General features: G+C 43.0%; 1 protein-coding gene across 2 annotated transcripts; it reads right to left on the minus strand.

The window, feature by feature from the left end:
- Positions 1-42792: 42792 nt before the first annotated feature.
- On the minus strand, positions 42793-463809 carry LOC139562391 (pro-neuregulin-3, membrane-bound isoform). 2 transcript variants are annotated; one of them, XM_071380085.1, is made up of 9 exons: positions 461665-463809; positions 189373-189502; positions 116647-116720; positions 82676-82699; positions 71789-71891; positions 70453-70579; positions 59740-59855; positions 54520-54705; positions 42793-43505 (listed from the first exon to the last, which is right to left on the minus strand). In XM_071380085.1, exons 1-9 carry the CDS (start codon positions 462392-462394, stop codon positions 42887-42889), a joined length of 2109 nt encoding a protein of 702 aa, XP_071236186.1. In that variant the 5' UTR covers positions 462395-463809; the 3' UTR covers positions 42793-42886. The 2 variants fall into 2 exon arrangements, with proteins under 2 accessions (XP_071236186.1, XP_071236185.1); XM_071380084.1 differs by having other exon boundaries at positions 82676-82702.
- Positions 463810-576716: the final 112907 nt, after the last annotated feature.

A 576716-nucleotide genomic window follows, 5' to 3' on the forward strand; every position in this document is an offset into this window, starting at 1 on the left:
TGTAAAAACCAAACACTTTATCTGTCCACAAGTTTATGAAATAATGTGTGTGGGTGAGGGCACATGTAGGATATCTTTTCTGTAGTGTTGACTAGGGTTGTGGTGGTCATTACATTTTCTCCACACATACAAGCCACATACAAGCCACATACAAGCCACATACAAGCCACATACAAGCCACATACAAGCCACATACAAGCCGCTGATGCGCGCATTTGGAACATCTACATTTTAAAAAGTAAATTTAATATACGCCATCTCAATGAATCCATTCTTTATTTTAGGCAGGTCTAAAGAAACATTATTGAAAAAATATTTTCGAAGAACAGAATATGAGTTGGCTTACTGTATGTTATCTGCCTATGCTCCATGCCATAGGCTGGTTTGTGACATTATTTTATATTGTATGATATTATAGTAAGAAGAATATAATTGTAAATAAGAATTTGTTCTTAACTGACTTGCCTAGTTAAATAAAGTTTAAATAAAAAATTAATAATAAATAATAATAATTAAACTCAGCTGAATAAAATAGATAGGATATTTTTCCCATTCCGAAGTGAGTGTGCATATGAATTAGTTATGTTGGGCATAAAGTGATAATTTGAAACAGGTGCTATACACTAGATCTAGAGTTATTTGTCAACTTTCGTGTGAATGATACAAACCTTAACATTTATTAGAAATCAAAACATATATGGGCTGCATGATGCGACTATAGGCTATTGATGATTTGAGAAAGTCACAAAAAAAAGCTTGTGCTCTGTTCCTTGCCTCAGGCTGCATATGTTGTTCTCTCAAGTGATCATATTTTCACCCATCAGACTATTCTCAATGTAATATTTTCTTTACTAATATGTAAAATGAGTTACGATTTAGAAAGGCCCATTATCAAATGGGCAGGAACAGGAGCAGGGGAAACATATCCATATGCAAGAGAATAGAGAATGGAGGCTTTCCTGCTGGTGTTTGTTGTTTCAGTCATGCCGGATAGGCTACTGCTATTCCGCGCAAACTCTGTATGCCATGGGCTCTCCAACCCATTTCCTGCAGCTACCCAGTGCTTCATTTGGGAAACCAAGTGAAATCTGTTTGGGAACACGAATAGTTCACAACTAAACATATTTCATTAAACTGTTGATAGCTGCTATCTCTGCGCGCTCGAGAAAATAATGGAGAAGAGAGGAGATGGAAACGCGCAGTGGTGAGATATACTGTAGCTAAAGTTAATGTGTAAGCCTACTAGGTAAATACAGTGCCTTCGGGAAATATTCAGAACCCTTGACTTTTTCCACGTTTTGTTAATTTACAGCCGTATTCTAAAATGTCTTCAAATGTTTTTTTCCCTCATTAATTTACACACAATAACAGGTTTGTAGAAATGTTGGCTAATTTATTGAGAAGAAAAGCGAAATGTTACATTTATTTAAGAATTCAGACCCTTTACTCAGTATTTTGTTGAAGCACCTTTGACAGCGATTACAGCATCAAGTCTTCTTGGGTATGAGCTACAAGCTTGGCACAACTGTATTTGGGGAGTTTCTCCCATTCTTCTTAGCAGATCCTCTCAAGCTCTGTCAGGTTGGATGGGGAGCGTTGCTATTTTTAGGTCTCTCCAGAGATGTTCGAACAGGTTCAAGTCCGGGCTCTGGCTGGGCCACTCAAGGACATTCAGAGTCTTGTCCCAAAACCACTCCTGCGTTGTCTTGGCTGTGTGCTTAGGGTTGTTGTTCTGTTGGAAGGTGAACCTTCGCCCCAGTCTGAGGCCCTGAGCACTCTGGAGCAGGTTTTCATCAAGAATCTCTGTACTTTGCTCTGTTCATCTTTGCCTCGATCCTGACCAGTCTCCCAGTCCCTGCCGCTGAAAAACATCCCCTCAACATGTTGCTGCCACCACCATGCTTCACTGTAGGGATGGTGCCAGGTTTCCTCCAGAGGTGACGCTTGACATTCAGGCCAAAGAGTTCAATCTTGGTTTAACAGACCAGAGAATCTTGTTTCTCGTGGTCTGAGAGTCTTTATGTGCCTTTTGGCAAACTTCAAGCGGGCTGTCATGTGCCTTTTACTGAGGGTTGGTTTCCGTCTGGCCACTCCACCATGAAGGCCTGATTGGTGGAGTGCTGCAGAGATGCTTGTCCTTCTGGAAAGTACTCCCATCTTCACAGAGGAACTCTAGAGCTCTGTCAGAGTGACCATCGGGTTCTTGGTCACCTTCCTGACCAAGGCCCTTCTCCATCGATTGCTCAGTTTGGCCGGAAGGTCAGCTTTAGGAAGAGTCTTGGTGGTTCCAAACTTCTTCCATTTAAGAATGATGGAGGCCATTGTGTTCTTGTGGACCTTCAATGCTGCAGACATTTTTTGATACCCCTCCCAGATCTGTGCCTCGACATAATCCAGTCTTGGAGCTCTACGGACAATTCCTTCGACCTCATGGCTTGGTTTTTGCTCTGACATGGACTGTCAACTGTGGGACCTTATGTATACAGGTGTGTGCCTTTCCAAATCATGTCCAATCAATTGAATGGATCAAGTTGTAGAAACATTTCAAGGATGATCAATGGAAACAAGATGCACCTGAACTCAATTTCATAAGTCTCATAGCAAAAACACTTACAGTATGTATATACATTAGTTCTGTTTTAAATACATTTGCTAAAATGTATAAAAACCTGTTTTCACTTTGCCATTATGTGTAGATTGCTGAGGAGAATTTTAAATAAAATACATTTTAGAATAAGGCTGTAAAGTAACAAAATGTAGAAAATTCAAGGGGTCTGAATACTTTCCGAAGCCACTGTATTTATATAAAGAAAATCGCTACTACTAGGCTATTTAAAATCATATACAAATTGACTATAATTGTAGGCTAATCCGCCCTGCACAATCACTGAACCAACAGCACCGCCTAGGACTATATGCTCTCTCCTAGACTCATGGATATAAAATTTGGAGCACAGCATAAGGTAACCAGTCCATCTAGTGTGCATAATAATACAGTCCACACCCAAAGGTGATTACTAGAAATTGTTTAATTTTGGAGTATAGGCTAGACCAATTATGTACCAAAGAAATCTTAAATCTTTTTTTTGTGTGTGTTTTGCTGCCATGCTTAATATGCAGTAGGCTCTGTATTGTATAACAGCACAGTCATTATTTTAATTCAGGTTTTTTGGGGGCTTGGGCTCATATATAGGCCTATGTAAGCTCTGGGTGTTTTAAACGAATCATCACCTTAGAAAGCTCATCCACAACGGCCATGTTTTCCACTCAGTTTCAACCGGATGTTGAAATTCTTTCTTGAAATTGATCGATCAAAGTGAGGTGAGTTTGAAAAGCATGATACCGTTTTGATGATGAGTGTTTGATGTGATTATCGATTGCATTTGCATTGATGTCAGGGTGGGTCGATGGACAGTAGAGCCCTGAGTACCAGGCCATTATGACCTGATGGAGGGACAGTAGAGCCCTGAGTACCAGGACATTATGACCTGATGGAGGGACAGTAGAGCCCTGAGTACCAGGACATTATGACCTGATGGAGGGACAGTAGAGCCCTGAGTACCAGGACATTATGACCTGATGGAAGGTCATTATGAGTACCAGGTCATTATGACCTGATGGAGGGACAGTAGAGCCCTGAGTACCAGGACATTATGACCTGATGGAGGGACAGTAGAGCCCTGAGTACCAGGACATTATGACCTGATGGAAGGTCATTATGAGTACCAGGTCATTATGACCTGTTGGAGGGACAGTAGAGCCCTGATGAGTACCAGGACATTATGACCTGTTGGAGGGACAGTAGAGCCCTGAGTACCAGGACATTATGACCTGATGGAAGGTCATTATGAGTACCAGGTCATTATGACCTGTTGGAGGGACAGTAGAGCCCTGATGAGTACCAGGCCATTATGACCTGATGAAGGGACAGTAGAGCCCTGAGTACCAGGTCATTATGACCTGATGGAGGGACAGTAGAGTGCTGAGTACCAGGTCATTATGACCTGATGGAAGGACAGTAGAGTGCTGAGTACCAGGTCATTATGACCTGATGGAGGGACAGTAGAGTGCTGAGTACCAGGTCATTATGACCTGATGGAGGGACAGTAGAGTGCTGAGTACCAGGTCATTATGACCTGTTGGAGGGACAGTAGAGCCCTGATGAGTACCAGGCCATTATGACCTGATGAAGGGACAGTAGAGCCCTGAGTACCAGGTCATTATGACCTGATGGAGGGACAGTAGAGCCCTGAGTACCAGGTCATTATGACCTGTTGGAGGGACAGTAGAGCCCTGAGTACCAGGACATTATGACCTGATGAAGGGACAGTAGAGCCCTGAGTACCAGGTCATTATGACCTGTTGGAGGGACAGTAGAGCCCTGAGTACCAGGACATTATGACCTGATGGAAGGTCATTATGAGTACCAGGTCATTATGACCTGATGGAGGGACAGTAGAGCCCTGAGTACCAGGACATTATGACCTGATGGAGGGACAGTAGAGCCCTGAGTACCAGGACATTATGACCTGATGGAAGGTCATTATTAGTACCAGGTCATTATGACCTGTTGGAGGGACAGTAGAGCCCTGATGAGTACCAGGACATTATGACCTGATGAAGGGACAGTAGAGCCCTGAGTCCCAGGTCATTATGACCTGATGGAGGGACAGTAGAGTGCTGAGTACCAGGTCATTATGACCTGATGGAGGGACAGTAGAGTGCTGAGTACCAGGCCAGTATGACCCAATGTTCGTTAGCAAGTTGGGTACTACTAACGCATGTCCAGAGTGCATAAGAGGAGATTACTGTGACTCAACGGTCACGTGGAATTTTACTGGAATTTTCTGCGGTCATGACTCATGACTGCCGGTGTGGTGGTAATATGGTCACAGCAACAGCCCTAGTGCTTCTAGAGAGTAGCACATTAGCAATTTTGAGGGCAGTAACCAAAACAAAAAAAATTGTAATGGAAGTGCTTGAAATGTTTAAATATTATTTCATAAATTAATGACAATCTAAATGCTTACTGAGTAGCTCAAAGCTTCACCTCCACATACAGCCACATACAGTACTTGCTCAGTAAGGCCACAATCTCCAATCACATTTCCCCCAAGCCTTATTCCTGTGTCTGAGTGTTTCTCAGTCATTGTGTCCTTCTGTTTCTCTCACCCTCCTCATTGTCAATCGTTCTTATAACTCCTGTGAGCAGCAAGGCGAGCCGCTGGGCGAGTTGTTCAACACCACTACTTCCTCATCTCCTAGTTTACTGTGTGTCATTAGCCCTATCGTATCTGTGCTTTCATTTGGTCAGATGTGAGGAGGTCTGATTTGATCTCTTGCTCACTATCTATCTCTCTCTCTCACTCAGTCTGAACGTGTGAGCATGTCTGTGTGTGTTACTGTCGGCTCGATTCAGTCTAGTAGCTCTAGGGAAAACTGTGGTCAAATAAAGAATGGCTTTACTGTCAAAACCTCTTCTTCTCCTCTTCTCTCCTCATCCTCCTCCTGCTCATCCTCCTCTTCCTCCTCCTACTGCTTCTACTACTACCACTAACTACTAAGACTACTACTACCAGGTAGACTCAACCCCTTTTCCAGGTTTCTCAATAGGTGAGTGTACAGTACACAAGCAGTAGTTTGCAAACAAAGACACATTGTAAACGTTGCTATAATGGGTTGGATTGATTATCAGCCTGAATGTACAGTAGCTGTTGCCATCTCTCACATATTAAATATTCACTTCAATATGCCACACTCTCAAATCGCACAAATATAATTATTATAATTGCTATTTATGACAACAATAATTGTCATTTTGCACAGATATGTTGTCATTCCCATTTTGTCATGCAGCATTTTCTTAGAAATCTATCACATTTTAGGGAAGACCCAGATGAAGACAGTGTCGAAGTAACAAAAGTTTATTACTAGAACAGGGGCAGTCAAAAAAACGAAGTCAGAAGTCAGTAATACAGGTCAGAGTCCAAAAGGTACAGAACGGCAGGCAGTCTCGGGGTCAGGGCAGGAAAAGGTCAAATAATCCAGTGTGGTGGGACAAGGTACAGGATGGCAGGCAGAATGGTCAAAACAGGGAAATCTAGAAAACAGGAACAAGAAACAGACAGGAGCAAGGGGGAAAACCGCTGGTAGGCTTGACAAACAACTAGCTGGCAACAGACAAACAGAGAACACAGGTATAAATACACAGGGTACGTATAATGAGGGGAGATGGGAGACACCTGGTGGGGGGTGGTAACAAGCACAAAGACAGGTGAAACAGATCAGGGTGTGACAGAAATCTGCTCATTTGCATCTTGTCTCAGCTATAAGACTCAAACGGGAAAGAATGAATAGTTAATATTCAACAATGATCAAAAGCTACTTCGGTATCGTAGGCTACATATAACTATTTTCCTTTGGGGAAGTCTCTTCCATCTACAGAAGAGGTGTTCTTTGCATTCTCTCTTATGTGTGTGCTTGTAACCAAAGCTGAGCTTTGATATTTGTACAAAAGCAAATGGGTACAAACAGTTCATAAGAATTCAAACAGATCAAAAGGGACCCCTAAATGTCTATTGTGCACTCTGTTGGTTTCATCGCACATTTTTATTTTTTTACAAACCTATGGCTTTATGGAGAGCCTGCTGGTAATGAAGTCACAGTTGGAATTGTGCTGATCCTGATTGTAAGTTCCTGCGAAAGTTAAATAATTCAATCATACAACTTGTAATTGCTCTAAAGCAAACAAAACCTTATGCTTGATTGGTTTTTACAATTCCAGAAGGGGTTTCATGCTAATGGTAGCTACTGTATCAGCAGTTTTCAGAAAGAACTTCTAACTTTAATGCAGAACTGGGGCGAATGCTTAAAATATCTCCAAACAAGATATCAGCCAAGTATTTGTGTTCTTAATCAGCAAATTCATGATTAGTTCCACAGTGATTTTACGAGCCTCTCAATTGAATCTGTAAACATTTTTTAAAAGTGCTAATGCTATGTCTAGACAAGCGAAGAAGCAGGGCATGCCAAATAATATGTTTTTGTTATCTGAAAAAGCTTGTCAAATTTAACAAATGAAGCTAAAGCTTCGCCATCAAACAACATGTTTAATTACTACAACTGTCCTCTTCTGAAAACCACAGCAAGGTAATTAAGAGCTAAAATATGATATTCAAATACTTCCTTCACATTTGTGTGCGTCTGGAATAGCTCTCTGATTTCCATTAAGTTTGCAATATCACATTGTGGCTGTAGAAGCTTTGGAAAAATGAAATGAAGAAAACCTAAAGTGAGGCCAGATGGTTGGACAGACTGACCACTATCTTCAAAGAAAATAGTGTAGGTGTGCATCTTCTTACATAGCCCTTACTAACCTGACTATTTTCTGCTTACTTCAGTCTGCTCGGACTTGAAACCCATTGAAAACCTGTGGTTTGAATTGAATAAGGAAGTCCGTAAGCGCAGACGAAGGATGTCAAGGATCTGGAAGGATTCTGTATGGAGGTACGGTCTAAGAACCCTCCCAATGTGTTCTCCAACTCATCAAACGTTTTAGAGAAAGGCTCAGTGCCGTTATCCTCGCAAGGTGAGGTGTTGAAAGGCATGGAAAACTACCTTTTTGAGAGAAAAAATATTACTTGTTCAACAAAATCTCTTTCTCTGAGCAATAGCTTAAGTTTAAAATAATATATATTCCCAATTTTTTTAGCATACAATATAGCTCAGTATTTGTCATTTTTGTTCATCTTCATCAAGGGTGTCAATCATTTCAGACCCCACTGTATGTGCCTCAAGAACTATACCCAGATTGGTGATGTTAATATTATTATTATTATTTATTTTATATTTGTGTGTGTGTGTGTGCGTGCGTGCGTGCGTGTGTGGTAGCTGTAAGGGGCATTGCTTTTTTCCTCTCTGTTTGAATCTTTTATTGCTAGATCATTACCCAGTCAAAACATAAGAAGAAAACAGAGTGGTATAAATTACTTTGACAGTATTGCAAAGCCAACTGCTCCTATGGCATACACATGACATTGTGCTTGATTGTCAACTGGACCTTATTTAGAACGTGACAGTGACCATGTTCTGATCTTATTGTTGTGATTATGGTTAAACAGATTAGTGGCCAGAAAGTATAGGGTAACTTAGTGAACAGACAGTCTAACACACACATACACACAGACAGTCTAACACACATACACACAGACAGTCTAACACACACATACACACAGACAGTCTAACACACACATACACACAGACAGTCTAACACACACATACACACAGACAGTCTAACACATACACACAGACAGTCTAACACACACATACACACAGACAGTCTAACACACACATACACACAGACAGTCTAACACACACATATACACAGACAGTCTAACACACATACACACAGACAGTCTAACACACACATACACACAGACAGTCTAACACACACATACACACAGACAGTCTAACACACACATACACACAGACAGTCTAACACACACATACACACAGACAGTCTAACACACACATACACACAGACAGTCTAACACACACATACACACAGACAGTCTAACACACATACACACAGACAGTCTAACACACACATACACACAGACAGTCTAACACACACATACACACAGACAGTCTAACACACACATATACACAGACAGTCTAACACACATACACACAGACAGTCTAACACACACATACACACAGACAGTCTAACACACACATACACACAGACAGTCTAACACACATACACACAGACAGTCTAACACACACATACACACAGACAGTCTAACACATACACACAGACAGTCTAACACACATACACACAGACAGTCTAACACACACACACACACACACACACACACACACACACACACACACACACACACACACACACACACACACACACACACACACACACACACACACACACACACACACACACACACACACACACACACACACACACACATGGTCTAACACACACATACACACAGACAGTCTAACACACATACACACACAAAGATTCGCACGCAGGCACACACAATATCTATCTTAATCTTTCTCAATTATTTTGTCAAAACTTGGCAATAAACAAGTTTGATGGGCATTAATGAGTGCTCCGCTCCAGTTGTGGAGTCATTCTTTATCTTGATTACTGAAGTGACTGAGGGAGCGGGAGAAGCGGTGCAGGCTGCAGTTACCCCGTCAGCCCATTTGTTTATGTAATGTAGTAACTAAAGAAGCAATACATACAAGTAACTGCCAAAATAAAGGAAACACTTGAGTAAATGAGGGATCCAAAGTATATTGAAAGCAGGTGCTTTCACACAGGTGTGGTGAGTAAACTAAGCAATTAACATCCCATGTATAAAATGTCCATTTGCCCATTATCTTGGCTACCATAGCTAGAAAAAGAGATCTCAGTGACTTTAAAAGAGGGGTTTCAACGAAGCGCAGGGGGGTTTAAAGCGTGTGTGTGTGTGTGTGTGTGTGTGTGTGTGTGTGTGTGTGTGTGTGTGTGTGTGTGTGTGTGTGTGTGTGTGTGTGTGTGTGTGTGTGTGTGTGTGTGTGTGTGTGTGTGTGTGTGTGTGTGTGTGTGTGTCAGTCAGTCAGTCAGTCACCAGATCTCAACCCAATTGAACACTTATGGGAGATTCTGGTAGCCTGGCTACCCAGACTCCTTGCTTCTGCCAAATGCTAAACCACGCCCACGGACATTCGTTTCTTCTCCAAAATGAGTCTGGATCTGAGTACCACCCCAACCCTTCACTAAATGCGAACACATTCGGGGAAGTCTGATTGGTCAGGAAACAGAGGGATTGGGCCAGAGCCAGAACACACCTGGATAAATGTGGCGGTTTGAAAATGTGTCATTGGCTTTGATTCTCTGATTGGTTAGAGACAATCTAATCGCTGAGGACTTTGTTTTGTACAACGCCCCTCGTCAGCACAAATGACTTAATTGATGACAGTCTCATACTAAAGTATGTGGCGAACAACAGAGCAGAGGTAGAATTTAGTGTGAGTCGTCAGCCTAAGATTCTGGAGCGGCGCCTGAGTCAGCGTTTTACACCACCATCAACAAAACACCAAATTATGGAATTTAGCGTGGAAGAATGGTGTCGCAAACTCCGAGTTGATATTCACATAATAATGAGGAATTCTCCTCAACCATGTCCACAAATTGGGAAAACATTCTTTCCTATTGACCCCCAGTGTAAAAGAACCATCATGGTCATAGATTATTTTGTTATACAAAAACAAAACATGCCTAAAAGCTGCTGTGTTGTTCAATGTACATGTACCCAGATCAAAACCCCCGACCTATGGTTCGCAATGCCCCCACTTAGAGTAAAGCCGGGGAGAAGAGCCCTGTGGCTTCAGGCTATTCGACGTGGGAAATTGTGAGGACCCGGTGTCCAAGTAAGCTACACGTAGCTATGTGTGTGGCTAGCTTGGCTAGCTTAATGTTCCAGTCAGTAGCTAGCTAGCAATCACTAGTGGCTGCTAACACTAGTGGCTGCTAACACCGTCATGAAAAAGGGCGAGGGAAGCCCTACAATATTATGTTTTTCTAAGGAGTAAGAAAGCTCTGAGCAGAAAATGTTGAAAAGTCATCTATAGACATGTTGTGCTTTTCTTAAATGTAGTTTTGTAATTGACTTAAACAAGCAGACAATAAGAACATTGCATTTGAAAAAGGTCTGTGAGCCAATGGGGTAACCAAGGTGACCATGGATTGTTTTCCCCCAAGGCTGGTGGGCGGGGCCGCAACGTTCTATTTAATACCGATCAGGACTATCCCTTCTGTAAGTGTTCCAGACACTTACAGAATCTATCCAAATACCCATTGAAGCTGTACTGGTGGCCCAACACCCTATTAAGACACGTTATGTCTGTGTTTCCTTTATTCTGTCAGTAACAGGCTAGGCTACCTAGGGCGGCAGGTAGCCTAGTGGTTAAAGTGTTGGGCTAGTAACCAAAAGGTTGCAAGATCAAATCCCTGAGCTGACAAGGTAAAACATCTGTCTTTCTGCCCCTGAACAAGGCAGGTAACTGTCTAAATGACCTTGTAAAAATACAAACAATTTGACAACGATGATGTTCCTTGGCTGTCATTGAAAATAAGAATTTGTTCTTAACTGACAAGCCTAGTTAACTAAAGGTAAAATAAAAGATACCTGTGTAATTCACAGCCAGATGAAATTGAATTCTGCTCACTTACACTGGCCTCACATATTTTGGGGTCAATTTAAGCATTTTAAATGGAAGCCTGAAACTTATAGTGGGGTCATATATTGATGGTAATGTCCCTTGGATTGGATGGCACAGTGACTAATGACCAAGGCACACACTGGATCTTTGTTGTTCTAACAGTAAATGAGTGGGAGGTTAAAGTAAGTGTTTTAGTTGAGGTGAGATAAGGAATAACCAATCATACTGTGATGAAGTAGAGTCTCTGTTTTACTACAGTAAGATAGGCTACTCCAGTGCATTACGATTCAAAATGAAATACCCATAGATGTAGCCATTGGGTTGTGTGGAATTGTGAATGTTCACTCCCGACCACTTTTAAATTGGATGATCACACAGAAACACATAGCTTTTTGCTGAAAAGAGCTACCCATTGACATCAGAATCAATATGGAGCCTTGGTTTTGCATGATGAGATGACAAAGACAGAGGTGGATGACTCAACTGCATTGACAGTAATGTTTCACTAGACACTTTTATGGATCACAACAGCAGAGGAGAAAAATGACCTGAGTGCCTCTGCACCTGAAGAGGAAACACAAGCCTTCTTACATTATAATGTCAGACTCACAGTGTGGGAGAGAAAGAGAAACTGAACATCTGTGAATAGAAGGAAAATGCTATTGATTAAAATCTAGAGTTATTGTTTTTCTAAGAACAGAGCTCCTTTGAGTTTAAGCTTGAAGTCTTAGCTGAAGAAGTTACCTAAGGCATTTTAATTCCCCACTACTTTGTGCAACTCAGTGCCACAAAACATTCCAGAGCTTTTTCTCATGGCCATAGCCCCCTGGGGTACCTTGTGTTCTTTGACCAAAGTGGCATTTGAAAACATTGATTTCTATACACCTTAACCCAAGTCAGGACTCTTTTAAATCAGATCCGCTTTAGCCAAAATCTGCATAGTGGCATATCGGACACCCCCGCAGCCCCCACAAGACAGGGGGCCAACGAGCTCCGGGGGCCCATGCACCTGTCATCATCGTTGTCAAAATTTTTGTATTTTTATAAGATCATTTAGACAGTATACCTCCAAAAAGTAATTCATAAACCTTTAATTTCCATATGTACTAGGAAGCTAATTGTTTGTTTCTTGGGCTTCAGGAATGTGACTGAAAAACAAAAAAGAAACTGATCGAAAGTATGAGGGAATATCAGTGAACAAGTGCTGTGGTCAAGGCTACAACGGCGCCAGTACAATGAGTGGAGCTTACTCTGGTGTTCAAAAGTGCATATCAGACCTCGAGCCTAATGCTTCTTAGGTAGTTCTTTATGAGTTTTAGCTTAGAAAACGATCTCTCCGTAAAAGCAATTTACAGGGATGGTAAAAACAGCTTGATTGCCGTAGCAACATCAGGGAAACTGGGCAGAAGGGAGTTGTGCTTCAAATGCAGCAGTTATGTAACATCTTTAATTGAGCTTCTCATTCTCCTTTATTGCTGGCCTCAACACGTTACGGAAAGAGGTTAACTGTATAGGAAGCTCTGGGGACAGGCCGTCAGGATACTGGACAGCCAATATATTGGCAGATGTAAACAGATTATCATCTTTAGCAGACAACAGTTCTTGAGGGCTTGAACAAAAAAAGCTGTTTGCGATTCCGTTCATACTGGTGAACCAGCATTTGAGTTGTATGGTTGCAATAGCAACAGTCCCTTATCTGTGGTATGTCTTGGCATGCATCATTCAAGACTAAGTTTAAATTGTGTGCAGTGCAATGGACATACAGAAGCAGATCAATATGGTATATAGCTATAGAGTACACTGCATAATGAAACAGTCCCTAGTAAGCTAGTGTTTTGAGGGTGGACTGACTGTATTATTTGGCATTAATAGACTGGTTTTACGGACAACAACTTTCTAGCCAAGCTTGCGGAGAGCATGAGGACGGCTCCTATCATGCAGGTTCAGGTAGCCTACCTTGAGAGGGTCCAGAGAAACTGTGTTACGCCAGTGGGTGGTATCTGTAGTGGAACTGCGTAAGAGCTGTCATATCCATAAGTGGCTCCGGGCAATATACCTAAAGCAGAAATTGCCATTGGCTGCACGGAGTCGCATTAAGATAAATCCCATGCAACCTTGCAAGTTCGAACACTGGAATGTGAGATATAATCTATACCTCAATTAGGCTTATAGAAATCCTCAGTATTTTGAGGGTTGTTATTTCTATATAGCTTACACTTTCTCGCTCTGAACTTCTAATGCGCGTGGGACGGGTGTGGATTCTTGACAATGATCAGAGCAGCTGCTCACAGATTTGACAGCTCCACCGCAGTTCCACGTCTTGGCCTCAATTGTAATGAGCATGCTACGATCCAGAATTTTTAAACATACGGTATATTTCAATTTACCAGTGTTTCTGCACTGATTTATTATTGTGTTGCTATAGCTTTTGAAACCATTCCTTGGGTATTCCCAGACTGAAAGCCATCCGCCTCCTTTCATGAAACTGTCCAATTCTCAGCCTGCTCTATCACTTGAGAGGGGGGACTAGAAATCAAACATGCAAAGGCCATGTTGTTAAACTGGTGAATACCACAGAATGGAGGTTATTTTCCCAGCCTATCACAATGCCAGAGGAGGAGGAGACAAAGACCCCAAGAGACATGAAAAGGGGGGTTGGATGTGGGGGGATGATATGTACCCTATGATCACTTTCCTAATCCGCTGTAATTACTCTGTGATTGGTTCAAGTAACGGTAGTCTCACTCCAGGGAAATTCTCCTCTTAAATGTTGATTTGCTCCGGTCGTCACTGTGTCGTCCCCCAATCACGGCACATCTCTGCCTCTCCAGTCAGAGAAGTGAAAGCCTTCTGGAATGTCCATGGACGAAATTTGTTCCTTGGAGGACTTTACAGAAGGGTTTTGAAAAACGATACAGCACCCCACCACCTCCCTCTTGTTTGTCGGTAGTTTAGCACCAATCACTATCCTCTATGATTATCCCCCCGACCGAGCGTTCGAGTCGCATCCCAGCAGCAGGGGGCGTTTGAGCTGCTTTGATACAACCACATCATACTCTCTCTATGTCATATCATTTCCTAGTGGAGCCTGACCTCATTACTCTGTTGCAGTAGGGAGGAGGAGGGTGGAGGTGGGATGGAGAAAGATAAGAGAGAGAGGGGGGATGAAAAAGATAAGAGAGAGAGAGCGGGTGGGTGGGGGTGTTCCTCTTTAAACCTAAACCACAGGCTTCCCTCCCTGATCTCCCCATCATCCTGGAGCATGTCACAGATTCCAGACGAGAGGCTGCCTCTCAGCCTTCTGTCACCCTCTAGTTGGAGATAGGCCTAGTCTACTAGAAGAGCAGACATGGGTGGCCTGGGGGATCATTCTACTCCATCCCTTTATGGCTGCTTCTGTGACTAGGCTGACATGGAATGAGAGGGATTTCCACACCAGACAGACAGACAGAGTGACAGACAGAGAGACAGACAGAGAGACAGACAGAGAGACAGACAGAGAGAGAGAGTGTTAGTTAATGGAAATGGATACTGAGGAAACTGAGAGAAAGGCAGCAGGGAGTGATAGAAAGGGGAAGAAAGGGGAAGAAAAATGACACACCTGCAGCAGCCTCCCTATAGAGCGATTGAGTCTGGCTGTGTCAGCATGGCCATCCCTGGGACCCTCGTCTGAGGTGTAATTACAGAACTAGAGCCAGGGCTTGTGTGTGCGTGTGTTTGTGTGTGTGTGTGTGTGTGTGTGTGTGTCTGTGAGAGAAGAGGTGGGGTATAGGAGCTTAGTATAAATTAGAGAAGGGGACAATTACCACAGCAAATTTCCAAATATTGGTAACATGGGACAGAGAACAGTGAATGGTTTCTGTCTAGTGTACATTCACATTAACGCAGATCCATTTTTCATTTTGTGTTATTGTTCAGCTTTATTGCATACAGTAAATACTAAAGGTGACCATGCAGTTTCTAACATAGCTGAATAAGTGAAAAAACATGTTTTTGGTCCAGCCCCAAACTTTTTGATGGTCCAACAATATTATAATTTTTTATTGACCTAAAATGAATATCCATATTCATGCATCACTTGCGCTATGCAGTATTTTAAAAATAAAATGTTTTACTGACAAGGCAGTAGCAGTCACTGTAGGAATCCCTTGGAGGCTTGGTCGAGATTTCACGACGTAGTGGACCGCTCACGTCCCTTGACCCCTCCCCAACCCCTGCAGCTCCGGTTAGATCTCAATGTCATCACTCAGCAAAACACCTGTCACTCAGAGTCTACAGCACAGAGCAAATATGGATATTCAAAACTTCTTAGAAGAGAGGCAAAAAAAAACGAGCAGGTTGAGCACAAACAGACAGCAGTGAATGAGGTGGAGAGGGCAGAGCAGCCAGAACGTAAAAGTGCAGCAGCAGCAGCAGAGTTAGCCACAGGTTTGTGCAGGGTTGGTGGTAGCTAACTAGCTGGTCTCCCTCAGCATAAGTGTTGGCTAATGCTAATAAGATAGCTTTAGCGCTCAGCATCCTTAAGATTTTGGGTGTCAGTCAGAGTTATTTAACAGTATTTTTTGTGAATTGGCAAGCTAAGGATGTTGATATAAGTCATGATATTAGGAATATTGTTTATTTCCAGCAAGTGCATTTGATTGGTTTTGCTTCAGTAGCTACTGGCTGGCTAGCTAGTTGAGACTGCAGAGATGAGCAAATTTTTTTCTGACTGAATCTGTATCTTCTGACAGTGATACAGTACTCCCTTGTGGACTGAAGCTGAACTTTATTAAAACCACATATTTAACCCTGTTTAAAATGGGCAATGTTGAGGTGGTAGAACTGACTGACAAAATTAAATGAATCATACAGGTCTTATAACCTATTCCATTATACAGGTAACCATGCTTGGCTCACGTCTGTGAATTTCCATATAGGCCCATTATTAAATGTGAAATTATTTAATTGAGCTAATTTTTAAACAATTTTTATTCACTTACTCTAGCTATTTATATATACTGTTATTTATATATACAGTGGGGAGAACAAGTATTTGATACACTGTCAATTTTGCAGGTTTTCCTACTTACAAAGCATGTAGAGGTCTGTACTTTTTATCATAGGTACACTTCAACTGTGAGAGATGGAATCTAAAACAAAAATCCAGAAAATCACATTGTATGATTTTTAAGTAATTAATTTGCATTTTATTGCATGACATAAGTATTTGATCACCTACCAACCAGTAAGAATTCCGGCTCTCACAGACCTGTTAGTTTTTCTTTGAGAAGCCCTCCTGTTCTCCACTCATTACCTGTATTAACTCCACCTGTTTGAACTCGTTACCTGTATAAAAGACACCTGTCCACACACTCAATCAAACAGACTCCAACCTCTCCACAATGGCCAAGACCAGAGAGCTGTGTAAGGACATCAGGGATAAAATTGTAGACCTGCACAAGGCTGGGATGGGCTACAGGACAATAGAAAAACAGCTTGGTGAGAAGGCAACAACTGTTGGCGCAATTATTAGAAAATGGAAGACGTTCAAGATGACGGTCAATCACCCTCGGTCTGGGGCTCCATGCAAGATCTCACCTCGTGGGGCATCAATGATCATGAAGAAGGTGAGGGATCAGCCCAGAACTACACGGCAGGACCTGGTCAATGACCTGAAGAGAGCTGGGACCACAATCTCAAAGAAAACCATTAGTAACACACCACGCCGTCATGGATTAAAATCCTGCAGTGCACGCAAGGTCCCCCTGCTCAAGCCAGTGCATGTCCAGGCCCGTCTGAAGTTTGCCAATGACCATCTGGATGATCCAGAGGAGGAATGGGAGAAGGTCATGTGGTCTGATGAGACAAAAATAGAGCTTTTTGGTCTAAACTCCACTCGCCGTGTTTGGAGGAAGAAGAAGGATGAGTACAACCCCAAGAACACCATCCCAACCGTGAAGCATGGAGGTGGAAACATCATTCTTTGGGGATGCTTTTCTGCAAAGGGGACAGGACGACTGCACTGTATTGAGGGAAGGATGGATTTGGCCATGTATCGCGAGATCTTGGCCAACAACCTCCTTCCCTCAGTAAGAGCATTGAAGATGGGTCGTGGCTGGGTCTTCCAGCATGACAACGACCCGAAACACACAGCCAGGGCAACTAAGGAGTGGCTCCGTAAGAAGCATTTCAAGGTCCTGGAGTGGCCTAGACAGTCTCCAGACCTGAACCCAATAGAAAATCTTTGGAGGGAGCTGAAAGTCCGTATTGCCCAGCGACAGCCCCGAAACCTGAAGGATCTGGAGAAGGTCTGTATGGAGGAGTGGGCCAAAATCCCTGCTGCAGTGTGTGCAAACCTGGTCAAGAACTACAGGAAACGTATGAACTCTGTAATTGCAAACAAAGGTTTCTGTACCAAATATTAAGTTCTGCTTTTCTGATGTATCAAATACTTATGTCATGCAATAAAATGCAAATTAAATACTTAAAAATTATACAATGTGATTTTCTGGATTTTTGTTTTAGATTCTGTCTCTCACAGTTGAAGTGTACCTATGATAAAAATGACAGACCTCTACATGCTTTGTAAGTAGGAAAACCTGCAAAATCGGCTGTGTATCAAATACTTGTTCTCCCCACTGTATATGTTGTTTCCTCTGCTGTTTCCTGAAGTCCACGATCATCTCCTTTGTTTTGTTGACGTTGAATGTGAGGTTATTTTCCTGACACCACACTCCGAGGGGCCTCACCTCCTCCCTGTAGGGCGTCTCGTCGTTGTTGGTAATCAAGCCTACCACTGTAGTGTCGTCTGAAAACCTGATGATTGAGTTGGAGGCGTGCATGTCCACGCAGTCATGGGTGAACAGGGAGTACAGGAGAGGGCTGAGAATGCACCCCTGTGGGGCCACAATGTTGAGGATCAGCAGGGTGGAGATGTTGTCTCCTACTCTCATTACTTGGGGGCGGCCCGTCAGAAAGTCCAGGACCCAGTTGCACAGGGCGGGGTCGAGACCCAGCGTCTCGAGCTTAATGACGAGTTTGGAGGGTACTATGGGGTTCAATGCTGAGCTGTAATCGATGAACAGCATTCTTACATAGGTTTTCCTCTTGTCCAGATGGGTTGGGGGCAGTGTGCAGTGTGATTGCGTCGTCTGTGGACCTATTGGGGCAGTAAGCAAATTGGAGTGGGTCTAGGGTGTCAGGTAGGGTGGAGGTGATATGATCCTTGACTAGTCTCTCAAAGCACTTCATGATGACGGAAGTGAGTGCTACGGGGCGATAGTCGTTTAGCTCAGTTACCGTTCACTTTCTTGGGAACAGGAACAATGGTGGCTCTCTTGAAGCATGTGGGAACAGCAGACTGGGATAGGGATTGATTGAATATATCCGTTAACACACCAGCCAGCTGGTCTGCGCATGCTCTGAGGACGCGGCTAGGGATGCCGTCTGGGCCGGCAGCTTGCGAGTGTTAACACGTTTAAATATTTTACTCACATTGGCTGCGGTGATGGAGAGCCCGCAGGTTTTGGTAGCGGGCCGTGTCAGTGGCACTGTATTGTTCTCAAAGCGGGCAAGGACACTGTTTAGTTTGTCTGGGAGCAAGACGTTGGTGTCCGCGACGGGGCTGGTTTTTTGATTGACTGTAGACCCTGCCACATACGTCTCGTGTCTGAGCCGTTGAATTGCGACTCTACTTTGTCTCTATACTGACGCTTAGCTTGTTTGATTGCCTTTCGAAGGGAATAGCTACACTGTTTGTATTCGGTCATGTTTCCGGTTGCCTTGCCATGATTAAAAGCAGTAGTTCACGCTTTCAGTTTTGCTAGAATGCTGCCATCAAACCACGGTTTCTGGTTGGGGAAGGTTTTAGTAGTCACCGTGGGTGCAACGTCACCGAAGCACTTGCTAATAAACTAGCTCACCGAATCAGCATATACATCAATGTTGTTATCCGATGCTATCCGGAACATATCACAGTCCACGTGATCGAAGCAATCTTGAAGCGTGGAATCAGATTGGTTGGACCAACGTTGAACAGACCTGAGCACGGGCGTTTCCTGTTTTAGTTACTGTCTATAGGTTGGGAGCAACAAAATGGAGTCGTGGTCAGATTTGTCGAAAGGAGGGCGAGAGAGGGCTTTGTATGCGTCGTGGAAGTTAGAGTAGCAATGATCCAGAATTTGCCCGCCCAAGTCGCGCATTTGATATGCTGATCAAATTTAGGGAGCCTTGTTTTCAGATTAGCCCTGTTAAAATCCCCAGCTACAATAAATGCAGCCTCAGGATATGTGGTTTCCAGTTTACATAGAGTCCAATGAAGTTCTTTCAGGGCCGTCCAGGTGTCTGCTTGGGGGGGATATACACGGTTGTGATTATATTAGAAGAGAATTCTCTTGGTAGATAATGTGGTCGGCATTTGATTGTAAGGAATTCTAGGTCAGGTGAACAAAAGGACTTGAGTTCCTGTATGTTGTTATGATCACACCACGACTCGTTAATCATAAGGCATAGACCCCCGCCCTTCTTCTTACCAGAGAGATGTTTGTTTCTGTCGGCGCGATGCGTGAAGACAACGGGTGGCTGTACCAACTCTGATAACGTATCCTGAGTGAGCCATGATTCCGTGAAACAGAGAATGTTACAATCTCTGATGTCTCCCTGGAAGGCAACCCTTTCTCGAATTTCGTCTACCTTGTTGTCAAGAGACTGGACATTGGCGAGTAGTATACTCGGTAGTGGAGAGCGATGTGCCTGTCTACAGAGCCTGACCAGAAGACCGCTCCGTCTGCCCCTTCTGCGGCGCCGTTGTTTTGTGTCGCCTACTGGGATCCGATCCATTGTCCTGGGTGGTGGTCCAAATAGAGGATCCGCTTCGGGAAAGTCATATTCCTGGTCGTACTGTTGGTAAGTTGACGTTGCTCTTATATCCAATAGTTCCTTCCGGCTGTATGTAATAGGACTTAAGATTTCCTGGGGTAACAGTGTAGTAAATAATACATAAAAAAACTAAATACTGCATAGTTTCCTAAGAACGCGAAGCGAGGCGACCATCTCTGCCGGTGCCATCACGCCATAGCTGGCTGACAACAGTTTTCAGCTGTGCTAACATAATTTCAAAAGAGCTTTCTAATGATCAATTAGCCTTTTAAATGATAAACTCGGATTAGCTAACACAACGTGCCATTGGAACACAGGAGTGATGGTTGCTGATAATGGGCCTCTGTACGCCTATGTAGATATTTCATAAAAAATCTGCCGTTTCCAGCTACAATAGTCATTTACAACATAAACAATGTCTACACTGTATTTCTGATCAATTTGATGTTATTTTAATGGACAAAAAATTGGATTTTCATGGACATTTCTAAGAGACCCAAACGATATATACACACACTATACACACACTATATATATACACTCTATACACACTATATATATATATATATATATATACACAATGGAGGTCGACCGATTTCAAGATTTCATAACAATCAGAAATCGTTATATTTGGGCGCCGATTTGCCGATTTTTAAAATTTATTTAATTAATTTTTTTACACCTTTATTTAATCTTTATTTAACTAGGCAAGTCAGTTAAGAACACATTCTTATTTTCAATGACGGCCTAGGAACGTTCTCTCTCGTTCAGGGGCAGAACGACAGATTTTTATCCTTGTCAGCTCGGGGGATCCAATCTTGCAACCTTACAGTTAACTAGTCCAATGCTCTAACACCTGATTACATTGCACTCCACGAGGAGCCTGCCTGTTACGCGAATGCAGTAAGCTAAGGTAAATTGCTAGCTAGCATTAAACTTATCTTATAAAAAACAATTAATCAATGACTGTCATTGCTCCAATGTGTACTTAACCATAAACATCAATGCCTTTCTTAAAATCAATACACAAGTATATATTTTTAAACCTGCATATTTAGCTAAAATAAATCCAGGTTAGCAGGCAATATTAACCAGGTGAAATTGTGTCATTTCTCTTGCGTTCATTGCACGCAGAGTCAGGGTATATGCAACAGTTTGGGCCGCCTGGCTCTTTGCGAACTAATTTGCCAGAATTTTACGTAATTATGACATAACATTGAAGGTTGTGCAATGTAACAGGAATATATATATATTTTTTTTCCGGATTAGTCAAAGGTATATGGTTTAAAGAGAAATAGTCGACGCGTTATAATTCCTGTAATAACTTGCGGCTGAACTTGAAAGGGGTTCCTTCGTTATTTTACCGTTCATGTCTTCCATAGAGAATGTCTTGATCTACTTCAAATAAGGTCTGTGTTTCGTGCAGGCTTAAACCGCCTCGACGTTTTGATACCCGTGTAAATCTCACTAGGATAAGGTAACGTTTGTCAACATATTTTCATAAATCCACTCTACAAAAAAAAAGATCTTTGCTTATATTTAGCCAATATTGATCAGCGTTACCTTGTCCTATGGATATCTACACAGTTATAAAATTGGCAAGGTGGTGTAAGCCTACACGAAACACAGACCTTATTTTAAGTGAATCTAAAAATATCCTATGGAATAAATGAAGGAACCGCTTTTCAGATTTTGCTAGAAGGTGTCATGGGAATTATGACTCGCACTTTGGTCGTCAATTCTTACCATGCCCATTATTAAAATAGGATTTCCTGCATATAGAAATGACAGTTTTTGTTTTCAACATTCATCACAGGTAACTTAAACTCTATTTTTATTCAAACAGTTGAGAGTATTTGTCTCCTAAGCAGACTCTTCAGTGTCATTGTCACTTCAGAGCTATGTGTGTGTGTGTGTATTTATGTATTATATTAAGTTAAAATAAAAGTGTTCATTGTTCATTCAGTATTGTTGCAATTGTCATTATTACATAAATGTGTGTGTGTGTGTATGATATATATACATATAAAAAATGTTTTGTTTTTTTATAAATCGGCCGATTAATCGGTATCGGCTTTTTTTGTTCTCTAATACTCGGTATCTGTATCGGCGTTGAAAAATCATAATCGGTCGACCTCTAATACACACAAATACAAAAATTTAAGAGACCACTGCAAAATTATCAATTTCTCTGGTTTTACTATTTATAGGTATTTGTTTGGGAAAAATGCAAATAATATATATTCTATAAATTACTGAGCACATTTATGCCATATTCCAAATAAAAATATTGTCAAAATAACAAAAAAGATGCAGTGTTGTCAGACCTCGAATAATGCAAAGAAAATAAGTTCATATTCATTTTTAAACAACACAATACCAATATTTTAACTTAGGAAGAATTCAGAAATCAATATTTGGTGGAATAACCCTGATTTCCATTCACAGCTATGATGCATCTTGGCATGCTCTCCACCAGTCTTTCATGTTGATGTTGGGTGACTTTATGTCGCTCGTGGCGCAAATATTTAAGCAGCTCGCTTTGTTTGATGGCTTGTGACCATCCATCTTCCTCTTGATCACATTCCAGAGGTTTTCAATGGGGTTCAGGTCTGGAGATTGGGCTGGCCATGACAGGGTCTTGATCTGGTGGTCCTCCATCCACACTTTGATTGACCTGGCTATGTTGCATGAAGCATTGTCCTGCTAGAAATACCAATCCTGGGATGTCACGTTCTGACCTTGTTCCTTTTTTTATGTCTTTATTTTAGATTGGTCAGGGCGTGAGTTGGGGTGGGCATTCTATGTTGTTTTTCTATGTTTTGTTCTGTATTTATATTTCTATGTGTTTGGCCTAGTATGGTTCTCAATCAGAGGCAGGTGTCAGTCGTTTTCTCTGATTGGGAGCCATATTTAGGTAGCCTGTTTTCTATTGTGTTTTGTGGGTGATTGTTTCCTGTATCCTGTTTTGTGTTTGCACCTTTCGGGACTGTTTCGATTTTTGTTTGTATCATTCACTTTGTTATTTTGTATTTTTTAGTGTTCAGTTTTAATAAATTAAAATGGACAATTACCACGCTGCACATTGGTCCGATACTTGCTACTCCTCTTCAGACGAAGAGGAAATCCGTTACATGGGAAACATTTTCTTCCAGGACAACCTTGTACATGGCTTGATTCATGCGTCCTTCACAAAGACAAATCTGCAGTGGTCTCTTAATTTTTTCCAGAGCGTGTCTCTTAATATTAGGGATAGGTGTTCCGCTAGCGGAATCTGGCCAACAGTCAGTGAAATTGCAGAGCGCCAAATTCAAAAACAGAAATACTCATAATAAAAATTCCTAAAACATACAAGTGTTATACATCGGCCTAAAGATAAACTTCTTGTTAATCCAACCACAGTGTCAGATTTCAAAAAAACTTTACGGCAAAAGCATACCATGCAATTATCTGAGGACAGCACCCAGCACACAAAACATTACAAACAGTAACCAGCCAAGTAGAGGAGTAACAAAAGTCAGAAATAGCAATAAAATTTTTCATTTACTTTTGATTTTCATATTTTTGCACTCACAAGACTCCATGTTACACAATAATGTTAGATTTGTTCGATAAAGTCCCTCTTTATGTCCAAAAACCTCAGTTTTGTTGGTGCATTTTGTTCAGTAATCCATTGGCACAAAGCGCGGTCACAGCAGGCAGAAGAAAAATCAAAAAAGAACCATAAAAGTTTGTAGAAACATGTCAAACTATGTTTATAATCAACCCTCAGGTTGTTTTTGTCATAAATAATCGATCATATTTCAACCGGACAATAGCTTCGCCAATAAAAAAGGAAAAAGAAGAAAGGCGCACTTTCCACTCTCCTCTCATTGAAAGTGGTGTTTCTCTCTCATTTCTCAGAGTAAAAGCCTGAAACAATGCCTAAAGACTGGCCACGTGTATTGGAAGCCATAGGGATCGTGAACTGGGTCATAAGTCTTTGTATGGTGGATAGGCTTTCAATGGAAAAACAGCCATTTCAAAATAATAGCATTTCCTGGATGTATTTTCCTCAGGTTTTCACCTGCCATATCAGTTCTGTTCTACTCACAGACATTATTTTAACGGTTTTGAAAACTTTAGGGTGTTTTCTATGCATATGCATATCCTAGCTTCTGGGCCTGAGTAACAGGCAGTTTACATAGGGCACCTTATTCATCCAAACTACTCAATACTGCCCCTGGTCCCAGAAAGGAACTTTTTTTTCCAGAGCTGTATATATATATACAGTTGAAGTCAGAAGTTTACATACACTTAGGTAGGAGTCATTAAAACTCGTTTTTCAACCACTCCACAAATTTCTTGTCACCAAACTATAGCTTTGGCAAGTCGGTTAGGACATCTACTTTGTGCATGACAATTTATTTCACTTATAATTTACTGTATCACAATTCCAGTGGGTCAGAAGTTTACATACGCTAAGTTGACTGTGCCTTTAAATAGCTTGGAAAATTGCAGAAAATGATGTAATGCTTTAGAAGCTTCTGACTGACTCAAATGATGTCAATTAGCCTATTGGAGGTGTACCTGTGGATGTATTTCAAGGCCTACCTTCAAACTCAGCGCCTCTTTGATTGACGTCATGGGAAAATCAAAAGAAATCAGCCAAGACCTCAGAAAAAAAATTGTAGACCTCCACAAGTCTGGTTCAGCCTTTCGAGCAATTTCCAAATGCCTGAAGGTATCACGTTCATCTGTACAAACAATAGTGCGCAAGTATAAACACCATGGGACCACGCAGCCGTCATACCGCTCAGGAAGGAGATTCTTTCTGTCTCCTAGAGATGAACGTACTTTGGTACGAAAAGTGCAAATCAATCCCAGAACAACAGCAAAGGACCTTGTGAAGATGCTGGAGGAAACAGGTACAAAAGTATCTATATCCACAGTACCACGAGTCCTATATCAACATAACCTGAAAGGCCGCTCAGCAAGGAAGAAGCCACTGCTCCAAAACCACCATAAAAAAGCCAGACTATGGTTTGCAACTGCACATGCGGACAAAGATCATACTTTTTGGAGAAATGTCCTCTGGTCGATGAAACAAAAATAGAACTGTTTGGCCATATTGACCATCGTCATGTTTGGAGGAAAAAGGGGGGGGGGCTTGCAAGTCCAAGAACACCATCCCAACCATGAAGTACAGGGATGGCAGCATCATGTTGTGGGGGCGCTTTGCTGCAGGAGGGACTGGTGCACTTCACAAAATAGATGGCATTATGAGGAGAGAAAATAATGTGGATATATTGAAGCATCATCTCAAGACATCAGTCAGGAAGTTAAAGCTTGGTCGCAAATGGGTCTTCCAAATGGACAATGGCCCCAAGCATACTTTCAAAGTTGTGGCAAAAAGGCTTAAGGACAACAAAGTCAAGGTATTGTAGTGGCCATCACAAAGCCCTGACCTCAATCCAATAGAAAATGTGTGGGCAGAACTGAAAAGCGTGTGCAAGCAAGGAGGCCTACAAACCTGACTCAGTTACATCAGCTCTGTCAGGAGGAATGGGCCAAAATTCACCCAATTTATTGTGGGAAGCTTGTGGAAGGCTACCCAAAACGTTTGACTCAAGTTAAACATTTTAAAGGCAATGCTACCAAATACTAATTGAGTGTATGTAATCTTCAGACCCACTGGGAATGTGATGTAAGAAATAAACGCTGAAATAAATCATTCTCTCTACTATTATTCTGACATTTCACATTCTTAAAATAAAGGCATGGCATTTTTACTAGGATTAAATGTCAGGAAATGTGAAAAACTGAGTTTAAATGTATTTGGCTAAGGTGTATGTAAACTTCCGACTTCTTTTGTATATATATAACTAGAAGGGAAGGGGGGGGGGGGGGGGCAGAAAGAGAGGGGAAAAAATTGCCAGCTTTGTGGTTAGATTGTATGTGAACAAAACATTGAAAATACATTTGTCTTTAAGTTATGTGTGCTCAAATGTTATGTAATCTAAAATTCTCACATTAGCTGGCTGAACTGACGAAATTAAATTAATCTGAGTCACAGAGATCTTAAATCTTATTCCATTCTACATTTAAAAGTTTTTGGCTCATTTCTCTTTATATTTATATAGCCCAAGGCAGGGTTGATTTTGATTTTGATTTCACCTTTATTTAACCAGGTAGGCTAGTTGAGAACAAGTTTTCATTTGCAACTGCGACCTGGCCAAGATAAAGCATAGCAATTTGACACATACAACAACACAGAGTTACACATGGAATAAACAAAACATACAGTCAATAATACAGTAGAAAAATAAGTCTATATACAATGTGAGCAAATGAGGTGAGATGGGAGGTAAAGGCAAAAAAAGGCCATGGTGGCGAGGTAAATACAATATAGCAAGTAAAACACTGGAATGGTAGATTTGCAGTGGAAGAATGTGCAAAGTAGAAATAGAAATAATGTGGTGCAAAGGAGCAAAATAATTAAATAAATACTGTAGGGGAAGAGGTAGTTGTTTGCGCTAAATTATAGATGGGCTATGTACAGGTGCAGTAATCTGTGAGCTGCTCTGAGAGCTGGTGCTTAAAGTTAGTGAGGGAGATAAGTGTTTCCAGCTTCAGAGATTTTTGCAGTTCGTTCCAGTCATTGTCAGCAGAGAACTGGAAGGAAAGACGACCAAAGGAGGAATTGGCTTTGGGGGTGACCAGTGAGATATACCTGCTGGAGCGAGTGCTACGAGTGGGTGCTGCTATGGTGACCAGTGAGCTGAGAGAAGGCGGGGCTTTACCTAGCAGAGACTTGTAGATAACCTGTAGCCAGTGGGTTTGGCGACGAGTATGAAGTGAGGGCCAACCAACGAGAGCGTACAGGTCGCAATGGTGGGTAGTGTATGGGGCTTTGGTGACAAAACGGATGGCACTGTGATAGACTGCATCCAGTTTGTTGAGTAGAGTGTTGGAGGCTACTTCATAGATGACATCACCGAAGTCGAGGATCGGTAGGATGGTCAGTTTTACGAGGGTATGTTTGGCAGCATGAGTGAAGGATGCTTTGTTGCGATATAGGAAGCCGATTCTAGATTTAATTTTGGATTGGAGATGCTTAATGTGAGTCTGGAAGGAGAGTTTACAGTCTAACCAGACACCTAGGTATTTGTGAAACTGACTGGCTGGCCAAGGCGTGGGAGCTGGACAGAAGCCCGACAGAAGCCCGTGGGAGCCTGCCTGCCATTCTGTCCTTGCCACACCACACTGGATTATTGACCCCTGCCTGCTCTGACCCTGAGACTGCCTGCCGTTCTGGACCTTTTGCACCCTATCTGGATTACTGACTTCTGCCTGCCCTTGACCTGCCGTTTTGCCTGCCCCTGTACTAGTAATAAACCTTTGTTACTTCGACACAGTCTGCATCTGGGGCTTACCTGAAACATGATACAAATTGGGGAACCTTGGCCTAGGGGCTATGTAGCTTCTTATCTGTCATGTTTGGAGTTGTGCTGCTCTGTTATGTGGATACTTGAATTTTTCTTTACAGTTGAGTTGCACTGGTCATGTCAGTATAGAGTAATTTTAAAACTAACTAATAACATGTTGTACTTCTACCTTGCTACCTTGCAGATGAGCCAAGGAGGAGGACAGATGAGAACAGCAGGTCAGTGGAGCACCTAGAACAGCAGCAGCCAGGGGCAACTGGTAAGGATGAGGATGATTTACGTGACCCAGACAGAGGCCCAAAACAAGTTAAGCTACCCCAGTATCCCCTTGACCATTTTGGATTGCAAAACTAAAGAGACACACCAGACAAGACACAGAGACTGCAACATAAGAGCAGATGATGGAGAGAGACACCAGACAAGACACAGAGACAGCAACAGAATGATAGGATATGATGCAGAGAAATCAGAGGATGCTGGTGGGCGGACCTATAGGAGGACGGGCTCATTGTATTGGCTAGAGTGGAATAAATGGAACAGTATAAAACATATGGAAAACAAATTTAACTCCGTTCCATTTATTCCATTCCAGTCATTACCATGAGCCCTCCCACCAGGCTCCTCTGGGAGAGGCACCAGAAGAACAGAACAGGAAATAACAGAAGAGGATAGACAAAGGAGACAGTATCAAACAAGAACCTGAGATAACAACAGACAAGACACAGACAGCAACAGACAAGACACAGAGAAAGTGACAGAAGAGGGAAGATGGAGAGAGAACAGAGGTGGGTTGAGCACACAGTAGACAACAGGTGTAAAACTCATTCCATGGAGGTCCGAATATCTGTGGGTTTTTTCTCCTCTGTACTTAATTGATGAATTAAGGTCACTAATTAGTAAGGAACTCCCCACACCTGCTTGTCTATGGCTTAATTGAAAGGGGGGGGAAACCTGCAGACACTAGGCCCTCCATGGAATGAGTCTGACACCCCTGCAGTATACTGTATCACTTCAAGCTGCTCTATAGATTCTAATTAATTGTATTTTTTTTCACAATTATAACAGGTGAAATAGAGACAGTGAAAAAGTAAAACATAGTTTACAAAAAAATTGCAGTTGAGGTGAAAGGCCTGTGAAATTACTATTTAAACAACGGTTTATTTTTGCACTTTTTACAACCAGGACATGATGAAAGAGGGTGGTAGACAAGATAAAGCAATTTATTTGCATATCCGTTTAGAATCTGTTATTTTTCCTGCAGTCTGCAAAAAAAGCACATAGAATCAGATATTTCAAGCCGCATTTCAAACCACCTTCTGATTTATTTGACCTTAAGTGTTTTTTGGACTGTTATTTGGGATATCTTGTTGCTTACTAGCTACTCTGTTGACAGTTTGACAAGAACATGTGGTAGCTAACAAGCTTGTTAATTGTTTATACAAACAAACTAGTGAATATGCTAGAAAGCTAAACAGCTACCTAGCTAGGACTTGTTTTGAAAAGTTATTACCCTATGATTTTGAACATTCAAAGCAACTGGAAACATTCAAAGCAACTGTTGTCACCTTAGTATGCTACATAACTTCTGAGTGATAGGAAGCACGAGCACCACCACAAATAAGCCTGCACCACTGCACACACAGCCGTCGTTACTATGACAACTAGCCTAGCCATGTCAGCAAATGATTGCAGTCTGAACACACACAAATACGATTTGGTCACTTGTAACTTACTGAATAGTCAGTATTCTAAAAACAGATTTGAAAACAAAACAGCCTGAATTCAAAATTGATTAAAAAAATAATAATTCTCATCCATCTACACACAATACCCCATAATGACAATTGAAAACATGTTTTTAGAAATTGTTAAACATTTATTGAAAATAAATAACAGATATGTAATCCATTTACATAAGTATTCACACCCCTGAGTCAATGCATGTTAGAATCACCTTTGGCAGCGATTACAGCTGTAAGCCTGTCATGTCTACTTCTGGTCCCTCTCTCCGGCGCTCGACGTCGCCAGTCTACTAACCACCGGCCCCGGCAACTATTATAATTATTACTTTGTGATTACTCCCCCCTTTATTTAGGCCTCAGTTGACTTCAGTCATTAGGTAGTATTGTTTTCGCTCATGTTCAGTACGCTTCTCATGTTTGTTCTTGTCAAGACTCCCACCGAGGGTGGCTCCCCCGGGTCGCCCTCGAGGCCGGTGGCGGCGCGCTGCGGGAGCCACGCGTCAGGGGGGGGGGGGGGTACTGTCACGACTCCCACCGAGGGTGGCTCCCCTGCCTGTTCGGGCGGGGCTTGGTGGTCGTCGTTGCCGGTCTACTAGCCGCCACCGATCCCTTTTTCCTTTTCTGTTCGTTAGTTGCACCTGTTTCTCATTGTGTTTCTTGATTTTTGTCTATTTAAGCCTGTTAGGCCCGCCTAGGTTTGTGCGGGATTGTTATTCTGTTAGTTTGTGGATGTTCGATTGTATTTTGTTTTTCCGGACATTTTGGGTCCTGCGTATGGGCCGGTCAGTTTATGCGCCTTGTGTTTGTGGCGTGACCGTTTTTTCCGGTAATAAAATATACATTTTTTTCGAACCCTCTGCTCTCTGCGCCTGACTTCAACCCACTGTTCTTTAAGGACTCTGACAGTTCTTTTGTATCGTTTCATTATTAAACTCACATTCTGTACCTGCTTCCTGACTACCAGCTTATACAGTGGGGAGAACAAGTATTTGATACACTGCCGATTTTGCAGGTTTTCCTACTTACAAAGCATGTAGAGGTCTGTAATTTTTATCACAGGTACACTTCAACTGTGAGAGACGGAATCTAAAACAAAAATCCAGAAAATCACATTGTATGATTTTTAAGTAATTAATTTGCATTTTATTGCATGACATAAGTATTTGATACATCAGAAAAGCAGAACTTAATATTTGGTACAGAAACCTTTGTTTGCAATTACAGAGATCATATGTTTCCTGTAGTTCTTGACCAGGTTTGCACACACTGCAGCAGGGATTTTGGCCCACTCCTCCATACAGACCTTCTCCAGATCCTTCAGGTTTCGGGGCTGTCGCTGGGCAATACGGACTTTCAGCTCCCTCCAAAGATTTTCTATTGGGTTCAGGTCTGGAGACTGGCTAGGCCACTCCAGGACCTTGAGATGCTTCTTACGGAGCCACTCCTTAGTTGCCCTGGCTGTGTGTTTCGGGTCGTTGTCATGCTGGAAGACCCAGCCACGACCTATCTTCAATGCTCTTACTGAGGGAAGGAGGTTGTTGGCCAAGATCTCGCGATGCATGGCCCCATCCATCCTCCCCTCAATACGGTGCAGTCATCCTGTCCCCTTTGCAGAAAAGCATCCCCAAAGAATGATGTTTCCACCTCCAAGCTTCACGGTTAGGATGGTGTTCTTGGGGTTGTACTAATCCTTCTTCTTCCTCCAAACACGGCGAGTGGAGTTTAGACCAAAAAGCTCTATTTTTGTCTCATCAGACCACATGACCTTCTCCAATTCCTCCTCTGGATCATCCAGATGGTCATTGGCAAACTTCAGACGGGCCTGGACATGCGCTGGCTTGAGCAGGGGGACCTTGCGTGCGCTGCAGGATTTTAATCCATGACGGCGTAGTGTGTTACTAATGGTTTTCTTTGAGACTGTGGTCCCAGCTCTCTTCAGGTCATTAACCAGGTCCTGCCGTGTAGTTCTGGGCTGATCCCTCACCTTCCTCATGATCATTGATGCCCCACGAGGTGAGATCTTGCATGGAGCCCCAGACCGAGGGTGATTGACCGTCATCTTGAACTTCTTCCATTTTCTAATAATTACACCAACAGTTGTTGCCTTCTCACCAAGCTGCTTACCTATTGTCCTGTAGCCCATCCCAGCCTTGTGCAGGTCTACAATTTTATCCCTGATGTCCTTACACAGCTCTCTGGTCTTGGCCATTGTGGAGAGGTTGGAGTCTGTTTGATTGAGTGGGTGGACAGGTGTCTTTTATACAGGTAACGAGTTCAAACAGGTGCAGTTAATACAGGTAATGAGTGGAGAACAGGAGGGCTTCTTAAAGAAAAACTAACAGGTCTGTGAGAGCCGGAATTCTTACTGGTTGGTAGGTGATCAAATACTTATGTCATGCAATAAAATGCGAATTAATTACTTAAAAATCATACAATGTGATTTTCTGGATTTTTGTTTTAAATTCCGTCTCTCACAGTTGAAGTGTACCTATGATAAAAATTACAGACCTCTACATGCTTTGTAAGTAGGAAAACCTGCAAAATTGGCAGTGCATCAAATACTTGTTCTCCCCACTGTATGTTACAAAGTTTTTCTGGATAAGTCTCTAAGGGCTTTGCACACCTGGATTGTACAGTATTTGTCCATTATTCTTCAAGCTCTGTCAAGTTGGTTGTTGATCATTGCTAGACAACCATTTTCATGTCTTGCCATAGATTTTCAAGCAGATTTAAGTCAAAACTGTAACTCGGCCACTCAGGAACATTCACTCTCTTCTTGGTAAGCAACTCCAGTGTACATGTGGCCTGGTGTTTTAAGTTATTGTCCTGCTGAAAGGTGAATCCATCTCCCAGTGTTTGGTGGAAAGCTGACTGAACCATATTATTCACTTGTTAAGGAAATCTTTACCCCTGAATTTATTTTGGCTTGCCATAACAAAGGAGTTCAATATTTATTTATTGACATTTCATCTTTTCATTTTTAATTGTCTCAGTTTAATCAATTTAAAATTCCGGCTGTAACACAACAAAATGTGGAAAAAGTCAAGGGGTGTGGATACTTTCTGAAGGCACTGTATGTGTTCCAGTGTAGAGAGACCCACAGTAACAGTATTGTAATTGAGTACTGGCAGTGTCTGCTGTGGCAGGTGGGAAGGTGCAAATTACCTGACAAATATCTAATCTCTCAATGTTCTAATCTCTCAATGTTCACCTCAAAGTGCACCAAATTCATGCATTTAGCTGTTGAAATTCCTTTCTCTTTTTCTATCGCGCAATCTGTAACGCTTCAGCGATGCCGATTGAATAGATTCCTCAGTGTTTTTGCTGAACAGCAGCAAATAAAACAGCTCAGAGAGAAGCCTAGCAAGTGATGGGGTTTTCCAGCCATTATAAGCACTAGCACTAGAATATTATTATAGATTTTTATCTTGAGTTACGGGCTATTGAATGCGCCAACTTGTTTTTCTACAGCTAACAATCGGACTGGGAGCTATCGCTCAGGAGTAATGACATCATTTTCAAGGAGCCTCTCTTTTGCGTGGGCCATAAATGTATTTTGGGGAAGAGATTACCCATCCAAATGATTTGCTATGATGAATGTTGTGTATCATGTTTGTGTATCATGTGGTTATATTGTGTATGTTATGTGCATCATGTGGTTAATTAAAAACAATTGCTGGAATTTTTTGATATTGTCATCATATCTTAACATATTAAAATACATGAGGATTATGAAAACTGTTATTGTTGGAAATGTTCTTTTAGATCTGCTGATGCAAGCCCCAACTGTCTCTTCTCACCTAGATGATCCTCGTTTGTTTTCCTTCATTCTCTCCCAGAGAGATTATCATGTATCATGTACAATTTCTATTTTCGGAAAGGATTTGCTATTTCCAGAATGAACACATTTACACTAAACGTTGGAGGTAGTTTGAGCAACAGGATCAGATGTATTTGTATTTTTACTGACAACTGATGAGAAAGAAGCCCTTGGCTTTACTCACCTGTAGTTGTTTCCTGTTTCCTGTAATATTTCCTTTTAATCAGAATGCAGCTTAATAATTCATTCAATTTGTTTCCCCTGAAACACACACAATTTCTCAGAATCCACCTGCAGTGCATAAATGCATCCATAAACTCTCTCCATTTGTATCTGTTTGTTTCTGTGTGTGCACATGCGTGTTTGCTTCATACCGCAAACCTTCAATGACTGAATTTGATATTGTACAATCTTTATCCATGCAGCACGGTGCACTGTGGAACAGTAACATTGACAGTGTTGTGAGAAACGCATTATTCTACGCCTACTGGAGATGTATGGAATAATTATTATGTCTGTGGGCCCGGGACAATTAAATAATACCACAAAATCTGATCTCTAGACAACCATAACTAAGAGACGGCACTCTCCATCTTACTTCTAAAGAGTTAATCAATGTTTTTTTCTGGCCAATTTTCAGACTTGCATATTAACTACACTATTACATTTACATTTACATTTAAGTCATTTAGCAGACGCTCTTATCCAGAGCGACTTACAAATTGGAAAGTTCATACATATTCATCCTGGTCCCCCCGTGGGGAATGAACCCACAACCCTGGCGTTGCAAGCGCCATGCTCTACCAACTGAGCCACACGGGACCATGTCGCAATTGTCTCAAGGCTTAAAAATATTGATTTAACCTGTCTCCTCCCCTTCATCTACACTGGTTGAAGTGACATCAATAAGGGATCTTAGCTTTCACCTGAATTCACCTGGTCAGTCTATCATGGAAAGTAGTAGTCGCTTGATTATATAACATAGAAGCAACAATAACATTAAGATATATTGCCATGTGGCTGTGGAACCTGTTTGTACCCTATATTTGATCTATTTGTCAGTCTGCAGGGCAGCCACCATATTTAATATTTTCTTGTTCGGAAGAGGGCAATACCTTTTGACGTTTAATTTCTTATGATTTTTCAATATTATCAGAATCATGGTTAACAGGAGATTAGATTATGTATACACTGAGTGTACAAACATTAAGAACACTGACCCATGTTGACTCCAATGCTTCCCAAAGTTGTGTCAAGTTGCCTGGAAGTCCTTTGGCTGGTGGACTGTTCTTTATACACACGGGAAACTGTTGAGCATGGAAAAACCCAGCAGCGTTGCAGTTCTTGACACTCAAACCAGTGCGCCTGGCACCAACTACCATACCCCCCTTTCAAAGGCACTTCAATCTTTTGTCTTTCCAATTCACCCTCTGAATGGCACACATACACCGTCCATGTCTCAATTGTCTCAAGGCTTAAAAATATTGATTTAACCTGTCTCCTCCCCTTCATCTACACTGGTTGAAGTGACATCAATAAGGGATCTTAGCTTTCACCTGAATTCACCTGGTCAGTCTATCATGGAAAGAGCAGGTGTTCCTAATGTTTTTCACACTGTGTAGGTGAACGCTTCAGGAACCATGCCTGATTAATCATGTCAGTGACCGCGGTGGCGTGGACTCTTTAACATATAGAAATCAATTTCTCATTGATATCGCCAAGCCAGAGAAGACCAAACATGAATGTCAGTGTGGGTAAAATAACATACCTATCATCCACATATACAAATCATAGCTCAGTATAAAGCCTATAAAGCTTGCTTCTGGTGGGGGTGTTGGAACACATTCCCCCTGTGGTCTAGGATCTCCAAATACTCCAGTGATGGGGCCACTGTCCTACAAAGAGGGTCGTTCTTCTGCACCAACATCAAGCCACGGTTTTTACTCTGTGGTCAGTCAAGATCATAGCAGTTGTATGAACCTTCCTGCTGCTCACCAACTCATTCTAAAAGAGAATGTGGTCTCAATGAACTCAGTATAAACAAAGGTAAATGAATAGATACATAAACAAATCAGTTACACGCTTCAAGGAAGATCAGTTTATAATGGTAGTCTGTCATGGATGGTTTGTGTTTCATGTTGTGATTGATGACTACAATCAACAGTGATTTATTTTGGTGAAGAAAGCAGAAGGAATAGATTGAGGATCCAGTAAAATCAGCTATATTTGTTCTATCTTGATCTTTAGTTATGCAATCTAATGGGTCCATTCAATGCAGCCTGAGGGAGTCACCATATAGTCTCCCAATAATGGCTGAGTGTCTGCAGTGCCTTTTATTGTTTCACATTTCAGTTTTTTGCATCCAATGTCATCCTAGAGCTGTTGTTTTCTCTCTGTCTTGAAAAGCATGGGCAAGCTATGATTTGTTTTATGTTGAATGCTTGTTAAACTCTCAAGTAATAATTTTGTATGTGGCTTACAAACACAAATATAATATACATAAAATATATGCATAAATAATGGATGAGATACCTTCTGTTAAAGACTAAAGCTGGTTTAATTCAAACATCTAAAGTAATCATTTGATGACTAAAAAGGGACAGATTGAAGACAGATATTGTACACAGATCTGCTGAAACTTACCAAATGGTGCATTATGTGTTACGAATGCAATTATACTGAACAAAAATATATACGTTACATGCAACAACTCCAATGATTTTACTGAGTTACAGTTCACATAAGGAAATAAGTCAATTTAAATAAATTCATGAGACCCTAAACTCTTTCACATGACTGGGCAGGGGCACAGCCATGGGTGGGCCTGGGCCCTCCCACATGGGAGCCAGGCCCAACCAATCAGAATGAGTTTTTCCCCATAAAAGGGATTCATTACAGACAGAAATACTCCTCAGTTTCATCAGCTGTCCGGGTGGCTGGTCTCAGGTGAAGAAGCTGGATGTGGAGGTCCTGGTCTGGCGTGGTTACACGTGGTCTGCAGTTGTGAGGCCGGTTGGACGTACTTCCAAATTCTCTAAAATTATGTTGGAGGTGGCTCATGGTGAAGAAATTAACATTCAAACATCTAGCAACAGCTCTTGTGGACATTCCTGTAGTCAACATGCCAATTGCACTCTTGAGACATCTGTGGCATTGAGTTGTGTAACTAAACTGCACCTTTTACAGTTGCAAAAGGTGCACCTGTATAATGATCATGCTGTTTAATCAGCTTGTTGATATGCCACACCTGTCAGGTGGATGGATTGTCTTGGCAAAAGAGAAATGCTCACTAACAGGGATGTAGACAAATTTGTGCACAACATTTGAGAGAAACAAGCTTCCTGTGCGTATGAAACATTTCTGGGATCTTTTATTTCAGCTCATGAAACATGGACCCAACACTTGACATGTTGTGTTTATATGTTTGTTCAGTATAGTTAAACTTATGGATGTCATTGTATGGGGGAAAAAAAGTTTTTTCCTTGCTGGATAATTTTTGTTATTGATTTTAACCCGTCTTTGCTGGTGGCCACTGATCTGAGAGCTATAGTACTGGTTTGTAGTGTCTCTCGAACCCCATCACATGCTTTGCCTGGACTGATCCTGAATCAGCTGGTGCTCAGCCTCTCAGTGAGATGAAACACTCAGGTTGGAGTCATTAAAACTCGTTTTTCAACCACTCCACACATTTCTTGTTAACAAATTATAGTTTTGGCAAGTCGGTTAGGACATCTACTTTGTGCATGACACCATCAATTTTTCCAACAATTGTTTACAGACAGATTAGTTAACTTTTTTTATCACATTGTATCACAATTCCAGTGGGTCAGAAGTTTACATACACTAAGTTGACTGTGCCTTTAAACAGCTTGGAAAATTCCAGAAAATGTCATGGCTTTAGATGCTTCTGATAGGCTAATTGACATCATTTGAGTCAATTGGAGGTGTACCTGTGGATATATTTCAAGGCCTACCTTCAAACTCAGTGTCTCTTTGCTTGACATCATGTGAAAATCAAAAGAAATCATCCAAGAACTTAGAAAAAAGGATTGTAGACCTCCACAAGTCTGGTTCATCCTTGGGAGCAATTTCCAAACGCATGAAGGTACCACGTTCATCTGTACAAACAATAGTGCGCAAGTATAAACACCATGGGACCACGCAGCCGTCATACCGCCCAGGAAGGAGACGTGTTCTGTGTCCTAGAGATGAACGTACTTTGGTGCGAAAAGTCCAAATCAATCCCAGAACAACAGCAAAGGACCTTGTGAAGATGCTGGAGGAAACCGGTACAAAAGTATCTATATCCACAATAAAACGAGTCCTATATCGACATATCCTGAAAGGCCGCTCAGCAAGGAAGAAGCCACTGCTCCAAAACCGCCATAAAAAAGCCAGACTACGGTTTGCAACTGCACATGGGGACAAAGATCGTACTTTTTGGAGAAATGTCCTCTGGTCTGATGAAACAAAAATAGAACTGTTTGGCCATAATGACCATTTTTACGTTTGGAGGAAAAAGGGGGAGGCTTGCAAGCCGAAGAACACCATACCAATCGTGAAGCACGGCGGTGGCAGCATCATGTTGTGTGGGTGCTTTGCTGCAGGAGGGACTGGTGCACTTCACAAAATAGATGGCGTTATGAGGAGAGAAAATAATGTGGATATATTGAAGCAACATCTCAAGACATCAGTCAGGAAGTTAAAGCTTGGTCGCAAATGTGTCTTCCAAATGGACAATGACCCCAAGCATACTTCCAAAGTTGTGGCAAAATGGCTTAAGGACAACAAAGTCAAGGTATTGTAGTGGCCATCACAAAGCCCTGACCTTAATCCTATAGAAAATATGTGGGCAGAACTGATAAAGTGTGTGTGAGCAAGGAGGCCTACAAACCTAACTCAGTTACACCAGCTCTGTCAGGAGGATTGGGCCAAAATTCACCCAACTTATTGTGGGAAGCTTGTGGAAGGCTACACGAAACGTTTGACCCAAGTTAAACAATTTAACGGCAATGCTACCAAATACTAATTGAGTGTATGTAAACTTCTGACCCACTGGGAATGTGATGAAATAAATAAAATCTGAAATAAATCATTCTCTCTACTACCATTCTGACATTTTACATTCTTAAAATAAAGTGGTGATTCTAACTGACCTAAGACAGGGAATTTTTACTAGGATTAAATGTCAGTAATTGTGGAAAACTGAGTTTAAATGTATTTGGCTAAGGTGTATGTAAACTTCCGACTTCAACTGTATGGTTATAGGTGTGTGGTCACTGGTCACCATAGCAGACAGAAACAATGTGTGTCTTCCCATTGTACTTGGACTGGGATCAACCAAGTATCAGTGATCCATAAACAGTAATCAAATGTTCACTTAATCCAGTAGTGATTTATCCGTGAGAGATGCAGGCAGGCAGGCAGGCAGGCACGCACGCACGCACACACACACGGCCATGTGTTTGGTAGTTTTCTTATTGTCCATACTGTATATCTTTCATCAGAAAATAACATGACCATTCTGTTTACCTAGTATGAGTATTATTGGTTAGCCTGTAATGTATTGGTTGTCTGAGTCATGTACCTTTATGTCTGAGTAAATCCTACTGCATCTCTCCCCGTCTGTGACTGTCTAATGAGCTCTCTCTCTCTCTCAGCACATTATTAACTAGTCTTCTGTGTGTTCCTGCATCCACCTATGTCCTCCTCCTCACTCCAGGTTGACTTCACCAGCAATCTTCAGATATTATGACCATTCTTTATCTGTTGATCCCTGAGCTGCGCTTTATGCACCTTTATCACATTTCAGGAATTCTGTAGCTGATTGTTTTTTTTGGATTAAGGCCAAAGCACAGTTGTGCTGTAACTAATAATACCTTGGATTATGGATTTTCCATAATCTCCAAAATATATGTAATATTATTTACATTTTCTGCAGATGCACTGAAAGAAATAACACTGAAGACTCATCTTTATTGAAAAACAAAAATACAAAAATAAAATGAACAGAAAAATCCACTATATCATTTTTTGAGGGGTATCACTGAAATAAAGTTCTTCACTGCCAAAAATGAGACTCTATTTTTCATATCACAACTGGAATATTTTTTACATTAGCCAGGGTTTTGTGGGGAAACTCTATGTCAACACACACACACATACACTGGCATGGAACATCTCTGGAGTTCACAACTTGTATTTTTAGACCCATTCTTATTTCAAAAATGAACATTTGCAGTGACATGATATGAAGCTGAAGGGATAATATATAGCCTAAACCAGCAGTCTGACCAGCCTATGATAGTGACTGGATAATTCACACTTAGGCAGCAGAGGATCAAAACAACCTCAGTTCACACTTTATATCCGGACGCTATTGCATCATGTAATTGCATGGCCATTTTGTGTTACCATTGTATAACAACTATGTAACAACCACTTGTCACATAGCTATGTATAACCATGAAAAGGCTATCGGCTCAATTATCTGTAATATTATTTGAATGACACTTGGCTGACATCAAGGTTATCAAACCTGGCCTGACATTAGAAATTAATCTAGGTATAATCCCATGCTCATCTGAAATATAGCTCTGTCCTGAATATTTTTATTACAATTGATGTAATGCTGTTTTGTTGATTGGTCATTCAACACCCTTACCTTTTGAACTCCTTCAAACCTTCATATTTGAGAGGCAATACTCAATCCAAAATGAAGTGTGACCTAGACATCTCTGGATGAATACTTGAGTAATCAGAACATCTTTTGACTGAAGATGAATTTCAGCACCAGTAATTAACACATTGGTACACTGTGCCTGATGAGCATTGCTATTGCATTACACACACACACACACACACACACACACACACACACACACACACACACACACACACACACACACACACACACACACACACACACACACACACACACACACACACACACACTAGGTAAAAGTAAAAGAACGAGCCATGGTGGATTGTTTCTTTCCTTGCCCCGTCACTCTCTATGAAGGCAGATCAGCTTTACAGAGAGGTTTACACATCCACTGGCTCAGAATCGTCACCAGGGATTAACTTTTTCTTCTGCCTCAACGCACAGCACCGAATAAACTTCAGACTAAGGACACAGGCCTTTTCAAATGGAAATGAACAGTGCTGAATCATTTTCCTGCTGTGAGATTTCACCTTGGAATGCTTGGACCCCCCCCCCCCCCCCCCCCCCCCACAACCCAAACTGGATTTGTCTCAGAAAAACAAACCTGACAAAGTATAATTCCCCCAAACTCTCACAACAAACTCTGATTACAACCCTGCATTTATCAGGGTAGAGGATAAAAGGCTCTGCATCACTGGCATTGGCTGTAAAATGCTCCAGCCATTTGTGGGGAGAGTAGACACTGCCACGCTCTGATGGGGTTTCTTTCCCTGGCAGTCAGAGGTCTTTGTGGATCAAGCTGGTCTCTTATCTGTCTGGCCTGTATGGTCTAACCCTGCCATCAACCAGCTAACCTCTCCACTGCTGTCTGTCCACTGTCCAGCTGAGCAAAATCTCCTACTAAGACATGGTCATACAGTATGGGCCCATGTGTATACACTGCATTAACTTATATAACCACATGCATGTGAATAGTCACGCACACACAAACCCATACACACACACACACACGCACGCATGTACAAACACACACGCACACACACAAGCACACATATACACACACTCCAATGAGCAATCTGATTTGAAAAATAAAGAAATGCATAAGCCTTCACATAGATTCAGACACATGTATAGACAGAAACTGGAAAAATGAGGACCTAATATAAAAAGTCTCACCCTAGTCTCACCCTAGTCTTGAGGCATTTGCAGGAAAGGTCAATGAGTTTGTTAATCATTTCAAGACAGGCGGTCATATGGCTGACCCCTTTTCACTGCTTCTTCTCTGATAAAGTTAACGGAAAGTACGTGGAGTGTAGCAGACAGTGTTCAATTACTGGCAAATGTAATGTGGTGTTCAGATGTTCAGAGTGGAAACGAGAGATGCCCGACTTAAATTGGTTTTCATAACTGCAAAAACCATTCAGCAGGGCGGATGTACAGAAAGCATGTATGATTTCCAAGACCAACAGTTGAAAATGCATTGAAAATGGTTTCAGGTAAAGTAATACGCTTTGGACGTTTACAGATAATGGCACATTTCCACTTGATGTCTGACGACCCAAATGTGACTGTTGGTCGTTGATGCATGAAGTACATCATGCAGCACGATTCATTTAGCTTGTTAGGCATCAAGTGGATATGTTCTACACATAAAGAGTTAGCTTTTATCTGGAAACCTCCAATGGTTATTATTACTGCTACATTGACCTCATTGTGGAGATCATTTAAAAAAAACTCTGAAAGGGTTGTTGGCAATATGGAGCCTTACCTCTTTATCTAACTACCAATGCCCTGGCCACCTCTATGGTCTGCTTGTAAATCTCTGATAAAAGGTTATTTGATTGTGAAATTCCAAACATTGTGAGTGAAATCAGCAACTCACTGGAGAATATTGGCGTTAATCTGAAAAACAAATATTATCTGCATGCACAATATCATGGGTTAGTGGGTGGGTGGGGTACGGGGCAGAACCATTAAAAATGAAATAGAAAATAAATAAAAATCAGCAAAATCTCCATTATGCTTTTCCCCCCCAACATTTGGTTCTAAATTCAAAACAGAAATTGAAGTCCCCACTTCACAGGTACCACGAACACATTTTTCTTCAACCCCCCTCTCCAGTCTCCCCCTCCCCTTCCCCAGAAAGCAGCTGATTGTTCATCACGAACAAACTGAAACTAAAAAACAGAAACTCCTCCACTTGCGCCGGCCTATTATCCTTGGTCCCTCCATCCCTGCTGTGTACCCCCAACACACCTGTACACGTCGTTGTGTGCTGAGGGAATGTGTGTGTGTGTACTCAGAGTTGTGTGGGGTTAGACAGAGGGGAAAAAACACCCATGCTAAACGACTTGGTCAGCAGAGGAGGAATTCCACTCACGTACAAAAAAGGAATAAGACACCAAACTAGCCAACCGTGTTAGCATCACGCCTGTCTTATCAACCTGCTGTCCCGAGCCAGTGAAAGGGTCAACCTGGGGTAGTTTATCTGCAAAAGTCTCTCTATATCATTCTGTAATTGTTCTTCAATATACTGCTGTGGTATATCCAAGGCAAGGGGGACTGTTATAATCCTTGGCTGGGTAGACTCACAATGGTAATTGAGAGGTTGTTTTACAGTAGATACTGTTGCTGTGGCAGCCATGTTTAACTGCATCATCGGTTCACACCAGGTAGCAAAACAGAAGGGGTAAGGGTGCATGGGGTCCACACAAACGTGCTCCAAGCCTGAAAAATGTGGAGGAGTTGTTACAAAAAAAGAAAGACGGTACATCATTCCTGTATTCCTCAACTGAACTTGGTCACCTTTTTAATTCCATATATTTATATCCATATATATTTATATATAATTTTTTTTACAATTAAAAACACCATGGAGATGACAGACTATTTGGTTTCTTTTGTCTAAGAAGCTTCTCATTTAAATAAATGCATATACATAATTTCTCTCTTCATCACTCCATAGACCATCCCTCTGTTCATTCTTCCATACAGTATGCACATTGTTTATTCCATGATATTATTTTTCTCTATTCAGTTTAATCTCATCCCTTTGATGCAGAGCTCTCTACAGTCTTGACTTCAAAACACCACAGTTGTTTTACTGTAGATCCAGACAGGAAGCTAGGGCCCAGGCCTCGTTGTCTCATTGGCAGGGCTGGGCTGAGTCTCTGTGAGGTTCTCTAGGGCTCATTAACTGGGTCTCAGTGGGTCCATTAGGACTCAAACCCCCCGCTCCTCCACCATTGAGTGTCAGGAAGCACACAGTCTCTCTGGGCAGCTGAGGGGCGGCGCCGACGCTGTCTTCCTGCTTCCTGTGGGCAAGAGCCCTGAGATGCTCCTGGGCCTCCTCTAGGAGAAGGGCCACCTCATCCTGCTGCTGGCCCCCAATAGAGGAGGAGCAGGAGGTGGAGGTGGGGTGCAGCATGATGAGGGAGCGCCCTCCTACTTCCTTACTGGGCATGGTGCTGCAGGTGGCTGAGCCAGTAGCTGTTTGCAAACAGGAGACCTCGTCCTTGTGGCCCTGGACAGAGGGGATGATAGGGATGGAGCAGGTCCGGAAAGGAGGAGGGGAAGAGCGGCTTGGACATCTGGGACGCCTGAGGCTCCAGGTGGAAGTGGAGATGTCATGGTCCAGGCCCTGGTCCAGAGGACAGCAGCGCACCTTCACCCTGCTCTCCCACGACTGCTCCACCGACACGGGGGGTTGCATATTTAGAAAGGCATCCTGTTGCGGTTCGCTCCCGGCCCTCACAATCTGGCACCTGATGAAGGGAAGAGCGAAAAGAGAGAGATAGATAATTACAATTGCTGTCAATTCCCACGTGTACTCATTTCACTTCAAGAAAAGTTAATTGCTTTGAGTATCATTTTAACTCAAGCCTTTAAAGCACCTTCCCAAACAGAACAAGGGTACTCTGTGAGCCAAAATTCACCTTGCCATCTCAGAGGCATGAAGAGCACAAAAATGACAAGATGAGCTTGACATTTCTCTTTCATGTCTTTATCTAGCCAAACACTCTCACTTAGTATGAACTGGATCATGAGTTGGGAAAGTTAAGAGGGAGTTCAGACACTACATTATTGATTTGACACCTTGAAATGGGGATACTTAACTAAATGGAGCATGGCATGAATATTTAGTCCAACAAGAATATGTTTGACGCATCTGAGCATCTAGGATAATTAATGAAGTAATCAGCGCTCAACAATGTCCCCATTCCCTTTTAGACATGAGATAGTCCACCACCCGACATAGAAATTGCTTTTGTGCTTCATGAGGCACTTTCAAAGTCAAAGTGTTGTTGATATCAAATATTGATTCTTTGCTCTCTCTTCTTTTTCTCAAAGTGATCTGGCATAAGCTACCTCACATTACAGCAACACATCCTCTCTGTAATATCAACGTCTCAATTGAGGTACAATCTAGGGCTTGGGGCTCATTATCTTTGTGTAATAATTCATAATCCCTGACAAAGGCTAGCTGCTCTTGTCGCATCAATATTTAACTTTGAGTCACTCTCTTTCTTGTAATAGCCTAATCAGAGATGTAAGCCTCCATCAAGGGGGTTTTCAAAGCTGATGATTCTCTTTTCACTGAGGTTTTGGAATGAGCCCCAAACGAGCCACATTTAGAAAGCCATATTGGGCCTTGCTCTCCGATAACAGGGATGTCAGTTTGCTAATGCCCACAATAACATTTGGAGCAAATCTCGTTAGATGTGGGAAATACAATCAGCCTGAAAACATCCATGCATGCACCCAACAGAGTGCAAATATACGACCATGGTGTACAGAATTAAACATTGTAATACAAAATTGCTCTGTTCATAGATTTGAGGTGAGATTATAGAAGTGCGTTGTACAGTATGTGCTGTACACATACAGTGCCATCGGAAAGTATTCAGACTCCTTTACTTTTTCCATATTTTGTTAGATTACAGCCTTATTCTAAAATGTATTAAATTGTTTTTCCCTCATCAATCAACACACAATACCCTATAATGAAAAAGCAAAAACAGGTTTCAAGAAATATTTGCTCATTTATAAATAAATAAAAATTAAATATACCATTTAAATACGTATTCAGACCCTTTGCTCAGTACTTTGTTGAAGCACCTTCGTCAGCGATTACAGCCTTGAGTCTTCTTGAGTATGACGCCACAAGCTTGGCACATCTGTATTTTGGGAGTTTCTCCCATTCCTCTCTACAGATCCTCTCAAGCTCTGTCAGGTTGAACAGGGAGCGTTGCTTCACAGCTATTTTCAGGTCTCTCCAGAGATGTTCGATTGGGTTCAGGTCTGGGCTCTGGCTGGGCGACTCAAGGACATTGAGAGACTTGTCACAAAGCCACTCCTGCTTTATTTTGGCTGTATGTTTAGAGTTGTTGTCCTGTTGGAAGGTGAACCTTCGCCCCAGTCTGAGGTCCTGAGCACTCTGGAGCAGGTTTTCATTTTGGATTTCTCAGTACTTTGCTCTGTTCATCTTTGCCTCGACACTGAAAAACATCCCCACAGCATGATGCTGCCACCACCATATTTCAGGTGTCATGTTTCCTCCAGACGTGACGCTTGGCATTCAGGCCAAAGAGTTCAAACTTGGTTTCATCAGACCATAGAATCTTGTTTCTCATGATCTGAGAGTCTTTAGGTGCCTTTTGTCAACTCCAAGCGGGCTGTCATATGCATTTTACTGAGGAGTGGCTTCCGTCTGGTCACTCAGCAGTCTTGGTGGAGTGCTGCAGAGATGGTTGTTCTTCTGGAAGGTTCTCCCATCTCCACAGAGGAACTGTAAAGCTCTGACAGAGTGACCATCGGGTTCTTGGTCACCTCCCTAACCAAGACCCTTCTCCCCCTGATTATTTCACTTAGTTTTGCCGGGCGGCTAGCTCTAGGAAGAGTTTTGCTGGTTCCAAACTTCTTTCATGTAAGAATGATGGAGGCCACTGTATTCTTGGGGACCTTCAATGCTGCAGAAATGTTTTGCTACCCTTCCCCAGATCTGTGCCTTGACACAATCCTGTCTCGGATCTCCACAGACAATTCCTTTGACATCATGGCTTGGTTTTTGATCTGACATGCACTGTCAACTGTGGGACCTTACATAGACAGGTGTGTGCCTTTCCAGATCATGTCCAATCAATTGAATTTACCGCAAGTGGACTCCAATCAAGTTGTAGAAACATCTCAAGGATGATCAATGGAAACAGGATGCACCTGAGCTCAATTTCGAGTCTCATAGCAAAGGGTCTGAATACTTATGTAAATAAGGTATTTCTCTTTTTATTTTTAATACATTTGCTAAAATGTCTAAAAACCTGTTTTCGCTTTGTCATTATGTGGTATTGTAAGTAGATTGCTGAGGATTTAAACAAATGTAATCCCTTTTAGAATAAGGCTGTAACATAACAAAACGTGGAAAAAGTCAAGAGGTCTGAGTACTTTCCCGAAGGCACTGTACATGATTGTACTTTGTATTTTAATTATCTACATTGATTTATGTAGATATCTACAGTTGAAGTCAGAAGTTTACATACACTTAGGTTGGAGTCATTAAAACTTGTTTTTCAACCACTCCACAAATTTCTTGTTAACAAACTATACTTTTGGCAAGTCGGTTAGGACATCTACCTTGTGCATGACAAGTAATTGTTTACAGACAGATTATTTCACTTATATTTCACTGTATCACAATTCCAGTGGTTCAGAAGTTTACATACACTAAGTTGACTGTGCCTTTAAACAGCTTGGAAAATTCCAGAAAACGATGTCATGGCTTTAGTAGCTTCTGATAGGCTAATTGACATCATTTGAGTCAATTGGAGGTGTACCTGTAGATCTAATTCAAAGCCTACCTTTCAAGGCCTCTTTGCTTGACATCATGTGAAAATCAAAAGAAATCATCCAAGACCTCAGAAAAAAAGATTGTAGACCTCCACAAGTCTGGTTCATCCTTGGGAGCAATTTCCAAATCCCTGAAGGTACCACGTTCATCTGTACAAACAATAGTACACAAGTATAAACACCATGGGACCACACAGCCGTCATACCGCTCAGGAAGGAGACGCGTTCTGTCTCCTAGAGATGAACGTACTTTGGTGCGAAAAGTGCAAATCAATCCCAGAACAACAGCAAAGGACCTTGTGAAGATGCTGGAGGAAACAGGTACAAAAGTATCTATATCCACAGTAAAACGAGTCCTATATCGACATAACCGCCATAAAAAGCCAGACTACGGTTTTCAACTGCACATGGGGACAAAGATCGTTGAAGATCTGTCCTCTGGTCTGATGAAACAAAAATAGAACTGTTTGGCCATAATGACCATTTTTATGTTTGGAGGAAAAAGGGGGAGGCTTGCAAGCCGAAAAACACCATCCCAACCATGAAGCACGGGGGTGGCAGCATCATGTTGTGGGGGTGGTTTGCTGCAGGAGGGACTGGTGATTGATGGCATCATGAGGCATGAAAATTATGTGGATATATTGGAGCAACATCTCAAGACATCAGTCAGGAAGTTAAAGCTTGGTCGCAAATAGTTTTTCCAAATGGACAATGACCTCAAGCATACTTCCAAAGTTGTGGCAAAATGGCTTAAGGACAAAAAAGTCAAGGTATTGGAGTGGCCATCACAATGCTCTGACCTCAATCCCATAGAAAATGTGTGGGCAGAACTGAAAAAGCATGTGTGAGCAAGGAGGCCTACAAACCTGACTTAGTTACACCAGCTCTGTCAGGAGGATTGGGCCAAAATTCACACAACTTATTGTGGGAAGCTTGTGGAAGGCTACCCAAAACGTTTGACCCAAGTTAAACAATTTAAAGGCAATGCTGCCAAATACTAATTGAGTGTATGCAAACTTCTGACCCACTGGTAATGTGATGAAATAAATAAAATCTCAAATAAATCATTCTCTCTACTATTATTCTGACATTTCACATTCTTAAAATAAAGTGTTGATCCTAACTGACCTAAGACAGGGAATTTTTACTATGATTTATTGTCAGGAATTGTGAAACACTAAGTCTAAATGTGTTTGGCTAAGGTGTATGTAAACTTCCGACTTCAAATGTATATATAGATTTTATGGATGTTTAGATTATACTGTCATGTTTCATTATGGTTTATGAATGTAAATGACAAAGACACTGGTACAGTAGACATTGAACATTTAGATTTTTGTTTTTTTAGCAAATGCTCTTATCCAGAGTCAGAGCCTGGGATAGTAGTGATCATTTTCATGAATGAACACGCTATTCCAGCTGAGAAAGCTGGTAGGTGCAGCAAAGCAGGGACAGGATTGGACCATTCCTGTCAGACAAGAACATTACAGAGAATTCTGGGACAGACTATTGGCTGGTTCATTCAGGGGTAATATCCTGAATAATTAGGAGCCCATTAAAGATAGACAGAGTAGTCTATTAGAATGTTATAGACCAGAGGAGGGCGAGGGAACTTACGATCCAGTCTGGTGGGGCCAGAACAGTCAAGGTTCACCATCAATGCTTCCTTATGTAATTGACCTTGTCAGAGGTATCAATTACAGGGATAGTGACCTTGTCAGAGAAATCAATTACAGTAGTAGTGACCTTGTCAGTAGAATCAATTACAGTGGTAGTGACCTTGTCAGAGGAATCAATTACAGTAATAGTGACCTTGTCAGAGGAATCAATTAAAGTAATAGTGACCTTGTCAGTAGAATCAATTACAGTAATAGTGACCTTGTCAGAGGAATCAATTACAGTAATAGTGACCTTGTCAGAGGAATCAATTACAGGGAGAGTGACCTTGTCAGTAGAATCAATTACAGTAATAGTGACCTTGTCCGAGGAATCAATTACAGTAATAGTGACCTTGTCAGAGGAATCAATTACAGTAATAGTGACCTTGTCAGAGGAATCAATTAAAGTAGTAGTGACCTTGTCAGAGGAATCAATTACAGTAATAGTGACCTTGTCAGAGGAATCAATTAAAGTAGTAGTGACCTTGTCAGAGGAATCAATTACAGTAATAGTGACCTTGTCAGAGGAATCAATTACAGTAATAGTGACCTTGTCAGTGGAATCATTACAGTAATAGTGACCTTGTCAGTAGAATCAATTACAGTAATAGTGACCTTGTAGAAAGGAGCCAAGTTACATCTCAGGCAGGTACTTTGATATCAGATTTATGCAGAAGTACTGTATCTCCACACTCTGTCTGCAACACTTTCACCGCAATGACAGAAAGGCATTTGCATAATTCAATTATACCTCTGTGCATTTGAGAAATCTGACAGGTGTATCTAAAAATACTGGTTACAATAGAACACAAGTGGAGTTCTGTGTTGGTGTAGGCCTAAGCCATTCTGGAGAGATAACAGCAAGTTTTTCTGACAGGCACGGAATGAGAGGGATAGCACTTCTTACTGATTTGTTTTTACTGTTGTATGCAAAACAGGTAGTTTCTACATTCCTCCTCTCTCTCCTCTCTCTCTACCTCCCTCTCTGACTCTTTTTTCTCTCACACGCTCTCGCTCATTGTGTTCTCTCATGTCACCCTTTACCGCAGTGTCTCCATGGCAACTCACTGGAATGGGGATTCTCTCTCTATGTGCTGGTTGTCTGTAAATCTGTAAATAGGTCAGTCAGTCTTTTCAACTAATCATGTGCTCCTGCCTTCAGGGCCAGCTGGAGGCTATGTCTAGCATCTGGTATGTCAGCAGAGTTAGGCCGTTCACCTGTTATTGCTTATTCTACAAGCACCTGACAGTGGTCTGCACCTAGAGTTGTAGAGTACAGGACAGACTTATATTCTTAGAATAAGGGGTTCCAAAAGGGTTCTTCCACTGTCCCCGTAGGATAAGCCTTTTTGGTTTCAGGTAGAACCCTTTGGGTTCCATGTACAACCAACCAAAAGGATTTTCCCTGCCAAACTAGTTATTCAAAGGGTTCTCTTATGGGGACACCCTTTTAGGTTCTAGATGGCCCCTTTTTTTCTAAGAATTTATAATATCAACCAATTAGTTGACTGGAACATTCCCTGTAACACGACTGACCTTATCCACATGTCTAAAGCACTGCCCTCTTTGTAAAAGTTCCTGCTATGCTGTTATGACATTTCAAAGTCTATCAGTATAACACTATCTATTTCATTGGCAATGATAGTGATATTTTTATTGGCTGAGTCCCCACAGAGTCTGTCTTTTTCAGTGAGTCCTGCCTGGTTTCAAGGTCTTGCTGTTCAGCTTCCCACTGAATCCCTCCACCCGTCACGCACTGACAAACTAAGAGAGAGGAAGGGCAGCGTTGGACCGTCATTAAAAATACAATCCACCGCCGACCGGCCAAGCACTCCATTTGAGCTAACGCCATTTTACTGGAGATCCTAACATAACCTCATTTTTTATCTTTGCTCAGCACAGTGAAAAACAAAGAGAAGGAGTAAAAACTAGAGTGCAGTGAGCCTTTCTTTTTTCACTTCTAAAAAAATTCTGCCTCTGAAATTTCTCCTCTTGAAATTAAGTCTAAAGCTTTGTCAGAGCCGAGGCAGCAGCATTCCACGTTCTGGGGCTTTATTTAAGCAATAAGGCATGAGAACTCGAAAATTATTTTGTGATAACTCCGGACTAAGGGCTGTTCTTAAGCCCAAGGTGAAGCCAGGGCTGGGGAAACAGCCCTTAGGAGGGTGTTATTCTCAATGATTCCCAAGTTTGAGGGCCTTATTGCTTTATAAAACGGTTGCCAACATACACAAAAAAGATTCATGACATGTTTTCATTAAAAACGTTATTATATTGAGTAAATTTGTTTTATTTGATCCTTACACCATACAATATAGTCCTGGCAAAAGCCAGTTGTTAGTTCTGAAATTGCTAGCCAAATGGGCTGGTCGCTAATTATAGCCATTCTATTTGCAACAGACAGCAAACTATGTTTGTTTTACCTTTGTTTCTATTGCCATTTCTTTGAATATATCGATTATAATGATCATGATAAATGAATCCGCCTGGCTCAGAGAAGCTGTTATTCTCTTCACGTTCATATGCATGCACGGTGGAGATTGCAAAAAAACTGCAACATTGTTCCACAGGTCTAAGAGGCAGACAGCAAGGTTTACAAACCCCAACCGTTGCAAATCAAATGCTAGCCTAGTAGCATATGGAAATATTTTGTGTGGACACTTTTACCAGAAGAGATTACGTTTATAAATTGATGGCCTACATGTAGGCTCTGCTATCAATCAATCAGCATCCAGGATCCAAACAACCTGTTTTATAATTAGAGAGAAAGAGAGAGGGAGAGACAGAGAGAGAGATAAAGAAAGAAAGATGGAGAGATATCGAGATCGAGAGAGAGAGAGAGAGAGAGAGAAAGAAAGAAAGAAAAAAAGAAAGAAAGAAAGAAAGGGGGTGACTTGAAAAGGACAGAGAGAAGGCGAGAGAGAAAGAGCGAGAGAGAGTGAGCGAGAGAGAGAGAGAGAGAGAGAGAGAGGAGACTTGAGGAGATAGCTAGAAAGGAAACAGGATGGAGAGAGGGAGCGAGAGAGAGAGAGAGAGGGCGAGAGACAAAAAGAGAGAAGTAGAGCGAGAGAGAGCTAAAGCAAGTGGAGGAGAGAAAGCAGACCTCGCCCTGTGGGATTTGGAGACAGAGACTCTTGTTTAAAGATTACAGGTGGACCCATAAATCAGAGATGAAAGATGTCAGAGGTGTGATGACAGAGGCAGACAGAAGGGCCACACAGCCTGGGATATAAGCCTGGGATAGGAGCCTGGGATGGTAGCCTGGGATGGTAGCCTGGGATAGGCGCCTGGGATAAGAGCCTGGGTTATGAGCCTGGGTTAGGAGCCTGGGAAAGGCACATGGGATAAGAGCCTGGGATGGTAGCCTGGGATAAGAGCCTGGGTTAGGAGCCTGGGTTAGGAGCCTGGGTTAGGAGCCTGGGTTAGGAGCCTGGGATAGGAGCCTGGGAAAGGCACATGGGATAAGAGCCTGGGATGGTAGCCTGGGATACGAGCCTGGGTTAGGAGCCTGGGTTAGGAGCCTGGGATAGGAGCCTGGGATAGGAGCCTGGGATAAGAGCCTGGGATGGTAGCCTGGGATAGGCGCCTGGGATAAGAGCCTGGGATAAGAGCCTGGGTTAGGAGCCTGGGATAAGAGCCTGGGTTAGGAGCCTGGGTTAGGAGCCTGGGATAAGAGCCTGGGATGGTAGCCTGGGATAGGCTCCTGGGATAAGAGCCTGGGATAGGCGCCTGGGATAAGATCTGGGATAGGAGCCTGGGATTGGAGCCTGGGATCGGCTGGGCTCATTATGCAGCATTCCTCCTCTTCAAAACGGACACAGCAGTGCTCTCTTTCTGTTAGAGAATAATGACCCCGAAACCACTGCAGCAAACAGAAACAGTCTGAATGTATAAGTACCTAAACTCTGGGAGTCTGGGGTTGTGTAAAATCAGTTTTTCAGTGATATGTTACTATGACAAAAACAGTGTTGTTTAATCTTTTACGTTTGGAAAACTTATTGGGGGACAAACTTGTTAACCCCCGCAAGCTGCCGGCCCAGACGGCATCCCTAGCCGCGTCCTCAGAGCATGCGCATACCAGCTGGATGGTGTGTTTACAGACATATTCAATCACTCCCTATCCCAGTCTGCTGTCCCCACATGCTTCAAGATGGCCAACATTGTTCCTGTACCCAAGAAAGCAAAGGTAACTGAACTAAATGGCTATCGCCCCGTAGCACTCACTTCTGTCATCATGAAGTGCTTTGGGAGACTAGTCAAGGATCACCTCCACCTTACCTGTCACACTAGACTCACTTCAATTTGCTTACCGTACAAATAAGTCCACAGATGATGTAATCGCCATCACACTGCACACTACCCTATCCCATTTGGACAAGAGGAATACCTATGTAAGAATGCTGTTCATTGACTATAGCTCAGCATTCAACACCACAGTATCCTCCAAGCTCATCATGAAGCTTGAGGCTCTGGGTCTGAACCCTGCCCTGTGCAATTGGGCCTGGACTCCCTGATGGGCCGCCCCCAGGTGGTGAAGATAGGAAACAATATCTCCACTTCGCTGATCCTCAACACTAGGGCCCCACAAGGGTGCTTGCTCAGCCCCCTCCTGTACTCCCTGTTCACCCACGACTGCATGGCCATGCACTCCTCCAACTCAATCATCAAAATTGCAGACAACACAACAGTAGTAGGCTTGATTGCCAACAACAACGAGACAGCCTACAGGGAGCAGGTGAGGGCTCTGGGAGTGTGGTGTCAGGAAAATAACCTCTCACTCAATGTCAAAACATAGGAGATGATCATGGTCTTCAGGACACAGCAGAGGGAGCACCCCCCTATCCACATCGACGGGACAGCAGTGGAAAAGTGGAACGTTTTAAGTTCCTCGGCATACACATCACTGACAAACTGAAATGGTCCACCCACACAGACAGTGTGGTGAAGAAGGCGCAACAGCGCCTCTTCAACCTCAGGAGGCTGAAGAAATGTGGCTTGTCACCTAAAATACAATTGAGAGCATCCTGTTGGGCTGTATCAGCACCTGGTACGGCAACTGCACCACCCACAACAGCAGGGCTCTCCAGAAGGTGGTGCGGTCTGCACAACTCATCCCCGGGGGCAAACTACCTGAAAAACAGCTTCTATCTCAAGGCCATCAGATGGTTAAATAGCTATCACTAGCACAGAGAGGCTGCTTGGCAACTTTAATAAATTGAACACGAGTCACTTTAATAATGTCACTTTAATAATGTTTACATATCTTGCATTACTCTTCTCGTATGTATTTACTGTATTCTATACTATCTTCTGTATCTAAGTCTATACCACTCTGACATTGCTCATCCATATATTTAGATATTCTTCATTCCATTCCTTAGATTTGTGTGTATTAGGTATTTGTTGTGAAATGGTTAGATTACTTGTTAGATATTACTGCCCTGTCAGAACTAGAACCACAAGCATTTTGCTCAATAACATCTGCTAAACATGTGTATGTGACCAATGACATCTGCTAAACCCGTGTATGTGACCAATGACATCTGCTAAACACGTGTATGTGACCAATGACATCTGCTAAACCCGTGTATGTGACCAATGACATCTGCTAAACATGTGTATGTGACCAATGACATCTGCTAAACACGTGTATGTGACCAATGACATCTGCTAAACCCGTGTATGTGACCAATGACATCTGCTAAACACATGTATGTGACCAATGACATCTGCTAAACACGTGTATGTGACCAATGACATCTGCTAAACACGTGTATGTGACCAATGACATCTGCTAAACACGTGTATGTGACCAATGACATCTGCTAAACACGTGTATGTGACCAATGACATCTGCTAAACACGTGTATGTGACCAATGACATCTGCTAAACACGTGTATGTGACCAATGACATCTGCTAAACCCGTGTATGTGACCAATGAGATCTGCTAAAGACGTGTATGTGACCAATGACATCTGCTAAACCCGTGTATGTGACCAATGACATCTGCTAAACCCGTGTATGTGACCAATGACATCTGCTAAACCCGTGTATGTGACCAATGACATCTGCTAAACCCGTGTATGTGACCAATACAATTTGATTTGATGATTTGATTTGAACTTTACCAACACATTAATTCTGAGTTTGCAGAAGTAGTTTTCAAGGTGAAGGACATGATGTCCACATTTTCACTATTACTGCTACTGTAAGTTGAATGACAATTGAGATGTAGTCAGTACTAATGTCTCTGATAAACCGACAGTGTAACTTACCCTCTCAATGATTCAACCTCCCTCTCAGACGACTCCAACTCCTGGAGGTGTTGGTAGGCGGGGCCAGAATGTTTGGATCCTCCATTTGGATTTAGTCTTCCCCTGGGTATAGGCAGAGTTCTACGCGGTACTGACCAATGGGTGGCTCTACTTCTCTGGTCTGGACTGTGAGACAGGGAGCCGCTTCTGAAATCAAGCACAGGGAAAGGGATCAAAAGTGGATTATTCGATTTTCCGATTTGGTCACACATTATTTAGATAATCCCAAATAGATGCTCTACAGACGGTCATACTATCGACACAGAGGTGACACGTCATTCAGGAAAGAGCCCTACCTGTTTTGAGCCCCATACCCCCCCCCCCAAAAAAATATAATAAGTGTCACATGTCACATAATTTAAAAATATATATATCATTGAGTTAGTAAAGCCACATACAAACAGGCAGCTCCAAAATGCAGGTGTTTCAGCCTAGCTCAGTGCTTTCTGTGGTGGTGGGGCAGGCCAGCAGAAAATCGGAGCATTGCACTGTGATTGGCTCAGTGTTCTGAGCCCTTTGGGGGTAGACATCAAGAATGTGAGCCCTTGGTGAGCCCTATGGTCCTGCCATAGACTTAGATTAGAAGTGCTCTTCCAAGAAAGCTCAAGGTCATTGGCCACAAATAAAATGACGTCAAATTTCGTTATAGCTACATTAGCTTTGATTGGACTCTTAGCTTGCAGTCATCATCATAAATCAAGTAGACAATCTACTGGCAAATCCTTTTTAATCCTTGTCATATGAAGATAAATAATGAAGATAAATTGCAGATAAAATGTATCGATGCTCATCGGCCATTGGAATTAAGCATTACACAACAAGTGGGAAATCGCTAATTCAACAATGAGTTGTTTGGAAGGAATCGGTGACAGTGGCTAACTGCAAGCATTGCAACTGGGAAGTGCGGAATAAACACACTCAGACTGGGAAAATACGTTTTCAACGGTCATCCAACTCGGAAATGTAAATCTTTCTCTTTCTTTGATGACAACATTTTCATTCCAAAATGTCTTGTATGCTGCTGCATAAATGATGTAGGAAGATATGGTCAGCCATATCAGCTATGTTTTTAAAATAAAGGCAGTAAATTAGGCTGAATGAATTGTTTCGCTGCCACACAAGACTCCGCTGATGGCCAGGTAAGGATTCACTCCATTGTGCTGAAAAGAAAGCTCTGCTGTTGGGACAGATTTATGTAGTCTCTAACAGATTGTGGGCACTGTTTGTCACTGTTATAGTGCAATGAATGTATTGTTTAGTGTTTAGTTGTGTAGTGGCTTTGCTGGCATGCATCTAATTTTTTTGTTTTGAGTTTGCCCCACCAAGATTTACATGCTAAAATCGCCACTGTCGACAAAGTATCTATTGATAAGCAAATGCTTTCTAAGGTTACGGTTAGGGTTGAAGGGAAGGGGGGATACCTAGTCAGTTGTACAACTGAATGCCTTCAACTGAAATGTGTCTTCCGCATTTAACCCAACCCCTCTGAATCAGAGAGGTGTGGGGTGTTGCCATAATCGACATCCGGTGACTGGCCCAATGCTCTAACCACTAGGCTACCTTAGAATAAGGGTTAAGGTTATGGTTAGAATAAGGTGCATGAGGGTTAATGTTAGGATGTTAGGGTTAGGATAAGGGTTAAGGTTAGGGTTAGCATAATGGTTAAGGTTAGGGTTAGGATAAGGGTTAGGGTTAGGGTTAATGTTAGGGTTAGGGCTAAGGTTAGGGTTAGTGGATAGTTAGTTGAAATGTCGTTGACAGTTTTTTGAACATCTACTGCACATCTACTGAACATCTACAAACCATCTACTTGGGATAGGGTTAGGGTTAGGGTTAGGGTTAGGGTTAGGGTTAGGGTTAGGGTTAGGGTTAGGGTTAGGGTTAGGGCTAAGGTTAGGGTTAGTGGATAGTTAGTTGAAATGTCGTTGACAGTTTTTTGAACATCTACTGCACATCTACTGAACATCTACAAACCATCTACTTGGGACTATACAGATAAAGTGCTACCCTCTGTTGTGAGCCATCACATGGCTGTGGATGAGAAGATGTACCACCAGGAGTTCCCCATCCAGAAAATGAACAACTTGAACAGCAAAATGAACATCACTTAGTTCCAAGGCGCTCGCTACACAGAGGGACCACATAAACTGCTAAAGACAGGCTATTGGACAAGTGTGGCTGATTGCCAATCCATCTAGGAGAAAAGGAATCAGGCCATTTCTCCAGTCAATTAAACTTGAGTTTCCCCTGTCATACAACCTTTGTGTCCCTTTGCTAACACATCTCCTGTTTCTTGCTGCAGTGTGAGTTTCTGGGTTTCTGCCGTTTGTTGACATGATTGGGGTTTGGGGTAGGAAGTCATTGATTAGTCATGTGCAGTGAGGACTTTGGAAACTTCTCTCTGTGTGCCAGATCATATCTTTATTGATAGTTTAACCCCAGTATACATGAAATGCTTATAGACAAGTGAAGACTATTTGATTTGATGCTAGATAAGTCTTGTAACTAACCATCTGCCAAAGTTGTGGGGATAGAACAAAGTGATGGCCAATAATAATAATAATAGTAATTTATTACATTTCTATAGCACTTCAAAGGCAAAAAACAAGCAACCTATGCAACATCATGAGTAACCTAACTATAGTTAGTGAGATCAACCAATACATCATCATGAGTAGCATAGCTATAGTTAACTTGATCAACCAATGCATCATCATGGGTAGCCTAGCTATAGTTACGTAGCTATCTCAACCAATAGAGGCCAAGTCTTTGAGTGCATGCATCCTCCAAAGATGAAGAGGAACAGTTCATGGCTTGATCAGAGGAAGGTGGTCAGGGAGATGGTTGATGAAGTGTCTGGTGATGATCTTGTACAGGGCTACTCTGGGTACCAGCCTGTCATGTAGCCACTGGACCTCCTTCACAATGTATGGCATTCACTCGGGTGATGTCTTAGCATACCAGGGTGCCAGAATGCTCACCACACACAGTTCAGAGTAGTAGCTAGTCATCCTCATTATGAGCCCTCTACCTCAGCACTCCAATTCCTCTCCTCTCAAGCTTCAGGTGACTCTTCAATCTAGGTTTTCAAAAGATCAGGAACCAGCAGCCAGGTGAAACAAAAAAGCTGGTGCATTGTTCAGATGCATCCCTCGAACAAAAACAATAAGCCAAGCTGTCACGCCCTGACCTTAGTTATCTATGTTTTCTTTATTATTTTGGTTAGGTCAGGGTGTGACGAGGGTGGGTATGCTTGTTTTGAATTGTCAATGCGTTTTGTATGTCTAGGGGTGTTTGTAAGTCTTGGCATATGTATGTCTATGGTGGCCTGAATTGGATCCCAATCAGAGGCAGCTGTTTATCGTTGTCTCTGATTGGGGATCATATTTAGGTTGCCATTTTCCCTTTTGGTTTTGTGGGTCCTTATTCTATGTTTAGTTGCCTGTCTGCACTAGCCATATTAGCTTCAGGTTCGTTTTGTTATTTTGTTCAATTTGTTCAGTGTTCATTCTTTAAATAAAGAAGAATGTACGCCTATCACGCTGCGCCTTGGTCTCCTTCCTACGACGGCCGTGACACAAGCCAACAACAAAAAATGACCTGCCAGTCTATCTGCAAGTCTGTGGGTCAAAACCACCAGAAATATGCAATAAAACTCAAAGTTCAGAAACAAAACCGATGATACAAAAAAAACTGAATTAAAAACACTTAAACATAACAACATATGTACATATTTACAGGAGCTTTCCACTAAGGCTGCTTCTAGAGCACCATGGCAACTACAGTTCAAGGGTTCCCTCGACACAAAATCCACTCAAGAGCTTGTCAAGTTTCAAGCTATTTCGGAAACATATCTTCTCTTTAATTTGCTGAAAACTTTATCCAAATCCTCCCTAAGCCGACATAAGTGCAATCATACAAACTGACATGATCCTATAGACATCACTTATGGCAAGGGCAAGGACTGTAAGCAAACAATTTACAATCCAGCCACCAACAGAACCAGAGGGGGAATCAAATTGTTGTCGGAGCTTAACATTTAAGAAAGAAGGCGGGTGTGGATTAAGCCAAACAGACACAAAAGGATTTGGTTATCTGTAATCCCAACAAACAAACACTGGTGCAATACACACACACACACACACACACACACACACACACACACACACACACACACACACACACACACACACACACACACACACACACACACACACACACACACACACACACACACACACACACACACACACACACACACACACACACACACACACACACACACACACACACACACACTCTCTGACAAGGAAAGGTGGATCTCTATAGCCACCATAATGTCCTTGTAATTATGCAGGCAGGTTGGTGGCTGGGGAAATTCACAATGCTATATGAGTGAGTGTGGTTTCCCTACTCCTGAAATCATGTGAAGTCAATAGCATTCCCTGGGTCCCAGCTCACATGCAGCTCACTGAATACAAGTGGAATACGAAAGCAGGAAATACCACTGAGAAGTTAATGATGGATATCGGGCTTCTGAGTGAGAGAGAGATCAGCTTGACTGTGATTGGACTTCATTGTAATGCGAAGACTAGCTGTTCCCAGAGATATAGCTCTCGCTGTTCCATTACATGGGATTCACATGCCAGGCTGTTGCCATAAAAGACCCATAGAATCACGACTTAGAATCACATAAAAAATCACATAGAATCACATTTGAATCATATGGGCTTTCGGGTAATGTAAGTCCACAGAGTTATACATCTATAACCCACAGTATATATGTGGTCTTCCAGGACGCTAATGTAGTATAAAGAGTTAAGCCACAACAGAGCTTTCCATTAGCACAGTATTCTACAATGTGGAAATGAACTCATTGTAATACAGCAATTGTCTCTTAAAGAACATGGCATGTGGTTGGAGTCAGATCTCTGACTCTTCGCTGGCATGTTCAGCCCGGTTACAGATATGCACATTAACATGTTTATCACCAATTGTAATTAGTCTCATTCTTTGTTTAAAGCATTCAATAAATCTAAAATGATCTTAGGCTGCGCTGTAATGTGGTTAATTCATTTTCTCTCTTCACTGCGTCTCAGTGAATTACTGTAAGGGACATTGAACTTCCACAGAGAAGTGTTCATCATTCAGGCAACTGAGTTCTATGTGAGGAAATCATACCTGTAATGTTTTTCTCTGCCTGGACCTCTGGAGTTGTTGGTAGGGGTGGCGTTGCACTGGGCAAAGCTGGACTCCCAGACAGCTCCCTCATGTGGCTGGGAGGACCTCTTACAATACTGAAAAATCAACAAAGATGTAATTGTACTCATGTGCAGGTTATAACCTACAACTGCATTACACGGATCATATTGATTATACGGCACATATCGATTATACTGATCATATTGCATGTTTATGCATACAATACAATTAAGTTTTAACTATGCAGATAGCTAAAGCACACATTTTCAGTATGGAATGGTCATGTTCCTTTGGAGTCACATCTAAAGATGAATATTACTGGTATACATAACTCAGTATGCTCACACACCTTCGCCCTTTGAGCGCCACAGCGTGAGGTAGACCGTTGCATGACAAGAGAAGAATGATGACAGGAATTTCAACGGCCTTCCTGCTCCCTATCTATTCCACTCCTCCTTCTATTTTACTGTGTCAATGAGTGAGAACGGAAGAGGGTGTGAAAGAGCAGTAGAGCTATACATCTCAAGTGTAGCAGAGGAGTGCAGATAGTTGATAAAGGATTGGTGTAGAGGAGCAGAGTCAGTATAATTGGACACTATTCCCGGACAGACAGCAGATTAACCCAAGGAAGTTTCTGGTACCACAATCCATGATGGCATGTGCAGCCCTACACCAGGAACCATGCATTAATCCAAGATAAGATGATATTAAGTAATTTCTCAGATTTTACTGTTGTTGTCCAAAGCCTGGAGCGTGAGCATCATTTAATGGTAATTCCTCACACTGCGAGCAATAATGCATTACAGATAATAAAGCTGCAATAATGAATTCGCTGACACAATTGAAATATTACTAGTTCAAATATAAATGGTGCCAATATGGGTGTAAGAATCAGGGTTAAATAGATGCACTCATGCATCCTACCAGGTTAACTTGTTGGCAAGCTCATTTAACAGTACATGCAGACAGGACTTTAAGAATTACAGAGAAGGCTATTGGAGTTGTTTCAACCGAGAACTGGATGAGTCCTTAATGTTAAGACTACATATGCCTCTGAACCATATTTTAACCCACTAGAGTCTAATACAAATCCGTCAGTTTAAACTAATGATATCAGTCCACCACATCTGCCGATGTCGTGCTTCTGCATCTGCGGTGAAAGGTGGCAGTGCTAGAGCTGTCTTTGTCAGGTCGTGAGACATCCCGAAAATCCGTCTTCTCACAAAAACGTCTGTAGCGTCCAAATTATTATGACCCCTCTATGGAAAGACGCCCACAAGCCTCACAAGACTCGTCTGAAGGCCCCCTGGTACCAGTTAAACACATTTATGGAAGTATATATGGAGATAGTTTAGTGCCAAAAATAAGCAGTTAAATACGTGTCAACACTTAAAAATAAAAAATCCAGATCTTTCATATATCAGATATAGGATGGACACTTAAGAACAAACTTCCTTTAGCTTTTTGGGGGCCATTATCTGTTTTTTCCATGTAGTGAATCTGTTATTCAATGTGTTTCTATGGGCTAATAGCAGTAAGCCCAAATCCAGTGTTTCAAATTCCAAATCAAATAACTAAACGATCCTTGGTATGACCTTCTTAAAACAATTCCATACGTTAGCTTAGTAGAACCCCCACACCCGGCTTAGACAGGGCATAGGGGTTTTTAAAATCTCCAGTGTGCACATTGGCATGATCAACATGAGAGACCTGTAACATGTAGGTCTACTAAAGTCACTATTAAAGAGAGCACTTGAAGTTTCTTGACTTCAAGGACCCTTTCAAAACAGTTTCTGAACAGCAAGAAAGTGACCTTCAAGAATTTCCTGCAGATCTTCTATGGCTTTCTCATTCTTTTTACATTACATCTATGGTTCCTAATACTGTGCCCTCTTCCTGTCTACTGTACCCTCTTCCTGTCCATCCATGGTGCCTAATACTGTGCCCTCTTCCTGTCTACCCCCTTCCTGTCCATCTATGGTGCCTAATACTGTGCCCTCTTCCTGTCTACCCTCTTCCTGTCCACTGCTGCCAAGGCTGACTTTGTCCTTTTGATAGTGAAACCGCATCAGTCCTGACTAAGTGAAGCAGGATAGTGAGCTTATTAGCTAGACTCTTGCTGTCTGTTCCTCGTCCTGAGCTGATCTTACTTTTGTATACTTGGACCTTGGACTCATATGGATCCTTGACTTCTACCTGGTAACTAATCAATGCTGATACATTCATCGCAGCATTAACAAGGAGGTATGGCTTTCAAATACACAACATTAAATTCATGCAGCCAGATTGAAAAAGTTACTATAATTCAAATGTGATTTTGGATTAATCATGTCAAATTAGTGTTTTGTTGTACAGTTTATGCAATATTTATTTTCAAGTTGGTGCTAATAAAGTGTTATATCATTTCAATTACTGACAGAAATCTAGAGACTAGATAGGGAGAAAAGAAATGAGGATGCATGAGAAAATGTGACACACTCTCACACAATGGGACTATGATATTTCTTATTTCAAGTACAAGACAGCAAAATAGAAAGAGCTTCGGGGTATTACAACTACACAAGGAAGAGTTGCAGAATGTCTGCTTCGGAAAAGAGAGAGAAACTCATGGTTTTAAAGATTTTAAAAGAGATCCAGACATGGCAGCAGACACACTTCACCTCCCCAGTAATCCACCAAAACAGGACTTCCAGACTTCCACCAGCCATCCACAACAACACTGCACCTCTTTTTAAGCTGCCACTCTGTCGCCCTGCCACTCATCACTCAGCTTCCTGTATCCTGCTCTGTCATCAGGTGCTTGCGGGCTGAAACGTCTTGACACACTCCACCATGTAGATGTTAAGCAAATCGCTAATTCATATTTAGCCTGGCAGAGAACATTAATTAATTATTCCCAGATGTGAAAAAAATATGTAAAGTTAGCTGTTGCACAGGGGTACGGAATGTGCCGTAAACTTTACTAAGAGGGTGGAATAAATCACACTGGAGAAGGATCAATTAACACTGGATGGATGGCATTACTAATTAACTCCTGATGATGCAGAATTGAATAATGTCTATATGTGTGATGTAACTGAAGCAAAGTCTAGGGTCATAAGGTTAAAGTTAATTTGTTATGCATCCTGACTGAAAACCCGCAAATAGAGTACAGGATACTCACAACAAATATACTGTTAATTAGGACAGTCTATACACAAGCCTGCTCACCCAATACCAATATGCTTTTCTCTACAACTAATCCAGTGGATAAAATAGGCAGCAGATGTGTGCTGCAGTCAGTCCAGTAGCTTTGCTTCTTTTAAGAACCAATCAGAGGCTTTGCTCCTTTTAAGAACCAATCAGAATCTTTGCACAGAGCCAAATACCACAACACTGCTTCATGAAATCAACCCAGGTATTCATCTCAATAAGAGAGGGGTTATGCAACACGTAATATATGTTGCGAGGCCTGCGTGTTGATGCCGCGGCTGTGGCTGTTATGGCACAGCGGGGAGCGTGGTAGTGTAATGGATGTTTTAATCTAGGAGAGATAGGGCCGCCATCCGCCTGCGGGTTTCATCTGCACACCACCCAGAGCAGAACCAGCATTTAGGACTTGTTTTGTGCGAAGATGTCGTCAGGACCATTTATTTTCTTCCCCTAGCAGAATGCTGTAGCCTGAGGGGTGAGCCATCATGAAGCGAGGGATGAGCCATCACGAAGCGAGGGATGAGCCATCACGAAGCGAGGGGTGAGCCATCACGAAGCGAGGGGTGAGCCATCATGAAGCGAGTGGTGAGCCATCATGAAGCGAGGGGTGAGCCATCATGAAGCATAGCACCTCCACAGAGTGCTGCTGCAGGTAGGAAGAAAAGGGCAGCTTTGGTCACAATTGATTTAAAAACAGACTGCGAGACGCTAGAGCAATTGTATCATTTGACAATGAGTAGGGGGTTAAAGGGAGTAGAGGTGTGTGTGTGTGTGTGTGTGTGATACTATCACTGACTCCACCACCCCACCCCCCAGCGCAGGCAGCCATTTTTGAAATCCTGGTAACCGATAGCTTGCAGATAAAAATCTATATCAATATATGTGTGGGTAGGCACAAAAGAAACAAATAGCCCGCATTAGCATAAGTTCCCAATAGACTCCAGAGGAAATAAAACAGTCTAGAAAGATGCATTGTCAACAGAACAGACATGTTCTGTTATTAAAGGCCCAGTGCAGTCAAAAATGTGATTTCCTGTGTTTTATGTATATATACACATTTCCACACTATGAGGTTGGAATAATACTGCAAAATTGTGAAAATTATGATAATGCCCTTTTAGTGTAGGAGCTGTTTGAAAAGGCCGACTGAAATTTCAGCCTGCTTTGGTGGGATGGAGTTTTGGCCTGTCTTGTGACATCACCAGGCGGTAAATTAGTTAATAGACCAATAAGAAAGAGAATACCAAACCTCTCTGCCAATAAAAGCAAGCTTTCAGTTTCCCCCTCCCCAGTCAGACCAATCCCAGACAGTCCTAGCAAAATTATTGCTTGAGAAATTGCTCTTTGTTAATAAGCTATTATTGTGTCTTTTTGACCATTTTAATGGCAAACAATCACAGTAAGGTACTTCATACTGATATTTAGATAAAAACGGCTGCATTGAACCTTTAAAACAAATGACAATAGTATCGAGTTTAATCCAAAATCAACATAGTAATACCAGGATTCTGTAACAAGATACAGTACTTCATATGTGTACTACAGTCCTGCAAGGGTCAGATTTTTTCGGAGCCACACCAACCCCATGTGCGCCACATCAACCACACCCACCCCATGTGCGCTACATCAATTCCGAGCCCCACCCGATACTCGACATCAGGACAGACCCACCGCTTGGAATTGTTCCGAGAGCCGAACCGTTACATGTCATATTACATAAATGTATTTAATTGTTTTTATGACTCCAGAGTAGTACACTTGATTTGTAATTATTATTGTTAGTCTATTATTACTATTCCCCTTACCTGTATATATATTTTTTTTTTTTATTGATTTATTTTACCTTTATTTAACTATGCAAGTCAGTTAAGAACAAATTCTTCTTTACAAAGACGGACCTACCCCGGCCAAACCCTGACGACGCTGGGCCAATTGTGCGCCGCCCTATGGGACTCCCAATCACGGCCAGATGTGATGCAGCCTGGATTTGAACCAGGGACTGCAGTGACGCCTCTTGCACTGAGATGGAGTGCCTTTGAACGCTGCGCCACCTGGTAGCCAGAAATATTAATTGTACGAATACATTTTTCTGCATGTCTATTCAAAATGTTGATAAAAGGAAACTATGCCATTAATTAAGAACAGTATTTTCTAAATGTGATGCGTCACTGAAATCGCTTTGAGAAAAATTGCCTTTTAATTGGCCTTCTTACCTAATGAAAGCCTATAGCCAACATAAAAAAAACAATACCTTTCAATTAAAACTATTTCCAGAATTGAATATAGGCTGCAAAAACTAGGCTACATTTATTTAGTAGACTACTCAAACTTTTACGAGCCGCACCGGTTTACACTTTACATGGCCTGCGTATGGTCTAATGAACGAAAGTCTGAATTAATGTAATAATTAACTGATAATTAACTGCATTATCAAAAACAAATAGACTTCCGTGCTTGCAGGCTGTGTAACCATCTACCACGTTGTTGTCCTTTGAAACTGGGGATTTCACTCACGGAGCACCTTTTTGACAGTGATAGTGTAGACTATTCCCTTATCATAACCTTTATTTTACTTATTTTACTTATATAGTACTTATATAGTACTATATAGTATTACTTATACTTACTTATATAGTATTTTATTCAGATCCCCAAGCAGCAGCTACTCTTCCTGGGGTCCACACAAACATAAAACATGACATAATACAGAACATCAATAGACAAGAACAGGTCAAGGACTGAACTTCGGTGCCTCCGCACATTGACTCTGTACCTGTACCCCTGTATATCGTCTGGCTATTGTTATTTTACTGCTGCTGTTTATCTACTTGTTCCTTTTATTTCATATTCTTATTCGTATTTTTTTAAACTGCATTGTTGGTTAGGGGCCTGTAAGTAAGCATTTCACTGTAAGGTCTACTGTCACGCCCTGGCCATAGAGAGCCTTTTTATTCTCTATTTTGGTTAGGTCGGGGTGTGACTAGGGTGGGTAATCTATTTTTTTTATTTCTATGTTGGCCTGGTATGGTTCCCAATCAGAGGCAGCTGTTTATCGTGGTCTCTGATTGGGGATCATATTTAGGCAGTCATTTCCCCACTGTGTTTTGTGGGATCTTGTTTTTGTGTAGTTGACTGTGAGCACTCATAGCTTCACTTGTAGTTTGCTCTTTATTGTTTTGTGCGTTTCACTTCAATAAATATGTGGAACCCATATCACGCTGCGCTTTGGTCCGAATGTTCTTACGACGATCGTGACATCTACACCTGTTGTATGCGGCGCATGTGACAAATACAATTTGATTTCATTTGATTTCATTTTGAACTTCACAAATTTAATAACAGAAAAAAGGTCCTACTGACAGTTAAACCCATTGCTGACAATTACCCATACATCAGTACATATACATGTGCCTAAGAGTTCATTAGGTCAGATGAGGTGAGGCATTATGCTGTAAAGTGTTGTTTTATTTGTTTTTAAAGCAACTTACAATTTACAGTCTAAGGTGACAACAAGAAGTTTAGTCTCTACACTTGACATGTTTTACAATAGAGAAGCTTCCATTAAATAACAGCCTCTGTTCTATTGGATAGATAGCCATGATATGGCAGAGGACGTAAACCCATAACACATATGTTTTGTCAATAACAGATTATGGTCAATAATATCAAGGGCTGCACTGAAGTCGAACAATACAGCTCCCACAATCTTCTTATTATCAATTTCTTTCAGCCAATAATCAATAATTTGTGTCAATGCAGTACATGTTGAGTGCCCTTCTCTATAAGCATGCTGAAAGTACTGTATGTTGTTAGTTTATTTACAGAGAAATAGCATTGTATCCGGTCAAACACCATTTTCTCCAAAAGTTTGCTAAGAGCCGTCAGTAAGCTGATTGGTCGGCTGTTAGAACAAGTAAAGGGTAGCGGAATGACTTTAGCTTCACTCCAGGTCTGAGGACAATCACTTTTCTCCAGGCTCAGATGAAAGATATGACAAACAGGAGTGGCAATATAGTCTGCTACCATCCTCAGTAGCTTTCCATCTAAGTTGTCAATATGAGGTGGTTTCTCATTATTGATGAACAACAATTTCCCCACCCTTCCCACACTTACTTTACATAATTCAAAATTGCAATGTTTTTCTTTCTTTATTAGGTATTTTATTCATGATTATCATGGCTCACAGATTACTGTTGGCATTTAATTTCTAAATTTGTCTACTTTGCCAATGAAATAGTCATTAAAATAATTGCCAATATCAACCGTTTTTTAAAAATGAATGAGCCTTCTGATTCAATGAAATATGGAGATGAATTAGTCTTTCTGCCCATAATTTCATTTAAAGTATTCCAAAGCTTTTTTTCAATCATACTTTATATTATATAAATATATATATATATATATATATACATTTTGAGAGAGATCGGTGTGTTCCCCCCCCCCACTATGTAATCATGGCATGCGTTTGTTCAATGACAGACATGTATTTGTTTAAAATCTTTCACGTGATGGTTTCATTTCAGAGAGACAAATAATCATGTTTTTTTTGCTAAATGTTATATATCTGCCTCCCTCTCAGATAAATAAGTAGTATTGCTGTTTTACACAGTCAAATGTTTTTTATTTTTTTAATTCACCTTTATTTAACCAGATAGGCCAGTTGAGAACAAGTTCTCATTTACAACTGCGACCTGGCCAAGATTAAGCAAAGCAGTGCGACAAAAACAACACAGAGTTACACATGGGATAAACAAACGTACAGTCAATAACACAATATAAAAATGTGTATACAGTGTGTGCAAATGATGTAAGGAGGTAAGGCAATAAATCGGCCAATAGTGGCGAAGTAATTACACTTTAGCAATTTACACTGGAGTGATATATGTGCAGATGAGGATGTGCAAGTAGAAATACTGGTGTGAAAAAGAGCAGAAAACAAAAACAAATATGGGGATGAGGTAGGTAGTTGGTTGGATGGACTATTTACAGATGGGCTATGTACAGCTGCAGCGATCGGTAAGCTGCTCAGATAGCTGATGCTTAAAGTTAGTGAGGGAGATATAAGTCTCCAACATCAGTGATTTTTGCAATTCGTTTCAGTCATTGGCAGCAGAGAACTGGAAGGAAAGGCGGCCAAATTAGGTGTTGGCTTTTGGGAGGACTTGTGAAATATACCTGCTGGAGCACGTGCTACGTGTGGGTGTTGCTTTGGTGACCAGTGAGCTGAGATAAGGCGGAGCTTTACCTAGCAAAGACTTATAGACGAATATGTAGCAAGGACCAGCCAACGAGAGCATACAGGTCGCAGTGGTGGGTAGTATATGGTGCTTTGGTGACAAAACGGATGGCACTGTGATAGACTGCATCCACTTTGCTGAGTAGAGTGTTGGAGGCTATTTTGTAAATGACATTGCCAAAGTCAAGGATCGGTAATTAAAAACACAAAAAATGTATGTACAAATGATGTTCAATATAAAAAATCATTAAAAAATCAATACAACAATATGAGATCTGTATGTAAAACGTTTATATTTGACATTTTAGTAATTTAGCAGATGCTCTTATCCAGAGCGACTTACAGTAAGTGCATTCATCTTAAGATAGCTAGGTGAGACAACAACATATCATAGTCAAATATACAGTACACAAACATTCCATTCCAGCTAAGCAATGGATATACTGTATAGCGTTTTGCTAAAAAACAAATCTAAAATCTATGAATACAATTTCTGAAAACAGTAACATTTTACACACACATGAAGATACCCATAAGCATAGCTATGGGAAGATGTTTTGGGGGTGGGGGCGCGCGCATTTTATTTGTTTTGTCCGTGCTACAGATGGCTGTCTTGACTAGTAGGCCCAGTGCACAACTTTTTGTGGAAATAAATGAATCAATATTATAATGTTTTTATTATTCAGGGGGTTCTGCAGTACCCACAACACCACTATGCACATAAGCAATCATTTCTGATGAAAAAACACAAACGTGAAAAATTGGTGGATATAGTGTTTTGGAAATAAACTCTTCATATATCAATATGGGCTATCTTTAGCCCTTTTCTGGGTAGTTTCCCAGAGATAATAATATTGAATAAAGCAAGAAAAGTGAGTGTGTGTGTGCGTGTGTGTGATGCAGGGCTGGAGCTAGTCCCTCACCCCTTCCAGGCTTTTGGGTGGGTGGGTGGACAATGAGCCTGTTGTAGCGGATGTAAGCAATGTCCCCACGCTCTCTGGCAGCCTTCATGACTGGGATCAGTTATTTTCGCCTCTGGCGCACAGCTTCAGAGAAGACCTCATTGAGGAAGATGTTGGTTCCTCTCAGGTTCTTGGCTCTCTCCAGAATAGCCACCTTGTTCTGGAACCTCAGGAACTTTACCACTAATGACCTGGGTCTGTCACCTGGGCTGCTCGACCAACGTTAGCCATTTTTGCATGAGCTAGGCTATCCAGAGAACGTAAACTTTGCAATGTGTCGTATTCTCACTTGGGGAATGGGAACATGGATGCATGGACAAATTATAAAATTTTAGCACCACACAAATAAGGGACAGTTCCGGGCTCCACACACTCTCAATGCGTGTGTGTTCTGACAGCCTTATGTCTGCCTCACAGAATGAAATTCACAACACAATGCAAACCAACAAGCTCCTGGGTTATTTAGAAGAGTATTATCTGGATTTAAATTGTTTCCAACTTACAATGTAATTGTTCTGAACCGCGAGCCGACCCACGGGTGGAAAGAATGTTCACAATCTACCCGGCAGCTGATTCTATTGCTGCTCACCCGCGAGGAACCGTGGGTATCCGACCCAATGCAGGACTCTAATGTGTGCTGGCTACATTGGTGCAATGACTCGTATCACATTAAAACAATGACTTTATAACTAGCTGCAGTGGTGTGTGTTACCCTCACATCCCTATCCCTCTCTGGTGCACAGGCACTAACTTTGACTGACATCCAAATGAACGCGGTGTTTGCCATGCAAACAGCTCTGATAGGCTGTGTCTGAGATAGATCTGTCGTCAGAGCATATGATGAATACAACAATAACCAGCCCGGGGTCCCGAATGACTGAGCAGTGTTCTCTCAAAGACTTCTGTGCTAACAGTGTTAACTCTAAACAGTTCGGTTTGGGTGGATGGGGGTGGCATAGGACAGGCAGTTGTTTATCATGCCAATCTCCAATGTAGACTGATTGCTGCTGCACCCATGAGTGAACAACATATCTCCAACAGCTCTGCATGACAAAGACATTATGCATAAATGGGAAAGGGAAAGGGGGATACCTGAATGCACTCAACTGAAATGTGTCTTCCGCATTTAACCCAACTCCTCTGAATCAGAGAGGTGTGGGGGGCTGCCATAATCGACATCCATGTCTTTGGAACAGTGGAATGGTTATGAGATGTAAGCCAACAGCATGATCAGTCACCCTAGATACATGTCTTTAGAGTGAAGGATGCAGAGGAAGGGGACAATCCACCCAGTATACTCACATTCTGCAGCTGCAGGCCCGTGTTAGGCCTCAGGCTGGGTTTGGACTCCAGGGCAGAGGCATTGGCGCTGTAGTTCTTCAGGCTGCGACTCTCTTTCAAGTGGGCCTGGAGTTTTTCCCTGCGTCTCCTGAGGGGGAGTACATGTCCATGGCATGTTAACTAAACCCCAGCATTGCCTTGACCTTTAACCCCACTCTGTACCTATCTACCCCTAGTTGTTGTAGTGAGGAAGTGTATACTGAGGGGCTCTGATGGAGCTGATATGTTCATGTGCTCTAACTCCATTTTAGATGAATTCCAAATGGCTCTAGATCATGGTTTGATCCGATTATCTTGTTGTCAGACTGCTCACTCACTCACATCGTTATATTACAGACCCTATGAAATTACAATGAATTTATCACAGGGCTGTCTGTTCCTTAAACCCTGAATGACAGTTTGCCATCACAGCTTGGATGTTTGACCCAGCATTCTGGATGATTATAGACAGGTCCTTTCAGGCGTTAACAGAATGTACAACATGCGTACACAATTAATGTGTGTAGGGCCTATACCGATACAATAAAACAAACTGCCAAGAGCTATCCTAATGCAAAAAAGTATGGAAATGTATTAAATGGAAATAAAATAAAAATGTTACTTCATATTTATTATTTCTAGCACCACCTCAACATCAACATATGTGAAAATGCTGCATTTCTAGGTTTTGTAGTAAAAAAGATAGAGGAAGATCAGTGTTTCCAAGACATCATCAACCACTTAGTAGACCATTAGTAGGCAATTCCTTCTCATAATTGGTTAATATCACAATGCACACTGATGATGTCATTTGAAACACTTATCTTTTTTTCCACAAAACATAGAAACACGCCATTTTCACATACAGTGTATGTTGATGTTGGAGTGGTGCTGGAGATGATAAATATGAAGTTAAACATAACGTTATTTGGAGGGATACAACTGTGAATCCGTATTCTTATAGTAGGCTAGAGGTGTAGGATCTTCATTTTACCAGTTTCTCACAGCAGGAAAATAATTCTGCAGCAAAAGGAAGTGTGAATTATTGTGTGGATTATAATTAATGATTGCTACATTTTTTGTTAGACATTTTTAGGTGGAAATTACAAACTTTTGAAGAATTTTTAAGCCTTGAATGCACTCGAAGTTAGACATTTCCTGCAACAACAGGGTGATAAAATGAAGATCCTTCACCTGTATTTGACACGGAGTGTCAACTGAAACTAGATCAATAGCCAATTGCCTGTGGTGTGTTCTATTGGTTTAGGTGTAGGAACTGAACTGAGATCAGATCCTCTGGGTGATCATGTCCACTCACTTGTTCCGACAGTAGAGAGCCATACAGAGCGTGCCTAGAACACTTATCCCCACGGCGATGCAGGTGATTGACAGCACTTGTCTCTTGTACACCTCCTTGCTCTCTGTTGAAATGAAGAGAAGCGGAAGAGCTGACATTGACGGAGGAACAAAGAGCAAAAATAGGAAAATCCAAGGACTGGGAGAGAAGTTAGTGTCCACAGAGACAATCCCATAACCAGTGTTAAACAGAGAAATCTCCAAGGAGATGACCACAGAAAATAAAACATTGCTCTTAACTCACTGTAATAATAATGTTCATGTCTAATTTTCACATGCCATTTGTAAAACCAAACAACCCCCCAGTTAGTCTTAACAACACTGTCATATCATCAGCCCCATTGGATTCAAAGCCTTGTCATAGATGCTAGTTGTAATGCAGCCGTGTCTGAAAACAGAAGATAAGAGTTATAGTTGTAATGGTCACCATTAAGGGTGACAAATGGCAGCTGTCTCTTTTCATATGAAAAAGTAAATCATAGTTGCCTTCAAAGGAATTAATAGGCAATCAATCAGATTATATTTGGTACAGCAGACCTTGAGGAGAACCACCACACAAATCCCCACAAAATAGGGTAAAATTGTATCCATGCAACAGACAAATGGTTAAATCATTTTGACCAATATGGTGTACATGGGTTGAAGGATAAAACAGTTTGATATCCACATGTCTAACATGCTTATGAGGCAAGGCAATGAGGAATATTGTACATACATGTATTGCAATTTCTATTTAAAATCAGTATTTATGGAAGTGTTGGTCCCATCTTCTAAAATGTTCCTACCCAGGTAGCCCTATAGTGTTGTGCTGTCTGGGCCAAGAAGAACAGGAGAGCCCCAGGCTTTTGTAGCCAACTGTAGAACACACCAAACATGGCCCAGTAATACATTCATTTACTTTATCTTATCAAAATCAATATTGAAGCCGAAACACTTGAGAGCTGGGCTAATTAACCTCCCTCCCTCCCACCAGTAGTTTCAAGGGGCAGTATTTCTGTTTTGATGTATCTAATCAGCCTGAGTCATCACATAACCTTGTTTACTGTAATTATGAGAAGAGAGGAACCTTGTGGGAGACGTAGGAAAGTGGCACTTGCAATCCCATGACAGCTAACCCTGCATGTCACTCCCAGTGACGCCTCACATGCTACAAAACAACCTCACTGTTAATAGAATACCACAGTATGATTCATAATACCCATAAAACCTAGCGTTCAAACAAGGAAATGGTTCCAATCGTTTGTCCACCATTCATTATTCCCATAGGGGATTTTAGAAACGCTTAGAATAAGGGCTGTGTTTCGTGTAGGCTTACCCTGGCTTGACGTTTTGATAACCGTGTAAATATCTCTAGGACAAGGTGTCTTTATCAATATATTCACCAGTATTTATCTCCCCAAAATGAAATGCTAATTAGCTGATAATGTGGCTATCATAAATAACTACAAATGCCATGATGATATGGACGAGACTGCCGAATCGAGGCAAAGGTAAGAATCTCTGGATTAACTATCTAATGTCAGCAAAATGTAGCAATTAATAAAATGTCAAAATGTCTTTAAATGGACAATTCTGTGAACTTTCTTGTGCAAGTTTTAAATTGACACAATACGTGTAAGCAAAGGTGTCAGCTAGAGATGATGTCTACTTTGATGCAAATTTATTTTAGTATTATTTTAGTCCATACAGCTGAATCTTCTGTGCCCACAACCTCCCTGCAGAGTACCATGATGATACACTAATGGGAAAAGGTTTTACTCTGTTCCTCTGATGCACGTCATAAATGCTGTATACAAGCCCCGTTTGGAGGTAATTAACAATGTGTTGTCAAGGTCAAGGGCGGCCTACAGTACATGAAGTTGTAGCCACAGTAAACGAACCCCTGTGCTCTGGTTCACTGATTCAGAATCCGCTCTGGTTCTGAATAAATCATATGACCTAAATTACAAATATGATGTGTATTTGTAAGGGTACAAGGTCGTATTTGTTTTCTTTCCAATTGAAATAACAAATTAGTCATGTGGTTTAACAGGACAATTGTAGAACCATGCAGTAATGATTACATTACGTAAGAGTGACAAGAAGTACATGTGATATAGTCACCTTCCTAATAATGAGTTGCACCCCCTCCTGCCCTCAGAACAGCCTCAATTCGTCAGGGCATGGACTCTGCAAGGTGTCGAAAGCATTCCACGGGGATGCTGGCCCTTGTTGACTCCAATGCTTCCCACAGTTGTGTCAAGTTGGCTAGATGTTCTTTGGGTGGTGGACGATCCTTGATACACACTGGAAACTAGGGGTGTGCCGACATGGCCATACTCGTATTTATAATCGGACCAGTTAATTGACAGTTGATAGTCGGATTGGGTGATACTTGTGATCGGAAAAAACTGAAGTGTTTTAATATGCCTAAATGGATGTTGGCAAAATAACTCTGCACGTTCACACTGCATAAAAGTTGCAGATTAGGACCAGTGCGCGGAGGAGTGCTTGTGTATGTGTCAGTGTCTTTGTCCTCAACTTGCAGTGGGCAGCTAAGTTTGCTGTCGCTCAGTCAGAATGCGCATTAGCGTTTCATATTTTTTCCCTACACTCGCCCCACTTGTTAGATATTATGCACATTGATAGTTTGATAGCAAACGTTCTCATCATGTGATTTATCATAGTAGCGTGCAGCAGCATTCTAAATGATCAGACCAATAACGTGAGGAAAAGTGATTGGACAAAATTATAAAGTGAGTCAACAGAGAAATACAGCTTCCCTCTATCCAATTAGAGCAGCAGGATCAACGTACAGCCCGCTCTTTACAGATTGGCAAACTAGCCAGTTGAGTTATTTAGACTACACACATGAGTGACTCAAAGACAGGACAGTATGGCCTAGAAACTCTGTGACTGACTGACATGAGATAGAGGGTTGCTGGCATCCAAAAAAAAGAAAAAAATTCTGATTACGGATAATTGCAAAAAATTATCGGTTCGTAATCGCCCATATCCGTAATAATAGTTGTTTTATCCGACTACTTGGCACACCCCAAATGGAAACTGTTGTGTGAAAAACCCAGCAGCTTTGCAGTTCTTGACACACTCAAACCGGTGCAACTGGAACCTACAACAATACCCAGTACAAAGGCACTTAAATATTTTGTCTTGCCCGTTCACCCTCTGACTGGCACAATCCATGTCTCAATTGTCTCAAGGATTAAGCATCCTTCTTTAACCTGCCTCTTCCCCTTCATCTACACTGATTGAAGTGGATTTAACCAGTGACATCAATAAGGGATCACAGCTTTCACCTGATCAGTCTATGTCATGGAAAGAGCAGGTGTTCCTAATGATTTATACACTCAGTGTATATATACGTAAAAGTGTGTGGACAACTGCTCTTCGAAAATCTCATTCCAAAATCATGGGCATTTATATGGAGTTGGTCTCCCCTTTGCTGCAACAACAGCCTCCATTCATCTGGGAAGGCTTTCCACTCGAAGTTGGAACATTGCTGTGGGGACTTCCTTCCATTCAGCCACAAGAGCATTAGTGAGGTCCGGCACTGATGTTGGCCGATTAGGCCTGGCTCACATTCGGCATTCAAATTCATCCCAAAGGTGTTCGATGGGGTTGAGGTCAGGGCTCTGTGCAGGCCAGTCAAGTTCTTCTACACCAATATCGACAAACCATTTCTGTATGGACCTCACTTTGTGCATGGGGGCAATGTCATGCTGAAACAGGAAAGGGCCTTCCCCAAACTGCTGCCACAAAGTTGGAAGCACAGAATCGTCTAGAAAGCCATTGTGTGTTGTAGCGTTAAGATTTCCCTTCACTGGAACTAAGGAGCCTGAACTATGGAAAAAATCATTATTCCTCCTCCACCAAACTTTACAATTGGCACTATGCATTGGAGTAGGTAGTATTCTCCTGGCATCCTCCAAACCCAGATTTGTCCGTCGGACTGCCAGATGGAGAAGCGTGATTCATCACGCCAGAAAACGCATTTCCCCTGCTCTAGAGTACAATGGAGGCGAGCTTTACACCGCTAGCATGTGGTAGGGTGCATCCTGAAAACTCTGATTCTGTTATACGATACATAACATTATTATAATATGAAGATTTGACCTTTCCTCTGTAGTTGATATCATATGTGATTAGGACATTTCAGGTACCCATACTTTCTGCTGAAACTAATCACAAAGCCTAAACCCTTTAATCACATAGCTTAGGCCTATATGTTTGGAAATAAATCAATATGAGAGAAACACATTACAACATTGATATTATAAACCATTATTCTACTAATAAGATGCAACTATGCTGGAATAAATATGTAGCTAACAACTATACATGCTTCCTTAAGTAGGGGCATGAATATGAACGGTAGTATTTGTATCTGTGTCAATTCTCTCCGCTGTGTCTGACACCCTTCCCTATGACTGTGAAACAGTGATGTGTTTCACACATGGAAATAAGAGAGAAACCCAAAACAGTTTAATCACAGAGCCCCTGCTGTTCCTAGTTTCATTTGACAGACAGCAACCTTCTCCCCCTTGCCATTAAAGGACTTGAGACAACAGGAAGAACAGAAAAGCTAACACATGCCTACATGTGTAAGCACTCCATTGTTTCTTTGACCTGGGTGCATGAACAGAACTGTCCAGAAGTCATTGCTATTTACTGTATGTTTTCCACTCAGTGAAGCCTCTTGTGGTCATTACGTGTCAGTTAAACAGGGATGGGGACTTTGGCTTTTGATGGCATCAACTCCTCCTTCTTGTAGATAACTTTCTTTAACTGGATAATGACAGAGGAGACTGACATTTCACTCTCACTCCAGGAGTCACATCAAAGAATCTAACCCCACTCAATACGCACACACGCACACACGCACAGAGTCTCTTTGCGGAGAGCATTTGACTTGCAAGTGCAGTGTGAATGATTGTAATCAAAGTTACAATAGCAGAGCTGTAGGAGCCAGGATATCTCTCCTTGTCCCCTGTGTCCATTTTGAACCTGTGCCTCAGAGGGCAACATGACATTTCCTTCACAGGTATCATTTTGAGCCCCATACACATGGCAGGGATCAAGCAAACAAAGAAACCAAGCAAACAGAGTAAAAGGCACAATGAAGCAATCTGTGACTTCTTCACTCCTTGTCACTGTCAGTTGGAATCCGTGGCGCACAGTGGACGTAGGTAGCAGTCTGCTGTGGGAATGGCCTCCATTGGCATGTAAATTATTTTTATTGCCCAACAAAATCAAAGATTATTACATTCCCCACCGACTAAGGGCCTGGAGTAGCATACCTCCTTTACCTGTATGTAAGATATCTTCCTCTCTCTCCTCCTTCTACTCCCACTACCCATCTCATTCTGTTTCTCTGCATTACTTTGTTTCTGTCCCATCATCTGGATCTTTCCTCATTCTAGCTTCTCTCTCTCTCTCAATTCTATTCAAAAGGCTTTATTGGCATGGGAAACATAAGTTTACATTGCCAAAGCAAGTGGAATAGATCATAAACAAAAGTGAAATAAACAATAAAAAACCAACAGTAAACAAACAAATAGAGACATTTAAAATCTCTCTCCTCTCTCTCGCTCTCTCTCAGTCTCTCTCTCTCTCTCGCTGCAATCTCTCCATCCCCCTCAGTCTCTCTGGCTCTTCCAGTAAAATACTGTTTGTGGTGTCTTCCCTTGTGACCCACTACAAATGGTTGATTTCACAGGGTTTACCCAGGGGAATTAGAGAGCTGGCTGATGGTCCTGCCTCAGGTGAACTGCATAACATTGAAGTGGACTAAATTAGAGACGAAAATTCTAACGAAGCTATACCAGATTAGAACATTTTGTTCTTTGCTGATTAACACTGGTCGGTGATCCTTATTGAACAAGGACACCACATATGAGACAATTAGCACAATGAGCTAAAAACACTTTCTTTAATGCAGTCACAATTTTTCACATTCTGTTACGTTATAGCCTTATTCTAAAATGGATTAAATCAATTTCTCTTCATCAATCTACACACAATACCCCATCATGACAAAGCAACAAAAAAAAAGTTTTTTAGATATTTATTAAAAATAAAAACATTATTTACATAAGTATTCAGACCCTTTGCTATGAGACCTGAAATCCTCATTATCCTTAATAATAATCCTCCAACTTGACTGGAGTCCACCTGTGTTAAATTCTGTTAATTGGACATGATTTGGAAAGGCACACACCTGTCTATATAAGTTCCCACAGCTGACAGTGCATGTCAGAGCAAAAACCAAGCCATGAGGTCGAAGGAATTGTCCAAGGAACTTCGAGACAGGATTTTATAGTGCCACGGAGCTGGGGAAGGGTACAAAAACAATCTGCAGGGTTGAAGGTTACCAAGAACATAGTGGCATCCATCATTCTTAAATGGAAGAAGTTTGGAGCCACCAAGACTCCTACAACCTACAGTTGGCCGCCCAGCCAAACTGAGCAATCGGGGGAGAAGTGCCTTGGTCAAGGAGGTGACCAAGAACCCGATGGTCACTCTGATAGAGCTCCAGAGTTCCTCTGTGGAGATGGGAGAACCTTCCAGAAGGACAACCATCTCTACAGCACTCCACCGATCAGGCCTTTATAGTAAAGTGGCCAGACGGAAGCCACTCCTCAGTAAAAGGCATGTGACAGCCCGCTTGGAGTTTGCCAAAAGGCACCTAAAGGCCTCTCAGACCATGATAAACAAGATTCTCTGGTCTGATGAAACCAAGGTTGAACTCTCTGGCCTGAATACCAAGCGTCACATCTGCAGGAAACCTGGCGTCATCCCTACGGTGAACCATGGTGGTTGTAGCATCATGCTGTGGGGATGTTTTTAAGCGGCAGGGACTGGGAGACTAGTCAGGATCGAGCGAAATATGAACAGAGTAAAGGACAGAGAGATCCTTGATGAAAACCTGCTCCAGAGTGTTCAGGACCTCAGGCTGGGGTGAAGGTTAATCTTCCAAAAGGACAACGACCCTAAGCACACAGCCAAGACAGCGCAGGAGTGGCTTCAGGACAAGTCTCTGAATGTGTTTGAGTGGCCCAGCCAGAACCCGGAATTGAACCCAATCGAACATCTCTGCAGAGACCTGAACATAGCTTTGCAGCGATGCTCCCCATCCAACCTGACAGAGCTTGAGAGGATCTGCAGAGAAGAGTGGGAGATACACCCCAATTACAGGTGTGCCAAGCTTGTAGCGTCATACCTAAGAAAACTCAAGGCTGTAATTGCTGCCAAAGGTGCTTGAAAAAGTACTGGGTAAAGGGTCTGAATACTTATGTAAATATGATATTTCAGTTTTTATTTTTAATACATTTGCAAAAATGTCTAAATGCCTGTTTTTGCTTTGTCATTATAGGGAATTGTGTGTAGATTGATAAGGGGGAAAAACGATTTCATCAATTTTAGAATAAGCCTTGTCATGACGTTGGCCTGTGGGTGAGGTTTATGACCCCCCCCCATAAATACCTTTCTCCCTTTCCTCTCTCTACAGAAGGACTCATGAAAAGCCTTTGTTAAACGTATAGAGTCTGGGAACATCAAAAGTGGGGGGGGGAAGGTACTTTCTTAATACTACCCACCACTGCGACCTGTATGCTCCCATTGGCTGGCCCTCGCACATATTCGTCGCCAAACCCACTGGCTCCAGATCATCTATAAATCTTTGCTAGGTTAAGCCCTGCCTTTTCTCAGCTCACTGGTCACCATAGAAGCACCCATCCGTAGCATGTGCTCCAGCAGGTATATTTCACTGGTCATCCCCAAAGCCAACACCTACTCTGACCGCCTTTCCTTCCAGTTCTCTGCTGCCAATGACTGGAACGAATTGCAATAATCACTGAAGATGTAGACTTATATCTCCCTCTCTAACTTTAAGCATCAGCTGTCAGAGCAGCTTACCGATCACTGTACCTGTACACAGCCCATCTGTAAATAGCACACCAAACTACCTCATCCCCATATTTTATTATTTTTTGTTGTTGCTATTGTCATGACGTTGGCCTGTTGGGGGAGGTTCATGACCCCATAAATACCTTTCCCCTTTTCTCTCTCTCTACTTTATAGAGTTGACTCTTGTAAAGCTTTGTAACATAGAGTCTGGTAACATCAAAAGGTGGGAAACGGAACCATATTTCGGTAATCCAACCAGTTGAAAATATGCGTTGGTACTTAATGAATATGATGCCAGATCAGTTGGCGTCTGAGACATTCTTACTAATGATAGGATTACATAAACTGTATCTTGGAAAGTCTACACATTATAGTTATCAGATTCACATGGATTTGTTGTGCAATTTAAATGTTTAAATTTGAAACTATTTGTGAAAAGATTAAATGTAATTTTAGCTTCCAAATGAGAGATTTGGGGTTTCATAAGGTTAAAGCTCTGCTCACTCAGTGGCCCCGCCCATGTGAAGAGACATTGTTTATAAACTATGAAACACGCCCTTCTCTCCCCTCCTATATTAAGCCGTTGACGAAAATGTAACTGTGTGTTCCGAGGACGAGAGGACGGCGGTCCCCACGTTGAAAGGGCTCAGATAATAATCTAACGAAATTAGCATCAAATTTCAACGTGAAGATGACGATCAACACGCCGAAAGGATGAATTTCGACTATACCAGCCAGAATATAGAATGAGCTAAAAGTATGGCAACATGGTATGAACTTTGAACTCTTATTCACTCCAGAAGTGATACCTCCTAGCCGTTGAGTTAGCAGCGGCCGCTGTAAACGTGGGACGTGAGAAACAGACGCCTCACAAGTCCTCAACTGGCATCTTGTGCTTCTAGTTCCGACCATGCAGTAATATCTAACAAGTAATCGTACAATTTCACAACAACTACCATATACACACAAGTGTAAAGGAATGAATAAGAATATGTACATATAAATATATGGATGAACGATGGCCGAACGGCATAGGCAAGATGCAGTATATAGTATAGAGTACAGTATATACATATGAGATGAGTAATGTAGGGTATGTAAACATTATATAAAGTGGCATTGTTTAAAGTGACTAGTGATACATGTATTACATCCTATTTTTAATTATTAAGTGACTAGAGATTTGAGTCAGTATGCTGGCAGCAGCCACTCAATGTTAGTGATGGCTGTTTAACAGTCTGATGGCCTTGTGATAGAAGCTGTTTTTCAGTGTCTCGGTCCCAGCTTTGATGCACCTGTACTGACCTCGGCTTCTGGATGATAGCGGGGTGAACAGGCAGTGGCTCGGGTGGTTGTTATCCTTGATGATCTTTTTGGCCTTCCTGTGACATCGGGTGGTGTAGGTGTCCTGGAGGGCAGGTAGTTTTCCCCCGGTGATGCGTTGTGCAGACCTCACTACCCTCTGGAGAGCCTTATGGTTGTGGGCGGAGCAGCTGCCGTACCAGGCGGTGATACAGCCCGACAGGATGCTCTCGATTGTGCATCTGTAAAAGTTTGTGAGTGTTTTGGTGACAAGCCAAATTTCTTCAGCCTCCTAAGGTTGAGTAGGCACTGTTGCGCCTTCTTCACCACGCTGTTTGTGTGGGTGGACCAATTCAGTTTGTCCATGATGTGTACGCCGATGAACTTAAAACTTTCCACCTTCTCCACTACTGTCTCGTCGATGTGGATAGAGGGGTGCTCCCTCTGCTGTTTCCTGAAGTCCACGATCATCTCCTTTGTTTTGTTGACGTTTAGTGTGAGGTTATTTTGCTGACACCACATTCCGAGGGCCCTCACCTCCTCCCTGTAGGCCATCTTGTTGTTGTTGGTAATCAAGCCTACCACTGTAGTGTCATCTGAAAATTTGATGATTGAGTTGGAGGCGTGCATGGCCACACAGTTATGGGTGAACAGGGAGTACAGAAGAGGGCTGAGAACGCAACTTCAAACTCATGTCTTGGTTTTTGCTCTGACATGCACTGTCAACTGTGGGACCTTATATAGACAGATGTGTGTCTTTTCAAATTATATCCAATCAATTGAATTTACCACAGGTGGACTCCAATCAAGTTGTATAAACATCTCAAGGACGATCAACGGAAACAGGATATACCTGAGCTCAATTTCGAGTCTCATAGCAATGCACTGTATATACACTGATATAGATGCTATGGTTCATCCATACTTCGTTGGGCAGATACCTCTATTTCCCAGGTATCTATGGTCTTCTGAGTACACCAGCTGTGTTTATATGAAGGAGAGTCATTAACAATGTCTCACAGTACAATGTCATTAACTACAGCTCTTTTGCCCATGATTTACACCAATGCCAAATGGAGAAAGGCTGGCAGGATGGGGATGTGCTCTCCCGTCAAGACCCCACAGACACACGTACAGGCAGTGCCAGTGTGCAAGGATGCTGTTAGTTACCGTGCCAACAGTATTAAATCTCCCTCACTGTCTCCTGCCTCTCTGTTCGCTGCCGTTTCCAAGGAGACTGGAACATTAGTATTCTAAGGGGGAACTTCAGAGCGAGAGAGGGAGAGGGAGAGGGAGAGGGAGAGGGAGAGGGAGAGGGAGAGGGAGAGGGAGAGGGAGAGGGAGAGGTGAAGGGGAGTTGCCATAGCCCTCTCTGTGAAGGACTTTGAGAAAATTGCTCTCCTCTAAATTGCATTACATACATTATGGGATAGTGAAAAGTTCTCATCGAAACAAACAAAAGGTATAGTTATGTATAAAATAGAAATATGATATAGATTTAAAAAGGTGAAAAACAAACAAACGTGAAAGGTATGCAAGTCATATAAGTACGGTTCATAAACATTACGAACGTAGTGGGTGCACAACTTGATTTCAGAAAACATGACTCATAGCAGTGTAAAAAAGGAAGAAGCTTTCTTACCCATAAACTCAATGCCCAAGTGATCTGCTGTTCCAGTGAGGAGAGGAGAGAGAGGGGAGACATGGACAACAGGGGAGGGAGGGAGAGAGAGAGAGAAAGCTATTAGAAACAGATACACGTTAGCATCCTGTCACAGCATAAAGTAGCATTGTCTATGACTTGTTGTTTTATGTAAGGAAGATCCAATAGCCCCCTGTATTCACGTCACATAGCGTCAGTAGACACATGCTCTGGGCATAATCCAAGCTGACACAGAGTAGACTGCACCCATAGACTCCGTGACTTATTTCCCATGCTCGAATAACGCACCATGAATTACACGATTTCTAGTGTATATTACACTCTGTGAAAGATATCAGTGCGTAGTGAGACATCCTGGCATAAGACTTTTGCCTACATCTCAGTTTACAAAAAGTGCAAGATTGTTTCCGCAGTTTTGACTGTGGAGCTTAGTGGAAGCACGATTTTGTTGCCATGTATACAGTTCTGTTGGGTAAATGGTTCCCTGAGAATCCATGCAGCACAAACGTACTATTTACATTTATAAGGAACATGTGTACATTTTATTGTAATTGTAATGTACATTTTAGTCTGTGTGTCACATAGTTTGAACTATGGTGGAAAAATAGTCATCTCTTAGGACAGTGGGGGGTAGCCCCAGAGAAACATATTGGTATACATGAATAAGTGGCTGAAACACTCCTAACACCAATGGCTTTGCCGCAGTGGAGATGTTATCTATCTCCTGAGCGTACTGTCAGAGGTAAGATTAATTACGCTGCATAGTGGAATACCAAGGGGTCTGGGAGATCTGAGCTTAATCTCATCATTTTAAAGAGCGATGTCATTGCATCATTTCTCAGTCAGCAATCCTGAGACCTCAGCCTCCCTTCTAGAGATCCCCCTTCAATACACAGTGACATGGAGAGGAACGCAACAGAATGAGTATTCTATGAAAATGCTGTTGATGTATTGTACCTGTGAATAGAGAGAAAAGGAAAGCTGTACTGCAGCCCTACCTGGATATGCTGTACGTTATATATATTTTTATTATAGTTATTCATGATGTCTTGTCATTGCCTTTCATCTTGAGATTAATTTAGAAAATAACAAATGTGTACAGCAACATCTATCTAAATCCAGAGGTGTGGCAGTAAGGCAACATCACAGCATAAAAGAGCATCACTAATTATAACGAGACAAGCTATTTAATATTGACAGCACAACCAGATGGCGTCCTGGTGCCGTTCACCCAGTTGGAACTGAACTCAGATCTGTAGAACATATTGTACCAATCTAAACCTAAAAACGGAACTCCTGTGTCTAATTGGTGCACTGCAACAGTGCGGGAAGGCCATAATATAAGAGTGATCCTACACATAGAATAGCAACACAAAGAAAAATAAAATCTATATTTTTCACTGGAGAGTCTTTGGCAGAACAAAAGTTCAATTTGTTATTCAGCTGGAGGTGACATTTGCGAATGCCATCTCCCCTGTACCAGTGTGGGCTGGCCGACGCAGAGCCCTAGGTAGAACAATATGGCAGTGTGTACATAGATCAGGGGAGGCTGCTGAGGAGAGTACGACTCATAATAATGTCTGGAACGGAATAAATGGAATGGTATAGAACTCATGGAAACCATGTGTTTGATACCATTCTATTCACTCCATTCCAGCCATTATTATGAGCCGTCCTCCCCTCAGCAGCCTCCTCTGACATAGGTGGCTGCTCCCTGATGTCTCTGTGTGATTGTGGCCAGACGGAGAGGCAGGTGCAGCCAGTGGGGTACCTGTGACCTGCCGGTCATCCTACTTCCCTTCCACCCCACACCTCCCTGAAGAACACTCACTATGCCAACATAGCCCCTCCACCTGTCTGCAGGTAAATGCGTAAAGAGGCAAAAACTGCTAAAATAGCCCAGAAAAGACCACAAAAAATGCAGACTCCCTAAAGCTGCTCTCCCTGGAAAAAGCCCCTCATGTTGGTTGGCTGACATGTTGTTGGTTTGCTGACATGTTGTCCCACGGTGCATCTGCCGTTGCCTCGTTATTGATGGTATTGCCTCCACACCCACCAAGGTATCAAAGGTAGTTGGTTAAGGCTAGTCTGGAGCCTTATGTGAGACTTTGTGAGTCTTTGTGAGTTTGTGGTGAAAGAATGCTGACGCACATACCAGTATAGAGAAAAAGAAAAACATCCAGAAGTCACCAGTCTCTTTGAATCTGCAGTTCACTCTAACTGATGACTATAATTGTCCTTCAATGTCAATGATTTCAATACAAAGTCAGTCATTCTAACTGCAAGGCTTTTGTAAAGGCGTTCTAAGTTCTTCACCTGAACTGTAGTAAAAAAAAAAGGGAAAATAAGACCATCTCAGAGACTACACTTCTGGTTGGCTGACATGTTGTCCCATGATCATGTCACTGCCTCCTCACCCACCCAGGTATCCAGACAAGCCTGTCAAGGCCAAGCCTTTGTGAGTCCCCCTGTGGTAAAAGAATGCTGACGTACTGTACATATACAGAAAAATACATTTTTCAGCAGTAACTTACCAGTTTCTTTGAATTGGCAATTCACTGTAACTATTGACTTTAATCGTCTTCTAATGCAAGGGTTTTCAAAACTCTCCTCAGTAACCCCCAGCCATTCCATGTATTTTAACAATTTCAGAGCTAGCACAATGTATTCAACATAGCCTTAGATTAGGTGAATCAGGTGAGCTAGTTCAGGGATAACACAAAACTGTGAAATATCTGGGGTACCTGAGGAGATAGAAAATCTCTATGTCTACCTGCAAGGCCTGTGTAAAGGTTCTCAAAGTTTGGAACTGTAGTTAAGAATAGCAAACAAGGGGAACAAACAAAAATACCATCTCTTAGACTACATACTGTAGGTAACTGTGAATTACCGTGGTGCCCTGTACTGATAGATGAGACTCCATGGTTATTTCAACAACTGTACTTGATCATTCCGGAAGCTGACCCTCAGTTGCTGTTGGTGAGAGAAGTGAACTGCTACTGTCACAACTACTCTGGTTGAGATATCAGGTGAGGCATTGCCCTTGTCTGGCTACCCAAACTCCTTGTCAAACGCTATGCCACGCCCACGGACGTTAGTTTGTTCTCCGCAATGAGTCTAGATCTGAGTACATTTCCAACGATTTTTAGAATGGAAATTCATTCTAGACCATCTTATTAGTCCCAGAAACCGATGGGTTGGGCAAGAGACAGAACACACGTGGGTAAAGTGGCGTTTAGAAAATTCCTCATTCCTCATACTCCATTTTCAGTGTGCTGTTCCTGGGAAGTTGTGTTTTACCTTTGAGAGGTCAATACATTTTCTGTCTGTCAGTTAAACAGTTTTTCTAAGTTTATAATGGTGCAATAAGCGAGGGAAAACTCCAGCCCTGACTCTCTTATTTTGTGTGACACCATGAATTACTGTATCAATGTGCTGAGGGATCGCATCATGTTCAGAGTTTCAGAATACAAATGGTACTGGTATATGGCTTTGGAAATAAAACAGAATATGACATTATTTATTTCCAATTTAAGTGTTCTCATTTCTTTTTGTGCAAAAATCAATGTCTTGACGGATAGCTACCTCCTATGAGCTGAAGAGATTTGAATTGATACGTGATCGGTTTATGGTGTACCTCTCTGAGGTACAGTATAGGTAAAAAAGTATCTTCTGAGATTAAAGATGGATAGAAAATATAAAAGATACACACTGGCTTTGACTCTTTCTCTTTTACACACACATATCCATTCTCTCCCTTTGTCACTGTTTCTGTCTCCATGGACACTCAGCCATTTTGCTGGCCGTTAAGACTAGCCGTCCTTCAGTGTTGTGACGCCTGGAGGCTAGTATGTCCTTGGATTCAGCCCTCTCTGTCTCTCTCTCTTTCTCTGTTGTGTCTGTAAGTGTTGCTATGGGAACCAGGTCCACCTGAGACCCTGCACACACCTTGTCCTGCGAGAGACTGTCTGACGCCCGTTCCCCACTTCATAAATAAGGCAAACCCTAACCCAGGCTTTGAGCTCTACAGTATGTACTGTACAGTGTGTCCACATCCTTTGAAACTTCAGTCACGTTTTGGCCCAGGTGTGTAGGCAATTCAAAGTACTGTGAGTCTAGAATTAGTTGCTGGTGAGTTTTAAGATGAAGTCTATTACCCTGAGAGCCACAACCACCCTCCACAAACACACTCTCTTCAGAAACCCTCATCCATTTGAAAACTAACAAAATGGCGGCCCTAATCATCTTAGTTTCCCAGTGTAACAGCCGCATTCCCCCTCAGGTTAATGGTTAAATGATCCTGTGTTAAAGGATGTGAGTGAGTCAGGAGAAGAATCTGCAGTTTCATAGCTAATCTCATGCTATTACACATTTTGCCATGAGGCTGAGAGAAAATGTTTCTGTTTTAACGCTTATTTCCTGCAATTCTACACATATTGTCATTGGGCAGAGAGAGAAAAATCACAGTTTTATATAGTAGCTAATCTCATTCTATTCACATTTTGCCATGAGGCTGAGAGAAAATGTTTCTGTTTTAACACAAATTTCTTACAAATCTACACATATTGTCATTGGGCAGAGAAAAACATTGCAGTTTTATAGCTCATGTCATGCTATTCCACACATTTTGCAATGAGGCTGAGAGAATTTAGAACATTTAAAGCAAATTCTGTGCTGTTCTCCACATCTTGCCACGAGGCTCAGAGAAAAGGTAGCAGTTTTACAGCTAACTTCCTATAATTCTAAACATTTCTGCCATGGCTTATGACATGTTCATATGCTATCTGGAGGGGTGGGGGGGGGGGGTTAGGGGCCCCCAGAGAATGTGGGCCCCACCGCCTTGATGCGGGGGTGTGTGGTACGCCAGTGCAAAGAGGGCTACAGTAGGTTAGGCAGACAATCATCTAAATGTGTTGAAGTCATGGAAAATGTGTGGCGAGCTGGCATTTGCCCCAGCATTTTTCCATGACTTCTGATTTTGTTTAAAGGGATACTTCAGGATTTTGGCAATAAAACCCTTTATCTACTTCCCCAGAGTCAGATGAACTCGTGGATACCATTTTTTATGTCTCTGTGTGCAGTTTGAAGGAAGTTGCTAATTTGCATAAGTGCAATTGCTAGCTAGCATTAGCCCAGTAACTGGAAGTCTATGGTAACTGTTAACATTTAGTTGAAATATTAGACTTCCAGTCATTGCGCTAACACTTGTTAGCAAAACTACCTCTAACTTCCTTCATACTGGATGCAGATACATAAAAATGGTATCCATGAATTCATCTGACTCTAAGGAAGTAGATAAAGTGCTTAATTACCAAAATCCCGAAGTATCACATTAATAAAAATATTGACGCAAAAATCTTAATTTTTTTTGCGATTTTTCACATGATTTGCCAACTCGTCCACAATTTCTCTGTCCTTCACATTAAACTCGCCAGCTTGTAGTCCTCAAACCCGGGATTGAGTTACCTCTGGTTCGTTCAGACACCCAATGGAAAAAATGAATGGAGAAAGAATAGGGTTTTGGAATAAACGCTGAAAATAAGTTAACACAGGTTTAGGATATCTTATACGTTTTGTTCTATGAGATAATAGCAGTCAGTTAACGTAACCTTTATGAATTGTAAAGCCTTTTTGTGCTTTATGTGCTTTTTTATTTCTTCAAAATTCACCAAAAGTGACATTAGGTGATGAAGATTATGTCATAGAACAAAACAAAAAAGATCTCATAAGCCTGTGTTTACCACAGACCTTATTTTCAGCATTTATCCAAAAACCCTACAAAAACGGCCTTCTCTGTGCATGTCTTGACAAATCACGTTCACAGAAATCGCAGGTTGGGAACATCCAAGGAAGTATGTATTGTCCAGTGAGAGGCTTTGGGACCACCGGTGGGCCATATTGGCACTCCCCAGTAGGGGCAGTCCTCCATAGGAATTAATGGAATTCTACACTATTTCAATTACATTTTTCAAGGATAACATTACTTTTATTTCGCATTTATTTTGTTGTAGTGGGACATAAAATTATATTTTAAAGAAAGTGTTTGTATATATTTACAGTGCATTCGGAAAGTATTCAGACCCCTTGACTTTTTCCACATTTTGTGGCTTATTATAGCCTTATTATAAAATTGATGAAATCATTTCACCCCCTCAATCTACACACAATAATGACAAAGAAAAAAAGTTTTTTAGAAATGTTTGCAAATCTTGAAAAATAGTCTTCTTGGGTATGACACTACAAGATTTTCACACCTGTGGTTGGTGAGTTTCTCCCATTCTTCTCGGCAGATCCTCTGTCAGGTTGGATGGGGTGCTTCCCTGCACAGCTATTTTCAGGTCTCTCCAGAGATGTTCGATTGGGTTCAAGTCCAGGCTCTGGCTGGGCTACTCAAGGACATTCAGAGACTTGTCCTGAAGCTACGCCTGCATTGTATTGGCTGTGTGCTTAGGGTCGTTGTCCTGTTGGAAGGTGAACCTTCACCCCTGTCTGAGGTCCTGAACGCTCTGGAGCAGGTTTTTATCAAGGATCTCTCTGTACTTTGATCTGTTCATCTTTCGCTCGATCCTAACTAGTCTCCCAATCCATGCCGCAGAAAAACATCCCAACAGCATGATGCTGCCACCACCAGGTTTCCTCCAGATGTGACGCTTTGCATTCAGGCCAAAGAGTTCAATCTTGGTTTCATTAGACCAGAGAAATTTGTTTCTCATGGTCAGAGTCCTTTTTGGCAAACTCCAAGCGGATTGTCATGTGCCTTTTACTGAGGAGTGGCTTTCATCTGGACACTCTACCATAAAGTCCTGATTGGTGGAGTGCTGCAGAGATAGTTGTCCTTCTGGGAGGTTCTCCCATCTCCACAGAGGAACTCTGGAGCTCTGTCAGAGTGACCATCAGGTCCCTCCCTGACCAAGGCCCTTCTCCCCTGAATGCTCAGTTTAGCCGGGCGGCCAGCTGTCACGCCCTGACCTTAGAGAGCCTTTTTATGTCTCTATTTGGTTTGGTCAAGGTGTGATTTGGGGTGGGCATTCTATGTTTTGTTTTCTATGATTTTGTGGTTCTATGTTTTGGCCGGGTATGGTTCTCAATCAGGGACAGCTGTCTATCGTTGTCTCTGATTGGGAACCCTACTTAGGTAGCCCTTTTTCCCTCCTTTGGTTGTGGGTAGTTGACTCTTGTTAGTGGCACTTAGCCCTGTAAGCTTCACGGTTGTTTTCATCGTTTGTTGTTTTTGTTGACGTCATTTTAAATAAAAGGAAAATGTACGCTCACTACGCTGCATTTTGGTCTTTTTCCAGCAACGGCCGTGACACCAGCTCTCTTGGTGGGTCCAAACTTCTTCAATTTAAGAATGGTCACTGTGTTCTTGGGGACCTTAAATGCTGCAGACATGTTTTGGTACCCTTCAATAGATAGGTGCCTCGAGACATTCCTGTCTCTGAGCTCTATGGACAATTCCTTCGACTTCATGACTTGGTTTTTGATCTGACATACACTGTCACCTGTGGGAAATTATATATAGACAGGTTTGTGCCTTTCAAAATCATGTCCAATGAATTAAATTGACCACATGTGGACTCCAATCAAGTTGTAGAAACATCTCAAGAATGATCAATGGCAACAGGATGCACCTGAGCTCAACTTTGAGTCTCATAGCAAAGGCTCTGAATACTTATGTAAAAAAGGTATTTCTGTTTTTTATTTTTATACATTTACAAAACATTTCTAAAAACTGGTTTTCACTTTGTCATTATGAGGTTTTATGTGTAGATTGAGGACGTAACAAAAATGTGGCAAAAAGTCAAGTTGTCTGAATACTTTCCGAATGCAATGTATATATATTAACTCACATGATCGAATTTAAAAGTATGCATTAAGGTGTCTGTAATAGAATACAATGTGGCAAAAACTAATGTAGACATTATTAAATGCATTTCTATAGCTTCCAAAATATTTTTTACAACGGTGGGGATGTGCCAAGATGGAGGTGTGGTGGCATCAACACCCCCTGGTAGTCATCTAGTGTAATCTATAAACCATTGGGCACAAAGCTCTCCACCTTCCTCTGGTAGCTTATTCATTTTGCAAAAATTATAACACATCACTCCCGACAGACACAAGCAAAATTTCTTTACATAAATGTTGTAGCAGGCTACACCTAATCATTAGAAAATTGACATGTATTTGTAGCCAGGTGTTAAAAGCGCGTAGCTGTATTCATTTATATCCACTAGATGGCACTTTCGCTTTAAGAGATCCATAAATAAGGTGTGCAAGCTGTTATGGGAGGGATTGTGCATGCGCAGTGTGTAAAAGTGAGAGCAAGCAATTCCACTGGAGAGCTGTTGAAATCCATCGTGGGTCCAACATTACTTTAGATGGGTAAATAATATTTTTTATCTTACTCTTGAACCAGAATATATCATATTTTGCAGCATCTGAGGTGTATAAGTTAGTTTTGTAATATTTATGCCAGATGGTCATGTTAGCCTGTTGATACTTTCAGGTTGACATGGGGATGTTAGCTTCTTGCTAGCTGAATACAAGTGCTCTCAGAACCACGTTGTGGAGTTGATGATAACATTATTTGAAGCATGAGTAATTATCAGAATGACATTCTATTTTGTGTAAAGCTATAGGTTGTTGTATTTTGTAACATTTTTGAATTGTAATTTATCTGTTGATATGACATTTCTCCCAATGCAGTATGGGTGAGATGAGGATCTACTGTTCCATGTGGGGTTAGGGTATCACCTGGACAGTGTTTTTGTAAGTATTCATATTGTTTTATGTATTTTTGTTTTTCATGCAGAATATCATTTTATTTATTGACATCTTGTACCCAGATATTTGAAATATTATAAAGTCCATTCTAACTGTGAACATTGTGGTCTCTGTATTTTATTGTGTTTTTCTATTGGAAGCAGAGACACTACCGTTTATGCATTTCACTTTTCACTTATTGTACTCAGATTGTTTTTATGCACTTTACTAACATATTTATTTCATTTGATTGTGATTTAGACTGCACTTTACTTTATGGTGACTTCATCTTGTGGTGATTTCCCTTCTACATTATCCTATTTTAAATGTATTCTTCGACAGAATAAACACCCCCACATTAGTTTGTGTCCTGTGCTGGGTTTACTTTCGCCAGGCTACACATTTCATGGAAACTAGATGATTTTTCAGTCTGATCAACTGTTGACTACTAAGAACAGCAGCTGCATACAGTCTCCTAACCCTGTCCCTGTGGCCAGGGTAAATGAAGAGGTAACGTGGTGTCTTCGTAGCCCATTTGTTTGTGTTAGAAGAAAATAATGGGATCACATTTGTTTTATATTCAAACTTGGGCTGACTAGGCTGCCAAAATGATTAACTGGAATGAATTAATAAACACAATAGCTGACATAGACTGGGTACATTTTTTTATTAGGCTTATAGTTGCATAGGGCAAGCCTACACAATGCAAACCTGCATAAAGCAAGCTCAGCCCTTTGAGTGCTATTGTCCAATCATGTTGCTTTCTCTCTGTCTGTGTATAGGTGACCCTCCCAGTCCTTCTTTAACAAATAATTCATATGAACAAGTACAAGGTTGCTACAATTGGACAGGGTTTTCATCCTCACCGAGGCCAGTAGTTTGTTTAAAAACATGTGACCTGATTAGAATAATTCTGGTCCCATCATAACCCATATCTGGTTAGGTAACCAGATCAGGAAAAACTACGGGCCCCAGGATAAAATAAAATAGTTTGCCCCACCACTCTGGAACCTGTGGTGCCACCTCTGGTTGAAGACAGAAGGACAGAATGATTGACTCCACTCTGCTGTGTGGTTGTGTCTCTGTGAAAGGCTCACACCTTCCAATCAGAAGTGTCATGCTGCGATACTGACTCAGCGCACTGTAGCTGGAAATAAGCTACTAATGACTAACTGTCACACTTAACCACCACTCAAGCAAAATATGCACACAATGTAGCTACATCAGTTTTCTACATAATGTGCTGTGCTTCAATATGCTGTTGTTTGAGATGACATCAACTCTGAAGGGAATCATGGTAGCCAGACATGATTGGACCAGACATGATTGGACCTAAGACATAGGCATGCATGCATGTCCACACAGGGTGAGTTTGGGGAGGCGTGTGTTGGGGTGCAGCAGTTTGGTGATGGGGGACAGGAGAGAAAGGAGTGGGTCTATCCCTCTGACAGATGGCCCAGCAGAGGCACTGATCCCTCTTTACTCTCCAACATGATGCACTATTTAGTTTTATACGTTCTGCATTCTTATTCAAAATTGAAATATCTGGTAGAGCATTAATTGTACTTAATTGTGTACTTATACACAAGCTGCCTCATGCTACAGAAACAGGAGAGTTTTGGCTCAGACAAGGCTACTACTTAGAAATGAAGCGATGCATTTGACATAGATTGTTATTAGTAAGTTGTGGACCTCTGAAGGCTCGGCTATGAAAAGCCAACTGACTGATTTACTCCTGATATGTTGAACTGCTGCATCCTCAATAACCACTGTGGTTATTATTTGACCCTACTGTACTCTTATAATCTCCTACCGGAACAGCTAGAAGAGGACTGGCCTCCCTTCGGAGCTTGGTTCCTCTCTAGGTTTCGTCCTAGGTTCCTGCCTTTCTAGGACATTTTTTATAGCCACTGTGCTTCTGCATCTGCATTGCTTGCTCTTTGGGGTTTTAGGCTGGGTATTTGTATAGCACTTTGTGACAACTGCTGTTGTAAAAAGAGTTTTATAAAATACATTTGATTGATTAACATTTGATTGATTGTTCACTGACAATAGATTTCGTGCTGGCCACATATGGCACAACTGCCCCATTTCCTATGATAGACTATAGGTAGAGGGAATCAGAAGACTATTTTGTCTGAATTAGATACTTTTACAACTCTAGGATGGACGTATTCAATCGTCTTTTTCTTTTGCCAAATGAGTTTGCTAATGTGGCTATTGGTAGTATTGATGGTAATAGTCACGGGATAAATGACCATAACAGAAGTGATGAAACTGAATGTCTGTCTTTATGTGTTCATCATTTAATAATTAGTTATATTAATTAATGAAAGTTAAAGGAATAAATTACAATACATATTGTGTGCTTTGTGTGCAAATATAGGCACGCACACACAACCCTGACTGTCTTTAATCTCCCACATTCCATTAGTCAGCTAGTTTCTTTACTGCTGAGGTACTGAGCAAGCACTGTACAAATATAGCATTTTGAAAAGAGGGGCCCAGTAGCATAGGAGGTATAGTAGCCTTACCTCCAAAATCACATTGTTGTCACACCTGGTTCTCCATGAGGCTAGACAGCCTGGTCTCATAGACTAGACGTAACATAGTAAACCTGCTTCTCTTTACTATGCTATGTCTACCCATGAGTCCAGGTACGACTAGAGGTATAGTAGCACTGTCTCTCAGAGTGTTCTACCCTAACCCACCACACCCCCACTCTCCTGAGACCAAATAGAAAAATGAGTATTTGATTCTCACCCATTTGCAATGTGGGAATAAACAGTGGTGCTGACCCAGCACTTTTGAGTTAATGAGCTCCTTTGCTACAGAATCCCAATCCCATGTAGTCTCCATCACTTTTGCAGTCTCTTTTAGCTGCAGCAGATAATGCTACAGAGAGGCGGGCATTTTGAAGTCTGTGCTGCTTTGTGACTGGCTGAGGAGAGGAGCAGGAGTGTATTAAGCCCACTGAGACTGGTGTCTCTGCCACGGGGATCTGCCCCCAGCTACAACCATGCACTAAGCCTCTGCTACCACTTACACACACAAAGTGTCAATCCCACTGGCACAGCTAGATTGTCGCTATGTGTTACTGTGTTTGAAGTGGTAAGTTAATGGCAGTGAATGTGCTTTCTAATCTCAATACTCAGCTCGAGGCATTTCTTTCCCATCATCTTGACTTGTTTCCATGAATACTCATACAATCACATTTGTAGTTGGTGTAATCAAAAGTCTGAATTAATTAGCCTCCTAATTTACCAATCTGCTTTTTCTGCAATTCAGAGAACAGTATATTCACTGCATCACTACCATACCACCATTATAACCACAACTACATGTACTGTAAGGTGGGAAGTAATATTTACCAGTAATAATACAATACACCTGACCTTGGTTGTACTTGAAGGCAGTATAGTGAAGCAGGTAAGGAAGGAGGGCCTGTCTTCCTCTGGAGTAAGTAAGATGTACTGACTGCCCTTATTAAGCCTATGCTCTACACTTTTGTATCTGTACCAACAAATGTCAAATAAAGGGCGGTAAATTTGAGGGTTCTGCCAGTGGATTCAGAGTAAATCACACACAGCCCTTGCAGCAATAAAGCGTGCACGCACGCACGCACGCACGCACGCACGCACGCACGCACGCACGCACGCACGCACACACACACACACACACACACACACACACACACACACAAACACACACACACTAGTGTGCTGATCCCTGTGACCGTATCTGCAAAAGTGTAGTCAGGGGCAGATTGGCCATCTGGCAAATGCCAAATGGGCTGGACCATATTTTAAGTTGGGTGGGCTTGTAGAAATTGACACAGACACAAAATGTATATTTTTATATAAAAAATAAATGTTGACATGGCTTGCACCCATCTTTTCTGATAAGCTGAGGTCACACAAACTCATATCCAAAGTCAAACGTGGCATCAGCAAAAAGACCTGCTCCAACTCTGTCATTAGACAGCCAAGATCATGGATCATTAAAATTGGCACCAGTGCCTATAAACGTACAAAGAACACATTCTACAATGTCGTCTCACTCAAAACTTCATATTTTTGGGGCAGATGAAAACATGACAGTAAAGCATTATCCTCATGATTCCTGTACTGAAAGTGTCTGCTCTGCCCCTGTGCATGATTCCCTGGGACTTGCTGCATTCTGATCACATAACATTTGAAAATGCAATTGCGGGAAAAGCAGTTTAGGAAGCTTTGTCCCTTTGTCCCTGTCGAAGAGAGGAGGGTTTCCGCTTTCTGTAGGTATAATGTTTATATCTCAACTCTCAATATTCAGCTCAATAGCAACTATTTTACAAACAAGATATTTGATAAGGATTTTGCGATATGGAGTTGTGTGCATGCGAAATGTGCACCAGACATTGCTAGGGCATAGGCCTTCTCATGGGTAGAAGCCTTCAACTGCAAAAAAAATTTAGGACATTACATTTACTGTTGGATGAATACATGGCTACTAGCAGTGGGTATTATATTTAGAATTTGCGATCAAGTTAATGTGTTTTGAGTTTCCTTTTTCTCAGGTATTGAACCCCAAATTAATTAGCCTATGATATTAGTGCACATAAAGACATAGGCCTATGTATGTAATTATTGAATCCCCCCAAAAAATTGACAGTAAAATATAGCAACTATAGTCTAGCTGTCAACCCAAAATTCATGACAATCAATGGAATAGCTTGCACATCAAAATATCTTGAATCATGCATACCTGCTTAGACATGTTAGATGAAACAACTTATTTCTTGAGTCTATTTATTACACTTTTTAGAAGCACTATGATTCAGTCAGGGAACACATATGACAGGCACTAATCTAACCCAAGTCGTTAGCTTGGCTTTTATAACGTACAAGGCTTAAGCAGACAGACAAATAGACAGACAGACAGACAGACAGACAGACAGACAGACAGACAGACAGACAGACAGACAGACAGACAGACAGACAGACAGACAGACAGACACAGACAGGCAGGCAGGCAGGCAGGCAGGCAGGCAGGCAGGCAGGCAGGCAGGCAGGCAGGCAGACAGACAGAACTAGAAGAAGCACAGAGTGACAGCAGAGAAGATGCTGAGACAGAGAAGATGCTGAGACAGCACAACAAGGAGGCTCACCAAATGTCTAGAGCAGAGGCCCAGTTACTGTATAGCGGTGAGTTGTATCTCCAGTGGTGTTGTTACATATTGAATTTGTTTTAAACATAAGCTGATTAAAAAAGAGGAGGAGGACAATGTCTCGCCAGTCACTGGTACAGAAATGGTTGAGAAACGCTGTACTGTAATGCCAATAATGTGTGTCAGCACTACTGCCTGTGTCTAAGTGTGGGGATATGGTGTGTGTGTGTATGGCTGGTAGCCTGCTGGGGGGGGGGGGGGGGGGGGGTAAAATGCAAGGGCTGAATTCTTGTCCCAGTATGCCCCTGGGTGCAGTAATGGAAAAACGTGATGGATGTCTCCAGAAAGCCCTGGCACACTCCCCTTGGCTCCAATCCAACTCCAAATACTTGTGTCCTGAGCTCAACGTACAACCTGATCTTTATGACAAATGGCTTTTTAGAGGGCCTTTTACAACCTTGCTCCGTTTCTCCAAATAAAAACATGAATACTGAAATAAAATTAAATACAGTAATGTCATATCCAGTAAAACCGATTTCATCCTCATGAATGTTTTAGGCCAAACATGGCCCTATCTTGCTTGTTAGAACCTCATAAAGCTCTTTAAATCAGGGCTGTAAAAGCTCGTTATCTTCCTCCCGGCTGGAGGCCTCTCTCAGCCAGAACAGATCTCTGCCACCCTGACTCACAGCATGGATCACCCCCTGCCCAAAATAACAACTACTGCCCATCAGTTATCAGTTGTTAATACTGCCTAACACATTTGTGTTTATCAATTTAGGGCTAATAGGGTTTCTCCTTCCTGTCGGCTCAGATCTATCAGGATGGGCAGTGAACTGGGGTTATCCGGATGCCTTGCAGACAAGGACAAGAGTGTAGCTGCCAGAGTTGGTCTCTGATTTGAACGTAGAGGGGTGCTGTAATGTTTATCGCTTCTTTAACCCCTGCTCTTACTTTATCCGGGAGACCAACTCTGACTAGTGATGCGTACAAGGTTTAACATCCCCTAACAGAATACCCAGCATTCTCCTCTCCTTTAATTTCTCTCTCTCTCTCTCTCTCTCTCTCTCTCTCTCTCTCTCTCTCTCTCTCTCTCTCTCTCTCTCTCTCTCTCTCTCTCTCTCTCTCTCTCTCTCTCTCTCTCTCTCTCTCTCTCTCTCTCTCTCTCTCTCTCTCTCTCTCTCTCTCTCTCTCTCTCTCTCTCTCTCTCTCTCTCTCTCTCAATATTCAATTCAAAGGGTTTTATTGGCATGGGAAACATATGTTTACATTGCCAAAGCAAATCAAATAGATAATAAACAAAGTGAAATAAACAGTGTTGTAACGATGTGCAAATAGTTAAAATAAAAAAGGGAAAATAAATAAACACCTTAAATAAACACCTTTTTGATTTTAACTATTTGCACATCATTACAACACTGTTAATTTCACTTTTGTTTATTATCTATTTGATTTGCTTTGGCAATGTAAACACGTTTCCCATGCCAATAAAACCCTTTGAATTGAGTATGGATTGTATCCACAATGATGTTTGTTCTTCACTGTTTGCCTTTTTCATGTGGCAACAGGTCACAAATCTTGCTGCTGTGATGGCACACTGTGGTATTTCACCCAAAATTGGATTTGTTTTCGAATTCTTTGTGGGGTCTGTGTAATCTGAGGGAAATATGTGTCTCTAATATGGTCATACATTTGGCAGGAGGTTAGGAAGTGCAGCTCAGTTCCTATCTCATTTTGTGGGCAGTGTGCACATAGCTTGTCTTCTCCTGAGAGCCAGCTCTGCCTATGCCGGCCTCTCTCAATAGCAAGGCTATGCTCACTGAGTCTGTATATAGTCTAAGCTTAATTTTGGGTCAGTCACTGTGGTCAGGTATTCTGCCACTGTGTACTCTCTGTTTAGGGCCAAATGGCATTCTAGTTTACTCTGTTTTTTTGTTAAATCTTTCAAATGTATCAAGTAATTATCTTTTAGTTTTGGTTGGGTCTAATTGTGGTGTTGTCCTGAGGCTCTGTTCGTGTTTGTCAACAGAGCCCCAGGACCAGTTCCTTAGGGGTCTCTTCTCCAGGTTCATCTCTTTGTAGGTGAGATTGCTTCCTTTTAGGTGGTTGTGGAATTTAAGGTGGTTGTGGTTATTTTCTGGATTTTGATAATTATCGGGTATCGGCCTAATTCTGCTCTGCATGCATTATTTGATGTTTTACTTTGTACACAGGGGATATCTTTGCAGAATTCTGCATACAGAGTTTCAATTTGGTGTTTGTCCCATTTTGTGAATTATTGGTTGGTGAGTGGACCCCACACCTCACAACCATAAAGGATAATGGGTTCTATAACTGATTCAAGTATTTTTTGCCAGATCCTAATTGGTATGTCGAATTATACGTTCCTTTTGATGGCGTAGACGTCGTTCACAGCTTTGTGGAAGTTACCACAAGACCCTCTCTCTCCCTATCTCCCTCCCTCCCTCCCTGTGAGTAAGACTGGAAAATCTCCATAATCGTTCTGCCCTTGTTCTGTGGGCACAGCTGGATTGCGAAAATGTTTTTCTGCCACCACTTCTGTAAGTCAAAGATTAACTTAATCTTTTCAAATGGTTAGCACACAATGTACGTTTATACCCCCACTCATCAGTCTCCCTATCCACCTGCTCAAAACATTAAAGGAAATGCCATCACTAACTCAAAATGTCTAAGTGTAAAGGACATCACGCTGCTTGCTTAGCGAGTACCGCTTCCTCCTGATTCGGCTCATACCGATGCACAAACCAGGGACCTCTGACTCGCAAACATACACATCTCACCCAGAAGTACCACCGAAAAGCTAGCTAATTGGCAGTGCAAGTGGAGATACAAGACGTCTGAGTGGCAAACTTCAGATCCTAAACATGGTGGAACCCACCTTTTCACCTCACCTCTTACGCTCACCATCATTTTTACAAAGTCAAGTCAAGCAAAATATAAATGTTCTTCCTATGAATGGAGGTGTAGGACTTGTGCCTCTCTCATAGAGCATTGAAGCAGTAGTCAATCAGGATCAGATTCATTATTTAACAGAAAACCTCTTTCACCCTGCCCACCCAAACAACCCCATAGGTCTTGTGTCATGCACCATAGGGTCAGCAAAACTCATTAGTAACACCGACACACAACAGACCATGTGACTCAACAGTCAGACACCTACGGTCAACGACTGTCTTCTCCATTAATGTGGAGATAAGAAATGGTCTTATGATGACACTTGAGTTAGATTAGTCTCCCTTTGTAGACCGCTTGAAGACTGTTTGAAGTACTTGAGCAATTTGGAAGTTATACGATTAGGTGTGAAAATCATGTACCATTTAAAAAATTGTACTGTATGCATGGTTTTAAGACAACTCTCTGGTGACTTGTTCGACTTGCTTCAAATTCACTAAGCAAAGACACTAGCTATTTGGAGTGAGTCTTGTTTACAGTACTCCCAATAGACTGACAGCATCCTTAAATTATACTATAGTGTTTGCTTCCAGCAAACTGACTAGTGACATTTAACAAATATAATATCTCTCAGTGAGTGTAAAGTGCAAAAAAATGGATTGTGTGAATTCTATTTTTGTTGGCAAGCATCATTTCTACATGATCGGAGCTGCGTGAGGCATAAAGTTCCATATTAAAGATCTGACAGCTTTTGATAGGTGAAAACATATGGGTGGAAGTTATATGAAGGTCATTTAGTAGGCTAGAACCGACACAGCCGTTTGAAATCCATAAACTGGAGTGAACAAGGAGGGGACACCTTTTTGGATTGGAATGCAGCTCCAGAGTCACCTCCTCACATCTTCTCTTGTCCAAGTGGATCAGTTTGGCCCATGTGAGAGTGATAATGACAGACAGGCTGGCCGCCCCAGTGGCCCCGTGCAGGGTGAGAGGGAGGGAGGGTGATGGAATGGTGAGTTGGGGAAGTGACTGCCCGCCAAGCCTGTGAGACTCTGCCTGGGCCTGCGGGGCAGTGGGTCCTGGAGGGAGTCCAGATGGACTATAAAAGGAGCTTCCCTTAATTCAGTTAGACACCAGTTGGTCTGAGGGGAACGGTCTGAGGGAGTGGAGGAGAATTCTGTGGAGAACGCCGGGTTTAGCCTGAGGTAAAAGAGAGAGAGGCTTGGAGGAGAGGCCTGGCAAAGAGACCTGCTAACTTCAGGTTGGTTTGAGGATGTATGCTCAGTTTCAGCTACTGTACAAGCAAGGACAGAAATGGATGTGACGATCGAGCTATCTGGGGGGTTGTGCTCTTACACATTGAAATGACAGCTGTTAATGGCATATAGTGTAGGTGAGCATGTTTTTTTTTGTATTTTCCTGTTCCAAGAAGTGAAATAGGCGAAGGCTGGTGTTTCAGATTGGGACAAAAACGGAATAACATAAGGAGGTTAAAATGTAACCACAAATTCATAGTGCTCACAAACTCCATCCATGAGCACCGAAAGGATGTACCTCAACATTCCCTCTCTAGCCTCCTTTGTTTCAATGCCAGACAGCTGACTCCTATTCTCCACTGATTCTCTTCCACTCTAAACTCTTACTTCCACTCCAACAATGCAGCCTATGGGAGCAACCTGCTTCTTCCTGAAGCTATTGGGCCATAATGGTTGAGAGTTGCCTTGGAGCAGCAGAGGTGGATAGAGAAACACCTCTGACTACAATCATTACCACAGAGCTGTGTGGGGCAACTCTGGACAAGCACAGAGGCCTGGAATTGTTCTGCTTTCCTCCTGGCACTGGTAGTCTACGTAACTGAAGTCCCTGAGGCTTTAAAAAAAAGTTGAATAGTCCAGCCTTCCATTGCCAAAATAACACATTTTGACAGCCATGTTCCCCCTAAGGACTGCAAGAGAAAATTATTGCAGACAATTGCTACTGTACATTGTTTAATTTAAAGTAGAATGAAAATTGATATTAAATAACTTGCTATGCTGCTCTTTCCTGGGCTGACACGTTTACCTGCAACGGTAAACTCTAATAATAATCACACCCGATAGTCTATAAGAAATGAACAAGGGTACTAAATCCAGTGTCAACTTGTACATGTATAGTGAAAAGCAATAAAAGGCCATTTCAATCTAAAATGAAGCCTTTTTCTGTAGCACCCATTCACATATCCCATCCATGCAAATCACAGAGCCAGACAAGTATCACTGTTTCCACCTGTCAACATGGCAGCCTGTCATTACTACTTTGCAGGTTCTGACTACTGTGGCTGTTACTGGGGACTCACACAACAGTGTATAAGAGAGGAGGGTAGCTATAACACAGCACAACATCTACAATCAAACTGAGCTGTCATTACAGCGCCCCACTGATTATACTTTTGTATGCCTTGAGTCCCACTTATATCGGATTGACAGCAGTGGATCTCCATAGTGCTACCCCCAAGCAGGTAGAGCCTGGGATTTGCTGGATCTCCATAGTGCTACCCCCAAGCAGGTAGAGCCTGGGATTTGCTGGATCTCCATAGTGCTACCCCCAAGCAGGTAGAGCCTGTGATTTGCTGGATCTCCATAGTGTCACTTTCTCAGTGCATGGCATTTGCTTTGTGTATGCTAGATCAACTTTGAGCTTCCAGATTTTTCCAATATAGAGAACCCCAAAAATGTATATAATCTAAGAGAGCAGGCTAAATGTTTAGCTCACCCATGTATTATCTTAAACATCAACTACTACGACTAATAAAATACCAAAGACTGTATTACTGTGTCCTGGCAAAGTGACTGGTAGATTTCAAGACGTTAAGCATCAGAACACAGAGCAGATTGGCTACAGTATTCCTCCACTAGTTAGCCCTCCTCCAACAGAGAGTGAGAGGGAAGAAGGGAACAGCCTCCCATCCTCTGTCATCCCAGCTTTAATAGCCCATCGCCAGGGAGAGCACAATCCGCATGCAGCAAGCCGTTACAATGCGCTAGGATAATCGGCATAGAACTCCCATATTCTTCATTACAGTCCAGCTGACAAGATCCATACCTCACTGTAAATGGCCCATCCAAAACCATTACCATGGGCTTGTATAAATATTTTACAAGTGTGAACAAGCGGAATGGCACTGGGCCGTGCCAGATGAATTGCCGCAATAAATATGAATTTCCTTTTGCACCGGTGTTATCCTTTAATACATATCTCAGAAGGTAAATTGGCTTCAGCAATCGCAATCCATTAAGCCTTTTGCATCAACAATTCTACATTTGCCACCAAGTTCACCCACTGTGGGAGGAACGTGATTTGTAGGACAATAGAGGCATGGCTTGTTTTTGTCTGCTTTAAAAAAAAATCTAATTCTATACAGGCATAATGGATTTGGTTATCGGAGCACAGAAACCTCACTAAGCTATTATCTAACACTTTGTCCACTCTGGTGGAAAGAATCTCCTGAGGAATGATTCATGTGATTAACTATACCCTGCTTTTGCATCCTCAGGCATCCTAAAACTGATCCAACACTGTACGCCACACAAAAATGAATGTTTTGCATGATCTTTTCTCTAATATTTTTATGTGATTGACCTGAAGGATTACTGTACAGATGAAATTATATGTTCTGATGGCTTATTCCTTTGTACATTCTTAGTCCACCTTTGTTGCATATCATTAATAATGCAGCTCACCATTGTTCGCCACAGGCCTCCCATTCATCAATACACCTTTTAATTGTGAAAGCAATTACTGGGAGTTTTGCTTTGTAATCTGTTGAATTTCAATGGCCTTTTATTACGGGATCAGTCCTCACACCTTACACTTTTCTCAAATATACTCACTGCTAATGTATAGTGATTGGGTTACATACAAGCAGAAAGTCTCTCAGGTGCTTGTTTATCAGAAAATATTGGAGTACATAATAGTAGGAATGTAGGAATACAACAGGGGAGGTTATTTTACCCACGCTAGGCTACTTTATTCCGCTAAACTAAACGCCCACCTCGGCTCCTGCAGAGTTCACACACACTGTACAGTATGTGGAGTAGTGCGACTTCCTGATGTTGTGACAGAGCGGGTTGGTGCTGAGTGCTGCTAAGCCCCCTCTTTCCCTTCCTGACAATTTGAACGCAGCATGGCGATGTCTCCAGAGATCAGCCTTCACACTTTTCACTCCTGCGTGGGAGAGGCAAGGCTGTGCTTAAAGGAATCTGCAGAAATACGTCTCTCTCGCTGTGTTTCAGTGAACAGGACTGGAAGCGGATGGAATAGCTCTGCTGCTGACAAAGCCCTGTTCCGTTTAGAACATGTGTTTGATATGAAACGGCACAGCATCACAACGTAACATGTGGCATTCACCTGTTACTGACTCCTGACAGGTTCATCTGAAGTGGAGTCTGTTGTAGGACCTGACTGACTACATGTACTTCTACACCTGCATTGCTTGCTGTTTGGGGTTTTAGGCTGGGTTTCTGTACATCTGGACTGAGACTGATAGGCTAGCGAAGTGATAGTTAGCTAAAAGGTACGAGACCTAAACGGTGTAACTTGTTAAAGCTTATTAAACCTCGTTAAAGATTTACTACATTACCAAAATTATGTGGACACCTGCTTGTCGAACATCTAATTCCAAAACCAAGGGCATTAATATGGAGTTGGTCCCCCCTTTGCTGCTATAACAGCCTGCACTCTTCTGGGAGGGCTTTCCACTAGATGTTGGAACATTGCTGTGGGGACTTGCTTCCATTCAGCCACAAGAGCAGTAGTGAGGTTGAGCACAGATGTTGGGCGATTAGGCCTGGCTCGCAGACGGCTCTGTGCAGGCCAGTCAAATTCTTCCACACCGACAAACAATTTCTTTATGGATCTCGCTTTGTGAACAGTGGCATTGTCATGCTTAAACAGGAAGGGGCCTTCCCAAAACTGTTGCCACAGAGGGGCCTACCCCGAACCATGAAAAACAGCCCCAGACCAGTATTCCTCTTCCACTAAACATTACAGTTGGCACTATGCATTGAAGCAGGTAGTTTTCTCCTTGCATCTGCCAAACCCAGATTTGTCCGTTGGACTGCCAGATGGTGAAGTGTGATTCATCATTCCAGAGAACACGTTTCCACCGCTCCAGATTCCAATGGCGGCAAGCTTTACACTGCTCCAGCCGACGCTTGGCATTGGGCATTGTGATCTTAGGCTTGTGTGAGGCTGCTCGGCCATGGAAACCCATTTCATGAAGCTCCCGACGATCAGTTCTTGTGCTGACGTTGCTTCCAGAGGCAGTTTGGAACTCAGTAGTGAGTGTTGCAACCGAGGACAGACCATTTTTACACGCTACATGCTTCAGCACTTGGTGGTCTCGTTCTGTGAGCTTGTGTGAACTACCATTTCGCGGCTGAGCCGTTGTTGCTCCGAGACGTTTCCACTTCACAATAACAGCACTTACAATTGACCGGGGCAGCTCTAACAGGGCAGAAATTTCACAAACTAACTTGTTGGAACTTGTTGACGGTGCCATGTTGACAGTCACTGAGCTCTTCAGTAAGGCCATTCTACTGACAATGTTTTCCTAAGGAGATTGCATGGCTTTGTGCTCGATTTTATACACCTGTCAGCAACGGTTGTGGCTGAAATAAGAGAATCCACAAATTTGAAGGGGTGTCCCCATACTTTTGTATATCTAGTGTATGACAAGTTGTGATCATTAGCCTCCTACATCTGTCAGAAAGTGTCACCTGTGTGGAACTGTTTTGCTTTATGTTATTTAAAGCTATTCTTCCAGACACAAACGGATGGTAGTGATAAAAGTATGAATAGTTTCTAATGTAGATATGGATTACAAGGCGACTGAGGGCTCAAATGACAGTGAGAGGTGGAGTCCCCATGTGGTAGGAGTTCAGAGGTGCACTAACAACTGACCCATAGGATTTGAGTCTGCATAGTGAGCTCACCCCTGAAATAATCTGAACACCTACTCTCTACATACCCATTGACCCAGGAGATTTAGACTTTTGCCTTTCACCATTACGGAAAGATGTATGAATTACACAATTGAAGGCCTTTATGCATTCAAACACAACTTTTTATGCATTCATAACGTGAAATCAAATACGCAGGTTTTATTCCTCAGAATGGAAATTGCACTGTGCTATAGATCAGCATTGGTGTCAATTCCATTTAAATTCCAACCAAATTTTTCTGCATTGAAGAGAATTTGAATTTTGGTGTACTTCCTGAATTTACTGGAATTTAAATGGAATTGACCCCAACCCTGCTATAAATGTATCTCCTGTAGTGCATACAATGCTGCAGTACATGAAATCAGATCTCATAAAGATACGTTGGCAGATAATATGTTTTCCCTCTATGCTGGTCCAGGGCAGAATTAAATTGAATTGAAATTCAATCTGTGGATGAGGATCGTCTTTATGAGGTCTAATACTGTACATATTGATAGTATCTACAGTACATCACTAGGGCCAAGCTTCTTGCCAGCCAGGACCTCTATACTAGGCGGTGTCAGAGGAATGCCCCAAAAATTGTCAAAGACTCCAGCTACCCAAGTCATAGACTGTTCTCTCTGCTACGGCAAGAGGTACCGGAGCGCCAAGTCTAGGTCCAAAAGGCTCCTTAACAGTTTCTAGCCCCAAACCATAAGACTGCTGAACAGTTCATCAAATGGCTACTCGGACTATTTGCATGGACCCCTTTATTTTATCATTATTATTATTTAAAAAAAATAGTTGCACTGACTCTCTTGCACTGGCTCTATGCACACTCACTGGATTCTAACCACACACTCACTGGATTCTAACCACACACTCACACATACTACATTGACACTCCAACACACACACACACACACGTACACACACACACGTACACACACGTACACACACACACACACACACACACACACACACACACACACACACACACACACACACACACACACACACACACACACACACACACACACACACACACACACACACACACACACACACACACACACACACACACACACACACACACACACACACACACACACACACACACACACACACACTGTACGCTGCTGCTACTCTCTGTTTAGTATCTATGCATAGTCACTTTACCCCAACCTACATGTACATATTACCTCAATTACTTTGACTAATCCATACCCCTGCACATTGACTCCGTACTTGTATATAGCCTCATTAGTGTTATTTTGTTGGTATTTTTCCTTTAGCTTATTTAGCACATTTTTTTTAATAACTTTTTTAAAACTCTGCATTGTTGGTTAAGGGCTCGTAAGTAGGCAGGTAGCCTAGTGGACAAGTAACCGAAAGGTTGCAAGACTGAAAGGTTGCAAGACTGACAAGGTAAAAAAAACTCTGTCGTTCTGCCCCTAAACAAGGCAGTTAACCTACCTTTCCTAGGCCGTCATTGAAAATAAGAATTTGTTCTTAACTGACTTGCCTAGTTAAATAAAGGTTAAAAAATAAAGAAAATTAAGCATTTCACGGTAAGGTGACCTGTTGTTTTCGGCGCATGTGACAAATACAATTTGATTTGATTATCCAGAAGTGCTGAGTCTACCTTAGAGCAATACAAAGGAGTGTGTCTCAACAGCCCAGCCTTGAGTTTACCTCTGCAATTTATCAGTCTGAATATGTTACTCTGTATCCAAAACAATGGGAGCAGAGTATTTAGTATTTATTAGGGTCCCCATTAAGGCAGCAGCTACTCTTCCTGTATTGCAAGCAGCATGAAAACAATTACATCACTACAAAACACAACAACATTCGAAATAAAACAATACATCATACAATAAATACTTTATTACATTATTACTCTCTTATTACAAATGTATGATATAAAATCCACAATACCACAACATTACAATGTGTGTGTGTAGAGTGTGTGTGTGCGTATGCGTGTGTGTTTGTGTCTCTGTGTTGTGCCGTGAGGTATTGTTTTATTGTTTTTTAAAATCAGATTTTACTGCTCGCTTGAGTTACTTGATGTGGAAGAGAGTTCCATGTAGTCCTGGCTCTATGTAGTACTGCGCATTTCCCAGAGTCTGTTCTGGACATAGGGACTGTGAAGAGACCCCTGGTGGCATGTCTTGTGGGGGGTATGTATGCATTTCTGAGCTGTGTGTTAGCTGTTTGAACAGACAGCTTAGTGCTTTCAACATGTCAATACCTCTTACAAACACAAGTAGTGATGCAGTCAATCTTTCCTCTACTTTGAGCCGGAACAGATTGAAATGCATGTTATTGATATTGGCCCTCTGTGTACATCTAAAGGCCTGTCGTGCGGCTCTGTTATGGGCCAACTCTAATTTGACTATGCTCTTTTTTGTGACACTTGACCATATAACTGAGCAGTAGTCCAGGTAGGGCTAGGCAGTATACCGTATTTTACTATATACCGGTATTGATGCACGGACCAGCTTGGGTTTTTACTTTACCTTCTATAACGGTATTTGAATGTTTGGTATGTTAAATGTGATACGCCATGTGTAACATCCATTTGTATAGTTTACTCTGCTACTTGAGTCATCCCTTTCCGCTCTCTCTCTCTCTCGTCATGCCGTCCATTTGGAAGATCCATTTGCAACCAAGCTTTAACTTCATGACTGATGGCTTGAGATGATGCTTCAATATATCCAAATAATTTTCCATCATCATGATGCCATCTATTTTGTGAAGTGCACCAGTCCCTCCTGCAGCAAATCACCCCCACAACATGATGCTGCCACCCCCGTGCTTCACGGTTGGTATGGTGTTCTTCGGCTTGCAAGCATCCCCCTTTTTCCTCCAAACATAACGATGGTCATTATGGCCAAACAGTTCTATTTTTGTTTCATCAGACCAGAGGACATTTCTCCAAAAAGTACAATCTTTGTCCCCATGTGCAGTTGCAAACCGTAGTCTGGCTATTATATGGCGGTTTTGGAGCAGTGGCTTCTTCCTTGCTGAGCGGCCTTTCAGGTTATGTCGATATAGGATTTGTTTTACTGTGGATATAGATACTTTTGTACCTGTTTCCTCCAGCATCTTCACAAGGTCCTTTGCTGTTGTTCTGGGATTGATTTGCACTTTTCGCACCAAAGTACGTTCATCTCTAGGAGACAGAACGCGTCACCTTCCTGAGCGGTATGACAGCTGCATGGTCCCATGGTGTTTATACTTACGTACTATTGTTTGTACAGATGAACGTGGTACCTTCAGGCGTTTGGAATTTGCTCGCAATGATGAAACAGACTTGTGGAGGTCTACAATTTTTTTCTGAGGTCTTGGCTGATTTCTTTTGATTTTCACATGATGTCAAGCAAAGAGGCCTTGAAAGGTAGGCTTTGAATTAGATCTACAGGTACACCTCCAATTGACTCAAATGATGTAAATTAATCAGAAGCTTCTAAAACCATGACATAATTTTCTGGATTTTTCAAAGCTGTTTAAAGGCACAGTCAATTTAGTGTATGTGGACTTCTGACCCACTGGAATTGTGATACAATGAATTATAAGTGAAATAATCTATCTGTAAACAATTGTTGGAAAAATTACTTGTGTCATGCACAAAGTAGATGCCCTATCCGACTTGCCAAAACTATAGTTTGTTAACAAGAAATATGTGTAGTGGTTGAAAAACGAGGTTTCATGACTCCAACTGTAGCTAGCTAATACAGCCTGATACCAGTGCTGGTGGAGGCCTAAATCAGCATGTTGTTTGTGCAACAGTATCTTCTAAATCAAAGAGGAATAGGCAAAGCATGAATATGTTGACTACATGAATAAAGACTTAATGTAGCCAAAGATTATAGGGTCCCCTAGGGAACATTGAACATCACTTTGGTTCATACCCTGTCACAGTAACTCATCCATGGCATTTTCATTCGTTGTCATGTCAAACAACACCGTATTCAAAGTGCCCACCATTATTTATTTTCTAACTATATAATTAGAATAAACATTATTTTTCCATGATTCCAAAAGTTCATCCCGTGTTTTGATCTAAATCTCAATTGCAACATTTGGTTAAAAATAAGTCCTAGTTCTTTTGCCCATATTGTGACAGTGTGGAAATGATCTCAAATTAGGGTAGGAAATGCAGAAATTGATTGAAATGCAGGAATTTATTTTAGGTTGAAGTTGAATTGAATGTATAAAATGGAGAAAGACCCACTGAAATAATTTAGAATATATGTGTTGCCTCCATAGGGTCACGCACTACTCATAAAGCGAATGTAGAACTTTTATTAATCAAAAACATCAAATACCATCAAAAATTTGAAAAATACCATGATATAATATTTTGGCCATACTGCCCAGCCCTAAGTCCAGGTGTGCTAAAACTAAGGTCTGCAATATTTGCTTTGTTAATTGTAATCTCAAGGAAGCAGAGCAGCGCTTTATCACAGCCAGACCAAGGCGCCAGTCTAGTGGTTAGAGTGTTGGGGCAGTAACTGAAAAGTTGCTGGATCGAATCCCCGAGCTGACACGGTAAAAATCTGTCGTTCTGCCCCTGAACAAGGCAGTTAACCCACTGTTCACCGGTAGGCTGTCATTGTAAATAAGAATGTGTTATTAACTGACTTGCCTAGTTAAATAAATAAATAAATAAAAAACTCTCCCCATCTTAGCTACCGTTGCATCTACATGTTTTGACCATGTCAGTTTACAATCTAGGGTTACACCAAGCAGTTTAGTCTCCTCAACTTGATGAACTGCCACATTATTTATTAAAATATTTAGATGAGTTTTGGGGTTTAGTGAAATATTTGTCCAAAATACAATGCTTTTAGTTTTTGACATACAATATATAGGACTAGCTTATTACTTGCCAACAATTCTGGAACTGACTGCAGCTTTTTGTTAAGTGTTGCTGTGTGATTTCACTTGCCGTGGTACACTCTTAGAAAAAAAGGTGGTATCTAGAACCAAAAAGGGTTGTTTGGCCCTTTGAAGAACCCCTTTTGGTTCCAGTCAGAACCCTTTTGGAAGGCTTTTTTTCAAAGAGTGTAGCTGATGTGTATAATGTTGAGTCATCAGTGTACATAGACACACAGGCTTTACTCAATACTACTGGCAGGTCATTAGTAAAAACAATTCATGTAAGGGTCCAAGAGGAGTGCTGGAGTTGAAAGGAAGGGTGTTTAATATGGCAGGAGAAAGAGACAGAGGGTGAAAACATTCCCTATTCAAACAGAATACATGAGGTTTACCTTGGCTTCTAGTTTGCACATTATACTGTGAATGTTCCAACAAATAGAATGTGCCAAGCAGCGAGCTATTATTTTCACAAACAAAAAGTAAATGTTAAAGCATATCAATTCTGTTCCCTACTGTGATCGCCACTTCTTGGCCACATCACATGAGACTACCCAGATCTACAGTAGTAAAGTAAAACTATCAGCAGTTTGAAGCCATATTCCTGAAGCAGATAAGGGGTCTAATCAGTAAAAGGCTCCTTGGAGTTGTAGTAAGATTTGCCCTGGCAGGCGCAAAGTTATCCAAGGATCCCAACAGGCTAGTTCCAGAAGGAGACAGATGCTCCTATCCTCTTAGAAATCTGGATTTTGTCCTGCTTTGATGGAGATATTAAGTCATGACCACAGTCTCAGTGGAACCTTTGAGGATGATGAAAGTCCAAACCAGGAGTGTGTGGTTTTGAAAGGTTTCTGTCTCTCACTGGTGGTGGTACTCATGACAGCCTTGGTGAGCCAAAGGCCTTGGCAGGATCAGCCTGGCCTGCCAGTGAACTGCACTGCTGGAAAACTCTGAGCTCAACTGAGGCCCTGTATTTAGTATTAGATGATCTGGGGGGACAGTGTATGGAGGAAAGGGAGGAGGAGAAGGGGAGAGGCTGAGACAGTTTGAGCAGTAGGGGGCTGTTGGGTCAGTGGAAGCCCAGTTTATGTTTAGTTGGGAAAAGGAGAATAAGGGTGAATAATAGAACTGCTTAAACTGCTGGGTCCACTTGCCAATGGTGGACACTAATAATACACCCTCTGCTGTTGGCTGAATGGATTTGGACTTTTGCAGGCTACAGCAAGGATTGCCAGTTTAATTTGGGCATTAACTTACATTCTCTCTCTAATGACCACTCTTGTGAATCTGTCACAGGTCTCAAACTAATCTTTTTTGCTTTAAAGGGGCAATCTGCAGTTGCTACATCCATTGTTGGACTTATAAATGATATGTACCCATTGATTATTGAATATTATAACTTATAAATGTCTCATGAGCATAGTTCAACTGTCATACCTCATCAGGACACAAAATATAAGCTTGTTTTACTCCAATGTTTGTAGACAATGCAAACTAACACTCCATGCCTCAAAACATGGTTAAAACTATAATGTTGATATCATGGATGGCCAGTCATTGCATCCATAGCTCAGTCTATGAATTTGAGAGTGGTTATATCTTCAGCCCCATCACTCAGCTTTTTACCAAAACAGGGGTGGGGAGTTCGCTTTGTTATTTTTTGAACTGCTGTAAGTTTCTTTCCACCCTTCTGTCACCCCAGAAGGCTAATTTATGTTCCAAAATCCAAACAAGATAAAATTAATTGAAAACACTTCTCGGCAGATGATGACGTTATTATTTAACCTCTGTGTTAAAAACTGGGAGGAATAAAAGTTACACAGCGATTCAAGAGGAATCTGTGGCTAAAGCTATTAAAGCGATGAAAGAGCCATTTGGAAGGGGATGTAATGGAGAGGATGGTGAGATAATGGCAGAGCTCTCTACTCGGCACAATCTGTCCCTCACGTTTCATCTCACAATGACAAAGTTCACAGAGATAGCAGATGGCCCACCCTCGACTCCAGGATCAATACAGAAAAGGACATGATATATCAAATGACTTTTAAGAAAATGATACCCATGGAGTTTCCTGGGCTGAACTCAATTAAAATCCCTGTAGCCAGACACTTGAAATGGCCGTGCATTGGGACCTGGTGGGTTTTGATGCTTTTTTGTCATCTTCACCCAAAACAAGGAAGAAATTCTATTTCTATTAGTTTCACAATTATAATTTGATATTCAGTTTCGGTTCAGTTAGTTTTCAGATCCACTTTACTAGATTGTATTTAGTTTATGTTTTATCAAAACAATTATATTTCATGTTTATAATATTTAGTTTCAGTTTTAGTGTTAATGAAAGTAGCCTATGAGTGGGAGGCTAGGAGCCATTTATGTGTTGTATCGTTTTTGTGTTTTTGGGATGTCACTTCCTGCCACTGTGAGGCAGTAATGCATAAGGTGATGGGTCAGATCATAGGTTAGGTTTTGTTAAAGGTAGATTCCTCAAGATGACATATCTGCACAAAGTAAAAACCCGCTCTAGTGGTTAGTGCGTTGGGCCAGTAACCGAAAGGTTGCTGGATTGAATCCCCGTTCTGCCCCTGAACAAGGCAGTTAACCCACTGCAGTTAACTGTAGGCTGTCATTGTAAATAAGACTGTACTTAACTGACTTGCCTAGTAAAATAAAGGTTTAAAACAAAAATGTGTGTCTGACTTTCCGCTGTTGCAGATTCACTTCCTCCTACTTTGTCTACAAGTCATCTGATTGATCTTATTTTAATGAATACACCAGAGAAAAATGTTTCTACTGGTGTCTTCACCCAAGGTATTAGTGAATATTATTTTTTATTTTTTTACATTACTTTTATTTTTTCCATTTTATTTTAGTGACAAGTTGTTTGTGAGAATACAAAAATCTAACCCTTGTGTCATCACAAAGAGGAACTTAAAACACTTCAGTGAACTGGCTTTTTTACATGGTCTTTATTTTAGTGATCAAATCAAATCAAATGTTATTTGTCACATACTCATGGTTAGCAGATGTTAATGCGAGTGTAGCGAAATGCTTGTGCTTCTAGTTCCGACCATGCAGTAATATCTAACAAGTAATTTAACCTAACAATTTCACAACAACTACCTTATACACACAAGTGTAAAGGAATGAATACGAATATGTAGATACAAATATATGAATGAGCGATGGCCGAACGGCATAGGCAAGATGCAGTAGATGGTATAGAGTACAGTGTATACATATGAGATGAGTAATGTAGGGTATGTAAACATTATATAAAGTGGCATTGTTTAAAGTGGCATTTTTTTCATTTTTAAAGTGGCTAGAGATGAGTCAGTATGTTGGCAGCAGCCACTCAATGTTAGTGATGGCTGTTTAACAGCCTGATTGCCTTGAGATAGAAGCTGTCTTTCAGTCTCTCGGTCCCCGCTTTGATGCACCTGTACTGACCTCGCCTTCTGGATGATAGCGGGGTGAACAGGCAGTGGCTCGGGTGGTTGTTGTCTTGACTGAATTTCAATTATCCCTGAAACTAATTTATCTTTCAACCTTTTTGCAGATGTCTTCAATACCATTGTGGCTAATCATGCTCCCTTCAAAAAATTAAGGGTTAAAGGTCGATTGAATGCTTGGTACACTCCGGAATGATCAGAAGTGATTCATAAAAGAGATGATGCCTGGGTCAAGGCCAGGAACACAGGCTTAGGACCGGACTTGCAAGCTGTTAAGCAACTGAGGAAGCATTGTGTAAGACAAACTAGAAAGGCTAAATCTGATTATTATGTAACCGCTCTAACGGATTGTAATGGGAACCCGACAAAATTCTGGAAAACTGTCAAATCCCTGAAAGGTTATTCCTCTTCTCTGTCACAAGAAATGTATTCAGACACGGGCCTCATTCCGAAAGAAACGCCATCATTAATGCATTTAATCACCATTTTATTATCAGAAAAAATTATTAAAATAATGGAAATCAGCTCTTGTGCTGCCACTCCATAAGAGAGGGGATAGTAGTGATCTTAATAATTATCGCTCCATTTCAAGGCTTCCTTGTCTAGCTAAGATTCTTGAATCCTTGGTAAATGTACAACTTTGCTCTTTTTATCTGAGCAATGTATTTTGAATGTAAACCAATCAGGGTTTAGGCCTGGGCGTAGCACTATTACAGCAACCACTTAGTTGTTAATGATCTTGTCAATACTTTAGACATTAAAATGAAATGTACTGCTTTGTTTGTGGACCTGTCAAAAGCTTTTGATACTGTTGATCATGGTATTTTATTGAATAAGTTGTCCTCGATAGGCCTGAGCTCTGACGCCTGTTCATGGTTTCATGATTATCTTAGTGACATAACTCAGGCCATCATGTTTGATGGGGTTAAGAAACTAAGATTTAAAGTGGGCTTTTTTTTTTTACAGAAACAGATCTCGTGTCTCTCTAGTCAGCAGGAAGCAGATTGTGTAGTCAACCTGTCTACCTGTTCTTGATTATGGTGGTACTATTTATCAACGTGCAGCTGCACAGAGCAAATGTTCCATCACATGTAGGCTAGGTAAGACTGAGGTCTGAACATACAGTTTTTAGGAAGCGGTTGGGAACACAATATATGGTCAATACTTGGCATGTAGGTTTCTCACTTATGGGTGGCACAAATTGGGATATGGGGGATTGTAATGGGCAGGGTAGATGTAAATTAAAATACTGTAGATTATAATATAGTAATTACTGTAGTGTTTTTGCGGTAAATCACTGTATTGTTTTTGCGTTCTGTAGTATACACTATATTATTCTAAAGTATACTACAACATTCTATACCACGCATTACATTTTAGTCATTTAGCAGACGCTCTTATTCAGAGTGACTTACAGGAGCAATAAGTGAGTTGCTCAAGGGCACATTGACATATTTTTCACCTAGTTAGCTCAGGGATTTGAACCAGCAACCTCTTGGTTACTGGCCCAATGCTCTTAACCACTAGACTATCTGCAGCCCACCTGTTCAAGGTATACTGCAGTGTATAGTATAGTATTCTACAGTATACTATAGTTTGGTACAGAATTCTATAGTATGCACTGTAGTATTTTATAGTAAACTGTAGTATTTTTTTCATGTGGGTGCTGAGGCTACTAGGCTGTATCACTGAGGTTAGTGGAAGAGCCAAGACATCAATGGACCTGATATTGTGAGAGGCAGTATGACCTTAGCAGATATACTCCAATGAAAGAAACATAAGTTCCTTTCAAAATGTTTTTGAACTTTCCTTGTATCTCACTGTACAGTACAGACACCCACACACTGTGCACACACTAATGAAAGGAAATAGACAGCTATTAAGAAGGAATGTCAGATTTTTCAAGGACCTTTTTCCTCTGCTTTTCTGTTATGCAGGTTAGCGTTTTTCCTCATTAATCTTGTTCTGGAGGCAGCTCTGCCCCGAAGGCAGAAATTATGTAATTGGTTGACTCAATGGTGAGGGTGGAGCTTACAGAAGGCATTTGATCACTTTATCATAAAAGCAGGAAATATCTGCTTTGATAGGATTGCACTAGCCTACCTAATATGTTCTGTAGGGGGAGTTTAGGTGTGATGAATAGAGAGACCATTCACAGTTAGAGACAGATTCTTCAGAAACTGTCAATGAAATTATTTTATTCATGTATTTTTTTCCTAATCATGGCATAATTAAGCAATATGGCACAAGGGGGTGTAGTATATGGCCAATATACCACGGCTAAGGGCTGTTCTTATGTACGATGCATCGTGGAGTGCCTGGACACAGCCGTGGTATATTGGCCATTTACCACAAACCCCCGAGGTGCCTTATTGCTATTATAAACTGGTTACCAACGTAATTAGAGCAGTAAAAATAACTATTTTGTCATACCCATGGTATATGGTCTGATATACCACGGCTGTCAGCCAATCAGCATTTAGGGCTCGAACGACCCAGTTAATAAATTAGCACATTGTCTGTAGAGCATCAGTGGGGACCCATAGTCAGTGTTTCTATTACAGCAGACGTCCTGTACATGTAGTCAGGGCCATCAAACTGAGAAAGATTACTGATGGGACTTTTCAAATATAGCACAGGCTGTGCTCTCTTGATAATTGAGAACAGACAATGCCCTGTAATGTTCATGTTTAGCCAATCTGAAATCACTTCAAGTAAAAGCTCTAATATAAATGTAGACCTGAATCCACAGAAACAATGGGCTGCAATACAAGTCACTATTTCTGGAGGTTGAGTTTAGTTCTAATTGGAGGATTAAGGAAATGTTCTTACTTGGATCAGATAAGATGGAGTCGGTCTTGGGCAGGAACTGGTCGCAGCGTATACCCTGGTAGCCTTCTCTACACCTGTGAATAAAAATACATTTCAGTCAACACATTGGGAACTTGGGGTGAAGCAGGTTCAGAACATTGAGAAATGTGTGCAAACAAAGTGGTTAGGGGCTATGGTACATGGCTGGCAATAGAATATCCTGTTTCATGATACAATTCATGTCCACTCTATTTTATCTGTGTCAGGTGGCCAGGAGCATCACAAAGGAAATATGCATGGAATCAATCTCTTCCTTCTCTATTTGCTCACTCTTTCTCTCTTTCTCTCTTGCTCTTTGACTTCTCCGAAGCTCTCAGCCCTAATCCCTGTGTCAGACAGTTAGGAACATACTATATAACCCTGTCCTCAGGACCAACCACTGTAGCACACACAGCATTCATATATGACCTTTCCACACAGAGCACAGAAACATGTTATCATTCAAATCATTGTGTGTTCACTCCGATTCCTTGAGAGAGACACAATAAAACTGCAGTGTGTTTGAAATGGGCCCTGCAGGTTTCTTAGCAAGCAGGTTAATCAACTCAATACCAAACAGCATCATTGCTTTCTACGGTGAACGCATGAGAATGTGTACAAGAATTGGTGTCCTTTGACTGTATAATACACTATCTGGACACTAGTTCAAATTAGTGGATTCAACTATTTCAGCCACACCCGTTGCTGATAGGTATATAAAACCAGAGCACAGAAACTGCATACAATGCTAAGAGGCTTACACCAGGCCTATGTTTGACATACTGTATCAAAGCTTGAACTGTCCTCCAAAGGCTCAGAGCTTGTTTAAACACAGCTTCTTTTGTCTAGGGGTTTTAGGTGCTAAAGCTTAATTTTCAATCATTAGGCAGACCTGCTTTTTTACACATTCATGCATGAAACTCATGCATTGATAAGTATGAGCTTTGCTGGAAAATGTGCCCACACCATGACTCAGTAATGCTCAATTCATTAATATTTCTTTAAAGCTAAATATAAAGTAAGTCAGGGTTGCGGCCCGATAACATTTATTATATGAGTCACATTTGTTCAGCATTAAACATTTCCCATACTCCAGGAGCCAGATTGGAGGAGCCTGTTAATATTCTCAATCCACTTACTGATGGAAAGCTGTCCCTAATCAGAAAGTCCCTTCCTACTGGGTTCAGAGAACATGACAAGAAACTTTCAAACCGGTGACTTTTAACGAATGTATTTTTAATTCTCTGGAATCTCTTTGTAAATTAGCAGTTTCTCTGACAGTCGATGTCGGCGACCCTGACTATCGTAAAACTTCAAGAAGAGGCCCCCCTCGTTGCACAAATTGGAGGAGAAGCAGATCATTAAAAGAATAGAGTTTTGGTGGTGGCGGTAAGGAAGAACTGGAGGCCATTAGGAGGAACTGGGTAAGCAAAAGGCAGTAAGATGTTGTGATTAAATGGTCTGAATAATCCAGGCGATGGTAAAGAGAAAAGAGAGAGAGAGACGTTGTGATTAAATTGTCTGAAGAAACCAGGGGATTGTAAAGAGGACAGAGAGAGACTTTGTGATTAAATGGTCTGAAGAAACCAGGGAATTGTAGAGGACAGAGAGAGAGACTGTGATTAAATTGTCAGAAGAAACCAGGGGATGGTAAAGAGGAGAGAGAGACACAGAGAGAGAGCGAGAGGGAGATAGAGAAGGATTAGGTCTTCATACACATGTATGTGGACACTCACGCACGCACGCACGCACACACACACACACACACACACACACACACACACACACACACACACACACACACACACACACACACACACACACACACACACACACACACACACACACACACACACACACACACACACACACACACACACACACACACACACACACACACACACACACACACACACACACACACACACACACACACACACACACACACACACACACACACATCACGGTGCTCAAGGCTGTGACAGATCGAACATGTTATCATTCAAATCATTGTGAGTTCACTCCGATTCCTTGAGAGAGACAATAAAACTGCAGTGTGTTTCAAATGGGCCCTGCAGGTTGCTTAGCAAGCAGGTTAATCAAGACTCAAGACCAAACTGCATCATTGCTTTCTCCGGTGAACGCATGAGAATGTTTACAAGAATCAGTGTCCTTCGACTGCATAATACACTATCTGGACACCCGTTCAAATTTGTGGATTCGGCTATTTCAGCCACACCCGTTGCTGACAGGTATATAAAACCGCACATGCAGCCATGCAATCTCCATAGACAAACATTGGCATTGGAATGGCCCGTACTGAAGAGCTCAGTGACTTTCAATGTGGCACCGTCATAGGACGCCTCCATTCCAACAAGTCAGTTCATTAAATTTCTGCCCTGCTAGAGCTGCCCTGGTCAAATATAAGTGCTGTTATTGTGAAGTGGAAATGTCTAGGAGCAACAGCAGCACAGCGGCGAAGTGGTAGGCCACACTAGCTCACAGAACGGGACCGGTGAGTGCATAGCATGTAGAAATCGCCTGTTCTCGGTTGCAACACTCACTACAGAGTGTTGCAACCGAGCAACTGCAGGACAAGAACTGTTCGTCGGGAGCTTCATGAAATGGGTGTCCATGGCCTGAGTAGCAGCACACAAGCCTAAGATCACCATGCGTAATGCCAAGGGTCGGCTGAAGTGGTGTAAAACTTGCCGCCATTGGACTCTGGAGCAGTGGAAACTCGTTCTCTGGAGTGATGAATCCCACTTCACCATCTGGCAGTCCGACGGATGAATCTGGGTTTGGCGAATGCCAGGAGAACACTACCTGCCCCAATGCATAGTGCCAACTGTAAAGTTTTGTGGATGAGGAATAATGCTCTAGGGTTGTTTTTAATGGTTCGGGCTAGGCCCCTGAGTTCCAGTGAAGGGACATTTTAAGGCTACAGCACACAATAACATTCTAATTGATTCTGTGCTTCGCCCGCACATATAGCCTCTCAGTATTGTTATTTTATTGTGTTACTTTTTATTTATGAATGTTATTATTTTTTACTTTAGTTTCTTTAATAAATATTTTCTTAAAACTGCATTGTTGGTTAAGGGCTTGTAGGCATTTCACGTTTGGCATTTCACATTTCAAGTACTACACCTGTTGTATTCGGCGCATGTGACTAATACGATTTGATTTGAACTTGGCAACAGTTTGGGGAAGGCCTTTTCCTGTTTCAGCAGTGCACAAAGCGAGAGCCATACAGAAATGGTTTGTCGGGATCGGTGTGGAAGAACTTGACTGGCCTACACAGAGCCCTGACCTGAACCCCATTGAACACCTTTGGGATGAATTGAAACGCCGACTGCGAGCCAAGCCTAATTGCCCAACATCAGTGTCCGACCTCACTAATGCTCTTGTGGCTGGATGGAAGCAAGTCCCAGCAGCAATTTTCCAACATCTAGTGGAGGCTGTTATAGCAGCAAAGGGGAGATCAACTCCATATTAATGCCCATGATTTTGGAATGAGATGTTCTGAACAAGTGTCCAGATACTTGGCCATATAGTGTATATTTGTGTATGCTCATTGCATTTATTTGTACTTCTTTCCCATGGTATAATGGGAAATGCATGTGAATATATTTTATTTTTGCATATTATGTGCGTACAGTACATGTGTTTTTCCTTGGCAATCATTGCATATTCAGTCACACAAATCTCATGGCAGGCCTGTCTCCTTCCTGTGTCTCTCTCATGTTGCCCTCTGGTTATGACGACACACTCTCTCCCAATCCCACTTGGCGCAGTTTCCTGCCACTGTGTTTCTAGCCTGAAAACCTGCACCAGAATGTTCATTAGTCTCTGGGACAAGTAAATGGAAATGTGATATTTCTCTGAAGGAGGCAGAAGGTATTGAAAGCTGCTCTGGTTTTAATTAGCGCCACAGTCATTAATTAGCAGGAACAAACATGGGAGGGGGGTTGTAGAACGAGGTGTATATCTCACTAACCAATGGAGCCTGATGCACAAAGCTCTGTAGGCAGGAGATAGATATAAATATAAGGCCTCAGGTTCATCTGAGGATGTGGGGACACACATCACAACATGTGCAGGGCATCAACAGACTCAGTTAGCACAGCCAGTCACATTCTAATGGAAAAGTTCAGAAGTTACAGTGTGGGAAACTATTTTGTGTAGTATGAAACAATATACTTTAGTCTACTGTACTATCACACTATATTGAAATGGCAGTGTATGATTTCTTGTTGTTAATATATTTTTATGACTTTAGAGACAAACATCAAAATGGTAGGACATTATGGTATTATATCATAGCCTAATCTACCATTATGATATAGCCTTTTACAGATAGAAATCCTTATAATACTTGGGCAGTTGGATTTGCACAACAGCACTTTGGATTGGTAGTACTCTTCTAGATTATTTAAATTATGAAATGGTGGACGTTGGGAAATGTCAGGTAACTGCCTTAAGTTTGATCTGGTGAAAAGAACATTAGCATGTTTAGCATTTGAGCATTTTGTGCTGTGGTAGGCAGGGGGCCTTTCATTAGGCTGAGGTGGTATAATCCCAGGGGGCTGAGAGTTGTAAGCTTTGAACACTGGCGAAAGGAGATAATCCTATTACACAGAGTTATCTTAACATAGTAACAGATACAGGATACGAAGATCTGTCCCTAGCCATCAGATTCAATCAAACCTGCCTTAGTAATGTTTACACTGTAGCACAAGTACTGCCACCTCATACACATGTCATATTTCCTAAACTGAAGCATCTGGAGGAGAGACCGCCTATTGTGTTTGAGAGTGTGTGTGAGAGAGAGGAAAGAGAGAGAGGGAAGAGAGAGGAAAGAGAGAGGAAAGAGAGAGAGAGAGATCATGCTTGCAAGAGAGAGAAAGCAGCACTCACCAGCTGACTACTCATGTGCTCTATGCTCTGTATTTTCGTCAATAATTCTTCCTCTGGATTGTTTAAGTGCTATTCTGGTTTTGTGTGCCTTTATAATGAACATTTATCAAGTCTCTTGATTTAACAACAGATATAGAACATTTGACATTTTGAAAAAGCAATTATTGTGCCCAAGCTACACCAGATAGATTATGGATCAAAACAATTTACCCTCGTGTTACTGTCTGGGCTTTTGGTCTACAGTCGAATGTGCAGCAACTGCCCCGAGTCAAGCGTTAAGGTCTATGTAAAGATGGGGCACAGCAATCCATTTCTACAACTGTGACATGACTTTTCAATTATTGTATATCCTGCCAGATTGCAACACATTTTTTGAGCATAAAATGGCATTCTGGGCAAAGTGGACAATGGATATATTGTCTTGACTCGTCCTCTTAACTGCTTCACTTCACAAAACCTCATACCGCGTGGCCAAGTGGGCTTGATCCAGCATGAGGGTAGCCAGACAGCTAGCATTCAGCCCCCCTGAACTCTCAGGTTAGGAGACCTGCTGGAACAGCTCGAGCTGAAGAAGGACTCTCAGAGAGCCATTTTCTCAAGAGCGGAGCAAGCCATCAGATCAGGCTCAACGGGGCAGCTTGACACCTACACAGGGATGACAAGAGCGAGCGCCATTCACAAGCGGCTTGGCCCTTACGCTCCCTACACTCTGGAGTATCCATCTAGCCCTGGCCCGGACAGCATTACACACTTTAAAGCTACTATAGTTTCTCCTTCTCTCTCAATAGTTCAGAATGGGCTCAGATAAGTACAGCACTCTCTGAAAATAGGTATACAGTGTCTTGCGAAAGTATTCACCCCCCTTGGCATTTTTCCTATTTTGTTGCCTTACAACCTGGAATTAAACTTGATTTTGGGGGGGCTTGTATCATTTGATTTACACAACATGTCTACTGAGATTTTTTTTAAATTGTGAAACAAACAAGAAATAAGACAAAAAAACAGAAAACTTGAGCGTACATAACTATTCACCCCCCCAACGTCAATACTTTGTAGAGTCACCTTTTGCAGCAATTACAGCTACAAGTCTCTTGGGGTACGTCTCTATAAGCTTGGCACATCTAGCCACTGGGTTTTTTCCCATTCTTCAAGGCAAAACTGCTACAGCTCCTTCAAGTTGGATGGGTTCCGCTGGTGTACAGCAATCTTTAAGTCATACCACATATTCTCAATTGGATTGAGGTCTGGGCTTTGACTATGCCATTCCAATACATTTAAATGTTTCCCCTTAACCTCTCTAGGGTATGTGGGACGGTAGCGTCTCACCTCGTCAACAGCCAGTGAAACTGCAGGGCGCCAAATTCAAAACAACAGAAATCCCATAATTAAAATTCCTCAAACATACAAGTATTTTACACAATTTTAAAGATACACTTGTTGTAAATCCAGCCACAGTGTCCGATTTCAAAAAGGCTTTACGACGAAAACACACCAAACGATTATGTTAGGTCAGAGCCAAGTCACAGAAAAACACAGCCATTTTTCCAGCCAAAGAGAGGAGTCACAAAAAGCAGGAATAGAGATAAAATGAATCACTAACCTTTGATGATCTTCATCAGATGACACTCATAGGACTTCATGTTACACAATACATGTATGTTTTGTTCGGTAAAGTTCATATTTATATAAAAAAATCGGAGTTTACATTGGCGCGTTATGTTCAGTAGTTCCAAAACATCCGGTGAATTTGCGGAGAGCCACATCAATTTACAGAAATACTCATAATAAACATTGCTAAAAGATACAACTGTTATGCATGGAATTTTAGATCCACTTCTCCTTAATACAACCGCTGTGTAAGATTTCAAAAAAACTTTACGGAAAAAGCACACCATGCAATAATCTGAGTACAGCGCTCAGAGACCAACACAACCCAAACAGATATCCGCCATGTTGTGTAGTCAACAGAAGTCAGAAATAGCATTATAAATATTCACTTACCTTTGATGATCTTCACCAGAATGCACTCCCAGGAATCCCAGTTCGACAATAAATGTTTGGTTTGTTCGATGAAGTCCATCATTTATGTCCAAATACCTCCTTTTTGTTTGCGCGTTTAGCCTAGTAATCAAAATTCATGATGCGCGATCACTAGGTGCAGACGAAAAGTCAAAAAGTTCCGTTACAGTCCGTAGAAACATGTCAAACGATGTTATAGAATCAATCTTTAGGATGTTTTTAACATAAATCTTCAATAATGTTCCAACCGAAGAATTCCTTTGTCTTCAGAAATGCAATGGAACGCAAGCTAACTCTCTCACGTGAATGCGCATGGTCAGCTCGTGGCTCTCTGGCAGACCTCTGACTCATTCCTCTCTCATTCGCCCCCACTTCACAGTAGAAGCCTCAAACAAGGTTCTAAAGATTGTTGACATCTAGTGGAAGCCGTAGGGAGTGCAATATGACCCCATTTCCACTGTATCTTGGATAAGCAAAGAGTTGAAAAACTACAAACCTCAGATTTCCCACTTCCTGGTTGGATTTTTTCTCAGGTTTTTGCCTGCCATATGAGTTCTGTCATTCTCACAGACATCATTCAAACAGTTTTAGAAAGTTCATAGTTCATAGTTCATGTTTTCTATCCAAATCCACTAATATTATGCATATCCTAGCATCTGGGCTTGAGTAGCAGGCAGTTTACTCTGGGCACGCTTTTCATCCGGACGTGAAAATACTGCCCCCTACCCAGAGAGATTAAATTACAGGTTGTAATGAAACAAAATAGGAAAAACGCCAAGGGGGTGAATTATTTTGCAAGGCACTGTATCTGTGTCTCTTACTGAATAGATGTAGGATATTAATTTGACCTATATTGTCACTGCAACACGTAGTCCATAATGTTGCTTGATTGGTGGATAGGCTATGAATTGGCCAAAAGTAGGCTACATGAAAAGTGCAGTACTGTTAATATATACATGTGTTTATTTGGGTTTTCAGTGAATTTATGTAAATCACAAAGCTCATCTGCATTTCCTGCGGTGCAGGAAAATTCTGAGCAACAAAAGAGTGATCAAATGAAGATCCTACATCTGTATGTGGTAGTCTTTGTGTTTGTAGTTAGATGAGGGTTTGCTGGCACTCATACACTGAGTGTACAAAACATACACTTTCCATGACAGGCTGATCAGGTGAATCCAGGTGAAAGCTATGATCCTTTATTGATGTCACTTGTTAAATCCATGTCAATCAGAGTAGATGAAGGAGAGAAGACAGGTTAAAGAAGGATGTCTAAGCCTAATTGAGACATGGATTGTGCGATTCAGAGGGTGAATGGGCAAGACAAAAGATTTAAGTGCCTTTGAATGGGGTATGGTAGTAGGTGCAAAGCACGCCGTTTGAGTGTGTCAAGAACTGTAAAGCTGCTGGAGTTTTCACGCTCAACAGTTTCCTGTGTGTATCAAGAGTGGTCCATCACCCAAAGGACATCCAGCCAACTTGACACAACTGTGGGAAGCATTGGAGTCAACATGGGCCAGCAACCCAGTGGAACGCTTTCGATTGGCGTCAACATGGGCCAGCATTCCTGTGGAACGCTTTCGACACCTTGTAGTCCATGCCCTGACGAATTGAGTCTGTTGTGAGGGCAAAAGGACTGCAACTCAATATTAAAAAGGTGTTCCTAATTTGTTGTACCCTCAGTGTATATGAGAGCAGGGAATGGAAAGTCACTGTCCTTTAATATTTAGAAATTATTTTATTGACAGACAGATGAGAAATAGAGTGTGAGACCAGAAAAGAGTAGAAACATTGAGTATCGGGCAGGGAGTTGCATTTGTTTATTAAATTGTCAACCACAGCGTCATACAAGAACAGGCTATGTTTGTCCAATAATTGGTAATACTAACAAGCTGAAAACATCTAGAGAGAAATGAAAAGAAGATGAGAAAAAAAAGAACCAACAAGTTTCTTTCCATACACTGCTCAATATTCTCTTTGGTATAATGTATCCAATTACTGTATTGTATAATACTCCAGAGTATGGCAAGGACTTGTTTTTAATCACACCTTCAGCCAATCAAATACAATTTATTTCAAATGAGGCCTTAACTGATCACATCTTCCTTCAATGACATAGACACTTTTCTTTTTAATAATAATCAAGGAATGTCATTTGTCTTCGATTACTGCTTATCAGAGTCAAAAGAGAGTCTCTTTTCATATTTCCCAGACGGAGTGATTGAAATGCATCTGGGATGCTATGTTTCAGTCACGACAGGGTGGGAGCCAGACAAGACCAGAATGAGAAGAAGGGAGATAGGCAGGCTAACAAGGTGAGTACCTCAGTGCTTTGGGCTTTGCTACACTCTTAGAAAAAAAAGTGCTATCTAGAACCTTAACAGGTTATTTGACAGTCCCTATAGGATAACCCTTTGTAGAACCCTTTTAGGTTCCAGGCAGAAACCTTTTGGATACAGGTAGAACCCTTTCCACAGACAGTTCTACATGGAAACCAAAAGGGTTCTACCTAGAACCAAAAAGGGTTATCCTATGGGAACAACCAAATAACCCTTTTGGAACCCTTTTTTCTAATAGTATTGGCGGAGGCAAGTGCAACCATCACACCAACAAATACTTTCCACGGCCCCCTCATCACACAGCTCTTACAGAATCACCACCAGTCAGGTGATAAAAGAGAGGGAGTAAGGTGAGACCCTACTCAACCTCCTGTTTCCTACTCAACCTCCTGTTTAGCTGTGAGAAGATGTCACATCTTGGGTTACTGAGAGTCTTCAGTGCCCAATGTGAACAACCAGTACCATGGTACTGTTGAAAACAGACATTTGACACTGCACCAACCAATTTCACTAAGTTCTAGACATTGCGTCTTCCAGACAATTGTTTGAGTCAATTACATTGTATTTTTCCCCAGACACATTATTCATTCCGTATTCAAATCCACAAACTTATAGATAACAGAGAAGATCATCTCTAAATTATTTTGATCAGTCTGTTGTCCAAATGAGTCTCTCATAAGCACCTGGATTCACAGGTGAGAAATCACATTCAAAACAATGCACCTGATAGGTCCTTTAAGGGACTGGTTCTCAACTCTGGTCCTGGGGACACAAAGGGGTGTTTTTACCCTAGCACTACACAGCTGATTCAAATTATCAACTCATCAAAAGGCTTTGATGATTTGAATCAGGTGTGTAGTGCTAGGGCAAAAACAAAAATGTGCACCCATTTGTGTCCCCAGGACCAGGATTGACAACCACTGCATTAAGGTGAGACAAACAATCCATTTGTATGCCGCCGGTCCCAGTGCATATTCATTTTCTACCTCACGTTGGCCCTTTTTCCTGTTTGCTAACCGTGTCTTTGTGGTTTAAATAAAATATGCCAAGTGAAATTTGTATACATGGCAGCCTAGCAAAGGTGAGCCCTGTCTCACTCTCAGCCCCAGTCTTTCTGTACAACCTGCACCTCCGTAGCCTTTCAACTGGGAGGAAATGTGCTCAATAATTCACAAGTCGCTGCTAGCAGACCTGAAAATAAAAGATGGCATGACTTTGCTGATGTTCCCTGTTCAACCCCCGGGTGAACCCGACCTCTCCATTCCTCTCTGTAACCCACAGGCTCAGCATGGAAGCAGACAGTCCTACGCTTCTAGCAATGAGGAAGAAAAGTGGTACACCAAGATTATAACTCCTATGTCCCTATCAGAAAGGCTTTTGCCTTTCCAACGGTGAGAGGAGATATTGAACGTGCTCTATAAATGCAGGAAGTACCCAACAAGTGCCGCTACTGGAGATGATTATTAGAAGCTGTATGATTACAGTGGTATAGCTCAAGCATGAATCCCATTCTGAGGTTAAAATGCAATTAAAGTACAAATTATACATTCAGCCCTTATCTCTCCTTCATTCTCTCTCCTTCTCTCCTGCATATTAACACCTTATCACTAGACATCTTATCTTTGTGCTTAATATTTCCCTCCTTTTTAACTTACTTTGATTTAATTTTCTGTGTTTTTTCATTTTGTTCTGCGACCTGACTGGATTAATTTGTGTCTTATCTTTGGAGGAGACGTGCAACAAGCTTAAAGTCTCTGTCTGAAGTGGACTAGACCAAATCACGTTTCACCTCTCCTGCTCCTAGACATTATCTAGCAGACCATTAGTATAATGCAGTTGGGCATCCCGAGTGGCGCAGCGGTCTAAGGCAGTGCATCGCAGTCTAAGGCAGTGCATCGCAGTGCTGCGGTGCCACTACAGCCTGGGGTTCGATCCAGCCATGACTGGGAGCCCCACAGGGGGGCACACAATTGTCCCAGTGCTGTGCGGGTCAGGGGAGGGTATGGCCAGGGGGCATTCTTTGGCTCATCGCGCTCTAGCAACTCCTTGTGGCAGGCCAGAAAACAGCAAGCTGACCTCAGTCATCAGTCTAATGGTTTTTCCTTTGACACATTGGTGCAGCTGGCTTCCGGGTTAACCGAGCAGTGTGTTAAGAAGCAGCGTGGCTTGGAGGGTCATGTTTCGAAGGATGCACATCTCGACCTTCACCTCTCCCGAGCCGCTTGAGGAGTTGTAGCGATAAGACAAGATCGTAACTACCAATTGGATATCACGAAATTGGGGAGAAAAATTGGGTACAATTACAACAATAAAGAATATATAGAAACACTACTGGTCAAAAGTTTTAGAACACCTACTCATCTACTCATACTCATCAGGGTTTTTATTTAGACTATTTTCTACATTGTAGAATAGTAGTGAAGACATCAAAAGGCATTACATAATGAATCATGTATTAACCAAAAAAGTGTTAAACAAATCAAAATATATTTTATATTTGAGATTCTTCAAATAGTCACGCTTTGCCTTGATGACAGCTTTGCACACTCTTGGCATGCTCTCAACCAGCTTCATAAGGTAGTCATCTGGACTGTATTTCAATTAACAGGTGTTTCTTCTTAAAAAAGTTAATTGTGGAATTTCTTTCCTTCTTAATGCGTTTGAGACAAGCAGTTGCGTTGTGACAAGGTGGGTGGGGGGGGGGGGTTATACAGAAGATAGCCCTATTTGGTAAAAGACCAAGTCCATAGTATGGAAAGAACAGCTCAAATAAGCAAAGAGAAACGACAGTCCATCGTTACCTTAAGACATGAAGGTCAGTCAATACGGAAAATTTAAAGAACTTTGAAAGTGCAGTCGCAAAAACCATCAAGCTCTATGATGAAACTGGCTCTCATGAGGAACGTCACAGGATTGGAAGACTCAGAGTTACCTCTGCTGCAGAGGATGCGTTCATTAGAGTTACCAACCTCGGAAATTACAGTCCAAATAAATGCTTCACAGAGTTCAAGTAACATCTCAAGACACATCTCAAAATCAACTGTTCAGAGGAGAGTGTGTGAATCAGGCCTTCATGGTTGAATTTCTGCAAAGAAACCACTACTATAGGACACCAATAATAAGAAGAGACTTGCTTGGGCCAAGAAACACGAGCAATGGACATTAGACCGGTGGAAATTTGTCCTTTGGTCTGGAGTCCAAATTTGAGGGTGAATTTGTGGGTGAACGGATAATCTCCGCATGTGTATTTCCCTTCGTAAATTATGGAGGACGGATGATCTCCGCATGTGTATTTTCGAGGAGGTGTTGTGGGGGTGCTTTGCTTGGGACACGGTCTGTGATTTATTTAGAATTCAAGGCACACTTAACCAGCATGGCTAAGTGTTCTGCAGCGATACGCCATCCCATCTAGTTTGGGCTTAGTGGGACTATCATTTGTTTTTCAACAGGACAATGACCCAACACACCTCCAGGCTGTGTAAGGGCTATTTGACAAAGAACGAGAGAGATGGGGTGCTGCATCAGATGACCTGACCTCCACAATCACCCGATCTCAACCAAATTGAAATTATTTGGGACGAGTCGGACCATAGAGTGTAGGAAAAGCAGCCAACAAGTGCTCAGCATATGTGGGAACTCCTTCAAGACTGTTGGAAAAGCATTCAAGGGGTAGCTGGTTGAGAGAATGGCAAGAGTGTGCAAAGCTGTAATCAAGGCAAAGGGTGGCTATTTGAAGAATCTCAAATGTAAATTGTATTTTGATTTGTTTAACACTTCTTTGGTTACTATATGATTCCGTATGTGTTATTTCATAGTTTTGATGTCTTCACTATTATGCTACAATGTAGAAAATAGTAAAAATAAAGAAAAACCCTTGAATGAGTTGTTGTTGTAAAACTTTTGACCGATAGTGTATATACAGTATATAATACAGTTGTCACAAAGGTGACAGTGGCTATAAAATCCTAGAAGAAACCTTCAGAGAATCCTGGCTCTACAGAGAAAGCGTGTCTTCTTCTGATAGACCACTTAAGAACATATTCTCTTCCAGGCCGCAGTGGTTCTTAATAGCATAACAGACACATGCTTAGGCCACAGTAGAACTCAGAAGGAGGTATATGTCAATAACCCAAAATATCTCCTGTGCCCATGAAGGCTGCAGCTGCAGTGTAAAACTTCCCTAGTGGAAACTTGAGAAACTACATACACATTCATGCAAGACGCAAAACAGATGAAAAAATAAATAAATCACATTCACAAAGACCTGCCTTCTCAAGGGGCAGCACATTTCAGTCACAAGGTGCACTTTTAAACATACTTAAAATCACAGTGTCGACTGAACCACTTGAATCACTTACAACTCTCCCTCCCTCTGATGGGTATCAAGGGGATGCTTGTGAAAGCAAGTCAGACATGGTTTGCTATCACTATGCTGTGCATGACTGTGTCATGAATTAAAAGGAATTCAAATGTGTTTTTGCCACGCTTTTTAACAACCAATCAGTGGAGTGTATACATTGCACAGACATTTTATCGTTGGTTGAAACAGTTTTCTTTCTTATTTATTTTATTGAATTTGTATTTCTTTCAAGAGATGCATGTAACGAGTAACTGAACCACAATGTTTCAGATCAATGGCTTTGAACAGAGAGCCACACAAATCCTTTACATTAGCTTTATGTTGAGCGGCTTGTGAGATTTAGACAATGTCATTTCTTTAATCTGAGCTAATTCTTCCACTGAAAGTGTCTTTGTGTTGAAGAAGCATGTGGCTAATGTGATGACTCATATTAAATAATGTAAATTAGAAAAAAAAGATACAGTCAAATTGAGTTCACTTTAACCAATAATTGCCTTAGCTATCTGTGCTTTGGTGCAGTATCCTCCATAACAGCACATTTGGTCAATAATGTAGGCTAGTTTTAATTTGATGGGCATTCAGACAGCCTCAAAGAGCAGCAGAGCTGCAATAAAAGAGTTTGAGTCATTCTGGCAATTGTTATTACATGTAGCACTAGCATTTGCATTATGAAACTTTAGCAAACAGGACACTGTCAGCCCCCATAAAAACATTGTGAAACTTTTCTCAACTCTTGTTTACATCCTTAATTTTTGGATGGGAGTGGGGGAAGGGGTAGGGGTAGGGAATTCATGATGAAGAAGAAGAGAGGAAATAATTAGTTCATCACAAGAAGACATTTACACAGGAGTTGTTCCTCGCCGCGGGACCGGGTCCATGCTTGGCTCTAATTGCAAAAAAAAAATAGATCTAAGACTCCACTTTAAAATAATGCCTGAAAACTCATCGGGAAATAAGATGGGAAAAGACAACACAGGCCAGACACAGCCAAGTCTTTGTTCAACCCAGTCGACAGAACCTCTTCTCTTTCTGTGAGATGTGTCCTCTAGTTAGACTTACATTTTCTGTCTCTGTGACACACTGTGGAATGTTAAAGTGTAAGGGCACAATTGACTTTCACACAGAGAGAGAAAGAGAGAATGAGAGAGACAGAAAGAGTCTGATATCCCCATTGCTCTGAATGTGTGAACGAGAGAGTGAGAGAGAGAGGGGGGGGAATAAAGGGAGAGATTACGAGATGAGAAGGAGAGAGAGAGATAAAGAGATAGGGAGAGAGGGATTTATTATACAGGTGAGATGACTCAACTTTGCAGCGTCATTACTGTGTTAATTAGGCCTGTCCATTTTGCCAGAGAGCCCCAGGCTCGCATTTGTCACCATGATGAGGAGACATCATTGTTTATTTCACTTTTGTATATTATCTACTTCACTTGCTTTGGCAATGTTAACATATGTTTCCCATGCCAATAAAGTTGGATATGCATCAACAGCAACCTTGGGAAAATCCTCTGCCTTATCGTTAACAGCAGACTTTTACATTTCCTCAGTGAAAACAATGTACTGAGCAAATGTCAAATTGTCTTTTTAACAAATTCCTGTGCGAAAGACCACATATTCACCCTGCACACTCTAATTGACAAACAAACAAACCAAAACAAAGGCAAAGTCTTCTCATGCTTTGTCGATTTCAAAAAAGCTGTTGACTCAATTTGGCATGAGGGTCTGCTATACAAATTGATGGAAAGCGGTGTTGGGGGAAAAACATTATAAAATCCATGTATACAAACAACATGTGTTAACAAATTTCTTTCCACAGGGCTGTGGGGTGAGACAGGGATGCAGTTTAAGCCCCACACTCTTCAACATATATATCAACGAATTGGCGAGGGCACTAGAACAGTCTGCAGCAATAGGACTCACCCTACTAGAATCTTAGATAAAATGTCTACTGTTTGCTGAAGATCTTGTGCTTCTGTCCCCAACCAAAGAGGGCCTACAGCAGCACCTAGATCTTCTACATAGATTCTATCAGACCTGGGCCCTGACAATAAATCTCAGTATGACAAAAATAATGGTGTTCCAACAGGTCCAGTTGCCAGGACCACAAATATAAATTCCATCTAGACACCGTTGCCCTAGAGCACACAAAAAACTATACCTACCTCAGCCTTAATATTAGCACCACAGGTAACTTCCACAAAGCTGTGAACGATCTGAGTAACAAGGCAAGAAGGGCCTTATACGCCATCAAAAGGAACATCAAATTCGACATCTGGCAATTAGGATCTGGCAAAAAATACTTGAATCAAATAAGGCCGATACCTGCTAATTATCAAAATCCAAGTTAAATTCTGCAACCACCTAAAAGGAAGCGATTCCCAAACCTTTTAGAACAAAGCCATCATCTACAGAGAAATGAACCTGGAGAAGAGTCTCCTAAGCAAGCTGGTCCTGGGGCTTTGTTCTTCACAAACACAAACAGACCCCACAGAGCCCCAGCACAGCAACACAATTAGACCCAACCAAATCATGAGAAAACATAAAGATAATTACTTGACACATTGGAAAGAATTAACAAAAAATAAAGCAAACTAGAATGCTATTTGGCAGAATACCTGACCACTGTGACTGACCCAGGCAGACCTGGCTCTCAAGAGGCTATGTGCACACAAAATGAGGTGGAAACTTAGCTGCACTTCCTAACCTCCTGCCAAATGTATGACCATATTAGAGACACATATTTCTCTCAGATTACACAGATCCACAAAGAATTCGAAAACAAATCCAATTTTGATAAACTCCCATATCTATTGGGTGAAATACCAGTGTCCCATCACAGAAGCAAGATTTGTGACTTGTTGCCACAAGAAAAGTGCAACCAGTGAAGAACAAACACCATTGTAAATACAACCCATATTTATGTTTATTTATTCTCCCTTTTGTACTTTAACTATTTGCATTAATACAACACTGTATATTTATGTTTATTTATTTTCCCTTTTATACTTCACCTATTTGCACATCATTACAACACTGTATATAGACATAATATGACATTTGAAATGTCTCTATTCCTTTGGAACTTTTGTAAGTGTAATGTTTACTGTTCATTTTTTATTGTTTATTTCACTTTTGTTTATTATCTATTTGATTTGCTTTGGCAATGTAAACATCTGTTTCCCATGCCAAGAAATCTCTTTGAATATAATAGAGAGAGCGAGAGAGCGAGAGAGCGAGAGAGAGCGAGAGAGAGCGAGAGAGAGCGAGAGAGAGCGAGAGAGAGCGAGAGAGAGCGAGAGAGAGCGAGAGAGAGCGAGAGAGAGCGAGAGAGAGAGAGAGAGAATCTGAGCTCTCAGCTCATCTGGGGCCTGTCTCTTGTTCCTGACAGTGTCAGGCTGCAGCAGCTCCATCTGGTCTGTTAGCACCGGGTGCTCAGTGGTTCTTCACCTGATAACAACCCTTCAGCACAGGCTGAGAGCTGCTGCCCATGGCTCAGTGTTAAGACAGAGTCCCTAACCATCTCACTGGGGATGTCCTCACTGCCAGGTAGATTCAAGGGGAAAATCTTTGGTTGTTTAGTACATGACCTCACATGTGAATCCTTAAAGAAATGGGTGGGGCTAAGGGGTGTGAACAATGCTGAATGGGTGTAGACAAAGAAGAGCTCTCCAGTAAGCTTACCAAAACATTCAAGGGCCATTTTCTCAAAAGTGAGGTTTATCAACTTTCATAGCAGATTTACTTTCCCATTGGTCCTCAACTGTAGTGTATGATATATCATATTCTAGAGTCTCTACTTTTGTCCAATGTTAAAAACACGATTTCAAATTTTGCTACATCAGACCGAGTCGGTCGGTCACATATATCTAAACCACTACCTTAAAGACAGAGGAGGAGAGACGAGTATCTGCAAGACTAAAATATCTACCCACTCTGCAGAGTGAAGTACAGACAACATGCATTTGACAGAGCTGTCCTTGAATGATGTGTATGCCTAAGCACACTGCCTTTACACAGCAGCACGACAGCACCGGGTCCTAGAGGACGGCAGCAGGCCACAACATCTCTTGGACACTGTGCACTGTTACTTTCCATTGCTTTACTGAACCATGCTCGTCATACATTGGCCTATATGGAAATACAATGACACTAATGATGATGGCTTAGTCACGCAATGAACCTCCTCTGTCTTTTTTGCTTACGCCAGTTGAATCTGTCAACTAAAAATGTGGCATAGGAGACTCCCTATGTCCCGTGTCCCTGTCAAACTATGTTTATGGTTAGGGATGTGGTTGTGCTTGGTTTTGGGCTTTATTGCCATCCTCTTCCTTGATAACAACCCTATAAACAGGTACAGGACAGATGGGAGCACACAACGCCAGAAGCCCAACACAACTTGTCTGGATGTGACACCCATGCATCCTCTCCATTATTCCCCTCCACAGTCCAACGCTAATGATAGAGGACATTGACAGTGCAGGAATCTCCTGTTAAGCTGATGCTGTGTTCATTATGGTGACTCTAAAAAGTACAGCAAATATCTGGTAGTGATAATGCAATCAGACAAGCTGTGTCCACTGAATGGTACTTCCCAGGTTTGACAGCTGCCATGTCAGTTCAAAGTCAGGTTTATGCCAATGGAGAGGCCAGGTGTGGGGAGGGTTAGGGGAAGGTGATATGGGAGGTGATTGGTTGGTAGATTAAGCCAATTAAGCCATTGCCTGTGCGCCCGGGAGTTTCTCCCGGTCTTTCTGTATTGGCTGACGAAGGCCAAGTTTGACACGTTGGTACACCAGAATCTTCACGCATTTGAGCCGAAGTGTCTGGGAGCGAGATTGCTATGAGATCAACCAACACACAATTAATGATGTGTTGTGTTTGACTCACGGAGGAATACTTTGATCTGACAAGAGCTAGTTAGTAGATGGATGTAGGCTAGTATTGAACTAATTACCCACACATATCCCCACTTTTCCTGTCTCTCTACTTCCATATGTGTTTTCTAACATGGCTCCAACAGCAAGTTGCCTAATAACTTGGCGGTACTGACTTTGTTGCCTATGTTTTAAGTGTTGTTCAAACTGACAACATCCGACAGGGAGTGTCAAGGATAATTAAGCTATAGAGGTCACTTGCATACAGCATTCCAGTGCATTCAAAAGCACATGCACCACAACATTCCCAAACTCCCTCAATCTTGGTGAAAGAAAGACAAATTATTCAAATCTATCAATTTAGAATCAAACCACGCATTGCACTAAATTCAATGTCAAGGGTTGGAATACAAAAGCACACAGATAAACAACGTAGCCAATGCAATAACGCAAAGCTCAATAAATATGCACCAGTAGCTAGATGATTTAATGTTAAAAATAGCATGCATAATTATGTGATCATTCTGGATATGCTGCAATCATATCCCCTCTGTGCTCTGCTGAGCATGTTTTGCTCTAGGCATTGCATCAGTGGTTCGCTTGATTGTGTTGGCAGCAGGTATTTTACCGGTTAAGAGCATTGGGCCAGTAACTGAAAGGCCGTTGGTTTGAATCCCCAAGCCGACTTGGTGAAAAATCTAACATGCCCTTGAGCAAGGCCCTTTCAACCCTAATATTCTTTCTGGATAAGAGCGACTGAAATGTGTATGTAATAGTATTATGAAGCCCTACGGCTTTAATTAAAATATCTTCAATAGAATCTATGTTCTAGGCCTCCCGAGTCGTGCAGCGGTCTAAGGCACTGCATCGGCGTGGTTGGGGCGTCACTACTGACTCTGGTTCAATCCCAGGCTGTGTCACAACTGGCCGTGACTGGGAGTCCCATAGGGCGGCGCACAATTGGCCCAGCATCGTCCGTGTTAGGGGAGGGTTTGGCTTTTCTTGGCTCATGGCGCTCTAGTGACTCCTTGTGGCGCATTGGTGCGGCTAGCTTCCAGGTTAAGCGGGCAGGTGTTAAGAAGCACGGTTTGGCGGGTCATGTTTCGGAGGATGCATGACTTGACCTTCGCCTCTCCCGAGCCCATTGGGGACAAGATCGTAATTGGATATCACGAAAAAGGGGTTAAAAAAGATCTATGCTGTTTTAAGGCTGTTACCACCCCTTGGAAGCATGATACGTCTAATGTAAAGCAGAATTCTTTCACTTATTGGTTGTAAACATATTGCTCTGACATGGATGAAAGGACATTACAGTATTATGGGTTCAGTTTGGGAGTGGCGCCAGCAGGTAGAAGTGTGGTCAACAGTCAAGCAGCCTTTCATGCTGTGCTGAAAAATTATGTTTTTGTATTGTTTGTATATCGTTGTATTTTACATTTGTGTGACTGTCCTTGTCAATCAGTGTACCAGTGTTTTGTTACTTGGCATATTTTGTGTTTTGTGTGGACTCCAGGAAGAGTAGCTGCTGCTTCTGCGAAAGCTAATGGTTATAATAATAATAATATAGTCTCTTTACTTGCAGTCTCTTTACTAGCCTATTTACTTGCAGTTTCATTAACTTCATGGATGGACTGTAGCACTGCAGTCATTAAAGAGGCGACAAAACTCACATTCTGACTGACTGAGCACCTGCAACATCAGGATGTCTGAAATAACAGTCCTATTTAAACTAGCCATGTGTTAATCAGTAAAGTAAAATAAGTTTATTTCATGTTTTGCTTTCAATGTCAGATTTTTTTTTGTTGTATTTCAAATGAAATCAACTTGTATTTGTCACATGTGCCGAGGACACCAAGGAACTTGAAGCTCTCAACCTGCTCCACTACAGCCCCGTCAATGAGAATGGGGGCGCGCTCGGTCCTCCTTTTCCTGCAATCCACAACCATCTCCTTTGTCTTGATCACGTTGAGAGAGATGTTGTTGTCCTTGCACCACACAGTCAGGTCTCTGAACACCTCCCTATAGGCTGCCTCATCGTTGTCGGTGATCAGGCCTACCACTGTTGTGTCATCAGAAAACTTAATGATGGTGTTGGAGTTGTGCCTGAATGTGCAGTCATGAGTGAACAGGGAGTAAAGGAGGGGACTGAGCACGCACCCCTGAGGGGCCCCAGTGTTGAGGATCAGCTTGGCGGAGGTGTTGTTACCTAACCTTACCACCTGGGGGCGGCCCGTCAGGAAGTCTAGGATCTAGATGCAGCGGGAGATGTTTAGTCACAGGGTCCTTAGCTTAGTGATGAGCTTTGAGGGCACTATTGTGTTGAACGCTGAGCTGTAGTCAATGAATAGCATTCTCACATAGGTGTTCCTTTTGTCCAGGTGGGAAAGGGCAGTGTGGAGTGCAATAGAGATTGCATAATTTGTGGATCTGTTGGTGCGGTATGCAAATTGGAGTGGGGCTAGGGTTTCTGGGATAATGGTGTTGATGTGAGCCATGACCAGCCTTTCAAAGCATTTCATGGCTACCGACGTAAGTGCTACGGGTTGGTAGTCAGTTAGGCAGGTTACCTTACTGTTCTTGGGCACAGGGACTATGGTGGTCTGCTTGAAACATGTTGGTATTACAGAATCAGACAGGGAGCGAATGAAAATGTCAGTGAAGAAACATGCCAGTTAGTCAGCGCATGCTCGGAGTACACGTCCTGGTAATCCATCTGGCCCAGCGGCCTTGTGAATGTGGTTTAAAGGTCTTACTCACATCGGCTGCGGAGAGCGTGATCACACAGTCATCCGGAACAGCTGATGCTCTCATGCATGTTTCAGCGTTACTTGCCTCGAAGCAAGCATAGAAGTCATTTAGCTTGTCTGGTAGGCTCGTGTCACTGGGCAGCTCTCAGCTCTGCTTCCCTTTGTAGTCTGTAATAGTTTGCAAGCCCTGCCACATCCGACAAGTGTCGGAGCCGGTGTACTACGATTCGATCTTAGTCCTCTATTGATGCTTTGCCTGTTTGATGGTTCACAGGAGGGCATAGCGGGATTTCTTATAAGCTTCCGGTTTGGAGTCCCGCTCCTTGAATGCGGCAGCTCTACCCTTTAGCTCAGTGTGAATGTTGCCTGTAATCCATGGCTTCTGGTTGGGGTATGTATGTACAGTCACTGTGGGGACGACATCCTCGATGCACTTATTGATAAAGCCAGTGACTGATGTGGGGTACTCCTCAATGCCATCGGAAGAATCACGGAACATATTACTGTCTGTGCTAGCAAAACAGTCCTGTAGTTTAGCATCTACTTCATCTGACCACTTTTTTATAGACCTAGTCACTGGTGCTTCATGATTAGATTTTTGCTTGTAAGCAGGAATCAGGAGGATTTAGTGTACAGCATCTTCGGCTGCCATGTATTGGATCAATCGTAAAAATAAATGTCAACTACATAGCATCCCAATTATACAAAAATTAGTAGTAGTAGTAGTTGTAGTAGTAGTGCTGGTAGTAGTTCCAGTAGTAGCAGTAGTAACAGTAGAGGTAGCAGTAACAGTAGTAGTAGTAGTAGTAGTAGTAGTGTAGTAGCAGTAACAGTAGTAGTAGTAGTAGTAGTAGTAGTAGTAGTGTAGTAGTAGTAACAGTAGTAGTAGTAGTAGTATTAGCAGTAGTAGCAGTAGCAGCAGTAGTAGCAGAAGTAGTAGTAATAGTAGTAATAGTAGAAGTAGTAGAAGGAGTAGTAGTACAAGTAGTAGCAGTGGCAGTAGTATCAGAAGTAGCAGCAATATCAGTAGTAGTAGTAGTAGTAGCAGTAGCAGTAGCAGAAGTGGATCATTGGTCTAGGGAGGATAGCTCAGAGCATTTCTGGAACAATGCTCTTTTTCCAAAAGGGATTAAGAAATCTAAAGAAAACAATATGTTCTATTGTGGTTTTGTTACAACAAAAAACTATAGAATATACATGTATCCCTTCAGAGTTCATTTGTCAAGTTGTGACATTTCTGCTAGAGGCAGCGGACCAATCAAACTAACCAAGGCGCTTTTTCTTTCCCCAGATTTAAGGCCTCCACATTTTGGCTGTTTCTCTCGCTCCTCATTCTCTGTGGATTTCTTGCTACTTGCAGGGCCTTTGAAACAACCTTCCGCCTAATGATCCAACGTGACCTTAGAAGTCTTAAATTGAATAACAAATGACCAGATCTTATGGAAGGCTCCGCTTGAGGAGGCTTGCTTTGAATAGGCATAGCGAGTGGACATGTAGGCAGACAGGAGAAGGTGAGGCTGGGCACCTTCTATGACTGCTAAGGAGAAATGGAGGGTGACTAACTCTTAGAGAGCACCTAAACCGTACATTAATGTCATTTAAAGTGTGAGTGTTGATGTTATCTTTATTGCCATCATTATAATGCAGTAGTGGAGTTAATAATAGTGTAATATTATGCAATAGTGTGGGAGGAAGCACTATTTTGTTAGTCGTGATGAGAAGAAAAACGGCAGGGAAATGTGGATGACCGTTTTTTCTTCTGCAGCAAAGAAAATATACATAGATTTTTGTGAGCCGTCACCCCGCACTGATTCAGCAACATACATACTGTAGCCATGGTTTGCATATATCCAACATTGGCCAAAACATAATAGTCTGAAAACCCTGACTCATACAGTACTTAGCCAATTAGCATTTGTCTTTCTCTCATACCAAGTCAATGACACACCGACACAGCACACAGTTTGCAAAGTCATTGGTGCAGATTTTGTATTGTATGTAGGGCAAGCTACAGTAGATGGGGGAATGCCCAGTCCAAGCTGTTGGAGGGGATGAGTTTACATAAGAAGAGGTTTGAGAATTGTGTGAGGAGGGGAAGGTGAATGAGAGATGGCCAGCTAGCACTTAAAGGAGGGGAATTGGGGGGATCCAGTTTTATCTGAGCAGCTCAGTGCCTTATTACAGCCCCATAACCGGATTTCCAGGCCAGCTCTTAATGGACGGATGGGGGCTTTCGTCCCTGTGCCATCTTTCCCCACACATCTCTTAGTGCCGTAAGCTGACTGGGCACAACACATATGCACCATTCAGGGACACAAACAGAACCTGATGCTGGGAGAAAGCATTGCATTTTGGATAATGAGAGTAACAAAAGGGGACCAGAGGGCTGAGAGCTTCAAGTAGGCTTGGCATAAACATCACTGATGAAGTTCGCCATGGGTTGTGTCCAATCCCCTCCAAAAGACAGACCCAGTCCTGATGCACACACTCAAGGGCAACAGTGACTTCTTGTGACACACTTCTGAGATGTTCCCTTATTAAAATTGGACAGTGCTGCTCCGATAGAGGGGGATGTTCCCTTATTATGCCCAATGCCAGATGTGTAGCCCTCAGCTTTGATGTTTGTTTTCATACAGTAGCATTTCATTTTGGCCCAAAACAACTCAAAGTGAAAGCAGCAGCTGGGTGGAACCGATTCAAATCACACAACCAGTCCCAGCCTGTTTGCCCACAAATCCTAACCTTTTCCCCTCAGATGCACAATCAGTGAACCAGTCATAGTAACACAGCTTTGGGCCAACTCCCTTAGAATACATTACTGGACAGAGGTTGGACCAAGTCACTGTTATTCAAGTCACAAGCACGTCTCAAGTCACAAGGTCCAAGTCTCAAGTCAAGTGCCAAGTAGAACGGGTCAAGTCTCGAGTCAAGTCCAAGTCGTGCATTCTAAGAGCAAGTCAAGTAGCGTTAGGTCACAAGTTTTTCCAAGTCAAGTCTCAAGTCAAGTAAAAAAAAAAATCTATATATGCAATTACTTGTTCAACTACAAATCGAGACCTTGGGACTATAAGGTTCTATCTGACATTTTTGTCAAAAATGATTTAGTCACATATAATAGATATTTAGAGGGTTCTTAATGTGTCTGTAAAGTTATAATTTTGAAAAAGTTACTCTTAAGTGAAAACAATGTACAATTCAAAAGTTATATCTGCGTAAACCCATTTCCACTTGGCGCTAAAAGACTCGATCTGCAATCCAATCACAAGCCTGAATAAATACAGATGAACCAGTCAGAACACGTCTTTGCCATCTCCCTCTAAATATGGTCAAGGCTAGTCTAGCCAGCAATAATGGTTCGCAGGGCAAATAACAGCACTGTTATTAATCTTAAAGTAAGTGATGTCACCACGTTGTTCAGTGATGACAGTAATTTGTTTAATGATCATAATACATTTCTGTATTTGATGATGTGTTCTGACTCTATCTTGATAAAATAGTGTTATTCGGTCATTTATGTATTCAAATAGCTACAGTTGTCTTAAAAACTGAACATGTCTAATTCAGAAGTGTTTTGGTTGAACCCAGATTGACATTTCAGAGCCATAAGGTTCTATCTGCTATTGCACCCCCCTAAAAAAAAAATGTCTCAGGATTTTGATACTCTGCACTTTAGGTACCATTAAAGTGAGGACCTTAATGTGTTATGAAAAAATTATTCCCTACAAAACAGTTCTGAGATGTGAAATCTGCTGCTCAATATCTCAGAACTATGCTTAGTGCAGATAGAACCCTAGTGTACCAAGGTCATAATATCTTTGTCTATTTATTGAGGCTACCAGACAACCCTTTTCAATATTTTGTCTACAACACATTTTGTTTATGTAATCATTTATTTTAACAACAAATGCAAGCTTCATAACTCAATTATCAATTTCAAATGATTTTTACATATCTTAGTCTAGATTGAATCAATTCCATCGATCAACAATCAAGATTATTTACTATGAAATTTAGTTCCAATGACATAATTTGGACCACCTAACCTTTACTTTCTTACTTCTGCAATCAAATGGCTTTTCAATTCATTCCATTCTCGTAACCGGTGGGCCTTGAAATAAAGACAAAAACATCTAATCACAGTAGCATCATCCTCATCACCACAAATTAAGTGCATTAAGTCTCGAGTTCTGGAACAAAGTCTTAAGAGAATTCTCTACCCCCCCCCCCCCCACTCCCCCTTTGGTGCAGTGAAACTCCACCATGGTTACCATAGCAACCACATTCCCAGTGAGGCGTATTGGCAATGTGTCTGCAGGAGGCTTATCTACACCTAGTTCCTCCCCATCTTATCTGAGGAGTGTCTGTTAATATCCTGCTAATACGAGCAGCTGTAGGACACTGTGACAGCGATCCACTGGTCCCCTACTAGTCTTCAGTGGTATCAGCCAGCGTGCACAGCCAGGCACTGATCTCTCTAATGATGATCAGAGGCTTTAACCCACATCCATGTCAGCATTCAGAAAAGCCAGTCAAAAGCATCACGGATTGATCTGCAGCTTCATAAGCTGCATTTGCAGCTTATGAACAAACTTTCACACACGTAACACATGAATCGTTGGTTTTGGCTTTCATAAAAGCATCTTACACACAACAGTGAAATGCATACAGTAATTAGTCGTAAACTCACAACATGCAAACACACATATTCACATGCTGACATTCTCCACAGCAACTGGAATGTACGTCTATCGTGCTTCCGCTATATGTTGTATGAACATTACATTACAATACACTAACCAGTTTCAGCAGAATAGTATACCCTGTACAGTCTCCCTAAATACATACCCTGAAAATCCTGCTATTCTTTGCTGTAATGACAGTGCTATCAACACTTTCTTTGCATTATGTACAAAGATGTCCTCTGGAAATAAAATGACACTCAAAATACATTCTGTCCCTCATCAAAACAACAGAACAGTGTGTATTTAGTTCTCCACACTAACAAAACCACTATCCTTCATAATTTTGGGAACTTCTTAATTTTTCATTCAGCCTCAAGGTTATCTTTTGGTTTGAAACTTTTATTCCATCAACCAAAGTAATTGTAAGTAAATGTACAATACCAAAACACAATGCTTGAAACTCAAGACAAAAGTGCACTTGAGAAAGTGAAAAAGTAAAGATGAGTGGGCTGGGGTTTGGGGCAGGGAGTCAGATAAAGAGTTGAGTGCATTTAAAAGACTGGTACCAAAACAGTGAGGTCAGGTAAGAGAGGACACATTGCTAGTACTGAAGGCCCGGAAAGCTAGGCCCTGATCTTGAAGGCGGTTTTAATCAGCCAGTGTTGTGGTTGTTGCTGTGACAGCCTTCAAAACTGATTTCCCTGGTGGTTGTTAGGTATTGTAAGGTCAGCACTGAGGGATAGTATCGGGATAGTGTACTGGCCACAGGCTCAGGAAAAAAGATGGGACAGACAGGTGTTACATTACTAGTGTAATACAGGGTTGGGGTAGCCTACATTGTGTTTCAATTCTGTCAATTGAGGAAGTGAATTCACCTCTTCGAGAATATCTTTGAATTGACATATTGACCCCAGCTGCATACTCACTGTAGTCTTGATACAGAAAACTTCCCCATTAAGATGAACCAATCATATGTTGTATATAAGCTTCCTGGATCCACAACATGAACATATCATAACTTATCTGCAGAGCTCTCAACATAAGTAATATTGGCAGCAGCAACGCTGTGCCAAGGGGACAGTTATAGATGATGCGCCAACAGGGACATTATGTAACCCCGGAAGAGATCATGTTACCGATCATGCTTACGAAAATCCTGTCTGCAGCAGGAGATTACCGTGCGGCCAAGGGCATTACGCAAAAGTATCTATTTACATGCAATTGTCCAAGGAAAGGGCCCCCCTCTCCTTATCTCTGTTTACTAGGTTTAGCTGTCACTACCATGGGGCAGAGAAAAGAGCGGGCAGATCTAGTCCTCTCACAGCTTATTCAAATGAGATGCATTTCCGCATGAGGTACAGTGAACAGATCCACTTGGGCAACAAAGGCCTGTTGAAGGAAGGAAAGCCTCTAGGGTTGGAATATCTAAGGAGAGTAATCGGCTTAGTTCATGACATCAGTGGGTTCATAGCGTGACATAGGGCTTCACTGACTGAGTGGTTGGTGTTGAGTTTTTATGGGTGACTGTAGTGAATGGTGGTCTGTCTGTCTCTCATGGTGTTACAGTGCTGCTGTGTTTGGCTCGTCATGGTTTCTGGACCAGTGGGCTAAAACAGTTCAAATGGGTTGAAAGATTGGCCAGGACAGGCAGGGTGAAGATAGACAGATGTAGCTCAATGGCACCAACCAGTGGGATTGATACATTTATGATCATATTGCAGTCATGAAAAACGAACTATATGTATAACTATAGCTAACATAGGCCTACTGTATCTGATTATCATACTTTGGGAGACAACATTTAGAAAATTTAACTGAATCTAACACAGAAGAGGCATGTGCGGCAGAAGGGGGTGGTCGGCAGAAGGGGTGCTGGCGACAGAAAGGGGGAGGGGGGCAGAAGGAGAGCAAGTGGCAGAAGGGGTGCGGGCGGCAGGCCTTCTGATTACACACAATTGAAGAGTGTGTATTTATCTTTGGCTGCAAGTGATTAGTTAGGAATAACTACTAATTAGCAGATGAATTATTGTTTTCATTCATGAGTAAACAGTGTATGTTCTCGGCAGAGGTTTGAGCTGATTACTCTTGTTTAAAGTTGAGCAGACAGTCGTTTTGCACTGTTTCACTATGGTTTTAGTCATCAATCTAGCAAGAGTGCAATATTTTATTAATGTAGTAGTGTTTCCCCCCCTAGAAAGCTGTGGCGTTTGGATTTCACCAATACATTTTTATTTATGTCTGAGAAAAAAAAAATTTTTCAACCCATGTACACAATAAAATAATAATAATAAAACAGAAGAAAATGTTTAAATGAAAAACCCTTTTCATACATTATAATATGTCCATATTTATTTATCATCTATTTTAGGAACATCTACCCAAATATTGCAACTTCTTTATTGCTTTACCAAACATATCATTACATTAGTGATAGTCAAAATCTGTTACATCTAAATAAACATTTGGGCTATTTAAACAGTGTGTTTCCTCCTATAGACAAGGGGAGAAGGGCTATGTAAAGGGCTCGATTTTGTTGTGGAAGTGTCACGGTTGTCGTAAGAACAGTACCAAGGCGCAGCGGATGTTGAGTTCCACATATTTATTTCAAAAGTGAAACTTAAAGCAAAAACAATAAATCAATAAACGTACGACGAAACGTGACTACGTGGTGCACAGGCACAAACACAAAACAATATCCCACAAACACAAGTCGGAAAAATAGCTACTTAAATATGATCCCCAATTAGAGACAACGATTACCAGCTGCCTCTAATTGGGAATCATACAAAACACCAACATAGAAAATATCTACCTGAACACAACAAAGAAATATTAAACTAGAATACCCCCTATTCACTTTTTCAAACATTTGTTTTGACTCCCTGTCACGCCCTGACCATAGAAAGCCCTTGTTTCTCTATGGTGTAGTAGGTCAGGGCGTGACAGGAAGTCAAAACAAATGTTTGAAAAAGGACTTCCTTACTTATTTTAGGTTTAAGGAAGTGTGTAGGTTGCATTCTTTATCGTAGAGCTATGAAAGTTATGTATTTAAATCCGCCTGCTTGAGACAAATTCAGCGATTGCTTTGCCATGTCTGTGCTGTGAAGCAGTCGAGCTGGATAAATGTTTTTCTAAGGATGGCCCCTTTGATGTAATGTTGCAGTGAAGTGATATAAATTGACGTATTGATGCAGCTGACCACCAGAGGGAGGCAAATACATGTTTATTCAACAGAGGACATTTACATGGTCTTAGGAAGCTCTGGATGAAGGTCTCTGACTTATAAAAGTTTGGGAAATTAATAAAATAAGTAATGTTAAGATATCTTTTTAAGTAATTCTAGTGCCCGATTTCGGTGACTGTCAGTTTAAAAGGTTAGCAGCCAGTCAGATGTAATAGGACTAACACTGTGGTTTAGACAGCATAAGACTGCCTTAAGTTTGGTTGCCCAAATTTCAGCTTCCACACTTGCATGGAGAAACCCATTATCATCTTCGTTGTTGTTATAGATACAGAGAGCCACCAGGGAGAGTGTGGGACAAGATGACAATGGACAGGGCAAAATGTTGTCCTTTTGCACTTTTGCCTAAAACAGCATTGGGGAAAGTAGAACATTATCCCAAAGACCTTACCAGACCTTCCAAAAATGTAAATAAATATTTAAAGCTACGAATACAAAGCTCCAAGTTCCATGATAGACAATTATCCCGAAGGTCTAGGATGTAAAATGGAATGGGGCTGTGTCACAGTGATTTACTATTATCCTTTAAAGCTGATGTGATGTTAACAGTCCGCTAACCGTTATTTTTGCCGCAAGCGCATTCCTTCTGATCAGTATTACATTAATCACCTGTCACACCTCTTAAGATCTCAATCACACAATTTATCCATTCGTGTACATATACTGTATGCTCACAGTGACATGTATTCATGGCTGGTAATGGAGGCCAGCCAAATATTTGACCAATAATAAAATAAAAATGATAAAACAATTTATATTTTGTCTCTCTGTGTTTTCATAATTTTCCTTCATTCACTGAATCTATCTCACTGGAGAAATCATCTGAGTAAAGGAAAAAGCACCCCTCTGTCTAAGCAGCACATGTATCTGATGCTGTCTGGACAAAAAGAGAATGACATGTTGCAACCGTAGCAATTGATTGATTGATGCCAGAAAGCATTTGCATTTGGCCGCCCTTGATATAAAAAATATTTTAAAAAGACCAATCAGCGTTGAGCTGAGCTCAACTGTGGGTTATCCTGGTGCAACAAGTCCAGCACCTCCCAAGGGAGGCCAGATTGGGTTTGGCTTCACAACAATCAAATCACATCAAAAGCAAAACATATTTTTCAGAAAAACATGTCTGTTTCTGGTCCACTTGTGTTGTTGTCCTGCAGTAGCTAGCTAGCTAAATTGGCCATTTCCTAAGCCGTGGATGGAGATGTGGATTTGGACTTGTGGTTTTGACTTAATTCTGTGTACAGGCCAATGATTATACTCTGAATTTTGATCTACCCATTAATTCATATGTTGTGCCACTGGCCTGAGACGATTGAAGTTCAATATGTAGCTTAGATGTAACCTAGTAAGCTCACGTTAACTAGCTAGCTAACATAGCTGGTTCATTGTTTTCTATGCAAGGAAGTTATGCTAGCAAGTATTTTAGCTAGGTTGCCTATGACAACAAAAACTAAAAGCGTATACTACTGTATGACAGTCATAGACCGTTTTGCCAACAGGAAAGAGAGGACGATGGCATTGGCATTCAACTAATCTTCATGTATGGTGAGTCAACATGTTTTTTTCTACTTGCATGCACACAGACAGTATGCACACACACACACACACACACACACACACACACACACACACACACACACACACACACACACACACACACACACACACACACACACACACACACACACACACACACACACACACACACACACACACACACACACACAAAAACTAAGCATATACAGTGCATTCGGAAAGTAATCAGACACCTTCCCTTTTTCCACATTTTGTTACTTTACAGCCTTATTCTAAAATTTATTAAATATTTTTTTTCTCATCAATTTATACACAGTACCCCATAATGACAAAGGAAAAATCGTTTTTCAGAATTGTTTGCAAATTTATAAAAAATTAAATACAGAATAATCTTATTTACATACGTTTTCAGACCCTTTGCTATGAGACTCGAAATTGAGCTCAGGTGCATCCTGTTTCCATTGTTCGTCCTGGCGATGTTTCTACAACTTGATTGGAGTCCACCTGTGGTAAATTCAATTGATTGGACATGATTTGCAAAGGCAGACACCTGTCTATATAAAGTCCAACAGTTGACAGTGCATCTCAGAGCAAAAACCAAACCATGAGGTCGAAGGAATTGTCCGTTGAGCTCCGAGATAAGATTGTGTCGAGGCACAGATCTGGGGAAGGGTACCAAAAGATTTCTACAGCATTGGAGGTCCCCAAGAACACAGTGGCCTCCATCATTCTTAAATGGAAGAAGTTTGGAACCACCAATACTCTTTCTAGAGCTGGCCACCCGGCCAACTGAACAATAGGGAGAGAAGGGCCTTGATCAAGGCGGTGACCAAGGACCCAATGGTCACTCTGACAGAGCTTTAGAGTTCCTCTGTGGAGATGTCAGAACCTTCCAGAAAGACAACCATCTCTGCAGCACTCCACCAATCAGGCCTTTATGGTAGAGTGGCTAGACAGAAGCCAATCCTCAGTAAAAGGCACATGACAACCCGCTTGGAGTTTGTCAAAAGGCACCTAAAGGACTCTCAGCCCATGAATAAGATTCTTTGGTCTGAAGAAACCAAGATTGAATCTTTGGCCTGAATGCCAAGCGTCACATCTGGAGAAAACCTGGCACCATCCTTATGGTGAAGCATGGTGGTGCCAGCATCATGCTGTGAGGATGTTTTTCAGCAGCAGGGACTTGGAGACTAGTCAGGATTGAGGGAAAGAAGAACGGAGCAAAGTACAGAGAGATCCTTGATGAAAACTTGCTCTTGAGCGCTCAGGACCTCAGACTGGCGGCAAGGTTCACCTTCCAACAGGACAACGACCCTAAGTACACAGCCAAGACAACGTAGGAGTGGCTTCGGGACAAGTCCTTGAGTGGCCCAGCCAGAGCCCAGACTTGAACCCGATCAAACATCTCTGGAAAGACCTGAAAATAGCTGTCCAGCGACACTCCCCATCCAACCTGACAGAGCTTGAGAGGATCTGCAGAGAAGAATGGGAGAAACTCCCCATATAACGGTGTGCCAAGCTTGTATCGTCATACCCAAGAAAACTCTGTAATCACTGCCAAAGGTGCTTCAACAAAATACTGAGTAAAGGGTCTGAATACTTATGTAACTGTGATATTTCAGTTTTCTTTTATTCATAAATTTGCTAAGAAAATATTTAAAACTTGTTTTGCTATGTCATTATTGTGTGTAGATTGATGGGGGAAAGGGGAAAACAACTATTTAACCCATTTGAGAATAAGGATGTAATGTAAAAAATGTGGAAAAAGTCAAAGGGTTTGAATATTTTCCCAACGCACTGATAGTTGATTTTGTTTAGTAAACTGTTTTTGTTGGCTCGCCCTTATTGTATATTCCGGCTCCGTATGAACTAATGGGTTATAGAGCAAAGAACACAATTATCACAACATAGGTTGTAATATGGCTTTTTCTCCTGGCTTGGCTTCCCCAGTGATTTTACCCACACATCGCTACTATAATTTTTCTCCAACAGATGTTTCTCTCCAATCGTGGTGTACACGGATCGTAACAGCCCACGTCAGGAAATGAAAGAAGACATTCCTACATTGTAATCACCTCTTGAACATCTGTTGGTGGCTGCATGGTTGGGCACCAACAAGCTGAGAAACACAGGGATGATCACACCCAAGCATTCCGAAGGAACACAGCAAAGATAAACCAGGAACTGGAGATGGTCTATCTAAGAATCCATGTGACCTTCAAGCTGAGAAATATGACTGATATTAAGAGCATTGTTGCCATTCCCAGTGGTCTTGATGGACACAATTTATTCATGCAAAATAAATCTTAGAGAGACGCAAAAACATTATAGAGAACAAACATGTCAACCCTGTAGCTGTCCTGGATGACAATGTCCCACTCAGCTGATGGAGGCCTTGTGGGCTCAAATGCTTTGTGTTTAGTCAAAACAAAAAAATAATACAGAATTGTGAGTGAGAATCATGTCAAGAATAGTCGGGTGTTTGTTTATGTGCATGAGCACATGCACAATTGTTTTTGTTTTCACCTCAAATATCAATAGCATAACCTACTTTCTATCAGGGACCAATGGAGGAGCATGGAGCATCCCTGACAGGTCTCCTTTTAAAAAGTTAGGCCTATCTCTTTCTCTACCCTCTGCTTTCTCCTTCCGTACTGCCAGACGGGCCTGGCTGAATAATTCAGACCAAGGAGCATTCTCAGAGATCAGACAAAAAAAAGAGAGAAGAAATAAGAAAAAAAGATTTTGCAGAATTGTTGAAGAACGAATGAATATTTAAAGGGGGCATTAACTTAGCTGTGCTCGGCCTCAATTTATTTATTTGATTTGCTCCAGCAAGCGTTGGCATCATGACGGAAATAACAGGACACTCTCATGCAAATTTAGAGTTAAAGGTCCAGTGCAGTCAAAAACGCGTTATCCCTGTGTTTTATATATATTTCCACACTATGAGATTGGAATAATATTTTTAAATTGTGAAAATGCCCTTTTAGTGTAAGAGCTGTTTGAAAAGACCATCTGAAATTTCAGCCTGTTCTGGTGGGATGGAGTTTTGGCCTGTCTGGTGATGTCACCAGACAGTAAATTAGTTAATAGACCAATAAGAAAGAAAGTTCCAAACCTTTCTGCCAATAACAGTTAGTTTGCAGTTTCCCCTCCCAACTCAGATCACTCACAGATAGTCCTATCAAAATCATTGCTTGAGAAATGTCTCTTTGCCAAGAAGCTATTTTATTTTAAAACAATCTCATTAAGGTATTTCATTTTTACCCAGAAAGTATTTGATTTTTAGAGAAAAATGTCTGCATTGGACCTTTAACACTCACTGCAGCCCTCCTCGTCCCATCGGAATTCATTATCGCTTCTGTCGCCTGCAGTTCAAAGTCACCAGTCAAGCTTGACAATGTGGTCGGCACATTCCAAACACTGTGCTGGGGGATTACATTTCCATCACAGAGCCATTGCTCATTGCAAGTGCAGTTAGAGGAGTATTGTGCAGCAACAGAACAGAACAATCATTCCCTCTGCACAAAACCCTTATATGTTTTGGGTCAGGTGTGACACTACAAGTAAAAGTATTTGTTGTAGAACATGTCACCTTTTTCTGAAACGTAATTTTTCTTAAACAGCCCAAAGATCTGTCATTTATGTCATTAAACTGAGGCAAGAACTGCCTCAGAAGTGGGACAGAGAGGCAGGTCTATGAAGCACTACCTTAGGAGTTCACGCTTAGCTGAGTCGATATTACAGTGCGTAGGGTTAATCTCTCTTCCCCCACTCACATTTTTTATTTCATCTTTACAATGATAAAGTGCACACACAGCTCCACGGGGCCATAGGCCTACATGAAACATTAAAATGAGTTTTAAAATCACTCCTATCTGATAAGGTTCAGATCAGGGGATGAACTATGTACCCACATCAGCGCTTTTTGATGACACATACACCATAATATAACTTAAGCTTTCTAGGAGTTTCATGCTTGTATTTGCACAGTGATGAGACTGTAGTCTGAGTACAAGTCTCTTTAGCTAACATTCCACTCCTTAACACTCCTTGTTTTTGCCAAAGAGATTGGCCTTTCGGCAATCTCAACGTTCAATATTCGCTGGATTTACGGCGGAGATGCGCCTTGGTTCATTCATATTTTCCATGACAACATGTGGAGCCTCAAAAATAGAATTAGAATTCATTACAAAGTCAAAAACATTTAGCTGTTAGCTAGGCAAGTTGTTGTATTTTGAGGCTTAATATCTAAACTAAGACAGTTTGTGGTTGGAATTGCAGTATGTATTTAGTTTGAGAATTTAGACGTGAGCTAGCAACTTTTGACAGACTGGTTTCATCTGGACAAAAAAATGGTTGCTAACAACCAGATACCAACGTGTTCTGTGGAGAAGAAAAGCTATAGAGTTCCAATATTTGCATAATCGTTGTGATTGGTAGATAGCTTTGAGCGAATCAGGATCAAATCCTCTGTTCTCTTCGAGCTCATTAAAGATAGAATGTTCATATTTGAAGTTTATCAGGTAAAGAGGTCAATCGAACTCAACCAAAACAATGGAATTGACATGGAAATGCATGGGGGGAAAAGGCCCTGGGAGAAATATCTAGAGTCTCCTCGGGGTGGTGATGAGGAGGAGTCTTAATTTTCTGGACTCAGGTTCACTCAAACATGGTTTCAAGCTTTGTTTTACTATTGACAGTTAAAGCTGATTTCAAGATTGTATATATATTCTCGCTCCTTAAATATTTGTCTTCTGATGTATTCGTTTCAGTCTCTGAATTGTTTAATCGAACTTTGAGCTGCCAGCTCCTTATATCGGGGCATAAACTACAATCTGTGACCTGAATTAGCCTAATGTGCAAGTGAACCCAACTATATGCTGTCCTGTGGTTGTTTTCCCAGGTATTCCCTGGCTAAACTAGCTGAACTATGCTAGTTTTGGCCTCACTGTCAAACGTCATGAATACTGCATCCTCAACTTCAAAACTCCTTTGCTAGTTGTACAATCATACAACTAAGACATTTGCTGGAAAGAAAATAGAAAATGATTTATTGTTTTGTTGAATAGTCATGACTGGTTCGAGCTACCTGTCATGTCATAAGACAATGCTGGTGAAGGATATGATTGCTACTTAACGCGGATCCAAGATCCACTGGCATCATTGGCGTAGGGTTAGCTGGACGTTTCTGACTGGTTTTGGAACTGTGACAATGGGCTGCCTCTCCCCACTTGGCACGATGGGATGTGTAGTGATTTTGCCAACACAGCCAGAAATTTACACAGTACTCTTGTACCCTTAAACTTTTTAAACTGACTATAGTATTTGTTGATTAAATCAGACTTTATTAGTACAATGAGTAATCCTGGAATCTCATAAGTTAACTGACATGAGACAACTCAAGAAAATCGCAACTCTACAGAGCCTGATGGCAACAATGAATGTCTAAATTACTTCCAACATGAAGCGTCTGAGGAGCTCTTCTTCCTCCTCACCACTCTATTGCCCCCAGCAACATTTGCCTACATTTAGGCTATTGTTTATATGTGTATTTCACACTATGTTGAGGTAAGAATCAGAGTATAATGCTTGTATGGATATCAACCCCAACACATGTTCATGTCATCGTTACCAATTAACTATTTTACAGAAATTTCTTTACAGGGATCCCTGTACTTGAAGAAACTTTCAAAGTTTCAAACTTTGAGAGAATGCCAAGAGTGTGCAAAGCTGTCATCAAGGCAAAGGGTGGCTACTTTGAAGGATCTCAAACATAAAATATATTTAGATTTTTTTAACACTTTTTTGGTTACTACATGATTTCATATGTGTTATTTCATAGTTTTGATGTATTCACTATTATTCTACAATGCAGAAAATAGTACAAATAATGAGTAGGTGTGTCCAAACTTTTGACTGGTACTGTATATTTAGAGAGTTAGGTCAGGTTTTAGAACGGCTTCCATGTTAGCAGCCATATAGAACTTTATTCTTGAAATGGTGGTGTAGTAACAATACGAGAGTGTCTCTGACTGTTCGTTATGAACTGACCCGCTGTAAACAAGCAAAACAGAGCAGCATATTTAACAGAAGTTTTTATTGATTAGCATTCAGGAAAATGTGTATCCAGTCTTTACTGTGCTGTAGTGTCAAAAAATGGCATATATGGTTTCACTTGACATCTTCATAGGTTTTGAAAACTATCAGAAATAAACTGCACAACGTGGAAGCGTAAATTATCACTTAATGGCTATGGAGGAGAAAGTGGCGCTGTCGGCACTTTCAACCGCATTCACCCTTCTCTCTATATACAGTGGGGAGAACAAGTATTTGATACACTGCCGATTTTGCAGGTTTTCCTACTTACAAAGCATTTAGAGGTCTGTAATTATTATCATAGGTACACTTCAACTATGAGAGACGGAATCTAAAACAAAAATCCAGAAAATCACATTGTATGATTTTTAAGTAATTAATTTGCATTTTATTGCATGACATAAGTATTTGATACATCAGAAAAGCAGAACTTAATATTTGGTACAGAAACCTTTGTTTGCAATTACAGAGATCATACGTTTCCTGTAGTTCTTGACTAGGTTTGCACACACTGCAGCAGGGATTTTGGCCCACTCCTCCCTACAGATCTTCTCCAGATCCTTCAGGTTTCGGGGCTGTCGCTGGGCAATACGGACTTTCAGCTCCCTCCAAAGATTTTCTATTGGGTTCAGGTCTGGAGACTGGCTAGGCCACTCCAGGACCTTGAGATGCTTCTTACGGAGCCACTCCTTAGTTGCCATGGCTGTGTGCTTCGTGTCGTTGTCATGCTGGAAGACCCAGCCACGACCCATCTTCAATGCTCTTACTGAGGGAAGGAGGTTGTTGGCCAAGATCTCGCGATACATGGCCCCATCCATCCTCCCCTCAATACGGTGCAGTCGTCCTGTCCCCTTTGCAGAAAAGCATCGCCAAAGAATGATGTTTCCACCTCCATGCTTCACGGTTGGGATGGTGTTCTTGGGGTTGTACTCATACTTCTTCTTCCTCCAAACACGGCGAGTGGAGTTAGACCAAAAAGCTCTATTTTTGTCTCATCAGACCACATGACCTTCTCCCATTCCTCCTCTGGATCATCCAGATGGTCATTGGCAAACTTCAGACAGGCCTGGACATGCACTGGCTTAAGCAGGGGGACCTTGCGTGCGCTGCAGGATTTTAATCCATGACGGCGTAGTGTGTTACTAATGGTTTTCTTTGAGACTGTGGTCCCAGCTCTCTTCAGGTCATTGACCAGGTCCTGCCGTGTAGTTCTGGGCTGATCCCTCACCTTCCTCATGATCATTGATGCCCCACGAGGTGAAATCATGCATGGAGCCCCAGACCGAGGGTGATTGACCGTCATCTTGAACTTCTTCCATTTTCTAATAATTGCGCCAACAGTTGTTTCCTTCTCACCAAGCTGCTTGCCTATTGTCCTGTAGCCCATCCCAGCCTTGTGCAGGTCTACAATTTTATCCCTGATGTCCTTACACAGCTCTCTGGTCTTGGCCATTGTGGAGAGATTGGAGTCTGTTTGATTGAGTGTGTGTACAGGTGTCTTTTATACAGGTAAGAAGTTCAAACAGGTGCAGTTAATACAGGTAATGTGTGGAGAACAGGAGGGCTTCTTAAAGAAAAACTAACAGGTCTGTGAGAGCCGGAATTCTTACTGGTTGGTAGGTGATCAAATACTTATGTCATGCAATAAAATGCAAATTAATTACTTAAAAATCATACAATGTGATTTTTTGGATTTTTGTTTTAGATTCCGTCTCCACAGTTGAAGTGTACCTATGATAAAAATTACAGACCTCTACATGCTTTGTAAGTAGGAAAACCTTCAAAATCGGCAGTGTATCAAATACTTGTTCTCCCCACTGTATACTGTATGGCTCTGAGAACAGTTGGCTAAATCAGTGGTTGTAAATTCTCTCCTCAGGGACCCCCAGCCATTCCAGAGCTAGCACACTTGACTCAACTTGTCAATCAACACAATAACAACACCTAAGGAATTTTAACAATAAAATATGACTAACCAGAATAATAAAATAAAAAAACTACAAAGAATGTTTGAGATTGAGGAAGGTTCTTTGTAGAACCATTCTCCATAAAGGTTCTATAAAGAACCATAAAACGGGTTCTACTGTATATAGGTTGTAACCTTAGGAACCCTTTTCAGGTACTATATAAAATATTTGATTAATGTTTTATTATAGAACCAAAGGAACGTTTTTTTTATAGCACCATAACGGTTCCATGTATAACCTTATGAGCATTGCTCTTTATAGAACCTTAAAAAAAAGGTTCCATAAAGCACCAAAAAGGGATCCACTATGGTTGCAAGCCAAATAACCCTTATTTGGCAATATATAGAACCTTTTTTTGTGTGTGCGTACATATTGTTTATCGTTGCACAAATCTCTCTCATTTCTGAGTAAGGTTTCAATCAAGCTGAACTGTTTGCACTGAAGCACAAGGGAGTTGTGAACATCTGATCCATGGCTTGAGTCCTGTACATGGAAAAACATTGATTTGTAATTTCTCACATTGGTTATATAAAGAGGGCAGCTGATTAGCAGACATTGTGTTTGGGGGCTTGGTGGGGCAGAGCCTGGGGGAATGGTGGGTGAGAGGCAACAGAGCGAGGCCAAGCCTAGCCTACGCAATAACCCAGCTAGCAGGAACTCCATTACAGCAACCCATCAGGACGGGAGCCTAACCAAGCCTAACTGCTATGCACTCGCATAAACTCTTCAATTACACAACCCCTGATGGGTGCTTCGTTCTATGACTTGCCATCCGTAATGGCTGTAGAGAGAGGACAGACTGGATAGAGGGTGTTATAAGCTGTTTATTACAGCATTGTCATCTTTAAATTGAACTTATATTGTACAAGGTTTCCAGACCTTAAATTAATTATGAGTCTGCTGCTGACAATACACATTTCCTCGTTTTGACTTTAATGTGTTGGTTTAAATAATGTGTGTTAGAGTCATCCATAAAGATACGACCAATTAGAAGTAGCTATTAGCATATTATGGCACATCATTAGGGATGGGTCTGATAATATTCTGCCAATATTTGGACAGTTTCAAGGAAAAACTTGGGTTTAGTTTCAAAGCTGTTTTCCTAATTATTTTGAAATGTAAAGAAAAAATATCTGACATTTATGACACCACCATGAAAGAAATGTACATGAGGTATGGATTTTTGGTAAAGTTAAGATGTTATGGAAGGAAAAGATAACAACATCAAACATCTCAGCCATGTTGAAAATGCTAAATTCTTCACACTTCCAGCAATGAGCTACTCGAGCTTTGATCCTTGTCAAAATTCTGCCCTTTGGCAGGGCTACAACTTCTTCAAAGTTTGGACCTGGTTTATTGGCCATCACAGCCACCATTCATCAAACATGGTGTATGTATCTCCATGGAAACAGCTTTCCTCTCGGTTTCTATTTAACCTGGACTTGAGATGCAAAAGGTCATGGTGACATTGGAGTATGATGTGTGTGTGTGTGTGTGTGTGTGTGTGTGTGTGTGTGTGTGTGTGTGTGTGTGTGTGTGTGTGTGTGTGTGTGTGTGTGTGTGTGTGTGTGTGTGTGTGTGTGTCAATGAACCATGACCCCCATGAACAGTCTCAACAGGTCACTTATTTGAGATTTGATTTATTGACCAATGGAAGATATCAAACAACAAAGGGGTCAACTCAGTTGGCCTGGTTGGGAGATAGAACTTATCATGAGGCTACATGGATGACAAGATCATACTGAGCTTGGGGACAGTTACAGTATGACTGTGAGCCTACAAACAAATCAGATACTTCTATTGACTGACACTAGAACCTGGCCAGGTAGTGTAACCCAGTTAAACTTCTGTTCTTGTCCTTGAAAAGGACTTCAGTTTTTATGGTGTTACATTTGTTTTCTCTTGTTTCTTCTGTCCTACTTTCATACGGCTAGACACGTTCAGTTTTGACTAGACGCTTGCTGTACTGCTGTGCTGGTTGCTCCTACCAGTGCTAGTGCATTAGCTATACATGCCAGCTTTCTGCAGGGTTTCTTTAGTACAATGACAGTATGAGTTTGGGAGAGATGTGTTTAGAATAAGCTTAAGCTCATTAGATCAGTGGTGTAAAAGATGTTGAGTGAGCCAGACACATCAAATATTTAGCTTGTAAGCCCCAGCCCTACCCACACACATTACTGCGTTTGGTATACCCTTATTCTCCTTCTTAACACACACACTGACTCTCTCTTTTCCACACGCACGCACATATACACGCACACAGTCAGTCTATATAGTAAATCCAGCTTCCACATTGCCATTGCTCAGGATCTTTGGCCTCACCAATTCCCATGAACACTTTATGTCTTTATGGTAACCTCCATTAGCGATAGTCAGGAGTAGGATAACGGGTCAGGCAAACCTCTCCGGTGTCAACTTCATGCTACTGCATAAAATCATTTAAAACTCTGCTTTATTCATCTACCTAGGATGGAGTTCTCACAGTTCATAGTTGTTTATCGTTATGACTATTACAAAAAACAAATCGGATTGGTTTGGCCATCCCGAACCTGTCAGTAGTGACAACCAGCTAGGGCATTTTGGATTACGCCTTGCGTGCCCGGCCGGCTGCTGTTATAATACTTCTGATGGAGGGACACTGCTGGGGTTGCCTTTTTCCCTGCCTGATTTTAATTACAGTGTCACTGAGTCTGCAGAGAGCAGCAGTGTATAGCTCTGACCCCAACGCGCCATCGGTGGCTTGGAGCCGGCATGCTCAGTTGAGCTTACTCTAACTGCATATACCCAGGCAGCACCCTGTGGCACTGACATCAGGGGGGACTGCCAAGGGGACAACTCTGCCATGGCAGGATAATTAGGAGCAGGCAAATTAAGTAGCTATAATTCTCATGTAAAAGTAATGAAATAAATTAATCTAGTGGAGGACGAAAGGAATAGACTATATACCTATTGACAAATTGGATAGTATAGACCCTTATGGAAAAACAACATTCATTTCACATGTAAACATATGTGAAGTGTTCCAAAAACACATGTTTTCATGTGATCACGTGATCTTATGTGAAGTTAATGTGATAATATGTGACAACACGTAAACATGTGATAAGATGAAACTACATATGTGAAAACATGTGATCACATGTGAAGTGTTCCAGAAACACATGTTGTCAAAGATTTCACATGTGAAATTTCACGTGGATTTTCTGTAAGGGGTGAGAGAGGTAGGGAGGGATGTTCTCTATATATAGAGAATAATAAAGAGAAACAGATATAAAGGAAGAAGCAGCCCTGTTCTGTTTAAGCAACAGAAGGGTGAGGAAAGAAGGAACAGCAGAGAGAGGGAGAATAGAAATTGTAAATGGAGATAAAGTGTTTCATAGGGAGGGGTATTAGGAGAATTTTGAAAAAGCCCCAGCCTATCGATCGCTGCACTGCAGCTGAATTGAACTCGTTGCATATCAGAGGGATTCAATTACAGTCCAATAATCAGCTGTGATTCTCAGGCCCCTGAGCCAGAGAGGCTGGTGCTGCACCCCTCTGCCTCCCCTATATGGTGATCCACTCTGTGTTCACTCCCGTTAGCTACTCATCACTCTCCCATCTCTCTATCCATCTCCCTTCGTCTCGCTTCCTTTCGTCTCTCTATAACGTATCTATAATGTCACTGTTCATCTCTCTCCATCTCTTTCACTTCTGTGTGGAGTATTATGGCATCTTGTTCTTATTCTCTCTATCCTGTTTTTCATCTGCACAATACTTCTCTCACTCCAAAAGGCAATGTGTGCTTGTGTTTTTCCATTTGTCACCCCCTCTCACCTCCTTGCAATCATTTCCCACTTTTTCGTCCCTCATTTCTCTCTCTGCTGTTCTCGGCCACTTACAGTCACTACTGAATACACCTCATTCTGTTCTCTGTTAAGAAGGATTACTCTCCCTGCCACACATTTCTAGTCACCCTAAAGGGAAATGTTAATAGTCATTGGTTTAGCTCAGACTCCGACATGATGCACTTTTAGTCTCCTTACATCACTTTTAGCCTTCACGCAACAAAGGGAAATGGAAGATTTCTTTGTGATTGACAGGTGACCAGTATAGGTTACATCATTTAATGCCATCCATTTGATCACCTGCATGTGTTAGAAATGGCTTTGACACTACTCTTACCAAGATAGATTATGCCGTGGGATAAATAGATCATGGAACTGGAAGATAATTTACGAAACGGACTAGCTTACTCCATCCCTCTTTCTGCCCATTCCTTTGACTCCCATCCATCCCACCATTCTAATGCAATTTCCGTTCATTACTTATTCATTTCTCAGATTTATTTAAGCGGCTTTTGGCTAGTGGGATGAATGCCTTATTTACCGGGGAGTAGTTAGGAATGTTAAGGCCATATCTACTTCATGACTAACTGCTATAACACTTTAACAATAACCCAATATATCAAGGATAATCCATTTGCTGGTACCTGATTCATGGGACTCAGATTATGAGCTAAAACGAATGAAAGAAAGGAATCCTGAAGGTCTTACTATTGAGATCAGACTGCAAGACTGTATAATGACTGCATTTTATGTGTCCCTGTACCTTCACTGGTGTCTGGATGATTCACCTTTTTTGACATGTTCTTTTCTTTTCCTCTTTCTTTCTGTCTTTTCTCCGACCTACGTACCGAGATTCAATTACTACCATATAATCACTCTTCATCCCTAAGGCTTAACATGTCCCTTGGTCTGGAGAGAAAAAACTATTAATCTCTGACCTTGACACTCACTCACTCACTCACCCACTCACCCACTCAGTCACTCACTCACTCAGTCACTCAGTCACTCAGTCACTCAGTCACTCAGTCACTCACTCACTCTTATATTGTATTCTCAAGCACAGACACTTAGCTACATACAACGCCATACTCACACAGATGTGCCAGTAAAGCATGTTTGAGCTTTTTACTTCCTTTACATGTTCATAATTTACACCAACCTAATACCACCAATGTCAGGTGTAGGAGTGATAGTGACAAAGGAACTCTTAAGAAAGGCTGTCCTCGGGCCGAGTGACACAGCGGTCTAAGGCTGTGCATCGCAGTGTTGCGGCGTCACTACAGCCTGGGGTTTGATCCCAGGCTGTGTCATTACCGGCCGTGACCGGGAGACCCATAGGGCGGCGCACAATTGGCCCAGTGTCGTCCGGGTTAGGGGAGGGTTTGGACGGGGGGGCTTTACTTGGCTCATTGCGCTCTAGCGACTCCTTGTGGTGGGCCGATTATCAGTTTAATGGTGTTTCCTCCGACACATTGGCTATTCTTTTGCTCACTTGGACAAGACAATGTTGATCATTTCAGACATTTGATGGTGGGGTTTTGTGTTGTGGACCTCAGGAACCTTTCTGTCTATTCTAGACCAGAAATGTTGATGCTAGGGTCAGATAATAGACAGAGTTCAGAGGGGTGAGAAGCCTTACAGCGCAACAATTATATTTCTTAATAGTCATGGATCTTGCACGTGGAATTTAGGTCATTTATAGACCTCCATATAAACTGTATTGCGGGAACTTTTCTGTAACTTTTTGTTGATGCTGATGTTATGGCAGAGCTGTAACCCAACAACTGGAGGAAGGACAAATCTGACTTGTTTCATTTGCTGATTGGCCAGTAAACTGTAGAATAGTGTGATTTAAGCTGCATTGGATTTTAGCATTCTCCTCCATGACATTCAAATCAAATCAAATGTATTGATAAAGCCCTTCTTACATCAGCTGATATCTCAAAGTGCTGTACAGAAACCCAGCCTAAAACCCCAAACAGCAATGCAGGTGTAGAAGCACGGTGGCTAGGAAAAACTCCCTAGAAAGGCCAGAACTTAGGAAGAAACCTAGAGAGGAACCAGGCTATGAGGGGTGACTAGTCCTCTTCTGGCTGTGCTGGGTGGAGATTATAACAGAACATGGCCAAGATGTTCAAATGTACATAGATGACCAGCAGGGTCAAATAATAATAATCACAGTGGTTGTCGAAGGTGCAACAGGTCAGCATCTCAGGAGTAAATGTCAGTTGGCTTTTCATAGCCGATCATTCAGAGTATCTCTACCGCTCCTGCTGTCTCTAGAGAGTTCAAAACAGCAGGTCTGGGACAGGTAGCACGTCCGGTGAACAGGTCAGGGTGAACGTCCGGTGAACATTCTCTGAAAGGATACAATTTACATATACAGCAAACAATAGACCATGGATTCAAAAGGCACAGCCATGTTGACATTATATTATTCTGAGAATATGGGACTATGGTGTCCAAGAATGAGTGGATTATGCTCTTAATCTCTACTGCCAGGCCCTTGCAGCTCCCATCTCCAGGAATAGAGAGGTAGCATCTGCCAAAAAGAGAAGCCAACACACTCGACACCTCTCAAATAAACACAAACTTGTTATCAATTCAGAATGCTCTTATTTCTAGTTGCTCGTCTCCAAAACAGTGTTAATTTCGATGTCATAATGGAAAAATCTCATTTAAAATCAGGAAAGCACCCTTTTCTGGAATGCGTATGGAAAAAAGTTTTAATATTGCACAAAGGCAAAAGGTGACCATGGCTAACGTGTTCAGAATGCCACCGCACTGCCGGTCAAGCGGGTCTCCAAAGATAAATAAAGATAACACGCCACAGACGAGTCTAGGTCAGGGGATGTTCAGAACCTCGGGCCACGTGGGCTTCTGTTTAAAACAGGGAAAACATTTGAAATCCTCTTGAAAAAGGAGAATAGAAAGGTAGTCTGGGAGATATCACACACATCAGAGCGCCTGTGTAGTCACTTGTCTGTGATAGAGCCAAAGGATAGCCTGACGATGAAAGAATGACAATATGTTCTTTGGCAAAGCATCTCCCAGTGGTCATTATTCGGAGAGAGATATTATGTAGGAAAAGTGATGTATATAGACGGAAACAAGACTATGCCAACTAGGATTGACACTTATGCATACTGAAGGTGTAAACTGTACTACTCTGATGTCTGTGTAAGTGTGGAACATCGGAACATCCTCAGGAAACCTTAGAAATCTTAGAAGTGTAGTGCATCATTCATTTTATGCATTTTTTCACTTTTCATGAGCAGCTCTTTGATTCCTCCACAGGAAACCTGACCTTGGTCTCCTCATTTCCTCTCCCTCCATTTCCCCCTATCTTTCACACAGAGAAACCCAAAGGATCCTGCCTCTATCTTTGCATAGAGCCATTTTCTCATGGATGACCTATAGGAGCAAACCCATCTCCATCAGTTCCCCCTCTTCTCTTCCTGTCTCTCCCTTCATCGCTTGAGCGCTGAACACTCAAGTCAAGGGCAGACGCCTGGAAAGTCCTCTAATCTGATGGACGCAGACTGTGTGTGTGTGTGTGTGTGTGTGTGTGTGTGTGTGTGTGTGTGTGTGTGTGTGTGTGTGTGTGTGTGTGTGTGTGTGTGTGTGTGTGTGTGTGTGTGTGTGTGTGTGTGTGTGTGTGTGTGTGTGTGTGTGTGTGTGAGAGACACAAAGATAGTGAGAGAAAGCTTTTGTGTATGACCTTGCCATCAGACAGTTAGAATACAGCACCTCTTACTGTCCTAGTAGTGCTTGCGGGGTGAAGAGAGAGCACAGGATGAGATAACCAGGGAGACACATGCAGCGTGGTGGTGGTGTTACCGACATAGCGAACTCTGACCCCCAAGAGCTCTCGAGTGGCACAGTGGTCTAAGGCACTGCATCTCAGTGCATGAGGCGTCACTACAGACACCCTGGTTTTATTGAAGACTGTATCACAACCGGCCGTGATTGGGAGTCCCATAGGGCGACGCACAATAGGCACAGCGTCGTCCGGGTTTGGCCGGTGTAGGCCATCATTGTAAATAATAATTTGTTCTTAACTGGCTAGCCTAGTTAAATAAAGATTCAATAAAAAAAAAAAAAAAAATAAAAAAAATAGGAGACATGGTTGTGAACCTGACATTCAGAACTCTCTTACAAAGCACTCACACGTTTTTTTTTTAACCATATCCCAAACCTTAACCCTTACCTTAACCATTTGAAATTCATAGCTAAACTTAAAGCTGCAATATGTAACTTTTTGGGTGACCTGACCAAACTCACATAGAAACATGATTTATAGATCTGTCATCCTCATAGAAAGCAAGTCTAAGAAGCGGTAGGTCTGTTCTATGTGCGCAATTTCTATGCTTCCCGTTCTTAAGTTCCATTTTTGCATCTTTTACTTTCGGTTTTGTACATCAACTTCAAACAGCTGAAAATACAATATTTTTGCTTATGGAAAATATATTTCACAGCGGTTTTGATTGTACACTACACTTGCTTGTTTGGTCAAATAAACTGAAATTAGGTTGTACTCTTTGAATTTCAGCAACCAGGAAATGGCGGAGCCATTTCTGTATAGTGCACCTTTAAGTTGAACCCTATCACTAACCTTAACCCTAACCTAAACCATTCAGAGTTAATGCCTGACTTATGTTTTGGTTTCACTTTTGGGCAGTTAACAAAATGTGCCGTATTTAATATGGCAACACACGTAGTAATCTACAGACGGCACCACAGATGGCACCACACGGTGTAATTAAAACGGCAAGCCATGTTGTAATTCTGTTGCTGCAATTACGATGAGGGAGGGGCGTTTTATTTGGAGATTGAGTTGAAACATCATTAGTAAGGGCCCAACAGAGAACAGTGGAACTTAGGTCACATATTGATATTAGTAAGTTGTAACACCATAAAAGCTGTATTTCGCACAGCTAATTGAAAAAGATTGCCTAGATAAGCCTCTCTACAAATGCTATCTAAAATATAAATAATATACAGTTGAAGTCGGAAGTTTACGTACACTTAGGTTGGAGTCATTAAAACTTGTTTTTCAACCACTCCACAAATTTCTTGTTAACAAACTATAGTTTTGGCAAGTCGGTTAGGACATCTACTTTGTGCATGACACAAGTACTTTTTCCAACAATTGTTTACAGACAGAATATTTCACTTATAATTCACTGTATCACAATTCCAGTGGGTCAGAAGTTTACATACACTAAGCTGACTGTGCCTTTAAATAGCTTGGAAAATTCCAGAATATTATGTCATGGCTTTAGAAGCTTCTGATAAGCTAATTGACATCATTTGAGTCAATTGGAGGTGTACCTGTGTATTTCAATGCCTACCTTCAAACTCAGTGCCTCTTTGCTTGACATCATGGCAAAATCAAAGGAAATCAGCCAAGACCTCAGAAAACAAATTGTAGACCTCCACAAGTCTGGTTCATCCTTGGGAGCAATTTCCAAATGCCTGAAGGTACCACGTTCATCTGTACAAACAATAGTATGCAAGTATAAACACCATGGGACTACGCAGCCGTCATACCGCTCAGGAAGGAGACGTGTTCTGTCTCCTAGAGATGGATGTACTTTGGTGCGAAAAGTGCAAATCAATCCCAGAACAACAGCAAAGGACCTTGTGAAGATGCTGGAGGAAACAGGTACAAAAGTATCTATTTCCACAGTTAAACGAGTCCTATATCGACATAATCTGAAAGGCCGCTCAGCAAGGAAGAAGCCACTGCTCCAAAACAACCATAAAAAAGCCAGACTACGTTTTGTAACTGCAGATGGGGACAAAGATCATACTTTTTGGAGAAATGTCGTCTGGTCTGATGAAACAAAAGTAGAATTGTTTGGCCATAATGACCATCATTATGTTTGGAGGAAAAAGGGGGATGCTTGCAAGCCGAAGAACACCATCCCAACCGTGAAGCACGGGGGTGGCAGCATCATGTTGTGGGGTGCTTTGCTGCAGGAGGGACTGGTGCACTTCACAAAATAGATGGCATCATGAGGATGGAAAATGATTTGGATATATTGAAGCATCATCTCAAGCCATCAGTCATGAAGTTAAAGCTTGGTTGCAAATGGATCTTCCAAATGAACAATGACCCCACGCATACTTCCAAAGTTGTATTGGGGAAAAAAAAGGTATTGGAGTGGCCATCACAAAGCCCTGACCTCAATCCTATAGAACATTTGTGGGCAGAATTGAAAAGCGCGTGCGAGCAAGGAGGCCAACAAACCTGACTGTTACACCAGCTCTGTCAGGAGGAATGGGCCAAAATTCACCCAACTTATTGTGGGAAGGTTGTGGAAGGCTACCTGAAACGTTTGACCCAAGTTAACCAATTTAAAGGCAATGTAACCAAATACTAATTGAGTGTGTGTAAACTTCTGACCCACTGGGAATGTGATGACAGAAACAAAAGCTGAAATAAATCCTTCTCTCTAGTATTATTCTGACATTTCACATTCTTAAAATAAAGTAGTGATCCTAACTGACCTAAAACAGGGAATTTTCACTTGGATTAAATGTCAGGAATTGTGAAAAACTGCATTTAAATGTATTTGGCTAAGGTGTATGTAAAATTCCGACTTCAACTGTATATGCTCTATATAAATACTAGCATTAGGTATATACTGTACAGTATAAGCTCCTTTCTATAAATATCTCAAATAAAACTTAGGTTATTAGTCTTTGACATACCGCTGAAATTCATATTATTGTGAAGTGGTTATTAATACATTCATTAACTGCTATAGCAGTTGATACTGTCATTAGTTGTGACTATACGTAGAGTCCTGTAGATAGAGCAGTTAAAAGAGTCTAATTAAACAATATAACAGGGAGGTGTTCTATAGTTACTGAGTTCTATAGTTACTGAGTTCTATAGTTACTGAGTTCTATAGTTACTGTGTTCTATAGTTAATGCGTTCTATAGATACTGTGTTCAATAGTTACTGTATACTATAGTTACTGTATTCTATAGTTACTGTGTTCAACAGTTACTGTGTTCCATAACTACTGTGTTCTATAGCAACTGAGTTCAATAGTTACTGTGTTCAATAGTTACTGCGTTCTATAGTTACTGAGTTCTATAGTTACTGCGTTCCATAGTTACTGTGTTCAATGGTTACTGTGTTCTATAGTTACTGTGTTCTATAGTTACTGTGTTCTATAGTTACTGAGTTCTATAGTTACTGTGTTCTATAGTTACTGTGTTCTATAGTGTTTTCTATAGTTCCAGTGGTCTATAGTTACAGTGTTCTATAGTTACTGTGTTCAATAGTTACTGAGTTCTATATTTACTGAGTTCTATATTTACTGTGTTCTATAGTTACTGTGTTCTATAGTTACTGTGTTCTATAGTTACTGTGTTCTATAGTTACTGTGTTCTATAGTTACTGTGTTCAATAGTTACTGTGTTCTACAGTTACTGTGCACAGCAATTAGGTGTTTGTCTGTTTGATTTACACCCAAGGACATGTTTCATCCAATGGGCTCCAGTAACTAAGACCAGCATGTCCATAGAAACCCATGGAGGGCATGAAGATTCAGTATTCCTGAATCTCTGATTGGACAGTGACGTTAAGAATCTCTGTATGTTTTTACATTTTTCCTTAAATATATGTGTGTGGGTACTCAGGATAGCTCATAAGAGCCTCCAGGTCTAGACATACATAACCAGATGCCCTCCAATAGCTACAGTCCTTCAGTATCTTGGACTGCATTACACATGTAGCCCAATTACGTTTTTTTCCCACCACTAATTGGTATTTTGACCAATAACATCAGATCTATGCACATCTTTTTTTTTGCTGATCTGATTGGTCAAAATACCAATTAGTGGAAAAAATATCAGAATTGGGCTGCCTGTGTAAACGCAGCCTAGCTGATTTACAACCGTTCCATCTGCACAACATATCCATCGGCTCCTTATATCTCCATAAGCCACGCTGCCATTCACTAATAGGCTGTTATAAAGTAACTTTGTGACCCTAATAAAACCTTCAGGTCTGGCTCACTGTCTGCTCGTCCTGCTTAATCCTGGCCCATTGGTACCTCCACACATACGCAAACAAGCCTCTTTGTCTTTATTGACAGTCGTAAATCTGACGCGGTTCGTCTTTTTACTTTTTATGATGTTCTGAATCCACAGTCCCATAAAATTGCTGACTTTCTCCAACTTCTCAGTGAGTAAAAGGAAATTGTGGTGATACTGGGAGGCTTGCTGTGACCTCTGGGACCAAATGGTGTAGTGGCTCACTCAGAGGGGCAATATGGAAACATATTCTGAATGAAAGAGCTCTTAAGGGCTTATATTGGTGATTCATAAAGGAAAACAGTTTCAGCAGGTTATAAACTTGACCCTGAAGAAGTGTGCTTGACACCTGGGCGTGGTGAATGGTGCCTTGCATGTGACCTGGGTCAAGTCCAAACCACAGCTGCATCACAGCACTCAGTAACACAGGCTTTACCGGGCCACATAATTACCCTGCCTCTGTCTTCTCATAGCACCATTACTACACCACACCAGCAATTACTGTCACACACATTCCCCAGGCCCTAACAGCCCACTAACAACCAATGTTCTCCAGGTAACAGGGGGACCTGTCACGTATGTGTGTGTGTGTTAGTGTATGTTTCTTTGTTAGTACAGTATGCAGAGCATACTATTGTGTCCATTTTAGAATAAAGCTGTAACGTAACAAAATGTAGAAAAAGTGAAGGGGTCTGAATACTTTCCAAATGCACTGTGTGTGATATAGATAGGTATATATCTATCGCTCTCTATATGTATATATCTATACGCACGGTTGAAGTCGGTAGTTCCCTATAGAGTAGGGATGTGTGTGTGTGTATTTGTATTGCTCTGGGAAGCCTAGCAACAGTCAAGGAGACATCTCAATAACATTCAAAACCTTAACCACAGTACTGATGGGGTTCCACTTGGAAACACAGCCTTGTCAGGCTAGCTAATAATTATTCTTGTTGTACATTATTTTCTCCAGGCTATTTTTGGCAGACTGAAGAGCGAGGGGAAAAATGCAATTAACACATTTTTGGGCTTTTCATTTCATCTTTGCACAGCCAAAGAGGAAACGATTTCAGCCAAGGGATATTGTTTCGCTTCTCATTCTCAAGAGCCCCTTTGATTCCACAGCCACCCTTCTGTCACTCCCCTTGGTTTAAAAAGGGGAAATGATTTCCTTGGGCCGTTCTATTCTCATTATCCTCTGTGAATTAGTGCAGAAAAAACTCACCAAAATAAGATAAACAAAAGCAAACATCTTAAATATAGGATTCTATGAGGTGATGTCACAGCTTGTGACATCAGGTCACCCACACTGGGATTGAGAAAATCTGGATTGAGAAGATTTGGGATTAGTAGCTACACACTCACATACCTACACACCTACACACACACCTACACACCTACACACCTACACACACTCCTACACACACACACACACACACACACACACACACACCTTTACACACACACACACACACCTACACATACCTACACACACACACCTCTACACACACACACACACACCTACACTAACACACACCTACACACCTACACACCTACACACACACACACACACCTACACATACACACACACACACACACACAATGAAATTGACTTTAAGGCAACTGGTCAGGGAATGTAGCAGATCAACAAGTCAAACTGAATTAAATGAGTAAAGTGAAACTCTCATTCAGGTTGTTTAGATTTTCCCATTATGTCTATGAGGAACCTGTGTATCATTACATACCAGTCATATGCCCTATGCCCTGCACTTGATGTCTGGCATGTGGCTGCACAATACCATTAGCACCACTCCTAGGTCAGCTGTTGAATGATCCCTCTGTCTCTCTCTAACGGGTTGACTAGAGTGAGGCATAGAGAGCACAGGAAATTGTTAGCAGATTGGAGAGGGATAGAGAGCAGAGGCAATTGTTAGCAGATTGATACCATCTCAACCATTTTGGCATCATCGTCATCACTCAATGACAATAACAGACCCTGTTTGAGTCCAAGCACAGAAACAACCTGGGGCTACGTCAAAAAGATCCTCCACTTGTAATAACCCCAACATCCCAAACCAAATGAAAAATGATGGCTATGTTTCTGGAGAAGATGATTATCCCTTCATAGCGTAAGCAATGCCAGGAGTTATTTTGCTCCTGTTTGATCATTGTCCCAGCTCCAGTTGACATGGTTATGCTTTCATTAATCACACATTAACATCTCCATAATTGCAGCAATCAGTGATAGGAAGTAGAACGTCATCAATAATTGAATAAGCAGCAGGTTTCATTGATAATGTCTACATTTCCCTTGATTTGATAATGTCTACATTTCCCTTGATTTGATAATGTTTACATTTCCCTTGATTTGATAATGTCTACATTCCCCTTGATTTGATAATGTCTACATGTCCCTTGATTTGATAATGTCTACATTTCCCTTGATTTGATAATGTTTACATTTCCCTTGATTTGATAATGTCTACATGTCCCTTGATTTGATAATGTCTACATTTCCCTTGATTTGATCATGTTTACATTTCCCTTGATTTGATCATGTTTACATTTCCCTTGATTTAAAATCACACAAGGTGATCATAAAGGTTCACAAGATTACCACATTACCACAATTAGCGACTTTTCTTCCACATAGGCACTAGTCAGAAGTTTCTGAATGTGACTGGACATTTTGAAAACAAGATTAACGTTTGAAAATGACAACAACATGTTTCCTTCTCTGAGCACTTTTGATTTGGGGGGTTCCTTTAAACCACTATGCCATTATCTCTGAACCTTCAGTTCTCTAAAGTATTTTACTATTTAACTGTACTGTAGGTAAGACCAACCTACCTGTAAGTCAGACCAACAGTGAGTCAGATGAATGGAGAAGGAATCCTTACTCTGCGTGGTGCTAACAAACCACAGTAGATAGATGCTGTGCTGCAACGATAATGATGGACATGTAGCATAATCTACACAGGGAAAACAAATGTGGAGCTTTAATTTGAGATGAGTATTGAAAATCAATAACTACTCTAAAAACGGACATCAAGAGGAATCCAAGACATGGGGCTCAGATTGCTAGTATTCCTGTATTCATAAAGCATGGTGCTATCTCTTCATTATTGGGAAAGGCAAGCAATCACAAAGAAGTGACACAATAGAACACGTCCTGAACAAAAGCAAGGGAAGATGTCACAATGTCCAGTTTGAGGGGCATCACATTATAGTCGATGAAGACTGAGAAACTGTCAGTCAATGAATTCCAAACAATAGGGTAAGGATCTTGAGAAGAGAGAAAATATATATCCAAGAGCAAAACATATACCTAAATATATATTTTAAATCCCTGGGACACATTGTAACTTTTACCCAGAATTAATAGCCTGTCATATCCTTGACCTTGACTGGTGATTCAACACAGGTTAAAACCTGCTTAGAGTTGATCTACGAGAATCTGGTCTAGAGTTCTAGCAATCTGTAACAGGAGTCATTACATAAAGCTAGAGAAGGACTGCTGCCCCCTCCAGCTTGTCTTCCAAACAACTTATATAATGCTATCTGTAGCCGCCCACAATTACAACTCATATTTGAAAGGCACAAGACACTTTCAAATGACCTCCACAATGTGCATACTAATAATACAGCTCGCAGCCATCCAGGATGTACCTGCCCGGCGGTGTCTGAGAAAGGCCCTGAGACATGGACTGTTCTACATGCTCCCGTCCGGAAGGCTCAAACAAACTGACTGCTAATCAGTTTATTTTCTATCCTGTTGCATAGTCACTTTATCACTACCTATATGTACATATCTACCTCAATTACCTTGTACCCCTGCACATAGAATCTGTACTGGTTATCGTTACTCACTATGTATCTATTCCTCGCGTTATGTTTTTCAAAAAATGTTCTCTCTGCATTGTTGGGAATGGCCCATAAGCAATAATTTCACTGTTAGTCTACACATGATGTTTACGAGGCATGTGACAAATACCATTTGATTTGATTTGTTAAATGGCTAGCAACTACTACTCCCTCTCCCACAGACTATCCACACTGACTCTATGCCCATCCACAGGTCTCTACCCACTCAGACATAACCTATGCTGCTGCTACAATGATTATTGATGAGATGTATTACTCCATTACACTGCTGCAGCACAAGCACGTCGCTACACCCGCAATAACATCTGCTAAATATGTGTATGTGAACAATAACATTTGATTTGATTTGAGGTCCATTGATTATTGATTGGCATTACCATTAGACTCTTTAGGAAACAGAACAGCAGGAAGGCTGCCGGCCCGGACAAGATCTCTCCAGCCACACTTAAGCACTGCGCTGACCAGCTCTCCCCTGTTTTCACGGACAACCAGTCACTAGAGCAGTGTACTGTTCCTGCCTGTTTCAAATCTTCCATCATTGTTCCAGTCCCGAAAAAACTAAAGGTGTCGTGCCTGAATGACCACAGACCTGCAGTGCTCACATCGGTCATCATGAAAACCTTTGAGCGCCTGGTACTGTCCCATCTCCAAACCATCACTGACACCTTACAGTACCCACTGCAGTTTCACTACAGAGCTGACAGGTCTGTGGAAGGCGCTGTCAACATGGGCCTACACTGCATCCTCAAACACCTTGATAACCCAAAGACATATGCAAAGATATTGTTTGTGGATTTTATCTCTGCGTTCAGTACCATCATTCCAGAACTACTACAGGACAAACTCTCCCAGCTGAACATGTCCAGCTCCATCTGTCAGTGGATCACTGACTTCCTGACCTACAGGACTCAACACGTGAAGCTGGGAAGACACCTTCTTTTCACTCAGCACCAGAGCGCCGCAGGATGTGTGCTCTCACCTCTACTCTACTCACTCTACCCCAATGACTGTACCGCCGACAATGCACCTGTCAAGCTACTTTGTTTACAGATGACACCACCCTGGTCGGTCTCATCACCGACGGCGATGAGTCCATGTACCGTGGAGAGGTCAAGCGGCTATTGACCTGGTGCAGTCGCAATAACCTGGAACTCAACACAGACAAAACCGTGGAAATGGTGGTTGACTTCAGAAAACTCCCCCCCCCACCATCTCTCCACCTCGGGATTTATGGCTCAGCTGTTAGCATGGCTGAATCAGTCAAATTCCTGGGGACTATTGTCTCCCATAACCTCAAGTGGGAGGACAATATCACAGCAGTCACCAAGAAGCCACACCAGTAGATGTACTACTTACGGTTTTACGCATCAATTGCTGAGTCCAACCTCACCTCCTCCATCACCGTCTGGTTTGGGTCTGTGTCTGCCTGCTGCAAGGGCAAACTGCAACACATTGTCCGGTCTGAAGAGAGGGTCATTGGCTGCCACCTGCCCTCCATCGAGGTCATGTATGACTCCAAAGCAAGGAAGCGTGCAGGAAAGATCATCTCCGTCCACTCCCACCTCGGTCACCCCATCCGCCAGGCGGTTCATGTCACCCATGACAAAAACCTCCCACCACCTGAACAATTTCTTCCCCCTGGCTGTAGCCCTCACCAACTGGCCATCTGGCCCATAGAGACTAAAGGACTATGCACTCTATCCTGCACACCACATCAAGGCATCTCTTAACTGTACACTAAGTAACTGCACTAAACTGCATTGAACTCTGTGCATCTCTCTGCATTTAGATATACTCATACTGATACTGTAAATTTGTACATCCACTGTATATCAACCATACACAAACTGTACATTTATACATCTGCTCATTCTCTTATAGCTCTATGCTCACTCTGCTTAGTTGTTCATAATGTATGTCAACTTTGTTTATCACCAAGCATCATTTCAACAAGTACAGTTCTGAGTATGTACACTACCGGCCAAAAGATTTAGAACACCTACTCATTCAAGGGTTTTTCTTATTTTTACTATGTTTTACATTGTAGAATAATAGTGACGACATCAAAACTATGAAATAACACATATGGAATCATGTAGTAATCAAAAAAGCATTAAACAAATCAAAATATATTTGAGATTTGAGATTCTTCAAATAGCCACCCCTTGCCTTGATGACAGCTATGCACACTCTTGGCAACCAACCATCTCAATTTGGTTGAGGTCAGGGGATTGTGGAGGCCAGGTCATCTGAAATAAGGTATTTATTTATTGTATTTTTTTTTTTACAAATGTGCAAAACTTTTATAAAAACCTGTTTCCTCTTCGTCATTATGGGGAATTTTATGTAGATTGATGAGAATACTTTTTTTTTTAAAGTCAAGTGATCTGAATACTTTCCGTATGCACTGTATATCCTACTACCAGTCACTTTTTTATGTATATGCCCACCTCAACCACTCCAGTACCCCTGCACATTGAATAAGGTACTGACACTGACCTGTACCTGTATCAGCCTACTTCCGGCGCCGAAAAGAGATGGCCGCCTCGCTTCGCGTTCCTTGGAAAATATGCAGTATTTTGTTTTTTTATGTGTTATTTCTTACATCGGTACCCCAGGTAATCTTAGGTTTCATTACATACAGTCGGGAGGAACTACTGAATATACGATTAACGTCAACTCATCATCGTTCCTACCAGGAATATGACTTTCCCGAAACGGATCCAGTGTTTTGCCTTCCACCCAATACAATGGATCTGATCCCAGCCGGCGACCCTGTGCGACGCCGTAAAAGGGGCAAACGAGGCGGTCTCGTGGTCAGGCTTCGGAGACGGGCACATCGCGCTCCACTCCCTAGCATACTACTCGCCAATGTCCAGTCTCTTGACAATAAGGTTGATGAAATCCGAGCACGGGTAGCATTCCAGAGAGACATCAGGGATTGCAACGTGCTCTGCTTCACGGAAACATGGCTAACTCAAGAGACGCTAACGGAGTCGGTGCAGCCAGCTGGTTTCTTCATGCATCGCGCCGACAGAAACAAACATCTTTCTGGTAAGAAGAGGGGCGGGGGGGTATGCCTTATGATTAACGAGACGTGGTGTGATCATCATAACAACACACAGGAACTCAAGTCATTCTGTTCACCTGATCTAGAACTCCTCACAATCAAATGTCGACCGCATTATCTACCAAGGGAATTCTCTTCAATCATAATCACAGCCGTATATATTCCCCCCCAAGCAGACACATCGATGGCCCTGAACGAACTTTATCTGACTCTTTGTAAACTGGAAACCACACACCCTGAGGCTGCATTCATCGTAGCTGGGGATTTTAACAAGGCTAATCTAAAAACAAAACTCCCTAAATTCTATCAGCATATCGATTGTGCTACCAGGGCTGGAAAAACCCTAGATCATTGTTATACTAATTTCCGCGACGCATATAAGGCCCTCCCCCGCCCCCCTTTCGGAAAAGCTGACCACGACTCCATTTTGTTGATTCCAGCCTACAAACAGAAACTAAAACAACAAGCTCCCGCGCTCAGGTCTGTTCAACGCTGGTCCGACCAATCTGAATCCACGCTTCAAGACTGCTTCGATCACGCGGATTGGAATATGTTACGCATTGCGTCCAACAACAATATTGACGAATATGCTGATTCGGTGAGCGAGTTCATTAGGAAGTGCATTGACGATGTCGTACCCACAGCAACGATTAAAACATTCCCAAACCAGAAACCGTGGATTGACGGCAGCATTCGCGTGAAACTGAAAGCGCGAACCACTGCTTTTAACCAGGGCAAGGTGACCGGAAGCATGACCGAATACAAACAGTGTAGCTATTCTCTCCGCAAGGCAATCAAACAGGCTAAGTCCCAGTACAGAGACAAAATCGAGTCGCAATTCAACAGCTCAGACACAAGAGGTATGTGGCAGGGTCTACAGTCAATCACGGATTACAAAAAGAAAACCAGCCCCGTCGCGGACCAGGATGTCTTGCTCCCAGACAGGCTAAACAACTTTTTTGCCCGCTTTGAGGACAATACAGTGCCACTGACACGGCCCCCTACCAAAACCTGCGGGCTCTCCTTCACTGCAGCCGAGGTGAGTAAAACATTTAAACGTGTTAACCCTCGCAAGGCTGCAGGCCCAGACGGCATTCCCAGCCGCGTCCTCAGAGCATGCGCAGACCAGCTGGCTGGTGTGTTTACGGACATATTCAATCAATCCTTATCCCAGTCTGCTGTTCCCACATGCTTCAAGAGGGCCACCATTGTTCCTGTTCCCAAGAAAGCTAAGGTAACTGAGCTAAACGACTACCGCCCCGTAGCACTCACTTCCGTCATCATGAAGTGCTTTGAGAGACTAGTCAAGGACCATATCACCTCCACCCTACCGGACACCCTAGACCCACTCCAATTTGCTTACCGACCCAATAGGTCCACAGACGACGCAATCGCAACCACACTGCACACTGCCCTAACCCATCTGGACAAGAGGAATACCCATGTGAGAATGCTGTTCATCGATTACAGCTCAGCATTTAACACCATAGTACCCTCCAAACTCGTCATCAAGCTCGAGACCCTGGGTCTCGACCCCGCCCTGTGCAACTGGGTCCTGGACTTCCTGACGGGCCGCCCCCAGGTGGTGAGGGTAGGTAACAACATCTCCACCCCGCTGATCCTCAACACTGGGGCCCCACAAGGGTGCGTTCTGAGCCCTCTCCTGTACTCCCTGTTCACCCACGACTGCGTGGCCATGCACGCCTCCAACTCAATCATCAAGTTTGCGGATGACACTACAGTGGTAGGCTTGATTACCAACAACGACGAGACGGCCTACAGGGAGGAGGTGAGGGCCCTCGGAGTGTGGTGTCAGGAAAATAACCTCACACTCAACGTCAACAAAACAAAGGAGATGATTGTGGACTTCAGGAAACAGCAGAGGGAGCACCCCCCTATCCACATCGACGGGTCAGTAGTGGAGAAGGTGGAAAGTTTTAAGTTCCTCGGTGTACACATCACGGACAAACTGAATTGGTCCACCCACACAGACAGCGTTGTGAAGAAGGCGCAGCAGCGCCTCTTCAACCTCAGGAGGCTGAAGAAATTCGGCTTGTCACCAAAAGCACTCACAAACTTCTACAGATGCACAATCGAGAGCATCCTGTCGGGCTGTATCACCGCCTGGTACGGCAACTGCTCCGCCCACAACCGTAAGGCTCTCCAGAGGGTAGTGAGGTCTGCAGAACGCATCACCGGGGGCAAACTACCTGCCCTCCAGGACACCTACACCACCCGATGTCACAGGAAGGCCATAAAGATCATCAAGGACAACAACCACCCAAGCCACTGCCTGTTCACCCCGCTATCATCCAGAAGGCGAGGTCAGTACAGGTGCATCAAAGCAGGGACCGAGAGACTGAAAAACAGCTTCTATCTCAAGGCCATCAGACTGTTAAACAGCCACCACTAACATTTAGCGGCCGCTGCCAACATACTGACTCAACTCCAGCCACTTTAAAAATGGGAATTGATGGAAATTATGTAAAAATGTACCACTAGCCACTTTAAACAATGCCACTTAATATAATGTTTACATACCCTACATTACCCATCTCATATGTATATACTGTACTCTATATCATCTACTGCATCTTGCCATCTTTATGTAATACATGTACCACTAGCCACTTTAAACTATGCCACTTTATGTTTACATACCCTACAGTACTCATCTCATATGTATATACCGTACTCTATACCATCTACTGCATCTTGCCATGCCGTTCTGTACCACCACTCATTCATATATCTTTATGTACATATTCTTCATCCCTTTACACTTGTGTGTGTGTATAAGGTAGTAGTTGTGGAATTGTTAGGTTAGATTACTTGTTGGTTATTACTGCATTGTCGGAACTAGAAGCACAAGCATTTCGCTACACTCGCATTAACATCTGCTAACCATGTGTATGTGACTAATAAAATTTGATTTGATTTGATTTGATTTGATATACAACCACTCCAGTACCCCTGCACATTGAATAAGGTACTGACACTGACCTGTATATACTGTACAGCCACTCCAGTACCCCTGCACATTGAATAAGGTACTGACACTGACCTGTATATACAACCACTCCAGTACCCCTGCACATTGAATAAGGTACTGACACTGACCTGTATATACTGTACAGCCACTCCAGTACCCCTGCACATTGAATAAGGTACTGACACTAACCTGTATATACAACCACTCCAGTACCCCTGCACATTGGATAAGGTACTGACACTAACCTGTATATACAACCACTCCAGTACCCCTGCACATTGAATAAGGTACTAACACTGACCTGAATATACAGCCAGTCCAGTACCCCTGCAGATTGAATAAGGTACTGACACTGACCTGTATATACTTGCATTCTCGTGTTTCTTTAACTCACATCGTAGATACTCTGTGGTTTTTATTCAGACATACACTACCTTTCAAAAGTTTGGGGTCACTTAGAAATGTCCATGTTTTTGAAAGAAAATCTATTTTCTTGTCCATTAAAATAACATCAAATTTATCAGAAATACAGTATAAACATTGTTAATGTTGTAAATGACTATTGTAGCTGGAAACAGCAGATTTTTTATGGAATATCTACATAGGCGTACAGAGGCCCATTATCAGCAACCATCACTCTTGTGTTCCAATGGCACGTTGTGTTAGCTAATCCAAGTTTATCATTTTAAAAGGCTTATTGATCATTAGAAAACTCTTTTGCAATTATGTTAGCACAGCTGAAAACTGTTTTGCTGATTAAAGAAGCAATAAAACTGGCCTTCTTTAGACTAGTTGAGTATCTGGATCATCAGCATCTGTGGGTTCGATTACAGGCTCAAAATGGCCAGAAACAAATAACTTTCTTCTGAAACTCATCAGCCTATTCTTGTTCTGAGAAATGAAGGCTATTCCATGTGAGAAATTGCCAAGAAACTGAAGATCTCGTACAACGCTGTGTACTCCTCCCTTCACAGAACAGCACAAAATGGCTCTAACCAGAATAGAAAGAGGAGTGGGAGGCCCCGTTGCACAACTGAGCAAGAGGACAAGTACATTTGTGTCTAGTTTGAGAAACAGACGTCTCACAAGCCCTCAACTGGCAGCTTCATGAAATAGTACCCGCAAAACACCAGTCTCAACATCAACAGTGAAGAGGTGACTCCGGGATGCTGGCCAGTTTGCGCTGTTCTGTGAAGGGAGTAGAATATGTAGATATTCCATAAGAAATCTGCCGTTTCCAGCTACAATAGTAATTTACAACATTAACAATGTCTATACTGTATTTCTGATCAATTTGATGTTATTTTAATGGACAAAAAATTTGCTTTTCTTTCAAAAACAAGGACATTTCTAAGTGACCCCAAACTTTTGAACAGTAATGTATATTTTGTGTTCTATTTTCTTTTATTATCTATATTATTATTATTACTCAAGGTAAGAATTTCACTGTACTGTTTTACACATGTATGCTGTGCACATGGCAAATAAACTTTGAAACTTGAATACAAAAAAATTGTTTGTCTAATATTAGAAACTAATGGACTCAAGTTCTTGTTGTCTCCTCTCTGGTGCTCTCTCAACCATAAATGTCTTTGTTGTGTTTGTGTATTTACATGACCTCAGCATAATGTCCGTTATGTAAGTGCAGTTCAAAAACGATTTCATAACCACCACAAGTACCTGTGGAGGCATCTGCCATAGCGCTGAATGGAAATCACTGTACAGTGTGGAAATGGTGCCAATTCTGCTGCCCCCCAATGCTAGCAACCTTTTAGCGACATCAACCAAGCACTCTGTACTTTGTGTATGCACTCACTTTTAACATCATGCGTCAAGTGATGATTGCAAAAAAAAAGCCCACCTCTAACATAGTAGGAGCTCATTGTTCCTTCTTGGACACAGGGCTTTGATTAGATCATAACCTAAAGACACAGTGACAGATGTGAACACAGAAGCAGGGACATCATGAATAAGAAGACCGGTAGACGGAAGCACCACTTCTCTTTGCGCCGAAATTTCTGAAAAAATACCTGATAGATAGCTACACCGCTTGATAGACACGTCTAACCTTTTGGCGATGCACCGTCTCAAAGTAATGGGCCTCAAATTAAAACCTACATCTGAAGATAGCTCTAAGGTAGCAGTTACTATGCTTGTTAAATATTTCAGCATCTGCTGTCTTCGTTTCCTATCACTGTTAAACAAAGTCTCCTGGCCTGTAATCTTTCATGAAAGTTCTCTCCCTGCTTTCCTTATTTTCTGACACTTCTTCCCAATATCTCCTTCTTCCCAATATCTCTAATTCTCCTTGTCTGCTGTAGGCTACAATGCACCTCTGTTTCTTCTGGGATAACGCTTCTCGAGGTTTAATGGATTTTTTCATATATTTTTTTTTTTTAGGTTTGTGGATGTTTGCCCCGATTTTTTTTATTACTACTTCTCCCCCCTAACTGTGTTTATTTTTAGTAAAAGCACTCTATCTTGCAAAGGGGCTACACTAACTCAATACGAGTTTGGGCAAAAGGAGGGAACATTTGCATACATTTGCATGTCATTAGCACATCAAACCTTCTGACTTGAAAGGGATGCCTTGATTATAAACACCAAAAAATTACGTCTCCTTCCTCTCTCTCTCTCTCTCTCTTTCTCTCTCTCTCTCTCTCTCTCTCTTCTCCCTCTCCCTTGCTCTCTTTCTCTCTTCCTACTTCTTTCTTTCCCTCCCTCTCTCTTTCTTATATCATCACTGTATGTGCATGAATGTATGTGGTTTTCTGCATGTCTGAGCGAGACTATATGAATAAAGTCTGCTGCTTAATGTTATTCCTTAACATCTATTAAACCTTTCTCCATTGCTATGACGACCTCTCTTCCGCCCTCCTGATGACAGCAGTGGGGTTGACAGCCTAGAAGGTAATTGAGAGATAACTACTAGTTGTCAGAGGAAGGTTCAACTAGACAACCATCAGCACAGTTCTCATGTTGAAGAATGTCTCTAAAGCGATAAGGATGGATACAGATACAATGCCTGTTCAAGCATGAGACTACGCTACATCTAAGTGAAGGCTGAATGTACTGCAACACGTGAAGTGGGTGTGAGTAGGTGTGAGCATGCAAACACATTTCTCTCTTCTTGTGTTTGTAGCCTACTTAACAAGCAACAACTAGCTTTCCAATGAGTGCAGATAAGGAAGGTCGTTCAAAGGCGCAGAATAATTCCTTTAGTGGGCCTCATGGCCAAAGAACCTAATATTCTGAATCACCTCAGTTGTGGGTGTTAATTGGAAATTCCCTGCTATTTATCAAACCCAGCATGTTAACACACTTGCACAATTATCTTGTTGAATCATATTAATTAGAAAGAACAATGACGTCAACACTAATCAATTGAAACTTCAAGAGGTGGGGAAATTGCATTCTGACTGAACTCTCGCCTTGAGCAGGAAACAGGCCTGAAATAACACAGTGATCTTAATCTCAGGCTAATCAGGTAGAATGATTAGCCAAAGTGGATTTGTTGGGGAGGGTCATGATAATTTCACACCCACACATTCCCCACCGGTTATTAGAAAAAGGCTCTCTGTCTGTAGTTTGCCTTTACTGCTTGTAGTCCATATTAAATACAGTATATACTGTACACAAAAATGCATATACAGTGGCAAGCACACATACTGTATTTATGTAGAGTGGGAGCTTAGTCACTGTTCTGGTAAGAGGACAACATCATCTTGGTCGTTGCTCTGAACAGAGGGGTTTCAATTACTGCCATGAAGACCTTTTTCTATAGTGAAACAAATCTGTGCAGAGAATGGGCCTCAGCGGAAGTGTTTAAGGGATAGTTTGCGGTTTTGGCAATGAGGCCCTTTATCTACTTCCCCAGAGTTTCATTTTTTTTATTACCAATGCTTATTTGAATTTAAAGGGATATTTATGGATTTTGGCAATGTAAGAGAAACTCGTAGATACCATTTTTATGTCTCTGCGTTCATGTATGACGGAAGATGGTGGTAGTTTCGTAGCCAATGCTAACTAGTGTTAGCGCAAAGACTATAGACTTCCAGTCATTACGCTAACATTAGTTAGCAATTGCACTAACACTAGTTACAGTAGCAACTTCCTTCAAACAGCACACAGATATATAAAAGTGGTATACACAAGTTCATCTAACTCTGACTCATTGCCAAAATCCCAAACTATCCCTTTAAACTCAAATAAGCACTTGTAATAAAAAATAAATGAAAAATAGGTATGACTCCTTACACTTGAGTGTGTTGATCTAACCTTGTACAAAGGGCTGATTACAATAGGCAAGTGAACATCAGGTCTTTAATTACCAGTAATTGCATTTGCTTTAATCAGAGTGTCTCTGATATACAAGACTATGAGCATGTGCTCTGCAAACATTACCATACTTAAATCAAAATGCAGATAAAGCTGATTCTACCCTCCCTCTCCTCTGTCTATTCCCATCCCGGTCGTCTCTCCCTCTCCCGTTTTCCTGGCATACTGAGTGTACTTAATCACGTCTGTGAGGGTTCATTTACAGATACTCTCTGTCTAGCTACAATATTTGGACTCTTATCCTAATTTTCTCCAACCTTGAAAACATGCATCTGCATCAGAAGCACTCATTACTCAGAGAGGGCTCAGGCGAGCCCCCACTGATACACAATCAATTTCACGCTCCGATGGCATTAAGAACAGACAAGAAAAAGAGGGGAGATATTTCTTTTTTTTTTACTGAAGCAGATGGGTTTTTCATGCAGCCGGGATACAGACAGGGAGCAGAATGGATCTGCTGTTTGTTTATCATTCATGGCGCACACACACACACACACACACGCACGCACACACACGTACACACGCACACATCCCCAAGGCTTACCCATCAAGGCTGACTATATGGAATAACAGGGAGTCAAAAAACAATACACCACATAATACAATTGTCCCCCTCCATATACCGGACACACTCTTGTGCTCAGGTGCATTGTGGGTACTCAGGAGCTCCCTGTGGAAATTATCAGGTGAGGGAAAGAGAGGTTATATATTTAAAACGAGCAGCTTCACTTAATGTCCTCTAGGCTAGCGTCAATCAAATCACTGTCTGACGTCCCTGAACACACACGGAAATTCCAGGATAATGGTAAGTGGGAATGGAGAAATGTTGAGAGAATTGGAATTGAATCCTTCTCAATGTCTATGGCAACAGTACACAGTTAGAAAACCACCAGGAAGGAAGATCCGAACCCATACAGATGTAGAATCCTAATTTTAGCCAATTTGCTAGAGCAGGAAAAAAAACCTGCAGCAAGAGGAAATGTGAATTATTATAATTAATGGACATTTTTGTCGGGGTTGATACATTTCAATTTTGAAATTTCTAAGAGGAAATTACAAACTTCAGAAGCCTTTTTAAACCTCAAATATGTTATCAAATTAAGATTCTATATCTGTGTGTTTTCCTTACCTCCCTCTTCGCCCTGATCTTTGGTGGAGTGTAAAAAAAAACTGTTTTCTGGAACAGCAGTTTGCTCCAGGATTTACTCTGCTTGTTATCTAACTCAAATGTCAATCGAGATGATGAGTGCTGTCAGACATGACTGAAAGGAGCCCAAACTTTCTCAGAAAAACAGTATATCATTATCTGATAGAGAATGCAGGTTTTTTTTGCCAGAGGCTGCACAACACTGATTGTCCTCATAGGACCTCCTCGGGGCATAGGACTTGTCCTTTGGAGTGAAAGCGTTACAATGAACCAAGTCATTGACTTAAATGAAGCTAAGGCTTCACATGCCTAGTTCTCGGAAATCATTTTCTCAGCCCTTTTATCATGGACACAGATTCCTCGACACCACTACCGTTCCAGTTCCCCACATCAGTCTAAAATAAAACGTAAGAACTCAAAGTAGTTGTAGGCCTAGTTACTTTGTGTAAGCCCAAGACACCAGAGTCCTGCCCATACTGCTATCCCTCAGTGCAACTGATCAATGAATAACAAATGGCTCGGTGAGGCAATAGAAAAGACAGCCATCTGTTTAGATTTTCTCTACATTGATCTTATCCTGGTCCCAGATCTGTTTGTGCTTTTGCCTACTCCATTGTCATTGTCAGGGAAAAGAAACAGGCTGGCACCAAGGCTACTAAATTCTTGCTCAGCGTGCTGGATAGTTTGTAATACTGCAGACTGACTGTCTGTGTCAAGTGTGTGTCTGTGTGAGCATGTGTGTGTAAGCGTGTGTGTGTGTAAGCGCGTGTGTGTACATGTGTGTGTGTAAGTATGTGTGTGTGAGAGAAAGATAAGCCAGAAGGCATGTACATGTAAAGTTCTCTCCAGTAAGCTTAGGTTTTGTAACATGTTTGCAATGTATGTTGGAAACAATATTTAATTGCACCAAAATTATGCTGAAGTTTGATCATTCATTTCAGATAAGACCCCTTTTCTACCAGGGAGAAGCAAACAGGCCCAACTGCATGGCGTCTCAGCCTCAGTAATATTGGCAGGGGCTTTGCAGGGATCTCAGCTCTCGTTTCCAACCTGCACTGCCGCACAGTGACAGATGGGATTGCCTTTTTCCGTTCCACGGCAGCGAGGAAGGCTTAACGTCTCCTTGTTACTAACTAGACGGAGGCCCTTACAGTCGGTTGACGCTGAAAAATAAATCGAATTCCCGCCCCAAAGATATAATAAATAAACATGGTTGTTGTGTGTTCAAGCCCTGGGTCTCTCTTATCTTAGACCAAGCCTGGCCTGGTCGACACACAATTAGGGACTGATTGTTATTCAAGTAACCACTAGGGGGGGAGAGAGAGAGAGAGAGAGAGAGAGAGAGAGAGAGAGAGAGAGAGAGAGAGAGAGAGAGAGAGAGAGAGAGAGAGAGAGAGAGAGAGAGAGAGAGAGAGAGAGAGAGAGAGAGAGAGAGAGAGAAGCCATCCACAAAACAAAACAACACTTTTTCATTGAAATTCATTACAAAATAAAAATACAAGTTGCATTACTTGACTCAGAGAGAGTTCATCCCTATCTAGCTTGATCAAACAGAGCTGGCAATTGCATTTTGTCTAAACCAATCCTTACACAATAACGAAACGGTTGAATACACAAATAATAATTTGTGAAATCACAATGTAACGCAGTAGATGACATGGAGTGAGTTTAAAATTCCCAAACCATATGACAGAAGCAGCTTTAATTTGATTGGCTGTTGCATGCCATTTTAATCACGTTTGAGTTGATTTACGTAACAGCAAAGTTGCTTGAGATGATGTTACTCATAACCTGCAACTGCAACTAAAAATGCGTGACAGTTGCTTTGTGTAACCCCAGCCTAACAGTAGTAAATGGTGGTTTGATAAACTGAATTAATAGTTTGGGATGCGGTTTTCAGCTACTTTGAGACTTAGGGAAAGGGAGTTGATTGTTAATTTATGATTCTATGGAAAATTGTTGAGTAAAGGATTGTGGCTTATGGTAGAGAAATTAACATCTGTTGGACATTCCTGCAGTCAGCATGCCAATTGCACGCTCCCGCAAAACTTGAGACATCTGTGGCATTGTGTTGTGTGACAAAACGTCTAATTTTAGAATGGCCTTTTATTGTCCGCAGCAAAGGAGAAATACTCACTAACAGGAATGTAAACACATTTGTGTACAACATTTTAGAGAAATATGCTTTTTGTGTGTATGGAAGATTTATGGTATCTTTTATTTCAGCTCATGAAACATGAGACCAACACTTTACATGTTGCATTTATATTTTAGTCAGTGTACATTCTCATTCTTCCATTTCAGATGCAATGCAGTGTTCTATCCCTGACCCTCTCAGTCTGCTGAGGCTATTGCCTAGGGATTGTTCAATGATATACCCTTACACATGCAGTTAGAATAGGCCTCATTAACAATGTTGAGAGATGAAACTGAAATGGTAATACTATTACTTCATTGACTGGCCTTTGACTGGAAACCATGATGATAGGCCTGATTGTTGAGAGTGCTTTCATTTCAAAGGCAAATAACAACCAATAATTTTATCATTTTTTCCCAACAATCAAATCAGCCCTCTCTCACTTAATGTTATAGAAATCATCCACACTCAGTATCTGGAATCACTGTATAATATACAACACAGTCACAGTGACTCCATGTTCTTTTTGATGCAGCCTCTAAGATGCAGGGCTGCGTATCCGGGTGGAAGCCGGCTAGTGATGGCTATTTAACAGTCTGATGAACTTAAGATAAAAGTTGTTTTCATTCTCTCGGTCCCAGCTTTGATGCACCTGTGTTGACCTCGCCTTCTGGATGATAGGGGGGTGAACAGGCCGTGGCTCGGTTCATTGATGTCCTTGATGATCTATTTGGCATTCCTGTGACATCGTGTGCTGTAGGTGTCCTGGAGGGCAGGTAGTTTGACCCCGGTGATGCGTTGGGCAGACTGCACCATCAGGGTGCTTTCGGAGGAACCTAACCCTTGATGTGGAACTCTCCAACTCCCATCTGGTGCGAAGAATAAATATTTTCAAGCCTTTACTGTCCGCTTGTATCAATGTGTTCAAGGCCCAGCCTGCACTGCAACCTCGGCCTCCGAAAGTCTCCAGCAGTCCTTTCAGACTGTGTTGCCATGGCAACAGGTGGCAACGAAGAACAACCACCACCTGATTGGTCTTGAAAATACACCTAAAGTTATAGTCCTCCGACTTGGAGAGGACAGGTTCACTAACAGGAGGCACTGTTTTGATGCCAGTGCACCTCCATCTTGACCCTCCCCTGACCGTTGTATTGGGCAGGTCGAATGGTGAGAAATGTCTCAGTCCCTGGAGCAAAAACGTTGTGCTATCCAGGAGCACGAGTACAGGACATCAATAAGCAGCTCCCAAACGTTTTAAACCAGCATCAGGAAATATTGTATTTCATAGTTCATGTGGGATTCAATGACATTATGAAGGGCAGCTCAGAACAGCTGAAGATGGATTTTAAACAACTGATTGGGTCACTGCTTGAGACCAACAAACTCTCCATAATATCTGGCCCTTTGCCCTCCCTAAATCGTGGCATTTAATGTTTTAGAAGACATTTAGCCCTCCATAACTGGCAACGAGACAATTGCAGCTCTGTGGGTGTAACATTTACTGACAATTTTGATACCTTCTGGAAACAAAGCTAATTTTAGAAGGAGGATGGGATCCACCCAAATCATTTGGGTTCCTGGATCCTTTCACAGCATTATAAGGCTGCATTGAGACAATTACTTATCAATGACCCAAGACCAGCTCAGTTAATCCCAACCATTGTGTCTCTGAGTTGTCATAATGCTTCAGCAAATGTACATTATCCCAGGGGCATTGGAAGACACAATGTAAATAACCTAATTACTGCCCTGAATGTCTCTGCTGATCCCACTGCTATTGTATACAGTAATCATGTGCCTATGAACCAGAGTGATGCTGTAGGCACTGAGGCGGTGTGTCCTAGTAGGAAGTCCACTGTGTGCAGCTCACCCTGACCTAACATAAATAGCATGAGCATGTCCACTTCTGCTAAGCTTCCTAGTAAAGCAATGAAAATAATCAAGCATCCCAGAAAAGTACAAAAAATAGCTCACGTTAACATATGTAGCCTAAGAAACAAGGTTCATGAAGTCAATAACTTGCTATAAACTCACTTAGATAAGTAGTGGAAGATTATTTTTTGGGGGGGTCTATCAACAATGACAATCCACCGGGGTCTGACAAATTGGATGGAAAATTATGAGGATTATAGCAGACAATATTGCCATTCCTATTTGCCATATCTTCAATTTAAGCATACTAGAAAGTGTGTGCCCTCAAGCCTTCAGGGAAGCAAAAGTCATTCCGCTACCTAAGAATAGTAAAGCCCCCTTTCCTGGCTCAAACAGCCAACCAATCAACCTGTTACCAATCCTTAGTACATTTTCTGAAAAGAATTGTGTTTGACCAGATAGAATACTATTTTACAGTAAACAAATTGACAACAGACTTTCAGCACAATAATAGGGAAGGACATTCAATAAGCACATCACTTACACAAATGACAGGTGAAATTTATGATAAAAAGATGGAGGTTATTTTGTTAGACTTCAGTGTGGCTTTTGACATTATCAGTCATAGTCTGCTGCTGGAAAAATGTATGTGTTATGGCTTTACACCCCCTGCTATATTGTGGATAGATAAAGGTGTTCTTTAATAGAATCCTCTCCAACATAATCCAGGTAGAATCAGGAATTCATCAGGGCAGCTGTATTGGCCCCTTACTTTTTTCAATCTTCACTAATGACATACTGCTTTGAGTAAAGTGTGTCTATGTATGCGGATGACTCAACAATATACACGTCAGCTACTACAGCAACTGAAATGACTGCAACCCATAACAAAGAGTTGCAGTTAATTTCAGCATGGGTGGCAAGGAATAAGTTATAATAAGTTCAAAAAGTAAAAGCATTGTATTTGGGACAAATCATTCACTAAACCCTAAACAACAACTAAATCTTGTAATAAATAATGTGGAAATTGAGCAAGCTGTCATGGTCAAAACATATTAAACATATACATAAAAACATTTTCCTTAAAGTATAGATTTATTTAAGTTCTAATATTACTGTCCCCACTACAACAACAAAAAAACTTAAATAGATGTAATTTTGTCCTTGAAACATTTAATTGAAGTAATGTAGAATTCCATTAATTTCTATGCAGGACTGATTCTTCTGGGGAGTGCCAATATGCCCGACAGCTGGCTTCAAAACCTCCCATTGCATAGCATCAGCAATCCAGGGTTTATTTTTATTTTATCGTTATTTTACCAGGTAAGTTGACTGAGAACACATTCTCATTTGCAGCAACGACCTGGGGAATAGTTACAGGGGAGAGGAGGGGGATGAATGAGCCAATTATAAACTGGGGATTATTAGGTGACCAAGATGGTTTGACGGCCAGATTGGGAATTTAGCCAGGACACCGGGGTTAACACCCCTACTCTTACGATAAGTGCCATGGGATCTTTAATGACCTCAGAGAGTCAGGACACCCGTTTAACGTCCCATCCGAAAGACGGCACCCTACACAGGGCAGTGTCCCCAATCACTGCCCTGGGGCATTGGGATATTTTTTAGACCAGAGGAAAGAGTGCCTCCTACTGGCCCTCCAACACCACTTCCAGCAGCATCTGGGCTCCCATCCAGGGACTGACCAGGACCGACCCTGCTTAGCTTCAGAAGCAAGCCAACAGTGGTATGCAGGGTGGTATGCTGCTGGCTATATACATCATTGGGCCATACCTGAGGTGAGTTTTGACCCGAGTCAAATAACCATAAAGTAGCACTGTCTAAAACCCAGAAAATCCACTACTCTCTGAGATTCCCTTTGATGTGTGTGTGACTGTGTGTGTGTAGTACTCTTGGCAGCATTACTTCTATGTGTGACATACTTTCAGAGAATTTCCATGGCTGGCATAGTAACAACTCCTCAGCATTAAAACATCAGGCCTTCGGTGACCTGGTCCCTTCAGAACAGGTGACATAACAGAAGTCTTTGAACAGCCAGCCGACTGGAAGTCCTCAGGTTATGATTTGGAAGGAGTTTGTTCTGGGACGTAATTAGAGAGGCCCAGTGTTTGAAAAGGCTAAGTGCCTCCGAGTAGTAGTCAAATAAGTACAACGACTTAAACTACTTCACCAATTACAATTCAAACGTGGACCATGGTCTCTTAATTTCTTGGCTCATCAATTAGGAATGTTAACTTATTCATTCCTCTATGCCATTGTAACTTGGGGTGGGTAACTTGTGAAGAACCTGTTCCAATTCGATTTCAAGCTTTGAATAACACGTGTTGCACATGATTGTAGTTGTTTTCTCTGAGACCACCCTTTGGGTGTAAAAATGCCACTTTAAATCTGACAGAAAAGGGACTCTATGCACCACAGCTGGTCAACTAATAGTCACCATCAAACTCACCACCTCACAGACATGGTCCCAGATACTGTTTTTTGGAAAAATAATGTGGAACACTTATCAGTCTATAACAGTAGACTCTCTCAATCTACCCTCTCTAATGCCTCTTTCACACACACACACACAGTCGCCGCACCTGCAGTGTTTGTGTGGACCACTCAGCGTCTCGATGACGAAGCATTCTCCATCGTTCAAGCAGTAGGCCAGGTCCTTCTCGTGACATTGCTTGAAATGCTCTGAGACCAATGGAGGAATGGTGGGTGATGCTGCAGGGAAAATAGAGAGATGACAGAAAAGGGAGACAGAGAAAGAGAGAGGAAAAAAAGAAAGAGATAATGTTAGTAAAAAAAACAAGGAACACACTTCATCAGTTCAAATTCACACGATAAGATATGTGTTTCCTATCCAAGTCTGAGTCGTAAATGACCATGCACACCGCGTGTCACAAATGCAACACATAGGACTCAACAAGGCACTCCAAGAAAAGAACAAATCCTCCCAACAAATTCCCCAGAAATGCCCGATAATGCCAAGCCCCGCTCTGCTGCAGCAGGAGTGGCCATGTGAGTGTTTTCCTATTTGTCTGTGTGAAAGTGAACGTGCTGTAATACACTGTATGTAAACTTAATACAAAGTCCAGAGTGTTTGCCCAGCACCTGGTACGTCACTGAGAGAAGATGAATGAGGAATGCTGATAAGCTGACCTGCTGTGAATGTCTGCAGTGTTTGGAACTTGACTCCTCTCAATTATCAATAACACCAAGCCTACACAGAGCTTACGCTGTGGGGAGAATATCAACTTTGCCTAAGTGATGACAGTTCTATTAAAAAGCTAGGCAATGCCTCAATGGTCCTTCATACATGGGGAGTTAGCCTAGCTAAACTGGAGTTGAGCCGTGCTGTTGTGTTTTTCATTTTACGTATGCTGTTTATTATACAGTGACAGTACACATTAATCAACATTTCAGCTTACAAATCCATGTAAATGTGTTGGAGTTACGTAGCTAAGGAACTAATTTACATCTGTAGTCCTGCAAAGAGTTGTAAGTTAGCAGACCTAGGTTCAAATAGTATTTGTTTTCTTTCAATTACTTTCATTACACTTGATTGAGCTTGTGTGGTGAAATATAACCAATGAATTATAACCTAAAGTGCAATTCCCACCAATATTTAGACTTTAGACAGTATTTGAAACAAAACAACTCCTGAGGATTTAGTTCATCACACCGGGCCTGTATCGACAAAGTGTCTCATAGTAGAAAATGGATCATAAGTGCTAAGAATAGAGACATTTTACTCCTACACTTATGGGTAAAAATAAAAGCTATGCATGAAGCCTCTTTAGTCATAAGAATCACACCTAGTCTACAGACATTTACGACACCTCATGAGCACCTTACCAGCAGGTGTCTTGATAGTAGAACATTGCAGCAAGTCAGTGGTTCCGGTGCCACATGCAATTGCTTTGAAGTTGTTTCTATATGATCATATTTCTACACTGAACAGTTTCATAAGCTGAAATAAAAGATCCCAGAAATGTTTTGTATGCACAAAAGCGTATTTCTCTGAAATTGTGTTATTCTTTTAGCGAGCATTTCTCCTTGCCAAGATAATCCATCCACCTGGCAGTTGTGGCATATCAAGAAGCTGATTAAACAGCATGATCATTGCACAGGTGCACTATTTTTTCACAACCACAGACCATGTGTATGGGCGAGTGGTTTAAAGATGTCAACATTCTGAACAGTGCCCCATGGTAGTATGGGCAGGCATAAGCTACGGGCAATGAACATAATTGCATTTTATCCATGACAATTTGAATGCATAGAGATCCCGTGACGAGATCCTGAGGCCTATTGTCGTGCGATTCATCCGCTGCCATCAACTCATGTATCAGCATGATAATGCATGGCCCCATGTCGCAAGGATCTGTACACAATTTCTGGAAGCTAAAAATGTCCCAGTTCTTCCATGGCCTGCATACTCACCAGACATGTCACCCATTGAGCATGTTTGGGATGCTCTGGATTGACGTGTATGATAGCGTGTTCCAGTTCCCACCAATATTCAGCAACTTCGCACAAACATTGAAGGGACAACATTTCACAGGTCAATCCTGCGCTTTGGTCTACTTCATTTGACGGCCGTGACAGAACCTCTCACCACGAAAGGACCAAGCATCGTGGTAAGCGGGACTCATGGACTTGGGAGGAAAACCTGGACGGTAAAGGACCCTGGAGGCAGGCTGGGGAATATCGTCATCCCAAGGAAGAGCTGGAGGCAGCAAAGGCGGAACGGCATCGTTACGAGGGAACATGGCTAGCAAGGAAGCCCGAGAGGCAGCCCCAAGAATGTTCATGGGGGGGGGGGGGGGGGTGTACACAAGGAGATTGGCTGAGTCAGGTTGGAGACCCAGTATATCCTGCGCCAGCTCTGTGTACTGTGTCTCCGGTACGTCTGCACAGCCCAGTGCGTCCTGTGCCAGCTCCCCGCATTTGCAGAGTGAAGATAACCACCCAGCCAGGACGGGTTGTGCAGGCTCTAAGCTCGAGACCTCCAGTGCGCCTCTACGGCCCAGTGTATCCGGTGCCTCTGCCAAGGACAAGGCTTCCTGTATGTCTCTCCAGCCTGGTGAGTCCTGTGCCTAAGCCCAGAACTAAGCCTCCTGTATGTCTCCCCAGCCTGGTGAGCCCTGTGGCAGCTCCACGTACCAGACTGCCCATACGTCTCCTCACTCCAGTGATGATCCATGGCAAGAAGCCTCCAGTGATGATCCATGGCAAGAAGCCTCCAGTGATGATCCATGGCACGAAGCCTCCAGTGATGATCCAGGGTACGAAGCCTCCAGTGATGATCCATGGCAAGAAGCCTCCAGTGATGATCCATGGCACGAAACCTCCAGTGATGATCCATGGCAAGAAGCCTCCAGTGATGATCCATGGCACGAAGCCTCCAGTGATGATCCATGGCAAGAAGCATCCAGTGATGATCCATGGCACGATGTCTCCAGTGATGATCCATGGCAAGAAGCCTCCAGTGATGATCCATGGCAAGAAGCATCCAGTGATGATCCATGGCACGATGCCTCCAGTGATGATCCATGGCAAGAAGCCTCCAGTGATGATCCATGGCAAGAAGCCTCCAGTGATGATCCATGGCAAGAAGCCTCCAGTGATGATCCATGGCACGAAGCCTCCAGTGAGGAGTAATGGCAAGAAGCCTCCAGTGATGATCCATGGCAAGAAGCCTCCAGTGATGATCCATGGCACGAAGCCTCCAGTGATGATCCATGGCAAGAAGCCTCCAGTGATGATCCATGGCAAGAAGCCTCCAGTGATGATCCATGGCAAGAAGCCTCCAGTGATGATCCATGGCACGAAGCCTCCAGTGAGGAGTCATGGCACGAAGCCTCCAGCGACGGCCTCCAGTCCGGAGCCTACAGCGACGGTCCCCAGTCCGGGGCCCGCATCGAGGGTGCCCAGTCCGGGGCCACAGCGAGGGTGCTCAGTCCGGGGCCACAGCGAGGGTCCCAGTCCGGGGTCGGCGATGAGGGTCCCCGCACCAGAGGTGCCACCAAAGTGAGGTGAGCCAGTGGTGGAGCGGGGTCTGCGTCCCGCACCTGAGCCGCCACCGTGGATAGATGCCCACCCAGACCCTCCCCTATAGGTTCAGGTTTTGCGGCCGGAGTCCGCACCTTTGGGTCACGCTCTGACCTTAGAGAGCCTTTTTATGTCTCCATTTGGTTTGGTCAGGGTGTGATTTGGGGTGGGTATTCTATGTTCTTTAGTTCTATTATTTGTATTAATGATTTCACGTGAAGCCTATTTCCCATGATATGACAAAAAACGTATGATATGACTAAACTAGACTAGGCTAATAAATAAATTAAAATCTTTCGATTATGTAATTTTCTACATCATGTTCTTTAAGTTATCCATTTAGAGACCAACATCACGTTGTTAAAAATATATATCTATATTAGGCATGCAACATTATTGGCAAGTGACTTGATGCCTACCGTGCCAAAGTGATGTTGAGTTGTTAAACGGGGGTGGCTAGTGAGTGTGTTGATATAACGGTAATATTGTAAAAATTCCGTTTTTAACAACCATCAGAATTGGTTAAAAAAAGGTTATGCATGCCAACATATTAGTTAAGAGTAGGCAAAGTGATCGTGTCAGGCGGAAATTATATCAAACGTTTTACCATTACAACGTTTTATGTACAGTCACATTCACTGTGGTTGTCAGAAGTGTGCCATGTCGAGTTTACAACTGGCGATGCCTCATTGTGATTGGTTATTCCCCATCATTTGCAACAATGTTAATTAGTGTCATCACTATATTTCCTTTGCGCTGCCTCAAACTGTCATGATTACCAGCTAAGATAAACTTTTATGAGTTGATTTTACTAATGGCTCAGAATTGTCTTATTCAGCTCGGCGGTGTCTTATTAACATCATCCTAAAACCGTCTATGAGCTGGGAGTTTTTTGATGAGTTTCCGAGGGATCAGAAATACAATTAAGTCTAATTCTGCTGTTGTTCATAGAGGAAGGAGTAGAACGGAGTAGATTCAGAAAGGGCTGTCATTATCACTGAATAAAGCTCACAAGGACAGCCAGCATGTACATAATGTCCGTATCCATTCTAATTTGTCCTTCTACAAGCAATGCTTTGGTGTTGCTCCAACATCATCCCTACAGTATAATGTTCCCTGGGCCTTGCCTGAGAGTCCTTCCCATTGGCTCTGGTGATGTTACACTTAGATTCCCTGGCATAAAAATATATTTAATTTGGGGTTAAGAGCACTTCCCTTGCTGTGCCAGACTTTGAGAGGCACTCTTACTGGAGATGTTCCCCTCTGTGACAACACACCCAGTGAAACGAGCCTCAGTTCCTCTGGATGATATTGTCTGTGCATGCAGAGAGTCTCTCAACCAGAGGTCCACATCGTCAAGTAGCCAACATCCACGAAGCACACTGGAGAGCCTCTATTGTTTTAAACAACCTAGACCTGATTTTAATGCTAGGCATGTTGGCTATTCAGCATCACAAACTGCCCAAAGATGATGGCAGTACAACAGCTACTTTCTCTTTTTGTAATGAATTATGGAGATGTCACGACTCTTCAAAAGAAAGTTGGGCATCCAAGGACAGATGACTTCATATGGAGACAGCTGCCTGTCAATCTCAGAGGAACCCAGGCGACATCTAGACCTGTGTTTCCCAACTCCAGTACTCCAGTACCCCCAACAGTACACCTTTTTATTGAAACCCTGGACAAGCACACCTGATTCAACTTGTCAGCTAATCATCAAGCCCCCAATGAGATGAGGACCAGGGCTGGGAAACACTGATCTAGACTCATCTGAGGAGAGTCCCTCCCATCAGATCAATGCACCACTATTAGGTCATGGATAACACGGATAACATGGATAACACAGGTTTCCACTCTCGTCTCCTCTCGTCCCCGCCCCCCCCCCCCAGTGATAGGGTAAAAACCAAAACGTGCACGTGGGGGGCAGGACCGAATTTGGGAAACCCTGCTGTATGGAACTGTGGTAATGATTGAGGCTGAGACACCCAGGGCTAAAACTATAGAGCTCCACTTCACTTCAGGGAGTTCCTCAGGGCACTCCAAACTGCAGAGATCGTTCTGTTCGGTCAGTATGTCAGCTCAGCGATTTGAGTGATTGGTTTGAGATGGGTGTAGTGTTTCACTGCTCACATAGAGAGGTGATGTTGTGATGGCAGGGTGTGAAGAACACTTTAGGACATTGTGATTTCTAAGTTGAGAAATAGACCTTATGCTCTCTGTCGCATCCTTCAGTCTCGGGTTTGTGTTTCTCTGGGAGTGTGTTTGTGTTGTGCAAGTAAGCGTTGGAGGAGGTTAAGGAATGAGATTCCCGTGGGCGCCGTGGTAATAGCGTCCTTCAAAAGTGACATTCCCCCGATGCATTGCCTGGGAGTCTGACTGATAGTGAAGGTCGCTGAGTATCGATCGCCCAAGGAACAGAGAGTATAACGACAACACACAACGAAGTGGGCCAAAAATGGGAAACAAGGGCTCCTGCAGTGAAATAGTTGTTATAGTAGGAATGCCCTGTACTGTCCTCTCAGTACTATATCTTTCTCTGTGACACGCTAGTCAGTAATGCATATGACAAGCATTCCATTTACGTTTTAGTCATTTAACAGACGCTCTTATCCAGAGCGACTTACAGGTGCAAATAGTGTTAAGTGCCTTGCTCAAGGGCACACCAACTGATTTGTTTCATCTAGTCTGCTAGGGGATTCAAACCAGCGACCTTTCAATTACTGACCCAACGTTCTTAACCGCTAGGTTACCGCCCTACATCAGATGTTTCATTTTCAAAGCCTTTTTCATTTAAAAAAGAGGCGTGTTAGATGGATGTCCCCTGAGGGAACAGGAACAACCTGGAATCATTCTGCTGTTTCTTGTTTGGTTTAGTAACAGTAGAACTGGCTGTGGTCTAAACCCCTTTCATGGCCCATGAATCTCAGTGTAGCAAACATTTCATATCTCAAATTACACCATTAGCTGAATAGTAGTCTCAAGATAATGACTCAAATGTCCAAACTAATAATTAGCTTTTTCAAATTAAGGGGATCCAGTGCTCCTCCACTGTTCTGTGGGATGTGTAGTAATCCGTTATACTTATATCGTACTGTATGTTTCTCTAATGAATTGTTGGTATTTCTTACTATGTTAATTGTTGATAAAGATTACCAAGATACCCATTTAATATGGAAAACTTCAAGTAAAATGTGGTTCTAATGAATGAGGACTGTAGCATCTATCAGCCCCATGACCAGTAGTCCACCCGGCTCACTTCAATTAAAAACTCAGGTGCTAATGTGCCTAATGACATCATGATATTATACAGTTTTAGTTCAGATTGTAGCCTCTGTTCCACTGAGAAGAGTTGCCACTGACCTGTCCCACTCTGAGGTCATGCCAATCACTGAAGTCACACAGAGGCAAACACTTAGGGATCCAGAACAGCATGCACTGGGGGGACTTGTTTGTTTGTTATGTGCGTTTTGTGCTCCTCTTTCACCCTCAATCCTTCCTGCTGTCATCTCTCATTCCACAATTCACTACCTGCTATCCTGTCCACCTCCCTCTAGCCTCCCATTCGGACTAAGGGGGTCAATGGCAATTTCCTAGTACAAAAGGAAGGGCATCTCTCATCCCCTCTCTCCCCAGGCTACACTGAGTACGTGGCTCACTCTCTCCAGATTGGCCCCCAGTCTATTTATGCAACCAATGATGGACAAAAGAACAGCAATCTCCCTAGCACAATGGTTAGGTCTATAGGTACTGAGGTGTGTGTGTGTGTGTGTGTGTGTGTGTGTGTGTGTGTGTGTGTGTGTGTGTGTGTGTGTGTGTGTGTGTGTGTGTGTGTGTGTGTGTGTGTGTGTGTGTGTGTGTGTGGGTGACACTGGTCAGCGGAGTATGGGGAATTAGATTACACAGAGGCAGTGCAAAGCCATGACTGCTGCTGCATGGCATATTTTCTGTCTATAGCATGACGTGTCTGACCAGGAATGCCTGGTTCACGCTGCACAGTGGGACCCTGAACAAACTAATACATGGAAGGAAATATACATTCAAAATACACCACCATTTGCATTCACTGACTACACACCCCCACAGAGACACAATCACATGCACATGCTTTCAGTGACATCTGGCAGGTAGGGATATTCTCACTGACTAATCTGTCTATATCTGTCTTTCCAGTCTAGCCACAAAGCTGACTCTCTCTCTGACTCTCTCTCTGACTCTCTCTCTGACTCTCTCTCTGACTCTCTCTCTGACTCTCTCTCTGACTCTCTCTCTCTCTCTCTCTCTCTCTCTCTCTCTCTCTCTCTCTCTCTCTCTCTCTCTCTCTCTCTCTCTCTCTCTCTCTCTCTCTCTCTCTCTCTCTCTCTCTCTCTCTCTCTCTCTCTCTCTCTCTCTCTCTCTCTCTCTCTCTCTCTCTCTCTCTCTCTCTCTCTCTCTCTCTCTCTCTCTCTCTCTCTCTCTCTCTCTCTCTCTCTCTCTCTCTCTCTCTCTCTCTCTCTCTCTCTCTCTCTCCCAGCCTACTGACGATACATCCACCTGCACCGCCACAGTTAAATGTCCTTTAGCTTTGTTCCATCCCTGTTCTCATCACCAGTCGCCATTCATATACCAGGCCTTTCTCTGCAATATCACATGTCAACAGTGCATTAGGCCCAACCGTCGTAAATATGCCAAGAGCTCTTTAATACCTCTATCTATATGCTGGCACCTCTGGTCTCCTTTTATCTGGCAGATTAGTCACACCTTGCTCACGCCATCAGGCCAAGGATTATAAAGTGGAGGGACCACACTGTCCTTCCATCAGGCCAAGGATTAGAAAGGAGAGGGACAACATTGTCCTTCCATCAGGCCAAGGATTATAGAGGAGAGGGACAACACTGTCCTTCTATCAGGCCAAGGATTAGAAAGGAGAGGGACAACATTGCCCTTCCATCAGGCCAAGGATTAGAAAGGAGAGGGACAACATTGTCCTTCCATCAGGCCAAGGATTATAGAGGAGAGGGACAACACTGTCCTTTCATCAGGCCAAGGATTATAGAGGAGAGGGACAACACTGTCCTTCTATCAGACCAAGGATTAGAGAGGAGAGGGACAACACTGTCCTTCTATCAGGCCAAGGATTAGAGAGGAGAGGGACAACACTGTCCTTCCATCAGGCCAAGGATTAGAGAGATGAGGGACAACATTGTCCTTCCATCAGGCCAAGGATTAGAGAGGAGAGGGACAACACTGTCCTTCTATCAGGCCAAGGATTAGAAAGGAGAGGGACAACATTGTCCTTCCATCAGGCCAAGGATTAGAAAGGAGAGGGACAACATTGTCCTACCATCAGGCCAAAGATTATAGAGGAGAGGGACAACACTGTCCTTTCATCAGGCCAAGGATTAGAGAGGAGAGGGATAACACTGTCCTTTCATCAGGCCAAGGATTATAGAGGAGAGGGAGAACACTGTCCTTCTATCAGGCCAAGGATTAGAGAGGAGAGGGACAACACTGTCCTTCCATCAGGCCAAGGATTAGAAAGGAGAGGGACAACATTGTCCTTCCATCACGCCAAGGATTAGAGAGATGAGGGACAACACTGTCCTTCTATCAGGCCAAGGATTAGAGAGGAGAGGGACAACACTGTCCTATCAGGCCAAGGATTAGAGAGGAGAGGGACAACACTGTCCTTCCATCAGGCCAATGATTAGAGAGATGAGGGACAACACTGTCCTTCCATCAGTCCAAGGATTAGAGAGGAGAGGGACAACACTGCCCTTTTATCACCTTTTATCTGCCTCCCGTCTGACACTGTATAGGCGAATGATGCCTTTCCCAATGATGCTGGGCTAATGATGTTTGTCCCTATTATGTTTGTCCCAATGATGCTGGAATCGGTCTCAGAAACACTGTTTGGTTGTCCTGAAATAGTGGTCAGATTGGGAGGTTGGATTTATGGAACGGCTTAAATGTTTTGTCTTGTCCAAAGATCTTGTTTTGAGTGCAAAACCCCCTAAAGCAGAGGTGTCAACATCAACCAAAATTCTTTGAAATCTATTAAAACAGTGGATGTTAATTCACATACTGTAAGTCAAAAGGTCAAGAGGTCAAAAGCTAGTAGGGGTCAAACATTGTTAGGAAAGTTGTCTTCATGATGCAAGAGCATAGTTTGAGGGGCACATCAAACTGTTTTCCTCCTGTTGGCTCTGGGATTCAAACTAGCAGCCTTTCTGTTACCAGCCCAATGTTCTAACTGCTAGGCTACCTGCTGCCCTAAATGCATTTTATAGGGAGTTCAGAACCTCTGCTACCACATGTAATTTAACAACTGTATATAAGTCATCCATCTCCATTGTAGCAGTACTGCAATGCTAATGTGTCCATTTCAGATTGTGTTACTCTGTCATTACATAACTCCAACATCTTGACAATGGCAGCATGGGAGCAAATGACATTGGTGATGTTGACATTGCATTGGGGATATTGTTTAAACACACATTCTACTGAGATTCTGCAATGTAATGTTTTTATCAGCATAATAATTGCTTGAGGAAGTTGTGTCAGCAGTCTGCCTGTCAATGTTCGTCTTCAGTAGTTTTAACCTGAATCACTTAGATCTACAATTGAAGGTTCAAGTGTTTTCACTGTATTCTATCCCACTATCAAATTACTGGACTCAGTATTTCAGACTGAAAGTCACCTTCCCCTGAGTGTTAGTGGAACTTACCTGTTTCTGATAGGCAAATGATCACCTGCTATGCATCTGGGTAATATTTAGTAGTAGCCTTTACTGTAGTTGCACCTCAAACCCGGACAGATCTGGAGACCACTGATTTAATCAGAAATATTTAAATGTGTGCATTAGCAATGGGATGAGGATAAAGAGTGGACATTTCAACCCATCAACCTTCCTCAACTGTGTTTTCAAAACAACAGAAACAAATCCAACAGACTCCGACTCAACCTCAATCCCTAATCAGTGTTCTCAGATATCAGACAGAAGTCTCCTGATGATACATGTGAATGTGCCCTGCTGCATCAGGTCTAGTTGTACTCCCCTAGATTATACAAAACAGAGCAAGGGAGGGAAGATTACTGGCCAATTGGATCAATAAGAGGGTCTTTGAAGATTTACAGGAAATCTCATCATTGATCTGCAGGGGGAATGTAAGTGTGCAGTTCAAAGAGAGTCTGGGAATATCAGTGTCCGTCTCCATCAGTAACGCCATGGTAAATTGCATTATGTAAGACTAACTGTTTGTAACGATTAATTGCACATTTTTTGTCGTCTGATGTTATGAAACCATTTATAAATAATCAAAGCCACAAACACAGGCAGGTAAACACTCACAAAGGGTGAACAGAACATTCATGAAAATGGCATTAGTGTCAAGCCTTTGTGTTGATTTCATAGCAAGATCTATGACAGCACTAACTTTGAACATCTGAGAGAATGAGACAACCACCCCCTCCCTGGCTCCACTCTTCGCCCCTCTCTGAATTTCCTGATCGATTTGTCAGCTTCTGTTCTTTCCCCTGATATAACGAAACACAGTGTGACTTTGTTAATTAAGCTCTAGAGGAAGCTATTACTTCAGGGACAGGTTCAATTGTCCTCGCTCTGAAGCATCAGTGGCTCTGGGCTTATAATCATACTATCCAGCGAGAAAGAGAAGAGAGAGAGAACATAGAGAGAGAGAGAATGAGGAGAGAGGGAGAGAAAGAGGAGAGAGGGAGAGAAGCAGACTGCTTGCATAACTGCAATTTACCCCCTCTCTGTCTTTCTCTTCCTGTTGAACATGTATTGTATAAGGACCTCATTGTACTACATTTTCATCATCTTCTATTGTCAACTATGAGACAGACCACTGATGGTCGCACCAAATTGCCCATTGATTAGACAACTTCATCTGGAACTTCTTTAAGTATAAAGGCATGTTCACATAGACAGCATGAACAAGATAGTGCTGTAGGCTGGCAGAGCTGGGAGTATTGGCAGCTTTAGACAGACCATAAATGATTCAAGGCTATAATTTCAATTGAAATGAATTTATTAGGCCCTAATCTATGGATTTCACATCACTGGGAATGCATATATGCTGGTAGAGCGTCCCAAACATGCTCAATTTATGACATCTCTGGTGAGTTTGCAGGCCATAGATGAACTTGGACATTTTCAGCTTCCATGAATTGTGTACAGATCCTTGCGATATGGACATGAGGTGATGGCGGTGGATGGATAGCACGACAATGGGCCTCAGGATCTCGTCACAGTATCTCTGTGCATTCAAATTGCCATGGATAAAATGCAATTGTGTTCATGATCCGTAGCTTATGCCTGCCTATACCATAACCCCACCGCCACCCACCACTCACCCACACGGCACCATACACATGGTCTGCGGTTGTGAGGCCGGTTGGACATACTGCCAAATTCTCTAAAATGACATTGGAGGTGGCTTATGGTAGAGAAATGTACATCCAATTGTCTGGCAACAGCCCTGGTGGACATTCCTGCCAATTGCACGCTCCCTCAAAACTTGAGACATCTGTGGCATTGTGTTGTGTGACAAAATGCAGATTTTAGAGTGGCCTTTTATTGTCCCCAGCACAAGGTTCACCTGTGTAATGAAATGCCACGCCTGTCAGGATGTATTATCTTGACAAAGGAGAAATGCTCACTTTGTGCACAACATTTGAGAGAAATCAGCGTTTTGTGCGTATGGAAAAGGTCTGGGATCTTTTATTTCAGCTCACTTCACATGTTGCTTTTATATTTTTGTTCAGGGTATGTACCCTTAGGGGAATTATATTCACGAGATGAGCACAGGTCAGCTAGAACTGGCCTGCCCCTGCTCTGTCCAGATGCTCATCAGTTGTTGTGCTATGAGGAGTGGGGAGGAAGAGGGGGGTGATCGGGGTTCAGGTTTTATATTATACAATATCCCCCCTGACACATGGTCAGCAAACTGAAGGCAGGACCAGAATGCTGATTGGGCGACAGAGGAGGAAGTGCGGCTGTGAGAATCATTTTTGATTGGACCATGATAGTAGGGCCCAGTTCTAAGGAGAAAAGGGTTAAGATATGACTGAATCAATGGGGTACGGGCCAGCCTGTGACTCAAACTGCTGATTGGTGGCAAGCCTATGAAGCAGAATGCTCAATGGAGAAAGCATGGGGGGATGGGGGGACTCTGTTTAATTAAGCTTGAACAGCATTATGAGTCAACAATCAAAAGGTCCAATATGCATGGAATCATTTTAGCATAAGCTTTTTCTCCAGGGCCGGAGCTTCCATTATTTCCAATATGCGAATGCAGCATAATGCATGTGAAGACCAAGAAAACATGTAGTAAATGTGTTTCTTATGGTGCCCAAAATGCCCTAGAAATGCAATGACACCGAGTCTCAAACCCAGCATGTAAATCAATGGTCTTCAGGCTAAGAAAGAAAAATACAGCAACAATGTCTTGAGCGGAGTAAGTGGAATGGTATCAAACACATGGTTTCTATGTGTTTGATGCCATTCCATCTGCGCTGTTCCAGCCATTATTTCCCAGCCTCCCTTCAACAGCCTCCACCAGTACCAGCGCAGCGTCCTGCAGACTTTCAACACAGCAGTCTTCCATTAGGGTGGGGATTCTTTCTCAAATACAACCAGATTTCGAATAACAGGTTGTCTATTCATATGAATCTAAAGCAGGACACAAGTAAACATGAATAATATTTTCACACTGGGGAAAAAAAACGTATATTTACACAACGTGTAAATATAATCAAACATACAAATTAGAACAAAATAAGAATGACAGTATATAGAAAATAAAGAAAATATATGTCTATGTGAGTCTATGTGATTAGAGCGTGTGTTAAAGTTGGAGGGATAATTTAGCATCTGGTCTCCCTGGGGCGTGCTCTGTCTTTCTAGCACTCCCTATAAGGTCGGCTGTATTTTTATTCAGGCCTTTATTGTAGGGCTTGGCAACTGTGAACGGAGAGCTCCATTTCTAAAGCAAATCGTTAGGCACTCTCAGGGTTGATGCCTCTTTGTGTACGGCTCGTTAGGGCTCTGGGAACACCAACACAGAGAAAGAAGTGAAATGCTGAACTTATAACAAGAATAGACCATAATGTAACAATGCACCTGAAGTGGCTGTTACAGAAACAGCAAAGCATTGTGAAAGCAATGCCATAACACTCTGTGACCATGCCACAATATGACGTGATTCTTTCAGATATATCGTATATCAAATGTGAACAATTTAAATAATTACTGAAAGGTGAAATTGATGCCAGAACATAAGTTGTCAAAACTATTATTAAGAGAAGATTATGCAGGCATTGAATGCCACTTTATGTGGTCCTGTATGAAGCCCTGGTGTTATTCCAGCACTATACTGATTGGCTCTTACATATAGGGGCCCACATCATAAGGCAATAGATGGTGGGGGGATGTTAATAAATACAGTAGAGTAAAAAGCAACACAAATGGCACAGTAAAATGCAGCAGTAAAGAAAGATCTGGTTGTGTTGCTCCCTGCCTACATCACAAGGCTACAACACAGTGCTAGATCATACGGCCCTGGCTGGGGGAGCGGGTGAAGTCAAGAACACACACGCCCACAAGAGCGGCAGAGCATTTCTCTCTCACTCAAACGTCAACACCCAGGAGCACGCACACAGTGGCCTCACCTCACTTTCATGGCTGCTTGCACGTCCTCCCTTTCTCACTCCCTCTCACTTCCTTCCTCCCTCTCTCTCTCTCTCTCTCTCTCTCTCTCTCTCTCTCTCTCTCTCTCTCTCTCTCTCTCTCTCTCTCTCTCTCTCTCTCTCTCTCTCTCTCTCTCTCTCTCTCTCTCTCTCTCTCTCTCTCTCTCTCTCTCTCTCTCTCTCTCTCTCCCTCCTACTCTCCCAGTATAATCTTGTTGCCAGTCAATTTCAGTGTATTCCCACATTAACTCATCCCCCTTTGTTGATGATGCTTAGTTCTTACCCCCACCCCCTGTAATTTGTATCGCACAGCCCACTGATTAGCAGTGACAGAGCTGAAATTAGAGAGAGATCTCTCTCTCTCTCTCTTTCTCTCTCTTAGCTGTCCCCATAGGAGAACCCTTTGAGGAACCATTTTTGGTTACAGTTAGAACCCTTTTGGGTCATAGACACAGTTGGAGGAGAGTAGGCAGAGAATTTCATCACACAAATGTTCTATCGTTTATGGTCAAATGGTTCGCTTTTCAGCTCGAGCTCTTAGTTATTTGTGCTTATCTGTGTCCTTCTTTTCCAATTAGGTTTGTGGTTATTTTATTAGAAAACCAATTATCACATCAGCCTATGAACTTAGCTCTGGCAAGATCTACACTTAGCTCTAAACAATAGGTGGCCAGCTACAAAAGGTTAATGAGGTAAAGCTAAACGTTTAGGGAATTATGAAGATATTGAGTACATGTAATACAATTTGGGTGTAAATATATCTCCACTGAGTGGTTCCTCCATTAGACTAGCAGTCAGCTGCTTTACCAATACTCTAGTCCCGCTGATTATTAACCACAAAAAAATATATACAATAAAACACTGTCATAGTATTACTGACATCATCCAGGAAACTCTGAACAGCCAATAAAATCACTCTCCTCTCTTTCTGTGCTTTTTTTCTCTGATTTAGTTTCTGTCCTTTCATTCTCCCTTCCTCATCTCCCTGTCACTGTGTGATGTGTGGTGTGACGTCAATGAATGTTGACACATCCACCGACACATCTATAATTCATCTCCCTGTGTGGGGTGGCCCAGGCCACAGGGGACACACATCCTGCACATTATCTCCTGTAGACAGGTAGCAGGTAAAAGGCAAACTGAAAATCACAAGAGCGCATGAGTGCATAAGTACAGACACTCATGTGTTCATCCATAAAACCTACACTACATGACCAAATGTATGTGGACACCTGCTCATCGGACATCTCATTCCAAAATCAAATCAATCCTACATCATAGGGAGTTGAAAAACAGCCCCAGATCATTATTCCTCATCCACCAAACTTTACAGTTGGCACTATGCATTGGAGGAGGTAGTCTTCTCCTGGCATCCACCAAACCCAGATTTGTCTGTCAGACTCCCAGACGGTGAAGCGTGATTCATCACTCCAGAGAACGCATTTCTACTGCTCCAGAGTCCAATGGCTGTGAGCTTTACACCACTCCAGCCAACGCTTGGCTTTGCACATGGTGATCTTAGGCTTGTGTGCGGCTGCTCGATCATGGAAACCCATTTCATGAAGCTCCCGACAAACAGTTATTGTGCTGACGTTGCTTCCAGAGGCAGTTTGGAACTTGGTAGTGAGTGTTGCAACCGAGGACAGATGATTTTTATGTACTTTACATTTATATTTAAGTCATTTAGCAGACGCTCTTATCCAGAGCGACTTACAAATTGGTGCATTCACCTTATGATATCCAGTGGAACAACCACTTTACAATAGTGCATCTAACTCTTTTAAGGGGGGGGGGGGGGGTTAGAAGGATTACTTTATCCTATCCTAGGTATTCCTTAAAGAGGTGGGGTTTCAGGTGTCTCCGGAAGGTGGTGATTGACTCCGCTGACCTGGCGTCGTGGGGGAGTTTGTTCCACCATTGGGGTGCCAGAGCAGCGAACAGTTTTGACTGGGCTGAGCGGGAACTGTACTTCCTCAGAGGTAGGGAGGCGAGCAGGCCAGAGGTGGATGAACGCAGTGCCCTTGTTTGGGTGTAGGGCCTGATCAGAGCCTGAAGGTACGGAGGTGCCGTTCCCCTCACAGCTCCGTAGGCAAGCACCATGGTCTTGTAGCGGATGCGAGCTTCAACTGGAAGCCAGTGGAGAGAGCGGAGGAGCGGGGTGACGTGAGAGAACTTGGGAAAGTTGAACACCAGACGGGCTGCGGCGTTCTGGATGAGTTGTAGGGGTTTAATGGCACAGGCAGGGAGCCCAGCCAACAGCGAGTTGCAGTAATCCAGACGGGAGATGACAAGTGCCTGGATTAGGACCTGCGCCGCTTCCTGCGTGAGGCAGGGTCGTACTCTGCGAATGTTGTAGAGCATGAACCTACAGGAACGGGTCACCGCCTTGATGTTAGTTGAGAACGACAGGGTGTTGTCCAGGATCACGCCAAGGTTCTTAGCACTCGCCAGTCCCATTCTGTGAGCTAGTGTGCCTACCACTTTGTGGCTGAGCCGTTGTTGCTCCTAGACGTTTCCACTTTACCAAAACAGCACAATTGACCGGGGCAGCTCCAGCAGGGCAGAAATTTGACTGCCACCTTTCCAACATGTCATTGTATGACGGTGTCACGTTGAAAGTCACTGAGCTCTTCAGTAAGGCCATTCTACTGCCAATGTTTGTCTATGGAGATCGCATGGCTGTGTGCTTGATTTTATACACCTGTCAGCAACGGGTGTGGCTGAAATTGCCAAATCCATTAATGTGTAATCTTCTATAAATGTTTATCTTTTGTACCGCATATTTATGTTCTGATGCTGGAGAATTAAAAGAAAACATGTCTGCATGTAGTCACATGATATTAAAGAATACACTCAAACCTCAATGCATCCTCAAAGCATTTCTTGACAGCACACCTGATCATTTCAGAGCAAGCAGTTTAGCGAGGTATAAAATCGTTCTGAAATTCCGCACCGACAAGCAAATAAATACACAGACATCAATTTATTATTCATTTTTTCTCCCTGGTGAAAGAGAGACATCATTTTTCTTGCGGTGTGCATTCCTCCTCTCATATAATCGCATATCATGCCTTTCAGTGCATCTGATTTCTGGGGAGAGTTTCCAATCCCCTCCTCTCCCCCACCACCAGTGCTGCTCACCGCGCCAAATGAAATAGATCAAATGTTTACTGAAAGTGTTGATTGCTTGCCAGGAGAGGGAAGACAATCTCCTGATCGACAAACAGAGTAGTATGGATTAGAGATGAATGGGAAAACTAAATCAAGAATATGAGAACCACACTGTTCACAGTAGCTCCTATCAATGGGAAAATGCTGCAACTACAGTAGTGATACTTGAGCTCCGGGAACACTTCTATGGCGGTAAGTAAATGTGCTTACGCAAAAAGGGGTTTTACATTTCCTTAGCTGCCGAGAAGCACATCAAAGTAGCCGGTGTTAAAAGAAAGTCCTTATTGACACCACGGCAAAGTGTAATCTGGTTTGATCTGTAACATCTATATTATGGTTATGACTGTATCATACAGCTCACACATGAGGGATCTCATGTCAATATTAGTTATTTATGACCATAATAGGTATATTTCGAACATCAACGTTCAATGCATTTCCCCATATAGATATTCATCTTAACTTACACACGTCTCCAATATCACTTGAGATTTTACCCACCATGTTGTCTCCACTAATCATGAGTAAGCTATTCATGCCTCGAGTCATCTCTCAAGCTCCTGGAGCCAGGACACTCACACTGTCAGACAGGGAAACATAATCAATCTCTCCTTCACCCCCCTATCTCCCCTCCTCCCACCCCCCTAGTGTTACCGAGAAAAGCTGACTCGCTCGACCTTCCCAACAACCTCTACTCCCCATGTCACACTGTTGCAAGGATGCAAGAAGATACCAGAGCTATTTTATCCCATCACAAACACACCCACATGCATGCACACACACACACTTGCCTGGGCGTGTATAGGTAAGTGTATGCCTCATTAAGTGTATGTAGTGTTTGAATTGAACAAGTCTTTCTGGCCATTGTTAGTGTCCACTAACGATGGCCAGTGGAGGTACAGTGCCCTCCGTAATTACTGTGACACTGCAGCATTGTTTCTTCTTTTGGCTCTATACTCCAAAAGTTAGAATTTCAAAAACAATGACTATGAGGTTAACGTGCAGACTGTCAGCTTTAATCTGAGGGTATTTTCATCCATATCAGGTGAACCGTTTAGAAATTACAGCACTTTTTGTACATAGTCCCCCCATCTTAAGGGACCAAATGTATTGGAACAAATTCACTCTTATGTGTAGTAGTAAAAAGTTAAGTATTTGGTCCCATATTCATGGCATGCAATGACTACATAAAGCTTGTGACTCTACAAATGTGCTGGATGCATTTGGTGTTAATGAATAATGATAAGTAAGAAAGTTACAGAGGATAGCATGTCTTGGGGCAATGATATTTGCGCGTCTGTAACGCTCTCACTCATCATTATTCACGATTCATTCAAGATTTTCCGTAATCATGGTAGCCTCCACGTTCATGTAGAAGTCTTTAGAAACGTATTATATTCTTATTTACAATAAAAGTAATCTGCAACAACCAAAACAAAGAGCAAATGCATCCAACAAATGTTTAGAGTCACAAGCTTGATGTAGTCATTGCGTGCTATATTTTTTCAACTTTAATTCATATATAAGTGAATTTGTCCCAATATTGTCCTAAAATGGGGGTGATTATGTACAAAAAGTGCTGTAATTTCTAAACAGTTCACCCGACGTGGATGAAGATACCCTCAACTTAAAGCTGACAGTCTGCACTTTAACCTTATAGTCAGTGTATGATTTTAAATCCAACATTTGAGCATTTTAAATCCAACATTTGAGCATTGAGCCAAAAGAAGAAAAATGCTTCACTGTTCATAATTACAGAGGGCACTGTATATAATGTACAATTGAGGTAAATAATGTACACAGTGTACATTATAGCACATGTGTGTTTTTGTGTGTGAGAGAGACAGACTGAGAGGTAGGGAGATATTTTCCTCCATTCCTCCCATAATGGCTGTTCTCCTCCGGTCCTCTTTGCAGAATCTCACATCAAAGACTGCCTCCCTCGGAGCACTGGCTCCGCTTCCCATAATGCATCAGTCAGAGAACACATACCACAGTTTGTTTTACAGCCTGGCTGTTTCAGGGAGAATACAGCGCCACTATAAATATACCTGCCCATGGACATAGCAATATATTTGACAGTCGCAATAAACAACTGTAAATGTAAGAAAGGCTAAACCCATGGCTATAGTAGGTACAGGAATATCTGTATATACCTCGCTTGGAAGGTGTTATATAGTATAGGAGGGTCTCCAGACCATATATAATAGCTGTTATAAAGTTATCACACATACATTACGTGAGGAGTCTGCTTTTCTCTATCATTTTTACAAACCATTCCCTCTGTTGACAGTTGATCCCACAAACAAGTTATTTCCCTGAAAGAAACCAATAAAATAGTGTCCTTGTATTGGGGACATGAAGCTGATGTCTAGATTCACCTCTGAATCAATAGAGCAAGTAGATTATCACAAGGCTTTGCTCCAATAACGTGCACTATAGAAGTACAACATTTGGTTAGCCTGCTAGCAGTTCTTTTAGCGAATAGCTCTTTGAGATTATTCATATCCCTTCCTAGGCCACATGACCTCTCGCTAACTCCCTCTGACCGTCTTCTCCTCTTTCCCGTCAGTCTGTTTAGTCGATCGAAAAAAGTCAATAGCTCTACTTTTAACCTGAAGGCTTTCTGCTGAGAATCTGTGCCACTTACTTGAGTTGACAAAAACAAATTTAATAATAGTAATAACAATCATCAAAGTAATAATAGTAATAATACATGGGACTAACAGTATATAGCGCTTTTCTAGGACCCAAAGTTGCATAAAATGTGTTTTTATTAAATGTACCAATCCTTTTCATTTTCCTCTGCTTCAGCGGCAGATGCCTTAAAGTGTCTGCGGCCGACGTGTTGAAGGAAAAAGCAGGGAGGTCTGCGCCTCCCGAGTGGTGCAGCGATCTAAGGCACTGCATCGCAGTGCTATAGGCGTCACTACAGACCCGGGTTTGATCCCGGGCTGTATCTCAACCGGACGTTATTGGGAGTCCCATAGGGAGGGCGTCGTCCAGGTTAGGGGAGGGTTTGGCCGGGGGGACTTTACTTGGCTCATTGTGCTCTAGCGACTCCTTCTGGCGGGCCGGGCACCTGCCGGCTGACCTCGGTTGTCAGTTAAATGGTGTTTCCTGCGACACATTGGTGCGGGTGGCTTACAGGTTAAGTGGGCGGGTGTTAAGAAACGCAGTTTGGCAGGTCATGTTTCGGTAGACGCATGAATCGACCTTCGTCTCCCGAGCCCGTTGGAGAGTTGCAGCGATGAGACAAGATCAAAATTGGGGAGAAAAAGCAGGGATGTCTTGACAGTCTCTCAGAGACACATCTGTGTGTGATGAGCCTGACATATGCAAGGGGGGAGATGGGCAGACCAACAGGCCTGAAACAGTCAGACCAACAGGCCTGAAATTGACAGACCAACAGGTCTGAAACAGTCAGACCAACAGGCCTGAAACAGTCAGACCAACAGGCCTGAAACAATCAGATCAACAGGCCTGAAACAGTCAGACCAACAGGCCTGAAACAGTCAGACCAACAAGCCTTAAACAGTCAGACCAACAAGCCTGAAACAGTCAGACCAACAGGCCTGAAACAGTCAGAACAACAGGCCTGAAACAATCAGACCAATGGGCCTGAAATGGGCAGACCAACGGGCCTGAAACAGTCAGACCAACAGGCCTGAAATGGGCAGACCAACAGGCCTGAAACAGTCAGACCAACAGGCCTGAAATGGGCAGAGGCGAAGTCAATGGTCATCAGCAGGAGACATGGGTGAATGAATCATGTGGATCAGAACTTTCTTACTGTAGCCATCTCCAAAAAGATGCGTGCGCAACTGTGCCTGATGCCAAGATCAATGAAAGCTGTGGGATTATGATTATTGTTTTTCCGTCAGTTAGTCTGTCAGTCATTCGTCTATCCTGGCCTGCATACACAGGAACTCTCCATCACTTTATAATTCACTTACCAGCCTCCATTCGAATAATTGCATTAGATTGGAATGTTATATATCTTTGAAATCTTTGTGAAATGTTGCTGGTGGGATTTTGAGCCAGACATGTTTAACACTACCCTGCTCTCTCTCACTCTGCTTCCTACCATCTCAGTTCATTCAGTCCAATCTTCCACGTGTGATAGGTGTCCTTACTTTCCCAGCAGTGCAGCTCAGTTAAGGATATGCAGCTAAGCTCTTGTGGCTGAGGAGACAATGCTGATTCCATCATACTCACACATAATAATGATATTCTCAGTTCCCATTCCATAAATGGACATACATGCAGGGATGCTAATCTCAACATGCCACCTATTTATTAATGTACACTGTAGATGTGTATGTGAATATGGGAAAATGGCTAGCGTCAGCAGCTTAAGAGGTGTGCCTCGGGCTACCCTATTTTATATTATGTAAAGTATCATGTAAAACCTTGCACATACATAACACATTCATGAATTATTCATTTTGGCTACCTATACCTTGTTTTCATGGCACTGACAGACTTTAACAACAGCGCAGTGTATTTGGCTCAATGTTGGATGGACCTGAGTCTCTAGGGATTTGGATAATTTACTTCAAATGCCACTGGAAACAGTTATCTTTTATTCAATATAGATTGGAGTGGGATTTATAGTCTGGACGCTATTCATGTTTTCAGAGGAACCAAATTGAGAGTTAACATTTTTGCAAAAAATAATCCCTTGAAGCAGCCGTGCTATGTGAACTAGGCTCCTTGTTATTCTTACCACACACGGCCCTAACCATAATTAGTTTCCCACTGGGCACAGACGTCATTTCAACGTCTAGTTTTGATTTACATTTGGTTGACAATGTGAAATCAACAACAACAAAAAGAATTGGATCAGCATATCATTGTATTTTAGGTTATTTTAGGCTAAATTCCCTTACGTTGATTATGTTTTTCAAATCCAATAATTTTTCCAAATAGATTCACCGTGGTCACAACCCGTTTTTGCACAGTGAGTTGTGAGTCAGTGGATCTCCTTGCCCAAGCGAATCACTGCTTATCTCCCAATACAGATCTGAATCTAACCATCAATTAAATATTTACTCACTGAGGGTGGGCTAGGAAGGAGCTGCAAAGCAAGCATACACTATTCACATCAAATACACGTGTCTGTATGTGTGCACATGTGCGTTTCAAAGTTTAGTTATGTGATGTTTTGTGAGAGAAAAATTACGTATTTACCTGATTTGTTTGATATTAATAGTCAAATTATATACAAACAAATAGTAAGTCATTTCTGTCCTACTAATGCAGTGTTTTTGTAAAGGGAGTGTCTCCACTCTAGCTCCCTGCAGCTAATCTGAGCGTATGGTCAAGTACATTGGTTTTACTGGAGATAGTTTAGGAGTAGAACAATCCTTCTTTGTTTCCAAATCATCCTTGCATCTGGGAGACTAAGCCGGGTTGGGGGTTAAAACAGGACCAGGTGCAGAAAACCACAAGATGAAGCCGAGGTGACTTATGATGCCCCCTGATCCGCATGGGAGGGGTGGAACCAGCCATGACTAAGCATTTTATGTGTCTGCTATACCAGCACTAAGACTCCTCTGTAAGGTTAAGATCTCGGCAACACACACTTCAGGGTGTGAGGTCGACCAGCTTCATTATTGCAATAATTAATCGATGCTAAATAAAGATTGATTGTTTGATTGATTGTCCAAGTCTTTCTCAGTATACATGAATTTCCACGACAGTTTCCTCACAGAGCTACTTATTCTGTTAGTTCAAAACACTTTGTATGATCGCAATACAGTACATGCTTCCAGAAGCTTGTCATTTGCCTTCTTTAGATGATTTATGAATTATACATGAAAGTATATAGTTAAGTAAGCATCAACACACTGTGACAACATGGAGTACAACACAAACAATAGAAGTACCCTTAAACTAATAATGTACTCATGCCGGTGTAGACAGTGATAGGTCTTGAGACTCCTCCGAAGTCTGGGATGCCTGTTCAACACGATTAGGCTAGAGAATTCTTAAAGAGATAAAATGTAATTAGGTAAATCTTGACATAGTGGTATAATGAATAATTTGGACAGCAGATTAAGATTATAGTGATCTCCATGGCAATATTGCATCCTGGTAGAAACTCAATCATACACATGCTCATGCAGAAGCACATATATACAAAAGTGGGGAAAGTATTGGACTATTGTCAGAGTGAAAACATATTGTATTGTTTAGTCCTTTAAACACTAAGTCCTCCTTAGTGCTAAGAAAGTAGGAAAGGTAATTTAACCTTGATCGATTGGGAAATAAATACGACCAGAATTCCTCAGTTGCAATGAAGGAGAAGAGGGAATGAGACAAACAATCAAGATTAGAAAAATGAGGCCATAGAAAATGACAGAGGAAGACAGATGAATGGAGAGAGGGGGAGTTATGGAGTGAAATTGAAAGGAGTAGAGTATAATGTCTGTCTTATTGCTGAATGTCAGGCTCACTTCTAGTTATCCCATTTACACTTGGTGGGATTACAGTGACAGAAATGGGATATGCCACTGGATAACTGTGCCTCATTCAGAGCTCTATTTTTAGAGGTTTTGGAACAACAGAGTGGCATCGAACGCTGCCGAACTGCAGCCACAACCATCTGTGGACATACTGATCCATGTTGGGGAGTCAACTGACCACAGAGGCAAGGCCCTGGGCCTGTGTCAAGATATACTGCTTAAAACATCTGTAAACCCAGACTATGGATTATACATATACGTCTTTGAGCAGCACTGTGCATGCAGGTACATGTAACTGCCAAAATAAAGGAAACACCAACATAAAGTGTCTTAATACGGCATTTGGTCACCATGAGCCAGAACAGCTTCAACGCACCTTGGTATAGATTCTACAAGTGTCTGGAACTCTATTGGAGGACCATTCTTCCACGAGAAATTCCATAATTTGATGTTTTGTTGATGGTGGTGGTTGAAAACGCTGTCTCAGGTGCCGCCGTTGAAATCTGGTGACTGAGATGGCCATGGCATATGATTTACATTGTTTTCATACTCATCAAACCATTCACTGACCGCTCGTGCCCTGTGGATGGGGCCATGGTTGCCAAAATAACGTCCAAAATATTGGCCTGCCCAGCATTTTTATACATGACCCAAAGCATGATGGGACGTTAATTGCTTAATTAAATCAGGAGCCACACCCTTGTGGAAGCACCTGCTTTTAATGGACTTTGTATCCCTCATTTACTCAAGTGTTTCCTTTATTCTGACGCTTTCTACTTTTGGCCTCCCATCCTATTCTAACCACCTCTCGCTGGCTTTGTATTCATGTCACCTGATGAAATTGCTGTACAATATGATCTTGTTGTCATCTGATGCACAATCAGATGTCATAAATCAGCACTGCAGAGCTCTCCCTGATTGTATTACTGTTGATGATATCTGGAAATGTGCATGTACACCCAGGCCCATCTACTGTTGCTAGCCCCAATTCTCACTTGTGCTCTGATATCTGCTTCACTGATTTCTGCTCTCGTAAAAGCCTGGGTTTTCTGCACGTTAACACTAGAAGCTTATTACCTAAAATTGATTAATTGAAAGTGTGGGTTCACAGCTCCAATCCAGTCATTACTGAGATGTGGTTAAGGAACAGTGTTTTGAATGCTGATGTTAACCTTTCCGGTTATAACCTTTTTCGACAAGACAGATCTTCTAAAGGTGGGGGAATGGCAATCTTAACCAAGGATCACCTTCAGTGCTCGGTTGTCTCCACCAAGTCTGTCCCCAAGCAATTTGATTTGCTGGTTTTAAGCATTAACCTTTCAAATAGCTCTTCGTGGACTGTTGCTGGGTGCTATCGTCCTTCATCAGCACCGGCCTGTTGTCACGATCGTCGTATTGTGGAAGAGAGGAGGACCAAGGCGCAGCGTGATAACTATACATCTTCTTTTATTTGAAGACGAAAACGAAACGAAGAACACAGACTAACTATACAAAACAACAAACGACCGTGAAGCTATATAAACAAATAGTGCTGATACTAAACACTACACATAGACAATCACCCACGAACTACCTAATGAATATGGCTGCCTAAATATGGTTCCCAATCAGAGACAACGATAGACAGCTGTCTCTAATTGAGAACCAATCTAGGCAACCATAGACATACATACACCTAGACTAGACACTTTAACCAACTAAACCACAGCACCCATAAACATACAAAAAACCCTAGACAATACAAAACACTTACATCCCCCATGTCACACCCCGACCTAACTAAAATAATAAAGAAAACAAAGATAACTAAGGCCAGGGCGTGACACCTGTACCCTACCTGCCCAAAACTCTCTCCTGGCCCCTTACACTAAGTCTGAATTTGTCCTGCTAAGTGACCTAAACTGGGACATGCTTAAATGACCTTAGTGATCACTGTTTTACAGCCTGTGTTCTTAATGGCTGCTCAGTGAAACAACCTGTCCTGATTTGTCATAGACGCTTGCTAAAAAACTTTAATGAGCAAACCTTCCTTCATGAACTGGCCTCTGTAAAATGGTATAGAATCAGCTTGATACCCTCTGGCGAAGACACTTGGACCCACTCTTTTGATATTTTCAGTGGTATTGTTAACAAACACGCCCCCATAAAGAAAATGAGAATTAAAAACAGGTTCAGCCCTTGGTTCGACCGTGATCTTTCAGAGTTATTCCACCTCAAGAATTGCATTTGTCGAAAGGCAAATGAGAAATAAGTGCACTCAGGCTATCCTGAAGGCCAAAGTTAGTTACTTTAAGGAGCAGTTCTCTCTCTGTGGGTCTAACTTCAAGAAGTTCTGGGAAATGGTTATGGACCTGGAGAATAAACCCTCCTCCTCACAGCTGCCCATGTCCCTTAATTTTGATGATGTGGTTGTTACTGACAAGAAGCACATGGCCGAGCTCTTTAATCACCACTTCATTAAGTCAGGATTCCTATTTGACTCAGCTGTGCCTCCTTGCCCGTCCAACATTTCCTCATCTCCCACCCCTTCTAATGTGACTAACCCCGATGCTTCTCCCTCTTTTCCCCTGCCCCACTTCAAAGTTTCCCTGCAGGCAGTCACTGAGTCCGAGGTGCTAAAGGAGCTCCTTAAACTTGACCCCCAAAAAACATCTGGGTCAGATGGTTTAGACCCTTTCTTCTTTAAGGTTGCTCCCCCTATTGTCGCCAAGCCTATCTCCAACCGTTTTAACCTGCCTCTCCTTCTGGGGAGGTTCCCATTGCTTGGAAGGCAGCCACAGTTTGTCCTTTTTTTATTGGAGGAGATCAAGCTGATCCTAACTGTTATAGACCTATTTATATTTTTCCCTGTTTATCAAAAGTGTTGGAAAAACTTGTCAATAATCAACTGACTGGCTTTCTTGATGTCTATAGTATTCTCTCGGGTATGCAATCTGGTTTCCGCTCAAGTTATGGATTTATCACTGCAACCTTAAAAGTCCTCAATAATGTCACCATGCCCTTGATTCTAAGCAATATGGTGCTGCTATTTTTATTGACTTGGCCAAAGCTTTTGATACGGTAGACCATTCAATTTTTGTGGGCCGGCTAAGGAGTATTGTTGTCTCTGAGGGGTCTTTGGCCTGGTTTGCTGACTACCTCTCTCAAAGAATGCAGTGTATAAAATCTGCTGTCTCAGCCACTGCCTGTCAACAAGGTAGTACACCAAGGTGCAATCCTAGGCCCCACGCTCTTCTCAATTTACATCAACAACATAGCTCAGGCAGTAGGAAGCTCTCTCATCCATTTATATGCAGATGATACAGTCTTATACTCAGCTGGCCCCTCCCCGGATTTTGTGCTAAATGCTCTACAACAAAGCTTTGTTAGTGTCCAACAAGCTTTCTCTACCTTTAACCTTTTTCTGAACACCTCCAAAACAAAGGTAAGAAGAATGCCCCTCGTCCCACAGATGTTATTACTACCTCTGAGGGGTTAGAGCTTGAGGTAGTCACCTCATACAAGTACTTGGGAGTATGGCTAGACAGTGCACTGTCCTTCTCTCAGCACATATCAAAGCTACAGGCTAAAGTTACATCTAGACTTGGTTTCCTCTATTGAAATCGCTCCTCTTTCACTCCAGCGCCAAACTAACCCTGATTTAGATGACCATCCTACCCATGCTAGATTACAGGGACATAATTTATAGATCGGCAGGTAAGGATACTCTCGAGCGGCTAGATGTTCTTTACCATTCGGCCATCAGATTTGCCACCAATGCTCCTTATAGGACACATCACTGCACTCTATACTCCTCTGTAAACTGGTCATCTCTGTATACCCGTCGCAAGACCCACTGGTTGATGCTTATTTATAGAAACCCTCTTAGGCCTCACTCCCCCCGATCTGAGATATCTTCTCCAGCCCTCATCCAACACCCGTTCTGCCAGTCACATTCTGTTAAAGGTCCCCTTTAACTTCTTGCAACTATAGGGGGTGCTGTTCCGCATTAGCATTTTTTGGTCTCCAAATTAAACGGCCTATTGCTCAATTCTTGATCGTACAATATGCATATCCTTACTAATATTGGATAGAAAACACTGTCTAGTTTCTAAAACCGTTTGAATTATGTCTGTGGGTGACCCAGAACTCCCTCTACAGCAAAAATCCTGACATGACTTGCGAAGGTCTGAGAATTATCCTCTGATCTGGGTTCAGTTTTAAAGCCTGTGTATATCCTATGGCTGGAATTGAACTGCACCCGCCTTCCCCTGGATGTCAGTAACCAATGAGAAGTGGAATGGTCTGTCTACGTAGCTGTCCGAGGTTATAAAGCCGGATGGAACGAGAGTACCTTTCTTTGTCTCGTTCGTCATGGCGCCTGGCAAGAAGTCAGGATGAAATTTTGGAACGCTCAGTTATCGACCAGAGATGTATCCGTCTGTAATTTATTTAAATATAGGTGTTAGAAACATCATAACGATGTTATTTGAAACCGATTTATATCAGTTTATGCGAGTATAGTGCTATTTTTCTGAATTTCCTTTGTATCTAGTTTGAGGATTTGGACATGTGTGTGCGACATAGCTAATGGTAGCAGCTAGTTCCAAAGGTGAAGAGGACGTTTTACAACAAAGCAACTATTCTTTTGAAGAAAAGACACATTGCCCAAGATACTGATGGAAGCTCGTCCAAAAGTAGGAACTATTTATGATGTTATTACGTATTTATGTGGAAAAATGTCATAGTGTTTGCGCGCCACTTTTGCAGGCACTGGTCTGGCTGCAACGCACACTATATGTCTAGTAACGTTAATTTTAAAAATCTAACATAGCGATTGCATTAAGATCGCTAACATTTACAGCTGGTAAATGCGGTTGTGATTCTGGCTATTGTGGTACGCTCATATAATGCTATATTGTGTTTTCGCTGTAAAACACTTAGAAAATCTGAAATATTCTCTGGATTCACAAGATCTGTGTCTTTCGATTGCTGTAGGCTGTCTATTTTTCTGAAGTGTTTTAGGATGATTCTTTTGGTAATTGACGTCGGTCTCTGTAATTATTCCGGCTGCTTCCAACGCTATTTCAGATTGCAGCTGCAATGTAGAACTGTGATTTCTACCTGAAATATGCACTTTTTTCTAACAAAAACTATCCTATACCATGAATATGTTATCAGACTGTCATCTGAAGAGGTTTTTTCTTGGTTAGTGGCTATCAATATCTTAGTTTAGCCGAATTGGTGATAGCACCTGAAGGAGTAAGAAACTGATGGAGTTAGAAAAGTGGTGTATTTTGCTAACGTGTTTAGCTAATAGATTTACATATTTTGTCTTCCCTGTAAAACATTTTAAAAATCTGAAATGGTGGCTTTATTCACAAGATCTGTATCTTTCATCTGGTGTCTTGGACTTGTGATTTAATGATATTTAGATGCTACTATCTACTTGTGAAGCTATGCTAGCTATGCTAATCAGTGTGTGGGGGGGTGGGGGGTGATCCCGGACCCGGGGTAGAGGCTCGTTAGAGGTTAAGCACACACATCCCTTGGTCGCTCCTCTTTTCAGTTCGCTGCAGCTAGCGACTGGAACGAGCTGCAACAAACATAGTTCATTCTCAATCGCTTCATTCAAAGACTCAATCATAGACACTCTTACCGACAGTTGTGGCTGCTTTGTGTGATGTATTGTTGTCTCTACCTTCTTGCCCTTTGTGCTGTTGACTGTGCCCAATAACGTTTGTACCATGTTTTGTGCTGCTACAATGTTGTGTTGCTACCATGTTGTTGTTATGTTGTGATGCTACCATGCTGTGTTGTCATGTGTTGCTGCCTTGCTATGTTGTTGTCTTAGGTCTCTCTTTATGTAGTGTTGTGTTGTCTCTCTTGTTGTGATGTGTGTTGCGTCAATAGACTCTTAATAAGGAGTAGTTGAGATTTCACAGGATAGCAGAGAGGTGAAATGCTGGACCACAAGTCAAGGAAACGGCAGAACCACTACACAAAGATGGAGAGAGTAGAGAAGGAGAGATGCGAAGAGAAGACAGTGAGAGAAAGAGAGCCTTTTCCTATCTAGACTTTGTAAGCAGGTTCTGTTTTGCTATGTATTAGGAGTGTGTCCAATTGAGAGAGAAAGTATGTGGAATTTCAGTGACACCCACGAGAGAACCATCTGCTATTGAACAGACTCCCACAAAAGAGAAGGTGAAGGTAAAGTATTACAGACCTAGGTACTTCAAACCGAGCAGATAGCACCTTTTTCTTAGTATGACACACAGCATCTTCCTCTATGCAACCACAGAGCTCAAAGAAATTAAACAAGTTCAGTTTCAGAAATCACGAAGACAAACAGACGACAAGGAATAAAACCAGTGGGATGAAAAGAAAGTAAGAAACATTTTCATTGACAATCAACATCGACACACAGCAAGGAGAGACCTTGTTACTTGTGAATGTTAAAAATTATGCATTTACCCTATACAAAATAAAATGTATGAAATCCCAGTGTAAATGCCAAAAGTTGGTCTTGACACATCCCAGGGAACAAGTTCAGTTGACCTAGGCCAGATCTCCCAGGCAGACAGCAGTCTAAGGTCAGGACTTCAATCAGGAGTCCCCCTGGCCATGTGCTCAGACCTGTCTTTTCTCTTTAGCCTTCTGTGACCCGGACAGCCCCACATAACAGCCTGCTGTCACTGGAGTGCCCTGCTAGGGCTGGGGGTCACAGGGTCACTCTAGCCCTCACTCACACAGTTGACCAGATCACACACAACCACAGATACACACAAACGGATATAGGCACAAACACACATAGAGAGTGTGTCTATGGTGTTGTGTCTCTACCACTTCCTGTCTCTATCAACATAGAAAGATAAATACAACGTACACTGAAGTATATAGTATACTGTCAATGTACTGTACACTTTGTTTAAACTCTTAAAATCACTGGGCCTGAGTTAAATGCCTGACCATTCCTTAATGAGTCAACTGATGTCATGTCTAGGGAATTGCCAAGGACCTGACGATACCATATTATCACGCTACTTAGGTGCCGAAACGATATGTATTGTGATTCTCACAATGCTATGTGTCTTACGGTTCGACGCTGCAATTTTAATGCGATTTGATGCTCCAAACATATTGCTCACCATATGTCTGCTACAAAGAGACGAGAGAGAGCATGAGAAAACGAGTTGTGATCAGTCAGAGAAATTAACTTCTTATGGCTGAAGGGGCAGTATTGAGTAGCTTGGATGAAAGGTGCCCATATCAAACGGCCTGCTCCTCAGTCATAGTTGCTAATATTTGCATATTATTATTAGTATTGGATAGAAAACACTCTAAAGTTTCTAAAACTGTTTGAATTATGTCTGTGAGATTAACAGAACTCATATTGGCAGGCAAAATCCTGAGTTGAAATCAAAACAGGAAGTCAGAAATCTGAGCTTGTATGTATTCACCAGAGTCCCTAATGAAATCCCCTTGAGATATGAATGATTGTGCACTGCCTAGGGGTTCCACTAGATGTCAACCATCAATAGAAATTATAATGAGACTTCTATGATGTTGTGGGAGAGAATGATAGCAGAATCAGTCAGGTGTCCATCAAGCAGCCATTTTCTGATCATGCTTTTTCCTCATGGTACTCACTTGCGTTCCATTGCTCACGAAGACAAGAAAGAATACTCCGGTTGGAACTTTATTGAAGATATATGTTAAAAACATCCTAATGATTGATTCTGTAGTTAGTTTGAAATTTTTCTTTGACCGGTAATATCACTTTTTGAAGTTTTTGTCCGATATAACGCTGACCAGAATTAGCATTTGGATATGTAAACCAGACGCGCTAACAAAAGAAGGTATTTGGACATAAATAACGGATTCTTTCGAACAAAACAAACATTTATTGTGGACCTGGGATTCCTGGTGTGCTTTCTGATCATCAAAGGTAAGGGAATATTTATCATATATTTTCTTGTTTATGTTGACGCCATCTTTGCGGCTGTGGTGTTTACCTTTGAACGCCGTCTCAGATTATAGCGTGGGTTTCTTTTCCCGTAAAGTTTTTTTGTAATCTGACACAGCGGTTCCATCAAGGAGAGGTATATCTATAATTCCATGTGTATAACTTGTATTATCATCTATATTTATGAGTATTTCTGTTGAAACGATGTGGCTATGCAGTCACTTGATGTTTTTGCCACTAGTGAATCTATTCGCCTCAATGTAAACTCAGATTTTTTTATATGAATTTAATCAAACAAAACATGCATGTATTGTGTAACATGAAGTCCTATGAGTGTCATCTGATGAAAATAATTGAAGGTTAGTGATTCATTTTATCTCTATTCTGGTTTTTGTGAAGCTATCTTTAGCTGGAAAAAATGGCTGTGATTATTGTGGTTTTGTGGTGACCTAACATAATCGTTTGTAGTGCTTTCGCTGAAAAGCCTATTTGAAATCGGACACTCTTGTGGGATTAACAACAAGATTACCTTTAAAATGATATAAGACACATGAATGTCTGAGGAATTTTAATTATGAGATTTCTGTTTTTTGAATTTGGCGCCCTGCACTTCGACTGGCTGTTGTCATATCGATCCCGTTAACAGGACTGCAGCCATAAGAAGTTTTAAAGTGCTGAAAACATGTTGACTCACTATTTAAAAAGAAAATGGAGACAAGCTATAGGATGAAACACTTCCCGGGGTTTTTGTGCAGGTACATCCGATTAGCACTAGCTAACACTACCAACAGTAGCAAAAAATAAAACACTCGATACTTGGAGTCAAATATCAAAATGATATCGTCCAAAAATAATACTGTGATAAGTAACCATATTGATCTTTTCCAGCATCACTACTCACTTCTAATCTCATCTACATTTTGGAGCTGGACTCACGGGATCTTGTCTTGCCAGATAAATACATATCAGTGTGGCGGGTCAGATGTGACCGTGTGTTGGGGTGAGTGTGGGTTGTACTGGGCCACAGCACACAGCACTTCCGGACTACTCTATTAGCCCCTAATGTCAGACTCTCCGCAGCAAAATCAGAAAGAATTGCCCCTGTTCTATGTGCACTGGACCACAACACCAGCGGACTAAAATGAGTGCCTCTTTTCATCTCTACTCTATCTTCTTTTCCCTTCCATCCTGTGGTCTCTGTCTCTGTCTCTGTCTCTGTCTCTGTCTCTGTCTCTGTCTCTGTCTCTGTCTCTGTCTCTGTCTCTCTCTCTGTCTCTGTCTCTGTCTCTGTCTCTCTCTCTGTCTCTCTCTCTCTCTCTCTCTCTCTCTCTCTCTCTCTCTCTCTCTCTCTCTCTCTCTCTCTCTCTCTCTCTCTCTCTCTCTCTCTCTCTCTCTCTCTCTCTCTCTCTCTCTCTCTCTCTCTCTCTCTCTCTCCCTCTCCCTCTTTGCTGTGTTCTCTCTCTCTGTCCTTTTCTATCACCTATTTTCTATTTTCTCTCTCTCTCTCGCTATCATTTTGCTGTTCTGTGGAGGACCCAATATCTCTCTTTTGTAGACAGCAGACCAGAGCAGTAGAATACAGATGAGCTGAGGTGAGATGGGAGGTCACATTGCAGATTCTGGCCCTTGCACCTTTCATCACACCAAGCTGGGAATTAGGAGATGAACAACGGGGCCTAACTTGTTGGTGCACAGTTAAATCTATGTTACCATTTTTCTACCAGGTGTTGTGGTGGAGAAAGGGACATAAAGACCATAACCACAGCCTTAGCAGTTTCCTACCAGGTGTTGTGGTGGAGAGAGGGACATAAAGACCATAACCACACCATTAGCAGTTTTCTACCAGGTGTTGTGGTGGAGAGAGCGACATAAAGACCATAACCACAGCCTTAGCAGTTTCCTACCAGGTGTTGTGGTGGAGAGAGGGACATAAAGACCATAACCACACCATTAGCAGTTTTCTACCAGGTGTTGTGGTGGAGAGAGGGACATAAAGACCATAACCACAGCCTTAGCAGTTTCCTACCAGGTGTTGTGGTGGAGAGAGGTACATAACGGCCATAACCACAGCCTTAGCAGTTTTCTACCAGGTGTTGTGGTGGAGAGAGGGACATAAAGACCATAACCACAGCCTTAGCAGTTTCCTACCAGGTGTTGTGGTGGAGAGAGGGACATAAAGACCATAACCACAGCCTTAGCAGTTTTCTACCAGGTGTTGTGGTGGAGAGAGGGACATAAAGACCATAACCACAGCCTTAGCAGTTTCCTACCAGGTGTTGTGGTGGAGAGAGGGACATAACGACCATAACCACAGCCTTAGCAGTTTCTACTGCTCAGTAGTTTAATTTCCATGTGCTGGAAGGCTTGAAGATTATAGAAAGATAACATGTACATCCGTGTGACAAATCAAATTGTGCCGAATACAACAGGTGCAGTAGAGCTTACTGTGAAATGCTTACTTCCAAGCACATAATCAACAATGAAGAGTAAAAAAAGAAGAAGCAAGTAACAAAATATTTGCAAAAAAATACAAATAAAAGTAACTCAATAAATTAACAATAACGAAGCTATATACAGGGGATACCGGTACCTAAGCAATGTCTGGGGGTACAGGTTAGTCAAGGTAAATTGAGGTAATATGTACATGTAAGTGGGGGTAAATTCACTACGCATAGATAATAAATAGCGAGTAGCAGCAGCATAAATACGGGGGTCAATGCAAATAGTCTGGGTAGCCATTTGATTAACTGTTTAGTAGTGTAATGGCTTGGGGGCAGAAGCTGTTAAGGGGCCTTTTGGATCTAGACTTGGCGCTTCGGTACCGCTTGCCATGCGGTAGCAGAGAGAACAGTCTATGATTTGGGTGGCTGGAGTCTTTGACAATGTTTAGGGCCTTCCTCTGACACCACCTGGTATAGAGGACCTGGATGGCAAGAAGCTTGGCCCCAGTGATATACTAGGCCGTACGCACTACCCTCTGTAGCGGTCGGATGCCGAGCAGTTTCCAACCAGTTTCCAACCAGCAACCAGTTCTCGATAGACCAGCTGTATAACTTTTTGAGGATCTGAGGACCCATAACAAATCTTTTCAGTCTCCTGAGGGGGAATAGGCATTGTCATGCCCTCTTCACGACTATCTTGATGGGTCTGGACTATGAAACTTTGTTAGTGATGTGGACACAAAGTAACTTGAAGCTCTCGACCCGCTCCACTACAGCAGCGTTGAGGATCAGCGTGGGGCAGATGTGTTGTTGCCTATCCTTATCACCTGGGGGCGGCCCGTCAGGAAGTCCAGGATCCAGTTGCAGAGGGAGGTGTTTAGTCCCAGGGTCTTTAGCTTAGTGATGAATTTGTTTCTGGGGCACTATGGATTTGAACGCTGAGCTGTAGTCAACCAACAACATTCTCGCATAAGTGTTCCTTTTGTCTAGGTGGGAAAGGGCAGTGTGGAGTGCAATGGAGATTGCATCATCTGTGGATCTGTTGGGGCGGTATGCAAATTGTAGTGGGTCTAGAGTTTCTGGGATGATAGTGTTGATATGAGCCATGACCAGCCTTTCAAAGCACATGGCTGCCGACGTGAGTGCCACGGCGCGGTAGTCATTTAGGCAGGTTACCTTGGCATTCTTGGGCACAGGGACTACGATGGTCTGCTTGAAACATATACGTGTTCCAGTGAAGACAATAGCCAGTTGGTAAGCGCATGTTCTGAGTATGCGTCTGGGTAATCTGTTTGGCTCTGCGGCCTTGTGAAAGTTGACCTGTTTAAAGGTCTTACTCACAGTAGGATTCAATCTTAGTCTTGTATTGACGTTCTGCCTGTTTGATGGTTCACCGGAGGACATATCGGGATATCTTATAAGCATCCGGATTAGTGTCCCGCTCTTTGAAAGCGACAGCTCTAGCCTTTAGCTCAGTCAGGATGTTGCCTGTAATCCATGGCTTCTGGTTGGGATATGTACGTATGGTCACTATGCGGACGATGACGTTGATGCACTTATTGATGAAGCCGGTGACTGAGGTGGTATACTCCTCAATGCCATTGTATGAATCCCGGAACATATTCCAGTCGTTGCTAGCAAAAAAGTCCTGTAGCTTAGCGTCCGCGTCATCAAACCACTTCCGTATTGAGAGAGTCATTTGTACTTCCTGCTTTAGTTTTTGCTTATAAGCAGGAATCAGGAGGATATAATTATGGTCAGATTTGCCAAATGGAGTGAGAGCTTTGTACACGTCTCTATGTGTGGAATAAAGGTGGTCTAGAGTTCTTTTCCTTCTTGTTGCACATGTGACATGCTGGTAGAAATGAGGTAAAACAGACTTAAGTTTTCCTGCAATAAAGTCCCCTGCCACTAGGAGTGCCGCTCCTGTTTGCTTTGGCCTTATACAGCTCATTGAGTGCGGTCTTAATGCCTGCATCGGTTTGTGGTGGTAAATAGACAGATTAAAAAAATATAGATGAGAATTATCTTTGTAAATAGTGTGGTGTACAGCTTATCATGAGGTACTCTACCTCAGGCGAGCAGAACCTTGAGATGTCTTTAATATTAGAGATCACACACCAGCTGTTGTTCATAAATATACACAAGCCACCACCCCTCATCTTACCAGAGTTTGCAACTTAAAATCCTTTCAACATTAACATTGTACAAACATTATTCTAGAATGGGAAAAACATTGATTTCATCACAGCAACAAAGTGGAGGGTAATATGCGTGCTGGAAAAGGCAGCAGAGGAAAGGAATGGAGATTGTCTCACCTTCAGCCATCTGTGAGATACCATGCCCCATTTCATCCATAAATCTATCTAGGAAATACATTTAGGGCATTCAAAATGAGCTTCACAGACAGCCGAAGCATCACTGAGAAATAGTTCATATGGGGGCATATGGGGCCAGTAGAGTTGACTGTCAAGCTAACTTTGTAACAAAGTCTTTGTTCCACAGACTGTCTTAGGGACGCACCATATCATTTTCAAGAGGGGCCTATATGAGTGACATCGTCAGTAGCTCGTGGTCCTCTGTAACTCAGTTGGTAGAACACGGCGCTTGCAACGCCAGGATAGTGGTTTCAATTCCAGGGACCACCCATAAGAAAAATTGATGCACGCATGACTGTATGTCACTTTGGATAAAAGCGTCTGCTAAACGGCATTATGAAAAATATCTTCTAAAGAGCTGCACAGTTCCATTGTCTTACGTAATTAGTCTGCATGCATTATAAATGTGTCATGTCTTTACAGATGCATGGTACAGCAACGTGACAATGCCCTGTTTTGTTTGGAACAAAATGGAGGAGCCACCATGGGGCAACAGGGGCCCTGGCGACAGTAGCCCAAAGCAATGCATTATTGAGATCTGCCTTTGCAGGGGAGGGGGGCAAGAACCAGAGTGAAACCTAGGCAGTCACACTGTATCTGTTTAAGCAATATGCTCACTTACTGTAACTGGAGAGTAAGATCATGACAGTAGTAAAGTTGTGCTGTAACTAAGTATTTGTGTTGCATGTGTAATGTACATAAGATTAGTGGCACTATGAGATGATGTATGTATGTATGTATGTATGTATATATGTATATATAAATATATATATATATTTTTTCTTTTCTTTTTTTTCTTGGAATTTTCCTTCCTTTTCCTCCTTGGAACTCTCAATCTCAGGTCAACACCCTGTCCTTCCATTTTCTCTTGTGTTCTGCTATCATGCAGCTAGGATGATGGACCATATCTCTGACTCTCCATGAGTCTCTATCAGGAAAATAAGGCCAATCTAAGGCAGGGCTCATATCACCTCCACCGCACCGAGGCTTAGTCAAATGGATCCCCCCTCTTTCACACATTTCTATTTGTATTATTGCACCCATACCTATTTATTTCTCCACCCCCCCATATATATATACCACTTTCAGCCACATCATTTACCTGTTAGGATTGCTAAGCCTCTAAGCTATCATGTCCAATTTCACGCTAGGCAGAGGAGGAGAGGTGGGGAAAAAAACAACAGTCGGCCGCCAATCAGGGTGCTCCGTAAACAAACAAGACACCACCAGGACCTTTTGGAGCTGTCGCCTCCCAATCAACCACAACCAACCCCGACTCTTCCGTCCTTCACGCCCAGCACATCCACACCTCCATCCCCTACAACATGGTCTCCTTCTCCCGTTCCCCCCTCCTTCCCTGCTCCCCTCCTTCCTCTCTCCACTCCCTGTTTGTTCTCATTCCCATTCCACCCTCCCTTTTGTTATCCAAGCAGTTGAAGTAGCCTTGCACCACCCCAAGGACTGGTAATCCTCCCTCTCCCTCCCTCTCTCCAGTCTTCTCTATGTCTCTCACTCTCTCATTCTCTCTCTCTCTCTGTACTCATACTCACAGTAATGTGGAATGGGTCCACAATACCAGTCTGTGGATAATGCAGCACCTGACCAACCTTTTAATCAGCCCAGGACCTCCCCGCTCCATTACTGTGATATGGATAATCACCTGAGAAGAGACCATCCATGAAGAGAGACGGATAAAAACTGTCTGAAGTGCATCTGCCGTTCAGAGGAACAAAGGCAGAGAATGAGGCTACCCTTTTTCATAAAAAATGACTGCCATTAAGCAGAGCTGCAGATGTGCAGGCAAATGGCCGGAGATTATGGTTGTTTGCAGTTGCCAGGTCTATTGCTTTTGCTAATCGTTATCTGGTCCTCCTAAACACAACAATTATACCTGAGGTTTTAAAAGGCTTAGCCGGCCATCTACAGAGGAAAAATCTATGTTTGCTGTGGATGAGGGGACAAGGCATTCACATTGGATAGTTATTATTGCTAGTCCAAGATTGGCTCTGGCCTTGCTGTAAGATAAGCTTCCTGTGATCTCCGGTCAATCAAGACAATGTACACGCAGAGATATTTTGTTTTATGCTGCTCTCTCAGATTATTCTACAGAGGGTAGTGCGCACGGCCCAGAATATCACTTGGGCCAAGCTTCCTGCCATTCAGGTCCTCTATACCGACGACACAACGGTGGTAGGCCTCAGGGAGGAGGGAAGAGGTCAGAGACCTGGCAGTATGATGCCAGGACAACAACCTCTCCCTTAACGTGAACAAGACCAAAGAGCTTGTCGTGGACTACAGGAAAAGGGGGCCGAGCACCGGTGCTGTAGTGGAGCGGGTCGAGAGCTTCAAGTTACTTCCGTCCACATCACTAACAAACTATCATGGTCCAAACACATCAAGACAGTCATGAAGCGGGCATGACAACGTCTATTCCCCCGCAGGAGACTGAAAAGATTTGTTATGGATCCTCAGATCCTCAAAAAGTTATACAGCTGCACCATAGAGAACTGGTTGCATCACCGCTTGGTATGGAAACTGCTCGGCATCCGACCTCAAGGCGCTACAGAGGGTAGTGCGTACGGCCCAGTATATCACTGGTGCCAATCTTCCTGCCATCCAGGTCCTCTATACCAGGTGGTGTCAGAGGAAGGCCCTAAAAATGGTTTAAGAGTCCAGCCACCCAAGTCATAGACTGTTCTCTCTGCTACCGCACGGCAAGCAATACCGGACCACCAAGTCTAGATCCGAAAGGCTCCTTAACAACTTCTACCCCCAAACCATAAGACTGCAAAACTGTTAATCAAATGGCTAACCAGACTATTTGCATTGACTCCCTTTTTTGGTCTGCTGCTACTTGCTGTTTATTATTTATGCATAGTCACATTACCTCAGCTACCTCAACTAACCTGTACCCCCACACATTGACTAGGTACCGGTACCCCCTGTATATAGCCTCGTTAATGTTATTTTATTGTGTTCGTTTTTTAAACTTTAGTTAATAACATTTTGTATAAAAAAAAATTGCAAATATTTTCATACTTACTTTTAAAAACTCTGCATTGTTGGTTAAGGGCTCCTCTTGAAGCTAGGGGCAGTACTTTTGATGTTTGGATAAATAACGATCCCAAAGTAAACTGCCTATTTCTCAGGCTCAGATGCTAGAATATGCATATAATTGGCAGATTAGGATAGAAAACACTCTAAAGTTTCCAAAACTGTCAAAATATTGTCTGTGAGTACAACAGAACTGATATTGCAGGCAAAAACCTGAGGAAAATCCAACCAGGAAGTGCTGTTTTTCTGAAACTACTCTGTTCCATTGCAAGCCTATCCTCTATTTAAAGGGATATCAACCAGATTCCTTTTCCTATGGCTTCCACAGGGTGTGAACAGTCTTTAGACATAGTTTCAAGCTTTTATTCTGAAAAATTTGTGAGAATGATCACATCGCGTCAGTGGACAGCCAGATGTCCTTAGATTTGTTCATGCGCGTGCCACTGGTAGCGAGACATTTTCTTTCTCTCTTGTATTGAAAAGTTTAGGGTCCGGTTGAAATATGATCGATTATTCTTGTTAAAAACAACCTGAGGATTGATTATAAAAAAACTTTTGACATTTTTCTACGAACTTTACGGATACTATTTGCAATTTTTGTCTGCCCGTCGTGACCTGCACGAGCCTGTGGATTACTCAACAAAACGCGCCAACCAAATGGAGGTTTTGGATATAAAAATAATCTTTATCGAACAAAACAAACATTTATTGTGTAACTGGGAGTCTCGTGAGTGCAAACATCCGAAGATCATCAAAGGTAAGCGATTAATTTGATTGCTTTTCTGACTTTCGTGACCAAGTGGTTATTACTGCATTGTCGGAACTAGAAGCACAAGCATTTCGCTACACTTGCATTAACATCTGCTAACCATGTGCATGTGACAAATACAATTTGATTTGATTTGATTTGAAGCTACTTTGCTGCTAGCTGTTTGTAATCTTTTGTCTACTGAGAGCTGTCCTCTCATAAACGCCTGGTTTGCTTTCCCTGTAAAGCTTTTTTTCTAAATCTGACATGCCAAGTGGATTAACAACAAACTAAGCGGTATATTTGGTATATTGCACTTGTGATTTCATGAAAATTTTATATTTGTAGTAATTTCATTTGAATTTGGCGCTCTGCAATTCAGCGGATGTTGACGAAAATGATAGGAAAAAAGGGATCGGTGCGCCAAGAGGTTATTAAGGACTTGTGAATAAGCATTTCACAGAAAGTTCTATACCTGTTGTATTCGGAGCATGTGACAAATATTATTTTATTTTATTAGCAGGCATTATATCAAAATATTTTTCTTAGCATTGTGTTTGGCATTGTCTAGCTGCAATAAACAGCAGCAAAGATCATTGACTCTACTCTGCCTTCAATTGCCTTGCACTTTTAAAAACACAGCCTTCAAGAATGTGATCTTCAGGTTGTCAAGATAGACACTGAAGCTAGTGGACAAAGAGGAGAGGCACTATTGCTCAAGCACAATGGGCAACCACCAAACCCACCAGCACCATAATCCTTGAATCTCAAAGTGTGAGAAAGGGGTGTGAGTGACAGAGGAAGACGGGTGACTTGAGTACAGTACGTTTCTTGACTTACTGAGTTGATATGCTGACATTTATATATCCAATCGATTCTTTCATGATAGCTGAACTCCAGTACTTGGTAATGGGCCAGAGGAGTTGACTATACCATAAGGAAAAGTACAACCGAAGCTAATTATTCCCCTTATCATCCACATCATTATGATTGTTATCGTTATGGTAACCTTTGGGGGCGGTGGGGGAAGATGGTGGTTTGTGTGTTTAATTGCATCCGCTGGGACTGGTTCCGTTGCAGAATTCCCTTATAATCACACTCCCTAAAGCTCCACTGTCTCACAAGTAATGGACCGCGAAAACCCGCAAACACACGCACACGCACGCACACGCACACGCACGCACACGCACACACGTCTTATCTTCCCTGTCTCCCTCTCTTTGTGTTCATTTCTTTCCCCCCTCCCTTTCTATACATACAGTGGGGAGAACAAGTATTTGATACACTGCCCGATTTTGCAGGTTTTCCTACTTACAAAGCATGTAGAGGTCTGTAATTTTTTTATCATAGGTACACTTCAACTGTGCGAGACGGAATCTAAAACAAAAAATCCAGAAAATCACATTGTATGATTTTTAAGTAATTAATTTGCATGTTATTGCATGACATAAGTATTTGATCACCTATCAACCAGTAAGAATTCCGGCTCTCACAGACCTGTTCGTTTTTCTTTAAGAAGCCCTCCTGTTCTCCACTCATTACCTATATTAACTGCACCTGTTTGAACTCGTTACCTGTATCAAAGACACCTGTCCACACACTCAATCAAACAGACTCCAACCTCTCCACAATGGCCAAGACCAGAGAGCTGTGTAAGGACATCAGGGATAAAATGGTAGACCTGCACAAGGCTGGGTTGGGCTACAGGACAATAGGCAAGCAGCTTGGTGAGAAGGCAACAACTGTTGGCGCAATTATTATAAATGGAAGAAGTTCAAGATGACGGTCAATCACCCTCGGTCTGGGGCTCCATGCAAGATCTCACCTCGTGGGGCATCAATGATCATGAGGAAGGTGAGGGATCAGCCCAGAACTACACGGCAGGACCTGGTCAATGACCTGAAGAGAGCTGGGAGCACAGTCTCAAAGAAAACCATTAGTAACACATTACACCGTCATGGATTAAAATCCTGCAGCGCACGCAAGGTCCCCCTGCTCAAGCCAGCGCATGTCCAGGCCCGTCTGAAGTTTGCCAATGACCATCTGGATGATCCAGAGGAGGAATGGGAGAAGGTCATGTGGTCTGATGAGACAAAAATAGAGCTTTTTTGGTCTAAACTCCACTCGCCGTGTTTGGAGGAAGAAGAAGGATGAGTACAACCCCAAGAACACCATCCCAACCGTGAAGCATGGAGGTGGAAACATCATTCTTTGGGGATGCTTTTCTGCAAGGGACAGGACGACTGCACCGTATTGAGGGGAGGATGGATGGGGCCATGTATCGCGAGATCTTGGCCAACAACCTCCTTCCCTCAGTAAGAGCATTGAAGATGGGTCGTGGCTGGGTCTTCCAGCATGACAACGACCCGAAACACACAGCCAGGGCAACTAAGGAGTGGCTCCGTAAGAAGCATCTCAAGGTCCTGGAGTGGCCTAGCCAGTCTCCAGACCTGAACCCAATAGAAAATCTTTGGAGGGAGCTGAAAGTCCGTATTGCCCAGCGACAGCCCCGAAACCTGAAGAATCTGGAGAAGGTCTGTATGGAGGAGTGTGCCAAAATCCCTGCTGCAGTGTGTGCAAACCTGGTCAAGAACTACAGGAAACGTATGATCTCTGTAATTGCAAACAAAGGTTTCTGTACCAAATATTAAGTTCTGCTTTTCTGATGTATCAAATACGTATGTCATGCAATAAAATGCAAATCAATTTCTTAAAAATCATACAATGTGATTTTCTGGATTTTTGTTTTAGATTCCGTCTCTCACAGTTGAATTGTACCTATGATAAAAATTACAGACCTCTACATGCTTTGTAAGTAAGAAAACCTGCAAAATCGGCAGTGTATCAAATACTTGTTCTCCCCACTGTACCTGTAACTGTCCATACTTGTGCTGATTAAGGTGGTTAAATATGGTTTATTTAAAGTGATATTCCTCCCACTGGTTTACAGGTGCATACAATCACTTTTCAATTTATTCACGTCCTTTCTTCATTTTCTCTCATATTGAGGAAGCTGATCAACATCAAAGTGCACTATATTTTGTGAGGTAAAATAAAAAAAGTTAAATCGATTACATTTACTGAGAAAGTAATGAATGGTATCAAAAATAACATTACATTTTTCAGCAACATGGATAGTGTCACTAATGTAATGCAGAATGTCAGCACCATAGACAGCGTCTCCAAAACAGTGCAGCAATTCAGCACTGTGGACGGCTCCCCTAAAATAGTGTTGCGTTTCAGCACTATGGACAGAGTCCCCAACACAGTGCAGCATTTCAGCACTATGGACAGAGTCCCCAACACAGTGCAGCATTTCAGCACTATGGACAGAGTCCCCAACACAGTGCAGCATTTCAGCACTATGGACAGAGTCCCCAACACAGTGCAGCATTTCAGCACTATGGACAGAGTCCCCAACACAGTGCAGCATTTCAGCACTATGGACAGAGTCCCCAACACAGTGCAGCATTTCAGCACTATGGACAGAGTCCCCAACACAGTGCAGCATTTCAGCACTATGGACAGAGTCCCCAACACAGTGCAGCATTTCAGCACTATGGACAGAGTCCCCAACACAGTGCAGCATTTCAGCACCATTGACCCGGTCGATTCAGCACTGGAGAATTGGGCTTTGAAATCGATGGAACACTCAAAAGTTTAATCGTTAGATACAAACAGTATCCTACAGATGTAGGATCTTAATTTGATCACCCTCTCGCAGATTAACTTTCTTGCAATGTAGGAAATGTAGAACTTGAAAGGCTTCTGAAGTTTGTAATTTCCACTTGATTTTCTGTTACAAAAAAATTATCAACTCCAACAAAAATGTCCATTAATTATAATCCACATAATAATTAACATTTACTGTTGTTACAGGATTAATTTCCTGCTGTAGCAAATTGTCTCAAATTAAGATCGTACATCTGTACTTACATAGCAGGCAAGACGCCTGTCATGTAACGACATTACCATTCAACCATTAGCCATACTATTTGTATAGGGGTGCTCTGTAAAGAAATCAACATCCTTCCGTTTGACTGTACTATCAAAGACATTAGATCCTGTCAGTCTATGTACAAAAATAATTAGCAAGGAAGGGCATGCATAGGCATTGATGCCAACAACCACATGTTGATACATAGTTAGGGCTTTTGAGGTGACCATATACCGGGCTGTCAACAGTTTAGTGAAATATGTTTTGTTTGGGAACATGGGATAGTAACATGCTTTTGCAACAAAACATATTTCACTAAACAATGGCCAGCCCGTCTGCGCACTCTAGAAAGGAATAAAGGAGAGAAAGGAGGGCTGGAAACACATGGTGTTAAGATATTCTGTATAGCTAAAGGTAATGTGTCACCCTATTAAATATGAAAATGTTACAAATTCCCTATTAATAGGATATTCAAAATCAAATAGAAATTCACCAATTGTAGGCTAACTGTGAGCAGCCCTGAAAAATCAATGAACAACAGCATTGCCAAGGGCTATACGGTCTCTCTCAGACTCATGGATAGGTATTTTGGAGCATAGCATATTTAACTTGGTTTCACAAATTAAGCACTAAGTAACTGCAGGAACAAGGTCGGAGAGCCCATGGCATACAGAGTGTGGGTGAAAAATCACCTGTGGTGAAAAGGATGCATATGCTCCCCAAAAAGTGCTTGATGGGTGGAGTTAAATAAGTGTTTGTATTTATTTCTCAGCTTATATTTATTTTATTTTTCTCCCTGTTCCTGCCATTCTAAATCTAAACACATTTTATATATTAGTAAAGACAAGATTAAGTTGAGAAAAGTCTGATGGGTGAAAATATGGTCACTTGATGAGAGAACAGCATGTATATGTTTTGATTTCTGAGACATTTTAAGGTTTTTTATAATTCACAATTACAGTTGCCAAATAACTCAAAATTCTGATACGGAGACCAGTTTCAAATATTTACTTTTATGCACAACATAGCCACTTCATCTGCGCACTCGCTCCGTAATGGAAAAAATATAATTTTCATTTTATTCAGCTTGTCACGCCCTGGCCTTAGTATTCTTTGTTTTCTTTATTATTTTAGTTAGGTCAGGGTGTGACATGGGGTATGTTTGTGTTTTTGTCTTGTCTTGGGTGGTTGTAGTGTCTAGGGGGATTTTGTTAGAGTGTATGGGTTTGTGTTGAGTGAATGTTTCTAGGGAAGTCTATGGTGGAGTGAATGTGTCTAGCTATGTCTATGGTTGCCTGAGTGGTTCTCAATCAGAGACAGATGTTTTTCATTGTCTCTGATTGGGAGCCATATTTAAGGTGGCCATAGGCATCATGTATTTGTGGGTAATTGTCTATGTTGAACGTTTGTAGCCTGTGTGTGTGCACTACGTTATTTAGCTTCACGATCGTTTGTTGTTTTGTATAGTTTGTGTAAGTGTTTCGTTTCGTGTTCTATCTTCTTCATCAATAAAAAGAAGATGTATTCATATCCCGCTGCGCCTTGGTCCGTCTCTCCACACGATCGTGACAGAATTACCCACCAAAGGATCAAGCAGCGTGACAAGCGGCAACAGGAGCAAGGCATCAAGGATTCTTGGACATGGGAGGAGATATTGGATGGAAAGGGACCTTGGGCTCAACCTGGAGAATATCGCCGTCCCAAAGCTGAGCTGGAGGCAGCGAAAGCAGAGAGGCGGCGATATGAGGAGGCAGCACGGAGGCAAGGCTGGAAGCCCGTGAGTACTACCCAAAAATTTATTGGGGGGGAGGCTAGGAGGTAGTGGGCCGAGGGCAGGTAGGAGACCTGCGCCCACTTCCCAGGCTAACCGTGGAGAGCGGGAGTACGGGCAGACACCGTGTTACGCAGTAGAGCGCACGGTGTCTCCTGTACGTGTGCATAGCCCAGTGCGGGTTATTCCACCTCCCCGCACTGGTAGGGCTAGATTGAGCATTGAGCCAAGTGCCATGAAGCCGGCTCTACCTATCTGGCCACCAGTACATCTCCTCGGGCCGGCTTACATGGCACCAGCCTTACGCATGGTGTCCCCGGTTCGCCTACATAGCCCGGTGCGGGTTATTCCACCTCCCCGCACTGGTCGGGCGACGGGGAGCATTCAACCAGGTAAGGTTGGGCAGGCTCAATGCTCAAGGGAGCCATTACGCCTGCACGGTCCGGTATTTCCGGCGCCACCTCCCCGCCCCAGTCCTGTTCCACCAATGCCAACACCACGCACCAGGCTTCCAGTGTGTCTCCAGAGCCCTGTTCCTCCTCCACGCACTCGTCCAATGGTGCGTGTCTCCAGCCCATTACCACCAGTGCCTACACCACGCACCAAGCCTCCTGTGTGTCCCCAGAGTCCTGTGCGTCCTGTTGCTGCTCCCCGCACTAGCCCTGAGATGCGTGTCCCCAGCCCGGTACCACCAGTTCCGGCACTACGCACTAGGCCTAATGTGCGTTTCCAGGGTCCAGTATGCCCTGTTCTTGCTCCCCGCACTAGCCCTGAGATGCGTGTCCCCAGCCCGGTACCACCAGTTCCGGCACCACGCACCAGGCCTACAGTGCGCCTCAGCCGGCCAGAGCCATCCGTCTCTCCAGCGCCATCTGAGCCATCCGTCTCTCCAGCGCCATCTGAGCCATCCGTCTCTCCAGCGCCATCTGAGCCATCCGTCTCTCCAGCGCCATCTGAGCCATCCGTCTCTCCAGCGCCATCTGAGCCATCCGTCTCTCCAGCGCCATCTGAGCCATCCGTCTCCCCAGCGCCATCTGAGCCATCCATCTCCCCAGCGCCATCTGAGCCATCCGTCTGCCCAGCGCCATCTGAGCCATCCGTCTGCCCAGTGCCATTAGAGCCGCCCGTCTGTCCCGAGCCGTCAGAGCCGATCGTCAGTCAGGAGCCGCTAGAGCCGATCGTCAGACAGGATCTGCCAGAGCCGCCAACCAGACAGGATCTGCCAGAGCCGCCAACCAGACAGGATCTGCCAGAGCCGCCAACCAGACAGGATCTGCCAGAGCCGCCAACCAGACAGGATCTGCCAGAGCCGCCAACCAGACAGGATCTGCCAGGGCCGCCAACCAGACAGGATCTGCCAGGGCCGCCAACCAGACAGGATCTGCCAGGGCCGCCAACCAGACAGGATCTGCCAGGGCCGTCAGCCAGCCATGAGCAGCCAGATCCGTCAGCCAGCCATGAGCAGCCAGATCCGTCAGCCAGCCATGAGCAGCCAGATCCGTCAGCCAGCCATGAGCAGCCAGATCCGTCAGCCAGCCAGATCCGTCAGCCAGCCATGAGCAGCCAGATCCGTCAGCCAGCCATGAGCAGCCAGATCCGTCAGCCAGCCATGAGCAGCCAGATCCGTCAGCCAGCCATGAGCAGCCAGATCCGTCAGCCAGCCATGAGCAGCCAGATCCGTCAGCCAGCCATGAGCAGCCAGATTCGTCAGCCAGCCATGAGCAGCCAGATCCGTCAGCTAGCCAGGATCCGCCAGAGCCGTCCAGCCAGGATCCGCCAGAGCCGTCCAGCCAGGATCCGCCATTTAGTCCGGTGCTGCCCCTTATCCTGGTACTGCCCCTTATCCTGGTACTGCCCCTTATCCTGGTACTGCCCCTTATCCTGGTACTGCCCCTTATCCTGGTACTGCCCCTTATCCTGGTACTGCCCCTTATCCTGGTGCTGCCCCTTATCCTGGTGCTGTCCCTTATCCTGGTGCTGTCCCTTATCCTGGTGCTGCCCCTTAGTCCGGTACTGCCCCTTAGTCTGGTGCTGCCTCTTATTCCAGTAGGTTTAGGAAAGCGGGTAGTGACTATGGTGGGGTGGGGACCACGACCAGTGCCGGAGCCGCCGCCGTGGACGGAGGCCCACCCAGACCCTCCCCTAGACTATGTGCTGGTGCGCCCGGAGTTCGCACCTTAAGGGGGGGGTTATGACACGCCCTGGCCTTAGTATTCTTTGTTTTCTTTATTATTTTAGTTAGGTCAGGGTGTGACATGGGGTATGTTTGTGTTTTTGTCTTGTCTTGGGTGGTTGTAGTGTCTAGGGGGATTTTGTTAGAGTGTATGGGTTTGTGTTGAGTGAATGTTTCTAGGGAAGTCTATGGTGGAGTGAATGTGTCTAGCTATGTCTATGGTTGCCTGAGTGGTTCTCAATCAGAGACAGATGTTTTTCATTGTCTCTGATTGGGAGCCATATTTAAGGTGGCCATAGGCATCATGTATTTGTGGGTAATTGTCTATGTTGAACGTTTGTAGCCTGTGTGTGTGCACTACGTTATTTAGCTTCACGATCGTTTGTTGTTTTGTATAGTTTGTGTAAGTGTTTCGTTTCGTGTTCTATCTTCTTCATCAATAAAAAGAAGATGTATTCATATCCCGCTGCGCCTTGGTCCGTCTCTCCACACGATCGTGACACAGCTAAGCTCAATTGTATTCTTCTTACTATAAAATCATATAAAATAATGTCACTGGACTTATAAGCATATCTTGTCAGCTAAATGAATAAGCCTACAGCCTATGGCATGGAGCATAGCCAGATAATGTAGACCGACAGTAGGCCAACTCATATTCTGTACTCCTGAGATTCATTTTCTTCATATCAGAATGTTTCTTTAGACCTGACTAAAATAAATCATGGATTTATTGTGATGGTGTATATTCAACTGATTTATTAGACTTTTTGAAATGTAGATGTTCCAAAGAGGCATGTATGTGTGGAGTCCAGGAGATGCTAAACATGTTTATGTGAATTAACGGTTTTCTATGCATAGAAAGGCGAATGTTAACACATCAGAACGTATTGCTTACCACCTTTCAAGCATGAAGGTAGACTGACCTGTTGTGAATTACACATGGCCACCAGAAAGCCATTTAACAATAGGGGTAGAAACCGAACAACTCAAGTGATCAGCATCAATGACAACTATCCCTCCTAAAGAAATGGACCCCACCACTCAACGGGTTATTGAGGGGCTAATAGTTTAAACGGACAGTATTGAGCCACGGTTCTTGCCAGGCAGAGGGTTTTATAGCACATGAACTGTAAAACATTGAAATCGATTCAGATTACATTCATCGTTATTACCACGACCTTAGCAAGGTTGGATATAGCAGTGTGGTCATTTGAAATGACTGAAGGAGGATAAGGCATCGTTAGCATGGTTTATCTTAGTAATGCGGCCATTTGGAATGACAGTAATGCACTGATAGCATGTTCCATTTATATGATGATGATTTTGCCATGTGGAGAGATTATTCATAAGCAATGTATTACACAGTCTCATTGCTGACATGAATTAGAGCATGCACACTTTAAATGTTGTCCGTGAATTCAACATCCTGTCCGTGAACAAGATTATATTTCCATTGGGTAGTAAGTAGCTGAAAAAATGAAAGCATATCTAGTACAAATGGGTTTTGGAGACGTCAAGGGCTCTAGCAAAGTGTGCCCCATAAAAACAAATGACCGGTTGTACCCCCAAATAAACTGGAAAATACTGATACAGCGTTTCCCATTCTAACAGCAAGAGGACACGTGTTAGCTGATGTTGCCCATCCAAATGAAATTAAATAAGATGTTATTGGTCGCATACACGTATTTAGCAGATGTTATTGTGGGTGTAGTGAAATCCGTATCTAACAATGTACAACAATACACACCAATCTAAAAGTTAAATAATAAAATGAAGAAATATAGAAATATTAGGATGAGGAATATTGGAGTCCAGAGTATACATACCGTATATATACACTACTGGTCAAAAGTTTGGAGACACCTACTCATTCAAGGGTTTTACTTTAATTTTACTGTTTTCAACCTTGTATTATTTGGAAACCAAAAAAGTGTTAAACAGATCAAAACATATGTTATATTTTAGATTCTTCAAAGTAGACACCCTTTGCCTTGATGACAGCTTTGCACACTCTTGACATTCTCTCAACCAGCTTCACCTGGAATGCTTTTCCAACAGTCTTGAAGGAGTTCCCACATATGCTGAGCACTTGTTAGCAGCTTTTCCTTCACTCTACGGACCAACTCAATCCAAACCATCTCAATTGGGTTGAGTTTGGGTGATTGTGGAGGCCAGGTCATCTGATGCAGCACTCCATCACTCTCCTTCTTGGTCAAATAGCCCTTACACAGCCTGGAGGTGTGTTGGGTCATTGTCCTGTTGAAAAACAAATGATAGTCCCACTAAGAGCAAACCAGATGGGATGGAGTATCGCAGCAGAATGCTGTGGTAGCCATGCTGGTTAAGTGTGCCTTGAATTCTAAATAAATCATAGACAGTATCACCAGCAAAGCACCCCCTCACAATCTCACCTCCTCCTCCATGCTTCACTGTGGGATCCAGAAATTCGACCATGTAGGCCTGATTCACGCAGTCTTCTCTGAACAGTTGATGTTGATTGTTCCTGTTCCCAAGAAAGCTAAGGTAACTGAGCTAAACGACTACCGCCCCGTAGCACTCACTTCCGTCATCATGAAGTGCTTTGAGAGACTAGTCAAGGACCATATCACCTCCACCCTACCGGACACCCTAGACCCACTCCAATTTGCTTACCGACCCAATAGGTCCACAGACGACGCAATCGCAACCACACTGCACACTGCCCTAACCCATCTGGACAAGAGGAATACCCATGTGAGAATGCTGTTCATCGATTACAGCTCAGCATTTAACACCATAGTACCCTCCAAACTCGTCATCAAGCTCGAGACCCTGGGTCTCGACCCCGCCCTGTGCAACTGGGTCCTGGACTTCCTGACGGGCCGCCCCCAGGTGGTGAGGGTAGGTAACAACATCTCCACCCCGCTGATCCTCAACACTGGGGCCCCACAAGGGTGCGTTCTGAGCCCTCTCCTGTACTCCCTGTTCACCCACGACTGCGTGGCCATGCACGCCTCCAACTCAATCATCAAGTTTGCGGATGACACTACAGTGGTAGGCTTGATTACCAACAACGACGAGACGGCCTACAGGGAGGAGGTGAGGGCCCTCGGAGTGTGGTGTCAGGAAAATAACCTCACACTCAACGTCAACAAAACAAAGGAGATGATTGTGGACTTCAGGAAACAGCAGAGGGAGCACCCCCCTATCCACATCGACGGGTCAGTAGTGGAGAAGGTGGAAAGTTTTAAGTTCCTCGGTGTACACATCACGGACAAACTGAATTGGTCCACCCACACAGACAGCGTTGTGAAGAAGGCGCAGCAGCGCCTCTTCAACCTCAGGAGGCTGAAGAAATTCGGCTTGTCACCAAAAGCACTCACAAACTTCTACAGATGCACAATCGAGAGCATCCTGTCGGGCTGTATCACCGCCTGGTACGGCAACTGCTCCGCCCACAACCGTAAGGCTCTCCAGAGGGTAGTGAGGTCTGCAGAACGCATCACCAGGGGCAAACTACCTGCCCTCCAGGACACCTACACCACCCGATGTCACAGGAAGGCCATAAAGATCATCAAGGACAACAACCACCCAAGCCACTGCCTGTTCACCCCGCTATCATCCAGAAGGCGAGGTCAGTACAGGTGCATCAAAGCAGGGACCGAGAGACTGAAAAACAGCTTCTATCTCAAGGCCATCAGACTGTTAAACAGCCACCACTAACATTTAGCGGCCGCTGCCAACATACTGACTCAACTCCAGCCACTTTAAAAATGGGAATTGATGGAAATTATGTAAAAATGTACCACTAGCCACTTTAAGCAATGCCACTTAATACAATGTTTACATACCCTACATTACCCATCTCATATGTATATACTGTACTCTATATCATCTACTGCATCTTGCCATCTTTATGTAATACATGTACCACTAGCCACTTTAAACTATGCCACTTTATGTTTACATACCCTACAGTACTCATCTCATACGTATATACCGTACTCTATACCATCTACTGCATCTGCCATGCCGTTCTGTACCACCACTCATTCATATATCTTTATGTACATATTCTTTATCCCTTACACTTGTGTGTGTGTGTAAGGTAGTAGTGTGGAATTGTTAGGTTAGATTACTGTTGGTTATTACTGCATTGTCGGAACTAGAAGCACAAGCATTTCGCTACACTCGCATTAACATCTGCTAACCATGTGTATGTGACTAATAAAATTTGATTTGATTTGATTTGATTTGATTTTGAGATATGTCTGTTACTTGAAGTCTGTGAAGCATTTATTTGGGCTGCATTTTCTGAGGCAGGTAACTCTAATGAACGTATCCTCTGCAGCAGAGGTAACACTGGGTCTCCTTTCCTGTGGCAGTCCTCATGAGAGCCAGTTTCATCATAGAACTTGATGGTTTTTGTGACTGCACTTGAAGATACTTTCAAAGTTCCTGATTAACTGACCTTCATGTCTTAAAGTAATGATGGACTGTTGTTTCTCGTTGCATATTTGAGCTGTTCTTGCCATAGTATGGACTCGGTCTTTTACCAAATAGGGCTATCTTCTGTATACCACCCCTACCTTGAGAGAATGCTAAGAGTGTGCAAAGCTGTCATCAAGTCAAAGGGTGGCTACTTTGAAGAATCTCAAATATAAAATATATTTAGATTTGTTTAACAGTTTTTTGGTTACTACATTATTCCATATGTGTTATTTCATAGCTTTGATGTCTCCACTATTATTCTACAATGTAGAAAATAGTAAAAACATAAAAAAATAAGAAAACTTTGAATGAGTATGCATGTCCAAACTTTTGACTGGTACTAAACACTATACAGTACCAGTCAAAAGTTTGGACACACTTACTCATTCAAGGGTTTTTCTTTATTTTTACAATTTTCTACAGCCCAAATAAATGCTTCACAGAGTTCAAGTAACAGACACATCTCAACATCAACTGTTCATATAAGACTGCGCGAATCAGACTTTCATGGTCGAATTGCTGCAATGAAACCACTACTAAAGGACACCAATAAGAAGAGACTTGCTTGGGCCAAGAAACACGAGCAATCGACATTAGACCGGTGGAAATCTGTCCTTTGGTGTGTAGAGTCGAAGTTTAGATTTTTGGTTCCAACAGACGTGTCTTTGTGAGACACAGAGTACAGTAGGTGAATGGATGATCTCCGCATGTGTGGTTCCCACCGTGAAGCATGGAAGAGGAGGTGTGATGGTGTGGGGGTGCTTTGCTGGTGACACTGTCAGTGACCAGAGTTACCTCTGCTGCAGAGGATACGATCATTAGAGTTACCAGCCTCAGATAATGCAGCCCAAATAAATGCTACACAGAGTTCAAGTTACTTAACCAGCCTGGCTACCACAGCATTCTGCAGCGATACACCATCCCATCTGGTTTGCGCTTAGTGGGACATTCATTTGTTTTTCAACAGGACAATGACCCAAAACACACCTGCAGGCTATGCAAGGGCTATTTGACCAAGAAGGAGAGTGATGGAGTGCTGCATCAGATGACCTGGCCTCCACAATCATCCGACCTCAACCCAAATGAGATGGTTTGGGATGATTTGGACCGCAGAGTCAAGGAAAAGCATTCAACAACTGCTCAGCATATGTAGGAACTCCTTCAAGACTGTTGGAAAAGCATTCCTCATGAAGCTGGTTGAGAGAATGCCAAGAGTGTGCAAATCTGTCATCAAGACAAAGGGTGGCTACTTTGAAGAATCTAAAATCTATAATATACTGTAAATATATATATGTGATGGGATGTATAGACATTATGGACAGTATATGATAGAATATGTAGTATATCTGAAGAATATATGGATAGATTAGTATATGTATAGCAATAGTTGAATAGGATGGCCTTGACTAGAATACAGTATTGTAAGAATATTTTAACATAACATACAACGCAGAGGACTAGAGGTCAATAGGGAATTAACGATCAATGGAATTAGTTGTTTTTCAGTTCAACATCTGTTTAGAATCTGTGTAAGGGTTTCAGTCCTGGACTCATAGCTTCATGTTGCAAGTTCTCATTGGTTCAAATTGTCTATACATTGAGCCTGAAATGGGATACTTGTTATCTGGCCATTTGCCCAATTTTACTGCAAGGAATTCTAATTGGTCAACCACAGGCTAGGGTTGGGTTATAAATTACATACTGTCGCTTTGTTCTATGGAGAATCATTGAGGACAGCGAAGAATGAACACCTACCATCTACTTTCCAGCATAACCACCATGATTTGTTCTCTTTGAATAAACCTATTTTTCTCCCCCTGATTTGCTTCGGTGTCTGTGCTATTGAAGAATAACATCAACTGCTAACAGTATATAAATATGAAGTGGGTAAAACAGTATGTAAATTTGTTTTAAGTAACCAGTGTTCCATTTTCAAAGTGACCAGTGTTCCATTTCTATTTATATAAGGCAGCAGCCTCTAAGGTGCAAAGTTTAGTAACCAAGTGGTAGCCGGCTAGTGTCAGTGACTAAGGCTCAGGCTGTTATCTTCAGGCTGTTATCTTCAGGCTGATATCCTCAGGCTGTTATCCTCAGGCTGTTATCCTCAGGCTGTTATCTTCAGGCTGTTATCTTCAGGCCGTTATCTTTAGGCCGTTATCTTCAGGCCGTTATCTTCAGGCTGATATCCTCAGGCTGTTATCCTCAGGCTGTTATCCTCAGGCTGTTATCTTCAGGCTGTTATCCTCAGAGTGTTATCCACAGGCTGTAATCCACAGGCTGTAATCCACAGGCTGTAATCCTCAGGCTGTTATCTTCAGGCTGTTATCTTCAGGCCGTTATCTTCAGGCCGTTATCTTCAGGCCGTTATCTTCAGGCCGTTATCCTCAGGCTGTTATCCTCAGGCTGTTATCTTCAGGCTGTTATCCTCAGAGTGTTATCCACAGGCTGTAATCCACAGGCTGTTATCTTCAGGCTGTTATCCTCAGAGTGTTATCTTCAGGCTGTAATCCACAGGCTGTAATCCTCAGGCTGTTATCTTCAGGCTGTTATCCTCAGGCTGTTTTCCTCAGGCTGTTATCCTCAGGCTGTTATCTTCAGGCTGTTTTCCTCAGGCTGTTATCCTCAGGCTGTTATCTTCAGGTTGTCATCTTCAGGTTGTTATCTTCAGGCTGTTATCCTCAGGCTGTAATCTTCAGGCTGTTATCCTCAGGCTGTTATCCTCAGGCTGTTATCCTCAGGCTGTTATCCTCAGGCTGTTATCCTCAGGCTGTTATCCTCAGGCTGTTATCCTCAGGCTGTTTTCCTCAGGCTGTTATCCTCAGGCTGTTATCCTCAGGCTGTTATCCTTAGGCTGCTATCCTCAGATGGTTATCCTCAGGCTGTTATCTTCAGGCTGTTATCCTCAGGCTGTTATCCTCAGATGATTGTCTTCAGACGGTTATTCTCAGGCTGTTATCCTCAGGCTATCCTCAGGCTGTCCTCAGGCTGTTTTGCAATTCAATTTTGTTCAAACCATTTACATGTATTCAGCTTTGCGGTATTTGCATTTTTCTGGTCCAATAGCTGTGGTCCTTCTGAGAGAAAATATTTTGGAAGTATTGGTATTGATGTTGTTGTTGTTGTTTTAATCTTGCCGTCTTTGTATCGGATATCTTTATAATAGTATGTTATGTTAAAGTAGGATAGCTTTATAATAGTATGTTATTGTAACAGTATAACTTTACGTCCGTCCCCTCGCCCATACCCGGGCTCGAACCAGGGACCCTCTGCATACATCAACAACAGTCACCCACGAAGCATCGTTACCCATCGCTCCACAAAATCACCGGCCCTTGCAGAGCAAGGGGTACCACTACTTCAAGGTCTCAAAGCGAGTGACGTCACCATTTGAAAGGCTATTAGCGCGCACCACCGCTAACTAGCTAGCCATTTCACATCGGTTACATTCACCACCCTTTCGACCTCCTCCTTTTCCGCAGCAACCAGTGATCCGGGTCAACAGCATCAATGTAACAGTATAACTTTACGTCCGTCCCCTCGCCCATACCCGGGCTCGAACCAGGGACCCTCTGCACACATCAACAACAGTCACCCACGAAGCATCGTTACCCATCGCTCCACAAAAGCCGCGGCCCTTGCAGAGCAAGGGGAACCACTACTTCAAGGTCTCAAAGCGAGTGACGTCACCGTTTGAAAGGCTATTAGCGCGCACCACCGCTAACTAGCTAGCCATTTCACATCGGTTACATTATGTTAAAGTAGAATAGCTTTATAATAGTATGTTATGTTAAAGTAGCATAGCTTTATAATAGTACGTTATGTTAAAGTAGCATAGCTTTATAATAGTACGTTATGTTAAAGTAGCATAGCTTTATAATAGTATGTTATGTTAAGGTAGCATAGCTTTATAATAGTATGTTATGTTAAAGTAGCATAGCTTTATAATAGTATGTTATGTTAAGGTAGCATAGCTTTATAATAGTGTGTTATGTTAAAGTAGCATAGCTTTATAATAGTACGTTATGTTAAAGTAGCATAGCTTTATAATAGTACGTTATGTTAAAGTAGCATAGCTTTATAATAGTATGTTATGTTAAAGTAGCATAGCTTTATAATAGTACGTTATGTTAAAGTAGCATAGCTTTATAATAGTATATTATGTTAAAGTAGCATAGCTTTATAATAGTACGTTATGTTAAAGTAGCATAGCTTTATAATAGTGTGTTATGTTAAAGTAGCATAGCTTTATAATAGTACGTTATGTTAAAGTAGCATAGCTTTATAATAGTGTGTTATGTTAAAGTAGCATAGCTTTATAATAGTACGTTATGTTAAAGTAGCATAGCTTTATAATAGTATGTTATGTTAAAGTAGAATAGCTTTATAATAGTGTGTTATGTTAAAGTAGCATAGCTTTATAATAGTACGTTATGTTAAAGTAGCATAGCTTTATAATAGTACGTTATGTTAAAGTAGCATAGCTTTATAATAGTGTGTTATGTTAAAGTAGCATAGCTTTATAATAGTACGTTATGTTAAAGTAGCATAGCTTTATAATAGTGTGTTATGTTAAAGTAGCATAGCTTTATAATAGTATGTTTTGTTAAAGTAGCATAGCTTTATAATAGTATGTTATGTTAAAGTAGCATAGCTTTATAATAGTATGTTTTGTTAAAGTAGCATAGCTTTATAATAGTATGTTATGTTAAAGTAGCATAGCTTTATAATAGTATGTTATGTTAAAGTAGCATAGCTTTATAATAGTATGTTATGTTAAAGTAGCATAGCTTTATAATAGTATGTTATGTTAAAGTAGCATAGCTTTATAATAGTATGTTATGTTAAAGTAGCATAGCTTTATAATAGTATGTTATGTTAAAGTAGCATAGCTTTATAATAGTACGTTATGTTAAAGTAGCATAGCTTTATAATAGTATGTTATGTTAAAGTAGCATAGCTTTATAATAGTACGTTATGTTAAAGTAAAGACAATGCCATATCAAGTTATGCAGCGATCAATCACCTGAGTTTTCATAAATTAACTGTAAATATTACAAAACATAATGTGGAACAAATCAAATTCTATTTGGGATATCGAAATTCTTACAACGTCTGTATTGGAAAAAGGGGATACCTAGTCAGTTGTACAACTGAATGCATTCAACCGAAATGTGGTTTCCGCATTTAACGCAACCCCTCTGAATCAGAGAGGTGCGGGGGGCTGCCTTAATCAACTTCATTGGCACCCAGGGAGTAGTTGTTGTTGGGGGTTAACTGCCTTGCTCAACAGCAGAACGGCAGATTTTTCCACCTTGTCAGCACAGGGATTCAAACCAGCAACCTTTCAGTTAATGGTCCAACGCTCTTAACCGTTAGGCTACATGCCTTTAAAAATTGCAGAGATATTACAATTTTAGATTCACATGATGTTCAAAAGATGCCGTTGGCGGTTCTAGTGTTAACAATATTGGTCCCTTTGGATGGGAGAGACGCGGCCATTATTAACACTAACTGATGCTCCCAGAATTGTGAAGTATTGTTGTCTGAACCATGTATATACAGTGTATACCGGAGGCTGGGATGAAAACAAAAAATACAAGTATTTATCCTGTGTCCCGGATTAGTGGATGTAGTGGTGGTGTAACATACATTCTCCCTGGACCACATTCTACAATTCTACAAGCAAAAACTGTCCATCAACTACTACACTAATACTGGGAGAGGGGGAGGGAGAGAAAGACAAAGACAAGAGAAGAGAAAGAGGGGGGAGAGTGAGTCACTCACTGAGCACATAGAAAGAGAGCAGAAGACTGGCCGAAGAAATATAACTATAGACTCCAAGAAAATAAATGACATGGGTAGAACCACTGTGATAATATCCTACACCTCAGGCACGAAGAAGCCCACCCCTGGACATCTGTCCATCCCTCCATTGACCAGTGATAGCAACACCAGCCTGAAGCCCATGGACTGAAGTGGGTAGTAGGAGGAAGATGAGAGTGGAGATGAGCTGAACAACATGGGCAGTGTCATGAGAGTTGTTGTCACTCAGGACGACTGGAGTCAAAGCGGAGGTGGATGCTCTCTGTCAGCTTCACAGGAAAGCACAGAGTCAGAGCAGCCAAGTGTATTAAAAAGGATGCGGCAGCTGGTCCTCACAGAGCTGTTAGGGATCCTCCGAGGCAGCTACTCACATTAGGCTAATGCAACATTAAGAACTAATGGTACATTTGCATGTGGATACTATGTGATAGCCGCCATATAGTCTGGGAGGGAAAAGGATTGTAACTAAACACTGAGTGTACAAAACATTAAGAACACCTACTCTGTCCATGACATAGACTGACCAGGTGAGACCAGGTTGAAAGCTATGATCCCTTATTGATGTTTCTTGTTAAATCCACTGCAATCAGTGTAGATGAAGGGGAGGAGACAGGTTAAAGGATTTTTAAGCCTTGAGACAATTGAGACATGGATTGTGTGTGTGCCATTCAGAGGGTAAATGGGCAAGACAAAAGATTTAAGTGCCTTTGAACCGGGTATGGTAGTGGGTGCCAGGCACACTGGTTTGAGTGTGTCAAGAACTGCAACACAGGGACGGACGGACGAGGGTTGCAACTCAATATTTGGAAGGTGTTCTTAAAGTTTTGTACACTCAGTGTATGTACAGAAGATGATCTGAAATGGCCCCTTAGGCATTTTACACTCAGCAGGAAACTTTCAACAACACAAAAGAAGGCTGATTTGACCAAATGTGTACATGTCATGTCTACTGTATAATTTTAGAGAAGGTCTTCCTCCAACAGCATGAATGTGGAAGACATGTCTAAGTGTATTAGATACATGACAGTATTGGTCAAGTCAGGACCTTTCAGAGCTAGACAGTCATATACACTGAACCCGGGTGTGTCTTTGTTAACCACATAGTCTGAGTAAATGGTGTCACCACCTGCATGCAAACCCAATATTTTCACTTGTCACTGTCCCTCATCCAGACAGTGAAATGAGTTGATGACTGTCTAACTGTCCATGGCCAGTAATAACGCACACGTCAATCTCTCAGAGACAAGCCAGCAACTCACAAACTTAATCACTGCGTACACACCTGTCAATCACTCACTAGCTAATTACAGTTAGGCCTGTTATTCCTCCATAGACCTGTCAATCATTGTCTGAGCCAATCACAGACATACTTGTCCGTACTACTTTCATGGGGTCTTGTCACTACATTTCTGGTCACCAACAGATCTCCCTTATCAATATCATAGAGAATATCATAGAGATTTAAGAAAAACTCTGGCCCTCATAGCATCTGTGAGATTAGCCTTGCGTCAGTGTTGAACCACTGTGTCAACACTCGCCTGCTCATCTCTATCTACTCACCAGGGCTAATCATGCTAGAAGCATGGAGTAGGAAATAGAAAGGAGGGTTCACCATAGCAACCCCAGCAGTTGTTTGGAAGCTCTGATGGGCTCATCCTACAAATGTCAATTTCAGCAGGTGGATGGGTGGCTGATCATCAGCTCTGTGAAGGTTTAAGCTAAGCCTGCTGTTGGCATGACGATCACGATGCATGTGCCTCCTGCAAGTACGCTATGTGCTGGCCTCCGTCGGCCTGTGGTTCAGTGATTGGTTCAGGGCTTATAATGAGATGTGTGCAGCGGTCATGCTCCACTGCCTCTTCCCCCATTCAGTCAGTCTCTCATCAGATTCAGTTAAATGAACTGAGTAGCGAGCGAGGCAGGGATGGAGGGGGTTCCTTAACTATTTTAATAAAGTGAGAGATTGTAATCATGGAGCTTGTTCTGCCGCAGCAGGAGCGGGTTTTGAAAAATTCTATCCCATATCTGAGAGCTCCAACCATGTTGACGTTGCGGCTGCAATGGAAGGAGAGGGATGCCGGGTAGACTGAGGAATATCAAAAGAAAGCCCAAAATGCTACGAAGTAGCCTTAATATTACATTCCTGATGTACAGATATTGTAACACACTAAGCGGCATACGAGGTGGAAAATGGAAATATTGGATGGGAAACTGCTATTCAGTCCAAGAAAGAGATTGAAATGGAGGATTCATTTTATCCCTGGATATATTATGATAGACTTTGTGGACAGAGGGTATGTTGTTATTGTTGTTGTCTATTCTGTGTGTCTTGGTGATGTAAAGATTTCCCTGGTGAACAAAAGATAAATACAGTGCTTATAGATTTCTGTGCAATGCACATTTCCAAACGAACATCTCTCATAACACTGGCAATACAATTATATCCCAATCCTAACCTAATAAAAGTGCTTCAATAAAACATTGCATGGGGGATGTTTGTATTAATCGATCGCAGGATACAAAACAAGGCAGGTTTAACCAGAAGAGAAATTAGGACATGTATTTTTTTCAAAGATGATGAGATGGATAAAGGTGACAGATTTTTTATGAACTGTCATAATCAGGGAGGCTTTTTCTAAGTGATCTGACCACTTCTAAGAAAAGTTGAGGACCAGAGCAAAGTGTTCTGTATTTAGAAAATGTTTAACTCATCTACTCTCGTTTCAACTTTCCTAACTAGTTCATAGTGGGATGTACTGTGCTTTACAGTGTATTGTCTAAACATATGTAATCGTATGAATACTGAGAAATATCTAAACAACAAACAAACACTGACACACATGTATCCTAAGCAGGCATCAGTACACAAACAATATCCACAGATGGCAGAAACTCACTCGTCTCTCTCTCTCTCGCTCTGTCTCCCCATACAAACAGTCAGATTAAGAGAAAATATTGCTGAGGGACAGATCGCCAGACACAGATGGCAGAAACTCATCTCTCTCTCTCTCTCTCTCTCTCTCTCTCTCTCTCTCTCTCTCTCTCTCTCTCTCTCTTTCTCTCTCTTTACAAAGCTCTGTTCTAAATGGCCAGGCTTCATCCGCAGTATGTTCTTTGTAACGAGGTAACACTCAGCCCCAGGGGGAGTTAAACTTGGTACATCCCGTCACCAGGGTCACCAGGGTCAAAATGGTACACCCGGGACTCAGTGGCAACTGGGGGCATTGCCAAGGGGTTGGAGCAACAAAGAAAGAAAGAAAAAAAAAGACCGACGTTGGCTCTGCCGACATTGGCTCTGCGACGTTGGCTCTACGACGTTGGCTCTACCGACGTTGGCTCTGCGACGTTGGCTCTACCGACATTGGCTCTGCCGACATTGGCTCTGCGATGTTGGCTCTGCGACGTTGGCTCTACCGACATTGGCTCTGCCGACATTGGCTCTGCGACGTTGGCTCTGCGACGTTGGCTCTACCGACGTTGGCTCTGCGACGTTGGCTCTACCGACATTGGCTCTGCGACGTTGGCTCTACTGCCGTTGGCTCTGCAACATTGGCTCTACCGATGTTGTGTCATGTAAGTGCACACCTACATTTGAAGTTGTTTTAATGTGTTATTTTCTCCTCTAGCTGGGCCTCATCCAGCACTGGGAAATGGGTCCTTTTTCTCTTTTCATCTTGTCTGCCTCTCTCCCACAATGCAACCTACACATTCAGCTTCTCTCAGCAGACTGAGCACACACATCTGGCCCCAACATCGCCTCTCCACCACCCATACATGCACGCAAAGCACACACACACACTCTCACACAGTGGAGGTCACCTGCAGATTGCGCTATCAAAGAGCCCGAGATAACTTTCAGTCAGGCTAGAGGGATCAGTGATGGAGGAAAGGGGAGTTGATACAGAGATAGAAAGAGATGGAGCAAGAGAACGAGAGAGGAAAGACTTTCATCTGGAGGAGTGAAGATTAATGTTGCTGTCAGAGTGAGGTGGGACTGGACATTTCAATCCATCTTTGGCGGTGGCTACTCCGTTTGGCCCCAGCCGGCTCCACTGAGAGAGACGGGGGAATGGGAAAATGGAGGAAGACAGCCTGGAAAGGTAGCTCTGATCACCCTGTCTCTGCTGAGGGAGATCACCCTGTCTCTGCTGAGGGAGACCTGGGCTCCTAACACTCCCCCTCTGGCCCCCACCGGAACCTGAGCAGCCACAGTGTTAGTGTTTTCCCTCCTCTCTTCTTCCCTCTCTTATCTCTCTATACCGTCTCTGCTTCTCTCGTTCTATTTCTTAGCCATTTTTCCCTCACATTCACTTCCCACCTCTGTCTCTTAACTCATCTCCGTCCTCTCTGTTTAATATTCATAGGATTGTGTGTGTGGTCGCCTTGTTAGCATGTCACACTGAGTACACCCATGCCAGACTGGGGCCTGAGGGAGACAACGATAAATACATATAAGACAGCTCAACTCACCATTACTTTCCTGGTCTGAAGAAACCTACTGGGATCAGTACAGCGCTGCAGGTCAGGCTTGAATAATAAAAAGGCTTGACTAATAAGAGATATTAGATATAATTTCCTGTGCTGTTGGTCAGTTGACTACATTTCTGGGGCTCCTATGTAAGGGTATTTAAGACCAACCAAATGTATAGGTTAGGCATTACCGGTGGGGAATAAAGGCCTTTTCGTAGAATATTAACTACAGTGGTTATGCTCCACACTCTTACGTGAGTGTCACAGATCATGTGATGCCCTGGCATGTTATCCTTTGTGAGTGAAATCTGTCTAATTTATATTTATAGGCTATGTGCGCACCAGGGTTGGGGTCAATTCCGTTTCAATTCCAGTCAATTCTGTAAGTACACTACAATTCCAATTCTCTTCCATGCTTTTCAATAGTGAACAAATGTAATTTCAATTTGAGGATTTTAATGTTGACTTGAATTTAAGTGGAATTGACCCCAACCCTGGTGCACACAGCTCACTAACCCAGCATTGTGGATTAATTAGAGCGCCACTGATGATTCCCCTACGGATGCCACAAGGAAGGCAGCTCTGGCAACCCAAGTTCAAATGGATGGAGGGGGAGAGGGAGAGCATCGATCCATCCCTCCACCAACTGTTAACAACCTTGTATATTCCTTGTTCTGACCAGAGAGAGAGAGATAGAGAGAGAGAGAGAGAGAGAGAGAGAGAGAGAGAGAGAGAGAGAGAGAGAGAGAGAGAGAGAGAGATGGGTGAGTTTCTGCCATCTGTGGCTGGAGAGCACAGGTGGCACCGTTCAAAATAGAAAGAATTTACATTAGATTAAAACCAATCAAGTCAGATGGATATTTTTGTCAATCTATATCGCTTTGTTTATTTGCATTGCTAAATCTATATCTGTCCCGATGGTTCCATGTATCCTTTTGTGTGTCTCTACATCCCTGTTTCCCTTCAATGAGTGTGGAGGAGAGTCTAGGTACAAATAGATTTCCTCAATAAGGTGTCACCCAGAAACAGACAGGAAAAGGCCATTAGATGAGCTATTCTTTGGACTACACACACGACGCACACATGCACACACACATACAGACAAACACACACACGCAGGCACACAGACACGCACACACAGGCACACAGACACTGGTTGGAGACGGAGACTAGATCAGCTTGCACTTCAGGAGGCCTTCAGGGACCTTTGAAAAGTACTGTGTAAAAATATCAAAGGGAATCTCAAGGTTGAATATAGTTCAGTTTGGAAAAATGCAAGCTGATGAGATGAGATCAAGAAACAGAGAATAAGACATGTGGGTAAACCCCATCAATTCTCCAATATCTCTAACCAGCTGAATGTTAAATATTGTCAAAAACCCAGTGCAACTACTGACAAGACAGTGCTCTGTTGGAGCGGGGTGACCTCCTACCTACCGTGTCATACAGCAGCACACACCATGAGATGGACACCTGTAAAGGGGAGTGTTTATTCTTTCACTACACTGTTTACTTCACCTTGACATGCACACCGCAAAACAAGTTCTCAATATTGTACAGCAGTTGTGATGATGTTATCAGTTCCCTTTTTCTCGGACAACTTTGAACAACTTGTGTTTGCAGGCTATTGAGAATACAATGAGAAGATAAAGTGAAACAACATTCATATAGTCTTGTTGACAGTATTTCTACGATCTAGAGACAATGTTTCTAGTTAAGTGTCAGAGAAGCTTTTGTATAGTGTGATAAAGTTGCCAGACCAGCATGTCAAAACGATGTTGTGATTATGTATTCGATGGTGAAATGTCAGTTTCCTCCCCAGGAGAAGTGCGAGGAATGTCAAGTCTTAGCGTTGCTAGGCCACTCCTCTGTATGGGTGCAGTGGAATGATGACACCTGTCGATGTTCATTTGCATATGCACCAAACTCACTAGAAGTATATCAAAAACGTCAATTGCGCAACCAGCCATACATAATAAAACATGAAACACCTCATAAAAACAGTCTGCAAACAGACCCATCCTACATATTAAAATAGTCCATCACAGAATAATCTCTTGATTAATGCACTATTGCTACTGGCCATGACCTCTGCTTCCCCCACATAACATCATCTGTCCACATGGGATAGTGAGGTCACATCCTGCCTGGCCCTGCCTCTGTGATACCCAACAGCTAGCACCAATTGTAGCCAACAATACCCTGAACTCCATTACGGTCTCTATGCATGACAGAATAATAACTCAAAGCAGGTCCATTTTAATTGAGTCTATAAATAATGAGTCCATAAATATGAGTGCAATGTGCATACACTTACCTGCAGAATGCAAGGAAAAGGTTGAAGTGACATCGCAATGCAAGCCACAGCCCAAAAGAACGTCCCCAGAAAACAAAATGGAATGAGAAAAAAAATTGAGAAAAAAAACCCCCAGTTAAGACCTGAGGAATTAATAATTGAACGATTTTACATAAGACATAACAATGTTTCTTAAAATGGTATTTCAGGGAGTTATTGGAAGAAACATTTTGGGATGAATAATTGAGGGAGCTGAGGGTTGTTGAGCAGTGGGGTGAGGTGAACAATAGCAGACAGAAACGACCCAAGGAGAGAAGAGGATTAAGTGACGCCAAGCTACCAATACAAATGTCTGACTTCCTACAAAGAATAGCACTGTACATTGTTTTGGGTAAATAATGACGATGAATCAGTGTTTTGTCATTTTGAACATCACAAAGGAGTATATCATATACACTGAATGTACCAAACATTATGAACACTTGCTGTTATCATGACAAAGACTGACCAGGTGAATCCAGGTGAAAGCTATGATCCCTTAATGATGTCACTTGTTAAAAACATTTTGAACATCTTGGCATAGTTCTGTTATAATCTCCACCCAGCACAGCCAGAAGAGGACTGGCCACCCCTCATAGCCTGGTTCCTCTCTAGGTTTCTTCCTAGGTTTTGGCCTTTCTAGGGAGTTTTTCCTAGCCACCGTGCTTCTACACCTGCATTGCTTGCTGTTTGGGGTTTTAGGCTGGGTGTCTGTACAGCACTTCGAGATATTAGCTGATGTACGAAGGGCTATATAAAATAAACTTGATGAAATCCATGTCAATCAGTGTAGATGAAGGGGAGGAGACAGGTTAACGAAGGATTTTCAAGCCTTGAGTCAATTGAAACATGGATTGTGTATGTGTGTCATTCAGAGGGTGAATGGGCAAGACAAAATATTTAAGTGCCTTTGAAAGGGGCATGGTAGTAGATGCCAGGTGCACCGGTTTGTGTCAAGAACCTCAAAGCAGTTGGGTTTTCCACGCTCAACAGTTTCCCATGTGTATCAAGAATGGTCCACCACTCAAAGGAAATCCAGCCAACTTGACACAACTGTGGGAAGAATGGGCCAGCATCCCTATGGAAAGCTTTTGACACCTTGCAGAGTCCATGCCCCAACGAATTGAGGCTGTTCTGAGGAATCATATATCATATATCAATCATATACTTTACAAATGGGAATGAGCTGTACCACACCAGATACGCGTAACATAATTAATCTCAAATGACAATCTTGGAAAGCATTAATGTTCCAAACCAGACACAGATTTAGTTGAGTCTGATCATAAAACAGATACAGTCCCTTACCCAGTAAAACTGGTGGAGGAATCAAGGGCAGATGTCTTTCTATCTAGCCCTGCCTCAGGATTAGGATCCTGCATCTGCTGAATTTGAGCAGGCAACGTGCTGGGCAACTATCCAGGGGCCTGATCAATGAATAAGTAGGCCCAGCCCGCCCGCTCCAGGAAAATACTGACTAATTGAGGAGTTGGAGCGGAGCCAGACCCAGAAATGTGCACAGTGATGAGATATTCTCTGCCATGATTTATAAATTGCTGTTGGCGGCTGGGCAGCAAGATGGAATGACATTGAGTAATGAACACGGCACGCTTTTGTGTATTTTCCAATCTTGTCTTCTTTTTATGTACCAGCTGATTTTCTCCTATTATTTGATGTTGCACAGACCAATAGATTATTTCTGTAACTAAAGCTACTTAATTCACTAACATTTTAACTTGCATGGGTAAAAGTCAGAAAGCGAGACAACGAGAGGAAGAGTGAGGGGGTGAGAGAAGTGTAGATGCAATCATAGTCTGAATGCCAGCAAATATACAGCTCACTGAATAAACAGATTGTATTATGGATGACAACGTCTCACAGATATATCTACTCTCCAGCAAATGTTTATCCCTGTCAGGTAGAATACGTTGGCAGCCCGCTGTTTATCCCCGTCAGGTAGAATACATTGGCAGCCCGCTGTTTATCCCCGTCAGGTAGAATACATTGGCCGCCCATGAAGAGAATAACGTCTTACTCCCACCAGTTGGAACAGTTAAAGCAAGAAGAATCCGGTGGGATAAAAACAACGTTTAAAAAAGGTGATGATTTCATATATATTTTCCCTCTTGGCATGGATACAAAGAGAGGTTTAGAGACAAAAATAAAAAAGTGAAATGCAAAGACTACAAAAAGATCAAGGGAGAGAAGTGAGAGGGAGGGAGGGAGGGAGATTTCCTCATATTCTGGGCTGTCTGTCCTAGCTCTTCATCTTACCAGCGTAATTGCCTATAAAACATTAATTTCATTATTCCAGCAGTATGGCTGTGAGCAACCCATGTGAGGGGGGTGAGATGGAAGGAAGGCAAATCACACTGCCGGGCAAAGTTACACGCACGCACGCACGCACGCACACACGCACACACACACACACACACACACACACACACACACACGCAATCATGACTGGCAGAAAATGGCGTCTTGAAAAATGTCTCTTTCAGATCTGAGTTCATAGACAAATAGAAGCTCTCATTAGCAACAATCTACTGTATGCCTCTCCAAACAAGGCAACTGTCTTCAGTTACCTTAATTTCAGTCTTTCACAAATGTGTTTCGCCTCGAGGAGCTTGAATAAAATAGTTTACTTATGTGAAGACATTTCAGGTTATCTTCAAAATTGTGTGTGAGAAAAGAAGGTAGAAAAGCCAGAGGGGAAGGAGGAGGGTGAATGAAAGAGAAGAACAGCGGGAGACAAGAAGGAATTATAGTGTATGGAGACTCCCAGCTACTCTCCCAGTGAAGCCTTGTGAATCAGCCTTCCATTCAGTGGTCTCAGCTGAACAGCACTGGGTTGTTGTTTTGGAAATAATTGTGTATTTAGGAGGCGCATCCCAGCATCTTAATTTTGTGTTTTAATTAGCACTGGTTAAGATTAAGCCCCAGCTCTTCTACGCTGAAGAACCACACACTTAAACAAAGGCTTTCCTATATGGGCACGGTGTGTAGTGTGGTCCAAGACAGCAATCAGAATCTACACGTCTCCAAGAGACCAGTAGATTATAAGATGCACTACACCACAAAGTCACAGATCTTGGTTGCTAGCGGACATTGCTGATGCATTCCAGTCCTATGTTGACCCCAGAGGGCTTTTGGCTAATGACGAGTGGTCAGTTACTCAGTTCAATCTAGGTCTCTTGGTCAGCAGAAAAGGTGCTCCCGATTCCACGCTGTGGGCTGTCTGGAATATCTAGTTCCGTTAGAAATCTGGATTGCTTCAACTGGGATCGAACCGAATCCTATGGAGTGTGTTACCATGGAAACCGCGCCCGTCTTCATTTTTACCTCTACCTTCAAAACCAACTGTGAGAGGACATCATATCACATTAACACAGAGGGGTGGCGAGCAGAGGAAGCGCTAGTTAGAATACAGTGCATGCAGTTTATGCAGATTGGGGATTAGCATTAGAACTCTGGTCTTGAGCTTCTCTTACCCAGCGACCATCCCTACACTGCGCAAAAGTAATTTGGAATCTTACATAGGCTGAATCAAAAGTGTTGACTCACTCCCCGGACTCAACATGCGCCTTGTGATTGTCTGAACTCATGCATGTCATAGACCCCTATGAGAAATGAATAACTAGTTACGCTAGATTTTATTTTATACAACATAGCTACAAATTATTTTTTTAATTTTGCTTTTCACCAGTAGTCAATTTCTGTTTCTGTTACCCAAGAAAGGTTGGTGGTCTATATCAGGGCTCTGGTCTCAGCAGTGTTTTTAATCAGAGGGTTACTGTTCCACACCATTTAATAACCTGTCACTACATCCTATAGTTCAGTGGTTCCCAAAATGTTTATAGTCCCGTACCCCTTCAAACATTCAACCTGCAGCTGCGTACCCCCTCTAACAACAGGGTCAGTGCACTCTGAAATGTTGTTTTTTGCCATGATTGCAAGCCTGCCACACACAGACTATACATTACATGTGTTAAACATAAGAATGAGTGTAAGTTTTTGTCAAATAATCAATAACTTTGCTCTTTATTTAGCCATCTTACAAATAGAAACGTATTTGTTCATCAAAACTTGTGAATAACTCACCACAGGATAATGAGGAAAGGATGCACATAACTCTGCAATGTTGGATTGTATTTGAGTCTCAGTCTTAAATCATTTTCCACACACAGTCTGTGCCTGTATTTCGTTTTCATGCTAGTGAGGGCCGAGAATCCACTCTCTCATAGGCACGTGACTGCAAAGGGCATCAGTGTCTTAACAGCGCAATTTGCCAAGGCAAGAAACTGTAAGTGCAGCCCTATCCAGAAATTTTCACAGAACCGCTTGTTGCAATTTCGATGAGGCTCTCTTGTTCAGATATCGGTAAGTGAACTGGAGGCAGGGCATGAAAGGGATAACGAATCCAGTTGTTTGTGTCGTCCGTTTCGGGAAAGTACCTGCGTAATTGCGCACCCAACTCACTCAGGTGCTGCGCTATATCACATTTGACCTTGTCCGTAAGCTTGAGTTCGTTTGCACACAAAAAATCAAACAATGATGGAAAGACCTGTGTGTTGTCCTTGTTATTGCAGATAGATACGAGCTCCAACTTCTTAATCATGGCCTCAATTTTGTCCCGCACATTGAATATAGCTGTGGAGAGTCCCTGTAATCCTAGATTCAGATCATTCAGGCGAGAAAAAACATCCCCCCAGACAGACCAGTCGTGTGAGAAACTCATCATCATGCAAGCAGTCAGACAAGTGAAAATGATGGTCAGTAAAGAAAACTTTAAGCTCGTCTCTCAATTTTCAAAAACGGGTCAATACTTTGCTCGTTGATAACCAGCATTGTATGCAAAGAGGTAATTGTTTCAAAACATCTCCTGCCATGTCACTGATGCGTCGTGAAATAGTGTTGTTAGATAAAGACATTGTCTGTATAGTTTTTGGGTCTTTTTCCTCCAGCATTCTCCCAGCCATATCCACGGCAGCAGGAAGAATTAAGTCCTCCACAATGTATGGGGCTTGCTTGTCCTAGCCACTCGGTAGCTCACCATATACGAATCTTCTAGCCCCTCTTATTAATGGTATCTGTTGCTTTTATACATGTCTTACTACTCAAACGTCTTCTTAATTCTCGCTCAAAAAACGTATTTTTCAAATTGTCATGTTTCATTTCCAAATGTCTGCGCAAGAGGGAAGGTTTCCCGCGAGAGAGTAACGGTTAATGTGATTGGATGTTAATTATTTGACTAGGCTACCTGTAATTTGACATTGTGTTGTTATTTCGCTGAACGCTAGATGGTTTCATTTTATTTTTGGCAGTGAAAGGAGGCTACTCAGTAAGAAAAAAAACTTACCCAAATGTATAGCCCCGTTGGAAAATATAAATGGACTGCTTGAAAATGTGTATCACATTTTTATTTGGCGTACCCCAAACGGGATTGTGTGTGTGTGTGTGTGTGTGTGTGTGTGTGTGTGTGTGTGTGTGTGTGTGTGTGTGTGTGTGTGTGTGTGTGTGTGTGTGTGTGTGTGTTGTAGAGAGAGTATGTTTTGATGTGATGGAGCTGGATAGGCATGATAACAGAAAATGGCTGACAATAAATGTATTTGATTAGTCTACTGTTGTGTCCTTTTCATTCTCTCTCAACACGTTGAAAGCCAATTTGCGTCTTTTATACAAATACTAAGACAAATGTAGCTCCTACGTGAAAGCTGTGAATCTCCAGTTTGAGAATACCTGCTCTAGTTCATAATCAGCAAACTATCTTATCAATGCCCCTGGCCATCACATCAGCTTCCCCTGCTACCACTGTAGAGGAATGCACTCAAATATAGATCATCAATAACACTCAAATCAATGTTGTTAACTGTACTGCATGTCATTCCCCCATCCCACTTGGACTTCAAAATAAATACAGTCTAAAACTGTAAGAGGAAAACAAACCATAACCTTGGAGAAATGTAACCTGAAGCAGTAATTACCCGGTTCAGAACTATGTTTTCTGTCCCTCTGTTGATAAGTGATAAAATCAAGTCCAAGTCCTGGGCAGTGGCCTACCCTGGGGTGGGAGGAGATATCATCCCTCTCTGGGGATAGAGGTCATCAAGTAGGTTGCTATAAAACATACAGTTTGTCAACCCATCCCTCTCCTCTGGCTGGTAGAAGCACCTAGGCCTGTGTCCGTTGTTTAAATGTTATCCTGTGTCTCTCTAACACACACACTGGTATCAGGTTATTTACTCCCAGCACTATATCCCAGAGGCTGCCTTTCATTTCGCCCCTGCGTGCTCATATTTCACCGACAGACGAGGCTTGAAATACGCCACAGACCCGAATTTGAAAACACATTATTTTTTAAGACCCCGGAGAAATCGTGAAACGAGGAAGAGTAATTGCTCTCTGCTACTTGGTCTTGTAAAGCAGACAGTGTACATGTGTGTGTGCGTGTGCGTATGCGCGCGTGTGTGTGTTGTGTGTGATGTAGAGAGAGTATGTTTTGATGTGATGGCGCTGGATAGGCAGGATAACAGAAAATGGCTGACAATAAAAGTATTTGATTAGTCTACTGTGGTGTCCTTTTCATTCTCTCTCAACACATTTATAGCCAATTCACGTCTTTTATACAAATACTAAGACAAATGTAGCTGCTAGGTGAAAGCTATGAATGACTAAGGAAGTGCCGATTTGAACACCAATCTGCTAGCTAAGACCCACGATATCCACATGAGTTGCTCTGTCTTGCCCTTGTTGAAATGAGACTGGAGCTTCTGTAATGTAGCTTCTATCTGGAGCTCGATGCAGGCTGGGAGACAGATTGGAGTCATTACTCTGTAGGTAAGATGGAGGAGGTGTGAGTTCAGACAAATGAGAGTAAATAGACGCAGATGCATGGATGAGTTGCTAAAATGGAATGTGGCAATGAGGCACCAAGTACTGTAGGCCTATATTTGCATCAGGACCAATAATTCCTGTCTTGTAAGGCCTTCCTTAGAGAGGGCAGCATTCATAAAGCCCAAGCCAAGGAATGAGTCACCAAAGCGCCCTAGAACATTGGCTATCACTGCTGACGACCTTGTACCTAATGAGATTATTTGCTACACTTAACAAATGTGTTTTATTAAGATTGCATCTGACACCGGGGCAGCAGGATATAACGCTCTGGACAGGGTCTTGCTGGGAGAGAGGGGCAGAGAGAGGGACAGTGGGGCAGAGAGAGGGAGAGAGGGGCAGAGAGAGGGAGAGCGAGGGAAAGAGACAAGGAGGGGGACAGATGGAGGGAGAGGTCAGAAGTCCTGAGAAAAGGTCAGTCTCAAACTGAGTCAGTCGTCTGGTCCCTGGGCCGCCACCTGCCCCCATCGGTTGCTCAGTGAAGGGATGTGGAGAACCTGAAAGGTTAATTAGCCTCCATGGGGGGAGGGTTCCCAGGAGTTCATCCCGCTTTTCCTCTCTCTCTCTTCCTCTGTCTCTCCCTTCATCTCTTTATATCTCTTCCTTTCTGGCCCTGTGTGCTCTCTGAATGAAGTTGGCGGGAAGGGCAATTTATAATCTAAATGAAGAAGATACATAGGTATTTGTCTAACCCCCTACAGAGTATGTCCTTTAATGAGTTTACCCAAGCATGCATTGAAAGTACACACACGTGCACATACATGCACGCACACTTGCACTCACGGACACACACGCACAAACACACACACACACATGCACATGCGCACTCCCCCACAGACATGCAAAAACACTGTTAATGAAAGATGTGACTGTTTCCTAGCCATGCAGAGGAGGATACGGCAGTCAGTTCTCCTTTCATCCCAGAAATGTCTCATCCAGACAGCTGTCGTCTGCCACTGCTGGATATCCATTTTGTAGGTCCCACAGAACCACTGGCTGCTCTCTCCTCTCTCCCAGTATGACACCACTGTCAGCTTACCATCTATACAGCATATCTCACAGAAGTGAGTGGCACTCTACTCCTGTCCATGTCAACTAGTTACATCTCAAACATAGCAAGATGGTTTGACACCCAGAAAGTTCAACCACGTTGCTGTAACGATGTATTAACTCCAGACACGGTGCATGAAGGATAGAATGTTAGCCTAATAATGTTGTTCACTTTGTCAATCAGCTGACTCATTATGGAATGCTTATGGAATGCTTATGGAATGCATTTCAAATCAAATCAACTCAAATATTATTGGTCACATGTTAAGCAGATGTTATTGCGGGTGTAGCGAAATGCTTGTGTTCCTAGCTCCAACAGTGCAGTAATATCTAACAATTCACAGCAATACACACGAATCTAGAATAATGGAAAAATAATAGAATTAAGAAATATATAAATACTAGGACGAGCAATGTCAGAGTGACATTGACTAAAATACAATAGAATAGAATACAGTATATACATATGAAATGAGTAAAACAGTATGTAAACATTATTCAAGTGACTAGTGTTCCATTATTCAAGTGACCAGTGATTCCATGTCTATGTACATGGGGCAGCAGCCTCTAAGGTGCAGGGTTGAGTAACCGGGTGGTAGCCGGCTAGTGAATGCTATTTAACAATCTGATGGCCTTGAGATAGAAGCCGATTTTCAGACTCTCAGTCCCAGCTTTGATGCACCTGTACTGACCTCACCTTCTGGATGATAGCGGGGTAGCTCGGATGGTTGATGTCCTAGATTATATGTTTTGCCTTCCTGTGACATAGGTGCTGTAGGTGTCGTGGAGGGCAGGCAGTGTGCCCCCGGTGATGCGTTAGGCAGACTGCACCACCCTCTGGAGAGCCCTGCGGTTGCGGGCGGTGCAGTTGCCGTACCAGGCGGTGATACAGCCTGACAAGATGCTCTCAATTATGCATCTGTAGAAGTTTGTGAAGGTCTTAGGGGCCAAGCCACATTTTTTTCAGCCTCCTGAGGTTGAAGAGGTGCTGTTGCGCCTTCTTCAGCACACTGTCTGTATGGGTGGACCATTTCAGATCGTCAGTGATGTGTACATTTAACTCAGGCCCAGTGATTTTAAGAGTTTAAACAAAGATAGTGTACATTGAGAGTATACTATATACTGCATGTGTCCCTGATTCAGCTCAGCAACTTTTTTTTCTTTATCTTACTATATTCATGAAATTCATTCTCAGGGGGACAATGATGTATTTATTTGCAAACGTTGGATAATCTTAATCATTTGATCTGTCTTGTCTGCAAATAAGTCTCATGACTCTTCCATCACAACACAACAGTTTGTCCTCATAATTAGTTTTCCCTTATGGACTCTTCTACCAACATTTATTCTGGCTAGACAATTCTGTCTATCTACTGTTTCCTGGATTGTACGTTTTGGTTTTCAAAATGTATAGAAATAAATAAATCAACCAAATCTATGTGGTCAAAAATTATATTTCCATTTCCATCTGAGTTCATTTTCCCAGACACAGTGCTAGTGTCAATGGTTGGTCATCTCTTTTAGAGATGGAGATTGGGACAGGGAGACACAGGGACACAAAGCCTAGGCACGGCAGGGGATTCTCATTATAAAAAAAGGAGTCTCTGTCAGACTCTGGCAGGAGGGCCATTAATCTCTTCCCAGACTGTGTTTCAGGGATGAAAGAATCTGACCCACCACTTTATGGTCTGCCCCCACTGCATGGCCCGCTGCATGGCCCGCTGCATGGCCACCTCCCGCCGGATGGCCTGCTGGTGGGGCTTTGACTAATGAAACACAGGCATTAGCTCCAAGGCCAGAGCAAACTTCTTTGTGACTGAGCTCAGGTCAAGGGATGAGACACTTGATGGGATAATAGGGTTTAAATGAAATGAGATCATTGTCTTCTAGAGTAGAGCTTTTTTAAAGTCTCCAATGTGGTCGAGAGATATGGTGAAATAAAATGAGGATTAGATACAGTACCAGTCAAAAGGTTGGACACATACTCACTACAGGGTTTTTATTTATTTTTACTGTTTTCTACATTGTTGAATAATAGTGAAGGCATCAAAACTATGAAATAACACATATGGAATCATGTAGTAACCAAAAAAGTGTTCAACAAATCAAAATAGATTTTATATTTGAGATTCTTCAAAGTAGGCACCCTTTGCCTTAATGACAGCTTTGCACACTCGACTATATGAGGTAGTCACCTGGAATGCATTTCAATTAACAGGTGTTAAAAGTTAATTTGTGGAATTTCTTTCCTTCTTAATGCAATTGAGCCAATGAGTTGTGTTGTTGGTAAAAGACCAAGTCCATATTATGGCAAAAACCGCTCAAATAAGCAAAGACAAACAACATTCCATAATTACTTTAAGACATGGAGGTCAGTCAACGCAGACAATTTCAAGGACATAATTTTTTTTTTCAAGTTCAGTCGCAAAAACCATCAAGCGCTGTGATGAAACTGGCTTTCATGAGGATCGCCAGAGGAAAGGAAGACCCAGAGTTACCTCTGCTGCAGAGGATAAGTTCATTAGATTTAACAGCACCTCAGATTCCAGCCCAAATAAATTCTGCACAGAGTTCAAGTAACAGACACATCTCAACATCAACTGTTCAGAGGAGACTACTTGAATCAGGCCTTCATGGTCAACTTGCTGCAAAAAAAACACTGCAAATGTAAGGGCCGACGCCGAACAGGAGAAGCAGGTACAGGCAGTCAGACATTTATTAGGGAACAGACATAGAACAAGACAGGAACAGCGTCAGCACACGGGTAACACGGACATATGACAAACAATGCAGCAGCGGGGAACAGAGCTGGGGAACTGACAAATATAGGGGAGGTAATAAACAGGTGATTGAGTGAGTCCTGGTGAGTCCAATATCGCTGAAGCGTGTGACGAGGGAAGACAGGTGTGCGTAAATGATGGTGGCAGGAGTGTGTAATGCAGGGCAGCTTGGCACCCTCGAGCTCCAGGAGGGAAGAGCGGGAGCAGGCGTGACCGTACCCCCCCTTCTAGGGGGGCCACCTGGCGTCCCACCTGAGCGAGCCGGCCGAGACATGGGCGCTAGGCAAGCTGGCTGGGGGTAAACTCTCCAAGAACCCGGCAAAGGCGTGGGAGCCTGGCGAGCCGGCTGAGACATGAACGCCTGTCGATCCCGCTGCGGCATGGAAGCCCGATGATCCGGCAGAGCATGATGTGGGATGGGAACCTGGAGAGCCAACCGAGGCAAGGAAACTTCACGAGCCAGCTAGGACGTGGAAGCCCGATGAGCTGGCTTAGGCACTCCCGGTTCCATCGGCGGCGGAATCCAAGCCCGACGTCACCAACAAAAGAAGAAAACTCCTTGGCCGGCTGGGCGAACAAGACCTGAGGATCCGGCTGAGGCCCGACATGGGATGGGCGTCTTCCGAGCCAACCAGGGCAAGGAAACCTCTCGAACCTGCTAGGGCGTGGAAGCCCGACGAGCTGGCTAGGCACTCCCGGATCCATCGGCGGCGACCCAGGGCCGACGTCACCACCAACCGGAATGCCAGTACTCCCCGATGCTTAGTGTGATAGCTGCTGCATTCTGTAAGGGCCGACGCCAGACAGGAGAAGCAGGTACGGGGAGTCAGACATTTATTCGGGAACGGACATAGAACAAGACAGGAACAGCATCAGCACACGGGTAACACGGACATATGACAAAAAACGCAGCAGCGGGGAACAGAGCTGGGGAACTGACAAATATAAGGGAGGTAATAAACAGGTGATTGAGTGAGTCCAGGTGAGTCCAATATCACTGAAGCGCGTGACGAGGGAAGGCAGGTGTGCGTAAATGATGGTGGCAGGAGTGCGTAATGCAGGGTAGCCTGGCACCCTCGAGCGCCAGGGGGGAAGAGCGGGAGCAGGCGTGACAAGTAAAGGACATCAATAAGAATAACAGATGTGCTTGGGCCAAGAAACACGAGCAATGGACATTAGACCGGTGGAAATCTATCCTTTGGTCTGATTGAGTCCAAATTTGAGATTTTTGGTTCCAACCGCTGTGTCTTTGTGAGACGCAGAGTAGGTTAATGGATGATCTCTGCATCAAGTAACAGACATATCTCAACATCAACTGTTCAGAGAAGACTGCGTGAATCAGGCCTACATGGTCGAATTGCTGGATCCCACCGTGAAGCATGGAGGTGGAGTTATGATGGTGTGGGGGTGCTTTGCTGGTGACACTGTCTGTGATTTATTTAGAATTCAAGGCACACTTAACCAGCATGGCTACCACAGCATTCTGCAGCGATACGCCATCCCATCTGGTTTGCGCTTAGTGGGACCATCATTTGATTTTCAACAGGACAATGACTCAACACTTCTCCAGGCTGTGTAAGGGCTATTTGACGAAGAAGGAGAGTGATGGAGTGCTGCATCAGATGACCTGGCCTCCACAATCACCCACCCTCAACCCAATTGAGATGGTTTGGAATGAGTTGGACCGCAGAGTCAAGGAAAAGCAGCCAACAAGTGCTCCGCATATGTGGGAACTCCTTCAAGACTTTTGGAAAAGCATTCCTCATGAATCTTGTTCAGAGAATGCCAACAGTGTGCAAAGCTGTCATCAAGGCAAAGGGTGGCTACTTTGAAGAATCTCAGATATAACATATATTTTGATTTGTTTTAACACTTTTTTGGTTTCTACATTATTCCATGTGTTATTTCATAGTTTTGATCTCTTCACTATTATTCTACAATGTAGAAAATAGTAAAAATAAAGAAAATCCCTTGAATGAGCAGATGTGTCCAAACTTTTGACTGCTACTGTATTAAATTAACCCAGACAATACCTAAACTCAGAGAGCTAGCACACATAAATGTATGTACACACACTTAAACTTACACTAACCCTTACCCTCACAATCACACACACACACACACACACACACACACACGCGCTCACACGCAAACGTGTTCCCTGAATGCGTTTGGAGGCAGAAGAAGGATTCAGAAGGCAGAGGCCTTCTCAGTTTGTCATTAGAGGGATGAAGAGATATAAAAGGGAAGACAAAAAAATGACACTGCATGTATCGAAGACTTGTTTCGATAATGGCTTAAAATAGTTTTTCCCTTCGACACATCTCCTCTTTCACCCATTCCTCCAATGAGCAATTGTTATCTGGAGAGAGAAGTTATGCAGTTATTCTAATAGGAGAGAAAAATATGTGTTGTTGTGTGTGAGCGATTCATTTTTCACCGGTATGGTTCTTAGATGGACGCTCTGGTGAGGGCAAAAAATGCGATCAGATAAGCAGATCTGTCCTCTGTGACCAAACAAGACTAACAATCTCTCCCTCCAGACAGAACAGGAAGGTGTTCAGAACCATGTAAACATGCATACTACTAGAATGGATACAGGATAGACAATAACAGTTTCAGTTACATGGAATATAATGGCCTGTAAAACTGCTCTGTTCACATACAAATACTAAGAGTAGTGCTAAAACATACTCCAAATATTCATCTGAATGATTTTATGTTTTTATATGAAGAAAATCCTTAATGAGGATGTCTACATTAGGCTTAAAGGGATAGTTCTGGATTTTTGCAGTGAAGCCCTTTATCTACTTCAGTAGAGTCAGATGAACTCATGGATACACTTGTATTTAGCTAACTTGCTAACTAGCGTTAGCGTAATTGCTAACTAGCAGTAGTGCAATGACCTGAAGTCTATGGTAACAGCTACTGTAGCATGCATTGGCTTGTGAAACTACCTCTAATTTCCTTCATCCTGGACGCAGAGACATAAAAATGGTATCCACAAGTTCCTCTGACTTTGGGGAAGTGAATAAAGGCCTTCATTGCCAACATACCGAAGTATCTCTTTAAGTTCATCTGACTCTGGGGAAGTCGATAAAATCCCAAAGTATCCCTTTAAGCCTGCATCCTGTATTGGTGTGTGTGACTCCTCTAGTGATATGACCTTGGCTGGGGTCACTTGTCTCACTGCCCTCTTTTCTCTGACTCTCTCCCAATCTGACTCCATATCTCCTTGCCTGACTATCTCCTGCTCCTGACTTTCCCCTCGCTGCTCTGTGTTCCCACTCTGTTTGCAGTGCCACCTCTCTCTGGCCAGGCTAGATTTGAGACAGGCTCCATCGATGTGACATGATTATCCCGTCCTTCTCTGCAGCCTCTGAAAACCTCTGCCGGAGCCTCAGGGTCAAAGCAATTATAGAGTGCAAAGCACAGGGAAGGAGGGGAGGAGGGGAAAGAAAAGAAGGAATGGATGGGGAGATGAGGGGGTAAGGGAGGTAAGGGAGGGACGGGGAGGGAGGTATGGGGGGGGGGGGCGGGGGGTATGAGTGGGGGAATCTGTCCTGATCCTGAACTGTCTGTGACCTGCTCTATTATTCCTATTGAGGTGATGTTGAAATGCTATTTTCGCCTAGCCCTCTTATAGAATATATTTTTCACCCATAGTTCACACAGTCTAGTTCTGAAGTGAGGTGTTGGAAATATTCACACTTATATTTCATGAAAACGATTTTCTGCATGGAAACTGTCATCATGGGAATATGACCAGTAAGTAACAGATTTTCCAATTGCCGCCAGAAATATGACTCAGACGTTGAGACAAATGGTTGCTTTTTCATGTAAAGAACTACCCAGCTAGCCGATTTGGTACCTTGGAACTTGTGGGAACATAAGTTTTAGTTTCCCATTGTCTCTCGAAACGAAGCCATTCGTTTCTTTACCGATAAAACGTTATGTTTTTTAAACATTCTGAGAACAGAAATTACAAGTTATTTAGAGGTTTTTGAATAACTTCCTTAAAACTTTCACTGAACGTTTCAGTAAGACTTTCAATAACACTGCTAGCTTAGGTTAATTGTTTCGAACACCAAGCACAGATAGGATACATGCAAACACATGTATTTTTTATTGTGACAAGGCATCAGTGAGACTCAAACCTAAATTCTTCTGTTCTTTATTCATGGAATTAGTCCACTGTGCCACCAGGATGGAGCTACCATACCATGTTTTTTTACTCATACAAAGCTGTATATTTTAGTCTATTCAAACATACCCCATTTCAAAGGGAACAAGCATTCATTAATAGCAGGTGTGGTCAGTTAGTGGTTGTGGCCAACACACCTGAACACACTTAACAAGATAGAAGATATCGTTTTGTTGATGCTGAGAATGGAATGCAAATGTTTTTGAAAAACATTCTTAGAACATTATTTGAAAGTTTCTAATGTTTTCTTGTGGTTTTTATGGAATGTATAGAAATTCCCACAGGAGAACATTGTTTCTTAACGTTCTCTGAGTTATTTGAGAACATTTCCAGTGTCAAACCAGTTGGAGAACATTACCAAAAATTGTATTAAATGTAACCATGTCTGAAGTTTAAGGAAACGTTCTGTTAAAATAATGAAGTACCAAGAAATTAATGTTATTTTGCCAAGTTCCTTAAATGTGATGAGAATGCACCAGTCACAGAACATTGTAAAAAGGTTGTATGAAAATAACCACAGGAAAACGAAGCTCTCACCAAGCTCAGAATCTTACAGTATGTGCTAGCTGGGTAGCTACTTATTTGCAAAACAAAAATACATTCCATGGAAAGATACTGAGCTGGTAGTTCTGAATCCCAGTGATTGTGTTATCTGTAGCTATATTCTGGCTCTGGTCTTGTTGACTGTGTGTGTGTGTGTACTCTGTTCTGTCTTGGTGTCCTTCAGTTTACAGCTGGTTGGCTGGAACAAAAGGGCAGAGGATAACACAATAGGCAGCATGAGCATTAACACAACTGATTACCGTCCCACACACCCTGGTGTTTAATCCATAAAGCACAGCGTCTTCATCGTGAGTGAGGGAGAAATGAGAGAGAGAGAGCAAGAGAGAAAGATAGAGAGATGAGGAGAAAGAGAGGGGCAGGCAGATGCTGCCTCCCACCTACTTCCTGTTGTCTTATACCTTTCTCGCTCCACTATCCCACACTATCTCTCTACCACACTCCCTCCCCCTCTTTCTCTCTTTCTGTCTCTTTCTCCCTCCCTCCCTCCCTCCCCTGTCTCTTTCTCTATCTCTCAATTCAATCAAATTCAATCTCTCTCTCGGTCTCTGTATTCATATAATTATCAGTTAATGCTCCTATTGGAATGCCTGCTGATCTGGCCCTCTCTCAAACCCTGTATCTCTCTATCTCTCAAACCCTATGTGTGTCTGTCTGTCTGTGCGTCCATCCATCTATCTGTCTATCTCTCTCTCTCTCCTCTTTCTCATACTGTAGTCAGACTGCATAAGTGGTGTGTTTCACAGTTGTGATTCTGTGTAAATGCAGATAAGAGACAGTCACATCTCCCTTTGAGACAGCTCTTTAGCTCGCGCTGCAATGCAGATGACAGGCTCCCTAAACTCAAGCACACCACCAGTGAGCGAGACTAAGCTGTTTTTTTTTTGCTGTCGAGCTGCAATCCTGAATGCCCTACTAGGTATCACAGTTCATTGTTCACCTCCACATGGAAAGGTTAGTTGGCAATGGTTTGGCTTTACTGTGCATCATTTAATCTCCAATCTCCCCTATTCACAATCTGTTTATTCATTTGTCTGGTTTTCTTGTCGGTGGCTCACATATAGACATGTATGAAATAAGCTCTGCATGTGGGTCAATGATAAAATAAAGGAAGAATAACAAATCCATTTTCATCCTCGAGAGTCTTAATATTACCGCTGTACTGCATCTCAAAGTTAACACCCCACTGTCTGCTCTCTAGATTCTTCTGTTTGAAAATGAACATTTTTGTGTGGTCACAAAGAGCTGGCAAGAGGATTTGATGAATCCCTATTTCTTTTTATATTCATGACTATTTCTTGGATTCCATTAAAAATAGATGATTTATTTAAGTGAAGTTGTAATGAAGTTTGCTGCGGGGATCTGATGTTTTTTCTTCTTTTAACCATTCCACTGAGATGTGACAGATTACATCCATCTGTGAGTGCAGCTTCATACAGCGACGTTCATAGTGAACTCACTGTTGAAATGTGACAATCGTACAATATTGATTGAAAGGAATGAGAGTCTAAAAATGTGTCAGTGAAACTTGTGGCTGTCAAAGGCTTGGAAATGGTTGCTAAACATCGGACAACTCGTCTCATTTAGATAATTATTTTATAAACAGCTACATTTGTATGTCAAATTCCTTTAAATGAATGGATGACAGAGAACCAACATGTAATTTGTATTGACAAGCTTACAAAATGTTACACGGAGAGAGAGAGAGAGAGAGAGAGAGAGAGAGAGAGAGAGAGAGAGAGAGAGAGAGAGAGAGAGAGAGAGAGAGAGAGAGAGAGAGAGAGAGAGAGAGAGAGAGAGAGAGAGAGAGAGAGAGAGAGAGAGAGAGAGAGAGAGAAAAACCTCACCTGCAGAATGCATGCGGTACAGTAAACTTGGTACCTAGAAGACTCCCTCCGAAAATACCTGAAAGTCCATCCTTACACTGGGATTTATGAGCCGATCTGGAGAACGGAGGAAACAGATGGTTCTCTAATGGCTGAATGGGCTTGAACCTTGGAGTGGAGCATCATCTGCACTCGTGTTTGTTTTTGATACAGACCTGTGTCACTTCCCTTCAGCTCTCATTTAGCCTAAGTGCTGTTTTCATCTGCAGATGTCAGATTTTCTATCACTTAAATACTATTTAACCATGCAAATTCAAAAGGACCATTCATCTAGGCATCTAGGTAGGGGTAATAACCTTGTAATACAACAACAAAAAACACGATACTTGACTTGTATTTGACCTGCAATTTAACCTTGAAGACCTTTAACATTGACCTTTGTGCTAGAGACAAATTGTATTTTGTGCCGTAAAGATCTAACCATGATGATCACAAGGATATAAATATGTTTTCCCTGTGATTTTCAGAGGCCGAGGGACAGTGATCTAAAGTTTGGCTGAAAATTAGCAAAACATTTTATAAATGTCACAAAATCTCATAATGTGATTGATTTATGACTTTGGTACAGTAATCAAACATTTGGCTCTCAATTTTAAACAGTTGGGTCTATCAACTCAGGGGGGAAAACATATGAAAGAGAATAGGCTATACACTTGTGCATAGCCTATTCGAAGATAAGGGAAGGGCTAATTTGACCTATACTGTCACAGGAAAATAATCTTGCAGCACTAGGATTTGAATGTTTAGTCCGTAATGTTGCTTGATCGGTGGTTAGGCTATTAGCTGGCCAAAAGTAGTCTACATGAAAGTGTAATACTGTTAATATAACCACATGTTAGTGTGGGTTTTCAGTGAATTTATGTAAATCACGAAGCTCATCTGCATTTCCTGCGGTGCAGGAAAATTCTCAGCAACCTAAGAGTGAACAAATTAAAGGGCTAGTTCACCCAAAATACAAAATTACATATTGGTTTCCTTAGCCTGTAAGCAGTCTATGGACTAGGTATGACAGCATTTCATGTTTTGGTTCAGTTTCCCTGGCACTTTTTCCACATGCCAAAGTTTTAGCATTTGTGGCACATATCCATTCAAGTCATGGGAACGATATTAGCATTTTTCGCGCATCATCTCCAAATGATTCGAAAGTATCTAAAATTGATTGTAAAGCTCAACAAAGTCACTTATAGACGATTTGAACATGATGTGTGGAAAATGTTAATATCGATCCCATGACTTGAATGACTTTAAAGCGTTAGCATGTGGAAATAGTACCAGGGAAACTAAACCAAAGCATGGATTGCTGTCATACCTTGTCCACAGACTGCTTACAGGGTAAGGAAGCCAATATGTAATTTTGTAACTTGGGTGGATAATCATTGTAAGATCCCACACCTGTATTTACTGAATGAAAGGGGGGAGGTAGAACATGCTTCTTAGCCAGTCTGCGAGCTGTTGAAAGTGTGCATATAACTGTTTGACTCACACAGCTCATTGCCACTGAGTCGTGGAGAGTTGGTGTCTGTGTACACAGCTGTGTAACATGGGATATCGTCTTACGTCTTTGAGCTGAGCACCTAAAGCACTTATGTAATCGACAGTACATGCCCCTCTCTGGCATCGTTTCAAGCCCACAACTACACAACCGTCTCCGCAGGCGGACATACATATGTCTACAGAGCCCTTAGCTTGACAGCCCAAATGTTTCGATTCAAAGCCTGCTGTGTGTGTGAGGCCCTAAAGATCTGTTTGTTGTTTTGCTGCTAGTCCAAGCATTACATAGCTCAGCCTAAAGCACACACGGTCAATAGTGTGCTTGTTGGTCCATTTCCCATATATGAGCCCAGAAAGAACACCTCTCTATAACACTGATCGTTATTGCATTCAAAAGACGTTGGTTTACACATACCTCATATCAGCAGAGAAATTACCAAGCACCAAAGAAACCGACTCATACCTTCTGGTCTGCTCCAAAAATGGGATAATTCACTTTGTCTCTTATATGTCTAGACACACTAGTTGCACGCACGCACACCCACACAGACAATCTTAATCCTGTGATGGTACATGGAATTGCACAAAGAGGTCGATGAAAACTCTCTCTCTCTTTCACTCTCTCTCTCTCTCTCTCTCTCTCTGGTCAGAACAAGGAACATACAGGGTGGTTAATGGTTGGTGGAGGGATGGATCGATGCTGTGTGATGGAGGGATTGTGTGTCCACCTGGGGAGGCAGGAGAATGAGGGGAAAACAGGCCTGAAACGCTGTGCCTTTCCATCTCCCAGCGAGAGTGTCAATAGTCGGAACTGGTATAGAACACACCTGTGATTATCATCGCAACAGGAGGCTTGTTCACTAGAGTTACGATTCATCTACAGCAGTGGTTCCCAAACTTTTCATAGGCCCGTACCCCTTCAAACATTCAACCTCCAGCTGCGTACCCCCTCTAACACCAGGGTGAGCGCACTCACAAATGTTGTTTTTTGCCATCATTGTAAGCCTCCCACACACACTATACGATACATTTATTCAACATAAGAGTATTTTTCACAACCCGACTCGTGGGAAGTGACAAAGAGTACTTATAGGACAGGGCACAAATAATAATAATAATCAATCATTTTGCTCTTATTTAACCATCTTACATATAAAACCTTATTTGTTCATCAAAAATTGTGAAAAGCTCACCACAGGTTAATGAGACCGCTTGTTGCAATTTCGATGAGGTTCGATGAGGTTCTCTTGTTCAGATATCGGTAAGTGAACTGGAGGCAGGGCATGAAAGGGATAACGAATCCAGTTGTTTGTGTCATCCATTTCGGGAAAGTACCTGCGTAATTGCGCACCCAACTCACTCAGGTGCTGCGCTATATCACATTTGACCTTTTCTGTAAGCTTGAGTTCATTTGCACACAAAAAAATCATACAATGATGAAAGACCTGTGTATTGTCCATGTTAATCCAGACAGAGAAGAGCTCCAACTTCTTAATCATAGCCTCAATTTTGTCCCGCACATTGAATATAATTGCGGAGAGTTCCTTTAATCCTAGATTCAGATCATTCAGGCGAGAAAAAACATCACCCAGACAAGCCAGTCGTGTGAGAAACTCGTCATCATGCAAGCTGTCTGTCACGTTCCTGACCTGTTTTCTGTTGTTTTGTATGTGTGTGATGGTCAGGGCGTGAGTTTTGGGTGGGCAGTCTATGTTTGCTGTTTCTATGTTGGTTTTGGGTTGCCTGGTATGGCTCTTAATTAGAGGCAGGTGTTTTGCGTTTTCCTCTAATTGAGAGTCATATTAAGGGAGGTTGTTCTCACTGTTTGTTTGTGGGTGATTGTCTCCTGTGTCCTTGTCGGACTGTAGCGTTTGTTCGGTTTTTGTGTAGTCTGTTTTCCCTGTCCGTGCGTTCTTCGTGTTTTATGTAAGTACTCTCGTTCAGGTCTGTCTTCTTCGTTTTGTTGTTTTGTAAAATATTCAAGTGTTCTTCGTGTGTTTAGTTTTGTCTGGTAAATAAAGTTTCATGATGTATTCAAAACCCGCTGCACGTTGGTCAAATCCATGCTACTCCTCTTCTGATGAGGAGAAGGAGGAAGCGCGTTACACTGTCAGACTGTCAGACAAGTGAAAATTATGGTCAGTAAAGAAACCTTAAGCTCATCTCTCAATTTTAAAAAAACGTGTCAATACTGTATGTTGTAAAAGCGTTACATGGTTCAGAGGCCTTGCTTTAACAAAGTTAACCATTTTCACTGTAGTGTCCAAAACGTCTATCAAGCTGTGAAGCATTCCCTTGGCAGCAAGAGCCTCTTGGTGGATGCTGCAGTGTACCCAAGTGGCAACTGGAGAAACTGCTTGCACGTGCATTAACACTCCACTATGTCTCCCTGTCATGGCTTTTGTGCCATCAGTACAGATACCAACATGAGCAGCAGCTACATTTGGCTACATACGGACCATTAGTGGAATTCCCGCTAGAGAGTATCGGTTAATGTGATTGGATGTTAATTATTTGACTAGGCTACCTGTATTTGACATTGTGTTGTTATTTCGCTGAACACTAGACGGTTTAATTTAATTTTTGGCAGTGAAACGAGGCTACTCAAGTGAGAAAAAAACCTCACCCAAATGTATAGTCCTGTTGGAAAATATAAATGGACTGTTTGATAACACTGATACTCCTACTGCTCTCTCCTCGTCTGCCCACGTGTTCTCGCACACCCCGAGAGCTTCTGGTCAGCGGGGTGGTGGCACTGGGATCCTCATCTCTCCCAAGTGGACATTCTCTCTTTCTCCCCTGACCCATCTGTCTATCGCCTCCTTTGAATTCCATGCTGTCACAGTTACCAGCCCTTTCAAGCTTAACATCCTTATCATTTATCGCCCTCCAGGTTCCCTTGGAGAGTTCATCAATGAGCTTGACGCCCTGATAAGTTCCTTTCCTGAGGATGGCTCACCTCTCACAGTTCTGGGTGACTTTAACCTCCCCACGTCTACCTTTGACTCATTCCTCTCTGCCTCCTTCTTTCCACTCCTCTCCTCTTTTGACCTCACCCTCTCACCTTCCCCCCCTACTCACAAGGCAGGCAATACGCTTGACCTCATCTTTACTAGATGCTGTTCTTCCACTAATCTCATTGCAACTCCCCTCCAAGTCTCCGACCACTACCTTGTATCCTTTTCCCTCTCGCTCTCATCCAACACTTCCCACACTGCCCCTACTCGGATGGTATCGCGCCGCCCCAACCTTCGCTCTCTCTCCCCCGCTACTCTCTCCTCTTCCATCCTATCATCTCTTCCCTCTGCTCAAACCTTCTCCAACCTATCTCCTGATTCTGCCTCCTCAACCCTCCTCTCCTCCCTTTCTGCATCCTTTGACTCTCTATGTCCCCTATCCTCCAGGCCGGCTCGGTCCTCCCCTCCTGCTCCGTGGCTCGACGACTCATTGCGAGCTCACAGAACAGGGCTCCGGGCAGCCGAGCGGAAATGGAGGAAAACTCGCCTCCCTGCGGACCTGGCATCCTTTCACTCCCTCCTCTCTACATTCTCCTCTTCGGTCTCTGCTGCTAAAGCCAATTTCTACCACTCTAAATTCCAAGCATCTGCCTCTAACCCTAGGAAGCTCTTTGCCACCTTCTCCTCCCTCCTGAATCCTCCTCCCCCTCCTCCCCCCTCCTCCCTCTCTGCTGATGACTTCGTCAACCATTTTGAAAAGAAGGTCGACGACATCCGATCCTCGTTTGCTAAGTCAAACGACACCGCTGGTTCTGCTCACACTGCCCTACCCTGTGCTTTGACCTCTTTCTCCCCTCTCTCTCCAGATGAAATCTCGCGTCTTGTGACGGCCGGCCGCCCAACAACCTGCCCGCTTGACCCTATCCCCTCCTCTCTTCTCCAGACCATTTCCGGAGACCTTCTCCCTTACCTCACCTCGCTCATCAACTCATCCTTGACCGCTGGCTACGTCCCTTCCGTCTTCAAGAGAGCGAGAGTTGCACCCCTTCTGAAAAAACCTACACTCGATCCCTCCGATGTCAACAACTACAGACCAGTATCCCTTCTTTCTTTTCTCTCCAAAACTCTTGAACGTGCCGTCCTTGGCCAGCTCTCCTGCTATCTCTCTCAGAATGACCTTCTTGATCCAAATCAGTCAGGTTTCAAGACTAGTCATTCAACTGAGACTGCTCTTCTCTGTGTCACGGAGGCGCTCCGCACTGCTAAAGCTAACTCTCTCTCCTCTGCTCTCATCCTTCTAGACCTATCGGCTGCCTTTGATACTGTGAACCATCAGATCCTCCTCTCCACCCTCTCCGAGCTGGGCATCTCCGGCGCGGCCCACGCTTGGATTGCGTCCTACCTGACAGGTCGCTCCTACCAGGTGGCGTGGCGAGAATCTGTCTCCGCACCACGTGCTCTCACCACTGGTGTCCCCCAGGGCTCTGTTCTAGGCCCTCTCCTATTCTCGCTATACACCAAGTCACTTGGCTCTGTCATATCCTCACATGGTCTCTCCTATCATTGCTATGCAGACGACACACAATTAATCTTCTCCTTTCCCCCCTCTGATAACCAGGTGGTGAATCGCATCTCTGCATGTCTGGCAGACATATCAGTGTGGATGACGGATCACCACCTCAAGCTGAACCTCGGCAAGACGGAGCTGCTCTTCCTCCCGGGGAAGGACTGCCCGTTCCATGATCTCGCCATCACGGTTGACAACTCCATTGTGTCCTCCTCCCAGAGTGCTAAGAACCTTGGCGTGATCCTGGACAACACCCTGTCGTTCTCAACTAACATCAAGGCGGTGACCCGTTCCTGTAGGTTCATGCTCTACAACATTCGCAGAGTACGACCCTGCCTCACGCAGGAAGCGGCGCAGGTCCTAATCCAGGCACTTGTCATCTCCCGTCTGGATTACTGCAACTCGCTGTTGGCTGGGCTCCCTGCCTGTGCCATTAAACCCCTACAACTCATCCAGAACGCCGCAGCCCGTCTGGTGTTCAACTTTCCCAAGTTCTCTCACGTCACCCCGCTCCTCCGCTCTCTCCACTGGCTTCCAGTTGAAGCTCGCATCCGTTACAAGACCATGGTGCTTGCCTACGGAGCTGTGAGGGGAACGGCACCTCCGTACCTTCAGGCTCTGATCAGGCCCTACACCCAAACAAGGGCACTGCGTTCATCCACCTCTGGCCTGCTCGCCTCCCTACCTCTGAGGAAGTACAGTTCCCGCTCAGCCCAGTCAAAACTGTTCGCTGCTCTGGCACCCCAATGGTGGAACAAACTCCCTCACGACGCCAGGTCAGCGGAGTCAATCACCACCTTCCGGAGACACCTGAAACCCCACCTCTTTAAGGAATACCTAGGATAGGATAAAGTAATCCTTCTAACCCCCCCCCCCCCCCCTTAAAAGAGTTAGATGCACTATTGTAAAGTGGTTGTTCCACTGGATATCATAAGGTGAATGCACCAATTTGTAAGTCGCTCTGGATAAGAGCGTCTGCTAAATGACTTAAATGTAAATGTAAATGTAAATGTTTGAAAATGTGAAGATTTTTTTATCTTAAAAAATCACACTTTTATTTGGCGAATCACATTTTTATTTGGCGTACCCCCAATGGCATTGCGCGTACCCCTGGGGTACCCCAGTTTGGGAATACCTGATCTAAAGGATATGCTGAGAATAGGGTAGTGAATCTATGGGTTGTCATTGTAACCATGACACCTACAATCAGAATTCATGCATCCATTCAACCATCAAGAGCCTCTATTACCTATGAATTCTTTCTCAGAAATACTTCACCAAACTGATCAATGCACACACCATATAGCCCAGGGCTTAAGAAATACCAAGCTAAGAACTCCATATTAGAGCCAATGTCTGTCTTAAATCTGCAACACCATATATTGTCGTTGTAGTATTATTGTTGTACATTTACATTTACATTTAAGTCATTTAGCAGACGCTCTTATCCAGAGCGACTTACAAATTGGAAAGTTCATACATATTCATCCATATTCATCCTGGTCCCCCCGTGGGGAATGAACCCACAACCCTGGCGTTGCAAGCGCCATGCTCTACCAACTGAGCCACACGGGACCACAACAGTATATATTGCATTTTTTAACCGGGCATTATATTGAAATGAGTGTGCTAGTTTAGTGTTTGTAGATAATCTATGATTGTATATTGGTTTACAATTCAATCCATGACTGCGAGGAACCAATAAAATCTACTTCGTCTACTACTGCAAATGCAGGGTGTTATAGACAACACGTGTCCTTCGGTTTGAATGACATGACAGATAATGTGACACTAGTGTCAAACCACATGCCACATATTACATGTGGTGTAGCATAAGACAAGTAGCCTGTAAGCGGAGTAGCCTGTAAGCGGAGTAGCCTATAAGGGGAGTAGTGTAAAAGGAGAATAGCGTAAAAGGGGAGAAGCCTATAAGAAGGGTAGCCTATAAGGGGAGTAGCTTATAGGAGGGGTACCCTATACAAGGAGTATACTACAAGGGGAGTAGTCTATAATGGAAGTAGCCTACTGTATATGAGGAGTAGCCTCTAAGAGGAGTAACCTATAGGAGGAGGAGCCTACTATACATGAGGAGTAGCTTATAAGAGGAGTAACCTATAGGAGGAGGGGCCTACTGTACATGAGGAGTAACCTATAGGAGGAGGAGCCTACTGTACATGAGGAGTAGCATATAAGAGCAGTAGACTAAGAGGAGTAGCCTATGAGAGGAGTAGCCTACAAGGGGAGTAGCCTACAAGGGGAGTAGCCTACAAGGGGAGTAGCCTATAAGAGTAGCCTACAGTATACGAGGAGTAGCCTATAAGAGGAGTAGACTATAAGAGGAGTAGACTAAGAGGAGTAGCCTATGAGAGGAGTAGCCTACAAGGGGAGTAGCCTATAAGAGTAGCCTACTGTATACGAGGAGTAGCCTATAAGAGGAGTAGACTATAAGAGGAGTAGACTACAAGAGGAGTAGACTATAAGAGGAGTAGCCTATAAGAGGAGTAGACTATAAGAGGAGTAGACTATAAGAGGAGTAGCCTATAAGAGGAGTAGACTATAAGAGGAGTAGACTATAAGAGGAGTAGACTATGAGAGGAGTAGCCTATGAGAAGAGTAGACTAAGAGGAGTAGCCTATGAGAGGAGTAGACTAAGAGAGGAGTAGCCTATGAGAGGAGTAGCCTATGAGAAGAGTAGACTAAGAGGAGTAGCCTATGAGAGGAGTAGACTAAGAGGAGTAGCCTATGAGAGGAGTAGCTTATAAGGGGAGAAACTTATAGGAGAAGAGTAGCCTATACGATGAGTATCCTACAAGGGGAGTAGTCTATAATGGGAGTAGCCTATAAGGGGAGTAGCCTACACAGGGAGTAGACTATAAGAGGAGTAGCCTACTGTATACGAGGAGTAGCCTACAAGGGGAGTAGCCTATAAGGGGTTAGCCTTTAGGAGGAGTAGCAGCCTACTGTATACGAGGAGTAGCCTACAAGGGGAGTAGCCTATAAAAGTAGCCTACTGTATACGAGGAGTAGCCTATAAGGGGAGTAGCCTATAAGAGGAGTAGACTACAAGGGGAGTAGCCTATACAGAAGGAAATAATATGAGGAGGAACATAACCTCAGGGAAAATAACAGTAATATTACCATGTGACCAGTCACATTCCCCTCAGCTTACAGGGTCGTCACAACACCCAAATATTCCCCTGATGAACAATTCCCAGTAGCTTGGCTTACCAGGCTGAAGGAAATAACAAGATCAAATCTCAGATATGAAAATTAACATTTCTAAGAATGGTATGGGGAATAGTGGGATAAGGGAAATTACATATTTGTTCGATGTCGCACTGTAAGCAGCTTGGGGAGTGACATTATGGATTTATTCCTCTGTCCTCACAGAGGGGAAAAAGACGAGGCTTCGATTAAGAAACGGGAACATTGTTGGATTGAAAGAAAAAAATGACAAATGTAAACAATCTTAGCCAAGCAGCCGAAACAAACTTTCCTGGCCCCTTTTCTAATTTGTTGATGCCTGTGCCATTGGGCTACCCTGTGCAGTGGAAAGAAATCCAATGGCTACAGTACGACATGAGTCATAGAGGCAATTTTATTTCAAGCCAAATGGTTGAGAGGTAAATTAATGCAATGGACTGGCACTCTAAAATAGAACAGGACTGTTCCAGTGTCCCAGACGTTCTCAGATCAGTGCCTATTCTTATTCCATAAAGGGAGAGTTGTGAATCCAGCCAGCAATACTTTACATTTATATGGGCTCATATAAGGGCATCATAATGTCCATCCGAGTACTTAGACGTATGGTCATTAAGAACCACAGCTTAGAAACACTGGCAGCCAGGTGTCATATGTGATGTTCATGGGCTTTCAGTATAGATGCTCACGTGACTGACTTGGATAAAAAAATATATTTTATTGTCATCAGCAGAAAAACATCAGAAGCCTTGGAATATCATACCACATGGCCGCCTCAGCCTCACTGTCATCTCAGGTCAGCCTGGATGTTGCTGGCCTCACAATGTTAAATGTCATACAGGACAACACCCACACAGTCATGTCAACACCAGCTACGCTGTTTGACGGACCTGACAAATCACAAGTTTACACCGGGGTGGAAACACATGTCAATCGTATGTGGGGAACACACTTGAGGCAAAGACGTTGGAAGAATCCCAGTTTAACATTGTACATATAACACATAAATGAGGTAAATCCAAGCAAAGTAGATATGCGCTGCAAGTGTATAATTAAGCAAAAGGCCAGAGGGGGTGTGGTACAGTATATGGCCAATATACCACGGCTAAGGGCTGTTCTTAGGCACTATGCAACACTGAGTGTTAGGATACAGCCCTTAGTCGTGGTATATTGGCAATATATCACCTCCCAGAGGTGCCTTATGGCTATTATAAACTGGTTACTAACATAATTAGTGCAGTAAAAACACATGTTTTGTCATACCCATGTTATACGGTCAGATATACCACGACTTTCAGCTAATCAGCATTCAGTGCTCGAACCACCCAGTATCTAAACAGCTTCATCCCCTGTCTGAACTTTGAAAGGCTGTAACATTATGATCTTGTTTGCGTCTCCACATTATGAACAACACCACAGTTCTAGTTCTCCAACAGAGGACTCAGTGAAGACGTCTATAGGGGAGGTACTCAGGCCTCATTCCCAACGAGAACATGCAGTATTAAAGCTTGGTTATGTCTATAGGAGAAACAAAGTCTCCATCTCCTCTTCCAGGGAACAAAGTAAAGCCCAATTATATATGTCCCTGCAGGCTACACAGTAAAGCCAGTCTGTTGTCTATCTGTTATTCATTTTATTATTACGCATTGTATTTTTCTATAATTTCTCTATTTTCTTTCTTTCTGCATTGTTGGGAAGGGCCCATAAGTAAGGGTTTCACAGTTAGTCTACACCTGTTGTTTGCAAAGCATGTGACAAATACAATATTATTTGATTTGTCTCTACCCATGGGTACACAGTCATACCTGAGCTCTTCCCACATTAGGAATACTGCAGTGTCTCTCTTACTGGCTCTGATAGGGGATACAGTCCAGTACAGTTCATTATGTGGCTGAGCTCCCAGTTGTGGTTTCAGAGGTGGGGATGAGCCTCTCTCTCTTCCTCGCCCTCTCTCATCCCCTGACAGGCATATATATTTTATTTGTAATTTTTTTATTTAACCTTTATTTAACTAGGCAAATCAGTTAAGAACAAATTCTTATTTACAATGACGGCCTACAGGGACAACGCTGGGCCAATTGTGCTCCGCCCTATGGGACTCCCAATCACGGCCGGTTGTGATACAGCCTGGAATCGAACAAGGTTTCTGTAGTGACGCCTCTAGCACTGAGATGCAGTGCCTTTGACTGATGTGCCACTCGGGAGAACCAGTGCTTGATGAAACCCCAGTCAGACTAGTAGTACATGCGGTGAAGGAATTATGTGTTAGACAGCCGGATGCCGATGCATCAGATTCATTTGGATCATCATTTTGGATAACCCTCCTCATTCTGACACGCTGCTGGGTATATGTGGACAAGCTGTGACAAGGCAACAGATAGACAAAAACAACACATGCATAAAGGCAGACACACGCACACACGCACGCACACACGCACACACGCACACACGCACACACACACGCACACACACACACACACACACACAAACACATCCGCATACACCACAAACACACACATGTGTGTTGACAGAAGGTCTGAATCATAGAAGTTTCACCTCAGACATGTCTGTGCATCATATATCATTCAGACGGCATCCCAGGCCCACTGTGCTATTAGCAGTCTGTACGGCATCCATGCCAGGCTCCAGGTTAAGACAGAGTAAATTCCTCCAGGCCTCCTAATGCTCAATAATCTCATCTCCCTCCCCATACCCCAAACCACACTTTCCAGCGACTCAGCAATCTCCTTCTGACCATGTGTGGCCCAGCTGCCATCGCCTGGACTCTACCGGGAGGCCCCTATCCTCAAAACAATCTGGTATCCCCATATTCTCTGGGAGTGAGGGGGACTGTAGCCGATGCTATGCGGTGTAGGACTGAACTGATTGGAGTTCAGCTTCTGTATGTGTGTGGCTGGCTGTTCTGTCCCAAGGGCTCTGGGGACGCCCACGCTATACAGTACTGGGCCACGTCATCGCCATGGTGACGGATCGGCACAGACAGCATGTGGAGAGTATTCTGGGAAGATTGCCGCCCTCTTCCTGATGTGACATGGAAGGCTTACTTCCTGTGTGTTGTTATGTGTTGTTGCTCTGCTGGGATTCCCACTCACTGGCTGCCTGACGAGATGTCAGTAAACACACACACACACACACACACACACACACACACACACACACACACACACACACACACACACACACACACACACACACACACACACACACACACACACACACACACACACACACACACACACACACACACACACACACACACACACACACACACACACACACACAATACAGTGTAAAGAAAACAAAGGCTGAGAATAAAAACCCATGGACAGGAACTTTAATTAGTACATGCTGGGCTCTCCAACGGCTGTCCTCAGACGCATGACTTTTGACTACTACACATTGCCTCAGTAGCTTCTGTCTCACCCTACCTCACTCACTCTCAACAAACACATGCTCCTCTACCTCCCTATGCAGAAACAGAGGTAGAACATTAAGTGTGAATCAATCACTCATCCTACCCAAGACACCATCTGGCAGTACAGTAGAAGCAACCCACTGTCTCTCATTACCTCTCCTCAATGACAACGAATACAGTAGCCATAGAGATCTTATTCAATTGCTATTTAATAATAATTTTTATAATTTTGTATTCTAATTCCTAATTCTATGAAAGTAGCTCTCCATCAGCTCCAGACCACAAACTAGTAATGTCTTTCTTGACTCATCTAGACATTGAATTACATAGATTTGATCTTGGAAATATGCCCTGTGGTTCAATGTCAATATCATTAGCATAAGAAGACAGCTTTAGCTCCACTTACAATACAGCCAGATTGAGGGTGTCTTTTGAGTAGTCAGTCCAATAGTATTGTGAGAATAGGTGTTTGATTCTGGACAAAATGTTTTTTTTTTAATCCAAAAGTCAGTCACCAGTCGATAGGTAAAAAATAGCCTTTTCTCACTCCTAGCTAGGCTCTAGTTAGCCTGTGTCTAAATTGGCATCGCCAACCACTCCCCCATGAAGACAATGCTGGATGCTGGAAGGAGATGAGCAGGGAACCAAGCATCTGGCATCCCACAGTGGTAAATTCCCCCGAATCAATTTCCCAGCAGAGTTGGTATGTGTGGCTGAGCTGAGCTGAGAGTGCCTATTACTGCAGGACAGGGAATCTATCCAGGACCCTGCCCTGGGTGTGCAGAAATCTTGTCAAAACCACTTTCACACCCAGGGATGGACCCAGAGGCTAAATTAGTTACGTAAAGATGGTGGTGAGACCAAACACAGTGGGATGCTGCCAAAGAGCAGTGCTGCTGGGTCCTGATGTCAAGAGCAAGGAGGCCATGACAGACTGTAGCCCCCCAACACGGGTCAGGGGTTGTAGAGACACTTTTGTATAGGCTTCTGCTACAATGTAGGTCACAGGATTTAGAGTCCATTAACTTCTATTAAATTCTATATCCTCATCTGAGGACCAAGAGGTGCTTGGGAAAGTAACTCCTTGTATAACTGAGCATAAAGGCATTAGATTTACCTTTACCCGTTTTTCTTTACGATCATCCAACACCGACACCTGAAGAACTTGATCCCCCCCTACACACCAATTCCTGGGGTTCAGGGGAGAAGATTATTGTCATGAATCTTGCCCTGGAGGCAGCTCTGCTGAGTGGTCACTAGCTGGCACAGCCACAAAGTCATACAAATGTTTAACCTAACCCTAAGCCTAACCTTAACCACACTGCTAACTCTAATATCTAACGCTAACCTTAACCACACTACTAACTCTAATATCTAACGCTAACCTTAACCACACCGCTAACTCTAATATCTAATTCTAAACTTAAATTAAGACCAAAAGGTTTGTTTTTATGAATCTTTACAATATAGCCAATTTTGACTTTGCAGCTGGCCCATCTAGCGGAAATCACTCAGTTCTGCCTCCAGGGCAAGATTTGTGACAAAAAACATCAACCTGCTTCAGGAGACGCAAAGACACTATCTGTTTTAATCAGGTGGCCCAGAGACACCTTCATGACATGAAGAGAATATATAGGGTTGATTCTCGCTTAAACTACAAGAAATTGTCAGACAATAGAACAAGAGAAAAGATAACTTGCTGGAGAAAGCAAAACAACTCTTTATGTTCCATTACTGGAGTCTAGCAGTCTGCCTCACTTTCTTGACTGATAAATCACTACCTTGTCTTAGGTCAGTGATATCCGCGACCCACGGTGGAGATGATGGTGGACGAAGATAGAGGCGGGGCTTTATTCAGACGCAGAGCTTTTGAGGAGAGAATAGCGGGGTCAATAACATACGACTCGTTTCAGTAAACTTGGCATATGTCGCGCATCACTACTTCACAGGAGAGGCATTTCAACGTATTTATTTTTTCATCAAAATGCTTTTGCTTTGCATGATTGGCTGAGATAATGGATGGGTTGAAGAGATGAGTTCGGATTGTTCTGCATGTAGCACGCTTCTGTCTATAACATGAGCTGCTTCGCATGTGTAGGTAATCCTTTCTAAAGTGGCTTTTTTTTAAAGATATCACAAGGAACTGCACAAGTGCTAAGTTTTGAAATCAGTGGAATGCCCGGTGGAAGCAGAGTATGATAGCTAAGGAGATGGAGAAAATTCTGGTGTTTCATTGCAAATGAGGAGGCAGTCGAAAAGAGAACACAGAAGGCTGTTTTATAAAACACCTGTCTGGTTACATCTTCAAACTAAGGGCAACCATGGCATCCGTGACAGAGAGGGAGAACCGCTCATCCATGTATATGGGTAAGAGAGTCTCGATAGCTACATTTTCAGATATTATACATTTGTACATTTTTTTTAGAAAGTCATTTTAAAGAGTACTGTTAGCTAGCTAGGCCATTTTCTCAAAAGTGGAGTAACAAGTTTATCAACTTTCAAAGCAGAATTACTTTCCCATTGTTCCTCAACTGTAGTGTATGATATACAATTTTCTATAGCTTTGAATCTCTACTTTTACCCAATGTCAAAAACACCATTTCAAATTTTGCTACATAAGCCCGAATGGAGGCGGTCGGTCACATATTTCTCCTCTGTGATCTCTTCATCCAGTTTTCATTGGGTTTTCCTTTAGAAAGGTCTTGTTGGAGACACAAAGGAGGGTCAAGTCAGATGCATTACAAAACATACACCGTTGTTTATGAGCTCTGGACCCAAGTCAACTGCACTCTGATTAGCCTGGTCATGCTTGTACACTGGCATCTTGTACAGTATTGTGGACAGGCTTTTTTAGGTATAATTCTATGTCTGCCTTTGCAAAGAGAGTTCATTGATGTGATGTGTCTTGCTGTGTCTTGCTGCATGATGGGTTAATATGAAACACTGTTTGCCCACAGTACATCTGATGATGTGTCACTTAATGTTGCCCACACAATTGTTTTTATAGCTCATCTCCCTTCGTCCTATGCATAAGAGAAACCTCACCATTCCCACAGACTTTCTCTCATCCTCAATGTCTCACCCGTTGTCTTTCTCTCTCACACACACACACTATTAATTCAGCGCTAACAAGCAAACGGAGGGGTTATCTGTCACGATGCAACGGTTCCTCTCACACCTCTCATCTTTCTCCTTTCTCGGATTCTTGCCTTGCTAAAGACCTGAATTGCTGCCCCTGACGACACTGTTCATGCTGATATTTCACATAGAGACCGACCGCGGTGCCACTGAAATGAACCAAGATGCTGTGTGGGGTTGAGAAGCGAGGCAGATCATTCCAGAATCAGAAGGTGCATCTCTGACCTTGCCTTGTATTAGAGTCTTTGTCATATGTTTGTATCAAAGCACTTCCAAATCCATCTTCAGGACTCTGCCCCCCTTCCCCCAGCTACTACCCTTCCCTTACCCAGAGACTAGAGCCAGACAAGCTCTCACACAAGCTCTCTGGATCAGGGAAGTCATTTGGATGCTACTGCCACTGCAGCTTCCAGTTCATATCTCACCCTCCATTCACCTGTCTGTATAATAACACACACACATTTTATCACTGCCTCAGATAAAAAATTAAAAAAAAGATACGTCAGAGGAAGATGAGAGAAGATAAAATCCTCAATTTTCCCATGCTTGCGTGCTGTGTGCTGTGTGAGTATGTTTATGGTGTGTGCCTGTTTTATGTGTTTTGAATTGAATGTTTGTATATCACCCACATTCGTAAACATACTGTATTAGCAAATGAATACAGTAATTTAGGGAATGTTTGTATCTCTGTGTCTATGTCAGTGTCTGACAACACACAGTGTTTGTGGTTTAATCCATATCCCAGCAACATTCTCTTCTGAAAAAATACACAAATATCCTAATTAATTTCCAGACCCTTTTTTCCATAACCCCACTCCCCCACTCCCAGACAAGTCTGTGTGTGTGTGTGTGTACGTGTGTACGTGTGTGTGTCCTAATCTTCCTGTAATCTTCTGAGAAGTGGAGATAACAGGTCCCGAATGTCCTGTTCAACCATTCACACACTCATGCACACACACACACACACAAACATACACGCACATCGACCCCTGTCCATAATCTATTCGATTTAGCCTCACAGATGTTTGTCTCTGTCTGTTGTGATGACCTCTTCCCACAGTAAACCGACAGTGGTTGACTCAAGCAAAGGAACAAACCCAAAAGACATGTAATGTAGCTAGAGTACAGTAGTATGTACTTAAACACTGAAGTGATATCATTGCCCTAATTAACATACAGTTGAAGTCAGAAGTTTACGTACACTTAGGTTGTAATCATTAAAACTCGTTTTTAAACCACTCCACAAATTTCTTGTTAACAAACTATAGTTTTGGGAAGTCGGTTAGGACATATACTTTCTGCAAGTAATTTTTCCAGCAATTGTTTACAGACAGATTATTTCACTTATAATTCACTGTATCACAATTCCAGTGGGTCAGAAGTTTGGAACAGCTTGGAAAATTCCAGAAAATTATGTCATGGCTTTAGAAGCTTCTGATAGGCTAATTGACATCATTTGAGTCAATTGGAGGTGTGCCTGTGGATGTATTTGGTCACGGGTGCACCTCAGCCACGCTCAAGGTACTAAACAATATCATAACCACCATCAATAAAAGACAGTACTGTGCAGCCGTCTTCATCAATCTGGCCAAGGCTTTCGACTCTGTCAATCACCATATTCTTATCGGCAGACTCAATAGCCATGGTTTCTCAAATGACTGCCTCGCCTGGTTCACCAACTACTTCGCAGACAGAGTTCAGTGTGTCAAATCGGAGGCCCTGCTGTTCGGACCTCTGGTAGTCTCTATGGGGGTACCACAGGGTTCAATTCTCGGGCCGACTCTTTTCTCTGTATATATCAATGATGTCGCTCTTGCTGCGGGTGATTCCCTGATCCACCTCTACGCAGACGACACCATTCTGTATACATCTGGCCCTTCTTTGGACACTGTGTTAACTAACCTCCAAACGAGCTTCAATGCAATACAACACTCCTTCCGTGGCCTCCAACTGCTGTTAAACGCTAGTAAAACCAAATGCATGCTTTTCAACTGTTTGCTGCCCGCACCGGCCCGCCCGACGAGCATCACTACCCTGGACGGTTCTGACCTAGAATATGTGGACAACTACAAATACCTAGGTGTCTGGCTAGACTGTAAACTCTCCTTCCAGACTCATATTAAACATCTCCAATCCAAAATCAAATCTAGAATCGGCTTTCTACTTCACAACAAAGCCTCCTTCACTTACGCCGCCAAACGTACCCAGTAAAACTGACTATCCTACCGATCCCCGACTTTGGTGATGTCATCTACAAAATGGCTGACAATACTCTACTCAGCAAACTGGATGCAGTCTATCACAGTGCCATCCGTTTTGTTACCAACGCCCCTTATACCACCCACCACTGCGACCTGTATGCTCTAGTCGGCTGGCCCTCGCTACATATTCGTCGCCAGACCCACTGGCTCCAGGTCATCTATAAGTCTATGCTAGGTAAAGCTCAGCCTTATCTCAGCTCACTGGTCACGATAACAACACCCACCCGTAGCACGCGCTCCAGTAGGTATATCTCACTGGTCATCCCCAAAGCCAACACCTCAATTGGCCGCCTTTCCTTCCAGTTCTCCGCTGCCAGTGACTGGAACGAATTGCAAAAATTGCTGAAGCTGGAGACCTCACTAACTTTAAACATCAGCTATCCGAGCAGCTAACCAATCGCTGCAGCTGTACATAGTCCATCTGTAAATAGCCCACCCAATCTACCTACCTCATCCCCATATTGTTTTTATTTACTTTTCTGCTCTTTTGCACACCAGTATCTCTACTTGCACATCATCATCTGCTCATTTATCACTCCAGTGTTAATCTGCTAAAATGTAATTACTTTGCTACTATGGCCTATTTATTGCCTACCTCCTCACGCCATTTGCACACACTGTAAATAGACTTTTTTATTTTTTATCTTGGCCAGGTCGCAGTTGTAAATGAGAACTTGTTCTCAACTAGCTTACCTGGTTAAATAAAGGTGAAAAATATATATATAAAAATATTTCAAGGCCTACCTTCAAACTTAGTGCCTCTTTGCTTGACATCATGGGAAAATCAAAAGAAATCAGCCAATACCTCAGAAAAAACATTGAAAACCTCCACAAGTCTCATTCATCCTTGGGAGCAATTTCCAAATGCCTGAAGGTACCACGTTCATCTGTACAAACGATAGTACGCAAGTATAAACACCATGGGACCACGCAGCCATCATACCGCTCAGGAAGGAGACGTGTTCTGCCTCCTAGAGATGAACGTACTTTGGTGCGAAAAGTGCAAATCAATCCCAACACAGCAAAGGACAGCAAAGGACAGAAAAGGACGTTGTGAAGATGCTGGAGGAAACAGGTACAAAAGTATCTATAACCACAGTAAAACTTGTCCTATATCGACATAACCTGAAAGGCCGCTAAGCAAGGAAGAAGCCACTGCTCCAATACCGGGGACAAAGATCGTACTTTTTGGAGAAATGTCCTTTGGTCTGATGAAACAAAAATAGAACTGTTTGGCCATAATGACCATCGTTATGTTGGAGGAAAAAGGGGGAGGCTTGCAAGCCGAAGAACACCATCCCAACCGTGAAGCATGGGGGTGGCTGCATCATTTTGTGGGGGTACTTTGCTGCAGGAGGGACTGGTGCAATTCACAAACTAGATGGCATCATGAGTAATTGAAAGCAACATCTCAAGACATCAGTCAAGAAGTTAAATCTTGGTCAAAAATGGGTCTTCCAAATGGACAATGACCCCAAGCATACTTTCAAAGTTGTGGCAAAATGGCTTAATTAAGTTAAGGACAACAAAGTCAAGGTATTGGAGTGGCCATCACAAAGCCCTGACCTCAATCCTATAGAAAATGTGTGGGCAGAACTGAAAAAGCGTGTGCGAGCAAGAAGGTCTACAAACCTGACTCAGTTACACAAGCTCTGTCAGGAGGAATGGGGCGAAATTCACCCAACTTATTGTGGGAAGCTTGTGGAAGGCTACCCGAAACATTTGACCCAAGTTAAACAATTTAAAGGCAATGCTACCAAATACTAATTGAGTGTATGTAAACTTCTAACCCACTGGGAATGTGATTAAAGAAATACAATCTGAAATAAAAAATCCTCTCTACTATTATTCTGACATTTCACATTCTTAAAATAAAGTGGTGATCCTAACTGACCTAAGACAGGGGATTTTTACCAGGATTAAATGTCAGGAATTGTGAAAAACTGAGTTTAAATGTATTTGGCTAAGGTGTATGTAAACTTCCTACTTCAACTGTATACAGTATTATACAGTGCATTCTGAAAGTATTCAGACCCCTTGACTTTTTCCACATTTTGTTACGTTACAGCCTTATTCCAAAATGGATTAAATACATTTTTGTTCCTCATCAATCTACACACAATACCCCATAATGGAAAAGCGAAAACAGTTTTTTTTACATTTATGCAAATCTATAAAAAAAAAATATTATAATAATATTGTATTTGCATAAGTATTCAGACCATTTCCTGTGGTACTCTAAATTGAGATCAGGTGTTTGTATAACTTGATTGGAGTCCACCTGTCGTAAATTCAATTGATTGGACATGATTTGGAAAGGCAAACACATGTCTATATAAGTTCCCACAGTTGACAGTGAATGTCAGAGCAAAAACAAAACCGTGAGGTCGAAGGAATTGTCCGTAGAGCTCGGAGACTGGATTGTGTCGAGGCACAGATCTGAGGAAGGGTACCAAAACATTTCTGCAGTCCCCAAAAAGACAGTGGTCTCCATCATTCTTAAATAGAAGAAGTTTGGAACCACCAAGTCTTTTCCTGGAGCTGGCCGCCCGGTCAAACTGAACAATCGAAGGAGAATGGCCTTGGTCAGGCAGGTGACCAAGAACCCGATGGTTACTCTGACAGAGCTCCAGAGTTCCTCTGTGGAGATGGGAGAGTCTTCCAGAAGGACAACCACCTGCTGCAGCACTCCACCAATCAGGCCTTTATGGTAGAGTGGCCAGATGGGAAGCCACTCCTCAGTAAAAGGCACATGACAGCTCACTTGGAGTTTGCCAAAAGGCACCTAAAGGACTCTCAGATTCTCTTGTCTGATGAAACCAAGATTGAACTCTTTGGCATGAATGCCAAGTGTCACGTCTGCAGGAAACCTGGCACCATCCCTATGGTGAAGAATGGTGGTGGCAGCATCATGCAGTAGGGATTTTTTTCAGTGGCAGTGACTGGGAGACTAGTCAGGATCGAGGGCAAAATCAACGGCGCAAAGTACAGAGACATCCTTGATGAAAACCTGCTCCAGAGCATTCAGGACCTCAGACTGCGGTGAAGGTTCACCTTCCAACAGAACAATGATCCTAAGCACACAGCCAAGACAACACAGGAGTGGCTTCGGGACAAGTCTCTGAACGTTCTTGAGTGGCCCAGCCAGAGCTCGGTCTTGAGCCCAATCTAAAATCTCCAGAAAGATCTGAAAATAGCTGTGCAGCGACGCTCCCCTTCCAACCTGACAGAGCTTGAGAGGATCTGCAGAAAATATTGGGAGAACTCCCCAAATATGTGACCCGTTTCAGGAAACTAGGTGTATGTCGCAAGTCACGACTTTACAGGAAAGCCATTTTAACGTTTATTTTAAAATTTTATCAAAATGTGTTTTTGGGCAGAAATGCCTTCTGGAACATGTGAACTGTCATGAGCCTTAATAACAAATGTGTATGCCATCTGTAAATACAAATAAAATTGTTAAATTACCAGCCTTGTTGGTTGAGCCACAGAAAAAGTGAGCAACCTTCCCACTAGTCATGATTGGCTGAGATAATGAGTGGGCTGGACATGCCGAGAGAGGAGTTCGGATTGGTCTGAAATATAGAAGGCTTCTGTCTATTTGAGCTGGTCAGTCTGTGTTGGTAATCCTGTCGAACGTGGCTTTTATTAAATTTATTGTGCAGTGGAGCTGCACAAGTATTGCTTTCCACTTTCTGGAGGATCTTTTCTTTTTTGAAATCAGTGGAATCAGTATGATAGCTAAAGAGATGGAGAAAATACATGTCTCCAGATTGCATCTTCAAACTAAGGGCAACTGTGGCATGGCATCCGTGACATGCGTGATGATGTATACGGGTAAGATAGTCTAGCATTAGCTAGCTACATTTTCAGATATTACACATTTATAATTTTGGCAGAAAGTGGTTTCATTTCAAGCTAAAATGTATAGTGAGCTAGCTAGCTAACGTTAGCTAGCTGGCTCCCTAGCTAACGTTAAGTGTATGACTTTATTATTCATATCCCAGAACCGTTTGCTTTTCTAGTTAGAGCTTAATGAGCTTAATGTTATCTAGCTAACATTGAACCTGGTTGGTTAGCTCCCAGCAGATTCATGCAGGGTAGTTACGACATGATTTGGCATGTTCATTGTTGTTTAACTAGCTAATATTAGCTGGCTGGCTCATTAGCTAACGTTACGCGGCGTGTGTGATCTTACACGTTTTTTACTTAGCTAGGTTAGGCTGTTTTCATGTTATCCAGATGGGAACAAATCATTGAGAGCGAACCGAGATGGGTGTGGCTAAAGCTTAAGAGGGTGTGAACGATGCTGAATGGGTGTAGACAAAGAAGAGGTCTTCACTAGATACCAAAACATTCAAAGGCCATTTTCTCAAAAGTGAGTTTACAAGTTTACAAGTTTACAAGTTTTACAAGTTTTCAAAGCAGCATTACTTTCCCATTGTACATCAAAAATGCAGTGTATGATATAACATGTTGTAGCTCTGAGTCTCTACTTTATCTAATGTAAAAAACACAATTTCAATTTTTGCTACATAAGACCGAATTCAGGTGGTGAGTCACACATTGGTGTGCCAAGCTTGTAGCGCCATACCCAAGAAGACTCGAGGCTGTAATCGCTGCCAAAGGTGATTCAACAAAGTACTGAGTAAAGGGTCTGAATACTTATGTAAATGTGATTTAAAAAAAATGTTTATACATTTGCAAAATTGTCTAAAAACCTGTTCTTGTTTTGTCATTATGGGTTATTGTGTGTAGATTGATGAGGGGAAAAAACTATTTAATACATTTTAGAATAAGGCTGCAACGTAACAAAATGTGGAAAAAGTCAAGGGGTCCGAATACTTTCCGAATGCACTGTAAATATATACACTGTATTTATTAACATACAGTATATGTTAAAATCTTACAACTGTTACATCTACAGAAGCAACTCCTACATGTTTTTACATCATACACCATTTAGTCATCTCAAACCCACTAGTTTCAACTACAGGTTCCTTGTCTTCTCTTGTCCAATGTAAAATGATCTCTCTGTATTCATTTGAAATGGCTGTGTGTAATATTTAAGTTTCGTGTTATGTAAAGAATATGTACACATTATGCCTCATGTGCCCAGTGACACTGTTCAGGCTGAGTTGCTACATATGAAGCATGGTTACAGGGATGAAACTGAAATGGTATTTAGGAGCTCTGCAAGGAATAATATGCAACACATTTCCCCCAAATTTGCTTGAAAAAATGTACAGAGCAAGCAAGCAAAAAAAGTGAACTGTTGTACAATCGAGAACTGTATAGCTTACCACCTGTGCTTCACAGTTTGTGTGTGTGTGTTGAACTAGCCCCTGTCAGCAAAGGAAGCATCTGGTCTCTAGAGAGAGCTGTCTCCATCGCTGTCTCTCAAGTGCAGTACAATCACTCTGTGCCCCCCCTGCTGTATGTGTGCGAGGAGCACACATACACCCCCCCCTCCACACACACACTCACATACTGTAGGCATACCAGCATGCACAAATCCACCCTCACCTCTTACATACTCATGTGCAAAATAACTAATTAACCTTACAAATGCATCAATATAATGGATAAATACAGAAATCACAGTCTCTACCTCTCTTTCTCTCTCTCTCTCTCACCATCCATCTCCATATCTCTCTCTTCACTCACCCTCCATTTCTCCCCTCTCTCTTTCTCCCTCCCCCTCTCTCTCTCTGCTGAGGGAGCTCATAGTAAATAAAATAGGGCTGATTTGCAAGGCCTGAGGCGATAAAGGCTGCTGGCTGTGGATGAGCAGTTGGGCCACGTCAGCCACATACAGTAGTGAGAGGGCACAGAGGCAGGTGGATCTGAGTACCTACTATTTGGGGCCTGACTGATTGGTCCCAGAAACCGATGGGTTGGGCCAGGGCCAGAACACACGTGGGTAAAGTGGCTATTTGAAAATGTGTAATTTGGCTTTGATACTCTGATTTGTTAGAGACAATCCACTTTGTTTTGTAAAACGCCCCTTGTGCCCCTTGTCAACCCAAATGACTTCAATGATGAAGTCTCAGACTAAAGTATATAGCGAACGACAAAGGAAGAAGTTAGTGTGAGCTATCAGGATAGGGAGAGAGAAGCGAGAGAGTGAGAGAGTGAGAGAGAAAGAGAGCTAGGGGAGAAGGAGAGAGCTAGAAGAGAGGGATGGATGGAGAGAGAGTGAGAGCGTGAGGTTCATGAAGTTATAAACTATCCACCGAAGATAAACGATGAACAACTGTAGTCTATAGTCTATAGTCTATAGTAGTCTATTAAATGTCGGGCAGTTGCTTTTCTCCCCATCTGTAATGAAATCTCACTGAATTTGTATGCAGGAAGACTTCTGTTCAGCTTCCTTGCTTCTGGTATCTGCTTTGGGGACTGGGATCTTTGATCTCTATTTTGCATCTCTCAGATTCTATTTGTCTCTGAAGAGACAAGGATAGAACGTTGTAGTCAAAATATCTATCGGACTAATCTCCAACATGTTTGTATTCATTCTTTGTGCATGCATTGTATCTGTCTGTGCATCTATTTTTAGCTATGCTGCTGTCTTTTGAGTACAGTACAGCCAGCAGAGAGATGTGACTGAGGCAGTATGTCACTAAAGCAGAATGCCAATGAGTAGGGAGACCCCCACATAGCAACACTGGAATACACTAAAAACCTAATATAAACATGCTACTGTCTAATGTGACTTCATGTCACATGCATGTTATTCTGTTTCATGGGAATAATGTTTGATGGTGAGGTCTCAGTGTGGGGGATCAGCTTCCTTTTTCAGTTGAAATGCTCCAGTTTGTGTGGTTGGGGAGTCTATCCCTGCACATTTACTTCTGGAGCAGGGCCCAAGAGACAAGAACCCATGACAGAGTTTATGCAATCCCCTAATGGGAGGCGAACTCCCTCTACCCCCAACCTCGCTCTGTAGTGACACCACCAATGAATCTCAGCCCTCTATCGTCCAAACCAGGTTATTTTGGTCTTAATTCCCTTATTATGTGACACAAATCAATTATGAATGAAAAACGCTCCAAAGATGCAGAGGCGCTTTCATGTGCCAAGCAGTACAGTCTGTTTGAAACCTAAAGAGAGGTTTCTTCTCATCCATCCTCGCTCCCTCCGCTCCCTCCTTCCGTGGGGTGCTCTCTATCACACTGCACTGGGGATCTGATTACGGATGCAGGCAAGGTGAGCTCCACAGGGGTTGGCTGGCAGGTGGGCAGGCATGCATCCCATCTCACATTGGCTGCACGCTAGAGTAACACCATTCTCACATTAACAAACTGACTGCACAGTACAGTAATAGAATAGCATTTTTGACACACTGTGTGCGTGGTACTGTAGAACATCCATCTACCACTGGGTAGTAAAGACACAATGACAATGTCACTGCACATGGGCTGGCAGGTGTAAGCATGGGGTAGGAAACCTTGATCACAGAGAGCCAAATAATCTACAGGCTTTCTTTCCAGCCAAGCTAAAAACAGCCGATTTCAGCTTATCAACTAATGATGGTATTCAAATACTGTAAAGACTATGGTTACAATGGGTATATCAGGGGTTTTACTGTTGTACTGTATAGATTCTGCATTCGATCACACAATGTCTGCACAGCATCATAGAGAGAAGGACGCTAGCCTCCACTGGTCCTTTCAGATTAAAAGCCCTCTCTGCCTCCACTGGTCCTTTAATACTAAAATCCCTCTCTGACTCCACTTTAAACACAACAGAGCCAGCCTCTTACCTGGCTACTAGGGACGGGCATTTGGCATTTTTTGATTTTTACAGTAACTTTTTTTTTATTGGAGTACTGAATTAAAAAAGAGGTAGCTATTTCTTCTTTTCCAGGCCTGCCCATTTATCTACAGTACCAGTCAAAAGTTTGCTCATTCAAGGGTTTATTATAACCATCACAGATCCTAATGGCTAAATCGCCCCATATACTGTAAATTCAGTCAATACAAAAATATGTTCCATTTAAGATTCTTAAATGAAACCGTAATATCAACTGGTTACATTATATTATGGAACACAATCTTCTACATGGCAGTAACCTCAGCAGTGGCACTTGCTTGAAGAAGCCTATGGCTGGGCTGTGGCATAGCCTTGTTTTGTTAGTTTTGCAGAAAATGCGGTCTTACAAACAGAAATCTGTCTTCTTTTTGATATACAAACATTCAATTTAGTTTATTCTTCCTGCTCTTGATTCTGATGAAAATACGCTCTTTGTCTTTATCAAACAAATATTTTTGTATATTTTCTGTGTGGAACCTGTCTATTTTCAGCAAAGTAGTAAAACTATTGTAAAACTATAGAAATTAGACAGGATGCAATTATTCCAAAACTGCTGCTCCTTGTTGGAACACATTTTTCCCAACTTTAGTCAACCAGTCCATTTTGAATTAAGGATAAAACTGTCGTCATTTGGCAAGGAATGTAGCTTGTGTTTCCCATCAGTTAGTTACATTTTCTAGGCATTAATTTACGTAGGCCTAGGTGTGCGCAATCAGCACTAATGTGTAGAGGGAACGGTCGGAAGGCAATTGAATAAGTGAGACAAAGAGGGGGAAAGAGAATTTAGGGAGAAAACTGTTTGATGCTTGGCTTTCTTTATTTTCTGTTGTGCCCCGCAAATGCACATTTACAAATGGAACACTAGAGTCAAAGCAAATTAATCCTGTCTTTAAGACAACATTTTGACCAAATAGTTTTACAGTATTTTTTATCTCTGGTTAAAGATTGAGTTTTGACGTCCGTTCCAGTACTCGATTACTCATGTCCATCCCTACCGGCTACACAGTAGCCACCAGCTGGCCAGAGCCCCTGTTTGAATACAAGCTTCTGTAGCCCAGAGAACACTGGTGTGACTGATAGTGTAGCAACAGAAGGGGTAGATAGGGACTGGTGAAGGCCAGGCCTCGAGACAGCCACACAGCACTGGTAATCAGTGACATACACACTCCAGGGTCACATGTAGCAGCTGCAGCCAACCAGTAGGATCTTCCCATGATGCTAGTGTTGTAACAGAATACTGACTCATTGGAAGTGAGGAACAACACAGTAATTGATGCCCATTGAAACAGCTACCAGTATATCTGGCTCAAAATAACAGTAGATTAATAATAATAAAAACAACAACAACAACAACAATAATAATAATAATAGTGGAACTTACCTGCAGGGTAGAAAGAATGCAGGGCAGAGAGTGGATGAACACAGGACCGAAAAGAGAAAAACAGAAAGAGAATTTAGAATGATAAGCCTCGCACAGTAGCAATACAGTTAATATATGCATAATGCATAATGTCAGTGAGTTAATTGTATTCAAACAAATGCTTATAATGAGTCACTTATAATGATTCACTGTTGTATTTACATATAGCACTCTGGAGGATTCCCAGAATTAGGAAGGAATAAGCAGAATATTTGGAATCCTCCAACCAGGGTTTCTGGAAAACCAGGGAATTTATTGAAAGTTCACAGAATTTTGCAACCCTACTTGTATTTACATAGACAGGAAGAAAGGGTACATCAAGTTGTACAAATACATTTATATATTGTAAATAATATAATTACATTTTTTATTAAAGACCCATAATATATGCCTTTGTGATTTCTTATTAAAAGTTTGCTGTTTATTGATGAAGTCTACATTCAGAAAACTGTTAAAAAGCTAAACAATAGTGCGGTAGAATAGCATATATGGAGGAAACAAATTACATTACTCATGTCTCGGGGTCGAACCTCATTATGTGGAGCAAATGCATCATGGTCCATTATTTTTTCCATTATAATCACAGACACAATGGATCATTGAGTAGAATCACAGACATAATGGATCATTGAGTAAAATTAATCCGCAGGATCAGCACATTGTGACAACGTCTGAACAAACAAGAAGATGCTTAGAAGAAATGGTCTCAAGTCCCATCTAACTTCATGTACTGCAACAGAACCTGCATGAGCACGCAGACACTCACATACAAACACTCACACACACACACACCCACATCACACACACACAGACAATCTTCATGGAGAAAACTGTCATGTTTTAAGTGGCGTGTTAGAATTTAAGAGAAGCAGACAGTAAAGAACAAGGCTATTTTCAAGGACAAAGAACTACTAACAACACACATTGTGTGTCCATAATCCCCTATTTATTAACCAATCCATATAGACACTGGTGGAAGGAGCTGTGAACACTAAGCAATACAATAACACAGTAAAATACTGTATTCTCTCTCATGTTATGGTTGGCAGAGGGGAAAATGTATTGAAAGCTAATGGAGTACCAATAACACATTCCCAGCAGGGCATTCCTTTAACACGGTAACCCTTGCCCTTGACCGAGCCCCCCTACAGCATCAGACCATAATATCCCTCTCTAGACCCAATACAAGGATAGACAGGGAATATTGGGCTTAGCCGTGGTCTAATAAAAACATCAAACCTCAGAGACAAACACACACATTAACAACATCTGTGTCCCTGTGGAGCATCAACAGGGAGGCAGGCGGTACGTCGTGAACAGGAAGCAGTATGGAGTGAGGATTAAACCTGCATTACCATGGCGAGCCAATAAAAAAGAAAGAAGAAGATGTTCACTGCTGCTCTACTGCTCAGACAAATCTGACAATCACATATCCCCACATCCAGGAAATAAAGAAGACTGATCATTTAACGCAAAACAAACAAACATCTATCAACCCCTCGGGAACACACGCACACACACACACACACACACACACACACACACACACACACACACACACACACACACACACACACACACACACACACACACACACACACACACACACACACACACACACACACACACACACACACACACACACACACACACACACACACACACACACACACACACACACACACACACACACACACACACACACACACACACACACACACACACACACACTACAGAGTGAAAAACTTTGGGGAGGAGAGACTGGGAGAGAAATAGAAAGCTGTGGAGAGCTCAGTAGCAGGCACCCAGGCGTGCCGTACAGTACAGTAGAAGTTTTCATCAGTGTGTTTGTAGATGCATTCTGAGGGTGTAATACCCAGTATAGCAAACAGTAGGATATAATGGTGGCGTGCAGCACTGCCCTTTCATGTATTAATTCCTATTATTTATTATGTTCTTTATTCTTCTTCACATCTAGGACTCTGGCATGTTACCTGTCTTCGTCATGATCCATTCTGCTGTATTAGCATTTTGGCCAGATCTCCCTTGTAAAATAGGTTTCTGACCTCAATGGGACTTCATTTGTCACAGATCAGGACACGTGTGGTTGATCACAGAAGTTCAGAGGGATGCAGTTCTACGCCTACACTGACACTTCAAAACATCAAAGAACAGGACAATGTATTGATTTGATTGGTTTTCTAAACCCGAGTATATGTACTGTATGTATGTTATACGCAATATACATGTACGTATGAGAACGTGAAAAAAAATAAGTTTGTTCCATATAGTATTTCTAAATGTGGCGATTGATTGTCCAACCGTCGCTTCAAGTGTAATATGTCCATTTCACGGGTGGATTGTGGCTAATAGAACATCAGCATATTCCCGTCTTCACAAGATGGCAGTTAATAGCAGTCTGGTTGGTCAAGATGGACGGTGGTAATTCCCGCTGAGAGGCGAACACTGTGATTGACGTGTGTCTGTCTCCTCAGCGGGACAGTGACAATTACAGCATTCATATACTCTCTGATTACTTTTTAATCTGTCTCTAATCGTCCAACGTAATTGTGACGGCATGGGAACCAGTGTGATTGCAATTTGCACTGCTGCAGTTGGAATGTTTTAATGATGATGAAAGCTGGCCTGGTTTCGTACTGTGTTCGCTCCGTTTCTATATTTTACCCTCACAAGCTTCTATTTCTGCGTGGATGCCGCAATCCTTTGAAATCCCTCACAGAGGAGGATGAGATGGCGTCATTGGTGCATACGAGTGGGGAGCCTATCCTGTTTCCGTTTAGAGATAGATAACTCCCTGTGTGTGCCCTGTGAGAAGAATACCACACGCACACACGCACACACGCGCACAACACACACACACACACACACACACACACACACACACACACACACACACACACACACACACACACACACACACACACACACACACACACACACACACACACACACACACACACACACACACACACACACACACACACACACACACACACACACACACACACACACACACACACACACACACACACACACACACACACACACACAGAGCTGCCAGCACAGGAGTGTCTGTCCCATTTGATCAGATTAGCAGGGGAATGTTTCCGTTATCATGTCCACCAAGATGACTGGACTGGGGATCTTGTATCTTAAACCAGATTCCGGATAACAGCTTTGATGTTAGGCACCAGGCCTATGGATTGTTGGCAGGGGGACACATTCTTTAGATGTACTGTGTCTGTGTGAGTCTTCCCAGTCATAAGCTTAGTCTCACTGTGGTAAAGTGAGTGTAACAATTTAGTAGAGGTATTAGTGTGGAGGTCCTGGGATGTGGTTCCAGTGAGATCTCTCAGGGCTGCTGTAATTGGCCAAGGCACTAATTCCTCTCACAGGGGATGGCTCTACCCTGTGATAAATAACAGTAGCCCTGAACACACGCACGCACGCACGCAGGTGCTCTATCAAACACACAAGGTCAGTCACTCTGCTGCCATCACAGAGGACGATGCCTCTGTGTCTGGGTGTGTCCGTGTCCGTACCAGCTTGTGAGCGCTTGGGCTAGTGTGTGCCCCAGTGTGCCAGGGTGTATTGTGTGAGTGTGTTTAAGCAAGTGTGTATCTCTCTCAGCATACTGTACTATAAACAGTGTGTTTATATAAGTGAGTTACTCTCCCTCTCTTTCTCTCTACCCAGGTCTTCCAGAACATTACATCTGGCCATGGATCAGTGGCTCTGAGATAACGCAGCCTGAGGTAAGCAGGATCGGCCCCGGCTCCCTAAATCCCAAACACACCGGGGTCACGCGCCAGTCCACAGCGTGCCGGTAAATACACCTCTGCTCATTTTAGCCCTGTCCCTGAGGACAGTGGACCCCCGTATTATAGCCCTATAAATGCCTTCAGCACTATTTTAACTTTGTGAGAGTGCATCAGTCCTCATGGGTATGTGTGTTCGCGTGACCGTATATATGACAGTTTAATATTCCCATATCTCTCAGTAAGGTAAGTGCCTTCATGTGTGGGCTGCCTTTGGTGGAGCAAGGGTAATGTATGTTCAGGGTAGTGTGTGTGTTTGGTGTGTGTGCGTTAGGGCTGGGCGGTATAACGCATTTTATGATATACCGGTATTGATGCAGGGACCGGTTTGGGTTTTTACTTTACCTTCTATACTGGTATTTGAACGTTTGGTTTGTTAAATGTGATATGCCTTGTGTAATGTAAATTTTTTTTTTATAGTTTACTTTGTTACTTGAGTCATCTCTCTCTGCTCTTTCTCTCCGTGACACTTTCTACGCTCCCTGTCACTCAAGGAGCGCATTTGATGTTCCTCAACCACGAGACAGTTGCGTTCAGTCTGCATGGTCAATGTTGATGACAACAATGCTGTTTCCACTTTGCTTCTTAAAATAAATCCACTAGCGTTCTATAATGACACTATTTGTTTATGTTTCTTACATCAGCAGACAGCTAATTTGTCTTTTCTTAGCAAGTTGCCCTAAATCTTGTGAGACGCTAATTGTTAGCCGCTAATGCTAATAGCTAGCTAGCTAATAAATGTACCGAGTAAGAGCAAACGTAGCTAGCTAATACAGCCTGATAATACCAGTGATGGTGTAGATCTAAATCAGCATGTTGTTTGTGCAACAGTATCTTCTAAATCAAAGAGGAATATGTTAGCTACATGAAGTAGCTAAGAGAAAACATGCAATGTTGCCAAAATGTATAGGTACCCCAAGGAAACACGTATCAACACTTTAGTTCCTATCCTGTCACAATATCTCCTGCCTGGCATTTTAATTCGTTCTCATCTCAAACAATGCTGTATTCAATGTGCCCACTATTATATTCTAACTATAGAATTAGAATAGTCTTTCTATTTCCATGATTCCAACAGTTTTGCTCTAATTCGCAAGTCAAATCGCAATTGCAACATTTGGTTAAAAATAAGTCCTAGATTACTTGCCCATATCGTGCAGCCCTACGTGGCAGTGTGGAAATTATCTCAATTGAGCACTGGTGTAAAGTACTTAAGTAAAAATACTTTCAAGTACTACTTAAGTAAAAACACTTTCAAGTTCTACTTAAGTTTTTTTTTTTTTTACTCAAAGAAGAAACTTTTTCCTTTAACGAGTCCGAGGATAGGATATCCTGATTTCACTGGAACAGGCCCAGATCCCCACCTTTTGCGTGAAGAAAAGACGCAGGAAAAGGAGCCTCAGATCGGGCATCCTTCTGAAGATCCATTGGCGAGCGAGTAAACTCCCACTGCCATCCATTGATAATAAAATTGAGGACCTACGATTAAGATTATCCTACCAACAGGAGATTAAAAACTGTAACGTCTTGTGTTTCACAGAGAAGTGGCTGAACGACGATACGGACAATGTTGAACTAGCGGGATTTTCTGTGCAAACGCAGAATAGAGACGCTACCTCTGGTAAGATGAGGGGTGGGGGTGAGTATCTATTTGTCAATAACAGCTGGTGCGCAATGTCTAATATTAAAGAAGTCTTGCCTGAGGTAGAGTACCTTATGATAAGCTGAAGACCACAATTTCTACCAAGAGAGTTCTCATCTATATTATCCGTAGCTGTCTATTTACCACCACAGAACGAAGATGGCACTAAGACCACTCTCAACCAACTCTATAAGGCCATAAGCAAAGAAGAAAATGCTCACCCAGAAGTGGCGCTCTTAGTGGTCGGGGACATTAATGCAGGCAAACTTAAATCAGTTTTACCAAATTTTTACCAGCATGTCACGTGCAACCAGAGAAAAAAAAATCTGAGACCACCTTAACTCAACACACAGAGATGCAAACAAAGCTCTCCCCCACCCTCCATTTGACAAATCTGACCATATTTCTATTCTCCTGATTCCTACTTACAAGCAAAAACTAAAGCAGGAAGTACCAGTGACTCGTTCAATATGGAAGTGGTCAGATGAAGCGGATAGTACACTACAGGACTGTTTTGCTAGCACAGACTGGAATATGTTCCGGGATTCATTCAATGGCATTGAGGAGTGCACCACCTCAGTCATCAGTTTCATCAATAAGTGCATCGATGACGTCATCCCCAGAGTGACTGTACGTACATATCCCAACCAGAAGCCATGGATTACAGGCAACATCCGCTTCGAGCTAAAGGCTAGAGCTGCTGCTTTCAAGGAGACTAATCTGGGCACTTATAAGAAATCCTGCTATGCCCTCAGTCGAACCATCAAACAAGCAAAGCGTAAATACAGGATTAAGGTCGAATCCTATTACACGCTCGTCGGATGTGTCAAGGCTTGAAAACTATTACAGACTACAAAGGGAAACCCAAATGCGAGCTGCCCAGTGACGTGAGCCTACCAGACGAGCGAAATGCCTTTTATGCTCGCTTCGAGGAAAGCAACACTGAAGCATGCACGAGAGCACCAGCTGTTCTGGATGACTGTGTGATAACGCTCTTGGTAGCCGATGTGAACAAAACTTTAAACAGGTCAACATTCACAAAGCCGCTGGGACAGACGGATTACCAGGACGTGTACTCAAAACATGCGCGGACCAACTGGCAAGTGTCTTCACTAACATTTTCAACCTCTCCCTGACCGAGTCTGTAATACCTACATGTTTCAAGCAGATCACCATAGTCCCTGTGCCCAAAGAAGAGAAGGTAACCTGCCTAAATAATTACCGCCCCGTGGCACTCACGTCAGTAGCCATGAAGTGCTTTGAAAGGCTAGACATGGCTCACATCAACAGCATCCTCCAGGACACCCTAGACCCACTCCAATTTGCATACCGCCCCAACATATTCACAGATATCCATCTCAATCGCACTCCACACTGCCCTTTCTCACCTGGACAAAAGGAACACCTATGTGAGAATGCTGTTCATTTACTACAGCTCAGCGTTCAATACCATGGCGCCCACGAAGCTCATCACTAAGCTAAGGACTCTGCGACTAAACACCTCCCTCTGTAACTGGATCCTGGACATCGTGACAGGCCGCCCCCATGTGGTAAGAGTAGGCAACAACACGTCTGCCACGCTGATCCTTAACACTGGGGCCCCTCAGGTGTGTGTACTTAGTCCCCTCCTGTATTCCCTCTTCACCCACGACTGCGTGGCCAAACACGACTCCAACACCATCATGAAGTTTGCTGACGACACAACAGTGGTAGGCCTGATCACCGACAACGATGAGACGGCCTATAGGGAGGAGGTCCTAGAACTGGCAGTGTGGTGCCAGAACAACAACCTCTCCCTCAATGTGAGCAAGACAAAGGAGCTGATCGTGGACTATAGGAAAAGGTGGGCCGAACAGGCAGCCATTAACATCAACGGGCTGTAGTGGAGCGGGTCGAGAGTTTGAAGTTCCTTGGTGTCCACATCACCAATGAACTATCATGGTCCAAACATACCAAGACAGTCGTGAAGAGGGCACGACAAAACCTTTTCCCCCTCAGGATACTGAAAAGATTTGGAATGGGTCCACAGATCCTCAAAAGGTTCTACAGCTGCACCATCGAGAGCACCCTGACCGGTTGCATCACCACCTGGTATGGCAACTGCTCGGCATCTGACCATAAGGCGCTACAGACGGTAGTGCGAACGGCCCAGTACATCACTGGGGCCAAGCTTCCTGCCATACAGGACCTATATAATAGGCGGTGTCAGTGGAAAGCCCATAAAATTGTCAGAGACTCAAGTCACCCAAGTTATAGACTGTTTTCTCTGTTACCACACGGCAAGAGGATCCTCAACAGCTTCTACCCCCAAGCCATAAGACTGCTGAACAATTAATAAAATCGCCACCGGACAATTTACATTGACCCCCCCCCCCCTTTTTTGTACACTGCTACTACTCACTGTTTATTATCTATGCATAGTCACTTCACCGCCACCTATATGTAGAAATTACTTCAACTAACCTGTATCCCCGCACACTGATTCGGTACCCCCTGTATATAACCTCATTATTGTTATTCTTATTGTGTTACTTTTTTATTATTACTTTTTATTTTAGTTTACTGGGTAAATATTTTCTTAACTTCACTGTTGGTTATGGGCTTGTAAGTAAGCATTTCTAAGTCTACACTTGTTGTATTCGGCACATGTAACAAATAACGTTTGATTTGATTTGATTTTGGTACTTTTTCCACAACTGCAATTGAGTGCAGGAAATACAGAAATTATAGAAGTGCTGAAATTTGTTTTGGTTGGAGTTGAATTGAACAGTATAAAACAATCCAAATGGAGAAAGACTCACTGAAATCACTTAGAATATACGTGTTGCCATCGTAGTATCACTCACTACTCATAAAGCCACTTTTATTATTCAAAAACTAAAAATACCGTCAAATACCGTCATACCGTCCAATTTAAAAAAAATACTGTGATATAATATTTTGGCCATATCGCCCAGCCCTAGTGGACCATACGTGGATATGGGATTGTGGAACAAAAGTATTTAACCAATATTCCATCACAGTATGGGAAGCACCTCAGCTTGTGTTCATACACATATACTCTGAAAACATGTCCAAGACACACAGGATGGTAACAAAACAGGACACAGACACACACAAACACTGAGATTTGCACCGACACCCACACTAGGCTTTCCATGATGACAATGTCCTGGTTGATGTTTATTGCTTTTAATGAGAGTGTAAATGGGTCTGTGTAATTGCCTGTGTGTTGTGTACATGCCTACAGCTGGGGATGGATGGCTCTGGCAATACAGAGTAATTGGGCTGAACCATGGGATTTAGTAGACATTCCTCATCGTCCGTCTGATTCTATCTCTCCCTCCCCGCTACCACCCCTCCCTTCCCCTCCATCCCTCTCAACCATATATACAGAAATGCATAAAACCCTCTCATCCATAAAACCATTACCTATCTTCCCTTGACTCCCCTCTCTCCCCCTTTTTCGCTCACGTATTGTTCATATGCCCCTCTGTGTTTCATGGATACTCTGGGACAGGCAGTCAGATGTGTCTGGTCTGGTTTCATGGATACTCTGGGACAGGCAGTCAGATGTGTCTGGTCTGGTTTCATGGATACTCTGGGACAGGCAGTCAGATGTGTCTGGTCTGGTTTCATGGATACTCTGGGACAGGCAGTCAGATGTGTCTGGTCTGGTTTCATGGATACTCTGGGACAGGCAGTCAGATGTGTCTGGTCTGGTTTTATGGATACTCTGGGACAGGCAGTCAGATGTGTCTGGTCTGGTTTCATGGATACTCTGGGACAGGCAGTCAGATGTGTCTGGTCTGGTTTTATGGATACTCTGGGACAGGCAGTCATATGTGTCTGGTCTGGTTTTATGGATACTCTGGGACAGGCAGTCAGATGTGTCTGGTCTGGTTTTATGGATACTCTGGGACAGGCAGTCATATGTGTCTGGTCTGGTTTTATGGATACTCTGGGACAGGCAGTCAGATGTGTCTGGTCTGGTTTTATGGATACTCTGGGACAGGCAGTCAGATGTGTCTGGTCTGGTTTTATGGATACTCTGGGACAGGCAGTCAGATGTGTCTGGTCTGGTTTTATGGATACTCTGGGACAGGCAGTCATATGTGTCTGGTCTGGTTTTATGGATACTCTGGGACAGGCAGTCATATGTGTCTGGTCTGGTTTTATGGATACTCTGGGACAGGCAGTCATATGTGTCTGGTCTGGTTTTATGGATACTCTGGGACAGGCAGTCATATGTGTCTGGTCTGGTTTTATGGATACTCTGGGACAGGCAGTCATATGTGTCTGGTCTGGTTTTATGGATACTCTGGGACAGGCAGTCATATGTGTCTGGTCTGGTTTTATGGATACTCTGGGACAGGCAGTCATATGTGTCTGGTCTGGTTTTATGGATACTCTGGGACAGGCAGTCATATGTGTCTGGTCTGGTTTCATGGATACTCTGGGACAGGCAGTCATATGTGTCTGGTCTGGTTTTATGGATACTCTGGGACAGGCAGTCAGATGTGTCTGGTCTGGTTTTATGGATACTCTGGGACAGGCAGTCATATGTGTCTGGTCTGGTTTTATGGATACTCTGGGACAGGCAGTCATATGTGTCTGGTCTGGTTTCATGGATACTCTGGGACAGGCAGTCAGATGTGTCTGGTCTGGTTTCATGGATACTCTGGGACAGGCAGTCATATGTGTCTGGTCTGGTTTCATGGATACTCTGGGACAGGCAGTCAGATGTGTCTGGTCTGGTTTCATGGATACTCTGGGACAGGCAGTCAGATGTGTCTGGTCTGGTGCTGATTCCAGGTGGAGTGTGTTCCTTTGATCTGGCATCAATTAGATAGACAAGGAGGAGATTGAGCGTGCACACACACACACTGTCCGTGTCCGTGTGTGTGTCACTGCCCGTGACCCCACTCTCCAAGGGTGTCTCAGGGTGTGTGCAAAAAACACATTTCCATTTCACATCCCACACTTGTACATGTGTGAAACAGGTCAAATACAAGCACCCCCTATTTGACCTTTCGGACACACACTCACATACACTTCCCTGCACAAACATTACCCTGCTCCGAAGGCGGCCAAGGAACATGTGTGATTGGTAAAAGGCCTCATCAGGAATGGATGGTCCAACAAAGGAATGAATTGCACACTTCTCCTAGGAATAGGTGGAACAATGCACAATATAATGGATTGGGCTGTGGATAAGGGATAGGACATTCTTCTCCTAATTGGGCTTTGGATAAGAGATAAGACATTATTTTCCTATCAGCCACTAGACAGAAGTAAGTAGATGTTGGTGTCTGAAGGGTTTTGTATTTCAGTAAGGTACATTTCAGTAAGGTGTAATTCAGTAAGGTACATTTCAGTAAGGTGTATTTCCGTAGGGTGTATTTCGATAAGGTGTATTTCGATAAAATGTATTTCAGTAAGGTCTATTTTAAGTAAGGTGTATTTCAGTAAGATATATTTCAGTACAGTGTATTTCAGTAAGGTGGAGGGGATGGGAGGCCAACATACTCCATAACAACAGTACTCTGCAGCATCTCACACCCACACACAGATACATATAGCTAATATAATAAGATAATTAATTATTATTATTATTATGATTATTATTATATAATTTGAATAATGTTCATATCCACACACCTACTGTATGTACTGTAAACACAAAGACTCATGCAGCAGGACTACATACACTATGTCAATACAACACATACACTAAAATGACAAAACAAACTAGAGGTATACACACGCAAACGCATTATTCACGTACATCCACAGACAAACACATACCTCTTTCACAAAATAAAAAAAACTGTTTTTTATATAAAAGCATTTGTCTTTAATCAGGAGAGTTAGGTGGGAGGACTGCTGCACTGCCTGCCTTGCTAACAGGCTCATTCCACTCCTTTACATTTTACTCAGTCCAATAAATAAATGTTCTATTCCACATCACAAGAATATCCATTATTTTGTTTAGGTAGGTCCTACGAAACATTATGAAAAAACAAATGCATTTCTAAAGAACAGAATAGCATATTTTGAGTTTAATGTTACTGTGCTTAGTCTATGACTATGCGCCGTGCCAATAAAATCTATTTGTTCATTTGTTCATTTAGCAAGCAAGACACGCTTATTACATTCTTCTGCCCTTATCACGGTCAACCCGCATATTAAAAACCAGTGTGCTCCATTCCCTGCCTCTGTGTCAATTACACAGTTTACGTTGTGCTGTTCATCAGTGACTTCATTCACCATTTGACAATTGATTATATTGTCACCCATCAGACTATTCTAAATGTAATATTGTATTTAGACTACATCTATTATATTTGTGAAATGAGTTTGGTTTTATAGTTTAGGTGTAGTTTAATGATCCATTATCAGCTGGGCAGACAACTGGGGGGAGGGAAATTACACGTCTAAAACTGCTTATAACACTAATTCTGCTTGTATCAAAATTCGAACAACGTCAATGTGTTAAATAGACATATTTAGAAAAGGACGGAGGGGGACTTTAAAAATGCCAGAGATATTAACATTTGAAATTCACATGACGTTTAAAAGATGTGGTTGGAGTTAAATGTTTCCTGAGTCACACAGCTCCAGTGAGAACTGAGATTGAGAGCAAATTATGAGTCCATCTTAATTTCTTCTAAGCCTCGACCAGGAGACACAGAACAGCAGACTTCTGTTGATACGGTCACAAAGTGTGCTCTTTCAGAAGGACTGTGTCAAAGGGACTGACACGATTCCATAATATTTGCGTGTATGCATGTGCATATGATTATTACATTGCATATGCATACAGGTATATCCATATATACAGAGTCTACAAAACATTAAGAACACCTGCTATTTCCATTAAATAGACTGACCAGGTGAATCCAGGTGAACGCTATGATCCCTTAATTATGTCACTAGTTAAAGGGGAGGAGACATGTTAAAGAAGGATTTTCAAGCATTGATACAAGATTGAGACATGGATTGTGTATGTGTGCCATTCAGAGGGTGAATGGGCAAGACAGAATATTTAAATGCCTTTGAATGGGGTATGGTAGTAGGTGCCAGGCGCACCGGTTTCTGTCAAGAACTGCAACGCTGATGGGTTTTTCCACAATCAACAGTTTCCCGTGTGTATCAAGAATGGTCTACCACCCAAAGTGTGTGTGTGTGTGTGTGTGTGTGTGTGTATGTGTGTGTCTGCCAATCTGTATGTATGCATTGTGTCGACCTTCCCCACCAAACTTCTGGTGTCTTATCGGGTCCCAGGGAGCAGGCCTGTGAGTATTTCAACTGGCAAGCTGCTCTCCTGTCTGTAGGGAGACAGAAAACACCCTCCCTCTCTCTGTCTCAGGAGAAGGAGGAGGAGTAAGAGGAGGAGGACTATGCTAATTCCTGCACTGTCTGATGGCTTACAAAAAGCACTGGGGCTTCCCTTTCTCACAAATCAATACAAGCTGAAAGCCCCACTCCCTCACAGCTACCCCCCTTCATCTCCTCCATGGAGCCTGAATGAAGGGGAGATCAGTACAAGGTCACACTGTGTTCTGAATGGAGGGGAGATCAGTACAAGGCCACACTGTGTTCTGAATGGAGGGGAGATCAGTACAAGGTCACACTGTGTTCTGAATGGAAGGGAGATCAGTACAAGGCCACACTGTATTCTGAATGGAAGGGAGATCAGTACAAGGTCACACTGTGTACTGAATGGAAGGGATATCAGTACAAGGCCACACTGTATTCTGAATGGAAGGGAGATCAGTACAAGGCCACACTGTATTCTGAATGGAAGGGAGATCAGTACAAGGCCACACTGTGTTCTGAATGGAAGGGAGATCAGTACAAGGTCACACTGTGTTCAAACACAGACACTACTATGGCCCTTTTGGCTGGATTGACATTCACAGTCACTGCTATAGCACATTGCCAAGTCACTGTTATCACAATATATTGTATTTTTATTTAACCTTTACTTAACTAGGCAAGTCAGTTAACTTCTTGAGAATACAGGGGGTGCTATTTTCCCATTAGCATAATTTGCTCTACAGATTAAACTGCCTCTTATTCAATTATTGCTCTTACTATATGCATATAAATAATACCATTGGAAAGAAAACAATCTCTAGTTTCTAAAACCGTTTCAATTTTGTCTCTGAGTGATACACAAGTCATTTGACAGCACTTTCCCTGACCAAGAAGTAGAATGCAAGAAGTCTATGCTCGCTTCAACGCTCTGCCTATATATGGTCATGACCCCTATGACCAGAAACACACTTCATTCGCCTTCCTCTGGGTGTCAAGAGGACGTCAGAGGAGAAATTCTTTGTTTATCTGGTACTGACGTGAAATAAGACCTATTTCTTTGGCGTGACCGACAACTTCCGGTTTTCTGATTCGCACGAGTTGGAGCTGCGATTGTGTACTGTTTTGCTGGCGTTATGGATGAAAACTATCTCCGTGTCGAATTTTGTTTGATACATGTGACCATATCATCGTAATGTATGTTTTTTCAATATAGTTTAATCAGATTATTTGAATTTTTTCGGGAGTTTTGTGGTGTTCTGTTGTCTGATTTTATTTACGTTTGAGAGATCCGTGCCACTCGACCAGTACCTGTGCTAAATGGAGTGGGAAAGGAACAATTCTGAACGGAACCAACGACTCATCTTGACAAAGGACACTTTGATCAACATTCTGATGAAAGATCAGCCATAGTAAGACCCAATTTACGATGTTATATCATATCTGTTGTGCGTGTGAACTGGCCGTGGGCGCCTAGCCGAATCTGCCTGGTATAGCTATGCTAATTTAGCGCTACATTTTGTTTTCGTTATAAAACATTTAATAAATCTGAAATATTGTTTGGATTCACCAGATGTTGGGCTTTCAATATCTGTACGCTGTGTATTTTTCTGAAATGTTTTAAGATGAGTAATTCGTTATATGACGTTGGTCTCTGTAATTGTTCTGGCTGGGTCAGCACTATTTCAGATTGCAGCTGCAATGTAGAACTGTGATTTATACCTGAAAAATGCACATTTTTCAACAACAAAAAACTATGCTATACCATAAATATGTTATCAGACTGTCATCTTATGAAGTTGTTTCTTGGTTAGTGGCTATATATATTTTTATTTAGTCGAATTAGTGATAGCTACTGACGCAGGAAAAAACTATTGGGAGTAAAAAAATCGTGTCCTTTGCTAACGTGGTTAGCTAATAGATTTACATATTGTGTCTTCCCTGTAAAACATTTTAAAAATCTGAAATGGTGGCTTTATTCACAAGACCTGTATCTTTCATCTGGTGTCTTGGACTTGTGATTTAATGATATTTAGATGCTACAAGTTACTTGTGACGCTATGCTAGCTATGCTACTCAGTGGGGGGGGGGGGGGGGGGGGGGTGCTACCGGATCAGGGTTGGTGACTCGTGAGAAGTTAAGAACAAATTCTTATTTACAATGACGACCTACGGATCTCAGTCTTAAATCATCTTCCACATACAGTCTGTACCTGTATTTCGTTTTCATGCTAGTGAGGGCCGAGAATCCACTCTCACATACAGTGGGGAGAAAAAGTATTTGATACACTGCCGATTTTGCAGGTTTTCCTACTTACAAAGCATGTAGAGGTCTGTAATTTTTATCATAGGTACACTTCAACTATGAGAGACGGAATCTAAAACAAAAATCCAGAAAATCACATTGTATGATTTTTAAGTAATTAATTTGCATTTTATTGCATGACATAAGTATTTGATACATCAGAAAAGCAGAACTTAATATTTGGTACAGAAACCTTTGTTTGCAATTACAGAGATCATACGTTTCCTGTAGGTCTTGACTAGGTTTGCACACACTGCAGCAGGGATTTTGGCCCACTCCTCCCTACAGATCTTCTCCAGATCCTTCAGGTTTCGGGGCTGTCGCTGGGCAATACGGACTTTCAGCTCCCTCCAAAGATTTTCTATTGGGTTCAGGTCTGGAGACTGGCTAGGCCACTCCAGGACCTTGAGATGCTTCTTACGGAGCCACTCCTTAGTTGCCATGGCTGTGTGCTTCGTGTCGTTGTCATGCTGGAAGACCCAGCCACGACCCATCTTCAATGCTCTTACTGAGGGAAGGAGGTTGTTGGCCAAGATCTCGCGATACATGGCCCCATCCATCCTCCCCTCAATACGGTGCAGTCGTCCTGTCCCCTTTGCAGAAAAGCATCCCCAAAGAATGATGTTTCCACCTCCATGCTTCATGGTTGGGATGGTGTTCTTGGGGTTGTACTCATACTTCTTCTTCCTCCAAACACGGCGAGTGGAGTTAGACCAAAAAGCTCTATTTTTGTCTCATCAGACCACATGACCTTCTCCCATTCCTCCTCTGGATCATCCAGATGGTCATTGGCAAACTTCAGACAGGCCTGGACATGCACTGGCTTAAGCAGGGGGACCTTGCGTGCGCTGCAGGATTTTAATCCATGACGGCGTAGTGTGTTACTAATGGTTTTCTTTGAGACTGTGGTCCCAGCTCTCTTCAGGTCATTGACCAGGTCCTGCCGTGTAGTTCTGGGCTGATCCCTCACCTTCCTCATGATCATTGATGCCCCACGAGGTGAAATCTTGCATGGAGCCCCAGACCGAGGGTGATTGACCGTCATCTTGAACTTCTTCCATTTTCTAATAATTGCGCCAACAGTTGTTTCATTCTCACCAAGCTGCTTGCCTATTGTCCTGTAGCCCATCCCAGCCTTGTGCAGGTCTACAATTTTATCCCTGATGTCCTTACACAGCTCTCTGGTCTTGGCCATTGTGGAGAGGTTGGAATCTGTTTGATTGTGTGTGGACAGGTGTCTTTTATACAGGTAACGAGTTCAAACAGGTGCAGTTAATACAGGTAATGAGTGGAGAACAGGAGGGCTTCTTAAAGAAAAACGAACAGGTCTGTGAGAGCCGGAATTCTTACTGGTTGGTAGGTGATCAAATACTTATGTCATGCAATAAAATGCAAATTAATTATTTAAAAATCCTACAATGTGATTTTCTGGATTTTTGTTTTAGATTCCGTCTCTCACAGTTGAAGTGTACCTATGATAAAAATTACAGACCTCTACATGCTTTGTAAGTAGGAAAACCTGCAAAATCGGCAGTGTATCAAATACTTGTTCTCCCCACTGTAGGTACGTGGTTGCAAAGGGCATCAGTGTCTTAAGAGCGCGATTTGCCAAGGCAAGAAACTGTAAGCGCAGCCCTATCCAGAAATCTGGCAGTGGCTTCTGATTTAAATTCAATTTTCACAGAACCGCTTGTTGCAATTTCGATGAGGCTCTCGTGTTCAGATATTGTTAAGTGAACAGGAGGCAGGGCATGAAAGGGATAACGAATCCAGTTGTTTGTGTCATCCGTTTTGGGAAAGTATCTGCGGAATTGCGCACCCAGCTCACTCAGGTGCATCCATATACCACATCTGACATGGTCCGTAAAGCCTGAGTTCATTTGCACACAAAAATCATACAATGATGGATCTGTGTGTTGTCCTTGTTAATGCAGACAGAAAAGAGCTCCAACTCAATTTTGTCCCACACATTGAATATAGTTGTGGAGAGTCCCTGTAATCCTAGATTCAGATCATTCAGGCGAGAAAAAACATCACCCAGACATGCCAATTGTGTGAGATACTCGTCATCATGCAAGCTGTCAGTTAAGTGAAAATGATGGTCAGCAAAGAAAACATTAAGCTTGTCTCTCAATTCCCAAAAACATGTCAATACTTTGCCCCTTGATAATCAGCGCACTTCTGTATGTTGTAAAAGTGTTACATGGTCGCTGCCCATATCATTGCATATTGCAGAAAATTTACAAGAGTTCAGGTGCCTTTCTTTAACAAATTAACCATTTTCACTGTAGTGTCCAAAATGTCTTTCAAGCTGTCAGGCATTCCCTTGGCAGCAAGAGCCTCTCGGTGGATGCTGCAGTGTACCCAAGTGTCATAGGGAGCAACTGCTTGCACGCGCGTTGCCACTCCACTATGTCTCCCTCTCATGGCTTTTGCATCATTAGTACATATACCAACTCATCTCGACCACCAAAGTCCATTTGATGTCACAAAGCTGTCCAGTACTTTAAAAATATCCTCTCCTGTTGTCTTGGTTTCCAGTGGTTTGCAGAAGAGGATGTCTTCCTTAATTTCCCCCCATAAACTTAACTGACATATACCAGGAGCTGTGCCAGGCACGCCACATCTGTTGACTCATCCAGCTGTAACACATATAATTCACTGTCTTGTATGCAAAGCAGTAATTGTTTCAAAACATCTCCTGCCATGTCACTGATGTGTCGTGAAACAGTGTTGTTTGATGAAGTAATTGTCTGTATAGTTTTTTTTGCCTTTTCCCCCAGCATCGCCCAGCCATATCCGCGGCAGCAGGAAGAATTAAGTCCTCCACAGTAGTATGGGGCTTGCTTGTCCTAGCCACTCGGTAGCTCACCATATAAGACGCTTCTAGCTCCTGTGGCTTATTTTTCAAATTGTCATGTTTCGTTTCTAAATGTCTGCGCAAGAGTGGTTTCCCGCGAGAGAGTAACAGTTAATGTGATTGGATGTTCATTATTTGACTAGGCTACCTGTATTTGACATTGTGTTGTTATTTCGCAGAACACTCAAATTTGTATTTAAAAAAAAGTGAATCACATTTTTATTTGGCATACCCCCGACAGCATTGTGTGTACCCCTGGTCTACCGTATCAAAAGCTGTGGCCAAGTCAATAAAAATAGCAGCACAACATTGCTTAGAATCAAGGGCAGTGGTGACCTCATTTAGGACCTTTAAGGTTGCAGTGACACATCCATAACCTGAGCGGAAACCAGATTGCATACCCGAGAGAATACTATAAATGTCAAGAAAGCCAGTCAGTTGATTATTGACAAGGTTTTCCAACACTTTTGATAAATAGGGTAAAATAGAAATTGTCCTATAACAGTAAGGATCAGCTTGATCTCCCCCTTTAAATAAAGGACACACTGTGGATGCCTTCGCGCAATAGGATCCTCCCCAGAGAGAAGAGACAGGTTAAAAAGGTCAGAGATAGGCTTGGGGCAGCAACCTTAAAGAAGAAAGGGTTCTAAACCATCTGACCCAGATGTTTTTTGGGGGTCAAGTTTAAGGAGCTCCTTTAGCACCTCGGGCTCAGTGACCGCCTGCAGGGAGAAATTTTGTAGCGGGGGCAGGGTAGAAAGAGAGGAGCATCGGGGATAGTCGCATTAGAAGGGGTGGAAGATGAGGAAATGTTTGATGGGCAAGGAGGCATGGCAGAGTCAAATAGGAATCCTGACTTAATAAAGTTATGATTAAAGAACTCGGCCGTGGGCTCCTTGTCAGTAACAACCACATCATCAACATTATTAAGGGACATTGGCAGCTGTGAGGAGGAGGGTTTATTCTCCAGGTCTTTAACCGTTTTCCAGAACTTCTTGGGGTTCGACCCACAGAGAGAGAACTGCTCCTTAAAGTAACTAACGTTGGCCTTCCGGATAGCCTGAGTGCACTTATTTCTTATTTGCCTGAACGAGAGCCAGTCAGCCTGAGTATACGTGTGCCGAGCAAATTGCCAAATGGAATTCTTGAAGTGGAGTAACTCCTCTAGATCACGGTCGAACCAGGGATTGAACCTGTTTTTAATTCTCATTTTCTTTATGTGCACGTATTTGTTCCACAACAGTGGAAAAATACAGAGGAGGATATGCCATCTGGGTCGTGATGTTAAGCTCTTGCTTTAGTTTGTTTCAGATGAGTAGCTCGGTTGACAATCAGCAGTTAGACAGACTCTGTGATCTAAATGCTGTTGAACAAAACTTTGTGAGACACAGCGGCAGAAAGAGATAACCTGTGGATTTGTGTCTGTCATAGAATGGCCAGTTTAAACAAAACAAACAAACAAATAGTTGTGATTTCAGCACCGTGGACAGTGGTCGCAACATACTGTAGAGATAAAACTAGCAACTCTCAACCAACAAAGTCTACCTTCTTACATCTCAGCAAATCCGTAATTGGAATGTTGCCAGGGATATGGATGTTTCTTCTTACTACGATTCATAAATAGCCTCCTATTGAACGATCAGCAACGTCTAAGTCAGGTAATGGACACAGAGGTACACGCCTTGTATTTCCATTTGGCTTGCTGCATGTCTGCTAGAGTAAAGTGTTTGTTTTCTTTGGACTCCCCTTGCCTCTGTAAGGCTACGACTATGATATGTGGTTGTCTCACCTAGCTATATTAAGATAAATGCAGTAACTGTAAGTCACTCTGGATAAGTGTCTAAAGGGAATGAATAAAGGCATTTGCCTAAAGGGAATGAACAAAACAAAATGTATAAAGTTAAGTTTCAAACAGAAACTACACGGATCAACTGTATACTTTATCAGCTTTTGAGTGATAACTTCTTAGAACCCATGGTACGGCCACCGTGCATGGCTAATGCATGCCCACTGCTTTTCAATAAATCATGAAAAGCTGGCACTGTAGCTCTATTAATGTCATTGTTTGGTACTGATGCTGCCTACACAGTGTACAAAGCAAGCATCCATTCAACCCCACAAAAACTCAGCATTTCTAGAATACTTACATCTGTGGCGTTAAAGCAGAGTTGGCTGTCTATTTTTATTTCATAACAGAATACGTATTGCTTAGTCCGGAGTTTAACAATCGTTTTTTTTTGCTGGGTCAGATACAAGGGCAGGGCTGGGCCAGGCTAGCGTTACTGACTCAGGAGAGAGCACAATTACATGGCCATTTTTATAACGTCACATGGATTTCTCTGTTTTTATATAAATACTGCATATCAGTTCTTCCCTTTTATTGCATTTGTTCAAATTTAGTGGGCTTTGGGTCTGTAAGAGCAGTAGTGATGTCCGATTACAGTACAATATAGTACATATGGGCATGGAAGTAATGAGAATACAACAGGTAATTTGGGTCAGGTTAAAGGGGATATACAGATGTAGAATCTTAATTTGATCATCATGTTGCAGGATAATTTTAAACTTATACTATATTTGAGGTTAAAAAATGTTGCAGGACACTTTAAACTTATACTATATTTGAGGTTAAAAAATACTTCTGATGTTAATCATTTCCAGTTTTACATTTCAGACTTGATTTTCCCATGAAAAATGTGTCAACCCTTAAATTTTTTAAATTAAAGCTGCAATATGTAACTTTGTGGGCGACCTAACCAAATTCACATAAACGTATAGAGTTATAGATCTGTCACTCATTGAAAGCAAGTCTAAGAAGCGGTAAATCTGATCTATGTGCTCAGCGGTGGAAAAAGTACCCAATTGCCATACTTGAGTAAAAGTAAAGTTACCTTAATAGAAAATGACTCAAGTAAAAGTCACCCAGTAAAATACTATTTGAGTAAAAGTCTAAAAGTGTTTGGTTTTAAATATACTTAAATATCAAAAGTATATGTAATTACTAAAATATACATAAGTATCAAATGTAAAAGTATAAATAATTTCAAATTCCTTACATAAAGCAAACCAGATGGCACAATTTTATTTTCTTTAAAAAAAAATTACAGATAGCCAGGTACACACTCTAACACTCAGACATAATTTATAAACAAAGCAGTAGGTGGCCAGGGATGTTCTCTTGACAAGTGCGTGAATTGGACCATTTTCCTGTCCTGTTAAGCATTCAAAATGTAATGAGTACTTTTAGGTGTCAAGGAAAATGTATGTAGTAAAAAGTATATTATTTTCTTTAGGAATGTAGTGAAGTTCAGTAAGAGTAAAAGTAAAAAATATATATAAACATTAAAGTAAAGTACAGATACCCAAAAAATGACTTAAGTAGTACTTTAAACCACTGTAAGTGCACTATTTCTATGCTTCCCGTTCTGAAGTTATTTTTGCGTCTTTTACTTTTGGTTTTGTACACCAGCTTCAAACAGCAGAAAATACAATATTGTTGGTTATGGAAAATATATATTCACAGCAGTTTAGATTGTACAGTGATTCTCTACACTATACATTGCTGGTTTTGTCACAAACTGAAAATAGGCGGACTATTCAAATTTTTGCAACCAGGAAATGGTGGAGCAATTGTGGCATATTGCACCTTTAAGTTTAGTCTTTGGGTCTTTTACTTTCGGGTAATGTAGACCAGCTTCAAACAGCTGAAAATACAATCTTTTGGGTTATGGAAAATATATTTAACAGCGGTTTAGACGGTACAAAGATTCTCTACACTATACTTGATTGTTTCATCACATAAACTGAAATTAGGCAAACTATTTGAATTTTAGCAACCAGTAAATGGCAGAGCGATTTCTGCATATTGCACCATTAATTATAATCTACATAATAATTAAAATGTCCTGTTCCTGTTTCTGCAGGATTATTTTCCTGCTGCCACAAACTGGCTCAAATTACGATTCTACACTGTGCAATGACACGAAATGGCTTCGAGACTCACATGGGTTTAGTAGTCCTGCTTTACAGAAGAACTCAGTTCACCTCTTATGCTAACCAAAGCCTTTGGGGTAGTGAGGCCATTACGGGTTAACCTTTGACCATCTATTTTAATCCATGTAAATCCAAATATCTCTCTCTTTCTCTCTCTCGCTCTCCATCACTGACTCTATCAGTGTCTCTCTATCTCTCTCTGTGACAGGGCTGATCCCAAGAGCAGTAGTTCCAGAGCAGATGGATAAAACATTCCATCATCTCCCTACAAAAGCGTTGGTTCCAGACACCACTGCCTTGACAACTAGTCTTTGAAGACTTGTCAACAAGCAGCATGACGGATACACATCCTGAAGAGCACTTCCATGCCAATGGGTAAGGTAGAAGTGGGACTTCTAATGATGGTACATATCAAAATACACAAGTTGAGCCAGGACAAGGGAAGAGTGTGTGTATGTGTGCGAGTGTGTGTGTATGTGAGGTAAATGAAGCCATAAACGCATAAAAAAAAAACGAAAGAGTACTGCATGAAAGATGCAGAAAGAAAAACAATTTCCAAGACATATACTTTTTGTAAAAAAACTTTGAGCAAATGTACTGTGATAATAGTCCGTCTGCTTGGGGCAGAGATTAAAAAATGAATGCAAAGCCTCCAAGCGCTCAGGGTCCACATCTGCCAAGGCTTATGTAAAGCACAAAAAGAGAGAAACACAAAGCTGGTGATGGTGAACAAAACAGTCCTCCTCTCTGCCCATGAGAGTCATGGATGTGCATGGATTACTGACATGTTATTGGAAGTGTCAATCACTCGTCCCAAAAGTAATAATGCATCCATGCAGATGTCACCAAGAAATGCTCTTTTCAGGTGAGAATATGTGAGGAATAATGTTGCATTTACAGTATGTGATGTTTACAGTGAATAGGCCTAGTTGCAGGAACTAGGAAACATTATTGGATTCATGTACAGGAAAGTCTGATATGTCGTCTGACCTCAAGTTAGAACCTCAGTACCAAGGTCATTGACAAAGTGCTACTGTCTTTAAGCCATTAAACACTTGAGAGGAAAAGACACACATAGATGGATATGTATGCTTATTCACACATGGACATGGACAGATACACGCGCGCGCGCGCGCGCGTGCGTGCGTGCGCGCGCACGCACGCACACACACACACACACACACACACACACACACACACACACACACACACACACACACACACACACACACACACACACACACACACACACACACACACACACACACACACACACACACACACACACACACACACACACACACACACACACACACACATATATATATATACCAGTGTAGGCTCCTCAGAGGAGGAAGGGGAGCACCATCCTCCTCAGTGAAGTTCATAAAAATACAAATAGTGAAACATAAAATTTGTCATCCTTTTTAGATAAAACTATACTAAATATATTCACGTCACCAAATAATTGATTTTAAAAAACTGTTTTGCAATGAAGGTCTACAGTAGCCTCAACAGCACTCTGTAGGGTAGCACCATGGTGTAGTCGGAGAATAGCTAGTTCCAATGAATAGCTAGACCCAATGAAAGGATCTGAGAATTTATCGATTACTGAAAGCATAAGCTATAGCTAGCTAGCACTGCTACTGGTGAGTAGTTGACTCAAAGAGAGAAAATAGTTGAACAGTTTCAACAAATTCATTTCTTCAAAAATGAAGGAGAAGCAAGAGAGAGAGAGAGGGCTAGCAATATTTAATAATTTTTTTCACTTTCACTTTCATTTACTTGGCTAGTTAATCCTAATAAAACACTGGGCTCAAACAGAGCGGGATGCTATGTTACCACTGGATTTTTTCTAAGTCAAAGTAAGCTTTTGGTGTTATTGATTTATTGTCACCAGGGCCCGCCGTTGTAACTGCTAAACTGCTTGCTAACTGTACACTGTACTGCATGATTGTAGCGGGTTTACTAGGGCATTAGTTCTAGTAGCTATGTTGAGTTGACATTGGCTAAAATGGTGACAACGATCTAGGGTGTGTAGAGATTAGCGGTTATGATATGAAGATTTGGCTAGGAACGTTTTTTTTGCCTGGTCACAGACAGATGATGTGTTGTGTAGTGTACTGAAATCCACAAGCGATGGGAAAAGGTGAGAGGAAGATAGCGCGTAGATGCGAGAAGGAATTATCCAACGATCAAAGGGATCGTGCTGTTTGTATGTGGTTGCTATGAAAGTGAACTATGTTTGTGTGTGATCAGCGGTGTATTAATTTTGCAGATTCTGTTGAAAAAAGTTTCTTCAACGGTAGCAAATGGAACAAAACGGGGATAAACATACCTGAACTTGTCCAATAGACACTCTCGTTTGCAACTGTTGGACTAATGATTACACCTCATGATGGGTATAGGGAAAATTCCAGTATCATGTAGTAGTCTAAACCTATCGATCTTACATTGAGCTGGGTGAATGGAATATGAATGACAGTCATCCAATATGCTGTAATAGAAATAAGGCCATGCTCATAAACGGCACCGACCGCAACTGACACACACACACACACACACACACACACACACACACACACACACACACACACACACACACACACACACACACACACACACACACACACACACACACACACACACACACACACACACACACACACACACACACACACACACACACACACACACAAAAATGTAATAAACAGTTTAAGGTTAGGAAAGCAAATAACCACAAGCTGCTGAGTGCTCAATGGTTTGTTAAATTACGTATTCACAGGGTTTTGGTTTCTCCATAATCAAAGTCACAACAATGTGACTGCTTTACTTCACTGGGCTGGAGGGGCTGGAGCGTGGGTTGATTGTGTGATGATAGTTTATAGTGGGTGGCAGAGAGGGGGCCATAAAGCAGAACATCACATACATAAGAGGAGAGAAAGGGTGCACTTTGCCTGACATCTGCTATGACTATACCTCTCAGGTGACTGGAGACCAGAGGGTCCAAATACAGAACCGATATGTGGCACCTGAGAGCGAGTGAGCTCACCACAACATGTGCCAGGAGCCCAGTGGTGGGGCAGCTGGCCATTGGTTCTCTCCCGAAGTCAAGCTCCTCTGTGTGTCTGTGTATACAGAAGGCTCTGATATACTGAAACACAGGCTGTGCTAAATAATGTGCACTTGTGTTCTGCGTTCTCTCGTTCTTTGAAGGGTGATCTTCCAAGAACACCTGATACTGTCTATGGGAGAACGCGGGGTGCTTATAAACCATTCAATTTGAAACGTACTTCGACGTGACCTCTAACCTAAACAGGAAACTGCATCATCACGCAGCCAGCGTCAACAAATATAGCTTTTATGCTAGCTAGCTACAAGTGTTTACGTAGTACCTAATGAACAGCTAACTAGTGCTAGCAATTAAGTGAACAACTATCCCAAAATAGTAATATTCAACACGAATAACAAGTAAACATAATGAATTTTTTCAGTACCTGTTGGTGAATGAAGCTGACACCGACCAGAATAATTTTACGCAGGGTCCTACTCTCGTAAATGACTTGGTCTGTAGCTACATCGTTGTGGACGTATGACAGGTAAGCTTTCATGCATTGTAGAGACTGAAGCCAAAAAATTTAAAATTATTGGGAAATAAGCTTTTTGCTTACTGTTCTAGAATGATAAATACCCAGAATAAGTGGTGTTTCACTGTGAAGCTAATATTGCATTGCATATGGACTGCTGGCATTTTATTTCCAATGAGCAGGCTTGCATTGTGATAAATGCATACAACTATAATACCCATGCATATTATTAAATTACACTGATGTTCAAGATAGCTTGGTTTTACATTCACCTTATGCATTGATAACTAATTGATAGGCAATATCATGCAATACAACTGCTTTAGAAGGCCTAGACTACTTAATCCTAATGTAAGATAAATGCATTGAATATAAAACAAACTCTGGCATATTATAAAGGAGAACTTGTCCAATTTAATAATATGCCTGCATATCAAACAGGAATGCATATTAAATTAAATGAACACACCATTGTAGTATTCTGAATCGCTTTCTCTGTCCTTGCAGGGGATTAGACAGACAAACCACAGTCCCCAGATGCCCAGGCCTCAACACCAGAACCGTGGGGAGACATCAACACTTGTCATTTTTAATAAATATGAACCCTTTTATTGGTTTTGCTGTATCTGTGCATGAATTCTTACAACACAGTCCATTGTATTGATATGTAGGCCATGTGTGCCTTTTTTTAAATGCCTTTTTTAGTAGTTCTGTCCTTGAGCTCTTCTTGTCTATTAATGATCTGTATTATGTCATGTTTCATGTTTTGTGTGAACCCCAGTAACAATAGCTGCTGCTTTTGCAACAGCTAATGGGTATCCTAATTAAATACAAACTAAATACCAAATTGTACAAAATAATTCAAGTTTCACATTTTATTCGTCGTATGTACAGGATACGCATGATATCATAAGGTGAATGCACCAATTTGTAAGTCGCTCTGGATAAGAGTGTCTGCTAAATGACTTTAATGTAAATGTCCAATGAAATGCTTACTTGCAGGTTCCTTCTCGACAATGCAACAACAAATATAAATAATAAAATATAAAAATATGATCATAAAGTAAATGGCTCAGTAGTATAAACCTTTTAGCATCCCCAGGTGAGGGACATCAAGGAGATTGACATTCAAAAGCTTGTTCACTACACGAGGGCCAATGCAGCCACAGTTTCTTTATACACAGGACAGGAGTTTACACCTTATTCAACTAATTGTGGTCTAAATTGTAAACAATGAATAATTGAACATGGTGTTTGCTGGGCAGGAATAGAAACTTGCACAGTGCAGTACCCTGGGGCAGAAATAACCCACATCTGTATTTTAGAATGAGCTTCATATGTTACAATGAGCTGACAATTCTGCATGATAGAGAATAATGTGTGGCTCTACTTTGAACATAGTGATGTTTCACATTGCTGAATTAACTCCTGGCTAAACTCCTGGGATAGGGTGGTTTTCCTGGTGGACGGGAAGTTCCCAAGTTCTTACCATCTGTCTGGGTGATGGTGTGGGATGTGCTTCAACCTGAGGGGAACAGAGCAAAAATGAACCTCACTGCTCAAAAAAAAAACTACCTTTGTTAATGTGCAATGGTTGTGTACACAGTTTTGCATATTCATAGGCTTGATAAAGTTTTTAATTGACAATTTAATTATTCAAAAATATATATTAATATGTAATGGTGAAACACGAGAGGAGGGGAAAGAAGAAAGTTAGCTAACAGGTAAACAGACACATCATGCATATATTGACTGAAGTCATGTAAAAATGCACCAATAACTTGGCTGGCTAGCAATCCTAGATTGAACAGAACACAGCTAGCTCCATTTCCCACATTTTTAACCAGATGTTGTTCAAATGTCTTACCAAGCCAATGCCATGGAGTGAAATGAATGCATCAGTTGCCATCTGTCCCTGAAAACACATTTTAAAAATGTAATTATGATTTGCTACATTTGTCATTAGCTGGCTAGCAAGTTCACAAATTCAGGATAAAAAAAACTGTCTGGGTATTCACAATCGACACTGCTGATTTTACGATTAGTCTGTTTAATTGTTCATCCCTAAACAGATGATAACCAGGACTAGATCCCCTGCTAGCTAGCCATCATCGTGTCCAATGAGCTAATTAAGCTTGGCTAGCGGGCTAATAAACAGCAGTGACTCAACATTTGAATTCAAAATTCATATGAAAGTAATTTGTTGAACATTTTAACATCATTTGGTGAATAAATAAACCTAATACTTACATTTTACCAAGTTGTTCCTTATTCCTCTGGAACATTTTCTCCCAAGCGGGGACTTCCTGAGCGTGCTTTCTTTTCCAGACCTCCCAAGGACACTTATAGAACTTCTGGTAAACTTAGTACATACTTGACTTTTTGTGTTCTTATGTTTGGAATCGCACATGAAAAATGACAGTTGACTTCCGTACTCCGTATACTCTCTAGATTGAACACAAGTATGCATTTTGGAACACAACCACATTCAGAACATTGAGGGAGTGGGGAAATAGAATGGGTATGAGCTGCATTCAGTATGATAGTGTTGGAGGTTGTGGGGAGTAAGGTGGGTTGGTGGTGTCTTTTTTAGTTATAAGAGGTTTGCAGGTTGTGCCTCCGGTTAGATCTGGACCCAGATATTGTGCGATCAGTTTATCAGACTTTCTCTCAATGGGACTGGGAAGAACTCTGTGGAGAGCAGAAAAGCATGATATTAACCAGATTCAGTTAAATCCACTTTCCCTGACAGCAGTCAATCGTTTGATTACACGGATACCCCACAAAGACATTTAAATGTTCTGCTCGCTCAAATAGAAATGGCACAGTGGTCATATGGCGGCTTCCCCCAGCCCAAGGCCAGTGACACCTGCTCTGGCTCCATCTGCAGAGCAGGGGGCGTCTCATTACGGGGAACATCATTGAGACTGCCCGCCAGCGCCCGCGCCGCCAACCCACCTCGCAAAGTTCACTCCTAACGAGGGCCCAGATATCATACAGGGCATTGCTGACTTAATTACTCCATGCTAATGGGAGAAATGGTTGCTAGGCAGCAAGCAGATATGATAAATGGGCAGATATGGTTATGCTTTTCTGTCGTTGTTGCTGCTTGTTGTTGTTGTCGTATGCCATTTTCCGGGCTGTCAAAATCTCCAGAATAAAGTTGACAGACAGACAGACAAACAGTCCCCATGTCTGCAACTGTGCTTTTACAAAGCGTTCCACCAGCCTGTTTATCAAGCACTCCCAACTTCACTCCAACAAAGGAGATACCAGAAGGCTAAGGAGTCTGTGAGTTGGTAATAAATCCGCTTTAACGAGAGCTATTTACCCCTTGCGCCATGAGTGTTTATTTTCTCTCCTGCTGCTCCCTCCATAGGATTCTTAGTATTTTCTTTCTCCCTCCTTGAAACAAATTACTCACCAATCGGTATTTAAAATTGGATATAAACAGCACCTACTGTACAATAATGAGCAAAAGATATCTTAGGCATTTTTCTGTGGTATAATTACTGTCTATTAGTGCTCAATGTGACAACAGTAATTACTTTGCAGATTTTTATCCTCGATAAGATCACCTTATCTTGCTATATGCTACAGTAATTGTGCTATCATCATAAAGGCCACAATTTGTAACCAGAAAAGAAAACTGAAAATTAAATCATACAATCAAAATCTTGACACACAGTAAAGGTAAAGGCACATATTTGCATCTTCAAATGTACCCTGTTAGAAAGTGAGGATATTAAGTTCAGGATTCAGTTTGAAGCCAGCTCATGAATCTACTCTAGGGAAGATGACTAAACCATTACTGCCATTGTAATCCAAGACAAATGAGTGGTACCCATGATGACAACTTTCTAGAGAATGCATAGTGATCACTTTGAGTCTGGATCAAGGTCATCTTGGAAACCCAGATGTTGCGTAATTGCATCAGATGCTCAATTAAGTTCTGGGGGAAGATGTTAAGAGAAAGATACTAATGTGACTTGCGATGTCTTTGGACCAAATGTACCCTCCCCTTCCGATATTCGCAAGATGTGAGCCCCTGCGAAATCGTGATTTGTCCAAATGATCAGTGACGAAAACTAAGCGAACCAGAACAAGGTTCTTCGTTAGTCGTCGCATCCCACAGTCTGTTGACAGACACTACAATACCATACTATGTTAAGTGCGTCTGTCGACGAGAGCTAAGGATCAAGGAGACAAAGAGCAGTGTAAAATTAAGTGACAACTCTCCTTCGACTGACAGAGGGAGAGTCCAAATGCACAGCATCAAACAACAAGATAAAAGACTCCTCAGAGGCTGAGAAAGATTGATTGTTCTGGCAATTCATTCTTATTTATTTGCAGTGCAGACAAAATTGCAGCATATGCTGTGCGCTCTCTTGTATCATTATCTTGCATCTCATGCTTTGATTTAAAGCACACAGTCCATCCCAAGTCCTCCTCTCTCATCCTGACTTCTCTCCCTTCCAAAACTCAACTAGGCTACAACTTGATGTTAAATACATGAACTGATTTCCTCCATTCATAGATGAGATCATTATATCTCTTCAGCACAATGATCCAAATTCCATAAAAAGTCATAGTTATAATGTATGGACACTACTGTGACATAAGCTTCATTTAATTGGGTCTCAGAGCTGGGAAGAGAACTTACTGTTCCCAGTAACTGACCCTATTCCTGGCCAATGCAGACACCTGTCTCTCACCGTTGGCATGTGTGTGGGCAGGGTTAACACAAACACAATGTACAACTCTCCTAACCACAACTGTACTCCTGTTTCCACTGGTCTAATTAACCCATAGGGATAACACTGTCTATTGCTAGTGAGTCAAAGACACAGCACGACTCGACTGCCACGTAGAGAAATAGAACATGCCATAGACTCTAGAGTATTTGGAATGGAGTAGAGTGGACCTACATGCTGTGCCTTCCTCTCTCCACAGAGCTGACACAATGTAACAGCTACAGTGCTAGGCCTATCTCGTCAACAGTCACACTACCCCCTTCCCTTCGTAATGTGTAACCTTATAGATCGCAGTCGTAAGTCACACTGAGGGAAATACAGGATTGAATGGCCCTAATGGACTTTTTTAAGAAAGACAGAGGGATAGACAGAGAGGAATAGACAGAGAGGAAAAGACAGAGAGGGAAAGACAAAGAGGGAATAGACAGAGGGGAATAGACAGAGAGGGAAAGACAGAGAGGAATAGACAGAGAGGAATAGACAGAGAGGAATAGACAGAGAGGAATAGACATAGAGAGGAATAGACAGAGAGGGGAATAGACAGAGAGGAATAGACAGAGAGAAATAGACAGAGAGAAATGGACAGAGAGGAATCGACAGAGAGCAATAGACAGAGAGGAATAGACAGAGAGGAATAGACAGAGAGGAATAGACAGAGAGGAATCGACAGAGAGGGAAAGACAGAGGGGAATAGACAGAGAGGGAAAGACAGAGAGGGATAGACAGAGAGGAATAGACAGAGAGGAGAAGACAGAGAGGGAAAGACAGAGAGGGAAAGACAGAGATGAATAGACAGAGAGGAATAGACAGAGAGGGATAGACAGAGAGGAATAGACAGAGAGGAATAGACAGAGGGAAAGAAAGAGGGGAATAGACAGAGAGGGAAAGACAGAGAGGGAAAGACAGAGAGGAATAGACAGAGGAATAGACAGAGAGGAATAGACAGAGAGGGAAAGACAGTGAGGAATAGACAGAGAGGGATAGACAGAGCGGAATAGACAGAGATGAATAGACAGAGGGAAAGAAAGAGGGGAATAGACAGAGAGGGAAAGACAAAGAGGGAAAGACAGAGAGGAATAGACAGAGGAATAGACAGAGAGGAATAGACAGAGAGGGAAAGACAGTGAGGAATAGACAGAGAGGGATAGACAGAGAGGGAAAGACAGAGAGGGAAAGACAGAGAGGAATAGACAGAAAGGAATAGACAGAGAGGAATAGACAGAGAGGAATAGACAGAGAGGAATAGACAGAGAGGGAAAGACAGAGGGGAATAGACAAAGAGGGAAAGACAGAGAGGAATAGACCGAGAGGAATAGACAGAGAGGGAAAGACAGAGAGGGAAAGACAGAGAGGGAAAGACAGAGAGGGATAGACAGAGAGGAATAGACAGAGAGGAATAGACAGAGAGGAATAGACAGAGAGGGATAGACAGAGAGGGATAGACAGAGGGGAATAGACAGAGAGGGAATAGACAGAGGGGAATAGACAGAGAGGGAAAGACAGAGAGGAATAGACAGAGAGGAATAGACAGAGAGGAATAGACAGAGAGGGAAAGACAGAGAGGGATAGACAGAGGGGAATAGACAGAGAGGAATAGACAGAGAGGAATAGACAGAGAGGAATAGACAGAGAGGGAAAGACAGAGGGGAATAGACAGAGAGGGATAGACAGAGAGGGAAAGACAGAGATGAATATACAGAGAGGGATAGACAGAGAGGGATAGACAGAGAGGAAGAGACAGAGAGTGAAAGACAGAGGGGAATAGACAGAGGGGAATAGACAGAGAGGAATAGACAGAGAGGAATAGACAGAGAGGAATAGACAGAGAGGACTAGACAGAGAGGAATAGACAGAGATGAATAGACAGAGAGGAAAATACAGAGATGAATATACAGAGAGGGATAGACAGAGAGGAATAGACAGAGAGGAATAGACAGAGAGGAATAGACAGAGAGGGAAACACAGAGAGGGATAGAGAGAGAGGGATAGAGAGAGAGGGATAGACAGAGAGGAATAGACAGAGAGGAATAGACAGAGAAGGAAAGACAGAGAGGGAAAGACAGAGAGGGAAAGACAGAGAGGGATAGACAGAGAGGAATAGACAGAGAGGGAAAGACAGAGGGGAATAGACAGAGAGGGATAGACAGAGAGTGAAAGACAGAGAGGAATAGACAGAGAGGAAGAGACAGAGAGGAATAGACAGAGAGGGAAAGACAGAGAGGGAAAGACAGAGAGGAATAGACAGAGAGAGGAATAGACAGAGAGGGGAATAGACAGAGAGGAATAGACAGAGAGAAATAGACAGAGAGGAATAGACAGAGAGGAATAGACAGAGAGGAATAGACAGAGAGGAATAGACAGAGAGGAATAGACAGAGAGGAATAGACAGAGAGGAATAGACAGAGAGGGAAAGACAGAGGGGAATAGACAGAGAGGGAAAGACAGAGAGGGATAGACAGAGAGGAATAGACAGAGAGGAATAGACAGAGAGGAATAGACAGAGAGGGAATAGACAGAGAGGAAGAGACAGAGAGGAATAGACAGAGAGGTATAGACAGAGAGGAATAGACAGAGAGGGATAGACAGAGAGGAATAGACAGAGAGGAATAGACAGAGAGGAATAGACAGAGAGGATTAGACAGAGAGGAATCGACAGAGAGGGAAAGACAGAGGGGAATAGACAGAGAGGGAAAGACAGAGAGGGAAAGACAGAGAGGAATAGACAGAGAGGGATAGACAGAGAGGAATAGACAGAGAGGAATAGACAGAGAGGAATAGACAGAGAGGGAAAGACAGAGAGGAATATACAGAGAGGGATAGACAGAGAGGGAAAAACAGAGAGGAATAGACAGAGAGGAATAGACAGAGAGGAATAGACAGAGAGGAATAGACAGAGAGGGAAAAACAGAGAGGAATAGACAGAGAGGAATAGACAGAGAGGGAAAAACAGAGAGGAATAGACAGAGAGGAATAGACAGAGAGGAATAGAAAGAGAGGAATAGACAGAGAGGGAAAGACAGAGGGGAATAGACAGAGAGGGATAGATAGAGAGGAATAGACAGAGAGGAATAGACAGAGAGGAATAGACAGAGAGGGAAAGACAGAGAGAAATAGACAGAGAGAAATAGACAGAGAGGGAAAGACAGAGGGGAATAGACAGAGAGGGATAGACAGAGAGGGAAAGACAGAGAGGAATAGACAGAGAGGAAGAGACAGAGAGGAATAGACAGAGAGGGAAAGACAGAGGGGAATAGACAGAGAGGGAAAGACAGAGAGGAATAGACAGAGAGAGGAATAGACAGAGAGGGGAATAGACAGAGAGGAATAGACAGAGAGGAATAGACTTGGAGGAATAGACAGAGAGGAATCGACAGAGAGGGAAAGACAGAGAGAAATAGACAGAGAGAAATAGACAGAGAGAAATAGACAGAGAGGGAAAGACAGAGGGGAATAGACAGAGAGGGATAGACAGAGAGGGATAGACAGAGAGGGAAAGACAGAGAGGAATAGACAGAAAGGAATAGACAGAAAGGAATAGACAGAGAGGGAAAGACAGAGGGGAATAGACAGAGAGGGAAAGACAGAGAGGAATAGACAGAGAGAGGAATAGACAGAGAGGGGAATAGACAGAGAGGAATAGACAGAGAGGAATAGACTTGGAGGAATAGACAGAGAGGAATCGACAGAGAGGGAAAGACAGAGGGGAATAGACAGAGAGGGAAAGACAGAGAGGGATAGACAGAGAGGAATAGACAGAGAGGAATAGACAGAGAGGAATAGACAGAGAGGGAATAGACAGAGAGGAATAGACAGAGAGGAATAGACAGAGAGGTATAGACAGAGAGGAATAGACAGAGAGGGATAGACAGAGAGGAATAGACAGAGAGGGAAAGAAAGAGGGGAATAGACAGAGAGGGAAAGACAGAGAGGAATAGACAGAGGAATAGACAGAGAGGAATAGACAGAGAGGGAAAGACAGAGAGGGAAAGACAGAGAGGAATAGACAGAGAGGAATAGACAGAGAGGAATAGACAGAGAGGGAAAGACAGAGGGGAATAGACAGAGAGGGAAAGACAGAGAGGGAAAGACAGAGAGGAATAGACAGAGAGGGAAAGACACAGAGGGAAAGACAGAGAGGGATAGACAGAGAGGGATAGACAGAGAGGAATAGACAGATAGGAATAGACAGAGAGGGATAGACAGAGGGAATAGACAGAGATGGATAGACAGAGAGGGAAAGACAGAGAGGGAAAGAGAGAGAAAGAGAGAGAGAAAGAGAGAGAGAGAGAATAAAACAAAGCTCCCGAAATAGACAGCTGTACCAGTCTCAGAAACTTCCTGTTTTGCCTTGTTTTCTCCCTATTCCTGTGTCTGGTTTGTGGTTTGGCTAAATGGCACATGACAGACTGAGGAATGTGAAGTGGACAGCATGTTAAATACAAATTTGCCATCGAAGAGGAGAAGATTGAGTCGGATAATGAACACAGCTTTTGGCAATCGATCTCCACAAAGAGGATGCATCTGATTTGTCGGATTTAAGTGATCTCAATCACAAGGTCCTGCACTTCACCCTGAATAGACCTAGAGGTCAAAGGTTGCTGATCCTAAGTACTAAACTGACCTAGAGGCCACAACTGCAAACATCAAAACACTTTCCCTTCTCACAGAGTACAACAGTAGAGAGTCATGTTTGGATAATAAGGGAGAGACAGTGTGAGGAAGCAGCCAGGAGAGTGCCAACAGTACTTGGCTTGCATCCTGTGTATTCCTGTCTCAGACTGATTCAGCTCCGCCATGTGAAAGAAATTGTTTGTTGAGACCACTCTCTAAATGTCTGCGATGTTTGCGAACTCTAGCCGCACAAATCAGCATTCAGTGTGGTTCAGTGATCAAAGATAAAATGACAAAGAACAGGACAAAAATGTTGGATTCTTTTGAAGGCAATAGAAATACAGCAACAGTCTCATAACCCGTATCCCTGGAGCGCACTGTAGACTGCCTGGCTATAAACTACAAGACAACACATTTTGGCTCTCAAACATGGCCAGAGGCTGGCATAGACACAGCACCTTCCGATTACAGTGCTTTACTTTGACAGCACAATGAGCCAGAGTCTGTTCCCTTTGGTCAAACTGAATTAGCAATAAGTGAGAGTGGGGTAAGTTGAACCAAAGGGATAAGTTAAGCCACCCTTGTTTCTAGGAAACAATACACAAAATGAATTGTTTGACCAAATATTAAGGAAGAGGTCTTGATTTCATGGCGTCTGTGAAGGAAGAAACCGCGTGGAAAAATTGGTGAGCAAGTTAGGTCCAAAAGACTGATTTACTGTATTAGAGGTTTCATGATGCTTGTATCTAAACCAGTTGGGGTCTCTATAAGCTTCAATATGAGGTCCTCAACCTAGCATGAACGTGCATACTTGTATTTGTGTGGGCTAATATAGTCAAAATGTTTGCCTCTGGGTACTGTAAGCTGAGCCAATGCCATGAGGTAAGTTGAGTCAATGTTTAAGACAATAGCAAGTTGAGCAAATTGAAGTGTTTTCTTACCAGGTGTAATGCAAGGCATTATCGCTGGGATATGCGGTAACAACAGGGCCTGGCCTATGTTAAAAGTGTTTAAAAAAATGTTTACAAAGTGTTTGTCAGGTGTTAAGCCTGTATTAAAAGATGCTTAAAATGATTTAAAGACAAAAAACGATTGTGATTGTGTTAAATTGTGTTTGGGAAATAAAGTGTACACAACTGTAATGTTTACATTAATTCTGATTATTTCCAGGTATACACAACATCCTGAAATACAGTATATGTAGATACGTTTGTTAGAAAGAATACTGTATTTCCCTTGATGGAGTGATGCTGTAAAATTGATTGAGTGATGTAAAAAATGACTCACCCCTACAATTTTAAATCGGTTCCACCAGGCCCGGACACCACAGTTCTGAAACACTGGAGTACTTTCTGTGACTGACTTGGTTTAAAGTCGGGTCGTGACAGCTAGGGTGCATAGAAAATACATACAGTACTTCTCTATAACTTGAAAATGATAAAGGTTAAGACAAGATAATTCTAATATCCCATAACTCTTTGAATAAATGAGGAAGCATTCTAAACAATAGGACCAGCTATGCTACAGTAGGTAGCAACAGAGCTGGTCCCATGACTCTGTTTTAGAAAAGCTTCCTAACCTGGGTATCTTCACCCTACAGTAGACTCCATGTAGGAAGCCTGCATATCAGCGGTTGCTGGTGGTACTTTGAATCGGAGGACGGGCTCATCGTAATGGCTGGAATGGATTAGAATGAATGGAACAATATCCAACACACCAAGCACATTTCCATGTGTTTGATACCATTCCATTCCAGTGACTCCATTCCAGACATTATGAGCCATCCTACCCTCACCATCCTCCTGTGCTGCACATATTTGTTCCTTATGGACCGTCACTATAGATTGTATTTTGTAAAGGGTCATGCTTTTATTTGAAAAGAGGAAAAATACACAGAAGAAATGAACACTGTGTCTTGGCATGATGCAGAAAATGCTGTGATCACACTGAACATGGAGATAAGCTGTTTAGTGTTGTTGGCCTCTAAGTCCAAACAATTTCTACCAGTTCTACAAGTTCTACCAGGTCTATCAGTTTTACAATTTCTACCAGGTCTACCAGTTCTACTAGTTCTACCAGGTCTACCAGTTCTACCAGTTCTACTAGTTCTACCAGGTCTATCAGTTTTACAATTTCTACCAGGTCTACCAGTTCTACTAGTTCTACTAGTTCTACCAGGTCTATCAGTTCTACCAGTTCTACCAGTTCTACTAGTTCTACCAGGTCTATCAGTTTTACAATTTCTACCAGGTCTACCAGTTCTACTAGTTCTACCAGGTCTACCAGTTCTACTAGTTCTACCAGGTCTATCAGTTTTACAATTTCTACCAGGTCTACCAGTTCTACTAGTTCTACTAGTTCTACCAGGTCTATCAGTTCTACCAGTTCTACCAGTTCTACTAGTTCTACCAGGTCTATCAGTTTTACAATTTCTACCAGGTCTACCAGTTCTACTAGTTCTACCAGGTCTACAATTTCTACCAGGTCTCCCAGTTCTACTAGTTCTACCAGGTCTACAATTTCTACCAGTTCTACCAGTTCTACTAGTTCTACCAGTTCTACCAGTTCTACTAGTTCTACCAGGTCTACAATTTCTACCAGGTCTACAATTTCTACCAGGTCTCCCAGTTCTACTAGTTCTACCAGGTCTACAATTTCTACCAGGTCTACCAGTTCTACTAGTTCTACCGGTCTACAATTTCTACCAGTTCTACCAGTTCTACTAGTTCTACCAGGTCTACAATTTCTACCAGGTCTACCAGTTCTACTAGTTCTACCAGGTCTAGAATTTCTACCAGGTCTACCAGTTCTACTAGTTCTACCAGGTCTACCAGTTCTACCAGGTCTACCAGTTCTACCAGTTCTACTAGTTCTACCAGGTCTACCAGGTCTACCAGTTCTACTAGTTCTACCAGGTCTACAGGTCTACAATTTCTACCAGGTCTACCAGTTCTACTAGTTCTACCAGGTCTACCAGTTCTACTAGTTCTCCAGGTCTACCAGTTCTACCAGGTCTACCAGTTCTACCAGGTCTACCAGTTCTACCAGGTCTACCAGTTCTACAATTTCTACCAGTTCTACCAGGTCTACCAGTTCTACTAGTTCTACCAGTTCTACAATTTCTACCAGGTCTACCAGTTCTACTAGTTCTACCAGTTCTACAATTTCTACCAGGTCTACCAGTTCTACAAGTTCTACCAGGTCTATCAGTTTTACAATTTCTACCAGTTCTACCAGGTCTACCAGTTCTACAATTTCTACCAGGTCTACCAGTTCTACTAGTTCTACCAGTTCTACAATTTCTACCAGGTCTACCAGTTCTACCAGGTCTACCAGTTCTACTAGTTCTACCAGCTCTACAAGTTCTACCAGGTCTACCAGTTCTACCAGGTCTACCAGTTCTACAAGTTCTACCAGGTCTATCAGTTTTACAATTTCTACCAGGTCTACCAGTTCTACTAGTTCTACCAGGTCTACCAGTTCTACTAGTTCTACCAGTTCTACAATTTCTACCAGGTCTACCAGTTCTACCAGGTCTACCAGTTCTACTAGTTCTACCAGTTCTACAATTTCTACCAGGTCTACCAGTTCTACCAGGTCTACCAGTTCTACTAGTTCTACCAGTTCTACAAGTTCTACCAGGTCTACCAGTTCTACTAGTTCTACCAGCTCTACAATTTCTACCAGGTCTATCAGTTCTACAATTTCTACCAGGTCTACCAGTTCTACTAGTTCTACCAGGTCTACAATTCTACTAGTTCTACCAGTTCTACTAGTTCTACCAGGTCTACCAGTTCTACTAGTTCTACCAGGTCTACAATTTCTACCAGGTCTACCAGTTCTACTAGTTCTACCAGGTCTACCAGTTCTACTAGTTCTACCAGGTCTACCAGTTCTACCAGGTCTACCAGTTCTACCAGGTCTACCAGTTCTACAATTTCTACCAGTTCTACCAGTTCTACTAGTTCTACCAGTTCTACCAGTTCTACTAGTTCTACCAGGTCTACCAGTTCTACAAGTTCTACCAGGTCTATCAGTTTTACAATTTCTACCAGTTCTACTAGTTCTACCAGGTCTACCAGTTCTACAATTTCTACCAGGTCTACCAGTTCTACTAGTTCTACCAGGTCTACCAGTTCTACCAGGTCTATCAGTTCTACAATTTCTACCAGGTCTACCAGTTCTACTAGTTCTACCAGGTCTACAATTTCTACTAGTTCTACCAGTTCTACTAGTTCTACCAGGTCTACCAGTTCTACTAGTTCTACCAGGTCTACAATTTCTACCAGGTCTACCAGTTCTACTAGTTCTACCAGTTCTACTAGTTCTACCAGGTCTACCAGTTCTACTAGTTCTACCAGGTCTACAATTTCTACCAGGTCTACCAGTTCTACTAGTTCTACCAGGTCTTCAATTTCTACCAGGTCTACCAGTTCTACTAGTTCTACCAGGTCTACCAGTTCTACTAGTTCTACCAGGTCTACAATTTCTACCAGGTCTACCAGGTCTACAATTTCTACCAGGTCTTCAATTTCTACCAGGTCTACAATTTCTACCAGGTCTACCAGTTCTACCAGGTATACCATCTCTACCATTTCAATCATTTCTAACAGCAAAGAGACACATATGGGAATATGTCCCCATACATCTTTGTATTTGTTTGAATGCTCTTGGGGGTATTTTTGCATGTATGTAACATTCCTTGGGGAGTTCCATTTACAATTAGCAGCTGCTGTGTTTGTCGAAGAATCAATGTGCTCCTACAAAATCACATTTTCCTTTTGTTTGCCACAGAATTAATGTTAGAGGAATTAAATCCCCACAAAACTACAATGTGTGTGTGTGTGTGTGTGTGTGTGTGTGTGTGTGTGTGTGTGTGTGTGTGTGTGTGTGTGTGTGTGTGTGTGTGTGTGTGTGTGTGTGTGTGTGTGTGTGTGTGTGTGTGTGTGTGTGTGTGTGTGTGCGTGCTTGTGTTCTCGTGTGCATGCGCACACAATTGTATATAGGCTATGCACTAAAACATGCTTTCCTTTCAACCTATCTAGAAGTCAGCCCTGCATTGAATCTGTCTCTGATTGAAGCACAGTGGGACAGCCAAACTATTTATATGCCTGCAAAAATAACTCTGGTGTTCTAAGCAGCGACTGTCATCCACATTCAGCAGCTTATCACAACCTACAGGCCAACACCGTGAAAAATGCTCTGAGTTTTGTCTCTGTCTCAGTAGGGAGAGGCAGGGATCAGAGTGATGGAATGGAGCTCCACCACACTGCACCCTGGGCTCCCATACTGCAAAGCCATGGCATTTTCAAGGGATCTGAAAAACCACAGTCAGTCAATGGAAAATATCATTATCCTCTTAGGTAAAGTATTTATTTTTAGGTCAATTTCGGGGGAAGGTTCAAGACCCTCGTAAAACATTACGGTAAAATGGAGGGATGTATTTCAAAAGGAAATATTAAAATGGTAATATACTGGGAAAGATGGGTTAATCTGTGGACATCGGAGGGTTGGAGTTGAGATCAGAGTGAATGGTTGATGGGCCGCTGTTCGTGAAAATCCAGCACTAGCAGAAATAAGAAATACGAATATATAATTAGTTAACTACATGTATTGTACTTTTAAACGACAAATAGCTCTGAGTAGCAGTATAAGTATTATTGAGCTGGTTGTCCCCCCCACAAAAAAGTCCTGGCAGGCCATCCACAGAGTTAAAGACGGCCATACAAGGGAACATAGTCGAGGCAGTCATAAAGGTTACAGATGGGCCAGTAGATTGGACAGAATAGTACAGACACATTTTTGACAATGCTTCCTTTTGACAATGCTTCCTTTCGACAATGCTTCCTTTTGACAATGCCTGGCATTCTCCATAATGGCATATCCAGGACCTGTTAACGCATTCCCGATCACTGCTATGGAGTGACTTGACGGTGCCATTACAATCAACTGTCAGGAAATACAGAGTAACATTGTGTTGATCCTCATTCCTCACTAAAAGGTTGTGCTACTCGGTCCATCTGTCATTAACATAACCTTCTACCCACCCCCTCACCCAGCCACCCCTCACATGCACACACGTGCACGCAGACACAGCCAGACACACACACACACACACACACACACACACACACACACACACACACACACACACACACACACACACACACACACACACACACACACACACACACACACACACACACACACACACACACACACACACACACACACACACCTGAGCAGTGTCATTGCGGGAGCCAGCACAATCCCACTTTAAAGATCAGTTGTTGAGATTCAATTAGAAGTCCTGTCAGAGGGGTTGGCTACTGGCCCTCTCTCTTCCTCCTGAGCTGTAATTATCAGCCAGGGCTTAAGAGTGTCAGGGACAGGTGGCAAGGACTCGCAGCGCTTTACACTGACAGTAATTGCTCTTCTAAAAGGGGAACATGCAGGAGAACATGTGTAGCCTTGGAGCACTGCTACTCAACATGGCATATAAGCCTGGTATTCACATTGAACTGAGACAGGAGATCTCTTCTACAGTACATGGGGGTATCTGGAGTGTCCGTTCTTTACAGCCACTGTCCACATGGGGGTGGAAAGTGGGATTGCGAGTGTATGCCTGCATGTGATATGGTCAGTGAGCAAGTGTGTGTATATGAGCATTTGTCTGGTTAAGAGAATGTGCGCATGTGTCCCTGTGCGTATGTGTGTGCGTGTGCGAGCGTGCTCGTGTTGTGTGTGTCTAGGCCACAAGGTTGCATTTACCATATCAGTACTTCACAAGGGCCCGTCCCCATACAGCAGATTAGTGTGCTGTCATCCAAATGGTACTGAGAGCTGAGCTCCAGATGAGAGATGCATTCTCCTGGGTTAGATTAGACCCAAGCAGCAAAGCCCAGACAAAAAAGACCCAGGGAGCAGAGCCAATACAATAAGGTACAGTATAATGTATAACAAGCAGCTCTCCATTTGGGGAAAAAACTGTCCACAGTAGCTTTGGTTGGGAATTAATAATTCAATATTATTACTGTTCCTTCCTAATATTGAGTTGCATCCCCTTTTGAGCTCAGAACAGACTCGATTCGTCGGGACATGGTCTCCACAAATCAAATCAAATTGTATTGGTCACATACACATATTTAGCAAATATTATTGCGGGTGTAGCGAAATGCTTGTGTTCCTAGCTCCAACAGTGCAACAATATCTAACAAATCACAACAATACACACAAAACGAAAAGTTAAATAATGGAATTAAGAAATGTATAAATATCAGGACAAGCAATATCAAGCGGCATTGACTAAAATACAGTAGAAAAGAATATAGCATACAGTGGGGCAAAAAAGTATTTAGTCAGCCACCAATTGTGCAAGTTCTCCCACTTAAAAAGATGAGAGAGGCCTGTAATTTTCATCATAGGTACACTTCAACTATGACAGACAAAATGAGAGAAAAAAAATCCAGAAAATCACATTGTAGGATTTTTTATGAATTTATTTGCAAATTATGGTGGAAAATAAGTATTTGGTCAATAACAAAAGTTTATCTCAATACTTTGTTATATACCCTTTGTTGACAATGACAGAGGTCAAACGTTTTCTGTAAGTCTTCACAAGGTTCACACACTGTTGCTGGTATTTTGGCCCCTTCCTCCATGCAGATCTCCTCTAGAGCAGTGATGTTTTGGGGCTGTTGCTGGGCAACACGGACTTTCAACTCCCTCCAAAGATTTTCTATGGGGTTGAGCTCTGGAGACTGGCTAGGCCACTCCAGGACCTTGAAATGCTTCTTACGAATCCACTCCTTCGTTGCCCGGGCGGTGTGTTTGGGATCATTGTCATGCTGAAAGACCCAGCCACGTTTCATCTTCAATGCCCTTGCTGATGGAAGGAGGTTTTCACTCAAAATCTCACGATACATGGCCCCATTCATTCTTTCCTTTACACGGATCAGTCGTCCTGGTCCCTTTGCAGCAAAACAGCCCCAAAGCATGATGTTTCCACCCCCATGCTTCACAGTAGGTATGGTGTTCTTTGGATGCAACTCAGCATTCTTTGTCCTCCAAACACGACGAGTTGAGTTTTTACCAAATAGTTCTGTTTTGGTTTCATCTGACCATATGACATTCTCCCAATCTTCTTCTGGATCATCCAAATGCTCTCTAGCAAACTTCAGACGGGCCTGGACATGTACTGGCTTAAGCACGGGGACACGTTTGGCACTGCAGGATTTGAGCCCCTGGCGGTGTAGTGTGTTACTGATGGTAGGCTTTGTTCCTTTGGTCCCAGCTCTCTGCAGGTCATTCACTAGGTCCCCCCGTGTGGTTCTGGGATTTTTGCTCACCGTTCTTGTGATAATTTTGACCCCACGGGGTGAGATCTTGTGTGGAGCCCCAGATCAAGGGAGATTAGTGGTCTTGTATGTCTTCCATTTCCTAATAATTGGTCCCACAGTTGATTTCTTCAAACCAAGCTGCTTACCTATTGCAGATTCAGTCTTCCCAGCCTGGTGCAGGTCTACAATTTTGTTTCTGGTGTCCTTTGACAGCTCTTTGGTCTTGGCCATAGTGGAGTTTGGAGTGTGACTGTTTGAGGTTGTGGACAGGTGTCTTTTATACTGATAACAAGTTCAAACAGGTGCCATTAATACAGGTAACGAGTGGAGGACAGAGGAGCCTCTTAAAGAAGAAGTTACAGGTCTGTGAGAGCCAGAAATCTTGCTTGTTTGTAGGTGACCAAATACTTATTTTCCACCATAATTTGCAAATAAATTCATAAAAAATCCTACAATGTGATTTTCTGGATTTTTATTTTTCTCATTTTGTCTGTCATAGTTGAAGTGTACCTATGATGAAAATTACAGGCCTCTCTCATCTTTTTAAGTGGGAGAACTTGCACAATTGGTGGCTGACTAAATACGTTTTTGCCCCACTGTATACATATGAAATGAGTAAAACAGTATTTAAACATTATGAAAGTCACCAGTGATTCCATGTCTATGTACAGCTGAAGTCGGAAGTTTACATACACTTAGGTTGGAGTATTTAAAACTTGTTTTTCAACCACTCTCCAAATTTCTTGTTAACAAACTATAGTTTTGGCAAGTCAGTTAGGACATTGTCACGATCGTGTGGAGGAGAGACGGACCAAAACGCAGCATTTGGAAAATAAGCCATCTTCTTTATTTATAACGACGAAGATGAAAACGAAACGAAACACTTACACAAACTATACAAAACAACAAACGATCGTGAAGCTAAATAACGTAGTGCACACACACGTGCACACACACATGCTACAAACGTTCAACATAGACAATTACCCACAAATACATGATGCCTATGGCCACCTTAAATATGGCTCCCAATCAGAGACAATGAAAAACATCTGTCTCTGATTGAGAACCACTCAGGCAACCATAGACATAGCTAGACACATTCACTCAACCATAGACTTCCCTAGAAACATTCACTCAACACAAACCCATACACTCTAACAAAATCCCCCTAGACACTACAACCACCCAAGACAAGACAAAAACACAAACATAACCCATGTCACACCCTGACCTAACTAAAACAATAAAGAAAACAAAGAATACTAAGGCCAGGGCGTGACAGACATCTACTTTGTGCATGACACAAGTCATTTTTCCAACAATTGTTTACAGACAGATTATTTCACTTATAATTCACTGTATCACAATTCCAGTGGGTGAGAAGTTTACATACACTAAGTTGACTGTGCCTTTAAAAAAGCTTGGAAAATTCCAGAAAATTATGTCATGGCTTTAGAAGCTTCTGATAGGTTAATTTACATAATTTGAGTCAATTGGGGGTGTACCTGTGGATGTATTTCAAGGCCTACCTTCAAACTCAGTGCCTCTTTGCTTGACATCATGGGAAAATCAAACGATATCAGCCAAGACCTGAGAAAAAAAAATGGTAAACCTCCACAAGTCAGGTTCATCCTTGGGAGCAATTTCCAAATGCCTGAAGGTACCACGTTCATCTGTACAAACAATAGTACGCAAGTATAAACACCATGGGACCACGCAGCCATCATACCGCTCAGGAAGGAGACGCGTTCTGTCCCCTAGAGATGAACGTACTTTGGTGCGAAAAGTGCAAATAAATCTCAGAGCAACAGCAAAGGACCTTATGAAGATGCTGGAGGGAACAGGTACAAAAGTATCTATATCCACAGTAAAATGAATCCTATATCGACATAACCTGAAAGGCCGCTCAGCAAGGAAGAAGCCACTGCTCAAAAACCGCCAAAAATGTAACTGTTTGGCCATAATGACAATCGTTATGTTTGGAGGAAAAAGGGGGATGCTTGCAAGCCGAAGAACACCATCCCAACCGTAAAGCACGGGGGTGGCAGCATCATGTTGTGTGGGTGCTTTGCTGAAGGAGGGACTGGTGCACTTCACAAACTGGATGGCATCATGAGGAAGGAAAATTATGTGGATATATTGAAGCAACATCTCAAGAATATCAGTCAGGAAGTTAAAGCTTGGTCGCAAATGGGTCTTCCAAATGGACGATAACCCCAAGCATACTTCCAAAGTTGTGGCAAAATAGCTTACGGACAACAAAGTCAAGGTATTGGAGTGGCCATCACAAAGCCCTGACCTCAATCCCATAGAAAATGTGTGGGCAGAACTGAAAAAGCGTGTGCAAGCAAGGAGGCCTACAAATCTGACTCAGTTACACCAGCTCTGTCAGGAGGAATGGGCCAAAATTCATTGTGGGAACTTATTGTGGGAAGCTTGTGGAAGGCTACGCAAAACATTTGACCAAAGTTAAACTATTTGAAGGCAATGCTACCAAATACTAATTGAGTGTATGTAAACTTCTGACCCACTGGGAATGTGATGAAAGAAATAAAAGCTGAAATAAATCGTTCTCTCTACGATTATTCTGATATTTCACATTCTTAAAATAAAGTGGTGATCTTAACTGACTTAACATAGGGACTTTTTACTTGGATTAAATGTCAGGAATTGTGAAAAACTGAGTTTAAATGTATTTGGCTAAGGTGTATGTAAACTTCCTACTTCTATTGTATATAGGGCAGCAGCCTCTAAGGTGCAGGGTTGAGTAACCGGGTGGTAGCCAGCTAGTGATGGCTATTTAACAGTCTGATGGCCTTGAGAAGCTGTTTTCAGTCTGTCAGTCCCAGCTTTGATGCACCTGTACTGATTTCATTTTCTGGATGATAGGAGGGTGAACAGGTCGTGGCTCGGGTGGTTGATGTCCTTGATGATCTTTTTGGCCTTCCTGTGACATTGGGTGCTGTAGGTGTCGTGGAGGGCAGGCAGTGTGCCCCCAGTGATGCATTGGGCAGTCCGCACCACTTTCTGGAGAGCCCTGCAGTTGCGGGCGGTGCAGTTACTGTCCCAGGCGGTGATACAGCCCAACAGGATTCTCTCAGTTGTGCATCTGTAAACGTTTGTCAGGGTTTTAGGGGCCAAGACAAATTTCTTTAGCCTCCTGAAGTTGAAGAGGCGATGTTGCGCCTTCTTCACCACACTGTCTGTGTGGGTGGACCATTTCAGATCGTCAGTGATGTGAACGCCGAGGAGCTTGAAGCTTTCCACCTTCTCCACTGCGGTCCCGTCAATGTGGATAGGGGCGTGTTCCCTCTGCTTTTGGCTGAAGTCCACGATTAGCTCCTTAGTTTTGTTGACGTTGAGGGAGAGGTTATTTTCCTGGCACCACTCCTCCAGGGCCCTCACCTCCTCCCTGTAGGCTGTCTCGTCATTGTTGGTAATCAGGCCTACTATGGTTGTGTCGTCTGCAAACCTGATGATTGAGTTGGAGGCGTGTGTGGCCATGCAGTCATGGGTGAACAGGGAGTACAGGAGGGGCCTGAGTACACACCCATGCGGGGTCCCTGTGTTGAGGATCAGTGAAGTGGAGTTGTTGTTTCCTACCTTCACCATCTGGGGGCGGCCCGTCAGGAAGTCCAAGACCCAGTTGCACAGGGCGGGGTTCCAACCCAGGGCCCCGAGTTTGATAATGAGCTTAGAGGGTACTATGGTGTTGAAGGCTGAGCAATAATCAATGAACAGCATTCTTATATAGGTATTCCTCTTGTCCAGGTAGGATAGGGCAGTGTGCAGTGCCATGGCGATTGCATCATATGTGGATCTATTGGGGCGGTAAGCAAATTGAAGTGCGTCTAGGGGTGTAAGGTAAGGTAGAGGTGATATGATCCTTTACTAATCTCTCAAAGCACTTCATGATGACAGAAGTGAGTGCTACGGGACGATAGTCATTTAGTTCAGTTACCTTTTGCTTTCTTGGGTAGGGGAACAATGGTGAACATCTTGAAGCAAGTGAGGACAGCAGACTGGGATAGGGAGAGATTGAATATGTCCATAAACACTCCAGCCAGCTGGTCTGCGCATGCTCTGAGGATGCGGCTAGGGATGCTGTCTGGTCCGGCAGCCTTCTGAGGGTTAACATGCTTAAATGTCTTACTCACGAGAATGAGAGCCAACAGTCCTTGGGAGTGGGTCGCGTCAATGGCACTGTGTTATCCTCAAAGCAAGCGAAGAATGTGTTTAGCTTGTCTGGGAGCAAGATGTGGTTGTCCGCGACGTGGCTGGTTTTCCCTTTGTAATCCGTGATTGTCTGTAGACCCTGCAACATACGTCTCATGTCTGAACCGTTGAATTGCGACTGTACTGATGCTCTGCCTGTTTGATTGCATTACAGAGGGAATAACTACACTGTTTGTATTCGACCATGTTCCCAGTCACCTTGCTATGGTTAAATAAGGTGGTTCACGCTTTCAGTTTAGTGTGAATGCTGCCATCTATTCATTTTTATTTATTTATTTCACCTTTATTTAACCAGGTAGGCTAGTTGAGAACAAGTTCTCATTTGCAACTGCGACCTGGCCAAGATAAAGCATAGAAGTGTGAACAGACAACAACACAGAGTTACACATAGAGTAAACAATAAACAAGTCAATTACATGGTAGAAAAAAAGAGAATCTATATAGAATGTGTGCAAAAGGCATGAGGAGGTAGGCAATAAATCAAATAATTACAATGGTTTCTGGTTTGGGTAGGTTTTAATAGTCACAGTGGGAACAACATCCCCTATACACTTCCTGATGAACTCAGTCACCGTGTCCATGTATACATCAATGTTATTATCCGAGGCTACCCGGAACATATCCCAGTCTGTGTGATCAAAACAATCTTGAAGCATGGATTCCGATTGGTCAGACCAGCATTGAATAGATCTTAGCACGGGTACTTCCTGATTGAGTTTCTGCCTATAGGAAGGGAGGAGAAAAATGGAGTCATGATCTGATTTGCCGAAGGGAGGGCGGGGGACGGCCTTGTAGGCATCCCGGAAGAGAGAATAGCAACTGCAGTCAATGTTTTGATAGAACGTTTTCCTTAAATTTGCTTTGTTAAAATCACCAAATACAATAAATGTAGGATATGTGATTTCCTATTTGCATAAAGTCCAGTGTAGTTCCTTGAGGGTCGTCGTGATATTGGTTTGGGGGGAATATACACGGCTATGACTATAACCAAAGATAATTCTCTTGGGAAGTAATACGGCTGGCATTTCATTGTGTGGTATTCTAGGTCAGGTGAAGGACTTGAGTTTCTGTGCGTTATCCCAATCACACCATGAGTCGTTAATCCATACACCACCGCCCATCTTCTTCCCGGAGATTCCTTTATTCCTGTCTAAGCGATGTACTTCGAACCCAGCTGGCTGTATGGATGGGGACAGTATATCCGGAGAGAGCCATGATTCCGTGAAACAGAGTATGTTATAGTCCCTGATCTCTCTTTGGAAGAAGAGCCTCGCCCTGAGCTCATCTACTTTATTGTCCAGAGACTGAACATTAGCGAGTAATATACTAGGAAACGGTGGATGGTGTGCCCACCTCCTGAGTCAGACAAGAAGTCCACTCCGAATACCTCTTCTCCGCCGGGGCGTAGCCTCTGGGATAAGTTCAATTGCCCTTGGGGGTGCGAACAAAGGATCCAATTCGGGTAAGTTGCATTGATAGCCACTCTGATATCCAAACGTTTTTCTGGCTGTATGTAATAACACAAAAAAAAACGTTCTGGGCTGATAGTGTAAGAAATAACACACAGAAAAAACAAAATACGGATGACTGCTTAGGAGCTAGAATTGGAGCTGCCATGTCTGTTGGCGCCATCTTACTGTGTGTCAAGTTGGCTGGCTGTCCTTTGGGTGATGGACCATTCTTGATACACACTGGGAACTGTTGAATGTGAAAAACCCAGCAGTGTTGCAGTTCCTGACACACTCAAACCGATGTACCCGGCACCTACTACCATACCCCGTTCAAAGGCACTTCAATCTTTTGTCTTGCCCATTCACCTCTGAATGGCACGCATGCACAATCCATGTCTCAATTGTCTCAAGGCTTAAAAATCCTTCTTTACCTTTCTCCTCCCCTTCATATACACTGATTGAAGTGGATTTAACAAGTGACATCAATAAGGGATCATATCTTTCACCTGTATTCACCTGGTCAGTCTATGTCATGGAAAGGGCAGGTGTTCCTAATGCTTCAGAAGGAATAGATCCTTATCTGGAGGTATTTGGGGATCTGGTGGGTTGTAATGATCAGCGGGTTAACATGCTGTGAGGTAATGGAGGAGGATTATAATGTCTTGGAGGAACCACACTGTATGTCAGACATTAAAAACCCAGTCCCCTGATGAAATCAGAGGTGACTAACACCCGCATTAAGTACAATATTTGAAGTTACTTAAGACAGAAATTACAGGTCATTGAGGATGTGTGGGCATATAACGCGACTGTCTAGCAACCCAAATGCGTGTTCGAATCACCTCATGGACAAATTTACAACTTTGCAACAACTTACAACTTTTTAACTAGCTAGCTATCATGTTAGCTAACCTTAAACCTAATTCTAACCCTAACCTTAAACCCAAACCCCTAACCTGGCTAATGTTAGCTACAACAAATAAGAATTTGTGTAATGTACACAAAAGCGTTATGAAGAGAAAAAGTTGTGTGAAACAGACAAAATGCATTGTGAAGAAAATAGTCTATTAAACACAACAAAGACGAATTTCTAATAAATAATTTGTGTCTATTTCACAATAAGCTGTGATATTGACAAGGCTTTGCAATTCAGAATCCACATTTCAGTGTCAATACTGCTGTTATAATCAACACTGAAACATGTTGCACTGTATTGTACATTGACACAAAATGGATGCATTACTTTTACAGTGCCACGCCCAAGTATGGGGAAGAGAATGGGAATATGAAAAAGAGATGAGAATAGAAATGTGACAAAAAGAGCATGAAGAGGGGTGTAGGAGAGTGAGGGACACGCATCACGGTGAAAAATGATGAGTGCAGTGACTGAGCCGCTCTCAGCGAGACAGACAGCAATATAAACAGATAAATGAGTGTTGAGGGGAACAACACTGGGAAAGAGTAGGACCGACAGAGAGAGAGAAAGAGACAGAGAGAGAGAGGGAAAGGGATGGGAGTAAGAATAGAGACAGAATGAGAGAGAGAGAGATAGGGACTAAGAACAGAAAGAGAGAGTGAGAGAGAGAGCGAGCGAGAGAGAGAGAAACAGGGGTAGGGATAGGGAGTAAGAACAGAAAGAGAGAGGGGGGAGACAGAGTGAGAAAGAGTAAAAGAGAGAGCGAGAGAGGAGGCATGGCATTAAGGCCGGGGAATAAGGATCTGCCAGGGAGCAATGAAGGGAAGGAAACACTCATCAGCTCATCAGCTGAATCAATCACCCACAAATAACATGTGCTACAGCATACCTGAAATTCGAACACACCGATCAAAAATGTGATCTTGCGAGAATACCAAGTATGCAGTGTATCTCTGGGTGATTGTGAGTACACTTTGAGGAGTAAACATTAAAACCAAGAGGCCACACTGAAGTACAACAAACAACAAAAAACTTCTTTTTTTTAACAACTCAACTGCTGTTGTCAAGGGGATGTGTGTTTGCAGAACTGAATCAATGCTTTCCTCGGAAACAAGGTGGGTGAGAGGGCTTACTTTGCCTGCCTGTCCTCATTGCAACACCCTACAGATCCACCCTAAAACGATCAACTAATGCAATCAATTAGTTAAACACAAAGCAGCACTAAAATGACTCAGGAAGCCTTACATCATCACAGACCAACATTAGTCTTTATCCAATGCCTAAACAATTATTCAACATTTTTAAGCTTGCATTATATTTCTCATAACATAACCAAAATATTGTAACTCTTACTTGATGTCACTGACTTTGCAAGATAAAACATGATTTTGGTTGTCATTGACTTTGCAAGATAAAACATGTTTTTGTCTCATGGCACTATAGCTCTGTTTGGCCCACATTAATGCATTTGGGATATAGTTGAGATAGCACAGTAAAATAAAGAAAAATTAACGGGTTTCAAAATATTTGAAGGGGAACATTAGCTGCTTGAAATAGCTGTAATCCAGTCATTATGGGAACACATGCAGCTATATTCAAACGGAGATGAAGGAAACAGAGGGATACAATTATTGGAATGTGGAAAGTCCCAGTTGAGTTTGACACCGGATTATAATTCCGAGTTCATTTGAAATTCCTTTTAAAAACATAGCTGTGAACTATAGAAGGTTCTGTTTCCAAACAGTGCTTGGAATTACTGGTTTGATCTACAGTATATTTTCTATCCAGTAATCCGTTACTACAGTACAGGTGGGACTGTCTCTGTTGGCTTTCAGTGTGTGGTATGGTTGTCACCCCTCTAACCCACAAGAAAAACAAGGGAAAATCCAGAATGGGAAATTGGCTCCTCCTTCTCTTACTTGCTCCATACAGGCTCTGGAACACAGGCAAGGTCACAGCAAGTGGATACATAGGGTCTGGCTCCTACTGACTAACACACACTGTTCTCTGTAGAAACGTGGCAGATGGACGCTCCGGGCTGAATCGGAGGCACACCGTGCCCACGTGACCCCAGCAGCCTGGGTTCCGGAACGTGTCTGCGTGGATCCAGAGGTAACACATTCCACCAGTCTGCTTGGAACACTATCCTGAGCTGGTCACAGACACCTGTCTTTTCCTTAACACTAGCGATGTAATCAGAATCTACAGAAAGGGGATGAGGCCATGCTTGAATGAGCTGCTCTCTTACTTTTCAGTGTGTGTGTACGTATTTAAAATGAGATATGGCCCGAGAGTGACATTGGCAAGTCCATTTGTTATTTATCTCGTCTCTGCCACTGAAACAGCCTCTGTCAGCATTAAATCCCTCTGGCTGTTGCTTTGACATGGGACATAGCAGTGTTCCGACAGAGTCGCTCCATCCACGGCAGGAATATTCATGAAGCTCAAACAGGCATGCAGAATGATAACAACTCTGGGTAATCACTCAATAAACACAGAGGAGTGAAGAGTGAATTCTGCAGACACCTTGAGGTCAGTCCATGCATTGACATTCATGCAAATGTAATACCTCAACTAGTTTGTTTATTACATTAGTGAAGGTGTTCCTTCTGCAGGTACAACAGTATGTATGTACTGTTGAGGGTTCATCATGTTATTCTAGGCATGCCCTGCAGCTTTCTGATTACAGCCCAGAAAGCTACACTGAAACATTTAAGTTGGGGATTTTTTTTTAACATCATTTTTTTGTTAAGCTTGACCTTTTCTGAAACACCCCTGTGAATGTAGTGTTTTAAACCCAAGGTAGGGTCTGCCTTGTTCAACAAAGGGGAAAAAAACGGTCACTTTTTCCCTCCCACAACCACATTCCTCACGTCTTAAAGATTAAGCAACTTTTCCTGATGGCATTTAGCCATTCTGCCACCAGCACTTGTTTGTGAAAGGTCACCCCCCAAAACAATGCTACTCCCTCCCTCACTCTCTCCCACACTCCTTCACATTTTCTTATATACTGTAAACATTCAGGATTCATGTCCTGAAGCTAGCCTGCAACGAATAAAACCACCACTTACACCTAAACCCTGTCCCTGTATCACCCACTCCCTACCCTGCACTCGCTTCCTAATTACAGTGGTGTACATGGAAAACCACTCGTAGGAACGCAACGGTAAAACATTTAGAGAAGGTGGACCCAGAGGGTAACAGGGCTCAGAGTAAATGAACTGTTGGCACCTTGGGGAGATTGGGGAGGAGTGCCCCAGGGTTGGAGAGAGGGCACTCAAGCTGGTGACTGTGAGGAGGGAACGGCTCAGAGTGTGCTATTGGGATGTAGCGGGATGTAGCACCTGTGGCGATGGCAGATGTTGCATGGGAGTGGCAGCCAGGTATAGCAGGGGAGATGGGGGTCAGGGGGAGGCAGAGGGTGGCCTTAGGGGGATAAGATAATGTGGTAGAGAGGTGACAGGTGCTGCATAGAGGGCAGGTGCTCGGTGCGGGAGATGAGGCTACCTTATCTTTGAAAGGAGATTAGGGTGTTTTGCTGGGAGATTTTCTCAGTACTATAAGATGGCTGTTTTGCACGATAGGAAGGTGACATATAAAGGTAAGGGAAGATTCAGACTGCAAATGATGGCATTGAACTTATTTCGACCATTTTTCAATGTGACTGACAGAACCATGATACCAATGATCTATGGAATCAAATATCTAATGAAACTTTGATGAAAAAGAAGGGCAATTATGAGGGCAATTATTTAACCGACTGCATATCTAATCAGAGCATCAAGGCTTTAGTATGAAACCTGTTTTCAAGGACACTGTAACGCTCGTCTTCGGGTGAAAGTGAGGAGGACCAAGGCGCAGCGTGGTAAGTGTTCATGATGATGAATTTAAATGCTAATCCAACAAACAGAACACTACAAAATACAAAACAACAAATGAAGTGAACAAACGAACGAAACAGTACCGTGTGGCGAACAAACACTGACACGGCAACAAACACCCACAACTCAAAAATGAAACCCAGGCTACCTAAGTATGATTCTCAATCAGGGACAACGATTGACAGCTGCCACTGATTGAGAATCATACCAGGCCGAACTCAAAACCCCAACATAGAAAAACACACATAGACTACCCACTCAGCTCACGTCCTGACCAACTCTAAAACAAAGAAAACACAAAAGAACTATGGTCAGAACGTGACAGACACACTGTTGACTTGGGCCCACATCTAGCAGTTTCCATTGACTGATTTGATAGAAATAGCTGAGAAGAATACACATGCCCGCTGTCAGACATAATGTGATGCTAAGTAAATACCGTCAGCAGACATTGACGCAAGCAATATCTTCGAGGCCATCCACTCCCTTTCAGCCACGTTCGTTCTCCCCGCTGATATGTGTTCCTTTGTTAGGCAGATTTGACAATATTAAGATCTTATCTCGCTCCCATTAGATTTCTCCCATTATTCAATACTGAAATCAAACATGCTCCAGTAGTTAGACCAAACAGACAGGGGATTCTCTGAATTTACAGAACATAGAAACCTATCTTTGACTGACTTGATCACCGATACACTTTCCATTGCTTTTCAGAAATATTGTAATCGGGAAGTCGTACATTTTTTGCTCCATGTGGCAGAGGGATAAGGTGTTCATAGAAAGGCCTTGACATGCATTTAGTCACCACGACCGTAAAAGGTTAGGTCCCTCGTTATTCAATGCCAAGGAAAGAGAGAGGGGATGGAGAGAACCAAGGAGAGCTAGAGAGTGGAGGTGAGAAAAGATCAGAGACAAGGATAGGGAGAGAAGGGGAGAGAGAGAGAGAGAGAGAGAGAGAGAGAGAGAGAGAGAGAGAGAGAGAGAGAGAGAGAGAGAGAGAGAGAGAGAGAGAGAGAGAGAGAGAGAGACAGCGACATCCATGAGCTCAGTCAACATGTGTAAAAATCAAATACTACGCAAACCAATCCCCATGTGCCCCTCAGCTTCTGCCACCGTGGCTTGAGGAAATGCCATCGCAAATTGAGATCGCTAACAGTTTGAACGCTGCTGACATTTCCCAATCGCCTTCACAAAGGTCAAGCTCATAACTGAAGGCTAGGCCAGAGTAGGAGATAGGGGCAGCTAGTTGAAGATTACAGATTACTATGCAGGTCCAAGGTTAGTACCTTGGGTTCCATTGAGGCCCTTAATCAAATGGCAGATCAAAAGTTTGAAGCAGAGTTCCTTCTTCACAAAAAGCAAGTAACTGTTGTCGACCGATTGTACCTCTCATTTAGGTTTGTATCAGAGATCAAAGAAACTGGAAGTGCTCTCAAGAGCACTCCTGCCTGATACAGCCAGCCCACAGTAAACAACACACAGCTCACACACAATACAGTAGCTCTGCATGGCAAAGACCCAGTGCACTGGACTGAAACAGAATTAGAGTCAAGGTAAATGACCCCTATATATGAAAATATTCTATTGGATGGGCTCAGTAACCATCAACCGTTCATTCGGTCATGCATGTTATTATTCCACACCCTTTCACGTTTATTACAGCCATGACCTGGTCATGACCCAAGACATGAATGAACAGGCACATACTGCACACGCAAGCAAGCAAACACACATGCATGCACACCGTGCATGTGAAACACACATATACACACACATGTACACACACACACATGTTCACACACACGCACACAAACTCAACGTTATCAGAATGAAAAGGGAAAGGATGCAACCACACACAAGGACGAACAGTCTGTCCTTTTTAAACAGTAAAGCTGATAGCAAGCTGTCCCAAAGGCCTTTTCTGATGCTGAGAATGGGCTGTGTTAACCATAAGGTAGTTCACAGAGGGAACCCACTGGGGAAAAAGTGGTTGAATCAACGTTGTTTCCACGTCATTTCCACCACAAAATTCCATGTGGTGATGTTGAATCAACGTGGGAAACTGATTGGATTTGAAAAAAGGCATCAACGTCAGGGCATTGTCTTTTTTTCACCCAACTTTTAAACTAAATCTAATGACATATACATTGAATTCACACTTGTTGACAACTCAACCAAATATAAATCAAAACTATACGTTGAACTGACATCTGTGCCGAGTGGAAAGTGTCATTTGTCTGCGTGACAGGAACAAGCCTTCCCAACAAAACAATCAGCCAAGTAACAGAGCAGAGGAGTTTCAAAGTAAACTGAGCGTACTACCTGCACACAAGAATCTATTAGAATCAAAAGAAAGTGGAGAAAGAGGGGATAGTGCTAGGAACAAGAGATAGAAGGTGAATTAGAGAGAGAGCGAGAGAGAGAGAGAGAGAGAGAGAGAGGGGGGAGAAAGAGAGAGAAATGGTGTGGGGATGAGAGCAAGGGAAAGCGAAGGTGAGAATTTAAAGTAGATATTTCCATCAGAACTCAATCACGCAGCGTGTTCAAATGTGTGTATATGGGATAGTTTCAAACAGAGTGAACTGGCTACTTCACACCAATGCAGATGCCTATTGAAAGATGTTTCACAGCTTGACACAGGGCTGAGAAATCAATCCTGATTGACCTGGGTGATATTCTCTAGCCACAGCTGACAGAGCTGCTGTGCTGGGCATGACACAGCTCTCCTTTCCTACCTCTGCTGTGAGAAGTGACAGGGCCCATGGTGGGCGCATGAGGTGGCTGACAAAATTCCTGCGGTTGCAATGGACGTAGCAGCGCCTTTACATGCCCTTACAGCGTACATACATTGAAATAATGTGCAGCGCAGTATTCTGCATCATGCATTGGGCTCAACGGCCAGATGACTCCACATAGCCCAAGGGAGACACAGGGCGACATCATCTCGTCCTGCCATGGGTTAAGGGGATATTACATTCATTCTGCCGTCGGCAACTAAGCTGGTCTGTTTATCACTGGAGAGAGGGAGTGATTCAGCACAAAGTGATACCGTCCGCCTCCTATTCTTCACATTAGTATTCACAATGATGCTACCAAGCTGTCAGCAGCATGCACATGGCGATGCGCAATATGGATGAAACAGACGTAGGCTGAGATTTAGGTACGCTTTTAAGTTGTTGTTCACATGTTGATGATAGTATTGCAATAGTGTGCGGGAAGGTTGTTGAGATACCAGGCGTTATAGATGAATATTACACATACAGTATTTCCATCTATAAACATGTGCAGCAGACATGACATACATATCTACCATAATATTATTAGTAAATGTAATGTACTGTAATGATGGTGACATGATGTTTACCTCTGATCTGCTCAAAGGTAACACATTTCTCTGCAAAATCCACTAAGCTGTACATAACAGTCAGGATGATTATGTCAATCAAACTGAGACTGATATTATGAGGGACAACTGTCCCAATATGTTGACTCCATCAGGGGGGTCTCTCTGTTGCTTGGGGCATGGATTCACAGGATCCTATAAAATGCTACTTCAAATTTTTGTCACATGCGATGAAAATGAAAATTTTACTCTGTGGCTAGTGTTTGTGTGTGTGTGTGTGTGTGTGCGTGCGTGCGTGCGCGTTCGCTGGGGACCAATCCATGGACATCAGCTCACTGGTCTCTCTGTTTCTTGGGGTATAGGATTAACAGGATAATACAAAATAATACTACAAATGGTGGGTTTTGTAACACACAATGAAAATGTTACTGTGTGGCTAGTGTGTGTGTGTGTGTGTTTGTGCGTGCGTGCGTGTGTGTGTGTGTGTGTGTGTGCATGTGTGTGTGCGTGTGTTCGCTGGGGGGGAAGTGGTATTTTGGACAGATATCAAGGCAACCCCCACCTATCCAGCTGGCAGTCACATCTGGAGCAGCAGATTTGGTAACTGCTCTGGCCTTAAATGAGAGGGCAGTGACGCAAGAGGGACGAGGAGGGACGAGACGGTACAAAGGGATATGTGACAGACGATGTATCAGCCAAGGAAGGTACTGCAGTGTAGAGAATGGCATCCTCCCTCCCCCTCTTCTTCTACCTCTGTCCACCTCTCATCCTCCTATACCGTTAGCAGCAAGGAAAAAGCTATGGTGCTCCACCGAGAGACCAAGTACTTACATAGGATTGAGTCAACAAAGTCATCATTGTTTACTTTCAATTAATTCTCCAAAAATGTGTACTTTTCTATTTGAGAGCTTTGTTTCAATAATTGCTGAAGTGGGAAACCAATATACCGGCTGCAAAGAAAACAATTTCCTTTTAATAATTATATTTAGTTATGAATGCGGCCAACTATTCTCCAAGGAGAGGAAGGTTATCTTGAAAAATGTATTTGTCTGAGAGTCTGTGTAAACCAATATTTTAGTTCTGCTCATTACCTGCCTGCCATTTGTTCAGTTGTAAAGTAATTTTTTTTACCTTTATTTAACTAGGCAAGTCAGTTAAGAACAAATTCTTATTTACAATGGCATGCTACTCTGGCCAAACCCTAACCTGGACGACGCTGGGCCAATTGTGCGCCACCCTATGGGACTCCCAATCACAGCAGGTTGTGATACAGCCTGGAACCGAACCTGGGTCTGTAGTGACACCTCTAGCACTGAAATGCAGTGCATTAGACCGCTGCACCACTCGGGAGCTAATAAGAGGGGCTCTACATTTGTACAAAGGGCCAAGAAATGAAAGCAAAGGAGGGGAATTGACATCAAACATCAGTCTCATCTGTTGCTCTGTTTCCATCCCATTGGCTACAGATTTTCTTGCGAATATTCTAAAATCTGATGCAATGTTTCCATCAGTGTAGCGGATAAAAATCAGTATGTGATGATGTAGTGTGCACAAAATGTACTTTTTCATTTACATTTTCATGTACTGAATAAAAATCTGAAGTTCAATGTGTTTCCATCACATTTCTTACTCTACTGACAAAAACTGTTGCGTTAAATAGCAAATGGCCTTGGCATGTGCCCTCTAGTCAACACCTCGCAGATACATTGCGAGTAGGCTAGTCTACATGATGAGATTATTATTTTATTTGTCAAATGGCAGTTAAGCATTGATGTTCATGTAACTAGAATAAGACCCTCAAAATGTATTGGAAATGGGCATCAAGCTCATCACTGTGCACTTTCACCACCCTGTGAAGTTCAATATAATAATAACTTATTTCATCTGTAGCATAATAAAATGGTTTGCCGAGTAGGAGGACACCACACCATATCATCACGTGACTCCAAGTTGCCATTGATGTCATGGTTATTATATCAATATTTGCACATAAAGGCGTTTCCATCGCCATTTCTCAAATAATTAATTTTACAGACACAAAAAGTTCCCACCATGTTGAACAAAGAAATGATCTGTCAGCATTTATAAAATTGTACCGAAACGTCCTGTTTTCGTCACAGCTGTCGTGATTTTTATTTATACGGTATGACTTTACTCACATAAAAACTGTGATTTGTGTGTTTGATAAAAAAATATAAAAAAATAACTCAATGTGCAACCAATGTGCAAAAATGTGCAACCCCATTCTCTTGTGGGGTGGTTGGTCAAATGCAAGTGTAGCCTACATCTTCAGTTAAAACCAAATGGACAAAAACTGGTTGAGTCAACGTTGTTTCCACGCCATCATGGAAAACTGATTGGATTTACAAAAAGTAATCAAAGTAAGGGAATTACATCTGTTTTTCACCCAACTTTAACCTAAATCCAATGACAGGGTAAAATGTTTGGTTGATTTCACGTTGAGTTCACATTAGTTGACCACTCAACCAAATTTAAATCAAAACTAGACGTTTGAACTGGCATCTGTGCCCAATTGGAAGCTTGTTACTGTCATTGCCTAGCTTATCTAGAAGTGGCACAGTCTCTGGAACTCTCTGGATCCTTCTCCATCTTCTCTCCCTGGGATTGAGCAGTGCTTTTGTGGCCTGCCCGAGCAGGTCACCCTTATGACAGTGAAGCCTATTTGTAACAATAGCAGTGTGAGACAGGAACTATCTTCTCGGTTTGGTTTCGGTTTGATTATTTAAATTATCACCGTTTTCAATTTTGGTATCAATCTTTTTTTAAACATTAAATACATTATGTAATAATGACATTACAATGATTTTATAACTTTTAAATTGACATTTCAAAAGCAAAAATATTAGTGATGCACCGATATGCCATTTTTGGCAGATACCGATATCCGATATTTTCCTTGCCAAAAAAAAACAATACCGATAACCGATATAAAACAATTTTGTGGCCTTTTAAGCATTATAGTATAGTTAATTACAGTTAACACACACACATGGATGCAGTGTGTAAGGCACTGCATCTCAGTACAAGAGGCGTCACTACAGTCCCTGGTTCGAATCCGTCATTGTAAATAAGAATTTGTTTTTAACTGACTTGCCTAGTTAAATAAAGGTTACACAAACACACACACACACACACCACACTGACCAAAAAGTTATTTTGTTGGCATTTACATATGTTGCCATTACCAGTAAAACATAATCAAAACCTATTTCCTTACTTGCTGTGCGGTTTCATTGTTAATTTGTTCAGTCGTTTCATTCTCAACCAAGATTTCTATAGAATGCCGTTTGGGTCTTTGCATGTCAAAGAAGATACACGTCAAATAACACTATTTCCCGTGTCAAATAAGCTTGTTGACCAATCAGGACCTCAATATAACTGCACGTCACATAATAATTTAATGCGTTCATACATTTTTACGTAGTTATTACACATTGATTACACTATCACTCGTATTTCATTTGTCACAATGATTCATCGATATGTATGCTATGAAGTTGGTAAAGTTGTATTGCGCACCTACAGTGCTGGTCATAAAAAAAGCTAGCTAGCTAATGGATACAAACAATGTTCTTCCCCAAAAACAAAGCAAAACGACATAATCTGTTTCAGTAGCTTAAGTTAGCTAGTTAACTATATAGCTAGGTGGCATCATCTAAAATAACCCTAATTTATAAGACAGTTCTTATTTGATTAATGGTGGTCGGACCAATCTATGTGAAGCTAGACACAATAACGATTAGCCACATCATTGACTGTGATGGAAATGAATACAAATAGTATAATTATGCCATCATTTAATAGATCATGCTAAACGAGGTTGGAATGTTGTTATATAAAATCAACAAAAGACACTAATTTGTTAATTTGACAAATCTGTTGAAATCACACTGGCTGTATTATACGTTAGAATTGCATTGGGGGCATACTTATTTCACTGTACAGCCTTACCTATAGATTGTGGATCAATGACATTGAGCCACATTTATTGTCAACCTATGTGTATTGAACACTATTCCCGAGAAAAACAATACTGTGTGAATGTTTTGGAGTCTGTTAATTCTGAGGAGGATGTTGGGAAAACATTTATTGGGTATTGAGTAGAATGTTACCCCATTTCATTGATCCCCAATCCTTAGGTAAGGCTGTACAGTGCAATATGAATGTCAATACACATAATAGGCTGACGTGGGAGACGATTTCACACAGTCACAGTCCCATGATAAGAGCTACAATGCTAACATTTGAGAAAAACTCTTCACAGTTGTTTTCTGTGGGTGTTACGAGTAGACTGTTACCCCAATTTATTGCTTCACATTCCAACCTTGTTTAACATGATCTAGTCTAAATATGGCATGATTCCACCAATTGTAACCTTCTGCATCACTTTCAAAGAGGTTTTCAAACTTTTATTTTGAAGGCAAACCGCAAATTCTATTATTTTGCCTCATCATTATTGTGGCTAGCTTCACAACACTTAACCCGGTCAGGTCGAGCCTCACTAGCCAGATGAAGCTAGCTGGCTGCTTATAACGTTAACTTTGGGCAACAGGGTTAAGTAGCTGGCGAGCTATTTATTTTCATGAGCTGAAGTTCAATTTCAATAGGCGAACAACAAGTGGCTACCTAGCTAACACTTACTCACAAGAATTCCTAAATCAGCTAAGAATAGTGAAAATTACTGCAGTTTCTACTGATCATTATTTTCAGGCTGGTTGTATTGGTGCTATCTAGGTACCAAGCAAAAGCTAGCCAGCTACCCCAGAATTTGTTGTCGAACAAATAATGCTTTATTACCAACGTGGTATTGTAAACACATCGTTCTCGTAGCTGGTCTTTACAGACTTTTTTGTACAGCTTTGATTGTGCTACTGATAGTAGTGGTGGTGCTTGGCTTGCACGTGCAAATTCAGAACACACAACGTTTTATAATAGAACTGTGTTATTGGACATGTCAAATTAAAAGCTTATTTAACGCGTCAAATAATGTTATTTGATGTGTATCTTTTTTGACCCGCAAAGACCCAAACGGCGTTCCATAGTATGTCGTGAATCTAACAGCAGTGACACTATTACGGTGTAACTCCGGTAGGGCAACATCTGAACAATAGCGCAATTGGTAACATTAGTGTGTACCGGTGCTTGGTCAGTCGAGAAAGCCAGCATCACCCACGACAGAGAACGGTTGATTGTCAAGGGCAATGAATTCCATTATCTTGGTGTTAATGGATTTTACCTTTGAATTGTCTCACTGAAATGTTCTTACTCTTTCAAATGACCGCTCGACTTGTACAGGAGGGGGCTAAGTACCTTCACCACCTGGGGGCGGCCCTTCAGAAAGTCCAGGACCCAATTACACAGGGCGGGGTTGAGGCCCAGGGCCTCCAGCTTGATGATGAGCTTGGAGGGTACTATGGTGTTGAATGCTGAGCTGTTGTCAATGAACAGCATTCTTACATAGGTATTCCTCTTGTCCAGATGGGATTGGGCAGCGTGCAGTATAATGACGATTGCATCGTCTGTGGACCTGTTAGGGCGGTATGCAAACTGAAGTGGGTCTAGGGTGGCCGTTAAGGTGGAGGTGATCCTTGACTAGTCTCTCAAAGCACTTCACGATGACAGAAGTGAGTGCTACGGGGCGGGAGTCCTTTAGTTCAGTTATATTTGCCTTCTTGGGTACAGGAACAATGGTGGCCATCTTGAAGCATGTGGGGACAGCAGACTGGGATAGGGAGTGGTTGAATATGTCCGTAAAAACACACCAGCCAGCTGGTCTGCGCATGCTCTGATGACGCGCATATGGATGCAGTCTGGGACGGCAGCCTTGCAAGGGTTAACACGTTTAAATGTTTTACTCACATCGGCCACGGAGAAGGAAAGGGGGGAGGCGCAGTTCTTGTTAGCAGGCCACGCTGGTGGCACTTACTATCCTCAAAGCGTGCCAAGGTGTTTAGTTTGTCTGGAAGTGTGACGTCGGTGTCTGTGACGTGGCTGTTTTTCTTTTGTAATCCGTGATTGTTTGTAGACCCTGCCACATACGCGTCGTGTCTGAGCTGTTGAATTGCGACTCCACTTTGTCCCTGTACCGGCATTTCGCTTGTTTGATTGCCTTGCGGCAGGAATAACTACACTGTTTATTTTCAGCCATTTTCCCAGACCTATTTCCATGGTTAAATGAGGTGGTTCACGCTTTCAGTTTTGCGCGAATTCCGCCATCTATCCACAGTTTCTGGTTAGGGTAGGTTTTATTAGTCACAGTGGGTACAACATCTCCAATGCACTTCCTTATAAATTCACTCATCGAATCAGCGTGTAGGTCGATGTTATTCTCTGAGACTGACCTGAACATATCCCAGTCCACAGGATCAAAACAATCTTGAAGCGTGGATTCCGATTGGTCAGACCAACGTTGAATGATTCTAGTCACTGATACATCCTGTTTGAATTTCTGCCTATAAGACGGTAGGAGCAAGATGGCGTCATGGTCGGATTTGCCGAAGGGAGGGCGGGGGAGGGCTTTGTATTCATCGTGGAAGTTAGAGTAGCAGTGGTCAAGTGTATTACCCCGCGTATAGTGCAACCAAAATGCTGATAGAATTTAGGTAGCCTTGTTCTCAAATTTGCTATGTTAAAATCCCCAGCTACAATAAAAGCAGCCTCAGGATATATGGTTTATAGTTTATAGTCCAGTGAAGTTCCTTGAGGGCCATCTTTGTGTCTGCTTGTGGGAGAATGTACACCACTGTGACAACACCTGACGAGAATTCTCTTGGAAGGTAATATGGCTGGCATTTGATTGTGAGGAATTCTAGGTCAGGTGAGCAGAAGGACTTGAGTTCCTGTATGTTGTTATGATTTCACCATGAGTCTTTAATCATGAAGCATACACCCCCGCCCTTCCTCTTCCCAGAGAGGTGTTTATCTCTGTCGGCGCAATGCATGGAGAAGCTCAGTGGCTGAACTGATTCTGACAACATATCCCAAGAGAGTCATGTTTCCATGAAACAGAGAATGTTACAATCTCTGATGTCTCTCTGGAAGGCAACCCTTGCTCGAATTTCGTCTACCTTGACTGGACATTGGCGAGAGGTATACTCGGGAGCGGTGGGCGATGTGCACATCTACGGAGCCTGACCAGGAGGCCACTCCATCTGCCCCTTCTGCGGCGCCGTTGTCTTGGGTCGGCTTCTGGAATTAGATCCATTGTCCTGGGTGATGGTTCAAACAGAGGATCCGCTTCGGGAACGTTGTATTCCTGGTCGTAATGTTGGTAAGTTGACGTCGCTCTTATATCCAATAGTTCTTCCCTGCTGTATGTAATAAGACTTAAGATTTCCTGGGGTAACAATGTAAAAAATAATACATTAAAAAAACAAAATACTGCATAGTTTCCTCAGGACTTGAAGCGAGGCGACCATCTCTGTCGGCGCCATCTTCAGAACTGTCGCTGTCCCTCTCCTCATTGTGTTGTGTACATTCCTCTCTCATGCGGCCTATGCGGTCTGTGCGTATCTAACCTAAGGCCTATGCGGTCTGTGCGTATCTAACCTAACATAGCTGGCGTAAAAGTGTATCCGTCCAGAGATCCGTGTATGTATGAGCTGGAAAAAACTGGTGCAATGTATCATGGTCATTGTAGTTAATCACCACGTTTCTGTGCTAAACTAGGTTGAAAATTTGCTTAATGAAAACTACAACTCCCTTCAGCCCAGAGTCCCACATAGTTCTGACTTCATTTCTCTCATGAATGATTTGATTTCTCTCTAGAGAAACGGTGAGTTGGGCTCACAAAAAAAATAAAAATGAATGGAATTCAAATATTTGAACCAACTTCGGTCAATTAGTTGTTTAACAACCAAAAAAAACAACAACAAAATGTTGGTTTATCGCTCAGCATTACAACTATGATATTACAGCTTCATGACTTCTTCAGAACTACTATAAGCTCGCCTAGCCATCTGATGAGAATCAAAAGAGGGGGCAGCTCAGCACGGACCTTGTTGGATGCCCACGGCTCTGTCAGAGCCAACTCAGCCATTAGCATTACCTCTAACTAGACTACACTGGGCTAAGGGGGCTGACACCACAGCCAAGGGAGACATACTGTAATTAGCGGACAGAAATGCTCCACACTGAGAAGCCACGACCACCACAGGCAGAAACAGGGCTACTCCAATCCCAGAGGACATACAGTTAAGAAAATGTATTCACTCCTTTCTTTGAGTGCTAGTGTTGAATAAAAAGTTGTGTAAAAAGTGTTAAATACTTTTCTTTGTTTTACATTGATACATTTTTTCAGCTGTACATTGGTACGAGTAGACGCATTGTAATTTAATTTAAATCCGATAGCTCAATGAAAATGTATAATGGGGATGTTGCAAATTATTGTGATGGCTTAGTGATTTATAATGCAGAGATAGTGATGGTACTCCATCATTGCTTATAATCGCTCTCCTCAAATTAAGTTAAAGTACATTTATCTGATTCACAGAAATCCTATACGACAACAGGTCTAAAATGTACTTCTGACAATAGTGCAGAATCAGCCCAAATGTACTGTATTTGACCTGCAGTCTGAGCTGCCCCAGGCAAAAACATTATTATAGTCAGCCGGCTCTCCAAGCTAGACAGACTTTAAATCGACACGGGAACGATCTGATATGGAAGATTATGAGACTGCTTAGGCGGAAAAAAAGATGTTGGGATGGTTGTTGTCTTTAATATTAACAAAGTGTGTAGGGAAACTAGAACAGAGAACACTTGAATCGACAGCAGCTTTTCATTCATATGCTCGATAACACCTGCAGGAGACTGTGAAATCGATGTTGATATGGCAGTGTGTGACAACAGAGTGTGTGACAAGTAGCTCTGAGGTGCACATCGCCACATGGTTGTACTGTAAACATGTTAAACTCTGACAATACTTCTGTAAAAATGTTGTGAATTGTCCAAAAACTCCACGTTCAGGACCAGACTCATTTCTCTCAAGGCTCCTGTAGGACACTTTGTGGGCTATACTCGGCCTTGTCTCAGGATTGTAAGTTGGTGGTTGAAGATATATCCCTCTAGTGGTGCGGGGGCTGTGCTTTGGAAAAGTGGGTGGGGTTATATCCTTCCTGTTTGGCCCTGTCCGGGGGTATCATCGGATGGGGCCACAGTGTCTCCTGACCCCTCCTGTCTCAGCCTCCAGTATTTATGCTGCAGTAGTTTATGTGTCGGGGGGCTAGGGTCAGTTTGTTATATCTGGAGTACTTCTCCTGTCTTATCAAGGTGTCCTGTGTGAATTTAAGTATGCTCTCTCTAATTCTCTCCTTCTCTCTTTCTTTCTCTCTCTCGGAGGACCTGAGCCCTAGGACCATGCGTCAGGACTACCGGGCATGATGACTCCTTGCTGTCCCCAGTCCACCTGGCCTTGCTGCTGTTCCAGTTTCAACTGTTCTGCCTGCGGCTATGGAACCCTGACCTGTCCACCGGACGTGCTACCTGTCCCAGACCTGCTGTTTTCAACTCTCTAGAGACCGCAGGAGCGGTAGAGATACTCTTAATGATCGGCTATGAAAAGCCAACTGACATTTACTCCTGAGGTGCTGACTTGCTACACCCTCGATAACTTCTGTGATTATTATTATTTGACCATGCTGGTCATTTATGAACATTTGAACATCTTGGCCATGTTCTGTTATAATCTCCACCCGGCACAGCCAGAAGAGGACTGGCCACCACTCATAGCCTGGTTCCTCTCTAGGTTTCTTCCTAGGTTTTGGCCTCTCTAGGGAGTTTTTCCTAGCCACCGTGCTTCTACACCTGTATTGCTTGCTGTTTGGGGTTTTAGGCTGGGTTTCTGTACAGCACTTCGAGATATTAGCTGATGTACGAAGGGCTATATAAAATACATTTGATTTGATTTGATTTGACACACAGAGAGAAATTCATTTCAACACCATTAAGACTGACATATGACCAGTAATGGTTGAGCCCTTTTGTATTAGACCCTATTACTGCAATGGCTGACATGTGACTATTAGTGGTCACTCCACATGGTCACATTCTATTACTGTAATGGCTGACATGTGACTATTAGTGGTCACTCCACATGGTCACAGTCTATTACTGTAATGGATGACATGTGACTATTAGTGGTCACTCCACATGGTCACAGTCTATTACTGTAATGGCTGACATGTGACTATTAGTGGTCACTCCACATGGTCACAGTCTATTACTGTAATGGATGACATGTGACTATTAGTGGTCACTCCACATGGTCACATTCTATTACAGTAATGGCTGACATGTGACTATTAGTGGTCACTCCACATGGTCACATTCTATTACTGTAATGGCTGACATGTGACTGTTAGTGGTCACTCCACATGGTCACAGTCTATTACTGTAATGGCTGATATGTTACTATTAGTGGTCACTCCACATGGTCACATTCTATTACTGTAATGGCTGACATGTGACTATTAGTGGTCACTCCACATGGTCACAGTCTATTACTGTAATGGCTGACATGTGACTATTAGTGGTCACTCCACATGGTCACATTCTATTACTGTAATGGCTGATATGTGACTATTAGTGGTCACTCCACATGGTCACAGTCTATTACTGTAATGGATGACATGTGACTATTAGTGGTCACTCCACATGGTCACATTCTATTACAGTAATGGCTGACATGTGACTATTAGTGGTCACTCCACATGGTCACATTCTATTACTGTAATGGCTGACATGTGACTATTAGTGGTCACTCCACATGGTCACATTCTATTACTGTAATGGCTGATATGTGACTATTAGTGGTCACTCCACATGGTCACAGTCTATTACTGTAATGGCTGATATGTGACTATTAGTGGTCACTCCACATGGTCACAGTCTATTACTGTAATGGCTGATATGTTACTATTAGTGGTCACTCCACATGGTCACATTCTATTACTGTAATGGCTGACATGTGACTATTAGTGGTCACTCCACATGGTCACATTCTATTACTGTAATGGCTGACATGTGACTATTAGTGGTCACTCCACATGGTCACAGTCTATTACTGTAATGGCTGACATGTGACTATTAGTGGTCACTCCACATGGTCACATTCTATTACTGTAATGGCTGATATGTGACTATTAGTGGTCACTCCACATGGTCACAGTCTATTACTGTAATGGATGACATGTGACTATTAGTGGTCACTCCACATGGTCACATTCTATTACAGTAATGGCTGACATGTGACTATTAGTGGTCACTCCACATGGTCACATTCTATTACTGTAATGGCTGACATGTGACTATTAGTGGTCACTCCACATGGTCACATTCTATTACTGTAATGGCTGATATGTGACTATTAGTGGTCACTCCACATGGTCACAGTCTATTACTGTAATGGCTGATATGTGACTATTAGTGGTCACTCCACATGGTCACAGTCTATTACTGTAATGGCTGACATGTGACTATTAGTGGTCACTCCACATGGTCACAGTCTATTACTGTAATGGCTGATATGTGACTATTAGTGGTCACTCCACATGGTCACAGTCTATTACTGTAATGGCTGATATGTGACTATTAGTGGTCACTCCACATGGTCACAGTCTATTACTGTAATGGCTGATATGTGACTATTAGTGGTCACTCCACATGGTCACATTCTATTACTGTAATGGCTGATATCTGACTATTAGTGGTCACTCCACATGGTCACATTCTATTACTGTAATGGCTGATATGTGACTATTAGTGGTCACTCCACATGGTCACAGTCTATTACTGTAATGGCTGATATGTGACTATTAGTGGTCACTCCACATGGTCACAGTCTATTACTGTAATGGCTGACATGTGACTATTAGTGGTCACTCCACATGGTCACAGTCTATTACTGTAATGGCTGATATGTGACTATTAGTGGTCACTCCACATGGTCACATTCTATTACTGTAATGGCTGACATGTGACTATTAGTGGTCACTCCACATGGTCACATTCTATTACTGTAATGGCTGACATGTGACTATTAGTGGTCACTCCACATGGTCACATTCTATTACTGTAATGGCTGATATGTGACTATTAGTGGTCACTCCACATGGTCACAGTCTATTACTGTAATGGCTGATATGTGACTATTAGTGGTCACTCCACATGGTCACAGTCTATTACTGTAATGGCTGATATGTGACTATTAGTGGTCACTCCACATGGTCACAGTCTATTACTGTAATGGCTGATATGTGACTATTAGTGGTCACTCCACATGGTCACATTCTATTACTGTAATGGCTGACATTTGACTATTAGTGGTCACTCCACATGGTCACATTCTATTACTGTAATGGGTGATATGTCACTATTAGTGGTCACTCCACATGGTCACATTCTATTACTGTAATGGCTGATATCTGACTATTAGTGGTCACTCCACATGGTCACAGTCTATTACTGTAATGGCTGACATGTGACTATTAGTGGTCACTCCACATGGTCACATTCTATTACTGTAATGGCTGACATGTGACTATTAGTGGTCACTCCACATGGTCACATTATATTACTGTAATGGCTGATATGTGACTATTAGTGGTCACTCCACATGGTCACATTCTATTACTGTAATGGCTGATATGTGACTATTAGTGGTCACTCCACATGGTCACATTCTATTACAGTAATGGCTGACATGTGACTATTAGTGGTCACTCCACATGGTCACATTCTATTACTGTAATGGCTGACATGTGACTATTAGTGGTCACTCCACATGGTCACATTCTATTACTGTAATGGCTGATATGTGACTATTAGTGGTCACTCCACATGGTCACAGTCTATTACTGTAATGGCTGATATGTGACTATTAGTGGTCACTCCACATGGTCACAGTCTATTACTGTAATGGCTGATATGTTACTATTAGTGGTCACTCCACATGGTCACATTCTATTACTGTAATGGCTGACATGTGACTATTAGTGGTCACTCCACATGGTCACATTCTATTACTGTAATGGCTGACATGTGACTATTAGTGGTCACTCCACATGGTCACAGTCTATTACTGTAATGGCTGACATGTGACTATTAGTGGTCACTCCACATGGTCACATTCTATTACTGTAATGGCTGATATGTGACTATTAGTGGTCACTCCACATGGTCACAGTCTATTACTGTAATGGATGACATGTGACTATTAGTGGTCACTCCACATGGTCACATTCTATTACAGTAATGGCTGACATGTGACTATTAGTGGTCACTCCACATGGTCACATTCTATTACTGTAATGGCTGACATGTGACTATTAGTGGTCACTCCACATGGTCACATTCTATTACTGTAATGGCTGATATGTGACTATTAGTGGTCACTCCACATGGTCACAGTCTATTACTGTAATGGCTGATATGTGACTATTAGTGGTCACTCCACATGGTCACAGTCTATTACTGTAATGGCTGACATGTGACTATTAGTGGTCACTCCACATGGTCACAGTCTATTACTGTAATGGCTGATATGTGACTATTAGTGGTCACTCCACATGGTCACAGTCTATTACTGTAATGGCTGATATGTGACTATTAGTGGTCACTCCACATGGTCACAGTCTATTACTGTAATGGCTGATATGTGACTATTAGTGGTCACTCCACATGGTCACATTCTATTACTGTAATGGCTGATATCTGACTATTAGTGGTCACTCCACATGGTCACATTCTATTACTGTAATGGCTGATATGTGACTATTAGTGGTCACTCCACATGGTCACAGTCTATTACTGTAATGGCTGATATGTGACTATTAGTGGTCACTCCACATGGTCACAGTCTATTACTGTAATGGCTGACATGTGACTATTAGTGGTCACTCCACATGGTCACAGTCTATTACTGTAATGGCTGATATGTGACTATTAGTGGTCACTCCACATGGTCACATTCTATTACTGTAATGGCTGACATGTGACTATTAGTGGTCACTCCACATGGTCACATTCTATTACTGTAATGGCTGACATGTGACTATTAGTGGTCACTCCACATGGTCACATTCTATTACTGTAATGGCTGATATGTGACTATTAGTGGTCACTCCACATGGTCACAGTCTATTACTGTAATGGCTGATATGTGACTATTAGTGGTCACTCCACATGGTCACAGTCTATTACTGTAATGGCTGATATGTGACTATTAGTGGTCACTCCACATGGTCACAGTCTATTACTGTAATGGCTGATATGTGACTATTAGTGGTCACTCCACATGGTCACATTCTATTACTGTAATGGCTGACATTTGACTATTAGTGGTCACTCCACATGGTCACATTCTATTACTGTAATGGGTGATATGTCACTATTAGTGGTCACTCCACATGGTCACATTCTATTACTGTAATGGCTGATATCTGACTATTAGTGGTCACTCCACATGGTCACAGTCTATTACTGTAATGGCTGACATGTGACTATTAGTGGTCACTCCACATGGTCACATTCTATTACTGTAATGGCTGACATGTGACTATTAGTGGTCACTCCACATGGTCACATTCTATTACTGTAATGGCTGATATGTGACTATTAGTGGTCACTCCACATGGTCACATTCTATTACTGTAATGGCTGATATGTGACTATTAGTGGTCACTCCACATGGTCACAGTCTATTACTGTAATGGCTGAAAAAACGAGCGTTAATGGACGTCCCACAGCTTCAACCCGTGACATGGCTGGCCTTCTAAATCCTGTCTGTGCTGTCCTGTCTACCTTTACCTACCAGTACCTGAATGTTGGTATTATCTGTTCCTACTGTATGTCTTGTTTGCTGTTTTTGTTGTTGACATAAGTTTTTTGTACTTATTTTCTCCCTCTCTGATAAATAGGTTAGGCAGGTAGCCTAGTGGTTAGAGTGTTGGACTAGTAACCGAAAGGTTGCAAGATCAGATCCCCGAGCTGACAAGGTAAAAATCTGTCATCCTGCCCCTGAACAATGCAGTTAACCCACTCTTCCTAGGCTGTCATTGAAAATAAGTATTGTTCTTAACTGACTTACCTAGTTACATAAAGGTTAAAAAATTTATCTAAATTAGGTGCTTGGGGAGATTTGGAGCAGCTTCCTTTTTTGTATAAAATGTATGCTTTAAATTTCAATTAAAAAACATTATTCTCCCCCATATAAACACTACAGCTAGACCATAACTGAACTGAGCCACCTATGGCAGTAAATCACGAAAGAGGAGTATATCCCTACACTTTAAGTAAACTCTTAGTTGTTTTGGTCTCATATGGGTAATGATGTTTTCCCCTGACCTTTGACTGGGGTATCCCTGGCAGCTCAGTGTAGCTGAATACACTATGAGATCTAGCCTCCAATAACACAAATATCTTTTTGATATTTTCAAATGTAAACTGACACCACCAGTACTTCCAAGGACCACTAGCATAGGGCATACAGATGACCACTAGCATAGGGCATACAGAAGACCAGTAGCATAGGGCATACAGAGGACCAGTAGCATAGGGCATACAGAGGACCAGTAGCATAGGGCATACAGATGACCAGTAGCATAGGGCATACAGAGGACTACTAGCATAGGGCATTCAGAGGACTACTAGCATAGGGCATACAGAGGACCAGTAGCATAGGGCATACAGAGGACTAGTAGCATAGGGCATACAGAGGACCAGTAGCATAGGGCATACAGAGGACCAGTAGCATAGGGCATACAGATGACCAGTAGCATAGGGCATACAGAGGACCAGTAGCATAGGGCATACAGAGGGCTAGTAGCATAGGGCATACAGATGACCAGTAGCATAGGGCATACAGAGGACCAGTAGTATAGGGCATACAGAGGACCAGTAGCATAGGGCATACAGAGGACCAGTAGCATAGGGCATACAGATGACCAGTAGCATAGTACATACAGAGGACCAGTAGCATAGGGCATACAGAGGACCAGTAGCATAGGGCATACAGAGGACCAGTAGCATAGGGCATACAGAGGACCAGTAGTGTAGGGCATACAGAGGACCAGTAGTGTAGGGCATACAGAGGACCAGTAGTATAGGGCATACAGAGGACCAGTAGCATAGGGCATACAGAGGACCAGTAGCATAGGGCATACAGAGGACCAGTAGCATAGGGCATACAGAGGACCACTAGCATAGGGCATACAGAGGACCAGTAGCATAGGGCATACAGAGGACCAGTAGCATAGGGCAAACAGAGGACCAGTAGCATAGGGCATACAGAGGACCAGTAGCATAGGGCATACAGAGGACCAGTAGCATAGGGCATACAGAGGACCAGTAGTGTAGGGCATACAGAGGACCAGTAGTGTAGGGCATACAGATGACCAGTAGCATAGGGCATACAGAGGACCAGTAGCATAGGGCATACAGAGGACCAGTAGCATAGGGCATACAGAGGACCAGTAGTGTAGGGCATACAGAGGACCAGTAGTGTAGGGCATACAGATGACCACTAGCATAGGGCATACAGAGGACCAGTAGCATAGGGCATACAGAGGACCAGTAGCATAGGGCATACAGAGGACCAGTAGCATAGGGCATACAGAGGACCAGTAGCATAGGGCATACAGAGGACCAGTAGTGTAGGGCATACAGGTGACCACTAGCATAGGGCATACAGAGGACCAGTAGCATAGGGCATACAGAGGACCAGTAGTGTAGGGCATACAGAGGACCAGTAGCATAGGGCATACAGAGGACCAGTAGCATAGGGCATTCAGAGGACCAGTAGCATAGGGCATACAGAGGACCAGTAGCATAGGGCATACAGAGGACCAGTAGCATAGGGCATACAGAGGACCAGTAGCATAGGGCATACAGAGGACCAGTAGCATAGGGCATACAGATGACCAGTAGCATAGGGCATTCAGAGGACCAGTAGCATAGGGCATACAGAGGACCAGTAGCATAGGGCATACAGAGGACCAGTAGCATAGGGCATACAGAGGACCAGTAGCATAGGGCATACAGAGGACCAGTAGCATAGGGCATACAGAGGACCAGTAGCATAGGGCATACAGAGGACCAGTAGCATAGGGCATACAGAGGACCAGTAGTATAGGGCATACAGAGGACCAGTAGCATATGGCATACAGAGGACCAGTAGCATAGGGCATACAGATGACCAGTAGCATAGGGCATACAGATGACCAGTAGCATAGGGCATACAGAGGACCAGTAGCATAGGGCATACAGAGGACCAGTAGCATAGGGCATACAGAGGACCAGTAGTATAGGGCATACAGAGGACCAGTAGCATATGGCATACAGAGGACCAGTAGCATAGGGCATACAGATGACCAGTAGCATAGGGCATACAGATGACCAGTAGCATAGGGCATACAGAGGACCAGTAGCATAGGGCATACAGAGGACCAGTAGCATAGGGCATACAGAGGACCAGTAGTATAGGGCATACAGAGGACCAGTAGCATAGGGCATACAGAGGACCAGTAGTATAGGGCATACAGAGGACCAGTAGCATAGGGCATACAGAGGACCAGTAGCATAGGGCATACAGAGGACCAGTAGCATAGGGCATACAGAGGACCAGTAGTATAGGGCATACAGAGGACCAGTAGTATAGGGCATACAGAGGACCAGTAGCATAGGGCATACAGATGACCAGTAGCATAGGGCATACAGAGGACCAGTAGCATAGGGCATACAGAGGACCAGTAGTATAGGGCATACAGAGGACCAGTAGTATAGGGCATACATTGTGCCTCATGTGACAGTTTACACACCCTTCTTGTTTGGTAAAAAACATACGCATCTTTGGTTTAGTGTGTTTACCAACCACTTCACTGATTTCACATGCTGTAGCATTAATATGCATGAGATAAATAAAACGCGTTTAAAAATTGAACGTGCATTAAAAAGAAAATACCAGAGATAATTTGGCTACATTATGCGTCTGTGCCTCGGTAGGCTCCCAATAGACACATCATTTGCCTTGCAAAATGGATTTTTCACACAGTTTGTTCTGATACTGTTTAATTTCAGCAACGTGTTCATGTCTGTATGTTAGCGAGTGACATGCTGAGTATCAACAACGCCCATCAAAAATCTGCTTTCAGGCTGCTAAGAATGTGCCGCTTCTGCCTCCTTCCCTTCTTTGTCATTGTACAATGTGGATGTATAAAATATCTGTATAATGTGGATGTATAAAATATCTGTACAATGTGGATGTATAAAATATCTGTACAATGTGGATGTATAAAATATCTGTATAATGTGGATGTATAAAATATCTGTACAATGTGGATGTATAAAATATCTGTACAATGTGGATGTATAAAATATCTGTACAATGTGGATGTATAAAATATCTGTACAATGTGGATGTATAAAATATCTGTACAATGTGGATGTATAAAATATCTGTATAATGTGGATGTATAAAATATCTGTACAATGTGGATGTATAAAATATCTGTACAATGTGGATGTATAAAATATCTGTATAATGTGGATGTATAAAATATCTGTACAATGTGGATGTATAAAATATCTGTACAATGTGGATGTATAAAATATCTGTATAATGTGGCTGTATAATATTGCTGTATAATATTGCTGTATAATATTGCTGTGTAATGTGGCTTTATAATATTGGTATAATATTGCTGTATAATATTGGTATAATATTGCTGTATAATGTGGCTGTATAATATTGCTGTATAATATTGCTGTATAATGTGGCTGTATAATATTGCTGTATAATATTGCTGTATAATGTGGCTGTATATTGTGGCTGTATATTGTGGCTGTATAATATTGCTGTATAATGTGGCTGTATAATATTGCTGTATAATATTGCTGTATAATGTGGCTGTATAATGTGGCTGTATATTGTGGCTGTATAACGTGTGGCTATGTCTGTCATCCTGGTGCTTGGATATCAGTGGGAGGTGAAGTGATTAAAAGGTTGAATTAATCCATCAAGTGTCTCTGGCCTACATACTGTTGTAGATGAACTAGCTAGGCCATGTGGAAGGACAGCCTGTTGGTTGTGGAGATCACAGTTACCTTAGACCAGGAAAAAGCCTTATGGAAAAGGACAAACTGGCAAGTGGGCGAAGTTTGTGGTTCCTCAGTAATGAACACAAGATGAGTGCTAACTGACATCAGCATCAGACTCAATTGTGTACAAGTGAAAAATTAATGGAAAGTAGCAATTTAAATAATACTAGTAAGCATGGGACTCTGTCTGTATCTTGTGAAAAAAATCACAGAGGTTAAGAAGAAAATATCCTGACAACAACAATGTTCTACACAAAGGCCATCATTTTGAGAGCACCTAGCACATTTACCATCATTAAACAAATACACTATGCCCAGTCTCGTAATAATTGCTTTTTGTTATCTGCAAGGAAAAACGCAGAGGGGGGTGGTGTTGCTCTGGAAAGAAATATAAGTGTAAGCGGAGAGGCAAGACTGCTAATCTGCCTCTGGAGTACTGCTTTCCAGGATAAAGGGCTGGAACTTTGTGCCCTAATCCTACTCTCTAGGGGCATCATGCAGACCACTCCACACTACATTAGGACGACAGCCGACAGTCATTATCAAACAGTATGGAGTAGCTAGGTCCGGCAATCTCCACCAGTAAAGCCTTCAATTTTCACCTAGAGTGGTCATATCAAGATCTAATGTAAATGGAAAGAGAGATTTGTTCAAGTGGCGACACACTCCAACGGGATTACGGAATGGTCAGCATATCAGCCCCTTACGAAAGGGTTGAGGTTGACAGGTCATTTCTTTGGGCGTGCCAGCCGTTGAGCGTGCCAGGCGTGCCAGACTAGCTGCAAACAGGCAATCTTGGAGCGGGCAAGATCTCATCTACAAATGTATTAATATCCCATTGAAATGTGGAAGGTGCATCAATATCAGACCAGGCTATAGCCAGGACCATACATTCAAAAAGTGTATGCATTGTAGTGCGGTAACCTCAAGCTACACTCTCGCTTTGAAACCACAATGATACAGCTCTCTTACTCCCACCTCATTGGCTTCTCACACTGAGAGGACTACTCCCATTGGTGGGCATGACCTTGTGTCAGACACGCTGGAAGTACATTAAGCCATTGTATATTATTTACGATATTGAGCTTTGGCAAACAATGGAGGAGTAATGGTCTGTTGCAGGGAGACAAGCATCCCTCCTCTTTTATTCACAGGGGTGAACGGGTAACACACTACCATTTAGTGCTCATAAAATGGCTTTTGCCTGCTGGCACAGGCAAAGAGTCAAGACCAAAATAGAGATGGGCATGTCATAAAGTCTCTGGTCATCCAATACATTTCAGTTTCCGGAGTTTGTCCATAGGTCTTTCTTCCACTGTTGAAATAGGCTTTACATTTGTATTGGTGTTCCAACATTGATTTAACATTTATATTTCGTTATTAGAGATAATTGCTAATGCAATCAGTATATTAAAATGTGGGAAGAAGTAGTCTCCTCTTTGTCTAGCTCTCTCATCTCTACAATTGGAATGATTTGTTTCTCAGCTAGATGTGACCAGAATCAGTGGCGGTCAGTAGTTTCAGATTTAAATTTTTTTCATTTTCCGTGTACTCTTCAGGAGTTTGCTACAATCTAGCCTATGAATGAAAATTTACAACGTAGGTTGAGAGAAAATTTTAGATGACAGACAGTGACACATGAACTGACAGTGACACATTCAATACTGCCTTTCACACTCTTCCCTGCATCTAGGTTATCTAGGGTGTAATCATTAGTCCAACAGTTGCAAATGAGAGTTTCTATTGGACAAATTCAGGTATTTTTATCACTGTTTCGTTTGCTTCCGTTTAAGAAACATTTTTCAACACAATCGGCAGAATGAATACACCCCTGATCACGCATAAACACAGTTCACTTTCATAGTAGCCACTTTGTATTCCTTCTCGCCTCAAGGCACTCTACTCCTCTCACCTTTTCCTTTGTTTGTGGACTTCAATGAACAACACATCAGCTGTATGTGACCAGGCTAAAAAACCTTTCCAAGCCAAACCATGTCATAACCATTGCACACAGCCTACATCGTTGTCCCCATATTAGCTAAAGTAACGTCATAGTCAACATAGCTAATAGAACTAATGCGTTAGTAAACCCACTACAATCATGCAGTAACTTTATAGTGTACAATCAGTAAGCACTTACACCGGCATGCCCCAGTGGCAATAGTTTAATAAAAACAAGAGCTTACCTTGATTTACCTTGAAGAGTTCCAGTGTTGTGTTGACTAGTCATAGCCAGCTAGCTAACGTAGCATCCATCTGTTTGAGCCGGGTGTTTTATTAACTAAACTAGCCAGCTGCATTTGCTAGCTAAGTAAGAGAAACTGAAAGTGAAAAAAATACAACATTTCTCTATCTCCTTCTTCAAAACTGTTCACCTATTGTCTTTCTCTCTCTTTGAGACAACTACTTACCACATTTTATACACTGCAGTGCTAGCTAGCTGTAGCTTGTGCTTTCATTTTCACCATATTAAAATGAGAATTCAGTCACAGGGTTGACCTTTGAATGACAGACAGACATAAAAAAAGCAACAAAATAACTAGGGCTTTACAATGATGGCGAAAACTTGGAGAAATGTTGGTGTTAAGTGGGTTAAAATATTCTTAGAGGTGACACAGGGTTGACAGAGTGTGATTTGGGTGGGCAGTCTATGTTCTATGTTCTATGATTTTCTATTTCTATGTGTTTGGCCGGGTGGGGTTCTCAATCAGAGGCAGCTGTCTATCGTTGTCTCTGATTGAGAACCATACTTAGGTAGCCTTTTCCCACCTGTGTTTTGTGGGTAATTATTTTCCGTGTGTGTTTGTGTGCACCTCGGTTGCGTCACATTCTTTGCTGTTTACCTGTTTGTTTTTTGTTTGTTTCGGTTTCACTTTCATTAAAAGATGTGGAACTACATGCACGCTGCGCATTGGTCGATTTATGACAGGGAGTTTGAGGATAGCGAGCGTGATACAGAGGGACAAGTTCTTATTCAAATTAAAAATGTTTTGAACTCTCCATGTGGTCTATATTAAATGGCACTTAATTTAATATAACAGGCTTTTAAAAATCAATGTTGGTGCACAATTTCTACTTAAAATATCAAAGGGACGCACAAAGCACCCATCTCGTGGAGCGATCCACTACATCTGGATGGGTACCTTGTCACTTTATATGTAATATTCATATTCATGCATCTGTTTTAACAATCCTCTCCTCTAGGAACCAGACTTGAATCATTACTTGTCATGCTTTCATAACTATTGGTGCTGTGTAGTTGTAATTGTGTTGTATGTTCTTGTATGTTGTTTTTACGTATCTCCACTCCTGCCTACATAATTGTCCCCTGCGGGATAAATCAAGTATTTTGGATTTAATTGAATCTGGAGGAAAACACAGCCGAAGCCAAAAGTTTCCGGCTCACCGCTCTCAAACAATAGCCAGCGCTACAATTAAGATTCCTAAAGATATTCTTAAATAAGTCATTTGTACTAAAAGGGAAGGTGCCAATGTTATCTCTCAATTTGGTAAGGTCAATCAATTCAGATCTTTCCCCCATTTCAGACTAGTGGGTGTTTTATTTCAACTGTCAACTCTGATTTAACTCTGTTTACTCAGATATGTAAGGATGTCTGCAGCGTGTTTGTGTCAAAGGAGTCTTGAGTCTAAAGCAGCACAGTGAGGAACTGAAGGTCAAGAACTTGGGGACAAAAGCATAGAGAAATGTCTTGTGGGTGTATTTTATGTTATTGGGGGGCTTGGGTGGGTGTGCGGGTGTTCACAAGTGCAGATGTGACTGCTGCTAACAATTAATGTTTCTAACTTTGGGAGCATGTTATTCTCCACCTTTGAAAGTGACTGGATGTGCGTACATTGCCTTGGACTGACAGTGTACAATGTAGGTGCACAACACACCCTTGTCAACTGAAATGGATGACAAAATGAGAAAAACATTATTTTTAATTTGCTGTGATTAACCAGAACTCTGAAAATAACTTTAAGGTGTGAGGACAGCTGTGAAGGCTAAGCAGTTGCCATAGACACCAATGGAGGAGGAGGAAGGTCTCTTTGTCTGCTAAATTACCGTGGCAACTACAGAATCATTCACAAAAAGCACTGACACGACAGTCAGGATGACATTTGGAGCTGTGCTGTTAGCTTGCAGGCCCCCCTGTTCTGATCACCTCCTACCTGATTTGATAATATAGGGTTGCTTTACCACAGCAGTACATACAGCTCATGTTCCTTCACAGGTGTGGATTCATTACTTAACTTTGAATGTTGTTCTTATTGCAAGGAAAGCGAGATGGAAAGATTGAGATATCAGATGGGGAGAGACATAAGGGATGTTTTGTGTTGCTTGCTAGCATGTCTGATTAAATTCATCACATTGGATCACATTGAGTGGGTGTTTCTCCCTATCCCTCTCTGTATCTCTCTGTCTCACTAGTTCTCTCTCTCAGTAGAGAAAGACATTTTCTATAAACAGTTCAGGGCCTGTCCCAAATTTTTGTCTGGGGTACATTATTTGGCATGACAGCCTCAGTTTGTGAAGCAAAATAAACTGACAGGTTTTCATTGCTGTGCTATTTGTTCAAGTGAAGACACACTCCAAAGGGATTACAGAATGGTCAGCATATCAGCTCTTGACGAACGGGTCGAGTTTGACGGGTCCGTTTTTTGGTGTTCCGACAGCGGAGGCGCCAGCTAGCTGCAAACAGGCAATATTGGAGCGGGCAAGATCGATGTATAAACATAATATTGATTTCATCTATAACGGAGAGCCATTGGTTAGGCTTCTTCTTGCGGTAGGAACCATTAGGGGCAGACCTGGCTGGCTCGTTCCTCATCTGGGACTAATGGCCTATAGTCACCCATATCTCTTTAAGTGATGTCTCCTTCCCCAAGACGGTGGGCCTTGACAATTCTCTCTCTCTGTGTCTCTCCATCTGAGGATTCAAGCCAGCTTATAGAAATGTCTGCGAGAATTTTTTTTGCTGTAAAATCCTGTAATAGGTATATGGATAAGGTCTCTGTGTTAATGAAAACCCTCTCTCAGTAACATCACACCAGCTACTCCTGGTGACTCTCTGCTCAACTTCATCTTCCCCATTTCTTGACAGTATCTCTTTCTTTCTCATTGTTCCCTCTCCCCTCTATGCCAGGACACATCTTTGCATACTTCTAACACACAAACACACTTATTAATATATAGTAAGCCATATATAAGCACATAGAGGTTAGGGCACACAGATGCATGCCAATAATCATGAAGAAGCCGAGTTAGCATAACTTTGTTAGACAGAAAAGTAATTAATATTAACCAAGCACACATTTCATACCGAACCAGAAGGAACAGAAGCACGACACATGGTCCAACTCTAATCGAAATGAATTAAAAGTGAATTTGTTTTGAGAATGATTCTCTCAGGCGGCCCCTTCATGCACAATGAATTTTGTGGCACAGGATGCATACGCAATTTTTATACAGATACACACACACACACACAGTATATACCCCTACCGGGAAACAAGATGAGAACAATTCAGTGAAGCAGGCATTAGTATAGCCACCCACTCTGGAGTCAGGTTGCTCCCACTCAGGCCAATGCACACAGCTGTGGCTGTCAAGCCATAGAGACTGATGCTAACGCTATCATTACTGTACTGCTAGCACAGTTAGCTAGTGTGCTGCACCACCAACCAGACCAACACACCACAGAGCCCAGAACAAGTAATGTGTGAAGGGGTGAATTATGGGGTGAATGTCTAACAGACATGGTTGGAAACAAAAAACGAACAATAAGAGGTAGGTCTTTCAAATTCAGGTGATTCTGAGCCATGAAGTATTCTCCCTACCCCACACACCCACTGTCTCTCAGTGTGGACAGACAAACTCACAATCTCTCGCTCTCAGTGTGGACAGACTCTCCCTTTCTCTCAGTGTGGACAGACTCTCCCTCTCTCTCCCTCTCAGTGTGGACAGACTCTCCCTCTCTCTCCCTCTCAGTGTGGACAGACTCTCCCTCTCTCTCCCTCTCCGTGTGGACAGACTCTCCCTCTCTCTCCCTCTCCGTGTGGACAGATGCAGACTCTCCCTCTCCGTGTGGACAGATGCAGACTCTCTCTCTCCGTGTGGACAGATGCAGACTCTCCCTCTCCGTGTGGACAGATGCAGAGTCTCTCTCTCTCTCTCTCTCTCTCTCTCTCTCTCTCTCTCTCTCTCTCTCTCTCTCTCTCTCTCTCTCTCTCTCTCTCTCTCTCTCTCTCTCTCTCTCTCTCTCTCTCTCTCTCTCTCTCTCTCTCTCTCTCTCTCTCTCTCTCTCTCTCTCTCTCTCTCTCTCTCTCTCTCTCTCTCTCTCTCTCTCTCTCTCTCTCAGTGTGGACAGACTCTCCCTCTCTGTGTGGACAGACTCTCCCTCTCTGTGTGGACAGACGCAGACTCTCCCTCTCAGTGTGGACAGACTCTCCCTCTCAGTGTGGACAGACGCAGACTCTCCCTCTCAGTGTGGACAGACGCAGACTCTCCCTCTCAGTGTGGACAGACGCAGACTCTCCCTCTCAGTGTGGACAGACGCAGACTCTCCCTCTCAGTGTGGACAGACGCAGACTCTCCCTCTCAGTGTGGACAGACGCAGACTCTCCCTCTCAGTGTGGACAGACGCAGACTCTCCCTCTCAGTGTGGACAGACGCAGACTCTCCCTCTCAGTGTGGACAGACTCTCCCTCTCAGTGTGGACAGACTCTCCCTCTCAGTGTGGACATACGCAGACTCTCCCTCTCAGTGTGGACAGACGCAGACTCTCCCTCTCAGTGTGGACAGACTCACTCTCCCTCTCAGTGTGGACAGACTCACTCTCCCTCTCAGTGTGGACAGACTCACTCTCCCTCTCAGTGTGGACAGACTCACTCTCCCTCTCAGTGTGGACAGACTCACTCTCCCTCTCAGTGTGGACAGACTCTCACTCTCTGTGTGGACAGACGCAGACTCTCCCTCTCAGTGTGGACAGACTCTCACTCTCAGTGTGGACAGACGCAGACTCTCCCTCTCAGTGTGGACAGACTCTCACTCTCTGTGTGGACAGACGCAGACTCTCACTCTCTGTGTGGACAGACGCAGACTCTCACTCTCTGTGTGGACAGACACAGACTCTCCATCAGTGTGGACAGACTCTCTCTCTCTCTCTCTATTTTCCTCTCTCCTCCCTTCCACCCTCACTCACTCTCTTGTGGAATGGAGGGAGCAGATATGACGTGCATAGCACATCTGGGTTACTCATGTGGCACAGCGATAGTGTTGCTGCGGCGCCTTGGTTGCCGAGCCACCTCCTCAGTATTGTCTAAAAGCTGCTTAACCTGCAGCTCTCACAAGCTTATCGTTTCATTAAGACTCTCTACAGTGTTGTCTTTGTGTGTGTGTGTTGAGGGGGGTGACAGATGTGATCTTCAGGGGGATAGGAGGATGTGGAGGACTTGTACATGTCCTTAGTATCTTGGGGGGGTATGAGGAGGGAAGCAATGCCAAGGAACCCATCACTGCTTTGACCTAGGGCCAAAGATAAAACTTTGCTAAGCTAGGCTACTATAACTGTGACTTTGCAAAGGTTGGCTACTCTCAGACAGAGATAGGGAAACTTTGTATGCCAAGCTATTCTAGGCCAAAAGCTTGGGAATTCCATAAAACACTACCACTGTAGGGTAGAGACACTGGAGCTTCACTGAGCCTGCCTATCGCAAGACTGTACTGTATTTCAGCTTTGTTTGAGCTCGTCCACACTAAAACAACAATGGTCCCACAATTCAAGTAGCAGAGACATATTCATTCACCAGGAGCTGTTCAGGAAAATGGGTGGTTTGTTTCCAACAGCTGGAGACAAAAGTCCACAGAGTTCCTCAAATGCTTTAATGTTTTGTTCCTGTAATAGGACCGGTGTTTTTCTTATCTCATCTACCCCCCGCCCCTACCTCTCCTTTGTCCATGGTCCATGATGTCATCTGTTGAGGAGCCAGCACAGAAATAGCTCTGCTGAGTCATCACCATTTTTCTCCTAACACCAGTGAACCATCCATATTCTCTCAGAAGACGTTGTTGACAAAGATTGTGTGTGCGTGCCTGCATACGCATGTGGTTACCCTTCAGTCTTCCAATCACAAGGACAGAAATCTCCTCGTAGCCATGGAGAAATTCCATATAATTATCATGTAAAAAAACATCTCATCATTATCATCTGTCCTCTGTATGATGTGCAATCTGAATTTCCACCTTGTAGGTGGAACAGCACACTGTTGGAAAAGCCCGCTGCAAGTGTCCATTATTCAGGACCCATTTGAAATAATAGAATGAAATGAAATGAAGGCCTACAAAACTATGGGAGTCTATAGCAACATCAGCCTGTTTGACTGTTAACATATCTTACACTGCTGAGCACCTGGGTCTTGGCCTGTAGAGTCACAGTAGTGACTGCTATAATTTGGGAGCTTGTTAGCGTAATGGCCAGTTAGTACCGGGCTGGGTTAGCATGCCATGCTGGGATGATGTCAAATGATGGGTTAGTTAGCTAAGCTGTGCCTGGTGCCGTGCGGGAAGCAGGAGGGCAAGTAACTGGGGTGTCCACTGCTACTGCTGCCACCCAGGCAGTGCCAACATGAAGAACTATGAGAGAGGACAGGACATGTGCACATGCACACAAGCACGTAGAAGTACATGCATGCAGGCACACACAACCCCCCCTCCCAGCTGGCCTGGCCTTCAACCCCATCCTCCCTGTCCTCCTCTTGCTGTAGTAGACCCAGGTGGTGTCTGAGTAATGGCCCCGGAGGAGCAGCAGCACAACGCATTCGTCACCACCTGAACTCTTCACATTTCACATGCTATGTACACAAACACACACACACACACACACACACACACACACACACACACACACACACACACACACACACACACACACACACACACACACACACACACACACACACACACACACACACACACACACACACACACACACACACACACACACCTAAACACACACACACCTAAACACACACCTACACACACCTACACACACACCTACACACACACCTACACACACACCTAAACACGCACCTAAACACACACACGCACAGAAGGTGTGAATAATTGCCTGCTCCTTCAGGTACAAGCTGGGGTGTGATGTAACCAGTAATTGAAACCCTTGTGATCTCTTTACATTGGCATTTTTGGAAGTGATACATGCATGTTTGCCAATCTAATATTCAACGTTGCCATGTGGCACAATCAAGCTGTTCAAAATAGTAACATTCATCTTGTCTAAATAAGTGATTATTTCTCAACGAGTATATAAATGATCCATCCATAACTGTCAATCAAGGTGACTAAACCTTCCTAATATTGAGTTGCACCCCCTTTTGCCCTCAGAGCAGCCTCTATTTGTCGGGGCATGGACTCTACAAGGTGTCGAAAGTGTTCCACAGGGATAATGCCTCATGTTGACACCAATGCTTCCCACAGTTGTGTTAAGATGACTAGATGTCCTTTGGTTGGTGGATCATTCTTGATACACACAGGAAACTGTTGAATGTGAAAATCCCAGCACCATTGCAGTTCTTGACACAAAACGGTGTGCCTCGCATCTACTACCATATCCCATTGAAAGGCACTTAAATATTTTGTCTTGACCATTCACCCTCTGAATGGCACACACACAATCCATGTCTCAATTGTCTCAAAGCTTAAAAATCCTTTAACCTGTCTCCTCCCCTTCATCTACACTGACTGAAGTGGATTTAACAAGTGACACTGGGATCGTAGCTTTCACCTGGGTTCACCTGGTCAGTCTATGTCATGGAAAGAGAAGGTGTTCCTAATGTTTTGTACACTCAGTGTATGTACATGTTGATAGTCTGTCTGGTCCTTTCCTGTAGGCGACTGGGCTGGGTACCGGGCGGGGGTGTATCTGTGGACGTGCTGTCGGGCTACCTGCTCTGTCTGTGTTTATCTGTTTGAGCGGTGTATTTATGGCCCTTTGCTCATTCATCAGGTGGCACTAAGGCCATTTATTACAGTTAACCGTGTCAGTCAAGCCCCAAATCCCTGCTATCCATTTCCTCCCCAATGACAGTGGATCCCTCTTTCCCTCTCTCCCTGCATTGCTGTATGTTTTGCATACCAATCAGCACTGAGATGAGAGGCGCCCTGCTCTGTATTCAGCACGCCCAGCTACAAGGCAGCTACAAGGCAAGGTAGAGATGGGAAAGAAGACAGACAGATATACAGAGAGAGAGAGGGCAGGGGGAAAGAGAGAGTGTGTGAGAGAGAGTGGGTAAGAGAGGAAGAGAGAGAGAGGGGGAAAGACTGGCATAAATAAGAAGAGATAGACCAAAAGAGAGATAAATTAAAAGGAGAGAGATAAAGTGGGAAGGGATGGATAGTTCTGGTAAATAGAAGGAGCAAGAGGAACAAGTCGTTTTGGATCTAGCTCCGACACTGTTTATTAGGTTGAGAGACAGGGAGGACGTTTTTTGGAGGATACAAAAATAATAGCAAAGTAAGCAGACATCAGAAAAGCACAAACACGGTCAGACAGAATCTATGATGCATAACCTGAGTTTTCTGTAGTCGAAAACTCAAAGATCCCCTTCAATAGTTAGGGTATATTTGTAGGTTTCTGACACAGAACCTGTCCATGGGAAGCTATCGATGTTGTGAACATGTCAAGTGAAGCAATTGTTGTTTTTATACAGCCCTCAAAACAGGGAAATATAATACAGGAAGTAAAAGGCTGATCAACCAACAAGAGAGCTGAATCAGGTGAGAAAGGCATGATGATTGGAGAGGAACAACACCTGCTGACAACTTCAGAAGCATGAGGTAATCAATATGCTGAAAACATCCCTGCACTGTCCTCTCCACATTATTTCCTAACAATGGCTTAGAAATAGAAGGAGATAGAGAAATGAATAACGTTCTGAGAGGTAAGGGCAGGTGTTTTAGCTCTGCTTCTCTCATCTGTAATTAGAAGTGGAAACCTCGGGCCATTCGTCCCAATAGAGATAAAAGAAAAACTCAGTGCAGTCATAAAAAGAGACAGAGAGAAAAACTTAACACAGTCCTTCTGTATGAAGACACCAGACACAGAGGCACGGCAGACATCCTGCTGGACATTACCAGGGGGTTATGGGCCAGTAAATACTCTAACCATAGTCTACGTGGGCCTCCTAGGACTCCTAGGAGGAGGAAAGAGGAGGGAGGCCTTAGGTTCATCTTCTCTTCCCTTAACATAAATTGTCTTCTTCTCTTCTCACCGGTTCATGACCTTCACCAAATATCAATACATTAGCCAAGCTGAAATACAAAGGTTCTTTAATGTGTATGTCATTAGCTGGACCAATTCAGATAATCAGCACAAAAAACACTGTGAGGCTCCGGCAAACACAAATGCGCACACACTCTTGGGTGAATAGGCACACAAGAACACACCAAGTCCTATAATGCCCTTTAACAGCTTCGAAATGGCTGTATTTTCCAATTGCAAACCTTGGAAGACAAATGGACTGTGCTATACACAGGAGTGTCTGCTGAGAGGTAATTATTGTCCCCCACGGTGAAATCGGGGAAGGGACTGTGGATCTGTCTCCCTCCGTCCATTAGTTTGTACGTTAGTCACAAGCGATATCTCAGACAGCACTGGACATATTTTGAAAAATCTTGGGTACAGATGCATCTTGCCTTAGAGATCCAGCATTTGCAAAATTACATTGATTGGCCCAAGGCAGGAGCTACAGTAATTAACTGAAATTTGCTAGTCACGCATTATCTCAGTTGGCCCAAGGCAAGGGGGGTGCATAATTGTGGGGGACGACATGTTAACTGTTGCCTTGTTAAATTATTGAACCAGTCAGGGTATTTAAAGTTTCATAGCCAGACATTAGCATCTTAGACAGCAGGCCTGGTGCACTGGCTAGCAGGGGGGCTGAGGGACTTGCGGCGAACACCAACACATACAGTATCTGACCTAGATAGAAGCCCAGCACTGCACCACTCCAACTCCAACCGGACTGCCCAGGTAGAGCAAAGTCAAGGCCAATAGGGATTTGGAGAATAGAATATTACGTCAGCCTAGGAGCAAGTTAGGCACAACAGCTTCCACATACCTGCCAGCTTCACACGCAATAGCGAGGCCAATAGAACGGACAACATAGTGAGGGCTGTTGATAATTAATGACCGTGTATGCATGAGCGTGTATAGGGACAAGGGGTGTAGGTCGAAGGGTGTCATGAGTGTAAAAACATGTTCTTATTAAGGTGTTGAGGTCTAGATGCCATCACCTGGTTGTGGAGATGACTGTGCCCTCAAATAACCTCTCTGCACTCCTGGGAAGTATGATATCACCCCCAAACTCTGCCTCACTCTAACGCTCTCTGCAGGATAACTTCTTCAGGTTTAACTTGTGCTTTGACACTTTAACCAGTCACATTCCAGAGGCCTCTCAGATGGCCACCGTGGTTATGTTCTCTTCAGCGCTGTCACATAATCTCCCTTCAGCCTGTCTCTCTGCGATGGCATGAAATACTCTGACCTGACTCATGCTGGACTTATAAATCCTGTGAGCCCACATTAATCTAACCTTTGATCCTTACACTTTGACGTTACATATGTTTCCTATACATCGATACATGACAAACTAACAGCCGTAACCAAAGCACCTCCTACTAAAGCAATCAGGGTTGTTTGTCTTATTCAGAATTGATCCATAAAATTTTCTTTGGTTCTGACTAACATTTTTCCTCAGAGGAATCTCATTAGGATAACGTTTAGGGTTTAACCCCCTAGAGTCGATGTCCGCGCCCCCGTGGGAATCTAATTAGCATAATTAAAAAATCCCCATAAAAATCTGTCAACTTAAGCTAGAGATATCTGTTTATTTGCGTTGGGAAAAAAATAACAAATGTTTCTGATCTTTCTTATGTCTCTCAGATATAGGACAGACACATCAGAACAAACTTCCTTTAGATTTTTTGGGGGGACTATCTGTAGATCCATGTTGTGAATCGGTTATTCAATGTGTTTGTATGGGCTAATAGCAGTAAGGCCCACAAACATTTTCACCCCCCCAAAAAGTATATATTTTTTGGATAATTCAAGGGGTCTTAAAATTCTAAATCAAAGAGCAAAATGATCCTTGGTATGACCTTCTTAAAACAGTTCCATATCACCCCCCGGCTTAGACAGGGCTTAGACGTTTATGTGTTAATGCAGTTAAATCCACAGGAGAGACATATCATGTGACCGGTGAAAGCAAAATAAGATGAAGAGGCAGCCCCATCCATGTCAGCACTGAGGGGATATGTGTGGTTGTTAAAGGGCAACTCCTGACACTTTTCAACCTCATATTCATTATCTCCAGCACCATACCGTGTCTACATACACTATATATACAAAAGTATGTGGACCCCTTCAAATTACAACCACGCTCGTTGCTGACAGGTGTATAAAATTGAGCACACAGCCATGCAATCTCCATAGACAAACATTGGCAGTAGAATGGCCTTACTGAAGAGTTCAGTGACTTTCAACGTGTCACTGTCATAGGATGCCGCCCTTCCAACAAATCAGTTTGTCAAATTTATGTCCTGCTAGAGCTACCCTGGTCAACTGTAAGGGCTGTAATTGTGAAGTGGAAACATCTAGGAGTAACAACGGGTCAGCAGGGAAGTGGTAGGCCACACAAGCTCACAGAATGGGACCACCAAGTGCTGAAGCACGTAACGCGTAAAAATTGTCTGTCCTTGGTTGCAACATTCACTACCAAGTTCCAAACTGCATCTGGAAGCAACGTCAGCACAATAGCTGTTCGTCGGGAGCTTCATGAAATGAGTTTCCATGGCCGAGCAGCCGCACACAAGCCTAAGATCCCCATGCGCATTGCCAAGCGTCGGCTGAATTGGTGTAAAGCTCACCGCTATTGGACTCTGGAGCAATGGAACGTGTTCTCTTTAGTGATGAATCACGCTTCACCATCTGGCAGTCCAACGGATGAATCTGGGTTCATCAGATGCCAGGAGAACGCTACCTGTCCCAATGCATAGTGCCAGCTGCAAAGTTAGGTGGAGAAGGAATAATGATATGGAGCTGTTTTCATGATTTGGGCTAGGGCCCTTAGTTCCAGTGAAGGGAAATCTTAACGCTACAGCATACAATGACATTCTAAATAATTCTGTGCTTCCAACTTTGTGGTAAAAGTCTGGGAAAGGCCCTTTCCTGTTTCAGCAAGACAATGCCCCCGTGCAAAAAGCGAGGTCCATACAGAAATGGTTTGTCGAGATTGGTGTCGAAGAACTTGACTGGCCTGCACAGAGCCCTGACCTCAACCCCATCGAACACCTTTGTGGTGAATTGGAACGCCGACTGCGAGCCAGGCCTAATCGCCTAACATCAGTGCCCAACCTCACTAATGCTCTAGTGGCTGAATGGAAGCAAGTCCCCGCAGCTATGTTCCAACATCTAGTGGAAAGCCTTTCCAGAAGAGTGGAGGCTGTTATAGCAGTAAAGGGGGGACCAACTCCATCTTAATGCCCATGATTTTGCAATGAGATGTTTGACCCGCAGGTGTCCAAATACTTTTGGTAATGTGGTGTATGTGAAAACGTGTTTCTATGATCTGTGGTCAAAAAGATAAGAAGAAAGGTCATAGAAAATGTTTCTTTGTGACATCACAGGGTAGTTTCTAGCCAGAGGGAGGTATTTTTCTGCTCCCCACGTCACCTCGAATCTCATAGTGTTTTAAAACCACTGTTTTTCAAATATTTAAACTGTTAAACTTTTTTCAACAAAAAGTCGAAAACTGCAGTTTTCACATACGTAGACACTTGTATTCTGCTGGAGATAATGAAAATGAGTTTAAAAGTGGTGCAATTGCCCTTTAACCATTTCCTTGCCTGCAGCTACCAGAGCGACACAATAATGGCCTGCCAAGAAATAGTAAAGGATGGCTATTCGAGAACTGGCTGGAACTTCATTAATATTTCATTGCATGTCGAACGCTCTGCTCCACACTGTGTGTGCATATGATTTCTTCACGCTGTAAGGGCTGCCAGGTGGGTGAAGTCAACCACTAGGGAGAGCAGACCACCACTGCCAACAGCCCAGCAGCTCTGAGGAGTCCAGAAGGTTCAGTAATGCTGCTTCACATGTACATTCTCTCTTGGCCACATGCTCCAGCGTTTGCCCCGAGGCTATTTCCCATGATGCACTACTACTGACCACAATCCCTTGGGGCTCAGTGTCTTGAACTTCTCTTTACCTAAAAGGACCCCTATTTATTTAGCTCTTTCTTTGATCTCCCTCTGACTCACGCACGGACACACACAACCACGTGCACACACACAGACACACACGTACACACAAACCCGACCTGTTGTGGGTCTCTTTTGATCTTAAGCTGGATTGATTAGCCTCCAGCCACTTTCAGATCAGCCCAAACCCAGTGAATGAAAAAAATTACCTGCAACACTGAGCAAGTTAGACAGTCATTTGCTTCTGGAGCCAGGCTGAGCCTAGCAGCGAAGCAGCAAATCCAAATTTGCTCACCCTCAACACAGGTCATCCCTTCTTCCCCCCCTCTCTCTCTTTTTTGTTCTCCCTCTTCCCCGGGAGGAAAGATAAACACCCACACTAACACTGCGCATGCCTCTCCCAAGCCCAGTCAAGCCCAGTCTCAGAGGGAATTGGGGATAAGGCCGTCAATCCCTTCTAATGGGTCACATCTGCACTCAGGAAGACATGAGAGGCCTTGGGAGCTAAAGAGAACTTTCACCACGTCATGTTATTCATTTAATTAAGGATTGGCGAAGACAGTTTTGGTTTCTTGGTGAGGACAAAACTCCAGCCAAGCACCCAAGCAGCTAGATCATAGCACCCAAGCAGCTAGACTCTTAGACGTCGTGCCAGAGAGGAGAGTCGATGTTGATACTAGTTCAAAGCCTCTTAACTTGTAGTTGGAATTGATACCCAATAATGGATCATGGCACACCAGCCATGGACTTAAATGCCGGCAACTGTAAACTAATAACAGTTAGCAATCCCAGTTTTGAAAATTCTAATCCATAGTTTAAAAAAATAGTAGTTATCTCAGTAGTCCACAAGAACATGTGTTTTGAGAATTTAGTATTACTTTGCCCAAAGTCAGCTGCACAAATGAATTAATTTCCTATACAGCCAACAGTTCAGCACCACCCTCAATGGACAGCTCCATTAGAGCCTTAGAGAGATTCAGCACTAGGGCCTTTGGACGGCTCCTTCTGCCTCCCTGCTGATTCAGCACTGTCATCCGTGAACAACGGACAGGCCTGTGTGTTCCTGTTACCGACTACATCGGACAGCTCCCTGTGGCTGTCCTCTCACATTCAGCATCACTATATTCTCTGTAAGGACACCAACACTAATCCTAGCCAATATACAAACACACAACAAAACAAGCTCATAGACACTAGCTAACACAAAAAACATTTGAGACACATACACACAGAGTATTAAGGCAAAAAAAATCACTCACACAAACACACAATGCTGTACGCTGTATACCCACTTTTATTTCAATGGGCATTTCATATACTCACTGCATAATACCAACTGATGCGTATCAAAGTAGTGTAGTGGAGGTCTACGGCATAGCAATGAATAAGGCTAATTGAACAGTGTCACGTTCTGACCTTAGTTCCTTTGTTTTGTCTTTTGTTTTAGTATGGTCAGGGCGTGAGTTGGGTGGGTTGTCTATGTTAGTTTTTCTATGATTTTCTATTTCTGTGTTTGGCCTGATATGGTTCTCAATCAGAGGCAGCTGTCAATCGTTGTCCCTGATTGGGAACCATATTTAGGTAGCCTGTTTTCTGTTGGGTTTTGTGGGTGGTTGTTTTCAGTCTTTGTGTGTCTGCACCAGATAGAACTGTTTCGGTTTTCACTTTGTTGTTTTGTGTTTTGAAGTGTTCACTTTCATTAAATAAGATGAACACTTACCACGCTGCACCTTGGTCCTCTCTTTCTCCCGACGACAACCGTTACAGAACCACCCACCAAAAAAAGGACCAAGCAGCGTGGTAACGGGCAGCAACAGCAGCGGCCGAAATCTCAGGACTCCTGGACATGGGAGGAGATTTTAAACGGAGAAGGACCCTGGGCACAGGCTGGGGAATATCGCCGCCCCAAAGCAGAGCTGGAGGCAGCGAAAGCTGAGTGGCGGCGATATGAGGAGGCAGCACGGTAGCGCGACAGGTACGAGAGGCAGCCCCCAAATTTTTGGGGGTGGGGCACACGGGGAGTGTGGCTAAGCCAGGTAGCAGACCTGAGCTCACTCCTCGTGCTTATTATAAGCAGCGCGTTACTGGTCAGGCACCGTGTTATGCGCTTAAGCGCACGGTGTCGCCAGTACGTGCCCATAGCCCGGTGCGCTATAGGGCAGCCCCCCGAAAGTGTCATGCGAGTGTGGGCATCCAGCCAGGGCGTATGGTGCCTGCTCAGTGTGTCTGGTCGCCGGTACGCGTAGTAGGCACTAGATCTCCAGTGCTTACCCACAGCCCGGTTCAACCTGTGCCTGCACTCTGGAGGGTCCGGGCTAGAGTAGTTATCCAGCCTGGGGGAGTGGTGCCAAGGCTGCGCACCAGAGCTCCAGTGCACCCCCACAGCCCGGTCCTTCAGGTGCCTCCTTCTAACACCAAGCCTCCTGGAGGTCTCCCCAGCCTGGTGGGTCCTGTGGCAGCCCCACGCACCAGGCTGTCTCTCCGTCTCCTCCCTACAGGTGCGCCCATCTGTCCAGCGCCGCCTGAGCTGCCCGTCTGTCCAGCGCCGCATGAGCTGCCCGTCTGTCCAGCGCCGCCTGAGCTGCCCGCCAGTCAGGAGCCGCCAGAGCCGCCGGTCTGTCCTGAGCCGTCAGAGCCGCCCGCCAGTCAGGAGCTGCCAGAGCCGCCTGCCAGTCAGGAGCTACCAGAGCCGCCCGCCAGTCAGGAGCTGCCGGAGCCGTCCGCCAATCCAGAGCTGCCCGTCAGTCCGGAGCTGTCCGTCAGTCCGGAGCTGCCCATCAGTCCTGAGCTGCCCCTCAGTCCTGAGCTACCCATCAGTCCTGAGCTGTCCCTCAGTCCTGAGCTGTCCCTCAGTCCGGAGCTGCCCCTCAGTCCGGAGCTGCCCCTCAGTCCGGAGCTGCCCCTCAGTCCGGAGCTGCCCCTCAGTCCAGAGGCGCCCCTCAGTCCAGTGGACGCCAATAAAGTGGACTAAGACTATGGTGGAGTGGGGTCCACGTCCAGCGCCAGAGCCGCCACCGCGGACAGATGCCCACCCAGACCCTCCCCTATAGGTTCAGGTTTTGCGGCCGGAGTCCGCACCTTGGGGCCCTGACCATAGTTTGCTTTGTGTGTTTATATGTTTTGTTTGGTCAGGGTGTGATCTGAGTGGGCATTCTATGTTGTATGTCTAGTTTGTCTGTTTCTGTGTTTGGCCTGATATGGTTCCCAATCAGAGGCAGGTGTTAGTCGTTGTCTCTCATTGGGAACCATATTTAGGTAGCCTGTTTTGTCATTGTGGGTTGTGGGTGATTGTCTATGTGTAGTGTTTGTGTCAGCACGATTGTTCATTAGCTTCACGGTTGTCACTTTGTTGTTTTGTAGTGTTCAGTTTTTCCATTAAAATGACGAACACTTACCACGCTGCGTATTGGTCCTCCGATCCTTCTCGCTTCTCCTCGTCAGATGAGGAGGACGAAGACAGCCGTGACAAACAGATCATAATGTTTAGCTAAACATGTTGATAAACTATTTCTTCACATTTTAAGCACAGCAATGTGCACAGGGAGGTAGGCCCTATGTGGGAATGTTCCAAAAATGTGCACCACACCGGTTTCATGGACAGAGATGGAATAAATCCATTAGAAATGTACAGAGGAGAGATCTAAAGATGCAACAACTATCATGGTTTGCTAATATGACTAGGACAATGCCTTTGGCTGATAGACAATGAAAGAAAGTTGATTTGAAAACCAATAGAACAGTCAGGAGCGCATGTATGAGGAAGTGTTTATAAAATATTTCCCTCAACATTTCACACAGTCTTTTGACTGGGCTAGGGGCCACCAAACACATAAGACCTGCAAGCAGCATCATCCCTAAAGAGCACACTCAATGAGAGAAAAAAGATAGCGAAGAGTGGGGAGAGGGGGAAGAATAAACACATAAAGAGACAAACAACAGCCTTTCCAACACCATGAGAGCTGTGAGTTTACAGCAAGGCAGGTTATGCAAACACGCCTCCAGAAACAACAGCCACCGTGTGTGCGGTGGAAGAGATTTGGTGGCGAGCTTTCAGACTAATTTAACATGAGACGCTGAGCCTGTATCATTATATAGAGGCAACAACAGAAAGAGAGAGAAAAGGAGAGATAGAAAGGGATAGAGGAGGCAGAGAGGGAAGGAGAGAGGATAGCGAACAGCAGAAGGATATATTTCCACAGGGAGCGAGGGAGAGTGAGAGATAGAGAGATAGAGCAACTCGTAGAGCAAGGATTTGACCTTGAGAACATGGCAAATGGAGTAGAGAGCACCGGAGATGAGACGGGAAGCTATTTAATCTGCAATTGAAACAAGGGCTTCTCACCCTCTTGGCACCATCTACCACAGCTGAGCACTCAGAGGAACTCCACCAAGCACAGAGCCCTCTTTCTCTCTTACTATCTAAAATTATAAATGCAACATGCAACAGCAGAGTTAATTTAAGAAAATCAGTCAATTGAAATACATTAATCAGGCCCTAATCTATGGATTTCACATGACTAAGAATACAGATACGCATCTGTTGTCCCACTCCTCTTCAATGGCTGTGGGAAGTTACTGGATATTGGCGGGAACTGAAACACACTGTTGTACACGTCGATCCAGAGCATCCCAAACATGCTCAATGGGTGACATGTCTGTTGAGTATGCAGGCCATGGAAGAACTGGTACATGAGGCAGTGCATTAGTATACTGAAACATTAGATGATGGCAGTGGAGTAATGGCATGACAATGGGCCTCAGGATCTCGTAACAATCTCTGTGCATTCAATAAAATGCAATTGTGTTTGTTGTCCGTAACTTATGCCTTTCTATACTATATTTCTATACACGGCCACTATTGGGCACTCTGTTCACAACATTGACATCAGCAAACCGCTTGCCCACATGACACCGTCTGCCATCTGCCCGGTACAGATGAAACCGTGATTCACTTCTCCAGCGTGCCAGTGGCCATCAAAGGTGAGCATTTTCCCACTGAAGTTGATTACGACTCCAAACTGCAGTCAGGTCAAGACCCTGGTGACGATGATTAGCATGCAGATGAGCTTCCCTGAGGCGGTTTCTGACAGTTTGTGCAGAAATTCTTTGGTTGTGCAAACAAACAGTTTCATCAGCTGTCCGGGTGTCTGGTCTCAGACGATCCTGCAGGTGAAAAAGCCAGATGTGGAGTGGTCTGCGCTTGTGAGGCAGGTTGGACGTACTGATAAATTCTCTAAAATTACGTTTCAGGCGGTTCATTGTAATGAAATTATTATCCAATTCTCTGCCAACAGCTCTGGTGGACATTCCTGCTGTCAGCATGCCAGTTGCACGCTCCCTTAAAACTTGAGACATCTGTGGCATTTTGTTTTCCACAGCACAAGAAGCACCTGTGTAATGATATGTCACATTTGTCAGGTGGATTGATTATCTTCACAAAGGATAAATGCTCACTAACAGGGATGTAAACAAATTTGTGCACAAAATTTGAGAGAAATATTTTTGCCCGTATAGAAAATTTCTGGTATCTTACATTTCAGCTCTTATTTCCTGTACGCTCTCTATCTCGCAAAGCCTTTGAACAGCTTCCAATCTTAATTGGTAGAGCAGCAGTTGTTGACAGAGCAGGTGCCAATACCAAGCAATATAGATTCGATTAGACCACTAGATTCTAATCATGAGTTCCAATCGTTGCATGCACGCATCACAGTCAATAGATTCAAGATAATAATACCAGGAGAATTAAAATAAGGATTAGCTATCGACAGCACAGGTAAATGTGAAGTCAACCTCAAATCTAACAATCACATAATGTATGACGCAAGCTAGAGGGAGATATTATTCAATTTAGTTCATTATGGCAGCAAAATACACAGTATGAATTCAAAAATGCATTAGAGCTTTTCTATCACACAATTATGACTACAATAGACCAATTTTGCATCAATAGCAGGTGGCCCAATGTCGAAGTCACACAGCACAGTATTTCTGAATCACCCCCTCCGAGAAAATGGATCAGTGGTAATTAGGGTTGAATGAATGAAATCGTTAACAGGCGATTAACCTTGCCACACATGCCGTATACTTGTGTGCTATATTTCTTCTGCACTGTGTGCTGTTTGCTACCTACATTATATAGTAGGTCCCAGTTTCTTATTTCAGAGAGACAGACTATTGAAATAACTTTTTATTTGCCTGAAAGATTTTCAGCTGGGAGTTCATGAGTGAAGCAGAGGGAGTGAGTGAGGGATCCCATCTCCTCAGTATCACCCCATCACCCACATCTCCTCTGCCTACGAGATGACATTTCACGTGCTGGCTACCACGCCGCTCCACTATTCACACCATGTAGTCACGAGCTCTGAGCAATACTTCCACTCAATATAGTGTACATCTGCAATTTTCTTGATCTGGTGGCCTGATTTGCGGTTGTAGCTCTAGTCGAAGAAGGACTTTGAAAGGTTTGCAAATTACATTTTGCCTATAAAATCATCTTTCTATTCTATGTTGCTGTTGCCTGTATTATACCAAGTGTTCTCTTCCATCCATTTGGCAATGTTGCCATGATGCATAAACAAACTTACAAATCAATAACAAAATAAACTAAATATAGGTTCTGAGCTCCTGTACCTAAAGACTTCATGGTTATACACGTACAGTTATAAATGCACATGAATAAATCAAAAAGGGAGTTGCTGCTTTCCTGGACAGATATCAAGCTGAGCTATAGTAAGGCTCTCTGTGAGCTCCCCAACCTGTTTCTCCTGCTGCCATTGTAGAAAACATACCCAGACCCCCTTTACTTAACGCCTCCACAAATAGCACTACTCCAACACGCTTCTTAACACCAAGCATGTATCTAGGGCTCACACTGTCCTTGGCAAGATGGCGTTGCTATAGTGCCGCATTGATATAAAATCCCCCATTGGCAAAAATGCATTTTAATTTACTTCAACTTGCCTAGAAATGCTGTTTTTATTCTATGCTCAGTCTGCACAACAGCAGTCTAAAGTGGCATAAAAAGGTCCAGCTAGCTAGCCAGGCAGCTATGGTCATTTCCATGAGGACCCATGAGCACCAACATGTGAAGTTCATAGGAGCATGTCAAATTGAGTGTCAAATAAAAGCTAAGACTCTATATGTTTTAGAAATTAAGGCACATATATACATTTTCAAACCATTTTCCACCTTAAAAATATTTTATAAGCAAAGGCTTTGATTTCTGGTCAAACAGATGGAAACGGGGTCTTAGAAAACATCTACCAGAAAAAGTCTTAAAAATATATTTTTTTAAATCAATAAACAATAATGTTGAAAGACCCCTGCCAACTAATATCAACACATATTTAATTTCTGCCTTCTGTCAGTTTAGGAAACATTGCCTTGTGCCTTGAAATTCCGTTACAAAAAACCCACATTTCTTCAAGATATTTTCTATTTTCTCTCCCTCATGAGGAGGAGGGATAATGAAGGTTCCCAGAATTAATAAGTAAAGGTAGACCTGTCAATTAGTTATAGTGTACTCTACTGTACTCTACTCTACTTTACTGTACTCTACTGAGCTCTACTCTACTTTACTGTACTCTACTGAGCTCTACTCTACTTTACTGTACTCTACTGAGCTCTACTCTACTTTACTGTACTCTACTGAGCTCTACTCTACTTTACTGTACTCTACTGAGCTCGACTCTACTTTACTGTACTCTACTTCACTCAACTGAACTATACTCTACTCTACCTTACTGTACTCTACTGTAGTCTAATGTACTCTACTGAGCTCTACTGTGCTGTTCTTTGACGACCAAACTTGTGAAACATAGACGTTATTATATAGTTAGTGTTTTTACTGCTATCAATTTTGTGTTATTTATTAAGTGCTTAAAACTCAGAATTCTGTTGCCAAATTGGTAATATATTTTCTGTAAAATTGGTAACAAGATTTATGCAATTTCTACAATGGGAAATCATAGTAGTCACAAACCACAGTTGGGTTCACAAGTTTTGACAACACAGCACAGTAAAGTACAGTAAAGACAAATAGAGTGTAGTTCAGTACAGCCCAGCACAGCACAATATAGCACATTAGAGTACAGTAAAGAAAGTACAGTATAGATGTACAGTAGAGCACACTAGAGTTGAGTACACTATAATATTATACTGTACTGTACTGAACTATACTATACTGTACTGTACTGTACTCTACTGTTCTGGGCTGTGCTGTACTTTGATGACCAAACTTGTGAAACATAGACATGATTGGTTCAGATTTGTTCCGGTCCAGACCAACCAAATTTGGTCTTGTTTGGGGATTTAGCTCATTAAAATAATAGCCAGTGTGTAGAATAATACCCAAATATGCAAAGGAGGATATTACATATTTCTACCTTTGTGTACCTATTCAGGATACATCACCATGATTATTATGCATTTCTGTGTAGTACAGATCAGGGACCCATGATGAAACTCTGTTACCGCAATTCCATTAGCAGGGGTAAATCCAGTCACTTACTGTAGTTCAATAACCAAAAGCATTTTTTTCAAAGTCATTGTGTCATGTCATAGCTGACACCCCATTCTTACTACAGATATCGTTGAATCTTAATTCAGAGCAGATATTTAACAGAGTTTTTGGAAAACGTGGACACATAAAACTAAGGGAGATTTTACCGAAATTCTGTTGCTAAACTTTGCATCTGCACAGTTCTTCCAGTAAATGTGTTTTTTCAAAATGTTCAGTGTAAATTATTATAAGTAGTCCTTGTGCATAGAGTTGTATGGTTTGTTAAACTTCGAAATCAATGGTTTTTGTTTGGCATACATTTTAAGTGAAATATCGGAGTCGCAGCACACTTCCGCTACTGCGGAATTGCCTGTATACAGTACATATTAGTGTTTATGAAGTGTGTGAATCCCTAAACTTCAGACGAATATACATCAGTCATTGCCTAGAATGTGTTATTCCTGTTTTGGGAATAAACCGACCCAGACCTCCTAATTAAAATATATTATACGTTAGTGGCTCTCTCACAACATGCTACTTCCATATGAACTGCATGAGCCTAATATATTGTCGGTACGAATCACATTTCATATGAACCTCATGTCATGTACTGTAACATGTGCTGTATACAAGCTGACCGTATCATGTCACAGTATTCAGCTATGTGGTACCATACCGCATATTTTAACATGAATGTTGTTAGTGCATGGCATGTATTCACACCTTTGCATATAAAACACTTAAGCATGCAATCGTTATCCGAGGGTGAAAACCACACACATCGCTACCCTGTTTCCACCCACTACCTGGAGAACCAGTTCTGGAGCAGAGCCATAAGTATGAGCGAAACCTGTGTGTGTGACTAATACCCTTTCATCCCCGACAACACATTCAAAGAGCACATTTTAAAACCTCGACCCGGAGACAGAGGGGATCAGAAGAAAGCCTGCCTTTAGCTCTATACACCTCTCTGATTCTACATCTGAGAACACCCAGTATAGTGAGGTAGGCAGAGTTCATTATCCCTATGGTAACTACAAGGCTATCTATAGTAAGATACGCAGGGTTCAAACAAAAGGAAATGGTAGACCAAACCACTTGAATCACCACATACAAGATTACTTTGATGGCCCATTAAACATAATGTTCCCACATGTGTCCATTATGTTCAATGGGAAAATGACCTACGCAATCCACATTTCATCTCACAACTCTTTTAACATTCACGTTCATACCCACACTTACCTACAAGAAATAGAAGATGAACTCTGCATGAAGGTGAAATAATTCAACACAAAGTGGAAACATTATTTGTGGCACAGCTGCAAGGCACTTCCGGCAATTGATTAAATCACCTGGATATTCATGCAACACCACTAGCATGACACACCACATCATAACTGGGCGGTAAAATTAACCAGGCTGGTACAGTAGAGATTAGTTGATTCTAATCCCACACAATATGCAGATTAGATCAAAACTAGCCCAATCCTAGGGCAAGGAGGAGCGAGACATAGCCTACTGTTATTCAAATTCTAATCTATATGCACTCTCAAAATACTGGGTCTACATTTTCTATGAAACCAAACTAGTAACTTGTTGCTCCCGGATAACCATGTTTCCTTTATACTGAGCCATCCCACTGGGCAAACCCAATCATTTTAACGTGGAAATGTCGGTAATTTTTGGGTGAGATGGTGATCAATTAGATTTCAGCCTTTATTCACCCACTCAAAAAGACAGCCAGAAGTTTGTTGAATTCCCACATTTTTATCACTATGCGTTCACCCACCTAAAAGCACAACCAAATTCCAATGGAAATACAAAGTCAGCTATTTTAAATTACGAAAAAGTATGAAAATGTATGTGCTCACTACTATAAATTGCTCTGGATAAGAGCATGAGCTAAATGACAAAAATGTAAAAATGTAAATATTATACAACAACTTAATGTGTTATCACTGTGCTTCATCTAATAGCACAGTCAAATGGCTAGGATTGTAGTTAAAATTACATTAAAAGTACATAGTTCAAGTGATAAATGCTGTTGGTAATTCTGCGCAGATATTTATGTTGTGAAGGTCTCCAAAGACCTGCAACCTTTGCATGCTGTCTTGAACTTGCATGCTTTCTATGATTACATAAGAAGACTTTTATAGTTACAGTAACCTCAGTTACTTAAGATAGCCTTAACTTTAGGTTATTTACTGTATTACAAAAGCCATATTGAATTGTGTTAGGTTGACAACGCAACCAAATATCAACATTTAAAGGAGATGTATCCAATGGTTGGATACTTTAAACACGTGAATCCAACATGTTAATGATTAACTTGAACATTCCATTTGAAATCAACCAAAGCTTGAAACCCTAGGCCTATATTTGTCTATTTTTAGTTGAACCCTGGGTTGAATTGAAACAATAACTGTTGATGACTTTGTAAATGCTATATATCCCTAAATGGCATTATTGATGATATATGATTGATAAAGTATGGTTACATTTAATTTGCTCTGTTAAACATACCATTTGAAATGACTTCGGTTGCAACAGTGAATCTATTTAGTTATTAAAAGATCTTGGAATAACCATTCTCATGATAGCATATTGGTAGTAGTCCGTGACAAATATTAAAGTTAAGCTTGGCTTGGTTAAAACCCTGGATGGGAGACTGTAGGAGGTGGAGCCCAGCCTATAGTATATTCTTCTGATAGTGGATGTAACATTGAAGATCTGATGTTATTTCGAAGGTACAAATTCAACATATTTTATAAAAGGTCTGTCTATGTTGAAAATTGGCAAGCATGATGACATAATTACAACCTAAAAACAACAGTTGATGACTTTTTGCAAATCCAATGTAATTTCCAATGTAATTGAACCAACGTGGAATAGACGTTGAATTGACATCTGTGCCCAGTGGGATAGCTCCTCGACATGCTTTTAGCACTAATAGCCATTTAGGCTTGCAGTATTCCATTTTTGGGGTATCTTGTTTCGAATCAACCATATTTGACATCCCATTCCACTTAACCTCTAGCTAGCTTATCCCTGATTAGAACACTGACATGACAAAGGCTGAGAGCTCTGCTCTGAAATTATATTGTGGGACCTGGTTCAGTATGGGATTTGGCTTTAGGTTTGGAGCACAGTGATAGGATTTGTTACATACACGGCTTGAAATGCACGCATAGCAGTAGAGAAAAACACTATCTATGCTATCAGATGTCACAAAAGCTACTGTATATTCAACATAGTGCAATAGCAAAGATTAATTTTGACATGAAAGCAAACCGTCCAAATCTGGACTTAATGTGAAGAGTGGCTGCTTCTAGTGAAAATCTGCAAGTGATTTTCCACTGACAAGGGCTTTTCTGGGGATTTTCTGATCTCTGAATTAGTTATTGTGTAAACATAACATTTACCATCATTTGCACGCAACAAGGGATGTCCTGGATTTGTTATTGCAGATGTTGTGCAATGTGTATTAATTGTCATTTAATTTCACCCCATACCCCTCATTCTTAGTCTATTTTGGTCGATGTTTGACACATTCTCAGTAAACTGCAGAGCCTCAGATTATATCAGTTTACTGATTTCAGCACGCTTCTCTCAAACAATATTCAATTCTAAAGCAGAACTCAGCAGGTGCATATTCTCTCGTTATTTATCTCAACCATTTGGGCTTACTGGTGAAGAAAAACTCCAGTATGGATGTGTTAGAATGACAGAGAGAGAGTGGGGGTGGGGAGGAGGGAGAGAGAGAGAGAGCAAGAGAGAGCAAGAGAGAGAAGGAGGGAAGGAGAGAGAGAGACTAAAAGAGGATAACGGGGGGAAGCAAGGAGAAAAGGGATCGCTAGATCAGGAGAGAATGGAAGGGAAAGCAGTAGGAACAGAAATCTGGAATAAAAATTTGCTGTAAATCGATCAATGTTTTTTTTAAGCCGCCGCGCATAGGCTGTAATGGAGTGAACGTTGTGCGCATATCGATTACTTCTTCCTGCGTGCCAGCGCGGCTATAACTCACACAGCAGGGGCCCACTGACAAGCACCAAACTATGGGACGCTGCAGCGGCAGCCACCGCAGAATCCGCCCCACCCACCCAAACACACACACACACATGTACGCGGGCACACACAACACACACACAACAAAACACAACCAGGAGGGCATTGAGTGTATGACCCTTGGTCAGAATTCCATTAAGAAAAGCATTACCAGCGTAACAGAGGGGTCTTGTGCCATGCACAATGCCTATGGCAATAGCTCTAGCAATATATCACCCATGCCATGAACACACAGTAGGTATTAAGGCTGGAATGGTTGATGATGCTAGTTGGAGGTATCCTGAGAGGGGCCTATGGCTCCCATCAAGCCCTGACAATGCCAAACCAGAGGTGTTAGTGTGGGCATGGAGGCCTGCGTAATCACTGACTAAATCATCACCATCAGTCACATTTACCCAATATTTAAGTGCATTGGAGTTACAGGCCTACCCATCCATTATCACCGATTTTTTGTTGTTGTTGATAGGTGGGCTCTCTCTCTCCCTCTATCTCCCCCTCTCCCTCTCTCTCCCCATCCCCCCCCCCCTCTCTCTCCCTCTCCCTCCTGAGGGAGAGTTCATTTGCTCTCCCTTCCTGAGTGATCATTTGTACCACAGTCATTGAAGGGTGAGATGTTCAATGATGATGTGCCTGGCAGTAGTAACTGTGGAACTACCATGCACTGTGGGGGACTGTGTCACACATGCACTCCTAATGCACTGCTGCCGCCCACGCTACACCACACACTGCAGGCATCACCGCAAAGACACACACAAACACACAGGCCAAATAACTTCAATGACCAGTTTATTGGAAGTGGATTTTTTTTAAATATACAGTACCAGTCAAAAGTTTGGACACAACTACTCATATCAGGGTTTTTCTTTATTTGTATTATTTTATACATTGTAGAATAATAGTGAAGACATCTAAACTATGAAATAACACATATTGAATCACGTAGGAACCCAAAAAATTATTTTATATTTGAGATTTTTCAAAGTAGCCACTCTTTTCCTTGATGACAGCTTTGCACACTCTTGGCATTCTCTCAACCAGCTTCATGACGTAGTCACCTGGAATGCATTTCAATTAACAGGTGTGCCTTGTAAAAAGTTCATTTGTGGAATATCTTTCCTTTTTAATGCATTTGAGCCAATAAGTTGTGTTGTGGTATACAGAAGACCAAGTCCATATTATGGCACGAACAGCTCAAATAAGCAAAGACAAACAACAGCCATTCATTACTTTAAATTACATCAGTCAATCCGTAAAATTTCAAGAACTTTGAAAGTTTTTTCAAGTGCAGTCTCAAAAACCATCATGCGCTATGATGAAAATGGCTCTCATGAGGACAGCCACAGGAAATGAAAACCAAGAGTTACCTCTGCTGCAGAGGATAAGTTCATTAGAGTTACCAGCCTCAGAAATTGCAGCCCAAATAAATGCTTCACAGAGTTCAAGTAACAGACACATCTCAACATCAACTGTTCAGAGGAGACTGTGAATCAGGCCTTCGTTGTCGAATTTCTGCAAAGAAACCATTACTAAAGGACACCAATAATAAGAAGAGACTTGCTTGGGCCAAGAAACACGAGCAATGGCCATTAGACTGGTGGGCAAATTTGACTGGTGGGCAACCGCTGTGTCTTTGTGAGATGCAGAGTAGGTGAACGGATTATTTCCACATGTGTGGTTCCCACCGTGAAGCATGTAGGAGGAGGTGTGATGGTGTGGGGGTGCTTTGCTGGTGACACTGTCTGTGATTTATTTAGAATTCAAGGCACACTTAACCTGCATGGCTACCACAAAATTCTGCAGCGATACGCCATCCCATCTGGTTTACGCTTAGTGGGACTATCATTTGTTTTTAAACAGGACAATGACCCAACACACCTCCAGGCTGTGTAAGGGCTATTTGACAAAGAAGGAGAGTGATGGAGTGCTGCATCAGATGACCTGGCCTCCACAATCACCCGACCTCAACCCAATTGAGATGGTTTGGAATGAATTGGACCGCAGAGTGAAGGAAAAGCAGCCAACAAGTGCTCAGCATATGTGGGAACTCCTTCAAGACTGTTGGAAAAGCATTCCAGGTGAATCTGGTTGAGAGAATGCCAAGAGTGTGCAAAGCTGTCATCAAGGCAAGGGGTGACTACTTTGAAGAATCTAAAAATACAATATATTTCGATTTTGTAACACTTACTGCATGATTCCATATGTGTTATTTCATAGTTTTGATGTCTTCACCATTATTCAACAATGTAGAAAATAGTAAAAATGTATAAAAACCCTTGAATGAGTAGGCGTGTCCGAACGTTTGACTGGTACTGTATATCTATATTTTATATATATATATATATATATTTTATTTTATTTTTAATCTTAAATAATATCATAGTCACTACTGTATACAGAGCATGTCTGCCAAATTTCAGAGTAACAGATCAAGAGATATATAAATGTGTCAGTTATAGCGCCACTGTGTGGTAGATCTAAATATTATTGCATAAATTGAGTCTGGACAGTATTTGCAACACGTGTACCATATTTTGTTGCAATATGAATATCCTTGACTGATTTATATGCATTTATGTGCCACACCACGCCCACTTGAATGTTTGTCGGTCAATATTGGCCATGGTGTTTTAGGTAGTAGTCTGGAAAAAATGCGTAGAGAGACCTTTGTCTATAGATTCCACATATCAAGTTTTGTGCACATCGGTCATTTGGTGCTAGAAGTGTAGCGTTTTAAGTGTTTTCACAAAATTCTAAATGGCAGACCTTATGTGTGTACCTAGGCAAATGTGTTCCTTGTGAGGATAGGGACTTATGTATCAAATGTCTTGACTTTAAGTCAAACGGGGTGAGGGGCCTGACCTTTCAAAGTTTTCATTTTCAATCTCTTGTTATAGCGCCACCATCTGGCTAATCTCTATGGGAAGACGTATCATTCACCCAAGTTTCGTCAAAAATCGGGCCAGTGCTGTCTGAGATATCGCATGTGACTAACGTACAAACAAACGTACGGCCGGACGGATGGATACAGATCCAGAGTCCCCTCCCCGATTTCATCATGGTGGACAACAAAAGCAACATGTATGCTGAGACAGAAGAGCAAATTGTCTGAAATAGGCAGAAAGCAATATAAACGGAATGACAGACGACTAATATGCAATTTGCTTACATTGGTGGTTCTCAGAGTAGATATCTTCACATATATTTTCCAGAGCGTACAGACTTGTTTTGAAGATCATTCAGAATACTCCATTGTTCCTTATCAATCAGATGCAAACTTGTTTTCGTTTTATGCAACAAATCCCATGGTTTAGTATGCCTATTATCAGACAGCTCCAAATGTTGTTTGGTACCAAAGTATAGATCACTAAGTAGTTGCAGGGGTCAGAATGATCTAGCCAATCATTGTTCAGGACAGACCTCCATTGGTTGCAGCCTACTTGAGAGTGCAAATACTGTGAGAATTCTTTATGTTTTTATTGGAAGTTGAGGGGCTGAGAAGAGGCAGGACACATTAATACTTCAGTGTCAGTGTTTGAGAGACTGGCTGGCTGCTATTCATGTTCTAAAGAGCAGCACGCTTCTCTCTCTGTAGGGAGTGGGATAGGGAGGGAGAGAGACAGTGGCTGCAGGAGACAGGCAGAATACTGTCGCATTGACGAGGAAACCGCGGTAAATCTAATGGCGCGGGGAAGACAGATGTAGATGCTGAATCTCAATGCATACTAAAACCTCAGACTAATACATAAAGACACATAGAAACACGTTCAGACAAAACTGTGAGTCTGAAGGCAAACATAATAATACATGTAAGAGAACACTGCACATGTAAACATAACAATGTAAACATATCAATCGGAAACACATGGTGTTTTCACTGAGGTTCTTCCCTCTGGCACAGTGGTGGTCCAATTCCAGTTTAATTCAGTCAACTCAGGAGAAGAACAAAAATTCCCATTCAATAATTTCCTAATTAATACAATTTATTTCAGATTTTACAATTCTTTACAATTCGATTGTCTTTGCATCAATTATCCCTCTGCAACTGGATCCTGGACTTCCTAACGGGCCGCCCCCAGGGGGTAAGGGTAGGTAACAACACATCTGCCACGCTGATCCTCAACACGGGGGCCCCTCAGGACTCCAACACCATCATTAAGTTTACCGATGACACACAGTTGTAGGCCTGATCACCGACAACGATGAGACAGCCTATAGGGAGGAGGTCAGAGACCTGTCAGTGTGGTGCCAGGATAAACAACAACTCCCTCAACGTGATCAAGACAAATGAGATGATCATGGACTACAGGAAAAGGAGGGCAGAGCACGCCCCCATTCTCATCGATGGAGCTGTAGTAGAACAGGTTGAGAACTTCAAGTTCCTTGGTGTCCACATCACCAACTAACTAACATAGTCCAAACACACCAAGAGATTCCAGAAGAGGGCACGACAACACCTATTCCCCCTCAGGAGACTGAAAATATTTGGCATGGGTCCTCAGATCCTCAAAAAGTTCTACAGCTGCACCATCGAGAACATCCGACCGCAAGGCACTACATAGAGCTGTGCGTACGGCCCAGTACATCACTGGGGCCAAGCCTCCTGCTATCCAGGACTTCTATACCAGGCGGTGTCAGAGGAAGGCCCTAAAAATTGCCAAACACTCCAGCCACCCTAGTCATAGACTGTTCTCTCTGCTACAGCACGGCAAGAGGTACCGGAGCGCCAAGTCTAGGTCCAAAAGGCTTCTTAACAACTTTTACCCCCAAGCCATAAGACTCCTGAACAGCTAACCAAATGGCTACCAGGACTATTTGCATTGACCCCCCCCCCCCCACACACACACATTTTTATGCTGCTGCTACTCTCTGTTTATTATCTATGCATAGTCACTTTACCTCTACCTACTGTACATGTACATATTACCTCAATTACCTCGACTAACCTGTGTGTGCCCCCTCGCATTGACTCTGTACCGGTACCCCTCGTATATAGCCCCGTAACTGTTATTTTACTGTTGCTTTTTAATTATTTCTTATTTTTCTAATTTCTTCTTTTGTTCAATAAGCAATTATTCAAATCAAATCAAATGTTATTTGTCACATACACATGGTTAGTGTAACGGATGTGAAATGGCTAGCTAGTTAGGGGGGGTGCGCGCTAATAGCCTTTCAATCGGTGACGTCACTTGCTCTGAGACCTTGAAGTAGTGGTTCCCCTTGCTCTACAAGAGCCGCGGCTTTTGTGGAGCGATGGGTAACGATGCTTCGTGGGTGACTGTTGTTGATGTGTGCAGAGGGTCCCTGGTTCGCGCCCGGGTCGGGGCGAGGGGACGGACTAAAGTTTAAACTGTTACATTAGCAGATGTTAATGCGAGTGTAGCGAAATGCTTGTGCTTCTAGTTCCGACAATGCAGTAATAACCAACGAGTAATCTAACCTAACAATTTCACAACAACTACCTTATACACACAAGTGTAAAGGAATGAAGAATATGTACATAAAAATATGTGAATGAGTGATGGTACAGAACGGCATAGGCAAGATGCAGTAGATGGTATCGAGTACAGTATATACATTTGAGATGAGTAATGTAGGTATGTAAACATATAAAAGTGGCATTGTTTAAAGTAGGTAGTGATACATGTATTACATCAAGATGGCAAGATGCAGTAGATGGTATAGAGTACAGTATATACATATGAGATGAGTAATGTAGGGTATGTAAACATTATATGAAGTGGCATTGTTTAAAGTGGCTAGTGATACATTTTTTTCTTACATTTTTACAGTGTTAAAGTGGCTGGAGTTGAGTCAGTATGTTGGCAGCAGCCACTCAATGTTAGTGGTGGCTGTTTAACAGTCTGATGGCCTTGAGAAAGAAGCTGTTTTTCAGTCTCTCGGGCCCTGCTTTGATGCACCTGTACTGACCTCGCCTTCTGGATGATAGCGGGGTGAACAGGCAGTGGCTCGGGTGGTTGTTGTCCTTGATGATCTTTATGGCCTTCCTGTGACATCGGGTGGTGTAGGTGTCCTGGAGGGCAGGTAGTTTGCCCCCGGTGATGCGTTGTGCAGACCTCACTACCCTCTGAAGAGCTTGTGGGCGGAGCAGTTGCCGTACCAGGCGGTGATACAGCCCGACAGGATGCTCTCGATTGTGCATCTGTAAAAGTTTGTGAGTGCTTTTGGTGACAAGCCAAATTTCTTCAGCCTCCTGAGGTTGAAGAGGCGTTGCTGCGCCTTCTTCACCACGCTGTCTGTGTGGGTGGACCAATTCAGTTTGTACGTGATGTGTACGCCGAGGAACTTAAAACTTACTACCCTCTCCACTACAGTCGATGTGGATAGGGGGGTGCTCCCTCTGCTGTTTCCTGAAGTCTTTGTTGACGTTGAGTGTGAGGTTATTTTCCTGACACCACACTCCGAGGGTCCTCACCTCCTCCTTGTAGGCCGTCTCGTTGTTGTTGGTAATCAAGCCTATCACTGTAGTGTCGTCTGCAAACTTGATGATTGAGTTGGAGGCGTGCATGGCCACGCAGTCGTAGGTGAACAGGGAGTATAGGAGAGGGCTGAGAACGCACCCTTGTGGGGCCCCAGTGTTGACGATCAGCGGAGTGGAGATGTTGTTACCTACCCTCACCACCTGGGGGCGGCCAGTCAGGAACTCCAGTACCCAGTTGCACAGGGCGGGGTCGAGACCCAGGGTCTCGAGCTTGATGACGAGTTTGGAGGGTACTATGGTGTTAAATGCTGAGCTGTAGTCAATGAACAGCATTCTCACATAGGTATTCCTCTTGTCCAGATGGGTTAGGGCAGTGTGCAGTGTGGTTGCAATTGCATCGTCTGTGGACCTATTGGGGCGGTAAGCAAATTGGAGTGGGTCTAGGGTGTTAGGTAGGGTGGAGGTGATATGGTCCTTGACTAGTCTCTCAAAGCACTTCATGATGACGGAAGTCAGTGCTACAGGGCGGTAGTCGTTTAGCTCAGTTACCTTAGCTTTCTTGGGAACAGGAACAATGGTGGCCCTCTTGAAGCATGTGGGAACAGCAGACTGGGATAAGGATTGATTGAATATGTCCGTAAACACACCAGCCAGCTGGTCTGCGCATGCTCTGAGGACGTGGCCGGGGATGCCATCTGGGCATGCAGCCTAACGAGGGTTAACATGTTTAAATGTTTTACTCACGTCGGCTGCAGTGAAGGAGAGTACGCAGGTTTTGGTAGCGGGCCGTATCAGTGGCACTGTATTGTCCTCAAAGCGGGCAAAGAAGTTGTTTAGTCTGTCTGGGAGCAAGACATCCTGGTCCGCGACAGGGCTGGTTTTCTTTTTGTAATCCGTGATTGACTGTAGACCCTGCCACATACCTCTTGTGTCTGAGCCGTTGAATTGGGACTCTACTTTGTCTCTATACTGACGCTTAGCTTGTTTGATTGCCTTGCGGAGGGAATAGCTACACTGTTTGTATTCGGTCATGTTTCCAGTCAACTTTCCCTGATTTAAAGCAGTGGTTCGCGCGTTCCGTTTCGCCGATGCACTTGTTAATAAATTCGCTCACCGAATCAGCGTATTCGTCAATGTTGTTGTTTGACGCAATGCGGAACATATCCCAGTCCACGTGATCGAAGCAATCTTGAAGCGTGGAATCAGATTGGTCGGACCAGCGTTGAACAGACCTGAGCGCGGGGGCTTCCTGTTTTAGTTTCTGTCTATAGGCTGGAAGCAACAAAATGGAGTCGTGGTCAGCTTTTCCGAAGGGAGTGCGGGGGAGGGCCTTATATGCGTTGCGGAAGTTAGAATAACAATGATCCAGGGTTTTACCAGCCCTGGTTGCACAATCGATATGCTGATAGAATTTAGGGAGTCTTGTTTTCAGATTGGCCTTGTTAAAATCCCCAGATACAATGAATGCAGCCTCAGGATATGTGGTTTCCAGTTTACATAGAGTCAAATGAAGTTCGTTCATGGCCATTGATGTGTCTGCTTGGGGGGGAATATATGCGGCTGTGATTATAATCGAAGTGAATTCTCTTGGTAGATAATGCGGTCGACATTTGATTGTGAGGAATTCTAAATCAGGTGAACAGAATGACTTGAGTTCCTGTATGTTGTTATCATCACACCACGTCTCGTTGATCATAAGGCATACCCCCCCGCCCTTCTTCTTACCGGAAAGATGCTTGTTTCTGTCGGCGCGATGCGTGAAGAAACCAGCTGGCTGTACCGACTCCGATAGCGTGTCTCGAGTGAGCCATGTTTCCGTGAAGCAAAGAATGTTACAGTTTCTTATGTCTCTCTGGAATGCTACCCTTGCTCGGATTTCATCTACCTTGTTGTCAAGAGACTGGACATTGGCGAGTAGTATGCTCGGGAGCGGTGCGCAATGTGCCCGTCTCCGGAGCCTGACCAGAAGACCGCTTCGTCTGCCTCTTTTACGGCGTCGTTGTTTTGGTTCCCTGGTTGGGATCCGATCCATTGTCCTGGGTGGTTGGCAAAACAGAGGATCCGCTTCGGGAAAGTCGTATTCCTGGTTGTAATGATGGTGAGTTGACGTTGCTCTTATATCCAATAGTTCCTCCCGACTGTATGTAATAAAATCCTAAGATTACCTGGGGTACCAATGTAAGAAATAACATGTATACTGCATAGTTTCCTAGGAACGCGAAGCGAGGTGGCCATCTCTGTCGGCGCCGGAAGTCTGGTTGTTTACTTCAGTTTATTTAGTAAATTTATCTTAAACTGTATTGTTTGTTAAGGTTTAAGTAAGCAGATCACGGTAAGGTCTACACCTCTTCTATTCGAAACATGTGACAAATACAATATGATTTGATTCGATTTGAACTCAATTCAACTCAACTACCACCTCAAACCTCTTAATAAATGCATAGACTGATAAGCTAATCAGCACCACCGTTTCATTACAAGTCATCACCAGTAACTTACAGTATTCATTTGAAGTTCACTATGGCATTTATCTTGTCTCCTTTCTTGTTTGAGTGGTTCCTTTGTGTCTAGCAGAAATAACTAATGTGCCCTATTTTCCAACTGGATTGCAGAAATGACACATATTACACTATAAGAAAAATACAAACTTTCAAAGTCATGTCTCCCCGTGTTTCTTGTAGTGAATAAAATGAAAAAAGAACCAACCAACCAGTCTATCCACTGGGTTACATTTCCTGGCAAAACATCATGAATCATTTGTCTATGAGAATAAGTTCCTGTTTAATTACTGTTTCAATCAGTTACAGGTTTGAGCTACTGTAGCCATGAATTAGAACCTAAAGTTCGGACATACAGTACCTTATACTTTGGGCCACATCCTTTAACTTGCAATGTGCACATGCTCTTACATAAATTAACACGTGATGTTAAATGACAGAGACATCCTATATCAGTTTTGAATCACAACCTATGGCATTGCCAAGATTTTATAATCTAGCAGTAATAGTTTTCCAGTGAGCTCTGATTGGTGGGGTAATGAGAAGAGCATGAGTTTACAGCCGAGTAAAGATCTATGTGCAGTGGATTGGCAAAGTAATGAATACTGTAAAACAACATCAAAAAAGTAGTGAAGAGGGCACAACAATGCCTTTTCACACTCAGGAGACTGAAAAGATTTGGCATGGGTCCCCAGATCCTCAAAACCTTCTACAGCTGCACCATCGAGAGCATCCTGACTGGTTGCATCACCACCTGGTATGGCAACTGCTCAGTATCTGACTGTAAGGCGCAACAGAGGTTAGTGCGTACGGCCCAGTACATCACTGGGACCAAGCTTCCTGTCATCCAGGTCCTATATACTAGGCGGTGTCAGAGGAAGGCCCAAAAAATTGTCAAAGACGCCAATAACCCAAGTCATAGACTGTTCTCTCTGCTGCCGCACGGCAAGCGGTACCAGAGCGCCAAGTCTAGGTCCAAAAGGCTCCATAACAGCTTCTACCCCCAAGTCATAAGACTGCTGAACAATTAATCAAATGGCTACAAGGACTATTTACATTGTTTTTACACTGCCACTACTCGCTGTTTATTATCTATGCATAGTCACTTTACACCTACCTACATGTACAAATTACCTCGACTAACCTGTACCCCCGAACATTGACTTGGTACTGGGACCCCCTGTATATAGCCTCATTATTGTTATTTTATTGTGTTACTTTAAAATATATATTTTTTACTTGCGTTAATTTAGTAAATATTTTCTTAAATCTATTTCCTTAAAACTGCAAAACTGCATTGTTGGTTAACGGCTTGTAAGTAAGAATTTCACGGTAAAGTCAACATCTGTTATATTATGCGCATGTGACTAATACAATTTGATTTGGATTTGATTTGGTTCAATTAATAGCTAGTTGCTTAAATCACTGAAAACAACAGGAATGTATTAGAGACATGCTTCTACTGTAGCTAGGCATCTATTTCCTTAATACTCACATCTTTGGCTCATTTACATAGTTTATTGTTTAATTCCCGCATTCACTAACAGCATTTGAATCAATTTCCTGCGCTGTGTTATCATTTACACCAACCTGGTGGCAGGTAGCCTAGTGGTTAGAGCGTTGGACTAGTAACCGAAAGATTGAAATCAAATCCCCGAGCTGACAAGGTGAAAGTCGTTCTGCCCCTGAACAAGGCAGTTAGCCCGTCATTAAAAATAAGAATTTGTTCTTAACTGACTTGCCTAGTTAAATAAAGATAAAATACATTTTAAAAAACACACTGTCACATTTCTTTTGTCTTAGTATGCTTCTTAAAAATAAAAATAAATTCCTTGACAGAATAATTATTCTCTCTGACTGTGTATTTTCGGCAGTTCTTACTTTGTCACGGTTTCTGGGGGTCTGTACTCCCAAAGTTGTTGACTGTTTTTGTGCTTGCCAGTTAGCTAGCAGTGCTCAGCTGTTAGCTGCCAATGGCTAGCAGTTTCTTGCTGGCGATAAAAACAGATGATTGCCATAATGTTTTTGAGTCGTTACTGAATTATTTAATGTAACAAATCAAACATTAAACCTCATAAACAATTAATGGTAATTCACGGTAACCTCGTTAACAATTCATTTAGACCCAGTGTATATTTGAAACAGCCGTTTATTTTCTGAAATGTGTGCCGTTGTTTGGCTATTAAAAGGGACTAGCGTCTGTTCAAGACCCTGCATTTAATTTAAGTTTTTCGTTAGTTAGTATAAATCTCTACTCTGAGAAAAAAAACACCAGGGAGACACAGAGGTTGAACTCTCAAGACGAGAAAGAAAACCCACCCAAACCCCTTTTGAATTTGTCCTCCAGTACAACAGGCAATACAGAATGATGGCTTATTTCAAGTTTACTGATGCACACACAAACTACTTAGCAGCCACATTGTTCTTGAGTCCCAGTCAGGCACCCCTACAAAAACAGACACTGGTAAGAGCACAAGCACCTGAGCAGCTAAGCGGACTATCAGTCACTAAACACAGACTCCAGCCTTTAAAGGGGAATCTGGCCTGTCAGTAGCTGCCTGAGTGCCACGTTCCTGCCCCCTGCCCAAACCCAATGGAGATGATGTGTAGTGCGCCCAAGATGTTTTACGCCCCATAAATCTCGGCATTTAGACGTAGGCCCCTGCCGTCAGCGGCACTTCCTGGGGGAAGGGGAGAGATTTGTGTGTTGTGCTTCCCTGCCGAGGGTGCGGGAGGAATTGATGAATTGGCTTGCGATGCCAAACTGTGACCAAATACATCAAAACCCCTGGTTTACTAAGAACATGGAATGACTTCCATCCAGAAAACATACCATGCCCAAAAAAGTTAAACACACGCACATACAGCAGGTTAGCGTTTTATAGTTATTCATCTTGTTCTGGAGTGGTCACTAGCTGGCACAGCCACAAAGTCAAACAATCGGATTATAAACCCAACTCTAACCCTAACCTTAACCACACTACTAACCCTAATGCCAAATCTAATACTGTACATTGACATGTAATACTGTACATTGACATGTAATACTCTACTGACATGTAATACTGTACATTGACATGTAATACTGTACATTGACATGTAATACTCTACTGACATGCAATACTGTACATTGACATGTAATACTCTACTGACATGTAATACTGTACATTGACATGTAATACTGTACATTGACATGTAATACTGTACATTGACATGTAATACTCTACTGACATGTAATACTGTACATTGACATGTAATACTGTACATTGACATGTAATACTCTACTGACATGTAATACTGTACATTGACATGTAATACTGTACATTGACATGTAATACTCTACGGACATGTAATATTGTACATTGACATGTAATATTGTACATTGACATGTACTACTCTACTGACATGTAATACTGTACATTGACATGTAATACTGTACATTGACATGTAATACTCTACTGACATGTAATACTGTACATTGACATGTAATACTGTACATTGACATGTAATACTCTACGGACATGTAATATTGTACATTGACATGTAATATTGTACATTGACATGTACTACTCTACTGACATGTAATACTGTACATTGACATGTAATACTGTACATTGACATGTAATACTGTACATTGCATTGTTATGTGAAAGAACATTATTGTTCATTTCTAACATAGACATGTGGAAGAGAGGAATTGGCGTAAAAGGCCAGCAGAACATTTGCTTTTCCTGTCAATATCAGAGAATAAAAGACCAACACCAACTCTGATCCTATGGTTATATGTAAGTCGATTTAAACACAACACAGAGGCAATCTACACCGGTCACATCTGGCCACGAGAGATTAACCCATACCGAATATACACAGACAGCTAGCAGCAAAATGTAAACGCTTCTGATCCCTCAAACTTAAAATTGCTTGCCGGGCTAGCCCAAAGCAAATGCGTGATGACATTTAAAACAGAATGGCTGATAAGCAGGAAAATTGTGAAAAACATCTCTAACAAAAAAAAAATGATCTAAGCGTTTCAGCAGTGGGAAGAGTATTTCATTAACCTAATGCCTGACCCTCTCAGAGCCAGTCTTGGTCTAAAGTAGCAGACATCAGGAGATTACACAGAGAGACATGTAATGTACTGGAGATGTAATGTACTGGGGGGACCCAAGAGGGGCCACCTCTACTGCTCTATGTGAGATAACTTCCTGATGCTTTTAAGGCTTGCACACGTCGCACCAAATGTGGATCTAGTGTTCTTCTGTCGTTCAGTGCGCTGTGTGTTAGGGACCATCCGCTGTAGACATCTGACTGCTGACATCTACATGTAAAATCGGTGCACACTCGGTTCGCTAATTACGTTCAGAGGTGCTAAGTACTCTCGGCCAGCAAACACTATTGGTGTGTCTGAGCCCTGGTTGAACACTAACGTGTTGATAGACTGGAGAATGGGGTATTCCCATTCAACTTGTCTGGATCGTTAGTATTGGTAATCCCTTGGTCACCCAAATTTACATTGAATGCATTCATATAGGCTAGATACATGCAATCATGGACACACACACCACACACACACACAATTTGTGCAGTCAACATCCAGGGGTGTGTGTGTGCAGCGTATTTGCACACAATTATTTTCCCTCATCCCCAAGCTCTCTCCAGAACAGTGAGTGTGTTCTTTGATGTGCAATGGCAGGATTTGTAATGAGACTACTGCTCTGCTACAGTAGCTCTTCCCCCTGGTCCCTGGAATCAGTTGGTCATAGATGCCTGTACTGGAGTATCCCATGTCCTCAACAACCCCCATGAGTATGTGTGTGTGTGTGTTTTCTGTGTGTGTGTGTGTGTGTGTGTGTGTGTGTGTGTGTGTGTGTGTGTGTGTGTGTGTGTGTGTGTGTGTGTGTGTGTGTGTGTGTGTGTGTGTGTGTGTGTGTGTGTGTGTGTGTGTGTGTGTGTGTGTGTGTGTGAAAATGTGAAAATGTGAAAATCTGCATACACACCATGTGTGTACAGCGTTGCGAGCAGGGGAGGGAGGGGCTGTACAGAAACGTCTGTTGAGGGTCTTCCATAAGAAAAGCTAAAGTGAAGGCTTAGTGTACCTGATCGTAGGGCAAAGCCCACATGTGCCTCAGCCACCACTGCAGACTGATTCTTGACTGATTCACCCATGTAGAGCAGGCATTAACACTGGTACCACTGGGCCTCGAGGGACCCCCCCCTTCAGGCTAATGAGCAGTTTTTCTGACTGCCACATTCTAACAGTGTAATTAATACATTTCATATAAAAGCTATCGCAATAATAATCATTTGGTTGTGTTTATGAAGGCCTTGGGTAACATTAGAATCTGATTTTTATTTTATTTCAAATAACACAATAGCATGTTCATTAGATTATTTTACTGTATATATGTATGTAAAAAATCAAAAAAATCTAAAATTCAAGTGTTTTCATAAAGTTATTTGTGGGGTGCCTTTGTTACAACTATGAAACGGAAAACATTTGTGGTGTAACACGGTAACAGCTTATTTTTCAAATGACAAAATAAAATGAAGACCCCAACCACCAAGATGTACGGTCAAGAAGACGCATGGTCAAATGATGAAAACATCAGTAGCCTCAACATCATTAGAAGTGCCATGTGGCCTTGACAAATAGTGAAACTCGGCAGAAAAACAACAATGGCATTATAATGAATGCTTTGATAGTCAAAGATAGTCAATTATTGTCAGCTCGTGCTTACACTGTGTGCGTCTTCACCCAAGGGCATCAGTTGGATTTAATTTAGCTGTTATCCCTTGTCCTAACCGTTGACACAAATATTTATAACTTTCATTTGCTTGACACACTTTGACATACCTTTGTTTGGTTGTAGTGCGTACTAGTCTCTGGGTTTCTCTTTATTGTGTCCCCGTCGTCTTGTCATTCTTCAGCACCATCGCGGAGTACAACGGCTGTGCAGGTGCCTTATTTTGCGCAGAGGGAGGGAGGGCACGTCTCATTTTGTTCATGGCGCCAGGCAAGACTTGTTTTCTTTGCAAACAACTTGTTCGCCAATAACAGTGACGTGAAGAAATTGTCCATGGTGACATTTGTCCTCTTGCCAACGTGAGGTTCCACAAGCCTCATCACCACATTCTCGGACACGCTCACCTGCTGCCCGATGTGGATCTTTTCCCAGATATTGAAAGCTGGAGCATGATACACCATACATTCTGACCTCATCCCCCAACATCTATAACCACAGCTAAAACAACTACAGCTGCTGCTGCTGAAGAATCAGGAAATATGTCTCAATATGCATCCTATCACAGTCATCTCACTATGACCAAGAGGGGGAGAAAGGGATTGTGTGTCCTGCTCTGTTAGGTTGAAGCTGGCTGTGTTAGATGAGACAAACATTGACTATAAAACAAGTGCTTCTCCATAGACTCTGAATGGTAAATCTCTAAAGATCATTGATTAAACTTTGATTCTAGTCCTAACTGCAGAGCTGATACAGTTGTCCTAGTTAATGGAGAGAAGGGTTTGAGGACCTGTGTTTGGGTACCTGTAGAGAGCAGCATATTCCTGATTCATCAGTAGCTTTATAAGATGATCTCAAACAAAACAACATGTTGTCACGGATTCCCCGGTACTGCTGCTCATTCAGTGCACCATCTCTGGAAGTCTACGTCACCGGCTTTCTGGGCGTCACTGAACTGGATTCATTACCACCAACCCCGGACTGTCTTGTCTCATTACACACACCGTGTTCCCATTCCCCCTTGTTAGTATGTTATATATGTGCCCTCTGTTCCCCATTGTCCTTGTCGGGTTATTGTTCCCATGTAGGTTGGTCTTGTGAGTACCTGTGCTTTGTTATTTCGGCTTTCGTGCTGTGTGTATTGTGCACTTGTTATTATGGGTCTCGCCCCGTGTAGTGTATTGCAGGTCTCGTCCCGTGTATTTATTAGAGGTTTTACGTTGCTCTTTTGGTTGGGTTACATCCCTGTGTTTTTGTATACGTGTTTGTTTTGGGCTTCGTCCCCGTGCCTTTCATGGCATGTTGTATTTTTGGGTGGAGTATTAAAACCCCCTATTAAGTATTCCTGTGCCTGTCTCCAATCATTTACAATGTGACACGTCTTAAAATAGAACGAGTCAACAAAAGAGAGCTGATTCAGACATACAATGCCTGTTCGCACAAAACTGTATGATTTGACAATTTGAGAAAAAACTATTAGTCCCTCATGATAGAGGGGCTGTAGAAATTGGAGAAACATAACAATTGACACCAAAGAAAATAGAACATTTTGACAGAAGGCGTCTTTGTGATGGGGAATAATCATGCCGTAAATAGCTTGTTTGTTGCCCTGCTGCTTCCATTTTCCAATTTTCCCATTTTCCTTCCCTCAAACTAGCCCAATGATTGGATCTGAACTGTAGGATCTTAATTTGACCCGTTTCTCACAGCCGTAAAACAGGAAATGTTCATTATTGTGTAGATCATAATTAATGGACATTTTCGTAGGGGTTGATACATTTTAGTTAGGGCAAATCAAGTCTGAAATTTTTAAGTGGAAATTGCACACTTTATAACTTTAAACCTCGAATACACTAGTTTCCTGCAACAACAGGGTGATAAAATTAAGATCCTACATCTGTAGATATTGCTACCTGCATAGACAATCCCCTGTCTTCCACTGCACTGCTTATGCTACAACAACCATCAGACATTCAGTTCATTGAAGAGACAAAATGACACATTCAATAAGACATCAGTGTCCACAATGGTTTGGGTATTGTGTATGGGTGTATGTGCATATGTGCATATGTGCATGCACAAGTCTAGCTAAATATTGAATGTGTCCATGGTTGCCCATAGTTCTCTTTTCTGTCACTCTATTGGAAAAGAAAACCTACAAACCCCTTTGCTCAAAGCTAGGGAAAGAGATAGCCATCAAAGCTAGGGTTAGAGATAGCCATCAAAGCTAGGGTTAGAGATAGCCGTCATGGATATGCTATACTATAGAGTCCAACAAACCCCCATAGTAGGCTTTCTACTGTACGTTAAATATTATTACAGCTCATGATAAAGTGCTGGACAAGGGTAATTCATTCAGCCTGCTGGTGTCAAATTGGATAGACCCAATCAGATACTGTGAAAAACACTAACACAGACACAGTCATCTCCTCTCACACACAGGAACAATATGAGAACCCACAGTGAGGTGCTGGTACACAGTAAGAGACCAATCAGTCTCCAGTTTACCCTACACCGACCAGTCTGCCATTGTTACCCAATCTCCAACCGAGCCTCTTCAACCCGTTTTGTGTATACTCCTCTTGTGCTCCTTATCAAACCTTTATGATTTACGATTGATGATTTTTATTAGGATCCATATTAGCTGTTAAAGAAGCAGCAGCTACTCCTCCTGGGGTCCACACAAAACATAGAACATGACAAAATACAGAACTCTAATGGACAGGAACAGCAACCCACATCCTAATTAAGAACACCACGACCAAAGAACACCACGACCAAAGAACACCATGACCAAAGAACCTGTGCGTCTCCAAGCCTCTGTTCTGGACTTGGGGACTGTGAAGAGACCCCTGATTGCATGTCTTGTGGGGTATGTATGGGGTTTTAAGCTGTGTGTTAACTGGCTGAACTTTCAGCACGTCAATACTTCCTTTTCACTTGTTTATTTCTCCTTCCTCTGTGCCTTCCTGTTCAAGTGACATAAAAATACAGCTCCATCTCCCTAACCTGTACCCAATAGTGAAGGGACATATGACACAGAACACATAAGGGGCGGTTTGAATGAAACAGTAAAACTCATACAACCAATAGTAGGAGGGGTTGATAGGTCAACGGAAATGCATTATTTCCATGCTAAGTGGTTTCCATGACATTTGTTATTCTACTCATTATGCAATTAAACTGTCAAGCACACTCTTATGTAAATCTGCAGTGTCCTCGGTCCATGAATTTTAATGCCCACTGCCATCTCCCTATAGGCTAATCACATAAATACTAAGGGGTATGAGGAAGTTCTAGGTCATCATGGGACAATACAATTTACTGAGGATTGGTGGCTGCCTTGCACCGTGATACTGTGAAAGCAAGTATGTGCATCTTTGTTTGAACAATTGAAGAAAGAAACACTATAGGTACCTGGAAATGATCCATGATTCCTTTCCCTCACTGCGAGATTGTAAATCACCTTCACGTTTCAGAGAACCTCTGTGCTTTATTCTGTCAGATTTGGGCTTTGGAGGAATAGCCTGGGCTTCCTTTTTCCCCCGGGTTGTCCTCGGGTTATACTGCTATCGTGTTGCAACCCATTACCGGTAAAGCTGGGCCCAGGAGTGAGGAACGGGCATCCGTCCTGCCATCCATCACACCATGGCCCGGACCCTTCCACAGCCATGCAGAAAAACACTCACAAATAAGGATTGTATAGAAGCACAGCCACGCCCGAGGTAGGGTCAATATAACCTGGCACGTGAGAGGAGAGAAGGTAGAGGGGCTCTCCTCTGGAGGATTTTAGTCCATTACTGTCCAGTCTGACAGTTCAATCTCCACAGTCCAGCCCAGAAAACAGTGGTCAAGACAGCTTGGCTAGAGCAATTTAGCTACAACTCAGGCATGTACTACTGGGAGCAGAGTATGGGCGATAAATGCACTGTTTCAAAAATACCTTGAAATCCTTCATATCGGTTGTTGAAAACATGACAATTTACAGTGAGAACAGCCACTAGTGTCTCCCAGAGTTGGAGAATTTACTGTCGTAAAACACGGTTTTAGTACTTTAAACAGTGTCCTTCGCTAAAGTGTTCCCAATATATCTTGAAGGGATTTAAGGCAGGTTCCTAATTTCTTCTACTCAATCAGGACTGAGTTGGAATAATGCCAGTGTAAACAATGACTCAGGGATTGAAACTCATTTATCTCCTAGCAGAAAGCCCAGGAGAGGAGCTGGTTCACAGTACACAAGTAACATTCATTCACATCCAGGACCAAACATCCTTACTAAGCAGAACTTGGAACTTATTACCTAGATCCATAGCATAACCTTACATCTACTGAATTTTATTTTAAGATGTTGTATACATTCCTTATAGCAACATCTAGGCTACATTTAGTACCCAATCTCGTCTTTGACTAAAGGGTCTCTTCATGTTATTGCCTGTAACTGTTGTTGATCTAGATAGGACCTCACTATAATTGGATGTAGGGTATTCTTTGTAGCAAAGACACATAACCAAAGCCAGCCAACACTTAAGAGTGGCAGGTAGCCTACTGGTTAGAGCATTGGGCCAGTAACAGAAAGGTTGCTAGATCGAATCCCCAAGCTGACTGTAACGGTCGTTCTCCTCCTCTTTGTCTGAAGAGGAGGAGTAGGGATTGGACCAAAGCGCAGCGTGAAATGTTGACATAATGATATTTATTAAACAAGACGAAAACTAAACACACTTGAGAATTTACAAAATAATAAACGAAGTCAACAGACCTGAACAAACGAACTTACAGAACACGAAGAACGCACGAACAGGAACAGACTACACACACGAACGACAAAACGAAACAGTCCCGTGTGGTGCAACATACACAGACACGGAAGACACAAGATACAAACACCCACAAACACACAAGTGAACCCCGGCTGCCTAAGTATGATTCTCAATCAGGGACAACGATCTACAGCTGCCTCTGATTGAGAATCATACCCGGCCGAACACAAACATCCCCACATAGAAAATGACACAGACAACCCACCCCAACTCACGCCCTGACCAACTAAATAATACAAACACAACAGAAAACAGGTCAGGAAACGTGACACTGACATGGTAAAAATCTGTCATTCTGCCCCTGAACAAGGTAGTTAACCCACTGTTCCTAGGCTGTCATTGTAAATAAGAATTTGTTCTTAACTGACTTGCCTAGTTAAATTTAAAAAAAATGTTTAAAGACTTCAGTAAAAATATCTACATTATGTGATAGTTGCCTAGTTGGAGCAAGTCCATTAGAATGCGTGATGCACACCATGCATCAGAACTGCAAGATGTCCTGCAGGGATCAAAGGCAAGTATTAGCTGTCTGTGTGAACAGGTCCAGCCACATGGCACACAATACCATCAAAATGGAGGACGGAGATGCAGATAGGTCCACTGATCTCCAGTCAGTTAAAGAGGTAAACTACTATGTGTAAGCAATTTGGACGGTACAACAAGTGTAATTTACAACATAGCAAAAATAAATATAAAGTCTTTATAGCATTTACATAGTAATTAGAGTGGTTTATGAGCGCGAACCCAGACAAAAACACACGCTAACCCACATCCTAAACCCAATGAGAGCCTTCCCATTATGCATACCTGTACACCCATATATCATTGTAAACTCATTATTTATTAATGTGTTGGTCCTGAGATATGGGCACAACCTGAGCAGTTTTTTCCTCTCTGTCACAAAGGAGCAATAACTGCCTCAGCTAGGCCTGTATGCAGGGCCATACATCACACCGCCAAAAATAATTCTATCTGGCGCTGAATGGATGCGGAAAAGCGCAGCAAATTGAAGGTTTGGAAGAACGCATTTCGCTAAAGGTTAATATGTGTTTAGATCTGGACGCCTGAAGGGTCGGCCGCATTAATGAGGGTGAGAAGGTTCCAGAAGTGGATGGCATTTGCCCTGAATTCTAATGGCAGAGGAGAAAAATCCAGTACCCAGAGGGACAGTGGGGAGAGAAGTCCATTACAAAGTCCACTGCACAGTGAGAGTTCAGAATAGAACAGTTAAGGTAAGGGAGAGAAACCCACTATTCAGTGATAGACTAGAGTAGAGAGGGAGGCAAGTCAACTACACAGAGAATGTGGAAGCCCATCTTACTTACTGCCAGAGTGGTAGAGAGAGTACCACTACTCTGGGAATGGGGGATGATTGACAGAAGGGGGGACAGAGTTCCGTGACAGAGTGACAGATGTTATAGGGGAGGGAGTTTAGAGACTGATAAACTCCCAATACCATTATGTGGATTTAGCTTTGAGAGAATGAGTAGATTTTCTGACGCAATCCTGTGTGTTGACAGAGAAAGAGACAGAGAGTGAGAGAAAGTGAGAGATATATATATAGAAAGAGAACAGGACAGAGAGAGACAGGGGGAGAAAGAGAGAGAGAGGCAGAGAGATAAAGAGGGCAAAAGAGTCTAAATCCCATTAATCCCATAGAGACCCAAGCCTGTGCATTAATGGCAGTTGTCTCTAATACGAGGGATGCGTCATCCATGTCCAGTAGAAGGGTGAGGCCAACAAGGTCCCTTTCCTCTATCGCTGCTCCTTCCTCGTTTCCCTTCCACTGTATGAAACACCACCCTCTGAAGATAACAGCCAACAACTTAAACATATAAAATAGGGGCACACACGCACACACATAGCACACAAAAGAATTAGATCTAAAATGCTCTCCATCTCTCTCAGCAGTACTTTATCTGCACAGCCACCATTTTTAATAGAACAGCAGTGTGTAGTATGTAACCTTTGTGTGCGCTCTGATGCGCTTTAATAGCACATAACAGCAGAGAGTGTCAGGGTTGTAATTCACATCTGCCATGACACGATTGCTATTGCTCCGTCACTTGCCTGCAATGCTCTCACTTATATTTTAAACAGCTCGCCTGTACAATGCCTCTCTTCGCAAGCGTAATATCAATTGTTAACAGGGCGTTATCAAATGTGAAAAAAGGTATTTGTCCAAGCTGTGCCCGGAACATTTGATGTATAACTTAAACTGGCTTGTACCACAGTATGAGTCATAATACCCATAAAACCTAGCGGTCAAAGAGTGAAATGGTTCCAATAGTTTTTCCACCATTCATTTTTCCAGTAGGGGATTTTAGAAACAATTAAAATAAAGGCTGTATTTTGTGTAGGCTTACCGTGGCATGAGGTTTTGATAATCCCTCTAGGATGAGGTGACTTTTATCAATATATTCGCCTATATTTACCTCCCAAAATGAAATGCTAATTAACTGCTAACGTGGCTATCATAAATAACTACAAATGCCATGATAATCTGGACGAGACTGCCAAATCGAGGTAAAGATGTCACGACTTCCGCCGAAGTTGGTCCCTCTCCTTGTTCGGGTGGCGTTCGGCGGTCGAAGTCACCCACCTTCTAGCCATCGCTGATCCTCTTTTCATTTTTCTTTGGTTTTGTCTTGTCTTCCATCACACCTGGTTCCAATCCCATCAATTACATGTTGTGTATTTAACCCTCTGTTCCCCCTCATGTCCTTGTCGGTGATTGTTTATTGGAAGTGCTTGTGCACGTCTGTCCTGGTGTGCGTCGGGTTATGTACCCATTATTTGATTGTTCTGTTTTCCGGTGGGTTTTTGTTATTAAACTGCGCCGTTGGAAACACAGTTTTTGCTCTCCTGCGTCTGACTTCTCTGCCGCCAGTACGCACCCCTTACAAAATATAAGAATGTGGATTAACTATCTGATGTTAGGTAAATGCGGTAAAGAATAAATTGGCAACATTTCTTTAAATTGACAATTTTGTGAACTGTCTTGTTCAAGTTTTAAATTGACACAATACCTGTTCGCAAAGATGTCAGCTAGAGATGATGTGCGGGAGCTTACAGGGACTTGTAGTTTTGCATGATGTCTACTTTGATGCTAATTATAATTTTTGAGTCTAGAGTAAATAGAGCCGAATATACTGATAAAAGTAAACTTGTCCAAAAGAGATTTACATGTTTATCAAAACGTCACGCCAGGGTAAGCCTACCCGAAACAGCCCTTATTTTAAGTGTTTCTAAAATCTCCTATGGGAAAAATGAATGTTAGAAAAACAATTATACCCTGATGAAGACAGCTTGTCTGTCGAAACGTTGGTTATTCAGTTGTTACATCTGAGCTTCTAGAGTGTGCGGCTCTCCTTTTCTTTTTCAAGAAAAACAATTGGAACCATTTCCCTGTTTGACCTCTAGGTTTTATGGGTATTATAACACCTCCTCTGTGGAGCTCAATAGGCAGAGCTGTCTTCACACCTGCTGAGATCACACCACAATTAGCCCACAGCTACCTTGACCTGACTCTAAAACAGGGTCAGCAATATCTTGAGATTACGCATTAAAAAAGAATATAATGTGAAACATGAGACAACTGAAAGATAGCGGTACAGTACTTCATACTAAACTGCCGCCATGACTCCTTGTCTCAGTGTCCTCCACTAAGGCCTAGATTCAATCAGATCAAGCATTAACAGGCGAAAGCCGACAGCCGCATAGGTGATGTTTTGGTGGTGTAGGAGGTGGAACTGCGTTGGAGCCGTTAAATCGGTGAGCAGCTGCTCTTGTGATTATTGTCAGGAAGCCACACCCGTCCCACTGGTGTTAAAAGTTCAGAACTAAAAAGTGTAGGCTATATAAAAATAATTACGCTCAAATTGAAAAATTGACAAAAGTGGATTTGATTGAACAGAGCCTAAAGTCTGCCTGTATGCCCGCTCCTAAGCTAGAGAAACAGAGAGCCATCATTCACTATTGACAGGTGGCGGACAGGCCTCTGACAGCTTCATCACTGACATGTTCATCTCAGCGTAAACCAAGCACGTCGGACTGGCCCCCGTTCCTCAATGCAGTAGCTACCAAAAAGCTGACCATACTTCTTCCTATCCTACCCTACAGCACACATCCACTATACATCACCTTCAATCTAAACGCCTTCTGGTGGATTTCTCGAAGCAGGGCCAATATAAATGTAGATGCATTGAGTAGGCTGTGGAAGGGACGATGAAGCGATGGTGTCCAGTGTAGATGGATGACTCCGCCTCTCCTCTCAGCGGCTGTGTAGAGTCACTCTCCCATAACCCCCCCCCCCCCCACCGCAACTCTGCCATGGAGCAGAGAGCCACAGGGCTGAGGCCTGTCACAACCAGAGAGAGTGTCTCACTGAGACGTGTGCCACCGCAATAAGCATGGAGGGGACAGAAAGGGGAAGTGTTGATAGCCTAACGTTGCACTCTGTGAGAGTACCCTGGCACACTCTGAGTGGGTTGTTCCATGTCATGATTAGAGAGTAAAGCCATGTAACAGACTACCCAAGGGCAGGGCCCGGAGCCCTACTGTGTAGCAGAGCATTGCACTTAAGCATTCGGTGTGTGTCTCTCTCTCTTTGTCGTAGATTGGGGGATTCCATCAAGGTTGCATTGCCCTTGAGGTGAAATTTTACATCAGCCATTTCAATGACACCAAGAGAGTGGAATGGGTGTATATATGAGGCCCAGACTGCTCGCTGACATACCAACCGTTTAACATACTGTAGCGACCCGCACAGACAGCTGTGTGTTATGTGTTAGGCTAGGAGGTGGTTGTGTTGTACTGACCAGTACCCGGTGTTCGCGGGGTCCGACATGTCAATCAACCTGCTATCTGCCAATCACGGGAATGCCTGGAATGTTCTGATGCCGGGCATCCTGGTGGTTGGCGGAGTGGCGTGGAGGGGGGTTGGGCAGGGGGGTGGAGCATTGGAAGTTAAGACCAGGTTCAGCCTTTGTTCTCTCTCTCTTACGTCTGGGCTTCACAAGAGAAGGTCACGATTGGCTTGTGGGTTATCTGTCATCTCTTTGGCGTGTGCTACGGCCCAAACAGTAGCCTGTGTAAAGTTGGTTTAATAAACCGTCAATTCGCAAACTCAAGCCTCTGTCTGGACAATTGTTCATTTATGATCTAGTCAGGTCATTACATTGGTGTCAGAAGTAAAAACGTTGATACAAGTTAGCCAGCTAGCTAGCTGACTTATGTGGCTAGCTACCGTAGGTGAGAACGGGGATTGAAAATGCTTCGAGGGAATCCGAAAGTGAAGGTGGAGGTAGGGGACGATTATGGCCAAGGAGGTGCGTGTGAATGGACGTCGGGGGTTCTGTCTGAGGAGATCGCCAGGGCGTCGGAGCGCAGAGGCCGCTTGAGGGAGGACGTTAGAGAGATGGCGGCTGAAGCGGGCATGAGTGCTTCGTCGACTGTATTTCGCGCGGATTCTGGTGGGCGGACCGAAGTGGTGACGTCGACGCGGCGTGACGAGGAATCTGGGGCTCAGGATGTAAACAAACATGGCGGCGCCCAGTTCCCGGCTGCGTCCGTATCTGTTAAGACCCCGAAGTATTCCGGTAAGGCGGATTGGGAAGCTTTTCATGCTCAGTTTGAACTGTTAGCTCATTTTAGGGGGTGGTCGGATGAAGAAAGGGCACTGCAGTTGGCTTTATGCCTCACGGATGAAGCTCTGGCCTGTTTGATATTGATTAGCCCCGAGGACAGGCATGATTATGGTGCTTTAGTGGGAGCACTGAGGAGGCGCTATGGACAGTGTGTACAGCCCGGGCTACTGCGCTCCGAACTGAGTAATAGACGCAGGCAGCCTGGAGAGCCTCTACGGGTGCTAGCTAATGACATTGAGAGCCTCTCTCGGCGGGCATATGCTCACATGCCCCCTTCCGTGCAGAGCGAGCTAGCACGGGACCAGTTCATACAGGCGCTCTCTCCTACGGAGCTGCGCATACAGACCCAGCTGGCTCATCCTGAGTCATTGCAGACAGCCTTGGAGATGGCTTTGGAGAGGGAGCTGGTGTGGGCTGGGGCTTCAGCTGGGGCTTTGGTGGGGGTGCAGGGAGACACACCCTCTGTGCGAGCTGGGGGGCAGAGCAGCCCGGAGCCGGAAAAGCCTGCTTGGGTGGCCGAAATGACAAAACTCATTCGTGCTGTGTCGCTACAGGCGGCACGAAACACACGCCCTGGTCCCAGGGTCTGCTGGGGTTGTGGCCAGCCAGGCCATCTGCGCCGAGATTGCCCCATGTCCCCCAGAGCTCAGGGAAACGGCTCGGGGTCCGCATAGACTGGGTAGTGCGGACCCCTGGCTTTCTATCCCAACCACCATCATCTTCAGGAGGAGCCCACCGGCACAGACGGGGAAGCAAGGCTCCACTTCCCCCAGAAGCAGACGAGGGCAAGCGGATGGAGCCTGTTGTTGTGGTGGGCCGGACCTGTGTTGGGGACTTTTGTCATGTCCCTGTCACTGTGGAGGGGGTGCCCTGCTCCGCCCTGGTGGACACTGGGTCCACAGTAACCCTGGTGAGGCCAGATATTGTGCCAGGTTGGACTCAGTGTGAGCCTACAACTGTGCAGCTCCGCACAGTCACAGGTGAGCTGGCACCCATGAAAGGGAAGGGAATAATGACTCTGACAGTAGGGGGCAGGACTGTGCGTCATCCTGTGTGGGTGGCGGCTGTGCAGGACCCTTGTATCCTGGGGTTGGACTTTCTTAGGAGCACAGGCTGCCAGTTAGACCTAAATAGGGGCACACTGAGCTTCCAGGGAGGGACGGAAGTCACCATGGCCCCCCCTAATGTCACATTCACTCAACCCAACAAACCCTTTACTCCAACAGTTAAAGCAGCAGAGACTCATGGCTGCGCCCCCTCCCCCACAGCTGTGTGTGACTTTTCCCCAGTCCCCCTGTCACCTACGGCGGTGTGTTACATTCCCCCAGCTACCTCCATGACACAGCCCTCTGTGAGCCCGGGCCGCACCCCCCCAGCCCAGCTACCCCAGATGGGAGAGGAGAGGACACTGTCTGCAGTGAGGGAGATATGGGGGAGGAACTGTGTTGGTCTTGACCCCGAGCAGCAGGAACGGTTGTGGCAGTTGCTGTTTGAATTCAGAGACAGCTTTGCGTTGAGTGAGGAAGAGGTGGGTCAGACTCATCTGGTGCAGCATGAGATCGACACAGGTGATGCTCGACCCATCAAGATGCGTCCCCGCCGTATCCCGCTGGCACGCCAGGAGGCGGCAGACAAGGCTGTGTTGGAGATGCAGCGGGCAGACTTCATTGAGCCCTCAGACAGCCCCTGGGCGGCACCAGTCGTCATGGTTCCAAAGAAGGGGGGCAAGCTGAGGTTCTGTGCGGACTACAGGCGGCTGAATGAGGTAACCAGGAAGGACTCATACCCCATACCACGTATCGATGAGTCGCTGGACCTGATTAGGGGGTCCTCCTGGTTCTCCTCACTAGACCTCCGCAGTGGCTACTGGCAGGTGCCCCTCTCCCCAGAGGCCAGAGCCAACACTGCGTTCTCCACTAACAGAGGACACTGGCAGTTCAAGGTCCTGTGCTTTGGCCTGTGCAACGCTCCAGCTACTTTTGAGCGTTTGATGGACAGGGTGCTGGATGGCATCCCCCGACAGCAGTGTCTGGTATACCTCGATGACATCCTGGCCCATGGCAGCTCCTTCCAGTCAGCCCTGGGGGCGCTACGGCGTGTGCTGGAGAGGGTGGCTGCCGCAGGTCTGAAGCTCCACCCCGAGAAGTGCCACTTCATGAGGAGAGAGGTGTCCTTCTTGGGCCACCGAGTGGGGAAGGAGGGGATCAGCACCATGGAGGACAAGGTAGGGGCTGTCAGAGACTGGCCCACCCCCACCGACCAGCGTCAGCTGACGAGCTTCCTGGGCCTGGCCTCGTACTACAGGAGGTTTGTACGGGGCTTCTCAAGCGTTGCTGCTCCACTGAACCGCCTGCTGCCGAAGGACAAGGCTTTCACTTGGACAGTGGAGTGTGAGGAGGCGTTCAACACCCTCAAACGTGCACTGATCGAGGCCCCCGTGCTCGCCCCCCCTGACCTCACCTTGCCCTTTATCCTGGACACAGACGCGAGCAATGTGGGCATGGGTGGGGTGCTGGCCCAGGTGGGGCCAGAGGGGGAGAGAGTGGTGGCGTACTTCAGCAAAACATTTGACAAACATGAGCGCCGCTACTGTGTCACCCGGCGGGAGCTCTTGGCTGTTGTGGCTTCCGTCAAACACTTCAAGTACTACCTGGGTGGTCTGCCCTTTACTGTAAGGACTGACCACTCTGCTCTCCAGTGGCTCATGTCTTTCAGAGAGCCAGAGGGGCAGGTGGCACGCTGGTTGGAGGAGCTTCAGCCGTATGACTTCACGGTGGTGCACAGGGCAGGGGCACGCCACTCCAACGCCGACGCCATGTCCCGTCGGCCCTGTACTGCAGACGGCTGCCGCCACTGTGAACGGAGAGAGGGACGGGAGAGAGAGCTGCGGGCAGAGGAGGGTGTCTGTGCCACAGTGTGTCGGGCGAGCGGGCCTGTCTGCTGTGAGCTGCAGACTGTCGACGTGGCTGAATGGCGGCAGCAGCAGGGACGGGACACAGACCTACAGCCAGTGCTACAGTGGGTAGAGGCGCAGGTGAGGCCACCATGGGAAGAGGTGACAGCGCTCTCACTCGCGACCAAAGGGTTGTGGTCGAAGTTTGAGAGACTGCGGCTGGCTGATGGCGTGCTACAGCGGGCATGGAAGGAGTCAGCTACGGGAGAGGAGAGGTGGCAGGTGGTGGTCCCAAAAGCATTGCGGGAGGCTGTGCTCCAGAGTACTCATGGGGGGGTGGGGACTGGACACTTTGGGGTCACAAAAACACTGCGCCGTCTCCGTCAGGGCTTCTACTGGGGGCAGCACAAGAGGGATGTGGAGGACTTTTGTCGCCGCTGTGACAACTGCACAGCGAGAAAGGGCCCCCCAGGCCGCTCTCATGCTCAGCTCCAACAGTTCCCAGTGGGGGCTCCCATGGAGAGGGTGGGAGTGGATGTAGTTGGGCCGTTCCCCACCACAGACAGTGGAAACCGCTGGGTGCTCACGGCCATGGACTATTTCACAAAATGGCCCGAGGCCTATGCTCTGCCTGACCAGGAGGCAGAGACCATCGTCGACGCCCTGACAGCGGGGATGTTCAGCAGGTTTGGAGCTGCAGAGTCCATCCACAGCGACCAAGGCAGAAACTTTGAGTCCCGTGTGTTCGCCACCATGTGTGAGAGGCTGGGTATGCACAAGACCCGCACTACTCCTCTCCATCCTCAAAGTGATGGCCTTGTGGAGCGCTTCAACAAAACGCTTGGACAGCAGCTGGCCATCGTCTCTTCCAAACACCAGCGTGACTGGGACAAGCACCTGCCTATGGTCCTCATGGCATGCCGCTCCGCTGTCCAAGACTCCACCTCCTGCACGCCTGCCCTCCTCATGCTGGGGAGAGAGATCCGCACCCCTGCGGAGATGGCGTTTGGTCGGCCCCTGGATAGCCCTCATGTTCCTCCGGGGCCGGAGTATGCCCGGAGACTCCAGGACCGCCTGGAGACAGCCCACACCTTCGCCAGAGAGCAGCTGGTGAATGCAGGTGTGAGGCAGAAAAGGAACTATGACGTGCACACCCGGGGAAGGCACTTTGTGGCTGGGGAGCTGGTCTGGGTCTACAGCCCCCTAAGGAAAAAAGGCAGATGCCCCAAGTTGGACAGTCACTGGGTGGGACCCTGCAGTGTCCTGGAGAGGGTAGGGGAGGTTGTGTACCGGGTGCAGCTTCCTCCCAGGGGGAGAAAGGTGGCACTGCACCGGGACAGGTTAGCCCCATACAGAGGGGCCTCTTCTCCCCAAACCCCAGGAACCCCCACAATTCCCCTCTCTGGCAATGACATTCTCCAGGCACCCACCCTCAGGTGCCGCAGACAAGGCTCCAGACAGCCCACTCCCCCTGTCTCCCCCCCTGTGTCACCGCGTGGTTCCCCAGAGCCACGGACTGTATTACCCGTTCCCGCTTCCTTGTCCCCCATATCCCTGCCTTCATCCCCTGGTTCCCAGAGGGGCACTCTGCGACCATCACGGCCACGCAGGCAAAGGAGACCTCCGGGTCGCTTCAGAGACTTTGTTTGTTCCCTCGGGGACGAGGGACTTTGTGGTGGGGGGGCTGTGTAGCGACCCGCACAGACAGCTGTGTGTTATGTGTTAGGCTAGGAGGTGGTTGTGTTGTACTGACCAGTACCCGGTGTTCGCGGGGTCCGACATGTCAATCAACCTGCTATCTGCCAATCACGGGAATGCCTGGAATGTTCTGATGCCGGGCATCCTGGTGGTTGGCGGAGTGGCGTGGAGGGGGGTTGGGCAGGGGGGTGGAGCATTGGAAGTTAAGACCAGGTTCAGCCTTTGTTCTCTCTCTCTTACGTCTGGGCTTCACAAGAGAAGGTCACGATTGGCTTGTGGGTTATCTGTCATCTCTTTGGCGTGTGCTACGGCCCAAACAGTAGCCTGTGTAAAGTTGGTTTAATAAACCGTCAATTCGCAAACTCAAGCCTCTGTCTGGACAATTGTTCATTTATGATCTAGTCAGGTCATTACATTGGTGTCAGAAGTAAAAACGTTGATACAAGTTAGCCAGCTAGCTAGCTGACTTATGTGGCTAGCTACCGTAGGTGAGAACGGGGATTGAAAATGCTTCGAGGGAATCCGAAAGTGAAGGTGGAGGTAGGGGACGATTATGGCCAAGGAGGTGCGTGTGAATGGACGTCGGGGGTTCTGTCTGAGGAGATCGCCAGGGCGTCGGAGCGCAGAGGCCGCTTGAGGGAGGACGTTAGAGAGATGGCGGCTGAAGCGGGCATGAGTGCTTCGTCGACTGTATTTCGCGCGGATTCTGGTGGGCGGACCGAAGTGGTGACGTCGACGCGGCGTGACGAGGAATCTGGGGCTCAGGATGTAAACAAACATGGCGGCGCCCAGTTCCCGGCTGCGTCCGTATCTGTTAAGACCCCGAAGTATTCCGGTAAGGCGGATTGGGAAGCTTTTCATGCTCAGTTTGAACTGTTAGCTCATTTTAGGGGGTGGTCGGATGAAGAAAGGGCACTGCAGTTGGCTTTATGCCTCACGGATGAAGCTCTGGCCTGTTTGATATTGATTAGCCCCGAGGACAGGCATGATTATGGTGCTTTAGTGGGAGCACTGAGGAGGCGCTATGGACAGTGTGTACAGCCCGGGCTACTGCGCTCCGAACTGAGTAATAGACGCAGGCAGCCTGGAGAGCCTCTACGGGTGCTAGCTAATGACATTGAGAGCCTCTCTCGGCGGGCATATGCTCACATGCCCCCTTCCGTGCAGAGCGAGCTAGCACGGGACCAGTTCATACAGGCGCTCTCTCCTACGGAGCTGCGCATACAGACCCAGCTGGCTCATCCTGAGTCATTGCAGACAGCCTTGGAGATGGCTTTGGAGAGGGAGCTGGTGTGGGCTGGGGCTTCAGCTGGGGCTTTGGTGGGGGTGCAGGGAGACACACCCTCTGTGCGAGCTGGGGGGCAGAGCAGCCCGGAGCCGGAAAAGCCTGCTTGGGTGGCCGAAATGACAAAACTCATTCGTGCTGTGTCGCTACAGGCGGCACGAAACACACGCCCTGGTCCCAGGGTCTGCTGGGGTTGTGGCCAGCCAGGCCATCTGCGCCGAGATTGCCCCATGTCCCCCAGAGCTCAGGGAAACGGCTCGGGGTCCGCATAGACTGGGTAGTGCGGACCCCTGGCTTTCTATCCCAACCACCATCATCTTCAGGAGGAGCCCACCGGCACAGACGGGGAAGCAAGGCTCCACTTCCCCCAGAAGCAGACGAGGGCAAGCGGATGGAGCCTGTTGTTGTGGTGGGCCGGACCTGTGTTGGGGACTTTTGTCATGTCCCTGTCACTGTGGAGGGGGTGCCCTGCTCCGCCCTGGTGGACACTGGGTCCACAGTAACCCTGGTGAGGCCAGATATTGTGCCAGGTTGGACTCAGTGTGAGCCTACAACTGTGCAGCTCCGCACAGTCACAGGTGAGCTGGCACCCATGAAAGGGAAGGGAATAATGACTCTGACAGTAGGGGGCAGGACTGTGCGTCATCCTGTGTGGGTGGCGGCTGTGCAGGACCCTTGTATCCTGGGGTTGGACTTTCTTAGGAGCACAGGCTGCCAGTTAGACCTAAATAGGGGCACACTGAGCTTCCAGGGAGGGACGGAAGTCACCATGGCCCCCCCTAATGTCACATTCACTCAACCCAACAAACCCTTTACTCCAACAGTTAAAGCAGCAGAGACTCATGGCTGCGCCCCCTCCCCCACAGCTGTGTGTGACTTTTCCCCAGTCCCCCTGTCACCTACGGCGGTGTGTTACATTCCCCCAGCTACCTCCATGACACAGCCCTCTGTGAGCCCGGGCCGCACCCCCCCAGCCCAGCTACCCCAGATGGGAGAGGAGAGGACACTGTCTGCAGTGAGGGAGATATGGGGGAGGAACTGTGTTGGTCTTGACCCCGAGCAGCAGGAACGGTTGTGGCAGTTGCTGTTTGAATTCAGAGACAGCTTTGCGTTGAGTGAGGAAGAGGTGGGTCAGACTCATCTGGTGCAGCATGAGATCGACACAGGTGATGCTCGACCCATCAAGATGCGTCCCCGCCGTATCCCGCTGGCACGCCAGGAGGCGGCAGACAAGGCTGTGTTGGAGATGCAGCGGGCAGACTTCATTGAGCCCTCAGACAGCCCCTGGGCGGCGCCAGTCGTCATGGTTCCAAAGAAGGGGGGCAAGCTGAGGTTCTGTGCGGACTACAGGCGGCTGAATGAGGTAACCAGGAAGGACTCATACCCCATACCACGTATCGATGAGTCGCTGGACCTGATTAGGGGGTCCTCCTGGTTCTCCTCACTAGACCTCCGCAGTGGCTACTGGCAGGTGCCCCTCTCCCCAGAGGCCAGAGCCAACACTGCGTTCTCCACTAACAGAGGACACTGGCAGTTCAAGGTCCTGTGCTTTGGCCTGTGCAACGCTCCAGCTACTTTTGAGCGTTTGATGGACAGGGTGCTGGATGGCATCCCCCGACAGCAGTGTCTGGTATACCTCGATGACATCCTGGCCCATGGCAGCTCCTTCCAGTCAGCCCTGGGGGCGCTACGGCGTGTGCTGGAGAGGGTGGCTGCCGCAGGTCTGAAGCTCCACCCCGAGAAGTGCCACTTCATGAGGAGAGAGGTGTCCTTCTTGGGCCACCGAGTGGGGAAGGAGGGGATCAGCACCATGGAGGACAAGGTAGGGGCTGTCAGAGACTGGCCCACCCCCACCGACCAGCGTCAGCTGACGAGCTTCCTGGGCCTGGCCTCGTACTACAGGAGGTTTGTACGGGGCTTCTCAAGCGTTGCTGCTCCACTGAACCGCCTGCTGCCGAAGGACAAGGCTTTCACTTGGACAGTGGAGTGTGAGGAGGCGTTCAACACCCTCAAACGTGCACTGATCGAGGCCCCCGTGCTCGCCCCCCCTGACCTCACCTTGCCCTTTATCCTGGACACAGACGCGAGCAATGTGGGCATGGGTGGGGTGCTGGCCCAGGTGGGGCCAGAGGGGGAGAGAGTGGTGGCGTACTTCAGCAAAACATTTGACAAACATGAGCGCCGCTACTGTGTCACCCGGCGGGAGCTCTTGGCTGTTGTGGCTTCCGTCAAACACTTCAAGTACTACCTGGGTGGTCTGCCCTTTACTGTAAGGACTGACCACTCTGCTCTCCAGTGGCTCATGTCTTTCAGAGAGCCAGAGGGGCAGGTGGCACGCTGGTTGGAGGAGCTTCAGCCGTATGACTTCACGGTGGTGCACAGGGCAGGGGCACGCCACTCCAACGCCGACGCCATGTCCCGTCGGCCCTGTACTGCAGACGGCTGCCGCCACTGTGAACGGAGAGAGGGACGGGAGAGAGAGCTGCGGGCAGAGGAGGGTGTCTGTGCCACAGTGTGTCGGGCGAGCGGGCCTGTCTGCTGTGAGCTGCAGACTGTCGACGTGGCTGAATGGCGGCAGCAGCAGGGACGGGACACAGACCTACAGCCAGTGCTACAGTGGGTAGAGGCGCAGGTGAGGCCACCATGGGAAGAGGTGACAGCGCTCTCACTCGCGACCAAAGGGTTGTGGTCGAAGTTTGAGAGACTGCGGCTGGCTGATGGCGTGCTACAGCGGGCATGGAAGGAGTCAGCTACGGGAGAGGAGAGGTGGCAGGTGGTGGTCCCAAAAGCATTGCGGGAGGCTGTGCTCCAGAGTACTCATGGGGGGGTGGGGACTGGACACTTTGGGGTCACAAAAACACTGCGCCGTCTCCGTCAGGGCTTCTACTGGGGGCAGCACAAGAGGGATGTGGAGGACTTTTGTCGCCGCTGTGACAACTGCACAGCGAGAAAGGGCCCCCCAGGCCGCTCTCATGCTCAGCTCCAACAGTTCCCAGTGGGGGCTCCCATGGAGAGGGTGGGAGTGGATGTAGTTGGGCCGTTCCCCACCACAGACAGTGGAAACCGCTGGGTGCTCACGGCCATGGACTATTTCACAAAATGGCCCGAGGCCTATGCTCTGCCTGACCAGGAGGCAGAGACCATCGTCGACGCCCTGACAGCGGGGATGTTCAGCAGGTTTGGAGCTGCAGAGTCCATCCACAGCGACCAAGGCAGAAACTTTGAGTCCCGTGTGTTCGCCACCATGTGTGAGAGGCTGGGTATGCACAAGACCCGCACTACTCCTCTCCATCCTCAAAGTGATGGCCTTGTGGAGCGCTTCAACAAAACGCTTGGACAGCAGCTGGCCATCGTCTCTTCCAAACACCAGCGTGACTGGGACAAGCACCTGCCTATGGTCCTCATGGCATGCCGCTCCGCTGTCCAAGACTCCACCTCCTGCACGCCTGCCCTCCTCATGCTGGGGAGAGAGATCCGCACCCCTGCGGAGATGGCGTTTGGTCGGCCCCTGGATAGCCCTCATGTTCCTCCGGGGCCGGAGTATGCCCGGAGACTCCAGGACCGCCTGGAGACAGCCCACACCTTCGCCAGAGAGCAGCTGGTGAATGCAGGTGTGAGGCAGAAAAGGAACTATGACGTGCACACCCGGGGAAGGCACTTTGTGGCTGGGGAGCTGGTCTGGGTCTACAGCCCCCTAAGGAAAAAAGGCAGATGCCCCAAGTTGGACAGTCACTGGGTGGGACCCTGCAGTGTCCTGGAGAGGGTAGGGGAGGTTGTGTACCGGGTGCAGCTTCCTCCCAGGGGGAGAAAGGTGGCACTGCACCGGGACAGGTTAGCCCCATACAGAGGGGCCTCTTCTCCCCAAACCCCAGGAACCCCCACAATTCCCCTCTCTGGCAATGACATTCTCCAGGCACCCACCCTCAGGTGCCGCAGACAAGGCTCCAGACAGCCCACTCCCCCTGTCTCCCCCCCTGTGTCACCGCGTGGTTCCCCAGAGCCACGGACTGTATTACCCGTTCCCGCTTCCTTGTCCCCCATATCCCTGCCTTCATCCCCTGGTTCCCAGAGGGGCACTCTGCGACCATCACGGCCACGCAGGCAAAGGAGACCTCCGGGTCGCTTCAGAGACTTTGTTTGTTCCCTCGGGGACGAGGGACTTTGTGGTGGGGGGGCTGTGTAGCGACCCGCACAGACAGCTGTGTGTTATGTGTTAGGCTAGGAGGTGGTTGTGTTGTACTGACCAGTACCCGGTGTTCGCGGGGTCCGACATGTCAATCAACCTGCTATCTGCCAATCACGGGAATGCCTGGAATGTTCTGATGCCGGGCATCCTGGTGGTTGGCGGAGTGGCGTGGAGGGGGGTTGGGCAGGGGGGTGGAGCATTGGAAGTTAAGACCAGGTTCAGCCTTTGTTCTCTCTCTCTTACGTCTGGGCTTCACAAGAGAAGGTCACGATTGGCTTGTGGGTTATCTGTCATCTCTTTGGCGTGTGCTACGGCCCAAACAGTAGCCTGTGTAAAGTTGGTTTAATAAACCGTCAATTCGCAAACTCAAGCCTCTGTCTGGACAATTGTTCATTTATGATCTAGTCAGGTCATTACAATACTTTTGAATCAGCTCAACACACTGATATCAAAAATGTCTTGCAGAAATAACAATTAAGAAATGATATGCACTTATCAACCCAGTTTTCTGATCAGGACTGTCTTAATGGGTTTTGGCTGACAGAAAGGGAGATGTGTGGTAGAGATGAAGGAAAGGAGCCCTGTGCCAGAAAACCAGGCCCCCACAGCATGCACAGCTCAAATGGATCTTAAAAGCTAAAAATAACAGCAGCCAAACGCTCTGCACCTAGATAATCAGAGCCTACGCATGACCACAGGGCTCTGCTAAACTGCTGAGAGGAAAATAGGCAAAATAATACTGGAATCAATATCTCATGCGGGACACAAGATGGCCCTTCTCATCCTCAGATGACTCACATAATGTATATGAACACACACCCAAAGATGTGTATGCAGCAGTGGTGGCTGGTCGCACTTCAAGTGGGGAGGACGTGCTCATAGTAATGGCTGGAAAGGAAAAAATGGAATGGTATCAAACACATCAAACCCCTTCCATGTGTTTGATACTGTAGCATCATTCCATTCATTATTATGAGCTGTCCTCCCCTCACCAGCCTCCTCTGCTATGCACCTACACTCACACAAACAAGCATGCAGGCACTCAGGCACACGCATATTCAGTTAATGAAGACATGTATCTTTGTGATAACAGCAATTGAATCTGCATGGTTGAAATAAAACATTTAAATGATTGGTACCAAACACATTTAACGATGATTCTCAATAGCTCAGGGTATGTTATTACACATTGAGAACATGTGGTGTCCATGGAAGATGATGATGATGATGATGATGATGATTGGGAAACAGGGAGAATGGGAATACAGAATTAAAATACACTGAACAAAAATATAAACGCAACATCTAAAGTGTTGGTCCCATGTTTCATGAGCTGAAATAAAAGATCCCAGACATTTTCCATACGCCTAAAACACGCATTTCTCTAAAATGTTGTGCACAAATTTGTTTACATCCCTGTTAGAGAGCATTTCTCCTTTACCAAGATAATCCATCCACCTGACAGGTGTGGCATATCAAAAAGCTAATTAAACTACACAAACATTACACAGGTGAACCTTGTGCTGGGTACAATAAAAAGCCATTCAAAAATGTGCAGTTTTGACACACAACACAATGCCACAGATGTCTCAAGTTTTGAGGGAGCGTGCAATTGGCATGCTGACTGCAGGAACGTCCACCAGAGCTGTTGCCAGAGAATTGAATGTTCATTTCTCTACCATAACCAGACTCCAATGTCGTTTTAGAGAATTTGGCAGTAACGTCCAACCGGCCTCACAACCGCATACCACGTGTATGGCGGTGTAAGGACGAGCAGTTTGCTGATGTCATAATTGTGAACAGAGTGCCCCATGGTGGCGGTGGGGTTATGGTATGGGCTGGCACAAGCTACGGACAACAAACACAATTGTATTTTATCGATGGCAATTTGAATGCACAAAGATACTGTGACGAGATCCTGAGGCCCATTGTAGTGCCACAACATTCCACAGGCCACAATCAACAGCCTGATCAACTCTATGCAAAGGAGATGTGTTGTGTTGCATGAGGCAAATGGTGATCATACCAGATACTGACTGGTTGTCTGATCCACGCCGCCTACTTTTTAATAAAAAAAAAACCTTTGACCAATAGATGCATATCTGTATTCCCAGTCGTATGAAATCCATAGATGAGGGCCTAATTAATTGATTTCAATTGACTGATTTCCTCATATGAATTATCACTCAGTAAAATCTTTGAAATTGTTGCATGTTGTGTTTATATTTTTGTTCGTTAGAGAAGAAGTCCCAGGGGAGAACCATATTAGTGGGGAAACAGAAGGGGGAAGACAGTCAACCTCCATAAGACTGCCATGGCAACACAAATACACCGCTAATTAGTTATCATTCAAATGTGCACACTTACTCTCTCGTGCACCATGCCAAAACAAACGTGCACACTCACATACACCCGCACCAAAACTCAATGGGATTGAGAACAAAGTAAAGCAATTTCTCCAGTCAGGTGACATTCTACGCAGTGGTGGAATCAAAGGAAACTGAATTTAATCCTAAATTGACCTTGAGGGAGATACTGAATCAATGCAGAGCGTAAATGGACTTGCCTTTGACTTGAATCAATGAAATAATCCCCTCTTTGTAGGTTAAACAATGGCAGTAGCAGCTGTATTCTGTATTTAGCAGCATGGTTATCAGCCAGGATGGTTATCAGCCATGAAGGTAATCAACCAGAATGGACAGAACATACTGTGTCGTGTCTTGCCTTGATGAGCTCTACCTAGACTTGTGTGTTCCCGTTGGGGTGTGTTTTGGGGTAAGGTCTGGCTGCCACCAGAGGATTCTTCCTCCTCCTCAGTAGGCTATTTCTCTGGTCTGATCTTGGCCAGCGTCCACTCCGTCCTGCCAAGCTGCTGGAGGTTTATGGCCCGCATTTGTCACACTGCTCAGCTCCTTTGAAGCTGCTACAGAATAATAGGCTACAAACCACAGCACTAGCTACTGACCGTTGCTAAAATCAAAGCGCTGTGACGTTTGTTTGCTCACTGATGTTAATAAACGGTTTGCAGCTTACTTGCAAGAGGATATAGAAAGAGAGGCGCAAGGGAGAGGGAGAGTTGGCAAAATGATAATCACTCCTTTTCAAGCTTAAATCAATTTGAATTAATTTATGTATACAACACATTAGAGAACATATTTAAGGAGTTTAATGTACATGCTACATTTCTGTGAATATTGATAGGTCTAGTGGAACATCAGTACATTACCTTTCCTGGGTGTCGTCATTCATAAGAACAATTGAATTGCAGGATGAGGGGAATGTCAGATGACAAAATATCTACAAATAGCACATAATGGATGTGTTATACTGCCCATGATGATTCAGTGTAAGGCATATTTTGGCTGAGAGCAGCTGTGACATAGACCGATATGCTGATAATGAAGACAAGCTCCTAAGGCAAGCCTCCATTCTACACATTCTGACAAACCCTATACCATCTCCATAGAAGCATGATACCCATTACATATAGATTATACTGTATCTATCTTATTTAATGATGGGCTGCTCAACCAAATCACATGAACTACTGCACTGCAAACGCAAGCATTTCATTATTAATAACGCCTGCTGTAGATAATAGGACAATAACTCATAAATACCCCTGTCATTCCTGTGTATAGCAAGGCTTTTTTTTAATGGTGATCGGTATTGGAACTGGAGGTCAAACCAGACATCTGCTGTTCAAGAAGAATATGAGGTTTGGTGGCTCCAGGAATTTCATCATTCCAGGAATGCTAAACAAATTGTTACGTTCTTCAAAGTTCGAAGTGGCAGGTGGCAAGTGGAAAGTGCTCGTATTTTCATTGCATCACTTATTGGATCAGTTCAAGCCAGTTTGCTGTAGGTAACTATTAATGCAAGTCCTTATACTGTCATCAGAAAGGACTAAACACTTCTGTGTCGTCCCTGTTCTGAGTAAAGTGGCAATCCATCTCTGGAGGACAAGTGGAGCTGGGGTCTGAAAGCCAATCCAAAATATATAAACTGATCTCACATCTCACCGCCATAGACATCTAAGGAACCTCATCTCAGGCCTGCTTAAAACTGAATTCATTATCAAAAGCCCCTCTGATAAAAAGGAAACATCTCTACCATTCAGTCACTTTGTACTCCGTCACCTTTGGGAGCATGGGTTTGCTAGACATGTTACTGGACCGAGGGAGGTCGTTTCTATGCTCAGTTTAGGCTACCCAGGGTTGCCCCGCTTTTCAAGAAGCAATGGAGCATCTCCTGGTGAAAAGTCTCAAAAACACACCTTGTCAACTCTCCGACAATTAGTATTTTACCCTGTGTCATCCTGTATCTCTATCTTATGTCCGTATCTCTTCTATCCGATTCATGAAGCATGAGCCATGTTTCACTCTTGTTTTGAGTTTGTCATAGGGCATCGTCAATTATTCACATTTTCCTCTACATATTGAACATGTTTCCTTTTCTGCACATAAATATTTAAAGGCTCTTCCCTCCTTAGGACATTTCACCAGGATAAATCAAAGTAACATGAGGCTTTATTGCGGAAGCTTCAGAGAGGAATTCAATCTAATGTCAATGCATGAGAATGTATTTCTGCATTCTGTTAGAGATGCAGGGTCAGAAATATTCAAATTGATTGAAAAGTAAATCCAAAAGAGCTTTCTGATAACCCCTGCTAGACTAGTAATGATAAATCATGTGCATAGCCATTTGATTTGCCATCATGCCTGTTACTGGGGAGCCATTTTCAAGACTTGGTGATTGAGCAAATCTTAATACGGTAATTGAATATACACTGCTCAAAAAAATAAAGGGAACACTTAAACAACACATTGTAACTCCAAGTCAATCACACTTCTGTGAAATCAAACAGCCTTTCCTGTCCACTTAGGAAGCAACACTGATTGACAATAAATTTCACATGCTGTTGTGCAAATGGAATAGACAACAGATGGAAATTATAGGCAATTAGCAAGACACCCCCAATAAAGGAGTGGTTCTGCAGGTGGTGACCACAGACCACTTCTCAGTTCCTATGCTTCCTGGCTGATGTTTTGGTCACGTTTGAATGCTGGCGGTGCTTTCACTCTAGTGGTAGCATGAGACGGAGTCTACAACCCACACAAGTGGCTCAGGTAGTGCAGCTCATCCAGGATGGCACATCAATGCGAGCTGTGGCTAGAAGGTTTGCTGTGTCTGTCAGCGTAGTGTCCAGAGCATGGAGGCGCTACCAGGAGTCAGGCCAGTACATCAGGAGACGTGGAGGAGGCCGTAGGAGGGCAACAACCCAGCAGCAGGACCGCTACCTCCGCCTTTGTGCAAGGAGGAGCACTGCCAGAGCCCTGCAAAATGACCTCCAGCAGGCCACAAATGTGCATGTGTCTGCTCAAACGGTCAGAAACAGACTCCATGAGGATGGTATGAGGGCCCAACGTCCACAGGTGGGGGTTGTGCTTACAGCCCAACACCGTGCAGGAAGTTTGGCATTTGCCAGAGAACACCAAGATTGGCAAATTTGCCACTGGCGCCCTGTGCTCTTCACAGATGAAAGCAGGTTCACACTGAGCACATGTGACAGACGTGACAGTCTGGAGACGCCGTGGAGAACGTTCTGCTGCCTGCAACATCCTCCAGCATGACCGGTTTGGCGGTGGGTCAGTCATGGTGTGGGGTGGCATTTCTTTGGGGTCCGCACAGCCCTACATGGGCTCGCCTGAGGTAGCCTGACTGCCATTAGGTACCGAGATGAGATCCTCAGACCCCTTGTGAGACCATATGCTGGTGCGGTTGGCCCTGGGTTCCTCCTAATGCAAGACAATGCTAGACCTCATGTGGCTGGAGTGTGTCAGCAGTTCCTGCAAGAGGAAGGCATTGATGCTATGGACTGGCCCGCCCGTTCCCCAGACCTGAATCCAATTGAGCACATCTGGGACATGTCTCGCTCCATCCACCAACGCCACGTTGCACCACAGACTGTCCAGGAGTTGGCGGATGCTTTAGTCCAGGTATGGGAGGAGATCCCTCAGGAGACCATCCGCCACCTCATCAGGAGCATGCCCAGGCGTTGTAGGGAGGTCATACAGGCACGTGGAGGCCACACACACTACTGAGCCTCATTTTGACTTGTTTTAAGGACATTACATCAAAGTTGGATCAGCCTGTAGTGTGGTTTTCCGCTTTAATTTTGAGTGTGACTCCAAATCCAGACCTCCAGGGTTGATAAATTTGATTTCCATTGATAATTTTTGTGTGATTTTGTTGTCAGCACATTCAACTATGTAAAGAAAAAAGTATTTAATAAGAATATTTCATTCATTCAGATCTAGGATGTGTTATTTTAGTGTTCCCTTTATTTTTTTGAGCAGTGTACTTGGCAGTATATACGCCATTCCTTTTCAAACTTTATTTAGCTGTCTGCGATATTTTCCTTGAAAACCAGTTGGTCGATGCGGTGCAGTCCCTGTTCTGTTTCACCTCTTCTGTCGCCATGTAAAGTGTGGGTGAAAAAGGGAGTCTGATAACGTTATTGCCGATGTAAATGTCCAATGTTTACTTCACCATGATAGCATCACATACAGTGCATTCGGAAAGTTTTCAGATCCCTTGACTTTTTCCACATTTTGTTACATTACAGCCTTATTCTAAAATTGATTAAAAAATATGTAATTCTCATCAATCTATACACAATACCCCGTAATGACAAAGCGAAAACTGGTTTCTAGAATTTTTTGCAAATGTATTAATAATAAAATAATATATTATTATTATTAGCTGACTACACTGACTATGCTAGTGGCAGACTCCACTAAGCTGGCAGGCTGGCTAACAGCCTGCTGCCTGGCCTGCACCCTATTTCATTGTGGCGCTACAGGAGTTAGAGCCCTGTCTATGTTGGTAGATAAGATGAGAGCACCCCTCCAGCTAGGATGGAGTCCGTCACTCCTCAGCAGGCCAGGCTTGGTCCTGTTTGTGGGTGAGTCCCAGAAAGAGGGCCAATTATCTACAAATTCTATCTTTTGGGAGGGGCAGAAAACAGTTTTCAACCAGCGATTGAGTTGTGAGACTCTGCTGTAGAGCTCATCACTCCCCCTAACTGGGAGGGGGCCAGAGACAATTACTCGATGCCGACACATCTTTCTAGCTGATTTACACGCTGAAGCTATGTTGCGCTTGGTGACCTCTGACTGTTTCATCCTAACATCATTGGTGCCGACGTGGATAACAATATCTCTATACTCTCTACACTCGCCAGTTTTAGCTTTAGCCAGCACCATCTTCAGATTAGCCTTAACGTCGGTAGCCCTGCCCCCTGGTAAACAGTGTATGATCGCTGGATGATTCGTTTTAAGTCTAATACTGCGGGTAATGGAGTCGCCAATGACTAGGGTTTTCAATTTGTCAGAGCTAATGGTGGGAAGCTTCGGCGTCTCAGACCCCGTAATGGGAGGAGTAGAGACAAGAGAAGGCTCGGCCTCAGACTCCGACTCGCTGCTTAATGGGGAAAACCGGTTGAAAGTTTCTGTCGGCTGAATTTCCCTCCAGAAGCCATGAGAAAGTTGTCCGGCTGCGGGGACTGTGCGAGGGGATTTACTAGTGGCACAGACGCTGTTTCATCCTTTCCTACACTGAAATTACCCTTGCCTAACGATTGCGTCTGAAGCTGGGCTTGCAGCACAGCTATCCTCGCTGTAAGGCGATCGTTCTCCTGTATATTATGAGTACAGCGACTGCAATTAGAAGGCATCATGTTAATGTTACTACTTAGCTTCGGCTGTTGAAGGTGCTCACGAACCATGTCCAGATAAAGCGTCCGGAGTGAAAAAGTTGAATGAAAAAAAAAGTTGTGTGGGAAAAACTAAAAATATATAAACGGTAATTAAAAAGTAAAAACCGTAAAGTTGTCAGGTAGCAAAGTAAGGTTGGCAAGGTTCTCTTTAGGAAACCTGGCACCATCCCTAAGGTGAAACATGGTGGTGGCAGCGTCATGCAGTGGGGATTCTTTTCAGCGGCAGGGACTGGGAGACTACTCAGGATCGAGGGAAATATGAACGGAGCAAAGTACAGAGAGATCCTTGATGAAAACCGTCCCCAGAGAAAACTGTCTCCAGAGAAAACTGTCTCCAGAGCGCTCAGGACCTCAGACTGGGATGAATTGTCCAACAGGACAATGACCCTAAGCACACACCCAAGACAATGCAGGAGTGGCTTTTGGACAAGTCTCAATGTCCTTGAGTGGCCCAGCCAGAGCCCGGACTTGAACCCAATCGAACATCTCCAAAGAGACCTGAAAATAGCTGTGCACAACACTCCTCATCCAACCTGACAGAGCTTGAAAGGATCTGCAGAGAAGAATGGGAGAAACTCCCCAAATACAGGTGTGCCAAGCTTGTAGCGTCATACGCAAAAAGACTTGAAGCTGTAATCGCTGTCAAAGGTGATTCCACAAAGTACTGAGTAAAGGGTCTGAAGACTTATGTAAATGTGATATTTCAGCTTTTTATTTTTAATACATTTGCATAAAATATATTGTGTGTAGATTGATTAGGGGGGAAAAAACAATTTAATAAATTTTAGAATAAGGCTGTAACATAACAAAATGTGGAAAAAGTCAAGGGGTCTGAATACATTCTGAGTGCACTGTACATGTTACATCTGGTGTCACCCTGAATGATGTCCCCGCACCTCACTCATAGTTCTCTAGTTCCAGTATAGCACCCACTCATCTACACACTCCTTGAGCTAGGCTTATATAGCCTACTATCAATAACTGATAGAGATAGGCAGGCAGACCAGTTAATAATCATATCTTGTTAGTTTAACTGATGAACCAGCTCAATGGTAGATGAGACTGAAGCCATGTCTGATGACCCAGCTTTGATTCAACATGTACTTTGATCTAATTCCAAAATCTCTGTGCATTTTCAAATTCACAGCGTGTCACATTTTGCAAAGCAGTCTGGGAAGAATCTCAGAATTTCTGACTTTGGCAATGACTTTACCCATGCAAACCTTCTTTCAACATCTCCCTCTGAACACTGAAATACAAGCTATTGCATTGATATTTAATACCAAGGACCAAAATATTTTGGGTCATGATTCTAGTAATATACTGATAAACATAACATGATAATTTGACGGCCAAACCCCAAACAAGGGGCATGTCCAGGAGTTGTAATTCTGCCCATAAATCCTCTTAGAGGTGGGAAGCAATCAGATTTCAAGGATGAGCAGTGAATCCCAGCTTTCAATAGTTTGGGTGTCACAACTGGGTCACAACTAGGCCACCCCATCCCCACCCTGTCGGCACACACGCAAACACACACACACATACACACACATTCAAACACACACACACATACACACACATTCAAACACACACACATACACACACATTCAAACACACACACACACAAACAGGCAAGCATGCACAGTACACTCTTAAATATGACCTAAAGTCAGACAGACAGCACATCAATTAATGTCATTTATTGAAAAGGTTAATGTTCACTATCGCTGTACTGTAGCTGGACGTGGTACAGTACATTGAGTTGCCTAAGGCCTCATGAAAGGGAATAGGCCCACCAAACATGGGAATGGGCTCACTTTAATCTTAGACTAGAGGCAGCAGGATTGAAGAGTTCCTAATAAATCTTGTTTATAGCACCCATCAGATCCTAAATGGCTCTGATTCCACTTCGGACTGTCAAATCAATAGAATACAGCAGTAAATGATCTCAGTGAAACATGGGCTAATGGAAGGTATTCCAGGGCCCGTTCTCAGAGCATGCGCAGATCAGCTGGCAGGCATATTTACTGTCATTTTCAACCTCTCCTTGTCCCAGTCTGTAATCCCCACATGTCTTAAGATGACGTCATGCCACAATGACTACTACCCTGTAGCACTCACATCTGTAATCATGAAGTGCTTTGAAAGGCTGTTTATGGCACATCTCAACTCTATCATCCCAGACACCTTAGATCCACTCCAATTTGCATACCGCCCCAACAGATCCATAGACGATGCAATCTCAATTGCACTTCACACTGCTCTCACCCACCTACAGTGCCTTCAGAAAGTATTTATACCCCTTGATTTATTCCACATTTTGTTGTGTCACAGCCTTAATTCAAAATGGATTAAATAGATGTTTTTTCTCACACATCTACGCACAATACACCATAATTACAAAGTTAACAAATTTAGCAAATTTATTGAAAATGAAATCCAGAAATATCTCATTTACATAAGTATTCGCACATGTACATGTTAGAATCACCTTTGGCAGCGATTACAGCTGTGAGTCTTTCTAGGTAGGTCTCTAAGTGCTTTGCACACCTGGATTGTACAATATTTGCACATTATTCTCAAAAAATTACTCAGGCTCTGTCAAGTTGGTTGTTGATCATTGCTAGACACCCATTTTCAAGTCTTGACATAGATTTTCAAGCTGATTTAAGACAAACTATAAGTAGGCCACTCAGGAACTTTCAATGTCATCTTGGTAAGCAACTCCAGTGTATATTTGGCCTTGTGTGTTAGGTTATTGTCCTGCTGAAAGGTGAATTTGTCCCCCAGCGCATGTTAGAAAGCAGACTGAACCAGGTTTTCCTCTAGGATTTTGCCTGTACTTAGCTCTATTCCATTTATTTTTATGCTAAAAAAAACTCCCTAGTCCTTGCCGATGACAAGCATACACATAACATGATGCAGCCATCACCATACTTTTTTTGCAGTTTTACTTTAGTGCCTTATTGCAAACAGGATGCATGTTTTGGAATATTTTTATTATGTCAGGCTTCATTATTTTCCCTCTGTCAATTAGGTTAGTATTATTATGGAGTAACTACAATGTTGTTGATCTATCCTCAGTTTTCTCCTATCACAGCCATTAACTGTTTTAAAGTCACCATTGGCCTCATGGTGAAATCCCTGAGCGGTTTCTTTCCTCTCCGGCAACTTTGTTTGGAAGGACACCTGTATCATTGTAGTGACTGGGTCATGTTAAATCATGTTAAACACTATCCATGCAACTTATTACGTAACTTGCTAAGCAAATATTTACTGCTGAACTTGTCATAACAAAGGGGTTGAATACTTATTTACTCAAGACATTTCAGCTTTTCATTTTTTATTAATTTATAAACATAATTCCACTTTCACATTATGGGGTATTGTGTGTATGCCAGTGACACAAAATCTCAATTTAATCCATTTTAAATTCAGGCAGTAACACAACAAAATGTGGAAAAAGTCAAGGGGCATTAATACTTTCTGAAGGCACTGTAGATAAGAGGGATACCTACAGCACAGCGTAAGCTTAGGACCCTGGGACTGAACACCTCCCTCTGCAACTGGATCCTGGACTTCCTGACGGGCCAACCCCAGGTGATGAGAGTAGGCAACATCCCCTCCGCCATACTGACACTCAACATGGGGGCTCCACAGGGGTGTGTGCTTAGTCCCTTCCTGTACTCCTTGTTTTCCCACGACTGCGTGGCCACGCACGACACTACGGTGGTAGTCCTGATCACCGGCGACGATGAGACAGCTTAGAGGGAGGAGGTCAGTGACCTGGCAGTGTGGTGGCTGGACAACAACCTCTCACTCAACGTCAGTAAGACCAAGGAGCTAATTGTGGACTACAGGAAATGGGGGTGGGTGAGCAAGCCCCCATCCACATCGATGGGGCTGTAGTGGACCTCGTCAAGAGCTTCAAGTTCATTGTGCTCAAATCACTAAGGACTTAAAATGTTCCACTCACATGCACACAGTTGTGAAGAAGGCGCGACAGCGCCTCTTCCCCCTCAGGAGGTTGAAAAGGTTTGGCATGGACCCTGAAATCCTCAAAAAGTTCTACAGCTGCACCATTGAGAGCATCTTGACTGGCTGCATCACTTCTTAGTATGGCAACAGCACCGCTCTCGATCACATGGCGCTACAGAGGGGGGTGAGGACAGCCCAATACATCACTAGGGCCGAGCTCCCTGCCATCCAGGACCTTTATATCAGGCGTTGTGAAAGGAAGGCCCAGATAATTGTTATAGACTCCAGCCACCCAAGCCGTAGACTGTTCTCTCGGGTTTATGCATGGCAAGAGGTACTGCTGCATCAAGTCTGAGACCAACAGGCTCTTGAATAGCTTTTATCCCCAAGACATAAGACTGCTAAGTAGCTAACAGAATGGTTACACAGACTATCTGAGTTGACCATTGTATTTAATTTGTATTTTGTGCACACTCACACAACTCTACACACTCACGCATACTCACACTCCAACACACACATAACATGAACACCCATTTTAACTGACTCTACAGACATACACAAACACACTCACATACAATCATAGCTTACGGTGCTGCTACTCTGTTTATCATTTATCCTGATACCTAGTCACATTACCCCCATACATATCTATTTCTATCACTCCAGTATCATGTACATTGTAAATATGTTATTGGAACTGACCCTGTATATAACTTCTTACTTTCTCTTGGTTTTCTTATTTCTTGTTTTTGTTCTACTTTATGTTATTTTTTTATGATACATTGGGGCTGGCAAGAAAGGCATTTCACAGTACTTGTGCATGTGACATTAGAAATTGAAACTTTATATGTGAAACTAATAGGTTTGTATTTCACTTTATAAACAACACACTTGTTTGATGAGTATTGTATGAAAAATGGCTTATTCATATAATCTAATAAGTGACAACATTTCAATGAAGATATTACCCAGTCTTATATGGTACAGAATACTGTCTATCAATACAATCCCAATCACTGGGATGCTTGTAACCGCATCATGTGTGTGACTAATGATCGGTGCATAATTCTGTTTAGCTGCTCCTCCAGAGTGATGAGAAATTAATCTGGATTAAGGATGGCTTGAGTAAAAAGTAATCTAGCATAGTGCCAGTGAGCGATGCTAAAGCATGGCTGCTTGACACCCTGATTCAATATTCAATGCCTGAGACAAAGTAACATCCCTTTCAAATTGTATTAGGGGAGAGTGGGGTAAGTTGAGCCAAAGGGGTAAATTGAGCCACCCTTGTTTCTAGGAAACCATACACAAAATGTATCTTATGACCAAATTTTTAGGAAGAGGTCATCATTTCATAGAGTCTGTGAAGGAAGAAACCACATGGAAAAAGTGGTAAGCAAGTTAGATTAAAAAAAAAAAGATTTTCAAGAAGTTAGATTAATTGATTGTGTTAGAGGTTTTATGATGCTTGTATCTACATCAAAGTAGATACTTTTAAGATTGTTCTATACATCAGTTGGGGTCTCTATAAATTTTAATATGAGGTCCTAAACCTGCATGAAAGTGTATCCTTGTAGCAGTGTGGGCTAATATAGTCAAAATGTTTGCCTTGGGGTAAGTGGAGCCAATCACCATGGGGTAAGTTGAGCCAACAGTTGAGCCTATGGCAAGATTAGCAAATTGAAGTGTTTTCTTCTTAGGTGTAATGCAAGGCATTATTTGTCACGTTCGTCATAAAGATCGGACCAAGGTGCAGCGTGGTATGCGTACATTCCTCTTTTATTAAAGAAAGCACACTGAACAAACTAACAAAACGAGCGAAGTGTGAAGCTATATGAATAGTGCAGACAGGCAACTAAACATAGAATAAGAACCCACAAACACCAAAGGGAATGGCTACCTAAATATGATCCCCAATCAGAGACAACAACAAATATGGGAACGATATGGGAACCATATCAGGCCACCATAAACATACAAATACCTCGACCTTAAAACCCTAGACATACAAAAACCCTAGACAATACAAAAACTAGTGTATCCACCCTAGTCACACCCTGACCTAACCAAAATATAAAGAAAACAGAGATATCTCAGGTCAGGGCGTGACATTATTGCTGGTATATGAGGTAACAACAGGGCCAATGTTAAAAGTGTAAAAAAGTCCAAAGTGTTTGTTAGGTGTTAAGCCTTTGTTAAAATATGTTTAAAACATACAAAGACAAAAAAGTGATTGTGTTGAATTGCATTTGGGAAATAAAGATAAGCATGGTTTTAAAAAGGTAGTGGTAATATTTCATTCAGTACAGACAGTAGGCAGCTTAATTTACCCTGTCCCCGTGGCTAAATGTTTCCCTATGCCTGGGGTAGATTGTGCCAAGAGTCCAATTTTTTGGGACAAACTGTGTTTTAAAAACTGTAAAGTTTACATGAACTCTGATTATTTCCAGGGATACACATCCTGCTGAAAATATATTTAGATATCTTTGTTAGAAAGAATACTGTATTACATTTAACCTATTCTCCCCTACTGTAGAAAGGCCACCTGAATATATACTATCTGCATGGCAGACATAATTGGGCCCGACAAGTAGACAAGTAATTCTAGCAAATATACACTCTTGTCAAGTCATTAGAAACATGTCCCTCTGCGGGTAGCACATCCTTCTAGAACTGGAAAATAACCAGATAAAGACTTATGTAGGAACTGCACTGACTTTAGTTGTGTTCTTTAGTTTTATTTATACTGAACAGAAATATAAACGCAACATGCAACAATTTCAACGGTTTAAATGAGTTACAGTACAGTTCATGTAAGGAAATCTGTCAATAGAAATACATTCATTATGCCCTGATCTATTGATTTTACCTGACTGGCCAGGGGCGCAGCCATGGGTGGGCCTGGAAGGGCATAGGCCCACCAATTTGGGAGCCTGGCCCACCTACTGGGGAGTCAGACCCAGCCAATCAGAATTAGTTTTTCCACACAAAAGGGCTTTATTACAGACATAAATACTCCTCAGTTTCATCAACTGTCCGGGTGGCTGGTATCAGACGATGTGGAGGTTCTTGCTTAGCTTACCATTTTTTATTTGGCGTGGTTACACGTGATCTGCTGTTTTGAGGCCAGTTGGACGTACTGCCAAATTCTCTAAAACGACGTTGGAGGCAGCTTATGGTGGATAAATTAACATTACATTCTCTGGCATCAACTCTGGTGGACATTGCTGCTGTCAGCATGCCAATTGCCCGCTCCCTCAAAACTTGAGACATCTGTGGGATTATTGTGTGACAAAACTGCACATTTTTGAGTGGCCTTTTATTGTCCCCAGCACAAGGTGCACATGTGTAATGATCATGCTGTTTAATCATCTTCTTGATATGCCACACCTGTCAGGTGGATGGATTATCTTGGCAAAGGAGGAGGATGTAAACAACAGGAATGTAAACAAATTTGTGCACAAAATGTGAGACAAATAAGCTTTTTGTGTAAATGAAATGTCTGGTATCATTTATTTCAGCTCATGAAACATGGGGTGAACACTTCACATGTTGCGTTTAAATTTTTGTTCAGTACATTCATATTCAGCATGTATTATCTAAAGGACAAATGTCTCAGTGTAAGCACCTTCCGTTTAAATGAATGAATGTGTGTAATGGCTGTCAAAGTCGTTCTCCTCCTCAGACGAGGAGGAGCATGGATCGGACCAAGATGCGGATTGATAATTGTACATGTTTAATGTAAATAACAAGAAAACACTACAAAACAACAAACGTGACATACCTCAAAACAGTCCTGTGTGGTCCAAACACTGACACAGGAAACAAACACCCACAAAAGCCTACTGCCTATGGCTACCTTAAATATGGCTCCCAATCAGAGACAAATGAATGACAGCTGTCTCTGATTGAGACCCAATCTAGGCAGCCATAGACATAACTAGACAACCTAACAAACACTATCCCATACAACACCCATAGACTAACCAAACACACACAACATACAATGCCCACCCCAACTCACGCCCTGACCAACTAAACATAATCAAAATAACATAAAAATAGGTCAGGAACGTGACATAACCCCCCCCTCAAGGTGCGTACTCCGAACGCACCACCAAAAGTCTAGGGGAGGGTCTGGGTGGGCATCTGTCCACGGTGGTGGCTCCGGCTCTGGACGCTGTCCCCACACCACCATAGTCACTCCCCGCTTCCGTATCCCCCACCCAATGACCACCCTCCAACTAAACCCACCTAACTGAAGGGGCAGCATCGGGATAAGGGGCAGCACCGGGATAAGGGGCAGCACCGGGATGAGGGACGGCAGCTCCGGGCTGAGGGACGGCAGCTCCGGGCTGAGGGACGGCAGCTCCGGGCTGAGGGACGGCAGCTCCGGGCTGAGGGACGGCGGATCCTGGCTGGCTGGCGGATCCTGGCTGGCTGACGGATCCTGGCTGGCTGACGGCTCTGGCCGGTCATGGCTGGCTGACGGCTCTGGCCGGTCATGGCTGGCTGACGGCTCTGGCCGGTCATGGCTGGCTGACGGCTCTGGCCGGTCATGGCTGGCTGACGGCTCTGGCTGATCCGGTCTGGCGGAAGGCTCTGGCTGATCCGGTCTGGCGGAAGGCTCTGGCTGATCCGGTCTGGCGGAAGGCTGTGGCTGATCCGGTCTGGCGGAAGGCTCTGGCTGATCCGGTCTGGCGGAAGGCTCTGGCTGATCCGGTCTGGCGGAAGGCTCTGGCTGATCCGGTCTGGCGGAAGGCTCTGGCTGATCCGGTCTGGCGGTCTGGCGGACGGCTCTAGCGGCTCCTGTCTGGCGGACGGCTCTGTAGGCTCATGGCAGACGGGCGGCTTTGCAGGCTCATGGCAGACGGGCGGCTTTGCAGGCTCATGGCAGACGGGCGGCTTTGCAGGCTCATGGCAGACGGGCAGTTCAGACGGCGTTGGGCAGACGGGCAGTTCAGGCGCCGCTGGGCAGACGGGCAGTTCAGGCGCCGCTGGGCAGACGGGCAGTTCAGGCGCCGCTGGGCAGACGGGCAGTTCAGGCGCCGCTGGGCAGACGGGCAGTTCAGGCGCCGCTGGGCAGACGGGCAGTTCAGGCGCCGCTGGGCAGACGGCAGACTCTGGCCGGCTGAGACGCACTGTAGGCCTGGTGCGTGGTACCGGAACTGGAGGTACCGGGCTAAGGACACGCACCTTCAGGCTAGTGCGGGGAACAACAACAGGGCACACTGGACTCTCGTGGCGCACTCTAGGCCTGGTGCGTGGTACCGGAACTGGAGGTACCGGGCTGAGGGCACGCACCTTAGGGCGAGTGCGGGGAGAAGGAACAGTGCGTACCGGGCTCTGGAGACGCACAGGAGGCTTGGTGCGTGGTGCCGGAACTGGAGGCACTGGGCTGGAGACACGCACCATAGGGAGAGTGCGTGGAGGAGGAACAGGGCTCTGGAGATGCACTGGAAGCCTGGTGCGTGGTGTAGGCACTGATGGTACTGAGCTGGGGTGGGAAGGTGGCGCCGGATATACCGGACCGTGAAGGAGGACACGTGCTCTTGAGCACCGAGCCTCCCCAACCTTACCAGGTTGAATGGTCCCCGTAGCCCTGCCAGTGCGGCGAGGTGGAATAGCCCGCACTGGGCTATGCAGGCGAACCAGGGACACCACCTGTAAGGCTGGTGCCATGTACGCCGGCCCGAGGAGACGTACTGGAGGCCAGATACGTTGGGCCGGCTTCATGGCATCCGGCTCGATGCCCAACCTAGCCCTCCCAGTGCGGCAAGGTGGAATAGCCCGCACTGGGCTAAGCACGCGTACTGGGGACACCGTGCGCTTTACCGCATAACACGGTGTCTGACCAGTACGACGCCCTCTCACTCCACAGCAAGCCCGGGGAGTTGGCTCAGGTATCCTACCCGGCTTCGCCACACTCCCCTTTAGCCCCCCCCCAAGAAATTTTTGGGTGAGCCTCTCGGGCTTCCAGCCTCTCATACGTGTTGCGTCCTCATACCAGCGCTCCTGGGCTGTGGCTGCCTCCTTCTCCTCCCGAGAGCGGCGATTCTCTCCCACCTTAGCCCAGGGTCCTTCTCCATTGAAAATTTGCTCCCAACTCCATTCCTCCTCTCTCCATTGCTTTAGTTCTTGCCCTCCTTCCTCAATCCGCTTGGTCCTGTTGTGGTGGGTGTTTCTGTAATGGCTGTCAAAGTCGTTCTCCTCCTCAGACGAGGAGGAGCATGGATCGGACCAAGATGCGGATTGATAATTGTACATGTTTAATGTAAATAACAAGAAAACACTACAAAACAACAAACGTGACATACCTCAAAACAGTCCTGTGTGGTCCAAACACTGACACAGGAAACAAACACCCACAAAAGCCTACTGCCTATGGCTACCTTAAATATGGCTCCCAATCAGAGACAAATGAATGACAGCTGTCTCTGATTGAGACCCAATCTAGGCAGCCATAGACATAACTAGACAACCTAACAAACACTATCCCATACACATACAACACCCATAGACTAACCAAACACACACAACATACAATGCCCACCCCAACTCACGCCCTGACCAACTAAACATAATCAAAATAACATAAAAATAGGTCAGGAACGTGACAATGTGTGATAAAATAGGTAGTACATTAATTAGGATAATTCAGTAAAGATAGGTAGTACATTAATTAGGATAATTCAATAAATACCTAAAGCAAATCTAAATGTAATTGATAGTTAAGGAAAATATGCCCTTTTGAAATTGCGAACAATGTGTGGGAGGATGGAAGATTGGATATAGGAAGGAGGGGGGAGTGGGATTAGAGTTGGCTGCTGCAGCATGCTGGAGAAGTGACATTTTCCATGGGATATCCATCACTGGGGCCTAATGGTTTTCAGGAGCACTTGCTCGCGAAATGGCATTCTTAAAATGGTTAATTAATAAATGAATGTGTGATGAATGGCTCCTGTTGTTTTCTTTGCTTATGAAATAATACAACATTTTTACTGACTCTAATGATCAAAGAGCACACTTAATTCTAATCTAGTAAATTCTGATTACTTTGGACACCATCAGAAGACAGATAAGGGAATTGAGTTTGTATGCATTGCTAATTTGATGTATGGCTCAGCTTTGTGTAATTCAAGGATCATAATAGACAACGTGATGGAAAAATAATATCTATCATTGGAGTAATGGAGTCATAGGTACAAAGTTGATTGATCACTGCAAGAAAATCCCTCCTGCACAAATCAATAGGCTATGGTGATCCAACAACCGGAGTCGAGGACAGCAGAGTGGATAGAACTAGGAGAGCATTACATTGTTGTTTTTAGATGAATCCAGTCTTGACACAGTAGATAGTAAGGCCAAGACGATACCAGTATCATAATACTCATTAGTACCATTGCAAGGAAACTAAACACAAAGTGGATTTTACTTATTTAGGAAACAGCACTAATGTTGGAAAGAAACTTCATTACGTTGTCATCCAGAGTCACATTTATTTATTTTCGAAGCTGTAGCACACAATATTTTACATACAGCAGGATTTTAAAGGACCAAAGAGTTTGGTCGACTTCGTGTTTTCATATTTTTGCAAAGTAAAAAATATTGCGATACTGGTATTGTCACAGCCCTAGTAAATAGGCTATGGGCAGTTTCACGGTAACAGAATTGCTCTGATTTTTCACTTAAAATGTATCCCAAACAAAAAACATTGATTTCAAAGTTTAACAAACCCTACCATTCTATGCACAATGACTACTTTTAACAATTTACACTGAACATTTTACAAAAACACATTTACTGTGCAGATGCAAAGTTTGGTAACAGAATTTCGGTAAAATCTACCTCCGTTTTTTGTGTCCACGTTTTCCAAAAACTCTAAGATTCAACGAGGTCTGCAGAAAGAATGAAGTGTCAGCTATGACATGACACATTGACTACAGTAGAGTTAAGTATAGTACAGTAGACCACAGTAGAGTATAGTGTACACAACTCTAGTGTGCTCTACTGTGTACAGTACTGAACTCTACTTTACTGTACTGTACTGAGATGTCCAAACTTGAGAAACCAGCTGTGGTGTGTGACTACTATGACTTCCCATTGTAGCCAATTAAAATGCAGAAATCCTATTACCAATTGTTCAGAAATTCGTATACCGATTTGGTAACGGAATTGATATCAGTAAAAACACTAACTATATAATTGATATGTCTACCTTTACTTTTGTGAACTTTCATTATCCTCCATCATTTACATTTGAGTAATTTAGCAGAAGCTCTTATCCAGAGTGACTCACAGTAGTGAATGCATACATTTCCGTACCGGTCCCCTGTGGGAAATGCTCTACAAACTGAGCCACACGGGACCATCCCCATGAGGGAGAATTTCAAGGCTCAAGGCAATGTTTCCTAAACTTACAGAAGGCAGAAACATTTCTACAAAACTACAAGTGTTAATATCAGTTGGCAGATGTCTATGTGCAAATCCGTGTTAATGTGGTGTCTTTTCCTATGATATGACATTCAAATTATTTTCAGCCCACATTTGTTTCAGGCCTGGATTTTATTTGAATGTTACCACCCACAAGCATGGCATTGTTTATTGCAGAAACAGCTGCAAAGTTATTCCTCTACGTGACTGAGATGAGCCAAATAGCCTTGTGTCCACTTGGCCGCCTGAGCCATGGAGCTAATAAAAATATGGGGTGCAAACGTATGATTTTTCACCTTCACTTTTTCTGCCAGAAAATTATCGTAATACATTGGATAATTTGTAAATGTTTACATATTTTTTAGCTAGTCTGTATTAAAAAAATGTATATAACAATTTTATAAATAGTATAATTGTGTGATATGATAGCATTTTGCAAACCCGCTCTCCTCATCACCCCAAAATGAATGGTTTTGACTACTAAAGTTTTGTTTCACTACACATTCCATTGCTTTGATTGGTGTAACGTTAGCTAGAAACCACAAGTGTCTATCCAGATAATGAAAAGGCACCCGCAAATGAAAATTCAAGGAACTTATAGTTACATGTCATTTGTGCCATGCATGATCATGAGCAAAATAATTGTAGCCTATCATGCCACTTCCCCTGTAAGAACCATGAGTATGGGCTGAATTGACTTTGCTGTACCGTAGCCGAAGCCTGCCAGCAAACTACCAAAGATTGCACTGTGTCCATTACAATGTAGAAAAATGCATATCAGCTATCTTTCAAAAGTTACCCATATAACCAGAGCTACAACTTATTATTTCTACAGCAGATTCGCAGCTGCAATTTATGGAAGATGCCAAAACTTTAGAGATAAGTCAAAGATAGGCCAGTGGTTTCCATCTGTGGCAAAGTTTTCTCTAAATCAATGCTTACGACAAATCCAGCTCCAGAACCAGGTACATTAGCTCCAGATCCAGGTACATTAGCTCCAGAACCAGCCATAGAGCCAGCTAGCTAATCATTTGAATATGATGTAGTTAGAAAAACAGCAACAACAGATAATATTAGCTAGCTAGATAAGGTTGGCAAGACAGCTAGCTAGCTAGCTAGATAAGGTTAGCATGCTACTGTAGCTAGCTACACTGACAGACGTTCATCAACACCACGTGGAAATTCGTTGAACAGACATTTCTTAAAAGAGAATATGGAATCCAGTGAGGATGCTGACAGTAATCTTCCCGGAAAGCAAAATGATGCAACAACCTCTCATTATCCATTACACTGGATAATTTATTCCTGCAGATTTTACCCTTCCATAAGGGGAGTTACTAGCCACAACCATAACCATCATCACTATCCCCGCCTTTCATCCATAAAGAACTTTAGACTTTGTGAATTTCACATTGGAAACTGCACATTATACAACAACTCAGGATTCTATCACACAGATTTTTATTGTCTGAATTCAAAAAGAGGCTGAATGGCCCTGTGCTCATTCTTATACACCTGTCAGCAACGGGTGTGGATGAAATAACCAAATCCACTAATTTGAAGGGGTGTTATACAATGAGCACACAGCCATGTAATCTCCATAGACAAACATTGGCAGTAGAATGGGATTTACTGAAAAGCTCAGCGACTTTCAACATGGCACCGTCACAGGATTCCACAGTTCCAACAAGTCAGTTCATCAAATTTCTGCCATGCTTGAGCTTCCCCAGTCAATTGTAAGTGCTGTAATTGTGAACTGGAAACGTCTAGGAGCAACAATGGCCAGCCGCGAAGTGGTAGGCCACACAAGCTCACAGAACAGGACCATCGAGTGCTGAAGCGCATAGCGCGTATAAATCGTCTGTCCTTGGTTGCAACACTCACTACCAAGTTCCAAAACACAATAACTGTTTGTCGGGAGCTTCATGAAATGGGTTTCCATGGCCGAGCAGCCGCACACAAGCCTAAAATCACCATGCGCAATGCCAAGCGTCGGCTTGAGTGGTGTAAAGCTCGCCACCATTGGACTCTGGAGCAGTGAATCAAACTTCACCATCTGGCAGTCCGATGTACGAATCTGGGAGAACGCCAGGAGAATGCTACCTGCTCCAATGCATAGTACTAACTGTAAAGTTTGGTGGAAAATGAATAATGATCTGGGGCTGATTTTTATTTCAGGCACTTAGTTCCAGTGAAGGGAAATCTTAACACTATAGCATACAATAACATTATAGACAATTCTGTGATTCCAAATTAGTGGCAACAGTTTGCGGAAGGCCCTTTCCTGTTTCAGCATGACAATGCCCCCATGCACAAACTGAGGTCTATACAGAAATGGTTTGTCGAGATCGGTGTGGAAGAACTTGACTGGCCTGCGCAGAGCCGTGACCTCAACCCCATCCAACACCTTTGGGATGAATTAGAATGCCAACTGCGAGCCAGGCCTAATTGCCCAGCATCAGTGCCCAACCTCACTAATGCTCTTGTGGCTGAATGAAAGCAAGTCCCCACAGCAATGTGCCAACATCTAATGGAAGGCCTTCCCAGAAGAGTGGGACCAACTCCATATTAATGCCCATGATTTTGGAATGAGATGTGCGACGGGCAGGTGTCCACATACATTGAACATCTCATTCCAAATATATATATATATCTCATTCCAAATATATATATATAAACTAATGGTAAATCACCCAACCAAGGCACATTTGATCTTTTTTCTCGATTTGCAACACAAAACCAGCCAATGTCTGGAAGTATTTAAATGTATTGATTAAAAAAAGAGTTAATCGCAAATTAGAAAGAAATAGTGACCTTAGCTTCTTCTCAAACCAAGCAGTAATTACAGATAGTGGTGACTCACGTGTTTTTCGGTTCACATGGGTCCATGTGGGAGTGGAGGCAGGCCTCTCCGTGGTGTGCTCATGGGTCCACATTTGTGTGGAGTCGTGCAGCACAGTGGGGTTAGAAGGTTTCGGGCTGGAGGTGGTAAAAGTGGAGGCGGCGACTGGTGCGGCGGTGGTTGTGGTAATAAGGGGGCCTTGTGGTCCTCCGCCCCCAGAGTTGCCTTGGCGCTGTGTGGTGCTGCGAGGTGTAACCTGGCTGCCTGATGCACCACCCACCCTGGCTGTAGTAGTGGTGCCACCAGGGTGGTTGGCGACGACAGTTCGAGTTCTGCCCCTCACTGCCGTGACGGTGGTTGAGGTGGGGTTGGCCACGATAGTAATGGTTGTCGTGGTGGTGGTACTGGTGGTGTCTGAGTTCTTGGGCAAGGCGCTGGGCTTGGAGAGATGGGGGGGAAACATGGGGTCCTGTCCTATACCCTTGGCGTCCACCAGGTCTGTGGGCACGTAGTCCCTAACAGAGCCCACCACAATCCATTTGAGCAGCATCAGGCTTAGTCCCAAGCCAATGAAGCCTATGAGTAGAGGGACAACACATAGCCATGTCTGCTGGCGGGGCCACAGGGTGCAGCCTCCACAGCGCAGGCGCCCTGGTTCTTGGGCTTGGACCTGCTCTCGCTCCCCACTCCCCTCTGGACACTCCTCCAGGATCACCGCCCCGGATGTGACTGCTCCGGAGCTCTCGCTCATCCTGCACGCGGCTTAGCAAGGGTTAACCTTGGGGCCAGGCGCGTGACGGGCATGGGCAGCACGAGGCAGAATGACAGCCGACAATGCTGGACATCAAGAAGGAAACACACGTTCAACAAGATGCTCACAAACGCATACACACAGACACACACAGTAACACACACATACAGATACGTACAAACAAACACACTCAGACACACTCAGAGATGCACAACAGAGGTGGAAAAAGCCGATGTAGGCGCGTTGGAACTTGGAATGATCTTTAGTCCAGTTGAAATCCTGCCCAAAAGCGACCAAGACTTCCAACTCCGAGGACGATCCAGACAAAATAGATGAAGAAGAGAATAGAATAGCCCTTTTTATTTCACACCGTTTCTCATTCCCTCGGTCAATATTCCAAGATGGGGCGTTTGGGTTATCGATGCTGATGAGAAAAACTTACAGGGGCTGTTCTGAATCCCTCACCTACAGTAAGTAGGCAAGGCAGATAGGATCCTTGGGTTTCTGCAGCTATCTCTCCTTAGCTGAGTCAGCTTCTCAGCCCCCCGTCAGAGAGAAGAGAGATTTGCCCTGGGTGTGCTGTTGCTCCCTCTTCAGACCACCCGCTCTCTACAACATCCACAAAGGTACTCTCTTTTTATGCTTTTTTTTTCTTCAGTTTTGGAGCAAAACCAACCCAACTCCCAGCACTGAGTTGTTTGCTATTCTCCAGTGGGAAAAAAGACAGAATCCATTGATGGCAACGAGAAGAAAAAACAACCCTGGAGCTTAGAGATAGAGAGAGAAAAGGATGGGTGAATGGTGGCAGTAAAGGGTGTTTCTGTCGTTTGCGATGCGTTGTCCCCTTCCTCTCCTACCATAGCTCAGGTTCCCCAAGCTGTCCGCTCTCTGCCCCACCGTGTCTGTGCACTGCCTGTTAATGCAGCAGAGAGCTAGAAACCTGCCCCTTATACGCCAACTACATTCGCGTACTGAGAAAAAGAGAAGAGAGAGAAGATAAGGATCCTCTCAGAAAAAGACAGCAAAGGAGATGTAGAAAGAGAGAGGGAGCCGTTGAAAACCACCCTGTACCACTCCTCTCCCCGCTCCTCTACTTCAGGTCCCTCTATGAGGAATGGCAGCCTTCCAGTCAGTGTTGTGATTTGTTGCAGTTTTTGCTGTTTTTGTCTCTCCAGGGATTGCTTCAGGATGATTAGAGATCTCCACAACAGACTCTTCGGCTTTACAGCCTGACCCTCCTGTGGTTTTAGCCAAGGATGCTGATCCAGCAGACCGGTGGCTCTGGTATTCGAATCAGGGAGACAGCTGCTTCCCTGCCCTGCTGCTGCCGATGCTGAGAGAGAGAGAGGGAGTGCAAATGAGAGAGAGAGAAAAAAGCAGGGACTGAGCAGAATGTGCACACTGGTAGAGCGAGAGGGAGAGAGAGAGAGAGAGGGAGGGAAGTGAGAGAGAGAAACAAGGCTGCACCTGCTAGCTCCACCAGCATTTGGAAGATTGCCCGCCTCTGAGAGAGAAAGAGGGAGGGGCAGAGGGAGAGAGAAAGAGAGAGAGGAAGAGAGAGAAGGAGAGAGAGACAGAGAGAGAGAGAGAGAGAGAGATAGTGAGAGAGAGAGACAGAGAGAGATGAAGAATGCATGCACAAATCCTGGGCAAAGCTCTGCAGTATTAGCAGACTGACGCATGTTACCAGAACAGAACAGGCTGCATCTTAGTATCAGCAACACCGGCAGAGCAGAGTCACAATGCAGGAGCTGTCACTCACTCACATAGCGCCTCCCAGTTATGTCTCTGAAACACAGAGGGAATTGAAATTAAAGAGAGGAGGAAGGAAGGATGAGGCTGAGAGGGTAAGGGGGGGAGATATAGCTCAATAGAAAGCATTGAAGAAGAAAGGGTTGTGACCTGAAAGAAAAAGCATCATAACATTGATCAGTGGTTATCTGGGAAATGGTGGTTTTGGGGATAGACCAGAAGCCTATATTTCCAGTTAGACTTATGTTGTTACGATGTCTGTCCTGCTATCCCCATCCTGCCTCCTCTTTCACAGGGCAACGATAACACGCAGTCACAAGGCTCCTCCTATGGGTCCCCAGGGGAATGTGGAGAGATAAGTTTTACACCTCTCAGACATGCACATATACCACCACGATGTCTAACAAAGGCTGTTAAACGCCACTGCAGAGACAAATGTCAATACTGACACTGTCATACATAAAACGGACACAGCACAATACAGACCTATACACACCTTCAGGTAATAAATAAAAATGAATTATTCATTCAACTATATGACTTACATAGTAAAATGCAGGTTTAAGTAGTATGTAAGATACTGTTGATCAACTACGTAGTGCCCTGGGTGTTGATTAAAAAAAGTCTGTGTATTCTTTACTTTATTTCTGTCTTCAGTCGATGAGTCATTGTAACATGTTATCCAGTACACAACTCCCCCACATCCTGTCTATCTGTTGTTTTCTATTCAGACTGTTAATGTATATCTTCAAGTTAATTTAAATTCATTCTCTCAATAATTACAACAGCCATCTTGAATTACCAAGACAACCTAACGGTCAAGTAAGCATACTGCATTCTGTACTGTCATGACAACGTAACTTCATGCCAGAGAAATATGTCAATGTGTTGGTTGCATATGTCGAAGCGTTTTTCGTTGCATTACAATTGGATATGCTTATCTGAGCAAGATGAAGTACCATGTGAATTGACAATAAAGGCATCTCATCTCATCACATTTTATTATATTATATTGCAGCTAATATCAAATGATGTCTCTTTAGGGTGCGACTTTCCACAAAGATTATTTGAGCGCTAAAAATGATTTCTCGATCCAGTTTAATGATTCAAATTATGTCCTTGGTGGCACATAGCTTTAATGTATCAAGATTTTGCAAAAAATTGCTCAAGAACGATATTTACGAAGTTGTGTCTTTTAACCCGATCCACCACAGAGAGCCAATGGGAGAAGCCAGGGGATAAGTTGAGCCCATTCCTCATTCTAAACACGAGTGTGTGCAAACCCTCCCAGCATCTATTTATTCATCACTCATGTATTTAACCTAATGCTGCTCATTAATGGCTGACAGTACGCTACGTATTTGTACCTGTCTGATTTAGGACGCATCAAGCTGCCAGTTTACATCAACTCAATAATTAACCAGCCAGATACACATACTATACACACACACGCTTATAAGAAATCCCGCTACGCCCTCAGACGAACCATCAAACAGGCAAGCGTCAACACAGGACTATCAGGACTGAATCCTACTACACCGACTCTGACGCTCGTCGGATGTGGCAGGGCTTGAAAAATGTTACGGATTACAAAGGGAAGCCCAGCCGTGAGCTGCCCAGTGACGCGAGCCTACCAGATGATCTAAATGCCTTTTATGCTCGCTTCGAGGCAAGCAACACTGAAGCATGCATGAGAGCACCTGCTGTTCCAAACGACTGTGTGATCACGCTCCCTGTAGTCGATGTGAGCAAGACCATTAAACAGGTCAACATTCACAAAGCCGCGGGGCTAGACGGATTACCAGGACACGTACTCAAAGCATGCGTGGACCAACTGGCAAGTGTCTTCACTGACATTTTCAACCTCTCCCTGACCGAATCTGTAATACCTACATGTTTCAAACAGGCCACCATAGTCCCTGTGCCCAAGAAAACCCCAACAGATCCACAGATGACGCGATCTCAATCGCACTCCACACTTCCCTTTCCCACCTGGACAAAAGAAACACCTATGTGAGAATACTGTTGATTGACTACAGCTCAGTGTTCAACACCATAGTGCCCACAAAGCTCATCACTAAGCTAAGGACGCTGGGACTAAACACCTCCCTCTGCAACTGGATCCTGGACTTCCTGACGGGCCGCCTCCAAGTGGTAAGGGTAGGCAACAACACACCTGCCACACTGATCCTCATCACTGGTGCCCCTCAGGGTTGTGGGTTTAGTCTCCTCCTGTACTTCCTGTTCACCCACGACTGCGTGGCCAAGCACGACTCCAACACCATAATTAAGTTTGCTGATGACGCAACAGTGGTAGGCCTGATCACCGACAACGATGAAACAGCCTATAGGGAGGAGGTCAGAGACCTGGCAGTGTAGTGCCAGGCCAACAACCTCTCCCTCAGTGTGAGCAAGACAAAGGAGCTGATCGTGGACTATAGGAAAAGGAGGGCCGAACAGACCCCCATTAACATTGACATGGCTGAAGTGGAGCAGGTAGAGAGCTTCAAGTTCCTTGGTGTCCACATCACCAACGAACTACCATGGTCCAAACACACCAAGACAGTTGTGAAGAGAGCACAACAACACCTTTTCCCTCTCAGGAGACTGAAAAGATTTGAAATGGGTCACCAGATCCTCAAAAAGTTCTACAGCTGCACCATCGAGAGCATCCTGACCAGTTGCATCACCTCCTGGTATGGCAACTGCTCGGCATCTAACCGTAAGGCCCTACCGAGGGTAGTGCGTAAGTCCCAGTACATCACTGGGGCCAAGCTTCCTGACATCCAGGACCTGTATATATATTTTTTTTATTCCATCCATGACCTATATACTAGGCTGTGTCAGAGGAAGGAGCCCCCTTTGTTTTTACACGGCTGCTATTCGCTGTTTATTATGTATGTATAGTCACTTTACAAATTACCTAGACTAATCTTATTATTTTCACTTCAGTTTATTTAGTAAATATTTTCATAACTCTATTTCTTGAACTGCATTGTTGATTAAGGGCTTGTAAGTAATCATTTGACGGTAATGCTTACACCTGTTGTATTCGGTGCATTTGACAAATATAATTTGATTTGATTTTGACACACACACACACACACAGACGTACATACGCACAAACACATAAATACTTTGTCTAGCAGCAGACACAGTAACAGGCATTTCACACAGGCCTGCCCCCACTGATGCCTAGATGTCTTTTGACAATGCACATAAACACATTGCTAGTGCTTTCAAGTGGAAACCTGCCCCAAATCAAAACCCGACAAGGAAAACTCAAGCAAATGTTAGCTCTCCAAAGATACCATTAGGTTATTTGTCAAAACAGTTATGCAGCTGTGGTTTTACAAATTGTGTGCACGAAATTTGAGAGAAAAAAGCTGTTTGTGCATATGGAACATTTCTGGGATCTTTTATTTCAGCTCATGAAACATTGGAACAACACTTTACATGTTGCGTTTATATTTTATACAGTTCAGTCAATTATAAGCTTGTATCAGTTTTTAAGTTCTTAATGTTCAAGTTATTTTGAAATCATTTGAGTGACATTGCAGCTTGAGCAGTTAACAACATTAACCTCAAGGAGTATATCTCAGTATTACATACATACATATCAACTTCAAGGTGTCTGAAATGACACTAATGACAATAAGTGTCACTGGTCTATTGACCCTGTGTGAGCAAGCATACGCCTTTCCCATAGCTTACAGTCATCTTGTTTGGAAGATGGTCATATCATGAGAGAAACGGCAAAAAATATATAATTTATCTGGAATGGCAAAGATACATATTACAATGGTAATAATAAGCTAGAGGGGATAAAATACATTTCATTGAAGTTATAACCCTGGGGATGAGAGATTAACACTATTCAGCTCCACTGTAAAAATGTGATCTATCTCTGAATTAAGGAGTGGGACTATTCATGACAAGGTCACAGAAGTTCACAGAGGGCCAAGGCCCAGAGAACACTGAGGTAACTGCCATGGCTCTGTAGGTGGATATAACAAAGATGGACGAGAGAAGATAGGTCATAGGTCATCAATAGGTTCAGTCGGCCATCTTGCCAATATAATATATAATCTTTGGTTTCATTGACTCTCCCCTTTAACTGCCCCTAATGTTGTTGTTTTTTAGCTCCAACTTCCGAGTCTGTTGGGGAAGATCAGCTTGAGCCAGGTGAGGTGTAGAATCACTGATCTACAAATAGTATTCCCTGCCAAATAATAGGCTTTGTTCGATTAAGATTCATAGAGCTACGCCTTCCCTTGGATTTCTCTCTCTCTCTCTCTCTCTCTCTCTCTCTCTCTCTCTCTCTCTCTCTCTCTCTCTCTCTCTCTCTCTCTCTCTCTCTCTCTCTCTCTCTCTCTCTCTCTCTCTCTCTCTCTCTCCTTCTGCAAGCAAAGAATGTTTGTGGAGCGTGTGCGTGATGTCTCTGCAGATGTGTACAACATGAGGCCTTAGTGTATGCCTTTGGCTTATTGTACACTGAAGCTGCACCTTCCCTGACCCACAGTAGCACTTGTAGGCATGATGCTGAAACACCTTTCAGTAGAAGGTTTACTTTGAGGTGAGAAGCCATGTGAAAGCAGACACGATGCAGGGGTCTCAGCCACACTTACTGACGTTGTGTTAGGTAAGGTTCCCACGTAAACACTTGCATAAATCTTACGCAAAATATTCAGCCCATGCAAACTCCTCTTATTGTTAGCTATCTGTTCATTTATTTACTGCACATCAGTTTCTTTAACAGACAGAGGCAATTATTCTGCGAAGCAAAGTTGTTGCTGATTATGCATTTTCAGGACTTCTGAGTTTGTTTTATAGCATCTCAACAGTTTTCCTCATTGGATGGTCTTGTTTGCGTAGAGTTTTCCTTATCTCATTAGCCCTGAACACTGATGATGCCTGAAGTCACTATTATTATTGTATCTCTGATTAGACACTCTAAAATGGAAAATTAGGTCTATGGGATATGTTCCTCTCTCTCTCTGAAACCCCGTAATCATTTGTTTAAGCCGTGTGAATGTACAGTGATGAAAGACCGTCCCCTTGGTTTATGCAACCTGGAATTCACAAGCTATTCACAATCAATCAGCTCTTTTCATTCACTCTATTTGCCAATCAACAGCTCACAGGCTAAAACAAAGATGCCATCAGTGGTTTTGGAACCATTTTGTGAGACCCCTCACGTGCAAATAGATGCAAAGTCATAAGTAAAACAAGTGCTTTTGGTGTGGAGAGAAATACAGAGCGTTCAATCTCCTTACCAAAAACAAATATGCCCTTTTCAAAGTCATTTTTAATTCAGCCCTGAATAAATAATCAGCAGTTCAATCAGATCAGTTCTTAATGAATAGCTGACCTGTGCGCTTTGCAATCTGCACAACCTGATTAATGACTTACCAGTAAGATAGATACGGACTAAGCAAAATGGAGTAACATCGAATGAACATATGTCTTTACAGACACACAGAAGGAGGAGCTAAGTGAAGGCAGATGGTAGGAAGAAGAGAGAGCAGTTGAGGATGTAAGGAGTTTTGCAAGAGCAGAGAAATACAGCCATGTACTGATGCTTTGCTAACACAGCTATGGGTGGCAATAAACCTGCAATACCCCACAGGGACATATGGACCATATAATTAGAAATCTATTTATATGATATGGACCTTACCCAATAAATGGGTAATATGAGGGAGAAGTATATGGATACAGAAATGTTTCTCTACAGCTTCCATGTGCCCTGAATCCGAATACCTAAGTCACAGTCTTACTAAAGGGCTTTAGTAAATGTATCTGACTTAGGAGAAGGCTGGTTAGCCTAGTTTTTCCTCAGGAAAAAGAAAATTGAATTCCACATTGATGATATATTCAAGGCTTAACAGTATTCTCAAGGCCGTTACTAGTTTCTCTTGCACTGAAGCGCACAGTAGAAAGCCAACTGCCAACTGCTCAGTAAACAGCACAAGGATATTCTAACAGCAGTCTCACATTTCTGCATTCTAGACACATGGCTGCAAGGGGAGTTCAGACAAGTGCAATGGTACTGCTATAACAACAGGGGGCAGGCTTTCTCACAAGCCTCTGATAAATGTCAATCATCTTTTTTTATCACTACAACATGTTTGTGGTACAGAATGATTCCTTAGGGGGACACGTTGTACCAAAATTAACAAATGGTAAAAATAAACGCAATTGCACATTAGATTATGCATTCTCAGAAGGATCAAATCGATCCAATTTGATTGATCGCATACACATATTTTGCAGATGTTATCGCAGGTGCAGCAAATGTTTGTAGCTCCAACGTTACAGTAATACCAAAACAATACAAAATAATACACAAAAATCCCCAAAAATTCAAAATAATGAATATCAGAACGAGCAATGTAAACGTCCGGAATATAAATATACAGTATATGTATATGATGGTGTGTACAGACATTATGGACAATATATAAATAGTAAAGGTGTGTACAGCAGTAGTTATTTAAGCAATAAGGCCTGTGGGGATGTGGTATATGGTGAGTGTTTGGATACAACCCTTATTGTGGTATATTGTCCATTGCTATTCTGGGATTGATTTGCACTTCTCACACCAAAGTACGTTCATCTCTAGGAGACAGAATACGCCTCCTTCCTGAGCGGTATGACAGCTGCGTGGTCCCATGGTGTTTATAGTTGCATACTATTGGTTGTACAGATGAACGTGGTACCTTCAGGTGTTTGGAAATTGCTCCCAAGGATGAACCAGACTTGTGGAGGTCTAAAAAAAAAAAATCGGAGGTCTTGGCTGATTTCTTTTGATTTTCCCATGATGTCAAGCAAAGATGCACTGAGTTTGAAGGTAGGCCTTGAAATACATCCACAGGTACACCTCCAATTGACTCAAATTATGTAAATTAGCCTATCATAGCTTCTAAAGCCATGACATCATTTTCTGGAATTTTCCAAGCTGTTTAAAGGCACAGTCAACTTAGTGTATGTAAACTTCTGACCCACTGGAATTGTGATACAGTGAATTATAAGTGAAATAATCTGTCTGTTAACAATTGTTGGAAAAATGACTTGTGTCATGCACAAAGTAGATGTCCTAACCGACTTGCCAAAACTATAGTTTGTTAACAAGAAATTTGGGGAGTGGTTGAAAAACAAGTTTTAAATACTCCAACCTAAGTGTATGTAAACTTCCGACTTCAACTGTACCACAAACCCCAGAGGTGCCTTTTTGCTATTATAAACTGGTTAACAACATAATTATAGCAGTAAAAATAAATGCTTTGTCATACTCTTGGTATACGGTCTGATATACCACGACTGTCAGCCAATCAGCATTCAGGGCTCGAAACACCCAGTTTATAAATAGGATTATCCTTGACTAAAATACAGTATATACATATGAAGTGGATAAAACAGTATGTAAACATTATTCATGTGACCAGTGTCCAATGACAATGTACTGTACATAGGGTAGCAGTCTCTAAGGTGCAGGGTAGAGTACCGGGTGGTAGCCGGCTAGTAATAGTAACTCAGTTCATGGCAGGGTACTGGGCGGAGGCCGGCTAGTCGTGACTATTTAACAGTCTGATGGCCTGGAGACAGAAGCTGTTTATCAGTCTCTTAGTCCCAGTTTGATGCACCTGTACTGTCTCCTGAATTCTATATGGTAGTGGGGTGAACAGGCCATGACTTGGATGGCTGAGGTCCTTGATGATATTCTTGGCCTTCCTGTGACACCGGGTGCTGTAGATATCCTGGAGGGCAGACAGGGATGCGTTGGCCTGATCGAAACACCATCTGGAGAGCCCTATGGTTACAGATGGTGCAATTGCCGTACCGGGCGGTGATACATCCTAACAGGATGCTCTCAATGGTGCATCTGTAGAAGTTTGTGAGGGTCTTAGGGCCCAAACTGAATTTCTTCAGCATCCTGAGGTTGAAGAGACGCTGTTGCGCCTTCTTCACTACACTGTCTGTGTGGATGGACCATTTCAGGTTGTCAGTTTTGTGCACGTCAAGGAACTTGAAGCTTTTCACCCTCTCCACTGCGGCCCCGTGGATGTGGATGGGGGTGTGCTCTCTCTGCTGTCTCCTGAAGTCCACAATCAGCTCTTTCATTTTTTTACATTCAGTGAGAGGTTATTTTCCTGGCACCACTCCGCCAGGGCCCTTGCCTCCTCCCTGTAGGCTGTCTCGTCATTATTGGTAGTCAGGCCTATCACTGTTGTGTCGCCTACAAATTTGATGATTGAGTTGGAGACATGCATGGCCACGCAGTCATGGGTGAACAGGGAGTACAGGAGGGAGCTGAGCATGCACCCTTGTGGGGCCCCCCTGTTGAAGATCAGCGTAGCAGAGTTGTTGTTGCTTACTTTCACCACCTGGGGTTGGCCGTCAAGAAGTCCAAGACCCAGTTGCACAGGGCGGGGTTCAGACCCAGTGCCCCGAGCTTAGTGATGAGCTTGGAGGGCACTATGGTGTTCAAGGCTGAGCTGTAGTCGATGAACAGCATTCTTACATAGGTATTCCTCTTGTCGAGATGAGATAGGGCAGTGTGCAGTGCGATGGTGATTGTGTCATCCATGGATCTGTTGGAGCGGCATGACAATTGTAGTGGGTCTAGGGTGCCAGGTAAGGTGGAGGTGATATGATCCTAAACTAGCCTCTCAAAGCACTTCATGATGACAGAAGTGAGTGCTACGGATGAAAGTAATTTAGTTCAGTTACCTTCACTTTCTTGGGACAGGAACAATGCTGACATCTTGAAGCAAGTAGGGGCAACAGACTGGGATAGGGAGAAATTGAATATGTCCGTAATCACTCAAGCCAGCTGGTCTGCACATGCTCTGAGGATGCAGTCTGGGCGGGCAGTCTTGGAGGGTTAACACGCTTAATTGTCTTACTCACATTGGCCACGGAGAACGAGAGCTCACAGCGACAGTGGCCCGCGTCGGCGGCACCTCAAAGCGGGCGAAGAAGGTGTTTAGCTTGTCTAGGAGCAAGGTGTCCTAGTCAAGGTGTCCACGACCAGGCTGGAGTCCCTGCCACATACGCCTCGTGTCTGAGCCGTTGAATTACACATCCACTTTGTCCCTGTACTGTCGTGTAGCACAGGAGATGTGTTGATAAACCTTCGTTGGCGTTTTCCTCAGATTTACTTAATTAAAGTCCCCAGCTAAGTCCAGTGTAGTTCCTTGAGGGTCGTCACGGTGTCAGCTTGGGGGGGAATATACAGTATACACGGCCGTGACGCTGATTGAACAGAATTCTCTCCAGAGGTAATGCGGTCGGCATTTGATGGTCAGGTGTGCCAGATCGGGAGAACAAAGGACTTGAGTTCCTGTACGTTACCACAATCACACCATGAGTAGTTCATCATGAAACATAGACCTCCATCTTTCTTTTTTCCAGAGAGTTCTTTCTTCCTGTCCATGCGATGGATGGAGAACCCCGCTGGCTGAATGGTCGGAGACAGTATATCCGGAGAGAGCCATGATTTGTCAAAGAGAGTATGTTACAGTCTCTGATGTCTCTCTGGAAGAAGATCCACGCCCTGTGCTAGTCTACTTTAATGTCCAGGGACTGAACTTCAGTGGTGGATGTATGCACGCCTCCTGAGTCTAACTAAAAGCACACTTCTTATTCCTCTTCTGTGGCGACGGCATCTTGGAGCAGCCCCTGGGCTGAATGGAATTGCCTCTGGAAGTTAAAACAAAGGATCCAATTCAGGGAAGTTGAATTTCTGGTTGAAATGCTGATGAGTGACCGCAAATCTAATATCCAAAAGTTCTTTCAGGCTGTAAATAATAATGCAAGAAACATTCTGAGCAATTAATGTAAGAAATAACACACCCCATAAAAATGTGTCTAGGAGCTATAAACAGGGTGACCATGTCTTTCAGCGCCATCTTGTATGGATGGGCCTAGTATGCTGTTATTTGTTGCTTACTGCATAATTTTTTACTAAACCGTATGTTCTAAATAGTACTGTTCCACATTTTGTTTTAATTACAGCCTGAATTCAAAATGGATTAAATATATTTGTTTTCTTACCCATTTACACACAATACCCCATAATGACTAAGTGAAAACATGTTTTTTGAAATGTATGCACATTTATTGAAAATGAAATACAGAAATATCTAAGTATTCACAACCCTGAGTCAATACATGTTAGAATCACCTTTCAGCTGTGAGTCTTTCTGGGTAAGTCTCTAAGAGTTTTGCACAACTGGATTGTACAATATTTGCACATTATTATTAAAACAATTGCCAATTTCAAGTCTTGCCATAGATTTTCAAGTCGATTTAAGTCAAAATTATAAACTATGCCACTCAGGAACATTCAATCTAATCTTGGTAAGAAACTCCAGTGTACATTTGGCCTTGTGTTTTAGGTTATTCTCCTACTGAAAGGCAGACTGAAGCAGGTTTTCCACTAGGATTTTGCCTGTGCTGAGCTTTATTGAATTTATTTTTATCTTAAAAAAAGTCCCTAGGCCTTGCCGATGACAAACCTGCCCATAACATGATGCAGCAACCACCATGCTTGAAAATATGAAGAGTGGTACTCAGTGATGTACTGGATTTGCCCAACACATAACGCTTCGTATTCAGGACATAAAGTTAATTTCATTGCTTTAGTGCCTTATTGCAAACCGGATGCATGTTTTGGAATATTTTTATTCTGTACAGGCTTCATTCTTTTCACTCTGTCATTTATGTTAGTATTGTTGAGTAACTACAATGTTGTTGATCCGTCCTCAGTTTTCTCATATCACAGCTATTACACTTTGTAACTGTTTAAAGTCACCATTGGCCTCATGGTGAAATCCCTGAGTGGTTTCCTTCCTCTCCGGCAAATGAGTTAGGAAGGACACATGTATCTGAGTAGTGACTGGGTGTATTGATACACCATCCAAAGTGTAATTAACAACTTCACCATGCTCAAAGGGATATTCAATGTCTGTTTTTATTTTATTTGACCCTTCTACCTATAGGTGCACCTCTTTGAGAGGCATTGGAAAGCCTCTCTGGTCTTTGTGGTTAAATCTGTGTTTGAAATTCACAGCTCAATTGATGGACCATAGAGATAATTGTATATGTTGGGTACAGAGATTAGGTAGTCATTCAAAAATCATATTATAATCATAATATATTGCACACACAATGAGTCCATGCAACATATTAGTGTTGCTGCTGTATGGTAATATTACGGTACCAAAACGTCATGATTCTTATGACAACATTTTAGAATACAATAGTACCGTTTCAAATGATACTACCAAATGTTCATCCCTATCAATCAAAAGAAACCAGCTGGTGCCTGTTATACAATGTTTTTGAAGTTAGTTATATTTATAAATTCTGTTAAATGTTTTAAGCTACAGAAAGTAGACTCTTGTGTGCCAGTCCAATAATGTCGACTTCACTTTCACGCGCAACTTAGGTATGGCAGCTATGATCAGCCAGCCACGTTCCCTTCCAGCCATCACTCACCTGCTTCCATCTGCTCTTCCCGCGCATCCATTTCTCCATCAGTTTCAAAAATATAATGTTGATGTGATGGCTAGCGAGGATGCAGACCCTGCTGAATCTTCTGTTGTTACATGTACATTCGATAGATTGGAGCAGAGCGAGCAAAGTTGATAGATTGTAGAATTGAATTACCTGTTAAAACCAAAAGCTATTATTTAATCACCTATTTAAACCAAGAAAACAGTCCAGTCTGAGTGGACTTTGCAATTGCAAATTCACTGTCACTCAGCCTCTGAGCGACAGCCATGCTTACAGCGTTACAGCAAAGAAGATGGCTTGGCTCTAGCGCAAACTGTTAGAAAAATAGTACCCATATGACTGGAGCTACTTTTTATTCATCCTGCGTGATTTCGCGCTCATTTTAGTATATAGACAGGTGTGTGCCTTTCCAAATCATGTCCAATCAATTGAATTTATCACAGGTGGACTCCAATCAATTTGTAGAAACATCTCAGGATGATCAATGGAAACAGGATGCACCTGAGCTCAATTTCGAGTCTCGTAGCAAAGGGTCTGAATACTTATGTAAATAAGGTATTTGTGTTTTTATTTCATTTTTTCATTTTGTTACTATGGGGTATTGTGTGTAGATTGATGAGGAAATGTTTACTTAAATCCATTTTAAAATAAGGGTGTAAAGTAACAAAATGTGGAAAAAGTCAAGCGTTCTGAATACTTTCCAAATGCGCTGTACATGCATAAGATCTGCATGTCATTGGGGGAAAACACTGCATCAAACCTTCTTCACTCTTCAGTTAAAACAGACACACAAACACACACTTCACTGACTGTCTTTGTCTCCCTCTCTCATGAACGCACACACACAAACCTCTCTCTCTCTCCCACGAATGAATGCACGCAATGCTCCTAACATTTAAAATGTTAGGCACCAAGCAGAATTTAAGGAACACCAGAAAGAGATTTTTGATATAGTTTAGGCTTACATTAGGCCTAGATGAATCCTACCTTTTGAAGCACATCTTATGAGTAGCAGACCCTTTTGCTTTCATCCTGTGTCAAATCAAATGTACCTAGACCTACTGTCAAGTTAGCAGGTTGTTAGCTATCTAGATAAAATGACTGAACAACGTTGTTTGTTATCAAACCAATAATTAGCGATGCGGGATTTGATTAAAACAACATAGTTTGTCAAATGATATACATGTAAGGTCCCACAGTTGACAGTGCATGTCAGAGCAAAAACCAAGCCATGAGGGCCCCCGGGTGGTGCAGCGGTTTAAGGCACTGCATCTCAGTGCTAGAGGCGTCACTACAGACCCTGATTTGATTCCAGGCTGTATCACAACCAGCCGTGATTGTGAGTCCCATAGGGCGGCGCACAATTGGCCCAGCATCGTCCGGGTTAGGGTTTTGCCGGGGTAGGCCATCATTGTAAATAAGAATTTGTTCTTAACTGACTTGCCTTGTTAAATAAATGAGGCTGAAGGAGTTGTGAGACAGGATTGTGTTGAGGCACAGATCTGGGGAAGGGTATCAAAAAAGTCTGCAGTATTGAATGTCCCCAAGAATACAGCGGCCTCCATCATTCTTAAGTGGAAAAGTTTGGAACCACCAAGATTCTTTTGAGAGCTGGCTGCCTGGCCAAACTGAGCAATCGGGGGAGAAAGGCCTTGGTCAGGGAGGTGATAGAGCTCCAGAGTTCCTATGTAGAGATGGGAGAACCTTCCAGGAGGACAACCATCTCTGCAGCACTCCACCAATCCAATGAGGCCTTTATGGTAGAGTGGACAGAAGGAATCCACAACTCAGTAAAAGACAGCCCGCTTGGAATTTGCCAAAAGGCACCTAAAGACTCTCAGACCATGAGAAACAAGATTCTCTGGTATGATGAAACCAACATTGAACTCTTTTGCCTGAATGCCAAGCATCACGTCTGCAGGAAACCTGGCACTATCCCTAAGGTGAAAAATGGTAGTGGCAGTATCATGCAGTGGGGATGTTTTTCAGCGACAGGGACTGGGAGTCTAGTCAGGATCGAGGGAAAGATGAACGGAGCAAAGTACAGAGAGATCGCTGATGACAACCTGCTCCAGAGCGCTCAGAACCTCAGACTGGGGTGAAGGTTCACCTTCTAACAGTACAACGACCCTAAGCACACATCCAAGACAACGCAAAAACGGCTTCGGGACAAGTCTCTGAATGTCCTTGAGTGGCCCAGCCAGAGCCCGGACTTGAACCCGATCGAACATCTCTGGAGAGACCTGAAAATAGCTGTGCAGCGAGGCTCCCCATCCAACCTGACAGAGCTTGAGAGGATCTGCAGAGAAGAATGGGAGAAACTCCCCAACTACAGGTGTGCCAAGCTTGTAGCGTCATACCCAAGAAGACTCAAGGCTGTAATCGCTGCCAAAGGTACTTTAACAAAGTACAGAGTAAAGGGTCTGATTACTTAAGTAAATGTGATATTTCAGTTTTGAATTTTTTATACATTTGCTTAAAATTATAAAAAACTCTTTTTTATTTTTCATCATGGGATATTGTGTGTAGATTGATGAGGGAAAAAAAACTATTTAATACATTTTAGAATAAAGCTGTCAATAACAAAATGTGGAAAAAGTCAAGGGGTCTTAATAGTCCGAAAGCACTGTATAATCCTTCCTCCCATTCCTCCAGCCAAATCACAGGTAGGCCTTTGCAAGAATGAGCAAATCAGCCATTCTATGCAATATTCTATTATACAGTGAAAAGTGTGAAGTTAATTCAATATGTGTTATACTGACTAGAAGTGTGAATATCAGTGACAGGTTTTTTTCGGGAGCACATGCGCATAACTTAGAAAACGAGAACAAGTGTCCGGGGGACGGGGACAAACAAGATCGTTAGTAAAATGTTGGTATTGTGACAACACTAGAACTTATTATGTGACTTGTTAATTTAAGCAATTTCTTTCTCCTGAACTTATTTAGACTTGCCACAACAAAGAGGTTGAAAACGTATTGACTCAAGACATTTCAGCTTTTCATTTTTAATTAATTTGTGAAAATGTCTAAAATGACACAAAATGTCAATTTAATCATTTTTAAATTCAGGCTGTAACACAACAAAATGTGGAAAAGGTTAAAGGGTGTGAATACTTTCTGTAGGTACTATATATACTAGTAGTACTATTAGCACACAGTATACAGTAAATAACTGTTAGGCGAGACAGATTTTGGACACGGCCAGTGACATGAGGACGAGGCTGGATTGTAATAGGGGTTTGATGAGGGCTAGACTCCCACAGTAGTTGATTAATTAACATCACAGAGACTCCTGGCATTTGGTGATGACTGATCGCTTCTATTGATCAGTGAAAGAATCCTCATAGGTAGTCAATTAACAACACTCTTCTCTCTCTCTCTTCCGTTCTCTCCCTCTCTTGCTCATGCAACACACACTGATGTGCTGCTGTGGTTGCCATAGCACCCTCAGGGCTCTATTTCCGTCTGGCGTTAAGGCGGCGCTAGTGTCAAACGCACACTTTCTGGCAATACAGTAATCCCTCGTTTATCGCGGGGGTTACGTTCCGAAAATGACCCGCGATAAGTGAAATCCGCGAAATAGAAAACTTTTTTTCTTTTACAATTAGCAACTATTACATGTATACAAATACAGTGACTCACGTGTAGGCCGTTTCGTCGACATTATGGGTTTAGGAGATGTTCGAAATTACAAGATAATTTGGCCAACTTAATGTAAATTTGCCAAGCTGTTTTATGTACGTACACATAACTGCACGAGACGACAAAATGATAGCACAATTCGTAGCATGTTTTGATACAAGAAGCGGGAGTGAGTTTTTAGCGAATCAGAATGCAGAGCACAATGCACCAAAAAAAAAAAAAAAATGCATTATGAAAATCCGCGAAATAGCGAATCCGCGATAAGTGAACCGCGAAGTGGCGAGGGATCACTGTACAGACTTGTAAAAACCAATGCTCTGCTATTTTCCAACCCTGGCGCCAGGGTTTTTAATTGACATGTCTTATATCAGTTTGCTTGCACTGAAATGGGAGGGGTGGAAATATTTGAGCTGTGTTCTTCAAAAACGTGTGCGAATGTGCCAATTTCAAGCAGCACAACTGGTTACGGAATTGGTTATGGCATCGATTTTGCCAGCGGAGGCTCATGGTAGCCTAATTAGTAGCCTATAATCAATGTTTTATTCAAATATAACGAGCAGTAAAACAGTCAACAGACATTGCAATTTTATCTTTATATTGGACATTATCTTTGTCCATGCAGCTTCTGTGAACAGTTTGGACTCATTAGACCTCTGTGCAATGCACATTGAGTGAAAGGTGTCAGTGACTGTTTTTTTAGGAATATCAAGTTGTTACAATAAAGTGCTTGTCAGTTTTCCGTGATAATTTAGTAAAAAAAATTGCTTCTTCTACTTTTATCTTTTAGACCTAACTGTCAAATTGTGGTGATTCCGATCAATGTCCTTTGTGCTGAATCCGCTTGTAGCATTGGCTATTTGCCTGTTCGTTTGATTAGACGCGCCAAAGGAGCAAAAAAACAAGAGAAAAGTAAATAGAGTGTGCAACAGGTTCAAATGTTCCAAACCATTCTACAGTTCTACATTTCTTAGGTTTCATATTTTCTTATAAGTGTACCAGTTCTGCTTTACTCAGATTACAGATAAAGATTTGTATGAGAAATATGAATTAGAAATGATACACTGATACACTGAAACACTCACTCAACAGTCATGGTTAAATAAGTCAATACCGCAGTACACCGTTTGTACACCCGTCTCAACGTTAACAGTAAAGAGGCGACTCTGGGGTGCTGGCCTTCTAAGCAAAGTTGCAAAGAAAAAGCCATATCTCAGACTGGCCAATAAAAAGAAAAGACTAAGATGGTCAAAATAACACAGACACTGGACAGAGGAAGATTGGAAAAATGTGTTATGGACAGACAAATTTAAGTTTGAGGTGTTCGGATCACAAAGAAGAACATTCGTGAGAAGCAGAAAAAATGAAAAGATGCTGGAGGAGTACTTGATGACATCTGTCAAGCATGGTGGAGGCAATGTGATGGTCTGGGGGTGCTTTGGTGGTGGTAAAGTAGGATATTTGTACAGGTTAAAAGGGATCTTGAAGAAGGAAGGCTATCACTCCATTTTGCAACGCCGTGCCATTCCCTGTGGACGGCACTTTATTTAAGCCAATTTCCTCCTACAACAGGACAATGGCACAGCTCCAAACTATGCAAGAACTATTTAAGGAAGAAGTAGTCAGCTGGTATTCTGTCTATAATGGAGTGGCCAGCACAGTCACCGGATCTCAACCCTATTGAGCTGTTGTAGGAGCAGCTTGACCGTATGGTACGTAAGAAGTGCCCATCAAGCCAATACAATTTGTGGGAGGTGCTTTAGGAAGCAAGGGGTGAAATCTCTTCAGATTACCTCAATGAATTGACGACTAGAATGCCAAAGGTCTGCAAGTCTGTAATTGCTGCAAATTGAGGATTTTTTGACGAAAGCAAAGTTTGAAGGACACAATTGTTATTTCAATCAAAAATCCTTATTTATAACCTTGTCAACGTCTTGACTATATTTCCTATTCATTTTGCAACTAATTTCATGTATGTTTTCATGGAAAACAAGGACATTTCTAAGTGACCTCAAACTTTTGAACGGTAGTGTATATATTTCTTTATTCATATCAAATTAAAGTTTATTGGTCGTGTACACATATTTTCAGGTGTTATAGCAGGTGCAGAGATATGCTTTTGTTACCAGCTCCAACAGTGCAGTAGAATGTCATGCACATACAATACAAATTACCAAATATTCAAAAATAAAAACAAGAAATCAATAATCTATATACAGTTGAAGTCAGAAGTTTACATACACTTAGGTTGGAGTCATTAAAACTTGTTTTTCAACCACTCCACAAATTTCTTGTTAACAAACTATAGTTTTGGCAAGTCGGTTAGGACATCTACTTTGTGCATGACACAAGTCATTTTTCCAGACAGATTATTTCACTTATAATTCACTGTATCACAATTCCAGTGGTTTACATACACTAATTAGCCTATCAGAAGTGTACATACACTAAGTTGACTGTGCCTTTAAACAGCTTGGAAAATTCCAGAAAATTATATCATAGCTTTAGAAGCTTCTGATAGGCTAATTGACATAATTTGAGTCAATTGGAGGTGTACCTGTGGATGTATTTCAAGGCCTACCTTCAAACTCAGTGACTCTTTGCTTGACATCATATGAAAATCAAAAGAAATCAGCCAAGACCTCAGAAAAAAAATTGTAGACCTCCACAAGTCTGGTTCATCCTTGGGAGCAATTTCCAAACACCTGAAGGTACCACGTTCATCTGTACAACCAATAGTATGCAACTATAAACACCATGGGACCACACAGAAGTCATACCGCTCAGGAAGGAGATGCGTTCTGTCTCCTAGAGATGAACGTACTTTGGTGTGAGAAGTGCAAATCAATCCCAGAACAACAGCAAAGGACCCTGTGCTGGAGGAAACAAGTACAAAAGTATCTATATCCACAGTAAAACGAGTCCTATATTGACATAACCTGAAAGGCCACTCGGCAAGGAAGAAGCCACTGCTCCAAAACCACCATAAAAAAGCCAGACTAGGGTTTGCAACTGCACATGGGAACGAATATCATAGTTTTTGGAGAAATGTCCTCTTGTCTGATTAAACAAAAATAGAACAGTTTGGCCATAATGACCATCGTTATGTTTGGAGGAAATAGGGGAACGCTTGCAAGCCGAAGAACACCATCCTAACCGCGAAGCACGGAGGTGGCTGCATCATGTTCTGGGGGTGCTTTGCTGCAGGAGGGCCTGGTGCACTTCACAAAATAGATGGCATCATGAGGGAGGAAAATGATGTGGATATATTGAATCAACATCTCAAGACATCAGTCAGGAAGTTAAAGCTTGGTCGCAAATGGGTCTTCCAAATGGACAATGACCCCAAGCATACTTCCAAAGTTGTGGCAATATGGCTTAAGTTAAGGACAACAAAGTCAAGGTATTGGAGTGGCCATCTCAATGCGCTGACCTCAATCCTATAGAAAATGTGTAGGCAGAACTGAAAAAGCATGTGCGAGCAAGGAGGCCTACAAACCTGACTCAGTTACACTAGCTCTGTCAGGAGGAATGGGCCAAAATGTACCCAATTTATTGTGGGAAGCTTGTGGAAGGCTACCTGAAACATTTGACCCCAGTTTAAACAATTTAAAGGCAATGCTACCAAATACTAATTGAGTGTATGTAAACTTTTGTATGTAAATGTTTACTTGGATTAAATGTCAGGAATGGTGAAAAACTGAGTTTAAATGTATTTGGCTTAGGTGTAATACCAAACAACAGGAACACTTTCCTAATATTGAGTTGACTTCCCTACAAGCTCATCATCATGTTGATTCATTAACAGTGCAAAATATAATGTCTCCTGATACAGTCTCCTGATTTTTGAATATTTGTCTATTTGTATTTTTTTGTGAGACATTCTACTTCACTGTTAGTAGCATAAGCATGTATGTGCACCAGCTATAACACCTGCAAATCTGTGTAAGTAACCAATTTGATTTGTAAAGTAAACTACTTTTCCAGTACAGCTACATAAAACACCGTAACTGTCAATCAACGTGACTAAACCTTAAAAGGTGTCAAATACAAGACCAACTCTGTCTGCTAGATGGTAGCAGAGTGAACAGACTGTGACTCGGGTATCTGAAGTCCTTGAAGATCTTCTTGGCCTTTCTTTGACACCAAGGGCTATAAATGTCCTGGAGGGCAGGCACCGGTGAAGTGTTGGGCTGACCACACCACCCTCTGGAGAGCCATTCGGTTGAGGGGGCTGCAGTTGCTTTACCAGGCAGTCATGCAGCCCGACAGAATGCTCTCAAAGGTGCATCTGTAAAAGTTCATGGGGATCTTAGGGGCCATGCCAAATTTCTTCAACAGCCTGAGGTTGTAGAGGCGCTGTTGATCCTTCTTTACCACAGTGTCATTGTTAGTGTGAACACACTGAAAACATGTGTTGACAAGAATGAGGCTCTCTCCCTACTACCTATTGTTGCTGCAGTGAGGAATTACCAGAGAATGTTTTAATAACTTATCTACAGATGATGGTTGTCTGGAGCTCAAAAAGCAGAAATAGCAGTATGCAAATTGGGGAGCCAAATGAACGGCTCTTTAATAGATGCAATACGGTTCCCGACGTTCACCAAAAATACCTGTTCAAAGAGAGTTGTTTGTTTGCGATCGACCCATCACTACTGCTGTATGAAAATAAAAGTGTCAAGAGTCAAAGTGTAATCTGGTATATAAAATCAAAACCTTTCTTGTTCATAACCTATGGTAGAGAACAACATTAGCCTACCTTATGTGTGTGACGGTGTGCCTGTAACTCATATGAAGTAGTGATGGGCATTCAGAGCCTTTTCAGTGAGCCAGTATCATTTGTCCCTGTTCACCTAAAAGAGCTGTTCATGTGGCTCCCAAACAGCTCTTTGTTCAGTAGGCCATAAAAATGTACCTAGATCCATGAAAACATTGCAAATATCTAATAAGAGGCATTAAAAGTAGCCTACCATTATGTCAGATTGTGGAATGTGAGTTCGAATACATTTTAACTGGACCCAAAAACATTTTTTTTTAACACATTGCAAAAATGAGCGTGGACCAGATTGCGGCGCTCTTCTCCCTATTTATTATTCCTGCAGTGAGGATTCACCAACTTCAGAGAGTGTGAGTTTGTTGTACATGGCCCGTTGCAATGTGGCCCTCTATCTACTTCCCCAGAGTCAGATGAACTCATGGATACCATTTGTATGTCTCTGTATCCAGTATGAAGGAAGTTAGAGGTTGTTTTGTGAGCCAATGCTAACTAGCGTTAGCACAATGACTAGAGGTCAATGGGTATCTGCTAGCATGCTAGCAGGTATCCATAGACTTCTAGTCATTGTGCTAAAGCTAGTTAACAATTGAGCTAGTGATAGTCAGCAACTTCCTTAAAACTACACGCAGAGACATACAACTTATATCAAAGTGTTCATCTGACTCTGGGGAAGTTGCTAAACTACCAAAGTATTCCTTTAAGTGAAATCTCCACCCACCTGGGTTTCGGGCTATGCAAAACGAGTGTCCAATGATTTTATAACATATCTGCAGATAATCAGTATTTGGAACTCAAAAAGCAGAATATTAGGCCTAGTATGCAAATGAACGTCTCTTTCCCCCTTCGTTTGCAAACCCATTACCTTTAGGATACCCTCTCTCCTCATTGAGGGCGAGCTGCTTGTCCAGGTCAACTTTAGCTCTGCCATATACCCTGACATATGAGTTTATGGACGTTTTGTCCTGTGTTTGAAGCACTTTGCCTTTGTCCTGGAGTCAGGGGTACACGCAATGCTGTCGGGGGTACGCCAAATGAAAATGGGATTCACATTTTCAAACAGTACATTTAGATTTTCCAACAGGGCTATACATTTGGGTAATGTTTTTTTCTCACCTGAGTAGCCTTGTTCACTGCCAAAAATAAAATCTAGTGTTCAGCGAAATAACAACACAATGTCAAATACAGGTAGCCTAGGCAAATAATTAACATCCAATCATATTAACCCATACTCTCTTGCAGGAATTTCACTGACGGTCCGTATGTAGCCAAACGTAGCTGCTGCTCATTCCGTTTGCTTAAAAATGGACAAATGGTTAAAAAAAGTAAGGCCCGCGTCCATAGACCGACATACCAGCTCTACTGGTAGTACTGCTATTTACCAGCAGTACTACACCTGCACTGTTTCACGACGCATCAGTGACATGGCAGGAGATGTTTTGAATGCTTCGCATACAAGCCAGTGAATTCTATTCTATTCTATTCTGAATTATATGTGGGCTCCAGTGCCTTGCCTGTACTGGTCTTCACGGACCATAATCCTTTGGTGTTTTTGAAGCAAATGTACAATCAGAACCACCGCCTTATGCGGTGGGCTCTGATTGTACAAGGATACAATGTACAGATTCAATATGTGAAGGGTTCGACGAATGTGATCGCCGATGCGCTGCCATGTGTTTAGTAACTGGGGATGCGTGTTGGGTTTTGTTGTTGCAAACTGGGAGTTTGCAGGTTTTTGGGTGGGCGTGTTACACTCCCCAGTTTCTGTGTTGTTGTGGGTTTGTATGTATGTGTATGTATTTCAGGAAATAGCTTCCTGGATTCCCCCAAGCAGCTGATTGGTCGGCCCCATGGCAGATTGGAGCTGACCCCGTCCTGTCGTTAAGGGATACAGCGGTCTTCAATTGCAGACTCCTTCTCCAGCTGTATAAAAGCCAGTGTTCCTTTGCTCAGGGAGAGAGCTTATTGGTATGTCCTGTGTTGTTTGTTGCTCGGAGATAGGTTTTGTGAAGTATTTTGTAGCAGGTCCTGCAGACGTGTATGTCAAAACAACTGTTTTGATTATTGAAATTGTTTACTTACGGCTGTAATTATTCTGTTTTTGTTCCCAGGGGGGAAGGGGAAGGCACCTTGGGAGTGCTTTGGCAAGAGGCCTGCGGGCATACATATACCCGTAGTATGTACTCTGTCTATGCACACTAGGTAAGACCTGGGTGGACCATCCCCTGTATTTTGGTTAGTGCGCCAGTCGGTGCTAGTTAAATAAGTTGTGGGTGGGTAGGTAGGAAAGGGGGCTCTTTATCTTTAACTTTCTTTGCTTTGGTTCCGTCCAGCCCCTTTTTCCCAAAATTACCGCGTGAAGGAATAAATTCCCTGTTAACGGTTAAATTCTCTGCCTTTGTCATCCTTACCCTGCAATCCCATACCTCTTTCCCTCAATGGGGAGTTGAGAGTAGCAGGGTGTTGAGTTCCCTCCTACCTGAGGCGTGCGTAACAGCATTACAGCTGGATGAGTCAACAGACGTGGCGGTCCTGGCACAGCTCCTGGTATATGTCCGTTACGTTTATGGGGTTCAATTAAGGAAGACATCCTCTTCTGCAAACCACTGGAAACCAGGACAACATGAGATTATATTTTATATATTTTATTTTATATCAGCTTTGTGACATCAAATGGACTTTGGTGGTCAAGATGTGTTGGTATTTGTACTGATAGCGCAAAAGCCATGACAGGGAGACATAGTGGAGTGGTAACGCGCGTGCAAGCAGTTGCTCCCGATGTCACTTGGGTACACTGCAGCATCCACCGAGAGGCTCTTGCTGCCAAGGGAATGCCTGACAGCTTGAAAGATGTTTTGGACACTACAGTGAAAATGATTAACTTTGTTAAAGCAAGGCACCTGAACTCTTATGTATTTTCTGCATTATGCAATGATATGGGCAGCAACCATGTAACGCTTTTACAACATACAGAAGTGCGCTGGTTATCAAGGGGCACATTTTTGACACGTTTTTTTAAATTGAGAGACGAGCTTTAAGTTTTCTTTGCTGACCATAATTTTCACTTGTCTTGACAGCTTGTATGATGACGAGTTTCTCACACGACTGGCCTATCTGAGTGATGTTTTTTCCCACCTGAATGATCTGAATCTAGGATTACAGGGACTCTCTGCAACTATATTCAATGTGCGGGACAAAATTGAGGCTATGATTAAGAAGTTACTCTCTTTTTTGTGTGCAAATGAACTCAAGCTTACAGACAATGACAAATGTGATATAGCGAAGCACCTGAGTGAGCTGGGTGCACAACTACGCAGGTACTTTCCCGAAATGGATGACACAAACAACTGGATTCGTTATCCCTTTCATGCCCTGCCTCCAGTCCACTTAACGATATCTGAACAAGAGAGCCTCATCGAAATTGCAACAAGCAGTTCTGTGGAAATGTAATTTAATCAAAAGCCACTGCCAGATTTCTGGATAGGGCCGTGCTCAGAGTTTCTTGCCTTGGCAAATTGCGCTGTTAAGACAGAGATGCCCTTTGAAACCACATACCTATGTGAGAATGGATTCTCGGCCCTCACTAGCATTAAAACTAAATACAGGCTCAGACTGTGTCTTGAAAATTATTTAAGACTGAGACTCTCTCCAATAAAACCCAACATTGCAGTTATGTGAATCCTTTCAAGCACACCCTTCTCATTAACCTGTGGTGAGTTATTCACCATTTTTGATGAACAAATAAGGTTTTATATGTAAGATGGCTAAATGAAGAGCAAAATTATTGATTATTATATTATTATTTGTGCCCTGGTCCTATAAGAGCTCTTTGTCACTTCCCATGAGCCGGGTTGTGACAAAAACGTACACTCATTCTTATGTTTAATAAATATATTGTATAGTGTGTGTTGCAGGCTTACAATGATGGCAAAAACAACATTTGAGAGTGCGCTGACCCTGGTGCTAGAGGGGGTACGCAGCTGGAGGTTGAATGTTTGAAGGGGTACGGGACTATAAAAGTTTGGGAACCACTGTTCTACTGAGTTTGTCCTAGCCACTGTGCTTCTGCATCTACTTGCTCTTTGGAGTTTTACGCTGAGTATCTGTAAAGCACTTTGTGACAACTGCTGATGTAAAAAGGGCTTTTTAATATTAATTTAGTTGAAAAAAAATCAGGTTCATAATTTTGCTTCATTACTCTCAGGTTGTAAATACAACCTCTGGATCCAGTCTTCATCATCACTTCAAATTCAACAATTCAACAAATTCAACAACAACAATTCAACAGTTTTTTCCCCCTCACCAACTAAATAGGCTGCAGGGTCCTATATCTTCACACCTTACTATAAGGGCTTATTTTATTTTTGTCCTAGTTTGTTGGGGGAATCTTTGAAACTTATTGAACTAACTCTTCCTTATCTGAATGAGTCAAAGTTCCATATTCTGATATGCCATTCCTTGAAGCATTTCCTTTCCCTCTTAGAGATGATACTTGGCCATAAGCCATGGTACAGAAAGCTCATGTCGTCAGATTCAGGATGCGCTCACCTAATCCACCCTAGCAAGGAGTCATGTAGGGTTAGTGTCACGCCCTGACCTTAGAGATCCTGTTTATATCTCTATTTTGGTTTGGTCAGGGTGTGAGTTGGGGTGGGTATTCTATATTTGATTTTTTGTATTTCTATGTTTTGACTGGGTAGGGTTCTCAATCAGGGACAGCTTCCTATCGTTGATTGAGAACCATACTTAGGTAGCCCTTTTTCCACCTGTCTTTGTGGGAAGTTGTCTTTGTTTGTTGGCACTATACCCTTTAGCTTCACGGTTGTTCTCTCGTTTGTTGTTTTGTTGGCATCATTTTTATAATAAAAGAAAATGTACGCTCACCACGCTGCACATTGGTCCACTTCCTTCAACAGCCGTGACAGTTAGGGACTTCTGTACCACAAATATACACAAATACACCCAAGCAAGCACATAAGAATGCACATGTGTTCACACACATTATTCCTTTCTAAAAAGTTACTGAAACCAGATAAAAAAAAGTATGTAGAAAAGATAATGGACCTACAGTATATATTTTTAAATAAGATCATATTTGAGAACAAACAATCACCAAAATAAAAGCTAGACAGTCAGGAATAATCTAAAATTCCCCAATTATGTATTCAGGAGTATTTTTGTCATGGCCTGTCGCTCGGATAGCATAAGCCATGGCAAAATGTGTAGAATTACAGGAATTCTGCTTTAAAACAGCTACACTGTGGCCAACAGGGGGGTCTCTAAAATGCTAGATCAATGACCACACCATTGGCCACACCCATGGCCACGCCACTGGCCACACCCATGGCCACGCCACTGGCACACCCACCCCTTAAACCCAATCTTTTATCAGAAAAAATCCTGGAATGTTTGTCAATATTGACAATATTCTATAACATTTCGATTGCGGTGGTGAAAAAGCAAACCATGATGTTGAAGCACCCGAAGTCAGTATGCTTTGCTTACTTTGCTTAATAAACACATTTAATAAGCAAACACATTTACCCACTTTGATCTTTGAAATCTCTGGGCAATGCAGGAAAATCCTTCTGCACAAAGTCCCCAGAAATATGAATAGCAGTTTACATAAATAGAGCCACTTTCAAACTTCCCATACTTAAAAAAGGAAGACAAGTCATTTTGCCCTCCACCTCCCCCTGCCACATTGACCAATTCCTGAAAACAGTGTTAATATTTAATGCCAATGCAGCTCCCTTTCTGGCGCCCTCTGTAAAGATGTTGGCAATAATGCGAGGGGACAGTCTAGACAGGCTGAAATGGGAGAGCAGCCATTTCCAAGGTGTACTGTCTAAACCTGCCCTTCAGATATTCACTGAGTCCTGATGAATGCCCCAAAATGTCCCATCATTGTAATTCTCAAAACTTTCATGCCATCCTTCTGATGTAATAGATTTCAATAAGGCAATTGAGCGTCAGTAATTACTGAGATCTCAGATTCCACTCACGAGTGTACCTGGCAACCCTGACTAACTGCAGCTCTCCTTCACTGTCTTACCGTTATGAGGGACTGTCTCTTTTGGACTAGCAGTCTTCAGTTACACATTAAACAGAACATATCTTAGAAAGGTTTTTGGAAATCTTCCTAAAGTCTTTATAACACCTTCATAGATGCTTCATGAATAAAGAATAACGTTGTCATATTGTCACATACAACAGATATGTGCAGTGAAATGTGTTTTACACGGTCAGCCATACAGATCAATGACAGAATTAGACAATAACAAATGCAGGCTTTTCTGCTGGACATGTACTGTATGTATTTCTCCAGTGAGGAAAGTCAAGGCATACTGTAATGGTGATGTGGGCAGACAACAGGCAGCTCAATGCTCAGCAACACCAGACGGGTTCTCTTGCTCCACAGCTCTGATTGGCAGCTCGTCCGGGGGCGAGACTGGGCCTATATGCCACTCTCACATTGACCTGTCAATCAAGCAGGCACAGGGCAGCACAGCAATATGGGGACAAAAAAATTGCCTCTCCTCTCCAGAGCCCTTGCAGGGACATTCAGGTACAGAGGAGTGGGGCCTAGTTTCCACAATGAAAGAAAAGGTAGGAAATAAAGCTGGTCATGCTGTTGTTAGCTGTACGCTTCCGTGATTCCTGCGCTGTTATTTCATAGACCTGCCTTCAAATATGCTGCCTTGACAACATGAAAGCATTACATACCCAAAGGGACATCCTGAATGTCCATTGTAGAGTACCAAGTCTTCTATTGAGTATCTCTCGAGAATAATTCCTGGTGCATGTGAGTAGTCCCAGGTGTGTCTGTACGTTCTTGAACTCTCCATGATCCTCTCTCTGAGCCTATGTTCATTCAGACAGTGTATACAGTAAGTGTACAGTTAGGCTCGTTCACATTGATAACCATACAATAGAGCACTTTATATCCCTTCTAGCCAACAATAACAGGCCATAAAGCAAACAGCGAGAGACATTCAAGTTATACATTCTGAATGCGTTCAATGTGGAAAGCAAGCAAAGAAAGGTCCTTGGATTTTATACCATCCATGACTAATCTGCACACTTATAAGTGGAGTTTGCATCACTCTCTCCATCGTAGCCTGCAGTACACTGTTTACCAGCGTTTGTTCTTTCTGGATGATGAATATCTTTAGGAGTTTTCAGTCTTGGCTAAGTCATGGGCAATTGTTCCCTCCTCCGCGAGGTGCCATTCAGCTCTCATAAAATGTTTTCTATTTCTTTGGATGCAAGACGCTGAGTCAATGATAGGAAGGCCTCATAAAGGCCGTTATCCTTAAGGCCTTTAAATCATTGACTCAACGTCTTGCATCTGAAGAAATAGAAAACATTTTCTATCCTTCCATTTCACCTGCATTGATCCTCTTTTCTTATCTTCTAGCTAGTGGAGCTTAGCCTATACGGCTGAGTGCTATTCAAAAACCACAACGAAGAAACTCCTTTTCAAGCACAAAAGAATAGAGAATGCTTTCTGTTGATGGCTTTGCGAGAGCTCTGCTTCCCATTCAAATCAACAGAGCATTACAAACATAACAAGCTATTCTAGCTGACATTGTCTATGTTGTTCTTGTTGTCATGGTAAGCCTCCATGCCAGCCCTTTCTTGTTGTATCTCTGCACCTTTACTTTAGGATAGCAACAAAAAAAAGGACAAACGTTCAATATGGTCCCCAACTGCTTATCGAATATGAATGTTTTTTTTTACAGATTTGTTATTCCCACTGGTGTCCTCTCTTTATTTCTTTCTATTATCCTTTTATTGCTTGTCAATTCTCAGATGAAAATCCAACAAAAAGTATTATTCCATCTTTAGAATGTGTTCATAGTATTTGCACTTCAAACATTCATTAAAGGGATAGTTCTGTATTGTATCTTCATCTACTTCCCCAGAGCCAGATGAACTCATTGATACACTTTTTATGTATCTGCGTCCAGTATGAAGAAAGTTAGAGATAATTTTGCGAGCCAGTGCTAACCAGCATTTGCTCAATAACTGGAAGTCTACAGGAACAGCTAGCATGCTAGCTGTTGTCATAGACTTCCAGTCATTGCGCTAAGGCTTGTTTGCAATTGCACTAACGCAAATTAGCAATTTCATTTCAGACATAAAAAATGGTATCCACAATTTCATCTGATTCTGGGGAAGTAGATAAAGGGACTCATTGCCAAAATCCCGAACTATCCCTTTAACACTCATAAACAGTCGATATACATTAAATTGCCATTGAAAAACAATTAGGGTAAAAATGGTATTGTACATGAAACAAGTATACACGTACACACAAAATGGCAGTGATGGATGTTAACAGTGAATTTTCCTGAGTGGCCGAGTTACAGTTTTGACTTAAATCTGCTTGAAAATCTATGGCAAGACTTGAAAATGGTTGTCTAGCAATGTTATCGGCAAAGAGCTAAGCACAGGCAATATTCTATAGAAAAACCTGCTTCAGTCTGCTTTCTAACAGACACTGGGAGACAAATATACACTGGAGTTTCTTACCAAGATGACATTGAATGTTCCCGAGTGGCATAGTTATACAGGAGTTTTGACTTAAATCGACTTGAAAATCTATGGCAAGACTTGAAAATGTCTGTGTAGCAATGATCAACAACCAACTTGACAGAGCTTGAAGATTTTGAAGGCTCCAAGTTGATTTAAGTCAAAACTACTGTGCAAATATTGTACAATCCAGGTGTGCAAAGCTCTTAGACTTTCCCAGAAAGACTGACTCTAACAAAGCTGACTCTAACTCAGGGGTATGAATACTTCTGTAAATTAGATATTTCTATTTTCAATATATTTGCAAAGATTTCTAAAAACATGTTTGACCTTTTCATTATGGGGTCTGAGTGTAGATGGGTGAGCTTTAAAAAAAAATTGAATCCATTTTGAAATCAGGCTGTAACAAAGAAAATGGAATACATTAAGGGGTATGAATTATTTCTGAAGGCACTGTATATGGAATCCAGTGTTAGCTTCTCAATTCTCTGAAGCTTAATGATAGGTATCCTGGTTGATTTACAGACATACACTATGTTCAAAAGCTATGCAGGGAATGGCTGAGGGGGCTTTCCTCCCATGGATACTTTAATGTTGCCCCCTCTGCTGTGTGTCCTCGGGCTATTAGCCATTTTGCTTTTGAATCCCCATTATCAACAGTAAATATATATATATACTCTTCCTCAGGCCTATGCACACATTGGACAACTAGGTCCGGTCACATTTCTTTTTAAGTAAGAAAATGTGTATTTTGTTGAGTTTTAAGTTGACATTGAGACAAGTAGCTAGCTCCTCAACACACTATCACAACTTATTGTGAAATAGACACAAATTACTTATTCGAAATTCGTGAAAGGCCCATGTGTATTACATGATTTTCATCACAAAGCATTTTGTGTGTATTACACAATTTTCTTTCTTCATAACGCATTCGTGTATATTACACAAATTCCAATTTGTTGTGGCTAACATTAGCTAGGCTAGCTAGGTGGCTAACGTTAGCTAGGCTAGGTGTTAAGGTTAGGGTTAGGGGTTAAGGTTAGGTTTAGATTTAGGGGTTAGGGGTTAAGATTAGGGATAGTTAACATGCTAGCTAAATAGATAAAGGGTTAGGTTTAGGAGTTAGGTTAAAGGGTTAAGTAACCCACTGTCTTGATCTGTGATTGAAATGGACTGTGTACAAAAGTGTGTACTGCACGCAAAAAATGTCATTTTTATCTGTGATCCTGGGTTGAGCTCGTTCACTAAATCTGGTGTTGTAGGGATTAATGTAGCATTTATTGAACAAATGTTGCTAAGGAGGATAGGAGAGCACCCGCTCTTCTGAAAGGACTCATTTAAATTGACATACTATAGCCTTTTACGTGTACTGCCAACCTTTGAATACAAAGGACCACAGATTATTACTATATGCTATTCAAGATGACAGTCATTTCCTGTTATATTGAAACCACTGAGTAGTGACTAACCCTATACAGGTCAATAGCATCAGTGTCAAGGGAAATTAGCATGTTGGCGCCTTCCTGAGGTTCTGTCTGACTCTGAACTCAGGGGTTATTGGGTGAAATATTTCTCTGTAACATTCCCACATAGAGCCTACACTATCCCACAGGTATGCATATAAAAGTCATCAGTGATCGCTGTGGCAGTCTTCTCTGCAGTCACCGAGGACTACATCTTCCTCACAGCTCCCAATGTCAGGTGAAGGACTTCAGTAGACCACCCACAGGAAAGACTGAACTGAAATGTAGAAAAAACGGGAGTGAGGTATGTTAGAATAAAACTTGTGGCACACACAAATCACATCATATTCTCAAACCAATCAACAACATGGCACCAAAGCAGACCTGGGTTCACCACGTCTGGGCTCAAATACATGTGTATTTGAGTATTTGTTATTTAAATATGTATTTTCTGTTTATTTGAGTATTTGTTATTTAAATATGTATTGTCTGTGTATTTGACTATTTTTTATTTAAATATGTATTTTCTGTGTATTTGAGTATTTTCGTAATACGTTACTTCAAATACCAAACAGAACTGGTCCAAATGCATGGGAGCAAATGCAAGGTATGGGCTGATTTCAAGGTTTTACTGCTAACCTACAAAGCATTACATGGGCTTGCTCCTACCTATCTTTCCGATTTGGTCCTGCCGTACATACCTACACGTACGCTACGGTCACAAGACGCAGGCCTCCTAATTGTCCCTAGAATTTCTAAGCAAACAGCTGGAGGCAGGGCTTTCTCCTATAGAGCTCAATTTTTATGGAATGGTCTGCCTACCCATGTGAGAGACATAGACTCGGTCTCAACTTTTAAGTCTTTACTGAAGACTCATCTCTTCAGTGTGTCATATGATTGAGTGTAGTCTGGCGCAGGAGTGTGAAGGTGAACGGAAAGGCTCTGGAGCAACGAACCGCCCTTGCTGTCTCTGCCTGGCCGGTTGCCCTCTCTCCACTGGGATTCTCTGCCTCTAACCCTATTACAGGGGCTGAGTCACTGGCTTACTGGTGCTCTTTCATGCCGTCCCTAGGAGGGGTGCGTCACTTGAGTAAGTTGAGTCACTGACGTGATCTTCCTGTCTGGGTTGGCGCCCCCCTTTGGGTTGTGCCGTGGCGGAGATCTTTGTGGGCTATACTCGGCCTGGTCTCAGGATGGTAAGTTGATGGTTGAAGATATCCCTTCAGGGGTGTGGGGGCTGTGCTTTGGCAAAGTGGGTGGGGTTATATCCTTCCTGTTTGGCCCTGTCCGGGGGTATCATCGGATGGGGCCACAGTGTCTCCTGACCCCTCCTGTATCAGCCTCCAGTATTTATGCTGCAGTAGTTTGTGTCGGGGGGCTAGGGTCAGTTTGTTATATCTGTAGTACTTCTCTTGTCTTATCCGGTGTCCTGTGTGAATTTAAGTATGCTCTCTCTAATTCTCTCTCTCTTTCTCTCTTTCTTTCTTTCTTTCTCTCTCGGAGGACCTGAGCCCTAGGACCATGCCTCAGGACTACCTGGCATGATGACTCCTTGCTGTCCCCAGTCCACCTGACCGTGCTGCTGCTCCAGTTTCAACTGTTCTGCCTGTGACTATGGAACCCTGACCTGTTCACCGGACGTGCTACCTGTCCCAGACCTGCTGTTTTCAACTCTCTAGAGACAGCAGGAGCGGTAGAGATACTCTTGATGATCGGCTATGAAAAGCCAACTGACAACTTACTCCTGAGGTCCTGACTTGCTGCACCCTCAACAACTACTGTGATTATTATTATTTGAACATGCTGGTCATTTATGAACATTTGAACATTTTGGCCATGTTCTGTTATAATCTCCACCCGGCACAGCCAGAAGAGAACTGGCCACCCCTCATAGCCTGGTTCCTCTCTTGGTTTCTTCCTAGGTTTTGGCCTTTCTAGGGAGTTTTTCCTAGCCGCCGTGCTTCTACACCTGTATTGCTTGCTGTTTGGGGTTTTAGGCTGGGTTTCTGTACAGCACTTTGAGATATCAGCTGATGTAAGAACGGCTATATAAATACATTTGATTTGATTTGAGTATTCAAGTATTTGTATAAATACTGTGTATTTGAGTATTTTCAGATATATGCCTATACTGTACTTTCCAAGTGTATTTCCAAATACATTCAATTATTAAACCACTTACTTCCAAATTACTTTGAAAGTAATTGACATACCCTAAATATAGTATTTAAACCAAGGTTTGCTACAAAGAGGTACATGTTTTGTTGTTTATTTCCTTAAAAAATCCATAACAGCCCAGGGGGTAGTTTTGGGGCAACTGATTCATGGTTGTATATGTATAGCAAACCTGGTTACGTACCTTTTGCCTCTAGTTAAACAGTGACTAAGGATATGTACATCATGAATTCATTTAACCATGTTGGCACACCTCCTGGAACACTTTGTTAAACTCCACAAAACAGGATTTGTGTGTGTGTATCAACATGCATATGTGCGTGTCAGGCAAGGAGAGAGAGAGACCTTACCCTTAGCTTGATGGTTGTTCACAGGGGAGCTTTTGGCTGGCAGTCTGAAAATTGGTAGACGGGGTGATGTGATGAGAATATTGATGGGTTGTCTGTGGGGTGCATCTTTGATCCAATTTGACTAGCTTTGCATTCAGTACCTCATCTGAATACAGTCTAACTCAGCTCTGTACAGAAGATGCATCGAGGAAACCTGCATTTCACAGGCTCCACTCCCAACCATGAACACACTTACACCCCATTGACACAGACCCCCTCTGTTTATCATGCAACACTTCCTGCCCTCTGCCCATTCAGCCTCTCCACAGGGCGCCAGATTTGGTATCTGGGTATACTTTGTCTTTTACCTGCCTTCATCAGAGACATCAGACAACTTCATACTGAATTCGTTATGAATCATATTTTCCAAATTTGTTTTATGTATTATTCAGTTTTACCTGTGCTGTTTTGAAGTGTGCCCCCTTGTGGAATGAATAATGAATGGCTGTAGATGAGTGTGGGGAGGTCTGTCTGTACAGACATTCAACAGGGTCAGGTCTTTCAGGGGGAATGAGTGTAGTCCAGCATCTTGGACTTTGAAAGAGTTTGAATCATTCCCCGGAGCATTTTTTTTACTAACATTCACCTATACTGAACTGTATAACAACTCTATACCAAGCACATCAAGACACTCTTCACATTTACAGATACAATCCATACAACTACAGGTATCCTTTCCCATTCCTCATTTCTTTATAAGTTAAAGCCATTTATTTTCTTAAGCATATCCCATTATACCCTGCACTATCAGCTGATACATAAACATCACTGTCATGTCTACCTCTGATAAGCCTCCAAGTAAAGCAATAAATACAATCAAGAATCCCAGAAAAGTGCTAAAAATTGCCCACATTAACATATGCAGCCTAAGAAACAAGGTTCATGACATCGATAAGTTGCTAGTAACACAACATTCATATACTTACTATCTCTGAAACTCACTTGGATAATACCTTTTATGATACAGTGGTAGCAATACATGGTTTCAACATCTTCAAAAGAGACAGGAATACAATACTGGAGGTGTTGCAGTTGATGTTCTGAGTCAAATTCCTGTAAAGCTTAAAGAGGATCTCATGTCAAATGCTGTTGAAGTAATATGGCTACAGGTTCACCTGCCTCACCTAAAGCCCATTCTGGTGGGAAGCTGCTATAGACCACCAAGTGCTAACAGTCAGTATCTGGATAATATGTGTGAAATGCTTGATAATGTATGTGATATCAACAGAGGTATATTTTCTGGGTGACTTAAATTTGGGCTCCCGAGTGGTGCAGCGGTCTAAGGCACTGCATCTCAGTGCTAGAGGCGTCACTACAGACCCTGGTTCGATTTCAGGCTGTATTACAACTGGCCGTGATTGAGAGTCCCATATGGCGGCGCACAATTGGCCCAGCATCGTCTGGGTTAGGTTTTGGCTGGGGTAGGCTGTCATTGTAAATAAGAATTTGTTCTTAACTGACTTGCCTACTTAAATAAATGTTAAATAAAAAATATAAAAAATATTGACTGGCTTTCATCAAGCGGCCCACTCAATAAAACGCTTGAAACTACTTACAAAGAGCACAGGAATAAAATCATGCACGTGTATTGATCACATCTTACTAATGCTGCAGAAATCTGCTCTAGAGTAGTATCCAAATCCATCGGATGTAGTGATCATAATATAGTAGCCATATCTAGGAAAACCAAAGTTCCTAAAGCTGGCCTTAATATAGTGTATAAGAAGTCATACAATACATTTTATAGTGATTCCTATGTTTGCTGGTCTGTGGTGTGTAATGACGAGCAACCAGATGCTGCACTTGACACATTTATGAAATAGCTTACTCCAGATACTAATAAGCATGCATCCATTAAGAAAATTACTGTAAAAACTGTTAATCCTTGTGGATTAATGAGGAATTGAAAAAAATGTATGGTTGAGAGGGATGAGGCCAAAGGAATGGCAAATAAGTCTGGCTGCACAACCGATTGGCAAACATACTGTACATTTAGAAATCATGTGACTAAACTGAATAAAAATAAACTGCCCAATGAAACAAAGATATATGATATAAAGGATGATAGTAAAGAATTTTGGAGCACCTTAAAAAAAAAATGGGCAAAAAGGCAAACCCGGCTCCATCGTTCATTGAATCAGATGGCTCATTCATCATAAAACCCATTGATATTGCCAACTACTTTAATGCTTTTTTTCCATTGGCAAGATTAGCAGATTTGGGCATGACATGTCAACAACAAATTATGAACCTACACATCCATGCATAACTGACCAAATTATGAAAGACAAGCATTGTCATTTTGAATTCCGTAAAGTGAGTGTGGAAGAGGTGAACATTTTTTTGTTTTCTATCAACAATGACAAACCATCAGCGTCTGACAACTTGGATGAAACATTACTGAGGATGATAGCAGTGTTACGCCCTGACCTTAGAGAGCCTTTTTATGTCTCTTTTTGGTTTGGTCAGACGATATAACCCTAACCCAAGCAGACGATATTGCCACTCCTATTTGCCATCTCTTCAATCTAAGCCTACAGCAAAGTGTGTGCCCTCAGGCCTGGAGGGAAGGAAAAGTCATTCCGCTGACCAAGAATAGCAAGCACCCTTACTGGCTCAAACAGCCAACCAATCAACCTATTACCAACCCTTACTAAACTTTTGTAAAAAAAAATGGTGTTTGACCAGATGCAATACATTTTCAAAGTAAACAAATTAGCAACAGATTTTCAGCACGCTTATAGGGAGGGGCATTCAACATGTACGCCACTTACACAAATGACTGATAATTGGCTGAGAGAAATGTATAATAAAAAGATTGTGGGACCTGTTTTGCAGCTTTTGACATTATTGATCACAATATGCTGCTGAAAAAATGTATGTGTTATGGCTCTGTATAAACTAGGTGGTTTGATATCTGAATGCTGATTGTCTGAAAGCCGTGGTATATAAGACCGTATACCACGCGTATGGCAAAACATTTATTTTTACTAATTACGTTGGTAACCAGTTTATAATAGCAATAAGGCACCTCGGGTTTGTGGTATATGGCCAATATACCACGGCTAAGGGCTGTATCCAGGCACTCCACGTTGCATCACACTTAATTAAGAACAGCCCTTAGCTGTGGTATATTGACCATATACCACACCCCCTCGTGCCTTATTACTAAAACATTCCTTGCTATATTGGGGATCGAGAGTTACTTGTCTAACAGAACACAGAGGGTATTCTTTAATGGAAGACTCTCCAACATAATCCAAGTAGAGTCAGGCATTCCCCAGGGCAGCTCTCAAAGCCCCTTAGTTTTTCAATCTTTACTAATGAACTGCCACTGGCTCCGACTAAAGCCTGTGTGTCAGGGTCAGCTACCACAGAAAGTGAAATCACTGCAACACTTAACAAAGAGCTGCAGTCAGTTTTAGAATGGATGGCAAGAATAAGTTAGTGCTAAATATTTCAAAAACGAAAAGCATTGTATTTGGGACAAGTCATTCAGTAAACCCTAAACCTCAACTAAATATTGTAATGAATAATGTTCAACTTGAGCAAGTTAAAGAGACTAAACTGCTTGCAGTAACCCTGGATGGTAAACTGTCATGGTCAAAACAAATTGATGCAACAGTAACTAAGATGGAGAGAGGTCTGTCCATAATAAAGTGTGCTTTCTTAACAGCACTATCAACAAGGCAGGTCCTACAGGTCCTAGTTTTGTCGCACCTGGACTACTGTTCATTCGTGTGGTCAGGTGCCACAAAGAGGGACTTAAGAAAATGACAATTGGCCCAGAACAGAGCAGCACGGCTGGCCCTTAAATGTACATGGAGAGTTAACATGAATAATATGCATGTCAATCTCTCCTGCCTCAAAGTAGAGGAGGGATTGACTTCATCACTACTTTTATTTGTGAGAATGCACCGAGCTGTCGGTTTAAACTACTAGCACACAGCTCAGACACCCATGCATACCCCACAAGACATGCCACCAGAGGTTTCTTCACAGTCCTAAAGTCCAGAACAGACTATGGGAGGCGCACAGTACTACATAGAGCCATGACAACATGGAACTCTATTCCACATCAAGCAGTGGTGTAACGTACTTAAAAAAACCACTTTAAAGTCGTTTCTTGGGGGGTATCTGTAATTTACTTTACCATTTACAGTACCAGTCAAAAGTTTGGACACACCTACTCATTCAAGGGTTTTTATTTATTTTGACTATTTCTGCATTGTATGAAATAACACATATGATAACCTAAAAAATATTAAACAAATCAAAATATATTATAGATTTTAGATTCTTCAAAGTATGCTGAGCACTTGTTGGCTGATCTTCCTTCACTCTGCGGTCCAACTCATCCCAAACCATCTCAATTGGGTTGAGGTCGGGTAATCTGATGCAGCACCCCATCCCTCTCCTTGGTCAAAAAGCCCTTACCCAGACTTGAGGTGTGTTTTGGGTCATTGTCCTGTTGAAAAACAAATGATAGTCCCACTAAACACAAACAAGATGAGATGGCGTATTGCTGCAGAATGCTGTGGTAGCCATGCTGGTTAAGTGTGCCTTGAATTCTAAATAAATCACTGACAGTGTAACCAGCAAAGCACCTCCACACCATCACACCTCCTCCTCCATGCTTCACGGTGGGAACCACACATGCAGAGATCATCCGTTCACCTAATCTGCGTCTCACAAAAACACAACGGTTGGAACCAAAAATCTCAAATTTGGACTCATCAGACCAAAGGACAGATTTGTTGATTGCTCGTGTTTCTTGGCCCAAGCAAGTCTCTTCTTGTTATTGGTGTCCTTTAGTAGTGGTTTCTTTGGAGCAATTCAACCATGAAGGCCTGATTCACACAGTCTCCTCTGAACAGTCGATGTTGAGATGTGTCTCTTGAACTCTGTGAAGCATTTATTTGGACTGCAATCTGAGGTGCAGTAAACTCTAATGAACTTTGGATCTTCCTTTCCTGTGGCGGTCCTCTTGAGAGCCAGTTTCATCAAAGCGCTTGATGGTTTTTGCAACTGCACTTGAAGAAACGTAAAAAATTCTTGAAATGCTCCATATTTGTTATGCTGGTGAATGAGGACCCAAAAGCGACGTAATAGAAACAGAGTCTTTATTCCAGTCTTAAACAAACAATGATTCTCCTGGATATTATCAAAGGTAAATCCAAAACAGGAAACTGAAATCCTCTCGTCAGTAGAGAGGAACGACTGGAGACGCGACCACAGACTGCAGGTCGCTTCAGGAAGGCACAGGCCGTAGCTGACATAGACACCTGCTCACACGCAGCATCTGAAGAAGGCAAAAACACGACAGGGCGGAACAAGGACACAGAACAGCAAACATCAAACAAGAATCCGACAAGGACAGAAGCGGAAAACAGAGGGAGAAATAGGGACTCTAATCAGAGGGCAAAATAGGGGACAGGTGTGAAAGAGTAAATGAGGTCGTTAGGAGAATGAGAAACAGCTGGGAGCAGGAACGGAACGATAGAGAGAGAGAGCGGGAGAGGGAGAGAGGGAGGAGGAGAGAGAGGGATAGAAAGAGGGAAAGAACCTAATAAGACCAGCAGAGGGAAGCACAGGGACAAGACATGATGATCAAAGACAAAACATGACAGTACCCCTCCACTCACCGAGCGCCTCCTGGCGCACTCGAGGAGGAACCCTGGCGGCAACGAAGGAAATCATCAATCAACGAACGGTCCAGCACGTCCCGAGATGGAACCCAACTCCTCTCCTCAGGACCGTAACCCTCCCAATCCACTAAGTACTGGTGACCACGTCCCCGAGAACGCATGTCCATGATCCTCCGTACCTTGTAAATAGGTGCGCCCTCGACAAGGACGGGGGGGGGGGAGGGAAGACGAACGGGGGCGCGAAGAAAAGGCTTGACACAAGAGACATGGAAGACAGGGTGGACGCGACGAAGATGTCGCGGAAGAAGCAGTCGCACAGCGACAGGATTGACGACCTGAGAGACACGGAACGGACCAATGAACCGCGGAGTCAACTTGCGAGAAGCTGTCGTAAGGGGAAGGTTACGAGTGGAAAGCCACACTCTCTGACCGCGACAATACCTAGGACTCTTAATCCTACGTTTATTGGCGGCTCTCACAGTCTGCGCCCTGTAACGGCAAAGTGCAGACCTGACCCTCCTCCAGGTGCGCTCACAACGTTGGACAAAAGCCTGAGCGGAGGGAACGCTGGACTCGGCGAGCTGGGACGAGAACAGAGGAGGCTGGTAACCAAGACTACTCTGAAACGGAGATAGCCCGGTAGCAGACGAAGGAAGCGAGTTGTGAGCGTACTCAGCCCAGGGGAGCTGTTCTGCCCAAGACGCAGGGTTTCGAAACGAAAGGCTGCGTAATATGCGACCAATCGACTGATTGGCCCTTTCTGCTTGACCGTTAGACTGGGGATGAAACCCGGAAGAGAGACTGACGGAAGCACCAATCAAACGACAGAACTCCCTCCAAAACTGTGACGTGAATTGCGGGCCTCTGTCTGAAACGGCGTCTAACGGGAGGCCATGAATTCTGAACACATTCTCAATGATGACTTGTGCCGTCTCCTTAGCGGAAGGAAGCTTAGCGAGGGGAATGAAATGTGCCGCCTTAGAGAACCTATCGATAACCGTAAGAATCACAGTCTTCCCCGCAGACGAAGGCAGACCGGTAATAAAGTCTAAGGCGATGTGAGACCATGGTCGAGAAGGAATGGGAAGCGGTCTGAGACGACCGGCAGGAGGAGAGTTACCTGACTTAGTCTGCGCGCAGTCCGAACAAGCAGCCACGAAACGGCGCGTGTCCCGCTCCTGAGTAGGCCACCAAAACCGCTGGCGAATAGAAGCAAGCGTACCCCGAACGCCGGGGTGGCCAGCTAACTTGGCAGAATGAGCCCACTGAAGAACAGCCAGACGAGTAGAGACAGGAACGAACAGAAGGTTACTAGGACAAGCGCGCGGCGACGCAGTGTGAGTGAGTGCTTGCTTTACCTGTCTCTCAATTCCCCAGACAGTCAACCCGACAACACGCCCTTCAGGGAGAATCCCCTCGGGGTCGGTAGAAGCCACAGGAGAACTAAAGAGACGGGATAAGGCATCAGGCTTGGTGTTCTTATTTCCCGGGCGATAGGAAATCACGAACTCGAAACGAGCGAAAAACAACGCCCAACGAGCTTGACGTGCATTAAGTCGTTTGGCAGAACGAATGTACTCAAGGTTCTTATGGTCAGTCCAAACGACAAAAGGGACGGTCGCCCCCTCCAACCACTGTCGCCATTCGCCTATGGCTAAGCGGATGGCGAGCAGTTCGCGGTTACCCACATCATAGTTGCGTTCCGATGGCGACAGGCGATGAGAAAAGTAAGCGCAAGGATGGACCTTATCGTCAGACTGGAAGCGCTGGGACAGAATGGCTCCCACGCCCACCTCTGAAGCGTCAACCTCGACAATGAATTGTTTAGTGACGTCAGGAGTAACAAGGATAGGGGCGGATGTAAAACGCTTCTTGAGGAGATCAAAAGCTCCCTGGGCGGAACCGGACCACTTAAAGCAAGTCTTGACAGAAGTCAGAGCTGTGAGAGGAGCAGCCACTTGACCGAAATTACGAATGAAACGCCGATAGAAATTAGCGAAACCGAGAAAGCGCTGTAACTCGACACGTGACTTAGGAACGGGCCAATCGCTGACAGCCTGGACCTTAGCGGGATCCATCTGAATGCCTTCAGCGGAAATAACAGAACCGAGAAATGTGACAGAGGAGACATGAAAGGCGCACTTCTCAGCCTTCACGTAGAGACAATTCTCTAAAAGGCGCTGGAGTACACGTCGAACGTGCTGAACATGAATCTCGAGTGACGGTGAAAAAATCAGGATATCGTCAAGGTAAACGAAAACAAAGATGTTCAGCATGTCTCTCAGTACATCATTAACTAATGCCTGAAAGACAGCTGGAGCATTAGCGAGACCGAACGGCAGAACCCGGTATTCAAAATGCCCTAACGGAGTGTTAAACGCCGTTTTCCACTCGTCCCCCTCTCTGATGCGTACGAGATGGTAAGCGTTACGAAGGTCCAACTTAGTAAAGAACCTGGCTCCCTGCAGAATCTCGAAGGCTGACGACATAAGGGGAAGCGGATAACGATTCTTAACCGTTATGTCATTCAGCCCTCGATAATCCACGCAGGGGCGCAGAGTACCGTCCTTCTTCTTAACAAAGAAAAACCCCGCTCCGGCGGGAGAGGAAGAAGGCACCACGGTACCGGCGTCGAGAGAAACAGACAGATAATCCTCGAGAGCCTTACGTTCGGGAGCCGACAGAGAGTATAGTCTACCCCGAGGGGGAGTGGTCCCCGGAAGGAGATCAATACAACAATCATACGACCGGTGAGGAGGAAGAGAGTTGGCTCTGGACCGACTGAAGACCGTGCGTAGATCATGATATTCCTCCGGCACTCCTGTCAAATCACCAGGTTCCTCCTGAGTAGAGGGGACAGAAGAAACAGGAGGGATAGCAGACATTAAACACTTCACATGACAAGAAACGTTCCAGGATAGGATAGAATTACTAGACCAATTAATAGAAGGATTATGACATACTAGCCAGGGATGACCCAAAACAACAGGTGTAAAAGGTGAACGAAAAATCAAAAAGGAAATGGTCTCACTGTGGTTACCAGATACTGTGAGGGTTAAAGGTAGTGTCTCACATCTGATACTGGGGAGAGGACTACCATCTAAGGCGAACATGGGCGTGGGCTTCCCTAACTGTCTGAGAGGAATGTCATGTTTCCGAGCCCATGCTTCGTCCATAAAACAACCCTCAGCCCCAGAGTCTATCAAGGCACTGCAGGAAGCAGCCGAACCGGTCCAGCGTAGATGGACCGACAAGGTAGTACAGGATCTTGATGGAGAGACCTGAGTAGTAGCGCTCACCAGTAGCCCTCCGCTTACTGATGAGCTCTGGCCTTTTACTGGACATGACATGACAAAATGTCCAGCAGAACCGCAATAGAGGCAAAGGCGGTTGGTGATTCTCCGTTCCCTCTCCTTAGTCGAGATGCGAATACCTCCCAGCTGCATGGGCTCAGTCTCTGAGCCGATGGGAGGAGATGGTTGAGATGCGGAGAGGGGAAACACCGTTAACGCGAGCTCTCTTCCACGAGCTCGGTGACGAAGATCTACCCGTCGTTCTATGCGGATGGCGAGTGCAATCAAAGAGTCCACGCTGGAAGGAACCTCCCGGGAGAGAATCTCATCCTTAACCTCAGCGTGGAGTCCCTCCAGAAAACGAGCGAGCAACGCCGGCTCGTTCCAGTCACTGGATGCAGCAAGAGTGCGAAACTCTATAGAGTAATCCGTTATGGATCGATCACCTTGACATAGGGAAGCCAGGGCCCTGGAAGCCTCCTTCCCAAAAACTGAACGATCAAAAACCCGTATCATCTCCTCCTTAAAGTTCTGATAAACGTTAGAACACTCAGCCCTTGCCTCCCAGATAGCTGTGCCCCACTCCCGAGCCCGACCAGTAAGGAGTGATATGACGTAAGCGATCCGAGCTCTCTCTCCTGAGTATGTGTTGGGCTGGAGAGAGAACACAATATCACACTGGGTGAGAAAGGAGCGACACTCAGTGGGCTGCCCAGAGTAACATGGTGGGTTATTAACCCTAGGCTCCGGAGACTCGGAAGACCAGGAAGTAGCTGGTGGCACGAGACAAAGACTCTGAAACTGTCCTGAGAGATCGGAGACATGAGCGGCCAGGGTCTCAACGGCATGACGAGCAGCAGACAATTCCTGCTCGTGTCTGCCGAGCATTGCTCCCTGGATCTCGACGGCAGTGTTGCGAGAATCCGTAGTCGCTGGGTCCATTCTTGGTCGGATTCTTCTGTTATGCTGGTGAATGAGGACCCAAAAGCGACGTAATAGAAACAGAGTCTTTATTCCAGTCTTAAACAAACAATGATTCTCCTGGATATTATCAAAGGTAAATCCAAAACAGGAAACTGAAATCCTCTCGTCAGTAGAGAGGAACGACTGGAGACGCGACCACAGACTGCAGGTCGCTTCAGGAAGGCACAGGCCGTAGCTGACATAGACACCTGCTCACACGCAGCATCTGAAGAAGGCAAAAACACGACAGGGCGGAACAAGGACACAGAACAGCAAACATCAAACAAGAATCCGACAAGGACAGAAGCGGAAAACAGAGGGAGAAATAGGGACTCTAATCAGAGGGCAAAATAGGGGACAGGTGTGAAAGAGTAAATGAGGTCGTTAGGAGAATGAGAAACAGCTGGGAGCAGGAACGGAACGATAGAGAGAGAGAGCGGGAGAGGGAGAGAGGGAGGAGGAGAGAGAGGGATAGAAAGAGGGAAAGAACCTAATAAGACCAGCAGAGGGAAGCACAGGGACAAGACATGATGATCAAAGACAAAACATGACAATATTGATTGACATTCTTGTGTTAAAGTAATGATGGACTGTCATTTCTCTTCGCTTATTTTAGCTGTTCTTGCCATAATATGGACTTGGTTTTTTACCAAATAAGGCTATCTTCTGTATACCACCCATACCTTGTCACAACACAACTTATTGGCTCAAACAATTAAGAAGGAAAGAAATTCCACAAATTAACTTTTAACAAGGCACACCTGTTAATTGAAATGCATTCCAGGTTGAGAGAATGCCAAGAGTGTGCTGGTTGAGAGAATGCTGAGGGTGTGCAAAGCTGTCATCAAGGCAAAGGATGGCTACTTTGAAGAATCTCAAATATGAAATATATTTTGATTTGTTTATCACTTTTTTGGTTACTACATGATTCCATGTGTTATTATATATTTTCGATGTCTTCACTATTATTCTACACTGTAGATAATAGTAAAAACAAAGAAAAGCCCTGTAACGGCTTTCATATTCGTCCTCCTCCTCGAACGAGGAGAGGCGAGACGGATCGGACCAATACGCAGAGTGGTTAGTGTTCATAATGATTTAATATAACGAAAACTGAACACTGAATTACAAAACAAATAAACGAAGTGCAGAAAACCTATACAGTACCGTGTGGTGAAAACACAAACACGGAAACAAACACCCACAAAACACACGTGAAACCCAGTCTGCCTAAGTATGATTCTCAATCAGGGACAACGATTGACAGCTGCCTCTGATTGAGAATCATACCAGGCCGAACACAAAAATCCCAACATAGAAAATCAACCATAGACAAACCCACCCAACTCACGCCCTGACCAACTAAAATAAATACAAGACAAAGGAAAACAGGTCAGGAACGTGACAGAACCCCCCCCTTAAGGTGCGAACTCCGGGCGCACCACCATAAAGTCTAGGGGCGGGTCTGGGTGGGCGTCTGTCCACGGTGGCGGCTCTGGCGCTGGTCGTGGTCCCCACCCCACCATAGTCAATCCCCGCTTCCGTGACCTCCTCCCAATGACCACCCTCCATATACGCAGCACCGGACTAAGGGGCAGCTCCGGACTGAGGGGCAGCACCGGACTGAGGGGCGGATCCTGGCTGGCTGGCTCTGGCGGATCCTGGCTGGCCGGCTCTGGCGGATCCTGGCTGGCCGGCTCTGGCGGATCCTGGCTGGCTGACGGCTCTGGCGGATCCTGGCTGGCTGACGGCTCTGGCGGATCCTGGCTGGCTGACGGCTCTGGCGGATCCTGGCTGGCTGACGGCTCTTGCGGATCCTGGCTGGCGGAAGGCTCTGGCTGCTCCTGTCTGGCGGAAGGCTCTGGCTGCTCCTGTCTGGCGGAAGGCTCTGGCTGCTCCTGTCTGGCGGAAGGCTCTGGCTGCTCCTGTCTGGCGGAAGGCTCTGGCTGCTCCTGTCTGGCGGAAGGCTCTGGCTGCTCCTGTCTGGCGGAAGCCTCTGGCTGCTCCTGTCTGGCGGAAGGCTCTGGCTGCTCCTGTCTGGCGGAAGGCTCTGGCTGCTCCTGTCTGGCGGGCGGCTCTGGCTGCTCCTATCTGGCGGACGGCTCTGGCTGCTCCTGTCTTGCGGACGGCTCTGGCTGCTCCTGTCTGGCGGACGGCTCTGGCTGCTCCTGTCTGGCGGACGGCTCTAGCTGCTCCTGTCTGGCGGACGGCTCTGACGGCTCGGGACAGACGGGCAGCTCTGACGGCTCGGGACAGACGGGCAGCTCTGACGGCTCGGGACAGACGGACAGCTCTGACGGCTCGGGACAGACGGACAGCTCTGACGGCTCGGGACAGACGGACAGCTCTGACGGCTCGGGACAGACGGGCAGCTCAGATGACGCTGGTCAGGCAGGCAGCTCATACAGCGCTGGGCAGGCAGGCAGTTCTGGGCAGACTGGCAGTGCAGGCGGCTCTGGGCAGATGGGCACACCTGTAGGGAGGAGACGGAGAGACAGCCTGGTGCGTGGGGCTGCCACAAGACCCACCAGGCTGGAGAGACCTACAGGAGGCTTGATGTTAAGAAGAGGCACCTGAAGGACCAGGCTGTGGGGGAGCACTGGAGCTCTGGTGCGCAGCCTTGGCACCACTCCCCCAGGCTGGAATACTACTCCAGCCCGTACCCTCCAGAGCGCAGGCACAGGTTGAACCGGGCTGTGGATGAGCACTGGAGATCTAGTGCCTACTACGCGCACCTCTCCCTTAGGCTCCACTCCCACATTTGCCCGGTACGAGCGGAGCGTAGGCATAGGACGCACTGCGCCCTCCCAGCGCCCCGGAGACACAGCATGCAGAGCCGGCGCAGGATACCCTGGACCGAAACTGTGTACCGGAGACCAGACGCGCTGAGCAGGCACAATACGCTCTGGCTGGATGCCCACACTCACATGACACTTTCGGGGGGCTGCCCTATAGCGCACCAGGCTATGGGCACGCACTGGCGCCACCGTGCGCTTAACCGCATAACACGGTGCCTGACCAGTAACGCGTTGCTTATGATAAGCACGAGGAGTGTGCTCAGGTCTGCTACCTGGCTTAGCCAACCTCCTCTCTAGGCCCCCCCCAAAAAAAATTCTGGGGTTGCCTCTCGTACCTGTCGCGCTGCCGTGCTGCCTCCTCATATCGCCGCCGCTCAGCTTTCGCTTCCTCCAGCTCAGCTTTGGGGCGGCGATACTCCCCAGCCTGTGCCCAGGGTCCTTCACCGTTCAAAATCTCCTCCCATGTCCAGGAGTCCTGGGATTTCTGCTGCTGCTGTCGCTGCCCTTTTCCACTCCGCTTGGTCCTTTGGTGGTGGGTTTTTCTGTAACGGCTTTCATATTCGTCCTCCTCCTCGGACGAGGAGAGGCGAGACGGATCGGACCAATACGCAGAGTGGTTAGTATTCATAATGATTTAATATAACGAAAACTGAACACTGAATTACAAAACAAATAAACGAAGTGCAGAAAACCTATACCGTACCGTGTGGTGAAAACACAAACACGGAAACAAACACCCACAAAACACACGTGAAACCCAGTCTGCCTAAGTATGATTCTCAATCAGGGACAACGATTGACAGCTGCCTCTGATTGAGAATCATACCAGGCCGAACACAAAAATCCCAACATAGAAAATCAACCATAGACAAACCCACCCAACTCACGCCCTGACCAACTAAAATAAATACAAGACAAAGGAAAACAGGTCAGGAACGTGACAAGCCCTTGAATGAGCAGGTGTGTCCAAACTTTTGACTGGTACTGTATATTTTAGAAAACTTTTATTTCCCTACATACCTGAATAAAATAATGTACTTTTTACATCAGACATTTTCCCTGACAACCAAAAGTTCTTGTTACATTTTATATGCTTAGCAGGACAGTAAAATGGTCCAATTCACACACGTATCAAGAGAACATCCCTGGTCATCTCTACTGCCTCTGATCTGGCGGACTCATTAAACACAAATGCTTTGTTTGTAAATTATGTGAGAAATTATGTTTGGGTGTGCCCCTGGCTGTCTGTAAATAAAATAAAACAAATTGTGCTGTCTGGTTTTCTTAAAATAAGGACTTTGAAGTTATTTATACCTTTACTTTTGATACTGATGTATATTTTAGCAATTACATTTAATTTGATACTTAAGTATATTTAAAACTAAATAATTTTAGACAAGCAGTATTTTACTGGGTGAGTTTCACTTTTATTGAGTCATTTTCTATTAAGGTATCTTACTTTTACTCAAGTATGACAATGGTGTACTTTTTCCACCACTGACATCAAGTAACTCATGCTAGCAGTAAAATCTGAATTTAAAAAACAGATGGAACAGCGGGAACTGTGAAAAGACACAGGCACAGACACACGCGTACACACGCAGTGATGATAACATACGCACTACACACACACATACACATTTTTTAAAGTTATTTTTGAGTTGTAGATATGTAGTAGTAGAGTAGGGGCCTGAGTGCACACACTTAATGTGTTGTGAAATCTGTTGTGTAATGTAATGTTTTGATTTGTATATAACTGCTTAATATTGGCTGGACCCCACGAAGATTAGCTGCTGCCTTGGCAGGAATTAATAGGGATCCATAATAAATAAAAATACAGTATGTGGCCTTCCATTCATAAATGAATGCCCAGTACCACAATATGCATAACCTACACCATGTTCAGATATGTTTGAGAGGACCCTGGTGTTGAACATCAGCAGTTGACGTCATAGAAAGGAGTACATATGTAGGATCTTAATTTGATCACCTTGTTGCAGGAGAACTTTACTGAAATTTAGGACATTTTAAACGTGTTGTGTATATGAAGTATTAAAACGGCTTCTGAAGTTAATAATTAAATAAAGTTAAGTAATTTCCACTTTCAAATTTCAGACGCAATTTTATTTTACGAAAAATTTATCAAACCCTACATAATATTTCACATTTGTTGTTGCTGCAGGATTAATTTCCTGCTGTATCAAACTGGCTCATATTAAAATCTTACATCTGTACTATAATTATAACTAACACTTGAACTCCCGGGACAGTTCTGAACTTGGAATGGGCTAGAGCTTTCATACTGCCACACCAAGCTTTCTCAGTGGTTCTTAATAGTCTCCTGCCATTACATGAGAACATTTGTAATACAGGCCATCCTAAAAGTAACAATTACCAGATTAAAAACAGATGGCAGACAGATGGAACATATTCCACAGGAATTCTGCTAAAAAAATCACAACTTCATGGGGGTTGTTGTATACTGTACACCCTCTGTTAACATGAGCAAGATGTTAACAGTACTCATCCAGGTGTCTAATGCTTGGCAGTTACAGTATAGCATGGAAAAGACAATGGCACTCTTTTACTTGATAAAATGCATAAATTCTTTATGGCCTCATGTCCTCAATGTCAGTTCAGCGGTTTCCAAAACTTCTTCATATGATTCCCAATTCACTAATCATATTGTTTTGCTTACGTATAATGTTGTGATTATATAAAAAGAGATGAAAAACAAACAAGTGCAGTGATCCTGACGCCATAATAACAGGAACTGCTGCATGTGGATTAAAGCCAGTGATCCTCTCTCTCCTGGAGGCCTGTCTGTGTTCTGTCATCTTTTGGATTCGGACAGTATTATGTAGGGTCAAAGGTCATGGGACCCCGTCCAGCTGTGACGTGGGTTGAGTGCCAGCTTCCTGGGATGTCTGCCAGAAGGAGAGCGAGGAGGGGAAAAGCCCTGGACACGCGTGACCTCTCTACGCATCACTGCTGCTGCTGCTATCCCTCAGGGAGAAGAGAGTACGTCAGCCCCCTTCACAACACACACACACACACACACACACACACACACACACACACACACACACACACACACACACACACACACACACACACACACACACACACACACACACACTCACTCACTCACTCACGGGCACACACAGAGCAGTGATTGGAGGGCTTGGAACTCTCTCTGTCTCTCTCTCTGTCTCTCTCTCTCTGTCTCTCTCTTTCACGGACACACACGGGCTCCCCGGAGGGACCGAGGCATCTCCACAAGGGTAGGAAAACATTTACGCATATCAATTTGATAAGGCTGAGGGAAGAGCCAGGGAACCACACGAAAAGCACACAAATCATAGAGACAGTTTCACAAATCACACACAGAGATAATATACTGTACTTCACAAGACATAACTCACTGTGAATCCTGTGTCACATTCTGTTCACCTTACAATTAGGGAAGAATACCTGCACAATGTAGATAGATTCAAGACTACTGTGTAGTTGGTATATTTGCAGAGCAGCCCATCTACCTTGCAGTGTGTGAGGAAAGGAAAGGTGATTGCAACAATCATAGCAACTATTATGAATGGAGTATGTAGGATATATTAGACATGCAGTACTCCTAGAAAATAAATAAAACAACGCTCAGACATAAACAAGAGCAAACTTCTTGAATAAGGACATGAATGTTCGGTGCACTTCCTACAATGAGGACAGGATTAGTCTTTGTGCATAGAGAAGATTACGCCGCAGGAATTGAAAGAGCTAGGTTGAATTTAAAATGTTTGTTTGCTTACTCAACAAGTGTCAAGTGTACAACTGTAACTTAGAACAAATTATTTTACATATCAAAGTGAATATAGAAGCTGAACCTATTTTATATTGTATTCCTTGGAAGAAACAAAATATATATGCTATTGTTAAAGTATATTATTGAACAGTGCACGAGGGAGACCAAGCCTTGTTGTGGACATGGAGTTAGCTGCCTCATTGGTCAAAGCAATAAAACTTAATTTGGTAAAAACTTATTTGTAACTATCCTATTAATCACGTGACGTTTCGCTTTAGACCACAATAGTACAACTGTAGTCTGAATTGTGACATTGATGTGTGAATATCCTTTAGATTCTGATGAATGATTCATTCTAATGTTGGCAAGGTGGACAGTATACACATATAGGTCTGCATGTAACTACCAAAATAAAGGAAACACCAACATAAAGTGTCTTAGTAGGTGTTGCCTACACAGGGCTAAGTGACAAGTCTCCCGTTCCAGCTGATGGTTCATCTGTGCTCTCCTACAACATCCTCTGCCCCCCATCCACCCTCCTCTTCTTCCAAACACTTGTCATTTTGTCACCCATCAGAGAGGTTGATAGTGGTTGAGTGACAGTTGAGAATTCCTCCCAGGAGTTGTCAACTGTACACACATAGATACAAAGACACACACACACACAAATGAGAAGCGTGCCACAAGCTGTACATTAAATCCCGAATGGACAAATAATAATCAGTATAGGGCCCAAATGCTCCTGTCTGACTTCCAACCCCTCTTTCCCTTTGCTACCTGAGATACCTGAATACGAATGTTGAAGAGATTTAGATTTTCTATTTACAACCTTATCACTGAAATTATGTCGCTGGGTGGTGTTGAAATAACTGTGTACTTGATGTTCCTGTACACACGGTAGGATCTAGAACTCCTCCAACCATGTCATAGAGCTTGTACATCTAGCATATGTTATATGCTAATTCTATTTGACATACAGTGGTCATGAATGAATATGACAGATGTCATCTCATATTCTGAAGCAAAGTTCAAGGTAACTGTGTCTGATAATCATTATGTTATCACAAACAGAAAAACAGATGGGAAATGTGTAATCTTGTGATACAATGGACCAGCTCTAGATGGCCTTTGAACTTTGACAGGGTCGCCACGCACAAGAAGCGATGTCCGACAAGGACCCGCCCACTGTCCCTATAAAGTGACATACGAAGTTGACACATTGTGGATGGGGAAAAGGATGGTAGCTGACTGTTTCAGCCAGCTCCATGCATTGCTGGGGGGTTGGGGGAGTGGGGGGGTGGCATATAACATCCATCCTGTCACTGCACTCCCCCGCTGTGCTAAACGGGGTCAGCGCTGGGTTGACTTTCTCTCCAGGGCCTAGGCATGGTTTTGACTGAGCCAAATGCAATATGCTTCAACAATCATCCCCCCGCAGACTTGGAATGGGCTGGTGTGTGAATGGACCAGAGAATTAATGAGGCTATCATCAAGTTAATCAGCACTGAAAACTCCCGCTATTTCTCTCTCCCCTCTTTTCATGATGATATCTCTCGCAATGAGTTTGTTAATGGTCATCTGAATGGCTTGGTGACCATTAGGACTTTGCTATTACCATTAGAGATTCAGATATATGTTCATCCTTACATCCTATATGTGCACTAAAACTAAAGCTCAGAAGCACGTTTTATAAAAAACAACAACAGTGAATATGGGAAGACTACAAGCCTTGGTGTTCAAATTCACTTGACCAATATTATGGCCCAATTGCACACACATGAGTGTTACAAGCACTAAACAGTAGGCTACATCAAATAGCTAATCTTGACCAAAATCGAAAATAATAAATTCACCTTGAAGACAGGCAAAAACACACACTGGCTGGATGGCTACTTTCCCTGATGGCATGTGTGAAATCACATCAAGTACTAAGTCAATTTCTGCATCATTCCAATTTCAGGCCTGATTTCTGGACAACTAATAGGCAATTTTGGCAATCTTGCTACTGTCACTACTCTATGCCCAACAGCTGTTGCCACCAGCTAGGCAGGTTATGTTCCCTTACGATATGGGTTAGTAAGTGGAGAGGAAATACACACCTCTCTAAGTGATTCTCTAGGTGATACTGGGACAGTATCAGGCTGTGTTGTAGGCGTAAAGGGGACACTGTGTCTTTTCCAGTTGTCATCCGCCTCAAAGTTACAGGACTTAGAGATAACCTCTAGCCTGTAGAGTCAGCCTTCCTCCTGTGAGCCAGGAAGTGAAGTAACTCCTAAGTCTTAATCTGTGACCGACTTGCGTCAGACCTTTCCCCACAACGTTTGCCTGCCTGCTTTAGAAGTCGGACCATTTAGGTATTTGGAGAGATGAAGGTCAGACCAGGGAGTCTGTGTGATGTCATTACTATCTGAAACTGGAACCATTTATCGCCTTACTTACTTAATCCTCTTAGTTTCTTGAGGGTGGGACGTGAGAATCAACAAAGATACAAACAATTTTTCTGAAAACATATTCAAACGTTTAATGTAATACTGTGTCTAAAGTCATAAAAAAATATATAGAACAGTTTAATTTGTGCATAGATGAAGATATTATAGGTTGACCTGAACCGTGGACTATTTTTTATGATGCTACTGTAGCAGCATTCCAGTGTTTCACACTCTCTAGCAGAAAGCACACTACAGTAAGTAGTTGCACCTAGCCCCCTTACATAACTGCCACTTCATGTGCTTTCTTGGTTTGAATGTTTTCTTAAGCACAGTCAATGCTTTATACATTATTCACACAAAACCAATTATAGTACCTTTTGCTTTCTGAGAATTGCAGTCAGTGGAAGGTGAGATGCACTATTTCACATTAGGGTATATTAATATTTATCCTTCGGTTCTAAAGGAATGGTTTCATTAAATCTCCGGTTACATCTCTTCTGCATGCCTGGTATATCAGGTCCTGACAATACGTATGCTGCTCTCATAGAACGTTGGAAATGCATTATAGAGTACATCCTCTTTACCCCTGCATGTACCCCAGACGATAAAGAATATGTTGTAATTGTCATGCAAAGTACAGAGCTGCCTCTCTGAGTGCTCACAGTAAGTCTGTGGGGGGATACCTTTTTAAAATTACCCATTGACAGGTTAAGCATTAAATACTGTATGTTGACATCAGTGAGAGCTGCCAATTTACTATGCTGTTAATAAATATTAGAAAATGTCTTTACATTGTTGTGATCTGCCGTTGCTTTAAACAGATAACAACCAAATGATGACCTCTTTCCCAGACGTGTTGTCATGAAAAATACATATTTAATAGTTACTCATTCTTCATTATTTATTACATTTACTTGTGATGTATATAACGCTGCATCTGACAACACTGACTACAAACAGTTCCTTTCCATCTATGAAGTTCATCATTGCTTATTGATTACATTTACAAAGTATGAGATTCTTTTACTTGCAGCGTCTCACGTGACCCAGAAAATATTGTTTATGAACGACAGCCTCATTAGAATCTAACCACCATTCTCTTCCAAGATGTCTGAAATAGGAAGTACAGTAACTACACTTTATATGTCAATAAACAAGTTACATAATCTTCTGTTGACTTACAACTGTGATAGAGAGATTGTGTGTGCAATTCTTTTTTTCTTTTTTTCATCTCCTCTAGATAGCAGGGCCACAAAGTCAAAATTGGCTAAATATAGTACAAATTAATGAAAACAAAAATGTACTTGAGGTTAGCAGCATGGTTAAGGTGAGATCACATTTTAAGAAGATCAATTGTAGAAATAGGCAGGGTTTATGACTGTGTGGTTGTGAGAACTAGTGACGACCCTCTGATGGCGTTTATGACTTTGTGGCTGTGGGAACTAGTGACGACCCTCTGATGGGGTTTATGACTTTGTGGCTGTGGGAACTAGTGACGACCCTCTGATGGCGTTTATGACTTTGTGGCTGTGGGAACTAGTGACGACCCTCTGATGGGGTTTATGACTTTGTGGCTGTGGGAACTAGTGACGACCCTCTGATGGGGTTTATGACTTTGTGGCTGTGGGAACTAGTGACGACCCTCTGATGGGGTTTATGACTTTGTGGCTGTGGGAACTAGTGACGACCCTCTGATGGGGTTTATGACTGTGGCTGTGGGAACTAGTGACGACCCTCTGATGGGGTTTATGACTTTGTGGCTGTGGGAACTAGTGACGACCCTCTGATGGGGTTTATGACTTTGTGGCTGTGGGAACTAGTGACGACCCTCTGATGGGGTTTATGACTTTGTGGCTGTGGGAACTAGTGACGACCCTCTGATGGGGTTTATGACTGTGGCTGTGGGAACTAGTGACGACCCTCTGATGGGGTTTATGACTTTGTGGCTGTGGTAACTAGTGATGACCCTCTGATGGGGTTTATGACTTTGTGGCTGTGGTAACTAGTGACGACCCTCTGATGGGGTTTATGACTTTGTGGCAGCACCTCTGGGATCTCCAGGGATGAGCACTCTAATTCTAAACCATTTTGATGTCGGAAGAGAAATTAATTACAGCCCTTTCTCAATGGAAGGTGGAGAGAGCGAGAGAGAGAGGGGTGGGCGGGAGAAGAAAAGTGGCAATGTGATAAAAAGGGAGAGGGAAGCTGGAAACTGAAAGTCTAGTTATTGAAGAATGGAACATATACAGTATGTATACTAAAAGAAAATCTCAAACATGGGAATTGATCTACTTTCAAGAACATACTCATTAGTGATGTATGTTTACTTCAGTGGTTTCACTCTACCTTCCACTAGCTTAACAAACTCCCAAGAGTATACCATCCCTAATGACAATAAAAGGTCTCTGAAAAATGAGTGATTGAATATAACAATATACATATACCTTAACATATACAGTGTTAGAAGGTTAAAAAAAAAGGACAAATAAATAAGGTTATTAATCTACTGTGCCAACAGAAAGTATTCATACCCCTTGACTTTTTCCACATTGTGTTATGTTACAGCCTGAATTGAAAATTGATTACATTGAGATTTTTTTGTCACTGGCCCCCACGCAATACTCCATAACGTCAAAGTGGAATTGTGTTTTTCGAAATTACAGTCAATACTGTAAGAATTCAACCCCTTTATTATGGCAAATAAGTTCAGGAGTGTAAATGTGCTTAACAAGCCACATAATAAGTTTGCTGGACTCACTCTCTGTGAGAGTGGCTCCCTGCCAGCTCCCTCGCTTTACCCTGCTGCTGGCTGGTGGTTAAAGAAAATATACAGGCTCGATCTGGAGGATATTACTGTAATGACCACATATGGGCTCTGTCCACCTCCTAAATATCAACTGTAATGACCTGGAAAGGGTTTTATAAGACAGGGCAATCTGTTTAACCTGAAGGTTGTGCACACTCAGACACAGGTCTGCACACACTCACACACCACAGGTGGCACCACAGGTTCAAAAGTGGTTTGTCAAAATGTGTAAGGCCTGGAGATTTCCTGATCGCATGGCCTGGTTAGGTAAATCTCTTGTCCTATTCGTAGGCAATGACAAAATATTATTATTACAGATAGCTTCCCTTTTCTTCTGTGTTATGACTACAGGTCAATTTTTTTTCTTGTCGGGTCATGTGAATTGGAAACACTCCTGGCCTAAGGTGGATCAAACCACCACAAACCTTGTTATTTTTCATTTTGAATGTGATACCAAAAGAGCCAAAGACAACTTCAATGGACAACATACTCTGTAGTTAAGTGAAGTGCTATAGAAGGGCTGAGCCTACAATGTCTTTAAATATACATTTCACTCTATACACACAATGTTCCTATGAACTTATCCTCTGCAGCAGAGGCAACTCTGGGTCTTCCTTTCCTGTGGCGGTCCTCATGAGAGCCAGTTTCATCATAGCGCTTGATGGATTTTGCAACTGCAATTGAAGAAATGTTCAAAGTTGGCCACCTGGACTATTTACCTTTTAATTAAATGTTTTACTTTAGTTTACTTAGTAAAAATTTTCTTAACTCTATTTCTTGAACTGCATGGTTGATTAAGGGCTTGTAAGTAAGCATTTCATGGTAAGGTCCACACCTGTTGTATTCGGCGCATGTGACAAATAAAATTTGATTTGATTTGAGTTTGTAACAAGGTAGGGTTTCATTTAACACTATACACAGTAGACTTTATAACAAAGCAGGGTTATATTTAACACTATACATAGAAGACTTTGTAACAAGGCCGGGTTACATTTAACAATATACACAGTAGACTTTGTAACGTTTTTTATGTGTAAGTCATACAACCACTAACCATGTGTAGTTGTCCTGGTCTTCATCTGGCCCACCAGAGGTTGGTTTCCTGGCGCTCACTGTAGTAACTGATTTTCTGTAAAATCCATATATTCAATCATTAAATGAACTATCCTGAATCAAAATATAAACGCGACATGCAACAATTACAGTTCATATTAGGAAATAATTTCTCCCTAATCTATGAATTTCACATGATTGGGAATACAGATATGCATCTGTTGGTCACAGATACACTGGATGACCATGCTCGTCAAAAATCTCATTCCAAAATCATAGGCCTTAATATGGAGTTGGTCCCCCCTTTGCTGCTATAAAAGCCTCCACTCTTCTGGGAAGGCTTTCCACTAGATGTTGGAACATTGTTGCGGGGACTTCCATTCAGCCACAAGAGCATTAGTGAGGTGGCACTGATGTTGGGCTATTAGGCTTGGCTCGCAATCGGCGTTCCAATTCAAAAGTGTTCGATCAGGTTGAGGTCATGGCTCTGTGCAGGCCAGTCAAGTTCTTCCACACTGATCTCGACAAACCATTTCTTTATGGACCTCGCTTTGTGTACGGGGCATTGTCATGCTGAAACAGAAAATGGCCTTCCACATACTGTTGCCACAAAGTTGGAAGCACAGAATTGTCTAGAATGTCTTTGTATGTTGTAGCATTAAGATTTCCCTTCACTGGAACTAAGGGGTCTACCCGGAACCATGAAAAACAACCTCAGACTGCCAGATGGTAAAGCGTCATTCATCACTTCAGAGAACGAGTTTCCACTGCTCCAGAGACCAATGGCGGCGAGCTTTAACTAGCCGATGCTTGGCATTGAGCATGGTGATCTTAGGCTTGTGTGCCGCTACTCGTCTATGGAAGCTCCCAACGAACAGTTGCTTCCAGAGGCAGTTTTGAACTCGGTAGTGAGCGTTGCAACCGAGGACAGATGATTTTTACGCACTACGCGGCCTACCAAAATGGCCTACTACTTTGCGGCTTAACCGTTGTTGCTCCTAGAAGTTTCCACTTCACAATAACAGTACTTACATTTGACCGGGGAAGCTCTAGCATGGCAGAAATATTAAGAACTGACTTGTTGGAAAAGTGGTATTCTATGATGGTGCCACGTTGAAAGTCACTGAGCTCTTCAGTTAGGTCGTTCTACTGCCAGTGTTTGTCTATGGAGATTGCATGGATTTGTGCTCGATTTTATACACCTGTCAGCAACGATTGAGGCTGAAATAGCCGAATCCACTAATTTGAAGGGGTGTCCACATACTTTTATATATACAGTATAGTGTACCTCAAGAAAAAAGGTAGGGGCGTGGATCAGAAAACCAGTCAGTATCTGGTGTGACCACCATCTGCCTCATGCAGTGCGAAACATCTCCTTCACAAAGAATTGATCAGGCTGTTGAGTGTGTCCTGTGAAATGTTGCCCCACTCCTCTCCAATGGCTGTGCGAAGTTGTTGGATATTGGCGGGAACTGGAACACGATGTCATACATGTTGATCCAGAGCATTCCAAACATGTTTAATAGGTGACATGTCTGATGAGTATGCAGGCCATGGAAGAACTGGGACATTTTCAGCTTCCAGAAATGGTGTACAGATCCTTGCGACATGGGGCTGTGCATGAAACATGAACATGAACATGAAACATGAGGTGATGGCGGCGGATGAATGGTGCGACAATGGGCATCAAGATCTCATCATGGTATCTCTGTGCATGCAAATTGCCATCGAAAAATGCAATTGTGTTCATTGTCCGTAGCTTATGCCTGCCCATACCATAACCCCAACGCCACCATGGGGCACTCTGTTCACAACGTTAACAATCAGCACACCGCTCGCCCGCACAACGTCATACACGTGGTCTGTGGTTGTGAGGCTGGTTGGACATACTGCCAAATTCTCTAAAATTATGTTGGAGCCGGAGAAATTAGAGAAATTAACATTCAATTCTCTAGCAACAGCTCTGGTGGACATTCTTGACATCAGCATGCCAATTGCAGGCTCTCTCAAAACTTGAAACATCTGTGGCAAAACTGTACATTCTATAGTGGCTTTTTATTGTCTCCAGTACAAGGTGCACCTGTGTAATAATCATGCTGTTTAATCAGCTTCTTGATATGCCACAACTGTCAGGTGGATGGATTATCTTGGCAAAGGAGAAATTCTTACTAAAATCTGAGAGAAATAAGCTTATTGTGCATATGGAACATTGCTGGGATCTTTTATTTCAGCTCATGAAACATGGTACCAACACTTTACATATTGCGTTTATATTTTTGTTCAGTGTACTTTCAACATTTTAATTGAAAATAATATCCCCCTTTGCATGAAGTAGATTTTATTGAATGTCAGTCATTCCATTGCACCTAATTCTAACCAAAACTGCATAACCAGTTCATATCAGTAGGTGTCACTATGCAATACTAGCTAGTCGAAAAAGACTGACGCCATGATGGCTGCCTGTCTCTGCATTTATAAAATTTATGGTGGTGCTAGATTCTTAAATTTATTAAATTTATGTTGTTGCCATCAATTCTCTCTTTCTGCATTAGCCATCCATCTGTTATGGTTGGACAAATGTGTTCATATTGTCTGTGTAGACTGCTCTGTGGCGGGATTTGTAGGTTGACATTTGCGCCAAAAACATTTGTAAATAATCACTAGCAGTGGAAATAAAATAATATACCGACATTACTGGACTAACAAACTGACTGACTAACCTTTTCAGGAACTTCAGTATCCGTTGGCCTTGAGTTGGAGCAGCAGACTGTTTGTTCTTCTTTATCCTCTGCCAAACACATTTATTCAGTGAGCCTAAATTATTAACGTTAGCTGCTGCCTGCATGATTGCATCAACCTAGCTAGCTAATGTTAGCTAGCTAGCCATCTAGCTAGGCTAGTAAAGCTAGCGTGAATATTTTTGTTAGCTAGCTATAGATTGGATCAATTGAGCAAAGAAAGAAACCAAGTGCAGAGTCAAACAATGAGGTGCTGGTGCAACCAAACATAGTTGTTCGGAGGTGTGGTTGATGAGGCTCTGTAGGCTGTAGCTAGGATACCACTGTGACTGAAAAGTTAATCCACCTATCACAGCAAGCGTGGGGGTACTGCATGAAATCCCAGGGACAGGGTTGTATTCCCCAGACAAAACAGAGGCAACGGGCTGAAATTGGGGGTGGTACTATGTCAACTTCAATAACATAACATTGCAAATGAAGCACAGAATGTGGCAAACAGGGAAAAACAAAATTACATACGCCCATAAAATGTATTTTTCTGTGGATTTTTTCTAGCTGTCGGCTCTCTATTCAGCTATGACTAATGTACTCATAATGGTGTGGTGGACATGCTCAAACCTACATTGTAAGGAACTAAACCCTGAATAAAAAATACAACTGCCCATATAATCCTACACATTACATATGCCAATGTTAACATGTGGCGAGGCTCATTGCCTGAGGGTTAATGTAGCCACACGTTGGGTTGGAGCCTGAGCAGAAGCCACATGCAGCAGCAGAGCCTTGGCCAGCAGGAACAGAGCAGGGCAGGGAGATGGAAATCACTTCTGCAGGCCTGCTGTTACCCATGGTCCTGTGGGGTGGATCAGCAGCCCCTGCAGCTCTAGAGTTAATGAGATAGCAGCAGGAATGCTGATCAAGTAAAGCCCCACACTCTGCAGACGAGAAGAGACCAAGCCATCCAAAACAAACCGTCACATAGTCTGCCACAGCTTCATACAGATACAAATTAATTAGTCTTTCTGAAGATGAAAAGCAGTGTTGGCTTCTGATTTGAATGGATATATTAGGAACAGCTCAGCGCATATTTAGAGATACTTTGACGCTGCAAAAAGATTGGCGCTGTGGTCAAATGGCACTGTAGCATTTCCTACACTGGCCATGTCATTTATTCCAAAATGGCATCGTTTCCAAAAGGCATCGTTTCTTGACTGAATAATGAATCATCTGTCTGCATTATTACATCAGAAAACTGCAACAATTATTGTTGCCTTGCATGGATGTCACAGAATTGGTGTTTTGCTAAGAAATTCCACTTCAACCACGTAATTGAGTCATGGGGGCGGCAGGTAGCCTAGTGGTTAGAGCGTTGGGCCAGTAACCGTAAAGGTTGCTGGATCGAATCCATGAGCTGACAAGGTATGAATCTGTCATTCTGCCCCTGAACAAGGCAGTTAACCCACTGTTCCCTGGTAGACTGTCATTGTAAATAAGAATTTGTTCATAACTAAAGTTAGTTAGTTGGCTAGTTAAAAAAAAGAAGCTTTTTTGTTTTGGTAAAATTGGGCAAAGTTCATTGTGTTCTTCCTTGGGACATATATTTTCCCAAAAACATTAGTACCTCTTGAAAATAGATTTTAAGGCCACTGATTATGTGAACATAATATGAATACAGTGTGCTACCCTGAGAGCCACAGTTCACTACAGCCTCTAATCATGATGATGCATTTGATAGATGTGATAGATGCCAAGAGTTTTCAAGTAAGACCATAGATTTGCAATGGACTAAACAAAGAAAGTATAATGATTTCACCATTAGGTCTTTATCAGCTCTTTTATCAGGTCTATAGATCTGCTCCTCTAACGTTGACCGAGTGGTGAAATCAATGAAATGTCCATCCAGTTCTTGTAATAGAATTGCAGACAATTGCTATTTCAAAACAAAATCTAATCAAAGTGTAATGGTCACGTACACAGATTTGCAGATGTTATCGCAGGTGCAGCGAAATCATTATGTTACTAGCTCCAACAGTGCAGAAATATCTAGCAATACAGTAACAATAAACACATCATTCAAATAGTAAAAAACAAGAAATTAAGAAATATCAGAACAAGCAATGTCAGATTCCAGAATATATATATAAACACATGGTGTGTATAGAGTATTTCAATCAAAAAGGTGTGTACAGCAGTAGTTATATAGGATGAGCCATGACTAGAATACAGTATATACATATAAAGTGGGTAAAACAGTGTGTAAACCATGTTAAAGTAACCAGTGTTTAATGTCTCTATATACATGGGGCAGCAGTCTCTGAGGTGCTAGTGTCAGTGTCTAAGGTGCCGGGCAAAGTACCGGGCGGTGGCTGGCATGTCTCCTTTGCCAAGATAATCCATCCACCTGACAGGTGTGGCATATCAAGAAGCTGATTAAACAGCATGATCATTACACAGGTGTATCTTGTGCTGGGGACAATAAAAGGCCAATCTAAAATGTGCAGTTTTGTCACACAACACAATGCCACAGAAGTTTTGAGAGAGAGTGAAATTGTCATGCTGACTGCAGTAATGTCCACCAGAGCTGTTCATTTCTATACCATAAGCTGCCTCCAATGCCAATTTAATGAAATTGGCAGTACATCCTACCGGCCTCACAACCGCAGGCCACGTGTAACCACACCAGCCCAGGACCTCCACACATCCGCCTTTTCACCTGCGGGGTCGTCTGACGGGGAGGGGGTGTGCTGAGGAGTATTTCTGTCTGTAATAAAGCCCTTTTGTGGGGTAAAAAACATAATTGTGATTGGCTGGACCTGGCTCCCCAGTGGATAGGCATGGCTCCCAAGGGGATGGGCCTATTCCCTTCCAGGCACATGGCTGCGCCCCTGCCCAGTCATGTGAAATCCATAGATTAGGACCTAATGAATTTATTTCAATTTAATGATTTCCATCTATGAACTGTAACTCAGTAAAATCTTTTAAACTGTTGTATGTTGCATTTATCTTTTTGTTCAGTATAGTTTGCAAAGCTACCAATTACTTCACAATGGAATAAGTTAAGCTACATTAAAGCCACCATTAAAAAAACTGTTTAATTGACAAAAGTTACTTTGAAAAAGTAGTTCACTACATTCAAACTACTTATTGTAAAACAGCCTTAATCAAAAATGGATTCAAAATAATAATCTCGTCAATCCGCATATAATACCCCAAAATGACAAAGCAAAAACAGAAATACCTCATTTACATAAGCATTCAGACCCTTTGCTATGAGACTCGAAATTGAGCTCAGGTGCATCCTGTTTCCATTGATCATCCTTGAGATGTTTCTACAACTTGATTCCACCTGTGGTAAATTCAATTTATTGGACATGATTTGGAAAGGCACACACCTGTCTATATAAGTGTCGAGGCACAGATCTGGGGAAGGGTACCAAAACATTTCTGCAGCATTGAAGGTCCCCAAGAACACAGTGGCCTCCATCATTCTAAAATGGAAGAAGTTTGGAACCACCAAGACTCTTCCTATAGTTTGCCGCCCGGTCAAACTGAGCAATCGGGGGAGAAGGGCCTTGGTTAGGGGGGTGACCAAGAACCCAATGACAGATCTCCAGAGTTCCACTATGGCGATGGGAGAACCTTCCAGGAGGACAACCATCCCTGCAGCACTCCACCAATCAGGACTTTATGGTAGAGTGGCCAGACGGAAGCCACTCCTCAGTAAAAGGCACATGACAGCCCGCTTGGACTTTACTAAAAGGCACTTAAAAGACTCTCAGACCATGAGCAACAAGATTCTCTGGTCTGATGAAACCAAGATTGAACTATTTGGCTTGAATGCCAAGTGTCACTTCTGGAGAAAACCTAAGGTGAAGCACAGTGGTGGCAGCATCATGCTGTGAGGATGTTTTTCAGCGGCAGGGACTGGGATTCTAGTCAAAGGTCGAGGGAGTTGATGAACGTAGCAAAGTACAGAGTGATCCTTGATGAAACCCTGCTCCAGAGCTCTCAGGACCTCAGACTGGGGCGACGGTTCACCTTCCAACAGACAATGACCCTAAGCATACAGCCAAGACAACGCAGGAGCGGCTTTAGGACAAGTCTCTTGCCCAGCAAGAGCCCGGACTTGAACCCGATCGAACATCTCTGGAGAGACCTGACAATAGCTATGCAGCAATGCTCCCCAATCAACCTGACAGAGCTTGAGAGGATCTGCACAGATGGATGGGAGAAACTCCCCAAATACAAATGTGCCAAGCTTGTAGCGTCTTACCCAAGGCTGTAATCGCTACCAAAGGTGCTTCAACAAAGTACTTAGTAAAGGGTCTGAATACTTATGTAAATGTGATATTTCGTTTTTTTTTTTTATAAATTTGCAAAAATGTCTAAAACCTGTTTTTGTTTTGTCATTATGGGGTATTGTGTGTAGATTGAAAATGGGGATAAATAATTTATTTGATATTAGAATAAGGCTGTAACATAACAAAATGTGGAGAAAGTCAAGGAGTCTGAATTCTCTCTGAATGCATTGTATGTAAATCTGTAATGTCAATGACTACGAATTGCAAAAACAGATCACTTTGGGGTCGTATTTAAACAGAATGTGTAATTTAGTCTATCAAACACAAAAATGCTTCAGGTGAGAATTAGGCAGGTCTGACAAAAAAAAAGAAAGGACATGATTTTCCTTGGTCAACCATATTTAATTTTTATATTAAAAAAAGTAGTGTGTAGTTCCAATTGTTAGCTACACGGCAAAAAAGTTAACTACTGAAAACACTACCTAGATTTGAATTTAGTTCAACTACCACCAAGCTACTGCAAAATGTAGTTAAATTACCAGTGCCTTCAGAAATCCTCATAACTCTTAATTTATTCCACATTTTGTTGTGTTACAGCCTGAATTCAAAATGGATTAAAAAAATAAATAATTCTCACCCATCTACACATAATACCTCATAATGAAAATGTGAAAATATGTTTTTTGACATACAGAAATATCTAACTTACGTAAGTATTCACACCACCGAGTCAAGACTTTGTAGAAGCACCTTTGGCAGCGATTAGTTGTGAGTCTTTCTGGGTATGTTTCTAAGAGTTTTCCACACCTGATTGTGCGACATTTACCTTCTATTATTTTCTAAATTCTTCAAGCTCTGTCAAATTGGTTGTTGGGCATTGCTAGGCAACCATTTTCAGGTCTTTCCATAGATTTTCAAGCAAATGTAAGTCAAAACTGTAACTCGGCCATTTAGAACATTCACTGTCTTCTTAGTAAGGAAAACCTCCCTGGTCTTTGTGGTTGAATCTGTGTTTGAAATTCACTGCTCGACTGAGGGACCTTACAGCTAATTGTATGTGCGGGTACACAGATGAGGCAGTCATTCAAAAATCATGTTAAACACTATTATTGCACACAGAGTGAGTCCATCAACATATTATGTGACTTGTTAAGCAAATATTTACTCAATAACATATTTAAGCTTGCCATAACAAAAGGGTTAATTAAATAGTTATTGACTCAAGAGATTTCAGCTTTTCATTTTTAATTAAGTTGTAAACATTTTGCAAAACATAATTCCACTTTGACATTATGGGGTATTGTGTGTATGCCGGTGGCAAACATCTCAATTTAGAAAACAAAAGCCCCTGGGTCTATGATATGTTAATCCAGCCTTGTTTAAAAGTGGTGCTCATGAGCCAAAACGGGTCCCTGTATTTTGTGTACCACGATATCCAATTGTGTACTACGTCATCCATTCATTTTTCTTGCAATTGGTATGGTATGTTGTGAATTTGATGTGCTTAAGATTCCGGTATGCATCTTTAAGTCTTAATTAACAGGCCTGTTTCTTTCTAGGGGACGATCTAGGAAGAATCTGAGGCAATGAGATCTATGGGTAAACAATATGGGCTCAATATCAATACACCTCTTTGTCTACTGCTGATGCTGGCATATTTGTTTTTTTACCCTCAGTTAATCTTTAATTAGTACACTGATGTTTACATAGGGATAGTTTCAGAGTGATTGTCATAAAGTGGTTGCTTGTAGAAGGGGGAATCAGACAGAGGTGTAGGCCCTGCCCCCACCCACAGTATGTGCTCTTTTGACCTGGGGCTAAATGGCAAATGGCCAAACAGAAAAATAAGTGGTCTCTTGAACTCTCTTACAGTAACTTCCAACATGAATGTGTGTTAGAATAATTATATTGCATCCATCCTTGTTCACTGAGGAGACATTTGATGTCATCTACTGTATATGGATGTAATCAGGGGTGAAATTAAGCTGGCACTGTCCAGTACGGCGTACCAGCAAAATAAATAGTGTGCGTACGCCATACATGAGCCAACACAATAATAAAAACCAAAATGCCAAGAAAACTGTATTTATCATTACCACATGTCAGCAGAATACTTGCTGTGAATGAGAATGTGTTCTCAGTCAACTTACCTGGTAAAATAAGGGATAAATAAAATGTCAGTCGCATGAAAATGTAGAGAATGGGCTTGAAAACGGGTGATATACGCATCAATTCAGGCTACGCATGCCTAATGACAATCGCTGAATGTCATTACATGTCACGAATCCCGCCGAAGATGGTGCCTCTTCCTGTTCAGGCGGCGCTCGGCGCTCGTCGTCGCCGGCCTACTAACTGCCACCGATCCCCTTTTCTGTTTCATTTAGTTGTGTCTGATTTGTTGCACCTGTTTCGTGTTTAGGTTTGGTTGTGGTCTATTTAAACCCAGTTGGCCCCTTGGCTTTTGTGCGGGCTTGTTTTTCTGTTTGTGGTGTTCGTTTATTCTTGTGGTGTCTGTTCCTGCTCAGTTTCGTCCTGTTTGTTGGACTGGGACTTTACGCGCCCTTGTGTGTGTGGCGTGACCGTCTCTCTGGTTATTTGGAATATTAAAAATCCACGTCTTTTGGAACTACCCTGCTCTCTGCGCCTGACTCCTTCACTCACCACTTTTGAAGTCCTGACATTACACTTTTTGGTGTTTCGTAACAGATGTTTTATTTCCATTCATCAAATTGCTGGTGCGCATTGCACTGTTTGAATGCTGGAATCATTTTATGACCTTTGAAGTAGTTGTTTGACAATCAAATGTTTAAGTTTATGCCACAAGCTACATTAAAAGGTAATGCATTTAAAAAAGTTAAATGATAGATCTTTACTATTTGGCCCACAGACATCCTATGTAAATGACTTGGGATTCTACAGTATATGTAATTCTATGAAAAATGGTCCGTACCAGTAAGAAATTAAATCTACTTTCACCGCTGGATGTAATATATCTCTGTGTTAATTTGTATTTGTTCAGAGTGTATTGTACTCAGGCAACCTCCTCAGACCACCACCTCAGGCTATCACTCACAGAAGAAGCTGCTTGATTTGATCTGAATGGATGTCTTGGTTGGATCGGTTTGTGGTTCGTCACCTCTTTTTTGAGTTTATATAAACTGTCAGAAAGGTTGTATGATAAACTCTTCTCTTCTAGGCTACTAGGCCACTGGCCCCAGTATGCCTCTCCTTGTTTTTATTCATGATGATAGACAATCACTCTGTTTCACCCTATATTTAAAGCTTCATGCTATCACGATATATTTAACGTCTTATGGCTGGGTGGCAGTATTGAGTAGCTTGGATGAAAAGGTGCCCAGAGTAAACTGCCTGCAACTCAGGCTCAGAGGCTAAGATATGCATATTATTAGTAGATTTGGATAGAAAACACTCTGACGTTTCTAAAACTGTTTGAATGATGTATGTGAGTATAACAGAACTCATATGGCAGGCAAAAACATTAGAAAAAATCCAACCAGGAAGTGGGAAATCTGAGGTTTGTAGGTTTGCCTATCCAATATACACTGGGATATTGGTCATTTTGCACTTCCTAAGGCTTCCACTAGATGTAAACAGTCTTTAGAACCTTGTTTGATGCTTCTACAGTGAAGAATGAGGGAAGGAGAGCTCTTTGAGTCAGGAGACGGTAGCGTTCCACCTCTTCAACAGCCAGTGAAAGTGCAGGGCGCCAAATTCAAAAAACAGAAATCTCATAATTAAAATTCCTCAAACATACAAGTCTATTAACACCATTAAAGATAAACTTGTTGTAAATCCAGCCACAGTGTCCAATTTCAAATAGGCTTTACGATGAAAGCACCACAAACGATTATGTTAGGTCAGAGCCAAGTCACAGAAAAACACAGCCATTTTTCCAGCCAAAGAGAGGACTCACAAAAAGCAGAAATAGAGATAAAATTAATCACTAACCTTTTTGATCTTCATCAGATGGCACTCATAGGACTTCATGTTACACAATACATGTATGTTTTGTTCGGTAAAAGTTCATATTTATATCCAAAAATCTGAGTTTACATTGGCGCCTTACGTTCAGAAGTTCCAAAATATCCTTTGATTTTGAAAAGTACTTTATTACATTGAGTAGCAAGCTACCGCGAGGACGCGCTCTATCGACTCCGCAGCTTGAGCATGCTTTTGGTGCACAGTCGATAGCACGCTGGACTTCGGGCAAGAAGGTTGAGGGTTCAAAACCTGGTCACTGCTTGTTTCATTTGAAGTTGTGCACAATTATCAGTTTTTAATTTGGTTTATATTGCCCATTCATTGTCAGTTAGAGACACATTAGTGCATTGGGACCCAAAAGCATAATCAATGCTCTTACTCTCCCTTGGTCGTTAGGGAAAATCTGGTCTGTGATAGGACGAGTTTTTTTACACATAGCTCGGCTATTAGACTATTCTTAAGTAAAGGTTGAATAGTCTATTGTTCAGCTATTAGCCCCCCTCCCCAACTTGAAACAAATGGATGTCTTTTTGTCGAGAGCCAAACTTTTTTATTTTCAATCAAAAATAACTGTTCTGAAAGCAAAAACGAGGCTTCAAAGCAAAACATGTTTTTGCTATCAAGTATTTCGTAATAGAGCGCAAAACTTTATGCATTTTATTCCCCAAAAATATTTATAGAACAAAAAATGTATTTGAAAACAAAACAATTTTTTGAGTGTCAATTTGGATACAACCAATACTGTTCAGCCTTTCTTTCCAACACAAAGGAAGTCATAGCGGACACCTACAAAGGACTGTGTGATGATGGCATCTCAGGTAAGCAGCAATGGGCTTTCTTCCGTCCAACTTCTACATAGCTAGTAGTTAGCTTCTACAATTCAGTGTCAGTTCATAACATTCTACTATATTACATAGATACATACATACCGTAGAATGATAAATCATGCAATTATTATTCTCAAGCTAACCAAAAACATTTAGCTACGAACGCCCGTTCGCGACATTTTCAGTTGAATTCATCTAACTTTCTTTCATGGCAACTCATAAGCAGGCCATGTCCTATTTGTTTCATAGTCGATATATAATCATATTTCATGACAGTGTAACGGTTAGCTTTTTTTACAGAAGGATGAAAGAACACAAAATGTCTGTCAGGGAATGCTATTCTGATATGTCAGATGAAGAGTTAGACCAGCAAGTCAGGGCCATTAAGGCAAGGATGCCACATGCGGACTTTAGAATGGTCTTAGTCTCCAAGCAATGGGCCATCGTGTACAATGGCGAAGAGTTAGGGAGTCTTTGCAGCATGTAGATGGTGCAGGTCTCATTGCCAGAATGATCTAGCTTTGTGCATTGCTCGTCAAAAATACTCTGTTCCTGCTCCCGTGTCTCTCGTCCACATTGATACAAATCATAATTTGATAAGGTACTAAGATGTATAATGTCTCCATCAAATCTAAGAAGTTCTTTTAACTTTTGTATTCTTACTTATTCGTAGACAAATGTTCAATGATGTATGAAATTGGACACATAAATAATGAAGCAGATTAATAGGTTAAATATTTCACTTTAATTCCAATGCTTTTTTTCAAGATACAACATTGTCATCTTTGGCAGAATAGATGGATTTTCAAGGAAGGTAAGTATATTATTTTGTATGCATATTGCATATTTCCCATCACCTAATGAACAACCAAAATACCAGTCTGGTGTTAAGCTTTCTGTGCTGTATTGATGTATCCTGAAAACGGCATCTGCTCCTTTAGATTGAACGGTCATATCTCAGTTATTGTTTTCATATCTACAAAAAATAAGCTATATTCTGTACTTTCAGAGTGCGAGCTGATCAAGGGGTTGAAAATGTAGATATTGCCAGATGTATGTTCACTGTCCGAGGAACAGGCCGTGGAAGCTTTATTGCTGGCAAAAGTGTCCATAACCAGAGGTAATTAAAGTGTTCTGTGTTCTTTTTCTCTCTTCCACTCTTTCTGTCTTGTTGTACATGGAACCCGTCTCATGCATTTATTGCATTCATTTTAAAAACCTTAAGATGCTGCTAATTTTAAGATTTACACCACATAAACAGTCAGCCATTTTCACTGGACTATCAAGCCCCTGTTGCTGCCAAATTGATCATCACTAATACAGATTTGTTTCTTCTGAGCATCTGGAAACACTGACAATGGGGTCATTTTTCCTGACATCCCATGCCCCCTGTCTACTGAGAATCTTGCTGTGGTGCAACGTCAAGTGAACCCTACCACTGACTCCTCATCTTTTGGTCAGGACGTATACATGCATGCTCTTCGATTAGTTATGAGTCTCCAGCCTTTGTAGGTGCAGTCCTCCCACACTATATAGGATATTGTTTTAGCCCCAGTGCCACTCTTGATAATAGAAAACATTTGTATTTTGTGGAGGAGGGTGAAAGGATAGCAGGCCCAGCTGTCAAAGTGAGAGAGTGGTCTATTCTGTATAGAGCAGGTACTTTTGTGTAGGTTTCCTGTCATCAGATACAGAGAGCTGTGAAAGCCTGTCTGCAGATTAAGAGGTCCCAATGAAGAGCAGCGGTTCTCAGTCCTGGTCCTGGGGACTCAAAGGGGTGCACATTTTTGTTTTTGCCTTAGCACTACACAGCTGATTCAAATGATCAAGTCATCATCAAGCTTCAAGTGGTATTTATGTATTCATGTGTGACGCTATCCTTGCTGTGATCCTGCTATTGTCACATGCTACACATGCACATATATCTATCCATCCAATGTTATCATGATTTGTTATAAGGGACATTATACTTACATTATACAGGAAGTATTATTAAAGAGATGCTTTACATTGAAATACAGATAGAGATGTAGTCATCCCAGAGTTAATGATCCAAGGTCAGTTTTGCATTTCACCTCCATCTGTCTCTCGTCTGCAGGTATGATTTGATGTGAGAGAGGAAGCCAGTCCCGTCATCGCCACCTCACCCGCTCTTAAGATAACCTTCGGGCTGACTGGGAGCCCAAGGCTGGTTAGGAGACACCGCTAGAGACACTATGTAATTGTGATGAACTGAGAGAATATTAGGGTAGCACTGTAATTCATTAATCATATGCTGTCTTCCCTGCTCCTCTTTCCTTTTCTGTCTTCTACACCTCTTTCCCCACCTCCTCTTTCTTTATAATACACACCATATGTGCATTGAAGTACAGATTGAACTGAATTTATAATATAATATTACAATTATAATATGTATAATGCATGTATTATGTATTTATAACAACTGGATAATGAACTTTCAATAAAACATTTCACATTCCCCACTGGTTGAAATTAAGTATCTCATTGGAATACTACACCTATCCTGTGTCCTCAGAGTAATGCAGATGAAGGGAGTTAGATATACAGAGGTGTATTTCTGTATATATGAATGTTGCATAGTTTTGTAATGTGTAATCATTGATGTCACAGGAGCAGGAGTGGAAAACACTGTTGAGGTGTATAATTGTAATACATACTTGCAGACACAGCATCATTCAAAGAATGGAGTTTGATACACCTGGTATTGGATATGACTGAAAAATAATGTTTCACAGATTCATACATTAACCGCACCTTTATTTTCCAAGGAAGAGTACATGATCAATGAATATATTCAATGTACAGGCTACAATGTGGTGATCTCATGCATGGTAATAACTACAGTACATGTATAGGACTTGCATCCTTGGCACAATAAAGTTATTATATTCTACTCAATCCATAGGCTTCATTAAAACTTATTGTCAATAGGGGGGCGCTATTTTCACTTTGGAAAAAATCGTGCCCAATTTAAACGGCCTCGTACTCTATTCTAGATCATACAATATGCATATTATTATTACTATTGGATAGAAAACACTCTCAAGTTTCTAAAACTGTTTGAATTATATCAGTGAGTAAAACAGAACTCATTTTGCAGCAAACTTCCAGATAGGAAGTGAAAAATCTGAAAACGAGGCTCTGTTTCAGGGCCTGCCTATTCAATTGCCTAATATTTATCGATATGCATGCACTTCATACGCCTTCCACTAGACGTCAACAGGCAGTGGAAGGTGGAATGGGGTGTCTAGCTTGATCTGAGGTCGAACAAGAGCTTTTGGAGTGGCAGGTCAGGAATTTCCTTTCTCTACCTAGGCGCGCGAAGCACCCCCATATTGTCTTCTGATAAGCTTTCGGTATACACGGCTAATATCTCCGGCTCTGATTTTATTTGATACATGTGATAATAACGTCGTAAAGTATGTTTTTTCAACTGAGTTTTATCAGATTATTCAACGTTTATTGGGACTTTTGGAGTTTTCCGTTCTTTGCGTCGAGAGAAACTGGGAACGTCATCAACATTGGCTAGCATTGTGGCACGAATTCGACAGGAGAAAAGGACATTCTAAAACCAAACAACGATTTATTCTGGAAATAGGACTCCTTGTACAAGATTCTGATGGAAGCTCAGCAAAAGTAAGAACAATTTATGATGTTATTTCGTATTTCTGTGGAAAATGTTATTTCTATTCTCCGCCGTTTTGGCGGGCGCTGTCTCTCAAAAACGCAAGCTGTTTGTTATGGTAAAGTTATTTTTAAAAATCTAACACGGCGGTTGCATTAAGAACCAGTGTATCTTTCATTTGCCATACAACAAGTATTTTTTAGTAAAGTTTATGATGAGTTCTTTGGCCAGATTAGGTGAGTGTCCAAAATAGCTCCGGACATTCTGGTGAATCGATGCTACATATTCACAATGTATAACCACGGTTTTCCGCTCTAAATATGCACATTTTCGAACAAAACATAAGTGTATTGTATAACCTGATGTTATAAGACTGTCATCTGATGAAGTTGGTCAAGGTTAGTGATTAATTGTATATCTTTTGCTGGTTTTTGCGAATGCTATCTATGCGGTGAATACATGCGGTTGTGTGTTTGACTATTGTGTTAAGCTAATATAATGCTATATTGTGTTTTCGCTGTAAAACACTTAAAAAATCTGAAATATTGGCTGGATTCACAAGATGTTTATCTTTCATTTGCTGTACACCATGTATTTTTCATAAATGTTTTATGATGAGTATTTAGGTATTTCACGTTGCTCTCTGTAATCATTCTGGCTGCTTTGGTGATATTTTTGATGGTAGCTGCAATGTAAAACTATGATTTATACCTCAAATATGCACATTTTCGAACAAAACATACATTTATTGTATAACATGTTATAAGACTGTCATCTGATGAAGTTGTTTCTTGGTTAGTGACTAATTATATATCTATTTGGTCGGTTTTGTGATAGCTACCTATGCGTTAGAAACATGGTGAAAATATGCGGTTGAGTCTTTGGCTATTGTGGTTAGCTAATAGAAATACATATTGTGTTTTCGCTGTAAAACATTGTAAAAATCGGAAATGATGGCTGGATTCACAAGATGTTTATCTTTCATTTGCTGTATTGGACTTGTGATTTCATGATATTTATATGCTATTATTTACTTGTGGCGCTATGCTAGGCTATGCTAGTCAACTTTTACTGATGAGGATGCTCCCGGATCCGGGATGGGTGTTAAGTAAAGGTTAATGCCATTCAGAGTTGAAGTCGATACAACAACTATGATAGATGAGGTTCATAGATAGATTCTATTCTAACCAAAAGTTTTAGTGTCCATACACAGATCGGCTACATACGGTAGCTAGCCTCACATCCATAGGCATACAGTTTTTTTATCCTCCACTACACAATAAGCAAATAAATAGTTAGTTATCTATGTTACTTCAGCAGTATTACATGGTAAATATAAGCAAGGCAAGCTAACACAATTTTACATTCAATTTGCAGTAAATGCTTTAGCTAGCTAGATTCTTTACATCCACTGTTTCACAAGACAACAGCCTGGTTTGCTGGTTTTCTCAGGAGTCCCTAAAACATTAAACAACACAAATTACAAATTCATACTTATGTCATAACACTAGCTAGCTAGCTGGCTAATGTTAGATAGACAGCTAACTTGCTAAATAGTGATTTTTGTAAATGAACTTTATGACAAAAAAATATGCGCAATCGTTTGTCTCTACATTTACTAACATCTTCCACCGTAATGTTTTGTCAGCCATCTTTGCTGAAGAAAGTCACCAGGGACAGGTGGCTCACGTCAAATTCGTCACTAGAACCACTCGATGTGATTGGTCATATAAAAACCCTGGGATCCAAATGCATAATGAGTGCTCTACCTCCCCCTTGCGGTGGTCTGGAGCAATGAAGCCGTGACACTGGGTACCTCTAAGTCCCGCGGTGCAAGCTCGCAACTTTTAAAGGAGGAACCACATATATATATATATATATACAGTATATAAACTCAGCAAAAAAAGAAACGTCCTCTCAATGTCAACTGCGTTTATTTTCAGCAAACTTAACATATGCAAATATTTGTATGAACTGAGCCATAAACTGAACAATTTCCACAGACATGTGACTAACAAAAATGGAAAAATGTGTCCCTGAACAAAGGGGGGCTAAAAATCAAAAGTAGCAGTCAGTATCTGGTGTAGCCACCAGCTGCATTAAGTACTACAGTGCATCTCCTCCTCATGGACTGCACCAGCTTTGCCAGTTCTTGCTGTGAGATGTTACCCCACTCTTCCACCAAGGCACCTGCAAGTTCCTGGACATTTCTGGGGGGAATGGCCCTAGGCCTCATCCTCCAATCCAACAGGTCCCCGACGTGCTCAGTGGGATTGAGATCCGGGCTCTTCGCTGGCCATGGCAGAACACTGCCATTCCTGTCTTGCAGGAAATCACGCAAAGAATGAGCAGTATGGCTGGTGACATTGTCATGCTGGAGGGTCATGTCAGGATGAGCCTGCAGGAAGGGTACCACATGAGGGAGGAGGATGTCTTCCCTGTAATGCACAGCGTTGAGATTGCCTGAAATGACAATGAGCTCAGTCCGATGATGTTGTGACACACCACCCCAGACCATGACGAACCCTCCACCTCCAAATTGATCCCGCTCCAGAGTACAAGCCTCGGTGTAACGCAGTGTAACGCTCATTCCTTCAATGATAAACGCGAATCCGACCATCACCCCTGGCGCAATGACAACAAGCTCAGTCTGATGATGCTGTGACACCACCCCAGATCATGACGGACCCTCCACCTCCAAATCAATCCCGCTCCAGAGTACAGGCCTCGGTGTAACGCTCATTCCTTCAACGATAAACGCGAATCCGACCATCACCCCTGGTGAGACAAAACCGCGACTCGTCAGTGAAGAGCACTTTTTGCCAGTCCTGTCTGGTCCAGCGATGGTGGGTTTGTGCCCATAGGCACCGTTGTTGCCTGTGATGTCTGGTGAGGACCTGCCTTACAACAGGCCTACAAGCCCTCAGTCCAGCCTCTCTCAGCCTATTGCGGACAGTCGGAGCACTGATGGAGGGATTGTGCATTCCTGGTGTAACTCGGGCAGTTGTTGTTGCCATCCTGTACCTGTCCCGCAGGTGTGATGTTCGGATGTACCGATCCTGTGTAGGTGTTGTTACACGTGGTCTGCCACTGCGAGGACTATCAGCTGTCCGTTCTGTCTCCCTGTAGCGCTGTCTTAGGCGCCTCACCATACGGACATTGCAATTTATTGCCCTGGCCACATCTTCAGACCTCATGACTCCTTGCAGCATGCCTAAGGCACGTTCACGCAGATGAGCAGGGACCCTGGGCATCTTTCTTTTGGTGTTTTTCAGAGTCAGAAGAAAGGCATTTTTATCGTCCTCAGTTTTCATAACTGTGACCTTAATTGCCTACCGTCTGTAAGCTGTTAGTGTTTTAACAACCGTTCCACAAGTGCATGTTCATTAATTGTTTATGGTTCATTGAACAAGCATGGGAAACAGTATTTCAATTCTTTACAATGAAGATCTGTGAAGTTATTTGGATTTTTACGAATTATCTTTGAAAGACAGGGTCCTGAAAAAGGGACGTTTCCTTTTTTGCTGAGTTTAGTTGTACTCTTGGGTTGAGGATCCCGGAGTCACCTCTTCACTGTTGACGTTGAGACTGGTGTTTTGCGGGTACTATTTAATGAAGCTTCCAGTTGAGGACTTGTTAGGCGTCTGCTTCTCAAACTAGACACTCTAATGTACTTTTCCTCTTACTCAGCTGTGCACCGGGGCCTGCCACTCCTCTTTCTATTCTGGTTAGAGACAGTTTGCGCTGTTCTGTGAAGGGAGTAGTACACAGCGTTGTAAGAGATATTCAGTTTCTTGGCAATTTCTCTCATGGAATAGCCTTCATTTCTGAGAACAAGAATAGACTGAAGAGTTTCAGAAGAAAGTAATTGTTCCTGGTCGTTTTGAGCCTGTAATCAAACCCACAGATGCTGATGCTTCAGATACTCAACTAGACTAAAGAAGGCCAGTTCTATTGCTTCTTTAATCAGAACAACAATTTTCAGCTGTGCTAATATAATTGCAAAATGGTTCTCTCATGATCAATAAGCCTGTTAAAATGATAAACTTGCATTAGCAAACACAACGTGCCATTGGGCCTCTGTATGCCTATGTAGATATTCCATAAAAAATCTGCAGTTTCCAGCTACAATAGTCATTCATAACATTAACAATGTCTACACTCTATTTCTAATCAATTTGATGTTATTTTAATGGACAAAATATAGTTTAAGTGAATCCAAATGTTTGAACGGTAGTGTATATATTATAAAGTACTGAGATAAGGGTCTGAATACTTATGTAAATGTGATATTTCAGCTGTTTTTTTTATACATTTGCAAAATTTTCTAAAAACCTGTTTTCGTTTTGTCATTATGGGGTATTGTATGTAGATTGAAGAGTGATTTTTTAAATACAGTTTAGAATAAGGCTGTAGCATAACAGAATGTGGAAAAAGTCAAGACATCTGAATACTTTCCGAATGCACAGTATATACTTACATTACCAGTCAGATCCAGTCCAGTCTAGATCCTTCAGGTTTCGGGGCTGTCGCTGGGCAATACGGACTTTCAGCTCCCTCCAAAGATTTTCAGGTTCAGGTCTGGAGACTGGCTAGGCCACTCCGACCTTGAGATGCTTCTTACGCAGCCACTCCTTAGTTGCCCTGGCTGTGTGTTTCAGGTCGTTGTCATGCTGGAAGACCCAGCCACGACCCATCTTCAATGCTCTTACTGAGGGAAGGAGGTTGTTGGCCAAGATCTCGCGATACATGGCCCCATCCATCTTCCCCTCAATACGGTGCAGTCGTCCTGTCTCCTTTGCAGAAAAGCATCCCCAAAGAATGATGTTTCCACCTCCATGCTTCACAGTTGGGATGGTGGGATGGTTGGGATGGTGGGGTTGTACTCATCCTTCTTCTTCCTCCAAACACGGCGAGTGGAGTTTAGACCAAAAAGCTATTTTTTTGTCTCATCAGACCACATGACCTTCTCCCATTCCTCCTCTGGATCATCCAGATGGTCATTGGCAAACTTCAGACGGGCCTGGACATGCGCTGGCTTGAGCAGGGGGACCTTGCGTGGGCTGCAGGATTTTAATCCATGACGGCGTACTGTGTTACTAATGGTTTTCTTTGAGACTGTGGTCCCAGCTCTCTTCAGGTCATTGACCAGGTCCTGCCGTGTAGTTCTGGGCTGATCCCTCACCTTCCTCATGATCATTGATGCCCCACAAGGTGAGATCTTGCATGGCGCCCCAGACTGAGGGTGATTGACCGTCATCTTGAACTTCTTCCATTTTCTAATAATTGCGCCAACAGTTGTTGCCTTCTCACCAAGCTGCTTGCCTATTGTCCTGTAGCCCATCCCAGCCTTGTGCAGGTCTACAATTTTATCCCTGATGTCCTTACACAGCTCTCTGGTCTTGGCCATTGTGGAGACGTTGGAGTCTGTTTGATTGAGTGTGTGGACAGGTGTCTTTTATACAGGTAACGAGTTCAAACAGCTGCAGTTAATACAGGTAATGAGTGGAGAACAGGAGGGCTTCTTAAAGAAAAACTAACAGGTCTGTGAGAGCCGGAATTCTTACTGGTTGGTAGGTGATCAAATACTTATGTCATGCAATAAAATGCAAATTAATTATTTAAAAATCATACAATGTGATTTTTTGGATTTTTGTTTTAGATTCCGTCTCTTACAGTTGAAGTGTACCTATGATAAAAAATTACAGACCTCTACATGCTTTGTAAGTAGGAAAACCTGCAAAATCGGCAGTGTTTCAAATACTTGTTTTATCACTCAATCTACACACAATACCCCATAATGACAAAACAAAAACAGGTGTTAAGAAACTTTAGCAAATTTATTTAAAAAAGAAACTGAAAGATCACATTTACATAAGTATTCAGACCCTTTCCTCAGTACTTTGTTGAAACACCTATGGCAGTGACTACAGCTTTGAGTCTTCTTGGATATGATGCTACAAGCTTGCAACACCTTTATTTGGGGAGTTTCTCCCATTCTTCTCTGCAGATCCTCTCAAGCTCTGTCAGGTTGGATGGGAAGCATTGCTGCAGAGCAATTTTCAGGTCTCTCCAGAGCTGACCGATCGGGTTCAAGGATCTGTCTGGGCCACTCATGGATATTCATAGACCTGTCCTAAAGCCACTCCTGCGTTATCTTGGCTTGTGCTTAGGGTCGTTGTCCTGTTGGAAGGTAAACCTTCGCCCCAGTCTGAGGTGCTGAGCGCTCTGGAGCAGATTTTCATCAGGGATCTCTGTACTTTGCTCCGTTCATCTTTCCCTCGATCCTGACTAGTCTCCAAGTCCCTGCCGCTGAAAAACCTCCCCACAGCATGATGCCACCACCATCCCTACGGTGAAGCATGATGCCAGGTTTCCTCCAGACGTGACGCTTGGCATTCAGGCCAAACTTAGTTTCATAAGACAAGAGAATCTTGATTCTCATGGTCTGGGAGTCTTTATGTGCCTTTTGGCAAACTCCAAGCGGGCTGTCATGGGGCTTTTACTGAGGAGTGGCTTCTCTCTGGCCACTCTACCATAAAGGCCTGATTGGTGTAGTGCTGCAGAGACGGTTGTTCTTCTGGAAAGTTGTTCCATATCCACAGAGGAACTCTCAAGCTCTGTCAGAGTGACCATCGGGTTGTTCGTCACCTCCCTGACCAAGGCCCTTCTCTCCCGATTGCTCAGTTTGGCCGGACAGCCAGCTCTAGGAAGAGTCTTGGGGGTTGCAAACTTCTTCCATTTAAGAATGATGGAGGCCACTGTGTTAATGGGGACATTCAATGCTGCAGATCTTTTTTGTACCCTTCCCTAGATCTGTGCCTCGATGCAATCTTGTCTCGGAGTTCTACGGACAATTCCTTTCGACCTCATGGCTTGGTTTTTGCTCTGACATGCAATGTCAACTGTGGGACCTTATATAGACAGGTGTGTGCCTTTCCAGATCATGTCCAATCAATTGAATGTACCACAGGTGGACTCCAATCAAGTTGTAGAAACATCTCAAGGATGATCAATGGAAATTGGATGCACCTGAGCTCAATTTCGAGTCTCATAGCAAAGGGTCTGAATACTTATGTAAATATTGTTTTTTTATCAAACAACCTGTTTTCACTTTGTCATTATGGAGTATTGTGTGTAGATTGATAAGGACGAAGATGTTTAATTTATTTTTAGAAAAAGGCTGTAACGTAACAAAATGTTGAAAAAGTCAAGGGGTCTGTATACTTTCCGAACGCACTGTATATAATGCCATTTAGCAGAATTTATCCAAAGCGACTTACAGTCATGCGTGAATACATTTTACGTATGGGTGGCCCATGAATCAAATCTACAACCCTGGCTGTGCAAGCACCATGCTCTACAAATTGAGCTACAGAGGAACACAACTTTAGTCAACTATAACTCATAGCCTAACATTTGCTTTCACATTTCTTATAATTTTATGGCATCAACTAAAATACATTTGAATACTTTGCTTCTTACGGCTGAGATCCCGTTAATGGGATCGATATGACAACAGCCAGTGAAAGTGCAGGGCGCCAAATTCAAAAAACAGAAATCTCATAATTAAAATTCCTCAAATATACAAGTCTATAACCATTAAAGATAAAATTGTTGTTAATCCCACCACAGTGTCCGATTTCAAAAAGGCTTTACGACGAAAGCACACCATCTGATTATGTTAGGTCAGTACCTAGTCACAGAAAAACACAGTCATTTTTCCAGCCAAAGAGAGGAGTCACAAAAAGCAGAAATAGAGATAAAATTAATCACTAACCGTTGATGATCTTCATCAGATGACACTCATAGGACTTCATGTTACACAATACATGTATGTTTTGTTCGATAAAGTTCATATTTATATCCAAAAATCTTAGTTTACATTGGCGCCTTATGTTCAGTAATGTTTTGCCTCCAAAACATCCGGTGATTTTGCAGAGAGCCACATCAATTTACAGAAATACTCATAAACATGGATAAAAGATACAATTGTTATACATGGAACTTTAGATAAACTTCTCCTTAATGCAACCGCTGTGTCAGATTTCAAAAAAACTTTACGGAAAAAGCACACCATGCGATAATCTGAGTACGGCGCTCAGACACAAAAACAAGCCATACAGGTACCCGCCATGCAGTGGAGTCAACAGAAGTAAAAAATAGCATTATAAATATTCACTTACCTTTGATGATCATCAGAATGCACTCCCAGGAATCCCAGTTCCACAATAAATATTTGTTTTGTTCGATAAAGTCCATAATTTGTCCAAATACCTCCTTTTTGTTCGCGCCTTCAGTTCACAAATCCAAATTCACGACGCACAGGCCAGCCGAAAAGTCAAATTCCATTACAGTTCGTAGAAAAATGTCAAACCATGTATAGAATCAATCTTTAGGATGTTTTTAACATAAATCTTCAATAATGTTTCAACCGGAGAATTCCTTTGTCTTTAGAAATGCAATGGAACGCAGCTACCTCTCACGGGAGCGCGCCTGAATGAGCTCATGGCCTTCTGGCAGACCCCTTACTCAATCAGCTCTTATTTTCTCCTCCTTTACAGTAGAAGCCTGAAACAAGGTTCTAAAGACTGTTAACATCTAGTGGAAGCCTTAGGAAGTGCAATCGGACCACATTTCCACTGTATCTTGGATAGGCAAAGAGTTGAAAAACTACAAACCTCAGATTTCCCACTTCCTGGTTTGATTTTTTCTCCGTTTTTTGCCTGCCATATGAGTTCTGTTACTCACAGAAATCATTCAAACAGTTTTAGAAACTTCAGTGTGTTTTCTATCCAAATATAATATAATATAATGCATATCTTAGCTTCTGGGCCTGAGTAGCAGGCAGTTTACTCTGGGCACCTTATTCATCCAAGCTACTCAATACTGCCCCTATAGAAATTACATCTAGTTGAATTGTGTCCAGGTGAAGATTTGTTAAGTACAGGAGAACAGCTTAAGTGTTACAGTACAATATGAGGTATTCAATGGAAAGTATGTTTTTTAAAACTTTTTTGTGACTGTTTCATAGCTTCCATTTCAGCTGGAATTCTCCTGGTCTTGTGACTAAATTGCCCCCATTACAACAGGATAGACACAAATCAATAGACTGAGATTGAATAAGATACATAGTTGGTTTGCTTCCCTTGACCTTGTTGCTGACCCTGTGAAGTTTCCGCAGAATCGTATTGACTGAGGACATCGTAGTGCTGCAAATACTGTACTGTGCACAGATTCCATGTCTCTCATTACTTTATTTTATGTTATCGACAAAGGCATCAAGACATAGGCAAAAAATGTCATTGTGATTACTTTAGCATAGCAGATTTACATTGTCAGGCATCGCAGAAAACACAGAAAGGTAACAGTGATTCACCCTCATTCTGATAGGCTTGCTATTGTCACGCTGGTATAAAGGATTTGGAGACAGGCGCAAGAATACATCTGGGTTTTTAATACACATCTAATACTGCTGAAGTTGCGGCGGCGCCGGACGGACCAGTCGCAGCGTCGTTGGATGGGCCATTCCTGCTGTCTCCCTTAATGGTTGATTATTCTGTCACGTTGGTATAAAGGATCAGGAGACAGGCGCAGGAATATATCATCTGGGTTTTTAATACACCCAAAACAACCACGTCTACAAAACACTGGGTTGTACCCAAACAAAAGAGCAAGGGTAAACCTCGTAGAACAACACGGGACGAGACCCGTAATACACAATGCACAAAACACGCAGCACAGGCTGAGACAACGCATAGGTACTCACACGACCAACGGACATGGGAACATTAATCGACAGCCCAATGGTGAACCAAAGGGCACATTTATACAATTACAATCAGGGAAATGGGGACCAGGTGTGCGTAATGACACAGTTCCGGAGGGATCCATGACAGCTATGGTGCTCATAGGGCCTGATTTATAAAATGTTCATACCACTGAAGTTCGCAGCACTTATTATCCTGAAGGAATTCAAATGAAAAGAAGAGGACAAAGGTGAAGTACAGATGAAGGGAGGAAAAGACCTTCAAATAAAGCTAAAAATAGACAGGTTCATCTTTGTTTTAGGCTGTCATTCCCCTCTGGAAATAGCAAACTTTGCACAAGTATAAACTTAGAGTTTTCACTGACCATATACTGTACGTACAGTACTTAATATGATATTAATGCTTTTAAAAATGACATGCCATTCAACTGATATTAAAGTTCTTATTTTTTGCCTATAGTGAATACAAAAATACTACCTCATTGTCTGAAAATAAAAACATAGGAAATAATGAATAAATGTGCAACCAGATAAGCATTTATTATTTCAAATTGAAGTACCGCTGCTGTATAAAGGGGTCCCACAAACTACAACTTATAAAGGCTTCATGTAACATACAGTGGCTTGCGAAAGTATTCACCCCCCTTGGCATTTTTCCAATTTTGCTGCCTTACAACCTGGAACTAAAAATGATTTTTTTGGGGGGGTGGTATCGATTGATTTACACAACATGCCTACCACTTTGAAGATGCAAAATATGTTTTATTGTGAAACAAACAAGAAATAAGACAAAAAAAACAGAAAACAACTTGAGTGTGCATAACTAGTCAATACTTTGAAGAGCCACCTTTTGCAGCAATTACAGCTGCAAGTCTCTTGGGGTACGTTTCTATAAGCTTGGCACATCTATCCACTGGGATTTTTGGCCCATTCTTCAAGGCAAAACTGCTCCAGCTCCTTCAAGTTGGATGGGTTTCACTGGTGTACAGCAATCTTTAAGTCATACCACAGATTCTCAATTGGATTGAGGTCTGGGCTTTGACTGGGCCATTCCAAGACATTTAAATGTTTCCCCTTAACCACTCGAGTGTTGCTTTAGCAGTCTGCTTAGGGTCATTGTACTGCTAGAAAGTGAACCTCCGTCCCAGTCGCAAATCTCTGGAAGACTGAAACAGGTTTCCCTCAAGAATTTCCCTGTATTTAGCTCCATCAATCATTCCTTAAATTCTGACCAGTTTCCCAGTCCCTGCCGATGAAAAACATCCCACAGCATGATGCTGCCACCACCATGCTTCACTGTGGGGATGGTGTTCTCAGGGTGATTAGATGTGTTGGGTTTGCGCAAGACATAGTGTTTTCCTTGATGGCCAAAAAGCTACATTTTTGTCTCATCTGACCAGAGTACCTACTTCCATATGTTTGGGGTGTCTCCCACATGCCTTTTGGCGAACACCAAATGTGTTTGCTCATTTATTTATTTTTATCATGTCTTTTTTCTGGACACTTCTGTAAAGCAAAGCTCTGTGGAGTGCACGGCTTAAAGTGGTCCTATGGACAGATACTCCAATCTCCGCTGTGGAGCTTTGCAGCTCCTTCAGGGTTATCTTTGGTGTCTTTTTTGCCTCTCTGATTAATGCCCTCCTTGCCTGGTCTGTGAGTTTTGCTGGGCGGCCCTCTCTGGCAAGTTTGTTGTGGTGCCATATTCTTACATTTTTTTTAATAATGGATTTAATGGTGCTCCGTGGGATGTTCAAAGTTTCTGATATTTTTTTATAACCCAAACCTCTGAACTTCTCCTCAACTTTGTCCCTGACCTGTTTGTAGAGCTCCTTGGTATTCATGGTGCCAATTGCTTAGTGGTGCCCGTTGCTTAGTGGTGTTGCAGACTCTGGGGCCTTTCAGAACAGGTGTATATATACTGAAATCATGTGACAGATCATGTGACACAGATTGCACACAGTGAACTTTATTTAACTAATTATGTGACTTCTGAAGGTAACTGATTGCACCAGATCTTATTTAGGGGCTTCATAGCAAAGGGGGTGAATACATATGCATGCACCACTTTTCATTTTCTTTTTTTTTTTTTTTTTTTTTTTTCATTTCACTTCATCAATTTGGACTATTTTGTGTATGTCCATTACATGGAATCCAAATAAAAATATATTTAAATTACAGGTTGTAATGTAACAAAATAGGAAAAACGCCAAAGGGGATGAATACTTTTGCAAGGCACTGTACATAAAGTCTTCACAAATTATTTTTAAGCTTATGTCATACTGTGCAAAAACATCCGATGAGGAGAGCACGCTTCTTGTCGGTTCCTGCTCAACTATTTTTGCGTTCATTATTAATTTGTTTTCTCAGAATATTCGTGCAATAATTTCCTACTGCCGATAAACACTTCTAGATCATGAATCGGAAGCTACACACTTCTCTCTCAGCCTCCCAGATCTGGAATCTTACATCAGATACTTTGTTACCCGCACAGCGGGCCTACCTGTAGCTCCTGGCCGAGATGACCGAAGGCAACACCAGCGACGAAGAAGAAATAGGAAAGGAGGACTCCAAACTAGGCTGAAAGGATGAGATGCACGGCCTCCTCTTCCTAGTATCCTGATGGCTATTGTCCAATCACTGGAAAATAAACTTTGTGAACTCAATCACAGAGGGATATCAGGGAATGCTGTGTCTTTGTTTTTACTGACACGTGGCTTACGGATAATTCACTCGATTCTAATATTCAACTAGAATATTAGAGTATATGGCTTCTCCATATTTTGGGTTGGGGGAGAGGGGTTATGTTTCCTCATAAACAATTCCTGGTGTACCAAAGTTGAACACATCACAAGCTCCTGTTCACCCGACCTGAAGTTTCTGATGCTAAAATGCAGACCCCACTATATGCTGGGGGAATTCATGTGTGCTATTATCACAGCTGTGTACATACCGCCACAAGCAAACACCAAGGCGACACTTAGCGAACTGTACAAAGATTATTAACCAGCAAGAATCCACTCACCCCAAAGCAGTCTTTAATGTCACGGGTGATTTTAACCAAGCCTGTTTAAAACACATTTTTCCAAAATATCCCCAACACATATCCTGCCCCACAAGAGGATCCCACGTGCTTGACCATGTATACACCCCCGCCCCCTCTCCGGCCAATCAGATCATTGTTTCTACTCCCCGCCTACAAGCAGCAGCTCAAGAGGGAACCCCCAACACAGGGAATAGTGAGGCGCTGGACAGAGGAGGCAGACTCAATGCTGCAGGATTGTTTTGAGAACACTGATTAGAATATGTTCAAAGATTCATCCACCCAGGACTCATCCATCAACATTGAAGAACATACATCTTCAGTCACAGGTTTCATTAGGAAATGTGTTGATGATGTTGTACCCACAATAACAATCTGGAAATACACAAACCAAAACCCCTAGAACGGACATATCTGTACAATGCTGAGAGCCCGTTCTGCAGCATTCAATGTCCATTAGGAATGCAAGAAGACAATACAGACTCAAACTTGAATTGATGTTCGACAACTCAGACTCACGTCGCATGTGGCAAGGACTACAGACTATCAAGGCAAATCCAGCACCCACATTATCCTCCCTCCCAGACGAGCTTAACACAATATATGCCCGCTAAGAGGCAGATAAAAAAAAAAATACAATATTTAACTAGGCAGGTCAGTTAAGAACAAATTCTTATTTACAATGACAGCCTAGGAACAGTTGGTTAACTGCCTTGTTCAGGGGCAGAGCAACAGATTTTTACCTTGTCAGCTCAGGGATTCAATCTTGCAACCTTGTGGTTATTAGTCCAACGATTCAACCACTAGGCTACCTGCCGCCCCAAATATTACCATGCCATCCGGAAGACTCTTGCTGCTCCGGACAACCAGGTGCTTTCGCTCTCCGAGGTTGACGTGAGGAAAACTCTAAAAGAGTGAATACTCACAAAGCCACCGGCCAAGATGGAATCCCTGGCCACGTCCTCAGAGTGTGTACTGACCAGCTGGCGTGTCAGGACCCGGTGAGAGAAACAGTCACTAATAGTCGGCAGAACCCAGAAGATGAGGCAGACTCAGCAGTACTAGAAATGGTGGTTTAATAAAAGGACAAGATCTTCAGGCAAAGAATATAAATCCACCACGTCCAAAAATAAAGCCAAGAGGCACAAAATGGATATCCTCCAAAATACAAAGAAACTCCACAAAGTGGTAAAAACAGCAGGGAAAAACAAACCTCAAAAGACTACTCAAAAATACACAAGCACTAAACCAGAGAACCTCTGGAAAATCCAATAAGAGAAATATGTTCACAACAAGGCTGGGGCTGGGTGCTAACATACAAACACTGAGCCAAGAACTGAGGAACACACAGGGTTTAAATACTAACAAGGGAACGACACACAGTTGCAAACAATAATTAGAGCAAGGAAAAAACAAAAAGGTACAAAAAAGGTGCAATGGGGACATCTAGTGACCAAAACCTGAACAGTCCTGGCCAAAACCTGACAGAATCCCCCTCCTAGGAACGGCTCCTGACGTTCCTACCAGCCTTCTCAGGGTGGAGGGCCCTGAACTGACGAATGAGGTCAGGGTCCAGTATGTCCTTGGCAGGAACCCAGGAGCGCTCCTCGGGACCGTAGCCTTCCCAGTCCACCAGATACTGCCAGGACCGCTGGACCCGGCGGGAATCCAGTATCCGGTGGACGGTATAAGCCGACTGGCCTCCGATGACACGGGGCGGAGGGGGAGGTCTGCCTGCCGGGATAAGGGGAGAAAAAACAACAGGTTTTAATAAAGAAATGTGAAATGTTGGATTGATCTTAAGGGATCTGGGTAAGTGCAGGCGAAAAGTAACGGGATTGACTCTCCTGGCAATCTTAAAGGGACCGATGAATCTCTGGGACAGCTTACGAGACTCCACCCGTAGCGGTAAGTTCTTTGTTGAGAGCCATACTCTCTGGCCGGGGTACAGGGTAGGACCGGGACGGCGACGTCTGTTGGCTTGTCGCTGGTACTGCTGTGAGGAACGCAGAAGATTAAGACGGGCCTTCTTCCACGTAAGCCGACAGCGTCTGATGAACCTCGAGGCTGAAGGCACTCTGACTTCTGCCTCCTGGTCCGGGAACAATAGAGGAGCATAGCCAAACTGACACTCGTGCGGGGATATACCAGTGGAGGAGCACAAGGTGTTGTGCGCGTACTCGGCCCAAACAATGAAGGATGACCATGTGGACGGGTTGTTGGAAACCATACATCTGAGGGTGGTTTCCAGCTCCTGATTCATCCTCTCGGTTTGGCCGTTGGACTCCGGATGGTACCCTGAAGATAAACTGGCCGTGGCCCCTATGAGTTGGCAGAAGGCCTTCCAAAACCTTGAGGCGAACTGGGGACCTCTGTCGGAAACCATATCTTGCGGAATGCCAAAGACTCGGAACACATGGTTAATCACCAACTCAGCTGTTTCCTTGGCAGAAGGTAATTTGGTCAAGGGAACAAACCTGGCCGCCTTAGAAAACCTGTCGATGATGACTAGGATAGTAGTATTACCATGGGACGGAGGAAGGCCAGTAATAAAGTCCAACGAGATATGGGACCAGGGTCGGTGGGGAATAGATAAAGGGTGAAGGAGTCCTTGAGGGCGGAGGTGAGAAGATTTGCCCTGGCAGCACACAGGACAGGCCTTGACGAAAGTGGCAACGTCTTCTCTTATGGTGGGCCACCAGAACTTACGCTGAATGAACTCCAAGGTGCGACCTACGCCCGGGTGACAGGTGAGGCGAGAGGAGTGCCCCCACAGAAGGACTTGGGATCTTGCTGCCTTGGGAACAAACAACCGATTGGCAGGACCTCCCTTAGGACCCGGTTCGATGGCTTGAGCTTGTCTCACGGTATCCTCAACTTGCCACGAGATTGGAGCCACGATCTTAGCGGCAGGAAGAACAGTCATGTCAGTATCTTCTCGAATGGCAGGAGAGTAGACTCGTGACAAGGCGTCCGGTTTGAGATTCTTCGACCCGGGTCTATAGGTGAGGATAAACTGGAATCGGCTGAAGAAAAGAGACCATCGAGCTTGTCTGGAGTTCAACCGCTTCGCCTGCTGGATATACTCCAGATTTTTGTGGTCCGTAAGCACTTGAAATGGTTGAGAAGCCCCCTCGAGCCAGTGTCTCCATTCCTTCAATGCCATCTTAACCGCTAGGAGTTCACGATCCCCCACATCGTAATTCCTCTCGGCCGGGGTAAGCCGGTGAGAGAAGAAGGCGCAAGGATGAAGCCTCTTGTCTTCCCCCTCTGAGACAGGACAGCTCCAACACCAACCTCTGATGCGTCTACCTCCACCACAAAAGGTTCATCCGCCGTTGGTAGTGTCAGGATGGGAGCAGAGAGGATGCGCTGCTTGAGTCCTTGGAAGGCCGTCTCAGCTTCTCTTCCCCACAGAAACCTTGTGTTGCCACCCTTGGTTACAGCTGAGAGAGGGGCTGCCACCGAGCTGAAGTTCTTGATGAACTTGCGGTAAAAGTTAGTGAAGCCCAGGAAACGCTGAACTTCCTTAACGGACTTGGGGGTGGGCCAATCCGCTACCGCCCCTACCTTCTTGGGGTCCATCTGGACTCGACCGGGTTCCACTACAAATCCCAGGAATTGTACTCGAGAGGAATGGAATTCACACTTTTCCGGCTTAACGTACAAATGGCTGTCTAGGAGGCGTTTGAGCACTTGTCTGACATGCTTAGTGTTTTCTTGAAGGGAGCTCGAAAAGATGAGGATGTCATCCAAGTAAACAAACACGAAAATGTTAAGCATATCCCTAAGCACATCGTTTATGAGCGCTTGGAACACAGCCGGGGCGTTGGTCAGGCCGAAGGGCATCACCAAGTATTCGTAGTGACCAGTAGGCGTGTTGAAAGCGGTCTTCCACTCGTCACCGGGTTTGATCCGCACAAGATGGTATGCGTTCCGTAGGTCAAGCTTAGTGAAGACCACTGCTTCCTGGAGCAGCTCAAAGGCTGTGGCCATAAGGGGTAGCGGGTAGCGGTTACGGACGGTTATGGCATTAAGTCCCCGGTAGTCGATGCAAGGTCGTAATCCACCGTCTTTTTTGGCCACAAAGAAAAACCCTGGTCCCGCCGGCGAGGTGGATGGACGCATGAGGCCTGCTGCCAGAGCGTCCTTGATGTAGGTATCCATAGCAGCTCGTTCGGGAGGAGATAGGGAAAAGATCCGACCCCTGGGGGGGCAGGTGCCCGGAAACAGGTCGATGGGGCAATCGTAAGGTCTATGGGGTGGTAGTTTGGTGGCCCTCTGTTTGCTAAATACCGGTTTGAGGTCATGGTAACACTCGGGAACTCGGGACAGGTCGATGGATTCTAGAGACTCGGGAGGGGAACTCGGGGAACTAGGGAAGATACAAGTGGCTTGGCACGTAGGACCCCACTGCTTGATAGTGCCCACAGACCAGTCGATGTGAGGGTTATGACTGTGAAGCCAGGGGTATCCAAGGACGAGAGGGAACTCGGAACACGAGGTCAGATGAAAGTTCATCACTTCCTGGTGTTGGGAAACTGAAAGTCGCAAGGGGGTAGTGACACGAGTGACAAGTCCAGATCCCAAAGGGCTTCCATCCAACGTAGTAACCCTTATGGGGTCACTAAGAGGTTCAGAGGGAACGCCATTCTCCTTCGCCCAAACACCATCCATGAAGTTACCTGCGGCTCCAGAGTCTACCAAGGCTTGAAGGGGAAGCTTGTGGTTGTCCCAGGAAAGGGTAACTGGAATAAGCAGGCGGGAGTTGGATGGATGGGAGGAGGTTATGTTTCCCGTTACAGTCCTCCCAGGCCTGCACGGGAGAGTGCGTTTTCCCTGGAGCCCGGGACACGTGGAGAGGAAATGGCCCGGTTTGCCGCAATATAGACAGCATCGCTCCCTTATCCGGCGGTCTCTCTCAGCCTGGGAGATGCGTCCAACCTGCATGGATTCCGGTGGAGTCAGCGAGGATAAAGGTGGAGACTCGGAGCTGGGACCGATAGGAGCTAGGGTGAGCGATCTACGGTTGAGCTCTCTCTCTCTCAGACGCTGGTCTATGCGTGAAGCCAACTTGATCAGGGACTCGAGGTTGTCCGGTGGTTCCCGAGTGGCCAGTTCATCTTGGATGGTGTCGGAAAGACCCTTCAAAAAACACACTGTGAGCGCCTCGTCGTTCCAGCCACTCGCTGCTGCCACCGTGCGGAACTGGATGGCATAGTCCGTCACGCTGCGCCGACCTTGGCTGAGAGTCAGGAGCTGTTTGGCTGAGTCAGGACCCCTGGTGGGATCTTGAAACACTCGCTTGAATTCTTCAGCAAAGGTAGAGTAGCTGGCACAGCAGGGACTTTGGGCATCCCACACAGCAGTAGCCCAGGCTAGGGCTTTTTCCGACAGCAGGGTGATGATATATGCTATCTTGGACCGGTCGGTGGGAAACGACGAGGGTTGCAGCTCGAAGGAGAGAGAACATTGGGTGAAAAACCCCTTACAAACACTCGGATCACCTGAGAACCGTTGGGGAGGCGGCAGACGAGGTTCAGCCAGGGGGTTAACTGCCACGGGCACTTGAATCTGATGAACTGGAGCAGAAGCGGTTGCAGGGGAAAATTGATCAGAAATCTGTTTTATGGAAGTCATCATCTCCGACAGAAGTTGAGAATGTCCAGCCAGTAAGGCCTCTTGCTGAACCAGAGCAGCTTCGTGACGTTGGACAGTCCCCTCGTGGTGGGACAGCATGGGAAAAAAGTCCTGGGTACTGGCTGCCTCTGGGTTCATTTTAATGGCTCAGTGTTTCTGTCAGGACCCGGTGAGAGAAACAGTCACTAATAGTCGGCAGAACCCAGAAGATGAGGCAGACTCAGCAGTACTAGAAATGGTGGTTTAATAAAAGGACAAGATCTTCAGGCAAAGAATATAAATCCACCACGTCCAAAAATAAAGCCAAGAGGCACAAAATGGATATCCTCCAAAATACAAAGAAACTCCACAAAGTGGGAAAAACAGCAGGGAAAAACAAACCTCAAAAGACTACTCAAAAATACACAAGCACTAAACCAGAGAACCTCTGGAAAATCCAATAAGAGAAATATGTTCACAACAAGGCTGGGGCTGGGTGCTAACATACAAACACTGAGCCAAGAACTGAGGAACACACAGGGTTTAAATACTAACAAGGGAACGACACACAGGTGCAAACAATAATTAGAGCAAGGAAAAAACAAAAAGGTACAAAAAAGGTGCAATGGGGACATCTAGTGACCAATACCTGAACAGTCCTGGCCAAAACCTGACATGGCGGGCATCTTCTCGGACATCAATCACATTTATTTATAAAGCCCTTCTTACATGAGCTGATGTCACAAAGTGCTGTACAGAAACCCAGCCTAAAACCCCAAACAGCAAGCAATGCAGGTGTAGAAGCACGGTGGCTAGGAAAAACTCCCTAGAAAGGCCGGAACCTAGGAAGAAACCTAGAGAGGAACCAGGCTATGAGGGGTGGCCAGTCCTCTTCTGGCTGTGCCGTATGGAGATTGTAACAGAACAAGGCCAAGATGTTCAAATGTTCATAGATGACCAGCAGGGTCAAATAATAATAATTACAGTGGTTGTAGAGGGTGCAACAGGTCAGCACCTCAGGAGTAAATATCAGTTGGCTTTTCATAGCCGATCATTCAGAGAACTCCTGCTGTCTCTAGAGAGTTAAGGTAGCATGTCCGGTGAACAGGTCAGGGTTCCATAGCCATAGGCAGAACATTTGAAACTGGAGCAGCAGCACGACCAGGTGGACTAGGGACAGCAAGGAGTAGAGAGAGAGAGAGAGAGAGAGAGAGAGAGAGAGAGAGAGAGAGAGAGAGCATACTTAAATTCACACAGGCAACCGGATAAGACAGGAGAAATACTCCAGATATAACAGACTGACCCTAGCCCCCGACACATAAACTATTGCAGCATAAATACTGGAGGCTGAGACAGGAAGGGTCGGGAGACACTGTGGCCCCATCCGACAATACCCTCAGAAAGGGACATCTTCAACCTGTCCCTGTCTTAAGCTGTAGTCCCCACCTGCTTTAAGAAGACCACCATCGCCCCATTGCGCTCACCTCTGTCATTATGAAGTGTGTCAAGAGGCTGGTCATGGCCCACATCAAGGCCAGCGTGCCAAGCACACTAGACCCATGCCACTTTGCCTGTCCCAGACCAGCACACTCCAACTTCAGCCTCCACATCTGGTTTCCTACAACTCATCCAAGCTTCCCCGGATCTGCACTCCATATTCCCAATAAATACCTTGTTTCATTCATCTGTTTCCTCGTCTGAGTCTGCTCTTGGGTTCCCCTGTGCTGCTCCGCTTAACATGTTTACCCATGTCTGCGTGGCTTTGCACGACACCAACTCCATCATCAAGTTTGCTGATGACACCACAGTTGTAGGCCTGATAACCAACAACGACGAGTCAGCCTATATAGAGGAGGTAAGTGAACTGGCATTGGGGTGTCACAACAACCTCTCCCTCAACATCAGCAAAACAAAGGAGTTGATTGTTGACTTCAGGGGGGGGAGCAGGTAGCTGACTAGTGGTGGCTACTCAGCAACCTGATGGTCTGAGGCTAGAAGCTATTGGCCAGTCTGTCAGTTTTTGCCATGATGCTCCTATTCTGCCTGCGTCTGAGTGATTGAAGCGGAGAGAACAGGCCGTGGCTTGGGTGGCTGAGGTCTCTGATGATTTTCTTGGCCTTCCTGCAACACCTGGTGTTGTAGGTGTCCTGGAGTGCATGCAATGTGCACCCAATTGTTTGTTCTGCTGAGCATACCACCCTCTGTAATACAGCCCGACAGCAAACTCTCGATTGTCGTCATTAGGTTGAAGAGTCCCTGTTGTGCCTTCTTCACTACGGTGTCTGTGTGGTTTGATCAGTTCAGCTACTCGGAGATGTGTACACCAAAGAACTTGACGTTTTGATTGTCTCCACAGTGGCCTCGTTGATGAGGATGGGGGCGTGCTGAGCCTGGTTCCTCTTGAAGTCCACAATCAACTCCATTGTTTTGCTGAAGTTGAGGGAGAGGTTGTTTGCCTGGCACCATGCCAGTAGAGAGCCTACAGAGAGGAGGTAGGCAATCTCATCGTTGTTGGTAACCAGACCTACTGCTGTCATGTCGTCAGTGAACTTGATGATGGATTTGGAACTGTGTGATGCTGCGCAGTTGTGGGTATACAGGGAGTACAGGTGGGGACTGAGGACACACCCTTGTGGGGCCCCCGTGTTGAGGACCAGTGTGAAGGAGGGGATGTTGCCTACCTTCACCACCTGGGGGTGGCCCGTCAGGAAGTCCAAGACCCAGTTGCATAGGGAGCAGTTCAGTCCCAGGGCCGTGAGCATTGTGGTGAGCTTATAAGGCGCTATGGTACTGAAGGCCGAACTGTAGTCAATTAACAGCATCCTAACATATGCATTCCTTTTGTCTAGGTGGGTGACGGCAGTGTGCGATTGCCTTGTCTGTGGATCTGTCAGGTGGAAGGTGAATTGGATAGTGTATCGGGGAGGGAGGAGGTGATGTGGTCTTTGACTTCACGATGATGGAAGTGAGTGCTACCGGTCGGCAGTAATTCAGTTCAGTTACTTTCCCTTTCTTGGGCACGGGGATGATAGTTTTTATCTTGAAGCAGGTGGGGATAATGGCCTGAGCAAGAGAGAAATGCCCGAAAACACGTCAGCTATCTGGTCTGCACATGCTCTGAGGGCGTGGCTAGTGATGCCGTCTGGGCCAGCAGTCTTGCAAGGGTTAACACATTTGAATGACTCACATTAAATATCCTTGGTGAAATTAGTGAACAGGTGAACTTATTAATTACACTTTGGATGGTGTATCAATATACCTAGTCACTACAAAGATACAGGCGTCCTTCCCAACTCAGTTGCCGGAGAGGAACAAAATAGCTCATGGATTTCACCATGAGGCCAATGGTGACTTTAAAATAGTTACAGAGTTTAATGACTGTGATAGGAGAACTCTGAGGATGGATGAACAACATAATAGTTACTCCAAAATATTAACCTAATTGACAAAGTGAAAAGAAGGAAGCCTGTACAGAATACAAATATTCTAAAACATGCATCCTGTTTGCAACAAGGCACTAAAGTAAAACTGCAAAGAATGAGGCAAAGCAATTCACTTTTTGTCCAAAATACAAATTGTTATGTTTGGGGCAAATCTAATACAACACATTACTAAGCACCACTCTCCATATTTTCAAGCATAGTGGTGGCTTTATCATGTTATGGGTATGCTTGTAATCATTAAGGAATGGGAAGTTTTTCAGGATAAAAAATAAACGTAATGGAGCTAAGAACAGGCAAAATCCTAGAGGAAAACCTGGTTCAGTCTGCTTTCCACCAGACACTGGACGATGTATTCACCTTTCAGCAGGTCAATAACCTAAAACACAAGGCCAAATCTACACTGGAGTTGCTTACTAAGAAGACAGGGAATATTCCTGAGTAGCCGAGTTACAGTTTTCACTTAAATCTGCTTGAAAATCCATGGCAAGCACTGACAATGGTTGTCTAGCAATGATCAACAACCAATTTGACAGGGCTTGAATCATTTTGAAAAGAGTAATGGGCAAATGTTGTGCAATCCAGGTGTAGAAAGCTCTTAGGGACTTACCCAGAAAGACTCACAACTGTAATCCCTGCCAAAGGTGATTCTAACATGTATTGACTCAGAGGGTTGAATACTTATCTAATCAAGATATATTAGTGTTTTATTTTTCATTAATTATTTACAAATGTTAAACATCTTCTTCCACTTCCACATTACAGAATATTTTGCGTAGATCATTGACAAAAAAAATACAATTTAAATCCATTTTAATCCAACACAACGAAATGAGGAAAAAGGCAAGGGGTGTGAATACTTTCTGAAGGCCCTATACATGGCCTGGCTACCCCTCAGCAACCCATCCTGTGCTCCTGTGTGGTTCTGGAGAGGCTGGAAGGTATTGGGGTTAAGCACAGATGTCTTTATAAGGATATATGCTTTAATGCATTCATGTTTCCGCACTCCAAGGTATTACGCTGCAGGAATATGCACACAAAAAAACTCTGGAGATTTCCTCCGCCTGCTCTCTATTACTCTGAGAAATGATACAATTCAGGGGGTTCAGTGGTAATTGTGGAGATAAGTTTAATACCCCTATCCCCAGACACATGGTTCAGTCAGGAAATGAAAAGGCCTGGAAATATTCATGTGTGGAGAGGGAGAGGAACCTTGGCTCTCTGGCTTTTTAATGTCCTTATCTGTTTTGCACAGGGCCACTTTGTGGAACGGGACCCTCCCAAGTATGCAAATGCACGGCAATTGGGTCGAGTGTGAATTGGGAAACTCCCAAACGTGTGGTGGCTTAATGTATATTATTACCGCCTCTGTCTGGGAGATGGTGCAGAACACAGCCGTAATTGATGATATACGGCAGCTGCCTTTTTTCATTAACGGCTGTTTGCCTCCCTCTACCTTTATAAACTAGTCAGGATGGACACTCTCTCTGTGATAAGGGCTCACCCCTCTGTGGGTGTAGTTGGTACATCCCAGCTACTAGTACAGTATGTGTGATGTAATCATTGATTCAATATAATGTTCTCCTTCTCTTGCTATCTGTATGATCTCCACTGGTGAATCATTGTATGACAAAAAGTTCTGAAAAGATCAACTGGGTGTGTTTGTGCGTGTGGGTGGGGTGCGCACACACATGCCCAAGTGTGTACCTGGCTCTTACTCCCTACATCCCCAACTGCAACACCTGCTCCTGCCGCCGAGAGGGTCTGAGTAATAAGCCAATGTAATAACACTGTGCTGAGGGTCACGCATAATCAGATAAACCAACATCCGGCTGATAGATTGCACCTGACTATACATGTAAAGTGTTGGTCCCATGTTCATGAGCTGAAATAAAAGATCCCAGAAATGTACCATATGCAAAAAAATATTATTTTAAATAATGTGCACAAATTTGTTTACATCCCTGTTAGTTAGAATTTCTCCTTTGCCAAGGTAATCCATCCACCTGACATGTGTGGCATACCACACAGGTGTACCTTGTGCTGGGGACAATAAAAGGCCACTCTAAAATTTGCAGTTGTCACACAACACAATGCCACAGATGTCTCAAGTTTTTAGGGAGCATGCAATTGACATGCTGACTGCAGAAATGTCCTCCAGAGCTGTTGGCAGACAATTGAACGTTCATTTTCCTACCATAAGTCGACTACAATGTTGTTTTAGAGAATTTGGCAGTACATCCAACCGACCTCCACCATCAGGACAGACACATAGGTGTGAAATGAGAGGGAGAATTCAGTGCTAGTAGACGTTGGCCACAAACTTTTTAGTAATTTAATTTAATACAGATGAGGGTGAGGTACAGTATACTTTAATCTATCAAAAGTCATGCCATTCAAAAAACACTGCAAAAAACACATTCTGTTCTGGGGAAGGCAGCTGAAACACATTATCAAACCAGACCAAAATAAAATTAGGTGATTCTTTTGGAAGTACATTTCCCAAATTCCAACAATGCACATTTATGAACCTGCAGCTTAGTCAAGTACATAATTGTTGCTTTGTTCTCCGTGTGCACAGTATCCAGGGTTTTGAACAAAGAGACGTTGATTTCTCTCTCAGTTGGTCCCCTCAGAACAGAATTGAGTAGTACGCAAGGCTCCATAGTCCCAGCTCTTACTCAGCCACTGTCCCCCTATCTCCTAATGGCTCACCCCTTTCTCTCAACTCCTTTATGGGATAGAGCATGACGTGCCACTGTCAGAGTTGATATCTACTAATAACTGGAGATGTGACATTCAACTGGGCTCAAACCACTACAAAAAAAGTGAGCTTTACACACATGCAGATGTGTACGCACATGCACACAATGCAGAAACACAAAGACACAAATACACACACACACCATGGCGAGAGTCCCAGTGTGATGGCCTATTCCAGCCGCTTTCAGCTCTCTCTTCATACTCTCTTTACCTTACATTGTGTATCCCTAAAATTAATAATGTTACTTCTGACAGCAAACTAAACAGATAAAGAGTGACTAGATAGGCATGTATGACTTCATGTTCCCCTAGAATAAAAACAATATTTTCATTGTGATGTGCGTGTGTATCACATTGCTATTCTGTTTAACTATAGCATGGAAGAGCAGCCACAGTCCTTCTAATTTGACCAGACAAAACGTTAATTTCCACAATGTCTGACATGGAATTTTACGACTTACCAGTCATATTGTCGGCGTCCTGGAAAAACCTTGTATCTAAAACAAATTCACTTTTCAGAAGAAAAAAATAAGGTTAATTTTCATATCTATTGCCATGTATCAATGGAAGTTCACAAGGCGTTTTGAATGACTTGTACTATTCATGAAATATACACTGAGTGTACAAAACATTAATAACATTAATAACACCATTCCTAATATTCAGTTGCACCCCCTTTTGCCCTAAAAACAGCCTCAATTTGTTGGGGATGGACTCTACAAGTTGTCGAAAGCGTTCCACAGGGATACTGGCCCATGCTGACTCCAATGCCTCTCACAGTTGTGTCAAGTTGGCTGGATGTTCTTTGGGTGGTGGATCATTTTTGATACACACAGGAAACTGTTGAGCGTGAAAAATCCAGCAGCGTTGCAGTTCTTGACACACTCAAACCAGTGCGCCTGGTACCTAGTACCATACCCTGTTCAAAGGCACTTAAATCTTCTGTCTTGTCCATTCACCCTCTGAATGGCACACATACACAATCTACAGTATGTCTCAATGGTCTCAAGGATTAAAAATCCTTCTTTAACCTGTATTTTCCCGTTAGTCTACACTGATTGAAGTGGGTTTAACAAATAAGGTATCATAGCTTTCATCTGGATTCACCTGGTCAGTCTGTCATGGAAAGAGCTGGTGTTCCTAATGTTTTGTACACTCAGTGTATGCGGTATATATTTATTTCATGTATTTTTTGCCTCTCGGACCCCCTACGTGCCGGGGCCCAGGGGCTTCAGCCCTGTAAACTCCTGCATCATTCCGGTCCTGATTTTCAAAACTACTGGAACAAAGGTTCTGGAGCATCACTTTAATCTGAGCAGCTGTGGCTAGCCCGGGATTATCCCCCTTCTGCCTCTCAGCTTCAAATGAGAGCCTCAGAGTCGAGCGATTTATATCAGGCAGAGCGGCAGCTAATGATGAACTCGGAAAGCACAACAAATTCTACACCACCATTGGATCAGACAACATCACCCGCATTAAAGGCAGAATTTCAATCACATAACATGCAAAAGTATTATTGGAGCACAAACAGAATCTGTCCTAAAGGAAATTCGAAGACGGGAAGTCGAGCCCCCAATGTCTTGCAATGGAACAGATCAGTAAAGAGCCTGGACACGAAAAGAGTAACATCTCCCAAAATATAGCTGCGAGCAGCAGTGAACGGGTTCATAGGATGACAGAAAGAACTCAAGATCAGTTGAATAACAAAGCAAGCACTCTATCATGTAGGAACTATCTTCCTTTATGTGCAATCAGTGAATGCCTAGGTTACGAATACGTAGTTTTTGCGGCTTGCCCCGCCCCTGTCCCACCCCAGTCCCGCCCCTCTGGAAATGTATTTCTCAAAATGAAGGATCCGAATGTGTTATTTAATTACATTTTACACACAATCAGTGTTTTATGTGGTGATGTAATCTTTATCCTTATATGCTGCCATATACTGTAGCCAGAGTTGCTGAAAAAATATGTCTGCCTCACAATAGCCAATGTTTGCACATTAAATCGCAATTGACTGCCTATCTTGCTTGTTGATATGCTGTGTACGTATAGCTTGCCTACATAGCTGCATGTAGGCTAACTCCCCTCCTAAAAAAATTACATGAAATCGCTAGACTGGCTGTTGTGTCGTGCTTATGTTTGCTTTGATTACTCCTACAACAGACAAAGAACTAAGTTTGTTTGAACAAACGGCAGCAGAGTCACGGATTGAGTGAGCACTGAGCAGCAGCTGAAAGGACTCGGAGGGGGAGGCATGCAGAAGATCCTGCACATGCTCAGAAATCTCTGTATCTTTAGTTCAAAACTTCAGGGTTCCAGAAAATCAGGAACAGCAAAAATTCAAATAAATGAAAGCATTACCATGTTGATTTTAATCTCAGTTGGTACACTCCACATTAGCATTCCAAAATACTTCAATACACTCTCACAGCTGTAATACACTGACTGCACAGCCGGCAGGACTTCCAGTTTTTCATTTTACAGATTTTTTTTTGCCTATTTTCACTATGTTCAGACCACATAATTGGGCAACGGTTAAGGTTTCAGTGACGTTCTATTCACACAGCTTCTAAGGACATAAACATAATGTTTACATACCAAATTTCATTGCCCCATGTCCATCGGTTCAGTTCCAGTAGGCCGTTGTTGTTGCCCATGGTGGAATCATCTAGCCAACTGACTCCTGAAGCCCCCATGAGCTCCAGAGTCTAAAAGCACTCTAGCTAACGCATTAGCTAGCTAGCGTCGTGAATTAGCATTTCGCTAGCTAGCTGAGCTGTTTTACAAGAAAACATCTGAGATGACTCAAACACTGTAGCTAGACTGTTCCTCAGCACCAATGTTATTGAAATGTGGGAATGTTAGATTTGTCTTTTAATTTGAAGTTATCTGTCATTGAAGTTGGTGGTAACTACTGGTTTGAGATCCGAGGAGAGAGAAACTCTCTGCCATGTTTAGTGTTTTGATAAGGGCTCGGAGTAACGTCACACACCCAAGAAGCCTCAACTAATTACCCAATGGATATTAAAGACTTTGCCTCTGGGTATTCTATGAAAGGAAATTTCCAGACCGGATATGCAATAACCCAGCATCTCCCAAAAACACATGTCCCGCTCCTGCAGCAAAGTATTTTTAGCATATTTTAGCATATTAGCATATGGAATAGTGTGGCCATCTTTGAATGCATCAATGTTATTTTCTCAAACTCTTTAGGGACTATTGTGATGAGTCCAAAGACCAAATTTGGAGTGAATTTTTGCCCATTATAATTTTTTTATGATTATTTTAAGCATTACAGTTATAGTCAAATTGTTAATTGTTAATTAATAGTTTCCTCATTTTTTAAGATATCAATGTCAAACTTAACATGGCTCATCATGTTTTTTGTCTCTACACCAAACTGGGCGGCAGATATGAGGGTTTAACTTCTTGAGAATACAGGGGGTGCTATTTTTCCATTAGCATAATTTGCTCTACAGATTAAACTGCCTCTTATTCAATTATTGCTCTTACTATATGCATATAAATAATACCATTGGAAAGAAAACAATCTCTAGTTTCTAAAACCGTTTCAATTTTGTCTCTGAGTGATACACAAGTCATTTGACAGCACTTTCCCTGACCAAGAAGTAGAATGCAAGAAGTCTATGCTCGCTTCAACGCTCTGCCTATATATGGTCATGACCCCTATGACCAGAAACACACTTCATTCGCCTTCCTCTGGGTGTCAAGAGGACGTCAGAGGAGAAATTCTTTGTTTATCTGGTACTGACGTGAAATAAGACCTATTTCTTTGGCGTGACCGACAACTTCCGGTTTTCTGATTCGCACGAGTTGGAGCTGCGATTGTGTACTGTTTTGCTGGCGTTATGGATGAAAACTATCTCCGTGTCGAATTTTGTTTGATACATGTGACCATATCATCGTAATGTATGTTTTTTCAATATAGTTTAATCAGATTATTTGAATTTTTTCGGGAGTTTTGTGGTGTTCCGTTGTCTGATTTTATTTACGTTTGAGAGATCCGTGCCACTCGACCAGTACCTGTGCTAAATGGAGTGGGAAAGGAACAATTCTGAACGGAACCAACGACTCATCTTGACAAAGGACACTTTGATCAACATTCTGATGAAAGATCAGCCATAGTAAGACCCAATTTACGATGTTATATCATATCTGTTGTGCATGTGAACTGGCCGTGGGCGCCTAGCCGAATCTGCCTGGTATAGCTATGCTAATTTAGCGCTACATTTTGTTTTCGTTATAAAACATTTAATAAATCTGAAATATTGTTTGGATTCACCAGATGTTGGGCTTTCAATATCTGTACGCTGTGTATTTTTCTGAAATGTGTTAAGATGAGTAATTAGTTATATGACGTTGGTCTCTGTAATTGTTCTGGCTGGGTAAGCACTATTTCAGATTGCAGCTGCAATGTAGAACTGTGATTTATACCTGAAAAATGCACATTTTTCAAAAAAAAAACTATGCTATACCATAAATATGTTATCAGACTGTCATCTTATGAAGTTGTTTCTTGGTTAGTGGCTATATATATTTTTATTTAGTCGAATTAGTGATAGCTACTGACGCAGGAAAAAACTGTTGGGAGTAAAAAAATCGTGTCCTTTGCTAACGTGGTTAGCTAATAGATTTACATATTGTGTCTTCCCTGTAAAACATTTAAAAAGTCTGAAATGGTGGCTTTATTCACAAGACCTGTATCTTTCATCTGGTGTCTTGGACTTGTGATTTAATGATATTTAGATGCTACAAGTTACTTGTGACGCTATGCTAGCTATGCTACTCAGTGGGGGGGGTGGGGGTGCTACCGGATCAGGGTTGGTGACTCGTGAGAAGTTTTAAGTGAGACTGTTTATAACAGTGCCACTTTTCGGTGCCATTCTGTTCGACCAAGTTACTCATGGCCCCTAGTTTCTGTGTGCCAAATTAGAAAGAACGTTTTTTTTTTAATCTAAGAATAACAATAGGTTTTACAGCTTTGCTGTGAACCCCTGATAATGTTTTTTGCTTCAAACGGAGCATAATAATGAGCTTTGAATGCTGAGTGCCGAGACAGACGCATTAGCTGAGAGTCTGCAAACAACAAAGGAGCGCGTTAACCGGCAGTCAGTCTGTTGTTAATTAGGGAGGGGTGCACACATCCCTAACAGTCCTTACTACTCCAGTTCACAGGGAGACAAAGAGGTGTCTCTCTTGGATAATTAGTCGGTTTGATAATGAAGCAGACACACATCCAACAGGAGCAACAAACAGGAAACACTTTGAACTATACGCTTGTCCTCCCCGGGACCCCTTGCCCTGTTAAATAGTCATGACTATACGTCATGACTACACTTCCTGTGACCTTAACACTGCATTTCCTGCTCTATTGTTATACAAATGTTTTATACATCAATAGGCATCCTGTTGTCTGCTAACATTGAGTCACCTCTGTGGTCCTTTGTGGTCCTTTTTTAGTGCAGTTGGTAGACCATGGTGCTTGTAACGCCGGGGTAGTGGGTATGACTCCCGGGTCCACTCATACGTCAAATGTATGCACGCATGACTGTAAGTCGCTTTGGATAAAAGTTTATACTAAATGGCATATATTATAATATAATAGCATCTTCCTGGAATTGTCTGTCCTTGAGCATACAGTAAGACATTCACAACACCTTTATAAAAAACAGTCATTCAATTTCATGAGTATTGCAGTGTGATTCATAACAAGATCACATTTATACAATATCAACCCTGTTCCTGGAAAGCTACCCTCCTGGAGGTTTTCACTCCAACCCCTGCTCCTACCCCTGTAACTAACCTGATTAATCTTATCAACCAGCTAATTATTATAATCAGGTGCGCTAGATTGGTGTTTGAGCAAAAACCTAGAGGACGTTATCTCTCCAGAAACAGGGTTGGAGAGCTCTGTCATAAACCCAATTTATGCTTCATCCAAAACTGTGGCCGGAGGCTTCGTATGGAGGGTATGACACAATATCGGAGCCTCCGGGGGCATGCAGAGGCCAAATCAATCTCGGTACTGCATCGCCATGTGCCTCTCAAATTTCATAACAATGCGGAGGGGTCCGTATAGCTCCGCATTCACATGATTGGTTGACCGTAGGTGAGTGCGGTACGTCCTGTATAAACACAAACTCACTACCTTGACAACTTACTTCACAATAGCTCTGTTCTGCTATGCTACTGTAAGTGCAAGTATGAAAGCCCCGAAGTCTGCGAAGGCTGCATTGCAGTAAATGCTGTACTGCCACTTCAGACCTTGGATTGACCATGCAGAGCCTTTAAGACGGTAGTATCCACCAACAAATGGCTTTTTTTTTTTTAAATGTAGCAAACGGACGTGACTTTTGGTGACAGCCTTCATCAGCGTTTGGATGAAATGCTGACGAAGGCTGTCACCAAAACGCGTCCGTTTTCTCTGACAACTGCTGCTGCTAAAAAAATACATAAAAGCGTAAAGAATATTTCAGCGTATGCTTTTTGAACCCGGCACGCAAATACTTTTTGCTAATCAAATCAAATGTTATTTGTTACCGTACAGATAATTATATGTGTGGGGTATAGAGATGTTAAACACTACTATTGCACACAGAGCGAGTTCATGCAAGTTATTATGTGAACTATTAAGCAGATTTTTACTCCTGAACTTATTTAGGCTTGCCATAACAAAGGGGTTGAATACTTATTGACTAAAGTCATTTCAACTTTAGATGTTTAATGAATTTGTAAAAATGTCTAAAAACATGTTGACATTATAGTTGAATAGTTGAAAACTCTTGGTAAATAGTATGGTCTGCAGCTTATCATGAGGTATTCTAACTCGGTCAAGCAAAAACGTGAGACTTCCTTAACAACACCAGTGCCAACAGAAACAAGCATCTCTCTGGTAAGAAGGACGTGGTGTGATCATAACAACATACAGGAACTCAAGTCCTTTTGTTCACCTGATTTAGGATTCCTCACAATCAAATGCCGACCGCATTATCTACCAAGAGAATTCTCTTCGATCATAATCACAGACGTGTATATTCCCCCCCAAGCAGACACATCGACGGCCCTGAAAGAACTTCATTGTAAACTGGAAACCATATATCCTGAGGCTGCATTTATTGTAGCCGGGGATTTTAACAAGACTAATCTGAAAACAAGGCTCCCCAAATTCTATCAGCATATCGATTGTGCTACCAGGCCTGGCAAAACCCTAGACCACTGTTATTCTAACTTCCGCGACGCATATAAGGCCCTCCCCCGCCCTCCCTTCGGAAAAGCTGACCACGACTCCATTTTGTTGCTTCCAGCCTATAGATAGAAACTAAAACAGGAAGCACCCGCGCTCAGGTCTGTTCAACGCTGGTCCGACCAATCGGATTCCACGCTTCAAGATTGCTTCGATCACGTGGACTCGGATATGTTCCGCATTGCAACGAACAACAACATTGATTAATACGCTGATTCGGTGTGCAAGTTTAAGTTAACAAGTTAACAAGTGCATCGGTGATGTTGTACCCACAGTGTCTATTAATACATTCCCCAACCAGAAACCATGGATTGATGGCAGAATTCACGCAAAACTGAACACGCGAACCACTGCTTTTAATCAGGGCAAGGTGACCGGAAACATGACCGAATACAGACAGTGTAGCTATTCCCTCCTCAAGGCAATCAAACAAGCTAAGCGTCAGTACAGAGACAAAGTGGAGTCGCAATTCAACGGATCAGACACGAGAGGTATGTGGCAGGGTCTACAGTCAATCACGGACTACAAAAGAAAAACCAGCCCCGTCGCGGATCACGATGCCTTGCTCCCAGACAGACTAAACAACTTTTTTGCTCGCTTTGAGGACAATACAGTGCCACTGACAAGGCCCGCTACCAAAACCTGCGGACTCTCCTTCACTGTAGCCAATGTGAGTAAAACATTTAAACGTGTTAACCCTCGCAAGGATGCAGGGCCAGACGGCATCCCCGGCCACGTCCTCAGAGCATGCGCAGACCAGCTGGCTGATGTGTTTATGGACATATTCAATTAATCCTTATTCCAGTCTGCTGTTCCCACATGCTTCAAGAGGGCCACCATTGTTCCTGTTACCAAGAAAGCTAAGGTAACTGATCTAAATGACTACTGCCCTGTAGCACTCACTTCCGTCATCATGAGATGCTTTGAGAGACTAGTCAAGGACCATATCACCTCCACCCTACCTAACATCCTAGACCCACTCCAATTTGCTTACCGCCCCAATAGGTCCACAGACGACGCAATCGCCATCACACTACACACTGCCCTAATCCATCTGGACAAGAGGAATACCTATGTAAGAATGCTGTTCATCGATTACAGCTCAGCATTTAACACCATAGTACCCTCCAAACTCGTCATTAAGCTCGAGACCCTGGGTCTCGACCCCGCCCTGTGCAACTGGGTCCTGGACTTCCTGACGGGCCGCCCCCCAGGTGGTGAGGGTAGGTAACAACATCTCCACCCCGCTGATCCTCAACACTGGGTCCCCACAAGGGTGCGTTCTCAGCCCTCTCCTGTACTCCCTGTTCACCCATGACTGCGTGGCGATGCACGCCTCCAACTCAATCATCAAGTTGCAGACGACACTACAGTGGTAGGCTTGATTACCAACAACAACGAGACGGCCTACAGGGAGGAGGTGAGGGCCTTCGGAGTGTGGTGTCAGGAAAATAACCTCACACTCAATTTCAACAAAACAAAGGAGATGATCGTGGCCTTCAGGAAACAGCAGAGGGAGCAGCCCCCTATCTATATCGACGGGACAGTAGTGGAGAGAGTGGAGAGTTTTAAGTTCCTCGGCGTACACATCACAGACGAACTGAAATGGTCCACCCACACAGACAGTGTGGTGAAGAAGGCGCAGCAGCGCCTCTTCAACCTCAGGAGGCTGAAGAAATTCAGCTTGTCACCAGGAACACACACAAACTTTTACAGATGCACAATCGAGAGCATCCTGTATCATCGCCTGGTACGGCATCTGCTCCGCCCACAACCGTAAGGCTCTCCAGAGGGTAGTGAGGTCTGCACAACGCATCACCGGGTGCAAACTACCTGCCCTCCAGGACACCTACACCACCCGATGTCACAGGAAGGCCAAAAAGATCATCAAGGACAACAACCACCCGAGCCACTGCCTGTTCACCCCGCTATCATCCAGAAGGCGAGGTCAGTACAGGTACATCAAAGCGGGGTTCCGAGAGACTGAAAAACAGCTTCTATCTCAAGGCCATCAGACTGTTAAACATCCATCACTAACATTGAGTGGCTGCTGCCAACATACTGACTCAACTCCAGCCACTTTAATAATGGAAAAATGTATGTAATCAATTTATCACTAGCCACTTTATATTATATAATGTTTACATAACCTACATTACTCATCTCATATGTATATACTGTACGCTATACCATCTACTGCATCTTGCCATCTTGATGTAATTAAATGTAATGTATCACTTGCCACATTAAACAATGCCCCTTTATATAATGTTCTCATACCCTACATCCCTCATCTCATATGTATATACTGTACTCTATACCATCTACTGCATCTTGCCTATGCCGTTCGGCCATCACTCATTTATATATTTTTTATGCACATATTCGTATTCATTCCTTTACAGTTGTGTGTATAAGATAGTTGTTGTGAAGTTGTTAGGTTAAATTACTTGTTAGATATTACTGCATGGTCGGAACTAGAAGCACAAGCATTTCGCTACACTTGCATTAACATCTGCTAACCATGTGTATGTGACAAATACATTTGATTTGATTTGACACCTCCCCTCTCATCTTACCCGAAGCTGCCGACGATGCATGGACAAGCCAGCGAGATGTATATTATCCATGTCCTTGTTCAGCCACAACTCCGTGTAGTACAGCATAATACAGTTCTTCAGGTCCCGTTGATAAGATTGTCTCAAAAATATTTTTCAAAAGTAACCCAATAAAATAAAAAATAATGAGGCTATATACAGGGGGTACCGGTACAGAGTCAATGTGTATAGGTATAGAGTTGGGGTCTAGAGGTCTAGAGGTCTAGAGTTGCTGACTCATTGAAGTTGAAATTGTTATCCAAATCGTGATCGCTGTTCCGATCTCCATAAGCTACATTCGTTCATAGGTAATGATGGCGGAGACATTATGTTAAAAAAAAGTTACAATCAGCGTAAAAAAGTATTTTAATAAGACTGATACTGACTGTTCCTATGTAAGAGGTGGGATGGTATGAACACGTTCTTATGCCATGCCCCTTGCAATGCTTCATTGTTTGAGTGTACCATCTGTGTTTATTTCGCCACAGAGCATGACTGACCAACTAAGGGATAAGGTGATAGATGGCAGGCATCACCATCAGGGCAGCCGTTCTATCTAACAGCTTTTGATATTGGAGGCCCCCTATGCCAAAACAAACACATGTGAAGTCAAGGCATCTGTTCATACCTGTGTGTACAAACTTGTGAGCCAGATACCTGCCTGCCTCTCCAATGGGCCTAAGTTTCAAACAAGCTGTTGCGGGGCTCTGATTTAATCACGTAACCACAGAGAGTGGGGGACGACCATCCCAAATGAGTGTGATTCATGGCAATGGCATCTGCTTTGGCAGGGGCTTCTAACCAGTGAGGTCAGAGCACCTGATCACAGAGCCATCAGTCTGCAGCTAGTCTTCTTCAACGTGCTTCACCTTTCCAACGTTCCTCGCCTCACTTGGTTTTGACTACGTGGTATACAGCTACGACTGGAAGTGATTTTATGTAGCAGGTTAGGAGAACTTACGCAGCAGGTTAGGAGAATTAACGTGGCAGGTCAGGGAAATTAGGTTAAGGTTAGGAAAGAGGTTAGGGTTAGTTAAAAGACTACCCTACCTGCTACAAAAAGTTACTTCCGGTCGTAGCTGTACTCCATATAGTCACAACTGTTTTACTGCCGCATCGACCGCTGAGCAAAATTATAATGAAGTGAGTGGTGAGGAACAGAGCAGAGCGGCCAGTCCCTGGGCTTAGAACGAGAGAGGGAGAAGGTTGTGCATATGGAGAGGTGGGCTGGCAGTGCCAAGGAACAGCTCTTTGCCAAACCACGCTGTAAATCAAGCAGACACTCCAGCGGTAACCTTCAGCGGCTCCAGAACACCGACTCACTCTGTATACATTAATCCTTTATTGTTACTCAGAAATCAAATAATTATGTCTGCAGCGAACAGGAAAATTGCCAGGCGAATACATACACTATTCTTCTTTGTGAATTCTCCTTCACTCTTCCTCTCTTCGTCCCATGCCTTCACTGGCAAATTCAACTAGTAATTTTTAAATAAGGCTTATCAAGGCTAGGAAAGTGCCATTCGGATGTAGCCAGTTCACCGGCTCTGTCCTCAGTCTTGTTTTGACATTCTCAAGGTCAAATGACTAATTTACTGATGCTACAGTGATTGCATCACAGGGGGTGACATATTTATGTTTGTCTCAATAAAGGTCTATTGAAATGTGATGAGAGCGAATCATTACCACACGTAGACACCATTAGATCTGTTCACTGGAGGGATTCAGGGGTAACACAATACAAGAATTACAGCGCCACCCGGTGTACTGGCAGAGTAATCAGGCTTCAGTAGAGCAAAGAAGGGAGGAAACGGATCATAACGCTAGGTAAATCTCAGTGCCCTAGACAGAGAGCGAGAGAGGGGGGGGGGGGGCAGAGAGCAATAGAGAGAGGCATACAGTAAAGCGGGGGAGGGATGGGCTCTAGGACTTGGTCTAATGGCTGGAACTGAAACTCTGTATAGACTCTGGCATCTGTGACGGCTGATTTACAGCCCTGCCATAGTAAATGAACCGCATCGCTAATGGCACCACTACTTTTTAATGGACATGCCCACAGAGCACTGTGAACCCAAGCTGATCCTCTGTACTGGAAGAGAGATACTGCAGAGACAGAGGGAGAGGCAGTGAGGGGGGAGTGTCGGGGACAGAGAGACGATGGCACAAAGAGAGAGAGAGGAAGGGAGAAAGAGGGAGAGAGAATAAACCGCACTGCTGGTTTCAGCAACCTCCCCATCTGTGCTAAATTGAAGATGGAAGGAGGGTGTTCTCAGCCATTCCCATCTCCCTTGATATGTAAATGTATTATTTTACTGCCTGTGATTGCTCTCCTTCTCTCTCTCTTTCTTTATCTCTCTCTTTCTTTTGCTTTCTCTCTTTTTTCTCTCTGTCCACCACTCTCTCACTGTCTCCCTCAGTACAATGAAACCAAACAGCTTACATACAACATCATGGGAGGAGAGGGACGTAAAATGGCAGCCTTAAATACTTAAAGGTCCAATGCAGCTGTTTTTTTAATCTCAATATCAAATCATTTCTGAGTCCCAATTAAGTGCCTTACTGTGATTGCTTTAAATAAAAATGTTCAACCAAAACAAATTGCTTGTTAGCAGAGATTTCTCAAGCAAGAATTTTGCTAGGACTGTCTGGGAGTGGTCTGTGTGGAGAAGGGAAAACTGAAAACTAGGTTTGGAACTCGCTTTCTTATTGGTCTATTAACTAATTTATCACTTTGGCAGTCTCGTGATATCACCATAGGATGCAAAATACCCATCCCATCAAAACAGGCAGAAATGTCAGGTGGTCTTTTCAAACAGCTCTTACACTAAAAGGGCATTATGATCATTTTCCTCAATTTCACAGTATTATTCAAACCTCATAGTGTGGAAATATGTATAAAACACAGGAAATCACATTTTTGACTGCACTGGGCCTTTAATCTGATTGAACACAGATAGAGGATGATCTAAATAGCAATGACCTGATATACACTGAGCTGATTGGTTAGGTGATGATGCTACAGTACAGATTAAAAGACATATCTTACATTCCCATATACTGCACTGTGGACACAGGAAAGTTCTTACGTATTGACACCAACCGATTGTGATTTAAGTTATAAACATAACTTTTGAGGTATATAAATGTGATAAAAAGCACATCAGTCCCCTGGCTTGTCACAGTGTATTTTCAAGCGAACAGACATAGCCTGACATTCCTCATAGACAAAATCAATTCCTCTCTGTTTGTTTATGGTCGATCCCTTGCTGCCTTTCAATTAATCCTCATAAAGAACGCTCCTGTCCTGTGACATTCAGTGACGTATTCGGCACAGAGATCAGGCCAGACACCCTCACAATTGTCCTCGAAATATCACAACCCACTGGGCAAAAACTGGTCAAATCAACATTGTTTCCACGTAATTTCAACTAAAGTAATCAGTGCGATGTCGTTGAATCAACATGAAAACTGATTGGATTTGCAAAAAGTAATCAACGTAAGGGAACTTCGTCTTCTTTTCTTTTACAGTTTTCCCAATTGTTTCCACACTAAAATTGTCCCATGAGGCACAATATGACACAAACCTGTAACTCATTTAGCAGAAACATACATAAAATCTGCAATACTACTGGCACATATTTTGCTTTACACTCAGATTGCAATTCTATAACCAACATTTGGCAAAACACCACACAATTCTCTACCGTTGGCACAACCTTCACAACTAAAATCTCTTGTGTGCAAATGAAAAGCAACACTGTTCAACAAGCTAAGTTCAATTACAAATTGATCACTTTCACTACGCAAACACTAATTGCATAAATGTTCACTTTGCAATCAGACCTTTGGTATGGATACAAAGGTCACAGGTGAGTTCTCCTGTGTTTGGAGAACAATGGAAGCAAACTAGGCAACGAGAGATGGAGGTGGAGGTGGAGGAAGACCAAGACCAAGAACAAGAAGACTAATCTCTGATGAATTTTGAGCGACTGTGGTGGACCATGTGGTCGACCATGGTTTGACCTTGAGAGAGGCTGGGCAGAGAGTGCAGCCCAATCTGAGCTGCTTCACCGTAGCATCCATCATCTGGATGTTTCAAAATGAGAATAGGTACAGTATGTACTGCAGACATTGGATCTACTACTTTTACTACTTGACAGTAGTACAACATAAAGCACAGTAAAGACAGTAGATTCCAATACATACTGTAAGGGTTTAATGTTTAATGTATTACTGTATGTATGAAATTGGGAGCAATACTACTTTGTAACATGTTTATCTTGTATACTGTATTACTGTAGTGTTTACTGCACTGTATGCTATTTTGTTTTTGTAGAACTGAAAGATGACCACTACGTTGGTAGAACGCGTCTATTTACAGACTAAAAGGAGGCTGCCATTGTGCAAACAGTAGTTGAAAATAATGCCATAAGACTGTGGGAAATCCAACAACAGATGATTGAAAACCCTGCCACCATAACATCAGAGTGAGTTTATCAACCACAGTTTGCATCCTTAAGAAACACCATCTCTGGATGAAGCAAATCTACAGAGCCCCTTTTGAAAGGAATTTCCAAAGAGTGAAGGATAAACGGTATGAATATGTGCAAGTAAGTAATGTACTAGTATTACACTCTTGAAACATTAGAGACTCATTGATGTTGCCAGTGAACTTTAATATAAAGCAATTACAGTATTTAGTGTCATTTCAGAGAATCATGGAGTTGGATGCAAGTCCCATCCCCCAGGAACTCATATTCATAGATAAGGCTGGATTCAATTTAGCGAAGAGGAGGAGAGGAAGGAACAACATTGGTCAACGCGCCATCATTGAGGTACCTAGTCAGCGCGGTAGAAATGTCACCATATGCCCAGCTATGAGCCACCCCCATGCCACCCTAAAACCATACAACACTGCCCATCTCCTTAATTTTCTGAACATCTTACATGACAATGTTTTTCAGCCATAGCAGAGAGGGCCAGGTGATCCTGAGCAGAAAATGTATGTTCCAATTTGGGACGCTAGTTTCCATTGTGCTGCTCAGCAACTGGTTCCATGACCATGACAGGTTTACAATTATCCATCTCCCACCATATTCCCCATTTCTCAAGATATTTTCAGCATGGCAGTGGAAGATGTATGATCGCAAACCCCATGAACGTAAGGCCCTTCTCCAGGTATGGGAGGAGGCCTGAGGTGACATTCCAGCAGAGTCCTGTTTTCGCAATGGAGCATTTGTTTCTTGACTTGATTTGTTTCTTGACTTGATGATTTAGATTTTACTGTATTTTGACAGTTTCTTTATTTATTCCTTACAATTGGTTTAACATACAGTACAGTAGTACAAACAGTGGCAACCCATCATTCAGGCCAGGTGAAGCTCTGAGCCCCAAATGTTTAGCAAAATTGTTTTTGTTTTTTAGTTGTTGTTGCCTGTTTCACATGTTATTAAAAGAAAATTGCTTTCTTGAGTAACATGCTGACCAGACCGGACACGTCGCGTGCGTGAGCGTCGCAAAATAAATTTAGAAATCCATGTTATTGCACCCACACTGCTCGCGCGCGCCAACGAGCGTCTGCGACGCCAAGGGCTAAAATAGAACTCATTCCTATTTCTGACGCAGATCGCGCTGCAAGTTATGCCTCTCCCATCTCCTTAACTTCTCACGAGTCACCAACCCTGATCCGGTAGCACCCCCCACCCCCCACCCCACTGAGTAGCATAGCTAGCATAGCGTCACAAGTAACTTGTAGCATCTAAATATCATTAAATCACAAGTCTAAGACACCAGATGAAAGATACAGGTCTTGTGAATAAAGCCACCATTTCAGATTTTTAAAATGTTTTACAGGGAAGACACAATATGTAAATCTATTAGCTAACCACGTTAGCAAAGGACACGATATTTTTACTCCCAACAGCTTTTTCCTGCGTCAGTAGCTATCACTAATTCGACTAAATAAAAATATATATAGCCACTAACCAAGAAACAACTTCATAAGATGACAGTCTGATAACATATTTATGGTATAGCATAGTTTTTTGGGGGGAAAATGTGCATTTTTCAGGTATAAATCACAGTTCTACATTGCAGCTGCAATCTGAAATAGTGCTGACCCAGCCAGAACAATTACAGAGACCAACGTCATATAACGAATTACTCATCTTAAAACATTTCAGAAAAATACACAGCGTACAGATATTGAAAGCCCAACATCTGGTGAATCCAAACAATATTTCAGATTTATTAAATGTTTTATAACGAAAACAAAATGTAGCGCTAAATTAGCATAGCTATACCAGGCAGATTCGGCTAGGCGCCCACGGCCAGTTCACATGCACAACAGATATGATATAACATCGTAAATTGGGTCTTACTATGGCTGATCTTTCATCAGAATGTTGATCAAAGTGTCCTTTGTCAAGATGAGTCGTTGGTTCCGTTCAGAATTGTTCCTTTCCCACTCCATTTAGCACAGGTACCGGTCGAGTGGCACGGATTTCTCAAACGTAAATAAATACAGACAACGGAACACCACAAAACTCCCGAAAAAATTCAAATAATCTGATTAAACTATATTGAAAAAACATACATTACGATGATCTGGTCACATGTATCAAACAAACTTCGAGACGGAGATAGTTTTCATCCATAATGGCCGCACAACAGAAGACAATCGCAGCTACAAGTCGCACGATTTAGACAACTGGAAGTTGTCGGTCACGCCAAAGAATTAGCTCTCATTTCACGTCAGTCCCAGATAAACAAGATATTTTTCCTCTGACGTCCTCTTGACACCCAGAGGAAGGCCAATGAGGTGTGTTTCGGGTCATAGGGGGCACGACCATATATAGGCAGAGCGTTGAAGCTGGCATACACATCTTGCTTTTTTCTTCTTGGTCATGGAAAGTGCTGTCAAATGACTTCTGTATCACTCAGAGACAAAATTGAAACGGTTTTAGAAACTAGAGATTGTTTTCTTTCCAATGGTATTATTTATATGCATATAGTAAGAGCAATAATTGAATAAGAGGCAGTTTAATCTGTAGAGCAAATTATGCTAATGGGAAAATAGCACCCCCTGTATTCTCAAGAAGTTAATGGTTTATAGAAGCAGGTACCCATGTGCCATCTCCTCATTGGTTATACCCACGTGGGTGATTGAAAGACGAACTGTTTTGCCGGTAGTCGTGGTAATACAATGAAAGTTTAGATGCGATCACCATATAAGTTAAACGATGAAAAAGCCTGGAAGGAGGAGAGATGACTAGA

Source organism: Salvelinus alpinus, chromosome 32, assembly GCF_045679555.1.
Source record: "Salvelinus alpinus chromosome 32, SLU_Salpinus.1, whole genome shotgun sequence".
In the NCBI taxonomy this organism is placed as follows: domain Eukaryota; kingdom Metazoa; phylum Chordata; class Actinopteri; order Salmoniformes; family Salmonidae; genus Salvelinus; species Salvelinus alpinus.

Bases quoted from the DNA above. Each gene is read 5' to 3' on its own strand.
- LOC139562391 (XM_071380084.1), bottom strand. From the start codon at position 462,394: ATGAGCGAGAGCTCCGGAGCAGTCACATCCGGGGCGGTGATCCTGGAG. The intron at 54,706-59,739 runs GTATGATTTCCT...GCTTGATTTCAG, and splicing joins GGCAGAGAAAAACATTACAG to AAGCGGCTCCCTGTCTCACA. The intron at 43,506-54,519 runs GTAAGTTACACT...TCCCTTCATCAG, and splicing joins GAGGTTGAATCATTGAGAGG to GTGCCAGATTGTGAGGGCCG.